The sequence below is a fragment of the Chiloscyllium plagiosum genome, unplaced genomic scaffold, assembly GCF_037043375.1.
Source record: "Chiloscyllium plagiosum isolate Xiang-an unplaced genomic scaffold, Cpla_swu_hap1 HiC_scaffold_9, whole genome shotgun sequence".
NCBI lineage: Eukaryota > Metazoa > Chordata > Chondrichthyes > Orectolobiformes > Hemiscylliidae > Chiloscyllium > Chiloscyllium plagiosum.
This window is the reverse complement of record NW_028270147.1, coordinates 13,892,029-14,374,564: the sequence shown is the minus strand read 5'-3', so window position 1 is coordinate 14,374,564 and position 482,536 is coordinate 13,892,029. Positions and strand designations below refer to the sequence as shown.

Below are 482,536 nucleotides of genomic sequence, written 5' to 3'. Positions count from 1 at the left end.
ACCCTGAGCTTTCAGTTGCCTGACACTTCAACACACCACTGTGTCCCCTGGCCAATATCTCTGTCTCGGGCTTGCTGCAGTGCTCCAGTGAAGTTCAGCACAAGCTGGGAGAACAGCACCTCATTTTCTGCTTTGGAATACTACAACCTTCTGGACTCAATATCAACATCACTAACTTTGGGGCCGAGGCACCTTCTCCCATGTCCTTACCCCAAGCCCCACACACTAGGCCTTGTTATCATATGGTCTGCTATAACATTGTTAGCCACTAACAATCCCCATTAGAAGCCGTTCATTCTCCTAGGCTGACAGTGATCCACAAGGAGATAATGAGGACTGCAGATGCTGGAATAACACAGCAGGTCAGGCAGCATCGGAACAGTAGGAAAATCGACGTTTCAGACATAAGCCCTTCAACAGGAATATGGCATGGGGTAGAGATAAATAGAAGGTTGGGGGTAGGGCTGGCATTGGCAAGGTTGCTGGGAAGGCAATAGGTGGATGCAGGAGCAAGCTGATTGTTATAGGTCAGTGGGGAGGGTAGAGTAGATAGGTGGGAAGGAAGCTGGACAGTGGAACAGATCAAGAGCGTAGTGTTGAGTTAGAGGGTTGAATCTGGAATGAGGTGGGAGAGGGGAGATTTGGAAACTAGTGAAGTTGATGCTGATGTCATGTGGTTGAAGATTCCCAAGGCAAAAGATGGGGCGTTCTTTCTCCAGTCATTAGGTGGCTTGGATTTGACGGTGGAGGAGGCCCAGGACTTGCATGTCCTTGGTGGAATGGGAGGGAGCATTGAAGTGTTTGGCCACAGGGCAGTGGGATTGCTTGGAACGTGTGTCCCAGAGATGTTCCCTGAAATGGTCCATGAGTTGGCATCCTATTTCCCTGATGTAGGGGAGACCACATCAAGAGCGAAAGACACAGTAGATGAGGTAGATGGATGGGCAGGAAAGTCTTTGCCAGATGTGGAAAGATTCTTTGGGGCCTTGGACAGAGGTGAGGAGGGAGGTGTAGGAGCAGGTTTTATACCTCGTGCAGTGGCAAGGGAAGGTGCCGGTTGTGGAGGATGGGTTGTGGGGGGTGTGGACCTAAGAAGGGAGTCACAGAGGTAATGGTCTCTACGGAACGCAGATAGGAATCAGGAGGCAGTATGTCTCTGGTGGAGGGATCTGATTGTAGGCAGCAGAAGTGCAGCAGCGCTGCATCCGGAGATTATTGGGGTGGAAGGTGAGAACCAGAGGGGTTCTGTCTGTGTTGCAGTTGGAGGGGTGGGCTCAAAGACGGAGAAGCGCTGGGGGGCATTGTTGATCACATTCGAGGGGAATACGTGGTCCTTGAAATAAGACGATCCATCATTTTGTCCAACTGCTCTTCTCTCTCTCTCTCTGGGGTCTATCTCCACCGAAGAATTACCCCTTCCCTCCGCCCTATCTTCTGCATAAAAAAAAACTTTATTCTAGCTACCATCAGTTCTGAGGAGGGGTCACTGGATCTGAAACATTAACTGTGATTTCTCTCCAGAGACATGCTGCGTTTTTCTAGCAGTAGATGTTTTGGATGTGGATTCTGGATTATAGTGGTGCTGGAAGAGCACAGCAGTTCAGGATCTGACCCCACTGCTCCCATTCCTAGTCTGGATTCCCACCCCAGTGCTCCTGGAAAGCTCCTAGTCCGGATCAGAGTCCGTTCCTCCTCCTGTTCGGATTCTCTCCACTGCAATGGTCTGCTCCCACTCCACCCGTTCTTGGTTCGGATTTGGAACCGGACTCGCTCCACCGCTCCTGCTCTGGGGGATTTGAGATCTGCCCCCAGTGTTCCTAATCCTGGACTGGATTCCCTCCCACTGTTCCTGATCCGCTCCCATTCCGGATTGAGTCCTCTCCTACTCCGGTCCCAATGCTCCGGGTCCGGATTGCAACTCCGTCTCTGCCTCCCGCTGCTCCTATTCCTGAACTGGATTCCCTCCCGGGGGGATTCCTATTCCGGTTGGGATCTGCATTGGGTGCTCCCGCCACTGGCGGAAAACAAGGTCCCAAAATGTAAAAGGAGCCAATCAGCGGCGAGCCCTCGGTGCCCAGCAACAGCTGCTAGAGACGCGGCTTGGCCCGGGCTCCGGAGGGTGATCGTGCCCCGGGGGCTGGGGGGTATCCGAAGCTGAATGTGACCGGAGCAAGAACTGGGGGGACCCTCTTCCCAAACCATGGCTGCATTTATCTAGAGCCTGCAGAGAGGTGCGTCCGATCTAACTGGTGTTTGATAAAGTCAGGCCTGACAGTAAAACTGAACCCGAGCAATGTCAGGCTCAGCACAGATTATCAACTTGGCTTAGAGACGGGAAACACAGTGTTGCTGGTGAAAGGTTACACTTTCCGACTGGGGAAGGTCACTGCTTACTCCCTTTCCATGATCGGCGCGTAAAGGTAAGTTACCAGAGTCTCGCCTGTTTGTTCTCTCATGAGAGGGAGATATTGGTGGTGGTTTAACCTGAGGGTCACCGCACCTCGGGGAAAGGGGAGAGAGGTTGAGAAGGAGAGTCCTTCATGGTAACCTCAGCTGGTGCAGAGGTTGAACTCACACTCTTGGCTTCACAAAGCAGCTCTGCATTCAGCTGAGCTAACCCACCCCTCACTGTACAGGTCACAGAAACCATGGATTTGGAACTGTGAGGGTGGTTGTGATCAGCTTCAAGGTGACAGGTGGGTTATTGGAATGTGACGATTCAGAAGGAAGGGAGAGAAATATGAAGAATTTGGGGGCTGTCTCTCAGGGAAAAAAAAGTATCTTTCTCGAATGAGAATAGAATGGAGCCCTGGTTTAAAAATAAGAAAAAAACGACACCAGTTTCTCACCTATTTTCCAGAATCCACCGGTATATCTTTGGGGATGCTTGTAATTTATCTTAACTTTTTTTTCTACTCAGTCATGGTACGTGGACATCACTGGCTGGCCCATATTTTTTATTGCCTGTCTCTAGTTGCCCTTGAGAAGGTGTCGGTGAACTGAATGATGGAAAATGTTATTTATGAGTAACACAATTGATGGTGAAGATTATAATGTTATATATGGCTGCATGTACATTTTTCAAGAGCCCATGGTGACTAAAGTATTCTTTATTACAAATTCCTCCTACACTTGACAATTTTTTTATTGTACACTTAAAAAGTAATTGAACATGAATGGCTATAAGATGGCTGGCAAAAGATCAGAGATGGCAAAAGGAAGAGAACTTTCATGTAGAGAGTAGTTAAAGTTTGGAATGTATCATCTGATTGAATATTTTAATAGAATTCCTACAGTGTGGAAACAGACCCTTCAGTCCAACAAGTCCACACCGATTCTTTGAAGAGTATCCCATCCAGACTTATTCGCTTACCCTATTAGTCTACATCTCCCTGACTAATATACCTAACTTACACATCTTTGAACACGTTGGGCAATTTAGCTTGGCCAATTCAACTAACTTGCACATCTTTGGACTGTGGGAGGAAATCAGAGCACCCAGTGGAAACCCACACAGACATGAGGAGAATGTGCAAACTCCACACAGTCGCCTGAGGCTGGAAGTGAACCCATGTCCCTGGTGCTGTGAAGCAGCAGTGCTAACCACTGAGCTACCGAGCTATCACCCACTTTTGTGTTCACTGCATAAGATAAGGTCCTTGGTTTGTGATTTGCTGATTAAGCTTCAGCCTGGGCTGCTATATTTGGCAGCTGTAGATAATTACTTTGCTGTTGTATCCCAGTCTTGAGGGAAGAGAAGAGTTCAGGCCAAAGTCAGAATGGGAACTGAACCTGTGACATTAACATTCCTTTGCACCACACTCACAATCTAACCAGCTGAGCTCACCACACCCTGATGATTCAGTGACAGCTTTGAAAAGGGACTTGGAAAGCACTTGAAGGAGAAAAGAATTTAGGGAGAAACAGGAAGATTTTGGGAGTTGGGCAAGCTGATCAATTGAACCAGTACTTTCTCTGTGTTGTACTATTCCATGTGTCTGCAATGTGGCTTTTTTGAAATTATTAAAACAAAAGCTTTTCCTTAAAAAGTGACAAAGTTAATTCCTAACTTTCTTCTTCCCTCCTTAGAATGAAGTCAAGATCATCTTCACCTCCCAACTATGCCCAACTTAATAAATCTGCACCTGTTCATGTTCATATTCAAAAGCCCAAGTTATTACCTTTTGTTGTGGAAGTAGGTATAAATGGTTATTATTGGTTTGTAAAAATAATCAAAATCAGGCTGCTATTAGCACAGCGACAAGAGATGACACGAGGAAACAAATTTTCCTAATCTGGCGAGTTGTCATGATCTGGAAATAACTGCCTAAAAGGAGAGTGCAGAAAAAAAAGACCTGGATAAATACTTCAACTTTGAGGAAATAGAGGAAGAGGGACAAGGGGTTAATTGGCTGTCTCTATCAAAGTCTAAATCCAAACACATTGAGTCAAATAGCCTCCTTCTGTGCTATGTGGTGTTATCATTTCACTCACATGTCAGATTTGGGAAAATTATGTTGTTTGCATTGACTTTTTTAAAAAAGCCTTTAATAAAGTACTGGGCTGGATAGGATCTGGAGTATGTATTGGGGCAGAAGTAGCAAATTGTATTGACACGTCCGAAACTTTGACCATTTGGGAGGGCACTGGGTCGTGGTCTGTAATTCAGAATGCTGCCTCCAAACATGGCTTTGGATGGGAGATGGGAAAAGAGGAACAGCATGTACAGACAGTTTGAGATAATTTTACACATTATTCTTTCATGAGCTGTGAACATCCCTGGCAAGGCCTACTCTTGAAGATATTTCAAAGGGCAGTTTAAAGTCTGTGACTCCAGACCAATTAATGTGGGTCTGGGGTCACATGTAAGTCAGACCAAGTAAGGACAGCAGTTTCCTTCCCTATAGGACATCAGTTAATCAGATGATGTTTCTCCCCCACAGTCATTTCGTGAACAGTATTACATTTATTTCCAGATTTATAAATTTGACGGTTTACCATGATGGGATTTGAATCCAAGTTCAGAGAGTTTAGGGTGGATGAAAGCATGGTTTCCATTGGAAGGGCAATTAAAGTTGGGCATGTTGAAGAGAGAGGAATTAGTGAAGCAGATATCCTGAGGGGCTGGAATAGATCACTGAGATAAGAGGGACCAGACCATTGAGGGATTTGTAAGGTCAAGAAATTTAGATTTAAACAACTATTTAGCCAGAGGCGAGTGTAGAATAGCTAACACCTGTAAAACAGTAGATTCTCAGCAAACCTATTGTACAGAGACTAAAATTTTCTGATTATTATTCTCAATGTGTTGTTTCTTCCAATTATCTCGCGTGCAGAAAAGAAAGCACTCAACTGATTCAACAAAAGCAAACAGAACTGTGAGGGGAAAAGCTAAGCCCCACACTCCAACCTTTGGCCAAAATGACAAACAAGAGGTGGATGTATCAAATCAAAATTGTAGTATTCTCTTGAACTAATTACTTAACTGTATATTGGGTGTAAAATTATTTTAACAAAAGCATCAGTTGGATTGAACCAGTTTTTTTTCTACTGAATTAAAAAAAAGCAACTTAAAATATATATATATGGGAGAACTTCATTTTTCCAAGACCTATTTATAGTGGCCTGTGTGCACAGATCTATTTGTGGAGAGCAGAAACACTGCTAGTAATGGGTCCAGAGTAATGGTACTAATTGTGAGCATCCTTGTCTTTTCTTGAATACTAATGTTCGCAGCTTGTTTTATTGGGGTATTTTGAGATGAAAAGTTCTGTGTACTATAGTACAACCTTTTGTCAAATGAGTAACTTCTGTGGAAGCTCATATTATGATGAGGGTAACTTTAAACAGTGAGAACACAGCTGCGACTGGAGAAAGATACAGAGGTACTTTCTGATCAGGGTCAGAAACTTGCCCTGATCAGTCAAAAAATGCACACATTTGCATTTTGATTCGTCATATCTTTACATTTCCTGGACAGGAACCTTCTTCTGTGAACCAACAAATGCAAGAACGCATGCAACCAGAAGCAGAGTGGAAGAGTGTGGAATCTGCATCTCCTTCTTCAGCTGTAAGTGTGCCATACTGTGTAATTCAAATGTCCCACAGTCACTTTGACCTCAGGAGTTATCAGTATATAAGAGACATGTAGGGGTAGGCTGCTGTGTGATGTGATGAAAGGATAAGGTGGATTTGTGGCCGGGCTCGGGGGAAGGGAGAGAAGTTTGTTGGGTCTGAGCTGTTTTTGTTGTGGTGACGAGTCGGGATTTTTTTTCTGGTTGCCCAGGAGTCAGAGTAGGTTTTACAATCCTCAAACGTTTCTTGGGTAACTGTGGCATTTAAGTGAGTCAGAATCATCTGAAATCCAATATTGTGACTCCAAACTGGGGGCTTTAGTGAGGGTTTGAAACACCCTCACTCAAGGTAATTTCAGTTTCCTTCACAATTCCCAAGGATTCAGTCCCGAAATGATTTTTTTCAATTTCACAGCTCCATCTGAATGTATTATAGTGCCAAGCATTTTAAAATTTGCATCCCAGTTCATGTTTCCAGTTGCTGAAGTAAAGACATCATAGAAAGAACCAACTGGTGGTTTAACCTGAGGGTCACCACACCTCAGGCAAGGGGAGAGATTGAGAAGGACAGTCCTTCAGCCATGTATGTATTGAACATGCTGTTGGCATAACTCTGCATTGCAAGCCAGCTATCCAGCTACCTAACCCCCATATCTACTAGGTTAAATAATTGAATATTCCCTTTGCAGAATTGATCCATTGATTGCAAATTCGGAAGAACAGTGCTTGGTACATTTATTGTATGCTTAGTATTAAAATAGCCTCTTAGGGAGTTTAGAATAAGTATATTACAAGACAGCTCTCATTTTTTATATGCAATGAAATGACTGATGATTCCACAGGGAGGCTATCTGGGGAGAAATTGAAGAGGCTGGGGCGCTGTTTTTTCTGCAATGGAGAAGGCTGAGGAATGACCTTGTAGATTATAAAAGAGTTTTATAGGGCTAATATAAGGAATATGTTTCCACTTATAATAGTCAGAAGAACTAGGGGCCATAAATATAAGACTATTACTAATAAATTCATTACTAATAAATTACTAATAATTAAAGGTAATTCGGATGAGCTCAGAGTGTGGTTAAACTGTCATCTGCTTTAACCACTCGTGTGGCTCAGTGCCATGTTTTATTTTGTGAAGCTCCTGTTCAGCACCTTCGGATTTTTAATTGGCAGCACGGTGGCTCAGTGGGACCCGGGTTCAATTCTACATTCAGGCAACGATCTGTGCGGATTTGTTCCGGTTTCCCCCCAAAGTCGAAAAATGTGCAGGTTAGGTGGATTGGCCATGCTAAATTGTCCATAATGTCCAGCAATGTGCAGGCTAGGTGGATTAGTCAAGGGAAATGCAGGGTTACAGGGATGGGGTGAGTCTATGTGGGAGCTCTTTGGAGGGTTGGTTAATACTTGATTGGCTGAATGGCCTACTTCCACACTGTAGGGATTCTTTGATTGTATTATAAACTGCAGTTGTTGAATCTGAACCTGCAATGCAAAGCATGCTATCATTTTCATCTAGAAATTCTGCAAAACTACCTAAATGTTCTTTGGAAAGGGCACATCACTCCCTCTCTGTTTAAACTTCTCTTGCATTTAAAAGTTGCTTAATCCTTTTTGATGTAAAGAACCAGCACAGAGATGCTTGATCAAGGTCAGTGGGAAAGAAACCAACTGAGCAGTAATCCAGTGATGCTAACTTTACGGAGGAATGTGACATTAATGTGCAAGTGAACTGGTCTAGCTATCCAATCAGCAGCGCAATGGAAGGATGGAAAGCTCCGAAAATGAAATAAATTGTTTTCATTGGCAGCACTGATTTTGGATTATGTCATCTTATTGATCCCAATATTCTGAATTATTGAGTGGCTCCTTCCACTTGAGTCTGTGAATAGGGAAGAGTCTGTTGCTGGGCATGTGATATGATGGGAGGGTTGAACCAGAAATGCAGTTAGCATGGAGGCAGCTTACATATAGTTTGTCTGTATTTATACCAGTTAGATAAAGAATATATTCAAGATTGGTTTGGTGATTTAACTGTTCATTGTACTTTTTAGATATTTGCTCTTACAAATTGTTAATGGGAATTGTTCAGTTTTCAGGGCACACAGCGAACAGAGAGTCTGAAGATAAAGCAAAGGCATCAAATTGGAGAAGTGAAGTTCGTGAAACTGATGCACATACTCAATCAACCAATAAAAATGGGACTTCTCATGAGAGTTTTGACAAGTTCCAAAAAGAGTTGGACTGGACAGGGTAACTAACTACTGTGTTTGTTCTGCCTTTTAATACATGTCACCAAGTTTTACAGTGTAAAAAGAGACCATTCAGCCCAACGGGTCTACGCTGGCTCTTCAGATGAGCGTCATTAACTGGTGCCAATCTCCTGCCTTTTCCCCATACCATAGCACATGATTTTTGTCCAAATAAGTGTCCAATGCCCTCTTGAATGCCTCAATTGAACCTGCCTCCACCACACTTCCAGGCAGTGCATTCCATTCTCTAACTACTCATGGAATGAAAATCTCATTTTTCACATCACCCCTGTTTCTTTTCCAAATTACCTTAAATCTATGCCTTCTCATTTTTGTTCTTGTAATATAGGCATTCATATGAAATTACGTTGCTTGTTATTTAATTGAAGCGTGAAAATGTATTTCAATGTGGAGTCATTGGGGTCAGTTGGCTGAACAGTTGGCTTAATGCAGGATGATGCAAGTGATGTGTGGGTTCAGTTCCTGTATGGCTGAATCTACCATGAAGAATTCCCCTTCTTGTCCTCTCCCTTCACTTGAGGCTAAGTGACCCTCAGGTTAAACCACCACCAAATTGTCCTCTCTGTAACAAGGGAGCAGCCCTCCGCACCTGTAGCTACTTTTAATATCTTAATGGCAAGCAGTGCTAATGGTTTACTGTTACATCTGCGTCAATTTTATTCAAATTCGGTGAAAACCATTTTAAAGTTATGGAAGCAATTAAGTTAATTGCTAAGTCGATTTCTAAAATTTATTCATAGTGTCATTGGCTAGGCTAGCATTTGTTTTCTATCTCGAATTACCCTTGAGAAGATGCTCTTGAGCTCACTTTTTGAACTATTGAATTATGTTGATTCACTGACCAAAACGAGCACTTGTTTCTCTTTAGCACCCACTGATCAAAACCTATTCTTAAAGCTAGTGACAAACTCATGTTAATACTGAGGCTGTGAACTGGAATCAAATCTATATCCTCTTAATTACACACACAGACACCCAAGCTCAACATAAAATACCAAGTTTCTGCACAGGTTGTAGTTTCAAAAAAGGCAAAAGTGAACGAAGAGCCCCAAGCACAAAGCTTGGGAATGAAAGGTAAATTGTGATCCTTTTTTACATCCGCTGAATTGCCAGTCAATGAAGCTGAATTTCATGCGGTAGATTGATGATAAAGGTGTATTTCTGACTGCAATCAACGTGGATTCAAGTAACTGGGGACTGGTCACAAAGTATCCCTTCTGCGTTTACCTGGTAATTTGGAATTATACTGTTATTTTGAAACTTTTTCAGCTTGCCAGGAACATCTAATGATATTCAAGACAGAGGCTGGCAACTTAACAACGTAAGAACTAGGAGCAGGAGTAGGCCACCTGGCCCTTCAAGCCTGCTCTGCCATTCAATAAGGTCATGGCTGATCTTTTCATGGACTCAGGCCCACTTACCCGCGCTTTCACCATTAACTTACCCACGCTTTCACCATTAACCTTAATTCCTTTACTGTTCAAAAATCTATCGATCTTTGCCTTAAAAACATTTAATGAGATAACCTGAACTGCTTCACTGGGGCAGGGAATTCCACAGATTCACAACCCTTTTGGGTGATGAAGTTCCTCCTCAACTCAGTCCCAAATCTGCTCCCCATTATTTTGAGGCTATGCCCTGTAGTTCTAGCTTCTAAGCTGTCTTCTTTACATCGACTTCTGAGTGTGTAAATCAAAATTCTAAGTCCAGAAAGGGTTGTTTGGCATCCCTTAGTAGAGATCCCCTAGTCCCTTCAAAGCCAGGGAATGAAGCCAATAGACCCGATATCTAATTTTCTTGAAAGCTTTGCTTGACTGTTTCTTGGCAGGTAAATCACAGTCCACGAAAATAATGGCTTTATTTCCAACAAATCATGTGGTGAAAACCTTTCTCAATGCTGAAAATGTTCAAATAGTTCAAGTTGTTCTGGTTTCTTCCAGACAATTCTGAAATATAAATATAGTCATCCTAGCAATTACAAAGAAAGGGTATGAGATGGATGTAAATACAACGCTGTGGTGTGTTTTGTAGTCCTGTGTCCTGGCTGACATGTTTCCCTTGCCCAACACCAAAGCTATTTAATTGGGAATCCATCTCTTTGTTGTTTGTTAGTCTTTGTTGAGCCCAGACTAGGCTCTGAAGTTTTGCTACGTTAATGTGACAAACACTGCTACAAATGCAACTAACTGCCAATGAAGGCCTTTCAGACAGCTTGAGGTTGTAAATGAAATAACTCTATGGAGGCCGGTGTCCAGTCATTAAGTCACACTGTATTTACACATGGACAGTAACACTGCCTCATACAGAGTCAGGCACCAATGAGTCAGTATCTCTGATGAAGAGCTTATGCCTGAAATGTCAATTCTCCTGCTCCTCAGATGCTGCCTGACTGGCTGTGCTTTTCCAGCACCGCATTTTGACTTTGATCTCCAGCATTTGCAGTCCTCACTTTCTCCTAAGGTTAAAAATCACACAACACCTCCAAATCATCACTTTAATATTAGTCAGAGTTCCCTGACTGGACTGGGTTAACAATCCCAATCAAGAGACTCAATCTATGATGTCCAGTTGGCTGACCTCATTACAATCACTGCTGTAAACCTCTCCAGTGGAAAGCCTTTCACTTACTGGTTTATAAATTTGCTGAGTGTCATCAGAAGCATTGAAAATAGGAGTAGGAGCAGGCCCTTTTAGATTAGATTAGATTACAGTGTGGAAACAGGCCCTTCGGCCCAACAAGTCCACAACGACCCGCCGAAGCGAAACCCACCCATACCCCTACATTTACCCCTAACCTAACACTACGGGCAATTTAGTATGGCCAATTCACCTAACCTGCACATCTTTGGACTGTGGGAGGAAACCGGAGCACCCGGAGGAAACCCACGCAGACACGGGGAGAACATGCAAACTCCACACAGTCAGTCGCCTGAGTCGGGAATTGAACCCGGGTCTCTGGCGCTGCGAGGCAGCAGTGCTAACCACTGTGCCACCGTGCCGCCCTTGTTTCATCAGTTATTCCACATGTAACTATTTTAGGTGTTGCATTTGGATGCCTCATTCTTTCTGAGGTCCAATTCATTTCAAATCCTTCTTGATTGTTTCCAGTCCCTCTTTGTGATTAGCTACTTGAAGTAGAATGATTAGTTTGCTGCTGCTGTCACATGGAACTTGGCCAAGTACCATTAAACTGATAACACTTCTTTCAACTGCAGCTGCACGTTTCAGGATTTCAAGTTCTGCAGAGCCATCTGGTAGTCGTCTCAAGATAGCCAGCATGCCTTCGTTTATTGTGATTGTATATTGAGAGTAATTTGTTTTATGCAAAGCTCAGTTTATCAATCCCAAATCAGGATACTGTCGTTTAGCAGCAGTTCAGCCAAGTAATCCCAAAGGCATTGGAATTCTGTTGCAGAAAACATGAGTTTAAATCCCATCCTGTTTTCTGGGGACAATTTGATTGCCATATTCTTTTTAAAACCCAAACTGATATAAATGCAGGAAACCTTTATATTTGTTGCCCTTTGGTATAATAGAAAGGCTACACTAATAAGTTACTTGAGAAGTTTCCTGTCATAATTTAGGAAGTTTTGCTTAAGATATGGGTTAAGCAGTTACATGTTACCTTGCTTGAGGGGGTGAAGAGGGTTGGTGGAGGGGAGTGGGGGGAGGGAGTTGGGGCAGGGGAGGGGAAGGGAATTGGTGGACAGGGGAGGTGGGGCGTGCAGAGGGAAGAAACCACACTTCTGTGCCTTAACTGCTGGAAATTTGGAATTTCCATTCACTTGTGAATATCTCAAATTGCAGAGCATAATAGAGCTTGCTACCCTGATACAATATCAATAATGTGATAAGATGGACCTCTCCAACCCGAAAGATCCAGGAAAGATCTTGGAGAAGATCTGTAGCTTGGGTTGTAAGTTTGCTGGCTGAGCTGGTGGGTTTGTTCTCAGACGTTTCATCATCATGCTGGGTAACATCATCAGTGAGCCTCCAATGAAGCGTTGGTGTTCTGTCCTGGTTTGTTGTTTATGTGTCTTGGTTTGTTGTGATGAGTGATATCATTTCTGGTTCTGTTTCTCAGACGTTGGTAAATGGGGTCCAGATCTATATCTTTGTTAATGGAGTTCTGGTTTGAATGCCAGGCCTGTAGGAATTCCCATGCCTGTGTTTGTTTGGCTTGTCCCAAGACAGATGTATTGTCCTAGTCGGACTAGTGTCCCTCTTCGTCTGTGTGTGTAGATACCAGTGATAGTTGGTCATGTCTTTTGGTAGCTAGTTGGTGCTCATGTATCCTGGTGGCTAGCTTCCTGCCCATTTGTCCAATGTAATGTTTGTTGCAGTCCTTGCAGGGTATTTTGTATATTACGTTCGTTATGCAGGCTGTGGGTACAGGGTCCTTAAATTCATCAGCAGTTGTTTTAGTGCGGTAGTGGGTTGGTGGTTACCATGATGCCTAAGGACCGGAGTACCTGGTGGTCAACTCTGAAATGTTTTTGATGTATAGTAGGGTGACTTGAATCTCTAGGTGTGTACTGTCTTCCTGTTTAGGTTTGTTGTGCAGGATTCATCAGACTGCGCTTATCAGGTAACTGTTGTTCCTGAATAAGTTGTGTAGTTGCTTCTCCTCAGCTTCTCGTAGTTGTGGTGCTGCAGTGTGTTGTGGCATGTTTGAATAGTGTCCAGATGCAATTCCATTTGTGGGTGTTGGGATGGTTGCTTCTGTAGTTGAGTATCTGGTCTGTCTGTGTCGCTTTCCTGTAAACAGTGGTCTACATTGGCTTTTTATTTTCCCATGACATCCAAGAAGGGGAGTCGGTTATTGTTCTTTTCCTCTTTGGTGAATTTTATACCGGTGAGGATGTTGTTTATGTGTTTGTGGGTTTCTTCTAGTTTATCATGCTTGATGATGATAAAGGTGATATCCACAAAGCTTAGGCTGGATCATGGGAAGGGCTGTTCATTCCAACCTCTGCATAACTGCTTCTGCTATAAGTCCTGATATTGGTGATCCCATAGGCATCCATTGATTTGTATATCGTGTCGTTGAAGGTGAAGTGGATTGTGAGGCATAGGTCCAGGGTCATTTGAGGATGCTGTCCTTGCTGATAGAGTTGGCACTATCAGGTGTCAGGTATCCTTGGTTGGTCTAGCAGTGAGGCCAGTGTTTCTTTCGCAAGGGTAATGTTTATTGATGTGAGTAGGGCCATCAGGTCGAAGGAAACCATGACCTCCTCATCCTCTACCTTGGTGTCTTTGATAATGTTAAGGAGTTCCTGGGCAGAATGATTGGAGTGGGTTGAGTCTTCTACCAGGTATTCTGGTTTACGTTGCAGTTTCTTTGCTAGCCTGTCTGTTGGAGCGCTGGGAAGTCAGGCTACAGATCCGGAAGTGAGGGGGTGGGGTGTCCCTTGTTCGTGTACTTTTGGCAATCCGTAGAAATGGGGTGTGTCTTGTTAATTCCTGATGAAGGACTTTTGCCCGAAATGTCAACTCTTCTGCTCCTCAGATTCTGCCTGACCTGCTATGCTTTTCCAGCACCACACTCTCGATTCTAATCTCCACAATCTGCAGTCCTCCCTTTCACCTTGTTAATTTCGTCTGCCTTGTGTAGTTTCCTCAGGAATGCTGTAATGTGGTTTGTTAGCTGCGGAGTCAGGTCCATCGCCACCTGTTGGTAGGTGTCAGTATAGCTTAGTAGTGTGTTCGCTTTTTCAATGTACTGTGTTCCGTACAGGATGATGGTCATGCGCCCTTTGTCTGCCGGTTAAGGGACAAGAAATATTTCTGTCTTTTCTGAGTCCTTCCAGGGCTTTCTTCTCAAGTGTGTTGAGGGCATTCCCTCCTTTCTTTCTGCTTAGTGTTGGTGCTACCATCTGGTCTGCTGGGTTTCTTCTGCAAGTCTGTTGTCTTTGAGGGTGGATTCCAGTGCGGCTAGAAGGTCCTTTTTGTCTATGTCCCTGTGGTTGTAGTCCATCGTACTAGAATGGCCTTTCCATATCTGTGAGTGCTCAGTCCGACAGGTTCTTTATCCAGCTCACACACAATCATTGCTGTGTGTGAGCTTAGTTACTTTTTCTTGTTGGGCCAGTCCTTTCTTTGTTCTGGTCTGCTGTTGTTTAATGCAGGTGGCTTATTCTAACATAGTTGTCCATTCATGGTAGGTCACATTAGTGTACAGAGGTTTTTGGCATGAAATGACCACCAGGTATCATGGTAACCCATCAACCTACTACTGCACTAAAACAACTACTGATGAATTTAAATGACACCGTACCCACAGCCAGCAGAACAAGCATAATATATAAATATCCTGCAAGGACTGCAACAAATATTACATTGGACAAACTAGCAGGGAGCTAGCCACCAGGATACATGAGCTCCAACTCGTCACCAAAAGACATGACCAACTATCACTGGTATCCATACACACAGATGAAGAGGGACACCAGTCCAACTGGGACAATACATCCATCTTGGGACAGGCATAAACAGAGACATGCATGGGATTTTCTAGAGGTCTGGCATTCAAACCAGAACACCATTAACAAACATTTCAATTTGGACCCCATTTACCAACCTCTCAGAAAAAGAAGCGGAAGTGATATCACCCATCACAACAGACCAAGGAACATAACTAGCAAGTGGGACAGAACAGCAGTGCTTCACTGGAAGCTCACTGATAATGTTACCCAATGTGGTGATGAAATGTCTGAGAACAAATCTACTAGTTCAGCGAGCAAACCGATAACCAGATCCAGGAAATTTTAGCAAGTCAATCTTGCAGACATGAACAGAACACAATTACCTTGAATCTTGTGCCAAATTATCATAGTCTCTAGTTTGTTTTGGATATTGCTGATAGATCGTAGAATCATCAAATCACACAGTACAGAAAAGGCCCTCAACTCATTGAGCTAGTACCACACAAAAAATTCACTGCTACCTACACTACTGCCATGGTCCTGCACATGACACTTCAAGCGCTCATCCAAGTACGTTTTAAAGGTTATGAGGTTTCTGGCCTCTACTACTCTCCCCAGCTATGTATTCTAGATTCCCACAACTTTCTGATTGACAATCGTTTCCTTAGATCATCTCTAAACCTCTTGCCTTTCACTTGACCCTTTGATTTGGAGGAGTAGCTGTATACTATTCACCCTGTCCAGGTCCCTCGTAATCTTATACACTTCCATCAGGTGCCCCCACAACCTTCTCTGTTCCAAAAAAAAATAACCTGAGCTTATCCAGACTGTCCTCATTGATGAAATGCTCCATCCCAGGCAACATCCTGATAAATCTCCTCTCCAGAGCAATCACCTCCTTCCTGGACTGAAAGGTGTTAAATGGTGATGCTTGCAGTAATTTCGAGTCCTGAGGCAAGTTTCGTCTTGAATCTACAGTTATAAATCTGTTCTGATATGGCTTCTGCTGTTATTCAGGATGGAAAAGGAAACTCTTGCTGAGGAGAACATGCTGTTGATTGCACTCAAAGAAGCTGAAATTACATCAATATCTGTAGCAGAACAAGTGGCAACATTTCGGAACTCCATTGCTGAAGTAATGCAGGTACGTACAAAGTACAGCAATTAAATAATGAAACTCTCAGTGATATTAATGTTTAGCAATCTCGGCATGCAGCAGTTGATCCCCTGTGGTGAATGATACATAGAGTAAAAAATCTTAGAAAAATAAATCTTCGCATTTCCCATTTTCTGATGTGATTCCATGGTTGTCTTGCAGCAAAAGTTAAGTAGTAGTTAGCACGGCTGCCTCACCGCGCCAGGGGTCCAGGTTCAGTTCCAGCTTTGGACAACTGTCTGTGTGGAGTTTGCACATTCTCTGTGTCTGCGTGGGTTTCCTCTGGGTGCTCCGGTTTGCTCCCACAATCCAAAGATGTGCAGTTTAGGTGGATTGGCCACGCTAAATTGCCCGTAGTGTCAAGGGATGTGTAGGTTAGATGTGTTAACAGTGGGAAATGTAGGGTTACAGGGAAAGACAAGAGACAATAGGTGCAGGAGTAGGCCATTCTGCCCTTTGAGCCTGCACCACCATTCAATATGATCATGGGTGATCATCCTTAATCAGGATCCTGTTCCTGCCTTATCTCCATAACTCTTGATTCCACTATCCTTGAGAGCTCTATCCAACTCTTTCTTAAATGAATCCAGAGAGTGGGCCTCCACTGCCCTCTGGGGCAGAGCATTCCACACAGCCACCACTCTCTGGGTGAAGAAGTTTCTCCTCATCTTTGTCCTAAATGGTCTACCCCGTATTTTTAAGCTGTGTCCTCTGGTTCGGCACTCACCCATCAGCGGAAACATGTTTTCTGCCTCCAGAGTGTCCAATCCTTTAATAATCTTATATATCTCAATCAGATCCCCTCTCAGTCTTCTAAACTCAAGGGTATACAAACCCAGTCGCTCCAGTCTTTCAGCGTAAGGTAGTCCCACCATTCCAGGAATTGACCTCGTGAACCTACGCTGCACTCCCTCAATAGCCAGAATGTCTTTCCCCAAATTTGGAGACCAGAACTGCACACAGTACTCCAGGTGCGGTCTCAGCAGGGCCCTGTACAGCTGCAGAAGGACCTCTTTGCTTCTATACTTAATTCCTCTTGTTATGAAGGCCAGCATGCTATTAGCCTTCTTCACTACCTGCTGTACCTGCATGCTTACCTTCATTGACTGGTGTACAAGAACACCCAGATCTCTTTGTACTGCCCCTTTACCTAAATTGAATCCATTTAGGTAGTAATCTGCCTTCCTGTTCTTGCCACCAAAGTGGATAACCATACATTTATCCACATTAAACTGCATCTGCCATGCATCTGACCACTCACCTAACCTGTCCAGGTCACCCTGTAATCTCCTTACATCCTCCTCACATTTCACCCTGCCACCCAGCTTAGTATCATCAGCAAATTTGCTAATGTTATTACTAATACCATCTTCTATATCATTAACATATATTGTAAAAAGCTGCGGTCCCAGCACTGATCCCTGCGGTACCCCACTGGTCAATGCCTGCCATTCCGAAATGGAGCCGTTTATCACTACTCTTTGTTTCCTATCAGCCAACCAACTTTCAATCCAAGTTAGTACTTTGCCCCCAATGCCATGCGCACTAATTTTGCTCACTAACCTCCTATGTGGGACTTTATCAAAAGCTTTCTGAAAGTCCAAGTACACTACATCTACTGGATCTCCCTCATCCATCTTCAGAGTTACATCCTCAAAAAATTCCAGAAGATTAGTCAAGCATGATTTCCCCTTCATAAATCCATACTGACTCTGTCCTATCCTGTTACTACTGTCCAAATGTGTCGTAATTTCATCCTTTATAATAGACTCCAGCATCTTTCCCACCACTGAGGTCAGACTAACTGGTCTATACTTTCCTGCTTTCTCTCTCCCACCTTTCTTAAAGGGTGGGGGGTGCTCATTGGAGGGTCGATATGGACTTGTTGGGCCTGTTTCCACACTGTAAGGATCCTATGGATTTATTGCCATTTTGATTATTGATGTCCAGTAGTGGCATTTCACTAGGTCTGTACTAGTTGGTAAAAATAATGACTGCAGATGCTGGAAACCAGATTCTGGATCAGTGGTGCTGGAAGAGCACAGCAATTCAGGCAGCATCTGTTGGTTACCACTGAAGACCTACAAAGCTGTAAGCTATACAAATATATGCATTAACTACAAACCACAAACTAGTGCTGTGTCCAGGGCATGTTTGTTTAATCGTTTGTGGGCCAGCATTTATTGCCCGTCCTTAGTCACCTTTAAGAAGGTGGGAGATTGAACTGCCTTCTTGAACCGTTGCAGGCCATGTGCTGTGGGTTGACCCACAATGTCCTTGGGGAGGGAATCCCAAGATTTTAACCCACCGACAGTGAAGGAACAGTGATATATTTCCAAGTCAGGATGGTGAATGGTTCGGGGGTGAACTAGCAGGTGGTGGTGTACCCGTGTACCTGCGACTCTTGTTCTTCTAGATGGAAGTGGTCATGGGTTTGGAAGTTGGTGTCTGAGGATCTTTGGTGAATTTCTGCAGTAAATCTCGTTGACAGTACACACTGCTGCTGCTAAGCGTCAATGGTGGAGGGAGTAGATGTTTGTGGATGTGGTGCCAGTTAAGGAGGCTGCTTTGTTCTGAATGTTAATATTCTACATGTTTAGTTTTAATTTGATTCTTATTTTAATTTGAGCCAAAACTAAAGGCTTATAATAAGACTTGGGATGGTTTCAATTGGCTTGAGTTCTTGACTCTAGAAAAGAAAAGGCTGAGGTCTGTCTAATTTAGGTTTCCTAAGGTTAGGGAAGGGTTTGAAAGGATATATATGGAAAAGCAGTTGTCCTACATACAGGTTGAAGGACAGAACTAGAATTATAAGTGTAAGAAGACTGTTAATAAATTCTACAGGGAATTTGAGAGAAACTTCCCTTGAGGTTTTCTTTTCACTCATTTATGAGATGAGTGATGCTGGCTCGGCAATAATGTATTGCCCAGAGGGCAGTTAAGAGTCAGCCATATTGCTATGGGTCTGGAGTCACATGTCGGCCAGCAATCTCTTTCCCTAAAGAGAATGAGTGAACCAGACTGTTTCTCCCACCCGCCTCCAGCAGGTGGCAGCAGTTTCACAGTCATCCTTAGTCCCGATTTTTACTGGATTCATCTTCCACAGTGAGATTTGAACCCAGCTCTGTAGAACGTTCCCTGGGCCTCTGGATTAACAGTCTAGCAATAATCCCACTAGGACATCACTTCCCTTGCTACCACAAGAATACATAAAGTGAATAGAAGTATTTGAAATAAGTATAAAAGAAATAAAGTCTTGCTCCAGTCATACAGTGTGCTGAATACGGTGTTAAAAATCACACAACACTGGGTTATAGTCCAACAGTTTTATTTGGAAATACTAGCTTTTGGAATGCTGCTCCTTCATCAGGTAGCTGTGGAGCAGGATCATACGTACTGTGTACAGTTTTAGTCTCTAAAGGGATATACTTCCACAGGCAGCATTTCACACGGCTGGTTCCCGGGATGAATTTTGAGGAAAGGTTTATTGGGTTATACCTGATTAGGTTAGATTCCCTACAGCATGGAAACAGGCCCTTCGGCCCAACAAGTCTATACCGACCCTCCGAAGAGTAACCCACCCAGACCCATTTCCCCCTGACTAATGCACCTAGCACTTTAGGCAATTTAGCATAGCGAATTCACCTGGCCTGCACATCTTTGTGACTGTGGGAGGAAACCGGAGCACCTGGAGGAAACCCACACAGACACGGGGAGAATGTGCAAACTCCACACAGACAGTCACCCAAGGCTGGAATCGAACCCGGGTCCCTGGCGGTGTGAAGCTACAATGCTAACCACTGAACCACCGTGCTGCCCATTGGCCATCAGAAGAATGAGAGGTGATGATACTGAAGCCTATCAGTTTCCACTGGGGCTTGACAGTCGATGTTGGACAGATCAGAAATTGCAGGAAAAAAATCAGCAGCTCTGTGGAGAGAAAGCAGAGTTAACATTTCAGATCCAGTGACCCTTCTTCAGAACTGATTGTAGCTGGGGAAGGGTTGGTATACGTGCAAAAGTTTGGTGGTGAGGGGGGACCTCAGGGAGGGAGAAAAACAGTTGGGCAGATAAAGAAATGGGTAAAGATCAGCCTGGGAGTGTCAGTAGCTGTTAATGGGGACTGTTAGTGGCTGACAGTGGGTTGTTTATGGGGGCAGCCTATGTGATGACAAGGTCAGGTGGGTGGGGTTTGGGTAAGGACATAGGACAAGGAGCTGAGGTCCTAAAATTATTGAACTTGATATTCTGTCCTGCGAGGTCCCCAAGAAACTTAGCTGTTGTTATTCCAGATATGGAAACAGACCCTTCGGTCTAACCCGTCCATGCCGACCAGATATCCCAACCCAATCTAGTCCCACCTGCCAGCACCCGGCCCATATCCCTCCAAACCCTTCCTATTCATATACCCATCCAGATGCCTTTTAAATGTTGCAATTGTACCAACCTCCACCACTTCCTCTGGCAGCTCATATAACTCTATGACTCAATGTTGCACTGAGCTTCACTAGAGCACTGTAACAAGCCTGAGACATAGGTGTTGGCCAGGGAACATGATGGTGTGCTGAAATGGCAGGTAGCCGAAAGCTCAGAGTCAATCCTGCTGTCAGAACATAGGTATTCTTCAAAGCGACCATTTCTGATTCCCAGCATCTGTAGCTCTTTGGGATTTTTTTTCATGATGGAAGGATATTATACAGGGCCTTGGTGAGGCCAAACCTTGAGTACAGTATGCAGTTTTAGTCTCCTAGTCTGAGGAAGAACATTCTTGCTATTGAGGGAACCCAGCAAATGTTCACCAGACTGATTCCCGGGATGACAGTACTGAGATATGAGGAAAGACTGGACCGACTGGGCTTGTACTTGCTGGGAGTTAGAAGACTGAGGTGGGGATCTCATAGAACTAAGTGAAATCCTGATGGAATTGGACAGACTAGATGCGGGAAGAATGTTCCCGATGTTGGGGAAGTCCAGAACTAGAGGCCACAGTCTAAGAAAAAGGGATAAGCCATTCAGGACTGAGAGGAGGAAGAATCTCTTCACTCAGAGAATCGTGAACCTGTGGAATTCAGTACCACAGGAAGATGTTGGGGCCAGTTCATTAGATTTATTCAAGAGGGAGCTGGACGTAATCCTTGCAGCTAAAGGGATTAAGGGGTATGGGGAGAGGGCAGGAGTGGGATGCTCAGATTGCATGATCAGCCATGATCATATTGAATGGTGGTGCAGGCTCGAGAAGCTGAATGGCCTCCTCCTGCACCTATTTTCTATGTTTGTGGCAGGCTTTAGAATGGGGGGGGACACAGTATAAAAATAGGCAGTGACTGCTGACAGCTGTGTATGTGGCTAACCTGGGTGTGCACAATTCCTGCCCTGATAAGTCACCTCTGTAACATTTGGATAACATCCAATGCAAAGGCTGCATCAACTCTCTCATTGTACAGCACACTGAGTGCTGGGCGCAGTTTTGGTTTGTGAAGGAAAATGGAAGAAGCACATAACGTGTGAAGAGATGAAGCTGAAAATATTGAAACTTGGTTCAGTGGGAAGTGTAGGGGGAGGAGACGGAAAAGAGTCAAGATGAAGTGGTGAAACAGCGTGGGGGCGATTCCCCTCCCCCTTTCTGCCCTCTCCGTTCTCTCTCTCCCCATTCCCCTCACCATTCACAGTCCCACTTCTTTCTCAAGATTATATAAATGCTTCAAGGTGAAGGCATCCCCAGGTTGCAGCAAACACAATATGTCTGAATTTTACTTTGTGTGAACGGAAAAGACCAGATCCAAGACTAATATCGTAAACTTAAGTTAGGGCAACCGGGTGGACATGCAAGCTGAGCTCAGTGAAATGGATTGTCATGCTAAGCTAAAAGATTAATCAGTAGAGATGAAGTTATGGACATGTAAGGGGATATTTCAGAACTATCAGAGTATGTATATTCCTCCAATAAATTCCTACAAGAAACTAGGGAAAGCATCAAACTTAAGGAAAAATATAATTGTCCAAAGATAAACAGCAAGTCAAATGATTTGTAAGAATATAAAGAACAGTAGATCATAATTAAAGTGTTAATAAAGAAAAGGACATAGGAGAAGGAGCTGAGGTCCTAAAATGGTTGAACTTGATATTGAGTCCTGTAGCTTCCCTCCCCATTACCCTACTCCCATCATATGTGTACCCTCCTCCCACCACCTTGCTCAACCCCTCTTCTCTGGCTGCCCCCGCCCCCCCCCCATTCTTGGTCGCGTTGCCCCGGCCACAGTCACACCCACGTCCTGGTTAAATGTGCATGTGTGAATTTAAAAGATCCACAGGACCCATGAGCCACTATTAAAATAAGAGGACTCCTATTTAACTTAGAGATGAGGGCAAATTTTCTCAGTATTTTGAGTTCTCCGTCTCAGAGACTGGGTCAATGTGTATATCCAAAGCCGAGTTCTTAGAATCAAAGAACCATCGAGTCCCTGCAGTGTGGATGCAGGCCATTCTGCCCATTGAGTCCACAATGACACTCCGAAGAGCATCCCACCCAGACTCGCTCCCTCCATCCCTGTATTTCCCATGGCTAATATATCTCACCTGCACATCTTTGGACTCTAGGAGGAAACCAGAGCACCCGGAGGAAACCCACGCAGACACGGGGAGAACATGCAAACTCCACACAAACATTCACCTGAGGGTTTAATTGAACCCATGTCCCTAGCGTTGTGAGGCAGCTATGTTAACCACTGAGCCACGGTGCTGCCCAAGGTAGACAGATATTTGATCTACGTGGGAGTGGAGGGTAATGGGGACAGGCAGTAAAGTTTTGTTAAATCTACAATCAGATCAGCCATTGACCTTATTAAATGGTTAAGCTGGCTTGATGGTCTAAATGGCCTCACCCTTCTCTTTCTTATGATCTTAAGTTGGGTAAAAATATGAGGGAAGTAGTAGAGTATGTTGATGGGGTTAGGTGAAGGGCGATAAGAGGAGGGACATAAACACTGGCAAGCATCTGTCAGATTGAGTGCCTATGTCTGTCTGTAAGTTTTACATGATGATTAAAAATTAATTTAGCCCAGTGTATTTTGCCACCTTTGTAGGTGAATCAAATTCCATCCTCGGGGTTTAGTGGATTTACTGAAGACAAGAACATGTTTTTAGAGAAGCTGGAAAATTTCAAGATTGCAAGTCAAAAATTACAATTTCTCTTCAGGGAACGATGGATTTCCAAGGTAGGCGAAACTTTGTTGACCTTCAACGCGCATCCCCCCCCTCCAAAAAAATATGACTTCAGATAAAGTTAGATCCTTGATGAATAACAGGGTGTGATCAATTGTGAGTATAAAAAAAATTACAACTGTGTCGAGCACCTTTCAGGTGCAAGGGAAGTTCTACGATTATTATGTTCTGTGTAAATCGCTAATTGTAGATTGAGAGTTTGACAGAATTTGGAATTAGGCATTTGTAAACTACAAACCTCGAGCCAAGTGTTATTTGTGTTTCTGGATCTACTGTTAACCTGCTGCTTGGTTTACAGAGTGACCACATTTCAAACATACTTCTTTGGGCCTTAGGGACTACAGGACATCCTGGAGTCACCGAGGTACCTTATATATACAAGTCTTTGTCAGTTTTGCTGTGATTTGTGATTCCAGTAATTACTGAATCCCTGGCTGATTAACTGATGTGAATGGAGATAATACACACGAGCGAGGATAATACATCACCTTACTATGGAACATACCATGCCATTTTGTTTTTAATTTCAAAAATATACTTTATTCATAAAAAAACATTCTTCGCATACCTACATAGTCATAAACGTAGTTGGGTTCTGTGCAGTAGCATACCAACTAAACAAACAAACATTGGAGTTTGACTCTATCCAACCAAACCAAAGGTATTTTTTACTTGAAACACACTATATTTAAATTCATTTGAGGCATTGAGGTCATTTTTTTAATTTCAAAAATATACTTTATTCGTAAAATATTTTGATGATCTGTAAAATTGGTGGTGTCATTCATAGACGCACCTTGCATTTTTTTACATACAGAGATCGGAATTAGTCATTCGTATATACAGTTTTGTACATTTACCATCCAGATATTTAGCTGAGGCTTCAGCGGAGCCCACTTACTGAGTGGGCCCCCTGTTCTTCTTTGGCAGGCAGACATTACACGGTGGTCTTTCCCCACCGTGCCTTGGGCGGCAGCTTTGAGGCCAATGCTGTAGCACAACCTTCAATTTCAGGAACTCTGCCTCAGAAATATTGCAAGAGGACTGAACTGCCTCCTTCCCAACACACCCCTGCAGCTCATGTGACCCACTTTTTGTTTGTCGTGTTAAACACTTTCCCTTTGTCTCCCTCCCTGTAGTCTTTCACCTATGGTGGTGGAATATTTTCAAGATGGATTTGAGGATAGCTTTTGAAAAAAAAACACATTCGACTGTTCTTACGTCTGCTAATTTAAGTCAGGCAGCCAATAGGTTTATTAAGAACCTCATAGGCAATGGTTAACAGAACTTGGCGGCATTATTCAGTCAAAAATCACACAACACCAGGTTATAGTCCAACAGGTTTAATTGGAAGCACACTAGCTTTCAGAGCGACGCTCCTTCATCAGGTGATGAAGGACCGTCGCTCCGAAAGCTAGTGTGCTTCCAATTAAACCTGTTGGACTATAACCTGGTGTTGTGTGATTTTTAACTTTGTACACCCCAGTCCAACACCGGCATCTCTGAATCATTATTCAGTCAGCATTTGAATTCCTGAAATGGTGAGAGGCAGATTAACTCTCTGGGGCTCAGCATCTGATGGAAGGCTGGAGGACAGTTCCTTACATCCCTAAGAGGTCTGCGGGTTTGAGAATGTGTGTAACCAAAGGCCACTCTATGTAGCAGCAGTGATAGCCTTATTGTCTTTGGGTTGTGTAATTAGTTTTCAAAAAAATGGCTGGTAGTTCGCTTTCCTGGTGTAGTGCCCCCTCTGTTACTTACCAGTACTGCAATCATCTGCTTCTATTAATCTGAACGGTGTTCTGACTCACTTTGTTTTTGATAAACCTATCCATCATCCTTGGACAGGGAACTTGTTTCCATGCCAACTAGGGGAACATTCAGGCCAAACGTTCAGTGAATATTCCCAACCAGATACACAGGTTTGGGACCTGGGAATATTCCTAGCTCCTGTTTCCTGCCCCATTCCGCTCCAAATATTTCGCACAACTCGCTATTTTTGGAATACAATCCCTATCATGTGGACAAATGCAGTAGTCATTTTGCAGCAATAGTTATTTACTGCTTTTGAATAAATTCTGCCCTCTTTAATACTTGATTTCATCGAACTTCAACTACCCTCAGCTAAAGTACATGGTCATAATTTTATTAAAAGGCAAAGTATTAGTTCAGCAGTATAATAAGATTTAATTTCTTCCATTACCCAATCTATCATCTGCACAACTCACTAAGACTCCTATCAGCTCTTACCAATAGTGCCCATGGTATTTATAATGTAAATATGCTATAATTGTCTTTTTTCTCCTGGCACACCAACTGGAGTTAAGTTAGTTTCTTGAGGAGAGGAATTACCTTAAATTCAGAAGAAGGGGAGTAATTCATGACTGTAATGATTATTTGAGTTGGGCTTTCCAAAGTTATTGTGGATAAGATGCAAGGATAATGGAATTTTTAGGCAGTTGCTATGTCTGCTTGTTTGGGAATGTGAGGCCACATTCTAATCTGAGTTTATCTTTCTAGCCTTGCGTGGATTGTACCAACAGACAAATTGAAGTGTTGACACAGAAGCTGACAAGATGTGAAACTGAAAATATTGCAAGTATTTTACTTTCATCAATCCTAAAAATAAACACATTGTTCTAAACTGGATCAAACACACAAAAATGGATAGGTTTCATATGATTTTTTGCGCTAAAGTAGTGTCAAAACATTGTTTTGCAGCATTTGAAAAGAAAACTCCAGCATGTTGAGAAAAATGCGAAAGAAGCTTTGGCACTGTGTCAGATGGAAAAGGTACAAGGATATTGGAATTTTTCTTACATAACCAGAATAAATTAAATAATTATTCACAGGGGTTAATTAATGCAAATTGCACTTTATTTCCAGGTTAATTCTTGCTTTGTAAAGCAGCTGTCAAAGTCTGTTGAAGCAACCCAAGCTCGTCTACAAGAGCAGCTTAGAAACAAAGATGGCAGGAACAAGAGAATGTCAAATCAGATCCTGGTAAGTTCTTCTTCAAAATAGGGCAAATCTTGAATAAAATTGCAGTAACGTTAAAGGTTACAGAATAATAAATTATTTTTACATTTGATGGACACAGTCGAAAATTTGAGACTGACTTTGAGGAAAATGACTGGCTATGACTTTTTCATCTTGAAAATCTCCGTAGGCAACTCTACAGTCCCTAACTGTCTCGATTAATAGCTAATCACCCTTCCAGCCAGATTGTTATTCACTCATTTGTCTTTCCAACTGCTCTTCTCTCTCTTTGGGTTCTATCCCCACCTATCATTACACTTTACCACCTCCTTCCACCCTATCTTCTGTATATAAACCAATATTTTCCTAGCTACCATCAGTTCTGAGGAAGGGTCACCAGACCCAAAACGTTAACTCTGATTTCTGTCGATGTGGAGGGTCCTGTGTTGGACTGGGGTGGACAAGGTCAGAAGTCACACAACACCAGGTTTATACTCCAGCAGGTTTATTTGAAATCACAAGCTTTTGGAGCACTGCCCCTTCAAGTCTTCACCTGATGATGGAGCAGAGCTCCAAAAGCTTGTGATTTCAAATAAACCTGTTGCACTATGACCTTGTGTCATATGACTTCTGACCTGATTTCTCTCCAGAGACGCTGCCAGACCTGCTGAGCTTTTCCAGCAATTTCTGTTTTTGTTTCTGATTTACAGCATCTGCAGTTCTTTGGGTTTTATTTATTTTCTGTAGATAATGTTTAGGACATTAATAAGATGATCTGTAAGAGGTCTCAATTTGTGACCAACAAATAGTCTCATTCATGATGTGAAGCTATTGGCATGACACAGCACATAAGCATGGCCCTAACCAGTGTACGCAAGGAACTGAGCTCTGCACAATGGATTTGTACAATGGATGTTTTTACCATATTCAAAGGTGCTGTGTAGATGCACGTTACTGGCGTGAATAATTCTGGCTTTCAAGCTCCACAACTTAACTCTTGAAGATGACAGCACCAACATGCTGGAAGAGATCAACAGATCATGCAGCATACATGGGGAGAGAACAAAGATTAATAGTTTGGAAGTTGTTCATAACTTGTTCAGTCTGGTTTTGTTGAGTCTCTCTCAGGGACGTTTAGGGATGGCTGCTCAATTCCGGCCTTGTCGGCAATGCTCACATCTTAAGAATGGAAGTGAATGTAAGGAATTAGTAACGGGTTCGAGGTGTTATGGACAGTGGGCAGGAAAGTGAAATTGAGCCCGAGATCAGATCAGCTGATTGTATTAAATGGTGGAACAGGCTCGCGGGACTGAATTGTCCACTCCTGCACCTCGTCCTTTTGTAGAACAAAAGCACAGCTGATGCCAGCACAAGTTGGCTGAGGGCAGAGTGTGATTGTAGTGGAGTCCTTAAGCAGTGGTTAGACCTGTATTTAGATATACAGAGGGTACTAATCCCTAATTTAGCGTTGGATACTGCTGGCATTTCTCTTTGTCGAGGTTGGCTGTGTTCTTATTCATTATAAACAGGTACCACGGTGATGTAAGCTGGAAAGCTGTATCTAGGTTAAAGACAAGATGCTTGTGTACTGATATCTGTGCAAGTTGTCCCAACTTAAAGACAAAAGATGCACCAACAACAGCATCCTCGACCAGGCCAACATCCCCAGTATTGAGGTATTAACCCCCCACCCGCCCTCCCTGCATTTTCCCCCCCCTTCCAAAAAATCAGCTGTACACATTGTCCCCCTGATTAACATGAGACTCCCCACGCAGGTACTCTACTCCCAGCTCTGAAACCGCAGGCGAGCCCCAGGTGCTCAGGGGAAGTGCTTCAGTGATAACCTCAAGGTCTCACAGGGAAGTGTAGCATTCCCACAGACACCTGGGAATCACTGGCCCAAGATCATCCAAAGTGGAAGAGGAGCATTCTGGGAAGGCATCGAGCATCTCGAGACTTGCCGTTGGGTAAAAATGGGAGCCAGGGGAAAACAGTGAAAGGAGCATCCTACCCACCACTTCCCATGACCACCACCTGCCCAACAGCCTGTAGTAGTGAATTGGTCTGTACAGCACCTGCGGACTCACCCTGAGAGTGGAAGAGAGTCATTCTCGACTGCAAGGGACTGCTGTTGATGACAGAAACTTTGACAGTATGGTTCAGATCAGAGTGACAAACCATTCACATGGGTTAGAAATGGGCTGAGCTTTGAAATTTCAAATCAACTGCAGATAGTTTTTGATTATGACTGTAATCTGTGTTGTGCAGACATTATTGTCCTTTAATAAATCTTCTTCCTAAGAGAATAGCAGCACTAATTCAGATTTCTAAAACAATGTTTGATCCTGCTAATGGGACAAGCTAGAAATTTCGCAACTAAATATAAACACAGACGCACTATTATATTTAATCTTTGATCTTAATTCCCTGAGAGGTTTCATAAAATTGAACAATGAGTATATTACAAGAGCAATAAAATTTTATCAACGCAAATTACTGTTCCATTTGATTTGATTTTCACCCTTTTCACGTAATCTACCTAATTAACATCTGGGAGAGCAGATGGTCAAACAATGCTCCATCATTCAGCAAGGCGATAGTCATGATGGAGAGAATTGTTTATAATAATAGGAGACTGGGTTACGATCCCTAGATCTGAAGAGATTAAAGGGATATTTGTTTAATGTAATGAGGGTGATTGGCAGGAGTAGAGTTGGGGATATCTCTCGGGTAATCCTAGGGCAAGGCAACACAATAATTGTGAGATTCCATGTTAGATCTACATAGGGACAAATAACTTTCTAAAAGGAAGTTTGAGTTTAAAGGCCAATGTATGATTTCACATTTTGAGAAGAAAGGACTAAAATTACTGTTGGCTAAACTGAATCTTTATCAGCAATTTAACCATTGAATACTACTGTCTCCATTGCTTCATTTGTCTAAGCCGTGTTGTTCTTTAAGTAGGGCACCACAGTGGTTGGCACTGCTGCCTCACAGCACCAGGGACCCAGCTTTGATTCCACCCTCGGACGGCTCTCTATGTGGAGTTTGCATGTTCTCCTCATGTCTGGATAGGTCTCCTTCCATGGTCCAGAGATGTACAATTTAGGTGGATCGGCCATGCTATATTTCCCATGGTGTCTGGGGATGTGCAGGCTAGGTGGATTAGCTACGGTCAATGCAGGGTTACAGGGATAGGATAGGGGAATGGGTCCACATGGGAATGCTCTTTGGATGGTTGGTATGGACTCAATAGGCCAAAGTGCTTTCACACTGTCGGGATTCTAAAATGAGGAACAGAATGTGCAGTTCTCCATAAATCAGTCCTAAGTGATTCCCAGCTTCCAAGGGTTCACTTCTGTTCTTTTCCTTTGTCACCATCTGCTCCGAGAACAATTCTTCATTATGACAATATTGTTGGAGATCCTCCCCCTAGCTTAAACTTTGTGAATCTTCCAGCCCCATTTCAACTCATCATAAATGCAGTCTTTTCAATTCAGAGTATAATGCAGACAAGTGCAAGGTGATACGTTTTGGGAGGTCAAATGCAAGAGGAAACTATACAATAAAAGGCAGGATCCTTAGGAGCATTGATATGTAGAGGGTTATTGGGTGCAAGTCCATAGCTGCCTGAAAGTGGAAACACAGTGGATAAGGTGGTAAAGAAGGCATACAACATGCTTGCTTTCATCAGGGCATTTAATATGAAAGTTGGCAAGTCATGGGGCAGTAGTACAAGACTTTAGTGTTGACCACATTTGAAATATTGTGTGTAGTTCCAGCCACCATATTACAGGAAGGAAATGAAGGCTTTAGAGATGGTGTGAAAGCGGTTTACCAGGATGCTGCCTCGATTGGAGTTTATTAACTGTAAGGAGAGATTGGACAAACTTGGATTGTTTGCGCTAGAGCATCAGTGACTGAGGGGCGACCTGATAGAAATATATAAAATTATGAGAGGCATGGATAGGGTGGTGGTCAGAGTATTTTTCCCAGAAATGTCAAATGCTCAAGGCCTAGGTTTAAGCTGAGAAGGGAAGAGTTTGAAGGATATCTGTAAGATTATTCCTTTACACAGAGGGTGGTAGGTGCCATGAACTCACTGCCAGGGGAGCTGGTGGAATCAGATGTGACAGGGATGTTTAAGAGGTATTTCAACAGACACATCAAATTCAGGGAATAAATGGATGTGGACCACATGCAGGCAGATACGATTAGCTTAGAAGAGTATCAATGTCTGCATAGTCATGGTGGGCCAAGGGGCCTGTTTCTATGCTATACTATTCTATGTTCGACTTATGATTATGAGCTTCTACACATTTTCTGATACGGTGAACCGTAAAGACTTACATAAGAACTAGGAGCAGGAGTAGGCCGTCTGACCCCTTAAGCCTGCTCCACCATTCAATAAGATCATGGCTGAACTTTTTGTGGCCTCAACTCCACTTACCCGCCCACTCGCCATAACTGTTATTTCCTTTACTATTCAAAAAATTACTTACCTTAGCTTTGAAAGCAGTTACTGAGGAAGCCTCAACTACGTCACTGGGCAGGGAATTCCACAACTTTACAACCTTCTGGGTGAAGAAGTTCCTTCTCAATTCAGTGCTAAATCTGTGCTCCTGAATTTGGAGGCTATGCTCTCTTGTTCTAGTTTTAGCCGTCAATGGAAACATCCTTTCTACTTCTTTCTTATCTATTCCCTTCATAATTTTATATGTTTCTATAAGATGCCCCCTTCATTCTTCTAAATTCCAATGAGTACTGTTCCAGCCTATTCAGTCTCTCCTCACTAGCCAACCCCCTCAACTCCGGAATCAACCTAGTGAACCTCCTCTGCATTCCCTCCAGTGCCAGTACATCCTTTCTCAAGTAAGGAGACCAAAACTGCAAATAGTACTCCAGGGGTGGCCTCACCAGCACTCTGTACAGCAGCAGGATAACCTCCCTGTGTTTAAACTCAGTTCCTTTAGCAATGAAGGTCAAATTTCCATTTTCCTTCCTAATTGCCTGTTGTACCTGCAACCTTCTGCGATTCACGCACAAGGACACCCAGGTGCAGCATGCTGCAATTATTTACCAGTCAAATGATTGTCCTTTTTACTGTTATTCCTACTGAAATGGATGACTTCACATTTATTAACACTGTATTCCATCTGCCAGACCTTTGCCCGCTCACTTAAACTAACTGTGTCCCTTTGCAACATTTCACATTTCAAAGCACACTTTGCTTTACCACTCAGCTTAGTGTCATCCTCAAACGTTGACACACTAGACAAGGTCCCCAACTCCAAATCATCTATGTAAATTGTGAATAATTTGCGGTCCCAACACTGATCCCTGAGGTACACCACTGTCACGGATTGTCAACCAGAAAAGCACTCATTTATCCCCGCTCTTTGCTTCCTGTTAGTTAACTAATCCTCTATCCATGCTAATCCATTGCCTGTAATGCCTTGCATCTTTATCTTATGCCGCAACCTTTGTGCAGCAACTTGTTAAATGCCTTTTGGAAATCTACTGGGTGCCCATTGTCCACCATGCTCATAACGTCTTCATAGAATTCCAGTGGATTAATTAAACATGACCTGTCTTTCACGAACCCATGCTGTGTCTGCCCAACGGGACAGTTTCTATCTAGATGCCTTGCTATTTTTTCCTTGATAATAGATTCAAGCATTTTCCCCACGACAGAAGTGAAGCTAACTGGTCTATAATTCCCCATCTTTTGTCTACCTCCTTTTTAAACAGTGGTGTCACATTTGCTGTTTTCCAATCTGCTGAGACCACCTCAGAATCCAGCGAATTTTGGTAAATTATTACAAGTGTACTTGCTATTTCTCCCGCCATCTCTTTTAGCACCCTCAGGGCCAGGAGACTTGTCTACCTTTAGCTCCATTAGCTTGCTCAACACTACCTCTTTCGTGATAATGATAGTTTCTAGGTCCTCATCTATCTTCATCTCCTTATCAATTACTGGCATGTTATTAGTGTCCTCTACTGTGAAGACTGATACAAAATACCTAATAAATGCCTTGGCCATTTCATCATATCCCATAACTAGATCCCCCTTCCTATCCTCCAAAGGACCAATGTTTACTTTAACCACTCTTCTTCATTTTACATATTTATTGAAACTTTTGCGATGTGTCTTTATATTCTGTGCTAGTTTATTCTCTTTTCTTTATGACTTTTTTGTGGCTTTCTGTTGAACTTTAATCTTCTAGTTCCCAATCTACTAGTTTCCCGATGATCTTGGCCACTTTGAATGCCTTCTCTTTCAATTTGATACCCTCCCTTATTTAGTTAGACACCCTGGGCAGATTACCCCTTTTCCTACAGTCCGTCCTTTTCACTGGAATATACTTTTGCTGAGCACTTTGAAAAATTGCTTTGAAAGTCCTCCATTGCTCGTCAAGTGTCCCACCGTAAAATCTTTGTTTCCAGTCTACTTTAACCAACTCCTCCCTCGTTCTATTATAGTCTCCCTTGTTTAAGCACAGGAAGGTGGTATTGGATTTTATCTTCACACGCTCCATCTGTATTCTAAATTCTAAATACAATCACAGTATTCTAAATACTGTGATCCTTCCTGCCAAGACAATCCTAATAATGAGACAATTAACTATTCCTGTCTCATTACACAGCTTTAGATCTAGGAAAGCTTGCTCCCTCAACGGTTCTATTACATACTATTCAAGAAACCTATCACAGCCTGAAGTTTGTCTCTCTGTCTTTTCCTTTTACACTCTCACTTTGTCTCTGTCTTTTTCTGTCTTTGACTCCGTCTTTCTCTCTCTCTCTCTCTTTCTCTCTCTCTAACCACCACTATAACCCACCCAGACCCTGACTTACTTATCCAGCTGTGATTTAGGGAAGCCTGTAACCTGATCTTTACAATGATTTGCTCTGTACCCCTTGCCTGTGACAACACGTACCACATGGGCCTGGTATCCAGGTATAAATGTTAATTAGTTGGTTTTTTTTCAAAGCACAGCTCTATCCTATTCTGGAATCAAAAGGGCAATTCAAAGGATACTCTTTTATAAACTGAAGTTCTTAATACTTCCCTTTCAGCTAATCAGCTGCCTCCTTCATTATCTGCAGATCTGAATGCCATTCACTTTCATTTTCACCAGTAATACAGTCTAGGTTCCCTCTGTAATCTTTAGTGGTCCCACTAGCTGGCAGACTGGGCCACAGATCACATGACCTTCATATTTTTCCTAAATTTAAAGGCCATTCCAAGATATTATAATCTCAGGAACCATATACCTATAGTAACTAAGCTGGTTCAAAGCAAGGAAGATGCGACAATAGGATGCCAAAGCTGGAAGATCAATAGAGATGTTTTGAAAGGGGACCATCACTTATTGTTGTGGTTCTGTTCACCGAGATGGGACTTTGTGTTGCAGACGTTTCGTCCCCTGTCTAGGTGACATCCTCAGTGCCTGGGAGCCTCCTGTGAAGCGCTTTTGTGATGTTTCCTCCGGCATTTATAGTGGTTTGTCTCTGCCGCTTCCGGTTGTCAGTTCCAGCTGTCCGCTGCAGTGGCCGGTATATTGGGTCCAGGTCGATGTGTTTGTTGATAGAATCTGTGGATGAGTGCCATGCCTCTAGGAATTCCCTGGCTGCTCTCTGTTTGGCTTGTCCTATAATAGTAGTGTTGTCCCAGTTGAACTCATGTTGCTTGTCATCTGCGTGTGTGGCTACTAAGGATAGCTGGTCATCCTTAGTAGCCACAGAAATGTTCAGAAATGCTCTTGATGTATGGTAGTGTGGCTAGTCCTTTGGTTTGTGGCATGTCCTCATTCCATTGTCTTTCCCTTAGGCATCTGTTGATGAAATTGCGGAGGTATCTGTTTTTGGCAAATACATTCTGGAGGTGTTCTTCTTCCTCTTTTTGCAGTTCTGGTGTACTGCAGTGTGTTGTGGCCCTTTTGAACAGTGTCTTGATGCAACTTCTTTTGTGTGTGTTGGGGTGGTTGCTTTCGTAGTTCAGGACTTGGTCTGTGTGTGTGGCTTTCCTGTAAACCTATCAACAAACACATCGACCTGGACCCAATATACCGGCCACTGCAGTGGACAGCTGGAACTGACAACCGGAAGCGGCAGGGACAAACCACTATAAATGCCGGAGGAAACATCACAGAAGCGCTTCACAGGAGGCTCCCAAGCACTGAGGATGTCACCTAGACAGGGGATGAAACGTCTGCAACACAAAGTCCCAGCTCGGCGAACAGAACCACAACAACGAGCACCCGAGCTACAAATCTTCTCACAAACTTTGAACCATCACTTATAAAATCGTAGAGTCATAGAGCACAGAAACCGACCTTCGGTCCAACCAGTCTGTGTCAAACATAATTCCAAACTAATCTAGTACCATCTGCCTGCTCCGGCCATGTTCCTCCAAACCTTTCCCATTTGTGTACTTGTCCAAATGCCTTTTAAATATTGTAACTGTACCCACATCCACCACTTCCTCAGGAAGTTCATTCCACACATGGACCTCTCTTTGTGTAAAATATTTGCCTCTCGTGTCTTTGTTAAGTCGCTCTCCTCTTACCTCAAAAATGTGCCACATAACTTGAAATCTTTCATGCTAAGGAACAAACAACTACCATTAACTCTATCTAAATTCCTCATAAAATATAAACTTCTAAAAGATTTTGGTCAATAAGTTTGCTCAGTCAACAAATGAAGAGCCGCAAATAAAAGTTAGAGGATAGTGGATGACTAAAATAGATTACATTTGAGCTGATCTGTATATAAAGTAATTATTAAAACTCTTAACTGTATTGATTAGCAAGGTCAGCATCTTTTCCCCTTGGTCTGAGTGACTTACTAAGCCATTTCTGAGGGCAGTTAGGAGAAACTACGTAGTGACTGGAGTCACCCACAGTATAGGGGGTAGATTTCCTTCCCTTAATGATTTTTGAACTTTTAAATTAATGGTTGTTTCATGGTCACATCACTTGAGGTTATCTTGCAGTTCCAGATGAATTGACTGAATTCAATTTCCACCAGGTGGCATCATGAGGTTTGAACCCATGTCCCAGCACATTAACATAGACCTCAAGATTACTAGACTAGCAGCATTACCTCTACACCACCATCTTTCCCAAAAATGTGCATTTATGTGGCATCTTTAACAGAACAACATTTCTCAAAGCTTATCAGAGGCGAATTATCAACTAAAATCTGAACTTGAGTCATAGAAGATGTTAGAGCAGATGACCAAAAGGTTGATTACGATAAGGAGGAGAGAGAGTTGGAGAGGTTTAGGAAAACAATTAATGTAATTGTCTTAAAATGAGGTGTGCACTAGGCAGCCACAAATATCTGCTTTTTTTCTGATTTAAACCATGTAAAGGCAATTGTCATTAGAATAAGAGTGGCTCAGTGGTTAGTATTGCTACCTCCTAGCACCAGAGACCTGGGTTCAATTCCAGCCTCAAGCAACTGCCTGTGTAGAGATTGCACATTCTCCCTGTGTCTGTGTGGGTGTGCTCCAGTTTCCTCCCACAGTCCAAAGATGTGCAGGACCATGCTAAATTGCCTGTAGTGATGATTTGGAGATGCTGGTGTTGGACTGGGGTGTACAAAGTTAAAAATCACACAACACCAGGTTATAGTCCAACAGGTTTAATTGGAAGCACTAGCTTTCGGAGTGACGCTCCTTCAGTGCCTGGTGAAGGAGTAGTGCTTCCAATTAAACCTGGTGTTGTGTGAATTTTTAACCTTGCCTGTAGTGAGCAGGGCTATAGAGTAGGGAGGTGGATCTGAGAGGAGTGCTGTTTGGAGGGTCAGTATGGACTTGATGGACCAAATAGCCTGCTTCCACACTGTAGGGATTTTATAATAACGTCTCCTATTTTTTACGGATTAGAATGGTGCTGGACTCCTATTTTTTACACATATACCTATTGCAGCAACAACGATTTAGAGTTTTATAGATTATTGTCACAGATGATTGAATGTCTACATTTTAAAAACTATAATGTAAGGTTTTTTAATTCAGTCATGGGAAATGGTCATCGCCAATTATTGTTCATCCTTAATTGTCTTTGAGATAGAGGTAGCAAGCTGCCTTCTTGAACCTCCGCAGTCCTTGGAGTGTTGCTAGACCGACTATGCTATTTATTTATCGTCCTGCTGTGTTTTGAAGTGGGCTCTAATGTTCTGCCGTCAGTCACTTCCTGTGTTGCTGTTTTGTGTGTGCCTGAGGACATCTTGTGGTTGTTGTGTGACATGTCACCCTATCTTTCAATATTTCAGAAATTTGAGGGGACAGTGACTGGCCATAAGTTGCAGATAGCTCACCTTAAATCCCAGCTGCTAGCTCTGAAAGATCAGCTTGCAATGGACAAAGAGGTTCTGAAGAAGGCAACACGAGCTCAAAGAAAGAGAGCAGAGAGATTTGAAGCTGCTGTGGAAGAACTTAATTCCCAGTTCAAAGAAAAGGTGACTATTGTATATTCCATTTCTGGCAATCGGAATTTTACTTCTTGCTTCTTAATGTTGCAAAAACGAAAATTTTTGTCATCCTGAGTGTTTGAGTCAAAGAGTCTAAAAGGAGTTTGGTTTGAACATCAGTTTGTTCTGAATTCAATAATTCCAGCTGTTAAAGGGGATGCTAACATTAAATTGGCTGTGCCCTTATTTGCAATTTTGGCTCCTCAGTATCTCCAGAGTTTAGATTAGAGTGGTGCTGGAAAAGTACAGCAGGTCAGGCGGCATCCGAGGAGCAGGAAAATCAACATTTCGGGCAAAAGCTCAGCATCTCTAGCCCAGGGCATTGAGCTGATGTCATAGTGAACCCAGGTGACTCTGAGCACACCACAGATCAAACCTTTTGTGTCGGTCCTGTCTCTTTCTGTTTAAACATCCTAATGAAATTACCTGGCTTCTTTTTGTGCACTGTGAAATGTTTCAGGATCTGAAGTTGCGAGAGGTTCGTCTGGCCATTGAAACCCAAAAGAAACAAAACGATTTGGCTTCTGCGGTAAAGGCCCAGTTGGAAACCAAAGTTTTTTCCCTTTCACAGTGAGTTGAGCTGATTTGTTAGAATTTAATAAATGTGGTGAGCTGTGATATATTCAGTCCTCACACTGATAACTTTCACCTTTTCTTATATGCAATTAATTGTATTTGGATCCATTGTATGATAGAGTCATAGGGATGTACAGCACGGAAACAGCAACTCGTCCATGCCGACCAGATATCCTCAAATAATTTAGTCCCATTTGTCAGCATTAGACCCATATTCCTGTCAGGAGGAACTTCACTAATTCTAAGAATACGAGCGGCAGGATTTCATTTGGTGTAATCAAATTCCGGATGACTGAATGCCGCATAACATTGTTAAGCCAAGCATTGGGAACTTGCAACCTTGTCTGGATAGTCTGAAACTCAGTTAATCGAATGCCAGATAATCGAGGTTCCTGTGTAAACCCTTCCTATTAGGGTGGCACAGTGGCTCAGTAGTTAGCACCCTGGATTCAATTTCAGTCTTGGGCGACTGGCTGTGTGGAGTTTGCACATTCTCCCTGTGTCTGCATGGGTTTTTTTCTGGGTGCTCCGGTTTCCTCCCACCATCTAATGATATGCAGGTTAGGTGAATTGGCCATGTTAAATTGCCCATAGTGTTAGGTGCATTAGTCAGAGGGAAATGAGTTACTCTTCAGAGAGTCAGTGTGGACTTGTTGAGCTGAAGGGCCTGGTTCCATACTAGGAAATCTAATCTAACCTGTTCATGTACCCATCCAGATGCCTTTTAAATGTTGTAATTGTACCAGCCTCCACCACTTCCTCTGGCAGTTCATTCCATACAAACACCACCCTCTGCGTGGAAAAGGTGCCCCTTAGGTCCCTTTTAAATCTTTTCCCTCTCACCTTAAAGCTGTTATGGACCAGGCCAGAACCCCCCCCCCCCCAACACATTTCAAGAAGGTAGCTCAGATCCTAACTTGCTAGTTGTTTTGAGCAAATGTCTAGTGGATATTCCAGGAGTGATGCAGCTGGTCAAACCACTTAATTTTAAACAAAAAATAATTTATTTGCAAGATTACTGAATGAAATACAAACACAAAAGAACAGAATATAAAATAACTTTACTTAAAAACCCAACAGACTATCTCAACTGAATGATGCAGTTTCCAAAAACTTGCAACATCTCCATAAACACCCCTTGGGAAAAAAGGTACAATCACAGGAGAAGGAGAAATGTCAGAGGGATTCAGCATGGAACAGAACACCTCCTTCCATGGAGCTGTTTCTTTGACCAGCAGCCTCAAAACTGACTGACAGCTTTCTCCGAACAGCTAGACCTCCCAAAAACCAAACCAAATAAAAGCTGACCTGGGAGAACTGGCCACTCCCCTTTCATTGTACAAGTTTTTTTAACTTAAAAACCTTCTTCAAGTAGATCAACCCAGTCATTTTGGCAACTCTGCCTTGGACAACTCTTATGGAAAAAGAACAGGGACTTCACAACCTTGTTTAAAGAGCAGCAGCATCTCAAACCTATGCCCTCTATTTTTGGATTCTCCCATTCCAGAGAGAATACCTTGTCTATTCACCTACCTATGTCCCTCATGATTTTGTAAACATCTATAACATCACACTGCAGGTTCCGAAGCTCCAGGGAAAGGCAAGGACTGATTAGGGATAGTCAACATGGCATTGTGCATGGGAAATCATGTTTCACATACTTGATTGAGTTTTTTGAAGAAGTAACAAAGAGGATTGATGAGGGAAGAGTGGTAGTTGGGAAACATATGGATTTCAGTAAGGCTTTCGACAAGGTTCCCCATGGGAGACAGATTAGCAAGGTTAGATTTCACGGAACACAGGGAGAACTAGCCATTTGGATACAGAACTGGCTCGATGATAGAAGACAGATGATGGTGAAAGAGGGTTGTTTTTCAGACCGGAGGCCTGTGACCAATGAATTCCACAAGGATCGGTGCTGGGTCCTCTACTTTTGTCATTTACATAAATGATTTGGATGCAAGCATAAGAAGTACAGTTAGTAAGTTTGCAGATGACACCAAAATTGGAGGTGTAGTGGACAGCGAAGAGGGTTACCTCAGATTACAACAGGATCTTGACCTATGGGCCAATGGGCTGAGAAGTGGCAGATGGAGTTTAATTCAGATAAATGTGCATTTTTGGGAAATACACATCTCAACAGGACTTATACACTTAATGATAAGATCCTAGGGAGTGTTCCTGAACAAAGAGACCTTGGAGTGCAGGTTCATAGCTCTTTGAAAGTGGAGTCGCAGGTAGATAGGATAGTGAAGAAGGCATTTGGTATGCTTTCCTTTATTGGTCAGAGTATTGAGTACAGGAGTTGGGAGGTCATGTTGCGGCTGTACAGGACATTGGTTAGCTGTTGGAATATTGCGTGCAATTCTGGTCTCCTTCCTATCGGAAAGATGTTGTGAAACTTGAAAAGCTTCAGAAAAGATTTACAAGGATGTTGCCAGGGTTGGAGGATTTGAGCTATAGGGAGAGCTGAACAGGCTGGGGCTGTTATCCCTGGAGCGTCGGAGGCTGAGGGGTGACCTTACAGTGGTTTACAAAATTATTAGGGTCATTGATAGGATAAATAGACAAAATCTTTTCCCTAGGGTGGGGTAGTACAGAACTAGAGGGCATAGATTTAGGGTGAGAGGGGAAAGATATAAAAGAGACCTAAGGGGCAACGTTTCACACAGAGGGTGGCACGTGTATGGAATGAGCTGCCAGAGGAAGTGGTGGAGGCTGGTACAATTGCAGCATTTAAGAGGCATTTGGATGGGTATATGAATTGGAATGGTTTGGAGGGATATGGGCCAGGTGCTGGTAGGTGGGACTAGGTTGGGTTGGGATATCTGGCCGGCATGGACAGGTTGGACCGAAGCATCTGTAACCATGCTATACATCTCTATGACTCTATGAAATCGCCCCAGCGAGAAACTTGGATTGTTGTCACTGACAGTGGCTGAGGGGCGACCTAATAGAGTTTATGAGAGGCAAAGATGAGGTGTATAGTTGGACTCTCAATCCCGGGGCGACATGTCAAATGCTAAAGGGGCATAGGTTGAAGGTGAGAGGGGAGAAGTTTAAAGGAGGTGTGCGAGGCAAGTTTTTTACACAGAGGATTGTGGGTGTCTGGAACACACTGTCAGGAGAGGTGGTAGAAGCAGCTACAGTAGCAATGTTTAAGAAGCATTTAGACAGACACATGAACAGACAGGGAATAGAGGGATGCAGATCATGTGCAGGCAGATAGGATTAGTTTAGAATAGCATCCTGGCCAGTACAGTCAAGGTAGGCCGAAGGGCCTGTCCTGTGCTGTTCTATGTTCTATAAGCTTGATCATCTACCTATAAAAATCTGTGAGGGCATCATTATATCATTTCATTTCACTAGAATCACATGCCACAGAAAGGACAGCAGACCCCGAGAACACCATCACCAAATTGGTAAGAGAACCAAGAGTTGTGGGGTAAAGGCAGGTAACAGGAGCTGAAGATTATCAGATCAACCATGATCTCAATTGAATGGCAGTGCAGATTCAATGGGCTGAATGGACTACTGTTGCTCCTGTGCCTTATGATTTTCTCTTACCTTCACGTTTTCTTCCGGGTCACACACGTTCCTGATTTGGAATTGTGTATCACTGTTCCGTCACTGGGTTAGAATTCTGGTGCCTTCTCTGTCTCTGTAATAGCACTGAGGGGGTACCTGCAGTAACTCAAGAGGCATCTCACCATCGGCTGTTCAAGGACATTTAGGAATGGACAACAAAGTCTGATCTTTCTGGCGATGTTCACATTCTGTGAACAAATATTACAAAAAAAGAGTCATAGAGATGTACAGCATGGAAACAGACCCTTCGGTCCAACCTGTCCACACCGACCAGATATCCCAACCCAATCTAGTCCCACCTGCTATTACCCGGCCCATATCCCTCCAAACCCTTCCTATTCATATACCCATCCAAGTACCTCTTAAATGTTGCAATTGTACCAGCCTCCACCACTTCCTCTGGCAGCTCATTCCATACACGTACCACCCTCTGTGTGAAACAGTTGCCCCTTAGGTCTCTTTTATATCTTTCCCCTCTCACCTTAAACCTATACTCTCTAGTTCTGGACTCCCCAACCCCAGGGGAAAGACTTTGTCCATTTATCCTATCCGTGCCCCTCATCCTGGATCTTTCCCCATCACTCTTGCAATCTTTATTATTTTAGCGAGTTTTGAGAAGATTTGTAGCTCAGGTTGACATTTTGGATGTAGGTTTGCTCACTGAGCTGAAAGGTTCATTTCCAGATATTTCGTTACCCTACTAGGTAACATCTTCAGTGAGCCTCCGTGTGGAAATGAACCCTCCAGCTCAGCGAGCAAACCTACATCCAGATCTTTATTATCTTTTTCATCTTACACTATATGTATGGATGTGTGTGTGTATATATTCCATTATCTTTCGAGGATTGTAAATAAACTGCTGGAGAAACTCGGCAGAGGAGAGAGAAACTGGAGTGTTTTTGAGTCCAATGTGACTCTTCTCTTGAGCTTTTCCTTTACAAAGTTGCTGCTGAAAATGCTTTTGACCCCCCTCACAGACTGCACAAACCAGATCGTCATAACTTGCTGGATTCAAAAGATGGTTTCTCATCTTCCTGTTTATTCTTCTGCTAAGTATCTCTCTCCTCCTGTCATTTCTCGTCTATCAAAACTCATTGTGTGCCCTTTATTTGCCTAATTTTTCCAGACCAAAGGGGTAGCCATGGACACCTGTATGGGCCCCAGCTATGCCTGTCTCTTTGTTGGCTACGTAGAACAGTCGATCTTCCGTAATTACACCGGCACCACTCCCCACCTCTTCCTCCGTTACATTGATGACTGCATTGGCACCACCTCGTGCTCCCGCGAGGAGGTTGAGCAATTCATCAACTTCACCAACACATTTTACCCTGACCTTAAATTTACCTGGACCATCTCTGACACCTCTCTCCCCTTCCTGGACCTCTCCATCTCCATTAGTGACGACCGACTTGACATCGACATTTTTTACAAACACACCGACTCCCACAGCTACCTGGATTACACATTTACCCCCCCTACCTCCTGCAAAAATGCCATCCCGTATTCCCAATTCCTCCGCCTTTGCCTTATCTGCTCCCAGAACACACCAGATGGCCTCCTTCTTTAGAGATCGCAATTTCCCTTCCCGCGTAGTTAAAGATGCCCTCCAACGGATCTTGTCCACATCCCACACCTCCACCCTCAGACCCCACCCTCAGACCCCACCCCTCCAACCGTAACAAGGACAGAACACCCCTGGTGCTCATCTTCCACCCTACCATCCTTCGCATAAACCAAATCATCCGCCGACATTTCCGACACCTCCAAACAGATCCCACCACCAGGGATATATTTCCCTCCCCACCCCTTTCCGCCTTCCGCAAAGACCGTTCCCTCCGTGACTACCTAGTCAGGTCCACGCCCCCCTACAACCCACCCTCCCATCTTGGCACCTTCCCCTGCCACCGCAGGAATTGCACAACCTGCGCCCGCACCTCCTCCCTCACCTCCACCCAAGGCCCCAAAGGAGCCTTCCACATCCATCAAAGTTTTACCTGCACATCCACCAATATCATTTATTGTATCCGTTGCTCCCGATGCGGTCTCCTCTACATTGGGGAGACGGGACACCTCCTAGCAGAGCGCTTTAGGGAACATCTCCGGGACACCCGCACCAATCAACCACACCGCCCTGTGGCCCAACATTTCAACTCCTCCTCCCACTCTGCCGAGGACATGGAGGTCCTGGGCCTCCTTCACCGCTGCCTCACCACCTGCGCCTGGAGGAAGAACGCCTCATCTTCCACCTCAGAACACTTCAACCCCAGGGCAGCAACGTGGACTTCAACAGTTTCCTCATTTCCCCTTCCCCACCTCACCCCAGTTCCAACCTTCCAGCTCAGCACTGTCCCCATGACTTGTCGTACCTGCCTATCTTCTTTTCCACCTATCCACTTCACCCTCACCCTGACCGATCACCTTCATCCCCATCCCCGCTCACCTATTGTACTCTATGCTATTTTCTCCCCACCCCCACCCTCCTCTCATTTATCTCTCCACCCCGCAGGCTCTCTGCCTGTATTCCTAATGAAGGGCTTTTGCCCGAAACGTTGATTTTACTGCTCCTCGGATGCTGCCTGAACTGCTGTGCTTTTCCTGCACCATTAATCCAGCATCTGCAGTCATTGTTTTCACCTAATTTTTGCTATAGATTTTGTCTCGGGAATCACCATCTTTTCACTGAGAATTGATTTAAGGCCCCAGCAGATTGCTTACGCTATGTCCTATACCCCCATCCCCTGCAGTTCAGCTGGGGTTGGAGAGAGAAAAGCCAGCCCCTAGTCATCTCAATCTTCTGACATTAATCTGGTGGCAATTCCAGTCTGGAAGCCTTCAAAGCCTTTTCTGCCAAAATTGTGTTGGTTAGGCTGAGTACATCTCAGCATTGTGTCTTAAGGGACATTCATTTTCATCCATACACCAGGGAAGTAAAAAAAAAACACAGAACAGGGTCAACAACACAATTTTTACGAACTGAACAAAAACGTTTTCACCCAGGGTCACTAAAATACATTAGTTCCCTCTCTGAGATTAATGTCTTAAAACCATGTCTAATTCTGATTGCCCTGTTGTCGGAAGGATATTATCGAATTGGAGAGGGTTCAGAAGGGATTTACCAGGATGTTGCCAGAAATGTAAGGCTTTAGTTATAGGGCTGAAAATGTGTTGCTGGAAAAGCGCAGCAGGTCAGGCAGCATCCAGGGAACAGGAGAATCGACGTTTCGGGCATAAGCCCTTCTTCAGGAATGGAGCAGTTGGATAGACTGGGACTTGTTTCACTGGAGCGTAGGAGGCTGAGGTGTGACCTTATAGAGGTTTGTAATCATGGGGGGCATCAATAAGGTAAATGACAGGTGTCTTTTCCTTGGGGTGTGGGATTTCAAGACTAGAGAACATATTTTTAAGGTGAGAGGAGAAAGATTTTAAAACGATATGAAAGTTTCTTTGCACACAGAGGGTAATTCGTGTGTGTAATGTACTTTCCAGAGGAAGTGGTGGATGCAGGTTAAGTTACAATGTTCAAAAGCACAGGCAAGTGGGACTAGTTTAGTTTGGGATTATGGTCAGATTATGATCCAAATGAGAGAGTGGGACTGGGGACTGGGAGAGTGAGGTAGGAGGCTGGGAGAGTGGGGTAGGTGGCGAGGAGAGTGGGGTGGGGGCTGGGAGTGTGGGCTAGGGGGCTGGAAGAGTGAGGTATAAGGCTGGGAGAGTGGGGTAGGGTGTGGGGTGAGTGGGGTGGGGGCTGGGAGAGTGAGGTAGGAGGCTTGGAGAGTGGGGTAGGGTGCGGGGTGAGTGGGTTGGGGGCTGGGAGAGAGAGGTAGGAGGCTGGGAGAGAGGTACGGTGCGGGATAAGTGGGCTGGGGGCTGGGAGAGTGGGATTGGGGGCTGGGAGAGTGGGGTAGGTGGCGAGGAGTGGGGTGAGGGCTGGAAGAATGGGATTGGGAGCTGGGAGAGTGGGATTGGGGGGTGGGAGAGTGAGGTGGGAGAATGGGGTGGGGGGTGGGAGAGTGGGGTGGGGGCTGGGAGAGTGGGATTGGGGGCTGGGAGAGTGGAGTAGGTGGTGAGGAGAGTGGGGTGAGGGCTGGGAGAGTGGGGTGGGGGCTGGAAGAATCGGATTGGGGGCTGGGAGAGTGGGATGGCGGCTGGGAGAGTGGGATTGGGGGCTGGGAGAGTGGGATTGGGGGCTGGGAGAGTGGGGTGGGGGCTGGGAGAGTGGGGTAGGGGCTGGGAGAGTGGGGTAGGGGTTGGGAGAGTAGGGCAGGCTTCGGCGAGAGTGGGGTAAGGGCTGGGTCAGTGGGGTAGGGGCTGGGAGAGTGAGGTAGGAGGCTGGGAGAGTGGGGTAGGAGGCTGGGAGAGTGGGGTAAGGTGCGGGTTGAGTGGGGTCGGGGCCTGGGAGAGTGAGGTAGGAGGCTGGGAGAGTGGGGTAGGGTGTGGGGTGAGTGGGGTGGGGGCTGGGAGAGTGGGATGGCGGCTGGGAGAGTGGGGTTGGGGCTGGGAGAGTGAGGTGGGGGCTGGGAGAGTGGGGTGGGGGCTGGGAGAATGGATTGGGGGCTAGAAGAGTGGGATTGGGGGCTGGGAGAGTGGGGTGGGGGCTGGGAGAGTGGGGTTGGGGGCTGGGAGAGTGGAATGGGGGCTGGGAGAGTGGGATGGGGGCTGGAGAGTGGGTTTGGGAGCTGGGAGAGTGGGATTTGGGGGTGGGAGAGTGAGGTAGGAGGCTGGGAGAGTGGGGTGGGGGCTGGGAGAGTGGGATTGGGGGCTGGGAGAGTGGGATGGTGGCTGGGAGAGTGGGGTGGGGGCTGGGGATTGGGATTGGGAGCTGGGAGAGTGGGATTGGGGGGTGGGAGAGTGAGGTAGGAGGCTGGGAGAGTGGGGTGGGGGCTGGGAGAGTGGGATTGGAGGTTGGGAGAGTGGGATTGGGGGCTGGGAGAGTGGGGTATGAGGCTGGGAGAGTGGGGTAGGGGCTGGGAGAGTGGGGTAGGGTGTTGGGAGAGTAGGGTAGGGTGTTGGGAAAGTGGGGTAGGGTAGGGGCTTGGAGAGTGGGGTAGGGGGCTGGGAGAGTGGGGTAGGGGGCTGGGAGAGTGGGGTATGAGGCTGGGAGAGTGGGGTAGGGGCTGGGAGAGTGGGGTAGGGTGTTGGGAGAGTGGGATTGGGGGCTGGGAGAGTGGGATTGGGGGCTGGGAGAGTGGGGGAGGGGGCTGGGAGAGTGGGGTAGGGGCTGGGAGAGTGGGGTAGCGGCTGGGAGAGTCGGGTAGGTGGCTAGGAGAGTGGGGTGGGGGCTGGGAGTGTGGGGTGGGGGCTGGGAGAGTGGGATTGGGGGCTGGGAGAGTGGGGTGGGTGCTGGGAGAGTGGAGTAGGGTCTGGGAGAGTGGGGTAGGGGCTGGGAGAGTGGGGTGGGGGGCTGGGAGAGTGGGATTCAGGCTGGGAGAGTTGGGTAAGGGGAAGGGAGAGTGGGGTAAGGGCTGAGAGAGTGGGGGAGGGGCTGGGAGAGTGGGGTAGGGGTGGGGCTGGGAGAGTGGGATTGGAGGCTGGGAGAGTGGGATTGGAGGCTGGGAGAGTGGGATTGGGGCTGGGAGAGTGGGGTAGGGGCTCCCGGGAGAGTGGGGTAGGGGCGGAGAGAGTGGGGTAGGGGCAGCGAGAGTGTGGTGGGGGCTGGGAGAGTGGTGTGGGGGCTGGGAGAGTGGGGTAAGGGGCTGGGAGAGTGGGGTAGGGTGCGGGGTGAGTGGGGTAGGTGTTGGGAGAGTGGGGTAGGGTAGGGGCTTGGAGAGTGGGATTGGAGGCTGGGAGAGTGGGGTAGGGGGCTGGGAGAGTGGGGTATGAGGCTGGGAGAGTGGGGTAGGGGCTGGGAGAGTGGGGTAGGGTGTTGGGAGAGTGGGATTGGGGGCTGGGAGAGTGGGATTGGGGGCTGGGAGAGTGGGGGAGGGGGCTGGGAGAGTGGGGTAGGGGCTGGGAGAGTGGGGTAGGGTGCGGGGTGAGTGGGGTGGGTGTTGGGAGAGTGGGGTAGGGGACTGGGCGAGAGTGGGGTAAGGGCCTGGGAGAGTGGGGCAGGGGCAGAGAGAGTGGTGTAGAGGGCTGGGAGAGTGGGGTAGGGCGCGGAGTGAGTGGGGTCAGGGGCTGAGAAAGTGGGGTAGGGTGCCGGGAGAGTGGGGTAGGGGCTGGGAGAGTTGGGTAAGGGGCTAGAAGAGTGGGGTAGGGGTTGGGAGAGTGGGGTAGGGGCGGAGAGATGGGGTGAGTGGCAGGGAGAGTGGGGTAGGGGGCTGGGAGAGTGGGGTAGGAGCTGGGAGAGTGGGGTAGGGGCTGGGAGAGTGGAGTAGGTGCTGGGAGAGTGGGGTAGGGGCTGGGAGAGTGGAGTAGGTGCTGGGAGAGTGGGGTAGGTACTGGGAGAGTGGGGTAAGGGGCTGGGAGAGTGGGTAGGGGCTGAGAGAGTGGGATTGGAGGCTGGGAGAGTGGGATAGGGGGCTGGGAGAGTGGGGTATGAGGCTGGGAGAATGGTGTAGGGGCTGGGTGAGTGGGGTAGGATGCTGAGAGAGTGGGATTGGGGGCTGGGAGAGTGTGATTGGTGGCTGGGAGAGTGGGGTAGGGGGCTGGGAGAGTGGGGTAGAGGCGGGGAGAGTGTGGTACGGGCTGGGATAGTGGGGTAGGTGCTGGGAGGGTGGGGTAACGGGCTGGGAGAGTGGGTAGGGGCAGAGAGAGTGGGATTGGGGGCTGGGAGAGTGAGGTAGGGCTGGGAGAGTGGGCTAGGGTGCGGGGAGAATGGGTAGGGGGAGGGAGAGTGGGTTAGGGGGCTGGGAGAGGGGGATAGGGGCTGACAGAGTGGGGTGAGGCTGGGAGAGTGGGGTAGGGGCTGGTACAGTGGAGTAGAGGCAGAGAGAGTGGGGGAGAGTGAGGCTGGGAAAGTGGGGTGGGGTCTGAGAGAGTGGTGTAATGGGTTGGGAGAGTGGGGTAGCGGCTGGGAGATTCGGGTAGGTGGCTAGGAGAGTGGGGTGGGGGCTGGGAGTGTGGGGTGGGGGGTGGGAGAGTGAGGTAGGAGGCTGGGAGATTGGGGTGGGGGCTGGGAGAGTGGGATTGGAGGTTGGGAGAGTGGGATTGGGGGCTGGGAGAGTGGGGCATGAGGCTGGGAGAGTGGGGTAGGGGCTGGGAGAGTGGGGTAGGGTGTTGGGAGAGTAGGGTAGGGTGTTGGGAGAGTGGGGTAGGGTAGGGGCTTGGAGAGTGGGGTAGGGGGCTGGGAGAGTGGGGTAGGGGGCTGGGAGAGTGGGGTATGAGGCTGGGAGAGTGGGGTAGGGGCTGGGAGAATGGGGTAGGGTGTTGGGAGAGTGGGATTGGGGGCTGGGAGAGTGGGATTGGGGGCTGGGAGAGTGGGGGAGGGGGCTGGGAGAGTGGGGTAGGGGCTGGGAGAGTGGGGTAGCGGCTGGGAGAGTCGGGGAGGTGGCTAGGAGAGTGGGGTGGGGGCTGGGAGTGTGGGGTGGGGGCTGGGAGAGTGGGATTGGGGGCTGGGAGAGTGGGATTCGGGCTGGGAGAGTTGGGTAAGGGGAAGGGAGAGTGGGGTAAGGGCTGAGAGAGTGGGGGAGGGGCTGGGAGAGTGGGGTAGGGGAGGGGCTGGGAGAGTGGGATTGGAGGCTGGGAGAGTGGGATTGGGGCTGGGAGAGTGGGGTAGGGGCTCCCGGGAGAGTGGGGTAGGGGCGGAGAGAGTGGGGTAGGGGCAGCGAGAGTGTGGTGGGGGCTGGGAGAGTGGTGTGGGGGCTGGGAGAGTGGGGTAAGGGGCTGGGAGAGTGGGGTAGGGTGCGGGGTGAGTGGGGTAGGTGTTGGGAGAGTGGGGTAGGGTAGGGGCTTGGAGAGTGGGATTGGAGGCTGGGAGAGTGGGGTAGGGGGCTGGGAGAGTGGGGTATGAGGCTGGGAGAGTGGGGTAGGGGCTGGGAGAGTGGGGTAGGGTGTTGGGAGAGTGGGATTGGGGGCTGGGAGAGTGGGATTGGGGGCTGGGAGAGTGGGGGAAGGGGCTGGGAGAGTGGGGTAGGGGCTGGGAGAGTGGGGTAGGGTGCGGGGTGAGTGGGGTGGGTGTTGGGAGAGTGGGGTAGGGGACTGGGCGAGAGTGGGGTAAGGGCCTGGGAGAGGTTGGGAGGGACTGGGAGAGTGGGGCAGGGGCAGAGAGAGTGGTGTAGAGGGCTGGGAGAGTGGGGTGGGGGCGGAGTGAGTGGGGTCAGGGGCTGAGAAAGTGGGGTAGGGTGCCGGGAGAGTGGGGTAGGGGCTGGGAGAGTTGGGTAAGGGGCTAGGAGAGTGGGGTAGGGGTTGGGAGAGTGGGGTAGGGGCGGAGAGATGGGGTGAGTGGCAGGGAGAGTGGGGTAGCGGGCTGGGAGAGTGGGGTATGAGCTGGGAGAGTGGGGTAGGGGTTGGGAGAGTGGAGTAGGTGCTGGGAGAGTGGGGTAGGTACTGGGAGAGTGGGGTAAGGGGCTGGGAGAGTGGGTAGGGGCTGAGAGAGTGGGATTGGAGGCTGGGAGAGTGGGGTATGAGGCTGGGAGAATGGTGTAGGGGCTGGGTGAGTGGGGTAGGGTGCTGAGAGAGTGGGATTGGGGGCTGGGCGAGTGTGATTGGGGGCTGGGAGAGTGGGGTAGGGGGCTGGGAGAGTGGGGTAGAGGCGGGGAGAGTGTGGTACGGGCTGGGAGAGTGGGGTAGGTGCTGGGAGAGTGGGGTAAGGGGTTGGGAGAGTGGGTAGGGGCAGAGAGAGTGGGATTGGGGGCTGGGAGAGTGAGGTAGGGCTGGGAGAGTGGGCTAGGGTGCGGGGTGAATGGGTAGGGGGAGGGAGAGTGGGTTAGGGGGCTGGGAGAGGGGGATAGGGGCTGACAGAGTGGGGTGAGGCTGGGAGAGTGGGGTAGGGGCTGGTACAGTGGAGTAGAGGCAGAGAGAGTGGGGGAGAGTGAGGCTGGGAAAGTGGGGTGGGGTCTGAGAGAGTGGTGTAATGGGTTGGGAGAGTGGGGTAGCGGCTGGGAGATTCCGGTAGGTGGCTCGGAGAGTGGGGTGGGGGCTGGGAGTGTGGGGTGGGGGCTGGGAGAGTGGGATTGGGGGCTGGGAGAGTGGGGTGGGGGCTGGGAGAGTGGAGTAGGGTCTGGGAGAGTGGGGTAGGGGCTGGGAGAGTGGGGTGGGGGCTGGGAGAGTGGAATTCGGGCTGGGAGAGTTGGGTAAGGGGAAGGGAGAGTGGGGTAATGGCTGAGAGACTTGGGTAGGGGCTGGGAGAGTGCGGTAGGGGGCTAGGAGAGTGGGGGAGGGGCTGGGAGAGTGGGGTAGGGGAGGGGCTGGGAGAGTGGGATTGGAGGCTGGGAGAGTGGGATAAGGGGCTGGGAGAGGGGTATAAGGCTGGGAGAGTGGGGTAGGGGCTGGGAGAGTGGGGTACGGTGCTGGGAGAGTAGGTTTGGGGGCTGGGAGAGTGGGTTTGGGGGCTGGGAGCGTGGGATTGGGGGCTGGGAGAGTGGGGTAGGGGCTGGGAGAGTGGGGTAGGGGCGGAGAGAGTGGGGTAGGGGCAGCGAGAGTGTGGTGGGGGCTGGGAGAGTGGTGTGGGGGCTGGGAGAGTGGGGTAAGGGGCTGGGAGAGTGGGGTAGGGTGCGGGGTGAGTGGGGTAGGTGTTGGGAGAGTGGGGTAGGGGGTTGGGTGAGAGTGTGGTAAGGGGCTGGGAGAGGTTGGGAGGGGCTGGGAGAATGGGGTAGGGGTAGAGAGAGTGGTGTAGAGGGCTGGGAGAGTGGGGTAGGGGGCAGAGTGAGTGGGGTCGGGGGCTGAGAAAGTGGGGTAGGGAGCCGGTAGAGTGGGGTACGGGCTGGGAGAGTTGGGTAAGGGGCTAGAAGAGTGGGGTAGGGGCTGAGAAAGTGCGGTAGTGGCGGAGGGTTGGGGGGAGGGGCAGGGAGAGTGTCGTGGGGGCTGGGAGAGTGGGGTAGGGGGCTGGGAGAGTGGGGTAGGAGCTGGAAGAGTGGGGTAGGGGCTGGGAGAGCGGGGGAGGGGCTGGGAGAGTCGGGTAGGTGGCTAGGAGAGTGGGGTGGGTCTGGGAGAGTGGGGTGGGGGCTGGGAGAGTGGGATTGGGGGCTGGGAGAGTGGGGTGGGGTCTGGGAGAGTGGGGTAGGGTCTGGGAGAGTGGGGTAGGGGCTGGGAGAGTGGGGTGGGGGCTAGGAGAGTGGGATTCAGGCTGGGAGAGTTGGGTAAGGGGCAGGGAGAGTGGGGTAAGGGCTGAGAGAGTTGGGTAGGAGCTGGGAGAGTGCGGTAGGGGGCTAGGAGAGTGGGGGAGGGGCTGGGAGAGTGGGGTAGGGGAGGGGCTGGGAGAGTGGGATTGGAGGCTGGGAGAGTGGGATAGGGGGCTGGGAGAATGGGGTATGGTGCTGGGAGAGTGGGTTGGGGGATGGGAGAGTGGGATTGGGGGCTGAGAGAGTGGGGTAGGGGCTAGGAGAGTGGGGTAGGGGCGGAGAGAGTGGGGTAGGGGCGGGGAGAGTGTGGTGGGGGCGGGGAGAGTGGTGTGGGGGCTGGACGAGTTGGGTAAGGGGTAGGAGAGTGGGGTAGGGAGCGGGGTGAGTGGGGTAGGTGTTGGGAGAGTGGGTTAGGGGGCTGGGCGAGAGTGTGGTAAGGGGCTGGGAGAGGTTGGGACGGGCTGGGAAAATGGGGTAGGGGCAGAGAGAGTGGTGTAGAGGGCTGGGAGAGTGGGATAGGGGGCCGGGAGAGTGGGGTACGGGCTGGGAGAGTTGGGTAAGGGGCTAGGAGAGTGGGGTAGGGGCTGGGAGAGTGGGATTGGAGGCTGGGAGAGTGGGATAGGGGGCTGGGAGAATGGGGTATGGTGCTGGGAGAGTGGGTTGGGGGATGGGAGAGTGGGATTGGGGGCTGAGAGAGTGGGGTAGGGGCTAGGAGAGTGGGGTAGGGGCGGAGAGAGTGGGGTAGGGGCGGGGAGAGTGTGGTGGGGGCGGGGAGAGTGGTGTGGGGGCTGGACGAGTTGGGTAAGGGGTAGGAGAGTGGGGTAGGGAGCGGGGTGAGTGGGGTAGGTGTTGGGAGAGTGGGTTAGGGGGCTGGGCGAGAGTGTGGTAAGGGGCTGGGAGAGGTTGGGACGGGCTGGGAAAATGGGGTAGGGGCAGAGAGAGTGGTGTAGAGGGCTGGGAGAGTGGGATAGGGGGCCGGGAGAGTGGGGTACGGGCTGGGAGAGTTGGGTAAGGGGCTAGGAGAGTGGGGTAGGGGCTGGGAGAGTGGGGTAGGGGCGGAGAGATGGGGGTAGGGGGCTGGGAGAGTGGGGTGGGGGCTGGGAGAGTGGGGTAGCAGCTGGGAGAGTGGGGTAGGGGGCTGGGAGAGTGGGTTTGGGGGCTGGGAGAGTGGGATTGGGGGCTGGGAGAGTGGGGTAGGGGGCTGCGAGAGTGGGGTAGGGGCTCCCGGGAGAGTGGGGTAGGGGCGGAGAGAGTGGGGTAGGGGCAGCGAGAGTGTGGTGGGGGCTGGGAGAGTGGTGTGGGGGCTGGGAGAGTGGGGTAAGGGGCTGGGAGAGTGGGGTAGGGTGTGGGGTGAGTGGGGTAGGTGTTGGGAGAGTGGGGTAGGGGGTTGGGTGAGAGTGTGGTAAGGGGCTGAGAGAGGTTGGGAGGGGCTGGGAGAATGGGGTAGGGGTAGAGAGAGTGGTGTAGAGGGCTGGGAGAGTGGTGTAGAGGGCTGGGAGAGTGGGATAGGGGGCCGGGAGAGTGGGGTACGGGCTGGGAGAGTGGGGTACGGGCTGGGAGACTTGGGTAAGGGGCTAGAAGAGTGGGGTAGGGGCTGAGAGAGTGGGGTAGGGGCGGAGAGATGGGGGGAGGGGCAGGGAGAGTGGGGTGCGGGCTGGGAGAGTGGGGTAAGGGGCTGGGAGAGTGGGGTAGGGGGCTGGGAGAGTGGGGTAAGGGGCTGGGAGAGCGGGGGAGGGGCTGGGAGAGTCGGGTAGGTGGCTAGGAGAGTGGGGTGGGTCTGGGAGAGTGGGGTGGGGGCTGGGAGAGTGGGATTCAGGCTGGGAGAGTTGGGTAAGGGGCAGGGAGAATGGGGTAAGGGCTGAGAGAGTTGGGTAGGGGCTGGGAGAGTGCGGTAGGGGGCTAGGAGAGTGGGGGAGGGGCTGGGAGAGTGGGGTAGGGGAGGGGCTGGGAGAGTGGGATTGGAGGCTGGGAGAGTGGGATAGGGGGCTGGGAGAGTGGGGTATGAGGCTGGGAGAGTGGGGTAGGGGCTGGGTGAGTGGGGTAGGGTGCTGGGAGAGTGGGATTGTGGGCTGGGAGAGTGTGATTGGGGGCTGGGAGAGTGGGGTAGGGGGCTGGGAGAGTGGGGTAGAGGCGGGGAGAGTGTGGTACGGGCTGGGAGAGTGGGGTAAGGGCCTGAGAGAGTGGGGTAGGGTGCGGGGTGAGTGGGGTGGGTGTTGGGAGGGTGGGGTAGGGGACTGGGTGAGAGTTGGGTAAGGGGTTGGGAGGGGCTGGGAGAGTGGTGTAGGGGCAGAGAGAGTGGTGTAGAGGGCTGGGAGAGTGGGGTAGGGGGCGGAGTGAGTGGGGTCGGGGGCTGAGAAAGTGGGGTAGGGGGCTGGGAGAGTGGGGTACGGGCTGGGAGAGTGGGGTAGGTGCTGCGAGAGTGGGGTAAGGGGCTGGGAGAGTGGGTAGGGGCTAGGAGAGTAGGGTAGGGGCAGAGAGAGTTGAATTGGGAGCTGGGAGAGTGGGGTAGGGGCTGGGAGAGTGGAGTAGGGGTGGAGAGATGGGGGGAGGGGCAGGGAGAGTTGGGTAGGGGCTGGGAGAGTGGGGTAGGTGCTGGGAGAGTGGGGTAGGTGCTGGGAGAGTGGGGTAAGGGGCTGGGAGAGTGGGGTAGGGACTGGGAGAGTGGGGTAGGTGCTGGGAGAGTGGGGTAGATGCTGCGAGAGTGGGGTAAGGGGCTGGGAGAGTGGGTAGGGGCTAGGAGAGTAGGGTAGGGGCAGAGAGAGTTGAATTGGGAGCTGGGAGAGTGGGGTAGGGGCTGGGAGAGTGGAGTAGGGTCTGGGAGAGTTGGGTAGGGGCTGGGAGAGTGGGGTGGGGGCTGGGAGAGTGGGATTCGGGCTGGGAGCGTTGGGTAAGGGGAAGGGAGAGTGGGGTAAGGGCTGAGAGAGTGGGGTAGGGGGCTGGGAGAGTGGGGTAGGGGCTGGGATGGTGGGTTAGGGGGTGGGAGAGTGGGGTGGGAGCTGGGAGAGTGGGGGTGGGTCTGGCAGAGTGGGGTAGGGGCAGAGAGTGGGGAAGAGGGCTGGGAGAGTGGGGTAGGGGCTGGGAGAGTGGGGTGGGGCAGAGAGAGTGGGGTAGGGGTGGGGAGGCTGGAGTCGGTGCTTGGAGAGTGGGGTAAGTGGCTAGGAGAGTGGGGAGGGGCTGAGAGAGTGGGATAGGGGCAGAGAAAGTGGGGTAGAGGGCTGGGAGAGTGGGTTAGGGGGTGGAGTGTGTGGGGTGGGGGCTGGGAGAGTGGGGTTCTGGATCAGTGGTGCTGGAAGAGCACAGCAATTCAGGCAGCATCTGAGGACAGGCAAAATCGACGTTTCGGGCAAAAGCCCTTCATCAGGAATAAAAGCTGGGAGAGTGGGGTAAGGGGCTGGGAGAGTGGGATTGAGGCTCGGAGAGTGGGGTAGGGGCTGGGAGAGTGGGGTAGGGGCTGGAAGGGTTGGGCTGGGGTCTGAAAGAGTAGGATAAGGGGCTGGGAGAGTGCGGTAGGAGCTGGGAGAGTGGGGTAGGGGGCTGGGAGAGTGGGGTAGTGGCGGTGAGAGTGGGGTAGGGGTGGGGAGAGTGGGGTAGGGGCTGGGAGACTGGGGTGGGGGATTGGAGAGTGTGATTGGGGCTGGGAGAGTGGGGTAAAGGGCTGGGAGAGTGGGATTGAGGCTCGGAGAGTGGGGTAGGGGCTGGGAGAGTGGGGTAGGGGCTGGGAGAGTTGGGCTGGGGTCTGAAAGAGTGGGATGAGGGGCTGGGAGAGTGGGATAGGAGCTGGGAGAGTGGGGTAGAGGGCTGGGAGAGTGCGGTAGTGGCGGAGAGAGTGGGGTAGGGGCGGGGAGACTGGGGTAAGGGGCTGGGAGAGTGGAGTAGGGTCTGGGAGAGTTGGGTAGGGGCTGGGAGAGTGGGATGGGGGATTGGAGAGTGGGATTGGGGCTGGGAGAGTGGGGTAAGGGGCTGGGAGAGTGGGATAAGGGGCTGGGAGAGTGGGGTAGGGGGCTGGGAGAGTGGGGTAAGGGGCAGGAAGAGTGGGAGAGGGGCTGGGAGAGTGGGTTAGGGGCAGAGGGTAGGGTAGAGGGCTGGGAGAGTGGGGTAGCAGGTGGGGTGAGTGGGGTAAGGGCTGGGAGAGTGGGATTGGGGGCTGGGAGAGTGGGATTGGGGGTTGGGAGAGTGGGGTAGGGGGCTGGGAGAGTGGGGTAGGGGGCTGGGTGAGTGGGGTAAGGGGCTGAGAGAGTGTGGGAGGGGCTGGTAGAGTGGTGTAGGAGCAGAGAGAGTGGGTAGAGGGCTGGGAGTGTGGGGTAGGGGGCGGATTGAGTGGGGTCGGCGGCTGAGAAAGTGGGGTGGGGTCGGCTAGTGGGATTGGGGGCTGGGAGAGTGGTGTAGGGGGCTGGGAGAGTGTGGTGGGGCGGAGAGAGTGGGGTGGGGCGGAGAGAGTGGGGTAGGGGCGGGGAGTGTGGGGTAGGGGACGGGGTGTGTGGGGTGGGGGCTGGAAGAGTGGGATAAGGGGCTGGGAGAGTGGGGTAAAGGGCAGGGAGAGTGGGGTAGGGTGCAGGGAGAGTGGGGTAGAGTGCAGGGAGAGTGGGTAGGGGCATAGCGAGTGGATTAGGGGGCTGGGAGAGTGCGGTAGGGGCTGACAGAGTGGGTGGGGCTGGGAGAGTGGGGTAGGGGCTGGTACAGTGGAATAGGGGCAGAGAGAGTGGGGGAGGGGCTGGGAAAATGGGGTAGGGGTCTGAAAGAGTGGGAAGTGGGCTGGGAGAGTGTGGTAGGGACTGGGAGAGTGGGATTGGGGGCTGGGAGAGTGGGATTGGGGGCTGGGAGAATGGGGTAGGGGCGGAGAGAGTGGGATAGGGGCGGGGAGAGTGTGGTGGGGGCTGGGAGAGTGGGGTAGGGGCGGAGAGAGTGGGGTAGGGTTGGAGAGAGTGGGATGGGGCGTGGAGAGTGGGGTACGGGATTGGGAGAGTGGGGTTGGGGTGGGGTGAGTGGGGTGGGGGCTGGCAGAGTGTGGTAAGGGGCTGGGAGAGTGGGGTAGGGGTTGGGAGAGTGTGGTAGGGGCTGGGAGAGTGGGGTAGGGGCAGAAAGTGTGGGGTAGAGGACTGGGAGAGTGGGGTTGGGGCAGGGTGAGTGGGGTGGTGGCTGGCAGAGTGGGGTAAGGGGCTGGGAGAGTGGGGTAGGGGTTGGGAGAGTGGGGTAAGGGGCTGGGAGAGTGTGGTAGGGGCTGGGAGAGTGGGGTAGGGGCAGAGAGTGTGGGGTAGAGGACTGAGAGAGTGGGGTAGGGGCGGAGTGACTGGGGTTGGGGGCTGAGAAAGTGGAGTAGGGGGCTGGGAGAGTGGGGTAAGGGGCTGAGAGGGTGTGGGAGGGGCTGGGAGAGTGGGGTAGGGACTGACAGAGTGGGGTAAGGGACCTAGGAGAGTGGTGTAGGGGGCTGGGAGAGTGGGGTAGGGGCAGAGAGAGTGGGGGAGGAGCTGAGAAAGTGGGTTACGGATCTGAGAGAGTGGGATAGCGGGCTGGGAGAGTGGGCAAGGGGCTGGGTGAGTGGGGTGAGGGCTGGGAGAGTGGGGTAGGAGTCTGAGAGATTGGGGTAGGGTGCTGGGAGAGTGGTAAGGCTGGAAGAGTGGGATAGGTGGCCGGGAGAGTGTGGTAGGGGCTGGGAGAATGGTTTGGGGGCTGGGAGAATGGTTTGGGGGCTGGGAGAATGGGGTAGGAGCAGTGAGAGTGGGGTAAGGGGCCTAGGAGAGTGGTGTAGGGGGCTGGGAGAGTGGGGTAGGGACTGGGAGAGTGGGGTAGGGGCTGGGAGAGTTGTGCTGGGGTCTGAAAGAGTGGGGTAGGGGCTGGGAGAGTGGGATAAGGGGCTGGGAGAGTGGGGTAGGAGCTGGGAGAGTGGGGTAGGGGGCTGGAAGAGTGGGGTAGGGGCAGAGAGAGTGGGGTAGAGGCGGGGAGAGTGGGGTAGGGGCAGGGAGACTGGGATGGGGGATTGGAGAGTGGGGTAGGGGCTGGGAGAATGGGGTAGGGGCTGGGAGAGTTGGGCTGGGGTCTGAAAGAGTGGGATAAGGGGCTGGGAGAGTGGGGTAGGAGCTGGGAGAGTGGGGTAGGGGGCTGGGAGAGTGGGTAGTGGCGGAGAGAGTGGGGTAGGGGCGGGGAGAGTGGGGTAGCGGCAGGGAGACTGGGGTGGGGGATTGGAGAGTGGGATTGGGGCTGGGAGAGTGGGGTAAGGGGCTGGGAGAGTGGGTTAGGGGGTGGGGTGAGTTGGGTGGGGGCTGGGAGAGTGGGATAAGGGGCTGGGAGAGTGGGGTAGGGGGCTGGGAGAGTGGGGTAAGGGGCAGGAAGAGTGGGAGAGGGGCTGGGAGCGTGGGTTAGGGGCAGAGGGTAGGGTAGAGGGCTGGGAGAGTGGGGTAGCAGGTGGGGTGAGTGGGGTAAGGGCTGGGAGAGTGGGATTGGGGGCTGGGAGAGTGGGATTGAGGGCTGGGAGAGTGGGGTAGGGGTCTGAAAGAGTGGGAAGTGGGCTGGGAGAGTGGGGTAGGGGGCTGGGAGAGTGGGGTAGGGGGCTGGGAGAGTGGGGTAGGGCCTAGGTGAGTGGGGTAGGGGCTGGGAGAGTTGGGTAGGGGCAGAGAGAGTGGGATAGGGTGCTGGGAGAGTGGAGTAGGGGCTGGGAGAGTTGGATAGGAGTCTGGGAGAGTGGGGGAGGGGCTGGGAGAGTGAGGGAGGTGCTGAGAGAATGGGGTATGGGCTGAAAGAGAGGGGTAGGGGCTGGGAGAGTGGGGTAGAGGGCAGGGAGAGTGGGTAGGGTCTGGGAGAGTGGGGGAGGGGCTGGGAGAATGGAGTAGGAACTGGGAGAGTGCGGGACCGGCTGGGAGAGTGAGGGAGGGGCTGGGAGAGTGGGGTATGGAGCTGGGAGATTGGGGTAGGGGCTGAGAGAGTGGGGTAGAGGGCTGGGAGAGTGGGGTAGGGGCGGAGAGAGTGGGATAGGGGCGGGGAGAGTGTGGTGGGGGCTGGGAGAGTGGGGTAGGGGTGGAGAGAGTGGGATAGGGGCGGGGTGAGTGGGGTGGGGGCTGGCAGAGTGTGGTAAGGGGCTGGGAGAGTGGGGTAGGGGTTGGGAGATTGGGGTAAGGGGCTGGGAGAGTGGGGTAGGGGCAGAGAGTGTGGGGTAGAGGACTGAGAGAGTGGGGTAGGGGCAGAGTGAGTGGGGTCGGTGGCTGAGAAAGTGGGGTGGGGGCTGGGAGAGTGGGGTAAGGGGCTCGGAGAGTGGGGTAGGGGTTGGAAGAGTGGGGTAAGGGGCTGGGAGAGTGTGGGAGGGGTTGAGAGAGTGGAGTAGGGGCAGAAAGTGTGGGGTAGAGGACTGAGAGAGTGGGGTTGGGGCGGGGTGAGTGGGGTGGTGGCTGGCAGAGTGGGGTAAGGGGCTGGGAGAGTGGGGTAGTGGTTGGGAGAGTGGGGTAAGGGGCTGGGAGAGTGTGGGAGGGGCTGGGAGAGTGGGGTAGGGGCAGAGAGTGTGGGGTAGAGGACTGGGAGAGTGGGGTAGGTGCGGAGTGAGTTGGGTCAGGGGCTGAGAAAGTGGGGTAGGGGGCTGGGAGAGTGGGGTAAGGGGCTGGGAGAGTGTGGGAGGGGCTGGGAGAGTGGGGTAAAGGGCTGGGAGAGTTGGGTCGGGGGCTGAGAAAGTGGGGTAAGGGGCTGGGAGAGTGTGGTAAGGGGCTGGGAGAGTGGGGTAAAGGGCTGGGAGAGTGGGGTAGGGGGCTGGGAGAGTGGGGTTAGGAGCTGGGAGAGTGGGGTAGGGGCGGAGAGAGTGGGGGAGGGGCTGGGAGGGCGTAGTGGGGTGGAGACTGAGAGAGTGGGGTAGACGAGATTAGCCCAAGAGAAGTAGAGGCTGAGAGAATGGAGTAGCAGATTAGGAGTGAGGTAGGGGCTGGGAGAGTCAAGTAGGCGCTGATAGAATGGGGTAGGGTCTGGGAGAGTGGGATGGAGACTGAGAGGGTGGGATAGAGGTTGAGGAAGTGGAATTAGGGTCTGAGAGATGGGGAACTGTGTGCGTGTACGAGGCCACTTACAAAATGATGCTCACTTCATGTGGCTGTTTTGCAAATGTTGATATTAAACGATTAGTGTGCCAGACTAACACACCTAACTATTCCAATAAACAGTCAGGTGGCTAGCCTTGAGGAACAGCTACAGAGAGCTACAGAAAGAGGAAGATCAACAAGCCATGAACTGCTCAGCATATTACACAACAGCAACTTGGAAAACTCCAACCTCAAACTGGAAAATGCACAATTAAAGGTGAAGTGTTATATATAAACTTCTGTCTGTCAAGAGTTAGCGGCTATTTGAATTCCAATTGGTATTTAATTCCCTTGGGAAGTTTCACTTTAATTTTGCTATATAAATGCAAATTGTTGTTACCATCTTGGTGCTTGTGATGTATTGCAAGGTCCTGAGATCTCTGTCAGTGCCGACTATCCAGTTGAGAATTTCTGTTCCATATATTCAATATTCGATCTCAGTTCTGACTGTGGTTCCAAATCCCCTTCAAAACTCCATTTTATGGACCATGTTTCCCAGGGACCTTTGACCCCTTTGTGATTTTTCTTCTCCTGACCTGGGTAAATGAGACTAGAATCAAACACATTCCACAAGTGACAAACACTCAGAAAGTCACTCAGCATCTCTGGAGAGTACATAAACATCCATGTTTCAGGTACAAATTCTTTTTAGCCCTTCAACCCTCCATCCAGACCCCAAACTGTGCAGTCTATGTAGCAATGTTTTGGAAAGCTTGGCAAGTGGCTACTTTGACAAACCCTCATTGAATCCATGCTAGAGGTATGGGTGAAGGCAGGTTCATTTTTGTTTTAATTCATTGAATGAGGGTATTGCTGGCAAGGCCAGCATTTAATACACACCCCTAATTGCCTAGAGGGCAGTTAAAAGTCAACCCCATTGCTGTAGGTCTGGGGTCCCATGTAGGCCAGATCCAGTAGGATGGTAGCTTCCTTTTCTGAAAGACATTAATGACCCAGATGTGTTTTTCCCAACAATCAGCACTGAATTCATGATCATTGTTAAAGTCTTCATTCCAGATTTTCAAAAAAAAATTAATTCCATCATCTGCTGTGGCAGGATTCAAACCCAGGACATTACCCCAGGTCTCTGAAGTAAGAGTCCAGCGATAATACCACTAAGCCATCACTTTCTCAATTGAGGAATTCAATATGATGTTCTATGAATGCGGCACGGTGGCACAGTGGTTAGCACTGCTGCCTCACAGCGCCAGAGACCTGGGTTCAGTTCCCGCCTCAGGTGACTGACTGTGTGGAGTTTGCACGTTCTCACCGTGTCTGCGTGGGTTTCCTCCGGGTGCTCCGGTTTCCTCCCACAGTCCAAAGATGTGCAGGTCAGGTGAATTGCCCGTAGTGTTAGGTGAAAGGGTAAATGTAAGGGAATGGGTCTGGGTGGGTTGCACTTTGGCGGGTCGGTATGGACTTGTTGGGCCAAAGGGCCTGTTTCCACACTGTAAGTAATCTAAACAAGGTGCAGGGTTATGGGGGACAGGCATGAGAACAGCAAAGGTCATGCAAAGCGTTCAGAGAGCTGGTGCTAACTCGATGGGCTGAATGGCCTCCTTCTGTACTGTACTCTCCACAGATGCTGAGTGACTGTAAGTTTTGGAATGTGTTTGATTCCCGTCTCATTTACCCAGTTCAATAGAAAAAGCATCACAAAGGGGTAGAAGGTCCCAGGGAAATACGGTCCACGAATATGGAGCTTTTCAGGAGAGTTTGGAACTACATTCTGTGAGGTGTGACGCTTTTACAGATCATTGAAAAATCAATTGACAAGCCCCACCTGAATTCTGGACCGCTTTTCGAAATGCATGGTCAAGGAAAGCAAAAAGAGAGCAGTGTAACCGCCAAGCCCGAGTGAGTCACATCACCCTCAAGTGGAATGAAAGGGTCACTGAAAACAAAAAAACTGCTGGAGATCCCAGCAGGTCAGGCAGCATCCATGGAGAGAGAGAGAGAGAGAGAGAGAGAGCAAGCTAACATTTCGAGTCTAGATGGCTCTGATGAAAAGTCATTTAGATTCAAAAAGTTAGCTTCCTGTCGGCCCTGGATGCTTCCTGGCCTGCTATGATCTCTAGCATTCTTTGTTTTCAGTACAGATTCCAGCATCCACAGTATTTTGCTCCTAAGTTGATAGTCTCTTGGTAGCGAAGAAGTTGACTTTTGCTTAAAAATGAGACATGATGTAGAATCTTTTCATTTTGTACACACCAGGATAGATTCAAGAATCCCAAAATTTGAAGGAAGTCAACATTCGTACTGCATGAGATGGAGTTGCTGAATGGTAGATGGTATCAACTAGCATATCCCTTTAGCTGTTTGCAACAGGATGTACTCAACTGACTATACTCAACTAGCCTGTGCTTGCAAAACTTTAAAAAGGTGTCCAACTCTAAGTGTGATACGTGATTGGGCAATACTTACTTAACAATCCCAACTTTGCCAAGAATTGAACGATCAACCAATTTAAAATTATCACTTGGGCTCCCAATGTGACTGACTTGCATCTGCCAGAAACTATAGTCTGGGCCCAGTCCTTTGCAGTTGAAAGAAATTTGCCCTGGCTTTGTTCTGTTCAGTTAAATAAAGCTTAAGGGGACACTGTGCCCTGATGCATTTCCCAAGGCGTGCACATGACCAGTTAGTGTTGACTTGCATTCTGATTTTAATCTAATACAACCTTTGAGGTAATGGTGCATTTGGAATGGCAATGGCTTGACCATTCGGTGTTCCTTCCAACCCCAATTTCTGATATGAAGTATAAATCTCAGTATAAATTGTTGTTCCCTTTGAACGTTTGTATACTTGCTTTGGCCCTGAACCCAAGAATGAAATGTTTCAACAGAATGTATCTCATAGCTCCAAAACTTGAAATATATTTTGGATAAACAGGAAACTACATTGAAGATCATTGAATTTAGCATCTATTCCATGAGTGAAGAAGGTCTATACAATGTAGTTTCTGATTTATTCATTGGGGAGATAATTTTATTCCCCACCTCCCCTTAGTAAATAAGTCAATGTTGCCATATTTACTAAATCATGTATAACATGAGATTAAGCCTGATATTGTCCAGCTCAAGGGTTGCTTAGTGACAGCTGAATAACTGCTTAACTCTACTGGCCATACGTTGTATGATAGGAGAGGCAATGTACTGTTGTTTACAGGCCTTGGTAACAGCTGTGGAAGAAGATGCATCAGTAATATCAGCAGACCTTGACCAGCTCAAAGCCAAAGCTGAACAGCAGAAGGACATTGATATGCTTTATGAAACACAGGTAACGAAAATTTACACAGCTGAAAATAGCAGCATGTTTGAACACAACCCAGACTCTAAACCAGAAATAAATTTGGAGATTTACAATTTCTGAACTCCACAAAGATGCGTACTTAGCTTAAAAGAAGAGAGACATAGTCATTGCAGGTCAGTCATCTCAGCCTCAAGGTAACTCTACAGGAGCTCCTAAGGTCAGTGTCCCAGGCCCAACCATCTTCAGCTGCTTCATCAATGATTTTCTTTCTATCGTAAGGTCAGAAGTCGAGGTGTTCACTGCTGATTGGTGCTGAACATTTTGCATTCATGTCGACTCAGATATTGAAGCAGTCCATTCCCATATGCATCAAGGCCTTGGAATCATAAGTGGCTAGTAACATTCATGATACACAAGGTGATGACCATCTCCAGCAAGAGAGAATCTAATCATTTCCCTTTGGTGTTGCATGGCATTACCATCACTGAATTCTCCACTGCCAACATCCTGGAGGTTATCATTGTCCAGAAACTCAACTGGACTCACCACATAAACACAATGGCCACAAAAACAGATCAGAGGCTAGAAATACTGCAGCAAGTAACTCACCTTCTGACTTCCCAGAGTCTGTCCATCATCTTTGAGGCACACATGGGGAATGCTCCTCACTTGCTTGGATTGGTGCAGCTTCAACAGTATTCAAGAAGCTTGACACCATCCAGGACAAAGCAGCCCACTTAGTTGGTACTACACAAGTAGCCACTCCCTGCACCACTAATGCTCAGTGGCAGCAGTGTGCACTATCTCCAAGATTCACTGCAGAAATTGACCTAAGATCCTCAGACCGCATCTTCCAAACTCACAACAATTTCCATCTAGAAGGACAAGGGCAGCAGATATATAGGAACATTACCACCTGCAATTTCCCCATCAAGCCACTCACCAACCTGATTTGAAAATATATAGCCGTTTCTTCACTGTTGCTTGGTCAAAATCCTGGAATTCCCTCCCTAAGGCATTGTGGGCCAACCCATAACAGGTGGACTGCAGCGGTTCAAGAAGGCAGCTCACCCCCACCTTCTCAAGGGACAACTAGGGACGGGCCATAAATGCTGACCCAGTCAGTGACACCCACATCCCACAAGTGAATTTTAAAAAGTTGTAACATGACTTGCCAACTTTCATGTTCAATGCCCTGACTAATGAAGGCAAGTTGTATGCCTCCTTTGCCACCTTATTCAATTGTATTGCCATTTTCACCGAGCTATGGACTTGGACCCCAATAATGCTCAGTGGCAGCAGTGTGCACTATCACTGTGTATCAATGCTCCTAACTAGCAGTTAGCTACCTGACACTTGACTCCTCATCCTTTATCGGAAGTTTAATCAGTCACTGACCATATCCAAGCCTTTAGACGGGTCTTGAAGGCTGCCCTTGATTTCTGCTTTGAGAGCTCCAGCCACAAGTTATTTCCCTTGACTTGACTGGGGACTGATGATAACCATGACAAGCTCCTTTTTATGTCTGCACTGAAAGGGCAGGCAATACTGCAGCACTACGAGCTTGGTACCACTGACTGACGGGTCAAAATGCAGAAAGATAAGACAATGCAGTGATACTGTGAGCACCAAAATAAGCTCAGTGTGAGGAAGTGCTGTAATAGCAAGTGAACAGACTGGAGATGAGCCTGGCCCAGTCCATGAGGTACGGGTGTGGCCCTGAACACACAGTATCCTTGCAGCAGCACGTGTCAATGTTGCTATCTGGGTAGGGAGACTGCTTGTGACCATTGTCTGTGGAGTGTGCCCTGAGATGTTGCTGCCTATCTCCCATGTCCTTTGGAGCAAGCAGCGAGTTGAGGTCACCAGGTACCCCCGCCTCTGACTTCCATATCGGGAATTCTCAGCTTCTTTGGTAAGATAGGAAGCTTAATATTAATGAGGTGAGTGGTGTTGTTAATAAGGCATTTAAAAAGCTATAAACCCCCTTAAGTGGTAATTCAATGCTGTCAAGGGAAAAATTCACCTCTTGGCAAATGTATAAACAGTTGAGCAAATTGCTCCCAACTTCGAGATAGCCCTCGCTGGAATTCTCGCAAGGTTGTGATAAAACATCCTGCCACAGTGGCACAGTGGTTAGCACTGCTGCCTCACAGCGCCAGAGACCCGGGTTCAATTCCCGACTCAGGCGACTAACTGTGTGGAGTTTGCACATTCTCCCCGTGTCTGCGTGGGTTTCCTCCGGGTGCTCCGGTTTCCTCCCACAGTCCAAAGATGTGCAGGTCAGATGAATTGGCCATGCTAAATTGCCCGTAGTGTTAGGTCAAGGGGTAAAATGTAGGGGTATGGGTGAGTTGCGCTTCGGCGGGTCGGTGTGGACTTGTTGGGCCGAAGGGCCTGTTTCCACACTGTAAGTAATCTAATCTAATCTAATCTAAAAACCCACATCATCCAGGCCCCTCTAAGATTCTGCCTGAGGATTCTGTTCTGAAAACCAATTGAAAATTGAAGGTTGCTTTTAGCTTTTCTCCCCTGTTAAGATCTGTGAGGGGTTACCCTGGATCTGTTCATAATAAAGTCAGAAAAATGCTCCTTCCGATGAGGTGAAAATCTTTAAGGAGCGGGGAGAAAAGATTGCCAAAGGTTGTTTGATTTTCAGTCCAGCCTCTTTGAGGTATGAATCTATAACTGCAGCAAATCTGAATGGATTGTCTAATTGCATTCAAATGATAATAATGTTGGATGTAATCCAGAATGAGCATCTCATTCTCCTTTGAAAGAGCTGTGTTTTGTGCCATTAGTTCGATGCTTTATGGAGAAAACTCCTCTTACATTAGACCGTTGTTGCATTTGGAAGGGATGTACTCGATATGCCACTGTGTGGCACCAAATGTGCACATTTTTGTGGTTTCTTTTCAGCTTACATTTGACTGGAATATAATGTGCAATTAGTTAAAGAGAAACAAGGCAAAATTGCTATAGTCCTACTGGATAATAGGGCTGCCCACTCATTAGAGAGAGAGAGAGAGAGAGAGAGAGAGAGACAACTGGTGGTGGTTTCGCCCAAGGATCACCATGCCTCAGATGAGGGGAGAGGTTGAGAAGGAGAATCTCTCACTGTAACCTCAGTCAATGTGGGAATTGAGCTCATGCTGTTGGCATCATTCTGCCTTGCAAACCAGCCATCCAACCAACTGAGCTAATCCCAATTCAAGAAAATCATTACATGATGAGAAAGAATGATTAGATGATCCTGAGAAAACATCTTCCAAACCCACGGCCACTTCCACTCAAGAACAGCAGCAGTAGATACATGGGAACACCACTATCTGCATGTTCGCCTCCAAGTCACTCACCATCCTGACTTGGAAATGTGTTGCTGTCACTGGGTCAAAACCTTGAAATTCTGTCCCAAGCGACATTATGAGGTACCTACAGCACGTGGACTGCAGCGGTTCAAGAAGACTCATCACCCCCTCAAGGTCAACTAGGGAATGGCGTAATATATTAATTTGCCACATATGGATAATAAGGTCAGCACATTATGTTATGTTAATTGTGTACTATGGTAACCCCTTTCACCTAATTTGCTCGAAACTGTAATATAAGAGAAGTGTATTGTTCGAAAGTTGGGGTTATTACTCTATATTCTTACAATGAAGAGACTACTGAAACAGAATTACCGTTCCTAACAATAAGTCCAGTGTTCCAATATTCTGATCACAGTTGATGTTACTCTTGGATAAATCAGATCCCCAATTGGAATCTAGCTTGAGAGATTTTTTTGTATTTAACATTGTGATCTTTTAGTAACACAAGCATTGATGCAGGAGATTTGGTTTCAACAATGAAACAGACTTTTATCACACAATGGAACAAACCAAACTATTTATGTTTAATATAATTTGAAAGATTTCAAAACACATGTTAAAATAAAATCCTATCTATTACCAAAAGCATCGCATTACAGTACTCTAACAGTCATACAGTTCAGAAACAGATTCTTCGGTCCAACTCATTCATGCTGACCAAATTTCCCAAGCTAAACTAGTCCCATTTGCCTGCATTTGACCATTATCCCTCTAAACCTTTCCTATTTCATGTGGAGAAAACATATGAGTTCCCTTCTTTATCACATCTGTGGGATCAACTTAGTTGTTTCTTTCAATTCCTGGCCTTGAGAGTTTAATTGCCTTCAAGTTTCTTAACTTCAAATAACCCCTATAGCTCCAGTCAAACACTTCTGGTCTGGAATTTCAAACCAAAATCCTTGGACTGAGGTAGCTTGTTTCCTCACCGTTCTTAACTAACTTCTTCCCTCAGGAGACACTGTTATTTTACATTTCATCCCCACCAGGTCTTCTGCAAACTGGAACAAAAGTGTTCCAACCTCTGGGTTTTGCCTAAGCAAGGATCTTCTAAACTGAAAGCAGACTAATGCCTCTCTACCTTTGTATTTTTAGATTGTATAATACCCACAAATCAAACAAATTTGCATTATCACTCCAGTAGGGCCCTACTCGGTTGCTGTCCAACCATTGAGTAAAATCATTGTTCCAGAAATACTGACAAGTTAATTATTAAACCTTTTCAGGCATGCAGACCAAAACCCAAATTCCACTAGTTCAAAATCCAAAAACTAAAATGATATTGCTGTACATAAATCACACACCTTTCATCACAACAGATGACAACTGACGAGTTGAATTCACTCTTGGTGAGATGAAAGGAAAAAAATAACCTGATAAGTAATATTAGTGACAGAGAGATACAGAAGCTGTATAGAGCAGCTATGTTTTCTGTGCTATTAGCAAATTGAGTTTATTATAGATAAATGTGAGGTCTTGCATTTTCGAAAGTCAAATCAAGCCAAGAGTTTTATGGTGAATGGTAGGGCCTTAAGGGGTGTAATGGAACAGAGAGACCTTGGAGTTCAGGCACACGTTTCTCTGAAAGTGGAGTCACAGATAGGCAAGGTAGTGAAGAAGGTTTTTGGCACACTGACCTCCATCAGTCAGGGCATTGAATATAGAAGTTGAGAAATTATGTTGCAGTTGTACAGGACGTTGGTGAGGCCACACTTGGAGTATTGCATTCAGTTTTGGTCATCTTGCTGGAGGAAGGATGTTATTAAACTGGAAAGAGTGCAGAAGAAATTTACAAGGATGTTTGCTAGGACTCCATAGTCTAAGTTATACGGAAAGGTTGGACAAGCTAGAACTTTTTCTTCAGACCATAGGAGACAGTGGGGGGAATCTTATTGAAGTATATAAGATCAAGAGAGACATGTTTAAGGTGAATGCATTCAGTCTTTTTCCCAGGGTTGGAGAATCAAGGACTAGAGGGCATAAGTTTAAGGTTTGAGGGGAAAGAGCAAAAGGGAACCTGAGGGACAACTTTTTTACACAGAGAGTAATACGCATGTGGAATGAGCTGCCAGCAGAAGTGGTTGAGGTGGGTACATTAACAACATTTAAAAGACATTTGGACAAATACATGGATAGGAAAGGATTAGAAGGATATGGGCCAAGTGCAGGGAAATAGCGTTAGCATGGTTGAATATTTTGGTCGGCATGGACCAGTTTGAGCCAAAGGGCCTGGCTCCAGGCTGTAGGACCCGATGACTCTAATTAATGTAATTTTTAATTTAGTAAGGAAGACATTGTATTTGGGTACCTCCCCTTAAAATTAGTTTACTAAAAATACAAGAGCCTTCTTCTGAATGTTACTTTATGATCCAAAATATATTGTACTGAGTGATATAGTAAATCAGTACAATGGACAACAAAACAACTTGCATGGATTTCACTCAGGTTTTTATGACCTCAGAGGCAAAGTACAGTGGATGCTGCAGATGTGAAACTAAAAGCAACAGAAAGAGTTGGAGAAACTCAACAGGTATGGCAGCATCTGTGGAGAGAGAAAAACAGAGTTTTGGGTTCCAAAGAAGAATCAGATTTGATTGAAACATTAATTGTTTCTTTCTCCATAGATGCTGCTAGATCTGCTGAGTTTCTCCAGCACTGTGACCTACCTGAAAATGGTTTTAATGCAATTTTTTTAAAAATTGTTCATGGGTTGTGGGCAGTAGTGGCTTGATCAGCATTTATTGCTTATCCTTAATAGCCCTCAAAATGGGTGTGGTGTGTGCTATTTGTATTACTGCAGTCCTTGGCTATAGTCACATCTATGGCATTGGTAGGAAGGAAGTTCATTGATCTCCACCCAGTAATAGGGAAGGAATGGTAGTAGACTTCTAAGTCAGGATTATTGGGATTCTGAGGGGAATTTCTGGGTGGTGATATTTCTGTGCCTTTGCTTCCTTTGGTGTTCAAGGTGTATAAGTGGAGGGTTTAGAAGGTGCTGTCAGAACATACTTGGTGAGTTACTGTTGTGGGTCTTGTCGATAGTATACCACTTCTGTCAGCAGTGAAGTGAGAAATGTAGAAGGTGGTGGATGAAGTGCAAATCAAATGGATTGCTTAATGCAATGATGTGGAGGAGACGGTGTTGGACTGGGGTGGACAAAGTTAAAAATCGCACAACACCAGGTTATAGTCCAGCAGGTTTACTTGGAAGCACTAGTTTTCGGAGCGACGCTCCTTCATCAGCTGATGCACCACCTGATGAAGGAGCAATGCTCCAAAAACTAGTGCTTCCAGATAAACCTGCTAGACTATTACCTGGTGATGTGTGATTTTTAACTTTGGCCGGGATGGTGTCACAATTCTTGAATGGTGTGAGAGTTGCACCCATCCAGGTATGTGGAAGATATTCTATCACACTCCTGACTTGTGTCTCGTAGATAGCAGTCAAGTTTTGCAGACACAGGAGATGAGTTACTCACTGTAGAGTTCTTAGCTTCTGGCCTGCCCCTGTAACTATTCTATGATTACTCCTGAATGATTTCTAAGAACAAAGAAAATCTACAGCCCAGGAACAGACCCTTTGTCCCTCCTGAGCTGATCCAAATATACTGTCTAAACCTGTCGGTCAATTCCTAAGCATTTGTATCCCTCTGCTCCCCACCTACTCATACATCTGTCCAGACACATCTTAAATTAATCTACCAAGCCTGCCTCTACCACCTCTGCTGGCAACGCGTTCCAAACGCCCACCACCCTCTGTGTGTATCCCCCTTAATGTTTCCACCTCTCACCTTGATAGCGTGACCTCTCATTATTGAATCCTTCACCCTGGGAAAAAGCTTGTCTCTATCCACCCTGTCTATACCCTTCATGATTTTGTAAATCTCAATCAGGTCCCCCCTCAATCTCCTTTTTTCTAGTGAAAATAAACCTAACCTACTCAATCTCTCTTCATAGCTAGCACCTTCCATACCAGGCAACATCCTCGTAAACCTTCTCTGCACCCTCCCCAAAGCATCCACATCCTTTTGGTAATGTGGCGACCAGAACTGTACACAATATTCTAAATGCGGCCGAACCAATGTCTTGTACAATGTTAACATGACTTGTCAGCTCTTATACTCAATACCCTGTCCAATGAAGGCAAGCATACTATATGCCTTCTTGACCACTCTATCCACCTATGCAGCAACCTTCAGGGTACAATGGACCTGCACTCCCAGATCTCTCTACCCATCAACTTTTCCCAAGGTTCTTCCATTTATTGTATAATTTGTTCTATAATTAGACTTGCCTAAATGCATCACCTCATATTTGTCTAGATTGAAAGCCATCTGTCACTTTTCCACCCAACTCTCTAGTCTATCTATATCATCCTGTATTCTCCTGCTTTCTGCTACTCCACCAATCTTTGTGTCATCTGCAAACTTGCTGATCATACCAACAGTGCCCTCTTCTAGATCATTTAGTGGAGCACCACTGGTCACCTTTCTCCATTTCAAGAAACTCCCTTCAACTACTACTACTCTCTCTCCTGTTGCTCAACCAGTTCTTTATCCACCTAGCTAGAACACCCTGCACACCACGTGACTTCACTTTCTCCATTAGTTTACCATGGGAACCTTATCAAACACCTTATTAAAGTCCATGTATATGACAACAACAGCCCTTCCTTCATCTAACAACTTGGTCACTCCCTCGAAGAACTCTATCAAGTTGGTAAAGCACGAACTCCCCTGCAAAAAAACCATGTTACCTATCACTGATAAGCTCATTCTTTTCTAAATATAAATAGATCCTCTCTCTCAGTACCTTCTCCAGCAACTTCCCCACCACCGACGTCAGGCTTACTGGTCTGTAGTTACCCGGAATATCCCTATTACCCTTCTTGTATGGGGGGACAACATGAGCAATCTTCCAGTCCTCCGGCACCTCACCTGTATTTAAGAATGCCACAAAGATATCTGTCAGGACCCCAGCAATTTCCTCTCTCACCTCCCTCAGCAACCTGGGATAGATCCCATCCTGTCCTGGGGATTTGTCCACCTTAATAACCTCCAGCCTACCCAACACATCTTCCCTACTTATGCCAACGTGATCCAGACTAATCAAACTTCTATCTCTAATCTCAAGATTCATCATGTTCCTCTCCTTGGTGAACACTGATTAGATTAGATTACATTACCTTACAGTGTGGAAACAGGCCCTTCGGCCCAACAAGTCCACACCGCCCCGCCGAAGCGCAACCCACCCATACCCCTACATTTACCCCTTACCTAACACTACGGGCAATTTAGCATGGCCAATTCACTTGACCTGCACATCTTTGGACTGTGGGAGGAAACCGGAGCACCCGGAGGAAACCCACGCTGACACGGGGAGAATGTGCAAACTCCACACAGACAGTCGCCTGAGGCGGGAAATGAACCCGGGTCTCTGGCGCTGTGAGCCAGCAAACTGATGTAATGGTAAGCCCTGGATTTTGATAGTGAGGGAATCAGTGATGATAATGCCATTGAATGTCAAAGGGCAGTGGTCAGACTTTCTCTTGTTGAAGATTGGCATTGCCTGGCGTTAGTTTACCAAAGTTACTTGCTACTTATTTGCCCAAGCTTGGATGCTGTTGCTACTTACAAACTGCATCACTATCTGAGCAGAGGCAAACAGTGTTGAAAATGCTCAGTCATCAGTGAACATCCCCTCTTCTGACCTTATGAAAGGCTGGTGGAACAATATCTGATAGTTTCAAAGTGGAATTCAATATCTACTTAAAAATAAAACATTTGCAGGGCTATGGGGACAGAGCTGAAGAGTGTGATTAATTGTTGCCCCTTTGTTGATTTGTGCAGAAAGCAGAATTTACTTTCATTAAGGTTTGTGAACTTTGTGTTACAAAGTCAGTAAATTAATGGAGTTAAGTTGCTCTCCATTTAATATGACAAATTCTCAACACCTTTTTCAAAAACAAAAATATTAACAGTCGTTCTGTGATTCAATGAATTGCTACTCACAATAAGTCAAAGGACTCACTATTTTATAACAACAGTGGTATTATTTAATGCATAATCCAGAGGCTCAGGCTAAATCCCTGGGGAGATGGGGTTTAAATCTCACCACAACAGCTGTGGAACTTGAATTCAATTAATAAAAACTGGAATTGAAAGCTAGCCTCAATAACGGGTGAACATGATACTATCATCAATTTTTGTTAAAACCCATCCAATTTGCTAATGTTCAGTGAAACCTGCTGTCCTTACCTGATCTAGTCTACGTGTGGCTCCAGACCCACAATCACGTGTTTGACTTTTAAACTGCACTCGGCTCCGGAGCCCAGTGTGGTCTCTATGAGGTGGTGTTCAGATGAGGCACACCCTGACATCAGTTAAAGGCTGATTACTAATGTTGACTGGAGTTTGTCTGTGCCTTTGAACAGCATTTCCTCTAATTATATTTCTCAGTGTACAAACCCCTGAGGTCAATGCACGGTGGTGGCCTCTGGAACTGTAAATCAATCCAAATGGGTGCAGGCAGGAGAGTAGAAGTAATGTTACCCATGTTCCTTTGCTTAAGAAATTGAAGCACAGTAAGGGAAAATATGATCCATATTGCCTACGAAACTTGCTTGCCAAGTAGAAGCACCCTTGTAAATCCTGAGCCTTATCGATCTGTAGATATTCACAGCACAGAAAGAGGCCATTCAGCCCATTGTATCTTTGCCAGTTAACTATGATATGACTAAGATAAGACCTTAACCCTGTTTTGTGCTTTTGACTCATAGCCTTGGATGCAATGGCAATGCAGGTGTCTATCTAAATACTGCTTAAATCATCTGGTTGGGAGCCACATTAATCAAGGTCAGCAGAAAGCTCCAGGAAATAAGAGCATTTTTTGAGTATTTGACATTGAAATTTACCTAATACCTGCTTCTCCACAGGACGCTATTTGGAATGTTGATCAAGTTAGAGCTGAGTGTGTGGTGCTGGAAAAGCACAGCAGGTCAGGCAGCTGCCAACTGGTCTTCACAAGTTTATCTGGCCATTTTTCATCTCCCTTTTGCCTTCTTCCCCTTCCTTTTCCCTCCCACTGTTGAGTGACTATCAAAGTACAGGTGAAAAATCGAGTGGAATTGTACTTGCAAGAATTGGGTGTCACGCTGAGCTGCCAAAAATGCTGAACGTAGGTTGGAGTGTAAGGAGAAGCTACTGTTTCAGAAAGCACTGATTGTGATTAAGGTGTTGAAATAAACAGGGAGTCTTGTGTTTGCACGTTGTGATCAGTTGAGAGCACCTGCCCACCAATGCTTCCTGGGCTGAGCCTTTCCAATCTGTGATGTGAAGGTGCCAGTGTTGGACTGGGGTGGACAAAGTCAGAAGTCACACGACACCACGTTATAGTCCAACAGGTTTATTTGAAATCACACAAGAGTGTTGCTCCTCCATCAGGTGCACCTGACAAAGGGGCTGTGCTCCAAAAGCTTGTGTGATTTCAAATAAACCTGTTGAACTATGACCTTTTCCTACCTGTAATGTTTAACTTTACAGTCTTCTCCAGGACTCTTTTTCCATATTGCTATGTAATGTTCCACTTAGAAATATGCAACGTTCTGAAAGCGACATGCTAATAATTTTTTCGGGGCTTCAGATAGCCTCTTTGGGTTTTAAAGATTCAAAAGGGACCCCAGGGGCAACTTTTTCACACAGAGGGTGGTATGTGTATGGAGTGAGCTGCCAGAGGAAGTTGTAGAGACTGGTACAATAACAACATTTAGAAGATATTTAGACAGGTACAAGGATAGGAAAGGTTTAGAGGGATATGGGTCAAAAACAGGCAAATGGGACTAGTTCGGTTGAGGAAAACTGGTCAGCATAGATGAGTTGGGCCGAAGGGCCTGTTTCTGTGCTCTATGACTCCAAGATCTGTCTCAACTCTTTTCACTGTACCTTGAACAGTTGTATAATACTCAGCTTTCCAGTTCTGAACAGTTTTGCTGTAGATGTCCTTGGTTGGCCTTGCTTAGAAATGTTATTTGCTATCCATTTTATTTGCTGGTGATGTTGACAATCTTTTATGTCTTTCACAAAAAATGGATTTTTTATAAGTGCTGTGATTACTGTTCCAGGCTGATGACCAGAACTTTCAATTGAAATCATCTTCGGAAAAGGTAGAATCTTTGAGTGATGAGAAGCAGAAATTGCAGTTGGCTTTAGAAGTTCTTTCTCGGTAACTATCTTTTTACCCGCTTCAGTCATTCTATTTGTTGTATTAACTCGTCACTAACCAGTTCTATTTTTTACTTAGTTTGCAGTGACAGTACTCTGGAGTGTGTTTATTTAAGCTGGAGATATGGGGTTAGATTTTCAACATTAAGATGGTGGAAGTCAAGGCATTTCCTAACTTCCGTGCCCACTTTGGGAGTACATGCTTCTCAAGACTGGATTTTCATTGCTGGGTGTCGAGTGGGGGTCAGTTAAACCCAGAAAGATGCAACCAAGAGGTTTCTGCATGTCGAAGTGGGATGTTTAAAAGGCCCATCGAAGTGCTGTGGGACTTAGTCCCAGTTTTGATAGAACCGTTCTCATAAAGCTTTTCTGCACACTTTCCAATGTGTTCACAATGTGGTGCGCAGACCACATACAATATTTCACCTGATGTCTAATTAGTTTCCTTTATTGGTTCTCCATGACCTCCCTGCTCTTGACTCTGTGCCCCTAGCAATGTGGCCTAGCGTACTGTATGCTTTATAAATAGCTCTCCTGTCACCTTAAATGACTTATGCACATATTGACCCTAGTCTGTCAGCTCCTGCAAATCCTTCAGCATAGTACCCTTTATTATACCATCTCTCCATGTTCTGAGTAACAAAGTGTATCGCCTCAAACTTCTCCATATTGACTTTCAATGCCACCTATCTGCACATTCCACCAACTTGTCTTTTGAAATACTACATAGTCCTCCTCCCAGTTTACAATTCTTCTACATTTTTTGTTGTTATGCAAGCTTTGAAATTGTCCCCTGTACACTGTGATTTAGATAATTTATGTATTACACTGGGTCCTTCAGCCGGTTCAGTACTCACATTGCTACTGTCTTTTTTTATTCCAACACCTATCACTCCTTACTCCGCGATGTCCATGCACACCACATCAATGGCCTTTCCCTCATCAGGCCATTCAAAACCTTAGGGTTACACCCTAAAGTGACATTTTTTCCTTGACAAATCCATGCTGACTGTTCTGAACTAACCCACATTTGCCCGAGTGACTACTAGTTCTATCCTAAGTGGTTGTCTCCAGAAGATTCCCCCAATCCTGAAATTAATCCGACTGGTCTGAAGAGATCCTGTTACAATTTGTTAAATACTGATAAGGTCTCAGGTGGAGTATTGTGGAGAGTTTTGGGTACAAGACTTCACGAAAGACTTTAGAACGAGTACAGAAGAGATTTAGCAGAAAGTTAGCCAGAATCTTTCATTGTGAGGAGAGACTGGAAAGCTAGGAGTCAGTGAAGGTGACCGAATGATGTTTTTTCCCAAGAGGATGAATAGGGCTGGACAGACTAGATACAGGGTTGGTTTCTGGACCCCCTAGCCAGGAGAAATTGGGGTGCATGATCTGGGGATATCCTGTAGGCCATTTTAGATTCAGCTGAGGAGAAATTTCTTCAGAAGATAGTGAACTTATGCAATTCTCAACCCCAAAAGGTGGTAGAGGCATGGAATGTATTTAAGAATGAAATAAATGGATTTCTAGAACCTAATAGAATTAGGGAGTATGGGGAATGAGCTGGAGCATGACTGTATTTCATGGAATGTGGGCGTCACTGGTTAGAATAGCACTTAAGCATATCTTCACAAATTCCAGACAGCAGCTTAGTGTCAATCACATTGCTCTCTGCCTGTAGACTAAATGCATTATTGACAGCAGATTCTGTTCTACCAAAGACATTAGTGAACCAGATGGACTTTTAATGTCAATCAACAATGGTTCCATGGTCATCAGTAGTCTAGATTGTTTGTTAAAACTGTATTTTTATTGAATTTACATAATACCATCTGCCGTGGTGGGATTTGAGTTATGTCCCAGAGCATTAACCTGGGGCCCTAGATCATTAGACCAGTGATATTACCAGCACACCACCCCTCCTGATCTTTTTTTAAAAAGGATCATGTTGATAGGTAGAACTGGTACAATGGGCCAAATGGCCTACTCCTACTTTTTATGTTTCTATGAGAGATTGTAATAGATTAAATAGAGAAAGATATTATTTCCGGCAACTGGTTCAGTAACTGGAAATCAAGGGTGCAAAATCTGTGGAAAAACATCGAGTGAAAGATGAGAATGTCTTTCACTTGGCTGCTGGTATTTGGAGCACTGTCCAAACGAGACAGAGGGTGCAGACTCAATGAACCTTGTTAAAAGGGAGATGGACTGATGAAAACTGGGAGGTGGGAAGAGGTAATTAGTATAACCATTCTTTCAGGGTGTTATGTACCAGGCCAGACCCTCCCCCCCCCCCCAAAACATTTCAAGAAGGTAGTCCAGACCCTAACTTTGCTAGTTGTTTTGAGCAAGTGTAAAGTGAATATTCCAAGAGGGATGCAGCAGGTCAAACCACTCCCTTTTCCACAAAACAGAATTTATTTACAGAGTACCAAATGAAAGAGAACAGAATGCAGAATAAAGTAAACTAGGCAAACACCCAACAGATTATCCTAATTTAATGATGTTGATTCAAATTCCTGCAACAATCCCCATAAACACCCCTTGGCAAAAAAGGATATAATTAAACACAGAGTCCTACATGAGAGAGAGAGAGAGGTTCAGCATGGAATACCTTCTTCCATGTAGCTGTATCTTTGATCTGCAGCCTCCAAAACTGTCTGCCTGCTAAAATCAGACGAATCCAGAGAAAAGCTGAGCTGGGAGAACTGGCCACTCCCCTTTCATTGTACAAGTTTTTTTTAATTTAAAAGCCTTTTCCCTGAGGCAGTATCTATTAGTTATAAGCAAATTGACCCTAAAACCCATCCAAACCTGACACCCTGGAACCACTGAGTTTATGACCCCTCTGAAAAGAAAAATAAGGACATCACAACCTTGTTAAAGGAGCAGCATCTTTACAAGAGATCTAGGCTTACTGGCTTACACCTGTGCTGTAAAGTTATTTGATTTTATTAACTTCCCTGCTGAGCAGTGGGGAAGATGTATCCGCACTCTCTGAATTTCCCCATGTGCTGTAAATCCACTGCACTGTGTAATCTGGCTTGCAAAGTGCATGGGGACACCATTAAATCTTGGACTCTGAATGGAAAACACTGAATTCCAGTGAAAATGTGAGGACTGACACCCTCCCCTACCATCTAAACATGTCTATTTTAAATATAATGATAGAGACCGCCCCTCATCTCAGTATCCAGGCATGCACACAGCTCTCTCTTGGGTATGACTGTGATAATTCCAGCCAAGTGGCATGAGACAATATATGGATGATTCTGAATAGCACCTGAAGTGCAGCTATTAATTTCAAGCTGCCAGGCAAATGAATCCTTGCAGTGCTCCTAATATTCTTTTCTTCACAGTTCACTCTGTCTCTCGTTCACCTGCTACTGGGAGGTTTGATTAAAATAGCTGTCGTCAGCACCTCTTTAATTTTCCATTTAAATCAGCTAAAAAGAAGTGGATAAAGATAGGCTGGGCACTCCATTAGGTTCCATCACTTAGAAACTGATTATATCACAGAATATTCATTGGCAAATACTGACCCATAATTCTGAAGCAGTTACCTTAATTATTACATTGTCAAATTACATAAAGACCGTTGGGATGGAATTTAAACACCTTTATTACATCTTCTTGCCTTTTTCTGATGCTTAAATAAAATATGCATTAATTCATTTGTATTTCTCCATCTAGATTTAACTGATGGTGATGAGATAACGCAAAATGCATTGCTTTCCTTTCAGGCCCTTAATTTTTTTTTCCCTCCTGTTCCTGCCCTTCACTTTTATCTCCTGAAAACATTGATTCCTTTGGGCTTGGATGTGTCATCAGGTCCTCAGGAGGTCACCTTCCTTTAACTAGGTGGCCTCTGTTACATGGAGGGAGCTGCCCTGCCATTGGCAAAATGTAAATTGGCCAATCCATTTCAAGGCCTTGCCCATGGGACAGTTCCCTAGCAGGGGTCTGGCATGAGGGAGTCTTGCTTTCCTGGACCTCTGCTTCCAAGCTCAGTAACATGAAGTTTGGAGGGGGCGCTAAGGAATAGTTGTTTCCACAGATGCAATCCAGGATTCCTCCCCAACAATCCCAATAGCAATTCAGATGGAACCAGTTGCTCACTTGTACCCATCTAAACCAGACCCCAAATTACCAAAGGCATTGTTTGTATACTATCCTTGGAGGGTGAGATCAACTTGGGCACTGAACCTTCAGATGTTCTTGATTTTACAGTTCACCCATTCATCCACCTATCCTACCTATAGTGAGAGAAATGTCCTGTCAAATCCCTCTAAAACTTTGAGGTTTTCATGGGGAAATGATGCTTCACGAAATCTTTTATAAATTAAATTTGCCAACACTTTGCAATCAGATTGCATTTGGTAGAACTGCAGTCCATCGCACTGGGTCATTTCTACTTGAGTGAGGTTTTGCAATTAATTGTTATCAATTTTGTTCACAGCCCAATGTTTGTTGAGGACTAGATTAACACTTGGAACATTATGACAAAATTTGGGATCCTTACAGTTGCTGTGCGGTTCAACACAATGAGTAACAAAGACAGAAATTGCTCGAGAAACTCAGCAGGTCTCTGGCAAGAAAGCAGGGTTAACATTTTGAGTTCAGTGACCTTTCCTCTGCACTATCATCAACACAATGTGTACTGAACCCAAGAGTTGTGATCAATGGAATTCTCTGCCACAGATTGTGGTCAAGGCCAAAATATTGAAGGCTTTCTAGAACGTATAGATATAGTTCTTAGGGCTAAAGGTGTCAAAGGGCATAGGGAGAAAGTGGGAATAGGTGCTAAGTTTTATGATCAGCTACAATCATATTGAGTGGCAGAGCAGGCTCGAAGGGCCAAATGGTCTCCTCCTATTCTCTGTGTCTCTCTGGCTCACTCTGGTCTAAACATGTACCTGGTACAAAATGAGAAAAGGCAACCAGCTAACCCACTCAGAATGAAACAATCACAAAGAATGCTGGAGAAACTCAGATGGTTTGAGAGAAAACAGAGTTAACATTTTGAGTCCAGTTTGACTCTTCATATTGGCCTTGAAGCTTAACTCTGTTTCTTTTTTCACAGGTGCTACCAAACCTGCTGAGTTTCTCCAGCATTGTTTTGCTTTATAACGTTTTTAAGTAAATCTTTCAGGAACGTGATCTACAGTAGACCACCATTCAATATGATCTTTGACTTCTTCTACACTTTCCAACCTCCTCCCCATATCGAGTCCTTCCTGGCTCGATTGCAATGTGCTGGGGTGGCATGGTGGCTCAGTGGTTAGCACTGATGCCTCACAGCACAAGGGACCCAGGTTCAATTCCCACGTTGGGCAACTGTCTGTGTGGAGTTTGTACATTCTCCCTGTGTCTGCGTGGGTTTCCTCTGGTCTCCTCCCACAGTCCAAAGATGTGCAGGTCAGGTGGATTGGCCATGCTAAATTGCCCGGAGTGTTAGGTGCGTTAGTCAGAGGGAAATGGATCTGGGTGGGTTAGTGTTCGGAGGGTCGGTGTGGACTTGTTGGGCCTAAGGTCCTGTTTCCACACTGTAGGGAATCTAATCTAACCTAAAATATCACATGTCTCCCCGAGAGAACTGAGTATTAGCTTATTATGAACTTTCCAAGGGATCATGTTTGTGTCTTCTCCAGCTGCCTTTAAAAGGCTTTTCTGGGAGAAGAGACTGTCTTTTCTGCATGGTTTTACTTACCAATTTTGATCATTGTTAATTGAAGGAGACTGAAGGAGGTTAATTTTCAAAATCAAGAGCTAACAGAGACAATGGCAAAACAAGAAGAAGCTCTTCTGCTTAGCAAATCTCAGCTGGAAGAAAGAACAAGGGAATCTGCAGCATTGAGTCGACAGTTGGAAACTGCTCTACATGATGTGACTGAAAAGGTATGAACTCCTTACTGCCTTGCAAAATTATTATTCCACCAGTTTGTGGTTTTCCCATGCAGAACAAATATATACCAGTTACAGTAGACAAAGTCTGGTGCTGTATGTTGTTATTTAATCTTTGCTAGCACCCTTGTCTTTTGAAGCCACAACCACAGCCATCCAGAAGGACCCAGACAGTAGATACCTGGAACATCACCATCTGCAACTCCCTCCCAGGCTACTCACCAGCCAAACAAAAGCAGCATTGCAACTCTACTTACACAGACTACAGCAGTTCAAGAAGGCAGCTCACTACCACTGAGTCATAGGTTTCTTTCTCTGACCATGTACTGCCTTAGTCTGTCTTCCTCCTTTTTAAAGTGCCATTGTTATGATCTTTTTCCCCCCAAACTTCCAAAACAATGTAACAGCACATAAAACAATAATTGCTGCTCCTGGAATTCAAGGAAATCACCTCCAACACCTAAAATACCTCAAAAAAACGAGCAGCTGAGGCAATTAGAGAAGGGCAATAAAAGCTGGCCCCAGCCTGTAGCGATGTCCATATCCTCTGAACAAATAATGAAAACTTCTTTAATAAGAGCCAGGTTTCAGATTCAAATCCCACTCCAATCAAGTGCAAAACTCGAACTGCTGGTTTAATCACATGATGAGGGAGGCTTGCACTGTCAGAAATACTGCGTTTCGACAGGGATGATTGTCAGCTGCTGATCAGATGTTTGGAAAAATTCTGATGGCACGATTGCAAAGAGAGCAGGCAGTTTATGACTGGTGATGTGACCTATATCCCACATTCGGAATCAGCAGAATAGATGATCTGATCAGATTGTTGTTTGTGGGAGCTTGTGTGCAGAAATTGGCAGCTACAACAGTGACTACGTTTCAAAAAGCACTCCACTGAATGTGAAGTCTGCGATTTCTGCGCTAGTGGAAAGTACCCTTTTAATCCACATTATTTCTTTATTCTTTGAACAAGCCGAATCTTTTCAAGGACATGTTTAGGATTGAGGCTTCAAGTCTGTGTGAAGGAAGTGCTCGGAGAGACCTTTCAGTGTGGAGGAACAGATTTGAGGGTTGTCAGCTCCTCATAACAAAGCAAAATTGTGTATTCAACATGCCTTCATATTCTGTACAAAAGCTATTGTGAAGGTGCTCTGTTTGATGGGAACAGTGGGATAAACGGAAGACTCCTATTTGGTTAGCAATAAAGCGCAGTAAAATACTGAGTAGATTTTACCTCCTGTTTTACAGTGATGACTGGAATTGAATATTTTCAAGAAAATCACATTTTAGTCATACAGGACTCTTTAGAAAAAAAAGTAATTGTCTTTTTCCATTATTTTCTTATTGCATTCAGACAATGGCATTATGATTCAGATGGGTGAACTACAAGTCATTTTCTGTTGTAATTCTGTCTATTAATCTGTGCTTCTCCCATTCTGGCCCCTGGGTGTAACCTGGATTTTCACAGAATCATGGAATCCCTCCAGATAGAGGCTATTCAGCCCTTCGGGTTTACACTGACTATCCGAAGAGCATCCCATCCAAACCCCATCCCAATCCCCCCGCCCTCCCATCCCTGCAACCCCACATTTGCCATGGCTAATCCACCTAGCCTGCACATCCCTGAACATTACGTCACAATTTAGCACGGCCAATCCACCTAACCTGCGTAGAGATGTACAGCATGAAAACAGACCCTTCGGTCCAACCCATCATCTTTGGGCTGTGGGAGGAAACCAGAGCACCTGGAGGAAACCCACACAGACACAGGGAGAATGTGCAGACTCCACACAGACAGTCCACCTGAGGCGCTGTGAGGTAGCAGTGGTAACCATTGAACCACCCGTTTCATCTCAGCATGATTGGTGGCTGAGCCTTCAGATGCCCAAGGCTCTAGTCTTTGGCATTCCCTTCTTTAAATCTTACAAGCTACCTCTCTCTCTCCTCCTCTCTCCTCCTCCTTCGATGTGCATCTTTAAAACTTAACCTTTATTTCTAAATCAAGTTTTTAATCATCTCTTCCCTCGACTCCTTGTAAGGCTCAATCTCCAGTTTTGTGTTACGTTCAGTGGCACGTTGACCAGCTCAGCTCACAACAGTGTTGTTGTTGAAGGCAAAACAAAGAACTGCAGTTGCTGGAGCTCCGAAACAAAAGCAGAAATTGCTGGAGAAACTCAGCAGGTCTGGCAGCATCTGTGGAGGTAAAACACAGTTAACATTTCAAGTCATAGAATCCCTACAGTGTGGAAACAGGCCATTCGGCCCAACCACACCAAATCGACCCTCTGAAGAGTATCCCACCCAGTCCCATTGCCCTACCCTATTTACTTTACATTTCCCCTAACTAATGCACTTAACCCACACAGCCCCAAACACTATGGGCAATGTAGCATGGCCAATTCACCTGACCTGCACGTCTTTGTATTGTGGGAGGAAACCGGAGCACCTGGAGTAAACCCACGCAGACACGGGGAGAATGTGCAAACTCCACACAGACAGTTGTCCGAGGCTGGGATCAAACCCGAATCCCTGGTGCTGTGAGGCAGCACTGAGCCAGTGACTCTTCATCAGAAAAGTTCTGCTGAGTTACTCCAGCAATTTCTGCTTTTGGTGAAGGTGTTAGCCAGAGTGTAAGTGTAAATGTGGGCAGGAGAGATATCGATTGTTGTCCTTAGCGATAGTGTCACATGACCAGTTGAGTGGACAGACAGCCATGGTTTACTGTCAAAAAGCTGAGGCATTTCATTGGGGTCGGTCTAAACATTTTGTAGAGATCTCTGTCGTGGGATTTGATACACGTTTGCAAACAACATCATCCTTGGGAGTTGAAGAGCTGAAGTCCCGAGGGGTCACTTAAATTCTATGAAAATACATATGTAGTAAAAACCAATGGAGGTTTGGATTTATAAGTAGGTACAGCACAAGAATAAGGAAGTTAATGATTAACTTCTCCATAAAAATGAAACTCACCATCCTGACTTGGAAATATATCTCTGTTCCTTCAGTATCAAAAGGTCAAAATCCTGGAATTTCCAACTACAGCACATGGACTGTAGTGAGTCAAGAAGGCAGCTCACCACCACCTTCTGGACCAGTGGTGCTGGAAGAGCACAGCAATTCAGGCAGCATCCGAAGACAGGCAAAATCATTGCTGTGCTCTTCCAGCACCACTGATCCAGAATCTGGTTTCCAGCATCTGCAGTCATTGTTTTTACCTCACCACCACCTTGTCAAGGGCAAACAGGAAATACTGGCTGGCAACGCTAGCAACACTCACAATAAAATAAAACAATTTAACATGTGATTAAGTTACTGACAGAATACTGTTTGCAGTTTAGGTGCCCCATTTGTACCAAGGACTCTGAAGCAATAAAGAGCATATATTGTAAATTGTCTAATGAAGAAATTAACGGTGTGGAAATATTTTCAGTGAAAGCTGAGAAGATGTTTTCACAAGACGTTTACTAAACTACAGAGAGTTTTCATCAAATAAGTAGAAAACGTTGGTTTTCTCCAAGGATTTGTGATGAGAGTTCATCGATTTAAAGTTACTAACAGAATTGTGGCCTAATTTTATTCAGGTAAGGTATATTTCTGACAGGTGAGTTGTGATTGACATTCATGAGCTGTACAATGAGGCGATGTTTCATTGAAGGTGGATAATTAACCAGGCAAATAATTCATATTTGGATAATAGTGACACTTGTACCCTGTGGTAATTTCTTTATTCGCAAGATTGTTATTCCAAAGACTTGTATATCTTGATAGATGTGTTTATCCCATTGTGGGTTGTCATCGTTTTGACCCGTTTGTTTTGCATTCACAGGTCAGAGAGGTGAAGGATCAGACTGAAGCTCAAGAGCATGCCCTTCAGAGCAAACTACATAGCCTTGAATTGGAATTAAACAGAAAGACTAAAGAACTGCAACAGCTTCAATGGAACAAGAATAATGTGAGTTTTCTAGTCTCTGTGGGAGGGGGACAGAATGGGTTTTTCTGAAGAGTCAACTGAGGGGCGGCATGGTGTCTCAGTGGTTAGCACTGCTGTCTCACAGCGCCAGGGACCTGGATTCGATTCCAGCCTCAGGCAACTGTCTGTGTGGAGTTTGCAGATTCTCCCCTTGTCTGGGTGGGTTTCCTCCCACAGTCCAAACCTGTGCTGGTTAGGTAAATTGGCCATGCTAAATTGCCCATAGTGTTTAGGGATGTGTAGGTTAGGTGTGTTAGTCAGGGGTAAACATAGGGGAATGAGTCTGGATGGGTTACTGTTTGGAGGGTTGGTGTGGACTGGTTGGGACAAGGGGCCTGTTTCCACACTGTAGGGATTCTATGAATTTTATGAAAAATAAGTTGAAAGTAAAAGTGACCGAAGGTGGAATTGTGCAGAATTGAGAAGGGGGACCAGGTTACACAAAATCTGTACCACAAGTGAGAGAGTACAGTACAGCTGAAATCTGCATACAATTAGAAATCAGACCTACCTTGTTTTTCTTCTCCTTTGATTTTCTGTCCTTTGTTCAATTACTCACTGTCTAAGCTTGCTAACAACTTCAAGTTGGGCGGCACAGTGGCACAGCAGTTAGCACTGATGCCTCGCAGCGCCAGAGACCCGGGTTCAATTCCCACCTCGGGCAACTGTCTGTGTGGAGTTTGCACATTCTCCCCGTGTCTGTGTGGGTTTGCTCCGGCTTCCTCCCACAGTCCAAAAATGTGCAGGTTAGGTGAATTGGCCAGGCTAAATTGCCCGTAGTATTAGGTGTAGGGGTGGGTGGGTTGCTGTTCGGAGGGTCGATGTGGACTTGTTGGGCCAAAGGGCCTGTTTCCACACTGTAAGTAATCTAATCTGACCGTATATGTCACGAGCATTCTCCATCATTGAATGCAAAAGTAGAAGGAAATAAAGAAAGGTTTTATTTATGCAATGCCTTTTACAACCTCGGGATGTTCCAAAGTGCTTTCAAAAGTGTGAAGTACTTTTGAAAAATGATCACTGTTGTAATATAGGAAACTTCTTGCCCAATTTGTGAAACTCTCAACTGCAGTGTGATGATATTCGAGTAATATGTTCCAGTAATATTGGCTGAGGGATCATTATTGGAGATAATTTCATCATTCTTTATTGAAATAACACCACAGAATATTTTAACTTCCACCTGTAAGAGCTGATGAGCCCATAGTTTGATGGCATCTCCAACAGTGCTGTACTCATTCAGTACTGTACTGAGTATCAACTGGGATCTTTGAGCTGAAGTCTTCGGAGTAGGATTTGAATCCACATCCTTTAGCATAGTACAACATCAGTCCGGCACGCCTTGTGAAACAAATGTTGATGGACAGACATTGAATTAGCAATCTGGACGAATATTGGGCTAGATTTACAAGGGACCAGTGAGTAAATGTCAGTCTCGAACCAATAACACATTGTAGTGGGCAGTCTGAACAAGCTGAGGGTCATACTGACACCCATTCGCAGGATGAAGTCGTAACCTTGAGAGTTGCAAAAACCTTTGATTGGTCAGCATCTTCACTGGTCCCAGCAGTGCCAAAATTGAATAGTGGACAGCGCTGGAACTGCAAGATGTCCCACGGGTGAAGAGTGCATGTCCACCAGGGAGAGTAAATCCAGTGTTTCAGATGAGGGTGAGTTCTGGAAGAAACAAAATTGGAGCCCGGGTGACACATGTTTTTGGAAGCCAGCTGGGGAGGAACAGTGGGGCAGAGGGATAACATCTCAGGTCAGGGGTGCCCCCGGTGCTCACAGGGAAGTGCACAAATGATGTCTTCTCCCACCCTCTCCATTCCTTTCCCATCTTCTCAAAGAAGGTGTTTTTAAAAATAACAAACTACACCCCCTTGTCTGTCGGCCACTGCTCAGCATTTTCTGGCTGAGACCTTTCATTGCACAATAATTGGCATCTTCAGACTTAGAGTGTGTTGAAGGGTGTGCGGGCTAGTGAATACCTTCACCAGTCCCAAAATATTATGGGGGCTTGGTTAACAATGGGCAGGAGGTCAGTGGAGCAGCCTGACATTTTATGTTCCTGTCCACCCAGAGCTGAAGATACATCTGATGGTGTAAACCATAAAATCCAGTCTGTTGATTAAAACTGAGAAAACACTGTGTGATGGAAGTTTGTGGTCTTGTTATTATTTGAAAACTTGGGTTCTAATGTGGACAGAACCATGTCGAGCTTTAAGTTGATATGTGTTTCTATATTATCTGTGTTAAGAAGGGAAGGATATGGTTTTAGTTTCATTTTTGGGTTCTGGAGGTGATATGAAGTTGTCTGAGTATTTGTTTACTTGCATTTAAATGTAGCTTTTAGAAATAACTCTCATGGTGTTTTGATCATTTCTTTAGAACACAAGGGTAGAAGAGAGGGAGCATAAGTTGGACTGTTGCCGAGAAATGAGGTCTCCTGTGTCACGAGAAGACAGAGACAAAAACAAGTTTCATTTTAGAGAGAGAGAACAATCCAGACATTCAGTGAGTGTGCAGGATTCTTTCTGAGGGAAGCAGGTTATTTAGAGCAAGGCTTGAAAGAGCAACAATACAGTCTTCTGAATAGTCAGAGCAGAATTAAAGCCAGTGAGAAAAAAGCTCTAGAAGTAGAAATCTGTGGGCGAGGGGTTTAAGGAATCCATGTTGAGTAGGTTTTACAGGGAGAGAGTGAAGACTGCAGTTGCTGGAGATCGGACTCGAGAGTGTGTTGCTGGAAAAGCACAGCAGGTCAGGCAGCATCCGAGGAGCAGGAGAATTGATGTTTCAGAACAAGCCCTTCATCAGGAATGAAGGTCTTATGCCCGAAACTTCAATTTTCCTGCTCCTCAGATAATGCCTGACCTGCTGAGCTTTTCCAGCAACACACTCTCGACTCTGAGTGGGTCTTACAGTTTGTTTCAGGATTTCACATAAGAAACATGAATTAAAGAGTATGGAATTGAATGAATGTAAGAGTTTGCCAAAAGGAAAACAATTACAGTTGTATCCACTGAAGGAATTTTAAAGTTCAAATGAGGTGAACCTTCACTGGAGCTTGAGTACCTGTTAAGTTGTTGTTGAGGGTAATTTGAAAGTCACACAACCCACAAAAACTCTGCTTTTTGTTGTTCCTAATGCATGAATTGTAGCTCCTGGTTAAGGGAAGTGAGTTTTTAAACTGTTGCAGAGAAGGCTCTATCCCTTTAGTATTTGCCCTTCCCCCCAGTTCAATCCATCAATGGAAGAAAGTTTGAACTTATATTTCTTTCAAAGTATCGTTGAGCCAATCTTCTGCACTGTTAAAATGTCTATCTGTCCCTCCACTTTTGCTCTGCTCTGCTGCATTCACATGACAACACCCTGACCAATCAGAATTTACCTGCCTGGTCTGAGAATTAGATTGACTGTTCTTGCTGCATCTCCAATGATGGCCCAATGATGGCCCAATCAATCATATCTCATGCAGTATAAAATAGTTTTTTTTCAAATATATTTCTCATGTCTTAGTTTTGATGAGTGCAAGTCCAAAAAATCTCAACTTCTAGTCTCCTTTACACAATATTTAATTTCTCCCTAATTACCTTCCACTATATTGATTTCTCTTCCACTCAAGGGAGGTATATGACCTCTGTCTGACACACCTTCACACCAGCACAGCCAAATTCGGGAACATGTTTGAACAGTGGAGTGAATTGGTTGTCAATCTGGATCCAAGCTATTTATGTCTATCAATAGCCTTTGATGGGTTATGACATATTTCTATGGCTGACACCTTGAAGTGGGACTTGATCTGACTTGGAGGTAGGGGCACCAGCCCTCTTTCTTTTAAGATACCTTTCTTTGTGGTTAGAGTTCATTACTTACTCAGTCATATAATCCCTACAGTGTGGAAACAGACCATTTGACCCAACAAGTCCACACCGATCATCCAAAGAGTAACCCACTCAGACCCATTCCCCTACCCTATTACTTTACATTTCCTCTGTCTAATGCCCCTAGCCTACACACCCCTAAACACTACGGGCAATTTAGCATGACCATTTCACCTAACCTGCACATCTGTGGGAGGAAACCAGAGCACCCAGATGAAAGCCACGTAGACACTGGGAGAATGTGAAAACTCCCCACAGACAATCACATAAGGCTGGAATTGAACCCGATCCTGGTGCTGTGAGGCAGCAGTGCTAACCACTGAGCCACCATGCTGCCCTACAGCTCCTTCCATATACTATTGCTACCTGAAGGACTTTTGCCCAAAATGTCAATTTTCCTGCTCCTCGGATGCTGTCTGACCTGCTGTGCTTTTCCAGCACCACTCTAATCTTGAATCCAATCTCCAGTATCCGCAGTACCCACTTCTGCCTCATTTTCTATCTGCCCAGTCAGTTACTCCCCCTCACTGGAATAGTGCGCTGGATATTAAGTACTGGTATTCCCAGAGTCATGATAAGAGTTAAATATTTTAAAACTACACAGTATTCCCCAGTTTACCTTCCCTTCAGACTCAGGTTGAGAGAAAGCATGGACTAAGTTTGTATTCCACAAGGATTACAAATAAACAGATTTGAACTACAGATAAACAATTATGAATGATCAACATAGCTCTTTGAGTAAAAATGCTACACCATTTATATGCTCCTTTCTACATGCACCCATAGACAGGCACAAAAGAAGTGGGTATTATAGGCAGGGGGAAAAACTGGAAAGGTGGTTTCAGTGGTCACTGTCCCCAAGGTGTGCTGAGATAATCCTTTTGCTAACCAGAATGCTGCTTCCTGATCTTCCTTCTCTAGATACAGACACTTGTTTGCTGGAGACACAGGGTCATTAGAAATTCTAATCCGCTTCTAAACCCCCATTCACTCTTATTCTCTCTCTCATATGCACACAAATACGTGCACACACACACACACATACACAGACACACAGAGATACACACACACACACTCCCGTTATGCATGGAGGGAAGTCTGGAAAGCAGTTCCGTGTTTGATGTTCACAAGATCTGTTGAGATGATTCATGAGATAATGGTGACAATGCTGATCCTCAGTCATCCTTCTCTGGATGTTTCCTCTGGTTTGCAAGTGACACAGGGTGGCCAGTTCACTTGGAAATGGTCTCTGACATATTAATTAAAAATCGCAGCTTGTAGTAATTGCTGAAGGAAAGGTAAACATGTTTTCTTAAGATTTAAAGTTTCTTACTGCAAAGAACAGAGAGGGAGCTCCGAAGCTAGTTGTGGCCTGAAAGCTTCTTTCTAGCTTGTTCACAGCTCCAAGCTGCACAGTTATCCAAGAACCAATCACATGGCTGTTGGCAGGCAGAAGGCCTGTATCATCGATAATTGGTCACTAGTGCATAGAGCATTGGCGTCTTGTTGTCCATCTGTGCTTAACGCCTTGTCTCAAGCTCATCTACAAATCAAATTTCAGTTAGTAGTTCACAGGCAATGTGTAAGTTATGTTTACAATGAATATCAAGTTACTTGCTTTCAAACGTGTAACAACTCTTCAGCCATCTTTGGTTTTTAAAACTGTTCTTTTCTCATTTCAGTCCACATTTCGAGATACAAGAAAAATAAAAAGATATTGGTCTTTACATTAAATCAAGGCTTCAGATGTATCTGTTCCCTGTTCTTAACTGATGCTGTCCCGCTGTAGCTGACCTTTTATAAATAGGTTTTCTCTCCTAAATTGATGGATGAAACTGGGAGAAAGGTAAAGGGAATACTGCAATTTCCCAAAAGCTTGAGAAATTGACCTCATCAAGAGCTGTACGTTTCCAGGGCTCCACTATAAATCCCTGCTGAGCAACATATCTCTGCAACATATCAGTGCACACATTTTGACCCCAGGAGCCAAAGAAATATTACTCCAATATGTGCAGTGTTTTCCAGTTTCAGCTTTTGCACTTTTATAAATCTTATGTGAGCTTAGCTATTAGTTATAGGTTGTGGTAGAGGGGGAAAGCTATTCAGATCTGGACTGGGATGAGGGGCAGTGAAGTCTTGTAAAAAGTAGCAGACCAAACAGACCAACCACAGTCCTCTCCCCTTCCTAATACAAATAATCATTTCTTCATGACAATGCAGAAACAAGCACAAATGGCCACAGAATCTTCCTTGGAGGCCCAAAGCATTTGTCATTGTGACTGCAGGTGTGACAGGTTCTGGTAAATTCCTTCACCTCAAAATGCAACCCAGATCACACCTCAGTGTTCTCCATTGATGAGTGAATTGAGAGGGTAAAGTCAGAAGTCACATGACACAAAGTTATAGTCCAACAGGTTTATTTGACATCATAAGCTTTTGGAGCGTTTCGAATGTGACTTCACCTAACAAAGGAACAGCACCCTGAAAGCTTGTGCGATTTCAAATAAACCTGTTGGACTATAACCTGGTGGCGTGTGACTTCTGACTTTGTTCACCCCAGTCCAACACTGGCACTTCCACATCATGTATTGAGATGATGTGGAAAATTATTGAGCCGGTAATAATGTAGGTATCAGACAACACAGCAGTTGTGTTTGTATTTTATTTTTGTAAGTGTGTTGATATACTGCTGTGTGACTCATTAAGAACTTGGATCTTGGCAGTGAAACTGCTGAAGAAGAACAGAGTTGTCAATGCCTCTGATCCATAGACCCCAAGTCTCATCCAACTCACCAAGCCCCCATTGGCGTAAAGTCTCCTCATGTGAATAGAAGCTGGAGAGTTGGAACTTGTTGAGTCATGGTCTCAAATTTAGATGGACTGCTTTGCACCCCTCATGGTTTTGGGGGACAGATACAAAAAAAAGCACAGTCTTGTAACAGAGAATACAATGCATTATTCTCATTGACAATTCAGTGCAATCCTAGATCCCACATCGTTCCACTGCAAGCAACAATACTTGCTCCCATATCTAAGAGAGCTGGCTTAATGCACCTCTTTAGAGAGAGGAGAAAGTGAGGTCTGCAGATGCTGGAGATCAAAGTTGAAACTTTATTGCTGGAACAGCACAGCAGGTCAGGCAGCATCCAGGGAACAGGAGATTCGACGTTTCGGGCACAGGCCCTTCTTCAGGATTCCTGAAGAAGGGCCTGTGCCCGAAACGTCGAATCTCCTGTTCCCTGGATGCTGCCTGACCTGCTGTGCTGTTCCAGCAATAAAGTTTCAACTCTTTAGAGAGACAAAAGCAGTGATGTGACATCAGAAGTTAGTTACCAATTGGATGTTCTCTGATAGAACATGGAAAAAAAAGCCTGTTTTTTCAAAGGAAGAGGCATGTGATCTCAAGGTCATTTCACATTTCCTTTCTGCCAAATACATTATATGAGTCTTAAGAATTTACACATTAATCTCTAATTGTGTGGGTATGGGAAGGGGGCGTGAATCTCTATTGAATTCAGTGACACCAAGCGATGAATAAGTGAAAACATGGTGTAATTCCAGGCTCAGTCAGAGGCTGAGAAACCTGCTCAAGTCTTGCTGTTAAATCTGATATTTACAGAAAAAGAGGTTGAGTGACAGAGGTTACAGAGTTTATTCAAAGGTTGTGGAGCAAATATAAATCAGGTACTGAACAAATATTACCTGTGAATTAACCTTTACACCAATCTGCAAAGTAATTTGAAATGATCATTTTAGATTTCCTTTAAGCTTAAGAATTATTATTTTCTGATGACTGCATTTCTTTTTAACTGCACCAAGAATTTTTGCCATGTTTTGTATTCCATTTTCCAAGGACCCGAAAAGATTAATTACAGTACAACAACCAGTGAGTTTGCAATTACTTTGAAACCGTTGAAACCATTGAATTAATCTTCCTGGTGTTCATGATTGAATTTTCTACCAACAAAATATTACAAATGATTTTCAAGTTTTCTGTAATTACTGCTTTCAAATTTTGCATTGCAATAGGCATAAATGAAATATTTCTATGTCTTGTGCTATAAAATTGGGTTAAATAAAACACTGGGGTTAGACAGAAACAAACCCAAATCCACAGAAAATAATTCAGTTAGACTATGGAGTCTATCGCTTCTCTCATTCATGTTTCCAAGGGTTAGACTGTGCACTTCCATTGGCTTGATCAATGCTAGTGGGCAATGTACTGCAGTGGTTTGCCATTGCCTGTAGCTGTCTTGCTCGCCACCAGGCGACCTGGATGGATCTACAGGCCAACCCCCTCAGTTGCATTGTGAACACACCTTCCATGACCGACAATGTGATTGAAACATGGAGCATCTGGCCTAGACTTAGGGACACTACTACTGTGCTACAAGACTGCCAGACAGCACAGCCCTGAGAAAGAAAAAGCAATTTAGACCACAAGGAATAAATATTGAGGAGGACTTAAAAGAGTTGGCAAAAAAATCTCAGAATTGTAACGGTGCAGAAGGAAGCTATTCAGCCCATCATGCCTGTACTGGGTCTATTACCTAGTGCCAATCTCCTGCCTTTTCCCCAAACCTCTGCACACTTTTTCTATGCAAATAATCATCCAATACCCTCTTAAGATCTTACGAGGAAAGGCTGAGGGACTTGAGGTTGTTTTCGTTAGAGAGAAGAAGGTTGAGAGGTGACTTAATAGAGACATATAAGATAATCAGAGGGTTAGATAGGGTGGACAGGGAGAGCCTTTTTCCAAGTATGGTGACGGCAAGCACAAGCGGGCATAGCTTTAAATTGAGGGGTGATAGATATAGGACAGATGTCAGAGGTAGTTTCTTTTCTCAGAGAGTAGTAAGGGTATGGAATGCTTTGCCTGCAACGGTAGTAGATTCGCCAACTTTAAGTACATTTAAGTCGTCATTGGACAAGCATATGGACGTACATGGAATAGTGTAGGTTAGATGGGCTTCAGATTGATATGACAGGTCGGCGCAACATCGAGAGCCGAAGGGCCTGTACTGCGCTGTAATGTTCTATGTTCTAAGTTCTAAGTGCCTCCATTGACCTGCCTTTACCTGATTTCCAGGCAGTACATTCCAAATCCTAACTACTAATTGTATGAGAAATATGGAAATATATAGGAGGGTGATAACCTAGTGATGTTATCAGTGGACTGTTAATCCGGAGACCCAGGTAATCTTCTGGGGACCCAGGTTTGAAACCTGCCATAGTAGATGGAGTAATTTGAATTTAATAATAAAACAAACAAAATCTGGAATTAAGAGTCTAATGATAACCATGATTCCATTGTCCATTGTCGATTGTCAGAAAAACCCATCGGGTTCACCAATGTCCTTTAGGGAAGGAAACTGCCATCCTTTCCTGGTCTAGCCTACATGTGACTGCAGATGCACAGCAAAATGGTGGGCAATTAGGGATGGGCAATAAATGCTGGCCTAGATGCCGTCATCCTGTGAATGAATAAAAAACAATTACACTTGCTTCATTTGCACATCACTTTAAAATTGTGCCTTTTTGTTCATTTTTCTTTCATGGGTGGGAACATCTCTCTATCTACTCTATCCACCCCACTCATGACTTTGAACACACTCATCAAATTTCCTCTCGGTCTGCTTCTCTCCAGGGACAACAGTCCCAACTTCTTCAGTCTGACTGAAGCAACATTTGCAGCTCTGAAGCAAACTATGACCTGGACAATATCAGGCTTGGGCTAAAAGATGTTAAGCAACATGCACACCACACAAGTGACAAGCAATTACAATCTTCAATAAGAAACAATCTAATCACTGCTCTTTGACATTACCATCACTGAATCCCCCACATCAAAATCTTGGGGGTTACCATTGACCAGAAACCACATTGGACTCACCATATCAATACATTGGCTCCGAGGACAGACCAGAGACTAGGAATACTGCAGTGAGTAACTCCTCTCTCCTGACTCCCAAAAGTTTTGGCCTCCACAGCCTTCTGCGGCAATGATTCACCTCTCTCTGGTTGATAAAAATTCTTCCTCATAACTGTTTTAAAGGTCATTCCTTCAATCTGAGGCTGTATCCTTGTGTCCAATCTCTCCTACCAGTGGAAACATCATTTCCACATCCAGTCCTCTCAATATTCTGTACATTTCAATGAGATCTCCCGTTATCCTTCTAAACTTCCTCAAAAACAGACCCAGAATCTTCAACTACTCCTCATATGTCAATCTCAACAGAAAGCCCCCCCAAAGCCAGCATATCCTCCCTTAGGTACAGGGCCCAAAATGCTCCCGATTATCCTGGGTGAGTCCAGTTCTAACATCACTCAAGAAGCTTGACACCATCCAGGACAAAGCTACCCATTTGATTGACATTACTTCCACAACCATTTAGCCACTCCAACACCGATGTTCAGTTGCAGCAGTGTGTACTATCTCTAAGATGCATTGCAGAAATTCACCAAAGATACTCAGACAGCACCTTCCAAACCCATGACCACATTCATCGAGAAGGGCAAGGGCAGCAGATTCAAGAGTAAACTCCTCTCCAGGTCACTAATCATTCCGACTTGGAAACATATCAATGTTCTTTCAGTGTCGTTGGGTCCAAATCCTGGAATTCTCTCCTTAACAGCATGGTGGTGTACCTACAGCACTAGGACTCTGGACTTCAAGAAGGCAGCTCACCACCACCTTCTCAAGGACAACTAAGGACGGGCAATAAATACTGACCCGGTTACAGATTCCCAGATCCAATGTGAGTGAGTTAAAAAAAGTTCCTCATTTCAGGAATCATTCTTGTAAAATCACTTCTGCCCCCTCCAAAACTAGAGAAAATGAAAAGGATTTTCCCTCAGATTTATTTAAGATCAGGAAAACAATAGGTGTGGGATTCCAAAAGACAGCTGATCATGTACTTGACGAGAGCTATTATGCAGGATTGTAGCGGAAACAGTAGGGATGCGCTACTAAATTAGATAGCGCTTACAAAGAGTCAGCAAAGACTTAACTGGCCAAATGGTCTTCTACTGCACTGTAAAATTCAATGCTTAAAAGAGCGGAATTGTTGAGATGCTATCTCTTAAACTGGTTGGAAGTGCAGAAATTTACATTAAGCCACTCATTCTTAACTTTTTAATGAATATATTCTGTTGAATATTTTTCCTCAGGCTGAGAGGAGCCATGAAGCGCACCTGCAGGAGTTGAGGCTCAGTCTTGAGCAATCAGAGAGTGAAAACCAGAGCATTCAGAGTTACATGCATTTTCTCAAATTGTCCTATACAATCATGTTTGGAGACAACAGCATAACAGATTTTCATGGTGAGGCAGCACTGAGATGAGTAACTTAATCGTCATAGGATTTAATGAAGTCTTGCAATGGCTACAGATTCAACATTTGTTTTATCCTTAATTATGAAACTTTAATTTGACTTCTATTAAGAAAATTCAGTAAAGGTCATGCAAATTGTTTGTGCTGGACGTACTTTACTTGTGATTAAAAGCAAATACTGCACATAGAGAGAACTACTGTCGTTAATGTTTCTAAATTAATATGCTTGAATATTATGTTACTTTCAGCAGAAATTTCCAATGTCAGTGTGTAAATATTGTTTTTGTTTCAAAAATATTAATTTGATTTTAAGGCACTGTTTTTGCATCAATAATTTGTGTTTTTGACATTGCTCCTTGGTCACATGTTCAAATACATTTCCTCAGTTGGTTAATTTCCACACAAAAAGATTACGCCACTGTGAAAATAAATAGGGAACTATTGGCATACTATGTGTGGCCTTCTATGTGTGTTTATGTTGCACAGGAGCAGGAGAAGGCCAGTCAGCCCCTCCAGCCGATTCCACCATGCAATTAACTCAGGGCTGAACTGCATTGTAGCTCCATCCCACTTGCCTTTGCACCATATTCGTTAACTAACAGGTTCCCTGGCTAACAGGATTCTGTGGATGAAAACACAAAATGCTGGTGATCACAGCAGATCAGGCAGCATCCATGGAGAGAGAGCAAGCTAACGCTTCAAGTCTGGATGACTCTTCATTAAAGCTGAAGTGAATTGTGGAGGGGGGGGGCAGCATTTATGCTATGGTGGGGGCGGTGGTGTTGGAGTGCTTGGGGAGAAAGGATATTGATTGTTCAGATTAAGTGATCGGAATATGAGAATCGCAGAACAATGGTGTGTCTAACTATCAGACTGGAAAGAGCAGACAGTCCCATTGGGGGAGGGTGGGGGGAGGAGGAGGGGAGCGGGAGTGACAGAGAATGTAGCAAACAAAACTAATAGAAGGGGAAGGAATGGGAGTTGATTGACAATTTGAAGGTGTTGAGCTCAATATTAAATTCAGAAGGCTATAAAGTGCCTAGTCTGAGGATGAGATGTTGTTCCTCCAGTTTGCACTGCGATTCACTGGAGCACTGCAGCATGCCGAGGACAGACAGGTGGGATGCGAGCAGGACGCTGTGTTAAAGTGACTGGCTACGGGAAGGTCAGCATTATGCTTGTGCAGGGACTGGAGATGTTCTGCAAAGTGGTCACCCAGACTGCTTTTGATTTTTCCAATATAGACTAGGCCATATTGGGTGCAACGAATACAATACACAGATTGGAGGAGGTACCTGTGAAATGCTGCTTCAGCTTAAAAGACTGTTTAGGCCCTTGGATGGTGAGCTGGGAGGAGGTGAAGGAACAGCTGTTGCACCTTCTGCAGTTACATGGGAAGGTGCTGTGGAGAGGTGTGTGGTATTGGTGGTCAAGGGTGTTCTGAGGGAATGATCCACGTGAAGTGCAGACGGGGGGAGTGAGGGGAAGATGTGTTTGGTGTTGACGTAATGCAGTAACTTGCTCTTAGGATTCTGTGGATCTTGGATTTTTTAATTGAACTGGGATCTCTTACTACTCCTAAAGGAATACTTCCTATTTCTTACATCCTTGGCCAGATGAAGTGATTGCTCTCCCGAATAGCCAGTTCTCATTTTATGATAATGTTCCTTTGTCCTGATGACCTCTCTCAATTCACGCAGGAAGTAATTATTGCATTTCTTATGAAAGCAACCTGTTTTTGGATTCAATGTTACTGTCTTTCATATCTCAGTTTGCTCATCTTGGATAAAGATGGTCCATCCTTCACTTTACTCAATAGAACATAGGTACAGGAGTAGGCCATTCAGTCCCTCGAGCCTGTTCCGACATTCAATGCGATCATGGCCGATCTGTGGCCTAACTCATCTACTTCCCTTCGGCCCATATTCCTTAATATCTTTGCTGAACAAAAATTTATCTATCTAAGATTGAAAACTAGCCACGGATCCTGCATCAATTGCCATGTGAGGAAGAACATTCCGAACAGCTACCACCCTTTGTGTGTATTAAATTGGAGAGGGTTCAGAAAAGATTTACCAGGATGTTGCCAGGACTGAAGGGTTTGAGTTATAAGGAGAGGCTGGATAGGCTGGGACCTTTTTCCATTGTAGGAGTTTGAGGGGTGACCCGATAGAGTTTTAGGGTGGCACAGTGGTTAGCACTGCTGCCTCTCAGCACCAGAGACCTGGGTTCAGTTCCTGCCTCAGGCGACTGTCTGTGTGGAGTTTGCACATTCTCCCCATGTCTGTGTGGGTTTCCTCTGGGTGCTCCGGTTTCCTCCCACAGTCCAAAAATGTGCAGGTTTGGTGAACTGGCCATGCCAAATTGCCTGTAGCATTAGGTGTAGGGGAATGGGTTTGGGTGGGTTGAGCTTCGGTGGGTCGGTGTGGACTTGTTGGGCCGAAGGGCCTGTTTCTACACTATAAGTAATCTAATCTAAAATCATGAGGGGCATAGATAACAGGAATAGCAAAAGTCTTTTCCCGAGTGTAGGGGAGTTCAAAACTAGGGGAGCATAATTTTAATGTGAGAGGAGAAAGATTTGAAGAGAACATGAGGGGCAACTATTTTACACAGAGGGTGGTTTGTGTGTAGAATGAACTGCAAGAGGAAGTGCTGGATGCAAGTACAGTTACAACGTTTAAAAGACAATTGGATAAGTTCATGAACATGAACAGTTTGGAGAGATATGGGCCAAGTTCAGGCAGGTAAGACTAGTATAGTTTGGGATTGTGGTCGGCATGGACTGGTTGGACCAAAGGGTCTGTTGCCATGCTGTTTGACTCTATGACTCTAAATGCTTCCTAATATCTCTTCTGAACAGTCTGGCCCTGGTTTTTAGATGATGCCAGCATTTTGCTTCAAGATGTGGATGCTTCCCTGTCATAAAATGTCCTCAGTCTTAGCTCATTTCTTCCAGTTACTTCAAATGCACATCTTGCTCAGCAGAGTTTAGCCTGAGCTTGCAATCCACTGGAAAATGAAATTGCAAATTAAAGTGACTTCACCCGATGTTTAGAGAGGCTCTGGAATCCAGATGAACAAGGAAAAAATGCTGTACACCCTCCCCCACATGAAAATACATATGCAAGGTGGGGGAGAATTTCATTGCTAGGACATGTTCTTAACTATATTGCCTCACTCTTAAAACTTGACAGCAGATAGTTTTTCAGGGACAATGTCCAAACTGGATGTAGGTTTGCTCGCTGAGCTGGAAGGTTCATTTTCAGATGTTTCGTCACCATTCAAACATCTAAAAATGAACCTTCCAACTGAGTGAGCAAAACTACATCCAGCACCTCAACCTGAGCTACAAATCTTCTCAAAACTCCCTAATGTCCAAACTGCATGAGTTCATGATGTTATGGATATAATTGATAAATCTATGATGATATATAAGCTTTGAGGAGATCATTTTGAGGCAATCATTTTGGGCACCATTAATTCCAAAATCTACTGAGAGAGCTGTGTTACGTTGAACCATCCTATTGGATCCAACCTTCAAGAATTCACAGGATTCAAGTTCCAGGGACCACAGTAATGCGTTGAGATACAGTTACCTTTGCACCCAAGTGCTCAGGTCTCTAGAAATTGGGAAAATGAACAAGTTATACCTTTCTGGAAGTTTAAAATATGGAGTTCTGTCAGGCATTTTCAGAGGTGCTGCATAACTTGAACTATTCAGCATAATTTTAGTGAAATTAGGCTTTTTACAAACTGAAGCAAAAAGCTCCTGCTACGACTATTTCCAACAACTGATCTGCACAGAATCACAACACCATTTCTGAAACTTCTCTTCATACCACAGGATATGGTTGTTTTATTGTATTCTTTGTTGGTCTCCTCATCTCCACTGTATGTAATTCTAAATTATCAGAAGCTCCAGCTTTTGTAATCGCCCTTATCTCTGCACTCACTCACCTCAAATATGTTGAACATGGAGTAGGCCATTCAACCCCTTGAGCCTGTTCCATCATTCAATGAGATCTTTGGCCTAACTCCATATACCTGCCTTTGACCTATCTCTCTTAATACTTTTGCTTAATGAAAAATGTATCTATATCCGCTTAAAGTTAGCAACCGATCCTGCACCAACTGCCATTTGTGGAAGAGAGTTCCAAATATCTATCACCCTTTGTGTATTGAAGTGCTTCCTAACATCTCTCCTGAATGGTCTGGCCCTAATTCTCAGACTATACCCTAGTTCTAGAATTCCCAACCAGCGGAATTGGTTCATCAACCTATCCTGTCTTTTCCTGTTAATATTTTGAATTATTTGATTGGATCAACTCTTAACTTTCTAAATTCTAGAGAAACAGGTCTAATTTGTATAATCTCTCCTCATAACATTACCCCTGGCATCTAGGTACCATTCCTATAAACCTGCATTGTATTCCCTCCCAGGTCTATACATCCTTCCTGTGGTGTGGTGCCCAGATCTGCTCTCAGTACTCCCAGTGGGGTCTATCCATCTGTTGCTCCCTAATATTCTACAGTCTGCCAATGCATCAGCCTCAAGCTGCAAATTCCAACACTTTTCCTAATGGAACCCTCTCCTCTTGCATTCGTGGTAGACGCTTCATTGGTATTGAATTTCTGGAATGATACAGCAGAAAAGACAGGCATTTAATGATCCAATTAGTTCCGCCCTGTAGCACTGTTACTTTGTATCTTTAAGATACGTTGTTCAGTTCTTCCTTGCCTTATTGAGGCACTACATTCCAGTTTACAACAACTTCTGCTGTGAAAGAGCTCCCAGATAATGAGGCAGTCCAGATCTGCATTCAATGAGACCCAGAGACCATTCAAGCTTTGAATAATAACTAGCAAGTAATGTTCTTCCCAAGGACAATACAACAATGGACTAAACTACCAAAGGAAACAGTCACCGCTCCATCATTGGCAGTCTTCAACAATCGCCTTTACATTCTTTCAATTTTAAGGTAGTCATGATAATGAAAATTTTAGCAGCAGGTTTACCACTGCCTATATAAATGGTGGTAGAATGCACATACTAGTCTGTCACATTGACTAAAGCAGAAATAATGATATTTTCAACAAGGAAGAATTGTAACATTTCCCCTTAATACTCAATGGCATTTCCATCCTTGAATTCCCCTGTGTCTTGTGGGTTTCCATTGAACAGAAACAGATCTGAACTGGCCATACAAACACTGCAGCTATAAGAGTCAGTCAGAAACTGGGAATCCTGCAGCAAATTATTCACCACCTGATTCCCCAAAACCTGTTCTCCATCAACAAAACAAAGATTACACGTGTGATGGAATATTCCCCCATTGCCCAGATGTGTACTGCTCCAACACCAGTCAAATAGAAAAGTATTTGCTTGATTGGCTCCCCATCCACCATCTTGGTCATTCACTCCCTCCATCAGTAATGAATGATCTTAGTGGCACCAGCCAGATGATGCACTGTAGGACTTTGCCATGACTCCTTGAACAACATCCTCCTAACCAGTGATCTATGCTATCTATAAAAATGTTGGGAGCAGACATCCTACTGCGAATCCTCTTGCAAGGATGCCTGCCTTGAAGATGTTTTCCTCCTCTCTCTACAAGAATCTCAGGGAGTCTCTCTCCCACTGCAACTCCCAGATCATTTCCTCAGCCCTGAAGCTCTTCAACCATGTCCTGAAACAAACTCGACTCTATGCTACTCTCTCCCCACCCCCACCCTCCTCTAGCTTATCTCTCCACGCTTCAGGCTCTCTGCCTTTATTCCTGATGAAGGGCTTTTGCCCGAAACGTCGATTTTGCCTGTCCTCGGATGCTACCTGAATTGCTGTGCTCTTCCAGCGCCACTGATCCAGAATCTGGTTTCCAGCATCTGCAGTCATTGTTTTTACCTCGTGATTTTAACCCTACTGCGAATCCTCTTGCAAGGATGCCTGCCTTGAAGAAGTTTTCCTCCTCTCTCTACAAGAATCTCAGGGAGTCTCTCTCCCACTGCAACTCCCAGATCATTTCCTCAGCCCTGAAGCTCTTCAACCATGTCCTGAAACAAACTCGACTCTATGCTACTCTCTCCCCACCCCCACCCTCCTCTAGCTTATCTCTCCACGCTTCAGGCTCTCTGCCTTTATTCCTGATGAAGGGCTTTTGCCCGAAACGTCGATTTTGCCTGTCCTTGGATGCTGCCTGAATTGCTGTGCTCTTCCAGCACCACTGATCCAGAATCATATCACTATTCCTTCAGTGCCAATGCAACAAAACCCTGGACCTCTCTTCCTAATATCATTTTAATTATGCCCACACTATCTAGATTTCTTTATTCATTCACAGGATGAGGGTGTCACTGGCTAGGCAGCATTTATTGCCCATCCCTAATTGCCCAGAGGGCAGTTGTAAGTCAACCACATTGCTGTGGGTCTGGAGTCACATGTGGGCCAAACCAGGCCTGTATTCCTGATGAAGGGCTTTTGCCCGAAACGTCGATTTTACTGCCCTTCGGATGCTGCCTGAACTGCTGTGCTTTTCCAGCACCACTAGTCCAGAACGAAAGATGGCAGTTTCCTTCCCTAAAGGGCATTAGTGAACCAGATGGGTTTTTCTGACAATTGCCAATGGATTTATAGTAGTCATTAGATTCTTAATTCCAGACTTTTGTTGAATTCAAATTCCACCTCCCCAGAACATTACCTGGATCTCTGGATTAACAGTCCAGCGATAACACCACTAGGCCATCAACTCCCCTTATGCAATGGTTGAAGAAGATGTCTCACCACCAGCTTTCAAGGGCAGTTAGGGATGGACAATAACTGGTGGTCCCACTTGTATGGTTCACATTCTAAGAATTTATAAAAAAAGCTTACTCATGTTGGACGTGATTTTCCTTTACTAAGTCCCCTTAGCTTTCAATTCTTACCTGATCATTCGGCTTCTCGCTATTTGATACTTCAGTGTGTAGCTAGTAACCTCTGCTTTGGCTTTTAGCAAATTAACTGAAATACATAAGTAATTAAAGTAAATTAAAGTATTGCAAATGCTGGAGATTGGAAACAAAAACAGAAATTGCTGGTGAAATTCAGCAGGTCCAGCAGCATCTGTGGATGGAGAAACCAAGTTAATGATTCAAGTCCTTTGACTCTTCTTCAGAACTGGAAGAGAAAACATTTCCTGTTAAAAAGTTGAATGAGGTGAAGAGTGAAGTGGAACTGCGGTCTGGGATAGCTTTGAGATAGCATGAGATGGTATTGTTGGAGAGTGATGTCAAGAATGTCCATGGAGTGACTCCTGGCACTGAGTATGGATCACAGCAAGAGGTGTCATCAGCTGTCTAAGGAGTATGTTCATCACAGAGCTACCTGCAATCCTAAAGATGAAGGATGGAATTGCAGTTGGAATTCACAGGGAATGGATGGGATGGAGCTTAAATATTCATAGAGTCATACAGCACAGGAACAGACTCTTTGGTCCAACCTATCCATGCCGACCATAATCTCAAACTAATCTTGTGCTTGTCAAATATCCTTCCAAATATTTTCATGTTTATGTAAGTCACTGAGGAAGGAGATATGGCTGAGAAAGTGACTTTTGGCAAACACTCTATCAAACACTAAGAAGGAAATCGAAAGCAGTGAAGGTGAATGAACTGTAAGGTTAAAACAGAAATCCTTGAAGATAGGCATGCTTGGAAGAGACATGACAGTGAATCAAAAATTTGAATAAATGTTGCAGAAGCTGTGGATCTGAAATAAGAACAGAAGGTACAGTAGATCTAGCAGTATTTGAAGAGAGAAAGAGAGTTAATGTCTCAAGTCCTTTAACTCTTCTTCAGAACACTGTTATTAAACACTGTGGTTATATGAAAGCTTCAAAACTGAATAGATTGATCAAAGTATGAGGTATTATTAAATCAAGTAAATGATATTAACAAATACCGATCAATTGTGATGTAATTGAATGATGGAATGGAATTTAGGGGCTGAATGGCTTCCTCCTGTTCCTGCATTCAGGGCAGGCAATGATGTAATGGTAATGTCACTGGACACCAAGCTGGGGCCTGGGTTTGAATGTCATTGTGGCAGATGGTGAAATTTAAATTCAATAATATCTGGAATTAAATCTAGTCTAATCTGACCATTATCACGATTATTGTAAAAGCCACATGATTCTCTAATTTCTTTCAAGGAAGGAAATCTGTTGTGTTTACCTGGTCTGGCCTACATGGGACTCCAGGCACACAGCAAAATAGTTGATACTTAACTGCCCCCTGGGGTGGGAAATAAATGCTGGCTTAGCCAGCGATGCCCTCATTCTGTGAATGAATCAAAAAAAAGCTAGCCGTTACCCTTACATAAATTGTGGCATTTTTAGCTATTTTAATAGCTAAATATACATGTGATGAGCATGATGTTATTGTTCATTCCTGTTAAGTATGTCTTCATGCTGTGCATAAATAAACTCTAGTTCACTTGTGAAATTTATTTCCATACCTACAAAGTGAAATACTTATTAGCTGGCACACAACAAATTCCTTACAAGCTGAATTGACATATACTTGGTTGAGTTGGTAGTTGTGTTGGAAATATATTTTTTCTGTATTATCCAAGATGTTCTTCCAGACCTTTCAGACATCAGCTGCCAAAGAGAGTGGGTTGCTTGAGATCTATGGTTTTTCGGTGGGGTGTGGAACTTACTTTGCAAATGAATTGATTTAGATGCATTTGGTTTTCTGCAGGTTAAAGTGAGTTAAAGTAACTGGATGAAAACATCTAGAAAGAGAGCAGTTCTTTTGTTCTCAGGGTACATGAGTGATTTGAACTTGGCTTCAGGGATCCTAAAATTTACTAGTGGTGCTAAAACAGCATATGAACAGATAAATGTACAAATTAGGAGAGGAAATTGGCCATTCTATTCCCCTCGTCTGCTCGGCCATTCATGGCTGATCTAACTGTGACCTCAATTCGACATTCCTGCTCATTCACCACGATAGCCTTTGTCTCCGTTGTTAGCTGATAATCTATCTACCTCTCCTCAAAAAATTTCAATGACATTGTTATCGAGGGAAGAGAATTCCAAAGATCTACAGCCCTCTGGGAGAACTAAATTCCTCCTCATCTCCATTTGAAATGCAGGATCCTTTATTTTTAAACTATGGTGTTTAGTTTTAGTAGTCTGGATTCAAAAGAAAGGAGTGGCATCTTACTTTCAACACTCCTCCAACAAACTTTCCCAACACTGGCTCCTTCCCACCACTTCCCAACTCTGTGCTGATTGTGTCCAGGGCAGGAACATCCACGGATACCATTCCCATTCCGATGCCTTCTTGGTGGGCAATTAATGGAAACAAGCACATTGCCTGAATGAAGGAGCTGGTGTTGGGAAAGTGTGTTGGAGGAGTGTTGAAAGTAAGATGCCACTCCTTTCTTTTGAATCCAGACTACTAAAACTAAACACCATAGTTTAAAAATAAAGGATCCTGCATTTCAAATGGAGATGAGGAGGAATTTAGTTGTCCCAGAGGGCTGTAGATCTTTGGAATTCTCTTCCCTTGACATGTCATTGAAGTGTTTTGAGGAGTTTATCAGCTAACAATGGAGACAAAGGTTATCGTGGTGAATGAGCAGGAATGAGGAATTGAGGCCACAATTAGGTCAGCCATGAATGGGATAGAATGGCCAATTTCCTCTCCTAATTTGTACATTTATCTGTTCACATGCTGTTTTAGCACCACTACTAAATTTCAGGATTCAGCTCCCTGAAGCCAAGTTCAAATCACTCATGTACCCTGAGAACAATAGGGCCACTCTCTTTCTAGATGTTTTCATCCAGTTACTTTAACTCACTTTAACCTGCAGAAAACCAAATGCACCAAAGCTCCCCTCATTAAACTGCACCTGCCGAGAGTCTGCCCAGTTACACAGACTGTCAAGGGTCTTCCTTGGGCTGGGTTTTATCTCCAAGGCTGGGACAACTGAGATCAGTGTTGTTTCCTGGGTATGTGTATGTTGGAGGATAGGTTGAAGCATTTGGATTTTCACATGGGCATGACAACAGGTTGGCCTTAAGGAGGATGACAGACTAGCTATCAAAGTTGGAGAGCTAATTCTGAGCCCTTCCACAAACCGGTGAGGAAGAAATGCAAATGATGTCGATTGTCTAATAATGTTGAGTGATGGCAACTAGCAGCAAAACAACCAAATTATTAAACAAGTGTAACAGGGAACAATGAACAACAAGACCAGGATGAGGTTGTTGAACCTTCCAACAACACATTGCGATGTGAAATATTCATATTATAAACTCTGTTTTACCCGTTTATTTAATTGTTGAATTGATGACAAGTGCCTATATAAAACCATATATATCTGTTTGGGGTAAGTTTTTATCTTCGGAAAAAGGGAGATGTGTTGTGTCACATGGTCACTGTATCATAGCATGTGATCTGAAGGTATCAAATTCTTATTCTCCACCTTAATTGAGAGCATTAGTTGAAACATTATTTGTTGTCCCATTCAATTTTATACCCTCACTGCTGCTATTTCCTTTAACCCAGTGGATGTCATCAACTTTTGATGAAAGTATTTTGAGTAAGTTGGGCCTGTAATCTTGGGCAAAACGGGAGGTGATCAGGGGACTTCACAGGGTAGATGTGGACAGACTGTTTCCCCCTTGTGAGGGAGTCTAGGATCAGAGGGCATAATCTCAAAATGAAGAGTCACATATTTAAGACAAAGATGAGGAGGAATTTCTTCTGTCTGATGGTAGGGAACACTTAACCACAGAGGGCTATCTAGGCTGGATAATTAAAGGTTTTTAAGGCTGAGAGAGACAGATTTTTAATCAAAGGAGTCAAGGGGTCTGCATTCAAGAAGGAATGCAATCCTCAAAACATGGGAAATTGCAAAGGCTTGGAATGCTCAGAAGTGAGCTGTGGATGATGGTAGATTCCTCCTACATTTAGTAGAGGCACAATCAAGGAGTAAATGTGAACAGTTAAAAATGACTGATTTCTTCTAAACATGTTATTGGCTGTGTTTGAATTAAATAGTCCAGCCATATGCATACACACATATCTCGTTTCCCATCTGTAATGTTTGATCCTGTTTTTGTAGGAATTCCTGCCGAATAAGCTGAAAGATAACGTACATAGGAGAGGATGGTTTCAGGTTAGCAAAATGTTAACTCTGTTTTTCTCTCAGCAGCTGCTGTCAGACCTGCTGTGTTTCCCCAGAACTCTCTGTTTTTGTTTCAGTTTGCCAGCATCCACCAGTTCATTGTGTGTATTTTAGTAAGTTTAAATTCCCTCCTTTATTTATGTTCCTCTGTTGGTATCTACTGTGATTTGGAGGTGCCGGTGTTGGACTGGGGTGGACAAAGTTAATAATCACACAACACCAGGTTGTAGCCCACCAGGTTTATTTGGAAGCTAGCTACTTGACAAAGGAGCAGCGCTCCGAAAGCTTGAACTTCCAGATAAACCTGTTATACGATAACGTGGTGTTGTGTGATTTTTAACGCTTTCTACCTGTACTGTGTTTGTGTTTATCTACTGCCCTCTTCTGGTGTCTCTCTGTCACCGAATACGCCTTCACCTTTTTCTCCCTCTGATTTGAAGAGAGGACAAGTACCTGAGGAAGAGAGGTTGGCAACGTCAGGAAGAGAGGTTGGTAACATCAGGAAAAGAGGTTGGTAACTTCAGGAAGAGAGGTTAGTTGAGCAGCTGTTAGGTGGAAGCAGTGTCGAGACAGAAGGGGCAGGAGATATGTGTTCACACAACATAGGGCAAAACTAACAAAAACGGTGAGCTCAGGACGAGAGCAAAGGGCAGTCATCAAACCATAAGATGTGGGGTCAGAAGTAGACCGTTCAGCCCATTTAGTCCATCCCACTATTCAATGAGATCATGGCTGATCTGATAAACCTCAACTCCACTTTCCAGCCTTTCCTCATAACCTTTGATTCCCTTACTGATTAGAAGTCAGTCTATCTCAGCCTTGAATATACTGAATAACCCGCGTTGATAGCGCTCTGCAGTCAAGAATCCCACAGATTCACTACCCTTTTAAGAAAAAACATTCCTCCTCACCAATGTCTTCAATAGATGATCCCTTACTTTCAGGGTTGAGGGGTTTCACACTCACAACTCCACAATCTAGACAGACACACACACACACAGACACAAAGACCCACATGCACACATATACATATATTTTGTGCAGTGAATTTGTACTTGCAGAGTTACATTGTACTTTGCTCAAAAACGGCATGAATTCATGTAAAACTCTGTTATCTCACTTTTTACATTGGAATCAATCTAAACATCATGTCATTGACAGAGAACACAGGGGGCTAACACCTTCAACATATTGGGTAAAAACAATGACTGCAGATGCTGGAAACCAGATTCTGGATCAGTGGTGCTGGAAGAGCACAGCAATTCAGGCAGCATCCGAGGACTCGGATGCTGCCTGAATTGCTGTGCTCTTCCAGCACCACTGATCCAGAACCTTCAACATATTGTCTAGCTAACACCCATTGTTACAGTTAACCTGAGAATGCAAGTTTTAAAAAAAGGTTTTGTGATTTACACATGAAAGAAGTGAAACTATCATGGTATTCAAACAGATGAAAGACTCAACAGACTATCAAGGTATTTTTCAATATATAATTTCAGTTACATCACACTGTAAATTTTTGCTATAAATTCTGTGCCTTACAATTGTGTCCTCCACAATCACCTGATGAAGGAGCTTCGCTCCGAAAGCTAGTGTGCTTCCAATTAAACCTGTTGGACTATAACCTGATGTTGTGCGATTTTTAATTTTGTGTTTTGAAGATTACCTCAGGGTTCAATATAACACAGAGAGTGTGACCACTCAGATTCTGCATGAGGTCAGTTGCCACAAAGGAGGGTGGAATTGATAGCTGAGGAATGGAGTTTGTAGCAGGCATGGAAAGCAGTGACCACAATGATTTCTGTTTTCACCTGGAGATCTTCAGGGATCTATTCTTGGCCCTCTCAACGAGGGACACACAAACTGACCTCTACCCTCCCCACTCGCAGCTCAACATTGGCCACAATGTGCCAACTTGCTCCAATCCAACTCTGGGAATGCCGACACCACTGTTTACGAGTATTGATCCCAAAAGCCCCTTCCCACACCACTGTCTCCATTCTCACCCTCGGCATGGTCAGAAGTTGAAGCACATTCCCTCAGTTTGCCACCTTATTTGAAGTGTCAGGTCAAATCTCCATACCATCCACAAGACTGTCCATCTCTGTAAATCTCAGTTTTCTCAGCCCTTACATCAGCTCATCAACAGTTGAAGTCCTCATCACACCCTTCCTGCTCTTTGAGATTTGACTCAGTACAACACTTAACGCCTTCAACATATTATCTAGCTAACACCAAAATTGTTACAGTTAACCTGAGAATGCAAGTTTTAAAAAAAAGGTTTTGTGATTTACACATGAAAAAAGTGAAACAATCATGGTATTCGAACAGATGAAAGACTCAACAGACAATCAAGGTATTTTTCAATGTATAATTTCAGTTACATCACACTGTAAGGTGCTACACATGGGCACAGAGGGATTCAAACTCAAGCAAGCCAAAACCTAAAATGCCAGGCTGGACCAGAGAAGGGGTGAAGTTTAGATTGGCACAGTTAACAGGTGATGGGGAGGGCAGTGTTGGCATGGTCAGATTTGGAAACATTTGCTACTTAGAAGCATGGAAAATAGGAGAGGGAGTAGGTCATTCAGCCCTTCCAGCCTGCTCCAACATTCAATATAATCACAGCTGGTGATTCAACGAAAACTGAAAATGCTGCAAAAGCTCAGCAGGTCTGGCAGCATCTGTGGAGAGAAATCAGAGTTAACGTTTCGGGTCCAGTGACCCTTCCTCAGAATCCAACTCAGTCCCCCGTTCCCGTTTTCTCTTCATATCCCTAAAATCTCCTTCTTGAAACAATTCAAAATTTCGGCCTCGACCACTTTCTGTTCCTGGCTGGACCCGGGGTTTGTGCTGAGATTCCCAGATTTGGAAAAGACTGACATCAGAGTGAAGAGAATTCCTTATTTAAAACAGAGATGCTAACGGGCAGGAATCAGGGGCGTGTTTGGGGGTTGCTACCCCAGGATCCTGGAGCGACATGTGAGTCATGTGATCCGAGACAGTATTTAACCTGACTTCAAGCCAGAAGGAGGAGGGAAGGGAAGTGAAGTGACAGCGCTTTTGGGTAAGGAGGGAACAAAATGCTAACAGATTTCAGCTCTATCATCTCGCCAGTTGTTCAAGCAGCAGCAGCAGCAGCAGCAGTGAGCTCAATTCACAGCTTTGGGATCTCTGGGTTGGAATTGTGGCTGGAGGGGAGAGATATCCTTCTCTCCGATGTTGTGCAATGTCCCGTTTCGACAAGGTAAAATCATTGTGTCTGTGAGTCGTTTACGCTTGAGCAGCCCGGGAGACTGAAGCCTCTTCGTTCAACTCTCGCCGTAACTTGGCGACTGGTTGCTCATCGATTCTGCGCGGCTTCTTTCCTCCCATCCGAGCCGGCTTCTCCCTCCGATACAGCAGCTGTGAGAGAGCAGAAAGGGCCATTGCCTTGCAATGCAGGGAGGCCCCCGTTGTCGGGCTGTTTTGCTGGGGCTGAATCCTTTCAAAGAAATTGTTTTGTGTCTGTCTCACAAGGGGAAGGGGTAGGCAGGAATCCAGCATTGTGCTTTCACCTCCAGAGTTTGACTGTCTGCATCTGGCTGCAGTTAACTTTTAGTGCAGACTTTAAAAACCAGGAAAACTTGATTCACATAGATCTGCCTGGTTTTAAACACTTCAGAACACTTCGTGCCCCAGTGGAACTGTTTTTCTGCTGGTGCAACGGGTTCGTATTTTGTTTCAGGCTTCCCTCGAGCAAATCTGAAAGTTTTGTGCTATTTCAATCGCTACATTAATTTGTTTCCCTTTATCGTAGACCATAAGAGAAAGGAACAGAAATAGGCCATTCAGCCCGTTGAGTCTGCCCCATCATTCAATCATGGCTGATATATTTCTCCTCCCCATTCCCCTGCTTTCTTCCTGTAATCCTTGATCCCCTTAATGACCAAGAGCCAATTTTTCTCTCTTTTAAATACACACTCAAATGATTTGACCTCCGCAGCCCTCTGTGGCAGAGTCCTGCAGAATTTGCCACCCTCAGGCTGAAGAAATTCATCCTCATCTCAGTTCTGAGGGGTCGTCCCTTCCCTCTGAAGCTGTCCCCTCTTGGTCCTAGTCTCTCCTACCAGTGGAAACATCTTCCCCAAGCCCAATTTGGGTCTCTCAGTACTCGTAAGTTTCAATCCTCTGTTCAAATTCCAACGAGTACAGACCCAGAGCCTTAACCACTCCGCCATTGTCGCCATGTTAATGTTTCCAGTCAAGCGTTTGCTTTGGGCCCGTTGTATCAATGTAGGTGGTCTACAACAAATTGTTGGTCATCATCACTCCTCGAAACTTGATGCTCTCTACCTTTGACCTCCACCCTCCATCTTGCTTCATAGAGCATTAGAACATAGAACAGTACAGCACAATACCAAGCATTTATCTTGACCAAGATCAACCTAACTTGCACACCCTTCAATTTACTGCCGCCCATATGCTTGTCCACGTCGCTTAACTGTCCCTAATGTTTCTGACTCTACTACCACTGCTGGTAGTGCATTCCACACATCCACCATTCTGTGTAGAGAACCTACCTCTGACATCTCCACTCTACCTTCTTCCAATCACCTTAAAATTATGACCCCTCGTTACAGCCATTTCTGCCCTGGGGAAAGTTCCAGGATGAGTGTGGGGTCAGGGAGATGGTATCTGCTCTGGACCTGTTGTGCTGGTAGGCGATTTGCAAGGGATCAAGGCATTCCTGGAGGCTGGAGTTGATATGAGCCTTGACTAACCTCTCAAAGCACTTCAGAATGATGGAGATCACAGCCAATGGGCGGCAATCATTGAGGCATGCTGCATGAGTTTTCTTTGGTATCAGGATAATGATGATTGTCTTCAGATCGTAGTAAGGAGAGGCTAAAGGTGTCAGTGAATACTCCCACCAACCGTTCTACACAGAAACTGCGTGCACGGCAAAGGACTCCATCTGGGCCCATCACTTCTCTTGCTGTTGCCGAGTTTCATGATGACACTCTCTCTTAGTTCACACTAACATGGCTTTTCTTAGCACTTGTCAATTGCTGGAGGCTTTTGATGAGTGAAGGGCAATTTTGAATGAGTTTGTGGAGGAATGTGGAATATGGGGAAGAGTATTGTCTGCCTCCCTCATCATACATTTTGAAAGGAGAGACATTTCCAAGGATTGGTCTCCAGGGGAACATTGGTTTTATCTGGGAAAGTGGTGGTGAGATCAAATATTAGTCCTGAATTTATTTGCCGGTGGGGCCATATGGAGGAGCTGTTGGCCTAGTGGTGTTATCGTGGGTCTATTAATCCAGAGATCTAGGTTCAAATCCCACCAAGGCCAATGGTGAGGTTTGTATATAATAATTTTTTTAAAATCTGGAATTAAAGAGTCTAATGATGGCCATGAATCCCTAGTTAATCATCAAGAAAAACCTATCTGGGTCTCCAGAGAAGGAAACTGCCATCCTTACCTGATCTGACTGACATGTGATTCCAGACCCACAGTATAAGTGCTGACTCTTAACTGCCGTCTAGGTAATTAGGGATGGGCAATAAAATATCATTAGCCAGTGACTTCCTCATCCCATGAATGGATAACAAAAAAAAGCTGTAAAGAGCTGAATTCCTTGTATCCTTGTCGGACTGACTGAGCTGGTGTATCACACAGGTCTCGATTCCGTATGGGATACAATCAGTTTTTGATTTCGAGAGGAGGTATCTCTGACCTGAGGACATAGAAAAGCGATTAGAAACAGTTAAAATAGGCCATTCATCCCTTCCAGCCTGCTTCAGCATTCAGTATGACCAGGGTTAATCATCCCTATTTGCCCCTTTCTCTCCATAGTCTTTGATCCCTTTAATCCTAAGAACTATATCTAACTCCTTCTTTGATGTTTTGGCCTCACCTCCTTTCTGTGCCAGAGAATTCCACAGGCACCCCACCTTCTAGATGAAGAAATTTCTCTTTACCTCAGTCCTAAATCCCTACCCACCTCTCCAACCTGGTGTGACCCAAATCTGTCACTTTTTTTGCTTCAAGTTCCCCACCACAATGATGACCTTTCGTCAGAACTGATAAATGTTAATGATAAAAGGTAACATTGCCATAGACTTACTGGATCACTGGGCTACTCTCTCTCATGTGTGAGAGAGAGAGAGAGAGAGAGAACTGGAGGTGGTTTAATCTGGGGGGGGGGGTGCACCATACCTTGGGGGAGGGGAGAGGTTGAAAAGGAATGACTTTATGGTAACCTCAGCCAATGCATTAAGTAAGCAAAGTCAGATGAAAGGGAGTGGGGGAATGGCAGTAGGGAAAAAAGAAGTGTGTTGATTGGAGTGATTCAGTAACAAAAGGGATTCAGCTACAGCGGAGATTAGGGAGTGCTAAAGCCGCAAAAAACAAAGCGTTCCAGAAAAGAAGTGAATCCAGAATACCCAGGAGGAAAGCCAAAAACAAGAGATGAGGTGGAAACAAAAACAGTAGTTGCTGGAAAAGCACAACAGGTCTGGTAGCATCTGTGAAAAAAAGATTATGAAGTCCTGAAGAAGGCTTATGTCCGAAACGTTGACTCTCTTGCCCCTCAGATGCTGCCTGACCTGCTGTGCCTTTTCCAGCACCACGCTTGACCAACTCTGTGAAGAGAAATCAGAGTTAACGTTTCGGAACTGTTTCTGAGGAAGGGTCAGCAGGACCTGAAACGTTAACTCTGATATCTCTTCACAGATGCTGCCAGACCTGCTGGGCCTTTCCAGCAACTTCTGTTTTTGTTTCTGAGTTACAGCATCCGCAGTTCTTTCGGTTTTTGGATAATCTGGAAAGTTGTTGAACCTGTGGAGAGACTGTTTGTTTTTGCCTGAATTCTTTGTTGACCAGAGCTGAAACTGAAAACAGTAAATCCATGTGTGCAGCATCTGTGCCAGTGCTGAGCCTGAAATATTTCAGCTCCCCTGTACAACAGGGCCGTTTGTCTGTCCTGGGAGGAGATTGCAGTCCATGGCCACGTTCTGGCCGTCTTGTATTTAACTGCAGTATTAACTGATAGTGTGATGATATGGAGATGCCGGTATTGGACTGGGGTGAAAATGTGTTGCTGGAAAAGCGCAGCAGGTCAGGCAGCATCCAAGGAACAGAAGAATCGACGTTTCGGGCATAAGCCCTTCTTCCTGAAAAAGGGCTTATGCCCGAAACGTCGATTCTCCTGTTCCTTGGATGCTGCCTGACCTGCTGCGCTTTTCCAGCAACACATTTTCAGCTCTGATCTCCAGCATCTGCAGTCCTCACTTTCTCCATTGGACTGGGGTGGACAAAGTTAAAAATCACACAACCAGGTTGTAGTCCAACTGGTTTATTTGGAAGCACTAGCTTTTGGAGCGCTGCTGAGTCATCAGGTGGTTGTGGAGGTTTCGGAGCGGCGCCGAAAGCTGTTGCTTCCAAATAAATCTGTTGGACTATAACCTGGTGTTGTGATTTTTTTTTTAACCTGATTGTCTGAGAACAGGATTGCATATCTATTGTCAAGCAGTGAACTGGCGATTTTCTGTAAAGTGGGTTCTGTGATTGGGATTGCTGCCAATGGTGTTTATAAAGTCCTTAAGCTAATGGAAATGACGTAACGTATCATGAGTGCAATCTGACAAGCTCCACTTTCCTAACTGAGAAGGCAGGCCAGGCCTCAGCTTAACATTTCATTCCAATGGTAACACCACCCAACGGTGCAACTCTCCCTCGGTATTGCACTGAAAGCGTCAGCCTAGAGTTTACACTCCAGTCTGAGCAGCAGGACTTAAACCACAAAACTCCTGGTTCAGAGGAAACAGCGCTCCCCACTGAGCCACATTTGGCAAACATATGCTTCCTGATTATAAAAACTGATTCAGAATTTCCAAACCCGTGTCTTACATTCTTGAGCTCATGATAGCAGGATACAATACATGTGGGTTTTGGTCAGGTGCTCACATGGTAAAAGTAAAATTAAAGGGATGAACTATGAATATGCATTAGCACATAATTAAAATAAATTAGTTTAAGAGTGATTTTTCATTTCCATTACCGAAAGGAAAATATTTAGTGCTATTGCGAATGAACAGAGTAGTGAGATTAAGAACAAAGAAAATTACAACACAGGAACAGACCTTTCAGCCCTCCAAGCCTGCGCTCTACCACCTGATGAAGGACCGTTCCTCCGAAAGCTAGTGTGCTTCCAATTAAACCTATTGGACTATAACCTGGTGTTGTGTGATTTTTAACTTTGTACACCCCAGTCCAACACCTGCATCTCCAAATCCTGACCCAGATCCTCTATCTAACCCTGTCGCCTATTTTCTAAGTATCCCTCTGCTCCTGCCCATTCATTCATTACATAGAACATAGAACAATACAGTGCAGTACAGGCCCTTCGACCCTCCATGTTGCGCCACCCTGGCATACTAATCTGAAGTCCATTCCACCTACACCATGTATGTCCGTATTCCTGTCCAATGACGACTTAAGTGCACTTAAACTTGGCAAATCTACTACAGTTGCAGGCAAAGCATTCCATACCCTTAATACTCTCTGAGTAAAGAAACTACCTCTGACATCTGTCTTATACCTATCTCCCCTCACTTTAAAGTTGTGTCCCCTCGTGTTTGCTGTCCCCATACTTGGAAAAAGGCTCTCCCTGTCCACCCTATCTAACCCTCCGATTATCTTGTATGTCTCTATTAAGTCACCTCTCAATGACTCTTTCAAAGAGCTGCTTCAGGCTTGATAGGCTGAATGGCCACCTTGTATGCTCTATTGTTCTTTGATTCTATGATCTTTCATTCACTTATTTGATGCACAGATGGGCTCGCTTTCGACAATTAGAACTGTATAGAGGTAATGGTTCAAAACTCTGGGGAAGCTGTTTAGAACTGGTCTCACTGAGGTCCCTTGGGCTCACTGTCTATCTTTTTACATGTATCAGGATCAGGAAGGCATTATTTATTTATTTGCCTCCAAACTGGAAAATTATATGTTTGATTCCAACTCCAGGACTTGCGGTTTAATTTAATCTGATTTAAAATGCTTAAAATGTCATCTTAATTCATTGTAATAACTTAGAAGGACCAGGAAAGGAAAATGGGATGAATTTCAATCTTAGGAGTTTGTAAAACTTCAGAAGAACATAAGAGAAAATCTCAGCAGATCAGGCAGCATCTGTTAGGAGAAAAAAGAGCTGACGTTTTGAGTCTAACTCACCTTTTGTCAAAGCTAAAAAAGGGGGAGAAATAGGAAGGTATTTATACTAGGCTGAGAGAAGGTGTGTCATCCAAGGCGCCAGACACTCATTTCAGATTAAGCAGCGTTTCACTTGTACCTCTTTCAATTTGGTCTATTGCATTTGTTGCTCCCAGTGTGGTCTCCTCTATATCGGAGAGACAAAACGCCGACTGGGTGATCGCTTTGCTGAGCACCTTCGGTCTGTACGCAATCAGATCCCGGACCTTCCTGTGGCTTGCCACTTCAACACACAATCCTGCTCCCATGCCCACATGTCTGTCCTTGGCCTGCTGCAATGTTCCAGTGAAGCTCAACGCAAACTGGAGGAACAGCATCTCATCTTCCAACTTGGCACGTTACAGCTTTCGATCTCAACATTGAATTCAACAACTTCAGATGATTGTCCCAGCTCGACCCCTCTGTTTTCATTCTGCTCCGTAATTTACTTGTATTTCATTTATTTTTATTGTTTCACTTTTCTGTACCTCTTATTTCTTGATTGTCTCTCTTTCTCTCTCTCCCCACTTTCTCATCACCTTTTTCCTCTCCTCTTTCCTTCTTTGCTACCCATCTCCCCTGTTTTCCACTTTGCCTCTGCTTCACCCATTCCCCACCCCCCCCACATATTTTGTCACATCGCACTGACTTCAGCCTTGGTCATTCACAGCTCCTAATCTCCCTATAAATCATGATTTGGAGATGCCGGTGTTGGACTGGGGTGTACAAAGTTAAAAATCACACAACACCAGGTTATAGTCCAACAGGTTTAATTGGAAGCACACTAGCTTTCGGAGCAACGCTCCTTCATCTGATGAAGGAGCTTTGCTCCGAAAGCTAGTGTGCTTCTAATTAAACCTGTTGGACTATAATCTGGTGTTGTGTGATTTTTAACTTTAATCTCCCTGTAATCTCTCTATACACTGTCATTATCACCTCTTTATTGCTACCTTTCCTTCTGGAGCCATGACTCACCTTCTCTCAGCCCAGTATAAATACCTCCCTATTTCTCCCCCTTTTTTTAGCTTTGACACAGGGTCAGTTAGACTCGAAATGTCAGCTCTTTTCTCTCCTTACAGATGCTGCCAGACCTGCTGAGATTTTCCAGCATTTTCTCTTTTGGTTTCAGATTCCAGCATCCGCAGTAATTTGCTTTTATTCAGAAGAACATACCTTTTCAAATAACTTACAGTAGATCTTTTTTAACTGACCATCCAGAGTCAAAATCAAGGACCAAGCAATGGTTAATTGGTGTTAATATCGAGCTCTGCTGGACCATTTATTAACATTTCATAATTTTCATAATTGGCCTGGTTAGCACTGTGCACACCTTGACTTTAAGCTTGATTAGAGTCAGAAGATTGATTACCACCTCCATCATTTGCTCTTTGAATCTTGGCCTGCAGATAGGCAAGCTTTCTGTCTGCTGTTGAATGATAAGACCAAATATTGCTGACTCCCTGAGATAAAGCTGTCATGGTTAAAACTACATACAAAACATAAGCACACAAAACGTTCCTTGATTATTTTTTTTAGCGAGCAGCTCCCTGAAGCAGAGATTAAGAGGGCTGAGGTGTTAATGGATGTGCTTAGAAACACATACAGTTGGTGTCCACTGTAAATAAAAATGCTGGGATTAATTACACACAGGATCAGAAATTCAGCTTGAGTTTGAATCAGAGTGTTGGCTCCATATTTTCAGAACGTAATTTTGGGAGAGGACAGGTGCAGTTGAAGGGAAAGAGTATCGTGTAGAAGCCTATGGGGACACTGTGTGTTTAAAATGTGGAAAAGTTTTGACAAAAACAGGTGGAGGGAAAATCTACGTTGTGGAGCTGATGTTTCAGCTAAGAGCTAAGAAACAGATTAAGAGGAGATTTACTTGCAGTGTTTAAAGTCATGATATTTAGATGAAATAAATAGAGGAACTATCCGACATAGTGAAAACTTTGATAGCAAGTACTAGTTAAGTTCAAGAGCGAGATTGGAAGATTTCTAGTTACTAATATCAAGAGATTCAGGATAATGTGGGAATAGGGTGTTGAGATAGATCTTCAGCTATGATCTAGAATGGCTGAGTAGACATGAGGGGCAGAATGGCCTAATCCTGCTCCCATGTTCTTATGGATTTGCGATAGCACCAAGATGACATGATGAGAAAGTTATTTGATAGAGGGTTTGGAATGAGCTGCCTGATTTGGTAGTGGAAGCAAATTCAGTCAAAACTCCAGAGGTAACCGGATTAAAAAGCTGAGAAAAATTGTGGGGATATGGGGTGAGAGCAGGGAAGTGGTGCTATCCTGATGGCAAAGTTGATGGGCCAAGTAATGGAAATGTGTTGCTGGAAAAGCGCAGCAGGTCAGGCAGCATCTAGGGAACAGGAGAATCGACGTTTCGGGCATTAGCCCTTCTTCAGGAATGATGGGCCAAGTGACCACCTCCTGAGCTCTACTGCCTAGTATTCCCCTACATTCCTGATCAGGTGTTACATGCTTTAACTGGAGAGATGGGTGAAGTAGCCAGCTGAATAAGTGGCAATAGACAATAGGTGCAGGAGTAGGCCATTCAGCCCTTCGAGCCTGCACCGCCATTCAATATGATCATAGCTGATCATTCCTAATTAGTATCCTCTTCCTGCCTTATCTCCATAACCCTTGATTCCACTATCTTTGAGAGCTCTATCCAACTCTTTCTTAAATGAATGCAGAGACTGGGCCTCCACTGCCTTCTGGGGCAGAGCATTCCACACAGCCACCACTCTCTAGGTGAAGACGTTTCTCCTCGTCTCTGTCCTAAATGGTCTGCCCCGTATTTTTAAGCTGTGTCCTCTGGTTCGGCACTCACCCATCAACGGAAACATGTTTCCTGCTGCCAGAGTGTCTAATCCTTTAATAATCTTGTGTCTCAATCAGATCCCCTCTCAGTCTTCTAAACTCAAGGGTATACAAGCCCAGTCGCTTCAGTCTTTCAGTGTAAGGTAATCCCGCCATTCCAGGAATTGACCTCGTGAACCTACGCTGCACTCCCTCAATAGCCAGAATGTCTTTCCTCAAATTTGGAGACTAGAACTGCACACAGTACTCCAGGTGTGGTCTCACCAGGGCCCTGTACAGCTGCAAAAGCACCTCTTTCCTTCTATACTCAATCCCTCTTGTTATGAAGGTCAGCATGCTATTAGCCTTCTTCACTACCTGCTGTACCTGCATGCTTGCCTTCATTGACTGGTGTACAAGAACACCCTGATCTCTCTGTACTTCCCTTTACCTAAATTGATTCCATTAATGTAGTAATCTGCCTTCCTGTTCTTGCCACCAAAGTGGATAACCATACATTTATCCACATTAAACTGCATCTGCCATGTATCTGCCCACTCACCTAACTTGTCCAGGTCACCCTGTAATCTCCTAACAGCCTCATCACATTTCACCCTACCACCCAGCTTTGTAAAATCAGCAAATTTGCTAATGTTATTGCTGATACCATCTTCTATATCATTAACATATATTGTAAAAAGCTGCGGTCCCAGCACGGATCCCTGCGGTAGCCCACTGGTCACTGCCTGCCATTCCGAAATGGAGCCGTTTATCACTACTCTTTGTTTCCTATCAGCCAACCAATTTTCAATCCAATCTAGTACTTTGCCCCCAATACCATGCGCCTTAATTTTACTCACTAACCTCCTGTGTGGGACTTTATCAAAAGCTTTCTGAAAGTCCAGGTACACTACATCTACTGGATCTCCCTCGTCCATCTTCAGAGTTACATCCTCAAAAAATTCAAGAAGATTAGTCAAGCATGATTTCCCCTTCATAAATCCATGCTGACTCTGTCCTATCCTGTTACTACTATCCAGATGTGCCGTAATTTCATCCTTTATAATAGACTCCAGCATCTTTCCCACCACTGAGGTCAGACTAACTGGTCTATAATTTCCTGCTTTCTCTCTCCCACCTTTCTTAAAAAGTGGTATAAAATTAGCCACCCTCCAATCCTCAGGAACCTATCCCGAATCTATCGAACTCTGGAAAATAATCACCAACGCATCCACGATTTCTCGAGCCACCTCCTTCAGTACCCTGGGATGCAGACCATCAGGCCCCGGAGACTTATCAACCTTCAAACCTAACAGTCTCTCCAACACCAAATCCTGGCAAATATAAATTTCCTTAAGTTCAGGTCCTTCAGCCACTGTTACCTCAGGGAGATCGCTTGTGCCTTCCCCAGTGAACACAGATCTGAAGTACCCATTTAATTCCTCTGCCATTTCTTTGTTCCCCGTAATATATTCCCCTGTTTCTGTCTTCAAGGGCTCAATTTTAGTCCTAACCATTTTTTCGCCTTGCACATACTTAAAAAAGCTTTTACTATCCTCCTTTATATTATTGGCCAGTTTACCTTCGTACCTCATTTTTCCTCTGCGTATTTTCTTCTTAGTAATCCTCTGTTGTTCTTTAAAAGCTTCCCAGTCCTCAGTTTTCCCACTTATCTTTGCTATGTTATATTTTTTCTCTTTTAACTTTATATGTTTCTTAACTTCCCTCGTCAGCCATGGCCGCCCATGCCTACTCCTGGGATCTTTCTTCCTTTTAGGAATGAACTGATCCTGCAACTTCTGCATTATACACAGAAATATCCGCCATTGTTCCTCCACGGTCATCCCTGCTAAGGTATTGCACCATTGAACTTTGGCCAGCTCCTCCCTCATAGCTCCATGGTTCCCTTTATTCAACAGAAGTACTGTCACTTCCGACTGTACCCTCTCCCTCTCAAATTGCAGATTGAAGCTTAATGTATTATGGTCACTACTTCCCAATGTCTCCTTCACTTCGAGGTCTCTGACCAATTCTGGTTCGTTACACAATACCAGATCCAGAATTGCCTTCTCCCTGGTCGGCTCCAGCACCAGCTGCTCTAAGAATCCATCTCTGAGGCACTCCACAAAGTCTCTTTCTTGAGGTCCAATACCATCCTGATTCTCCCAGTCTACCTGCATGTAGCGGTGTTGCAATAGAAAATCTGCCTGCCAGAATGCTGGTCCCTAACCTATTAAGGTGCAAAAACCGTCTCTTTTGTAGAATTTATGCTTACCACAAAATATACCCCAGTGATCCAAGAACTTAAATCCTTGCTTCCTGCACCAGTTCCCCAACCACACGTTCAAGTCTCCCTGTTTCTGGCCACACCAGCCCGAGGAACTGGGAGCAAACTGGAGATAACCACCTTGGGCGTCCTGCTTTTCAGCCTTCTTCCTAGTTCTCCGAAGTCCCGCTGTAGTATGTTCCTCCTCTTCTTCCCGACATCATTTGTGCCGACATGTACCACCACAAGTGGCAACTTGTGAACATAACTGGCAATGACATCAGAGTCTGAGAAGGAGTGAATGAGAGAGGCAGGGGAGAAATAACGTACCAACATCTGAAGGTTGACACAAAGTACCTGAGGCTGCAGAGACCTTATACACTCAGGAAGCAAGAACTATGCAATTATCATTAAAATGGTTGTATTGCCAACAGCCTTAACACAAACTCGGTAAAGCACGGCAACTAAGGCTTTTGGAATGTATTCCCTTCAGTAATTGACAATTAGCCACAACTCTTAAAATGATTTATAATTCATGTTTTACATCTGCTTGGGTAAAATACAAATACTTCAAATTTCAAAGAGCAAATAGGAAGTGCTTTGTGCATTTGCCTGGAAATTTAATATAAAGGAGTTGACCAGTGAATGTGAAGTCAAGCATTTTCCTGGTTCTATGTTAGCCATGAATACAAGAGAAATGTTTAAAAGGTATTTTCAGCAGATGAGAACGACCTTGTAAAGGGATGGCTACTTCAGCCTTAGTTGCAGGCAATGGCCTTTGCCTCTCTCTTAAAAGTGATTCATCTGATCAAAGACTCTACCCTTCCCAGTCAGTTACTTCCCTTGTGATGGATTGAAATATTTCTGGTCATTTGTAGAACAGTTTGTTTAAATTAAGGTAGATTAGGTTGCCATAGTAATTGTGGATACGTTGGTTGCTTTCTTTCAAAACACTGTACAATCTGGAACATTCTGAACTAATTAAAGTCATAGTCATAGTCATACAGTTGTACAGCATGGAAACAGACCCTTCAGTCCACCTTATCCATGTCAACCAGATATTCTAAACCAATCTAGCCCCATTTGCCAGCACTTGGCCCATATCCCTCTTAAACCCTTACTATTCGTATACCCATCCAGATGCCTTTTAAATGTTGTAATTGTACCAACCTCCATCACTTCCTCTGGCAGCTCATTCCATGAACACATTACCCTCTGCATGAAAAAGTTGCCCTTTAGGTCCCTTTTAAATCTTTCCCATCTCACCTTAAACCTATACCCTCTTGTTGTGGACTCCCCTACCCTGGGAAAGAGATCTTAGCTATTCATCCTATCCATGCCCCTCATGATTTTATAAACTTCTATAGATTTGTCCCTCAGCCTCCGATGCTTTAGGGAAAGCAGCCCAGTATATTCAGCCTCTCCCTGGAACTCAAACCCTCCACCCCTGGCAACACCCTTGTAAATCTTTTCTGAATCCTTTCAAGTTACACAACATCTTTCTTATAGCAGGGAGACCAGAATTGAACTCAGTACAGTTAGACAATCCTTTATCTAAAATTCTGAAATCCGAAAAGTTCCAAAGTCCGAAGGTTTTTTGTGAAGTGTTTTTCTCATTAACAAGGTTGTTCAGGGTGCAAACAGTTCACCTAAGTCGGCACCACTTGATGCGTGTCACTCAGATACGACGTGGTGGGGGGGTGGGGGGGCGCCGTGGCCCAGCACTGGCAGGCCTCAATTCTCTCTCAAGGCCCATTTTACTGAGTGAGCCTGCTCCTCTGGTAAGATTTTTTTTAAAAATTCACCATCAAACTGTCACTTATTCTGAAATTCGAAAAATTCCGAATTCTGAAAAACCAGCTGGTCCTGAGCATTTCGGATAAAGGATTATGCACCCGTATTCCAAAAGTGGCCGAGTAAATGTCTTGTCCAGCTGCAGCATGACCTCCCAACTCCTATGCTCAGTGTTCTGACCAATAACAGCAAGCATACCAAAAGCCTTATTCACTATCCTGTCTACCTGCGATTCTAGTTTCAAGGAACTATGAACATAAGGGGGCACAAATGTAACCCCAGAAATTACAGACTGGCTTGACTAACATCAGTGATGATCTATGATGATCAATAACTCACTCAGTTCCACAACTGGTCAATTAACACACCTATAAACGACTTTGTGTCCAACATGCAAACAACTGTTTATGGTATGTTAAAGCGCTGGGTTGGCAGACCGATTCGCCCAGAAGTAGGAAAACTTCTTGGCAATCAAAAGAATCCAACAACCTTAGAGTTTGCATAAGGTTTACATACATTAATCATCTAGGAGAAGGTGAGGACTGCAGATGCTGGAGATCAGAGCTGAAAAACGTTTTGCTGGAAAAGCACAGCAGGTCAGGCAGCATTCATGAAGCAGGAGAATCGATGTTTCGGGCATAAGCCCTTCAGGAATTCCTGAAGAAGGGCTTATGCCCGAAACGTCAATTCTCCTGCTCCTTGGATGCTGCCTGACCTGCTGTGCTTTTCCAGCAACACATCTTTCAGCTTACATTAATCATCATCAGACATGGAGCATGATTGCATAGTTAGGACCAATCAATAATTATAATTACTTCATGGGTAGTAATTTGAACCAATGATATCAATTGCGTTGTAATGGCTTATGTCACCTTTTCACAGTTTGCAAAATGTGGTTTCATATTTCATCGACTAGACTCGCAGTTTGCAGGTGTCGTTAGTGTCTCCTTATCTCACAGCTTGCAAATGTGGTTAGTTATTTATATAGCTTTTAAGGACTAACTGTAGGATTCACATATAGGGAACCATTTTGTCCTATCTCCCAACCGTTATTTCTGTTTTTTTTTATTGGAATCACATCAGTCTGCGGTTTCTTGTTTCTGACTAGTTCAGAGCAATTTCATTTAGTAGTGCAGAAGCTCTTTTGTGCATTTTGCAGAAGCCATTTTGTGCAGCTCCTTTATCCATTTTGTCCTACCTCCCAGAGGCCCATTTCCTCATCAGTAGTCAGAGGATTTTGGAGTCTATTGCAAAGGATGTGATAACAGGGCACTTTAAAAATATAAACAGGATTACATGAAGGCAACATGGGTTTATGAAGGGGAAAGCCACTAAAATTTCTTTGAGGTCCTAAATGTTCGAAGTGGTGAGGGAGAACTAGTGAATGTGGTGTTTTTCATTTTCAGAAAGCTTTAGAAGAAGTTCCACAGAAAAGGTTGATGTGCAAAGCCAAAGCACAGGTAATATACTGACAAGGATTGGGAATTGTTTAGCAAACAGGAAAAAGATAGAAAAAAAGAAATTGGTAATTTTCAGAGTGCTGACAAGGGAAACACTGGCTATCAATTATTTCAATCAAGGGATCAAATGCAACATTCCTAAGTCTTTGCAAAGCCATTAGGAATGCCAAGAGGCAATAACAGACTAAACTAGACTCCCAGACTAACTACACAAACACACATCGTATAGTGCTTACACCAAAGTGAAGCTGAGTAGAATCACTGACAATGATGTCCCCCACCCCACCCTACCCCAATGAGCTCAATGCATTCTCTGCTCATTTTGAACAGAAGGTCAGTGAAATGGTGTACTGGCCCCGACAGCCTCAGATGTACCTGTACCCACAGTCACCACTGCAGACGTTAGATCGGCCCTCTTGAGAGTGAACTCACAGTAAAATTTGGTTGTGAGCATAAGAGGTATAGTTAGTAAGTTTGCAGATGACACCAAAATTGGAGGTGTAGTGGACGGTGAAGAAGGTTACCTCCGATTACAACAGGATCTTGATCAGATGGGCCAGTGGGCTGAGAAGTGACAGATGGAATTTAATTTAGATAAATGCGAGGTGCTGCATTTTGGGAAAGCAAATCTTAGCAGGACTTATAACTTAATGGTAAGGTCCTAGGGAGTGTTGCTGAACAAAGGCACCTTGGAGTGCAGGTTCACAGCTCCTTGAAAGTGGAGTTACAGGTATATAGGATAATGAAGAAGACATTTGGTATGCTTTCCTTTCTTGGTCAGAGTGTTGAGTACAGGAGTTGGGAGGTTGTGTTGCGGCTATACAGGACATTGGTGAGGCCACTGTTGGAATATTGCGTGCAATTCTGGTCTTCCTATCGGAAAAATGTTGTGAAACTTGAAAGGGTTCAGAAAAGATTTACAAGGATGTTGCCAGGGTTGGAGGATTTGAGCTATAGGGAAAACACCAGTGCTGTTTTCCATGGAGCGTTGGAGGCTGAGGGGTGACCCCATAGAGGTTTATAAAATCATGAGGGGCATAGGTAGGATAAATAGACAAAGTCATTTCCCTGGGTTGGGGGAGTCCAGAACTAGAGGACATAGGTTTAGGGTGAGGGGGGAAAGATATAAAAGGGACCTAAGGGGCAACTTTTACACGCAGAGGGTTGTACGTGTATGGAATGAGCTGCCCGAGGAAGTGGTGCAGGCTGGTGCAATTGCAACATTTAAAAGGCATCTGGATGGGTATATGAATAGGAAGGGTTTGAAGAGATATGGGTCAGGTGCTGACAGGTGGGACTAGATTGGGTTGGGATATCTGGAGGGCATGGCAAGTTGGACTGAAGGGTCTGTTTCCGTGCTGTACATCTGTGACTCTAATTGATTAGGTCCCAGGGATTTATCCATCTTTGTGTTTTAAGACCTCTAGTATCTGCTCTTCCATAGTATGGACACTTTCAGCAATCACTATTTATTTCCTTCGCCACAGTAAATACTGACACAAAATTCTTGTTCCGTAACTCACCCGTGTCCTGTAGTTCCATACGTAGATGGCTTTGTTGATCTGTAAGGGGCCCAATTCCTTCCCTAGTTACTCTTTTTTTTTCCCCCTTAATGTCTTTGGATTCTCCTTAACACTATTTGCCAATGGTCTCTGTTTTCCCCCCTTTGCCATCTGGATTTCCCTCTTAAGGATTGACCATACAGGTAGATGAGTAAACCGGTTGATGTGGCGAATATAGATTTCAGCAAGGCATTCAATAAGTTTCCCCACAGTAGGCTTTTGTACAAAATGCAGGGGAATGAGATTGTGGGAGCAGTTTGGATCAGTAATTTTCTTGCTGTAAGAAGACAGAGGATGGTGGTTGATGGAACATGTTCATCCTGGAGTCCAGTTAATAGTGGTGTACTGCAAGGGTCGGTGTTGGGTCCACTGCTGTTCGTCATTTTTATAAACGACCTGGATGAGGGCGTAAAAGGGTGGGTTAGTAAATTTGCAGACGACACTAAGGTCAGTGGAGTTGTGGATAGTGATTAAGGATGTTGTAGGTTACAGAGAGACATAGATAAGCTGCAGAGCTGGGCTGAGAGGTGGCAAGTGGAGTTTAATGCAGACAAGTGTGAGGTGATTCACTTTGGTTGGAGTAACCGGAATGCGAAGTACTGGGCTAATGGTAAGATTCTTGGTAGTATAGATGAGCAAAGAGATCTGTGTTCAGGTACACAGATCCTTGAAAGTTGCCACCCAGGCTGACAGGTTGTTAAGAAGGCACACAGTGTTTTAGCTTTTATTAATCGAGGAATCGAGTTCCTGAACCATGAGGTTATGCTACAACTGTACAAAACTCTGGTGCGGCCACACTTGGAGTATTGTGTACAGTTCTGGTCACCGCATTATAAGAAGGATGTGGAAGCTTTAGAAAGGGTGCAGAGGAGATTTACCAGGATGTTGCCTGGCATGGAGGGAAGGTCTTATGAGGAAAGGACTTGAGGCTGTTTTCGTTGGAGAGAAGAAGGTTGAGAGGTGACTTAATAGACATATAAGATAATCAGAGGGTTAGATAGGGTGGACAGGGAGAGCCTTTTTCCAAGTATGGTGACGGTGAGCATGAGGGGGCATATCTTTAAATTGAAGGGTGATAGATATCGGACAGATGTCAGAGGTAGTTTCTTTACTCAGAGTAGTAAGGGTATGGAATGTTTGCCTGCAACGGTAGTAGATTCGCCAACTTTAAGTACATTTAAGTCGTCATTGGACAAGGAATAGTGTAGGTTAGATGGGCTTCAGATTGGTATGACTGGTCGGTGCAACATCGAGGACTGAAGGGCCTGTACTGCGCTGTAATGTTCTATGTATACACTTACTGCACCTGTACTCTTTTAGGGATTCACTTGATCTCAGCTGTCTCTATATATGAAAAATGTCATCTTAATCTTGACCGGACCCTCAATTTCTCTAGTCATCCAGCATTATCTACACCTACAGGCTTTGCCCTTCATCCTAACCTGAACACCCTGCCTCTGAGCTCTCCTTATCTCCTTTTTGAAGGCCTCCCACTTTCCAGCCATCCCTTTACCTGTGTATAGCCTCTCAGGAATCAGCTTTTGAAAGTTCTTGCCTAATACCGTCAAAATTGATGCTGAAAATAAATGTTCTCCTGTTTCTTGTGATGGATGAGGCCAGCTAGCTCAGTGATTAGAAAACTCAGAAAACAAGGCTGATGAAAAGAAAGAAATGACCATTGCTGTTCTGAAAATAGCTCCACGTCAAAGTGGAACATCAACAAATTGGCACAGGGTCACTAGACTGTCAAAGGGGACAATGGTGGATTGAATCATCGTCCTCTAGACAACATTGTACCGACGAGAAAGAAATCCTGCTTGGCCACAATTCCTCCACTATGAAAAAAAGCAGAAGCTTCCAACAAAGAGTGACATTCACAGAGTGGTTTAAACGTGTTCATTCTCTGTCAGAAAGTCATAGAAAAGTCTTTAAGTCCTTCAATCCTGTTCCACCAGTCAATGAAGTTACAATAATCGGTGACCTCATTCCTTTGTTGTCCCAAATGCAAAGCTTCCCAAAATGTAGGCCACACTGAAGTCATGAGCTGAACCTTTGAGGTCACGAGGTCTGGGACAATAATGGCTGCCATAGCCCTCTCACTGAGTACTAACAGCTGCAAAGCTCCTTTAGATTCTCATCTTTATTGAAATATTGAATGTGGCTGAACTGGTCAAGCCTATTCCCATCCAACACCTGGAGTTAAAAGCCCTACAATCACAAAACTCTTCAACCCATTCCATCCCATTCTCGTTGGTCTCCTCCAACACTGCTCTCCAGGACTTCGGGTCAGTCATGACCCAAAATGGGGCCAAAGTTCGGGAAACACTGCCTTAATGTCTTTTACCTCATAAAAAAACTATCAATCTCGAATTTAAAATTAACAATTTATCTGGCATCAATTGCCATATTTTGGAAGACAGCTTCAAACTTCTATTAATCATTTATGGGAGGCTTTCCTAATCTCCCCCCCCTTTAAAGAACTGGCTGGACATTTTTAGACAATTGTTTCTAGTCCTAGATTCCCTGACCTGTGAAAATCATTTCCCTGAATCCATTCCCCAGAATATCTTGAAAACTTTGATCAAATCACCTCAGAGTTATCTAAATTCAGGAAACAGAATCCTATTTCCCTGAGATTTAATGCTTGGAGTCCTGGTATCATACTGGTTTGTTTATAATGTACTTACTTTCAAAGACTATGTATCCTTCCCAAGGTATGGTCTCAGTGAGCTGCTCCTAATGCTTCAGAAGTGCTCTAACCAGGGCTTTGTATAATCGAAGTATGTAATCTACACTCTTGTATTCTAGTCCTCTTGATACATAGGCCTGTATTCTGTTTGCATTTTTGATTATTGTCAGCACCTATTTGTGACATTTTAAGGATTTGTGTACATGAATCTCCAAGTCCCTTTTGAACTTTATTATTCCATTTCAATATTTAGAAAGCAGTGTTTGTGTTTTTACACCTAATGTGGCTGAATTCATATTTTCCAACACTGAAATGCACGTGCCACAGTTTTATCTCTTCACATAATTTCTTTGGAAACTTCCTGAAAAGTTACAATATTGTCTATCCTGTGTTGTCAGAATGCTTTTGATTAGGTGGCCTTCTGTGCTGTTGTCGATGTCTTTAGAGTCCTAGAGATGTACAGCACGGAAACAGACCCTTCAGTCCAACTCATCCATGCCAACCAGATATCCCAACCCAATCTAGTCCCACCTGCCAGCACCCAGCCCATATCCCTCCAAACCCTTCCTATTCATATACCCATCTAAATGCCTCTTAAATGTTGCAATTGTACCAGCCTCCACCACTTCCTCTGGCAGCACATTCTATTCGTACCACCCTCTGTGAAAAAATAGTCCCATAGGTCTCTTTTATATCTTTCCCCTCTCACCCTAAACCTATGGCCTCTAGTTCTGTACTCCCACACCCCAGGGAAAAGACTTTGTCTATTTATCCTATCCATGTCCCTCATAATTTTGTAAATCTCTATAAGGTCACCCTCAGCCTCCGATGCTCCAGGGAAAACTACCCCAGCCTGTTCAGCCTCTCCCTATAGCTCAAATCCTCCAACCCTGGCAACACCCTTGTAAATCTTTTCTGAACTCTTTCAAGTTTCACAACATTTTTCCAATAGGAAGGAGACCAGAATTGCACACAATATTCCAACAGTGGCCTAACCAATGTCCTGTACAGCCGCAACATGACCTCCCAACTCCTGTACTCAATACTCTGACCAATAAAGGAAAGCATACCAAACACCTTCTTCATTATCCTATCTACCTGCACCTCCACTTTCAAAGGCTATGAACCTACTCTCCAAGGTCTCTTTGTTCAGCCACACTCCCTAGGACCTTGCCGTTAAATGTATAAGTCCTGCTAAGATTTGCTTTCCCAAAATGCAGCATCTCTCATTTATCTGAATTATATCCATCTATCACTTCTCAGCCCATTGGCCCATCTGATCAAGATCCCATTGTAATCTGAGGTAACCCTCTTCACTGTCCACTACACCTCCAATTTTGGTGTCATCTGCAAACCTACTAACTGTACCTCTTATGCTCGCATCCAAATCATTTATATAAATGACACAAAGTAGAGGACCCAGCACCAGTCCTTGTGGCACTCCACTGGTCACAGGCCTTCAGTCTGAAAACAACCCTCCACCACCACCCTCTGTCTTCTACCTTTGAGCCAGTTCTGTATCCAAATGGCTAGTTCTCCCTGTCTTCCATGAGATCTAACCTTGCTAATCAGTCTCCCATGTGGAACCTTGTTGAAAGCCTTACTGAAGTCCATATAGATCACATCTACGTTCTGCCCTCATCAATCCTCTTTGTTACTACTTCAAAAAACTCAATCAAGTTTGTGAGACATGATTTCCCACGCACAAAGCCATGTTGACTATCCCTAATCAGTCCTTGCCTTTCCAAATACATGTACATCCTGCCCCTCAGGATTCCCTCCAACAACTTGCCCACCACCGAGGTCAGGCTCACTGGTCTATAGTTCTCTGACTTGTCCTTACCATCCTTCTTAAACAATGGCACCACATTTGCTAACCTCCAGTCTTCCAGCACCTCACCTGTGACTATTGATGATACAAATATCTCAGCAAGAGGCCCAGCAATCACTTCTCTAACTTCCCAAAGAGTTCTAGGGTACACCTGATCAGGTTCTGGGGATTTATCCACCTTTACCCATTTCAAGACACCCAGCACTTCCTCCTCTGTAATATGGACATTTTTCAAGATGTCACTATCTATTTCCCTACAGTCTATATCTTCCATATCCTTTTCCACAATAAATACTGACGCAAAATACTCATTTAGTATCCCCCACTTTCTGCGACTCCACACAAAGGCCTCCTTGCTGATCTTTGGGGGACCCTATTCTCTCCCTAGTTATCCTTTTGTACTTAATGTATTTGTAAAATCTCTTTGGATTCTCCTTTAATTCTATTTGCCAACTGATTGGTTGTCAAGTAGATTTCGATTGATAGAATGGAGGATGTACCAATTAATAATGATTGAGAATCAACTGTCCGTCTTTGTTTAAACTTTAATTATCCCTTACTAATTAATGTTCAATCTCTCTGATCAGCAGAAAATTTCAAGATATTCAGTCACTTTATCTTTCTTTGTTTGACCCATCAATTTTCCAATAGCAGATGTTAAGCTAATGGATCCATCACTGACAGTCGTGCAATAGATGTAGAGAACCTGAATATTAGTGAAAAATGGCATTTTATCAAATTTATATCTTTCATTTGTTTACATTTTAAACCAAGCAGGTTAAAGCTGAATGGTCAAGGCATTTTCATGAGAATGGCTGTTAGTTATTTTGTTGAGTTGAAACACACACTAAGTGTGTACAAGTTCTTTCCCCTGTTTAATGATTAATGTAGCTTCCAGTATACGACAATCAAGCTGCTTGGTTTATCTGCTTTCTGATCAGAGATGTTCCTACACATTCACGAGCGGGTGGAACTTGAATCCAGGCCTCCTGCTATAGAGATAGGGACACTAGCACTGCATAAGAACCCTCTTAACCTGCTTATTTTTAAAATATAATTGTCGAATTATTTTATTATTTTAGACTTCAGTTATTGCTTCACCTATGTCATGAATTATGATTGCTTGTATTGTCATCACCATTTGACAATAGTCACCATGATAACTGTTTAATCAACAATTACAGATATAGGGTGACATTGTGGCTCAATGGATAATACTGCTGCCCTACAGCGCCATCGACCTGAGTTCAATTCCAGCCTCGGGCGACTGTCTGTGTGGAGTTTGCACATTCTCCCCGTGTCTGTGTGGGTTTCCACCAGGTGCTCCAGTTTCCTCCTACAGTCCAAAGATGTGCAAGTTAAGTGGATTGGCCATGCTAAATTGCCCTGCAGTGTCCAGTGATATGCAGACTGGGTGGGTTAACGATAGGAAATGCAGGGTTATAGTGATAGGTTAGGGAGGTAGGTGTGGGTGGGATGCCCCTAGGAGGGTCAGTGTGGATTCTTGGGCTAAAAGGTAAAAACAATAACTGCAGATGCTGGAAACCAGATTCTGTATCAGTGGTGCTGGAGGAGCACAGCAATTCAGGCAGCATCCAACGAGCAGCGAAATCGACGTTTCGGGCAAAAGCCCTTCATCAGGAATAAAGGGCTTTTGCCCGAAACGTCGATTTCGCTGCTCGTTGGATGCTGCCTGAATTGCTGGATTCTTGGGCTGAATGGCCTGCTTTCACACTTGTGATTCTACTCAATGTTAGGACATATCTCTGAAGCAGGTGGGATTTGAACCAGGGTCCCCTAGCTCAGAGGTAAGAGCATTACTACTATACCATGACAGCCCAACCTCCACTTGTCTTAATTTACCTAAATCTTAATGGTGCTTGGTTTATCAAGCACAATGGAGCAATTTTCCTACTAGCAAAATAACCATGACTCTTTCTTTGTTTCCACTAACTACCACCAGTAATCGCCCATGCAGCCAAGTAAATCTTTACAAGCAAAGCCCATTATGGGCAATTATGGGTTTGAGATATAAAAATAGTCAGGAAGGACTGGGACTTTCTCACTGGAATGTTGGAGGTTGAGGGGTCTCCTCATTGGGATTTATGAAATCATGAGGGTTACAGATATGGTGAATGACAAGGATCTTTTCTCTAGGGTGGGGGAGTTCAAAACTAGGGGGGGCATATTTTTAAGGTGAGAGGAGAAAGATTTAAAAAGGGCATGAAGGGCAATGTTTTTACACAGGGAGTGGTTTGTGTGTGGAATGAACTACCAGAGGAAGTGGTGGATGCAGGTACAATAACCACGTTTAAAAGACATTTGGATAAGCTCATGAAAAAGAAAAGTTTGGAGGGATATGGGCCAGGAGGAGGCAAGTGGAACTAGTTTAGTTTGGGATTATGGCCAGCATGGACTGGTTGGACCGAAGGGTCTGTTTCCATGCTGTATGATTCTACGAATCTATAAACCACCAAAGGCGAGGCAGGGAGGTTAGGGGAGGGGGGATGCTGGTAGAAAAGGGAAGGGGCTAAATGAAAATGGAGTTGGAGGAGGAAGTAAAGCACTATATCCCCTGCGGGGCCCACCTCTCGTCTCTTCTCTCTTTAAAGGCACCGAGCGTATTGATGGACACAGCGTGCTCCCCCTCCACTGACATCTGGACATGAACATGACCATGGAAGAGGGGCGGGGTGCTTGTTTAAAATTTTATTTAAAATTAATGTCTGCTTGCCTTTTTCACAATTGAAACAGAGATTGGTAGCTAATGATCAGCCATCACCTCATTGATGCATCCTCCCATAGCGACACCTCTACCAACCAGGATCTACTTGCCAAACATTCAGCACTCTTCCCTCATACAGCAGAAATGTTGTTCTCCCTTTATATTGGTGTTTCTTGCTAATTGTCCTCTGAGTGCAAGATAAAAATCTTTGACATGTATCTTTTTGTTCAGCAATACTCTCAATCTTTAGTTCCCCCTTTGCCACTTTTCTTGAATAGCAAAGTGACACACGTGTTTCTCCACTTTAAAAAAATGCTGTTGTATAGAGACAATTAATATGCTATTCCTACCTAACTCCTTGAAACCTTGAGAGAGAGATCACTCCGGTCACCTTTGCAGTACCACCTCTCTCCTCATTACTTTGATTTTATTTGCTTTTGGTGAGGACATTCCCTCATTCAATATTTCTCTCCTTCGAATATCAAGCATGCTGACCCTCTCAATAATGATTAATGAAACAATCATTCATTTTATTCTTTTATGGCCTGTGACCCTCACTAGAAAGGTCAGCATTTATTTCCAATGCTATTTGCCCTTGAGAAGGTTAATGTTTAAATGTTTAAAATGTATCAGTGTTCTGTGGATATGGGTTCAAATCTCATCATGGCAGTTGGCAAAATATGAATCCTATATTTTTCAAAAAAGGTGAAATTAAAAGCTAGTTTAGTGAGAACCAGATAACTATTGTACATTATCTTTAAAAATGCATCAGGTTCACTTACATCAGTTATGGAAGGGAATCTGCCATCCTTACCCAGGCTGGCCTAGTTGGCCAAATCCTAGCCTAGCCACCTGATGACTGGAGGAAGAACGCCTCATCTTCGGCCTTGGGACCCTCCAACCACATAGCATCAAAGTTGATTTCACCAATTTCCTCATCTTCCCGCCCCCCCCCCCCCCCCCCCCACTTCATCCCTGATCCAAACTTCCAACTCAGCACAATCCTTTTGAAAGGTCCTACCTGTCCATCTTGCTTCCCGCTCCTATCTGCTCCGACCTATCACCATCATTCCCCCACCAGGATGTTGCCTGGTATGGTAGAAAGATCGTATGAGGAAAGGCTGAGGCACTTGGGGTTGTTTTCATTGGAGAAAAGAAGGTTTAGGGGTGACTTGATAGAACATAGAACATAGAACAATACAGCACAGAACAGGCCCTTCGGCCCACGATGTTGTGCCGAACTTCTAACCTAGATTAAGTACCCATCCATGTACCTATCCAAATGCCGCTTAAAGGTCGCCAATGATTCCGACTCTACCACTCCCACGGGCAGCGCATTCCATGCCCCCACCACTCTCTGGGTAAAGAACCCACCCCTGACATCTCCCCTATACCTTCCACCCTTCACCTTAAATTTATGTCCCCTTGTAACACTCTGTTGTACCCGGGGAAAAAGTTTCTGACTGTCTACTCTATCTATTCCTCTGATCATCTTATAAACCTCTATCAAGTCACCCCTCATCCTTCGCCGTTCCAACGAGAAAAGGCCGAGAACTCTCAACCTATCCTCGTACGACTTCCTCTCCATTCCAGGCAACATCCTGGTAAATCTTCTCTGCACCCTCTCCAAAGCTTCCACATCTTTCCTAAAGTGAGGCGACCAGAACTGCACACAGTACTCCAACTGTGGCCTAACCAAAGTCCTGTACAGCTGCAACATCACTTCACGACTCTTGAATTCAATCCCTCTGCTAATGAACGATAATACTCCATAGGCCTTCTTACAAACTCTATCCACCTGAGTGGCAACCTTCAAAGATCTATGTACATAGACCCCAAGATCCCTCTGTTCCTCCACCTGACTAAGAACCCTACCATTAACCCTGTATTCCGCATTCTTATTTGTTCTTCCAAAATGGACAACCTCATACTTGGCAGGGTTGAACTCCATCTGCCACTCCTCAGCCCAGCTCTGCATCATATCTAAGTCCCTCTGCAGCCGACAACAGCCCTCCTCACTGTCCACAACTCCACCTATCTTCGTATCATCTGCAAATTTACTGACCCACCCTTCGACTCCCTCATCTAAGTCATTAATAAAAATTACAAACAGCAGAGGACCCAGAACTGATCCCTGCGGAACTCCACTTGTAACTGGGCTCCAGGCTGAATATTTACCATCTACCACCACTCTCTGCCTTCGACCGGTTAGCCAGTTTTCTATCCAATTGGCCAACTTTCCCTCTATCCCATGCCTCCTGACTTTTCGCATAAGCCTACCATGGGGAACCTTATCAAATGCCTTACTAAAATCCATGTATACTACATCCACTGCTCTACCCTCATCCACATGCTTGGTCACCTCCTCGAAGAATTCAATAAGACTTGTAAGGCAAGACCTACCCTTCACAAAGGGTGTACAAGATGATTAGGGGTTTAGATAGGGTCGACAGTGGGAATCTTTTTCCACGTATGGAGTCAGCTATTACAAGGGGGCATAGCTTTAAATTAAGGGGGGGTAGGTATAGGACAGATGTTAGGGGTAGGTTCTTTACTCAGCGAGTCGAGTTCGTGGAACGCCCTGCCAGTAGCAGTGGTGGACTCTCCCTCATTATGGGCATTTAAGCGGGCATTGGATAGGCATATGGAGGATAGTGGGCTAGTGTAGGTTAGGTGGGCTTGGATCGGCGCAACATCGATGGCCGAAGGGCCTGTACTGCGCTGTATTCTTCTATGTTCTATGTTCTACCTGCATCTACCTGTTGCCTTCCCAGCCAACTTCCCCACAATCCTCCAATTTATCTGTCAGCTCTCTTCCCCCACTCCCCTCATCCACTCCCCTCCCCCCAACATTCCTGATGAAGGAATTATCTGAAACGGCAACTCTCCTGCACCTCGGATGCTGCCTGGCCGGCTATGCTTTTCCAGCACCACACTTTTTGACTCTGATTTCCAGCAACTGCAGTCCTCACTTTTGCCTGCATGTGGCTCCAGACCCACAGGGGCGTGGTTGACTGTACTGCTCTCTGGCCAATACAGTTTGGGTAACAAATGGTGACCTAGCCAGTGACACCCACATCTCATAAACAGGTACAAGAAAGGGTAGAGTTGAACTGCCTTCTTAAAACACAACAGCTGATTTAGAGTAAATATTGTTGTTCGTGGATAGCCCTGTTAAAAAAAAAAAATTAGGTAGACCATTCAGCCCCTAGAACTTGCTCCATCATTCAATAGGAGCATGGCTGATCCAACACTGCTCACACCCACTTTCCTACCTTTTCCCCTTGATAAGAAACCTTGAGCCCTTAATAAGCCCGGAACAGTATTGGAGGTGTAATGATCTGATTCAAAGTCTGGATGCAAAGTCATTATTCAGCATCAAACACTGAAATTACTAGAAAAGTTCAAGTCTGGCAGCACCAGTGGTGAGGAGTCACCGCACCCGAAACATTAGCTCTGTTGCTGTCAGATCTGCTGAGCTTTTCCAGCAGTTTTAGTTTTTGTTTCTGATTTACGGTATCTGCAATTCTTTCGGTTTTTATTCATTGTTCAGCATACCTGTGGGTTCTTTATTTTCAATGACAATATCAACATTACAATTTTCAAGAGCTCCACATTGATTCTGACCACTCTTTTAGAGTGATATAATTGTAAGTTTTTTTTTAATTTTGATATCCCTTGCAAGTTTATCTCAGTTTTTTTTAAAATAGCTCTTTACTCTTTGCTTTGTTATTCTTTGCATCTGTCCTCATTGCCAAAATCTTTATTTTTTTCTGTGTGTGTTCTTGTATACATTTTGTTTCAGTTTTTAAGTTGTCAATTACATCTTCAGTCAGCCATGGCTGTAATTTTTGGCAAATACTGTTGCTCCCATTAAGGATATGGACTGGCTTTGTAGTCATAGTTGCTTTTTTGTTGATCGCCTCTCCCTGACCTTCTCTTATTTTTCCCATTAACTGATTTGTTTAGTTTATTGTGGTTGGTATTGCATTCCAGCGAAGTCAGCCTTTCTTAAATCAATAACCTTAGTGGTGCATTCACGTTTTTCCCTTTCAAGCGTTACATTGAATTTGATGGTGATATTAATACTATTGGGAAACTGTTCATGTACCATTAGGCTGTTCACTAAATCTGGCTCATTATTAAATCTAATGTGGCATGACCTTAGTTGGTTCTGGGACAAATCACTGAAGAAAATTCTCCCAGACACACACTCAAGCATTTTGCTTCACTTCTAACATCTGCTAATCAATTCAACACTATCTTTATGAAAATTTAAAAACTCCCATTAAAAACACATTAACTCATCTGTGCATTTATACAATCTGCCACTTGACAGCGGCTACTAATATGGGTGTCCATATTCTCCAGCCGTAAAATCTTTTACAAGAACAGGCGTTGATGGAAAGGCTCAGCAGGTCTGGCAGCATTTGTGGAGAGAAACCAGAGTTAACATTTTGGGTTCACTGACCCTTCCTCAGAACTGATGGTAGCTGGGAAAAAGTTATTTTTTTTATTATGCAGAAGATAGGGTCGGAGGAAGGGATAAGGACGAAATGATAGGTGGGGATGGAGCCCAAAGAGAGAGAAGAGCAGTTGGACAAACAAAGGGTGGATATTGTTCAGACTGGGGAATGAATAGCTGTGAATGGACAATTAGTGGCTAATGATGGGTGGTGTGTAATAACTTACCGTGTGATAACAAGGCCCAGTATGTGAGGGTTGGGGTAAGGACATGGGTGAAGATGCCTCAAGCCCTAACATTGTTGAACTCGATAATGAGTGCAAGCAGAAAGTGAGGTGTTGTTCTTTCAGCCTGCACTGAATTTCACTACAACACTGCAGGAAGCCTGAGATGTTGGGTGATGTGTTGGAGTGAACTAAAATGTTTGTTATTTTAATCAGCTTGTTCAGACACGTTATAACACACAACTGGAGCAACTGGGACTTGAACCTGGGTCTCCTTTTAATAACACCTTTTATGGTTTGTACTTAATTCTAACCAGAATTATCAGTTTGCCTCTTATTAAATCCTCTCTTACCATTGCTGTTCAACAGTTTCATCCTGAATCACTGCTCCCCTTCTACCGTTTCCCCTGGCTTTCCTTTAGAACTTATAAACCTGACCCATTTGGTTTCCAGCCCCCACCACATCATAGCCATTTTTCATTAACCTTGTCATACCTTCCAGGCTGAGTTTGTACCTGGAACTGATTAAAGTTGTTCCTTATGCTCTGTCAAGAGTGAGTTGCTGGAAAAGCACAGCAGGTCAGGCAGCATCCGAGGAGCAGGAGAATTGACGAAGGGCTTATCCTGATGAAGGGCTTATTGTCAAAACGTTGATTCTCCTGCTCCTCGGATGCTGCCTGACCTGCTGTGCTTTTCCAGCAACTCACTCTTGATTCTGATCTCCAACATCTGCAGTCCTCACTTTCTCCTTATGCTCTGTGTTTATATAAAGAATGCTTTCTTGGGCCATGGACCCAAAACTAGCCTTCTGCTCTTGTAGTTTACACTCACCTTAGATTATTCTCTTGGTTTAATTACATCTCTTTGTTTCCCTGTGGGGACAAAAGCACAATTTCTATCTGTCAGTCTCCTCCCTTTTGTTTGTTAGTTTGAAGTTATTATCCATATGGTATTTTCCACCTGAGCCCCTCCTGACTCCGCTTATCTATTTAAAGTCTTTGTGACACTATACTTATTCATGCCACTTGAGCCCTGCTCCCAGGCTGGTTTTGTAGAGCCTTTCCCAACATTACAGTTGCCCTTCCTGTCCCACTGCTTGTGCGGGTATCTGAGAAACCAAGACAAAGGTGTCAACATCCCTGTATGTGTATTCACTCACTTCAGGGCAGTCTCACTATCCACGTGCTCACACTTACACTAATATTGACAAGATTGCCTTGTGAATGTTCCTTCAGTTATTATAAACTTTGCTTTGTTGTAAAGTTTTTATTTGGTTCCTGTACCCACTTGCAGTAAGCACTTGACACTGGAAAATGTTTTGTTTTCTTGTTCTTTCATGAGATGTGGGTATCACTGTCTGTCTGGGCCAGAATTTGTTACCCCCTATCCCAAATTGAGTGGTTTGTGAGGCCATTACAGTTAAGATTAATCATATTGCTGTGGGTCTGGAGTCCTGTGTCGGTCAGGATGGCAGATTTCCTTCTGTAAAGGACATTGGTGAATCAAATGGGTTTTTACAACAAGTTTCACAGAGGTGGGATCAGGGAGAAGTTGCAAAAATGGTGACAGACTCAATTCTGGGATTGCTAATCGCATTCTGATTTTAAGGGCTCGGATTGGTTTGGGGTGCCAGTGCGCACCTTATACACCCGCCATGGCTACTCCATTGTGCTCCATTCCACTGCGATTTTCGCTCCGTCATGCCTGTCTTTTTAATAGGTTGTTTGGTCACAGCCCCTCAGAGGTGTCATGAGCTGCAGAATCTTTCAAAACCTCCAATCACAATCTCTTACCCATGTGTTCCCACCCCCCAATCCAAACTACCATACTCATCTGCTTGACCCCCTTATACCCTCCCCCTTATACCCTCCATGCCAAGCTCTGACACTTCATGCCCATTCTGTATAAAACCTATCATAGAATTTTACAGAATGGAAGCTGTTCAGCCTAACATGTCTGAACAAGCTGCCCAGCTCATTCCACTCTCCTGCCCTATCTCCATCGCCCTCTAACTTCTTCACCTTCAAATATCTATCCAGCTCTTTTGAAACCTCCTGAGGATTCTGTCTCCACCCCTCTCCCAGGCAGTGAATTCCAAATGGCAACCACTTTCTGAGTAAAGAGGTTTCTCTTCACCTCACTCCTAACTCTCCTGCTGACAATCATCTTGAAAGTTACTGACATACAAACTCATGGAAACAGAGTATCCTTCTTCACCCTGTCAAAATTGTTCATAATTTTGAACACCTCAATAATGTCACTTCTTAATCTTCCCTGCTCCAAGGAGAGTAAGTCAATCTCTCTCATCTTTCCCTGTATCTAAAATCCCTCACTCTTGGTCTCATTCTAGTAAATCTCCTTTCATACTCTCTTCAGGGCTTTAACATCTTTCTCTAAGTAAGGTGCCCAGAACTGAACACACTACTCCAAGTATGGTCTGATTCTAAATCTGATTTCAAATGTGGTCTGATTAATGATTTATAGAGGTGTAGCATAATCTATGCCTCTATTTATAAACCCAAGGATCCTATTAGCTATCTTAACAACTGTTTCAATGTGCCTGGCCACCTTCCGAGAATGCTGTTTGTGAATCCCGAGGTCCCTTTGCTCCTGTACTCCCCTCAGGGTTGTATTGTATCTCCATGTTCCTTTTACCAAAATGTATGGCCTCACATTCCACTGCATTGAAATTCATCTGCCAGGTGTCTGTCCATTTAACCAACATGTCAATGTCCCTCTGAAGTTGCTCAATGTTATCCTCACAATTCATTATTCTCCAAGCTTAGTATCATCTGTAAATTTAGACGTTTTGCCCTCAACACCCATCTCTAAATCATTTATATAAATCAGAAAAAGCAAGGGTCCCATCACCAACCCCGGGGAATGCCCCTTTCCACTCGTCTCCAGTCTGAGAAATGCCTATCCATAAATAGCCTGTTTCCTATATTTTAGCTAGTTTCTAGGACCATTGATCCCAAACTTATCTAATTTGCTAACCAACCTGTCCTATGTCCAACACTTTCTGATAGTCAAAATATACGCATCTGGATTAGTGGTGCAGGAAGAGCACAGCAGTTCAGGCAGCATCCAAGGAGCTTCGAAATCAACATTTCGGGCAAAAGCAATATACGCATCAACTACCCTAATTGACTGCCTGCATCACCTCATCAAAGAATTCAATTAGCCAAAAAACAATGAACCCTAGAGTAACAACAGGATGTGTTCAAAAGGGTTTAACAATGATTTAATTTATTTAGAACTTTCTACTCACTTTAAGAAGAGCTACAGGCTAATCAAATTCTCATTCATCCAGATATTTAACATATCTCCAGCACAAAACCACAAGCACTTGACTATTCTTGTGTAAATAACCATTGTGCAATTGACAAAATTGTTCAGAGAGCAAGCATTGTTAATCAAGCAATGGTTTCCCTGAGGATCAGCTGTTTTAACCCTCTTCTACATGTGGGCTATCATTCAAGAATGCTTTCAGTGAGTGGAGGGGACATGAGTGGATGAAATATGGGGAGTGCAAAGAGCCTTACTACTTTCATTATAACTGGGTCAAAGTCTCATATCGCTGAGGCAAATCTTCTAAAGCGCTTGCCTTAGTACACACTGCCCCTGAGGCTGCCTCTAGCCTCTCTACAGGTACAGCTGGCCTGATCACTGACCCCCCCCCCCCCCCTTGAAAATCCCAGCTTCTCAAGCACCTTCTCCCCAGGCAGGTACGCCAAACCAGGCAATCTCCCAATCCTCACCATCCAACTCAATTGTGAAAATCCAGTCCAGAGTTTCTATTCCTGAGACTAGCTTTGAATTCCATCGTTCTAAATGCATTAGTTTTAGAACATGGAACAACACAGCGCAGAACAGGCCCTTCGGCCCTCGATGTTGCGCCGACCTGTGAACTATTCTCAGCTCATCCACCTGGATTGTTGAAATCTCCCTAATGTGGCTGAGTTGACTACATTGGCAGGTAAGGCATTCCACGCCCTTACCACTCTTAAACAATTTTCTTAAACAATTGTGTTTAAAGTTCACCAGATGCCACGGTGGGATTTGAACCCACATTGCCAGAGCCTAGCCTGGTCTTCTGGATTATTCGTCTTGTGATATTACTGAGACACCACCACATCCCCTTCAAACACCTGTATTCCAGGAATTGCTGGAAAAGCTCAACAGATCTGCCAGCATCTGTGTTCTGAGGAAGGGTCACCGGATCTGAAATGTTAACTCTGCTTTCTCTCCTCAGATGCTGCCAGACCTGCTGTGCTTTTCCAGAAATTTCTGTTTGTGTTTCTGACTTCCAGCATTCACAGTTCTTTCGGTATTTACCTCTATTTTTTAGACTGCTATGAAATTTAATAGAAATAAGTGTAAAACTTGCCCACGATTAGCCATGAAAAATAAAATGTCCACCAACTACTCAACAATCCATTTCTTCTCCTGAGCTGACTTCAAGCTTAGTGCTTTAATTTCTGCTCTCCCATGGTGCTCACATTCCATTAGTTCCAGTCTCCGCCCTCTGAGACTTGGTGTTTATAATTTTCCCACCCCTTTGTCACTCCACTGCTGAGATCTCTTGGACCTGGATCCCCTGAATTCTGGGCTGCGCCATTCTTTCTTAGAAACAAGAGATGGATGGTGCTCTTGTTAATTCTCTGCAGCCAGTTCTAGCTCTGTTTCTCGCACTGTTTGTGTCGGTGTTATTCTCAACCCATCATCCATGCAAATCCATACCTTATGTTAGAAAAGGAATTTTGTGAATAGGAGAACGTGTTTTAGGAACACATGGATGAGCCTCTGACATTTGCTGTGTGATATAACTTTGTCATTGTGTGTTAGAGAACATGCGGATTGGAACATGTGAGCAGGGGGCTTTACTAACATCGCTATGTGCGCACAATTAATAAACAGTGTTTAAAGATACTCTGGCCTGATCTTCTATGAATGACAGATGGTCTAATGCAAAAAGATAATGCTGAGTGGTGCATTTTTCCAGAGTAAAGGACTTTGACAAAGAGTTACTTTAAATGTTTGGTGGAATGGGAGAGAGGGAGTGGGGGAAAGTTAGGGTGGAACTTAGCAGGTGAGGGGGAATTGTCAACCCCTTTTGGTCCATCGAGCATAAGAAAATGGTGGAGAAACTCAGCAGTTCTGGTAGACCTATGGAGAAAGAAGCAGAGCTAACATTCCAAGTCTGTTCGATAGAACTCATGAGTGAAAGTCAAACTGAACTCAATATTAACTGTTCGTCTGTCCACACTCGCTGCCAGGCCAGCTGAGTTTCTCCAACAATTTTTGTTTGAATCAGATTTCCAGCATCTGCAGTATTTTTGCCCTTATTACCTTAACTGTAGGCTTTGTGGCCCCCATGTTCCTAATAGTCAACAGGAAATTGAGAAACAAACTTGTAATGAGATCTCTGTTATCTGTAAGAATAATAGGGTGGTTATGGTAGGGGATTTCAACTTTCCAAACATTGACTGGGACGGCCATAGTGTTAAGGGTTGAGATGGTGAGGAATTTGTTAGGCATGTACAAGAAAATCTTCTGATTCAGTGTGTTAGATGTACTGACTAGAAAAGGTGCAAAACCTGACCTACTCTTGGGACATAAGGCAGACAGGTGACTGATGTGTCAGTGGGGGAGAACTTTGGGGCCAGCGACCATAATTCTATTAGTTTTAAAATAGTGAAGGAAAAGGATAGATCAGATCTAAAAGTTGAAGGTCTAAATTGGAGAAAGGCCAGTTTTAACGGCAAGAACTTTCTAAAGCTGATTGGGAGCAGATGTTCACAGGTAAAGGGTGGCTGGAAAATGGGAAGTCTTTAGAAATGAGATAATGAGAGCCCAGAAACTGTATATTCATGTTAGGGTGAAAGGAAAGGCTGGTAGGTATAGGGAATGCTGGATGACCAAAGAAATTGAGGGTTTGGTTAAAAAAAAGGAGGAAGCATATGTCAGATATAGACTGGATAGGTCGAGTGAATCCTTAGAATCTAAAGGCAGTAGGAGTATACTTAAGAGGGAAGTCAGGAGGGCAAAAAGGGGACATGAACAGGGGGCTTTGGCAAATAGGGTTAAGGAGAATCCAAAGGGCTTTTATAAATACATTAAGGACAAAAGGGTAACTGTGGAGACATTAGGGCAGCTCAAAGATCAGCAAGATGGCCTTTGTGGGGATGGGGTGATGCTAAAGGAGTATTTTGCATCAGTATTTACTGTGGAAAAGGACATGGAAGATATGGAATATAGGGAAATAGATGGTGACATCTTGAAAAATGTCCACATTACAGAGGAGGAAGTGCTGGATGTCTTGAAACACGTCAAAGTGGATAAATCCCCAGGTGCTGATCAGATGTACCCTAGAATTCTGTGGGAAGCTAGGGAAGTGATTGCTGGGCCTCTTGCTGAGATATTTGTATCATCAATAGTCAGATGAGATGCTGGAAGACTGGAGGCTGGCTAACGTGGTGCCACTATTTTAGAAAGATGTTAAGGACAAGCCATGGAACTACAGACCAGCGAGCATGATGTCAGAGGTGGGCAAGTTGTTGGAGGGACTCCTGAGGGACAGGATGTACATGTATTTGGAAAGGCAAGGACTGATTTGGGATGGCTTTGTGCATGCGAAATCATGTCTCTCAAACTTGATTGAGTTTTTTGAAGAAGTAACAAAGAGGATTGATGAGGGCAGAGCGGTAGATGTGATCTATATGGACTTCAGTAAGGCGTTCAACAAGATTCTCCATTGGAGACTAGTTAGCAAGGTTCGATCTCATGGAATACAGGGAGAACTAGCCATTTGGATACAGAACTGGCTCAAAGGAAGAAGGAGTGGTGGTGGAGGGTTGTTTTTCAGACTGGAGGCCTGTGACCAGTGGAGTGTCACAAGGATCGGTGCTGGGTCCACTACTTTTCATCATTTTATATAAATGATTTGGATGTGAGCATAAAAGATATAGTTTGCAGATGACACCAAAATTGGAGGTGTAGTGGACAGCGAAGAAGGTTACGTCAGATTACAATGGGATCTTGACCATATGGGCCAATGTGTTGAGGAGTGACAGATGGAGTTTAATTTAGATAAATGCGAGATGCTGCATTTTGGGAAAGCAAATCTTAACAGGACTTACACACTTAATGGTAAGGTCCTAGGGAGTGTTGCTGAACAAAGAGACCTTAGAGTGCAGGTTCATAACTCCTTGAAAGTGGAGTCGCAGGTAGATAGGATAGTGAGGAAGGTGTTTGGTATGCTTTCCTTTATTGGTCAGTATTGAGTACAGGAGTTGGGAAGTCATGTTGTGGATGTACAGGACATTTGTTAGGCCACTGTTGGAATATTGTGTGCAATTCTGGTCTCCTTCCTATCAGAAAGATGTTGTGAAACTTGAAAGGGTTCAGAAAAGATTTACAAGGATGTTGCCAGGGTTGGAGGATTTGAGTTATAGGGAAAGATTGAATAAGCTCGGGCTGTTTTTCTTGGAGTGTCAGAGGCTGAAGGGTGACCTTACAGAGGTTTATAAAATAAAGAGGGGCACGAAGAAGGTAAATAGACAAGGTCTTTCCCCTGGAGTGAGGGAGCCCAGATCTAGAGGGCAGAAGTTTAGGGTGAGAGGGGAAAGATGAAAAAAGAAACCTAAGGGGCAACGTTTTCATGCACAGGATGGTGTGTGTTTGGAATGAGCTGCCAGAGAAAGTGGTGGAGGCTGGTACAATTGCAACATTTAAGAGGCATCTGGATGGGTATATGAATAGGAAGGGTTTGGAGGGAAATGGGCCGGGTGCTGGCAGGTAGGACTAGATTGGATTGGGATATCTGGTCAGTAAGACATTAAACGTCTCCCCTTTCTTGTCCCCAACCTGAAACGTATCTCAATCCCCCCACCACCACTGCTTGTCCCATTCCTAAAGTGGCCTGGTGACTCAGTGGTTAGCACTGCTGCCTCACAGCGTCAGGGATCCGGGTTCAATTCCAGCCTCAGGCAACTGTCTGTGTGGGTTTCCTCTGGGTGCTCCAGTTTCCTCCCACAGCCTAAATATGTACAGGTTAAGTGAATTGGCCATGTTATATTGCTCTTTGTGTTCGGGCATGTGTAGGTTAGGTGCATTAGTCAGGGGTAGATATAGGGTAAGGGGAATGGGTCTGGGTGGGTTACTCTTCGGAGGGTCGGTGTAGACTTGTTGGGCTGAAGGGCCTGTTTCCACACAGGAGGAATTCTATGACTTCTTCAGCACTATATCGATCCAACGTCAATCCCTTTTCAATAGCCTGCCTCACCTGCACTCCCCATCCCAGCCCAATGCCACTTCATTCCGTGGTCTGTCTCTCAATCCTTTCCCACCTCTTGTCTTTTACCTCATCTGTGTTTGACACTAGGCCCTTTGTCACTTTGAATGGCTGTCTCACCCATCTGACAGTGTTCATTTTCCCTTGCACTTTTCTTCCGCTGTAGTGTTGCAGTGGGAAATATTGTTATTGATGGCAGTGTTCAGGGTGGGTTGAAGGAACGAATAAGGGAACAGGATGATGCATCTCTCAGGATTTGTGCAATACACTCTTCTGATTTTACAAATTTCTACTCAGCGTGCACTGGTCCTAATCATGAGAGATGGATTGTAGCTAAACAACATATCCCATGATTAATGAAACAGAATATAGAACAATAAGTAAAGTGAAAGATTCCTCTTATGTTGTTCCACTTTCATTACTGCATTCATTTGTAGATCCTTAAACCACAGAGGGACTGTGATTGAATGTGCCTACGCTCGCTCTTTGAAAAGATATCCCTTTCTTTATTCAATCATGCGATGTGTGCATCACTAGCTCAGCCAGTAATTGATGTCCTTGAACTGAGGGTCTTGCTCAATTATTGCAGAGGACAGTTAAGAGTCATCCACATTGCTGTGGGTCTGGAGTCACATGTAGGCCAGGTTAGGTAACTACAGCATATTTCCTTCCTTAAAAAGGCAGGAACTAGATGGGTTTTTTTCCAACAATCAAGTGTAGATTCACAGCCACCATCACGGAGACCAGTTTTCAGAATCCAGATTGATTGAGTTTAAATTCCACTTACACTGTAGGTGGGTTTTGATCCAATCATCCATCAGAGTACTTGCCTGGGACACTGGTTACTCATTGAGTGGAATTACCAATGCTCCAAAAGCCTGGAATACCTGGGGTGACGGTGCAAAAGTATTATTGCCAGACTGTTGACCCTGACATCCATGACTGATGGTGGAATGTGTATTCAGTAAAATTCAACTAATTAAGAAATTTAATGGTGACTATGAAACCATTGTTGGGGTAAATCCCATCTGATTCCGTATGTCCTTTCAGAAAGGAAGCTGCTGTCCTTGTGGTCTGGGCTGCATGTGACTCCAGAACCATAGCAATGTGGTTGACTCTGACCTGCCCTCTAGGCAATTGGGGATGGGCATTAAATGCTGGCCGAGCCAGTGATTCCTGAAGAAGGGCTCATGCCCGAAATGTCGATTCTCCTGCTCCTTGGATGCTACCTGACCTGCTGCGCTTTTCCAGCAACACATTTTCAGCTCTGATCTCCAGCATCTGCAGTCCCCACTTTCTCCTAGCCAGTGATACACACACTCTGTGAATGAATTTTTAAAAATCCCTCCCTAAGTGCATTCTGAGCCTCTTATGGCATGTGGACTGCAGAAGTTTAAGAACAGAGCACTGGATGAAGAGGCTGTGCTTCATTGAAAGTGAAATAATTGATTTGTGTCCCTCTCTGTAAGATACCCTGCAGACATCTTCTAAGGCTGGTACAGTACTGCCTCTCTTAATAAAGCTCACAGCGTCACTGATCTCACTTTTGCCCTTGGCTGTCACATGGAACATCAGAAACATCAGTCAATCTTTTCAGAGCTTTAGACTCCGTATGAGCAATGGTTGGGGCAAAGGAACAAGAGCACAAAAGTGCTGTCATCTAGAGTGACAGCAGCTTCATTCTGGCCCGACCTTGCTTGTTGAGAATGTGCTTTTATAATTTAGTCAAGGGCTGCAGTCCTGTCTGTTGCACAGAATTTAGGCACAGGAACAGAATATTCAGTCCAACTGTGTTTACAGAAATATAGTCAAAAATGTGCAGGCAAGCTGGTAAATTGTCCCGTAGGTGGATTAGCCATAGTAAATGTGGGGTTACTAGGATAGTGGCGAGAGGTCGGGTTGGGAAGCTCTTTGAGGGTCATGCTGACTCGATGGGCTGAATGGTCTCTTGACGCTGCAGGGATACTATAAGTAGGCCATTCATTCCTTTCAATCCTGCTCCTCGGATGCTCCTGACCTGTGCTTTTGCAGCACCACTCTGATCTAAACTAAAATCATTCAATATGACAATCGCTGTTCATCCAACTCAGTGTCCTATACCCATTTTCCAACCCTCAGGTCCCTTTAACCCCAAAGAAATATATCTATCACTCTCTTGTAAATGTTCAATGTTATGTTGCATAGAAGCTACCACCTCCCATAGTACTTGCTTCCTGTCACCCGACTAATATATTCTTCTGTTTCTCCTGACCTCAGGCTGTATCATTTCACATTATAGCTGCAGGCATCAGCTTAGGCTAGGGGTGGCTTTCTTACACTGTTTGAAAATTGTTGGTTTAAGTGTCCAGAAAGATGAAGACATAACCCAGGCCTACAGCTGAGCACTCCCTTAACTACTGCACTGCTGGAGTCATTCCCTTTCCTACATTACAGCACTGACTTTAAAGCACTTTGGCACAGCTTGTGAACTATACATAACTGCAATTCTTTTTTTCAGTTGGGCAATGCACTGGGAAATATCAGAGCACTGTAACTCTATCACTTCATCTTTAAAAATCGCCTGTAATTGGCATGGAACATTGTGTACTACTGAGCAGGTTCCATGTGTGTGGGGAATGAGCAAAATGTCTAAGAGTTTCCATTTTCCTTTGCTGCTGCTCTGTGGAAGTCACTGAACTTTAACATTAAAGTACATTGTGATATGCGGCAGTGGTGAAACGTACACCGGTAGGTGTGGTTCCTGTTTCCCAGAATTTGTAGGTGTGGACTTGTTGGGCTGAAGGGCCTGTTTCCACACTGTAGGGAATCTAAGTAACTAAGAATATGGAGGCTTGGAATGAGAAGGTTTCAGTTTGGAGTTGGGATATTCAGGGGAATGTGAAGTAACACTTCTTCATGGATAGTTGGAATCTGAATCTCTCCCTCCCAGTGATGCTGCTAGGGGTGGGAGCTGATTGGGAACAGACCTGAGTTTGCTTGTCTCCTGAACTAGCTTCCAGAGGGACATTATCACTTGGCCGGGATATTCTCTCCGCCCTTCAGGCACTTTGCCTGTATTCCTAATGAAGGGCTTTTGCCCCAATCGTCGGTTTTACTGCTCCTCGGATACTGCCTGAACTGCTGTGCTTTTCCAGCACTACTAATCCATATTCTCAGGACCCCTTTTTATTGGCCTGGCCCCAACTTGGCCAACAATTCCTGGTGGGGGCTTACCTCTTGAAACTGGAAGGCCCGTTAGAGGCCTTTCTGTTTGAAAGGGGTAGCAGGCTGTATTAGTAGAAAGGAAGCAGCGACGGCACAAAGTCAGGGAGGAGACACCCACTCTCCAACACTAAAGAAATCCATGTGGCTGGAGCACCTCTGTGGAGGGAAGCCCTTTTCATGTTAACCAGTGACTGCTCTCACCCCCAGGGTAAACAAGGGATGGTCTTCGAGTCAGTCAGGAACACAGGACAACTCCACCTCCCTGCCCCCCACCTCGCACCCACCCCTGACTGCTGATACGCGCCCACCCCTAAAATGACCATGTTGCTGGGGGAAACCAGAGGCTAACTGGAAAATTACTTCTCTAACCCAATTTAGTGAGGCCCTCAACAAGTCTAATCAGCTACCTGTCACATGTCCAGCAGTGGGACAAATCTTTGGCCTTAAGTAAGTCCAGGGCCCAGCAGGGGTCAAAAATCCTGCCTCGGGTAGATCTTTGTTCGGTGACACTTACAGAACCAGGAGTTGTACAGGCAGCCCTATGAAGAAGGACTGAGAATAGGCCATTCAGCCCTTTGAGCTTGCTCTGCCATTCAATAAGATCACAGCTGATGTGATTTTAATCTCAGTTCTATGTTCCTGCATATCCCCTAATAACCTTTTCATCCTCTTGGTCATCAAGGGATTATTACCTTCAAAACACTTCAAGATTCTGCTTCCACTGCCTTTCGAGGAAGGGAATTCCAAAGACCCACAACCCACTGAAAGAAGAAAAATGTTTCCTCATCGCTCTGATGACCCCTTATTTTAAATCTATGCCCCCTAGTTCTGGATTCTCCCGCAAGAGGGCAAAGTTTAAAAATCACACACTAGGTTATAGTTCAACAGGTTTATTTGGAAGCACTAGCTTTTGAAGTGCTGCTCCTTCTTCCACAACGTACTCCACAACCGTCTGATGAACCTGGTGGGGGGGGGTGTGATTTTTAACTTTGTCCACCCCAGTCCAACACCGTCTGCTCCACATCATAGCCCGCAAGAGGAAACAGCCTTTTAACATTCACTCAGTCAAATCCCCTCAGGACCTTCTATATTTCAGTCACCTTTGACTCTTCTAAACCCCAAAGGATACAGGCCTAGCCTGTCTAGCCTTTCCTTAGAACACAAACCACTCATTCAAGTATTAGTCTAGTGAGCCTTCTCTAAACTGTAGCCAATGCATCAGAGTCATTCTGTGGCACAGAAAAAAGCCATTCAATTCATCATGTCCATGCTGGTCAAACATAACCAGCTAACTATTCTAAAACCCACTTTTCAGCACTTGGCCCTTACCCTTCGATGCCTTGGTAAGTATGATGACCAGAACTGTGCTCAATACTCCAAATCATTGCCCTGTATAACCGAAGAGTAGGGTGAATGTAGTTAAAATAGCAACCTGCCAGGAGCTAAATGAATAGCCGAATAGGCCCAAGTGACTGAATGACTTCCTCCAGCAACTTATAGCCTCAGTTTCTCTTAAGATATTTCATCTTTTTCCAGCAGTGTGTCCAGACTAACAAGTATTTTCCTGTTTCTCTCTCCCACCCACCCCTGACAGTGGAAGTTGATTTTTTTTGTGGTGGGTTTGATTCTCGTGGTCCCGCTGTTTGTGATGGTTGTCCAGTACATACACAGCAACCCTTCACTTCTCCTCCCACCGTACCTAGGCCAAGGTGGAATTTTCAACAGAACAAGAGTTTTCAGTCATCCGAGAGAGAGTCCACAGCTCCATGATCTGCCTGGATACATCAGTATGACAACATTACAGGTAAACATTGACATACTGTATCAGTATCAGGACGAGGAAATGAAAACTGACCCTTCACTCTCTTTTACAAAACTCAAAACAAATTCTTGCATTTACTGAAATAACGATTATACATTATATGCTATACCATATAAAAATATAATTATTAAGCTATTTAACCCACCTTAGGCAAGGAATGGCACTGTACTCTCGATGCACTTCTCAAATGTTCTATGCAATTGAAGCAGGATCTCTGTGTTTCTTTACTCCAATCCACTTCCGATAATGGCTAACAAACCACTTGCATCTTGGAATGCTTGATGCACTCACGCACGATGTTGCAGTGACTTATGAACAAGTGCACAAAGACCCGCTTTGGACAAAAACTGCTCTTCCCCTTCATTCCTCCTCTCACGTTGGATAATCGTGCGCTTACCTACATTACGTTCCATCTGCCAGGCACTTACCCACTCGCGGTCAGACTAAATCCCCTTGAAGCCTATCTTCGCAACTCACAATTCCAACTTCCCAAGGGTAACTCCAGGAGGCAGTGCTGCATTGTTGATGGTGTGCTTTTTGGATGAACTCCAAAGCTAGAGGTCCCACCTGCCCTTTCAGCTGGGCACAAAAGGTCGTGTGATGTTGCTTCAAAGAATAGCAGGAGGCTACTTGCGAATTTGTGGGCACTGTGACGTGGTGACTTGGAATACTTTCCACAGTTTTGTTCACGTAAAAGTACACATGACAATAAATTTCTATTCTGTTCTATTCTAATTCTATTCCAATGGTCTGACCAACATCAAAGGCACAAATGGGTACTTAGTTTTACTTCTCATTCCTTTTCTTTCATTCATTTATTTCTTCATTCATTGTTTATTCAGTTCAGTACCCCATTCATTCTTTAGTGGTTCCAGTGCCCCCACAGATCAAGCTGTAGGTAAATTCCAAAGGTGGATTTCATTGGTTGCTCTGGTCACTGCCCACCACCCTCCTTTCTCCCTCCTCAAAAGTCAGCAGAGAACCTACCCATGCTTCCCAAGGCTGCCTTGCAGCAGTTTAACACTGGGAAGAGTGCTCATCGCTTTGTGCTGAGGCTGCTGCCCCTGTTTCGGGAGAGGTCCCACCTGAGAGAGCCAGTCATTGACATTGCTGTGGTCCCAGCTGCACCAAGTGTGCGGCAGTCTGTGCAGTCCCGCCACCAGGAGGAGCTCAAGTCAATCCAGGGTCTGGGGTCGAGGTGAGAGACCTGAAGAGGGGGCATGGAGCTGGGTTCAAGTGATCGGGGGTGGGGAGGGTACATTGGTAGTGGCTGACCCTGTTTGGGAAGTGGGGGGTGGGCAGGACAAGCCTTTCTTGGCCCCAGCAGGCATGAAAAGAATGTTCTCACCAATCCTCCCTCAACTTTGCCCTGAGTAGCCCAAGCTGTTGGTCCTCCTCCATGTTGAGGGCTGTTTTCTGTCCCATGTAATATGCACAGGGTATCCTTTGTTGCTTGTACCAGTTCAGGGATGTCAGTGATGGGAGGACACATGTTAGATTTTTCATACACCTCCACCTTCAAACGTCCCGGGAAGAGAAGCAGGAGTGTAACCCCAAGTATTGGTCTCACTGACCAATAACTTCCTGATATCAATCATATAAGTTACTCATCAATCTGTTCAGAGGTATTACGGAACACCTCTGGAACTGGTGGGACTTGAACGCAGGTGTCTCAGGGACACAACCACTGGACCAGAAGAACCCTCTTAATAGCAATTTTATTTTTTGTTCTTCTCTGTGTAATAATGTGCAACGGACTGACCGACAGACAGAATTACTCTGCACTAAGGGTTTGACATCAGCATGAAATGTACCTCTTTCATATTTGGAACCTGTGTCCATCTTGCACCCACGCAATTTAATTTGAAGTGATTTCCTTGGTTTATCTTGCTAACCGATTGACCATCTTCAGGCCACTGTAAGATCACACTTTAGATGTCCCCATCCATGAAAATAAAGATCTGCATTGCTATAGCACCTTTAACAACCTCCGGATGTATCGAAGCTCTTTAAAATGAAGCATTTTTTCAACCTTTCATCACTTGTAAGCTGGGAGATACTGCAGCCAAGTTGTGCACAGTAAGCTCCCACAAATAACAATAAGATAAAAGCCGGATTATATGCATTCAGGTATTGATTAGGGGACAAAGATTGACCAGAACACCAGGAGGACTGTCTTGATCTGTGTTGAAATAATGTGTAGGAATGTTTTTCTTTTCTTGAGAGAGCAGATGGCGCCTGTGTTTACTATTCCAGTAAAAACTTGGCATCTCCAACAGTGTCGCTTCCGCTTGGAGTATCATCTGAGATTATTATACCCAGGTTACCAGAGTAGGACTCGTAGAATCCCTACAGCGTGGAAGCAGGCTATTCAGCCCATCGAGGCCACAATGACCCTCTGAGGACCATCCCACACAAACCCATTCAGCTACCCTACCCCTGTAACCCTGCATTTCCCATAGCCATCCACCTAGCCTGCACATCACTGTGCAATTTCCCATGGCTAATCTGCCTAACCATCGCATCATAGGAGGAACCCTGGAGGAAATCCATGCAAACACTGGGGGAATGCACAAACTCCACAGACTGTCATCCAAGTATGGAATCGAACCTGGGTCGCTGGTGCTGTGAAGCAGCAGTGCTAACCTCTGAGCCCCCATCCCGCCTGTGGGTATGTGCTCACAACAATTTGGCTCCAAGCTGCAAAGACTGAAAGCTGAGAATTGGCTGAGAAATGAAGCAATATCTTATTTATTTGTTGAAAGGTGGATGTTCCCAAGCCACTGCAGCAGCCAACCTTTTCCCAACACAACCCTGGTCGTTATTGAATGGACAGGTTTATAATGAGCAGCATATTCTGGAACAGCAGAACTTTTCATCCCATCCTTTGAGCTCCTTTCTCTAATTTTTCTTCTGTTGACTTCGTTTAAATCCTGCAGAGCTCTTCTGTGCAAATGAATTACAAAAAGCCTGTCTATAGTTCTCCATTCAGATTGACTATGTTATTTTAAAGCAACTGATGAGATCAATTCCACTTGCTGAACATCTTGTGTGGGATCAAACATTTTGTTAAGGCAGTAGTGCAGCCATTATCAGGTTACTCTTAGCTGGCCCAGTCCAATAATTAGACAGTGTTACCAAATTATAGCCTTTCCAAACATATGTCCTTTCTGAAAGTGCTCACTGCACTGACGAAACAATGAGGCTTTCAGTCAAAGTGAATCATAAATAACAGGAGCTGGCATAGTCAATCAAACCAATTGGACTTTGCGCGTTAGGATTTGAAACTAATCAATAACGCAAGGAGCTAAATCTGATCTAATCAATGTTAGAGCTACAGAGAAAGAAACAAAGAAAAAACTTGCATTTCTGTGGCACCCTTCCCACCCTCAGGATACCCCATTGCAGCCAATGAAATATTGGCAAAATGTAATCATGGTTGAGATGTAGGAAATGTGGCAGCCAATTTGCACGCAGTAAGATCTCACAAAATGGCAACGGTTAGATAATCTTTAGTGCTGTTGGGGCAGGTCAGCAGTTCAATGGGATGCAGTTTTGTTCTGTCTTGGAGTGCATACAGGATTTACACCTTATCTGAAAAACAACATCTCCAAATTCCTGCAGTACTGCATTCTCATTGCAAGCTTGGAGAACCAGTTACTAAAGATGTTTGCATGGGTGTGCCTCATTTGCCAGCAGTTGTGGTTCTATGCCCAGTTATGTGAACTTGGCTGTATTATAAGTCAATGCCAACAGGCATATATTTAGTAGCAGGCCATAGCTTGAACAGATCCACTACAAGGCTGGTTCCTTGAGGATTCTGGGTTGTATTGGCTATGGCTAGGGACTGCTAAGATACTTTCTAACCCAACGATTCAGATGTTATCTCAGAACTCTGGTAGAACTTGAACCCAGGCCCTCTATATCAGATGGACAGACACTACTACCGCACTACAAGAGCTGTTTGGGGACTGCTTGATATTTTACAATCAAACTACGCACAGATGTTACTAAACACCTTGACAACAGGTAGGACTTGAACCCTGGTCTCCTGCATCAGAAGCAGGGACACTACCACTGCATCACAAGAGTTGTTTGTGGATTGCTATTAAGTGATCCTGAATTTGATTCCTGCTGCAGCACGTTCTGGGATAATTGAATTAACTAACTGAATTAAATAGTGGTCTTACACCAGGGAGTTTGTTTAATGTATATTCATGGGTCGGGAGCTTTGTTGGCTGTGCATCTGAAGTCGCATGTAGGCCAGACCAGATAAGGATGGCAATTTCCTTCCCTGAAGGACTTTAGTGAACTAGATGGGCTTATCCAACAATCTACAATTGATTTATGATCATCATTACCCTCTTAACCCTAGATTTTTCAATTTGCTTATTGGATTCAAACTCCACCATCCATCATGGCAGTATTCAAACTGTGGTTTCCAGAATTAACAATTCAGTGATAATACCACTAGTCCATTACCAACAACTGGTTCACTCATGGCCTACAGGAAAGGAAACATGCTACTACTGGCAAACATATGTCCCTGCTACCTTTACCTACAGGAAATGTATTTTGCCTGTCCTCGGATGCTGCCTGAATTGCTGTGCTCTTCCAGCACCACTGATCCAGAACCTACAGGAAATGTAGTCAGTTCCACAGAATGTAAATCATTCTCAAAAACATCTGAACTAATGTAATAAACCTTTCCATTGTAAGAATTGCTCAGGATAGCATGCCCCCAGACTGAGTTCTAATGCATAAGATGTTCTCCAATATGTTGAAAATATTTCATAGCTATTGGATCCTTTCCATATTTGTATTGGCTATGGTTAGGACTGCTAAGATACTTTCTGACCCAACTATTCAGAGATGTATTACACACCTCTGGTAGCATTTGAACCTAGGCCCTCTATATCAGATGTACTACCACCGCACCACAAGAGCTGTTTGGGGACTGCTTGATATTTTCCAATCAAACTGTGCTGAGATGTTACTACACACTTTGACAGCTGGTGGGACCTGAACCCTGGTCTCCTATATCAACAGTGAATAAACCAAAATTGTCCATCATTTTGATGAAACTCTCTGTTGCTTAGAAGATTATATCTTGTTATGATCCCAGATGGTGGTAATATTGGATAACTCAGGTTTCAGAATGAAACCTGGCCTTATAGATCGTAAGTTTATTTTTCAAAATTTAGTACAGTGTGGAGGTCACTAACTGAATATATTTACAATTGTGTCTTAATATACTTTTAAGAAAAGAACATAGCTTTTTGTTGTAATAAATTTATGTAACAAAATATTACATGAACATCAAGAGTGAAACTTCAATTTTATTTTTCCCAGCAATATCCCTTACAGGCACGCAACCCCAACTTCATATTTTGGTTACATATTCAATTGATGAGGTTGCAAGCATTTCCCTTTGGCAACTTCCTATACATTCACCAGATGGATTCTTCCTGTCGCTGTCAGGGACACACACACATTCCTAATGAATTGGAGATGCCGATGTTGGACTGGGGTGTACAAAGTTAAACATCACACAACACCAGGTTTATAGTCCAACAGGTTTAATTGGAAGCACACTAGCTTTCGAAGGGACGCTCTTTCGTCAGGTGATAGTGGAGGGCTCGATCGTAACACAGAATTTATAGCAAAGGTTTGCAGTGTGATGCAACTGAAATTATACATTGAAGAAATGATTGTCTGTTAAGCCTTTCATCTGTTAGAATACAGTGATAGTTTCACTTCTTTCATGTGTAAATCACAAAACCTTTTTTTTAAAGTTGCATTCTCGGGTTAGCTGTTAACTCGGGTTAGCTAACCCGAGAATGCAACTTTTTAAAAAAAAGGTTTTGTGATTTACACATGAAAGAAGTGAAACTATCACTGTATTCTAACAGATGAAAGGTTTAACAGACAATCAATTTTTCAATGTATAATTTCAGTTGCATCACACTGCAAATTTTTGCTCTAAATTCTGTGTTATAATCGAGCCCTCCACAATCACCTGATGAAGGAGCGTCGCTCCAAAAGCTAGTGTGCTTCCAATTAAACCTGTTGGACTATAACCTGGTGTTATGTGATTTTTAAATCCCTAATGAAGGGCTTTTACCCGAAAGGCCGATTTATTTTTATTTTTATTTTTATTTTTATTTTCCTGCACCTCGGATGCTACCTGACCTGCTGTGCCTTTCCAGCACCACTCCAATCTTGATTCTGATCTCCAGCATCTGCAGTCCTCACTTTTGCCCACACGCACACACCATCTAACTCATTGACTTTTCTCACGGAACTTGAAGAAAGGCTTGGGGCTTCTTTCAGTCCTGCCTACTTGGACTGCTAGAACTGTTGAAGACATCTTTCCAGCTCTGATGGGCTGAAGACAGCTTCTTTCTGCTGGCCTGGGTCTTCTAAATAGACCGTGTTTCTAGTCTCTGGCCCACCTTTCTGCAAGTCACAAGGAAACTCCAATTTTAGAAAACACTTCAACAATTATTTTGCCAGATAGTATATCTGGTCATTTAGCTTAATTCACGTTTTTTTTGATGAACAAAACCAAAACTCCATTCACTTTTGCTTTAGAATACAAGCTCCTAAATAAAAACAATTGATTATAAACTTTCATTGCAATATCATTATAAGAATGGAACTTCGAGTCATAGAGATGTTCAGCATGGAAACAGACCCTTTAGTCCAACTCGTCCATGCCGATCAGATATCCTAAATTTAATCTAATCCCATTTGCCAGCATGTGGTCCATATCCTTCTAAACCCCTTCTATTCATATATCCATCCTGATGCCTTTTAAATGTTGTAATTGTACCAATCTCCACCACTTCCTCTGGCAGCTCATTCCATACATACACCACCCTCTGTGTGAAATATTTTCACCTTAGCTCTCTTTTAAATCTTTCCCCTCTCACCCTAAACCTATGCCCTTTAGTTCTAGACTCCCCTACCCTGGGGAAAAGGCCTTGGCTATTCACCCTATCCATACCCCTCATGATTTTATAAACCTCTATAAGGTTCAAAGTTTGGGAGAGAATTTGTAGCTCGGGTGCTCGTTGTTGTGGTTCTGTTCGCCGAGCTGGGAATTTGTGTTGCAGACATTTCGTCCCCTGTCTCGGTGACATCCTCAGTGCTTGGGAGCCTCCTGTGAAGTGCTTCTGTGATGTTTTCTCCGGCATTTATAGTGGTTTGTCCCTGCCGCTTCCGGTTGTCAGTTCCAGCTGTCCGCTGCAGTGGCAGGTATATTGGGTCCAGGTTGATGTGCTTATTGATTGAATCTGTGGATGAGTGCCATGCCTCTAGGAATTTCCTGGCTGTTCTCTGTTTGGCTTGACCTATAATTGTAGTGTTGTCCCAGTTGAACTCATGTTGCTTGTCATCTGAGTGTGTGGCTACTGAGGATAGCTGGTCATGTCGTTTCGTGGCTAGTTGGTGTTCATGGATGCGGATCGTTAGCTGTCTTCCTGTTTGTCCTATGTAGTGTTTTGTGCAGTCCTTGCATGGGATTTTGTACACTACATTGGTTTTGCTCATGCTGGGTATTGGGTCCTTCATCCTGGTGAGTTGTTGTCTGAGAGTGGCTGTTGGTTTGTGTGCTGTTATGAGTCCGAGTGGTCGCAGTAGTCTGGCTGTCAGTTCAGAAATGTTTTTGATGTATGGTAGTGTGGCTAGTCCTTTGGGTTGTGGCATGCCCTCATTCTGTTGTCTTTCCCTTAGGCATCTGTTGATGAAATTGTGGGGGTATCCGTTTTTGGCGAATACATTGTATAGGTGTTCTTCTTCCTCTTTTTGCAGTTCTGGTGTACTGCAGTGTGTTGTGGCCCTTTTGAACAGTGTCTTGATGCAACTTCTTTTGTGTGTGTTGGGGTGGTTGCTTTCGTAGTTTAGGACTTGGTCTGTGTGTGTGGCTTTCCTGTATACCTTTGTGGTGAATTCTCTGTTCAGTATTCTCTGTACCATCACGTCTAGGAATGGGAGTTGGTTGTCCTTTTCTTCCTCTCTAGTGAATCTGATTCCTGTGAGTGTGGCGTTGATGATCCGGTGTGTGTTCTCTATTTCTGTATTTTTAATGATTACAAAGGTGTCATCCACATATCTGACCTAGAGTTTGGGTTGAATTTGCGGTAAGACTGTTTGTTCTAATCTTTGCATTACCGCTTCTGCTATGAGTCCAGAGTTGGGTGAGCCCATGGGTGTGCCGTTGATTTGTTCATATATTTGGTTGTTGAATGTGAAGTGTGTTGTGAGGCACAGGTCCAGTAGTTTGAGGATGCCGTCTTTGTTGATAGGTTCCCCATCTTGTCTGTTCTGTATGTCCAGCAGGTTGGCTATTGTTTCTCTGGCTAGGGTTTTGTCGATAGAGGTGAACAGTGCTGTTACATCGAATTAGACCATAGTTTCTTCCTTGTCTATGTGTATATTTCTGATGATGTCCAAGAATTCCTGTGTTGACTGTATAGAGTGTTTGGATCCGCTGATCAGGTGTTTCAGTTTCTGCTGTAGTTCTTTAGCCAGTTTGTGAGATGGTGTCCCTGGTAGCAATACGATGGTTCTGAGTGGGATGTCTGGTTTGTGCACTTTAGGTAGTCCATAGAATCTGGGGGTGTTGTTGCTTTCAGGTTTCATTCTCTGTCGGTCAAACCTGGTTATCTGTCCGTTTTTTTTTGTAGGTTCCTCAGTGTGTTGTTTATCCTATTGGTGAGCTTTGGGGTGGGGTCAAACTCCCTCTCTTGGTAGGTGTTGGTATCTGCAAGTAATTGTTGCACTTTTTGGATGTACTCTGCTTTGTCCAGGATAACTGTCATTCTGCCTTTGTCTTCTGGTCATATGATTATGTTCTTATCGTTTCTTAGTGCTTGTAGTGCTTCCTTCTCCTTGGTGTTGAGGTTATGTGTTTGTCTTTTCCTTGTTATCAGGGGTACAATACTTTGTCTCACTGTTTGTTGTGTCTCTTCTGTCAGTCCATTGTTCCTAAGTGTGCATTCTAGTGCTGCTAGGAAGTCTGCTGTCTTGGCGTCCCTGTGGTTGTAGTTGAGTCCCTTGGCCAGTATTGTTCTTTCCGTGTCTGTGAGCTGTCTGTGGGAGAGGTTTCTAACCCAGGAGTGTGTTGTGGTGTCCTCTCTGTTGTGTTAGTTTGGCCAACACAGACACGCAAAGACATGCCAGAGAATTCCTAGAGGCCTGGCACTCCAACCACAACGCCATAAACAAACACAGATCTAAATACCATCTATCAACCCCTCAGAAAATGAACAGGAAATGACATCACCACAAACCCCAGGAACCCCATCCAGGACAAACATATAAATAGAAAGCAGGAGACAACAGCTTCGCTTCACTTGGAGGTCGCCACTGATGATGTTACCTAGCCAGGTAATGAAACATCTGGATATCAAACCTACAGCTCAGCGAGCAAACCTACACCCTAAACCTCAACCTGAGCTACAAACCTTCACAAACCTTGCAAAAACAAATAATTTAAATAAAAACATCTGCTTCCTTCATATCCTTTCTGGAAAGGAAATCAGCCTTCCTGACCTGGTCTGGTCTACGTATGGCTCCAGACTGACAGCAATGTGGTTGACTCTTAATTGCACTCTGAAATGGTCTTGCAAACCAATCAGTTCAGTGGGCATTTGGGGATTGCTGATTTCCAAGACACCCACATCCCATGTAATAATTTATAAAGTAATTTGCGGGGCAGGTTCCAAAGTGGCCAGGAAGCAGGTGCTCGGGCTAAGAAGGCTCCTGAGGCCTAATGAAGCTAAGAGCAGTCAAGAGCAGATCATTTGACGCATTTATAAAAGTGAGACTGTGTTTCAGTTGCCATTCAGGTAAATGAAAACAAATAGGTGAAGGCTCCTTTATCTGAACCTGAACCCTGTGATTTAGGAGTTATATCAGTCGTCTTGTGTCTCTATCATAACAATTTAAAGATAACATGTTCAATTAATGATTTTGGATTGATATACAGCTGAGGCCTGATTCTGTAAAATAAACTGACTCAGGTCTGACTGAGACAATTATCAAATATATTGGCAGGTATTAAGCAAGAAAGCTGTGTCTCCAGAAGCTGAGTTATAAAGTCTCTGAGAGGGTCATTATACCCTTTGTACTGGCTCCTGTGCGATAGTAAATACTGGCTTGTTTCTCCCAAGAAAAGGCTCAGCACAAATTGATTATCTGACATGTTTAATATAATGGATGTAAGCCAGTCTCTGCTGATGGGGCCTGAACTTAAATGATACATTCTTGGCCTGTGTACAGATGGATGTGCCTGTCTATTAATGTTCATTGATTGAGCCGAAAATGATGAGCTACTATTCTCCCCTCAACCAAATAGAGCTAGTGAAATATTAATTGCCACCTGTGCATATTAATATTTATAGTCACAGGCAACATTCTCAGACTCGTAACTGAGAGAAATGGTCTATCCTTTTGCATAACCTTGTTGCAGAAAACCGTGATTTTATTTCTAAATAAAGTGTCCCCTGATTGCCAGAAGAAGCAAATTATTTCAACAAAAATCTGAGGTGGTGTTGAACCTGTACAAGAAAGAAAAGCTCGTATTTATGTAACACCCAGTTCAACCTCAGGATATTCCAAAGCACTGAATAGCCAATGAAGTGCTACTGATGTGTGGACACCATTGTAATTTGGAAATAAAGGAACCATTTATGCATAACAAGCTCCAAGATGTAATAAATTATCATTGTCAGTAAAACAACACAAGGTCTCAAGTAAATGTTATTCTCTCTTGGAAGAGAAGTATGCATTCCGCCCAGCTCCTTTCTCCCAACCCATTACAATGATCATCATCACCATTGTTAAGTTCCCATTAATTCTAAGAATTATAAATGAACTGTTGAGCAAGCTAGGTTGTTCTGGAAGAATTTATGAGAGAAATGGGCTTAGACTTTTGGTAGGTCCAGGTCTCAAGGAACTAAATGGAGCTGATGACATGCTGATCCGACATAATCTATTGGTGGAATGGACATGAGGGGGTGAATGGCGTGCCTCTAGGCGGCACAGTGGCTCAGTGGTTAGCACTGCTGCCTCACAGCACCAGGGACCTGGGTTCGATTCCAGCCTCAGACAACTGTCTGTATGGAGTTTGCATGTTCTCCCCGTGTTTGCGTGGGTTTCCTCTGGGTGCTCCGATTTCCTCCCACAATCCAAAAATGTGTAGGTTAGGTGCATTGGCCATGCTAAATTACCCATTGTGTCCAGGGATGTTTAGGTTAGGTGCATTAGTCAGGGGTAAATGTACAGTAGTAGCAGAATGGGTTTGGGTGGGATACTCTTCAGAGGGTTGGTGTGGACTTGCTGGGCTGAACGGCCTGTTTCCACAACGTAGGGATTCTATGATTCTTTCCTATGTTCCATGCAGTTGTGACCAGATTGTTTCAGCCTTGGAATACATATAGGATTTATGTTGGACAGAGGGTCAGTGTTGGTTGTGTGAGTGTGACGCAGCAAATGGAACTATCCCAGTTTGAAGCCAAGTCATCAAAGACAGACCAGCAGCTGGGGCAGCTCAACTCTAACCAGTTAGGATACAGCTGATCTGGCCTCTATAACACTTAACCTGCCATTGTACTGAGACTTGTACCAATTCAACATGCATCTGCTCCAGCATCTTAGCATCTATAAACTTTACAGGGAGAGAATTCAGATTTCAATTTCTGGACTCTTGTGTTTTCATTTTTTAGCAATTGACTCATTCAAAGGCTTAACAATATTGTACCTGACAATGCCATGAAGTGTAGTGAGGTGGAACAATTTTAACCTTTAGTCAGGCATGCAAAGATGACTGCATTGGTTTAATGTGAAGATGTGAGATTACAACTTGCTTGTAACTGCCCAAGTGCAACCGTCTGCATCCGCCCCCAAGCATTGGCCAGTTGCCACTGGCAGTGAAATCAGCATCAGTCCTGGAGGAGGGTGTCTTGTAGCTTATGTCATGTATCGGAATTTTTCTCATTCCGAAATGATTTCCCCAGCATGAGGGAAACCTGTTCCCGTCAACTGATGATGCAAGGGTGAGGAGACATAGATTCAAATTTGTAGATGAGAGATTTGGGAGCGAATAATGTGTTATAAACTGTGTGAATTATATATTTATTAAAATCATATATTGAGTTTAAACTTTGTTACCATTTCAAAAACAAAAGAGTCACAGGTGGATAGGATAGTGAAGAAGGCGTTTGGTATGCTTTCCTTTATTGGCCAGAGTAGTGAGTACAGGAGTTGGGAGGTCATGTTGCAGCTTTACAGGACATTGGTTAGGCCACTGTTGGAATATTGTGTGCAATTCTGGTCTCCTTCTTATTGGAACGATGTTGTGAAATTTGAAGGGGTTCAGAAAAGATTTACAAGAATGTTGCCAGGGTTGGAGGATTTGAACTATCGGGAGAGGTTGAATAGGCTGTTTTCCCTGGAGTGTCGGAGGCTGAGGGGTAACCTTAGAGGCTTATAAAATCATGAGGGTCTTTCCCCTGGGGTGGGGGAAGTCCAGAACTAGAGGGCATAGGTTTCAGGTGAGAGGGGAATGATACTAAAGAAATCTAAGGGGCAACTCTTTCTCGCAGAGGGTTGTACGTGTATGGAATGAACTGCCAGAGGAAGTGGTGCAGGCTAGTACAGTTGCAACATTTAAAAGGCACCTGGATGGGTATATGAATAGGAAGGGTTTGGAGGGATATGGGCCAGGTGCTGGCAGGTGGGACTAGATTGGGTTGGGATATCTGGTGGGCATGGACAAGTTAGGCCAAGGGGTCTGTTTCTATGCTGTACATCTCTATGATTCTGTGAAGTGGGTTTTCTGTGTTTCTGAAGTTAATAAGAACTTGTAATTATTACTGTAGCCATGGTGATTCATTTTAAAACAGTCTTTCATGCCTGGCTTTAGAGTGATTGAGGTTCTGTGCACCACTGAGGGATTTCTGTTTATGATAGATTGTGAGGTGCATCGTCAGTGTGAACCTGAGTAAGACAAAGGCTGAGCGAATGAACTGGAGATTTCATTCAACTGGTATATCTTTTCGAAGTTCAGTTGTAGAGTTAAAGTCACATTCAGACAATAGCCTTTAAGTAAGACTATATAGCCCAATTAAAAGGGCCAGCTGCCTGATAGGGGCAGTTAGCATTCAAGCATCTTTTGTCAAAATGAAGTACTGATTACTGTAGCTAAGAAGTGACACTGAGCAAATTCAGATAAGAAAAGGATTACTTTTTGGCACCCACGGTCAGTATAATAGTGATTTTTCTTTTACAACACCTACAATTGCAGGAAAGTATAAAGAGCAAGGAATCTGGAGTAATTAATTTATAAGTATATAAGTCAGTTTGCTGAGCTTGAAGATTTGATTTCAGATGTTTTATCACCATACGAGTTAATATCATCAGTGAGAGTCTCTGGTGAAGTGCTGGTGGTATGTCCCGCCTCTCCATTTATAGGTCTTGGTTTCTTAAGGTGGGTGATGTCACTTAGAACATAGAAAAACACAGCGCAGTACAGGCCCCTTGGCCCTCGATGTTGCGCCGATCCAAGCCCACCTAACCTACACTAGCCCACTATCCTCCATATGCCTATCCAATGCCCGTTTAAATGCCCATAAAGAGGGAGAGTCCACTACTGCTACTGGCAGGGCATTCCATGAACTCACGACTCACTGAGTAAAGAATCTACCCCTAACATCTGTCCTATACCTACCACCCCTTAACTTAAAGCTATGCCCCCTCGTAATAGCTGACTCCATACGTGGAAAAAGGTTCTCATGGTCAACCCTATCTAAACCCCTAATCATCTTGCTACCGGAAGAAACTTCCAGTTCTTTTTCTCAAGGGAAGGTAGATGGGATCTAAATTGATGTGTTTATTGACGGAATTCTGATTAGAATGCCAAGCCTCTAAGAATTCTCGTGTGTGTCTGTAGAGGTGAGGTCATTGACTGTATTTTAGACTGAGATAGATAGGCTCTTGGTTATCAAGGGTTATAGGGAGAAAGCGGGAGAACGGGCTGAGAAACTTGTCAGCCGTGATTGAATGGCGGAGCAGACTTGATGGGCTGAATGGCCTCATTTCTGTTTCAATGTCTTATGGTCTTCTGGAGCTATGAGCAGACATCCTGAGGGCTGTGCAGCCTGCCAGGGTTAAATACATCTCCTCAGAGCTGAAGAATAACTTGGAGAGAGAGGAGGGACCTTTTTGTCATCTGCCGTGTTCATAACAATAACCTGGATATGACTCAAAAGGAGATCCTGTTGAAAGACATTGAACAGTTAAGAGCTAAGTTGAAAAGTAGAACCTCCAAGGTAATAATTTCTGGGTTCCTACATGAGCTGCGGACAAACTGGCATTGAGTAAATAAAGTCGAGGAATTAAAGGCATGGTTCAAAGATTAGTTTCAGTTCATGGGTCACTCGTACCAGTATAGAGGCTTGGAGGAAGCTATTCTAGTGGGATGGGCTTCACTTGAACTATCCTGGGACCAATGTCCTGGAAAGTTGACTAACTTGGCCTGTAGATAGGGCTTTGAACGAATGAGAGGGGGTGACAGGGTTCAGTAGGGGGTACATTCAGGCATACGGAGCAAAAGGACACACAGCATTACAAGACAGCCTTTTGGGTAATAATCTCCAGAGCGGGACAGAATATATAGAAAAACAGCAATAAATAGGGTCAAACGGTGGAAAAATATGTAAAAGGGCAAAATTAATAGCTGTTTACTCTTAGTATAGCATTTGAAACAAAATAAGTTAATTAGTGGCACATAAAGGGGTTAATGAGCATGATCTCCTCGCCCATTATGGAGCAATGGTTAAAACACGGAGATCTAAATATTCAGGGGTATGTGAATTTACAAAAGGACAGGCAAGAAGGTTCAGATGGTGGGGTTGCTTTCAAGAGTGTGGTGCTGGAAAAGCACAGCAGGTCAGGCAGCATCCGAGGAGCAGGAGAGTTGACATTTCGGGCAAAAGCCCTTCATCATTTTTGCAACTCTCCTACTCCTCGAATGCTGTCAGACCTGCTGTGCTTTTCCAGCACCATACTCTCGACGCTAATCTCCAGCATCTGCAGTCCTCACTTTCACCGGGTGGAGTAGCTTTGTTAGTATGGGATGGAGTAAGTGTGAGAGAATGATCAGAAGATGCAGAATCCTTTAGGGTGGAGATTAATAAAAAACAATCGGGTACTCTATAGAATTCCTAATAGTGGCTACATGGATGGACAAATGATAATTCAGGAGACGGTGAAGGCATGTAAAAAAAACGCAGTGCATTGATTATGGGTGAATCTAACTTTCATGCCAATTGAGAAATTTGGCAGAGGTAACCATAAGGAGGAATTAATAGTGTTACTCAGGGCAGTCTCCTAGAATAATGTGCTGCAGAACTCAACAAGGGTCAGGACACTTTCGGTTGGTAATGTGTAATGAGGCAGCTTTAATAAATGATCTGGCAAACAGTGACCAAACTTGCTAGAATGTAGTATTCAGTTTGAGAGTGAGAAGCTTGGGTCAGAAATAAAACCAAACATGGGTAATTAGAAAGGAAAAACAGTGCCACCTGGAGTGTAATGGAAACACCATACCCTGCAAGTTCCCCTCCAAGCCACTCATCATCCTGACCTAGAAATGTGTTACCATACCTTCACTGTCACTGGGTCAAAATCCTAGAACTCCCTCCCTAATGACATTGTGGGTCTATCTACAGTACATGGATGGCAATGGTTCAAGAAGGCAGCTGACCACCACTTACTCAAGGTCAACTACAGATGGGCAAAAAACACTGGCTCATCCAGTAATGCCCTCATCCCTCAACTCTATCAGAGTAACTAGTCAGAAGTCACACAACATCGGGTTATAGTCCAACAAGTTTATTTAAAATCACAAGCTTTTGGAATGCCGCTCCTTCATCGGTTGAAGTCTTCAGCTTCACCTGATGGAGAAGCAGCACTCCAAAAGCATGTAATTTTAAATAAAGCTGTTGGAATATAACCTGGTGTCATGTGACTTCCGACTTTGTCACCCCAGTCCATCACATCATGACTAGTAACCAGTGGCAGAGATATTGTAAAGAATCCTTAAATTCTGCAAAAGTGCCAGAGGACTGGAAAACTGCCAATATCACCTTTAATCAAAAGAGAAGGAGACAAAAATAATTCTAGGCCATTATCTTAACATCTGTTATTGGGAAAATGTTCAAGTCTATTATAAAATATGTAATAGCAGAGCATTTAGAAACACATAATATAACCAAGCAGGATCAACATGGCTTCATGAAATGGAAATCATGCTTGATGACTTTATTGGAATTCTTTGAGGTTGTAGCAAGGAGTGAAAATAAAAGGGAACCAGTGAAATTTAAATTTGAAAAAGGTACCTTATACAAGGCTACTTAATAAAATAAGATGGTGTTAGGGATAGTACATTAACATGGATAGAAGATTGGGTTCCAGGATACAGAAGGTTGGGGCATTTTCTAGATGGCAACCTATAATAAGTTGAGTACCACAGGGATCAGTGCTGCTCCCCAGTTATTTACAATATATATATTAATGACTTGGACCCTGAATGTACAAGAGCCAAAGTTGCTGATGTCAGAAGAAATTGGTGGGAAGATAAGTGGTAAGAACAAGTTTACAGAGTGACACAGGCAGGTTAAGTGAGTAGGCAAAATCTTGGCAGATAGAACAAATCATAGCAAAATGTGAGGTTATGCACTTTGGCAAGAAGATTGGAGGAACTGGATGTCATTTAGATTAAAAAATACTTCAGAAAGTTCAGGGATTTGGGAGTCCATGTGCATAAATCACAAAAAGATAGCATGCAAATTCGGCACATACTAGACAAACAGAATGATGGCCTTTACTTCAAAGGGAGTGGAGTGTAAAAGTAGAGAAGTCTTGCTAAAACTCTACAAGGCACTAGTCAGACCAAAGCTGGAAGACTATGAACAGTTTTGGGCCCTTAATTTAAGGAAAGACATATTGGCATTGAAGGCAGTCCAGAGAAGATTCATGAAGCTGATCTTGGGCATGGATAGACTGCATCATGAGGAAAGGTTGAATAGGTTTATCCTGTTCTTATTGGAATCACAAAAAATGAGGGGGCAACCTTACTGAAACCTACAAGATTCTTAGATGACTTAACAGGGTAGGTGCAGAAAGGTTGTTTCCCTTTGTGACTGAGCCTAGTCATCCTAGAGCATCATCCCAAGTAGAAGGGGTTGTTCATTCATGGTAGAAATGAGGAGGAATTTCTTCTCTCAGAGGATTGTGAATCTGTGGAATTCTTTACCACAAAGGCATACAGGCAACATGGGTAGCTCAGTGGTAAGCACTGCTGCCTGCCTCACAACGCCAGTGGCCGAGGTTCGATTCCAGCATTGGGCAACTGACTGTGTGGAGTTTACACACTCTCCCTGTGTCTGCGTGCATTTCCTCCGAGTGCTCCGGTTTCCTCCCACAGTCCAAAGATGTGCAGGTTAGGTGAATTGGCCATGCTAAAATTGTCTATAGTGCTCAGGGATGTGTCGGTTAGTTGCATTAGTCAGGGGTATACGCGTAGAATAATAAGCGAGGGAAATGCATCTGGGTGGACTTGTTGGGCCGAATGGCCTGTTTCTGTACTCTAGGGGTTGTATGATTCACGTACAGGCTGGATCATTAAGTATATTCAAGGCTGCGATAGTCAGATTTTCAGTCAGTAAAGGAATAAAGAGTTTCAGGGAAGGCATGAAAGTGGGCTTGAGTATTATCAGATCAGCAATGACCTCATTGAATGGCAGTGTAGACTCAATGGGTTGAATGGTCTATTTCTGTTTCTACATCTTATGGTCTCACGGTTTTACCATCCAGCAAAGGGAAATAATGAGGTGGCAAGGCCTGTTTGTGACCTCAGGGACTTGTGCTCTTTCAGTCTTGAAGGAAACACTCCTATCTTAGAGAGAAAGAGAGAGACTTTTGGTTTGACTTTTACTTTGAGTGGGGCGGTCTTGTAAAGTCCTTGGATGGGGATGGCTGTGTAGATTGTGCTCCTAAGAATGGAAGCATATAATGAACTGTGTTACTTTAAAGTGAAGAGTTAGTATTAGTCCCAGACCAGAAGTGTTTGGTTAAAACCTTGCAAAGGTTACTTAAAGCTGAGTACACTTAAGCTCAAGTGTATAATTGTACCAGAAAGAAGCTATCTGCAATTCAAGTCTATAAATTCAAGTCACAAGTGATTTAATCCTACTGAAATGTTCAATGCAGCAACTCTGGTGGAGTACTGTATAAGTGGTATTTTGAGTACTATCCAAAAGCTGTTGTTTTTCCTTTAATTTATAAAGCATTTTGCCATTAATTTGTTTATACGTTTACCGTGAGTTTAACAATCTTTGAAATTGTGTTCTAAGTAGATGGTTTGGTTTATTTTCTTTATCTGCTAATAAACTTGATGTTTGCAGACTTTGTTTCAATGGTAAAACCTGTGTGCTTATGTTTCGTCAAGAGACCATTTAGAAAAACTGAAACAAATCAAAATATGATCTATCACACCACATTTCAATCTGGGATCTGACTTGTCAAGTGGGATTATTTCAATATGGAAAAGAACTTTATTACACAGAAAGCGGTAAAGCGATAAACATACTGCCTATGAGAGTGTGGAAGCCAAAATGATCACTGATCAGAAAAGGAGGTTTGTTAAAGAGTTTGAGAACTCACTGAGCTATGATGATAAAGCAGGCAAATGAGACTAATTAGTTTGCTCTGCAGAGAGCTAGAATAGACTCGATGGGGTGAGTGGACTCCTTTTGCATCGCAATAACGCTGACTAGGAAGAAACCAAAAGAACTATGGAAGCTGGAAATCAGAAACAAAACAGAGATTGCTGGAAAAGCTCAGCAGGTCTGGCAGCATCTGTGCAGAGAAATTGGAGTTAATGTTTGGGGTCCAGTGAACTGGAGGTGGGATGGGCATTTTGGACCTTGTTGGGAAACCTACAGCATATTTCTCCTTAATTACTCAGATGTAAGGATTGACAACCACACAGAGCAATAACTGAGAACAATAATTAATTGTGAACAGAAAGAGAATTGAAGGGGTAAAAAAGTTTGGACTATGAGAGACAGAATATAAAGTTAGGAAGGTAAAGCCAGCAGGGTTTCCGATTGAGGTAAGTATTTTTATTTTCCTTCAGTTGACCCGAATTTATCAGGCCACTTGTTTGGATTATCCAGTTATAAAGGGTTAAGATTTACAACTGCAATCTATTCCAGCCAATACAATGGGGGAGGGTGTGTGTAACTCTGTTAAGCTGCACCAAAAGAGCTATTCATTCTGTACTGGACTGAAGCCAACAATTCCTTCTAGTTTCAGCTTTCTATGAAACAATTATCTTTTTTTTTGTGAAAGCCATGTCTACTACAGCTTAAGGACCCAGTTCGTTGAATGCAATTTCTGTAATACAAGCTGTATTGACTATTCATTTAGGACCAAACTTGGGCTTCAGCAAGCAGGTGAACTATTTTTCAAGTATTACACTTCTTGTCTTTATTTTTTTGTTTCCTTCATATTAAACCATTAATTTGTCCAGCGGAGATTCACACGGATGATCCCTGGAATGGTAGGTCTAACATATTAAGAACGGCTGAGGATCCTGGGATTGTATTCATTGGAGTTTAGAAGATTAAGGGGAGATCTAATAGAAACTTACAAGATAATACATGGCTTGGAGAGGGTGGACGCTAGGAAATTGTTTCCATTAGGCGAGGAGACTAGGACCCGTGGACACAGCCTTAGAATTAGAGGGAGTCAATTCAGAACAGAAATGCGGAGACATTTCTTCAGCCAGAGAGTGGTGGGCCTGTGGAATTCATTGCCACAGAGTGCAGTGGAGGCTGGGACGCTAAATGTCTTCAAGGCAGAGATTGATAAATTCTTGATGTCACAAAGAATTAAGGGCTACAGGGAGAATGCGGGTAAGTGGAGTTGAAATGCTCATCAGCCATGATTGAATGGCGGAGTGGACCCGATGGGCCAAATGGCCTTACTTCCACTCCTATGTCTTATGGTCTTAATTCTTTGTATCTGCAAAAACTAGCCCAAAAGACTTTGTATTTAGATATCATCTGTTGGCCAGCTGGATCTAATTGAGTATGAGTTCCCCAATTGGGGTTGTTAACCTGGGCCAATCAGGGATTCCTGGATGACAGACGTAAATAAGAATTGGCGACCCTGTTATGGTGCAGTGGTAATGTCCCTACCCCTGGACCAAGAGACCTGGGTTCAAGTCCCACCTATTCCAGAGGTGTGTAACGATATCTCTGAACAGGTCGATTTAATTAAAAAAAAGAGAAAATTCTTAAAATGAAAAGAAAAATTATATAAAATGGAGTCTCAAGGATTCTTCTAACTCTGGGACTGGCTCTGAACTGACTGGTCAGAGTCCATGTACTGTGCACGTTTAAATAAAGGGTGATTTGGTAATGGGATACTGGCCTCTGTAGAGTTATTTCATCAACATGCCACCTGCAATCTCTTACAATAGAAGGATTCACATTGGACTCTAAGAGGCACAGACTCTCGGCCAACAGTCCAGTACCATAGCAAGACAGTGCTATATTTTCGTAGGAGTATGTTCCAATTTTACAGATCTTACAGCACTGTTGTAAGTTCTGGGAGTTTAACTTCGTTCTGGCTTTCTCCCTCAAGCAGAACCACTACCAATTGGCTTTGTGTAGGATTGTTTTAACTCACACAATTATCTGTGTACACATTGCAAAGGATTTCACCATATGTGAACCACTTTGAACCATTCCATTTGAAATTTTGCTTTCTTTTGACTTAGAATGTGGGATTTTTCTTTTCTCACGGCATTGTAGGTTAAGCAGAGATTTACTAGAAGTGCTCACAGTTTCCACAGAGTTTGATTTGGTAGTCAGGGATAAATGTTTTGCACTGGCAATAGGATTGGCAAGTAGAATAAACATATCAAAGGTGTTGCAAATTGCAATATGTAAGCCAAATTATCCAATTTTTTTCACCCCAGAAGTCACAGGTTTTCACATGCTTAATGTATAATTTGACTTATTATTAAGCTGGAGCGGGCTCAGAAGGGATTTACCAAGATTTTGGCAGGAATGGAAGGTTTGAATTATAGGGAGAGGCTGGATAGCCTGGGAGTTTTTTCATTTGGAGATTAGGAGGTTGTGAGGTAACCTTGTAGAGGTTTATAAATTTGTGAGGGATGTAGGCAAGGTGAATGGCAGGTGTCTTTTCCCTCGGGTGGAGGATTTCAAGACTAAGGGGCATATTTTTAAGGTGAGAGGAGAAAGATTTTAAGAAGACATGCGAGGCAACTTGTTGTAGACAGAGAGTGACTAGTGTGTGGAATGAACTTGTCGCACAGTTACAATATTTAAAAGACCTTTAGATGAGTACATGAATAAGAAATGTTTGGAGGGATATGGGCCAAGCTCAGGCAGGTGGGGCTGCTTTAGTTTGAGATTATAGTCAGCATAGGCTGGTTGGACCAAAGGACCTGTTTCTGTGCTGTATGGCTCTCCTTTACAGCCAGGAAATGCCATATACATATTGGTGTTCAGTCTCAATTTTTTACTCTGCAAATAGATGTTTCACTTGTCAATGCTTTATAACTGGGTTATGACAGAGCACATAGTTAATACTGTGGAAGTTTCAGACATGTTCACTCCTTGCATTGGATGTCAATGACATTTGAAATGGTAACCACCTATATCCAAGCGGCATACAAGTCACCCATTGTTTTTCATAGAATCCACAGAATCGCTACAGTGTGGAAACAGGCCCTTCGGCCCAACAAGTCTACACCGGCCCTCCGAAGAGCAACCCACCCAATCCCATCCCCCTACCATATTATCCTATATTTACCCCTGACTAATGCACCTAACCTACACATCCCTGAAGACTATGGGCAATTTTGCATCGCCAATTCACCTAACCTGCACATCTTTGGACTGTGGGATGTAACTGGAGCAGCCAGAGGAAACCCACGCAGACACGGGGAGAATGTGCAAACTCCACACAGACAGTCGCCCGAGGCTGGAGTCAAACCTGGGTCCCTGGCGCTGAGAGGCAGCAGTGCCAACCACTGAGCTACTGTGCCACCCCTATGCCATCTTTTTGGAAGGATGCTTCAAGGATAGTTGCTGAACGGACCAGAGGAAGATGAGAACAATTTTTTTAATGCGCCAAGTGTTGATCTGAATGGCATTGTTTGAAAGGACAATGAAAGCAAATTCAGTAGTAACTTACAAAAGGAAGTTGAATAAAGTTTTGTAAAGGAAAATTTCCTAAGGATCCGGGGAAAGGATAATGGAGGAGTCAGACTAATTCCAAAGAGTTGGCACAGTCATGATGTGACAAATGGCCTCCATTTTCTGTTGATGTGATTTAATAACAATTGTTGATGAGGGAGTTGGAGATAAGGAACACTTATACAAGGCTTACACTTTGCTCATTTTCATTGCTGGCAAAAGAAGAGAGATTGGATCAGTTCGAACTATATTCACTGGAGTTTAAAAGAATGATAGATATCCCATAGACACCTGTAAAAGTCTAACAGGGCTGTACAGGGTAAATGTAGGAAGGATGTTATCATTGACCATAGAGTCCAGAGTTAGGGGCAACAGTCTAAGGATATGGGGTAGGCTATTTATAACTGAAGTGAGGAGAAATTTCTTCACTCAGAGTGCGGTGAGCCTGAGGATCTCTCTGCCACAGAAAGTAGTTGAGTCCAAAATATTGAAACTTTTGAAGAAGAAGTTAGATATAGTTCTTAGGGCTGAAGGGATGAAAGGGTATGGGGAGAAAGCAGAAAGAGGGTACTGTGTTGGCCGGTCAGCCATGATCATGTTGAATGACAAAGCAGGCTCCATAAGACATAGGAGCGGAAGTAGGGCCATTTAGCCCATCCCGTCCACTCCACCATTCAACCATGGCTGATCAGCATTTCAACGTCATTTACCTGCACTCTCCCCGTTGCCCTTAATTCCTTGCAAGATTAAGAATTTATCAATCTCTGCCTTGAAGACATTCAACATCCTGCCCTCCACTGCGCTCCGTGGCAATGAATTCCACAGGCCCTCCACTCTCTGGCTGAAGAAATGTCTTCTCATTTCCATTTTAAATTGACCACCTCTAATTCTAAGGTTGTGTCCACGGGTCCTAGGCTCCCCGTCTGACGGAAACAAATTCCAGCGTCCACCCTTCCTAAGCCATGCATTATCTTGTAAGTTTCTCTTAGATCTCCCCTCAAACTTCTAAATACAATCCCAGGATCCTCAGCAGCTCAAAGGGGCGAATAGCCCAGTCCTATTTTCACCATTAGCATCAAGTGGTTCCCCAATTAGGTGGTTCATGCAACTGTCGAAAGATGCACTAACCTCAGCAGAGCAGCAACTGTGTTGATCTGACTCCCGACACCTCCCTTGTCCTGATGAGCTCGCTCTGGGAAATTGACCAATTAGCTTTAATTGACGCTGGACCACTGATCCAGAAGCTGGATTGTCAGAGCCTTCCTTGGGCAGGCTGACATCCGTTAAGATCTGTCTGAACTCATTCCACCTGGGACACCCACTAGCTGTCAGGAAAATGACAGAACTGGCCCATTAGCCAAGCAAGGTACAGGCAACACACTGACTTACCTCTTGTTCTGTCTCCCTGCCCAAAACGTTGGGAAATCAGCTGCCAAATAACATAGGAGGGGGGGTGATGGTGGTGCAATTGAAAATGAGTTTGAAATCAATGAAATTCAAATCTCAAGAGCAAGGGAAGCATTTTTCCAGAAAAGATGATCCTGTGCACTGAGTATTATTGGGAAGAATGACAAGCAATTTACTTTTTGTACAGTGCGATCATCGTGCTGAACAGGAAATGGTTTAACAGATCTAGCAACTCAAAAGCAGGCATTTGTTTAACACTGTGGGCTATCGGCACCAGCAGAATTGTATTTAATCACAATCTATAAGCTCATGGCCCAGTACATTCCCCCCCTCCCTGACCACCATTTTTCCTTTGCCATCAAGCAGAGGAATCAACCCTGATTTGAATAAGAGTGCAGGAGAGCAAGCCAGGAGCAACGGCTGACATCCTTAAAAATCAAACATCAACCAGGATACTACAATGGGGCCTGACAATACTCCAGCAATAGTATTGAAGGCTTGTGCTCCAGAACTCGCCCGCACAGCTACAATACCAGCAGAAAAACAAGGCAAATCCAACCTCGCCAATTACAGCCCTCACAGTCTATTCTTCATCATGGGCAAACTGATGAAAAAGAGTCATTGACAATACTGCCAAGCAGCACTTGCAAAGGAATAACTTACTCACTAGTTCTCAGTTTGCCTTCCTCTCAAAATAAAGAACAGTATTGCATTAACCTTCTTAATTACTTGCTGTACCTACGTGCTAACTTTTTTGTGACAAAATGCCCTCGAGCACCTTGATTGTGCTGCTCCTCGGGATTCTGCAGTTCTTATTCATTTAGATAGTACTTCTTAAAAAATTTCTTCCTGCCAAAGCAAACCATGTTATATTTTTCCCATATTATACTTCATCTGCCATGTTATTTTACCCACTCACTTATCTTCTCTATGTCAATCTGCAACCTGTTCACCACGTACTCTCCTACCTAGCTTTATGTAATCATAAATCTAATTACCATACCTTCACTCCCCTCATCTAAGTTACTGACATAAATTGTAAGATTCTGGTGCCCAAGCACAGACCGGTGTAGGACTCCGCGCATCCCATCCTGCTAAACAGAAAAAGACTTATTTATGTATGCTCTCTGTTCTCTAGCAGCCAGCCAGCCAGTCTTCATCCAGTATATCTTATGTTACGCCCTACACCATTTGCACAATACCTTAGGAAGGGTACCTTAGGAAATACCAAATTGAAGTACTGATAGGCTATGGATAAAGGGATTTCATTGACAATGTTACTCCTTCAAAGAATTGATTTGATTTGATTCGATATTGTCACATTCCTAGGTACAGTGAAAAGTGTTGTGTGCAGTACAGGCAGATCATAACATACAACCATCACAGGGCGATTGAACAGAATGAGCAAAACAAGTTCTGGCTGCAAAGAAGGTGCACAAAAAGAAAGAAAAACATTAGATTTGAAATTTGAGAGGTCCGTTCAGCCTGAAGAAAGGCTTATGCCCAAAACGTCGATTCTCCTGCTCCTCGGATGCTGCCTGGCCTGCTGTGTTTTTCCAGCACCACATTTTTCAACTCTGGTACTCCAGCACCTGCAGTCCTCACTTTCTCCTAGGTCCATTCAGCAGGCTAATAACAGCTGGGAAGAAGCTGTTCTCGAACCTGTCGCTACATCTGTTTAAGCTTTTATATCTTCTGCCTGACAGAAGGGATTATAACTGGGGTGGAAGGCGTCTTTGATGATGGCTTCCTTTCTGAGGCAGCATGAAGTGTAGATGGAGTCAGTGGTTGGGAGGTTGGCTTGCGTGATGGACTGGGCTATGTCCATAATTCTCTGTTGTTTCTTATGGTCCTGGGCAGAGTAGTTGCCATACCATGCCCTGGAGCACCCAGATAGAATGCTTTCTATGATGTATTTATAAACGTTGGGGAGGGTCCTTATGGACATACTGAATTTTTTTATATATAGGATCCTTACAGTGTGGAAACAGGCCCTTCGGCCCAACAAGTCCACTCAGACTCTCTGAAAAGCAACTGAACCAGACCCATTCCCCTATACAGGGGAACCTCGATTATCCGAACAAGATGGGCGGGCACTATTTTGTTCGGATAATCGATTATTTGGTTAATCGATTAAATGCCTTTTCCTCTGAGGCTCGGAGTTTTTAAAATCTGCTCCCCGTTCAGGAGATCGTGGCCGAGGCCCCGCGCTCCCCCCACTGTCTAACATCCCCCCGCCCCCAATCTCTGCAGTACTTGCCCCCCCGCCCCCAACACCTCCCGGCGCCCCAACACCATCAGTCCCACCCCCAATCCCGTACAACACAGTCCCCCGCCCCAACATTGTCTGACACCTCCCCCGCACCCCAACACCACTTCCCCCTGCCCCCAAACACCGCCCTCCCCGCTCCCAACCATTGCCTCCCCCAACCCGGTGCAACACATGCCCCCGCCCCCAACCAAGTACACACCCACCCCCTCTCCGGTGAAGCTGGACTGGATATCCAACAACAAGACTGCTGCTGCAGTTGCCTTTGTGGGGAAAGTCTCCAAATAGCGCACACACAGACGCAGCTGCAGCCACAGCCACACACACAACTTTTTACTGCAACGTTTTGACAAGTTCCACCTTTGCTCTGTACAGGACAATGTTGGAGCGATTATGTGGGGAAGGGGAGTTTAGGATACACCCCTGTGTAGAACTCCAGGGAAAGTGTGGGGACAGAGAGAGGATGGGCAGTCAGTCATTTGGAGACGGTGTCTGTTTAATCACTGTACACAAAAGACGCGATCACTGTTGGAAACATGTCTTTGATGTAATGTTTCCATCGGGACCTCGAGATCTCCTTCGGATAACCCAATAATTGGTATTCGGATAATCGAGGTTCCTCTGTATTTACCCCTGACTAAATCACCTAACCTAGGCATCCCCAGACACTATGGGCAATTTTGCATGGCCAATTCACCTAATCTGCACATCTATTGGATTGTGGGAGCAGACACAGGGAGAATGTGCAAACTCCGCACAGACAGGTGCCCGAGGTGGGAATCAAACTGGTGTCCCTTGCTCCTTGAGGCAGCAGTGCTAACCACTGAGCCACCATGTCGCCATTGCCTTAGCCACCTGAGGAAGAAGAATAGTTGTTGTGCCTTCTTGACCGTCACATCAATGTGAATGGTCCAGTATGGGTTGTTGACGATCATCACTCCTAGGAACTTGATGCTTTGACCCTCTCCATCTCAGCTGCATTGATGTAGATCCAATAAATTGGTGAAATATTGTTTCTGCTTTACAGAACCATGCTCACTGTTCTTGATGACCTTGAAGTTTTCTATAGCACAGCTATGCCCTCCTTAATATTCGATCTTAACACTTTCTCCATGCAAGAGGTCAAGCTGATCAGACATGGTTTTTTGAATCCTGTCTCCCTGCCCTCTTGAGTCAATTGATTACGTTTGCTCCTCGCCAGTCCAATGGAACTTTCCATAATCGAGCAAATTTGGGAAAACAAAATCCCCACAAAATCGCAGGTTATCCTGACTGAGAAATAAATCACCATTCATTCGCTGTTGCCAGGTTGAAATCCTGGAACTCCCTCGCTAACAGCACTGTGAGTGTGCTTACACCTCACAGACTGCAGAACAGGTCAAGAAAGGCAGCCCATCCCCAACTTCTCCAGAGCAGCCTGGGATGGGCAATCAATACTGGCCTCGCCGGCAACAACCACAAACTATGAACAACATTTTAAACATAAAATCTGACCAGTCTTTTTTCTGACTTATTCAGCAATAAATCAAAGATCCTGCAAATTTCATTAAAGTTACACATCAGTGCAATTATCATTCTATTTAAACTTCAGTCGTCCAGCAATTGCTGTGTTCAGATTTCACTTCTACTTGTAGTTTAATATAATGCAGCACGTTTAATTCATCATCTCAGTTGGCTTCATTGTCAGTTATCCATTAATTTTTATTCAGTCAGGAGATGTGGGCCAACATTTATTGCCTGTCCCTAGTTGCTTTTGAGAAGCTGGTGGTGAGCTGCCTTCTCGAACCCCTACAGTCCACGTGCTGTGGGTTGGCCCTCTTTGCTCTTAAGGAGGGAATTCTGGGATTTTGACCCAGCAACACTGAAGGAACAGTGATATCTATCCATGTCAGGATGGTGAGTGGCTTGGAGGGGAGCTTGCATGTATCTGCTGCCCTTATTCTTCAGATGGAAGTGGATGTGGGTTTGGAAGGTGCTGCCTAAGGAGCCTTGGTAAATTTCTGTGATACATCTCGTGGATGGTGCATGGGGTGAGTTACTCACTACAGGATTCCTAGCCTCTGACTTGGTCTTGTAGCCATAGGATTCAGATGGCTAGTCCAGGTCAGTTTCTGGTCTGGTTTAATAACTTTTGAACCATCAGAGTGCTAATTAATGATTAACATATTACCCCTTCAGTACTCAATACCAAACAGACCTGTAAACAGCTCAGCAGAACTATAATTATCTATTTTTCACACAACAATAGGCCTGCAATCAACCTCTCTCATATGTTAGACACATCATACTGTGAAACTGAAGCTTATACAAAAGCAAATCAGCTCAGTGTTTTATAGAAAAACAGAGTTGTTCACTTGTATCAGAGTTGTACTATTTGAGGTGTTGTATTTCAAATTAAACATTAAAGTCAGAGTGTCAGCCTGCTGTAATGGGCATGAAAGATCCTGTGGTATTGTTTGATAAAGTGCTCCATCTCCTAGCTGATATCACTTACGTAAAATAATTCAATTCGTCGTGAATCACATTGATAATCATGGGACCTTATAGCACACAAATTGGATACCATGTTTCCTATATTACAACAATGACTGCATTTCAGCCGCATTTTGCATTTAGATTGCATTATAAGGTCATAAAATATCGCATGATGCTTCATAGGAGCTTAATCAGGCAAATTTAAATTGCAGTGTGTCAAAGGATGAGACATCAGGACATGTGACCAAAGAGTAGATTTACAGGATTATGTTAAGGGAAGGGAGAGATTGATAAAACAATGACTCAGAAGGTTAGGAATTGGATAGCAAAAGAGAGGGTCACCAATGCTTTGGATAAGGGAAGTGACGGGTGTGCAAAAGGTAGATCGGAGGAAAAGACAGTTCCAAGGTGGTTGTTATGCTCACTTCACTGGCTGTGAAGCCCTACTGAGGAAGTGGCTATACAAATACACAATCTTTCATAACTGCACCACAACCAAATGAGACCGGTGTGTACAGCTATGGCAGTATAAGTGCGTGGAAAGTCCGAGCTCAGATCTCAATGTCAACGCTGTCCCATTGTGTGACAAAGGCACGTGTCAGAAAGCATCACTACATCAGGCAGCAAATGAAATTCTGCTGTCAACCAATGGCAGAAGCCACTATTTATGCCACTACAATCAGCAACACAGCAGAGAAGTATTCTCTCCCTGGATTGATATGAGCAGCAGTCGCCAGGGTCAGCCTAATACACTGAGGCAAATTTTATCACCATATTGAGCACAATTGAAATGGTCAGGTAAAACATGACCTTGACTCATCCTGGAGAGGTGCATTTTCTATGCTCAGTGCAGTGGGCATTTTATTCCAGGTATTTACTTAAGAATGCTTTGATTTCGAGAATTTTAAATGAAAGATGAGATAACACTAGACAAGGACACTCTTTCCTTTTTAATTCAAATCTGTTTCCCAAGACATTCTGATAGGTCCGTGTTGGTTAAGTTTAAAAATATACTATTAATTGCTTTTGAAGGTTTAATGCTCCGAGCCTGTGAAATTCAGTTGCTTTAAATATAAAATCTGCATTAAATGCTTTTTTAATTCCTTCAGATTGTAGTGTTCTAGTGGCATTGTGAAGTAGTTTCTCTCTTTTGAGATGAGTCTCCTATTGCCTGATAGCAAACAACAAATTTCAATTATGAGAAAAGGGAGAAATTATATTGTTTCAATTTTTATCAGTCTTTGTCTGATTGTGTGTGTTCCCTGTCAACAGCACTGCAAATCACTACTCTGCAAAGACAAAAAAAAATGCTTTTAGGTTGAGAGCTGATCTAATCTCTATGAAATAATGGAAAACAAGAGAAAGCGAGAGACTCAGGCAATATTCTAGCTCAGGGACTGTAGCACTTCCAAACAAATAAACATGAATCAGTTAAGAATGCTAAATGAGCATCAGCTTAGCACTGTTTGAGTGAATGCCGTGTCGTGCAGTCAATGTGAGCAGTTTGTTGTAATAATAGAAAGTGCTGGAGAAACTCAGCAGGTCTGGCGGTATCTGTGGAGAGAAAAATGGGGTTACTGTTTCAAATGTGGTATAGTGTTTCTTTGAATTCTTTCAGTTCTGAAAAAGAGTCATTTCAGACTTGAAGCGTTAATTCTGCTTCTGGGATTGGTGTAGATAGGTTGGTGTAGATGGGCCGAAGTACATGTTCTGTGCTGTTTGACTCTGAGTTTTTGAGTTTCTCCAGCACTATCTTCTTTTCGCTTTTTGAGATCCCCAGCATCAGCAATGTTTTGCTTTTATTTGAACAGTGTGTTGAATGTGCACTGTTTTACGCACATACCAGTTTGGCCCTGCCCAACATATTTACATTGTCACTACACATTTTGAGTGATGGGGCCTTGCATTTGCAATACATTGGATAGAATGTTAAAAATCACACAACACCAGGTTATAGTCCAACAGGTCTAATTGGAAGCACACTAGCTTTCGGAGCGCTGCTCCTACATCAGGTGGTTGTCCACAACACAGCACTACTGTAGTTGTCAAAAAACTTAAGGTTGATAAGGCCCTTGATCAATCCCGCATCCAATATGGAGGTCGGGAGAGTCAGGCAGTGGCAGAGAGACTCATGAGGAGAGTGGTGTGGAGTACAGAATAGAATCGAACAGCCTGTTTCTGTACTGAAAATACAAAGACTAAGGGGTTCAAAAGCTACTCCAGTGCTTTAAGTAGCATTCTAGACAGACCCCTGTTCAAGGGAGCACAGAAGTCTGTGGTGTTGTCTTTCCAAGGAAACAAGCCAAAGTCTGTCCTCCCCCTCAGTTTGACACAACTGATTGCACGGCATTAGTTGAGCAAGACAAAGGGAGTTGAAGGCAGTACAGAAAAAAAAGCGAAGTATTGCAGGTGCTGGAGATATAAAATACAAACAGAAAGTGCTGGGGAAGCGCAGCAGCATCTGTGGAAGAAGAAACACAGTAAAAGTTTCACATTAAATACCCCAAAATCACAGAATGGGCAGCACAGTGGCACAATGGTTAGCACTGCTGCCTCACAACGCCAGAGACTCGGGTTCAATTCCTACCTCAGGCAACTGTCTGTGTGGAGTTTGCACATTCTCCCCGTGTCTGTGTGGGTTTCCTCCGGTTTCCTCCCACAGTCCAAAGCTGTGCAGGTCAGGTGAATTGGCCAAGTTAAATTGCCTGAGTGTTAGGTGAAGGGGTAAATGTAGGGGAATGGATCTGGGTGGATTGCTCTTCGGAGGGTTGGTGTGGACTTGTTGGGCCGAAGGGCCTGTTTCCACACTGTAAGTAATCTAGTCTAATTGTTATGATGTTGAAGGAGGCCATTCATTAAATGAGCATCATGACCTCATGCCAACCTCCTGCTTTTTATTTTTTATCCAACATCCTCTTGGATGCTTCCATTGAACCTGCCTCCTCCACCTCATTTCCAGGCAGTGCATTCCAAGCCATAACCATTCGCCAAGTGCAAAACACTCTCCTCGCTACATCCTTTCACTCAAGATCAAATGGCTCTTCTTTAGAACCTGATTTGAGTTACCTGCTTTCCTGGTCAATGTTCTGACTTCTACAAGTATCACTAAAAAGCAATGGCATGGTCATTATCTCATCAATATTTGTGAAACATTCCTATGTGTAAATTGGTTGTTACGTTTCCTACAATACAGCAATGACTGCAGATTAGAGGTAAGTCACTGGCTGTAATGTCACGGGGTGACCTGAGATTTTTGATGGAAATCCAAGTCTTTCATCCTTTCAGTGCTACATTTCCGAATTCTGAGAGGAACTTTAGAGCAGGTGTTAATATATTGTACAGGAGCTAGGGAAGTCTACAAGAGCGGGAATCGTGGCAAATGGGTAGACTTAACTGGTTGGAATCCACAGTGTCACTTTTGTTTTTTTTAATTCATTCACAGGAGGTGGGCATCACTGGCCAGGCCAGGATTTAGTGCCCATCTCTAATTGCTCAGAGGGAAGTTAAGCATGAACCACATTGTTGTGGGTCTGGAGTCACATGTAGGCCAGAGCAGGTAAGCATGGCAGTTTCATTCCCAGAAGGTTTTCTCCTGACAATTGGCAATGGTTTCATGGTCATCATTGGACTTTAATTCTAGATTTTTGTTGAATTCACACTCCACCATCTGCCCTGGTGGGATTTGAATCCAGGTCCCCAGAACATTACCTGGGTCTCTGGATTAATGGTCCAGTGATTAAACCCCCAGACCATTGCCTCCCCACTTTCTGATGGTGGGTTCAAATCTAGAGATTGACCTAAGGTATGTTTTTGGTCAAATGGGCTGCCCAACATCCCATGGTGGGTGCCCTCTTGTGGTGCATTATAATCCATGCCTACTCATTCAATTAAAACGTTTTGTAATTGCGTCCTGACTTCAAACTTTATTCAGTGGTGCATGAGAGTCTCATCATACTTAATCCCGACAGAATCATCGGAGTTTGGCTGGATTCAGCTGAAATATGCCTATCTGTGTCAAAGAAAGTAAGGTTTAGAAGACCCTTGATCAATCCCTCATCCAATATGGTGGTGGGCAGTAACTGACGGTGGAAGGGAGACTCATGAGGAGAATAGATCAGCTAGGCCGAATGGTCTGTTTCTGAGCTGAAAATACTGATCATTCTATTGGAACGCATTATAAATCAAGGCCCCATCTTTCACTGTGTGTAGTGATAATGTAAGCATGCTGGAAAAGGGCAAATTTAATGGAATGTGAGACAATGAGCATTGTATGTCTGTGCCTTTCTTTGTTGAACGCTGCTTGACTCCATGACTCTATGACACTAAGGAAGGGAGCAAGAAAGTGGCAGCTTCAGAAGAGTTCCCACCCATTTTGTGGTGGCGTGGGATGAGGTGACGAGGTTGGACTAGAAACATGGGGTAGTTGGGGAAGAGGAATCCACAGGCTGACAAACAGTAGCATCAAAGGCATAGAGGAGTGAAACAAAAAAAAAGAAATTGTTGGAGAAACTCAACAGCTCTGGCAGCGTCTGTGGGGAGAAGGCAGAGGTAACGTCTCTAGTTCAGAGACTCTTCATCAGAGCTGTTAGTATCTAGGAACAAATGGTATTTCTGCTGAAGTTGAAGTGGGTGAGAGGGATGAGCAGGTAAGTGGAGACAGAGCCCAGAGAGAAAGAGAAATGAAAGGAGTAGATAAACAAGGAGTTGAGATAAGGAAATCAAGGATTACAGGGAGAAGGCAGGAGAATGGAGATGAGAAACATATCAGCCATGATGGAATGATAGAGCAGACTCAATGGGCCAAATGGCCTAATTCTGCTCTTAAGTCTTGTGGTCTTATAGTGGATAGCAGGCTTGGATGGAAGAAAAGTTGAATAAGAGATAATAAATACTAATAGGAGGAGAGAATGGGTTACCTATGCTAAATATAACCCATATCAGATGGCCCTGGGGATGGTGGAAATGAATCACTGTGCTAAAACCAACTCATGTCATAACAGGAAACCGTGTGGGGTCAGTAAAGAGCATGGCAGGATGGAATCGGGCTCCACAGTTATAGAACTCAATGTTGAGTCCTAGAAGCTGCAAGATCCCCCAGTTGAATATATGATGTTGTTCTTTCAGCTCACGCTGAGGCTTGCTGGAGCACTGCAGCGGGCCTGAACTAGAAATGTTGGCATGGGAACACTGTCGAAGTGGCAGGAAACAGATATTCTGCAAAGCAGTCACCCAGTCTGCGTTCCATCTTCCCCATGTAGAGAAAACCACACTGTGAGCAGCGAATATAGTCAACTAGATTGAGTGAAGTGCAGTTAAATCGCTGCTTCACCAGGATGGTATGTCTGGGGCCATGGGTACTGAGGAGGGAGGAGGTAAATAGGCATGTGTTACACTTTCTGTGATTGCATGGAAATGTGAGGAGATATTGGGTATGGAGGAGGAGTGGATCAGAGTATACTGGAGGGAATGGCCCGTGTGGAATGCTGACGAGGGAGAGGAGGCCAACATGTGTCTGATTGTGGCATCCTGCTAGAGATGACGGAAATGGGGATATGGAAGCTGGTGAGATGGTAAGTTAAGACCAGAGGGACCTGTCACCATGGTAGGAGGAAAGGAAAGGGGTGAGGGCACGGTGCAGGAGATGGGTCAGATGTGACGAAGGGGCCTGTCAACCATGAGGGTGGGAAATCCAGGGAAGGGGCTGGCACACTGGCTGTGGTGAGGCTGGTGTGGATGGTAAGTAGAAGATAACAATATTAAGCATCTAATGGGGGGTGTCATGCTGTCTATTTAGGACGAGTGGATCAGTCTTAAGGTATTCACTGACAGAGTCATGGATTCATAGAATCTCTCCAGTGAGGAAACAGGCCAATTGGCTCAACCTTTCCTGATTCCTAATGAAGAGCTTATGCTCGAAACATCAACTCTCCTGCTCCTCGGATGCTGCCTGACCGGCTATGCTTTTCCAGCACCACACTCTCGACTCTTGATCTCCAGCATCTGCAGTCCTCACTTTCTCCCATTTGGCCCAACAAAGTCCACACCGACCGTCCGAAGAGCAATCCACCCAGACCCATTCCCCTACCCTATTACTTTTACACTTCCCCTGACTCATACACCTAACCTACATATCCCTGAACACTCTGGGCAATTTAGCATGGTCAGTTCATTCAACCTGTACATCTTTGGACTGTGGGTGGAAAGCGGAGCACCTGGAGGAAACCCACACAAGTCCATACAAGACTTTTAGTCCACCTCCTATAGTTCAGTTATCTCCACTGGAAGTGACCTTGGACACTGTCATTTTTAATGCACTAAAGGGCGCAGAATGTGCAAGTTTGACCTTGTCTGACGAAGTTGTGTATAACACAATTGAGTCAGAAACTCTTGTAATATTTAGGCTGTAGTTAGATATTCACTAGATAATGAATTAAAAGTTGCTGCACTGCATTAAACTCCAGGGCTATGGGTCAAGAGCTAGAAAATGGGGTTAGTGTACGAGCAACGTGAAACGTACATTCCTTGACAGAATGGGCTGAAAGGCCTTCCTCTGTGCATGTTAGGGTTATGCTGTCAGTGTCCATGAGCCTTTGGCTATTCAATAAAGAGTGAACAAAAAACACAACACTGTTTCTTCCACAATAGGGGAAGGCTGTCTAACTCGTCTGTGACGATCAAATACCATGAGATGTGTGGATATTTAACTCTCTAAATAAACTCATCTCAATGAATAACAATGACGCACAGATGAATAAAGTGAAAACAGTACATTATGAAATATTTAAAGTGAAAATTAAATTATTAAAAAAACACTGTGCTACCATTGTGTCTTATGTTAAAGATGTGGAGATGCTGATGTTGGACTGGGATGGACAAAGTCAGAAGTCACATGACACCAGGTTATAGTCCAACAGGTTTATTTAAAATTGCAAGCTTTTGGAGCGCTGCCTCTTCAAGTGACTTTGCCTAACTTCTGTGTAACTTCTGTGTGATGTTAATTGCAGTGGAGTTGACAGGGAAGTTGTGTCTGTGATGTGGAGCCTCCCTATTTGAACAGGAAGTTCTTCCAAAGGCTGCAGCATTGTCAACTGATGGTGGGTATTGCCAAAGAGACGTTGCCTCTGCCATGTGTTTCCCATGCATGTTGCTAGTACAGTTTTGAGTCGCTCAGGAACTGGAAAAAGGTAGGCGTGACTCTCACTTGTAGTTCTACCATCTGATGTGCCGTTGTTAAAGACCCCCTACGTGCCTAACCAGCCCGCCCTACCCCGAAGCAAAGTACTCTGACTATCAGGAGGAGCACAACCCGTGTTGGTGCTTTACACACAGGCTGCATTGGGCTCGATACTGTAGGCCTCACCATCTGGATTGGATTTAGTCCAAAACAATTTAGCAATTTGCTTAATTAGAAACAAAGCCTTCAGCTAAATGATGTTATCACTTCTTCACAAACAGAGGAAACCCTGGGAGGAGAACAAGGATCTTAAGCTGATGGTTTTGAAAGTGGCTTGAAGTTGCATTTATACAGTTAGCAAGTGGCTCAAGACTTCTCTTTCCTTTTGTCTGCCTGTATTCCTCTATCAGCCCTAATCTTCCGGCTAATCCTGAGACCACTGGAACCATGACAGGGAAGTGACTGAATGGTGGTTAAATCAGTCTCAGTCCCAACAGAAAGCAGAAGCTCCATTCATGGTTAATCTCATTTTGATCATATTCTGTTCCCATTGTTACTGGTTAAAATGACTTCACAAACACCACTGGTTAGATAGGAGAGTCAGAGGCCAGACCAGAACTACTCCACTTCCGAAAGGGTCATGGGATCCTTCTGATCCTGGGATGGCAGGACAGGTGTGTGAAGAGAGATTGTGTTGGTCAGCACTACATTCACTGGAGCTTAAAAGAGTGAGGAGGAGAAGGGGGTTGGATTTCATAGAAGCCCATAAAATTCTAACAGGATGAGAGATGGTAGACAGCCCCAATGAGCAGGGTCTCCAGAACAAGTGATCACAGTTGAAGGACATTGGGGAGGCCATCTTGGACTGAGAAGAGGAGAAATGTCTTCCCCCAGAAAGTGGAATTCTCTACCACAGAAAGTGGTTGAGGCCATACCATTGAATGTTTTCAAGTCAGAGTTTGATATAGTTCTTAGGGCTAATGGGATTCACAAGGTATGAGGAGAAAGTGACAACTGGGGACTGAGTTGGATGATCAGCCATGATTGTATTGAATAGCAGAACAGGCTCAAAGGGCTGAATGGCCTATACCTGCTCCTACTTTCAATATTTCTATCCAACTCATTCCAACAGGATCCACTCTAACACGTGTCTTATCCAAACCAAATGTAGTCCAGTGCTCCGTCTGCACGGCACTGTCCCATCGTGGTCCAGAGTACTCACTCCAATCCTGCAGTGTCCCTTGAACCCTCAAACTCCTGATCTACAGGAAGCGGACCTCAATGGTGAATAAAAATGTTGCACTTTCAAAACAAACTCTGTAAATATTTGACGGCATCAAATGCATGACAGGGTCAGCCATGGCTCAGCGGCAGCATTTCAGCTCAACATGAGCAGCTTGTCAGTATAAGGGGAACTGTCTGAGCCTTTCTCATCTCTCGACATAACTGAGTTAGTGATGCCCTTCAGATGCTTCGACTGTCCTTCATGTTAAGTTTAAATAGGCCTTGCAACCTACTCAGCTGTCTCCATTTCTCACCATTCTAATAGATGCTCCACAGCACAGCTTATTGTCAATAATAGACTGAGTTACTCTTTTGTATTTACATGGTGAAAGCGAAGTTTAGAAAGAGACCTGTATTCAATAGGTGAAGCACTTTCAGGTGTTTCGACATGATAAGGCTCCATATAACAACTGCGAGGGACTTTTTTCTGAAATTAAATTATTATCAGATAATCCTCTTGGCTGACATTCACTGCTTTCAAGTTGCAGGAATGCACAGCGAATTGGCAAAATCTTGAAGACAGACATTCGGAGTCAGGTCAGGGCAGGCAGCTGGATAGTTTTAATGTCACTAGCCTAGTAACCCACAGCCCCGGGAGTTACTGATGACCTGGGGACATGGGTTTGAACCTCACTATTGGAATTTCATTAAGTATCTGGAATTAGCCTAATGGTGACCCTGCAGCCATTGATGACGGTTGCTAAAACCTTTCTGTCTCACCAATGCCGTTTAGGGAAGGAAATCGGACATCCTTGTAACCTGGACCCACGGTGATATGATCGACCCATTACTGCCTTTTGAAATGGCCTAAAGAGTCATTGTGTTCAATGACAGCAGGTGTTGACCTTGTCAGCTATGCCCACTTCCCATGCAATACTCAGGTGGCTCAGTGGTTAGCACTGCTGCCTCACAGCGCTAGGGACCCAGGTTCAATTCCACCCTCGGGTGACTGTATGTGTGGAGTTTATACAGTCTGCCTGTGTCTGTTCCCTCCCATAGTTAAAAGGCGGGGGTACAATTACCCCAATGGTTAAAGGACATTTGGATAGATACATTAATAGAACATAGAAGAATACAGCGCAGTACAGGCCTTTCGGCCCTCGATGTTGCGCCGATCCAAGCCCACCTAACCTACACTAGCCCACTATCCTCCATATGCCTATCCAATGCCCGCTTAAATGCCCATAATGAGGGAGAGTCCACCACTGCTACTGGCAGGGCATTCCATGAACTCACGACTCGCTGAGTAAAGAACCTACCCCTAACATCTGTCCTATACCTACCCCACCTTAATTTAAAGCTATGCCCCCTTGTAATAGCTGACTCCATACGTGGAAAAAGATTCTCACTGTCGACCCTATCTAAACCCCTAATCATCTTATACACCTCTATCAAGTCACCCATAAACCTTCTTTTCTCCAATGAAAACAACCCCAAGTGCCTCAGCCTTTCCTCATACGATCTTTCTACCATACCAGGCAACATCCTGGTAAACCTCCTCTGCACCCGTTCCAGTGCCTCCACATCCTTCCTATAGTATGGCGACCAAAACTGCACACAATACTCCAGATGCGGCCGCACCAGAGTCTTATACAACTGCAAAATATAGGAAAGGTTTGGAGGGATATGGAGTAGGCAGGTGGGACTCGTTCAGTTTGGGATTATGTTCAGCATGAGCTGGTTGGACCTAAGGGTCTGTTTCCATGCTGTATGACTCTGTGTGCAGGTTAGGTAGATTGGCCATCCTAAATTGCCCATGAGAAATGCAGGGTTATAGGATAAGATAGAGGGGTGGGTCAGGATGGATGCTTTCTGGAGGATCAGTATGGACTCAAGTTGAATGGCCTGCTGCCCTATTGTAGGGATTCTATGAATTTTAAAAAGTTGTGTTTCAGATGGTCTGATGAACTACACTTTAATCAGGAACACTGCTGGGATGTTAGAATTTGCTTTGGATGTTTAATTGTCTGGTTTTGGATTATGGTAGAACTCAAGAACAAGAAAGGTGCAATCACTATGATGGGTTTGGACAATAGGTCTCCCAATAGCCAGCAGGGGATAGAGACATGTAGGCAGATCATGAAAAGGGTTGTTGCAGTGAGTGATTTTAACTTCTCCAACATTGACTGACAGTCTCTTAGTGCCAGGGGCTTAACTGGGGCAGGATTTGTGCAGTGCATCCAGGAGGGTTTCTTGAAACAATATGTCGAAAGTCCAATTAGGGAAGGGGCCATACTAGATCTTGTATTTGAGAATGAGCCTGTTCAAGTGATCAAAGTTTCAGTGGGGGAGCATTTAGGGCGGCACGGTGGCACAGTGGTTAGCACTGCTGCCTCACAGCGCCAGAGACCCGGGTTCAATTCCCGCCTCAGGCGACTGACTGTGTGGAGTTTGCACGTTCTCCCCGTGTCTGCGTGGGTTTCCTCCGGGTGCTCCGGTTTCCTCCCACAGTCCAAAGATGTGCAGGTCAGGTGAATTGGCCATGCTAAATTGTCCGTAGTGTTAGGTTAGGGGTAAATGTGGGGGTATGGGTGGTTTGCGCTTCGGCGGGTCGGTGTGGACTTGTTGGGCCGAAGGGCCTGTTTCCACACTGTAAAGTAATCTAATCTAATTTAATTTTGGGAAGAGTGATCATAATTCCATTCGTTTTAAGATAGTTATGGATAAGGATAAGATTGGTCCTCATGTGAAAGTGCTTAATCGGGGGAAGGTTAATAACAACAGTATTAGACGGGAATTAGAGACATTAGGTTGAGGTGGCTGTTTTAGGGTAAATCCACATCTGGCACGTGGGAGTGTTTTAAACACCAGTCGGTCAGAATTTCAGACCAGCATGTTCCTGTGAGAAAGATACAGATGGTAATATTTGGGGAACTGAGACGGCAAGCGATATTGAAAATTTAGTCAAAAAATAAAAGGAAACATATATAAGGTTAATGAGACTGAAATCAGACAAGATCGATGAGGAATACAAAGAAAGCAGGGAAGAACTTAAACTAGGAAGTTGGAGGGCTAAAATTAGGAGGACACAAAATGTCATTGGTAAATAGATTGAGGAGAATCCCAGAGAAAGAGGGTAGCTAGGAAAAGGGTAGGTCCACTCAAGGACAAAGGAAAGGGAATTTATGCATGGTGCCAAAGGAAGTGGGTAAGGTTCTTAATGAGTATGTCACATTGGTATTCACCAAGGAGAAGGGCATGGATGACGGTAAGATTAGGGAAGGGTATGTTGCTGTTTGATTGATTAATTGATTTATTGTCATGTGTACTGAAGTACAGTGAAAAGCTTTTGTTTACGAGCAGTACAGGCAGATCAAAGTAAGCAAGGGCATACAGATTAAAAAGATTTATACAGAGGCATATAGGTTACATTGCACAGGGCTGTGCCGGATGAGATTAATGTGAGTAAGCTCAGCATTATTTGAAGTTAAGAGAGTCCATTCGTCAGCCTAATAACGGGCAGGAAGAAGCTGTTCTTGAACCTACTGGTGTATGTGTTCAGGCTCCTGTATCTTCTGCCTTACAGAAAAGGTTGTCGGAGAGCATTACCGGTTGGGCGGGGTCTTTGATGATGTTGGCAGCCTTTCCGCGACAGCGAGCAGTATAAATGGAGTCCACGGATGGAAGGTTGGCTTCCATGATGGTCTGGGCTGTGCACACCGCCATCTGTAGTTTCTTATCGTCCTGAACAGAGCAGTTGCCATGCCAGGCCAATAGGCACCCGGAGAGTATGCTTCCAATGGTGCATCTGTAGAAGTTGGTGAGGGTCCTGAGCTGAAAATGTGTTGCTGGAAAGACGCAGCAGGTCACGCAGCATCCAAGGAGCAGGAGAATCGACCTTTTGGACATAACCCCTTCTTCAGAAATAAGAAGGGCTTATGCCCGAAACGTCGATTCTCCTGCTCCTTGGATGCTGCCTGACCTGCTGTGCTTTTCCAGCAACACATTTTCAGCTCTGATCTCCAGCATCTGCAGTCCTCACTTTCTCCTCGAGGGTCCTGAGCTGCCTGAGGAAGAAGAGGCATTGATGTGCCTTCTTGACCGTTGCATTCATGTGGGAAGCTTAGGACAGGTTGTTGCTTATCATCACTCTCGAGCATGTTGATGTTAAGAAAGAGGAGGTGGTGGGTGTATTGTAAAGCATTAAGGTAGAAACAGAAAGATGAGAGGTGATTTCAGAGAGGTGTACAAGATGATGAGAGGCATAGATAGAGTGAATAGGCAGAGACTTTTTCTTAGGGCAGAAAAGTCTATGACAAGGGGGCATAATTTTAAGGTGATTGGAGGAAGGTTTAGGGGAGATGTCAGAGGTAGGTTCTTTACACAACGGGTGGTGGGTGTGTGGAATGCACTGCCAGCCATGGTAGTAGAGTCAGATACATTAGGGACATTTAAGCAACTCTTGGATAGGCACATGGATGATAGTAAATTGTAGGATATGTATGTTAGTTTGTTCTTAGAGCAGGATGAAAGGTCAGCACAACATTGAGGGCCGTAGAGTCTGTACTGTACTATTCAATGTTCTATACATCCCTGGGGCCTGGTTGGATCTATCCCAGGATGATGAAAGAGAGAAGAGATGAGATTGCTGGGGCCTTGACAAAAATATTTGTGTTTTCTTTTGCCACAGATGAGGACCCAGAAACTGGAGAATAGCTAATGTTCCTTTGTTCAAGAAGGACAACAGGGGTAATTAAGAAAATTGTAGGCCAGTGAGCCTCACCTCAGTGATATGGAAATTCTTGGAAAGAATGGTTAAGCACAGGATTTACTCGCATTTGTAAAATAATGGTCATATTAGGGATAATCAGCATGGCTTTGTGCAGGGGAGGTCTTGTCTCAAATTTGGTTGAGGTTTTTTGAGGAAGTGATGAAGGTGATTGATGAGGGTACAGCAGTGTATGTTATCTATGTACACTTTACTAAAGCATTTGACAAGTTCTGTCATGGTCGGCTGGTCCAATAGATTAAGTCAAATGGAATCTGATGTGAGTAGATGCAGAGCTGGAAAAGCACAGAACATCAGACAGCATCCGAGGAGCAGGAAAGTCAAAGATCTGGGCCAAAAATCTTTCCCAGCATCTGCAGTTCTTACTGTCTCCCTATATTCAACATGTCATATCACTTGCCATTCACTCCTCCCTCGAACATCTTGCACCAAGAACAGCTACGTAAGAATCCTACTCATTGACTACAGTTCAGCCTTCAACACTATTATCACCTTGAAATTGATTATTAAACTTAATGATCTCAGACTAAGCCTCACTCTCTGCAACTAGATCCTCAGTTTCCTGACCCACAGCCCACAATCAGTGAAGATTGGGGACAATATTTCATCCTCACTAACACTCAACACTGGACCCCCCAGGGATGTGTACTCAGCCCCCTACTTTCCTCACTGTATACCCATGACTGCATCGCCAAATACCAGACTAATGCCATTTACAAGTTTCCCTGATGACACCACCATAGTCAGTCGAATCACAGATGGCGACGAAACAAACTGAAGACAGGAGGTGGAATACCTGGAAAAATGGTGCACTGAGAACAACCTAGCTCTCAATGCCAGCAAAACCAAAGAACTCATTATTGACATTCGGCGGGATGTTACTCATGCCCCCCTACACATTAACAGCACGGAGGTAGAACAAGTGGAGAGTGTCCAGCTCCTGGGAGTGGTCATCAACAACAAGCTTTCTTGGACTCTTCATGCAGATGCACTGGTTACAAAGGCCCAGTAACGTCTCTTCTTCCTCAGGCAGCTGAGGAAATTTGGCATGACAGTGAATACCCTTGCCAACTTTTATAGATGTGCCCTCGAGAGCATTCTGTCTGGATGTATCACTATCTGGTATGACAACTGTATCATTCAAGATCGGAGACAGTTACAGAGTGTGGTGAACTCGGCCCAGACAGTCACAAAGGCCAACCTCCAATCTATAGAAACCATCCACCAGGCACCTGTCAAGGAAAGGCTGCCAGCATTCTCAAAGATCCATCCCACCCTTGTAATGTTTTTCTACAACCTCTACCATCAGGAAAAAGGTACAGAAGCCTGAACACACGCACCAGCAGATTTTCAAACAGTTTCTACTTTACTGTTGTTAGAATACTGAATGGACTCACAAACTCTTAACATTTGCCTGTACCTGTGTTTTTGTTTTTGCCGCTATTTACCTATTCTTTACTATCTATGCTATTTAACTCTGTGATCTGCCTGTATTGCTCACAAGACAAAGCTTTTCACTGTGCCTCGGTACACATGACAATAAATTCAATTTAATTCAATGAGTTGGTAAATTGGATTCCAGATTAGCTTGGTCATAGTAGACAGAGGTAGTTAAAAGGCTGTTTTTCTGACTGGGAGTCCATGACCAGTGGTGTTCTGCAAGGATCAGTGCTGGAACCTCTGTTGTTAGTAATGTATATAAATGAGTTGGGTAAAAGTGATCTGATTAGTAAGTTTGCAGATGACACAAACATTATTGGAGTTGTGAATAATGAGGAAATTTATCAAAGGATACAGAAGGATATAAATCAGCTGGAAAGTTGAACAGAGAAATGGCAGATGGAGTTCAATCCAGACAAGAGCGAGGTGATGCATTTTGGGAGATCAAATGCAAGAGGCAAGTATACAGTAAATGGTAGGACCCTTCTGAGCATTGATATACAGAGGGATGTTGGGTGCAAGTCCATAGCTCCCTGAAAGTGGCAACACAAGTGGATAAGGTGATAAAGAATGCATGTGGCACGCTTGCCTTTATCAGTTGGGGCATGGAGTACAAAGGTTGGCTAGTTATGTTGCAGCTGGTTGAAACTTTAGTTAGGCCCAATTTTGAATATTGTGTGCAGTTCTGGTTGCAACCATATGGTAAGGATGTGGTGGTTTTAGAGAGGGCGCAAAAGAGATTTACCAGGATATTGCCTGGATTGGAGTGTGTTAGCTTTACAGAGAGGTTGGACAAACTTTGATATTTTTTCCTAGACCATTGGCTGTTTATAAAATTATGAGAGGTGTGGATAAGATGGATTGTGGGAGTCTTTTTCCAAGGGTGGAAATGTTACAGAGTCACAGAGATGTGCAGCATGGAAACAGATCCTTCGGTCCAACTCGTCCATGCCGACCAGATATCCCAACCTAATTTAGTCCCATTTACCAGCACTTGGCCCATATCACTCCTAACCCTTCCTATTCATAGACCCATCCAGATGCCTTTTAAATGTTGCAATTGTGCCAGCCTCCACCACTTGCTCTGGGGAGCTCATTCCATACATGTACCACCCTCTGTGTGGAAAAGTTGTTCCTTTGGTCTCTTTTATATCTTTCCCCTCTTACCCTACACCTATGCCGTCTAGTTCTGGACTCTCCCACCCCAGGGAAAAGACTTTGTCTATTTATTCCTATCCATTCCCCTCATGATTTTATAAACCTCTACAAGGTCACCCCTCAGCCTGTGATGCTCCAGGGAAAACAGCCCTAGTCTATTCAGCCTTTCCCTACATTTCAAATTCTCCAACCCTGGCAACATCCTTGTAAATTTTTTCTGAACCTTTTCAAGTTTCACAACATCCTTCTGACAGGAAGGAGACCAGAATTGCATGCAATATCCCAAAAGTGGCCTTACCAATGTCCTGTGCAACATGACCTCCCAACTCCTGTACTCAATGTTCTGACCAATAAAGTAAAGCATACAAATGCCTTCTTCACTATCCTATCTACTTGCAACTCTATTTTCAAGGAGCTATGACCCTACACTCCAAGGTCTCTTTGTTCAGCAACACTCCCGAGGACCTTACCATTAGGTGAATAAGTCCTGCTAAGATTTACTTTCTCAAAATGCAGCAATTCGCATTTATCTAAATTAAACTCCACCTGCCACTTCTCAGCCCATTGGCCCATCTGATCAAAATCCCATTGTAATCTGAGGTAACCTTCTTCACTGTCTACTATATCTCCAATTTTGGTGTCACCTGCAAACTTACTAACTGTGCCTCCTATGTTCATATCCAAATCATTTGTATAAATGACAAAAAGTAGAGGGCCCAGCACCAATCCTTGTGGCACCCCACTGGTCACAGGCCCCCAGTCTGAAAAACAACCCTCCACCACCACCCTCTGTCTTCTACCTTCGAGCTAGTTCTGTATCCAAATAGCTAGTTCTCCCTATATTCCATGAGATCTAACTTTGCTAACCAGTCTCCCATGGGGAACCTTGTCAAACGCTTTACTGAAGTCCATATAGATCACGTCTACCACTCTGCCCTCATCAGTCCTCTTTGTTACTTTTTCAATAAATTCAATCAAGTTTGTGAGACATGATTTCCCACGCACAAAGCCATGTTGACTATCACTAATCAGTCTTTGCATTTCCAAATATGTGTAAATCCTGTCCCTCAGGATTCTAGGTGACGTAGACTTAAGAAGGGAGGGGGTAAGTTTAAAGGAGATGTGTGAGGAAGATTGTTTTGCACAGAGGGTCGGGTGCCTCGTATGTGCTGCCAGAGGAGATGGTCAAATGAGATACAATAGCAATGTTTAAGGGGCATTTATACAGACACATGAATAGGCAGGGAGCAGAGGGCAGAAAGCCAGTATGCAGGTAATAAGGAGGGCAATAGCATTTTGTAATTTATTGCTACATGAATGGAATATAAAGGGGGGAGGGGCAGGGAGTGTTGTTGCATCTGTACAAGGCACTGATGAGACTATAGCTGGAGAAATGGGTACAGTTTTGGTTCCTTTACTTGAGGAAGGATGTTATGCTATTGGAGGCAGTTCAGAGAAGGTTCACTAGATTAATTCCAGAGGTGAAAGGCTTGTCTCATGAAGAGTGAGGACTGCAGATGTTGGAAACCAGAGTTTACATCAGAGTGGTGCTGGAAAAGCACAGCAGGTCAGGCAGCATCCGAGGAGCAGGAAAATCAACATTTCAGGCAAACGCCCTTCATCAGGAATAGAGGCCTCTATTCCTGATGAAGAGCTTTTGCCCAAAACGCCGATTTTCCTGCTCCTCGGATGCTGCCTGAACTGCTGTGCTTTTCCAGCACCACTCTGATCTAAACTCTGGTTTCTAACACCTGCAGTCCTCACTTTTGCCTTGAGGGGCTGAATGGCCTCCTCCTGCTCCTTATTTCAGTTCCGCTTCAATTCAATGGATCTTGATATTGAGTGTACCCAATGAATACCCCATTGGAATTGGGGATAGTGTAGAAAAATAGGGAAATCGCTGCATAGGGCATTAGTGAAACTGCCCCTGTAGTTTAGAACAGTTTAAGAATAAGGACTGTTGCATTTAAGATGCAAATGTGGAAGAATTTGTCAGAGTCGTTAGTGTTTGAAATTCTTTTCCCCAGTGTACAGTGGAAGTTGGGTCGTTAAATATGTTCAGTGTTGACTTCGGCAGATTTTTGATCGAGACAGCAGTGCTGAAGGGGCCAGACAGGAAAGTGGAGTTAAGGCCACACTTAGATCAGCAGTGGTGTTTTTGAATGGCAGAGCAGACTTGATCAAATAGTCTCGGGCTGCTCCTATTTCTCATGACCTTACGCTGTTTCTTAGCTGTTTTTCATTAATAATAATATGAAGACCTCAGCTATTCTCATCTGAATAGCTTTCTTGCCAATATTCAAGCAGTTTATTTTTGTCTTAAGATTCGTTAGATATATATTTGAATCTTTCTGGGCCATTTGTTTTGCTTTTTAATTGGGAATAAAAAAAATTGTTAGTACAATTGTACCACCAACTATTTTTACAATCATAGACGTGATCATTTCAAGACATGGGAGAAGGCCAATGCAGCTAATGAGGAACAATTGAATTATAGTCACAGCTGCAAATTAGAAGTAGTAAGGGCTGATCTTTGTAAAACAGAACCTATAGGAAGGATATGGAGGTTTTGGAAAGGATGCCGAGAAGTTTACCAAGACATTGCCTGGATTGGAGTGTATTAGCCAAAAAGAGAATTTGGACAAACTTAGACTGTTTTTGCTAGAGCGTTGGAGACCGAGGAGTGACCTGACAGAAGGATACAAAATGATGAGAGGCATGGGTAGTGTCAATAGTTAGAGTCACTTTCCCAGGGTCAAAATGTCAAATACTAAGGAGTATAGATCTAAGGTGAGGGGGGAAGTTTAGAGTAGATGTGCAAGGCACGTTTTTTTACACAGAGGGTGGTTGGTGCCTGGAATGCACTGGCAGGGGAGCTGACAAAGCAGAAACAATAGCAACACTTAAGAGGCATTTAGACAGATGAATAGGTGGGGAATAGATGTTAATGTACCATGTGCAGCAGATGGGATTAGTTTAGAGTAGCATCAGGGTTAGCACTGACATGGTGGGCCGAAGGGCCTGTTCCTGTGCTGTACTTTTCTATGTTCCAGATGTTTTTAAAGTTAGATCCATGATTAAAGTCTTTTCCCTGGGGTCGGGAAGTCCAGAATTAGAGGGCATGTGTTTAGGGTGAGAGGGGAAAGATATTGTTTATTTATTGTTATCACATGTACTGTGACACAGTGAAAAGTGTTGTTTTGTGTGCTCTACAGGCAGATCACACCATACAAAGTGCATCAGCATTGCAGAACAGAGTGCAGAAAACAGTGTTACAGCCACAGAGAAGGTGCAGAGAGAAAGAGATCAACATTAATGTTTGAGATATCCTTTCATAAGTCTGATTACAGCGGGGAAGAAGCTGTGCTTGAATCTGTTTGTACAGATGATTCTCGATTATCCGAAGGACAGTATTTCATTTGGTTAATTGAATGCTGGATAATTGAATGCCGGATAACATAGTTAGCCAAGCATTTTGCGATCTTGTTTGGATAATCTGAAATTCGGTTAATCGAATTTTGGATAATTGAGGTTTCTCTGTACATGTATTTAAACTTTTGTATCTTCTGCCCAATGGAAGGGTGTAGAAAAAAGTAATACAGGGTGAGAGGGGTCTTTGATTATGTTGATTGCTTTCCCGAGGCAGCGGGAAGAATAGATGCAGTCATTGGATGGAAGGCTGATTTACGTGATAGACTGGGCTGTGTTCATCACTCTCTGCAGTTCCTTATAATCTTAAGAAGAGTAATTGTCATGTCACACTGTGAGGCATCCAAACAGGATGCTTTCTATGGTGCATCTCTAACAATTGGTAAGAATCTTTGTGGGCATGCTGAATTTCCTTAGTATCCTGAGGAATTAGGGACACTATTGCACTTTCTTGACCATCGCGTCAATGTGGTTGGACCAGGACAGATTGTTGGTGATCATCACTCCCAGGAACTTGATGCCTTCGACCATCTCCACTGCAGCACCTTTGATGCAGAAGGGGCATACCCTCCAGTCCATTTCCTGAAATCAATGACCAGCTCCTTCGTTTTGCTGATGTTGGTGGAGAAATTGTTGTCTTTACACTATGCACTCAATCTCTTTCTTGTATTGTTTCACATCTCTGTTTGAGATCTGACCTACAATAGTGGTGTCATCAAGAAACTTGGACATGGAGTTGAGGCAGAATTTGGCCACACAGTTGTGAGTGTATAAGGAGTGGAGTAGGGGGCTGAATACACAGTCTTGTGGGGCCCTGCTGTGGATTACAGTAGTAGAAGGTTTGACACCTAGTCTTACTGAGATAAAGTTTGAGGGAGCTTGCTGGCTACCATACCATTACCACAGTGAAAGTACTTCACATAGTACTCCATTGGCTGTAAAGTGCTTTGGGGCAACCTGAGATGATGAATGTTGGAGAACAAATTTAATTTGACCATAAGAAATAGGAACAGGATTGGGTCATTTGGCTCCGTCTTTCAATTGGATCATGCTGAGCACTCCCCACATCCACTTTCCTACCCTTTCCCTAATAAGCTCTTTCTTGTACAATCTCTCCATAGCTACGTCACTGCCTCACCAAATTTAAATCATGATTACATGATCCCGACCCCTTCTCCCCACGTGCAGAAGCATCTCACTTGCAGTCGACCACCAGCATTGATGGGAATGTGAAAGGCCCATTGTTCACTCGGATTGCGTCACGAGCATCCATCTCTCAATGACATCGGCAGTTGAGCCTATAGGGAACCTTAATCACTGGTATCGAGAGTGAAGTATCATTAATTACAGTGATGGATGCTATCATTTAAATTTTATGGTTGGTATGAGTTCAATGCTAAAAGAAATCAGTAATATGGTTTCGAGTGCTAATGATTCATTTGGAACAATTCCAGTCATTTGCAGCAGAATTCAGAGTTACAAAATCAAAATGTAAATTTTTGAAATGTCACTGCCTGATGCATGGAAGTAATTAATGATAGTCTCTTTCACTCTTGCAATGACTGTGACTGGCAGGTTGATGCAAGTGTTCGCACAGGCACTAAGTACTTGCAAATTACCCCGAGTACTGTTCCCAGCCAATGAGATCCAGAGGAAGGATATCCGACACACATTGTTAGTGATGAAGGACAGTTCGTGACAACTTAATTACAGGCATATGACAATTCGAAGCATTAGATGGTTTATGGATATCATCATACGCGGACACATATATCAGAGAAGCTGGATGCAGTTAAAATGGCTCATTACTGTAAAACAGAGCGAGACAGCTCATTATATTAATTGAGTTGAGTTTACCAATTTAACCTTCAGGGCCACAAGAGACAGCTCGTGCTTTGGGTAAAAGATGAAACTTGAATTTATGTAGCACCCTTTCATCCCCTCAGGTTTTCCCGAAGTCCTTTGAAGCCTCTTATTGAAGAGTTGTCTCTGTTGCAATGTTAGAAACAAAGCCAGCTTCTAGGCACACTGCAAACTCTCACAAGAACCAATGTGATAATAACCAGAGAATCTAGTTTATTAATGTTGGGGGAGGAGTAACAATTGCCTGGGGCTCCAAGGATAACTGCCTTGTTCCTCTTTGGAATTGTGCAATAGAATTTTTGGGCTTCGCTGTTTTAATTTTCAGGCTTGGATTCTGTTTCTCCCTCAAACAGACCAAAGGTTTTAATTTCTACACCATCTGAAATTTCACTAAATATCTCAATCTATCACATTGCGTATAATCAGATGAAAAAATCTGACACAGCACAGATGTTCAGTAGAGGACATCAGGACAGATGACTTAAGGAGGAGGGAGAGCTGGAGAATTTTAAGGGAAAATTCCTGGAGATTTTGATCAGGATACCAGAGTCACAACCACCAAATACAAGTGGGAGATGGGCAAGGAACTACAACTGGCAGAATACAAAGTTCCTGGAGGGCTATCAGTGTGAAGATTACCAAGACAGGGAAGGGAAGAGACCATGGAAGGAATTAAAGGGAGGTATTTAATTTTGAGGTATTGGTGGATTGGAAGCTCCAGCTTCGGTCAATGAGCATAGCGATGAGAAGTGAACTGAACTTGATGTGAATTAGGGTGTGAACAGCAGAGTTTCGAATGATCTGGAATTCAACAGAAACAGAAACTCCTAACCTCAAACTAAAGAGGCATCAATTCAAGACTGAGAGTAAGGATTGCTTCTCTCAGAGAGTTGTGAATCTTTGAAACTCCTTGCCACAGGGAGCTGTGGGGAGAGTGCTTGCGTATATTTAAGGGTGAGACAGATTCTTGGTCAGTCGGGGAATCAAGGAGTTGCAGAGATAGGGCAGGAAGGTGCCCCTGAAGAATGTTGGATCAGAATGTTGCTATTAAAGGGTGAAGCAGGCCTGAGAGGCCAAATTGTCTACTCCTGTTACTATTTTTATAGTATTATGGTAATCTTTCTAGTCACCAAACTAACAGAGTAGTGTATTAGTGTGGTTCCAAAAAGCAAACTGAACAGTACCATTCATATGTGCAATGATTTAACACAACTCACTAAGGGTAGTGGTAAGGGAGGTTTCTCCTCTCTCCTCAGTAAATGAAAATACGGCAAAGTTACCCAATAGCGAAATATTCATTAAACACAGAATGGTTTAGGCAAATTCCATTTGATGAAAACTGAAGGCTCCCAGCAGCTTTCATGACTCCATTGGGAACATTTTGCATCAATCACTAGCAATTCATTCGGAATCAGCATCAAAGATTTTCCAAAGAAAAATATGAATAGACTTCAAGAGCTTAGAGGGTCACCTGGTACAGGGAGAACATTTTAATCCAAGAGGAGTCACAGAAGAGTATGATCTGATCAATCAGAGACATCTGTTTTGAATCATTTACAGGGAAAAGTCATGATAGTTATTGAGAAGTGTGAATTTTTCAAGGCATCCTATTTGATTATTACCGACTACTTTCAAGATGGCTTCACGTAAAAATGTCGTATTATCGTTAACGGGAAAAGTTGTCAGCCAATTTTGTAACTCATTCCAGATAAATGAGTTGTTTCTGACAATGGCTCACACTTTGCAAATGAGCACTTCAAGTACTTTGTAGAAGGTCGTAGGTTCAGACATGTTAAGGTTCACCAAGATATCCCCAGTCAAATGGTGGGGCTCACTGAGGAATCAGAGCCACCAATTCATTGTTGCAAAAGAGCCAAGATTTTCAAACAGCTCCATGAGCGACAGATCTACCTCATTACTATGCAGACTAGCACCTTCCAATTTACAGATGGGAAGGTTCAAAACTCAACTTTCTACTCTGCCTGTGGAATTACTTCCAAGGTTGCAACTCAAAGATTATCAAAGAGTTCATGATAAAGAAAGGTCTTATAGAAAGCAAGCAGCAAATAATTATAGTAAAATGTATCATACTAAGAATTTACGGAAGTTTTGGGAAAGCCACCAGTTATGGCTTTGGGATCAAAAACTAGAAAGGGGAGAGCAATCTGAGCAACAAACCCGACATCTTATATAACATGTACAGCCGAAGGCACTGTAAGATGATATAGAAGGAATCGCATTCTGATCAGAGATGTCTAACTGTTATATATTGGGATGATCCAGCTGTTGAACCTCAAATCTGCAAGAAACCCGAAACCTTGGCCTTTCAGGAAGACCATCCAAGTCAAAGGGTAGCATATAGTAAGACGAGTGTATATGAGAATAGTATAATAATAATTTGGATAAAGACTTGGGGGGAGATATTATATATGGGTCTGAAAGGGTTAATATTGGAAGTATGTGATTAGCATGACCCACTGTGATGGTGTTACACAGAGTCAGTCTAATATTCGGATGTTATTAGTGTCTTCTACTGTGAAAATTGTTGCTAAGGATTACTTCAGCTCCTCTACCACTTCCTGGTTACCCATTATTACCCTCCCATTTATCTCTCCACCCCAGAGGCTCCCTGCCTCATTCCTGATGAAGAGCTTTGTCTGACATGTTGATTTTCCTGCTCCTCGGAGGCTGCCTGACCTGCTGTGCTTTTCCAGCACCACTGTAATCACTACCCATTATCACCTCCTAAGCTACATTCCCTAAAGGCCTATGTTCACTTTGGCTTCTCTCTTTTTTATATATTTCAAGAAGCTCCCGCTGTCCACCTTGATATTGCTTACAAGTTTACCCTCAAAGTTTATTTTCTCCCTTTTTATTTTTTTTTGGTTGAAACCAACAGAAGACAATGTGTAATATTATTGGCATCATTATTAGAACAGTCCAACGAAAGTCCTCACAATCAACAGATCATTTCAAACTGCACTTCCCCTTCAGATGTTTGGAGCCGATTGAATACTGACCATACTTTTGGAGTATTGCGTGTAATTCTGGTCTCCCTCCTATAAGAACGATGTTGTGAAACTTGAAAGGATTGCGAAAAGATTTACGAGGATGTTGGCAGGATTGGAGGGCTTGACACATAGGGAGAGGTTGAATAGGCTGGGGCTATTTCCCTGAAGTGTTGGAGGCTGAGGGATGATCTTATAGAGGATTATAAAATCATGAGGGACATGGATAGGATAAATAAGCAAGAGCTTTTCCCTGGGGTGGGGGAGTCCAAAACTAGAGGGCACAGGTTTAAAGGTGAGAGGGAAAGGATTGAAAAGGGACCTGAGGGTAACTTTTCACACAGGAGGTGGTGTGTGTATGGAGTGAGCTGCTAGAGGAAATGGTGGAGGTTGGTACAAGTACAACATTTAAAAGGCATCTGGATGGGTATATACATAGGAAGGATTTAGAAGGATATGAGCCAAATGCTGGCAGATGGAGTTAGATTAATTTAGGGTGTCTGGTTGGCATGAACATCTTAGACTAAAGAGTCTGTTTCCGTGCTGTAAATCTCTACAACTGTATTTATGCAAACCCAGAGTGTAATAGTTAATGTTGAATGTGAATCAGCAATTGGAATTCACCCATTGAACAATCCCAAGTTTGATAAGAATTACCCTAACAGCCAATTCGGTCTCACAACCTGGTTCACATTTCCTTCTGGAGGTTGCATACATTTGTAAGCAGTGTCCTGTCCTCTGGAGAAAAGAGAAACATGTCCAGCATTGCACCTTGCTCTGCCCAAGACCACAAGAAATTACAGAAAGTTGTGAACGCAGCCTCGTCCATCACGAAAACCAGCCTTCCATCCATTGGCTCCATCTATACTGCCTCGGGAAAGCAGCCAACATAATCAAAGAGCCCTCCCACCCCATTTACACTTTTTTGCACCCTGTTCCATCAGGCAGAAGATACAAAAGTTTGAAAACATATACCAACAGATTCAAGAACAGCTATTTCCTCACTGTTATGAGACTTATGAATGGACCCCTCATATATTAAAGTAGATTTTCTCTGCACTTTCTCTGACCCTGTAACACTATATTCTGCATTCTGTTCTATTACCCTGATGTACTTAAGTAAGATAGGATTTGTCTGGTTAGAAGACAAAACAATACTTTTCACTGTATCTCAGTTCAATGATAAATCAGATCAAATCAAAAACGGACAACAACAGTTTCCTGTTGCTTTCTCATGGCAATGCCTCGACCAATCTGAATTGCTTTGCCATCGCATCCACCCCCTTTTTCATGCAGCAGAAATTATAACTCACATTGAAATTTGGCTTTCTTGCTTCTGTACTGATGGATGTCGAACGAAAAGCTTTAAAAGATTATGTCTCTTTATTTTCTGCATAACTCAAATCAAAATGCAGTCAGATTAGTAGGCTTCTTGTAACATTGCTAAGGGAGGGCCAAGAAATGGACTGGTTGATCCCATTTGGATTGTAACATTTGAGGCATTGGAATCAATATGGAATGAATATGGCACGGGGAATCAAGGTTAAAGAGTGCACGGTTTTCCATTCTGGAGACTGGGAGTGTGTCATAGTCTGGTACTGAGATGGTTATGAGTGTTCTCAGGACTGAGATGATAGAGAAAAAAACAGTCTTGTGTTTTATAGAGCACATTTTAATGATGCATGGGACACCACAGAACACTGAAGGTTATAGGCGTCTTGAAGGTGTAGACACTGTGTAGCAAGTTGGCAAGCAATTTGCAAACAGCAATGATATAATCATGGAATCCAGCTAGTTCGGAAGTAGGCTATTCAGCCCATCAAGTCCACACCAACCCTCTGAAGAGCATCCCACCCTATCCCTGTATTTCCCCATGACCAATCCACCTAACCTGCAAATCTTTGGACTGTGGGAGGAAACCCATACAGACAATGAGAAAACTCCACACAGACAGTCTTCCAAGGTTCAAATTGAATGCAGGTCTGTAGCACTGTGAGGCAGCAGTGCTAACCACTGAGCCACCATGCTGTCCTGTGACTAGGCAATTTATTTTGAGGGATGTTAACTGAGGGATAAGTATTGACTAAGGCTCTGGGGAGAACTTTTCTCTTTGAATTTGTGTCGAAGGTCAGATTTCTCCATTATGATGCAAACAATTTCACAGATTTTCGAATATCTTTTTTAAAATCTCTTTCTGATATTTCCATGTTATACCTTACTCCCCTTGCATCTCTGACAATCTTTGTTTTACTCTCGGTTAAATGATTTAAAGTACAAATTAATCAGTGATTTTTTTTAACTTCCTGGTTTTACTTTCTGTGCAAAATCTTCAATCTGATGCAGGCATGAGAGATCCGCTAAAATGGAAGTAATGTCAAGGTAGGAGAAAATCCATTTGCTGGATCTTAACAGGAAATGTTCTTCAAGTTCTCCAAGGTAATGTTTCGAGTCTGATGACTCATCGTCAGTTCTGTTTTCTTCCTGCAGATGCTGTCAGACTTGCTGAGTTTCTCCAGAAAGTAGTGTTTATGTTCCTGGTGTACAAGGCTCTGGGTTGGAGATTCAACCGACCGCCTTCTGCATCACTCCACTATCGACTGCAAAGTTTGGTCCAAAGCTTTCCATTGTCAATTGCTTATCATATAAGGATGACACAGGAATTCCAGAAATAAAAAGGTTACCTTTACATGATCTTTTATGATTCATTGTTACGTACAACGAATTACTGTTGAAGGTCAACTTATTTGTTATTCAAGGAAACACAACAGGACACCATTAATGACAAAGAGATGAATAACCAGTTCATCGATACCATGGTTGAACAAACAGTGTTGACCTGACTATGATGAACATAATGGGATGTTTAACACTGGCCTGAACACTGAGGCCATGAGTGATGTTAACAACTCATCTGAGGAACACTTTATCTAACACTGCAGTAAATTATGATGAGATTATGAATTCCAGTCCTGTGCAGTGCCTCAGAGACAACACTGTTACTGGCTCAGCCACACAGACAGGGGAACAGGCTTGTGCCCATTGAGCTCCTCAATGCTACATGTAAGAGGTTCTTTTTCATTCATGGGATGAGGGCGTCACTGGCTAGGCCAGAATTCATTGCCATTTGGAAAAACCCATCTAGTTCACAAATGTTCTTTAGGGAAGGAAACTGCTATCTTTACCTTGTCTGGCCTATATGTGACTCCATACCCGCAGCAATGTGGTTGACTGTTAACTGCCCCCTAGACTATTGGGGATGGGCAGTAAATGCTGGCCTGGCCAGCGATGCTCCCATCCTGTGAATGAATTTTTTAAAAAGACCCATGGCAACATAATTGACTCCCAGCTAGCCCCTGGGCAATTAATACTGGGCCAGATGGTGATGCCTCATGATGTGAAAGAATAGTATAAAACATGGATGTTACTGGCTAGGCCTGTACTTGTCCCCAGTTGCTAATTGCTCTTGAGCAGGGGCTCATCTGCTGACTACTGCAGCAATGGGATGCACATTCACCCACTGGGTCATCATATTTTCTACTTTACAAAATGTCTTTTTGCATCTCCTGAGATAATGAAAGATGCTGTATAAATGCAAGCTCTTTGTTTCTTTCTTTGTGATGCCCGGAAGTAAGTATTAATTTTACCCCTTTTCTTAAGAAGTATTTTTATTGTTAAGTATATTGAAAGTTGAGCGGGCATATTTTTGATCAGTATGGGAATCAAGGTGTTGTGGAAAAGACAGGAAATTGGAGTTGTGGATTATCAGACTGGTCATTGAGTGGAGGAGCAGAGTCGATGGGCTGAATGGCCTACTTCTGCTCCTACATCTTACAGTCATCAGCTGATGGGGTCTCGGCTTGACATTTCCCTCAGTACCGCAGTGGCCTGTCAGTCAAGTTCTGGCGCACAAGAATAAAGCAAAGGACTGTGAACCCTGGAGATTGGAAACAAAAACAGAAATTGTTGGAGAAACTCAGAAGATGTGACAGCAACAGTGGGAAGAAAGCAGAGGTAATGTTTCGAGTCTGATGACTCATCGTCAGTTCTGTTTTCTTCCTGCAGATGCTGTCAGACTTGCTGAGTTTCTCCAGAAAGTTCTATTTATGTTCCTGGTGCACAAGGCTCTGGGTTGGAGATTCAACCGACCGCCTTCTGCATCAGTGACCAACACAGCCTCAGGCTGACAAGGAGAGGAAAGGAAAGGAAAAGGCACACTACTCCATCGAGCTTCTCCTATATAACTCATCTGCCTTGCCTTCTCCAATCTACTCACTTTCTGACCACACAGAATCCACACAATCTCCTGGGAGAGGTGAGAAATCTGGTTGAATCTAGTTCAGTGGTCATGAGTGCTCCACACTCTGATTCCGAGAGGTTCTTTCATCAGGGATTTGATTCTATCCTATGTTAATTCAAACCTTGAGAGGTGACCTTATCGAGGTTTACAAAAATATGAGGGGCATAGATAAGGTGAATACCAAAGGTCTTTTCCTTCATGTGGGGGAGTTCAAACTTAGGGGGTATAATTTTAAGATGAGAGGAGAAAGATTTAAAAAGGACCTTAGAGGCAACTTTTTCACACAAAGGATGATTCCTGTGTGGAATAAACTGCCAGAGGAAGTATTAGCTGCAGGTACAGTTACGTTTAAAAAATGTTTGGACAGGTACATGAAGAGGAAATGGGCCAAACACAGGCAAGTGGGACTAGTTTAATTGAGAAAACCTGGTCAGCATGGATGAGTTGGACCGAAGGGTCTGTTTCCATGCTGTATGACTCTGTTGGAGAATCAGACTTCAAGATTAATTATCCTTGTCGTAGTTTATTATCCCTTCACCTTCCTGTGCCATCCGTTCTTAACAAATAAATACTTTAACCAGAAACAAAAGCAGAAATTGCTGGAAAAGCTCAGCAGGTCAGGCAGCACCTGTGAACACTGTCTGTGGATGCTGCATTTTTCAGCAAGTTCTGTTTTTGTTTCCGATTTACCGCATCCACAGTTCTTATTAACTAGTTTAATCAATCTGTTCGGAAACATTACAACAGATCTCTGGGGAAAGTGGGACTTGAGCCTAGACTTCCCAGACTTTAGGGAAGGAAACTAACACTGTGCCCCAAACTCTTATTGCTCGCTCGAGTTAAAAAAGGCTACTTGAACATGGTGTGGCATATCTCCATGGCAGATGGAACTTGAAACTACAGGTACACAGCCAGTGACACTACCACTAAGCCACAAGAGCCTAGTAACACATTCTGATGGAACACACCTCTGGACTTTTGGCCCAGATTTATAGATACCCACCACCACTGTGCCACTAGCTCCAATTGTCACCTGTTTACATTTGAACAATGTTGTTTAATTAATCAAATAACTCCAGGGGGCAACATCAGCACTGAAACCTTACTCCACCAAACGAGGCAGTGCCTCTGGAGAGAACTTTCAGACGGCTGTGTGCAAGATGCTCATGCCAGAAGCACGTCTTGCCCTAGAAACACTGCAGTCAGGCAGGATTACCCACCTATCCATCATCAAGTCCAGTTCTGTGAGCAGAAGCATTGGGTTACACAGAAGGACAAATGTGAGAGCATACTTGTTAAATGCAACCTCCTTCTTCAGCCCATTACTTGGCAAACTGTGGCTCTGCTTTGAAGACTGAAGTAACAAAATCACTGTAAACATGGTTAAAAATCACACAACACCAGGTTATAGTCCAACAGGTTTAATTGGAAGCACACTAGCTTTCGGAGCGACGCTCCTTCATCAGGTGATTGTCACCTGATGAAGGGCGTCGCTCCGAAAGCTAGTGTGCTTCCAAATAAACCTGTTGGACTATAACCTGGTGTTGTGTGATTTTTAACTTTGTACACCCCAGTCCAACACCGGCATCTTCGAATCATGACTGTAAACATGAGTCTCCTCCTTGCAGTTGATTCTCACAAACATATTGCCTGGATATGCTACAAAATCTTATCAGAGGGGAGTACCCAATCTGGGAACTTTATCGTTTCAGTGTATTGACTGGTACCTGTAGACTATAATTTAGCTGCAGTACTTTAGGTTTGGAGGTGGGTTATTAAACTGTCTGCTTTTGATGCGTTACCAGAGCCTAGATTGAAACGACCACAGTCATTAAACTAAATAAAAAGATGATGTTGGTTTCTCTGCTGCTTATGCAGCTGTTTGAAGAACTGAGCATGAATCGGCCCAAGTAACCTGCCGTGGAGCGCAATGCCAAACATTTTAAAAAAGAAGCAACTGTTGATATTTCTTCAGTCAACGACAGCAGTTGTCCATATTGGCGATTATTTCATGCCCATGTTTTATGTAATACAGTTGGAATGCTGGCCATCAGTTTGAGAAGAATTAAAAATCAGGGCCTTCCTCCAATCACTGAGTCTACTTACTGACTGTACAGTTGGGTCACTTTGGTCATGCCATGAGCTGTTGTCATTTTTGTGTTATCTTTTCTATCCAGTTTATAAGCTAGGACTCTCCCAGCACTTTTGCCATGTTTTTAGAGACAGGATCACCTGAGAAACTGTTCTGCCATTCAACAGCTGACTTGTGACCTAACTCCATACACCTGCCTTTGGTCCATGTTCCTTAATACCTTTGTTTAATTAAAATCTGTGTATCTCAGAATTGTAATTAGCAACGGATCTAACATTAAGTGCTAGAAATCTTACCAATATTTATAGATACACCATAGAAAGCATTCTATCTGGATGTGTCACAGCTTGGGTTGCAACTGCTCTGCCCAGGACCACAAACAATTACAGAGGGTTGTGATTCCACCCCGGTCTAGCCTTCCTTCCGTCTACACTTCTCGCTGCCTCAGGAAAGCAGCCAACATCATCAAAGATCCCTCCCACCCTGGTTAAACTCCTATACTCAATGCACTGACCAGTTGAGGCAAGCATACCAAATGCCTTCTTCACTGCCCTGTCTCCCAGAGACTCCACTTTCAAGGAACTATGAAACTGCACGCCAAGGTCTCTTTGTTGGGAACAGACATTGGCTGTCGTCAATGCTCACTCAGTTTCAACTCTGTCCAATTATTGCCTAATCAAAAACAAAAGCGTTGGAAAAACTCTGCAGGTCTGGCAGCCTATGTGGATAGAGAAGCAGTTAATATTCGGTTGAAGAATCACATTTGAGTTGCAAGGTAGATGTTGTTTCTGTCTTTACACTTGCTGCCAGCCATGCTGAGTATTTCCAACACTTTCTGTTTTTCATTTTTCAGATTTCCAGCAGATGTTTCATTTGATGTTTCTGATTAATTGCTCTTTTAAGTTTCTTAGTTGGCTAAAACTTTACTATAATGTAGTTGTTGCTGCTGGCATTCTGTAAAGTACATGAAGGTGGAGAAGGTGTTACATACAATGAGTGGTAGAGGTTTGGAATTCTCTTGATTTGATTTAATTTATTATTGTTACATGCACTGAGATACAGTGAAATGTATTGTTTTGCCTGCTACCCAGACAATCATAGCTTACATAAGTACATCAGGGTAATAGAACAGAATGCAGAATACAGTATTACAACAACAGAGACAGTGCTGAAAGATCAACTTTAATAAATGAGAGGTTCATTCATAAGTCTGATAACAGCAGGGATGAAGCTGTTCTTGAATCTGTTGGTACGTGTTTTCAAACTTTTGTATCTTCTGCCCAATGGACGAGGGTGGAAGAGAATATATCGGGGGCAGGAGGGATATTTGATTATGGTGGCTGCTTTCCCAAGCCCTCTTCACCCAAGCTTGGTTTGTCCATTTGTCAGTCACGTCTCATATGCACAGAATGAGCACTGGGATTGCAAGGTGTCCGACTCAGGAAGAGGAGGGTAGGTGAGGTGGAGTGCTAAGGAACAGAAAGGAACGTTTATCAGATGATGCGCAGTATATCATTTCCAAACTGTCCAGGGAAGAAAACAAAGACTTGCATTTGTCAGCTTTTGAGGGGACTACAGGATGTTACAAAGCGTTTCACAGCTCATGTTGTAGTTCTGGAGTGTAATCATTGTTGCTATGTAGGAACATGACAGTCAATTTGCATACAACAAGCGGTCTCAAAGAGCAACATGAAATGACGAGATAATCTATGATATTGATAGAGAGATAAGTATTAGCCAAGACGCCAGGGATAATAATGTCCCTGCTCCTCCTCAAAATAGTACCGTTAAATCTTGTATACCCATGGAGCAGACAGAGGATACTCAATTTCGAATCTCAGTCATTAGAAGGCTGTGAGCCATGTGCTGGAAAATGGAATTTGAATAGTTAGGTGATTGTTTTTGACCTCCACAGACACAATGGGCCAAAGGGCCTTTTTCTGTGTTTGAGATTTTGATATCTCTCAGATAGCATCTCTCTTCAATACTTCATTAGAGCCTAAGCTTTGATTTCATTTTTCTCTCAAGCCCCAGAGAAGGTCATGAAATGAGCATCTTGCGACAAAAAAAGCAAGATTTGTCTTGTTCATTCACAGGATGTAAGTGTTGTTGGCTAGACCAGTATTTGTTGGCCAGAGGTCAGTTAAAAGTCAACCATATTGCTGTGGGTGTGGAGTCACATGTAATAGAGACCATATAAGACCAGCAGCATCCTTCCCCAAAGGATATTGAACCAACAATAACTTCATGATTGTTGTCAAAAATCACATGACACCAGGTTATAGTCCAACATGTTTATTTTAAACACTATCTTTCAGAGCGCTGCTCCTTCATTGCATATAATGAGAAAGGAGGTGTCAGAAACCTCCTGGTGTAAGTAAAAGATCAAAGGGTCACACAACTGATTCGAATGTATTGAACAAACCTAAGATGGCTGACTCCCTCCCGTTAATCAGTTAGAAAGGAGATGCAGATTTCAATCGATTAAAATGCAAATCCCAGAATTTTTTCAGGTCACTTCCCTGAGAAAACTAAGAAGTTTTATCAATCTAAAAGAGGTGACATCTCAGGTCAGACAATGCATTTTAGGTGTGAGGCGTTATTTAGAAACTGTCTGTGTGCTAACCTGGAGGCAGACTAGTTTTATTTCCAAAGCAGGAATTTATAAAATGCCACATTGACTGACTGTGACTGCAAATTGTGGGCTTTTTGAACAAAATAGAATGCATCTACAAATGCACCCCAGATTTATATGTATGTGTGCATGATCATCATTAGACTCTCAACATTTTCATTGAATTCATGTTCCACCATGGCAGGAATTGAACACAGGTCCCGCGAACATTACATGAATCTCTTGATGAACAGTTCATAAATAATACCACTAGGCATTGCCATCATGCATTTACTATTAGCTGAGGCATGACTGACACATGAGCAACGTGCCACAATTAAATGCAACAACAAAGTAATTTATAGCAAGCATTTATGTAGCATTGTTCACATATGAAAATGTACCAAGGTGAGGTTGGCATTGGAAGAGTGTTGATGCTGAGCCACATTCGGAAACGTGGGGACAGTAGGTGTGGTAAAAAAGGAGCATCTTGAGAAAAGACAGCAAAGAAACGAGGCTGAGAGCTTGAAGAGAGAAATTCCAGAACTCCGGATTTCAATGGTTGAGGGAAGAGCCAGGAAATGGGATGTGCAGGTGACTGGAATCCGAGGAACATAAAATTCTCCGAGGATTGTGGGGATAAATGAAGTTAGAAAGGTAGAAAAAAGACAAGTTCCTTGGACGGTTTTAAACCCAAGGATTAAAAGAACACACTAGTTTTCACATTTTGACACATGTTAGCTAGCTTCCTGTTTCCTTTGCAGTGTACTTCACCTTCTAGGCCACATTTCATGAAACGAAAGAGCTCCCTGGAGTTTGCTTTGTGATATCGGGTTTGTGTATGACCAAGCACTGCAGTGGAAATTCAGCAGAGCTGGATTTCAGTCTTGCAACAGACTCAGTTCAATCCTACAGTCCTTTGTTACAGAGAGTGTGCACTGCACACAGAGATCAGGGAAGGAAAGTAAGAAGACTTTTTTTGCGTGAGGAGTTGGATATTGTCAGTCTGCCGCAGTTTGGAACTTCCTTTCCCCTGAATGACGGGGTTGTAGATTCAAGTTTCATGCTAGGGTATTAAGAACAAAGGCAAGACTGGGGTGACACTCTAATACAAGTAACTGAGGAAGATGCTACAGAGCAGTCCTTAAAACTAGAAAGAGGAATAATCAAGACTTTTGTTACAACACAGGGTAAACCCTCCTGCTTGATTTAAACCAGCAACACAGAAAAGATTTATCCCATGCAGTAATCTGTGAAATTCGAGAGGACAAGAACTCGTTATAGTAAAAATTAACAACCTTATTTCTTAAAGTATAACAGAGAATAATTAGCTAACAATTATTTACAACTCCTTTCTCTAATCTATCTTTTACTTTTCCCTTCTATAATACTAGCCCAATAAAACCTCTGGTTAAGATTTACCAAAAAATGCAAATTTTAAAAGCAGCTAGCTGTCAAATCTTCCCTTTGTATCTTCCTCTGTAGATGTGCTCCCCAGGTCAGTGTCAATGTTTTTCTCTGTGCAAACCCCTTCTCTAGACAGGTACCTCTCAGAGACATCTGACTGGCAGCCTACATTTGTTGGTCTTTGGCAGTTCTCCTCCAACTGTTCAATTTTTCCCAGTCTTATGTCCCAAAGCATGGGATTGTTTCATCGGTTTTTAAGATTGCCAATATACTCAATTCAAACTTGATTGGAGGTTGGTATTTTGGGGTATAATTTAAACGAATTGGGCAAATTCGAATTTGTTTTGTCATCTCCAAGCAACCTAACTAATCTAGCTGTTTGACCAAATGTTACATTGTTACCTTATTCAGAGCACTTGGTGCTCCATCAGGTAGTTCTGCTAGTTTTTAATTCTCTTAAAAGTACAGTACCCCTTATACCTTCATAGCACTTTAAAAATGGAAACTTCAAGTGTTTGCAGCATCTGTGAAGTTATGAAGAGGTGTGCTAAACAAATCTCTGGCAGGATTACTACTTAAAGCAAAAGCGATGTGCATCAATGAGAAAATGTATTGATTTAAGGTGTCTCAGAATCTGATATGTCTAACATTTCCAGAGAGAGAAGAACTTGCAGTCTTTTATCAGTTTTGCCCCTGGCCAAGGCAGTAAGACCAACTAATGGTCTACTGAGGGATTACATCACCACCCTTCCCCCTCCCCAAGCAGTTTTTGAACATGAACAAATGTCAATGGTTCAAGGATCTGGGATTTTGAGGTACCAGAAGGATTTACCTAGACTCAACTGAGGGAATGAACACACAAGATGAAAACAAAAACTTGTAATTTGTCAAACCTGGTGCACATTTGCAATTCCAGTCATGAACTGGTGTAGCTGATGCTGATGTTGCATGTTGCGGAGGAGGGAGGAAACATTTCTGAGGTGTTTTGAAGGCACATTAGAGGAGTGCAGTCCCCAACTATACACCTTCCCAGCTTATACAGAAACTTGCTTAGATTGATCAAACACACCCTCAGATGTGGGCAAACACTTGACGCTTCTAAACAGAAAGTAAATGCTGAAAATTCTTAAAGGATTTCTTTGAGTCATAGAGTTTGTACAGCATGGACACAGACCCTTCAGTCCAACTGGCCCATACTGCCCAGATAGCCTAACTTAATCCCATTTGGCAGCATTTGGCCCATATCCCTCTAAACCCTTCCTATTCATATACCCATCCAGATGTCTTTTGCATGTTGTAATTGTACCAGTCTCCACCACTTCCTCTGGCAGCTCATTCTATACACACACCACCCTCTGCGTGAAAAAAGTCACCCTTAGGTCCCTTTTAACTGTTGCCCTTTCACCTTAAACCTATGCCCTCTAATTTTGGACTCTCATAACCCGGGGAGAAGACCTAGGAAATTCGCCCTATCCGTGCCCCTCATGATTTTATAAACCTCTATAAGGTCACACCTCAGCCACCAATGCTCCAGAGAAAACAGCCCCAGCCTATTCAGCCTCTCCCTCTAGCTCAAACCCTCCAACCCTGGAAACATCTTTGTAAATCTTTCCTGCGCCCTTTCAAGTATCATAACATCTTTCCTGTTGGAGGGAGGCCAGAACTGAATGAAGTATTCCAAATATGGTAGCATCTGCTGAGAGAGAAACAGAGCGAACATTTCAGGTCAATGACTTTCTTGAAATTTCAATGGTCTGTCATCCACAAATTCATTCATGAGTGCTCTGTGCAAAGGAACACAGGAACAGCAGTAGGCCATTCAGCCTGGCAATTCTGCCCCACAATTCACTTAGATCATCAACCTCAATGCCATCTCCCACATCATCGTAGAATCCCTGCAGTGTAGAAACAGTCCATTTAGCCCAACAAATCCACGCCGACCCTCTGAAGAGTAACCCATCCAGATCCATTCCCCTACCCTATTACTCTACATTTACCCCTGAATCACCTATGGTCAATTTAGCATGGCTAATTCACCTGACCTGCACATTTTTGGACTGTGGGAGGAAACTGGAGCACCTGGAGAAAATCCATGCAGACACTGGGAGCATGTGCAAACTCCACACAGACTGTTACCCAAGGCTGGAATCAAATCCAGGTCCTGGTGCTGTGAGGCAGCAGCGCTAACCACTGAGCCACCGTGCTGCCATTATCTTGATATCCCTTGATGTCATTAGTTTCCAGAAATCTGTTGGTGTCTGTTATGTACATACTCGATGATTGAACCTCCAAAGTCCTATAGGCTAGAGAATCCCAAAGATGCACCACCTACTAAGTCAAGAAATGTCCCCTCATTTCTTTCTTAAATAGCTTACATTGTATCGTGTGATGATGCACCCTACTTGTGAAGTCACCAGTCAGGGGAAACATCTTGCTTATATCCACCCTGTCCCACACTGGAAGAACTTTATAAGTTTCAGTGAGAACCCCTCTCACTCTTCAAAGCTCCTGAGTATATGGACACAGTTCCTCCTCATCAAACAAACCTGTCCTTCCCAGGGATTCATCTGGTGAATTGCAGTTGTATTCTTTCGATGGCGATAAATTGTTTCTAGGAGAATAAAACTGAACACAGCACTCCCAGTGAGATCTCACCAAGGCTGCAGTGAGGTATCTAAATGCTGTACTCAAATCCCCTCATGATGAAGGCTAACATATCACATTACCTTCCTAATTGCTTGCTGCTAGCTTTTGGTGACTTCCCAAACTTTCACTATTTAGGAAATATTCTGCCTTTGTGTTTTCATTCGACCAAAGTGAACAACTTCACAATATTCATGTTAATTTCCAACTGCCCTGCTCTCGCCCAATTCAGATGAGCAATGATATGAGCAAGGGTTTGGGAGTGTCTCTACATCTCAGGATGTTGCTGGGTATGAAATGTTTGAGATGTAAAGAAAGGCTGGATAGGCTGGAACTGGGACATAGGAGATTGAGAGTTGACCTCACTGAAGTTAATGAGAGATATAAATAAGGTGAATGGAAGTTATCGGGTTTCAAGACCATTTTTAAGGTGAGAGGAGAGAAACTTTGAAAAGACATAAGGGGCAAAGTTTTTACGCAGAGGGTGGCTCGTGTGTGGAATGAACTTCCTGAGGAAGGAGTGGATGTGGGTCAATTACCCACATTTAAAAGACATTTGGATAAGTCCATCAATAGATTAGATTAGATTAGATTACTTACAGTGTGGAAACAGGCCCTTCGGCCCAACAAGTCCACACCGCCCCGCCGAAGCGCAACCAACCCAAACCCCTACATTTACCCCTTACCTAACACTACGGGTAATTTAGCATGGCCAATTCACCTGATCTGCACATCTTTGGACTGTGGGAGGAAACCGGAGCACTCGGAGGAAACCCACGCAGACACAGGGAGAACGTCGCCTGAGGCGGGAATTGAACCCGCGTCTCTGGCGCTGTGAGGCATAGGAAAGATTTGGAGAGATATGGGCCAGGAGCAGGCTTAGTTTAGATTCTGATTATGTTCAGCATGGATTGGTTCAACTGATGGGTCCGTTTCTGTGCTGTACAACTCTTTTTGTGTTTTAAATGGGTGACGCCTAACTTTTACACTGTCACCTGCTAACCCTCAGCTATTGGCTGCAGATGCTTCATCCTGAGCTGTTTCCGTCAGTGTTTCCGTCAGATTCACCTCATGCCTCCACACTCAGATCCAGAGCAAAGGGGTAGATCACACGTACCTCAGCTGGAGTAGGAATCAAACTCATGCTGCTGCCATTAATCACTGGCCACATAAGCTACTTATGTCCCAGTGCTTGTGTAAACTTCTGCAATGTCACGCCTCTGGAATTAGCGCCTTATCACAATTGTCGGTTAGGTGGCACTTAAATGACACTAACTGCACCGACTAATTTGAGCTGTTTCAAGCAGTTGTTCATGTAATCTCTTTCTTTTTTATCACACTCACAAACTCAAGGCTTGATTTTACAATTGTGTTTGAGTCTGAGATGAGTTTCTGATCTCGTACTGGTGTCATGACTAAGACCATCGACCTTTACTTCCATAACATCGCCCAAATTCACCCCACCTCAGCTCACATGCTATTCAAATGTCCTCCGTGTCTTCAAAGCCTCTGGTCTTGACAATTCCAATGGACTGCTGACTGGTCTCTCAAATTCTACCGTCAGTAAACTGGAAGTCATCCACAACACTGCTGCCTATTTCTTAACTCGCAACCCAGTCCCGATTCCCTATCAGCCTGCAAAAGATTGCGGAAAGCTGCAGCACAGAGGGACTGAGAGTATTTTGTGCATAAATCACAAGGTCACCCAGTAATAGGGAAGGCAGAGAGACCAGGGGCCTTTATTTCAATGCAAATGGAAAAGAAACGTAGGGAAGCCTTACTAAAATTATACAAGATGCTAGTCCAACAACAGCTGGAATCCTCTGACCGGTTTTGGACCCCTTATTGAAGGAAAGAAATACTAGCATTGGAGGGTGTTCAAAGAACGTTCACTAGATGGATCTGAAGTAAGGAGAGACTGCCTTCTGAGGAAAGTTGGAGTAGGTTGGGCCTAAGTTGCTTGGAGTTAAGAAGAAGAGTAGCATTTACACACTTTATGGTAAGGTCCTGGGGAGTGTTGCTGAACAAAGAGACCTTGGAGTGCAGGTTCATAGCTTCTTGAAAGCGGAGTCCTAGGATGTCAGGATAATGAAGAAGGGGTTTGGTAGACTTGCCTTTATTGGTCGGAGCATTGAGTACAGGAGTTGGGAGGTCATGTTGCAGCTGTACAGGGCATTGTTTAGGCCATTTTTACAATGCTGATTGCAATTCTGGTCTCCTTCCTGTAGGAAGGATGTTGTGAAACTTGAAAGGGTTCAGCAAAGATTTACAAGGAATTTGCCAGGGTTGGAGGTGTTGAGCTATAAGGAGAGGTTGAACAGGCTGGGGCTGTTTTCTCTGGGGCATCGGAGACTGAGGGGTGATCTTATAGAGGTTTATAAAATCATGAGGGACATGGATAGGATAAATAGTTAAGTCTTTTCCCCAGGATAAGGGAGTCCAAAACTAGAGGACATAGGTTTAAGGTGAGAGGGGAAAGATTTAAAAGAGACCTAAGGGGCAACATTTTCAAGCAGAGGAGTTGTACATGTATGGAATGAGCTGTCAAAGGAAGTGGAAGAGACTGGTCCATTGACAACATTTAAAAACGGTTTTAGAGGGATATGGGCCAAGTGCTAGGAAATGGAACTAGATTTATTTAGGATATCTGATCAGCATGGACGAGTTAGACTGAAGGATCTGTTTTCATGCCATATAATTCTATGAGTCTCTGACTCTAAGAATGAGACGCGACTTCATTGAAATGTTTTAGATTCTTAGAGGATTTGACAGCATAGATGCAGAATGGCTGTTTCCCATTGTGAGACCAGAGGAGATAATTTCAGAGTGAAGAGTGTGGTGCAAGAAAAGCACAGCAGGTCAGGCAGCATCCGAGGAGTAGGAGAATTGAAGCTTTGGGCATAAGCCCTTCATTAGGAATGAGGCTTGTGGGCCGGGGGTGCTGAGAAATAAATGGGAGGGGGGGATGGGGCTAGAGGGAAGGTCTCTGGGACACACGCACCAAGCAACCCCACTACCTCATGGCTGAACACTTCACCAAGGACATGCAGGTCCTGGGCTTCTTCCAATGCCAAACCCTAACCACCCAACAACTGGAGGAGCAACACCTCATTTTCCTTGGGATCCTGCAACCACACAGGATTAATGTGGATTTCACCAGTTTTCTCATTTCCCCTTCCCCCACCTTATCCCAGTCCCAAGCCTCTAACTTGGCACTGCCCTCTTGACCTATCCATCATCTTTTTCATCAATAAGCTCCACCCTCCTCTCAGACCTATCACCTTCCCACCCAATTTCATCCACATATCACATTCTCAGCTACCCTCCCCCCCCCCAGCCCCGACCCTGATTCCCGACGAAGGGCGTATGCCCGAAGCATCAATTCTCCTGCTCCTCGGATACTGCCTGACCTGCTGTGCTTTTCCAGCACCACACTCTCGACTCTGATCTCCCATCTGCAGTCCTCACTTGCTCTAAGATAACCTCTGAGTAAGGGATCGTCTATTTGAAATAGAGAAGGGGAGGAATTTCTTCTGTCAGAGGGTAGTGAATCTGTGGTCACTTCAAAAAGGAAATTAATCCATACTTCAAAAGGAAAGCTTTGCAAAGTTGTGAGGAAAATGTAGTGACACTGGGCTGATTGGATTATTTTTATTTTAAAGGAATTGGCATTTTCCCTTGGGCTGAATGGCCTCTTGCTATGCTGGAGGATTCTGAGAATCTCACACCGCAACATGGCAGTCTGTTTCAATTGATTTTCAATCTCTGAATCCATCTGATATTTTTAGGTTATTCGCGAGATTTCAGTAAACATCAACCAGCAAGTTTCCAAATTTCAGTTCTGAGATGTGATGGTTTCTTAAAAAAAATACATATTGTTTGTTTAGAAAATTCTAACTGAAACCCCATGGAAATTGAAAATATCTTCAGATTGAAACAAGGAAGAGCTCAGATTAAATTGAAGCATTTGAAGAATTGTCAAGGATTACTGCGCACATGTTATTGATAATATTTGCAGTAAGCACTAAATTTGTAAGATGGCAAAACTTACAGCGGTAACTTAGAGGAAACTTAGGGAAAGACCCTTAAAGCCTCTATGTACATAATGGAAGCTTGTTGATTAGGAAAAGTAACAAATTGAATGAGGTTTGAACCACTCACACTATATCTCCAAGCACTTCGAAAATTTGTCAATGAGGTGCAAGAATATCGAGATTTCAAAAAACAGCAAGAGATTTTTCTAAGGTCACAAAAAACAGTCATTTAGTTGTAGAACTTGTGTATTACTAAAAGGTAGATGTGCTCTCAGAACATTCTATTGTGTACTCCTCAGGACAGAATGCAAGAATACCAAATCTGACAGGGAACAACAATTTTCACTGTATGAGAAGGCAATGCTGATTGGTTGATGAGTGAACTTTTAACACGGGAAGATTTATCAAGCAACCATAAATTGTTGTTCCCTTTGAAATTTGGCATTCTTGCAATTCTGTCCTGATCAGTACCATTTCAAAAGTTTCAATAATGATGAAACAGGAGAATTAACTTTAAGTTGGTATTTTTTTAATCAACACAGAATCACTAACCAGAAACTGATAGCCAAGTTCTGTACCCATGAACAAGACCTCAGCTGTGATCTTGGGTTCATGTCATACCACATGTGACACCACCACACTGTTCTGTAAAATCTTCCTTACTGTCCATTTTGTCATCATCACCTTGATAAATTGTTATGATCTCTCTACCTTAATTAATTTGTACAGTTTTGGATTACTTATTACTTTGGTTAGACCCTTGACATACTATTCTTATACCTATCATATTATTCCAATTATTTGATTTGTCTCCAGCACCACTTTATTTTTATCTTTTTGTAATTATCTCTCTGCCTCACTGAATCGGGTTATAGGTCAACCCTTCACTTGTTGTTCAACTGTTGACACTTTACTCACACCGTATGACATTCTTGATCACCTGCAGAGACCTATTATTCAGCCTGTCGACACTCCGCGCACACCACTTGTATGATCTTTTGATCTCTCTGCCTATAAACGCTGTGCTTGTGTGCTTCTCTCACACTTCACCTGATGTAGGGGCAGTGCTTCAAAAGCTTATGATTTCAAATAAACCTGTTGGACTATAACCTGATGCCTCTGACTTTATCTACCCCAGTCCCCAACATCGGCGCCTCCACATCATGGCTATCTTAGACCTTGTGGTAATCATCTATTCGCTCTCTGCCTAAACGTTGCTATCCAATGATGTGATCAGCTCCTTCTACACTCTCCAGATAGGCCTCTGCCTCACAGATGTACAACAGCCTCTGCACAATTTTCGAAACAGGGAGCTCAACCTTGTGCAGCTGGTATTACTTCTTGCAGATGTGTACCCATTGTGAAAATAGCAATCATAGAACATAGAATCATAGAACCCCGAGAGTGTGGAAACAGGCCCTTCAGCCCAACAAGTCCACAATGACCTTCTGAAGAATAACCCATGCAGACCTATTCCCCTACCCTCTTACTCTACATTTACCCTGACTAATGCACCTAACTCACACTTTGGACAATTTAACATGGCCAATTCACCTGACCTGCACACCTTTGGACTGTGGGAGGAAACCGGAGGAAACCCACACAGACACAGAAAGAATGTGCAAGCTCCACACAGTTACCTGAGGCTGGAATCGAACCCATGTACATGGCGCTGTGAGGCAGCAGTGCTAACCACTGAACCACCGTGCTGCCTTGCTTCCCGAGCCTGGCAGCATGGTCTCCTGTTTTGGACCTGAGGGAAGAGCACCATCCTGCCCACTAAGACCTCCAGGTCCCAGTCGGGAGAGCAGGCTGCCAGTGTACCCTTGTCCGTAATCTGCAGCACAGTTCTCGAGACAGAGGAATTGTGTCGGGCAGATGCAGACTGACAGGGTCTGACCTGGTGTACAACTGCATTTTAAAGGTGGAGCCAATGCCAGAAATCCTACAGATCCGGGAAATAAAAAAATATGTTGCTGGAAAAGCGCAGCAGGTCAGGCAGCATCAAAGGAGCAGGAGAATCGACGTTTCGGGCATAAGCCATAAAATATCAATCAGTTTGATCAAATCTTGATTCGGTAACACTTAATATCGTTAGCTCATAAAAATCAATCAATCTCCAATTAGAAACATTCAATTGAGGCCCAACCATCAGCAGCTTTTTTGAGGAGAGTTGCATTACCCTTGGGATGAAGGTGTGGTTCATGGTACCATCCCCGAATAGCCGAGGTCTAACTTTGACAAAATGCCCCATTATTCTGGGCACTGGCACTTGAGTTACTAAAGTCAAGAAAGAAAGTATCAAATTCTTTAAACATCTTAAACAACACAATTCATTCATTCACAGGATGTGGGAATCACTGTCAGGCCTTCATTTATTGCCCAAAGGGCATTTGAGAGTCATTCATATTGCTGTCTGGAGCCACATGTTGGCCAGACCAGGTAAGGATGGCAGTTTTCTCCCAAGGGGCTATTAATGAACCCAATGGGTTTTTCCCAGATTTTTATTGAATCCCAATTCCACCATCTGCCATGACAGGATTTGAACCTGGGATCCAGAACATTATCTGGGCCAACAGTCCAGCAATAATAGCACCAGGCCATCACCTGCCCATGATCAGCCTCAATATTCTAATCCAGGAAGAATACAAGCCATTTAAATGGATGGCTAGTGGAACAGATCCAAGACAGGAATTCTGCAAGTAACTCATTTACAGTGTCCCTAAAGTGCTTTCACCATCTGCAAGAAACTAGCCAGGAGTCCAATGAAATACCCACCACTTGTCTGGATGGGTGCAGCTTCAACGATACTCAATAAACTTGACATCATCCGTGAAAATGAAAAAGTAGTCCACTTGGTTGGGATCCCACCTTCAACAGTCTCATCTCCCTCGCCTACTGGCATTAGGTTCTAGCAGTGTGCACAATCCACTGAAACAAGTTATCAAGATTCATTTCAAAAGCAACTACTTAACCCTAGAAGGACAGCTACCATCTAGAAGGACAAGGGCAGCAGTTCCATGTAAATACCATCAAATTTACACACTATCCTGACTGTATCCCTGTTACCTCACTGTCACTAGATCAAAATCCTGGAATTCCTTCCCTCACTGCATTATGGGTCTACCTCCAGCAGGTGGACTGCAGTGGTTCAAGAAGGCAGCTCACCACCTTGTGACCTTCTCAAGGGCAACTAGGAATGGACAATAAATGACGGCCCAGCCCAGCCTCCATTTATGTACAAATAAAAGTCTTTTCAGACTGTTGCATAATTTACTTCTTAACGTTATTCTGATAAATGGACTCCAGGGTCCATTTATCTTCTTGAGGTGCAGTATCTAGCACTGACCACAGTGCCTCAGACATGGCCTAGTTTGCTGAGGCAGAACATTTGGTTAATTGTCTCCTGACTACTTGGACTGAGGAAACAATAAACTGCAACCAAAGAATAATCCAAAACGGGATGTTCTTCAGAGTCAAGATTAGAGTTGTGCTGGAAAAGCACAGCAGGTCAGGCAGCATCCGAGGAGCAGGAAAATCAACGTTTCAGGCAAAAGGTCTTCATCAGGCTTTTGCCCAAAACGCTGATTTTCCTGCTCCTCGGATGCTGCCTGACCTGCTATGCGTTTCCAGCAACACTCTAATCTTGACTCTGATCTCCAGCATCTGCAGTCCTCACTTTTGTCAGGATGTTCTTCAGTCCTGTGTTAAGATTTTCTCAAAAATCTGTCACAATGTTTAAAGCAGCAAGCAAATTAATCCTGTATTTTGGTCAGTGCTACAGAGGGCAATTTGATTTGTGACCTACAAAGCTGCTTCAAGTTCAATTGAGTTTTGTCTACAAGGCAATTATCTTGTATCTTTTTTTTTGATTCCACGTCTAGATTTCATGTCCAATTAGCCAAATCGTAGGGAGTCGCAATTACACATCATTAGTAGTGGTTTCTTGTTGCTAGGGGGTGGTTACTTCATTTCTGTTGTCACATTTAGCCGAGAGTAGTTAAGCTGAATACTCTTAAAGTCGTTTATATCACCAGTTACATTGGAAGATGCTGTGACTCTTCTTGTGTGGCAAACCTGGCAGTAGTTTTTCATGGGAAATGTTTCAGGAACAGCAGAAATAAAAAAGGCTTATATTTATAGGTAGGGAAATAAGCAGTAAAGAGGAGAGAAAGAGGTTCGAAGAGATATTGAGGGCAAGTTTCCAGCTGTTGTAAGGGACAGTGTGATTCTCTGATGTAACATAGAAGGTCCAGCTGGCTACATAATCAATGCAGACCATGAATAATATCCTAGCTTCTCTGCACTTTGGGAGTGTTGCTCCAGCCAAACAAAATGCATGGCGCCAAATAAACTCAGCAGGAGGCAATAGATTAGATGCAAATTACCTTCAAACTAGGGCTTTTCCCATGTCCGGACCCCTCAACATGAACCAATGCCCCCATCTACCACCATAACCAAAGTAACTGGGACAAAAACTCCTCATAACTGGGGATGATCCTTCATTCTCAACTTTCTCCTGTCCCCACCAGCCCCAGAATGTTCTGGGCGACTATCTCCGCTCCCTCAGAGGGAAGGCTGTTGACCTTTGGTCAGATCTCGTCAGTTTGTGGGTGGATGCTCTGGGGTTCAGGTGTTTGGGTCAGCTGCATTCTTGGTATCTCTTGTACCGTGCTAGCATTGCTCTGCCAGGACTGGAGGGCGATCATCTACTGAAAGACTAATCCTGGGCGACACTTGACCCTGACAATCTCTATTTAAGAAGCAGCTTGATTGAAAATGGTCCCTGTCCGGAACACCATTGAGTGGAATGCCTTTCTCATCAATTAGTATCTTTCTTACAGCACACCAAATCCCCTGTCAGTAATTACATCCTCATGGCTTGAGATCATTGCTGTTTAACTATGCAAACTCGCTGAAGGGTTTAATCCAGTCAGTTGCACTTAGGGCAGTGTATAAACTATCAGCATTATCTCAGCTGACAACTTCTAATTTAACAGGATATGGGGTGTAACCTCACACTAGTATAAAACCCACGCTGAGCTGCCAGTGCATTACTGAGGGAGTGCTGCACCAGCAGATGTGCTGTCTTTCAAATTATTCTTTTTTATTCACTCATGAGATGTGGGTGTCACTAGCTGGTCAGCATTTTTGCCATCCCTAATTGCCTCTTGAGGAGGTGGGAATGAGCTGCCTTCTTGAACCACTGCAGCCCACATACTGTAGGTTGACCTGCAAAGCCATTAGGAAGGGAATTTCAGGATTTTGATCCAGGGACAATAAAGTAACGCAGATATATTCACAAGTCAGGATGGTGAGCGGCTTGGAAGTGATGGTGTTCGCATGTTTCTGCTGCCCTTGTCCCTCTAGATGGAAGTGGTTGTGCATTTGGAATGTGCTCTCTAAGGAGTCTTGATTAATTTCTGCAGTGCATCTTATAGATAGTACACACTGCTGCCACTTAGTGTCGGTAATGGAGTTAATGCTTGTTAATGTGGTGCCAATCAAGCTTTGACCTGCTTGGTGCCAAGTTTCTTGAGTGTCGTGGGAGCTACACCTGTCGGGGCAAGTGAGGACTATTCCATCACACTTCTGACTTAGGCCTTGTAGATGGTGCACAGGTTTTAGGGAGTCGGGAGGTGAGTTTCTTGCCACAGAATTCTTAGCCTCTGACCTGCTCTTGCAGCCACTGTGTTTATATGGTGAGCCTACTTGAGTTTCTAATCAATGGTAACCCCCCAGGATGTTGATATTGGGAGAATTCAGTGATGGCATCACTATTGAATGTCAACGGATGGTGCTTAGATTGTCTCCTATTGACGATGGTCATTGCCTGATATTTGTGTGGCGCAAATGTTACTTGCCACTCATCAGGGGAAAGTGAGGACTGCAGATGCTGGAGATCAGAGTCAAGAGTGGGTTGCTGGAAAAGCACAGCAGGTCAGGTAACATCTGAGGTGCAGGAGAATCGACATTTTGGGCATAAGCCCTTCATCAGGAATGAGGCTTGTGGGCCGGGAGGGGGCGGGGCTGAGAAATAAATGGGAGGGGGTAGGGCTGGGGGGAAGTTAGCTGAGAATGTGATAGATTGATGAAGATGGGGGAGAAGGTGATAGGTCGGAGATAAGGATGGACAGGATAGGTGGGAAAGGCTATGGACAGGTCAAGAGGGCAGTGCCAAGTTTGAGGCTTGGGACTGAAATAATGTGAAAGGAGGGGAAATGAGTAAACTGGTGAAATCCACATTGATCCCGTGTGGTTGCAGGGTCCCAAGGTGGAAAATGAGGTGTTCTTCCTCCAGGCATTGGGTGGTTAGGGTTTGACGATGGAGGAGGCCCAGGACCTGCATGTCCTTGGTGGAATGGGAGGGGGAGTTGAAGTGTTCAGCCACAGGGTGGCAGGGTGGGTTGATGTGTGTGCCATTTATCAGCCAAGGGCCAGATATTGTCCAGATTTTGTTGCATATCTTTTTGATAACTTTGGGCTGAAATTGTAAAAGGCAGAAAGAAAATTCTTATTTCTCAACGTTGCTGTTTATATCCTCTGGAAATCTGAATTAAATGATATTTTCCTAAAGCAGGTTAATGACTGATAGTAACTAAAGCTATTCTTTACCTTGTCTCACATTTACTTACATCATTAAGCATCACAAGCATATACAAACTAAGTAAACCCCATCACTTTCAGCTCTGTAAATGCTCCAATTAAACACCAATTAATGCCCACTGCCTGCATACAATTAAACACAATTAAGAAAACATTAATCTGAGATGTTAAACCAATATCTATGTTTTCAGGTGGAGTAAATTTTCCAGTGATACAATTTCATTGACGAGGAGGATATTTCTCACCGTTACAAAGAACAAAGAAAATTTACAGCCCAGGAACAGGCCCTTTGTCCCTCCAAGCCTGAGCTGATCCAAATATACTGTCTAAACCTGTCGGTCAATTCCTAAGCATCTGTATCCCTCTGCTCCCCACCTACTCATGCATTTATCCAGACACATCTTGAATGAATCTACCGTGCCTGCCTCTTCCACCTCTGCTGGCAACATGTTCCAAATGCCCATCGCACTCTGTGTGAAGTGCTTGCCGCGTGTATCCCCCTTAAACTTTCCACCTCTCACCTTGAAAGCGTGACCTCTCATTATTGAATCCTTCACCCTGAGAAAAAGCTTGTCTCTATCCACCCTGTCTATACCCTTCATGATTTTGTAAACCTCAATCAGGTCCCCCCTCAATCTCCTTTTTTCTAATGAAAATAAACCTAACCTACTCAATCTCTCTTCATAGCTAGCACCTTCCATACCAGGCAACATCCCCGTAAACCTTCTCTGCACCATCTCCAAAGTGTCCACATCCTTTTGGTAATCTGGCGACCAGAACTGTACACAATATTCTAAATTCGACCGAACCAATGTCTTGTACAATGTTAACATGACTTGCCAGCTCTTATACTCAATACCCCGTCTAATGAAGGCAAGCATACCATATGCCTTCTTGACCACTCTCTCCACCTGTGCAGCAACCTTCAGGGTACAATGGACCTGCACTCCCAGATCTCTCTGTCCATCAACTTTTCCCAAGGCTCTTCCGTTCATTGTATAATTCGCTCTAGAATTAGTCTTGCCTAAATGCATCACCTCACATTTGTCTGGATTGAAAGCCATCTGCCACTTTTCCACCCAACTCTCCAGTCTATCTATATCCTCCTGTATTCTCTGACAGTCTCTTATGCTTTCTGCTACTCCACCAATCTTCGTGTCATCTGCAAACTTGTTGATCATACCAACAATTCACTCTTCCAGATCATTTAGGTATATCACAAACAACAGTGGCCCCAGCACTGACCCCTGTGGAACACCACTGGTCACCTTTCTCTATTTCGAGAAACTCCCTTCAACTACTACTCTCTGTCTCCTGTTGCTCAACCAGTTCTTTATCCACCTAGCTAGGACACCCTGCACACCGTATGGCTTCACTTTCTCCATTAATCTACCATGGGGAACCTTATCAAATGCCTTACTAAAGTCCATGTATATGACATCAACAGCCCTTCCTTCATCTATCAACTTGGTCACTTCCTCGAAGAACTCTATTAAGTTGGTAAGGCATGATCTCCCCCGCACAAAACCATGTTGCCTATCACTGATAAGCCCATTCTTTTCTAAATATAACTAGATCCTATCCCTCAGTACCTTCTCCAGCAACTTTCCCACCACCGATGTCAGGGTCACTGGTCTGTAGTTACCCGGAATATCCCTACTATCCTTCTTGTACAGAGGGACAACATGAGCAACTCTCCAGTCCTCCGGCACTTCACCTGTATTTAAGGATGCCACAAAGATATCTGTCAGGACCCCAGCTATTTCCTCTCTCACCTCCCTCAGCAACCTGGGATCGATCTTATCCTGTCCTGGGGATTTGTCCACCTTAATAACCTCTTTGTCCACCTTAATAGCCTACCCAACACATCTTCCCTTCTTATGTCAACGTGATCCAGACTAATCAAACATCTATCTCTAATCTCAACATTCATCATGTCCCTCTCCTCAGTGAACACTGATGTAAAGTAATCATTCAGAATCTCACCCATTCTCTCAGGTTCAACACACAGCCTTTCTTCGTTAGCCTTTAGTGGACAATCCTTTCTCTAGTTACCCACTTGCTTCTTATATAAGAATAAAAAGCTTTGGGATTCTCCTTAATTCTGCTCGCTAAAGCTATTTCATGACCCCTTTTAGCCCGCTTGATTCCTCGTTTAAGACTTGTCCTACTCTTCCGATATTCTTCCAGGGCCCGTTCTGTTCTTAGCTGTTTGGATCTTATATACGCTTCCCTTTTCCTCTTGGCTAGTTGTACAATTTCTCCTGTCATCCACGGTTCACGAATTTTGCCCTTCCTATCCTTTGCCTTCAATGGGACATGCCTATCCTGCACTATCTTTAACCTATCTTTGAAAACCTCCCACATCTCAAATGTGGACTTCCCTTCAAATAGCTGTGTCCAATCCACATTTCCCAGCTCCTGCCTAATTTTGATATAATTGGCCTTGGCCCAGTTTTGTACTCTTCCCTTACTGTCTCCTTCAGCAACTCTAACCTATGGTGTGACCAGTTCACTGAATAGCTATCCACAACTTTCTCAGCATCGCAGATGCTCCACAGATACATTGATTAATATTTAGGTGACATTGGGTACATAAGCTGTGTGACCTAATGATTGTCAGATTGAATCAATCAGCAACTGTTTGCAAAGCTCAAAACATCAAGGTTAGTTGTGATTCCACAATTGGGCTTCACTTGTTGAACAATTCTGAGCATGCTAAGAATTACAACTATCAACCAACTCAAGAATATCGGTCAGAATTGCAAGCGAGCTCAATTATGCTAGCTAGAAGCTACACATCTAGAAATGTGACTTAGATAAAGATGATGATAAACATATTCATGTGTTTCTTACAGGCAAAAAGGAACATGTCCAAGCATTGTGCCTTTTGTTTAGTACAGCAGAAACATGAGGAGTATTAGCTCCCTGTTGCATTCTCTATGACTGCACCTGAACCAGTCAAAGTGCATCTATGAAGCAATCAGCACATTTTACTGATACAGTGCAAGTTGCTGTTCCCTTTGAATTTTGGCTTTCTTGCGACTGTCGTGATGAGTGCAAGATGGAAAGTTGCCCGACTCTTTCTCAGCAATACACGAGTTCTATATAAACATGCAACAGTTAATATTTATTTCTAAACCAACATCACTAAAATGAAACATCAAGTCAGATTCTCATTAATGTCTGTGGGGGTTTGCTGTCTGATAATTGACTGCTGCCTATTGAACATTGCAACAGAGAGTACACATCAAAAAATTTCATTGGCATTGAAGCGTTTTGAGATGTCTTAAGAATTATTAATGGCACTGTATAAAGAAATGCATTCTTTCTTCCTAGTTGTTAACAGAATGCAACAACCTTATTATGAACTTTCTCCAGACTGCTTCAAGACCATGTTAATGTTTACATGACCCTGGTTAATGTACTTCCCGATCTCTCCTCTTTAATACTGCTCTATAGTGAAGGTCATTACCTTTTACAAGGACCTTTCCTCGAGCAGAATTAGGAGCTGACAGAATGAGCAACTACAACATCTGAACTAGTCTGAAACTGTGTCCTATTAACGACAACTGTCAACTTGGCTCAGTTACCAGGAAGATTGCTTCTAAGTTACTAATATCAACCATTCTCTGAGAAAGTGCCGCAATTTCAGAGATTCTGTTGTTTCTGTAGGTCAGGAATTCATCTAATATCTGGTTACTCTTGCATCAAAACCAAAATAGCTTTGGAACAAGGTCAGTCCATGTCTGGGAAGTGAGAGAGTTCATGGCGAGTGCTGGGATGAGTGACGATGGAAAGGCAACAGTAATAGGCAGTAGGAATGTTTCTCCTAGATTTTAACCTACTGCGTTTCTCCTATTAGGAATGTATCAAAGAGTAATGGCTCGTGAGAAGTTATGTGGGTTAATAGGCAGTGGGGTAAGGGGCAGTGGAGTTTAATGTGGGGTTAGGAGCAGTGAGGTGTAATGTGGGGTAAGAGGCAGTGGGGTGTAATGTGGGGTAAGGGGTGGTGGGGTGTAATGTGGGGTAAGGGGCAGTGGGGTGTAATGTGGGGTAAGGGGCAGTGGGGTGTAATGTGGGGTAAGGAGCAGTGGGGTGTAATGTGGGGTAAGGGGCCATGGGGTGTAATGTGGGGGTAAGGAGCAGTGGGATGTAATGTGGAGTAAGGAGCAGTGGGGTGTAATGTGGGGTAAAGGGCAGTGGGGTGTAATGTGGGGTAAGGGGCAGTGGGGTGTAATGTGGGGTAAGGAGCAGTGGGGTGTAATGTGGGGTAAGGGGCAGTGGGGTGTAATGTGGGGTAAGGGGCAGTAATGTGAACTAATGTGGAGTCTGGCAGGACAATCCTTCTCCACTTGTTTCTAACCTCAAGTAAATGAATTACAGCAGTTGAATGTACAGTCTGCAGAAAACAGTACCTCAGAATTCGCATTGTTTCCCCTTCCATTTACTTCCACAAATGTGTCATTGTCAGTTGTAGACATGTGCAAAGAAACAAAACAGAAGTTTTTGGAAAAGCTCAGTAGGTCTGGCAGCATCTTTGGATAGATGTCAGATTTAATGTTTCGGAACAAGTGACTCTTCCTCAGAACTGATGGTAGTTAGGAAAACGTTGGTTTATATGGAGAAGATAGGGTGGTGGTAGGGGGTTAGGAATAAATGATAGATGGGGATAGAGCCCAAAGAGAGGGAAGAGCAGTTGGGCCGACAAAGGAGTGGATAACAATCTGGCTGGGAGGGTGAATAGCTGTTAAGGGAGTCTGTTAATGGCTGTCAACAGGTAGTGTGCGATGGCAGACGATGTGATAGTAAGGCCCTGTTTGTGTGGCAGGGGTCTGGCAAATTGGGCAATTCAAGCCCGAAAATTATTGAACTCGACATTGAGTCTGGAGGTTGCAGGGTCGCCAAGCGGAAAATGAGGTGTTGTTTTTCTATCTTACGCTGAGCTTGTTTCAGTCCTAACTCAATGTGGGGAGAAAGTGAGGTCTGCAGATGCTGGAGATCAAAGTTGAAACTTTATTGCTGGAACAGCACAGCAGGTCAGGCAGCATCCAGGGAACAGGAGATTCGACGTTTCGGGCACAGGCCCGAAGATTCCTGAAGAAGGGCCTGTGCCCGAAACGTCGAATCTCCTGTTCCCTGGATGCTGCCTGACCTGCTGTGCTGTTCCAGCAATAAAGTTTCAACTAACTCAATGTGGGGGCTGGTACAGTTCCTGAAAGGAGTGAAAGATTCTGTCCAACCTCTTGGAATCTTTGTAGTCTGAATGGTGGCTGCAAATGGATCAATTCACTGGCCTTGAGCTATATACAACGAGTCCAGTGCTCACTATTGGGCCACTGCAACCATTTGTGGCAACAAAACTTGTTAGATTGAGGCTGCACTCAGTTCAGCCGTGATCTAGTTGTGTGGCGAAGTGGGCTTGAAGGGCCAAATGGCCTACTGCTGGCTCCTATTGTCTTTATTTCTATGTTTAGGGACCTCCAGCCCACCCATCTCACTAACTCCTGACCATTGTCTAGCAGCTTGGTGCATCCCAGTAGTTGAGACAAGAGATTGGTTACCAGGTGAGGAAGACATTGGGTTTCCCAGCCAAACTGTTTTTACTGATACATCCCTTAGCTGATTGATCCTCATCTGTTGGACGGCTACCAGGAATGACACTCATGGTTTTATCCTGCACTGCTCCCCTAGGGCTGTACCATCTCCACCATTTGAGTACTGCATCTCAGTCTCTGCCATACCTAGAAGTGAATGTTGACTGACTCTTGGGAATTCTTTTATTTACACATTATTAGATACAACCTATCGACCTCAGTAAGACAGCTCTTTTGTAAAGGCTACTCTATGCTTTCTTCTCAGCGTCTCAGTAACATGTGACTGCCAATTTATTCACTATCACGTCATTAACCTCCGTGTTCTCATTTTACCACATCTTCGGACAGTCAGTCAATAAGGTTGGCACACAACTCCAAAGAGAGGCTGGGAAAAGAAACCAAAAACTAGGGCCCGAATGATGCACAGATCAAGGCTGAAACTACACCTATAAAGTTCTACCAGCACAGAGAAAATCAAAAGAATTATTGGGACTGGTACCAAACTTCCAGTGGTTTGAATTTTGCATTCACAACCACAGCTAACTTTACCCAGCCAGACTGTGTAATAATTGTGAAGGATTAGAGAAGGAGATAGTTTGTCCCTCTCGGGTCCTATCTGAAGGCAATGCCCTTTACAAACTGGATGTGTTTGTACGTGTGTCAGGCTCCGGATCTATCATCAGCACTGATTGACAGTGAAAAGCAGCCGCATTCCCCCATCCTCACTCAGTGAATTGCTGATGGCTCCATGCCTGAGCACTGTCTGCTCATCTGTGAAGGCACAGGAGGATTTCTTCCTGCTCACACTTCAAGCTGTGCACAGATTACTGATGTGGACACGTAGAAACCACTGAAGCCCGCAACGCAAGACCAATGAGATTTCTCATTGGGTCCACAGGAGGTCAGAAAGGAATCAGATTAATCAGCGCCAGAATTGCCACATTAGGCTTTCCCAGTGTAACGACAAGTGTTAGAAAATTGAGAAGCCATTGGTTAAGGTGTAGAAAAGGAAAAGGCTGGCATTTACATAGCACCATCCTCAACTTCAACGCAACATAAAGTTCTTTACAGCCAATGCAGCCCTCTCTGAAGCGTACTGCCTGTTATGGTATAGGAAGCATGATAGACAGTGTTGCACACAGCAAGCAGCACTGAGATGATGACCAGCCAACCCTGATGAAGACAGCAGTTTGGCTTGGACACTAGAGAAAATCATGCTGTTCTTTCAAAAACAAACAGTGCTGAAAGAACTTTCATACTTGGAGTTTGCACGTTCTCCACATGTGGGTTTTCTCTGGGTGATCTGGTTTTCTCCATAGTCGAAAGATGTGCAGGTTAGGCCATGCTAAATTGTCCTGTAGTGTCCAGGGATGTATAGGCTAGGTGGGTTAGCCATGGGAAATGCAGGGTTACAGGGTCAGAGCGAAGGGATGACCCTGGGTGGAATGCACTTCAGAGGATCGGTGTGGATTCGATGGGCTGAAAGGTCTCTATGTGCACTGTAGATAATCTATGGTTCTGTGATAGCCAAATAAAAGTGCAGTTGTGTCCATAGTTTACTGTCTTATCCGATTGATTCAGATTGTTGGTAGGTGACAGAAGAATGTTGGCTACTTTTGCATTGTGTTCGTCCGGTAATATTATTGTTAGGGATGGCATTTGATGTCCACTTGTGTGTGAGAGCATTGAAATTCATGTGGCACTGCTTCCAAGGCTCTAGAGATTTGACTCCTAGCGTTGATCACCATTTCTAATTTCTTCACTATTGTTTGTGTCAGAAAGGCATCTTTTTTTGGAGATGGCCATTAACTGATAGCTGTGGGGCATGATTGTCCTTACCGTGTATCAATCCATTGTGAGTGTTGACCAGCTCTTGTTGCATACAGCCATGGACTGACTCGGAGTCTGAGCAGCTTTGAATAAACATTTTACAAGCAACAACAAACATCCTCACTTCTGACATCAAGTTGGAGAGATTTATTGAATCAGCTGAAGGTGGTTTGGCCTAAGGGACTACCCTGAGGAAATCCTACAATTATGTCCTAGGGCTGAGATGATTGTCCTCCAAGACCACAGCCTTTCTTTGTGTGAGGTTATGATTCCAGCTAGCGGAGATTTTACCCCCCTCAATTGTCGGGCTCATTTCTGTCACACTCAGCCAAATGCTGCCTAGATATTCAGGGCAGAGACCAAAAACCTGCGGATGCTGGAATCCAAAGTAGACAGGCAGGAGGCTGGACGAACACAGCAAGCCAGGCAGCACCAGGAGGTGGAGACGTCGGCATTTCAGGTGTAACACTTCTTTACCCGAAGCTTCCACTTCTCCACCTCCTGGTGCTGCCTGGCTTGCTGTGTCCTTCCAGCCTCCTGCCTGTCTATTTTGATATCAAGAGCAGTTATTCTATTTCCTTCTTGAATTAAACTATTTGCCTTTGTTTTGGCCAAGGTTGTCAGGAGGTTTGAATCAAATCAAGTCCAAACTGCATTAGTGAGCAGGTTGTTACTGAGTACTGTGCTGTTTGCCACTTGAAAGTACTGTTGACAATACTTTCCATCACATTGCTGATGGCTGAGACTCTATTAGATGATAATTGGCTCGAGTGGATTTGTCATTCTTTACGATTTTTAAATTCATTCACGTTATGGGAGTATCGCTGGCTAGACCAGCATTTATTGACCAGGTAAGGTTGACAGTTTCCTTCCCTAAAGGGCATTAATGAATCAGATGGGCTTTCCCAACAATCATGGAATTCCTACAGAGTGGGAAGAGGCCATTCGGCTCAATGAGGTGTAGCACGTTGGCTCCGTGGTTTGCACTGCTGCCTCACAGCGCCAGGGACCCAGATTTGATTCCAGCCTCAGACGACTGTCTACGTGAAGTTTGCACATTCTCCCCGTGTCTGCGTGGGCTTCCTCCCACAGTTCTGAGATGTGCAGGTGAGGTGAATTGGCCATGCTAAATTGCCCATTGTGTTCAGGGAAGTGTAGGTTAGGTGCATTAGTCAGGGGTAAATCTGGAGTATAGGGATTTTATTATTGAGTTTTTACCAATCCTCCAAAAAGCATCCCACACTATCCCTGTAGACTGCACAACCCAGGACACTGTTTACATGGCTGCTCCACCATCTTTGGGTCATCATCATCAGCACATCTTTGGACTGAGGGAGGAAACCAGAGCACCCATAGGAAACCCACACGGCCACGGGGAGAAAGTAAGAACTCCACACAGACAGTCACCCAGGGCTGGAACTGAACTCAGTCCCCTGGGTCTGTGAGGCAGCAGTGACTCAGCACCGTCAGACATGCGAGGTAAAAACAATGACTGCAGATGCTGGAAACCAGATTCTGGATCAGTGGTGCTGGAAGAGCACAGCAATTCAGGCAGCATCCGACAAGCAGCGAAATCAACGTTTCGGGCAAAAGCCCTTCATCAGGAATAAAGGCAGAGAGTCTGAAGCGTGGAGAGATAAGCTAGAGGAGGATGGGGGTGGGGAGAAAGTAGAATAGAGTACAATAGGTAAGTGGGGGAGGAGATGAAGGTGATAGGTCAGGGAGGAGAGGGTGGAGTGGATAGGTGAAAAAGGAGCTAGGCAGGTCGGACAAGTCAAGGGGACAGTGCTGAGCTGGAAGTTTGAAACTAGGATGAGGTGGGGGAAGGGGAAATGAGGAATCTGTTGAAGTCCACATTGATGCCCTGGGGTTGAAGTGTTCCGAGGCGGAAGATGAGGCATTCTTCCTCCAGGCGTCTGGTGGTGAGGGAACGGCGGTGAAGGAGGCCCAGGACATCCATGTCCTTGGCAGAGTGGGAGGGGGAGTTGAAATGTTGGGCCACAGGGCGGTTTGGTTGATTGGTGCGGGTGTCCCAGAGATGTTCCCTAAAGCGCTCTGCTAGGAGGCGCCCAGTCTCCCCAATGTAGAGGAAACCGCATCGGGAGCAACGGATACAATAAATGATATTAGTGGATGTGCAGGTAAAACTTTGATGGATGTGGAAGGCTCCTTTAGGGCCTTGGATAGAGGTGAGGGAGGAGGTGTGGGCACAGGTTTTACAGTTCCTGCGGTGGCACGGGAAAGTGCCAGGATGGGAGAGTGCGTCGTAGGGGGGCGTGGACCTGACCAGGTAGTCACGGAGGGAACGGCCTTTGCGGAAGGAGGAAAGGGGTGGGGAGGGAAATATATCCCTGGTGGTGGGGTCTGTTTGGAGGTGGCGGAAATGTCGGCGGATGATTTGGTTTATGCGGAGGTTTGTAAGGTGGAAGGTGAGCACCAGGGGCATTCTGTCCTTGTTACGGTTGGAGGGGTGGGGTCTAAGGGCGGAGGTGCGGGATGTGGACGAGATGCAGTGGAGGGCATCTTTAACCACGTGGGAAGGGAAATTGCGGTCTCTAAAGAAGGAGGCCATCTGGTGTGTTCGGTGGTGGAACTGGTCCTCCTGGGAGCAGATACGGCGGAGGCGGAGGAATTGGGAATACGGAATGGCATTTTTACAAAAGATAGGGTGGGAAGAGGTGCAATCCAGGTAGCTGTGGGAGTCGGTGGGTTGGAAAAAATGTCAGTGTCAAGTCGGTCGTCGCTAATGGAGATGGTGAGGTCCAGGAAGGGGAGGGAAGTGTCAGAGATGGTCCAGGTAAATTTAAGGTCAGGGTAGAATGTGTTGGGTGAAGTTGATGAATTGCTCAACCTCCTCGCAGGAGCACGAGGTGGCGCCAATGCAGTCATCAACCGTAACAAGGACAGAACGCCCCTGGTGCTCACCTTCCACCCTACAAACCTCCGCATAAACCAAATCATCTGCCGACATTTCCGCCACCTCCAAAAAGACCCCACCACCAGGGATATATTTCCCTCCCCACCCCTTTCCGCCTTCCGCAAAGACCATTCTCTCCGTGACTACCTGGTCAGGTCCACGCCCCCCTACGTCCCACCCTCCCATCCTGGCACCTTCCCCTGCCACCGCAGGAACTGTAAAACCTGTGCCAACACCTCCTCCCTCACCTCTATCCAAAGCCCCAAAGGAGCCTTCCACATCCATCAAAGTTTTACCTGCACATCCACTAATATCATCTATTGTATCCGTTGCTCCCGATGCGGTCTCCTCTACATTGGGGAGACTGGGCACCTCCTAGCAGAGCACTTTAGCGAACATCTCCGAGACACCCGCACCAATCAACCAAACCGCCCCGTGGCTCAACATTTCAACTCCCCCTCCCACTCTGCCAAGGACATGGATGTCCTGGGCCTCCTTCACCGCTGCTCCCTCACCACCAGACGCCTGGAGGAAGAACGCCTCATCTTCCGCCTCAGAACACTTCAACCCCAGGGCATCAATGTGGACTTCAACAGCTTCCTCATTTCCCCTTCCCCCACCTCATCCTAGTTTCAAACTTCCAGCTCAGCACTGTCCCCTTGACTTGTCCGGACTTGTCCGACCTGCCTAGCTCCTTTTCTACCTATCCACTCCACCCTCTCCTCCCTGACCAATCACCTTCATCCCCACCCCCACTCACCCATTGTACTCTATGCTACTCTCTCCCCACCCCCACCCTCCTCTAGCTTATCTCTCCACGCTTCAGGCTCTCTGCCTTTATTCCTGATGAAGGGCTTTTGCCCGAAACGTCAATTTTGCTGCTCGTCGGATGCTGCCTGAATTGCTGTGCTCTTCCAGCACCACTGTCAGAGATGCATTCATTGTAATCATTAGACTCTTAATTCCAGATTTGTATCAAATTCAAATGCCACGATCTGCTGTGGGAAGATTTAACCCAGGTGCACAGACCATTACCTGAGAGTCTGGGTTAACAATCCAGTGACAATACCACTAAGTCATCACATCCTTTGATGGGCAGGACGTACCTGGACAAGGTAAAAACAATGACAGCAAAGGCTGGGAACCAGATTCTGGATCAGTGGTGCTGGAAGAGCACAGCAATTCAGGAAGCATCCGACGAGCAGCTTAATCGACGTTTCGGGCAAAAGCTCTTCATCTGGACAAGTGCCTGTCGGTATTGTAGCTGTATTGGGATAGCTCAGTGGCTAGTTCTGGGCCACTAGTCTTCAGGCCTGCAGCTGGGATGTTAGCTGGCCTTAGTAAGTACTGCAGTTGTTGGAGATTACAGTCAGGATTAGAGTAGTGCTAGAAAAACACAGCAGGTCAGGCAGCATCCGAGGAGCAGGAAGATTGATGTTTCAAGCAAAAGCTCTTCATCAGGAATGAGGCTGGGAGCCTCGGGATGGAGATATAAATTGGGGCGGCTGGGGCTGGGGAGAAGGTAAATGAGAGTGCAATAGATGGATGGAGGTTGGGGATAAGGTGATAGGTCGGAGGAAAGGGTGGAGCGGATTGGTGGGATGGAAGATGGATAAATGGGACAGGTCATGAGGATGGTGCTGAGCTGGAAGGTTGGAGCTGGGGTAAGGTGGGGGGGAGGGGAAATTAGGAAACTGGTGAAGTCCACATTGATGCCATGGGTTGAAGGGTTCCAAGGCGGAAGTTGAGGTGTTCCTCCTCCAGGCGTCGGGTGGTGAGAGAGTGGAGATGGAGGAGGCACAGGACCTGCATGTCCCGGCAGAGTGGAAGGGGGAGTTGGTTGGTGTGGGTGTCCTCTGAAGCACTCTGAGTAGGCGGCCAGTCTGCCCAATGTAGAGGAGGCCACATCAGGAGCAACGGATACGGTAAATGACATGTGTGGATATGCAGGTGAAACTTTGATGGATGTGTAAGGCTCCTTTGGGGCATTGGACAGAGGTGAGGGGGGAGGTGTGGGCACAGGTTTTGCAATTCCTGCGGTGGCAGGGGAAGGTGCCGGGAGGGAAGGGTGGGCTGTTAGGGGGCGTGGACGTGACCAGGTAGTCGCGGAGGGAACGGTCTTTAGGGAAAGCAGATGGGGGTGAGAAGGGAATCTGGCCTTTGCAGTAACCAGTGACTTTAGCTGTTTCTTAATATCACATGAAATGCGTTGACTCATTGAATACTGACATCTGTAAAGCAGGGGACATCTGAAAAAGCCTGGGATGGATCATCCTTTGGTTACTTCTGGCTGAAGATATCTGCGATCACCCTCCCCCACTTACGCCTTAACAAAAGGAACCAAATCATAATAGCTTCTAAAAGGGAAAATGTTTTTAGAGAAACATTTAAAAGAGAATGTGGCAAAGGAAGAGGAATGGGTTTCAGTGGATAAGTCTTTCGGAAAGCCAGGATATAACAGACGCAGTCAAGCAATTGTGGGAAGAGGCAGTTGTTTAGGAACTGAACATGCAGCTCTTTTAGGGAATTGGGATGAAAGGTCACCTTCTGCACAGTGAAAGTCTACAATTTGTACTTTCAAAGCAGAGGTGACTTTTTATATTTGTGTGATTTAATGTATTCCTCAGGTACAGATAACGGTGCCAGTGGCACACTTGAATCTGCAGAGAGCAGCTGTGATCTATCCACACTTTATTTCGAGGTGACTTTCCAAGCTCGCTTTCCACGTTTTATTTTGCTGATTTACTGAGAGAGCGTTGGTGTGTTTGAAAGCAATCAGATGGCTCAGAGAATGCAGTACTCCCACAGTACCACATTAGAGTGTCAGTTTAGTGTATGGAGAGGAGAATGTAATGAACCATTTCTGGATTATTACCCATTAGCTTACAACCAATCTATAACTCTCCATTTTCAATTCCCCTGGCTTTTCTCAGCAGAAATATAAGTGTCCCAGTGAAACAATCACTGACGTTATTGGAAAAGCAGGCAAACAAACTTGCCATGATGGAATGGTTTATAAAGCTATCATTACAAGCGAGATATGATATCCTTATTAAATTTCAATCTGCTCCAGACTGTCACCTGAATTTTCCCAATTTATCTGATTGAGGCTTAGACAATGGTGAAAGGATTGTTAAAATAGAGTCGATACTGAGGAATTATTTACTCTGGTCAGAGAATCAAGAACGAGCAGGAATAATCACCATTTAGAAGGAAAATTAAGAATGCAATTTTTCACAGCTCACTAGCTCACAGCTCAGATCCCGGTTGAACAACGCCTCACTTGTAAAATAATCATTTTTGCATCCCTCCACTGCCTCACCCCTTCCTATCTCTGTCTTAAACTCTACAATCCTCTTGAGATCAATGCACATCCTCATTTCCTTCATCTTAAGACCATAAGACCATAAGACATAGGAGTGGAAGTAAGGTCATTCGGCCCATCGAGTCCACTCCGCCATTCAATCATGGCTGATGGGCATTTCAACTTCACTTACCCGCATTCTCCCCATAGCCCTTAATTCATTGTGACAACAAGAATTTATCAATCTCGGCCTTGAAGACATTTAGCGTCCCGGCCTCCACTGCACTCTGCGGCAATGAATTCCACAGGTCCACCACTCTCTGGCTGAAGAAATGTCTCTGCATTTCTGTTCTGAATTTACCCCCTCTAATTCTAAGGCTGTGTCCACGGGTCCTAGTCTCCTCGCCTAACGGAAACAATTTCCTAGCGTCCACCCTCTCTAAGCCATGTATTATCTTGTAAGTTTCTATTAGATCTCCCCTTAATCTTCTAAACTCCAATGAATACAATCCCAGGATCCTCAGCCGTTCCTCGTATGTTAGACCTACCATTCCAGGAATCATCCATGTGAATCTCTGCTGGACACGCTCCACTGCCAGTATGTCCTTCCTGAGGTGTGGGGACCAAAACTGGACACAGTACTCCAAATGGGGCCTAACCAGAGCTTTATGAAGTCTCAAGAGTTTATAGAGTCATAAAGCACAGAAACAGCTCCTTCGGTCCAACAATTCCACGCCGACCAAACTAAACTAGTCCCACCTGCCTGCACTTGGTCCATATATCTCCAAACGTCTCCTATTCATGAACTTATGCAAACACCTGATAAAAGCTGTAACTGTATCCAGATCTACCAGTTCCTCTGGCAGCTCATTCCACAAACTACCCACTCCTGGTATAAAAATCTTACCTCTCATTACTTTTTAAAATCTTTCTCCGCTCACCTTAGAAATATGTCCCTCGTCTTGAACTCCCCCACCCTAGAGAAAAGACACTCACTATTCACCTAATGGTTTTATAAATCTCAATAAGGTCAGCCCTTAAGCTCCTAAACTCCAGTGAAAGAAATCCCAGCCAATTTTTAAATCTCAATCCCTCCATTCTTGTTCTATGCCCTGTACTTTCTTCAGTTCATTGTCGGTAGCCGTGCATTCACCTAATGAATACACCCTAGAACTCTTTGCTCCTCTATCCCTCTCACTTCTCCTTAAAAACAACCAATTTGACAAAGTTTTTACCTTCAGTGTCCTAGCATCTCCTAGTGTAGCTCAGGGGCAAGTAACACTCCTGAAAACGTTAAACTCTTTATTGTGTGAAAAGTGTTACTTCAGAGTAAATGTTTGTTTCCTCTGGGCTGTTCCAACAATCTCATGGGCACAGGTCCAAGAGGCGTAAGGCATTCTCTCAGGGTTTTGGCCAGTAACCCTTTAAGCAACTCCATCATGAAACAGCAAACTTTACTTGCTTCAGATAGTTGTAGAAGTCTACTTTTCATTTTTCTAAGATGATGAAGGAATTTGAGCTGATAGGCAGGGACAAACTGAGGGTGAGATTGTAACTCACTCAAATTCCACCCACTTATATAGTGTTGAAGATTTTTATATAATAATTAGAGAATTATTTAATAATTAGGGGAATGGGTCTGGGTGGGTTGCGCTTCGGTGGGTCGGTGTGGACTTGTTGGGCCGAAGGGCCTGTTTCCACACTGTGGGGAATCTAATCTAGTAATCTAGTAATTAGATAACTTCAAATTCAGTCGCAATGGTTTTCGTATTTTCTTTTAAATATTCAGTAAAGGCCTAATAACACTGACATTGGTCAAAATACCTGTGAAGTATTTAGATTATGTTATGAAACTTGCAATGCCTTTACCCAGCCTGACCTGAACAGATCTCCAGTCGCAATGAACTTGGAAGCCAGAGTTAGCCATTTGGCCCTTCATGCCTGCTCTGTCATTCAATACAAACATGGCTGACCATCCATCCCCACCCCCATTCACCTATTGTATTCTTTGCCACCTTTTCCGCAGACCCCCACTCCATTTATCTCTCCACCCTGGAGGCTTCCTGCCTGTATTCCTGATAAAGAGCTTTTGCCCGAAACATCAATTTTCCTGCTTCTCGGATGCTGCCTGACCTGCTGTGCTTTTCCAGCACCACTGTCATCCAACTCAGTATCCTGTTCCAGCCTTTTCCCCATTAGAATTGGAACTTCCTGAAAGGATAGTGGAAGTGACAATAAACATAGCATTCAAAGGAGAAGGGGATACTTTGGGAAAATTTTGCAGGGCTACAGTAAAAGACCAGGATTGTGTGTCATTTTGGATAGCTTTTCCAAAGGGTTAGCACAGGGACAAAGGGTCGGTCTCAGAGCTGTAAACATTTTGTGACTCCGCGAATCTATTACACCTCGAGTACACATATTCTTTTTGCTTTAACTTCTGAATGACCTAGTTCTATCTTTTCAATTCAGCCATCTTGTTCTTAAATCCCCCATAGGAGAAAAGTAGTCCCTAACCCTTCAATACTGTGTGAGTGAATGGATTTGGAATGGGTTAAAAACCCACACTTTGATCCCTGTAGCCCTAAAAATTATATCTGACTCCCTGAAAACAGTTTGGCCTTGGACGATGTCGAGTATAAATGGGCAAAAGTTAAAACAAAATCAAGGGAAAGGAGGCATTGCTAATGTACAAACCTCCAAACAGGGGCCACCCTGTAGGAAAGTCAACAATAAGTGTGAGCATGTAAAAAAAAGCAATAATTATGCGCAACTTTAATCTTTGTGTTGTTTGGGTTAATCAACTTGAAAAGAGTAGCTGTGACAAGGCATTCATAGTGGTGCTTTCAGTTTCCTAGAGCAATATGTCATGGACTGAACTAGAGACCAGACTATCGTCGTTCAGGTAATGGATAATGAGGCAGGTTCTGTAGCTCCCTGAGCAAGCCATTCAAATACTCTGGGAGGTATGGTTAGGAAATTTGTGGGTGGCGCCAGGATTGGTGGTGTAGTGACAGTGAAGAAGGTTATCTGGGAATACAGCGAGATCTTGATCAACTGGGCCAGTGGGCTGAGGAATGGCGGATGGAGTTTAATTTCGATAAATGAATGGGAGGGGAATCTAAAACTAGAGGGCATAGGTTTAAGGTGAGGGGGGGGAGATACAAAAGGGTCCAGAGAGGTAGTTTGTTCACATAGAGGGTGGGCACTGTCTGGAACAGGCTGCCAGAGATTGTGCTGGAGGTGGGAACAATTTAGTCATTTAAGGAACAATTGGACAGGTAGGTGGCTGGGAAAGGTATGGAAGGATATTGACCAAACACAGGCAAATGGCTCTAATTTGTGAAAATTGGGCAGTATGGGTATGTTCGGCTGAAGGGCCTGTTTCCATGTCGTAGACCTCGATGACTCTATTGGGGCATTAGCATCCGTTGCCTGTTTTGTGAGAGAACATGTTCAAAATGGCTGCAACATTTGCCAATTTCTCATGAACGCACATAAATTAATGATATCTGAAGCACTGTGAGGGTTTTTTTAACCATTCTTCCACCAGACTCGGGCATCGCTGGCTGGGCCAGCACTTATTGTCCATCCCTAATTGCCCTTGAGAAGGTGATAGTGAGCTGCCTTCTTAAAATACTGCAATCCACAGGGTGCTTATTAGGAAGGGAGGATAAGATATGGTGTGCATTTTTCATTGCATTTATTTACATGATGGGAATGCTCAAAATCGAGCCAGATTATTAATGAGATAACAGCCCTCCCCCTCTCTCCCCTTGAAGAAAATTGTCCGGGTTTGGATAAAATTGGTTTCTAAATTTGGCCTGTCATCTATCACCAACACCAACAGGAATTAAACTTTCCTGCAGCCACTAAAAGATGCATTGCTCACAGCATTTACTTCCATCAGGATTCCCATTTAACATCAAGATATTGGAGCTCACACAAGAGGGATTGTGGAAGAGCTGAGGGTAAAAGAAATGATATATGGCATGTCAGACTGTGCCTGGGTCTGGTTTCCCAAGTAGTCAAGGGAAAATAATTTCATATGTTTGCTCAGCCTACGGTTGATAAAAAAAAAACTCGCCATAAAATACAATTTCAAGATATAATTTACAAGGAATTAGAGTACACCCTAGGAAGTTTGCTATTTCTTGCTGTCAGGTTTCTGGCCAACCAGAGGTAGACGGGCTGAAATCCAAATTCTGGCTAAGGGCCCGACGTTATGCATCACCCACACCCTACTCATGTGTCATCCAGCAATTCTTGTGGGTGCGTATTTGGTCATTGTCTTCCATCTTTCTAAAACGATGAAGGAATTTGATAAGACGGGACAGGATGGGCTTTTAACCCATTTAAACATCCATCCACTTACACAGTATTCAAGGGTGAGGGTTGAAGTGCTGGAAAACGGGATCAATGTCGATTTCACCAGTTTCCTCATTTCCCCTCTGCCCACCTTATCCTAAATCCAATCTTCCAATCGCCCTCTTGACCTGTCCTACCTGTCCATCTTCCTTCCCACCTATCCACTCCAGCCTTCTCTCTGACCTATCACCTTCACCCCCCCCACCTTCATCTACCTATCATATTCTCAGCTACCTGCCCTCCCAGCCCCACCATCCTCCCATTTATCTCTCAGCCCCCTTGGGCCACTCCCTCATTCCTGATAATGAGCTTATGCATGAAACGTCGACTCTCCTGCTCCTCAGACGCTGCCTGACCGACTGTGTTTTTCCAGCACCACACTCTTCCACTCTGATCTCCAGCATCTGCAGTGCTCACTTCCTCCCAGTTGAAGGGTGAGGGACTAATTTTCTCCTACGGGGATTTTTAGAACAAGTGAGCTGAAATGTAAAGATAGAACTAGTCCCAGTCAGAAGTGAAATCGAAAAGAATGCCTGTACGTGAAGGGTAATGGATTTACAGGGTCACAAAATGTTTACAGCACTGAAAGTGACCCTTTGTCTTTGTGCTAGCCCTTTGGAAAAGCTATCCAATGAGACACACACTCCTGCCCTTTCCACGTGGCTCTGCAAAAATGTTCCCAAAATATCCCCATCTCTTTTGAATGTTATGTTTATTCTCACTAGCACTATCCTTTCAGGCAGTTCCAATTCCAAAGGGTAGCAATTTTCTGAATGGAAACCCTTTAACCTCATGTCACCTTTGCAAGTGATTGTAAATCTGGGAGCTTTGAATTGCTGACACTTTGGTCTGTATTTACTCTACCAACGTTCATAATGACTTTGAACACCTCTACTAAATTCCCCCTTAACCTTCTCTGCTCCTTGAGAAAGGTCTTCTGTTTCTGCACCGTGACTAAATTTCCTTCTCCTTCATAAATGTCATCTGCACTCTCTCCTTAACATACAGCTAGGCCCAGGTAGTGTTTTGTTAATCGTAGAATCCATAGACTATGGAAGCAGGCCATTCTGCCCATAAAGTCCACACTGACCCCCTGAAGAGCATCTCACCCAGACCCAACCCTGCTATCCTATCCCAGTAACCCCGCATTCCCCATGGCTAACTCATTTAGCCTGCACATCCCAGGACACTATAGGCAATTGAGCATGGCCAATCCACCTGACCTGCACATCTTTGGACTGTGGGAGGAAACTGGAGCACCCAGAGGAAATCCATGCAGAACAGGGGAGAATGTGCAAACTCCACACAGACAGTCACCTGAGGGTGGAATTGGACCCGGATCTCTGACACTGTGAGTCAGTAGTGCTAACCACTGAGCCACCATACCACCCCAAGGATTGAGTCAAACCTGGTATCCTTCCCAACTTTTCCTCCCACTTCCAATGATTTGTGTAAATGCAGCCTCAGGTTTCTCTCAACCTACTCCTGCTCTATACTGGGATCATTGGGCTGATGCTTGTCTCCTGTCTCTTTGCACTAAAATTAATTGCTTCATTCTGCAATGCAATAAATTGCATCTGTTATGTGCATCTGTAATATGGCTGTCCCTTTTAACATTCTGTAAATGCCCTCCTGATGTCTCTCACCACCTTCCTTACTGTTTACCCATTTTCTGAGTTCGGTTTCATTTCCAAACTATGAAATGTTACCCTGTAGACTCAAGGTCAGGTCATTAATAAGTATCAACAAGAGTAGTGGTCCTTATACCAACACCTGGGGAGCACCACGGCATATTTTCCTGCAGTCTGATAAATAACCTTTCACTACTATCCACCACCATCTGCTTTCCATTCGTTTCCTGTGCACTAATGACATCAAATGCCATTATACTCGCTATTATTTTGAGAAAGAAAATGACTGTGCCATTTAATAGTTTCAATTCAGCAAACATTTGTTCAACAGAGAGTGAGATTTGCAACTGCAGATTACCATTTTGAGATTGAAACTGAATCAGTTTCACTCCAAATGAGTGAATGTTGACAAGACTGGTTTAAATTAGTGATTGTAGGCAGTTGAAGGCGAAAAAGAAATCCAAGAATTGAAATCAAAGGGTGGAGAACAACATGTTTCTGCTCAGAAACTGTAGCTGAACTGTAATGAGCAGAGACCGCGGGAACAGATTTGCTGTCTAACACTGTCCCACTCAGGCCAAATCCAACTGCACCATGACAATGTTTAGCTGACAGAGGATGGCTGCCTGTTGATCAGAAAAAAAAGAGTAGGTCACTGTAGTCCTGGGGCTTCCTGCTGATCAGAGAGAGACAACTGATGGGGGTTTAACTTGAGGGTCACCATGCCTCAGGTGAGGGGAGTCCTTCATGGGAGCATCAGCTGATGTGGGAACTGAAGCCACTCTACTGGTATTAATCTTTGAGGAGAAAGTGAGGTCTGCAGATGCTGGAGATCAGAGCTGGAAATGTGTTGCTGGAAAAGCGCAGCAGGTCAGGCAGCATCCAGGGAACAGGAGAATCGACGTTTCGGGCATAAGCCCTTCTTCAGGAAGGGCATAAGAAGGGCTGAAGCCTGAAGCCTGAAGAAGCCTGAAGAAGGGCTTATGCCCGAAACTTCGATTCTCCTGTTCCCTGGATGCTGCCTGACCTGCTGCGCTTTTCCAGCAACACATTTCCAGCTACTGGTATTAATCTGCCAACTGAGCTAACCTACACCCTGCTGGCATTCAGTGGTAGTGATCACTCCCTTCTGATTCCAGCTTGAGGTGTTTTCACTTCTATATGTTTTTGATTCATGGGCATCGCCCCCAAAGTCAGTATTTGGTGCCCATTCCCAATTGCCCTTGAGAAGGTGGAGCCAAGGGAGGTCATGTTGCAGCTGTGCAGGACATTGGTTTGGCCACTTTTGGAATACTATGTGCATATCTGGTCTTCCTGTCAGAAAGATATTGTGAAACTTGAAAGGGTTCAGAAAAGATTTACAAGGATGTTGCCAGGGTTGGAGGATTTGAGCTGGAGGGAGAGGCTGAACAGGCTGAGGCTGTTTTCCCTGGAACATTGGAGGCTGAGGGGTGACCTTATAGAGGTTTATAAAATCATGAGGGGAATGGATAGGATAAATAAACAAGGTCTTTTCCCTGGGGTCGGGGAGTCCAGAACTAGGGGTATAGGCTTAGGGTGAGAGGGGAAAGATATGAAAGGGACTTAAGGGGAAACGTTTTCACGCAGAAGGTGGTACCTGTATGGAATGAGCTGCCAGAGGAAGTGGTGGAGGCTGGTACAATTGCAACATTTAAAAGGCATTTGGATGGGTATATGAATAGGAAGAGGGATATGGGCCAAGTGCTGGCAGGTGGGACTAGATTGGGATGGAATATCTGGTCAGCGTGGACAAGTTGGACCAAAGGGTACGTTTCAGTGCTGTACATCTCTATGGCTCTTTGCCTAAGGTGGTGGTGAGCTGCATTCTTGAACCTCTGCTGTCCATCTGATGTGGGTACCCCCCACAGCACTCTTGGTGGGAGGAGTTTGATGATTGTAACTGAGGGACTCTGAAGGAATGGTGATTTCATTCCAAGTCAGGGTGATGTGCAGCTTGAAAGGAACTTGCAAGTAGTGGACCTCCCATATGTCTACCATTCTTTCTCTGAGGTCCTGATTTTTGATGGTACTGCCGGTGGACCCTTGGTGAATTACTGCATCTTGTAGGTGCAACCTGCACACTGTTGCCACCAAGCGGTGGTGGTGAAGAGGTTGAGTGTTGATGATGGGGGATGTGGTGCTCATCAAGCAGGCTGTTTTGTCCTGGATGGTGTTGAGTTTCTTGTGTATTGTTGTAGCTGCACCAATCCAGGCCAAAGTAGGGAATACTCATCACACTCTTGACTTGTGCCTTGTAGATGGTAAATAGGCTTTGGAGATTTGGAAAAAGATCTTAAGACCATATGAAAAAGGAAGAGGAGGCGGCTGTTCAGTCCCTTGAGCCTGTTGCACATTCAATATGATCATGGCTGCTCTGTCGCTCCTCACATCCACTAACCTACCCTTTCCCCATAATTCTTGATTCCCTGACTGATCAAGGATCTATCTCAGCCTTACAAGGACTCGATTCCCACAGCTCTCCGTGGCAAGGAGTTCCAAAAGCTGGCAACCTTCTGAGAGAAAAAAGTCCTCCTCGTCTCAGTCTTTCAATTAGCGCCTGTTTATTCAGAGACCATGCTCTCCGACCTTAAACTCTCACATGAGTGGAAACATCCTCTCAGCATTTACCCTGTCAAGCTCCTTAACAACCCTGAAACAAAAACCGAAAGTGCTGGAGAAACTCAGCAGGTCTGGCAGCATCTGTGGAGAGAAAGCAAAGTTAATATTTCGAATCCAGTGACTCTTCAGGTCTGGTGAAGACTCACCAGACACGGAATGTTAACTCTGCTTTCCACTTTTCCAACAATGGCTGTTAGGCTGTTTGACCCATACTTACCCATTTTTTAGTTCCCTCGGTTTTGGAATAGGTGTGTCACATGAGCAGTTTTCTAACCCTCTACACTGTTAGCTACTCACAGCTAAATTCCAGTCTTTGATCTGTTTCTGTAGCTACTGTATTTATATGGTTGGTCTATTTTGTTCTGATCATTGACAATCCCCCCCCCCCAGGACATTGATAATGGAGGGATTCAATGATGGCAACACCTTTCAATGTGAAAAGATAATGATTAGATTCATTCTGCTTTGAGATGATCAATGCCTGGCATTTGTCTGGAATGAATGTGACCAAATGGGTTTTTGCAGCAATCAACAGTGGTCACATGGTCGACATCAGCCTGGCTATGAACTGCAATTATGTTTGGTCCAAATTTAGAATTCAGCATCGAGTCTGGGTTACCAGCCTATTATCATATTCCACAGCCTGTCCCACTGTGGATGCCAGTGCTGGAGCTGTACTGAAGCCGTTTGGCTAGGACATCGTTGAGTTCTGGAGTACCATTAATCCAGTGTTACAGCCATGCCTTTGGGAGTGGAGGTTCGAAATCCCATTCTAATGATCCAGGCGGCCACACCAGTGCGGTATTCAGGGAGTGTCACCCTGCAGAAGGAGTCACCTCACAGCTGAGGAGCTAGCTGCTGTCTGAAATAGAAAAGAGCAGTATTGGAAGGAGAGCAGGGAAGTTCTCCCTCATGTCATTCCAAAATTATTTATGTCTCAACCAAGAACTGATTTCGGACTTGCTGGTCATTATTTGTCAATGCTGTTGAGAGCTTGCTAGATGTAAATTGATGGGTGTGTTACTTACATTACAGCGGTGGTCACACTTCAGAAATACCTGACTAAAATAAAGCAATGAACTGCAGATGCTTAAAATTAAACAGAAATTGATGGAGAAACTCAGCAGGTCAGGCAGCATCTGTGGAGAGAATGTAAAGTTAATGCTTCAACTCCAATGACTCCTTCACTGAACTCTGCTTTCTTTCCTTAGATGTTGCAGACCTGATGTGTTTCTCCAACTGTTTCTGTTTTTGTTTCTAAAGTACTTAATTGACTGTGATCTCATAGAGTCGTAGAGATATACAGCAAGGAACAGACCCTTCGGTCTGATTCGTCCATACCGACCAGTATCCTAACCCAATCTAGTCCCATTTGCCAGCACTTGGTCCATATCCCTCTCACCCTTCCTAATCACCACTTCCTCTGGCAGCTCGTTCCATACACACACCACCCTCTGCGTGAATAAGTTTCCCCTTAGGTCCCTTTTACACCCCTCTCACCCTGAACCTATGTCCTCTAGTTCTGGACTCCTCGACCTCAGGGAAAAGACCTTGTCTGTTTATCCTATCCATGCCCTTCATGATTTTATGAACTTCTATAAGACCACCCCTCAGCCCCCAACACTCCAGGGAAAACAGAATATTCAGCCTCTCCCTATAGCTCAAATCCTCCAATCCTGGCAACATCGTTGCAAATCGTTTCTGAACCCTTTCAAACTTCACAATACCTTTCCGATAGGAAGGAGACCAGAATTGCACGCAATATTCCAAAAGTGGCCTAACCAACTTCCTGTACAGCTGTAACATGACCTCCCAGCTCCTGTACTCAATACTCTGACCAATAAAGGAAAGCATACCAAATGCCTTCCTCACTATCCTATCTACCTGTGACTCTACCTTCAAGGAAATATGAACCTACACTCCAAGGTCTGTTTGTTCAGCAACACTCCCCAGGACCTTACCATTAAATGTATAAGTCCTGCCCTGATTTGATTATATTAGATTCCCTACAGTGTGGAAACAGGCTGTTCGGCCCAACCAGTCCAAACCCACCCAGATCCATTTCCCTCTGGCTAATGCACCTAGCACTATAGGCAATTTAGCATGGCCAATTTACCTGACCTGCACATCTTTGGATTGTGGGAGGAAACCGGAGAATGTGCAAACTCCACACAGACAGTTGCCCGAGGCTGGAATCGAACCTGAGACCCTGGTGCTGTGAGGCAGCAGTGCTAATCACTGAACCACCGTGCTGCCCTTTTGCTTTTCCAAAATGCAGCACCTGGCATTTATATATATTAAACTCCATCTGCCACTCCTCAGCCCATTGGTGAAGACCATGAAGTGAATAGTGGTGTCCTGAGATTGTGAAAGGTGCTATAGAAATGTTACACTTTTTAAAAAAAACTGAGGAGATCATTCAGCCCATCATACCTGCAATAGCTCCTTTACACAACTGCCCAACTCTTTTCCACTCCCAGTACATCCTTTGCTTTCTGTTATTACTCATATATCCATTGAGCTATGCAGTCCACTCAACAAGTTATCAAATCACAGCTCTTGTAATGTTGACGAGATACAATTTATTTGATGTTATGCTTGAAGCGTTGCTTTACAGCTTTCCTCAAAATGTTACAAAATGGTGTGTTATTAATAAAAGCCATCTGCTGTTCTGTGTGATGGAGCTTGCATTATTTCAGGCAGGGCTGGTATCTCATGTAGATGGAGATTAGTCTTGACTGGCAGGAACTGCTCTCACTAGTTTTGTCTGTGTCTCCAGACATTGCCTCTGTTCTTTTGAGATTTCAGAGTTAGAAGGAGAGACAAGTAAAAAAGGCTGTGGCTGTTTTTACTGGAATTGAAGCTTCAGGTGGTGGGCAGGCCCGGAGAATTCTACAGACTAGGAGGAGAGATTCTGCCCATTCTCCCTGTGCTAGCTCTCTGGAATCTCATCTCATCCCATTCCCGAAACTCATTCCTCCTTTTACTTCCACCCATTTCATTCCTGACTGGGCTTTCGGAAATAAATTTGAAAAAAGAGTAAATATTACTGTACTAGACTATTTCCTAATTGTTCTGTGAATTGTCAAGGGAGGAGGCACAGACTGAGAATTACTGTCAGAAGAATAAAGAGTGAGTTCACTACAGTCACCTATTCAAGTCACAACTGTAATGTTATTGCCAAGGATAATGGATTTCTGAAGAATTTTAATGTTTGTGGGATTGTGTGGTGGTGGTAAATGGTTGGTGTACGGGGCGAACTGACACAGATGCAATGAATTAATGTTTCCTTTCTGCGGACTTCTCAGTCTCAGAGAGCTGTGGTCACTCAGTGATTAAGACTGGGACTGATAAATATTGAGTCGTGGAATTAGGGGATGCAGTATTTGGGTGATGGGCCTGCTGCAGGTCTTATTGAATGGAGGAGTGAGCTTGAATGATAGAGCAACCTATACCTTTTTCTAATCATCTGTACTGCAATTAAGGACCTCCAAAGTGGGGGTCATTTCAGCTCAATTGGCTGGAGAGGTGGTTTGTGATGTGGTGTGACATCAACAGCGTGGGTTCAATTCTCCAGCGCCAGCTGAGGTTACCATGAAGGACTCTCCTTCTCAACATTTCCCTTCGCCTGAGGCATGATGGCCCTCAGGTTAAACCACCACCGGTTGTTTCTCTTTCCTGAATGAGAGCGCTCCCCCAAGGTCTGGTAAGACTACAGCGACTCACACACCACGGGTCTTTGTGATGATAGTCATAATTCATGAGGTATTCGTTACATCTGATTTGGAGAAGCCAGTGTTGGACTGGGTGTACAAAGTTAAAAATCACACAACACCAGATTATAGTCCAACAGGCTTATATGGAAGCACTAGCTTTTAAAGCACTACTCCTTCATCAGATGGATCACAACTTTTAACTTTGTTACATCTACAATACTTTTTCAGAGATAGCACTACGTAAATCTAAGCCCTTCTTTTAATCTTGTACTCACACAGCGCAGAGTGGGGTGGGGAAGGAGGGTCAGTTAGCTCAGTTGATTGGATAGTCGATTTGCAATACAGAGTAATACGACAGTCGCTTCCTTCCAATGTGAGAGAATCCGCATGGCTCAAGATTGTGGCAACTTTACATTTACAGGCAGCCTAGGATTGGGGTTCCAGTAGTGTGATGGTAATATCCCTGCCTCTGAGCCAGGAATCCCAGGTTCAAGTCCTGTCTGCTCCAGAACTGTTTAATAACATCTCTGAACAGGTTGATTAGGAAACTATCTCGGATCAGAAGTTGAGTACATTGCACCTGTACCCTCTGGAGTTTAGAAGAATGAGAGGCAATCTCATTGAAACACACAGGAGCACAGTCTCAGAAGGAAAGGTTGAACATTAGAATAGAGATCAGGTAAAATTTCTTCACTCCAATGTATGCCAGAGGGTTACAGTTTCTCCAATAGCCCATGACCGAGTTAAAAAACAGTCAATATATTTAAGGTAGGGATAGACAAGTCTTTGATCTCTCAGGGAATTGAAAGATAAAGTGAATGAAGAAAGTGGAGTTGAGGTAAAAGATTATCCATGAGCATAACAAATAGTAGAGCACAGTTAATGGGATCTATGGTGTACCTCCATTCATATTTCTTATGGACTGTCTGTATGATTCCAGATAAGACCACTGGATTTACGTTACCATATGGCTGAGGAATAGTAATACTTTGAAAAGTTGACCAAGTGTGAGATACCAGGTACTTACTAAGAGACTAAGAGCTGCAAATGTCTTTTATATATATATAATATATATATATATATATATATTAAAGCTTATAATCAAACAGCAGAAAGTGATGACTGCAGATGCTGGAGTATAGAGTTGAAGAGTGTGGCGCTGGAAAAGCACAGCCAGTCAGGCAGCATCCAAGGAGCAGGCATAAGCCCTTCATCAGGAATCCAAGGAGCAGGAAAATTGATGTTTCAGGCATCAACCCTTCATCAGGAGGAACAGGATAATCGACATTTCAGGTATATGCCCTTCATCAAGAGGACCAGGAGAATCAATGTTTCGGGCATAAGCCTTTCATCAAAGAGCTTCCTGGTGGAGGGCTTATGCCTGAAACATCAACTCTCCTGCTCCTCGAATGATGCCTGAATGGCTGTATTTTTCCAGTGCCACACTCTCTGACTATATTCAAATATCCAATTAGAACTAACAAGAGGTAAATACCAATAACAGAAAACTGCGGTTAAACACCCCACATCATACATCAAATTGCAAATGTAGTCTAAACACCTCCCACAGAATTCTCAACAATCCCCATTGATGTTGGTGAGGTTCTTTCATGTCTGTCAGAAACTATCAACACTTGAGTCCAGTTTACTGTCAGTCAAGGCAGGGATATGTGTCTTGGCCCTCTGCACTGGCCATGCTGGTGTTGGACTATCAGGTCATCTGGAGGTCATTGCTTAATCAGGCAAAGCAGCATTACATGTAAAGGCCTGCAGTTCAGTGTGTTCAGCCCAGTCCCTTACTAATTATCCCCAGAGCTGACTAACTGCCTTTCATCCTACTCTGTGCAGCTTTTGGCTTTGAATCATGAGCTCTGATTCTTTCGTTGCAGGGGTTTGACTGTTGTGAAGATGGATGAACACAGAGTTGAAAGGACAGAAATACTGCATCAATCTAGGTTAATGAGATTAATTCAGCTCCCTCCCACGTACTCTGTTCTGTGGTCAAACGATTTCTTTGTTACATCCAAAATAATGAAAAATGGTAGAAGCAAGAATACCCCATCCAGCCCTGGGGCCCAGTCAGTTCGATTGTGGCTGATCTGTAGCTGAATTCAAATTTGCTCACTTTGGTTCTGTAACCTACGATACCTTCCCCCAACAAAAAGCCATATATCTTGTTACAACTGAGTTTGAAGAAATGCACTTTCATTCTCAAAACCCAATATTCCAGTCGTCAGAATATATAATATTTCATATTCCACTCATCACAACGTAAGTTTTAACATTTTATTCAGTTACTAATATGGCTAATTATGTATTTTGATCTATATTAGATTTAAATTCATCATCCGATCTTCTTCAATAAACAATAATAGGAAAAGAGGACTTAATTTGCAAAGATGCAAAGTATTTGGAAATATTAAAATATCAATATTGACCTTCCAAAACAACACCCAGACAAGATCATTCCATTTAATCTACCATCTGGCTCAGGAACATTAATGTTTTGAAAAGTTGACCAAGTGTGAGATACCAGGTACTTACTGAAAGACCAAGGGCCACAAGTGTCCTATACACAGGTCGTACTGCTATAACGCAGGTTTTGTTAATGCAAATTTACTATAACGCAATTGACGAATTGGAGACACAGTTTCTAAAGTGCGAACTTTTAAAACATATGTTGGTTGTCACACGATTACATCACCAACACTTTAAGCACCGTTTGTAAAGCGCGATTTTTCCATTATACGGGATTGCACAAGAATGCAACCATCACATTATACCCGTATACAAAATCTAAATTCCAGCATCCAATTCAAACTAAAAAAAAGATAAATAACAGAAAACCGTGGTGAGTCACTCCACAGAGCACATCTAATTGCAAATGTAGTCAAAACAGATCCTATGGATTTCTTAACAATCCGCACAGATGTTGACTTGGTTTGATTTTATTTATTATTGTCACATGTACCAAGGTACAGTGAAAAGTTTTGTTTTGCATCCAGTATAGGCAGTGTATTAGGGTAATAGAACAGAGCGAGGAATACAATGTTACAGCTGCAAAGAAGATGCACAGAGAGCAAGACCAACATTAAATTTAAAATTTGAGAGCTCCATTCAGAAATCTAATAACAGAGGGGAATAAAGTTGCTCTCGATTCTATCCGTACACATATACAAACCTTTATACCTTCTGCCCAACTGAAGAGGGTGGGAAAGAATGTGACCAAGGTGGGAGGGGTCTTTGATTTGTTGGTTGCTTTCCCGAGACAGTGGGAAGTATTGATGGAGTCAATAGATGGAAAGCTGGTTTGTGTGATGGACTCGGTTGTGTTCATAACTCTCTGTAGTTTCTTGCAGTCTTGAGCAGAGCAGTTGTCATATGTGATGCATCCAGATAGGATGCTTTCTATGATGCATCTGTAAAGATTGGTAAGAGTCCTTGTGGATATACTGAATTTCCTTAGCCTCCTGAGGAAGTAGAGATAAAAACAGAAATTGCTGGAAAAGCGCTGTGGGTCTGGCCGTGCCTGTGAAGAGAAGTCAGAGTTAATATTTCGGGTCTGGTGACCCTTCCTCAGAACTAAGCAGAGGCATTGTTGGGGCTTTCCTGATTGTCATGTTGACATGGGTGGACCAGGATAGGTTGTTGGTGACCATCGCTCCCTGGAACTTGACACTCACGACCATCTCCACTGCATCACCATTGATGCAGACAGGGGTGTGCCCTCCACCCCACTTCCTGAAGCCAAAGATCAGCTCCTTCATTGTGCTGACGTTGATGGAGAGATTGTTGTCTGCTCAGCACTCAATCTCTTCCCTGTATTCTGTCTCATCGTTGTTTGAGATCTGCCCTATAATGGTTGTGTCATCAGCAAACTTGTAAATGAAGCTGGGACGGAATTGAGCCACACAATCGAGAGTACAGGGAGTATAGTGGGGGTGGAGTAGGCAGCCTTGCGAGGTACTGGTGTTGACGGTTATGGTGGAGAAGGTGTTGTTGAGGTTCTTTCATGTTTGTCAGAAGCTGTCAACACTCGCTTACCACACAGAATCCAGGTTACTGTGACTCATACAGGGATGTGATCCCTACATCCCTGCCCCACATACGCACAAGCATTCACACACGTGCCAGTAATGAAGTAAGAAGTAAAGGTTTTCTGTGTGGACACAATTACCTCTTTATGCACTGTAGGGATTCTATGAATCTAAGAAGCCATTAACTGAACTGGTTACTTTTAAATACTCACTTAGTACAGGACCTGAACACACTGAGGGGAGAGACATTTGGCAAAACCTTTTGCCTTACATTTACCAGGATGAAGTCAAGAATGCCAATTTCAAAGAGTCACAACCATTTATCCCACTGAAAGAAAGAGTACTTCTTGGTTACTGAGCTGACTCCAACTAGCCAAGCTATTGCTATAGAGAAAGTGGTGGCTTCCTCACATCCGTGTAATCGATAAATGTCCCAAGATTTAATTTTTTTTTCATAGTTAACAGACAAACTTGACTATGTGCATTAGCAACCAATTTAACAAAAAATGAGCTCATATTATGGTCATTCGTCATGTTCTTCAGCTTGGACCTAGATGTTTCTCACGTCTAATGATGCATGAGGTAGGCCAAGGACAGGTCAGGGTGGGGGTGGGGGTGATTACAAGGTGTTGTGGGCTAGATGACTCAGTGACTGGATGGCTGGTGTTGATCAGACTGGCTCCAATAACGTAGGGTTCAATTTCCCCCATGAGACCATAAGATACAGGAGCAGAATTAGTACATGCAGCACATTGAGTTTGCTTCAACATTCTATCATGGCTGATTTACTTCTCAGCCCCAACTCTACTGTCTTCTTGTGTAACCCTTGATTCCTTTACTAATCAAGAACCTATCTTTTTCTTTCTTAAATACGCTCAATGACCTGGCTCTCATGGCTTTCTGTGGCAGTGAGTCCCACAGATTCACCACTCTCTGGCTGAAGAAACGCTTCCTCATCTCAGTTCTAAAGAGTCATCCCTTCACTCTGAGACTGTGCCCTCGGGTTCTAGTATCTCTTACTAATGGCAACATCTTTTCCGTGTCCACTCAATCCAGGCTACTCAGTTCTCTGATGCTGTTGGGGTAGAATTGGGAAATAACTCCTTGCCTTACACAAGGTGAAGGACACTATGCACCAGGTCCGAAAACTCAAGAAGAATATAGCAAGAGAGGAGAATGCTAGGCCATTAAACCCCTCAAGCCTGCACAGTCACTCTAGGTCATGGCTAATCATCTACCTCAACACCAAATTCCTGACACTATCTCCACATCTCAAGAGACCATAACCATGACCTTAATTTAAATACATGGCCGCCGCACCTCCCCTTTTACTTCCCTCCAGGACCCCAAAGAATCATTCCATGTCTAGCAGAGATTCACCTGCATTTCCTCTAACTTGATTTACTTCATCCGTTGCTCCCGATGTGATCTCCTGTACATCTGAGAGACCGAGCGCAAACTTGAGGAACGGTCTAGGGAACATCTATGGTCCGTTCACTCCAAACAACCCCACCTTCTGGTTGCCAGCCATTTTAACTATCCCTCCCAGCCCCCAACGACATATCCATCCTGGGCCTCCTCCACCGTCAAAATAATGCCACATGCAAACTGGACGAAGAACACCTCATCTTCCACCTCGGGAACTTACATCCATATGGCCTTAGCATAGAATTCACCAGTTTCCAAATCTCCAACTCCCCCTTCTACACCAGGTCCAGCCTTTGCTCTCTGTCCCACCCCTTGACCTGACCTAACCTGTCCATCTTCCTTCTCATCTAATCGCTCCATCCTTCTGACTGACCAATCACAATCACCACATCCCTGCATCCACCTATCACCATCCCACCGACCTATCCCCCAAGCCCCACTTCCCACCCTCTATTTATTGCTCAGCCCCCTTCCCCCTCCCCAGTCCTGATGAAGGGTTCTACTTGAAATGTGTATTCTCCTACTCCTCTGATGGTGCTTGACCTGCTGTGCTTTCTCCAGCTCCACATATTGCCAACTCTGACTCTACATATTACCAACTTTGCAGTCCTCACTATTGCCAGTGCTAATTTATTTATCTGTCACAAGGCCAGTGCTTATTTTGTTTGTGCTTACATAGTAATTGTTATAGTTTAACAACAGGCATTTAAAGTTGACACACCATCACTTCCTAACAACAGTAATGTTTAAATCCCATAATCAGAAGAAGTAAATTGAAATGGAAAATGTATGTTGTAATTTGTAGCAAGAACTTTTCAGTATTAATCAATGGATAATATTCACAAAGGAAAAATCTAATACATTATCCCAGAGAAAATTCTTTACTTCCATTGAAATTTATCAGGAAATTCTGGGGAGACCAGCATTATTCTTCATAGAACAGAAAAGGCTAAGGGCAGATTTAATGAGGTGTTCAAAATTATGAGAATTTTTGATAAATAGGAAGGAACTGTTTCCACTAGTAGGGGGGGTCAGTTACCAGAGGACACAGATAAGATAATTGGCAAAAATAAAAAGCAAAAGACAAAATGTGGTGATAAACAGTCTGAATCAGAGGTAGAGGAGGACTCAATGATAACTTTGAGAAGGGATTTGGATATGTGTGTGATGGAATATATATATATATATTTATATTTGAAAAAAGAAAAATTGCAGATGTCGGAGGAAACACAGTGAAGTGAAACTCATCAAAATGCCTCTTCAAAAAGGAGAGCCAACATAAAGACTCAATTATGAATCTCCCCTTTAAGGCCCCTGAATTAAAGAGGAGAAACCTAACTGCACAATATAAGAATATAAAGAACTAGGAGCAGGAGGAGGCCATCTGGTCCCTCGGGCCTGCTCCGCCATTCGATAAGATCATGGCTGATCTTTTAGTGGACTCAGCTCCACTTACCCGCCCACTCACCATAACCTTTAATTATTTTACTGTCCAAATATTTGTCAATCTTTGCCTTAAAAACATTCAATGACGAAATCTCAACTGCTTCCCTGGGCTGGGAATTCCACAGATTCATAACTCTTCGAGTGAAGAGGTTCCTCCTCAACTCAGTGCTACATCTGCTCTGCCTTATTTTGAGGTTATACCCCTTAGTTCTACTTTCATGCCCCAGTGGAAGCAACCTCCCTGCTTCTATCTTATCCATTCCCTTCATAGTTTATATGTTTCTACAAGATCCCCCCTCTTTTTCTAAATTCCAATGGGTATAGTCCCACTCTAGTCAACTCTCTCAACTCTGCAATCAACCTAGTGAACCCCCTCTGCACCCCCTCTAGTGCCAGTACATCCTTTCTCAAGTAAGGAGACCCAAACTGCACACACTACTCCAGGTGTGGCCTTACCAGCAGCCTATACAGCTGCAACATAACTTCCCTGTTTTTAAATTCAATCCCTTTAGCAATGAAGGACAAAATTCCATTTGCCTTCTAAATTACCTGTTGTACCTGCAAACCAACTTTCCATGATTCATGCATAAGGACACTCAAGTCCCTCTGCATAGCAGTATGCTGCAATTTTCACCATTTAAATAACAGTCCATTTTGCTGCTATTCCAACTAAGATGCATGACCTCGCATTTACCTCACAAGTATCTTCCCGAAACTAACCTTCCTGTGCTGTCTGATTCTCTCACTTTGGGTTATAGGGTCCCTAATGGGGTCATTGATTGACTTATTGTCACGTGTACTGAAGTACAGTGAAAAGCTTTGTTTACGAGCAGTACAAGCAGATCATAGTAAGCAAGGATGTACAGAACAAAAGATTTATACTGAGGCATACAGGTAACATTGCACAGGGTGAATAAGAGAGATCAACATTAGCAAGATCACCATTATTTGAGGCTAGAAAGTCCATTCAATATTCTAACAACAACTGAGAAGAAACTGTTCCTGAACCTGCTAGTGCCTGATGGAAGAGGTTGTAGGAGATCATTACCGGGGTGCAAAGGGTCTTTGATTATGTTGGCAGCCTTTCCGTGGCAGCGAGTTGCATAAATGGAGTCCATGGAAGGTTGGCTCCCGTGATGACTTGGGCTGTGTACCCCACTCTCTGGAGTTTCCTACAATCCTGGGCAGAGAGAGGGAGGCAGAATGGAAGTGAGTGATCATCTGGCATTCCCACACCCACCCCAAGATGGCAAATCAAATGTCAGATGACCAATCAGCAGCCGCCTGTTGGGAGAGGTGGCTAGTTACCAATGTCTTGGCAGAGAGGACTCAGCACCCAATCCAAATGGGGGAGGCATCATGGTAATTCCAGAAGACTATTAGTCCATAAGCACAGGCCATCATTCCAGGCAGATAGGTTCGAATCTCATCATGACACACGGTGAAATTTGAATTCAAGAGAGAAAAAAGTCTGGAGTGTAAAGAAACTAGTTTATTGGCATTTGTGACACCATTGGAACTTGTTTTGGAAATCTGATACACTAAAGAAAGGTCATCTGTTGTCCTTATCTAGACTGGCCTACACGTGATTCCAGATCCACAGCAGTGTAGCTGACAGTAAACTGCACTCTGGGCAATTAGGGATGTGGAATCAATAGCCAACGATGATTACATCCCATGAACAAATGAAGAGAAAGTCATGTGTCAAGGACAGAATGAGAGATCAGGCTACTAACCTGGGTTCTGTTGCACCCGCCTATTTTAACACAGGACATAGAAGTTAGAAAGATACAGCACAGAACAGGCCCTTTGTCCCACAACGTTGTGCCGAGGATTAATCCTAATGTAAAATAAAATAACTTAACCTACACACCCCTTAACTCACTGCTATCCATGTGCACATCCAGCAGTCGCTTAAATGTCCTCAATGATTCTGCTTCCACCACCTCAACTGGCAACGCATTCCATGCATTCACAACTCTCTGTATAAAGAACCTACCTCTGACGTTTCCTCTATACCTTTCTCCTAAAATCTTAAAACTATGACCCCTCCTGCCAGTCAGTCCTGCTCTGGGGAAACACCTCAGCTTCCTCACTCCATCTATACCTGTTCTCCCATTCTGTAAAATACTGTAAGAAATCTGCAACTAACAAGGGCTATCACTTTTAGCAGCAGCCTCCACAGTACCACACACAGTCATGGTCTTATTAACAATCCCTTCAACCTGCCCTTGTGGTGAATTCACTTAGCTGGCAGGAATCACTTCAAATTATTTTCCCGAGTGACAGAAGGGTCGCCCATTTACAACCAAGGTGGAGAGGAATTTATTCTCCCAGAGGGTAGCGAATCTGTGAAATTCGTTACTGCAGAGTTTGGGTCATTCAGTATCTTCAAAGTTGAGTTAGGTTTTTAATAAGTCAGGGAATCAAGGATTTTGGGGAAAAGGCAGGAAAGTCAGGATGAGGATGATGAGATCAGCCATGATCTCATTGGTGAATAGCACAGCAGACCCAGTGGGCTGATTGGCTTCTACTCCGATGTCTTATGGACAACAGATGAATCAATTAGGACAAAGAAGAAGAACAAAGAACAACAAAGCGCAGAAACAGGCCCCTATTCCCTCCAAGCCTGACATATTGTGCCATGTAACTTTGAAGACAATTGTGCTTACGACAAGATCAACAGTTACTTCATTGCTCTTTTCCTAAATGGGGTGGGGGCTTCTGATTTTAGATCCCCCTTGTCTTTCACATTATCAAAGACAGTCACAATGACTTGGGATTGCTGGTCCAACATCATCACGCCCATAATTCACATTTAGGAACAGAAGTGGGGAGCAGGTATCATCACACCTTAGGTGTTCAGCTGCAAGATCCAGTCTATTGTGTTTTAGACCAGACTAAATGCTCTCAAATATATTAGAAAGCTAGTCTGGACCCTCATTCTTTCTTATTTTAAAGGCAAGTACAAGGCATTGCATTCCAGAAGCAATTCGATTTGTTAGACTACCAATTTTGAAGGAAATTACGCTTTATTCACACTCTATAGTTAAAATACAGCAAAAGAAAGAAATAGAGTAACTTAAGTATATTGGAAAACTTAACAGAATAATAGATTATTTAACGATTAAACATTGACTGTGCCAATACAGTAACATCCTCTAAGTACAACCTTGGTGAAGGCAAATTCAGTAAAACAGATTGTCTCACAGGCAATTCTTTAGTTCAGGAGGTAAAAGCATTAAGAGAAAACTTGGAGATAGAGTAGCAGAGATAGATGTTCTGCAGCTTCCAAGCCAAGCTTTAACATCCCAGCAATATCTGCTCCTGGAAAACTAAAACTAAAAATCCTGATTCTGTGGGAGCTTGACCCCACCCATTGATGGCTGCTTCTATAGTTCTGAAATTTTTAAAACACCCTAAGGCCTCATAAGCTGTTTATTTTACTGGATTCAAATAGACAGCTCAGTACCTCTCTCTTAAAACCTCCCTTCAAAAAAATACCAGGTCAAAAATCTACTCTTCAAGCCATAGTAGTCTTACAAAGTGCTCTGTGTATCGATGTTGAATGGATCAGTGTGGAGCTTCCAACAGTTGGAGGTTAATGTCCAGGACCTGGCTCCAAATGACCTGGGGAGAGAGAAAAAGGATGTGTGATGTATCAGCAAAGCTTTCAATAATCAGTTTTATTGGAGATGAAGAAACCTCAGGCTGTCTGACCGATGATCAGATGCCAGCCTCTTGAGCAACAGAGAGCTAGCTTACCTTTCTGTGAAAAGGCAGTACATTGTAAAGATGGATGGTGGGAGTGTGAGAAACATAGAAACCAGAACATAGAACATTACAATGCAGTACAGGCCCTTCAGCCCTAGATGTTGCACCTACCTGTGGAACCAATCTGAAGCCTATCCTACACTATTCCCTTTTCATCCATATGTTTATCCAATGACCATTTAAATGCCCTTAAAGTTGGTAAGACTACAACTGTTTCAGGCAGGGCATTTCATGTCCCTAATACTCTCTGAGTAAAGAAACTACCTCTGACATCTGTCCTATATCTATCACCCTTCAATTTAAAGTTATGTCCCCTCATGCTAGCCATCACCATCTGAGGGAAATGGCTCTCACTGTCCACCCTATCTAACCCTCTTATATGTCTCAATTAAATCTTCTCTCTAATGAAAACAGCCTCAAGTCCCTCAGCCTTTCCTCATAAGACCTTCCTTCCATATCAGGCAACATCCTAGTAAGTCACCTCTGAACCCTTTCCAAAGCTTCCACATCATTCCTATAATGCAGTGACCAGAATTGCACGCAATACTCCAAGGGTGGCCGCACCAGAGTTTTGTACAGCTGCAGTATGATCTCATGGCTCCAAAACTCAATCCCTCTACCAATAAGAGCAAACACACCATATGCCTTCTTAACAACCCTATCAACCTGGGTGGCAACTTTCAGGGATCTATGTACCTGGACACCGAGATCTCTGTGCTCATCTATACTACCAAGAATCTTAACTTTAGCCCAGTACTCTTTATTCCTGTTGCTCCTTCCAAAGTGAATCACCTCCCATTTTTCCACATTAAACTCCATTTGCCACCTCTCAGCCCAGCTCTGCAGCTTAACCATCTCCCTCTGTAACCTGCAACATCCTTCAACACTATCCAGAACTCCACCAACCTTAGTGTCATCTGCAAATTAACTAACCCATCCTTCTACACCCTCACCGGTCATTTATAAAAATGACAAACAGCTGTGGACCTAAAACAGATCATTGCAGTACACCACTAGTAAATGATCTCCAGAATGAACATTTCCCATCACACATCACCCTCTGCCTTCTTTTAGCTAGCCAATTTCTGATCAAAACCACTAAATCACTCTCAATCCCATGCCTCAGTAATTTGTGCAATAGCCTACCATAGGGAACCTTATCAAACGCCTTACTGAAATCCAGCCTTCACATAAACCAAATCATCCGCCAACATTTCCGCCACCTCCAAAAAGACCCCACCGCCAGAGATATATTTCCCTCCCCACCCCTTCCGCCTTCCGCAAAGACCGTTCCCTCCGTGACTACCTGGTCAGGTCCACGACCCCCTACAACCCACCCTCCCATCCGGGCACCTTCCCCTGCCACCGCAGGAACTGCAAAACCTGCACCCACACCTCCTCCCTCACCTCCATCCAAGGCCCTAAAGGAGCCTTCCACATCCATCAAAGTTTTATCTGCACATCCACTAATATCATTTATTGTATCCGTTGCTCCCAATGCGGTTTCCTCTACATTGGGGAGACTGGACGCCTCCTAGCAGAGCGCTTTAGGGAACATCTCTGGGACACCCGCACCAATCAACCACACCGTCCTGTGGCCCAACATTTCAACTCCCCCTCCCACTCTGCCAAGGACATGGAGGTCCTGGGCCTCCTTCACCGCCGCTCCCTCACCACCAGATGCCTGGAGAAAGAACGCCTCATCTTCCTCCTCGGAAAACTTCAACCCCAGGGCATCAATGTGGACTTCAACAGTTTCTTCATTTCCCCTTCCCCCACCTCACCCCAGTTACAAACTTCCAGCTCAGCACTGTCCCCATGACTTGTCCTACCTGCCTATCTTCTTTTCCACCTATCCACTCGACCCTCCCCCCCGCCCCCCCAACCTATCACCTTCATCCCCTCCCCCACTCACCCACTGTACTCTATGCTACTTTCTCCCCACCCCCACCCTCCTCTAGCTTATCTCTCCACGCTTCAGGCTGTCTGTCTGTATTCCTGATGAAGGACTTTTGCCCGAAACGTCGATTTTACTGCTCCTCGGATGCTGCCTGAACTGCCGTGTTCTTCCAGCACCACTAATCCAGAACCTGAAATCCATATACACCACATCAACCACTTTACCCTCATCCACCTGTTTGGTCACCATCTCAAATAACTCAATAAGGTTTGTGAGGAACATTGACTATTCCTAATCAACTTATTCCTTTCTAGATGATGATAAATCCTATCTCTTATAACCTTTTCCAACACTTTACCCACAACCGAAGTAAGGCTCACTGGTCAATAACTACCAGGGTTGTTGCTTCTTGAGCAAAGGAACAACATTTGCTATCCTCCAGTCTTCTGGTACTATTCTTGTAGACAGTGATGACATAAAGATCAAAGCCAAAAGCTCAGCAATCTCTTCCCTGGTTTCCCAGGGAATCCTAGGATAAATCCCATCCAGCCCAGGGGACTTATCTATTTTCACACTTGCCAGAATTGCTAACAACTCCTCCTTGTGAACCTCTATCCTGTCTAGTCTAGTAGCCTGTATCTCAGTATTCTCCTTGACAGCACTGTTTTTTTCGGTGTGAATACTGACAAAAAAATTTATTTAGCACTTCTCCTATCTCCTCGGACTCCAGCCAGGAGCAGGACCAGGCCATGTGGTCCTTCAAGCCTGTTCCACCATTAGTATGATCATGACTGATCATCAAACTCAGGGCCCTGTTGCCAATTGCTCCCATTGCCTTCGATCTCTTTAGCCCAAAGTACTTTATCTAACTCCTTCTTGAAAACCTTCAATTACGGGGTTTCAAACATGTTGTGTGCCAGAGAATTCCACATATTCGCCACTCTCTGGGTGAAGAAATCTCTCCTCAGGTTTGGAAGCAAGAGGCTACATGATTTTATTATTTATTTACAGCATAGTCAGCATCCCTGGTTAGGCCAGCAGTTATTACTCATCTTTAACCTTAAATCAATCATATTGCTGTGGATCTGGACTAACATGTAGGCGAGGTCAGGTAAAGACAGCAGATTTCCTTCCCTGAAGTGCATGAAGAACGAGGTGGGTTTTCTGACAATTGTTTCATGGTTATCATCATTTAATTGCTGAGTTCGCATCTGCCATTGTGAAATCTGAATAAGGTCCTCAGGACATGACCTGAGCTTTATGAAATAATAATCTGGCAATAACACCATTCTCCCTGTGTTAACTTTGTTTAAATTCATTCACAGGATATGGGTGTGGGTGGCTAGACCAACATTTATTGCCCATCCCTAATGGCCCAGAGGAAAGTTAAGAGTCAGCCACATTCATGATTCCAGTTTTGCTTTTGATTCTGCAATTTAAGTTACTGTGATGGGTTTCAAACCTGGGTCCCTAGATTAGCAGGTGAGTGGTTATATCACTAGGCCTTTGCCTCCAACTGGTTTGTTTGTGCCCTACAGGAAAGGGAACATACTTTCCCTGGCCACCATGTGATAATACCATAATACCAATACCACCTCCCCTTGAGGGACATGTCCCACATGGAGTCAGGCAACACGTGTGGTTTGTTTTTTAGGGTTGTTATTTGCGAGCGATGAATGGAAATCTCTGACCTGTTGGCAATCTCCATGTCCCGCAGCCTCTCCGCCTGCACTGCGACCTGTGCAGCATCGTATCGAGCTCCGGCCAGATGCTGGGCCAGCGAGCTGGGCCGCTGATCGACCGGTCGGCCTGCGTGTGGCGCATGAACAACGCACCCACGGCCGGGTTCGAGACGGATGTAGGCACCCGGACCACCATCAGGGTGGTGTCTCACACCAGCGTGCCCCTCCTCACCCAGAGGCAGCAGCATTACTTCGGAGAGGCCAACGGGACGATCTACGTGATCTGGGGGCCCTATCGGAACATGCGACAGGACGGGAAGGGGAGCACCTACAACGCACTGCGGCAGATAGCAAGGAGCTACCCCCATGCCAAGATCTACCTGACCACCGAGGAGCGGATGAACTACTGTGACAAGGTCTTCCAGCAGGAAACAGGAAAGGACAGGTTGGTTTCTCTTCTTCTGCTTTTCTCTGTGTGCCAGGTAACTAGGGCGCTGCAGAGCTCTCCCATAAAACACTCAGTGCAGTTGATACATTCCCAGCAGAGAAACAGACTCAGCAGCTTCAGCCCAACATGAGCAATGGGAAGGAAGATCTCCATTCTCAACATGAGAATCCAGGGAGATAGGTAATTTGCCCTACCCATGGCCCTCATGACTTTATAAACCTCGATAAGGTCACCCCTCAGCCTCCGACGCTCCAGCCCCAACCTATTCAACCTCTCCCTACAGCTCAAATCCTCCAACACTGAAACCACTTTGCTGTAGGCCTGAAGTGACATGTAAGCCAGAACAGGCGAGGGTAGCAGATATCTTCCCCTAAAAGGCATTCATAAACCAGAGAGCTTTCCACAGCAATGTTTGATAATTTCATGGACGCCAATAACAAGATTAACTTTTAATTCTAGACTCTATTAATTGAATTTTTAAATTCCACCAAGTGGGATTTGAATTGGTGTTTGCAGATCAGGGAACTGAGCTTTCTAAACAACAACCTGCTGGCAGTGACATAATGGTATTGTGACTGGACTGGTCATAGAGTCATAGAGATGTACAGCATGGAAACAGACCCTTCGGTCCAACCTGTCCATGCCGACCAGATATCCCAACCCAATCTAATCCCACCTACCAGCACCTGGCCCATATCCCTCCAAACCCTTCCTATTCATATACCCATCCAAATGCCTCTTAAATGTTGCAATTATATCAGCCTCCACCACTTCCTCTGGCAGCTCATTCCATACATGTACAACTCCTCTGCGTGAAAATGTTGCCCCTTAAGTCTCTTTTATATCTTTCCCCTCTCACCCTAAACCTATGCCCTCTAGTTCTGGACTCCCCGACCCCAGGGAAAAGACTTTGTCTATTTATCCTATCGATGCCCCTCATAATTTTGTAAACCTCTATAAGGTCACCCCTCAGCCTCCGACGCTCCAGGGAAAACAGCCCCAGCCTGTTCAGCCTCTCCCTGTAGCTCAAATCCTCCAACCCTGGCAACATCCTTATAAGTCTTTTCTGAACCCTTTCAAGCTTCACAACATCTTTCCGATAGGAAGGAGACCAGAATTGCACGCAATATTCCAACAGTGGCCTAACCAATGTCCTGTACAGCCGCAACATGACCTCCCAACTCCTGTACTCAATACTCTGACCAAGAAAGGAAAGCATACCAAACGCCTTCTTCACTATCCTATCTACCTGTGACTCCACTTTCAAGGAGCTATGAACCTGCACTCTAAGGTCTCTTGTTCAGCAACACTCCCTAGGACCTTATAAGTGTATAAGTCCTGTTAAGATTTGCTTTCCCAAAATGCAGCACCTCGCATTTATCTAAATTAAACTCCATCTGCCACTTCTCAGCCCATTGGCCCAACTGGTCCAGATCCTGTTGTAATCTGAGGTAACCCTCTTCGCTGTCCACTATACCTCCAATTTTGGTGTCATCTGCAAACTTACTAACTGTACCTCTTATGCTCGCATCCAAATCATTTATATAAATGACAAAAAGTAGAGCACCCAGCACCAATCCTTGTGGCACTCCACTAGTCACAGGCCTCCAGTCTGAAAAACAACCCTCCACCACTACCCTCTGTCTTCTACCTTTGATCCAGTTCTGTATCCAAATGGCTAATTCTCCCTGTTTTCCATGAGATCTAACCTTGCTAATCAGTCTCCCATGGGGAACCTTGTCGAACAACTTACTGAAGTCCATATAGATCACATCTACCACTCTGCCCTCATCAATCTTCTTTGTTACTTCTTCAAAAAACTCAATCAAGTCTGTGAGACATGATTTCCCACGCACAAAGCCATGTTGACTATCCCATCAGTCCTTGCCTGTACATGCTGGCCCTCAGAATTCCCTCCAAGAACTTGCCCACCACTGAGGTCAGGTTCACCGGTCTGTAGTTCCCTGGCTTGTCTTTACCGACCTTCTTAAACAGTGGCACCACGTTTGCCAACCTCCAGTCTTCTGACACCTCACCTGTGACTATCGATGATACAAATATCTCAGTAAGAGGCCCAGCAATCACTTCTCTAGCTTCCCACAGAGTTCTCGGGTACACCTGATCAGGTCCTAGGGATTTATCCACCGTTAACCATTTCAAGACATCCAGCACTTCCTCCTTTGTAAAATTTTGCAAGATGTCACCATCTATTTCCCTACAGTCTATATCTTCCATATCCTTTTCCACAGTAAATATTGATGCAAAATATTCATTTAGTATCTCCCCCATTTTCTGCGGTTCCACACAAAGGCCACCTTGCTGATCTTTGAGGGGCCCTATTCTCTCCCTAGTTACCCTTTTGTCCTTAATATATTTGTAAAAACCCTTTGGATTCTCCTTAATTCTATTTACCAAAGCTACCTCATGTTCCCTTTTTGCCCTCCTGATTTCCCTCTTAAATATACTCCTACTTCCTTTATACTCTTCTAAGGTTTCACTCGATCTATCCTGTCTATACCTGACATATGCTTCCTTCTTTTTCTTAACCAAACCCTCAATTCCTTTCTTCGTCCACCATTCCCTATACCTACCAGCCTTCCCTTTCACCCTGACAGGAATATACTTTCGCTGGATTCTTTTTATCTCATTTCTGAAGGCTTCCCATTTTCCAGCCATCCCTTTACCTGCAAACATCTGCCTCCAATCAGCTTTCGAAAGTTTTTGCCTAATATCATCAAAATTGGCCTTTCTCCAATTTAGAATTTCAACTTTTAGATCTGGTCTATCCATTTCCATCACTATTAAACAACTTAGCAGAGGAGGAGGCTCCATAAATATCCCCATCCTCAATAAAGGCTGAAACTTTGCCGCCATCTTCAGCCAGAAATGGTGGACGATCCACTACGGCTCCCAACAGCACTCAAGAAGCTCATATCCTTCTCAATGGCAATTTTTAAAAATCCATTCATGGATAAGGGTGTTGTTGACTCAGCCAGCATGTATTATCCATCGCAGAAGGCAGTTTAGAGTTAGCAATTAGAGATAGGTAATTGCCATTGATGCCCACATCCCAGGAATGAACAAAAGAAACTAATTATCACTCTGTCACTGACTCACCGTTGCATCATCTTCTGACTCTCCCTTTCCGTTCTTGATAACTTTCTTTCATCCATGTCTCTGCTGTCACTCCATCTTCCATGAGACAACTTTTCATCTCTAATTGGTCCCATACTGTCCTCATCTTTATGTTTTGTTGCAAGGGGAATTGAATGCAAGTGTTACACGGGGCATTGGTGAGACTGTATCTGGAATACTATGTGCAGTTGTTAGGTTCATTTCCTGAGGTTTCACACACGGGATGCAATTCACACACACCAACTTCTGCGAACAGAAGAGAGACCCTGAACAAAGAAAACCCATCCCCTTTATACAGGTCAATTGGCAATGCTTACAGATATTCTGGCCACTACCATCCCCCCCAAGACCATATGTTACCCCAGGTACAATGGTAGGATGAGATCATCCTTGGAGATAATGCAAATGCTAATGCCCTAATCCTGGGGGAATCGTTATGCAGATGATTTCCTGAACCTACGATTCATCAAGACAATGTAGGTAAGACATGGCCTAACTTTGGGGTGGCCCTGCAAATGGGTTCTGGCACTGCTTCTTCCTCAGATAATGTAGGTATGATAGACCTCAGCAACAGGGATGATCACCCAAGTGAACCTGATTGGCTGGGGATGGCTATGAAAGTGTGGAAGAGATTGAGTGATAGCTTAATTTGGTAATAGTGGGGGGAATGATAGCAAATTACAGTCTAAATGGAGTGAGAGTCTTCCAAGTTCCTGCCTGACTGTCAGCCCCACCCAGTTCCAGAATGTTCCGTCAGTGCAGTTTAACCCTTTAATATTACATTAATGTCCAGATTGATATTCTCATGTAGTCAAAGTTTGTGAGAAGATTTGTAGCTCGGGTGCTCGCCGAGCTGGGAATTTATGTTGCAGGCGTTTCGTCCCCTGTCTAGGTGACATCCTCAGTGCTTGTGAGCCTCCTGTGAAGCGCTTCTGTGATGTTTCCTCCGGCATTTATAGTGGTTTGTCTCTGCCGCTTCCGGTTGTCAGTTCCAGCTGTCCACTGCAGTGGCCGGTATATTAGGTCCAGGTCGATGTGTTTGTTGATAGAATCTGTGGATGAGTGCCATGCCTCTAGGAATTCCCTGGCTGTTCTCTGTTTGGCTTGTCCTCTAATAGTAGTGTTGTCCCAGTCGAACTCATGTTGCTTGTCATCAGCGTGTGTGGCTACTAAGGATAGCTGGTCGTGTCGTTTCATGGCTAGTTGGTGTTCATGGATACGGATCGTTAGCTGTCTTCCTGTTTGTCCTATGTAGTCCTAAGTGCTGTCCTTGCATGAGATTACACATTACTGGTCAACGTACCTAGGGAATGATGTTAACGCATTGAAAGCAGTTCGGAGAAGGTTTGCCAAACTAATACCTGGAATGAGCAAATTACCTTATGAGGAAATTCTGGGCTTCTATCCTCTGGAGGTTAGAAGAATCAGGTGCAATATAATTGAAACATATCAGATCCTGAGGGAAAATTATTGAGTGAATGTGGAAAGGATGTTTCCTGTTGTGGAAGAATCTAGTACCTTGGGTCTTAGTTTAAAAATAAGGCAGTATCCATTTAAGACAGAAACAAAGGCTCATATTTTCTCTGAGGGTTGTGAGTCTTTGGAATTCTATTCATCAAAAGGCAGGGGATGTAAAACCTTTAAATATTTCTAAGGCAGAGGTAGATAGATTCTTGATGACCAAGGGGATGAAAGGTTATTGGGGATATGCAGGAATGTAGAGTTGAGGTTAAAATCAGATCAACCACGATCTTATTAAGTTGGGGAACAAACAGGAAGGGCAGAATGGCCTCATCCTGTTCCTTGTTCATATGACCTTATAAAGTCAATGAACATTAAGGGCCATTTGGAGGAATGCTGGGTAAGGTCATGGAGAAGTAACAGAGGTGATTTGCCTCCATAGTATCAGGATCAAGGACTTCAGCTGTGTCAGCAATCTGAAAAAGTTGGGATAAGTTCTCCTTACAGCAGAGAATGTGAAGGGCGAAATGTGACATTTATGAAGGGATTTACTTGAGTAAATCAATAGAAACTCTTTCAACTGTGCATGAGCCAGAGGACACACTTTTAAGTGAATTGTCCAAAGAATTGGAAAGGAGATTGAGTTACTTTCACATAGATAGTTGTTATGATCTGAAATGCATGACCCAAAAGGTGAAGCAGACTCAGTGATAATTTTCTAAAGACAATTGGGTGCACACTTTCAAAGAAGAAATCTGCTGAAAGAGTGGAAGTATTTGGATTGCTCTTTCAAAGAGCCAGCACAGGTTCAGTGGGTCAAGTGGCCTCCTTCTGTGTTGTATAATCCCACGTTAGGTGAATTAACCATGCTAAATTGCCTGTAGTGTTAGGTGTAGGGGAATGGGTCTGGGTGGGTTGTGCTTCGGCGGGCCAGCGTGGACTTGTTGGGCCGAAGGGCCTGTTTCCACACTGTAAGTAATCTAATCACCTAATCTAATCATAAGTTCCTTCCTAACTCTTATTATGCTTGGGAGCAAAATCTCATTATGGGGTTTAGTGTCACTCTAATAGATTTTTCCTTCGACATTCTATATTGAAATGTCCCTTTAAGAAAACATGATGCAGAGTGAAACATCACTCAGTTTAGGTTTTTGGGCTAAGTCACCTTCATGCAATCCTTTCTACGACTTTCAATCCTTTTTAGTCCAATTACTGGGAGTCATCCTATTCAATTATGGAATAAAAATAACCCCAACATAGGAAGGGACATGTTATAAATGTAGCTGGGTGGTTTTGTAATTGCAGTCAAAATTAATATCAGTATCAAAACTATTAATATTCATGAAAAGATTTTCATTTGTAGAGTGACTCATTATGTCCTGACACACTTTGTAGCTAATTATTTTGACTGTATTGGCTGATGATATTGTGCAGAAAAACAAGGCAGCCATTTTGCAACTGGTTTGTTCCTGCAGTGAATGGTGGAATCCATTTTGGATGATGCAGTGAGGAAATGGCCTTTCTTGAACAGAAAAGAAATTTTAATGTGCTCTTGTTAAAATATTACTTTTTTACAGGTGACTAGTAAAAGGCTTGGGCTTTTCCAATCCTATAAAGTCATTTTTTTTAAGCAGTGAATATCCATATATCCAAAAATAAGAAAAGCAATAAAAACTGACTGCCTGCAATGCAATAACGATTTCTGTTGGTAGTCTGCTATCCTATTTCAGCAATTATTGTTGATGACTCTTATCCTGCATCAATGTCAATTACTACCATTATGTCGCAAGAGCTCATTCATTGTGTAATGACACATATAGTGGTCTAATAATCAATTGCTCATCACAGATCGTTTAGCTTTGTGGGTTAGATTCTTTAAAATAATGAAACGCATAATGAGTCTTGAAGCAAACATCACAACAACCCATTCGAACAAAGGCAAAATACTGTGGATGCTGAAAATCTGAAACAAATGCAGAGGATGCTGGAGAAACTCAGCAGGTCTCATTGCATCTGTTGAGAAAGGAACAGAGTTAATGTTTCAACTCTGGTATGACTCCTGTTCAGAGTCGGCTTCACAATGGTTTCCATTGATTCCATTTATCCTATCCGGCAGGCAGAGTCACAGCATTGTCTGCACACAGCACCCAGAATCCTTAATCTTTGGATTCGTTTAAGAAAGAATTGGATAGAGCTCTCAAGGATAGTGGAATCAAGGGTTATGGAGATAAGGCAGGAACAGAATACTGATTGAGGATGATCAGCCATGATCATAATGAATGGTGGTGCAGGCTCGAAGGGCAGAATGGCCTACTCCTGCACCTATTGTCTATTGTCTACTGTTATAAACTATCCTAAAGGCAAGGTACACATCTGTTAAGACATTTGGGACAGGCAAAAATTGCTAGCCTTTCCAGGAAAGAGATATTAAGGCCAGTGACGGAAAACTTGGGAAAAAAATTCAAGAGTTGTTTATAGAAAAAAGGAGCTTGGCAGAGGTGGAGAGGTTTACCAGACCAGGTAAAGGCCTGGACATTCCTGATGGAGTGATTACGTGACATCCAGATGGGAGTGTGAATGAGACAGTGGACCCAACTCTGGCCAAACGGTTACCCTGGCTTCAATGGTCGGAGTGGGGTGCAAATGAATCTCTTTCTCTAATATTATTTCTCCTCATTACATTAGGGCAAACTCTACCCTGAAAGCTGTCAAACTCGATCAGTCTAGCTGTTAACACAAGCCTTCTGTTCACGAGTCAGGAGGGACTTTCATGATTAATTGATTCACTGTTCTAATCAACGAAAGTTGAATAATCTATTAATTGTGATGGCACTGCGCCAAATTGAGTTGGACAGGTTCCAACCATGCGCACGCATTCGGATTGATGAACAGTTGTGGTATTTCTAATGATGACCAGGCTTTTCGCACTGAAATGTAAACCTTAAATTTTAAACTTTCCCACAAGGGGAGGTTGAATAAGAGCGGGATAATTTAGTTGCGACAATGGGATGTGATTTTCTATTTTGGATTGGGGCCCTTTTGTCTGGAGCAACAATACAGCATCGACTTTAGATTGGCCAATCAATAACCAGTTAAGGACAGTGAATTGGCTCCCCTGCTCTGTTCTGCCCACACAAACAGCCACAGATGTAATAATAATCTTTTAACTTCCAAGTGAATACTCATACCTGGCAGGAGTTTGGTTAACTCAGTTGACTGGATGGCTGGCTTCTGATATGGGTTAACACTAACAGCGTGGGTTCAATTCCTGACACCAGAAATGGTTCCCATGAAAGACTCTTTGTCTCAACCTCTCCCCTCACCTGAGGTATGGTGGCCCTCAGGCTAAATCACCACCAGTCGTCTCTCTCCAATGAGAGAGCTGAAAGGCTAAGGCAACTTTACCTTGGACCTGATGAAGCAATAATTATGATATCTTCCACAAGAACTAGACATAGGAACAGGAGCAGACCATTCAGTCCTTTGAGCCTGCTCTGGCATTCAATAAGATCTGGCTGATCTGTGGCCTGACTCCATATGCCTGCCTTGGGCCCATACCTTTGCTTAATAAAACCTTGTCTTTCTCAGATGTAAATTTCACAATTGAATTAGCAACCTCAACCATTTGAGGAAGAGAGCTTCAAACACTACTCTTTGTGTGTAGAAGTGCTTTCTAACGTCTCTCCTGAATAATCTGGCCCTAATTCTTAGATTATGCCCCTGGTTCTAGAATCTCCACGCAGAGGAAATAGTTTATCATTATCTACCCTGTCTTTCCTTGTTAGTATCCTGAAAACCTCAATTAGATCACCCCTAACCTTTCTAACCTCTAGAGAATAAAGGCCTAATTTGTCTAATCTCTCCTCACAACTTAACCCCTGAGGTCTACGGGCCACCCGTGTATACAGATATGGAACTCCCTCAAGAGCCAAAACAGCCTTCTTTAGGAGTGGTGCCCTCATCTACCCACAGTTCCAAGTGGGATCTGATGAGGGTTTTGTATAACAGCAGCATAATGTCTGCATCCCCATACTCCAGTCCTTTAGATATGAAGACCAGCATTAAAGTGATAGTGCAAGGTTCCATAGACATTTCTTACAGCTCCAGGAATCTACAAATATTACAGTCAGAAATGCTGCCATACCTGAGCTAGCTCTGAAAAATTCAGTTATTAACTGGCATAATCCTCCCGCTGTGTATCATGATGCAAGTGACCCCAGTAAGACACAGACCAAAATCTTTATACCATTGGGTCACGTACAGTGATGATATTATGAGTGTGTCTCTGAAAAATATATTGCATACCAACTGTAAGACATGTCATGACATCCCTCTTGTTCCAAAGCAAGAAAGAAATCCCAAACAGATATACATGGCTGTGCCCAGGTACGTGCCATTGATTTAATAATTATACAAACAGGTACAAACAGAGTTGTCAATTTTAGCCATTCAAAGTTTATTATATACTTTGGACATTTGAGAACTTGTCCTGCTCTGGTGATCATTTCTCCATCTAGACAGATGCATGTTATTCTTGGTGGCTCTTGTCTGATAACCTGGTTGCCTTGCTGTTGGATGTTATCTCTCACACGTTCATCATTGTCAGAGGTTCCTTCCTCTCTGCCTGTGTGATTGGCGTCTTGTACATCCACCTGAGCTGGTTTCTGTTCCCGCACAATGTTTGGCAATGTCCTCACCTGAACTGATTGCCTCTTTTAGAGCCCTTTGCTGGTGACTGGAATTCTGACTCACGCTCTCTGCCCAGTGCACAGTTGCATTTCTGTACCTGCTCACTGATCATGTATCTCTTTCATTCTCTCTTTCATTGGAGAAGGAAGTCCCATGTTTTGGGATGATTAGACAATTGGTTGCCAGGCAATGTCATCTCCGTGCTTTACTCTCCCTGGCCTTCTCCTGAATGTATGCTCTCGACGTCCTTGGATCAATGAATAGCGTTGCATTATCCTTGTGGCAATAAGGTGATGTTGAATCCATCTGGGTACAACCATTTAAAATCACTGATTGATTTAATTGCATTTTGCATGGTCCAATCTATCAGGATGGATGTGGCTTTAATTTAATAAATGGTGATTCCAGCAAGATCATTGCATACAGACAATCCTGTCTTTGCTGGATCATGGGAAAGGGAAGTCAGGATTAAACTGTGTATTGGTATTGCTTTGTGACTGCACCTATGCATAGATTTGGTGATCTGTTGTATACTGGGAAAGAGTCTCCTGTAGACTGCCACATAAAGTACCACTTGTTGAGTTACGTGCCTTTTAGAAAACATAGTGCTAAAATGTTGGCATCAGTTCATGTGTTGATTTCGGTTTTCGGGGTGAGGCGACCTGCCTTTTAGGTGTTAACGGTGATAAAAGCAGCTGATTGCCTCATACTGTTGAGATGGTGCATGAGATTGATGGCAGGAAACCTTTGATTAACTTCCAAAGTTAGTTATTGCTTCGGTTGGTGCGTGAGTCCAAATCTTCCCATTTGTGCACATTCCTGAAAATTGATTGCTGTAGTCATGCTATAGATTAGAATCCCTACAGTATGGAAGCAGGCCATTCATCCCATTGAGCCCATGCTGACCCTCCGAAGAGCATCCCACGCAGACCCAACCCACTCCATCCCCATGACCTTGCATTTCCAGTGGCTAATCCATCTAATTTACATATCCCTGGACACTACGGCAATTTAACATGGCCAGGTCACCTAACCTGCACATCTTTGGACTGTGGAAGAAAACTGGAGCACCTGGAGGAAACCCATGCAGACACGGGGAGAATGTGAAAACTCCACACAGTCCTCCAAGGGTGGTCCAGAACCTGGGTCTCTGGCGCTGTGAGGCAGCAGTGCTAACCTCTGAGCCACTGTGCTACCCCAAATGGTCAATTATGTCTAGTTCTGGAAATGGTTGGCTTTTGAAACCAGGTTTCATACAGAGGCAAGCTGAATGTTCTTTGATATCACATCCTTTGTCAATGGGAAGAAACACCAGACAATTATGTAAGCTCTTGCTGTTTTGGTGGACTTGTTGAATGTAGCAATGGTGTTGTCCTCACCTAAAGCATAAATAAGGAAGGCTGTCAACTTGAAAAAGAAGGCATACAAAGTGGCCAAGAATAGCGGGAAACTAGAAGATTGGGAAAGATTTAAAGGTGAAGGTGAAGACTGCATATGCTGGAGATCAGAGCTGAAAATGTGTTGCTGGAAAAGCGCAGCAGGTCAGGCAGCATCCAAGGAGCAGGAGAATCGACGTTTCGGGCATGAGCCCTTCTTCAGCAACACATTTTCAGCAAAGATTTAAAGGTCAACAGTAAGCCACAAAGAGAGCTATAGAGAAAAGTAAGAGAGATTCTGAGAATAAACTAGCTCAGAATGTAAACATAAATAGCAAAAATGTCTATAAATATGTAAAAAGAAAAGAAGTGGCAGTAGTAAACATTAATCCCTCAGAGGCTGAGATGGGGGATTTAATAGTGGAATATGGTGAAATGGCCGAGGTATTGAACAGGTATTTTCTGTCAGTCTTCTACTTTAGTGATACAAAGGGATAGGTGTATGCAACTGGGCAAGAGTTACAGCTGGGGGAAAGGCAATTACGATGCGATTAGGCAAGATTTAGGAAGTGTAGGATGGGGAAGGAAACTGCAGTGGATGGGCACATTAGAAATGTGGAGCTTATTCAAGGAAAAGCTCCTGTGTGTCCTAGATAAGTATGTACCTGTCAGGCAGGGAGGAAGCTGTAGAGCGCGGGAGGCGTGGTTTACGAAGGAAGTGGAATTTCTGGTCAAGAGGAAGAAGAAAGCTTATGTTAGGATGAGATGTGAAGGCTCAGTTAGGGTGTTTGAGGCTTACAAGGTAGCCAGGAAACACCTAAAAAGAGAGCTCAGAAGAGCCAGGAGGAGACATGAGAAGTTGTTGGTGGATAGGATCAGAGTAAACCCTAAGGCTTTCTATAGATGTTTCAGGGATAAAAGAATGACGTGAGTAAGATTAGGGCCAATCAAGGATAGTAGTAGGAAGTTGTTTGTGGAGTCAGAGGAGATAGGGGAAGCACTAAATGAATATTTGTCGACAGTATTCACTCTAGAAAACGACAATGCTGTTGAGGAGAATACTGAGATACAGGCTACTAGACTGGGTGGGATTGAGGTTCACAAGGAAGAGGTATTAGAAATCCTGCAGAGTGTGAAAATAGATAAGTCCCCTGGGCCGGATGGGATTTATCCTAGGATCCTCTGGGAAGCCCCAGGAAGGAGATTACCGAGCCTTTGGCATTGATCTTTAAATCATCATTGTCTACAGGAATAGTGCCAGAGACTGGAGGATAGCAAATGTAGTTCCCCTATTCAAGAAGGGGAGTAGAGACAACCTGGTAATTATAGACCAGTGAGCCTTACTTCAGTTGTTGGTAAAGTGGTGGAAAAGGTTATAAGAGATACGATTTATAATCATCTAGAAAATAATAATTTGATTATGGATAGTCAGCACGGTGTTGTGAAGGGTAGATCGTGCCTCACAAACCTTATTGAGTTCTTTGAGAAGGTGACCAAACAGGTAGATGAGAGTAAACCGGTTGATGTAGTGTATATGGATTTCAGCAAGGCATTCGATAAGGTCCCCACAGTAGGCTATTGTACAAAATGCAGAGGAATGGGATTGTGGGAGATATAGCAGTTTGGATCAGTAATTGGCTTGCTGAAAGAAGACAGAGGGTGGTGGTTATTGGGAAATGTTCATCCTGGAGTCCAGTTACGAGTGGTGTACCGCAAGGGTCGGTGTTGGGTCCACTGCTGTTCGTCATTTTTATAAACGACCTGGATGAGGGCGTAGAAGGGTGGGTTAGTAAATTTGCAGACGATACTAAAGTCGGTGGAGTTGTGGATAGTGATGAAGGATGTTGTAGGTTACAGAGAGACATAGATAAGCTGCAGAGCTGGGCTGAGAGGTGGCAAATGGAGTTTAATGCGGACAAGTGTGAGGTGATTCACTTTGTTTGGAGTAACCGGAATGCAAAGTACTGGGCTAATGGTAAGATTCTTGGTAGTGTAGATGAGCAGAGAGATTTCGGTGTCCAGGTACACAGATCCTTGAAAGTTGCCACCCAGGTTGACAGGGTTGTTAAGAAGGCAAACAGTGTTTTAGCTTTTATTAATAGAGGGATCGAGTTCCGGAACCATGAGGTTATGCTGCAGCTGTACAAAACTCTGGTGCGGCCGCACTTGGAGTATTGTGTACAGTTCTGGTCACCGCATTATAAGAAGGATGTGGAAGCTTTGGAAAGGGTGCAGAGGAGATTTACTAGGATGTTGCCTGGTATGGAAGGAAGGTCTTACGAGGAAAGGCTGAGGATCTTGAGGCTGTTCTCGTTAGAGAGAATAAGGTTGAGAGGTAGAGAGACTTATAAGATAATCAGATATATAAGATAATAGAGACATATAAGATAATCAGAGGGTTAGATAGGGTGGACAGGGAGAGCCTTTTTCTAAGTATGGTGATGGTGAGCATGAGGGGGCATAGCTTTAAATTGAGGGGTGATAGATATAGGACAGATGTCAGAGGTAGTTTCTTTACTCAGAGAGTAGTAAGGGTATGGAATGCTTTGCCTGCAACGGTAGTAGATTCGCCAAGTTTAAGTACATTTAAGTCGTCATTGGACAAGCATATGGACATACATGGAATAGTGTAGGTTAGATGGGCTTCAGATTGGTATGACAGGTCGGCGCAACATCGAGGGCCAAAGGGCCTGTACTGCGATGTAATGCTCTATGTTCTTCACAGTGGAGGACATGAATAACATGCCAGTAATTGATAAGGAGACGAAGGCAGGTGAGGACAGAGAAACAAACATTACCATGAAAGAGGTATTGTTGAGGAAACTAATGGAGCTAAGGATAGACAAGTCTCCCGGCCCTGATGGAATGCATCCCAGGGTGCTGAAAGAGATGCAGGAGGAAAGCAAGTGCACTTGTCATAATTTTCCAAAATTCTCTGGACTCTGGGGCAGTCAGCAGATTGGAAAATAGCAAATGTGACACCACTGTTTAAAAAAGGAGATGGACAAAAAATGGGGAATTATAGACCAGTTAGCTTAACTTCCGTCATGGGGAAAGTGCTTGAGTCTATTATCAAGGAAGAAATAGCAAGGCGTCTACTTGGAAACTGCCCCATTGGACAGACACAGCATGAGTTCATGATGGGCAGGTCATGTTTAACTAATTCACTGGAATTCTTTGAAGACATTATGAACACGGTGGACAATGGGGACCCAGTAGATGTGGTGTATCTAGATTTCCAGAAGGCATTCAACAAGGTTCTGCACAAAAGGCTGCTGAATAAGATAAAGATGCGTTATGGGTAATGTATTAGCATGGATGGAAGATTGGTTAACTAACAGGAAGCAAAGCATGGAGATAAGTGAATGTTTACCTGGTTGGCAATCAGTGACTAGTAGTGTATCTAAGGGATCAGTGTTGGGACCACAATTATTCAGTTTACATAGACGATTTGGAGTTGGGGACCACGTGTAGTGTGTCAAAGTTTGTGGATGACACTAAGATGAGTGATAAAGCAAAATGTGCAGAGGACTGTGAAACTTTGCAAAGGGACACAGATAGTTTAAATGAGTGTACAAAGATCTGGCAGATGGAGTACAATGTTAATAAATGTGAAGTCATCCATTTTGGTTGGAATAACAGTAAAAAGGACTATTACTTAAATGGTAAAAAATGCAGCATGTTCCAGTGAAAGAGACCTGGGTGTCCTTGTGCATGAATCACAGAAGGTTGGACTGCAGGTACAACAGGTAATTAAGAAGGGAAATGGAATTTTGACCTTGCTAAAGGGATGGAGTTTGTAAGCAGGGGGTTATGTTGCAGCTGTACAGAGTGCTGGTGAGGTCACACCTAGAGTACTGTTTGCAGTTTTGGTCTCCTTACTTGAGAAAGGATGTACTGGCACTGGAGGTGGTGCAGAGGAGGTTCACTCGGCTGATTCCAGAGTTGAGGGAGTTGGCTACTGAGGAGAGACTGAATAGACTTGGATTATATTCATTGTAATTTAGAAGAAGTGGGGGGGGGCATCTTATAGAAACATATAAAGTTATGAAGGGAATAGATAAGATAGAAGTAGAGAGGATGTTTCCACTGGCATGTTAAACTAGGACAAGAGGGCATAGCCTCAAAATTAGGGGGAGCAGATTTAGGACTGAATTGAGAAGGAGCTTCTTCACCCAGAGGGTTGTGAATCTATGGAATTCCCTGCCCCAATGAAGTGGTTGAAGCTTCCTCAGTAAATGCTTTTAAAGCTAAGATAGATAATGTTTTGAATTAAGGGTTATTGTGAGAGGACAGGTAACTGGAGCTGAGGCCACAAAAATATTAACTATCGAAGCAGCGGGTTCGAAGGGTCCTCCTGGTTCTAGCATTCTTATGTACTCGATGTTGGCCTGTCACTATGGCACCATGCTAGTGCCCAACTACTAGCAAGGCATCAATGGTATGGCCTTTTTCCTTGCCCAAAACTTCTTTCTGCACCTTCTCTGTGGCTGTAATACTGTATTCTACACTCTGTTCTGCAATCCTGATACACTTTGTATGGTACAACATTCCTGTATAGCACACAAAACAACACTTTTCATTGTATCCCGGAACATGTGACAACAGTAAATCATACTCAAACTTTCCTGAAGACTTTGACTAATATCAAAGTAATTGCCATCTCAGTAACCCCCTCTAGAAGTTTTTCTTCAGGTAACTCTCTCTTGTACCATCTTGTGAAAAAATCATCATTTGGCTGTTGCGATTTTAATTTGTATGGCATGAGTTGGTGTTTGTTAATCATGAGGTGGATTCATACCTTTGTCTGGACCTCAAGTATTCCTCAGACTTTTTTTCATCATCCTCAGAAAGATTGACTGTATTTATTGTGAAAAGCCCCAACTTGCAAGTAATATTTTCGGAGATCACCTCTCAGGATAATATATTGCTTGCTCTGAGAAGTTAAGCTGCTTATGTTACCTTATAGTGTAATTTATTGAGGATGTCACTCAGTGATCAATCCATAATTAAATGTTTTTTTTCCATGCCATTATGAATGTCTTTTGCTTTATTTTTAATGGAATAAGGTGAAGGTTTTGTTTGTTGCTTTCTTCCACTTGTTTTTCTGTTCTGTCCTTTTAGTTTTCCTTTGTTTTATGTTTTTGCAGCCCTTTTAAGACATTTTGACTGGGGGTATTGGGTTGAATTTTACAATATTTTGGCTAACTGTCATTTTCAATAAGTTGGATAGACCTCTCTCTCGAGGACCAACAAGAATTCTCACGCTATCAGCCCAAAACCTGCCCCATTAAGTGCCTAACCCTCCCCTATGGCAATGTTAACTCAATTTTACTGGGTCCTAACCATTTCTGAGAAAGCAAAACAAAGAATTACATTTCTTTCATGAGGAAACCTCCCACTTCCATTTTACAACCAATGAAGTACTTTCAAAGTAGAGCCACGTTTTTTTGTAATTTGGACACATGGCAGCCATTTTATGCACAGCAAAGCCCCACAAACAGAAATATGCTACTGAACTGGTCATCTGTTTAAGAGATATCAATTGAGGGATAAATATCAAACTAGACAACAACAAGAACCTCCTATGTCTTATTTCTCTTGGTGAGGCCACACCTGGAGGATTGTGTTCAGTTTTACTCTCCTAGCCTGAGGGAGGACATTCTTGCTATTAAGGAGTCCAGCAAAGTTTCACCAGACTGATTCCCGGGATGGCAGGACTGAGCTATGAGGAAAGCCTGGATTGACTGGGCTTGCATTCGCTGGAATTTAGAAGAATAAGGGGGACCTCATAGAAACATATAAAATCCTGATGGGACTGGACAGGCCAGACACGGGAAAAAGGTTCCCGATGTTGGGGAAGTCCAGAAATAAGGATCACAGTCTAAGAAGAAGGGGGGATGCCATTCAGGACTGAGATGAGGAAGAATTTCTTCATTCAGAGAGTTGTAAGTTTGTGGAATTCTCTCCCACGAAAGCTGTTGGGGTCCATTCATTAGACATACTCACCTGGGACTCTTGCTGCTAACGAGATCAAGGAATGTGGGGAGAGGACGGGAATGGGATACTGAGATTGCATGATTAGCCATGATCATATTGAATGGTGGTGTAGGCTGGAAGGGCTGAAAGAGCTGAAAATGTGTTGCTGGAAAAGTGCAGCAGGTCAGGCAGCATCCAGGGAACAGGAGAATCGACGTTTCGGGCTTAAGCCCTTCTTCAGAAAGCCCTTCCTGAAGAAGGGCTTATGCCCGAAACGTCGATTCTCCTGTTCCCTGGATGCTGCCTGACCTGCTGCACTTTTCCAGCAACACATTTTCAGCTCTGATCTCCAGCATCTGCAGACCTCACTTTCTCCTGGAAGGGCTGAAAGGCCTACTTTCTATTTTCTATGTTTTTTTTAAATACTTTTACATCCGTTTGAAAAGGTAAATCGGCCCTCAATGTATTGTTTCATCTGAAAATACGCATCTCTGACAGTGCAGCATTATATCTAAATAATGCTGATATCTTAAGCCTAGATGTAATGCCAAAATCTCTGGAAAGAGACTTGAACTTTTAACCTTCTGGGCTTAGAAGAGAGAGTCACAGCTGTGACCCCATTGAGGTCCACTTTGACAAGTCATAGCTGCACTGAATTCAGGCCAAATCTCTCTCAGGATGAAAGTGGGTGTGGTCCAACCAGGCTAGGTCAATTTTCTTGTTTTGGTGAACTTTCAGAGTGTGACTGCAGTCTTTGTTGCTGAGTAGACAAGTTTTCTCACTCTTCTGGTCAACATTCCTTTTGCAAAAATTGAGCCAAAAAAAAAGCACAGGCCATTTATCCCGAGGCAGTTTGTAAGATGTGGTAACACAGAATACTTGTCACACATAACTGCAAAGCAAAATATAACTCCTTGGATGTGAAGTGTATTGAGACAGTTTGACGGTCTGATTAAGCACACATATCTCTTATTCCTTCTTTTATTATTCCAGGATCAGCTCAATGTGTTGTCATCAACATTTCATACAGAATGATGGCTGTTCAGCCAAAGCAGAAAGTCTCTTTGTCACGACGTGCCAATTTAACATGACCATATATCCAGTGAATCATTTAAGTAACTGATAAAATCTACATTTTCTTGGCATCCTTATGCAAGATGCTATCAAGTTTATCTATTCTTGTTTCCACATATAATATTCAACTCTCTGTAATGTGATGCTCAGATTTCATTGTATTGTGTAGACCTGCTGCTTAAGTAAATGAGACCCTGAATCAATTGAGTAATACATTCTCATTTGTTTATTACCTTGGAATATCTCAGCCTTTCTGGATTTTGTTTCAATTTCCTCCATTATAGAAGTAAGCCAATTTCCTTTCAGCCGATTTCAATGGCTCTGCCTGTCTGCGAGGTATCATTGTTTGATTCAAAGTAGAAAGAAGAGTTCTTCCCAGTGACCTGGTCTTCATTTATCCCTCAACCAACATCAGAACTAAACAGATTTACCTGTTAATTAATCTAATTTTCTCTTTGTTGGGTCTCACATAAATTGGTCACTGCATTTACGAACAAAGCAACTGGAGCTGGCAATTTCTTGAGCATGTCCTGCCTGTTAATGAAACCATGACCGATCTGTAACCTAATTCGATGTTGTACAAGGTGGTTGGAAAATGCATTAACGTCCCTCAATCTGGTGAATTTTTGGTGTCCTGAGGACTTGGTGTCAGGTGGGGTAGGATCATCTTAGGATCTTGTAAAGTGAATATTTATATCCACTCATATCCTAACAGTTTCAGTAATGATGCATAATTTATTAATGTAACTTAGTCATAGAATCATAGAGATGTGCAGCACGGAAACAGACCCTTCGGTCCAACCAGTCCGTGCTGACCAGATATCCCAATCCAATCTAGTCCCACCTGCCAGTACCCGGCCCATATCCCTCCAAACCCTCCCTGTTTATATACCCATCCAAATGCCTTTTAAATGTTGCAATTGTACCAGCCTCCACCACTTCCTCATTCCATACACTCATTCCATACACGTACCACCCTCTGTGTGACAAAGTTTCTCTTTTATATCTTTTATATCTTTCCCCTCTCACCCTAAACCTGTGCCTTCTAGTTCTGGAATTCCCCACCCCCAGGGAAAAGACATTGTCTATCTACCCTATCCATGACCCTCATAATTTTGTAAACCTCTATAAGGTCACCCTTCAGCCTCCGAAGCTCCAAGAAAAACAGCCCCAGCCTGTTCAGCCTCTCCCATTAGCTCAAATCCTCCAACCCTGGCAACATCCTTGTAAATCTTCTCTGAACCCTTTCAAGTTTTACAACACCTTTCCGATAGGAAGGAGACCAGAATTGCATGCAATATTCAAACAGTGGCCTAACCAATGTCCTGTACAGCCGCAACATGACTTCCCAACTCCTGTACTCAATACCCTGACCAATAAAGGAAAGCATACCAAACACCTAACTTGTCCCTGATTGCAATCATGCTTCTCTTGCTTAAGACAGGAGCCCTTTCTTCTAAAGACTGATTCATGGCTTTTCCGTACATATTTAAACCAAGTCAGCCCTCAGTCCCGGTCAAGGAAAGAGGAAGGTGGGAGCAATCTATCCCTGCCGCAAACTGGTAGTGATTGGCGTAGCTCATGCAACTTGGTGAGCAATGTTAGAGATAAGCTGACAACTCAGCTGCATCATACACATGATATCAACAATGGGTATTGTTGCATAATGTCACAACGAAATAACGGTGAGCATTCCCATGGACCCAAGGCAGGTATCAGACATTGGGCTTTAAGAACAATTTTGTCAGAAAGTCAGTCGCTGCGTTACACGAGCAGTCAAACAGCCTCCTGCCAAACCCATGGAAAGATTAACAAGGAAGAAACATACGCAGAGAAAGCTGGGGAAACTCAACATGTCCAGCAGCATCTGAGGAGAGAAAAACACAGTTAAGGTTTTGCCGGCCCTTTGTGGCAAGGAGTTCCAACAGCTCACAAGCATCTGAAAGAAGGAAGTCCTCCTCATCTCAGTCTAAAATTGGTGCCCATTTATTCTGAGACTGTGCGTTGTGGTCCTCTCCCATGAAGGGAAACATCCTCTCAGCAGTTACCTTGTCTTAAGACTCCGACATGTTTCAATGAAATTACCTCTAATTCTTCTAAACTCTGATGAGTACAGTCCCAACCTGCTCATGAGACATCCCTCCATACCAGCGATCATCCTAATGAACCTCCTCTGAACTCTGTGCAACGAAATGATTTCTTTCCTTCCTTCAAAAAGGCGACCGCAGCTATTCACAGTACCCCAGATGTGGTCTCACCAGCATCTTGTACACCACAAATGCAGTTGTCAGGGTCTTGCTTAAAACATTCACTGCGCATGGGATCCCTGATGTGGTTACATGAGATAGTGGGCCATCGTTTGTTCATTGATCTTCCAACCCATTTGCAGTTAGAGCCAAGCGTGGGATCAGGCAGTCAAGCCACTTTCTTCAAAAAAAAATTGCTGACTTTTAAGCAGCATTGGTAAGTTACTGGTTCACCTCACTGCAGTATGATTTAGCTCCATCAGGATTACTGATAAGAGAAAATTGAAAACTCAACTCCCTGTCCGACCAAGAGATTGAGTCCACAGTTAAGTCCACTTGGCTGTAATAATGTAGGGAAATGGGAACAGTCCCACAGCAAACAGCAAGCTGCCCACTGTAATAGACATTGCATTGTATGACAAACTTAGACCAAGGGCAATGGATGTCAATAATGGACCTTAACTGGAAGACTATGGACATTCAAGAGGCAGCAGACCAGCATAGAGTCATAGAGATGTACAGCAGAGAAACAGACCGTTTGGTCCAACCAGTCCATGCCGACCAGATATCCCAACCCAATCTAGTCCCACCTGCCAGCACCCGGCCCATATCCCTCCAAACCCTTCCTATTCATATACCCATCCAAATGCCTCTTAAATGTTGCAATTGCACCAGCCACCACCACTACCTCTGGCAGCTCATTCCATACCTGTGCCACCCTGTGTGTGAAAAAATGGCCCCGAAGGTCTCTTTTATATCTTTCCCCTCTCACCCTAAACCTATACCCTCTAGCTCTGGACTCCCCGACCCCAGGGAAATGACTTTGCCTATTTATCCTATCCATGCCCCTCATAATTTTGTAAACCTCTATAAGGTCACCCCTCAGCCTCCGATGCTCCAGGAAAAACAGCACCAGCCTGTTCAGCCTCTTAGTCCTCAAGCCAAGAACTAACCAAACTTCTAAGCCTGAAGAGAACTTCTGGAAGAATTGTGAAACCCCCAGATCATCTGTGAAGTTAGAGATTTTGGGGCCAGAGGAGGACCTTTTGGTGAAGAAGGTGGTGGTACATGAAGGTAAAGCTATTAACTGTGGGAAGAGAGCTTGGTGGGTTTTGTAGTGCTTGCAATATATTATTATGGGTTGCAAATAATTAGAAGCAAAAACCTGGTGAGTGAGTGCAGAGCAAGAGGACACAGTCTAAAAACAAGAGCCAGGCCATTTAGAACAGAGCTTAGAAAATGTCTCGATACACAAAGGGTGATAAAAGCGTGAATGTCGTCCCATAGAAATCGATACAAGCTGAATTGGTCATTTTAATTTGTCTTGCCAAGTTACTCAGGTGATTAGTTATTTGCTGTCATTGCATTTTCTAGTAAATACATTTCAGAGGCAATTTTTTACTTTGGTGTTGCTTTATGATGTCTTCAGGAAATGTAAAGTACTTTATAAAATTAAAATTCCTTCCTCTGAAATAAATACATCCTCAATTTAATGAACTGGAGATAACACTGCCTGATGGATGTATTATTCTGTGGAGAGATATCATGGAGGAGAGATATCATGGAGGAGAAAATGATGTGGACTCCTAGGGCACCATTGTTGATTATCCATGACAGTTCACAGCCAGTAAAGTATTTTGGAAGGTAGCTCTTCTCCAACACCCACATAGAGGCAGACAGCACAGAAACAGACTCTTCGAATCATATCATCAGTGCCAATCAGCCATCCCAATCTGATCTACTCCCATTTGCCAGCACTTGGCCCATATCTCTCGAAACTCATCCTATCTTTAAACCCATGCAGGTAACTTCTTACATGTTGCAATTGTACCAGTCTCCTCATCTGACAGCTCATTCCATACACACACTATCCTCTACGTGAAAAACTCCTTTTAAATCTTTCTGCTCTCATCCTAAACCTATTCCCTTTAATATTGGACCCTCACACCCTCGGAAAAAGAGCTTGGCTATTCACCATGTCCATGCCCCTTATGATTTTATAAACTTCAGTCTTTGATACTTGAGGGAATAAGGCCTCGGCCTATTCAGTTTCTCTTTAAAGCACAAACATTCCAGATCCAGCAACATACTTATAAATTTTTTCTGCACCCTCTCTAATTTAACAACATCCTTCCTATAGCAGGGAGACCAGAATTGTACACACTATTCCAAAAATGGTCTCATCAATGTTCTGTTGAGCCACAACATGATATCCCAACTCCAATATTCAAGGTTCTGAGCAATGCCAAATGCCATCTTCACCACCCTGTCTTCCAGCAGCTGCACTTTCAAGGAACTGTGCACTTGCACCCCTAAGGTGTCTATGTACATCAATACTTCCCAGGCCTCAACTATTAACTGTGTAAGTCCTGCCCTGGTTTGCCTTACCAAATGCAACACCTCACATTTGTCTAAATTAAACTTCATCTGTCACTCCTCAGCTCATTGGCCCATCAGATCAAGGTCCCATTGGATTCTGAGATAATCCTCTTCACTGTCGAATGCACCACCTGTTTTGGTGTCATCTGCAAACTTACTAACCACACCCCCTGTATTCACATCCAAATAACTTATATAAATGGCGAAAAGCAGTAGATCCATCACCAATCCTTGCAGCATATCACTGGCCACAGAACTGCAGTCTGAAAAGCAACCCCATAGCACCAATATGTCTCCAATTGGCTAGCTGCCCCAGATCCTATGTGATCTAATCTTACTAACCAGTCTACCTACAGAACCTTGTTGAACGCCTTGCTAAGTCCATATAAACAACGTCTACCGTGCAGCCTCCATCAATTTTATTTGTCACCTGCTCAAAAAATTCAATCAAGTTAGTGAGACACTATTTCCCACGCACAAAGCCAAATTGACTGTCCTTAATCAGTCCTTGTCTTTCCAAATACATGTAAATCCTGTTCATCAGGATCCCCTCCATTCACTTACCCTCCACTGATGTCAGGCTCACCGGTCTGCAGTTCTCTTGTTTTTCCTTACAGCCTTTCTGGAGTAATGGCACCACATTAGCCAACACCAGTTTTCTGGCATGTCACCTGTGACTATTATTGATACAAATATCTCAGCAAGTGGCCCAGCAATCACTTCCCTAGCTTCCCACAATATTCTGGGAAGCAACTGTTCAGGGCTCGTGGATTTATCTACCTGTATGCATTTTAAGACCTCCAACACCTCCTCTTCTATAATATGAACTCTTTTCAAGACATCACTACTTATTTCCCTAGTTTCCATGTCCTCCTTCATAATAAATACTGACACAAAATATTTGTTTAGGATCTCAGCCATTTCCTGCAGTTGCAAAAATAAACGACCACGTTGATCTTTAAGGGACCCTGTTCTCTCCTGAGTTACTTTTTTGCCCTTTGTGTATTTCACCTGATGAAGGAGCAGCACTCTGATTTCTTGTGATTTTAAATAAACCTGTTGGACTGTAACCTGGTGTCGTGTGACTTCTGACTTTGTCCACCCTCGTTCAACATCGGCACCTCCACATCATACTGTTAATGTACTGATAAAATCTCTTTGGATTCTCCTTAGTTCTATTTGCTAGAGCTATCTCATGTCCCTTTTTGGCTGTCCTGATTTCCCTCTTGAGTATACTGCTACTGCCTTTATACTCTTCTCAGGATTCACTCGATCCCAGTCGTCTATGCCTGACATATGTCTCTATCCTTTTCTTGACCAGAGCCTCAATTTTTCCAGTCATCCAGCATGACCTACACCTACCAACCTTGCCCTTCACACTAACAGGAACATACTGTCTCTGAGCTCTTCTTATCTCCGTCTTAAAGGCTTCCCACTTCCTAACCGTCCCTTTATCTGTAAACAGCCTTCCCCCAATCAACTTTAGGAAATTCCTGTCTAATACCATCAAAATTGGCCTTACTCCAATTTGGAACTTTAGCTTTTTGATCAGTTATGTCCTTTTCCTTAAAACTAGAATCATAGAGTCATAGAGATGTACAGCATGGAAACAGACCCTTCGGTCCAACCAGTCCATGCCGACCAGATATCCCAACCGAATCTAGTCCCACCTGCCAGCACCCGGCCCATATCCCTCCAAACCCTTCCTATTCATATACCCATCCAAATGCCTCTTAAACGTTGCAATTGTACCAGCCTCCACCACTTCCTCTGGCAGCTCATTCCATACCTGTATCTTTCACCTCTTACCCTAAACCTATACCTTCTAGTTTGATTAGATTAGATTAGATTACATTACATTACATTACAGTGTGGAAACAGGCCCTTCGGCCCAACAAGTCCACACCGACCCGCCGAAGCGCAACCCACCCATATCCCTATATTTGCCCCTTACCTAACACTACGGGCAATTTAGCAAGGCCAATTCACCTGAACTGCACATCTTTGGATTGTGGGAGGAAACCGGAGCACCCGGAGGAAACCCACGCAGGCACGGGGAGAACGTGCAAACTCCACACAGTCAGTTGCCTGAGGTGGGAATTGAACCTGGGTCTCTGGCGCTGCGAGGCAGTAGTGCCAACCACTGTGCCACCGTGCCGCCCACCTGGACTCCCCAACCCCAGGGAAATGATGTTGCCTATTTATCCTATCCATGCCCCTCATAATTTTGTAAACCTCTATAAGGTCACCCCTCAGCCTCCGACGATCCAGGGAAAACAGCCCCAGCCTGTTCAGCCTCTCCCTGTAGCTCAAATCCTCCAACCCTGGCAACATCCTTGTAAATCTTTTCTGAACCCTTTCAAGTTTCACAATATCTTTCCGATAGGAAGGAGACCAGATTTGCACGCAATATTCCAACAGTGGCCTAACCAATGTCCTGTACAGCCACAACATGATCTCCCAACTCCTGTACTCAATACTCTGACCAATAAAGGAAAGCATACCAAACGCCTTTTTCACTATCCTATCTACCTGCGACTCCACTTTCAAGGAGCGATGAATCTGCACTCCAAGGTCTCTTTGTTCAGCAACACTCCCTAGGACCTTACCATTAAGTGTATAAGTCCTGCTAAGATTTGCTTTCCTAAAATGCAGCACCTTGCATTTATCTGAATTAAACTCCATTTGCTACTTCTCGGTCCATCTGGATCCAGATCCTGTTATAATCTGAGATAACCCTCTTCGTTGACCACTACACCTCCAATTTTGGTGTCATTTGCAAACTTACTAACTGTACCTCTTATGCTCGCATCCAAATTATTTATATAAATGACAAAAAGTAGAGGAACCAGCACCGATCCTTGTGGCACTCCACTGGTCACAGGCCTCCAGTCTGAAAAACAAGCCTCCACCACCAAAGGTCTTCTACCTTTGATCCAGTTCTGTATCCAAATGGCTTGTTCTCCCTGTAATTCCATGAGATCTAACCATGCTAATCAATCTCCCATGGGGAACCCTCTAGTCGAACGCCTTACTGAAGTCCATATCGATCACATCTACTGCTCTGCCCTCATCAATCTTCTTTGTTACTTCTTCAAAAAACTCAATCAAGTTTGTGAGACATGATTTCCCACGCACAAAGCCATGTTGACTATCCCTAATCAATCCTTGCCTTTCCAAATACATGTACATCTTGTCCCTCAGGATTCCCTCCAACAACTTGCCCACCACCGAGGTCAGGTTCACCGGTCTATAGTTCCCTGACTTGTCTTTACCGCCCTTCTTAAACAGTGGCACCACGTTTGCCAACCTTCAGTCTTCTGACACCTCACCTGTGACTATCGATGATACAAATATCTCAGTAAGAGGCCCAGCAATCACTTCTCTAGCTTCGCACAGAGTTCTTGGGTACACCTGATCAGGTCCTGGAGATTTATCCATCGTTAACCATTTCAAGACATCCAGCACTTCCTCCTCTGTAATCTGGACATTTTGCAAGATGTCACCATCTATTTCCCTACAGTCTATATCTTCCATATCCTTTTCCACAGTAAATACTGATGCAAAATATTCATTTAGTATCTCCCCCATTTTCTGCGGTTCCACACAAAGGCCGCCTTGCTGATCTTTGAGGAGCCCTATTCTCTCCCTAGTTACCCTTTTGTCCTTAATATATTTGTAAAAGCCCTTTGGATTCTCCTTAATTCTATTTGCCAAAGCTATCTCATGTCCCCTTTTTGCCCTCCTGATTTCCCTCTTAAGTGTGTACTCCTACTTCCTTTAAAATCTCCTAAGGATTCAATCGATCTATCCTGTCTATACCTGTCATATGCTTCCTTCTTTTTCTTAACCAAGCCCTCAATTTCTTTAGTCATCCAGCATTCCCTATACCTACCAGCTTTCCCTTTCACCCTGACAGGAATATACTTTCTCTGGATTCTTGTTATCTCATTTCTGAAGGCTTCCCATTTTCTAGCCGTCCCTTTACCTACAAACATCTGCCTCCAATCAGCTTTCGAAAGTTTTTGCCTAATACCGTCAAAATTGACCTTTCTCCAATTTAAAACTTCAACTTCTAGATCTGGTCTATCCTTTTCTATCACTATTTTAAAACGAATAGAATTATGGTCGCTGGCCCCAAAGTGCTCCCTCACTGACATCTCAGTCACCTGCCCTGCCTAATTTCCCAAGAGTAGGTCAAGTTTTGCACCTTCTCTAGTAGGTACATCCACAAACTGATTCAGAAAATTGTCTTGTACACTTAAGAAATTCCTCTCCATCTAAACCTTTACACTATGGCAGTCCCAGTCGATGTTTGGAAAGTTAAAATCCCCTACCATAACTACCCTATTATTCTTACAGATAGCTGAGATCTCCTTACAAGTTTGTTTCTCAATTTCCCTCTAACTATTGGGGGTCTATAATACAATCCCAATAAGGTGATCATCCCTTTCTTATTCCCCAGTTCCACCCAAATAACTTCCCTGGATGTATTTCTGGGAATATCCTCCCTCAGCACAGCTGCACTGCTATCCCTCATCAAAAATGCCACTCCCCCTCCTCTCTTGCCTCCCTTTCTATCCTTTCTGTAGCATTTAGATTTAGATTTAGATTACTTACAGTGTGGAAACAGGCCCTTCGGCCGAACAAGTCCACACCGACCCGCCATAGCGCACCCACCCAGACCCATTCCCCTACATTTACCCCTGCACCTAACACTATGGACAATTTAGCATGGCCAATTCACCTAACCTGCACATCTTTGGACTGTGGGAGGAAGCCGGAGCACTCAGAGGAAACCCACGCAGACACGGGGAGAATGTGCAAACTCCACACAGACAGTCGCCTGAGGTGGGAATTGAACCCGGGTCTCTGGCGCTGTGAATTGTATCCTGGAACATTAAGCTGCCAGTCCTGCACATCCCTGAACCATGTTTTTGTAATTGCTATGATATCCCAGTCCCATGTTCCTAACCATGCCCTGAGTTCATCTGTCTTCCCTGTTAGGCCCCTTGCATTGAAATAAATGCAGTTTAATTTATTAGTCCTACCTTGTCCCTGCCTGCCCTGACTGTTTCATTCACTTCTGTTCTCAGCTGTACCCGTCTCAGATCGATCTCTTTCCTCACTATCTCCCTGGGTCCCACCCCACCATCTTACTAGTTTAAATCCTCCCAAGCAGTTCTAGCAAATTTCCCTGCCAGTATATTAGTCCCCTTCCAATTTAGGTGCAATCCATCCTTCTTGTACAGGTAACTTCTATCCCAAAAGAGATTCCAATGATCCAAAAATGTGAATTCTTCTCCCATACACAAGCTCCTCATTCATCTGCTCTATCCTCCTATTCCTGCCCTCACTAGCTCATAGCACTGAGAGTAATCCAGATATTAATACCCTTGAGGACCTCCTTTTTAAATTTCTACCTAACTCTCTGTAATCTCCCTTCAGAGTCCCAATCTTTTCCCTTCCTATGTCGTTGGTTCCAATGTGGACAATGACCTCATGCCGGCCCCTCTCCTCCGTGAGAACATTCTGCACCCTCTCTGAGACATTCTTGACCCTGGCACCAGGGAAATAACACACCATTCTGCTTTTTCTCTGCTGGCCACAGAAACGTCTGTCTGTACCTCTGACTACAGAATCCCCTAACACAATTGATCTCTTGGAAGACGATGTACCCCTCTTTGCGTTAGAGCCAGTTTCAATATCAGAAACTTGGCTGTTCGTGCTCCGTTCCCCTGAAAATCCATCACCCCCTACATTTTCCAAAACAGCATACCTGTTTGAAATGGGTATATCCACAAAAGACTCCTGCCCTATGTGCCAACCTCTCTCACCCTTCCTGGAGTTAACCCATCTATGTGACTGTATCCGAGACTTTCCCTCTTCCTATAACTGCCATCCATCACATACTGTTGCTGTTGCAAATTCCTCATCGCTTCTATCTGTCTCTCTAACCGATCCACTCAATCTGATAAGATTTGCATCCAACAGCATTTATGGCAGATATAATCCGCAGTAACCCTTAAACTCTCTCTAAACTCCCACATCTAACAAGAAGTACATATCACTGCAAAGGTCATTTTTGCTCCTTCACAATCTACAGACCCAGAAAATAACACCGTCTTATTCCTCTACAAACACTGCCCCAGGTTAAATTAATAGCTATGGCTTATATTTTAAGTTTAATCAAGAGACTTATCTCCAAAAACATATAATCAAGAAAGAACCCACTGTACTCACTAATACAGCCTTTCTCTTGGACAGACTTAAAACAACAATTAACTTTTCTGATTCTGTGCTGTGAACTTCGCCCAACAGTTCCTTCAAGATTAGTTGTGAATTTCACTGTTCGTTAATTTTCCCAGATGCACTCCGATGTCCAGCGATACACAAATTCAAACGGCAAAGGCGGTAACTGTGCAGGTTCTCTCTCTCTCTCTCTCCTACACTGTCCTCACCATGTGCTTCCTTTGTCTGCTCTTCTCCCTTTTAAAACTGCTGTTGTTTTGACTTTTTTTTTCCAAAGTTCCAAAACAATGCAACAGCGTATAAAACAGTAATTGCTGCTCCTGGGATTTGAAGAAATCATCTCTGACAAACTAATAGAATTATGATCATTTGTCCCAAAGTGTTCCCCCACTGACACCTCAGTCACTTGCCCTGCCTTATTTCCCAACACAAGGTTAAGTATTGCTTTCTCTAGTAGGTACTGAATGAGAAAGTTTTCTTAGAACATAGAACATAGAACAGTACAGCACAGAACAGGCCCTTCAGCCCACGATGTTATGCTGACCACTGATCCTCATGTATGCGCCCTCAAATTTCTGTGACCATATGTATGTCGAGGAGTCTCTTAAATGTCTCCAATGACCCTGCCTTCACAACTGCTGCTGGCAACGCATTCCATGCTCTCACAACTCTCTGTGTAAAGAACCCGCCTCTGACATTCCCTCTATACTTTCCTCCAACCAGCTTAAAACTATGACCCCTCGTGTTAGTCATTTCTGCCCTGGGAAATAGTCTCTGGCTATCGACTCTATCTATGCCTCTCATTACCTTGTTTACCTCAATTAGGTCCCCTCTCCTCCTCCTTTTCTCCATTGAATAAAGCCTGAGCTCAGTCAACTTCTCTTCATAAGATAAGCCCTCCAGTCCAGGCAGCATCCTGGCAAACCTCCTCTGAACCCTCTCCAAAGCATCCACATCTTTCCTATAATAGGGCGACCAGAACTGGACGCAGTATTCCAAGTGCGGTCTAACCAAAGTTTTATAGAGCTGCAACAAGATCTCACGACTCTTAAACTCAGTACCCCTGTTAATGAAAGCCAAAACACCATATGCTTTCTTAACAACCCTGTCCACTTGGGTGGCCATTTTAAGGGATCTATGTACCTGCATCCCAAGATCCCTCTGTTCCTCTACACTGCCAAGAATCCTATCCTTAATCCTGTACTCATCTTTCAAATTCAACCTTCCAAAATGCATCATCTCTCATTTATCCAGGTTGAACTCCATCAGCCACCTCTCAGCCCATCTCTCCATCCTGTCAATGTCCCGCTGCAGCCTACAACAGCCCTCTATACTGTCAACGACACCTCCAACCTTTGTGTCATCTGCAAACTTGCTGACCCATCCTTCAATCCCCTCATCCAAGTCATTAATAAAAATTACAAACAATAGAGGCCCAAGGACAGAGCCCTGCGGAACACCACTCACCATAGACTTCCAGGCAAAATATTTTCCTTCTTCTACCACTCACTGTCTTCTGTTGGCCAGCCAATTCTGTATCCAGACAGCTATGTTCCCCTGAATCCCATTCCTCCTGACCTTCTGAATGAGCTTACCATGGGGAACCTTATCAAATGCCTTGCTAAAGTCCATATACACCACATCCACAGCTTGACCCTCATCAACGTTTCTAGTCACATCCTCAAAGAACTCGATAAGGTTTATGAGGCATGACCTGCCTCTCACAAAGCCATGTTGACTGCATTTCATCAAGCCATGCTCTTCCAGATGGTCATAAATCATATCCCTCAGAATCCTTTCTAACACCTTGCAGACGACCTTATATTGCCAACACCTTGTATTGGCTTATCAAATTCCTCCCCATCCAAGCCTTAACACTATGGCAGTCCCAGTCTACATTTGAAAAGTTAAAATCCCCCGCCATTATAACCATCTTATTCTTACGTCTGAGATTTCCTTACATATCCAGTTCTCAATTTCCTGCTGACTATTGGGGAGCCTATAATACAAACCCAACAAGATGATCATCCCTTTCTTATTTCTCAGTTCCACACATATAAAACTTGACTGGATGATTTCCCAGGAATATCCTCCTAAAGTACAGCCATAAATTTATCCCTAACCAAAAACACCACTCCCCCTCCTTACTTACCTCCTTTTCTACCCTTCCTATAGCATCTATACTCTGGAACATTAAGCTGCCAGTCCTGTCCATCCACAAACCACGTTTCTGTATTGGCTATGATTCCCCAGTCCCATGTTCCAAACCATGCCCTATGTTCACCAGCTTTACCTGTCAGACCATGGTCCTGCTTTGGAAATATATTGCAGTTCTTTCAATGCTGTTGAGTCAAAAATATATCACTGTCACATGGAACTGCATCAACCCCACCTTCTCAAGGGTAATTAGAGATAGGCAAACCAGTGGTGCCCAGATCCTGTGAAGGTACAATTCTTCATTTTACAAAAATGCCATGATAAGATGATCCTTTTTCGATGATAGTTGAGGAATAAATATTAACCAGGATACTGGAAACAGCCTCAGAACAGTATGTAGAATGGATCGGAAGGGTTTGGAGGGATATGGGCCGGGTGCTGGCAGGTGGGACTAGATTGGGTTGGGATATCTGGTCGGCATGGATAGGTTGGACCAAAGGGTCTGTTTCCGTGCTGTACATCTCTATGACTCTATGACCTAAGAGGGCAAAGGGGGCTATGGTTTAGCCTTTCAGCTGAAAATAGCAGCGACCATTTCTCAGTATTGAGCAGGTTGTAGTGTAGATGATATACACAGGTCTAGAGTGGGAATTAGTTGTACCAAAAGGGGTAGTTCTGACCCAGAGGGACAGAGTCATCCCCAACCCAATGCACCAGACTTAATTTTTCCATTGTTTTGGATGCTTCCCTTGAAGGAACTATTAAGACAAACTACGTTGTCGGGTGAGCGATGTTAAGTGGAACATAAATGACCCTCAGAGGAAGACAAGGTTTTCAAGGTGCCTATCAAGTTTTTGTGGCATTTTCAAAACTGTTTCTTTTCCAGAAATCTTCCTTTACGTTGGCTTTCCTCTCTATGGCTGTGGTGACTGACAGCTATTGAGATACCATTTCCCAGGAGGCTGGCCTTCTCTTGCTCCCTTGTTGAAGTAACAATCATTCTTCAGTTTTATGGCTGAGATATCAATGTCACTAGCAAGGCTGACTTTTCATTATCAATGTCCGGCAAAGTGGAGGTGGTGGGGAGGGCCATATATTCGAATTGCTGCCGTCTGTGCCGTGAAACAACCACAGTGAGAGAGAAGATGCTGGAAAATCTCAGCAGGTCTGGCAGCATCTGTAAGGAGAGAAAAGATCTGACGTTTCGAGTCTAATTGACCCTTTGTCAAAGCTTGAGCTTTGATATTGTTGTGGTCAGGATGACATGTGACTTGGAAGGGGATTTGAAAGTAATGGACTTCCCACAAGCCATTGCTCTTGTCCTTCCAGGTGGTAGGGCGAGCAATTTCTGGGGCTGCTGTTGAGTCACAGCCTGTGGGAATCTGATCAGCGACTGCTGCCAGGGCTGTTCAACTGCAACAGCCATCACAAACAAGCCTCAGCTTGCAAGAGCAGGTGTAGCAGCAGCAGCCCATGCAGATGCTGAGATTGTGGGCTGTTACAGCTCCAGAGCAGATTGGCACATTGATAGCAGCAACCGTAGCGCTGCACATTCCCCCACCCCATTCCAGCGAGGAACTCATTATTGACTTTCGGTGGGATGTTACTCATGACCCCCTATATATTAACAGCACAGAGTTTTAACGAGTGGAAAGTGTCAAGCTCCTGGGAGTGGTCATCCACAACAAGCTTCCTTGGACTCTTCATGTGGACGCACTGGTTACAAAGGTCCAACAACGCCTCTTCCTCCTCAGGCAGCTGAGGAAATTTGGCATGAAGGCAAATACCTTTGCTAACTTTTTTAGATGCGCCATCAAGAGCATTCTGTCTGGATGTGTCACTATCTGGTATGGCAACTGTACCATTTAAGATCGGAGACGGTTACAGAGAGTGGTGAACTTGGCCCAGACAGTCACAAAGGCCAACCTGCTACCTCTCGAATCCATCTACCAAGCTCGCTGTCAAGGAAAGGCCACCAGCATTCTCAAAAATCCATCCCACCCTGGCAATGTTTTTCTACAACCTCAGCCATCAGATAATCGCCCGTACCTGTGTTTTCATTTTTGCTGCTGTTTACCTATAATTTAATTATCTATGCTACTTAACTGTGTGATCTGCCTGTATTGCTCGCAAGAATGTGCCTCGGTACACGTGACAATAAATTCGATTCAATTCAATTCAGTCACCACTTTGAAACCAATCCTTTTGTCATCTATCCTGCCATGTCCTCTGTCACCCAGTGCCCAAATTCCTGTCTAATTGACAGATTCAGATCACTTCATGATATTTCACCTTGTTAGAGACACAATTTAAATGCAAGCTTTTTAAAAAAAAAAATCTATTTTTCTTTTTTTTCATTTTCTTTTTTTTTCTTTTTTCTTTTTTCTTTCTTTTAAAGAAAGGAAACACCCAAGTGGCCAGTGACAAGCAATGCCCTTCATTTCAAAGGCCACAATGCTGCGTGATCAAAAAGGTGAAGGGGGGAGTCCCCTGTTTTTTTTTCCTCTTTTTTTTGTGTGTGTGCAGGTGTGAGACACAGTGAGAGACACAAAGTGCACGAATCTTTATTCGATTTCCACCACCAGAAAGATAGGAAAACACCCGGGTGGCCAGTGACAAGCAGTGCCCTTCACATCAAAGGGTAACGTTGTGTGAAGCAACAAGCTTTTTTTTATTCAGTCATGGGATGTGGGTATTACTGGCTAAGCCAGCATTTATCGACCCTCCCAAATTGTCAAAAGCGTAGTTAAGAGTCAATCACAATGCTGGTGGTCTGGACGCACATGAGACAGCTCTCCCAATATTGGCACTAACCCCCAGATGTTAGTGAGGAGGACTTTGCAGGGTCAACAGGGCTATTTTTGGCATTGTCTTTTCTGGTTTCATTCCTTTGAGACTTTGAGGCAGTTGGTACGACTGAATAGTCTGCTAGGCCATTTTGGAGGGCAGTTGCTGGAGTCATATGTAGGCCAGGCCAGGCATGCATGGCAGTTTTATTCCCTGAAGGACATTAGTGGATCAGATGTGCTTTTCCAAACAATTCATACATGGTCATCATTACAGCCTTAATTCCAGATACTTACTGAATTGAAATTCCACCATCTGCCATGGTGGGATTTTAACTCAGAATCCAGAGCAATAGTTGAGTTTCTGTATTAATAATCTCGTGGTAATACCTTCGAGGAGAAAGTGAGGACTGCAGATGCTGGAGATCAGAGCTGAAAATGTGTTGCTGGAAAAGCGCAGCAGGTCAGGCAGCATCCAAGGAGCAGGAGAATCGACCCGAAACGTCGAATCTCCTGCTCCTTGGATGCTGCCTGACCTGCTGGGCTTTTTCACATTTTCAGCTCGTGATAATACCACCAAGCCTTGCCACCAGTTGTTGGTGCTGTAAAAGCTGGGTTAGACTTGCAGTAACACAGCTTGGTACTGCCTGATGAAGGAGCAGCGCTCAAAAACTAGTGCTTCCAAATAAACCTGTTGGTCTATAACCTGGTGTTGTGTGATTTTTAACTTGGTCTCATCAAGGCCTCATCCCTAATGAAGGGCTTTTGCCTGAAATGTCAATTTTCCTGCTCCTCGGATGCTGCCTGAACTGTTGTGCTTTCCCAGCACTATTCTGATCTTGACTCTAATCTCCAGCATCGGCATTACCCACTTCTTTCTAGTAACTCAGCTCGGCCTGGCCATTGGCACAGATGAGATAGCCTATGGCTGCCTCATCTCCTTCCGATCAGATCCAGACCCTGTGGTACATGACAGGGCAGCTAGCTAAAAGTGGCATTTCCATGGGACAACATCTGAGATATTGTATCATGTTGGCCATCTATAGCTTATTCTCTCCTGCATATAGAAAATATCATCGAAGACCACATTTAAAATTCAATTTAATCTTGTTTGCTCAATGTGTACAAAAGATGGCTATGGAGAGTGGAAAACAATGAATAACATGAAGACACCAATAAATAATAGATGCCATCTATTAGTCAATGAAGTGACACACACATAAATATATATATAAACATTAAATTAAAAAATGTGCATTGTCTCTCATTACGCACATATATATTACGCACATTAACAGTTTAAAGCAAAGGAAATCCAAGAGCAGAATTTTTTGAGTACAAATATTTGAGGGTGGCAGGGAAGGTTAACTAAGCTTTTAATAAAACATGTTGGACCCTGATGTTTATAAGTGGAGGCATAGAGTACGAAATGCATAAGTTATGTGAAAACCCACCTATAGCATTCAGTCAGATCCCATTGGAATACTGAGCAGGATTTCAGCCAGGGGACAGGGTTTGGACAACTCCTTCTCTAGAGAAGGTCTATCTGTGTTAACCACGAGAATGATTTTTCTCAATGTGGTCTAGAAAACCCTTTAATCACCAGACCACCCTGACTAGGAGTGTCCTTTTCTTCATGGACATTCTGTGGTCCTCTGCTGTTGTGGCTGTCAAGTTTGGACCTCCTATTGGCCTTACGACATCGAGTTAGCCTTCCCTCCTTAATCAAACAGCGAGCCCATACTCTGGCTGATAATTGGCTATCCCAGGGAAGGTCACGATGAGGAACTTTTTCCCTGGCAGTTTCCTTCCCTGAAGGACATTAGTGGATCAGATGTGCTTTTCCAAACAATTCATACATGGTCATCATTACAGCCTTAATTCCAGATACTTACTGAATTGAAATTCCACCATCTGCCATGGTGGGATTTGAACTCAGAATCCGGAGCAATAGTTGAGTTTCTGTGTTAATAGTCTCGTGATAATACCTTCGAGGAGAAAGTGGGGGCTGCAGATGCTGGAGATCAGAAGGTCAGAGGCTAGGATAGAGCTCCAGGTTTCTCATCGGTAGTGAACTGGAACTGCTTGAAGTACTGGCACAGCGGCTTCACAGCTGCGTTCGATCCCAGGCGACTGTGTGGAGTTTGCATGTTCTCCTCGTGTCTGTGTGGGTTTCCTCCAGGTGCTCCGGTTTCATCAAACAGTCCAAACATGTGCAGGTTAGGTGCATAGGCCATGCTAAATTGATCATAGTATCCAAGGATGTGCAGGTTAGATGCATTGGCCATGGGACACATAGAGTGGGAGGCTGGCTCTGGGTGGGATGCTCTTCAGAAGGTCAGTGGAGACTCAATGGACTGAACAGCCTCTTTCTGGATTGTAGGGATTCTAAGCACCTGCTTACTGAATAGATGAGGAACCAGGAAGCAGTAAAGAGGGATGCGCGAGATAGGTAAGGGGGCAATCGAAGTGAGGGCTGGAGAGACTAACCACTCCTGAAATAATCAGGACGGAATTCCTGAGCTGGGCCTTCTAACTAGCATGACTCAGCACGTGTCGACCAGTGTCTGCAAGCACATCTCTGTCCTATATTCACTCCCTTCAAGTGAAAATCACACAATTTGAAGCATGTTTTTATCAGAGCTGAGAGTAAGAAACTTCCCCACTTGAACTAGTGAGATTAGTAGCTAAAATCCAGCCCATACATATTTCGTCTAACCTGGCTGTTATACGCTGCCAACACTAAAGAGCCAGTCCTTCATCTTCAGTGCTCAAGGTAGTACAAAGCTTGCCAGCTACACTTGGAATCAAGTCTTTCTTGCCTCAATATCACTCCAATTCATTTTCAAGTGCAAATCTGTGGGAAAGCCAGGGGGAGTGGGAGGGTTACATGAATGGGCAAGGGGTAAAGGGGTGTTCGGGATGACGACATGGGCAATATATGTTGGCCTTGCGAACTATGGCACATCCCAAGAAAGAGTAAACAAAGACACCAAGTATAACATTCACAGTGAACTATCCTAATTTTAAAACATATGCAGAAACGTGATGTTCCCACCCCATAAATAAATAAAAATGAATTTACTTATAAAGGGTTAACATTGTAGATGTATATCCTTCAAGGGCATAAAGAATAAATTCAGCAAATAGGTTTGTCTGCATGAACTTCTGTCAGAGTTTGACTGACAGCTCACTGCATCACAATTGGACCCATGGGTATCACAGTTGTCAAGTTGTTGTCTTAACATCATGTGTGATGCATCCTTCAACAGAATGGTAACATACTTTCCAGACACAAGTCATCTAGGACAATGTATCTTGTATGAGTTTGCTTTCTGGTTGTCTGTGGCTTGAGTAAATAATGGCAAGGAGTGTGGTAAAGAGCTACGTTGTTCGGGTGGCTTAATTTTATTCATTTGTGCAATGTGGGCATCTTTGGATGGCCCAAAATATTTTGCCCATCCCAAGTGCCCTTGAGAAGGTGATGGCGAGTTGCCTTCTTGACCCACAATGCCATTAGGGAGGGTATGCCAGGATTTTGACCAAACGACAGTGAAGGAATGCTGACATATTTCCACATCAGGATGGTGAGTGGCTTGGAGGGGAACCTGAAGGCAGTGGTGTTCCAATGTACCTGCTGTCCTTATCCTTCTGGATGGAAATGGTCGTGGGTTCAGAAGTTGCTGTCTGAGGATCCTTGGTGAATTTATGCAGTACATCTTGTAGATAGTACACAATGCTGCTACTGAGCGTCAGTGATGGATGGAGTGGATGTTTGTGGATGTGGTGCCAATCAGGCGGGTTGCTTTGTCCTGGATGATGTCAAGCTTCTTGAGTGTTGTTGGAGCTGCACCCATCCAAGCAAGTGAGGAGTATTCCATTACACTCCTGATTTGTGCCTTGCAGATGGTGGACAGGCTTTGAGGAATGGAGGTGTGTTACTCACGTCTGTATTCTTAAGCTTGTGACCTACACTTGTAGCCACTGTGTTTATGTGGTGAATCCAGTTGAATTTCTCATCAATGGTAATCCGCAGGATATTGATAGTGGGAGATTCCATAATGATAATATCATTAAATGTCAAGGGGAGGTGGTTAGATTGTCTCTTAATAGTGATGGTCATTCCCTGCTGTTTGTGTGGTGTAAATGTTACTTGCCACTTGTCAGTCCAAGCCTGGATATTTTCCAGATCTTTTTGCATTTGAACATGGACTGCTTCAGTATCTGAGGAGTCATGAATGGTGCTTAACTTTGTGCAATCATCAGTGAACATCTCCATTTCTGACTTTATGATGGAGGGAAAGTTATTGATGAAGCAGCTGAAGATCGATGGGCTGAGGACACTACTCCCAGGAACTCCTGTAGACACGTCCTGGAGCTGAGCTGACTGACCTCCAGTCACCAAGACCATCTTCCTACATGCCAGGTATGACTCCAACTAGCAAAGAGTTTGTCATTAATTCACACTGATTCCAGTTTAACAAAGGCTCCTTGATGCTACACTTAGTCGAATGCAGCCATAATGTCAAGGGCTGTCACTGTCACCTCACCTCTGGACTTCAACTATTTTGTCCATGCTTGAACCAAGGCTGTAATGAGGTCAGGAGTTGAATGGGCCTGGTGGAACCCAAACTGGGCGTCACTGAGCAGCTGCTGCTTGATGGCATTGCTGATGACACCCTCCATCACTTTACTGATGCTCAAGGGTAGAACAATGGGGCGGTAACTGACCAGGCTACAATTGTTCTGCTTTTTATGTACATATCTGGGCAATTTTCCACATTGTTGGTTAAATGCCTGTATTGTCACTGATTTGGAAGAGCTTGGCTAGGGGAATAACATATTCTGGAGCACAAGTCTTCAGTGCTATTGCCGGAATGTTGTCAGGGCCCGTAGCCTTTTCAGTATCCAGTTTCTCCACCCATTTGTTGATATTACACAGAATGAATTGAATTGGCTGAAGACTGGTATCTGTAATACTGGGGGACCAATGAAGGGGGCTAAGATGGATCATGCACTTCGCACTTCTGGCTGACGATTGCTGCTAATGCTTCAGCCTTACGTTTTGCGCTGATGTACTGGGCTCTTCTGTCATTGAGGATGGGGATATTTGTGGAGCCTCCTCCTCCAGTGAGTTGTTTAGTTACCCACCACCGTTCATGACCGGACGTGGCAGGACTGCAGAGCTTAGATCTGATCCGTTCATTCTGGGATCGCTATGCTCTATCACTCGCTATGATGTGGAGGAGCCGGTGTTGGACTGGGGCGGACAAAGTTAAGCATCACACAACACCAGGTTATAGTCCAACAGGTTTATTTGGAAGTTCTAGCTTTCAGCGCGCTGCTCTTTCATCAGGTAACTAGTGGAGCAGGATCATAAGACCCAGAATTTATAGTTAAACATCACGGTGTCATGCAATTAAACCAATATATTGAACAAACCTAGATTGCGGTTATGTCTTTCCTCTTTTAGGATGAGTCGCAGGTTTCGGTTCCTTAATATGTCAATCCCAGAATTTCTTTTAAGTCACATTCCTGAGATAACTTAAGGTTTTATAAAAAGAAGTGACATCTCCGCTCCAACAATGTGACTTCTTTCATAAAACCTTAAGTTATCTCGAGAATGTGACTTCAAGGAAGTTCTGAATGGACAGCTTTCCTTTCCTAAATGGCATTAGTGAGCCAGATGGGTTTTTCCCAGCAATCAACAACGTTCACCATTAGACACTAAATTCCAGATTCTTTATAGAATTCCAATTCCACCACTTGCCATGACTGGATTTGAATCAACAAGGTAAAAACAATGACTGCAGATGCTGGAAACCAGATTCTGGATCAATGGTGCTGGAAGAGCACAGCAATTCAGGCAGCATCGAGGAGCTTCAACAAAACCAGGGCCCCCCAACACATTATCGGAGTTTCTAGATGAAGAGCTTAGCGATAATATCACTAGGCCATTGCTTCCCTGAATCCACTTTATGGAGCAGGCGATTGTCAGAGTGGCTCCTGCGACGTCAACTGAGACATTGACGGCTAAATTAGTTCCAAAATGGTGGCATTATTAATGTGCCTCATGGTCAGCTCATTTCAGTTCAACTCTGCCGTGGTTGGAGGATGCCAAACACCTTGGGTTGGCTTTTACCATCTGCAAGCTTTGGTGCAAAAGTGAAATAGAGTGTGGCATCATGCACGTGGTGGTGGGCGTGAGGATAGGAAGGAATGTGACACCATCTCCCCATCTCCAGGATTACAGACGGTGAGTGCGGGCGCACCCACCATTAATCAGCAACAAACTATTTAGCCTACTCTCCTCTCCCAGTCCACTGCAAATTTCCATTGCCTGCTAAAGTCTTCAAGCAGGAACTGGATGTAAAAGTAAATAAATATAAATAGTTCAAAAATCCTTTTCACCCAGTGAGTAATTAGAATATGGAGTGCACAGTCTGGAAATGTGTAGGAGGCCGGTTGAATTAAGGCATTCAAGAGGGACATGGGATGATTATTTGGATAGAAATACCATGTAGGGGTTTTGGGGGAAAAGAAAGCAGGAGATGTTGATGACGCTCCTTTGAAGAGCCAGTGCAGCCACAATGGGCTGAATGGCCTCCTCCTGCACTGTAACGATTCTGTGATAGGCTTTGCCATTGTTTACTGGCAACTGTGACCACAAGGAGAATCCTGCGGACACTGGAAATCTGAAGCAAAGACAGAGATTGCTGGAGAAACTCTGGCAGTGTCTGTGGAGAGAGAAACAATTAAAGTTTCGAGTCCAGCCTGCCTCTTCTTCAGGACTGTGACAGTGACAAAGCTGATTGAAAAGGTGCTGCTATCGTGCCCACAGACATGTAGCACCAGGCTCTGCTGGAAGGGTGGCACGGTGGCTCAGTGGTTAGCACTGCTGCCTCACAGCGCCAGGGACCCGGGTTCAATTCCTGCCTCGGCCAACTGTTTGTGTGGAGTTTGCATGTTCTCCCCATGTCTGTGTGGGTTTCCTCCGGCCGTCCAAAGATGTGCAGGTTAGGTGAATTGGCCATGCTAAATTGACCATAGTGTCAGGGGTAAATATAGGGGGGTGGGTTTCTCTTTGGAGGGTTGGTGTGGACATGCTGTGCCAAAGGGCCTGTTTCTGCATTGTAGGTAATGTTGGCAGCATCTACACTGTCAGGGGTGGTGTTTTTCTTGAGATGTTAAGCCAAGGCCTTTTCTGACCTCTTAATTGGACACAAAAGTTCCTTTTCAAAGAAGAAAGCAGAGTTTATCCTCATGTCCTAGTCCCTATTACCTCTCGAACACCGAAGTCTGATCATCTAGTTCATTGCTGTTTGTGACTCGATTTGATCTGATTTCTTGTTGTCACGTGCAATGGGGTGGGAGGGGTCTTTGATGATGTTGGCTGCCTTTCCACAAGAGGTGTAGATGGAGTCGGTGGATGGAGGGTTGGCTCGTGTGATGGTCTGGGCTACGTTTACAGCTCTCTGTAGTCTCTCACAGTCCTGGGCAGAGCGGTTGTCGTACCAAGCCACGATGTACCAAAATAGAATGCTTTCTGTGGTGGAGTTGGTGAAGGTCTTTATTGACATGCTGAATTTCCTTTGCCTCCTGAGGGAAGCAGAGGTTTTTGTGGTGCCTTCTTGATCATTGCATCAATGTGGGTGGTCCAGGACCGATTGTTGGGTGGTCGTCACTCCCAGGAACCTGATGCTGTCATCCCTCTCCACCTCATCTGCATTGACGTTGACAGTGGGCATGTAGACAGGGGAGATTGCTGTGGGCATTTTGGCTGCCTTGCTTCCTATTTAAAGGTGCTATTGTAATACAAGTTGTTGCTGTCCCAGAAAACAGAGCGCTCTGTAGCTTTAGGTGGTAATCGGTTCCTCTTCAACCCTGGGGCTGATCCGTTGTACAAACTGTCGCTGATTGATGTGGGTCATATCGATTTAATGACTGATTATATTTTAAATGTGACCTGCAGAAAATCTGATGCATTGGCCATAAATCATCAGAATCGGATTAAACATTTATCAGAGTAACAGTTTATGCCTTAATTGTAACGTTGGGCTGAGAGCACATTGCACACATAAGCTCTTTCCATCCAGATTGGACCATGGAATTAATATATGCAACTAGGCCAGGATTGCAGTTAGTTCCATAAGCTATTTTTAATGCCTCACATACATTTCAATTAGGATGATTTATGATGGGGGGGGGGGTCACAATGGCAATCATTACTGTACAAAAGCCTATTTAAAATATAATTCTATAATACAGCCTTTCATATTAAAATGATTAATTTCAAGTCAGTTGACTGCTTTACAATAAAAGTGGTTTAACCCCCTGTCTCCACGTGACACCGCATTTTGGGGGTTACATCTCTCTTTCTTTTATATTCCCATCGTGGGCGTTCCCAAATTCAGAAATCCTAGTTGGCATGGTCTCCATGAGACCCCATTAAAATGAAAGCCTGCCATGCATATTACATAAAGAGGAGAAAGTGAGGACTGCAGATGCTGGAGATCAGAGCTGAAAAATGTGTTGCTGGAAAAGCGCAGCAGGTCAGGCAGCAGGGCTTATGCCCGAAACGTCGATACTCCTGTTCCTTGGATGCTGCCTGACCTTCTGCGCTTTTCCAGCAACACATTTTTCAGCATATTACATAAAGAGCAGACTTTTTCCACCGCACCATGTCTTTAGGGGCACTCAACACATCATAGTACCTTGTGAATGGAAGGAGGCCATCAGCCCCATTGGTGAAGCTAAGGCAGAGCCATTTCATTAGTTCCATGTCCCTGAAAAAGTCATAAAATCCCTACAGTGCAGAAAGTGGCCATTCAGCCCATCAAGTCTCCACCAACCTTCCATCAACATCCCACTCACAGACCCCTTCCCTATCCCTGCCACATGAGATGGCTAATCCACCTAGCCTACATATCCCTGCACACAATTTAGCATGGCCTAACCTGCACATCTTTGGACTGCGGGAAGAAACCAGAGCACCCAAAGGAAATTCATACAGGCTTAGGGAGAATGTGCACACTCCACGCAGACAGTCACCCAAGTCTGGAATCAAATTTGGGCCCCTGGTGCTGCGAGGCAGCAGTGCTAACCACTGAGCCACAGTGCCACCCAAAATGCTTTCCTTTTCCAAGTATGTATCCATTTGCTTTTTGGGAGTTACTGGGTATAATTCAGGTAATTGCAATGTCGATGACTGATGATGCCATCAACCTGTGACACTACCTACCTGACCTCCACCTGACCTTTGCCATGACCGCACATTGATTCCCTGATCTCAGGTATAAACAGTTGGAAAGGCAGCCCTTTGGAGCTAGGAAGCAGAATATTTTTTCAATTTCAAATGCATTATTCCCACGGGAAGGAGGTAGTGATTAAAGCAGGTGCCAACCTTTCAGGAAGGTGGAGAGGTAATCTTGAAGGGGTTTTTTTTAAAATCAATCCTCTTTCGGTGACTTGCATTAGTACGAATGCCAATCTCTGATGCTCCCTGGGGACTGGCTAGACTTTCCACTGAATACGAGCATTTATTGTAGACCTCACGTCTGCAATGAGTTCAGAGAGACAGCAGCCATTTACGGGAAAAGAAAACACAGAGGTCAGGAACCCAATTAAAATGCCATTATAAAGGATTAGTCATAGTTTTTTGGCTTTCCCCCAGGAGTTTGTTATCCTGTGTCTGATTGATGGCTCACAGTTGCTTCTCATTTGCCCACAAGGGGCCTTCATCTCTGAAAAGTTCTTTCCGTTAAATAAAACTTACTGTGCATTCTAAATTGAACACTAGAAATCGCCTGGTACCATTATGTTCCAGAGCTCCACAATCTAAATCCTTCTTGATCTCCGCTTGCTGATCAATTTCAGTTTTCCAGGCAGTTTTCAGTTCATGACTCACATAATTCTCAAAAAGGGTCATTAGAGTCGAAACATTGACTCTGTTTCTCTCTTCACAGATGCTGCCAGACCTGCTGAGTTTCTCCTGCAATTTCTGTTTGTCAGATCTCCAGCAACATCAGTTCATGGCTTTTCTGCCCCTCCATCTCCACAGAACCATATGATCAAACCATACTACATTATTCAGTGAATTGATGAACAACTGTTTGTACTGCTCCTTGGATGCTGCCTGAACTGCTGTGCTCTTCCAGCACCACTAATCCAGAATCTGGTTTCCAGCTTTTGAAGTCATTGTTTTTACCTAACAGTTTGTACTTATCTAGTGAGCCAAGTTATCAGCACAGGTGACCAAAGGCTGGGTTCAGAAGTTAGATTTTCAGGAGCATCTTAAAGGACGGGAATGCAGGGAGGTTTTAGGAGACTATTCCAGAGTTAGGGGCTTCAAGGACGGGAAAATTGGTCAGAATTGGAGACCGTACAGAGCTTTCATCAGGCTGATGGAAGTTCCAAAGATAAGGAGGGGTAAGGATAATGGAGGGATTTGAAAACTGAAAATTTTCACCTTTGAGATGTTGACAAATTGAGAATCAACATAATGCAGTGAACAGAGGGAGGCTGGAATTGGTAGGCAAAAAGGGATCTAAAAATGCACCATAAGCCCCCACCTTACTCAACAAGACACCACAGCCTCTGAACCGGCCCTGTCCCCCTGCTCAGAGACCCCCAAACCCAGCCATTACATCCCCCACTCTCCAACACAAACAATGCTACCTTCCTTCACCCACTTGACTGAACCCCTAAATGACATCCCCCACTCACCCACCCCCAACGCAAATCAGCACTCTACCCACTCCTATGAATGTTACCAGAGCCGATACCCCCTACCTAACTCCCAATCTATTCAAGGCATTCAGTCACTTACTTGGCACCTTGATATCCTACACACCAGCACTCTATCTACCTGGACACCTACCTATCTGGCAGCCTAAACTCCCTCACCGACCTGGCTCCCCCAAAACCACGTGCTACCCTTTCGCATGAGCCAGGAGAAAGTGAGCACTGCAGATGCTGGAGAGTCAGAGTCAAAAGTTGTGGCGCTGGGAAAACACAGCAGGTTAGGCAACATCAAAAAGGCAGGTGAGTTAATGTTTCGGGCATAAGCTCTTCATCAGGAATGTGGAGGGTGAATGAGCCGTCAAAGTGTCTGTCTATACTAAATGGCAAAACAGGTCACCAAGGTGACATTGTTAGCATGAAGACCTTCTGTGCTGCCAGATTCATGAATTCCAGGACAGGTTTGTAAGAGGAGGCCCCTGTCCAGCAATCAATGACACTTAGAGACATTTAGAGATAATTGAGAATGCACACCTGACTGGTTTATTTGGGGCCATGGTTATGGAGACCATGAGGATACCTCAATGTTAGCTTTTGTGCTTCGTGATTCAAAACTGTTCTCCCATCCAGGTCCATATAACATCATCATATAGAGCGATTCCTCCTCAGCATTGACCCTTTCAAACCCTTACACCCTCCCCACAATGGGTGCCATTCTCCGTGGGAAAACCTGGACAGGGCTCCCTTTCCTCAAATCAAACATGCGTCAGAAGAATGCCCCCAGGAATGTGGCTGAAATAAGCTTTAAAATCCATATCTCCACACATCAGTACACATTCTGAGATGGCAATGTCATGTCAAGCCAATAGCAGTTGCTGCATTATTATTTCTTAAACCATCCATGAAAAGGGATAAAGGCATGGTTGGTGTGTAATAATTCAGGCAAGTGACTGCAGAGAGATAATCTGATATGGATAAGGTTGGGCTATGAATGTATAGAGTAAAAAATATGAAGTCCATGGTCTCTGATTAGTGAGTAAATAGTTCCTGTTTGATAGCTAAACATGGGTAGAATGCATTGGCATAAAGCCATTACATTTGGAGGAGATAATGAAATATATAAAAGTACAGACACTCGATAACTATCTGCACAATGTAGCCTCATGGCCCAACATGTCCCTCACTTTACTAGTGCTGTCAAATCAGATCATAAAATCGCTACAGCTTGGAAAGAGGCCATTCGGCCCAACAAATCCACACCAACCCTCTGAAGAATATCCCACCAAACCCATTCCCCTACCCTATTACTCTACATTTACCCCTAACAAAAACATCCCTGAATGTTATGGGCAATTTCGCATGGCCAATTCATCTAACCTGCACATCTTTAGATTGTGGAAGGAAACCAGAACACCAGAGGAAACCCACGCAATGTGCACACTCCACACAGACAGTTGCCCGAGACTGGGAATTAACCGGGTCCCTGGCGCTGTGAGGCAGCAGTGCTAACCACTGAGCCCCATGCTACTCTGAGGAGAAAGTGAGGTCTGGAGGAAGTTTGGAGGCTACTCCAAATGAAAGGAGTAGCCATGGGCACCCGCATGGGCCCCAGCTATGTCTGCCTCTTCGTAGGATATGTGGAACAGTCCATCTTCCACAACTACACTGGCCCCACCCCCCACCTTTTCCTCCACTACATCGATGACTGTATGGGCACCGCCTCGTGCTCCCACGAGGAGGTTGAACAGTTCATCCACTTCACCAACACCTTCCACCCCAACCTCAAATTCACCTTGGCAGTCTCAGATTCCTCCGTCCCCTTCCTCGACCTTTCTATTTCTATCTCAGGCGACCAAATCAACACGGACATCTGCTACAAACCGACCGACTCCCACAGCTACCTGGACTACACCTCGTCCCACCCTGCCCCTGTAAAAACGCCATCCCATTCTCCCAATTCCTTCGACTCCGCCGCATCTGCTCCCAGGAGGACCAGTTCCAAAAACGTACAACCCGATGGCCTCCTTCTTCAAGGACCGCAATTTCACCCCCGACGTGGTCGACGATGCCCTCCACCGCATCTCTTCCACTTCCCGCTCCTCCACCCTTGAGCCCCGCCCCTCCAACCGCCACCAGGACAAAACCCCACTGGTCCTCACCTACCACCCCACCAATCTCCATGTACAGCGCATCATCCGCCGTCATTTCCGCCACCTCCAAACGGACCCCACCACCAAGGATATATTTCCCTCCCCTCCCCTATCAGCATTCCGTAAAGACCACTCCCTCCGTGACTCCCTCGTCAGATCCACACCCCCCACCAACCCAACCTCCACTCCCGGCACCTTCCCCTGCAACTGCAGGAGGTGCAAGACTTGCGCCCACACCTCCCTCCAAGGCCCCAAAGGAAACTTCCATATCCACCACAGATTCACCTGCACCTCCACACACATCATCTATTGCATCCTCTGCACCCGATGTGGCCTCCTCTATATTGGGGAGACAGGCCGCCTACTTGCGGACCGTTTCAGAGAACACCTCTGGGACACCCGGACCAACCAACCCAACCACCCTGTGGCTCAACACTTCAACTCCCCCTCCCACTCCACCAAGGATCTGCAGGTCTTTGGACTCCTCCATCGCCAGACCACAACAACACGACGGTTGGAGGAAGAGCGCCTCATCTTCCGCCTAGGAACCCTCCAACCACAAGGGGTGAACTCGGATTTCACCAGTTTCCTCGTTTCCCCTCCCCCCACCTTGTCTCAGTCAAATCCATCGAATTCAGCACCGCCTTCCTAACCTGCAATCTTCTTCCTGACCTCTCCGCCCCCACCCCAGTCTGACCTATCACCCTCACCTTGACCTCTTTCCACCTATCACATTTCCGACGCCCCTCCCCCAAGTCCCTCCTCCCTACCTTTTATCTTAGCCTGCTGGACAAACTTTCCTCATTCCTGAAGAAGGGCTTATGCCCGAAACGTCGATTCTCCTGTTCCCTGGATGCTGCCTGACCTGCTGCGCTTTTCCAGCAACACATTTTCACCCCATGCTACTCTGACTGGTGACTGACCCTGGTTCAATGTGGACTGTAGGAGGGAACATTAGGAGCTCCAGTCAGCGAATCTAAAAATTCACCATCTGATTGGTGAATGGAGGTGCATGATTAAATGATTAATGAGAAGGGGACGAGTTTCAATGCTCTGTTTAGGTTCCACCAATTTCAAACTTCATTGTGCCATCACTTAGAGACAAAAGAGCTGAATTCCAGAGGTGAAGTGACATTTGATTTGCATCTAGCATCCAGGAGTCCAGGTAAAGTTGGGAATCAGAGAGAATGTTCTCTAAGGGATGAAGACACAGTTAGCACAGTGGAATATGGCTGTGGTCATTGAAAGGCCAACCACTTCAGCCCGAGAGGAGTTCCTCAGGGTAGTGTCAAAGGCCCAACTTTCTTCAGCTGCTTCATCAATGTCTTTACCTCCACCATATGACTAGAGTAGGAATAATTCACTGGTGATTGTATGATGTGAAAAGTTACATTGATGTCTTCTGATAACAATGAAGCACCATTTGCAACTCCTCGGATAGTGAGGTATTTCATGTCTATGTGCAGGAAGACCTGCAAACATTCACCCTTGTCCTAGTAAATGTTAAGTAACATTTATGCTCAGGCAGTTCTAGACAATGACCAACAATATGGAGTCCAGTCACCTTCCCTTAACATACGTAGCAGTATGTTCACTAAATCCTGCACTATCAACATCCTGGGCATCACCATTGATTAGAACTTGAACTGGACCAGACATAAATACAAGAGCAGGTCAGTGACTCGGACTTTCATAAAATCGTAGAATCCCCACAGTGTGAAAGCAGGCCATTCAGCCTGTCAAGTCCACACCAATCCTCCAATCAGCAACCCTCCCAGATCCACCCACCTACTCTTTCCCTGTAACTCTGCATGTCTCATGGCAAATCCACCTGACCAGCACACCTTTGGACTGTGGGTGGAAACCAGAGCACCCAGAGGAAACCCACACAGGCACAGGGAGAATGTGCATACTCCACACAGATAAATCCATACACAATTTAGACTTCCTCACTCCCCAAAGCCTTGTCCTCATTTACAAAGGAATACTGACACTTGCTGGTTAAGTAAAACTCCAATAGCACTTTCAGAAATTGACATAATCCACAATAAATGATTGGCACTCAGTCCATCAGCTTAAACATTCACTCCATCCACCATCAGCACATTGTGTACCATCCCTTAAGATGACACTGTAGCAACCTATAGCTAGGATTTCACAACAGCACTTTCCAAAACCATCACCTCTACCACCTAGAAGAACAAGGATAGCAGAGACATGGGCAAAGCAGCTGCTCTGAGCTCCCTTGAAAGCTACATACCACCCTGACTTGTAACTATATTCCTTCATATCACCATTCCTTCACTGCCACTGGGTCATAAATCCCGGAATTCCCCTTTGTTATGACACGTGGTAAACCCCTCTGCTAATTTAAACCAGCCACACAGAAAACGTTCACCTCACACCGTAATCTGTTAAAATTCAAGAGGCAAAGAATAATCCGAGAGATGACTATTTAACGTATAAATTAACAATTTTATTCTTTAAGTCCAACAGAGAATATTAAAACCAAAAGCTATTTACAACTTTTTTCTCTTAAACCTGTCTTTTATCTCCCACTCTACAATTCTAGTCTGATAAAAAAAATCCTGATTAAGATTTTTTAAAACATATCACGTTTCAAAAACCAGTTAGCTTTGTCGATTCTCCTTTGTAGATTTTCATCTGTAGATTTTTCTCTAGGTCAGCCTCGATGTTCTGCTGCACAAACATCTTATAGGCAGGTACCTTTCAAAGAGCTCTTCAACTAGCAGTCTATATTTGTGGATGTCCTTCCCTGTTCTTCTTCTAACCATTCAAAATGTCTGGTTTCATACCCCAAAACATTGGATCGTTTCATTGGTTTTAATACTATCAAAATACTCAATTCAAATTTGATTGGATTTTGGTATCTTGGGGCATAATTTAAACTAATTGGCCGAATTTGAATTTGTTTTTTTGTTTTATGGCAACTCAGCTGCAGCTATTTGTTTCCCAAGTGTTGCATTCTTACTTTGTTCAGGACTCTCTGTGCTTTGTCAGTCCGTGCTAGTTTTTTAACTCTCTTAAAGGTACTGTACACCTCTACACCTTCATAACACTTTTCTAACAACACTATAGATAGACCTTCAGTAAATGGATTACAGCAGTTCAAGAAGACAACTCATTACCACATTCTCAAGGGCAGTTAGCGATAGGTCAGGGCTAATATTGCCCACATTTCATGAATGAATAAATTAAAAATATCAAAGCAATGTCAACAGTCTCCAATCTGTAAAAGGGCAATAGGGGTGTAGGTCAATGTCCTATAGTATACCACATAAGAACTTTGGCCCACATGACATTATCCTATAGGCAAGAGGGTTGTATCACAGGCTGGTGATTAGGGGTGACTCTGGTCCATTTTTTGTCCTCGGGAAATGACAAATACGATCAGACAAACTGAGCATAGAACACTTCTCGAACATGATACGATCCCAGGTCCATATGACTGGAGTCATTGATGAATCAACTCAGTAGGTGCTTGAGGGCAGCCATAGCACTGTATCCATGAAGGATGGTGTCAATCTCAGCTCTCACCTCACAAGGTCACAGGTTCAATTCCACTTCCAAAGGTTTGAGGACAATAAGCATTTCTTTCCCTTTGTTGGGATGTGGGCATTGATGGCAAGGTCATCATGTTTTGCCCATCCCAAATTGCCTTTAAAATGAATAATTTGCTAGGGCAATTTGAGAGGCCAGTGAAGAGCCAATCACATTGCTGCAAATCAGTAGTCAAATATAGGCCAGGCAATGACAGCAGATTTCATTCCCTTACAGGTTATTAGTGAACCAGAGGAGAATTTACAACAGTTAAAGGTAAGGGGTTTCAAGATCACCATTACTGAGACTGGGTTTCAATTCCAGGGTATTTTGTATTGAAATTGTATTCCACTGGCTGCTCTGGTAGACCCTGCCCCAAAGTATGAGCCCAGGCCTCTGCATTACTAGACATTTAGTTCTCCATGACATTAGCAACTCCTGTCAACTTAACGCACAAGTTCAGTCTTCAGTGACTGTTTCACTGTTGGACACGATGTCTTTCAGAGAAGAAATTAAATTGTTGCCTTCTCTGCCCTCTCAGGTAGATGTACAAAAGCCCATAGTAGCGTTTCAGAGAAGAACAGGGAAAATTTCCCAATGTGTTATCCATTATGTCTCCCTCAGCAATAGCACATTATTTGATGACATACTACATTGTTGTCTTTGTGACTATGCTGTGCGTAAATTGGCAACTACATTTCCTACAAGACAACATTGTTAATCCTTAAAAAGCACTCTTGGCTGTGAATCATTCTGGGATGGTGCACCATCATGGAAAGTGCTATATAAATACACATTCATTCTTTGAAAAAAAACCCACTACTTCATAAACATCTTAAAAATCAATGTAAAAAGAAAGTTATTGAACCATGTTCTATTGGTTTTGTGAAGCTTGGAGTACATTAAAATGATGGACAGAAAAATACTCCAGCACGCGTGGGTCTCTGTTTTTGTTTAGATCTTCATTGCAACTGACAATTGATAATTTCATTTTGAGAGAACCCTGTCCATTGCCTGTCCTATTACACCACTAGTCAATAAAGCAAAACATTTTAATCATGACTTGACACATAGAATATGTTGTGTCCTTTTCTGTCCCTGTCCCTGAAAAATAAAATGGAAGCTCTCAGCATGATGAATGAGGAAGTGACAATATTGCAGACGATGTGGGACTGGAGAGTGAACACTCCATGCTCTTTGAGCCCCAACTCCCTCTGCTTCTGCAATGGTATATATCGGCGCACTCATCAATTATGCTTGACAGGCATACTCATGAAAAAGAAAGCAGCACAAGTCCCTGAAAAGGCGTGAAATAATTATGGCAGTTTATAAATCAAATGAAGGTCCAAAGGCGCTGAAATATGCTCTAGATTTCCAATGAACAGGTCACATTAATGAGACGTTAATTAGATATAAGATCATCACATTGTAAAATAAATGACAAAAGAACGCAGGCAGCGAATGAGCTTGGAATGATCCCAACTAGTTGGTCTCAAGCCAGTCCTCTGTATTTGGCAACACAATTCCATGGGAATTATATAGATCCACAGCAGAGGAACAAGCCTCTCAGTCTAACTGTACATTGCTGGTGTTGATCTACCTCTTCCATTTTAATTTATCTTTAAATAAAGTAACAGATTGTGCCATTGATACATGTTGAGGACTGTATCTGTAATTTAGGGGAAAATATTATCATGCTGGGAAAGAAAAAATATCGAGGCAAAGCCTCAAACCAGGAATCAATTTAGACCTAAACAAGTAAATATCTACTTAAAGGGCAGTGTGTGAGAGAGAGAATATGTGATAATGGGTTTTCCTGTTCTGTTAACACTAAAAAGGAAAATTACGGTTTTGTCACTTAAAGACTAAGTTGTCAACAAAACTAGTGTTGAGTTGATAGTTTTGACTTTTGTCCCAGTAAAAGTTTTAAACTATACAATTTGTGCTCTCCATCAAATTATTAGCTAGACGTTTGAATATCTTTTAAGAAGTTACCAGTCTCTCTGGAGATCATAATGGTATTAAAATAAAGAATGCAAACCAAAGAGACTTTGGATATCTGGCCATTCCTTAGTTACAAAATGTACTTTAAGGGGGCCTTGAGCTACTGAATCCTCAGGATTCATACCTGAATGCTTTCTCATTGAGTCCCGCAGCCTCTGTAAAAATGCTGAGGGAGTCTCATCTTTCTCCTGTCGGACCTCAAACGCCTTTGTTAAATTCTGGGATTTAGGGACTGCCTCTCTGATTCCTTTTATTATTAAGTCTTTGAGGTCCTTCATCTGGGTTTGGTCATCTGCCTCGTTGTTCCCCCAGCCTGGGTCTGTTTTGGGAAACTTCTGTTCAGCCGACATAACTCCCTCCCCAGGGGGGTGTTCGCGTTCCCACAATCTCATAGCTGCTCTTCTGATCATCCCTCTCTCTTCCCCAGTGAAGAGAATATTTAAAATAGACATCAACTCCATCCAAGTTTGTAGGTTGGGACCTAGGAATTGATCTACTTGCTCAGATGGACCCACAGGATCTTCAATAAGAAGTTTCATCTCCTTCTTAAAGGTCCTGACTTCACCGTTTGCTAAAGGGGCATTTATGAAGCCAATTATTCCCGTCCTATGGGAACTTCCAGGAGGGTATACATTTGTCTCTGGATATCGTTCCTTGAATTTCGGGAATGGATATTCCTCAATATCCTTTTCTAATTGCTTTACTTCCTTCGACAGTCCTCCATTCGGGACTTTTGACCTCACAACCTTCACCCGTTCCTCACCTTCCCCTGCCTTGTTCACCACCAGCCACCACCCCTAACCCAGCGTCATTGGCTTGTAGATCGTGAGGTTCATTTTGTGGGGGGGGGGTCATATGGCTGGGGCAAATGGTCAAGGACGTTCCAAGGGGGATTGGGTGCCGAGGGCGACTTTTCCTCCTTTCCTGTCATAGTTTTAATACTTTATAAACGCACGTCTCGACTGCCCTGCCAGCAGGAGGCAGAGTCAGGCTCCTCTTTATAGAAAGATTGTTTTTCATTAACATATGACTTCAACAATTGACAGACCCAATCCTCATCCAACCCATATTTCGGCCAAAAGACTGATGGTGGACGAATACTCTCTTTGGTCCAAACAAAACAACAATATTTTATCATAGTTTTCTTATCCTTCTCCATTGTCCAAGAATTATTTTTCCAATTTTTCAACATCCGTCCCAAGGGACTTTGTGGAGGGATGTCATCTGGGAGTTCTTTACCCTTTATCCCGGGTGCCTCATTTTTGCTTCCTTTACCTCCCATAGTGGTCAATCCACCAGTCTCTTCATACTCCCAGCCACTATGGCAATTCTAACTCAAACACCAATCGAACCTAGGAGACTCTAACCCCAATCAAACCCAGGGGACTCTAACCCCAATCAAACCTCGGGGATTCTAACCCCAATCAAACCTGGGGGAACATCTCTCCCAAAAGATTTTCCAGAGGGATATTTTTCCGGGACTTCTCTATCTGTTTTCCCAGGTGTCTTATTTTACTTCCCCTGAGGTTCACTGCCTCCTGTGGTGTTCAACCCGTCAATCCCTCAGGTCGACAATATCACACCCTCCAGTCACCAAGGTAATACTTAAAAGTCTCTTTTCTTACCTTGGTCCGTGCACGGAGTTGCCTGACTGCAGCTGTGCCTGCTATCCCGTGCCTGCCTTATTTTCCTGCCCTGGTTCAGAATGTCTCCCCTAGGATCTTTGTCAGTCGATCGGACGGGGCACTCACCGACGAAAGACACAGGACAGTTCTAAAAGGAACGGGATGCGTCTTCCCAGTTATCCAAGGTGACCACTCCACCGGTGATGACAGTATCCCGGATGACGAGCCCCCAGTTGTGAGAAACGAAGCTCACTGCCAAATAATTTTAGTCCGAGTCAAATTCCGACGCAGTCTTTATTCATACATTCTTACAAACCTGGGTGACCACAAAGTAGGCACACTTCTGAATAATATTATTTCATATTTATACAGTTTTCTATGAGCCTCCCTGTACCTCCCCTTTTACCTCAGATGTGACAGTTGCTCTTTGCAGCTGCTAATCGAAATCGGCTTACCACATCTGTTTGTGGCCTGTTGTTAGCATGCAACCCTGCTTGATAGCTGAGTCTTATCACTTCTGCACACTGAGTCTTTATGACATCTGAGTACCTGACTTCTGCAGAAACAACACTTTGACACATTTTCCACACATTCGTCCTGATGAATGAGATGAAACATTTCTGGAACATGTCTTTCTTTGCAACAATGTTTACCCTTCCTCAAGTACCATGGCCAGCACATTCATAATCCAGAGAGCCAGGGTGGCACAGTGGCTCAGTGGTTAGCAATACTGCCCCACAGCACCAGGGGCCCAGGTTTGCTTCCAGTCTCGGGCAATTGTCCGTATGGAGTTTGCACGTTCTCCCTGTGTCTGCGTGGGTTTCCTCTGGGTGCTCTGGTTTCCTCCCACAGCACAAAGATGTGCAGGTCAGATAGATTGGCCAAGCTAAATTGCCCATTGCATTCAGGTTACATGCATTAGTCAGGGTAAATGCCAAGTAGTAGGGTAGGGGAATGGGTCTGGGTGAGTTACTCTTTGTTGGGCCATATGGCCTGTTTCCACACTGTAGGAATATGATGATGCTACCAAAGATCAATTGGTGCGATGTGTTTGCAACACGATTCCATGCGAGACTCAGCCAGGACCTCGAGGGGTTTCCCAACAGCTTTTTAACTCGTTCGATCCCTTATGAAGGGCAACACTGTGGAATATTTGTTTGGAGAAGGTCTTCAATGTCCCTGCATTCTGGGGATACCCTGCAGTATACACTGTTGACCACATTTAGGAGTTGACGGCCTCATGGTTCTATCACTAGACTATTAATCCAGAGATCCAGGTAATGTTCTCAGGAGCTGGGTTCGAATCCCACCATAGCAGATTTGAATTCAATAAAATAATCTGGAATTAAAAATCAAATGATGACCATGAATCCATTGCCAATTGTCAGGAAAAGCCCATCTGCTTCACTAATGACTGCCATTCTTATCTGGTGTAGCCTGCATGTGACTCTAGACCAGCATGGTGGCTCAGTGGATTGGCACTGCTGCCTCACAGCACCAGGGACCCAGGTTCAAATCCAGTCTTGGGCAACTGTCTGTGTGGAGTTTGCACATTCTCCCTGTGAGTGCGTGGTATGCTCAGGTTTCTTCCCACAGTCCAAAGATGTGCACGTTAGGTGAATTGGCCATGCTAAATTGCCCATAGTGTTGAGGGATGTGTAGGTTAAGTGCATTAGTCAGGGGTAAATATAAGGTAAGGGAATGGGTCTGGCTGGGTTACTCTTCGGAGGGCGAAGGGTCTGTTTCCACACTTTAGGGATTCCATGAGCCCAACAGCAGTATGTTTGACTCCTAAATGCCCTCTCGGCAATTGGGGATGCGTAATAAGTATTGACCAGTGACATCCACATCCTGTGAATGACTAAAACTAAGGCCCTTATGTCAGGGTAGTTCCTAAAACCTGAGTTTGCCAGGAGCAGGATGATTGTAAATTCCTAACAGATATAAAGTGATCAGCAAGATAACTGAATATAGAATCTCAGCTGCACAAACTTGGAGTATTGTGTACAGTCTGCTCTTAAAAAGGATTCTAAAACATTAGAGTCAGTGCTGAAAAATATTGGAAGAACTCAGTCAACAATCAGGAAAGTATTAAGAGTCTGGATCAGTTGTGGCTAGAATGAAGAAGACAAAGCGTCAACCTAACAGAGTTTTGTTTCAAGTTTGATGAAGTAAATATAGAAATAATTCCAGTTGTGGACCAGGCCTGAGCTGGGGACTATAATGTAATGTAATCAATATTAAAATCAATATTGAATCTTTGAAAAAAAAAGCCTTTACTTAGAGCCTGCTTAGAATGTAGAACTTGCTTACCACACACGGAGTAGTTGATGCAAATTGTACAACTGCATTTCAGGGGAACCCAGCTACGTATATCTCTCAAATGGAAAGGTGCAGTGGCGGTCCAATATAACACAGATCAATATTCCAGAATAAAAACACAAAGTATTGGACCGTCATATTGGACATTAACTCTGTTTCTCTCTTCAGAGATGCTGCTGTGTTTCTCCAGCACTTTCTGTTTTTATTTCAGATTTATAGCATCTGTTGTATTTTGCTTTTGTTTCAATAGACCACAAATTCACCCAAAGTGGGATCTCATGACTCCTCAGTGATGTCAATTGGACTGGCCCCAATTCCCCACACAGCTCAGACTACCCCCAACACCATCCCCCTACATGTCTCACTTCATTTGCTTTTTTTATTTCTCGCATGGAATCATCTGTCAATTGTAATAGCGTCGCAGTTTTCAGAACTTGACAATCGTGTTGCAATCATTTTGTGTCACTAGGGTAAGATAAAGTTATGACTATGGGAGTAAATTTGCATGAAGCATAAACACCAGCACCTTGTAGATTCTATGTGAGTCTGTGACCTTATAACTCTGGGATTTCATAGACTTTGTGTGAAGACTTGAGGTGCATTTCCCGGTCTGCGGAACGATTCTTACCCTGATTTGGGGGTCTGCAGGAAGTTGCTAATTCCAGGGAGCCCAGATTCCATGAAGTGATCTTTGTCTGCCTCACTATCCACACTCCTGTTACTGATGGTTAGATATTTCTAGCCTTTGTGACTTATAAAGAAAAAGAAGGAAGCATACATTGGGTACAGAGAAGTAATAAGAGGGGACACCCTTCAAAAATATAGAGAATGTAGGAGGTTGCTTAAAAGGACATTTAGGAGGGCAAAGAGGGGCCACAAAATATCTCTGGCCAATGGAACTAATGAAAATCCCAAGGATCTATTTGAGACTAAAGGGGTAACTTGTACCTGGAACCAATGGACATTGGTGAGGTGTGAAATGAATATTTCCCATCTGTATTCGCAAAGGAGAAAGATGTTGTAGCCAAGGATTTCAGTTGAGATGGTGACATTTTAGTACATGTTACCACCTCGACCATAAGACACAGGAACACAGATAGGCCTTATGGGCCACTAAACCTGCACTGCCATTCGAAGAGATTACGGCTGACCTAATTAGATTAGATTAGATTAGATTACTTACAGTGTGGAAACAGGCCCTTCGGCCCAACAAGTCCACACCGACCCGCCGAAGCGTAACCCACCCATACCCCTACATTTACCCCTTTACCTAACACTACGGGCAATTTAGCATGGCCAATTCACCTGACTTGCACATCTTTGGACTGTGGGAGGAAACCGGAGCCCCCGGAGGAAACCCACGCAGACACGGGGAGAACGTGCAAACTCCACACAGTCAGTCGCCTGAGTCGGGAATTGAACCCGGGTCTCTGGCGCTGCGAGGCAGCAGTGCTAACCACTGTACCACCGTGCCGCCCAATCCTCCACTCCACTTTCCTGCTTTTTCCCAAACTCTTGGTTTCATTACTGATTGAAAATCTGTCTCTCTCAACCTCAAATATACTTAGTGATCCCGCCTCTTCGACCCTCTGTGATAAAGAAATTCCACAGGGTTCACTCCCCTGTGAGAGACGAAATCCTTCTTTATCACTGTCTTTAGATCAATATTCGTGATACAGTGGACAGTGAAGATGTTTATGTAAGATTACAAAGAAATCTTGATCAATTGGGTCAATGGGCTGAGGAGAGGCAGATGGAGTTTAATTTGGATAAATGTGAGGTATTGCATTTTGGTAAAGCAAACAAGGACAGAGCTTATTCAATTAACGGTAGGGCCTTGGGTAGTGTTTAAGAACAGAGACCTAGGGGTTCAGGTACATAATTCTTTGAAATTTGTATCACAGGTAGACATGGTAGTTAAGAAGACATTCAGCATGCTTGCCTTCATTGCTCAGACCTTTGAGTAGAGGAGATACGACATCAGTATAAGACGTTAGTGAGGCCTCTTTTGGAGAACTGTGTGCAGTTCTGGTTGCTGTAGGAAGGATATTATTAAATTGGAGGGGGGTTCAGAAAAGATTTACCAGGATCTTGTCAGGAATACGGATTGAGTTATAAATATAGGCTGGACAGGCTGTTTTTAACTTAGCTCTGGAGCTTGAGGGGTGATGTTATAGAGGTTTATAAAACCATGAGAGATGGAGATAAGATGAATAGAAAGGGTCTTTTCCTATGGTGGGGGAGTTCAAAACTAAGGGGCATTTTTTTAAGGTGCGAGAAGAAATGTTTAAAAAGACATAAGGGGCAATTTTCTTACACAGAGAGTGGTTTGTGTGTGGAATGAACTTCCAGAGGAAGTGGTGCATGTGGATAGATTAGGTTCTCTACAATGTGGAAACAGGCCCTTCGGCCCAACAAGTCCACAATGACCCTGCGAAGAGTAACCCACCCAGACCCATTTACCTCTGACTAATGCACCTAACTCTATGGGCAATTTAGCATGGCCAATTCACCTGATCTACACGTCTTTGGACTGTGGGAGGAAACCAGAGCACCCGGAGGAAACCCACACAGACAGTTGCCCGAGGCTGGAATCAAACCTGGGACTCTGGTGCTGTGAGGCAGCAGTGCTAGCCACTGAGCCACCATGCCACCCACAGTTAAAACATTTAAAAAGATATTTGGATAAATACATGAATGAGAAAGGTTTGAAGGGATATGAGCCAAGCGCAGACAAGTGGTAACTAGTTTAGTTTGGGATTATGGTGAGTTGGACTGAAGGGTCTGTTTCTGTGCTATATTGCTGTATGACTCGAGGATTAATAACCTGGCACACAGGTGTATAAATCCCCAGGGCCTGATGCAATATAACTAGGCAGCTATGGAAAGCAAGGGAGATGCAGGGGCTCTGGCAGTGATATTTAATACTTCGCTAGCCACAGGTGAAGTGCCAGATGACTGGAGGTAGCTAATGAGGTTCCTTTGTTCAAGAAGGGCAGCAGGACTAGGTCAAGTATCTACAGATTAGTGAGTCTGACGTCAGTGGTAGGGAAATTATTGGAAATAATTCTGAAGGACAGAATTAATGAACACTTGGAAAGAAAGGGATTGATTAGTGATAGTCAGTAGGGATTCCTGAGAAGGAAATACTGTCTGACTAATTTAATTGAGCTTTTGAAAAGGTGACTCAATATATTGATGAGGGTAGAGTAGTTGATATAGGTTACATGGGCTTTAACAAGGCCTTTGACTAGATCCCACATGGAAGGCTGGTCGAAGCAATCAGGCCGTAAGGGAGTGAAAGCAAGTTGGCAAACTGGATCCAAAATTGGCTGACAAACAGGAGGCAAAGGATGGTGGGGAAAGGTTGTTTTTTTGATTGGAAGCCTGTGACTAATGGTGTGTCACAGGGATCGGTGCTGAGAACCTTTCTGTTTGTTGTGTACATTATTGATCTGGATGTGAATGTAGACAGTATAATTAGTAAGTTTGCAGGTGACATGAAAACTGGCAGTTTTGTTGATGGTGAGGAGGATGGGTGATGCATTGTGGGAGGTCTAATAAGTGAAAATATACACAATAAATGGTAATCCCCGAGGGATTTTCCAACTTTGAATAATATTTTATTTTTCTATTCTTCCTCCTGTGGTGAATAATCAGATATTTCCTGAAATCTACTCTGTCTAGGAAATAACTGCATAGAGCCTGCTCTCCCATTACCAAGTCACCCTTTATTTACATAGGCACTGTGCACGGGCTGTGACCAGCCAGCTCAGAGCCAGTCCCTAAACTGAGAAGACCTCCTGAATCTCCGGTTTATTTTTTTTTTAATTACCCCCACAGTACTGCCTAACTGTGGTAGTGCTTATTTATTCCCCTGCACCCATGTTGTGTGTGTGCAGGCGTGTGACACAGTGAAAGAAACAAGGTAATTTCCTGTTTATATCTGTCAGCCAGGGCTCCCTGATTGGACTGAGTTAACAACCCAATCAAGGATCTCATAGTCAATGAGATCTACCTGGCCCTGGTTCCAGTCACTACAGTCTACCTCCATATGATCTATTTACTTCATTCTGTCGTGCTCCTTTTGCAGTCTCTCTGCATTCTCCTTACAACTTATGCCAATTGCAAGCCCAGATGCATTACTCTTTGTCACTTGGTGCAAATCATTAATATAGAATGTAGCTCGATCAAAACCCAGTTCTGATTTTGCAGCACTCTCAGCCTGCTAACACAACAATGTGCCATTTATCCCTACTCTCCCCTTCTTGTGCGTTAACCAATGCTCTATTCAGGCTAATGCATCACCCTTACCTTCTCACCGTTATCTTGTGTATTTAATCTTTTGTGAGGGATCTTATCGAATGGCTTTTGGAAATTGAAGTCTGCAACATCTTCTAGTTTCCCTTTTATCCATTCTCTTGTGACAACCTCAAAATCCTTGAATGAATAGGTGAAATTGAAGAGCAAAGTGACCTAGGGGTTCAGGTACATAATCCTTTGAAATTTGCATCACAGGGACACAGGCAGTTAAAGGAGGCATTTAACACGCTTGCCTTCATTGCTCAGACTTTTGAGTATGAGAGTTGGGACATCATGGTGACATTATACAAGATGTTGGTGAGGCCCCTTTTTGAAGAACTGTGTGCAGTTCTGGTCGCCCTGTTATAGGAAGAATATTATTAAATTGGAGAGGGTTCAGAAAGGATTTACCAAGGTGATGCCAGGAATGGAGGGTGTGAGTTATAAAAATAGGCTGGGATTTTTTTTTCACTAGAGATTAAGGGAGGTTCATAGAGAACTATAGAAGGTTTATAAAATCATATAAAAGCTGAGAGAGGTTTATAAAATCATGAGGTGACTAGCAAGGGTAGGGAGAGTTCAAAACTAAGGGGCATATCTTAAGGTGAGAGGAGAAAGATTTAAAAAGGACTTGAGGAGCAACTTCTTTTTTACAATGTATGGGATGTACAACCAGAGGAAGTGATGGATGCAGGTACGGTCACAACATTTAAAAGAGTTTTGGATAAGTAATAAATAGGAAAGATTTGAAGGGATATGGGTCACATTCAGGCAGGTGGGGCTGGTTTAGTTTGGGAACATGGTCAGCATTGATTAGTTACTCAAAGGGTCTGTTTCCATGCTATATGGATCTATGACACTATGTGTGCTGAGGAACAAAGGGACATTGGAATACAAGTCCATAGATTGCTGAAGGTATTAGCAGAGGTAGATAGGGTGGTGATGAAGGCATACAGGATGCTTGCCTTCATTAACCAGGGCACAGAATATAGGAGCAAGGAAGTCTTGTTACAACTTCACAAAATGTTGGTTAGATCACAGATGCAATGCTATGTGTAGTTCTGGTCACCTCACATCAGGAGGACATGATTGCACTGGAGTGGGTGCAGAAGAGATTCACCAGGGCATTGCCTGGGATGGGAAGTCTCATTTAGGAGGAGAGACTGAATAGGTTGGATTTGTTTTCCCTGGAGCTGAGGAGACTGAGGGGACGATCTGATTGAGATACACAAAATTATGAAAGGCATAGACAGAGTGTATCGCGAGGATCTCTTCCCTTTGGCAGACATGCCTAAGAACAGAGAGCATCAATTCAAGGTGAGGAGTGAATGGTTTAGAGGAGATCGGAGAAAATATTTTTTCACCTAGAGGGAGGTAGAAATATGGAACATGCTGCTTGACAAGGTAGTGGAAGCAGGTATTCTTGTGGTATTTAAGAAACATCTGGGTGAGCACTTAAAATGCCAGGATCGTAGACCATGGACCAAGTTCAGGTAACTGGGATTAGTGTAGTTTGGTATTTGTTAGTTAGCATAGACATGGTGGGCAAAGGGCCTGTTTTTATGTTGTCTGACTCTACGAGGATAACTAGCCTAAAACGTGGTTGAAGAATAGGTTTTTCAAAGACACGTGTTTGAACAGAGCTGGGACAACTTGCCGTTGCTGGGGGAAGAGTCTGGCAGTGGGACTACAGGCCAATGCTATGGGCAAACTGTCGAAAAGGGACCACAGTGCATTGCGAGGATGAGGGGTCGCAGGTCGTTGTGAGGAAACAGTCTCCAAGAGCAGATTCCAAGATGGCGTCAGCGGGGCATGATGGAGGAAGTTGATTTCAGCAGTGTTGGCGATAGGAATCCACTGATGGCAACAGTAGTCGGCTGGACAACAGGAAAGGTGTTGGTGGACTCAGTGCAGGATGCATGGCAGTGGCAGCAGTGAGGCAGCAGTTAGCCTCATGCCCATGACAAGTTGAAGGAGCCCATAGTGGGCCAGCGGAGGCAGTGGAGGCATGGACTGTAATGAGCCATAACAAGAAGGAAATGTGAAAGTGAACTCTTTTGCTTTTGCTTAGGGGGAGGCATTGGCCGCGTGGTATTATTGCTGGACCATCAATCCAGAGACCCAGATAAAGTCCTGGGGATCTGAGTTTGAATGGGCAGCACGGTGGCACAGTGGTCAGCACTGCTGCCTCACAGCGCCAGAGACCCGGGTTCAATTCCCGCCTCAGGCGACTCTCTGTGCGGAGTTTGCACATTGCGCGGGTTTCCTCCGGGTGCTCCGGTTTCCTCCCACCATCCAAAGATGTTCAGGTTAGGTGAATTGGCCATGCTAAATTGCCCGTAGAGTAAGGTGAAGGGGTAAATGTAGGGGAATGGGTCTGGGTGGATTGCGTGTCAGTGTGGACTTGTTGGGCCGAAAGGCCTGTTTCCACACTGTAAGTAGTCTAATCTAAACTGAATCCTGTCACAGCAGATAGTGGAATTAAAATTTGATGATTTCCTCGAATGATGTATCCATTGTCAGAAAAACCCATCTGGTTCACTAATGTCTTTTAGGGAAGGAAGCTCCCATCCTTACCCAGTCCAGCCTACATGGGACTCCAGACTCACAGCAGTGTGGTTGATGCTTAACTGCCCTTGGGGCAATTAGGGATGGGCAGTAAATGCTGGGCCTGGCCAGCAACGCCCTTATCCTGTGAATGAACCTTATTAAAATCTTTTTGGCTTTATATCCTATGTCTTGTTTTATTTTCTGTGTTTCAAGATGGCGTGGTCAGCAGTGACTCTGAACACTTTTCGCTGTATTTGTAATACACGTGCCAATGAATAAACCTAATCCAAAGGAGGAAAGAGACAGTCAGAAAGTCAGAAACAAAGAAGAATGAGTAGTTCAGCGCTAGGACAGCTGAAAGGAAACACAAGTTGCTTGGTCTGTGTGAGTGGCACTCAAGAGTGGCCCTTGATAAAATTCTTATCGATTGCCCTGAGGCAGTGCGTGCAAGCTGTCACAAACACACTCAGTAATTGTTTGACGGCAGATGGCAGGGAGACCTCGTCAAGCATGGCAAGCCAGACAGAGTTCATATCTCTCTGTTCTCCCCAGCGCTACCCTTGGTTCCACATTGTTCCTCATACCAGCTGCTGTACCAATCTGAGCCCGGGCTAGTTCCAGAGATATGTGGCCTCTCGAGTTTCAAAATCCGCAACATCCTGACAGGGGGGATCAACTCAACTGCCTAGCTTGAGCCTTTCTGCAAGCAATTTGTTTAACTTGGATAGAACTTTAGTTAGGCTGCACTCTTTGCCCATTTATGGTGTTCACGTTATTGAGAAGCACATTGTGATAAAACAGAGAGTGTAGCGTGGGACCAGAAATATAAGAAAAATTGAACAGACTGGGATCTGTCTTAACTAGTAAAGGGAAAGGCTTGGGGGTGACAGACGGAAGTTACAATAACATTCGACAAGTTATGAATACAAAACAGGATTCCACTTGTGGGAAAACCAAATCCAGTGACCATAAATATGGGATAGTCACTAATAAATTCAATCTAGAGTTCAAGAGAGAATTCTCTGCGCAGAGAGTGATTAGAATTTGGAACTTGCTACTGTAAGGCGTAGCTGGAGCAAATGGCACTTAAGGAGAAACTACTAAGTACTCGAGGGAGTCAAGAATAGACAGATATGCTGATAGGTTGCGGTGAAACACACTGAGAGGAGGATCACATGGAGTTTAATGGACTTTTATACCATAAATTCTGTGTAACCAGATTTCCAGACAATCGAACACAACTCCTCTTTCAATTGGTAAGAGTTATTCTAAAACGTTAGTGAGCTCAGAGAAGCTTTTCTGACATTACATTTACAAATTTTATGATTCCCTGTGTGTTTTGCTTGAATGGGCTCATGCACAATTGGCTGAAATTACTAGAAAAATATAATTACACAATTCATAGTAGAAAATTCCAAAAATACATAACATGCTCTGTCACAGAAGAACAAAGAACATTTTTATTGGTATAGTTCCAGACCATGTCTCTGTAACATCCCAAAAGAGCTTCACAGTCAGTGAAATATTGCTAATATCAACACAAACAATCACCTACAAATGTATGGCTTCTCTTCCCTGACTCTACATCACGACTGTAATATAATGGTTATGCTTATGTTCCCTCTTCTTACTGGTCAAATTTGAGTCCTGCCTCTAATTTAAAAGTCTCAACCTTCTTTTCAAATCCCTCCAGAGCTTCACCCTGCCCTACCTCCATAATCTCCTCCAGCCTCACAATCCTCCCGGTTATCTGCACTCCTTCAATTCTGGCATCTTGCACAGCCACGATTTCACTCTAGCAATCGAGCAGTCGCCTGTCAAGGGCCTCATCTGAAATAGTCTTCATAAATCTCTCCATTTCCCTGTCCCCTTTGCCGTGCATCATTAAGACCTAGGATGCAGAGTCTGAAGGGATGTTGGAGGCAGATTGTGTCATAACTTTCAAAAGACAATACTTATGTAAGAGGTATCATGATATGGGCTTGTGACTGTCTGGAAACTCTGGGTGCACACAGTGTAAATACTCCAACTAGTGCCTTCAAACCTAGAGAGTACCAGTTAGGAACAGCACAAGTCAGTGAGCATCTGGGCAGACATGATCTTCAGTCCCTGATTAATAATCACGTAGAAAATTAGTAAATTGATTGTGGATTGATTCTGAAGCCAGCACAATTGACTGCTGAGCTTCAGTATTTTTGCTTGTTTTTGGAATGGTTTTAAATCGAGACAATTATATTCATGTCACAGTTGAGGAGGACGAAGTACAGATACCTCTAAGGCACTATCCTCAAAGGGCACGCATACAGACATTCACTCCCTGCCGTCCAGGAGCATTACACTGGCAACCAAATCTACCACTTCCACCACCCCAGCCCCCAAATCTACCGCACCCCGCAACCCCTCCCACCCCACAGTCATCTCTCCCTCTCCCACCCTCCTTCCCCATTCCCGACAAATCTGATATTCAGGACGCATCGGAGAAAACAAATGGCCCCATGATTCATCAAAACCTTTGACTAGCAAAGGGGGTCACTTGGCTGCCCCACAGAAGGGGTGGAGACTGCCTCAGAGAATCAGGTCCAGTAGCTCTGTCAACCAGCAATTCCAACCTAGCTCAGAGACCACACCACCACAGGGTCAGAATGAGACCCTGCTCATGTTTGGCATCTTCTTTGTCGCTTGGATCATCAAATGGACAGAGTAAAGCCTAGACAGCTTCCTGTCCAGGGACAGATTAATATCCTTGACCTGCAGGTAGGACGGTCCTAGACTGGTTCCATGCGTTCCCAAGGAGCTGAGAGGGCCCAGTTACAACAAGGGCCCATGGCTTTCAATGATTTGAGTCTAAATTGGTTGTGGAACTTCGACCAAGCCCAGTGTGATTAACTGAATGCAGTCAAGTTGATTATTTCTTTGATTTGCTGTACGTCTTACTTTGTTGTGCAAGGGAATACTCCCACCTTTACTGATAAATCAACCAGGAATACACTTCAAAATAATTCATAGGCAGTGCAACACTTCAGAATGTCAATAAGCCAAAAGGTCATGATGCAAAACACAAGGCTACTTTAGGTGGAGGTAATGCTGAATAACATGATATAATATGACAGGCTGAGACACTCTCTGATCTACCCTGGATGTCCAAGAGTTCTACAACTCAGCTGTCTTTATTATGTATCTTGCACTCAAACTGACAGTTTGAGTTAAGCTAAAAGTTCTCTCGTCTGAGAAAGGAAGGAATAATCTGCATTTCCACAGCTTCCTTACAACGGAATGAAACAGGCATCAAATTGTTTTGTTTCTCAAGCACATTGATAATTAGGATGCAAGGAAGGGATGTGTACACCATGATCTCACCCCCTCTATTAGATGCAGGCCAGACAGTAACTTGTTTCTTTCTGATAGGGGCCAGGGCAAGGCAGTAACAGGCCCCAAAACTTCTCCTGGTCTGGGCTTCACCACCACCATAACCATTACCAAGCCTGTGGCAGGACTGCAGAGCCTATATCCAACCTGTTGGCTGTGGAATCACTTCACCCAGTCTATAACTTGCTGAGTACTTTCCTTGGTTTACAAGTAGTCCTTTTTAATAACTTCTACAGTTGATATCCCTTTCTCGGGTACGCCTACTGCAGTGCCCTCCTGCACTCTCTATCAAACCAGGGTCGATGCTCTGGCTTGATGGCAATGGTTGAGTGGGGGATATACAGTGTCGGGCCATGAGGTTGCAGAGTACAATTGTGCTGAAGTACAGTTCTACAGCTGTTTATGGCCCACAGCACCTCAGTTTTGAGTTGCGAGGCCTGTTTGACATCTGTCCAATTGGCACCGTGATAGTGGAGGTTTTTCTCAATGTGAAGCCAGGACTTTGTCTCCACAAGGATTGTGCGGTGGAAATTCTTACTGATACTGTCATGGACAGATGCATCTGCAGCTGGCAGATTAGGTCAAGTATGTTTTCCCCTCTTGTTGGTTCTCTCACCTCCTGCTGCAGATCCTTCTAACAGCTATGTCCTTTAGGACCCAGCCAGCTCGATCTGTAGTACTGCTAGCGAGCCACTTTTGGTGTTGGACATTGAAATCCCCCATCCAGAGTATACCTTGTGTCCTTGCCACCCTCAGTTGTTCAACATGGAGGAGTATCGATTCATCAGCTGAGCGACGACAGTACATGGTAGTCAGCAGGAGGTTTCCATGCCCATGTTTATCCTGAAGCCACGAGACTTCATGGGGTCTAGAGTCAATGTTGAGGACACCCAAGGCAACTCATTCCTGACTGTATATCACTGTGCCACCACAGGGGCAGGACATATCCGGGGTTGGTGATGGTGGTATCTGGATCACTGTCTGTAGGTATAATTCCATAATTGTGCCTATGACAGGCTGTTCCTTGACTAGTCTGTGAGACTGCTCTCCCAAGTTTGGCACGAGCCCCAGATGTTTGTGAGGAGGACTTTGCCGGGTTGACAGGGCTGCTTCTGCTGTTGTCTTTTCTGGTGCTGAAGTCGATGCTAGGTGGTCAGTCCAATTTCATTTCTTTGTTCCGTGCAACAGTTGGTACAACAGAGTGACTTGTCCAGCTGTTTCAGGGACAGTTTGTGGGCGGCACGGTGGCACGGTGGTTAGCACTGCTGCCTCACAGCACCAGAGACCCAGGTTCAATTCCCGCCTCAGGCGACTGACTGTGTGGAGTTTGCACGTTCTCCCCGTGTCTGCGTGGGTTTCCTCCGGGTGCTCCAGTTTCCTCCCACCATCCAAAAATGTGCAGGGTCAGGTGAATTGGCCATTCTAAATTGCCCGTAGTGTTAAGTAAGGGGTAAATTGTAGGGGTATGGGTGGGTTTCGCTTCGGCGGGTCGGTGTGGACTTGTTGGGCCGAAGGGCCTGTTTCCACACTGTAATCTAATCTAATCTAATCTAGTTGAGAGGCAATCACATGGCTTGTGGGTCTGGAGTCACATGTAGAGCAGGAGAAAGTGAGGGCTGCAGATGCTGGAGATCAGCAGCAGGTCAGGCAGCATCCAAGGAACAGGAGAATCGACGTTTCGGGCATAAGCCCTTCTTCATGTAGAGCAGATCAATTATGAGCAACAGTTAACTTCCTTCATAAACCAGATGGGTTTTTACACCAATGGGCAATGGTTTATAATCATCATTAGACTTTTAATTTCAAACCTTTTTTTATTGAATTCAGATCCCACCATCTGTCATAGAACATGAGACATACCTCGGTCTCTGGATTACTAATCCACCAACAGTACCCCTATTGTCTCCTCTCATACATTAATTATATTATCAATGTAATATTACACTAGCTTCTTGGTGGTGTTTTCATTCCTGCATCAAAATGTTTAGAATACAAATTGTTGAGCACATAATCTCGGCTGACAATTCCGTGCAGTACGAAGGGAGTGTTGCACTGTCGGAAGTGGCCTCTCTCGGATAAGCCATGAAACCAATGTAACTGGATGTGAGGAGTGTCAGATCCACCATGATCCTGTGGAATGGCGGAGCAGGCTTAAGGGCTGAATGGTCTACTTCTGCTCCTATTTCGTACAGTCTTAGAGCCTGAAAGTCTAGTCTGTTCTTATTTGATATTGCTCTTCTGGGAGCCAGTACAGACATGATGGGTCAAATGGCCTATTTCTGTACTGTAAAGTTTAGGCTTTAAAAAGTCCCATGGCATTACTTGAAGAGCTAATGAAAAATCTTGCACTTTCCTCACCAATATATATCCCTTAACCGATGCCTCAAAACATGTGATCTGTTTTGTGGTGTTGGCAGAGCATTGTGTGAGTATTGGGGCTGTTACATTTTATATTACAAGAGTGATAACAGTTCAAAATGTATCTCATTCAGTGTGAATGCTATGGGACACCCTAAGGTATGAAAGGCATTACATAAACGCAAGTCTTTCACTCTCTTTTTTGGAGAATGAGCTAATGAGGTCAAGTAAACCTTGAAGCCACAGCCTTCTGACTGAGTTGGGACAGGGCTACCAACTCAGTGAAGGTAATACATGTAGCGATGCATCACCATCCTCCAAGTTTCAAGAAATGGGTATGAGCAGAGTTATACTGTTGACCCCATATGCAGTGCACACCCCTTACCCTGTGGAGATCAATCCAGGTTAACGTGGAATACGGAGGTTAACAGAAATGATAAAGCAGTAAGGACCCGTAAGGCCATTAGACTAATCCTGATGCTTAACCAGCCCAAAGTTTGCACTCTTCCCAACACAGAACACTGGTAATTTGACCAACCTCTCCGCTCACCCTGATCAGAATGGGGCTGAACCCCTTGCAGCCCTACCATTCGGTCAAACTAGCTGGTCAACCCAGGGCTCTACTGACCAGCCTGGTAGCCATACGGTAACAGTAGACCTCCACACCGAATCTCTACGCTGTGGAAGCAGGCCATTTGGCCCATCGATTCCACACCAACTCTCCCACCCAGATCCACCCCATTCCCTGTAACCCTACATTTCCCATGGCCAATCCACCTAACCTGCATATCTTTGGATTGTGGGAGGAAACCAGAGCACCCAGAGGAAACCCACGCAGACACGGGGAGAATGTGAAAACACCACATACTCCCGTAGCTGGAATCGAACCCAGGTTCCCAACGCTGTGAGGCACCAATGAGCAAAGAACAAAGAACAGTGCTGGCTACTGAGCCACCATGTTACCATGAGAATGGGTTAACAATTTGAAGGAGTTGAACTCAACATTAATTCCAGAAGCTTGTAAAGTTCATGTGAAGATGAGGTGTTGTTCCTCCAGTTTGTGCTGTGTTTCACTGGAGCATTGCAGCATGCTGAGGACAGACAGGTGGGCATGCGAGCAGGATGCTGTGTTAAAACGAGAAGGGTCACTCCAGAATTAAATTAGTCCAACAAAATCCCGTTTACATCTGCTAGTTTCTGAATTCCAACATTACGTCAATCTAAGAAGTTTCTGCCAATCATCACCCCTATCTTCCAGCCGGCCAGAGTAAACTGTTTGAAATGATTCCATTCTGCATTCCTGGATCATCAATATGCCTGATAGAGTACGGAGAAGCTGTTTTCTCTGGCAGGCTTGAAACCAAAGGGCACAGATAAAAGATTATGAACAAAAGAGCACTAGGAAAGATGAGGAGCTTTTTCTTAACCCAATGAGTGATGATGATATGGAATACCCTGTCGGGAAAAGCAGCGGTAGAAGATCCGATAGTAACATTTGGAGGGGCATTGGACTTACAAAAACTTACAAAAAGCATTTTTCAATCCTGAGGGAATAAACAGAATTGTGGGACAAATCAGTTGAAGGCTTTCAAAAGGGCTAGGAGTGGCAAGGTGAGCCAAAAGGCCTCTCTTAGTGCTGTAAAATCATACATTTCATAGTGACTGGGGAATCCTGATGATTTTGAATGTGATAACAAAGGCACGACCAACAGGAAATTATTTCCCAAGCAATTAATCTAATAGCCACGCATTGGTTCTGACTAACAAGTTAAAAATGTTAATAATCATAGGGCCATTGTCTATGATTGGAAACTCATCAAAGTTAAAGTGTAGCACAGTAATAATTAATTGGAGGAATGTAAGAACATTTATTACATAGGTTTCAATGGAGAAACAGTCGGAACACAGTGACTTGCCGTTAATGAGGGGCTCAATCTGATTTCTTTTTAAAATGTCATGCTTTAATAGGTCAATGATTTTCACAAAGTAAACCTTAAGGCAGACATGATATGCATGCAACGAGAAGCTCAACCTGGAGTGTATCATTGGATAGATACCCGAGTGAATCTCCCACTTATAACTGTTCCTCTGCTTGCTGTCCTGCCAGTAATCTTTGTATTGCTTAAAGCTAACGTGAGGCCTAACATCCGCTCGTGACACTTGGGAGTGCCACACAGCCCCAGTGGGAATACTGCAAAGTGACCTTTCTGGAAATGTGAGAAATAACAAAGCTGCATTTACGTAGCTGCTTTTACGATCCCAGGACGTCACAGATCTTGTGGATATAAGAGCATTAAAAATTGGGAGAGGAGTAGATTGCTCGACTATTGAAGCCTGCTCTGCCATTCAATAGGATTGGGATAATACCACAGAGGCTGGTATCCCATTACCAAGTCACCCTTTATTTACACAGGGAGACTCCTTGACACTGATCCAGCTCCCCCAGAGCCAACTCTCAGGGTGAACAGGATGGCTGACACTTCTATTCTTATCTGTCAGCCAGGGCTCCCTGATTGGATCAGATTAACAGCCCCAGTCAGGGACCTCATATTCTATAAGGTCCACTTGGCGGACTTCATTACAATCACTACAAGGATATTCCAACATTCATCATGTCCATTCTCCTGCACTTTCCCTGTAATCCTTGTTTCCCAGACTGATCAAGAATTTATCTCTCTCAGCCATAAATATACACAAGGACTTTGTCCCCACGGCTCTCTGCAGCAAGGAGTTCCACAAACCCACAAACCACTGAGAGAAGAAATTCTTCCTTATCACAGCCTTCAATTGAAGCCCGTTTGTCCTGAGACTATGCCTTATGACATCTAGTCCAAAACAAAGTGAGCAATGACTGGCCCTAACTCCAGTTGTAGCCTAGCTGATCATTACCTCTTTGCTGTTTGTGGGTGCTTGCAGTACATGAATGGGCTGCTGTATTTTCCTACATTTCAACCTCAACTACCTTTGGCAAAGTAATCAGTGCTGTGGTGGCACAGTGGCTCAGTGGTGAGCACCGCTGCCTCACAATGCCAGGGACCCAGGTTCGATTCTAGCCTCGGGCTACCGTGTAGAGTTTGCACATTCTCCCTGTTTCTGCATGGATTTCCTCTGGGTGCTCCGGTTTCCTTCCACAGTCCAAAGATATGTAAATTTGCCTTGTTAAATTGCCCATAGTGTTCAGGGATGTGTAGGTTGGGCACATTAGTCAGGGGTAAATATAAGGTAGGGGGAATGGGTTTGGGTGGGTTACTCTTTGGAGGGTCAGTGTGGACTTGTTGGGCCGAAGGGCCTGTTTCCACACTGTTGAGATTCTATGAAAATACTGAGGAAATGCTGAGAATACAAACACCTCTGTATAAAAGAAAGCCCATTGTGTTCTCCATCTTCGATGTTTTTGGCAATAACCTTTACTAACAAGAATTCCTCGGCCTGTCTTGATGTTTTGCTTTCGAGGAGGTCTGAAAAACGCCTCCAAGTGTCAACATTCACAGCAGAGCTCAAAAGGAATTCAAGTTGGCAGAACATTGGTGAGTTGGCAGAATCAGAGCTCAATAAGAAATTCAAGTTGGCAGAACGTTTTAAACCAGACGCGCCCTCAGTGTAATGCACTGCCTGGAAGGTGGAGGAAGACAAAATCAATGATAAGTTTAGGAAGAAAACTCGATATACACTTGAAATGTTTGCAGGGTTTAAAGGAATGAAACAAATTGGTAGCTCTTTAAAAATGTGTGCAGAAACAGTATAGTAGTCTTCTTCCATGTTAGAAGTCATTAATAAAACCTTCACTAAGGTCAATCAGCAACTGCAACATGGTTAAGGGTGTTAATGGCATTTATGACATATTGTTAAGACACATGAAAAGGTAATTGTTTAATTAAAAACCGAGAGTATGTATAAAGATAGCCTGCTGGAACACTGGGTTGGTCGGTAGGTAATCATATTGCCGCATCTGGGAATAAACCGACTATCAAAAAAAAACATTTGTGTCTAATTTCACACTGACTTGGTGTCAAAATAAGAAGAGGGAGGAGCTGGGTCTACGTTCAGTTATTGTGATCCTTGTGACAATGATGCCACTTTTAAAAGGTTATTTTGTTCTTGGTTTTTTTGAAGAGAGGTCATAAAGGCAGAGGTGCCGAAGAGTCTAAATAATGGCAGGGGAGTGGCCAGTTCTCCCAGTTCAGGCTTTTACTAGTTTTGTTTTAGCTGTAGCAGTCACAGGATGTGTGAGTCCAAAAGAGTTGCAAGCTTCAGTAAAGGATTCTCTGAAATTTATCTCTGGATGTTGTGCCCTCCTGCCTGTAACAATCAATGTTTAAATTTACCTTTTCACCAAGGGGTGTGTTTTGGGATGTTACTGTATTGGAACAGTTAATCAGTTCAGTAGTTGTATTGTGTTTGTTAAGATTTCCAAATAGTTAAATTATTCTAAATTCCGCTTTCTTTTGTTCGTGTTTCAATGGTAGTATTTAAATAAATTCTGTTTTTCCGAGTGATCTGACCAGCTGTATCACACCTGGAACATCCACTTCACACCTGCCTTTAAACTAGGGTGTAGGCTTCCTTCTTAAAATATTTTGAAGGGGTTTGGCTTGGTCCATAACATCCTGGATGTTGTCAAGAGCAAGATGTTACATGAATAAAGGTTCTCTCTTCTCACTCTTTTGCTTCATGCAAGACCCAGAATTTACTGATACCAAGTAACTGCACAGTTGTGACCCATATTTCCAACTCATTATTGAGATGAATAAAGAACAAACACACAAAACAGCGGAACTAACCAATGCACAACCGTCAGGCAATCTCAGATCTAATTTCAGACATTCAGGAAGGAAAATAATTTAGTCAGCCATAAATTAAAGGGATCTGAAGACAGCGAATGCTGGAGATCACAGTAGGGTAGACAAGCAGGAGGCAGGAAGAACACAGTGAGCCAGGCAGCATCAGAGGATGGAGAAGTCAACGTTTCGGGTTGTAACCCTTTTTCAGGACTGGGAGTGGGTGTACAGGGAGCTGCAGATAAAGCTGGGGCGGGGTGGGGGGGGGGGGGGCGCGGGGAATGGGCAGGGTTTTGTGGTGGGGAGAAGAGCTGAGTGGTGAGGTAGGGATAGGTGAACACAGGTAGAGGGTAGGACCTGGTTGATCGATGGGAGGAATGAATCGAGTTGATAGCTGGAAGGAAAGGTCAGTCAGAGGAATGGAAAGGAGGGGGAACGGCTGAAACGGGGGATGGGAAAGAAGGTTATTTGAAATGGAAGAATTCAATGTTGAGTCCTCCAGGCTGTCCAGGTGGCAGATGGAGTGTTGTTCACCCCATCTTTTCCAGCACCATTCTAATCTTGACTCTGATCTCCAGCATCTGCAGCCCTCACTTTCGCCTGTTATTCACAGCAGGTTTGACAGCTTCAATGGACAGAAAACAGCCTAACATTTCGAGTCTAGATGACTCTTCATCAGAGCTCAAGTGAAGTGTGGAGGGGGCAGCATTTATACAATAGTGGAGGGGGAGGTTGGAATGCTGGGATGTTGATAGTTCAGATCAAGTGATCAGAATGTGAGAATGGAAGAGCAATTGTGTGTCTACCTCCCAGCCTGGAAAGAACATTCAGTGCCACTGGGTTGGGGGAAGGGGAAAGAGGACATGGTGAAAGAGAATGCAACAAGTAAAGCTAAAATAAAGGGAAGGAATGGGTTCGCAATTTGAAGGCGTTGAACTCAATATTAAATCCAGAAGATAGTAAAATTAATGTGAAGATGAAATGTTGCTCCTCCATTTTGCGCTGTGATTCATTGGAGCATTGCAAAGTGGTCACCCAGTCTGTGTTTAGTTTCTCCAATGTCAAAAAGTGTGAAGCTGAGAAAGCACAGTAGGTCAGGCAGCATCCAAGGAGCAGGATAGTCGACGTTTTGGGCATAAGCGCTTCATCAGGAATGGGTATTTCTGGACCCTTCTTTCAAATCAGTACAAGAGAGAGAATGTGGGATGCTAACGGGAATTTGTGCAGTTTCCATTTGTTTCCTAACTTTTCAGAACTAACTCCTTTTTCTAGAAGCAAACTATTTCTTACATTTAACTTCGACAGGGGTTTCTGCACACTGCAACCAAACTGAGTTTTTTTTCTCCTGAAGCAGAAAATAATCCCTCATTCTTAGAAAGCAAAAGCAAGTTAATGCTTTTCAACATTTACTCTGTTCAGTCATAAAACTAACTGCGCAAACAAATTCCCATTAGCATCCCAATTGCTCTCTCTCTCTCTCATACTGACTTAAAAGAAGACTCCAGAAATGCCCATTCCTGATGAAGGGCTTATGCCTAAAACCTCAATTCTCCTGCTCCTCGGATGCTGCCTGACCTGCTGTACTTTTCCAGCATCACACGTTTTGACTCTGACTCGCCAGCATCTGCAGTCCTTGCTTTCTCCTTTTCGCTTCTGCGATGTAGAGTAGGCCATATTGGGCACATTGTTTCAAATCCAGGTTATGCCTTATTTCAAAGTTGGAAGGCCATCCCCCGAGGTCTGGAGATATGATGTAAGCTGACATTCCAGTGCAGTACCACGGGGAGAATGCAACAGTGCCACAGGTGTCGTCATTTAGAAGAGACATTAATCAACAGGCCGGTCAGCTCTTTCATGTGAATTTAACAGATCTCATCACACTGTTTTGAAGAAGAAATGGAGAGTTTACTCTAGTGTTCTGGCCTGCAGTCATCCCGAACCTAACATTACAGAAACGCATGATCAGGTCTTTATTATTCACCAAATAGTCAGCATCAAAGAAGAAACATGCTGAGACATCTTGAAAGACCCGATAAGGTATAAGCAAAATGAAAGCTCTTTATTTACTTTCCTCTTGGGAATATGTGTTGTGTTCAGGCTTTCTAATGAAATTATAAATGCCAGTTCCAATTTTTTTTGTTGGCTGGATATCCTGAAGGCAGAATCCTCTTAAAATGCCTCGAGTCAGCTTTTAAAGAAATGCCCAGTCAGAAAAGAAACATTTGTAGTCACTTTGCTCAGATTTGGCTGAAAAAGAAAATAAAAATGTGTTTGAAATGTTGGGTTTTTGTGGGGGGTTGTTTTGTTGTTTGACATTACCTGGCGGGATGAGCCTGGTCTTACTTCAGACAATAAGGGTCGGGTTTTTGGTTTTGGGAGGAGCAAGTGTCATTCTTCTGACTGAGATTAAACATTAATCTGAAGGACATCTGGCAAGTGAAAAGGTGATAGGAGCAGCGATAATGAAAATCTGGCATAGAATTGTTAGCAAATCAAGTGGAAAATTGCTCTTCAGGGAAACCAAAGGAGTTAACAGACCATTAAAGCTTTTAATAATGTTCGTATTTCAGCTTTATTTTAATTCATTCCGGTAGATGTTGGTGTCACTAGCAAGGCCAGTATTTATTGCCAATTCCTAGCTGCCCTGAGAAATTAGTGTTGAACCTTCTTTCATAAACGAGATGCTGCAAGTAGTTCTCATATTTTTACTTTGGAAGGTCTGCCCACCATCTACAAGCCACAAGTCAGGAGTGTGATTGAATACTCCCCGTTTGCCTGGATGAGTGCAGCTCCAACAACAAAGAAACCTGCTTGATTAATCCCTCATTCACCAGCTTGCACATGTATTCTCTCTGCCACTGATGCACTGCAGTGTGTACCATCTATAACATCCATCACCAGAACTTTCCAAATTCACAACATGGTGGCTCAGTGGTTAGCACTGCTGCCTCACAGCATAAGGGTCCCAAGTTCGATTCCAGTCTCAGGCGACTATCTGTGTGGAGTTTGCACATTCGCCCCGTATCTGTGTGGGTTGCCTCTGGGTGCTCCGATTCCTTCCCACAGTCCAAAGATTTGCAGGTTAGGTGAATTGATTGTGCTAAATTCCCCATAGTGCTAGGTGCATCATTCAGAGGGAAATGGGTCTGGGTGGGTTACTCTTCGGAGGATTGGTTGGGCCGAAGGGCCTGTTTCCACAGTGTAGGGAATCTAATCTCTCTACTACCAGGGACAAGAGAAACCTGAACACCACAATCCAAAGGGATGTGAATCTGCGGAATTTCCTGCCCAGCACAGCAGCTGAGGTTGCCTCTTGGAATGATTTTAAGGCAAAGATGGATAGATTTTTGAAAATTAAAGGAATTAAGGGTTATGGTGAGCAGGCGGGTAAGTCCCTGAAAAGATCATGATCTTATGATGCCATAATCTTACTGAGTGGTGGAGTAGGCTTGATCTGCCAGATGGCCTATTCTTGCTCCTATTTCTTATGTTTTTATGGACGTTCCCCTCCAAGCTGTTCACCATCTGATCTTGGGGCCATATCTCCATTCCTTCACTGTCGCTGGGTCAAAATCCTGGAACTCCTTCTGCTATAGCATTAGGGGATGCACCTACAACAGCAGCGGTTCAACCGGACAGTTCATCACCTTCTCCTCCAGGGACAATGCTGGACCTACCACATTAGAAGGATTCTTTCTGTTTGAAAACACTGCAATCCATGTGGTACTTAGTTTTATTCCTGACAGTAGAGGAGTTTACTTATCAATAAAAACCATACAGCACCAAGTCATACATAGTCCAACAGGTTTATTTGGAAGTTTATTTGCTTCCAAATAAATCTATTGGACTATAATCTGGTGTTGTATGATTTTTAACTTTGCCCACTCCAATCCAACACCAGCTCTTCCACATCATGGCTACACTTATCAAATTTTTAAATTTATTCGCAGGATGTGGGACTTGGCCAATATTTATTCTCCATCACTCATTACCCAGAGGGAGTTGAAAGTCAGCCCAATCACTGTGGGTCTGGAGTCACATGTAGGCCAGCCCAGGTGAAGATAGCAGATTTCCTTCCCTGAAGGACAAAAGTGAACCAGTTGGGTTTTTTTTTAAAGCAACAATTGACATCGGTTATTGAGCTGAGGAGAAATGTTTTCACCCAGAGAGTGGTGAGCCTGTGGAAGCATCTGCCGGAGAAAGTGATTGAGACCAAAATATTGAATTATTTCACGTAGGGGTTAGAAATAGTTCGAAAGGGAGTCAAATGGTATGGAGAGAAAATGGGAGCAGGATACTGAGTTGGATGAACAGCCGTGATCAAATTGAATGGCCTACCCCTGTTCCTATGTTACATGGTCACATAAAACAACTGGAATAATATTTTACTATATGCCCTGGTGAGATTCGAGCCCATGTCCCCAGAACATGAGTCAGGGACACCGAATTAGTAATATTACCAGTACATCACTGCTTCCCCTTAATGATCAGTGAATAGTTTGCAGCTTTGAGATAATTGCACAGCTTTTTGTTTCAAGTGATGTGAAACTGAATTCCAATTCTCAAACCTCCCTGATAGGAATGGAATTGCTGGATCCTGATGATGGGGAGGAAGCCAGGATGGGTGGGCGGTAGCAGGACAAACCCAGAAGCAGTGGGGAATGTAACAGCAGCTTCTCAATTTAAGGGCAGGAACTCTTCAGCAATTCCTTTTCTTTATTTCCCAGATGGTCAACTTGAAGAGATTGTGCGTCAATGGTTAGGGGAGGTGGGAGGGAGGAGAGAATGCAGGGAGAAAGGAGACATATTATCACTGGATTATTAACCCAGAGCCCAGGGGTCGACTCTCCTGCTCCTCGTATGCTGCCTGACTTGCTGTGTCTTTTCCAGCACCACACTTCATGAAATATTAACCCAGAGACTCTGGTAATGTTCCCAGGGACCTTGGGTTCAAACCCTGCCATGGAAGCTGGTGGAATTTGTATTCAATTGAAGTCTAATGATGACCATGAATCCATTGCCAATTGTCATTTTAAAAATCATCAGATTCACTATTGCTCTTTAGGAAAGGAAACTGCCATCCTTACCTGGTCTGGCGTACAAGTGACTCCAGAACCACAGCAATGTGGTTGACTCTTAACTAGGGATGGGAAATAAATGCGGGCCTAGCCAGTGAGGAGGCTGATCATAAGCCCTAGGATGAATTATAGGTGGGTGTGTTAAGGGATCATGGATGGTGGGGAGATTGTGCAAATGGGGAGGTTTAAGAGATTGTAGCCCTTGAGGGAGTTTGTCAGTGGAGGGTGGAGAGATTGTAGGCCTGAGGGATTACACAGCATTATGAAGAGATGGTGAATCCAGTGGAGAGGTCTCTAGTACAAATATTGCGAATCAGGGAGATTGTAGGTGGAGAGTTTGAAGATGCAGGGGATTTGGGGAAAATAGTTGCTGCAGGTTAATGGAGGGAAGGCTACCGTTGGGAAATCATGGGCCAGGAAACGATGGTTGGAGAGATGGTGGGGAAAGAAACTGACTCTTCTGCAGCCTTCAAACAGTGCTGGGTCTGTGCTTATTTCTGTTTACAGCCATTCTTACGTCCCTTCCTTTGCTGCATTTTCCCAAGTTCATGCAAAGGGGAACCAGGTTAAGCCTCATTCAGGTATCCAGGTCAGTGACTCACTGACAGAAAGTAGGCTGATGACACGTTCATCCCCTCCACAATCTACCAACACCCATCATGATGGGTTTCACTATCACCCATCACTTCCCATGATGTGTGTACCAACAATCCCAATTATTGAGCCATGAGTGCTCAGTGATTAGAGTCATAGAGATGTACAGCATGGAAACAGACCCTTCAGTCCAACCCGTCCATGCTGACCAGATATCCCAACCCAATCTAGTCCCACCTGCCAGCACCCGGCGATATCCCTCCAAACCCTTCCTATTCATATACCCATCCAAATGCCTCTTAAATGTTGCAATTGTACCAGCCTCCACCACTTCCTCTGGCAACTCATTCCATACACGTACCACCCTCTGCGTGAAAAGGTTGCCCCTTAGGTCTCCTTTATAACTTCCACCTCTCACCCTAAACCTATGCCCTCTAGTTCTGGACTCCCCAACCCCAGGGAAAAGACTTTGCCTATTTACCCTATCCATGCCATCATAATTTTGTAAACCTCTATAAGGTCACCCCTCAGCCTCCAACGCTCCAGGGAAAATAGCCCCAGCCTGTTCAGCCTCTCCCTATAGCTCAAATCCTCCAACCCTGGCAACATCCTTGTAAATCTTTTCTGAATCCTTTCCAGTTTCACATCTTTCCGATAGGAAGGAGACATAAATTGCACGCAATATTTCAACAGTGGCCTAACCAATGTCCTGTACAGCCACAACATGACCTCCCAACTCCTGTACTCAATACTCTGACCAATAAAGGAAAGCATACCAAGCACCTTCTTCACTATCCTATCTACCTGTGACTCCACTTTCAAGGAGCTATGAACCTGCACTCTAAGGTCTCTTTGTTCAGCAACACTCCCTAGGACCTTACCATTAAGTGTATAAGTCCTGCTAAGATTTGCTTTCCCAAAAAATGCAGCACCTCACATTTATCTGAATTAAACTCCATCTGCCACTTCTCAGCTCATTGGCCCATCTGATCCAGATCCTGTTGTAATTATCATTCACACGCGAGCCTAAATTATAAAACAAGCTCTTCATCCACAGACAGCATTAGAATCCAGAATGAAAGAGCTTTTACTCATATGTGCTTATTAGATTAGATTCCCTACAGTATGGAAACAGGCCCTTCGGCCCAACAAGTCCACACCAATCCTCTAAAGAGCAACCCACCCAGACATTCACCCCTAACTAATGCATCTAACACTAGACGCAATTAAGCATGGCCAATTCACCTAACCTACAGATCTTCGGACTGTGTGAAGAAACTGGAGCACCTAGATGAAATCCACACAGACACGGGGAGAATGTGCAAACTCCACACAGACAGTTGCCTGAGACGGGAATTGAACCCAGGTCCCTGGCACTGTGAGGCAGCAGTGCTAACCACTGAACCACTCTTATGCATGGACTGAATTTGTTATATGTCACCCTCTGTAACATTGTGACTCTGTAATACTACAAGTCACTCTGTTAAAATGCATGTTTCGTTAATGCAAATTCGCTGTAACACAATTGACGAATTGGGGACACTGTTTTAAAGCATGTATTGGTTATCATGCTATTCTGGCCCCATTAGTTTAAATGGTGCTGCTAGTACACAAATTTCTTACAACACGGGTTGCACAAGAATGGAACTACCACATTACAGCAGAACTGACTGTACATGTTTGTGCGTGCATGTTATCCACAACAAGATGTCCTCACTTAAAGCCAGAGTTGCATTCATATAATTCAGGACTTTAAGATGACTCTAAGTTATAGGTGTTTATAAAATCATGAGGGGCATAGAACATGGAACATAGAAAAATACAGCACAGAACAGGCCCATAGGCCCACGATGTTGTGCCGAGGTTTAATCCTAATGTAAAATATACTAACTTAACCTACGCACCCCTCAACTCACTGCTATCCATGTGCAAGTCCAGCAGTCGCTTAAATGTCCCCAATGACTCTGCTACCACCACCACAGCTGGCAACACATTCCATGCATTCACAACTCTCTGCGTAAAGAACCTACCTCTGACGTCACCTTTATACCTTACTCCTAATATCTTAAAACTATGACTTCTCGTACCAGTCAATCCTGCCCTGGGGAAAAGTCTCTGGCTATTGACTCTATCTATTCCTCTCCTTATTTTGTACACCTCGATCAGGTTTCCTCTCTTCCTCCTTCTCTCCAGAGAGAAAAGTCCGAGCTTATTCAACCTTTCTTCATAAGGCAAGCCCTCCAGTCCAGGCAGCTTCCTGGTAAACCTTCTTTGCACCCTCTCCAAAGCCTCTGTATCTTTCCTATAGTAGGACGACCAGAACTGGACACAATATTCCAAGTGTGGTCTCACCAGGGACTTGGAGAGCTGCAGCAAAACCTCACGGCTCTTAAACTCGATCTCCCTGTTAATGAAAGCCAAAACACCATATGCTTTCTTAACAACCCTACCCACTTGGGTGGCAACTTTGAGGGATATATGCACTTGCACACCCAGACCCCTCTGTTCCTCCACACTGCCAAGAATCCTGTCTTCAATCCTATATTCAGCATTTGAGTTCGACCTTCCAAAATGCATCACTTCACATTTATCCAGGTTGAACTCCATCTGCCATTTCTCAGCCCAGCTCTGCATCCTGTCTATGTCACGCTGCAGTATACTCTATACCTCCAACCTTTGTGTCATCTACAAATTTACAAACCCACCCCTCAACCTCCTCACCCAAATCATTTATAAAAACTACAAACAGCAGAGGCCCAATTACAGAGCCCTGCGGGACCCCACTCAACACTGTCTTCCAGGCAAAATACTTCCCATCTACAACCACTCTCTGCCTTCTGTCAGCCAGCCAGTTCTGAATCCAGATAGCCAAATCTCCCTGTATTCCTGACTTTACCATGGGGAACTCGAACAAATGCCTTGCTGAAGTCCATATACACCACATCCACTGCTCGACTGTCATCGACCTGTCTTGACACCTCTTCAAAGAGCTCAATAAGATTTGTGAGGCATGACTTGCCCCTCACAAAGCCATGCTGACTGCCTTTAATCACACTATGCTTTGCCAAATAGTCATAAATCCTATCCCTAGAATTCTTTCCAAAACTTTGCTGACCACAGACGTAAGACTGTGGATAGGGTGATTAGCCTAAGTCTTTTCCAAGGGTAGGGGAGTTCAGAGCAAAAGGGCATAGGTTTAAGGTGAGAGGGGAAAGAGTTAAAAGAGCCCTAAAGGGTAACGTTTTCATGCAGGGAGTGGTGTGTGAGCTGCCAGAGGAAGTGGCGGATGTTGGTACATTTACAACACTTAGAAAGGGATCTGAATAGATATATGAATAGGAAGGGTTGAGAGGGATATGGACCAAATGCTGGCAAATGGGACTAGATTAGGTTAGAATATCTGGTCGGCATGGACAAGTTGGACCGAAGGGTTTGTTTTTGTGCTGTATATCTCGATGACTCTCAGCGAAATATGGTTTCCCCCAGGAATCCATGTCAATGCCTGAATTAGGTTCCTGTGGACATTTTTTTTAACCAGGAGAAGCAAATGTAAAAGTTGAAATATCATGTCAAACGCATGCTTTCCTAAGTGATATAGCTTGCAAAATATGACAAAAACAACTTCAAAGCAGAAAGCAAGTCTCTTGCTTGCAGATAATTCAACAATTGTACCTCATCAAATGCAGCACAGCAAAGAACTATTTCAATAAATCTAAGTCCATAGCAGTTTCTCTACTTGGTAACGCATAAACATCAGAAAATTTGAAACATGCAAAGATTAAAAACAAAGTTTACTTCAGTACTCGAGCAGAGGACTACTAAAAAAAAGATGACCTATGACCTCAGAGTGCAAATGCAATTCAACTTTTTCTTGAAAAATCTCAGAATCCACACATGATGGAAGCAGGCCATACAGCCCAACCTGCTGAAGAGCATCCACCCCCCTACTCTCATCGCCCATAGCCAGTCCTAACCTGGAGAAAGTGAGAACTGCAGATGCTGAAGATCAGAGTCAAAAAGTATGGCACTGGAAAAGCACAGCCGGTGAGGCAGCGTCTGAGGAGCAGGAGAATCAACATTTCAGGCATAAGCCCTTCATCAGGAATGTGTGTGGGAGTGGGGGGGAGCCTGAGAGATAAATAGGGGGGTGGGGCTGGGGGTAAGGTAGCTTGGAAGGCGATAGGTAGATGATGGTGATAGGTCAGAACAGATAGGTGTGAAGGAAGATGGACAATTAGGACAGTTAGCTGAATTGAATCTGGGATAAGGGGAGGTGTGGAAAACTGGTGAAATCAGCGATCCTTTTCGAGGGAGGAGGAGAATTTCTTCAAGGTGGGCATCTTTGGACTGTGGGAGGAAAGCAAAGCACATGGAGGAAACCCTCACAGGCACAGGAAGCATGCACAAACCCCACACAGACAGTCACCTTAGGCTGGAATTGAACCAAGATCCTTGTTACTATGAGGCAGCAGTGCTAGCCAATGTGCTACCCAACAACAATGCATTTAGCAACCTCACAGATGAAGCCATGTTGCAACTCTTGCGATGGTGTGACAGGCACAACAGTGCAAGGCACGGCCAGGAAGTAAGGGATCGAAAAATGGGAAAGGCACTCGACATGAGGACACCTTTTTTTTAAAAGAAAGAAGGAACTTTAAAGTGAGAATTTTTTTAAAAGGAAAGACTTAAAATGAAGAATCCTTGCAAAAGCATAGATCGTGTTTTTCATATTTTCAGGATGTCCTGAGAGCTTTATTATCAATCTTTTTGAAGTCTCGTCACTGCTATAAATACAGAAAAGGCAACAGTTATATTCTGCACAGCAAGCTCCCATGAAAGTCAACATTACTATCCAATATTAACAGCTGTTGACAAATAAGAGACTGCAATATGTACTTATCTTCTGTATTTTAAGTGGGCCTTTCAGGAGAAATAATGTATATTGCAAAATCAATATGACTTGCCACTGTTGAAAGCTCCTCTCTCCATTCTGCCCACCATCCCCCCTACCGGTGCTCAAACACTGAAATAGAAGATTGACTCATTCATCTTCGTTAAGCGAATAAATCACACATTATCCTGCCCAAAGTCATTTCAGTCCAAAGAACAGGGTCTATTGACTTTCTGGGACAATCCAATTTATTTAAATACTGCCTGCTTTGCGTTGCAGATGCTAATGTGGCTTGGAAATCATTGGTGCCAATTTAAATACTGATCGTTCCATTCAATTGATTATTTCTTAGTTAAACCTGTCAGAGGCTGGTCTCGAAGTCTTTGTTGCACAATCTCTCAATAAAAGAGCAAATGTTGTGAACGTGGGTTGGATTGTAATTAATGGATGCATTAGTGGAGTTTACATTTCCTTAATAAATAGGATTTGTATTATTAATTGTAACTGTTTAATGCTCCTGATGATTAAGGCAGAGTTTACAGAAACCCAGATTTGAGTCTCTGACAATCTCAGAGCAGCAACCAGGAACAACACCACAACAGCAGATTCAAAGGGCCGAATAGCCTACTCCTACTCCTACTTTCACTGTTAATTGTGGGCTTGGCACTGAACTAGGGATCCAGACCCCTGAGCAATAATCCAGCTGGGGCATGCAAGAATCCCTGACAGCAATTTGAGAATTTCAGGTCAGTTTTAGTATAATCCTTGAAGAATAGTAGTGACCCTATCTCCGAACCAGGATGCCCAGGTTTAACCTCCATCTGCTTCAGAGATATGACATAATATCTCAGAACAGGTCGATTAAAGCTTTCTAAATACAATCATAGAGATGTACAGCATGGAAACAGACACTTCGGTCCAACTTGTCCATGCCAACCAGATATCCCAACCCAATCTAGTCCCACCTGCCAACACCCAACCATATCTCTCCAAACACTTCCTATTCATATGCCTATCCAAATGCCTTTTAAATGTTGCAATTGTACCAGCCTCCACCACTTCCTCTGGCAGCTCATTCCACAGACCCACCTCTGTGTGAAAAAGTTGCCCCTGAGGTCTCTTTTATATCTTTCCCCTCTCACCATAAACTGATGCCCTCTAGCTCTGGACTCCCTGACACCAGGGAAAAGACCTTGTCTATTTATCCTATCGATGCCCCTCATGATTTTATAAAACTCCATAAAGCCTCCGCTGCTCTAGGGAAAACAGCCCAGCCTGTTCGGCTTCTCCCTATAGCTCAAATCCTCCAACCCTGGCAACTTCCTTGTAAATCTTTTCTGACCCCTTTCCAGTTTCACAACATCTTTCCAATAGGAAGGAGACCAGAATTGCACACAATATTCCAACAGTGGCCTAACCAATGTCCTGTATAGCCGCAACACGACCTCCCAACTCCTGTACTCAATACTCTGACCAATAAAGGAAAGCATACCAAATGCTTTCTTCGCTATCCTATCTACCTGCGACTCCACTTTCAAGGAGCTATGAACCTGCACACCAAGGTCTCTTTGTTCAGCAACACTCCCTAGGGCCTTACCATTAAGTGTATAAGTTCTGCTAAGATTTGTTTTCCCAAAATGCAGCACCTCACGTTTATCTGAATTAAACTTCATCTGCCACTCCTCAGCCCATTGGACCATCTGATCAAGATCCCGTTGTAATCCGAGCTAAGTTTCTTTGCTGTTCATTACACCTGCAATTTTGGTGTCATAGAGTCATAGAGATGTACAGCATGGAAACAGACCTTTCAGTCCAACCCGTCCATCCCAACCCAATCTAGTCCCGCCTGCCAGCACCCGGCCCATATCACTCCTAACCCTTCCTATTCATATACGCATCCAAATGCCTCTTAAATGTTGCAATTGTACCAGCCTCCACCACTTCCTCTGGCAGCTCATTCCATACACATGCCATCCTCTGTGTGAAAAAGTTGCCCCTTAGGTCTCTTTAATAACTTTCCCCTCTCACCCTAAACTGATGCCCTCTAATTCTAGACTCCCCAACCCCAGGGAAAAGACATTGTCTATTATTCCTATCCATGCCATCATAATTTTGTAAACCTCCATAAGGTCACCCCTCAGCCTCCGATGCTCCAGGGAAAACAGCCCCAGCCTGTTCAGCCTCTCCCTATAGCTCAAATCCTCCAATCCTGGCAACATCCTTATAAATCTTTTCTGAACCTTTTCCAGTTTCACAACATCTTTCCAATAGGAAGGAGACCAGATTTGCATGCAATATTCCAACAGTGGCCTAACCAATGACCTGTACAGCCGCAACATGACCTCCCAACTCCTGTATTCAATACTCTGACCGATAAAGGAAAGCATACCAAACGCCTTCTTCACTATCCTATCTACGTGCGACTCCACTTTCAAGGAGCTATGAACAAAGGTCTCTTTGTTCAGCTACACCCCCTAGGACCTTACCATTAAGTGTATACGTCCTGCTGTGATTTGCTTTCCCAAAATGCAGCACATCGCATTTATCTGAATTAAACTCCATCTGCCACTTCTCAGCCCATTGGCCCATCTGATCAAAATCCTGTTGTGATCTGAGGTAACCTTCTTTGCTCTCCATGACACCTCCAATTTTGGTGTCTTCTGCAAACTTACTAACTGTACCTCTCATGCTCACATCCAAATCATTTATATAAATGACAAAAATTAGAGGACCCAACACCGATCCTTGTTTTAAGACAATTAAGTACTCATACAATCATAGAGTTTTACACTACAAAAAAAGGCCATTTGACCCATTTTGACTGTACTAGCTCCTGAAACAGCCACCCAACTATTCCCATTCTCCAGCCCTGTCTTCATATCCCTCTAAATTCTGCATATTTTCAAATATCTATGCAGCTCTCTTTTGAAACCTCCGATAGAATTTACCCTCCACCACTCTCCCAGCCAGTGCATTCCAGATCCTAACAAACTTTCTGAGTAAGAAAGTTTCTCCTCATCTCACTCCTAGCTTTCTTGCTGGCACTCTTGAAATTCTGACTCCTGATTACTGACATACCAACTCGTGGTAACCCTTCTTTACCCTGGCAAAATTGTTCATAATAAGGTCACCTCAGAATCTTCTTTGCTCTAGGGACAGTAAGCGCAATCTCTCTCATCTTTCCTCATATTTAAAATCCCCAATTCCTGGCATCATTCTGGTAAACCTCATTTGAGCTTTTTCCAGGGTTTTAACATCCTTCCTTAAATAAGATGCTTAGAACTGAACTCAGTACTCCAAATGTGGTCTGACCAACAATTTGTCTATGTGTAGCATCACTTTTAGATCCTGTGTCTCTACTTTTAAACCAAAGGATCAAATAAGCCTTCCTAAAAATTGTTTCAACTTGCCTGGCCACCTTCAGAGAATCATGTTTGTGAACCCTGAGCTCCCTGTACTCCCCTCAAAGTTGTACCATTGAACCTGTATCGTCTCCCCATGTTTCTTCTGCCCAAAGCTCTTGCCCTCAATGTTGTAACACAAGCAGCATATTAACCAGTCTGTGTATGCAAATATCAAAGGTCAAACCATGCCATTTGACTGGTACCTCATGCTCCATCTTCAACATTCATTCCCTCTGCCACCGAAACACAGTGGCAGCATCTACAAGGTGCACTTCAGCAACTCACCAAGGCTCCTTCAATATCACCTTCAAAGGATGTAGGCAGCAGATACATGGGGATACCACCAGCTGTGAGTTCCCCTCCAAGCCACTCGCCATCCTGACTTGGAATGATATCAGCGTTCATTCGCTGTCGCTGGGAGAAGATCCAAGAACTCCCTTCCTAAAAATACTGTGGGTGTGTCTTCCACTTATGGACTACAGCGGCTTAAGTAGACAGCTCACCAAATACTTTTGCAAGACACTTAGTGATAGGGAATAAAGGCCGGCCTGGCCAGCAACACCTAGATCCCCACATCTTTCAATAGTCTCACAAGTAGCAATGGACAAACAGCCAGATCATTTGTTGCCGTGATACTGACTGAGGATCACTGTTCGCCAGGATACTGAGAATGACTTCTCCACTCTTCTTCAAAGTAGCAGAGGTGGGATCTCCACCATTTTGTCTCCAGCTGGAAGGAGAATTGAGACCTTTGGTTTAACATCTCATTTGAAAAGGGTTCAGATGCAATTTTGAGGAAGTGCCCCCCATTTTCCTGACTGCAGGCCATGGGCCCCACTCGGTTCTGGAGCCAGGAGCACATCAGGACATGGCTGGGATTCCTGGACCCGGTCCAAAGCAACCAAATCTGGGCCTGTTCCTGCAAGCCTCTGAAGCAAGACATCAGAGGCCATTGGTTTCTGACTCAGGCGCAAGAGAGCTACCAACTGAGACATAGGAGTTGGTGCTATTTATGAGTTTTATTTATTGAATAACAGTAGATGGGTTTGAGGGTGAATTGGTCACGGTGGCCCTTCGCCTTACCTCTGTAAAGCCATCTGGTTGTGAAGTGTGGATACCAAACAACAAGTGGAATTGTGTTGTCCCCTTGCCAGTGAAATAATGTGCAGACATCCTTCAGGGGAGAGAGAGGCCTCTGTATCCCCAACAAAAACAATGACAATGAGCAAGAGCATAAAGTAACAGCCTACCAGCACTAAGACCTTTCACACCCCAACAACAACTTCCATTTATTTCGTGCCTTGAATGTGGCAATTGGTACTTTGCAAGAACACAAAGCCGACAAAACGAAACCAGACAGGGAGAATTGGTCAAAGGGTAGTGTTTTAAGACCCTTGCAGCGAAGGACAGAGAGGTTTGGCAATGGAATTTCAGATATTAGGATCTGGGCAGCTACAGACATGGGCATCAAAGCTAGGACCACCACAAAGAATTACAAGTGGCCAGAACTGGAAAGGCACAGAACTTTTTAAGGGGTCTGAGGATCTACAGAGGTCGGGAAAGGTGAGGACTTGGATGGAGATGAAACAGATGAGAATTTTAAAACCAACATGTTTCTGAATTGGATCTGATAGATCCCAGTTACCTATCACCTCTGGACTCCAAGTGTGAGCTGGGAGTTAGAACATGGGTAGCCGGGTTTTGGATATTCTTCGGCTAACATCAAATGCATAGTACCTGGGTAATATTGGTATAGTTCAGTTTGGACATAACAAAGAAGTGGAGTAGAGTGGTTTCAGCAGGAGATAATGCTGAGGAAGGTGGAGATGGAAGTAAACAGACTCAGTGATGAAGGATGAGGGATGATCTCATCAGAAATCTATAAAATTCTGACATCACTAGACAGGGTAAACACAGAAAGGATGTTTTCAATGACCAGGGAGTCCCGGACTAGCAGGTCACAGACAAGGCCATTTAAGATCAGATGAGATTCTCTACAGTATGGAAACAGGCCCTTCGGCCCAACAAGTCCACACCAACCCTCCAAAGCATAACCCACCCAGACCCATTCCCCTACCCTACCCTATCCTATATTTACCCTTGACTAACACACCTAATACTATGGACAATTTAGCACAGCCAATTCACCTGACCAGCACATCTTTGGATTATGAGAGGAAACCAGAGCACCCAGAGGAAACCCACAAGACACAGGGCGAATGTGCAAACTCCACACAGACCATTTCCCAATCTGAGAATTGAACCCGGGTCCCTGGTGCTGTGAGGCAGCAGTGCTAACCACTGTGCCACCCCCACAGGACTGACTTGAAGTGAAATGTCTTTATCCAGAGAGTGAGGAGCGCATGGAATTCTCTGCCACTGAAAATAGTTGAGTCCAAAGCATTGAGAGTTTTCAAGGAGGAATTAGATATGGCTCTTAGGACTAAGGAATATCGGGAGTGAGTGTGAAAGGGGCACTGAGCTGGATGATGAGTCAATGTCCTATTGAATGATGGAGCAGGCTGAAAGGGCTGAATAGCCTAATCATACTTTCTATGAAGAGTGCAGAGTCAGAAGCTCAATAGTGGGAGGCAGTCCAGTCCTTCTGTGGAGGTTGCTGCTGATCGAATGGTGGAATCCCCACCGTTTGGGAGCAGACCATTTGGCCCATCAAATCCACACTAATCCTCTGAAGAGCATCCCACTCAGACCCACCCCATTCCTGTAACCTTGCATTTCCCATGGCCAATCCACCTAACCTACACATCTTTGGACTGTGCGAGCACCCAAAGGAAGCCAACGCAGACTCAGGAAAATGTGCAAGCTCCACACAGATGGTCGCTGAGTGTGGAATTGAACCTGGGTCCCGAGTACTGTGAGGCAGCAGTGCCACCCCATCCCCTTATAGGCTTACACTTTCCCTCACCTCGACACAAAGCTGTGGCAATGAAAACCCAACTCCTCCCGTTTATTTATAAAACCTGGTCCTTTTTGATTCCACTCAGTCACTTGATGATCGGCAAAAGCCAGGCACATCTTACAGATCAATGATATCCTTTTTGTTAGATGGGCCAGTTAAAGAGCCTATAAAGGCAAACAGAGTCAGAAAACCAATCCAGCCTGTGATAAATCGCCGTGTCGTGAAATGAGTATGAAATGTATTTAGCGGGACTCAGGTAGACGGTTACAACTGGCTGAGTCTGCATTCAACCTTCAGATTCTGTGAAAACACCATTTCATATTATTAATAAAGCTTTGGGTTTCCTGTCAGTAACTGTGTCTTTGCGAAGGGTGGAGGACGAGCTTTATGAGTTTTAAATTATCCTTTAAGTCATAAATCTTGCTTCTGATGGTTGTATGGGGCTTTATCGCTCTGTTCTGTTGCACTACAGATCACTGATCTGTTCAGCTTGGCTGTGTGTATTGCTCAGAGATAGATACCAGTGCACCCAGCCACCTCACTACACCTTCTGGATCCTGGCAGGTTTTTTTTGCAGCCAGTCTGGGGGATAGATTCCTTTCCCCACCACCTTGTCCATTCAACACTATTTTTTTTAGAAACAAATTCCTGCAGACGCTGGAATCTATAATGAAAACAACAAATGCTGGAGATCACAGTGGGCCAGACAGCATCCACGGAGAGAGAGCAAGCTAACATTTCGAGTCAAGTTGACTCCTCTTCAGAACTCTGATGAGTTTTTCATCACTTTATTTTGCTGCACAATTCGTTTGCAATGCTTGACGCGAGGCGAAAGTGAGGATTGCAGATGCTGGAGATTAGAGTCGAGAGTGTGGTGTTGGAAAAGCATAGCAGGTCAGGTAGCTTCCAAGGAGCAGGAGAGTCGACATTTCAGGCAAAAGCCCTTCATCAGCAATGAACATACACAACCCTAGCCCCATCCCTTCCCTTCTCTCTCAGGGACTGGGACAGACTGTTGTCAAATCTGGATCCTACCCTGCCCTGAGTTGAGCTTCCAATCCCTTTATCTCTCCAGCACTGACTTCTACCTCCATGACATGACCATCTTTGTCCTGCTGAAATCCTCCAGTCTGTCACCTCTGGACCTGACTACTCCAATGCCCTGCTGACTCTGTAGGCTCCCACCTCCCACCATCCCAAACTCCCCCAGACCTATCTTGTCCATCACGACAATCCTCTGCTGGCTGTAGGGTAAAGGGTTAATCACACCTTTGCTTTAGGAAAGGCTTCTGCGCAGAAAGGGAACTATGTCATGGAGATATCAGAACACATGGAACTGGAGCTGGGGTCTATAAGGTTCTATGTAAGATCTCCTCTCTTACCATCCTCTGTGCATAGTTATTTCCAATAAAGGCTGTTGTTGTTCTCTGATAACAGAATGTAGACCTCACGCTACAACACTGCCCAGTATTCATAGACTCCCAATCCAGCTATGCGTCAATTTTAAACTTTTCATCTGTGCTCACAGATCAACCCATGGTCTCACCTCTCTCTATCAGCGTAACCATTCTTCAGCCCTACAATGAGGGCTGAGATCACTGCATTCTTTAAAACTGGCCTTTTGTGTGTCCCTGATTTCTATCTCATAAGATCATCAGAAATAACAGCAGGAATGGACTTTCCAGCCACGTGAATCTGCTTCACCATCCAATACAGTCATGGCTGATTTTCCACTTCAACTCCATCTATCTGCCCACTCCGTGGATCCAAGAACAAAACATCTCCCTCTGCCTTAAATGCATGCAATGCCAATACCTCCACAGCCCTTTGAGATCAAGAATTCCAAAGATTCACGATCCTTTGAGTGATGAAACTTCTCCTCATCTTGGTCCTGAATGAGTGATAACTTCTCCTGAAATCATGTTGTTGCTCATATTGACTGAGGGTCAGTAATGGAGTACACAGGATATTGGCAAAGAGAAAGTGAGGGATTGCAGATGCTCAAAAGTGTAGTGCTGGAAAAGCACAGCAGGTCAAGCAGCATCTGAGGAGTGAGACTGTGCCTAGAGGACTGTTTACAGGTTCAACCTCCTTATTTAAGAAATGATGTAATTGCTTGAAAGGAATTCAGAGAATGTTCATTTGTTTCATTCCTGGGATAAAAGGCTTATCCTGTGGGCAGGGGGAGAATAGGTTGGACCTTTATGCATTGGAGTTTAAAAGAACAAAAGAACTATAAAATTTTGAGGGGACTAGATAAGGTTTTCTCGTGAGGAGGAGACAAAAACCAGTGGATGTAGTTTAAGAATAAGAAGTCTGAATTTTAAGACAGAGGTGAAGATTATTTAATTTTCTCAGAGAATGTCAGTAGAGTATGGCACCTTCCTTCCAAGGATAAAGTTAAAATCACTCAACACCAGGTTATGGTCCAACAGGCATTTTTGGAAGCACTAACTTTTGGAGTGTTGCTCCTTAATCAGGTGGCCTGATGAAGCAGCGTCGCTCCGAAAGCAAGTGCTTCCAAATAAATCTGTTGGACTATAACCTGGTGTTTGTGTGATTTTTAACTTTGTCCACCCCAGTTCCATCATCGACACCTCCTCATCAATCCTCCCAAGGAGGCATTGAAGGCTGGATCTTTGAATTTATTCAAGGCTGAATTGAAGAGATTTTTGGGAGTCAAGACTTACAGGAAAATGGAGCTGTGACCACAACCGGAATCAGCCATGGGCTTATTGGAGGGTGGAGCAGTCTCATGGAGCTGCATAGCTACTTCTGCCCCCAAGCTCAGTTGGTGGTCTCCTCAGTCTCCTGGCCATTATTTATCCCTCAACCAATCCTCACTAACACTAACTATCTGCTTACAATCACATTGGGAGCTTGCTGTGCATTGTTGCCACATTACAACAGTGACCAGCACCTTAGAATACTTTATTGTCCTAAAGTTCAAGAGGATGTTGAGAAGACGGAGACAGTGAAATTCTTTCTCTTTATTATTTATTCAGCCCTGTGAACATTGCTGAATGTTATGATTCCTAACAAAACAGCCACATTTGCAATGCAGACCAGCTTTTTGTTCAAAGTGGACACGGACTGGGGTCCGGGATGCTTACTAAGAGAATAAAGCCACAAAATCCACAGCTTTGAATAAACAAATTAGCATTTATTATACAAAGTTAGAACAGTAGAACAATTTACTATATATGTACAAATTATACTCTGACATCCAGAATTAACATGAAGTAAATACAAGTAGTAAACAACCTTCAGACATTATTGAAATTGCGGGTCATCAAACCTCATTAAACTTTTACAAACCATTCCATTTCTTCACTTTCTCAGTCCTAATTTCAGAATTTTCTCTGAAGCCACTTAGTTATAGATTGCTTCACTGACTGCTCAGATGTGCTTATGCATTCTACTGGATGCCTGAGACTACATGCCAACATCTACTTACCAAAACAATTTAAGGTCTTTTGCTGACAGCTAACTTTACAAAGCTGGCACTGCCCCTGGATTTCTCGGTGATTTGGTATTTCTCAGCTGCACCAAGCATGTCCTACTTGTGGACTTCTGTCACCTCCACCCTTAGCTGCACTAAATGTTTAATGCATCTCGGGATTGATCCCTAGCTCCCTCTATTCCAGAAAGCTCCATGGGCTTTTCCTGAGTCCTAACCCTAATTCTTCAATGTGACTACTGGCTCCCAGGACTTCTTTGAGCCCTAATTGCTCCAAGCCACTGTGGCAGCACCATTTTCAGGATGGAGCCTCTTGTCCAGGCTGCCATCACTTGATCCTGAACCTATCACATGGTTAATGGTTCTAAGCATCCCAAGTCCTTTTTATTGGCCAGTGGTCTCCTTTCACGGAGTCCTCAATTCCATTTCTCCTAACCCAAATTGCTAGGCCTGTGAACAATTAAAGAGAAAGTACAGAGTGCATACAGTCTCTCACTCTATCGCTTACAATGTGGTGGAATTGGTGGCTTAGTGGGAAATGGAGTCCTTGCCAGAGCTTCATAGAAGGTTATAGAGTCATAAAGTCATTGAGATGTACAGCACGGAAACAGCCCCATTGGTCCAACTCATCCATGCCGACCAGCTATCCTAAACAAATCTAACCCCATTGGCCAGCACCCGGCCCACATCCCTCTAAACCCTTCCTATTCATATACCCATCCAGATGCCTTTTAAATGCTGTAATTGTTCCAACCTCCACCTCTTCCTCTGGTGGTTCATTCCATGCATGTTCCATCCTCTGTGTGAAAATATTTGCCTTAGGTCATTTTTAAATATTTCGCCTCTCATCTTAAATCTATGCCCTCTAGTTTTGGATTTGCCTACCTTGGGAAAAAGATTTTGGCTATTCATCTTATCCTCATGAATTTATAAACTTCTACAAGGTCACCCTTCAGCCTCTGACTCTCCAGGGAAAACAGCCCCAGGTTATTCAGACTCTCCCTGGAGCTCAAAGCCTCCAACCCCAACAATATCCTTTTAAATCTTTTCTACGCCCTTTCAAGTTCAACAACATTTTTCCTATAGCAGGGAGCCAGCACTGAACGCAGAATTCCAAAAGTGGCCTAACCAATGTCTGTACAGCTGCAACATGACCTCCCAATTCCTATACTCAATTCAATGACTAATAAAAGCAAGGGTACCAAATGCTGCCTTTTTTCTTGTCTACCTGTGACTCCACTATCGCGGAGCTATGAACCTGCACTCCAAGGTCTCTTTGTTTGTCAACACTCCCCAGGAGCCTCCCATGAAGTGCATAAGTCAGGTTTCATATCATAAAACTAAAAACAATCCCACTTGTTCATTGACTGTGAGCTGTATGTGATTAAGTATCTATGAAAGAGAGAATACACTCAAGACATTCTAGAGTGCCATCAATCTTAGTCCATAGGGAAGGTCAGCAGCCAATCCATGCACAACAAGTAACCACAAGCAGCAGTGGTGAGAAGATTTGCCTTAGCGATGAATATTGGTCACTTCCTCTCTGTGTAAGATTTTTCGTATTTACCTGAACGGGCAGATGGGACCTTCTCCCTGGAAATGATCCTGTTCACCTGTCATCCTGTCCTCACTGACCTGCACTGGATTACACTCTGGCAAAAACTCAACCTCAGGATTCTCCTTCTCAAATCCCGAGGATTTGTGGACTCCCTCCTCCCAATCAGATCCCCTGACTCTGCAACTTCCAACCCTCCAGGAACTCTGCATTCTTCAAACTCCGGATTCTTCCACAATCCCTGCCTTCCCACAACATTGTGCCTTCAAGGTATCACCACCCAAAGCTCTCGGCTTTGTTCTGTCCACCTCTCTGCCTTTCTTTAAGATGCGCACTAAGACCTGGCTGCTGAAATGGTGAATTGAAAAGGAGACTTGGGAAGATGGTGGCCTCATGGTAATGGATTAGTGATCACAGCTCAGGTTAAGACCCTCAGAACAGCAGTTCAAATTCCACCATGGCAGCTGACGGGATTTAAATTCGATCAATTGAAGCAAAAGTCAGTCACCATGACAACAACTATCATCAATTGTTGTTAAAAGCCCATTGTATCCCAATGTCTTTTAAGGAAGGAAATCTCCCATCCTTTGTTGACCTGGCTGACATGTGACTCCAGATTCACAGCAATGCGGTTGACCCTTACCAGCCCTCTGAAATGGCCTTTCCTGAGTTCATGGGCAATTAGGGATGGGCAACAAATGCTGGCCTTGCCAGTGACGCCAACATCCCATGAGAAGACAAAGATTGGACTAATGTGGCCGACCCTGCATTTAGAAACAGTCACCCAATTCATCCCTTACCCTGAAGGCCTGGTATTTTTTCACCTCACATATTTATCCAATTACTTAGATTTAGATTTAGATTACTTTACAGTGTGGAAACAGGCCCTTCGGCCCAACAAGTCCACACCGACCCACCGAAGCACAACCCACTCATACCCCTACATCTATCCCTTACCTAACACTGCGGCCAATTCACCTGACCTGCACATCTTTGGACTGTGGGAGGAAACCGGAGCACCCGGAGGAAACCCACGCAGACACGGGGAGAATGTGCAAACTCCACACAGTCAGTCGCCTGAGTCGGGAATTGAACCCGGGTCTCTGGCGCTGTGAGGCAGCAGTGTCAACCACTGTGCCACTGTGCCGCCCAATTCACATTTGGATGTTAGCAATGCATCTCCTTTTACCATCCTGACAGGCCACACATCCAGATTGTACTCACTTTAGATTTAATTAGTCAATTAATTGAAATGTTGTTACTGATCATTCTGTGACTGAAAACAATTTCTCTATTTATTTAATCAATCTAAAGCAGGCACCATTTTGACCAACTTTGTGAAATCTCTCCATGACTTTTTCAGCTTGAAGGGCAATGTCCTAGTTTCCCCTGAGCCACAATGTACCTGGAATCCCTTACCCGATACCATTCTAGTGAAGCCCTCTGCATTCTCGCTGAGAATTTGGCAACCCTTCCTAAAGACTGGGACCCAGATTAGGCCACAGGCCTCTAGCTGGAGGCTACCCAAAAGTATAATCCAATAAAACAGACAAATGACGCATACTGATCTGACACACCTTGTAGAGCTCAAAATGATGGACCAGTACATTCATAGAAACATAGAAGCTAGAAGCAGGAGGAGGCCATTTGGCCCTTTGAGCCTGCTTCACCATTCATTATGATTATGGCTGATTGTCCAACTCAGTAGCCTAAATTTGCTTTCTCCCCATTTGCCCCAAGTGCTGTATCTAGCTGCCTTTTAAACACAGTCAATGTTTTGGCATCAACTCCTTCCTGTGATAATGAATTCCACAGGCTCACCACTCTTTGGCTGAAGAAATGTCTCCCCGTCTCCATCCTAAATGATTAACCCGAATCCTCAGATTGTGACCCCTGGTTCTGGATGCACCCACCATCTGGAGTATCCTGCCAGGTCCTGTTCGAATTTTACAAGTCTCTAGAATTTGATTCATTTGCAAATCTCACTGGGTTTTTTTTTTCCACAGGGCCAGTATCCCATCACCAGGTCATGCTTTATTTACGCATGTAGAATCCTTGACACTAATCCAGCTCCCTCAGAGCCAACTCTCAGAGTGCAGGAAAGCCCAGTAAGAGCAATGCATATGGACTCCTGACTTGGTTTTTTATTTTCTTTTTTTATCTTTTTCTTTTTTTATCCTCTTTTGAGACAGGGAAAAGAGCAGAGTCCTTCACTTCCACATTGATCCAGCTCCCTTACAGCCAGCTCTCAGAGTGAAAAGGACATCTGACACTCCTGTTGATTTTTTTTCTTTTACCCCCACACTACCGCCTAACTGCGGTAGTGCTTAGTTTTTCCCCAGGACTCATGTTGTGTGTGTGTGCAGGTGTGAGACACAGTGAGAGACACAAGGTGCACGTTTGAGCCCGCGTGTCTCTGGAGAAGGAGCACACGGTGTCCACCAACACCCTTCAGCTGTTCAGGGAGAGGTGGGTGCCGCAGGGAGTGGAGTGTATTATTTCCCCCTCCAACTCTATTTTGATTTAATCCCTGCCCTCCCCTTCACTGTTTGATCATGCAGCATTGCCCTTTGATGTGAAGGGCATTGATTGTCACTGGCTACTTGGGTGTTTCCTTTCTTCCTGGTGGTGGAAATTGAATAAAGATTTGTCCACCTTGTGTCTCTCACTAAAAACAAAAGAAAAAGAAGAAGAAAAATAAAGGAAAAAACTGAGCAGGGGAACCATCTCCTCTGATTCTGGTTGCACTTCAGCCCCAACGCTCCTGATCTTTGGGCATGCTGGTGCGGAGGGGAGCGGGCGGGTTGGAGGATCTCCTCATCGGTCTGTTCCAGACAGCAGGCCATGGAAGGAGTCATTATGGCTGAATGCCTGGCAATCTTCCGTAGTTATGTTCAGGCCTGGGTGTCCTTGGGGAAGGAGCACGCAGTGTCTACCAATACTCTCTCTACCTATAGGAAGAGGTGGGCATCGCAGAGAGTGGAGTGCTTAATTTCCCCCTCCAATTCTATTTTGATTTAGTCCCTACCCTCCCCTTCACTTTTTCCACATAAGCGTTGCTCGCTCTGGGCTTTGCTTGTCACTGGTTTATTGGCCACACGTGTGACTTTCCTGGTGGTGGAATGTTAATAAAGTTATTTTCACTTGGTATTTTCAATGTGTTTTGAAACTACATGCACAGACAACATGGATGCTAGAGAATATTAGCACGAGTGAAGTAACGTAGGGGAGGGGAAAAAGATACTTAACAGGGGATTCAGAATCTCCTCAGTTCAGGGGATTGACTCTGAGTTGGCTGGCCACAGTTAGTATATTGTGCACAAGTAAATAAAGGGTGACTGAGACTCACAGTGTCACAGAGATGTACAGCATGGAAACAGACCCTTTGGTCCAACTTGTCCATGCTGACCAGATATCCCAACCCTATCTAGTCTCACCTGCCAGCACCCGACCCATATCCCTCCAAACCCTTCCTATTTATATACCCATCCAAATGCCTCTTAAATGTTGCAATTGTACCAGCCTCCACCACATCCTCTGGCAGCTCATTCCATACACGTACCACTCTCCGCGTGAAAAAGTTGCCCCGTAGGTCTCTTTTATAACTTTCCCCTCTCACCCTAAACCTATGCCCTCTAGTTCTGGACTCCCCGACCCCAGTGAAAAGACTTTGTCTATTTATCCCATCCATGCCCCTCATGATTTTATAAACCTCTATAAGGTCACCCCTCAGCCTCCGACGCTCCAGGGAAAACAGCCCCAGCCTGTTCAGCATCTCCCTATAGCTCAAATCCTCCAACGCTGGCAACATCGTTGTAAATCTTCTCTGAACCTTTTCAAGTTTCACAACATCTTTCCGATAGGAAGGAGACCAGATTTGCACGCAATATTCCAACAGTGGCCTAACCAATGTCCTGTACAGCCGCAACATGACCTCCCAACTCTTGTACTCAATACTCTGACCGACAAAGGAAAGCATACCAAACACCTTCTTCACTATCCTATCTACCTGCGACTCCATTTTCAAGGAGCTATGAACCTGCACTCCAAGGTCTCTGTTCAGCAACACTCCCTAGGACCTTACCATTAAATGTATAAGTTCTGCTAAGATTTGCTTTCCCAAATTGCAGCACCTCACATTTATCTGAATTAAACTCCATCTGCCTCTTCTCAGCCCAATGGCCTATCTGGTCAAGATCCTGTTGTAATCTGAGGTAAGCCTCTTCGCTGTCCACCACACCTCAAATTTTGATGTCATCTGCAAACTTACTAACTCTACCTCTTATGCTCACATCCAAATCATTTATATAAATGATGAAAAGTAGAGGACCCAGCACCGATCCTTGTGGCACTCCACTGGTCACAGGCCCCCAGTCTGAAAAGCAACTTCCCACCACCACTCTCTGTCTCCTACCTTTGAGCCAGTTCTGTATCCAATTGGCTAGTTCTCCCTGTATTCCGTGAGATCTAAACTTGCTAACCAGTCTCCCATGGGGAACCTTGTCCAACGTCTTACTGAAGTCCATATTGATCACATCTACTGCTCTGCCCTCATCAGTCGTCTTTGTTACTTCTTCAAAAAACTGAATCAAGTTTGTGAGACATGATTTCCCACACACAAAGCCATGTTGACTATCCTGAATCAGTCCCTGCCTTTCCAAATACATGTACATCCTGTCTCTCAGGATTCCCTCCAACAACTTGCACACCACTGACGTCAGGCTCACTGGCCTATAGTTCCCTGGCTTGTCCTTACCACCTTTCTTAGACAATGGCACCACATTAGCCAAACTCCAGTCTTCCAGCACCTCACTTGTGACTATCAATGATACAAATATCTCAGCAAGAGGCCCAGCACTTCCCTCGCCTCCCACAGAGTTCTCGGGTACACCTGATCAGGTCCTGAGGATTTATCCACTTTTATGCATTTCAAGACATCAAGCACTTCCTCCTCTATAATGTGGACATTTCTCAAGATGTCACCATCTATGTCCCTACATTCTATATCTTCCCTGTCCTTTACAACAGTAAGTACTGATGAAAATACTTGTTTCGTATCTCCCACATCTCCGGCAACTCCATGTAAAGGCCACCTTGCTGATTTTTGAGGGGCCCTATTCTTTCCCTAGTTACCCTTTTGTCTTTAATGTATTTGTAAAAACCCTTTGGATTCTCCTTAACTCTATTTACCAAAGCTGTCTCATGTCCCTTTTCTTCCCTCCTGATTTCCCTCTTCAGTATACTCCTACTGCCTTTATACTCTTCTAAGGATTCACTCGATCTATCCTGTCTATACCTGGTATATGCTTCCTTCTTTTTGACATGGTGATGAGATACTGGCCTCTATGCAGTTATTTCAGGGTAACAAGAGTTTTAGTAAGTGTTCTACATAAATGTCTTTGGTCTTAGGAACATAAGCAGATAAAGTGCAGGTACAATAGGTTGAAAATGGTTTCCTTTTGTGCCAAAACTATTCTGTGATCAGACTTAACAGCAGGATTCGGCCATTGAGCTTGTACGACAATCAAGAGGATTACAGTTGATCTTTTCAATCCCACTTTTCAGCCTGTCCCACCTTTCCCAAATAGCCTTTGACTTCTTTCGGTATTGTCAAAGTGATGTTCTTGCCCAGCTAAGTCCAGGTAATCTTTTAAATGCAGACGCCAGCTCCTAAGGTAAAACACTTTTAATTCTTTCTTGTTGCTATTTGTGTTTTCCCAATAAAAAACTACCAGTCAGCAAAACCCATTGATGGATCCCATGAGAAAGTGCTTCCAGTCAAATACATTATTTCAAGCTTCAACATATTCGATGCCTTTCAACAACAGTTATCTGTATTTATATAGTGTCTTTAATGTAATAAAACATCACAGGTTGCTGCACAGGAACATTATAACAGAAAATATGACACTAAACTAGTACTCAATGTGCTCCATAAAGATAAGGATCCTATATGTTTTGCTTAACAGCTATCTAAACCTGTCAGACCCATGTTCATGGCTTTGTACACAAACATCACAGATTTTCTGTTCCATCAGCCACTTTAGATGTAAAATGGTGAGGTGAGAGTGCCTATCCTTGAAAGCAAGGCAACAACGAGGAACCCAAGCAAAAACTTGCTGCATTTTGGGAAAGCAAATCTTAGCAGGACTTATACACTTAATGGTAAAGTCCTCAGGAGTGTTGCTGAATAAAGAGACCTTGGGATGCAGGTTCATAGCTTGTTGAAAACGGAGTCGCAGGTAGATAGGATAGTGAAGAAGGTGTTTGGTAAGCTTTCCTTTATTGGTCAGAGTGTTGAGTACAGGAGTTGGGAGGTCATGTTGTGGCTGTACAGGACATTGGTTAGACCACTGATGGAATATTGTGTGCAATTCTGGTCTCTTTCCTATCGGAAAGATGTTGTGGAACTTGAAAGGGTTCACAAAATATTTACAAGGATGTTGCCAGGGTTGGAGGATTTGAGCTATAGGGAGGCTGAACAGGCTGGGGCTGTTTTCCCTGGAGCGTTGGAAGCTGAGGGATGACCTTATAGAGGTTTACAAAATCATGAGGGGCATGGATAGGATAAATAGACAAAGTCTTTACCCTTGAGTGGGGGAGTCCAGAACTAGAGGGCATAGGTTTAGGGTCAGAAGGGAAAGATATAAAAGAGACCTAAGAGGCAACTTTTTCACGCAGAGAGTGGTACGTGTATGGAATGAGCTGCCAGAGGATGTGGTGGAGGCTGGTACAATTGCAACAGTTTAAAGGCATTTGGATGGGTATATGAATAGGAAGGGTTTGGAGAGATATGGTTGGGTGTTGGCAGGTGGGACTAGATTGGGTTGGGATATCTGGTTGGCATGGACAGGTTGGACCAAAGGGTCTGTTTCCGTGCTGCACATCTCTGTGATTCTATGGAGTCAGTGGGAATTGAGGGAAAACTCTCCGCTGGTTGGAGACACGCCAGACACAAAGCAAAAGGGTTGTGCTCGTTGGAGTCATTTATCTCAGCTCTCGTACAGCTCTGCAGGAGTTCCTCAGGGTAGGGTCCTTGGCCCCTTCATCTTCAACTGACTGCTGACTGACCTTCCCTCTTTCACAATGTCATGAGTTCCCTGATGATTGCTCAAAGTTCAGCACTGTTTGCGACTCATCAGACACTGAAGCTGCCAATGCCCAAATGCAATAAGACCCGGACAGTATCCAGACCGGGGTGACAAGTGGCAAGTAACTTACATGCCACACCGATGTTAAGCAATGACTGTCTTGCCTGCACACACAACCTCCTGTAGTTTCTTATTCTCTGCCCCGAAGTGTAAGAAACAACAGAAGGTGGTGTGCACAGTCTAGACCATCACGGAAGCCAACCTCCCATCCATGGACTCCATTTATACACCTCACTGCTGTTGAAAGGCTGCCAACATCATTAAAGACCCCTCCTACCCCAGTAATAATCTCCTCCAACCTCTTCCATCAGGCAGTAGATATCAAAGCTCGAAAACACACACACTAACAAGTTCAGGAACAGCTTCTTCCCTGCCATTATTAGACTGATGAATGGACTCTCTAACTTAAAATAATGCTGAACTTGCTATTGTTGATCTTGTCTAGTGAACGTCCTGTGCAGGGTAACCTGTATGTCTTACTCTGTCCAAGGCAATTTTTTCACCCTATGATCTGTACGTCCTTGCTTACTATGATCTGCCTGTACTGCTCGCAAACAAAGCTTTTCACTGTACTTAGGTACACATGACAATAAATCAAATCAAATCAATCTTCAAAAAGACAGATTCTAATTCTTACCATTCAGCACTCACTGGTGTTACCATTATGGATTTGCCCACTATCAACATCCTGATGATGACCATTGTTCAGAAACTGAACTGGACCAGCCTTTGACCTGCTGTTGTATCCACAGTATTTATATGGCAAATCTAGTTCTGTTTCTCATCAATGTTAACCTGCAGAATGTTGATAGTGGGGGATTCAATGCTGGTAATTCCATTGAAATTCGAGAATGGTGGATAGATTGTCTCTTACTGAGACAGCCATTGCCTCATATTTGTATGGTGGAAATGTTACTTGCCACTTGTGATGAGGTCAGGAGCTGAGTGGCCCTGGCAGAAATCAGATTGGGTAGGTTGTTGTGAAGCAATGATAGTAATGGGGCAGTGATTGGCTGAGTTGGATTTGTCCTGTGTTTTTGTATGCACGACATATCTGGGCAGTTTTCCACATTGTCGGGTAGGTGCCAGTGTTGGCTAGGTGCACGACAAGTTCTGGAGCACAAGTCTTCAGTATTATTGCCAGAATGTTGTCAGGGCCATTAACATGTTAGAATACTCCCTACTTGCCTGGATAGGTCCAGCTCCAACAGCATTCGAGAAGCTTGATACCAATCAGGACAAAGCAACCTGCTTGATAAAGCAGCCCAGAAATACCCACTCCCTCCCCCACAGATACTCAGTAGCAGCAGTGTGTAGAATCTACAAGATGCACTGCAGAAATTTACCAAAGATGCTCAGACAACACCTTCCAAACCCATGACCACATCCATCTAGAAGGACAAGGACAGCAGATACATAGGAATCCCACCAACAAGTTCCCTTCCAAACCACTCACCATCCTGACTTGAAAAGCTATTGCCATTCCTTCACTGTTACTGGATGAAAATCTTCAAAGTCTCTTCTCACCAATACTGGGGCTCTTTTTTGCAAACCAAGACCATACGGGTTCAAGAAGCCAATTCAGCAGCAGTTAGAAATAGGCAATGTCCATAACCCATGATTGAATTGGAAAAAACATTTATTTATACTGTCTCCATTCTTCCCACCAGTAAGATATCACTCCCTCGTCTGTGTAATATTTCATTCTGTCCACGTCCTCCTGAGTCTATTGATGTACTTCACCAGGTTTACGGCGTCTCTGAGTTTCTTGCAAACTTTGAAATTATGCTCAAGTTCCGCTCATTATTTTATGCGTGAAAGAGCAGTGGCTCAAATACTGACCCTGGGCAATACTTCTGTAGACTTCTTCAAATCTGATAAAGTTCTGTTCCCTATTCCTCTCTCTCCTCTCTGTCCCTTGACCAATTCCATATTCATGCTATGACTGCCATTATAATGCTAAGGGCTTTAACGTTGCCTAATGGAATTAATTTCAATACTTTCACTAAGGCCTCTTGAAAGGCCATATGCACAACATTGATTGCCTCATTAACTCCTTCCATAACATCACAAACAACTCAACTAATTTAATTGTACACGATTTGCTTTTAATGAATCCATGATTTCGGTCACTTGGCTGAATGGTTTTTTTGTTGACTGTGAGTCAATTCCTCGATTCTGAATGAGTCCCTGTGAAACACTCTGGGATATTTAACAGCAGTTTAACTCTGGAAGCTGTTGCTGCTCTAATCTAGAACAGCACTACAGGAAGGAAGGAATTCTACAGTTGTGGACTACTGTGTTAGATTTTAACCTCTTCACGCTGATGGGCTGTCCATGAAAGCCCTTCATGAGAATGTGGACATCTCACTGTAACTCCCAGGAAGATAGAAGGTAATTTTCGATCTCCCAGATTGCGATATGCCAGAACACTCATGAGAAATGGAAAACTGACTAAACACATGCAGCAAACATTTGTTTCAATATCAGAACCCTCCTTGACGTTACAGTAATTGTTGACAAAGTCAATCAACGTTAAACAAACCGGAAGTGGGACATCAAAATAGGATCAGAAATTGAGTCGGTTCAGTTTGATCCTGGTTGACCTTCAGTCTCAACATAATTTTTCTAACCACTTTCCATATCCCTTGATGCCTAAAGAGATCAGTAATGACCTGGTGCTCCTGAATATATTGAATGAAGTGAGATTGGTTTGGCCACTTTTGGAATACTGTGTTCAATTCTGGTCCTCTTGCTACAGGAAAAATGTTGAGAAACTTGAAAGGTTTCAGAAAAGATTTACAAGAATATTGCCAGGGTTTGAGGGTTTAAGCTATAGGGAGAGGCTGAATCGGCTGGGGCTGTTTTCCCTGGAACATCAGAGGCTGAGGGGTGAATCATGAGGGGCATGGATAGGGTAAATAGTCAAGGTCCTTTTCCCTGGGGTAGGAAAATCCAAAGCTGAAGGGCAGAGGTTTAAGGTTAGAGGGTTAGATTTAAAAGGACCTAAGGAGTAACATTTTCATGCAGAGGGTAGCGCGTTAATGGAATAAGCTGCCAGAGGAAGTGGTGGAGGCTGGTACAATTGTAGCATTTAAAAGGCATCTAAGTGGGTATATGAATAGGAAAAGTTTAGAGGCATATAGGCCAAGTGCTGGCAAAAGGGACTAGATTAATTAAGGATATCTAGTTGACATGGACGATTTGAACCAAAGGGTTTGTTTCCGTGCTGTACATCTCTATAATTCTATGTCTCTAAGTAAGACTCACAACACTCTGGAGTAGAGAATTTAAAGATTCACAACCCTTTGAGTGAAGACATTACACCTCATTTCAGTCCTAAATAATTAGCCACAAATCTTAACAGTGTGCCCTATGTTCTAGGTTCACCAGCCAGGTAAAAAATAACCAAACACGTCAAACCTCTTTAGGATCTTCCTTATTTCAGTGAAGCCACCTCTCCAGCCTCTGAACACCAAACAATATTAGCCCAATTTTCACAGTGCCTCGTCATGAGACAGGTCTCTCAACCGAGGACACAATCTCACGAATCTGTACTATACCAATTCACATATTTCCTTCCTTTGGAGATGAAAAACTACAGTCCTCCAGTGTAGCCTCACCAAAATCCTATTCAATGTCAAAGTCAAACACCATTTAACATGAGTCAGTTTGCTTACTCATTTTCTACTTAATGTCTGGTGCGGTGCAATTCAGCATTTTGTATCTTTTTTAAAAAAAATTCAAATAAACTTGAACTCATGCATTGATTTTCCAGCCTGAAGGCTTTTTAGGTCATGGTGAAAATGAGATATCGGACAGGACTTGTCAGCATCTCTGAAACATTTATGGAAATGATTTGAAGTCTGCTCCCCAGGTATAAAATAGGATTTCTTGCTGAAGCAAGCTTTGAGGGCGATAATGGTAACTCGATAAACAAAGCTGGCGGCTTACACTGATGCTTAAACAGGATGCTGGCTGTTCCCATCAATAGTTACAACATACCGCTAAATCCCAAGAGTTTCACTCAGCACAGATTCCTCTGCTGGAAAGAATTGACCCCTTTCCCAAGCATTGGCCGTCCCAGAGTCCTTTGCAAGTCTGTTTTGCATTTTTGGTCACTCTTCTAATATAGTAAAGGCAAGATCACATAAATAGCAAAATGATAATAATCAGGTTATCTGCCTTTCTTCGTGACTTTTTTTGGTTAAATAATAAATTATTGGATAGAAAATGGGGAATGTTTCCTGTTTTTTCTTTGGAATAGTATCATAGGATGTGTATGTCCATCTGAGAAAGAAGATAGGTACAAGGCTAAACATTGCAATTGGGAGCAACAAGCACTGGGAATCAAATTAAACAATGGAGTGAGACTTGAGCTGGAAGCTACAGTGGCAGAGGTGACAGATCTGCCCTCTGGACAACAACTTTAAGAAGCAGCATTGTTCATCTTTTCCCACAAATCAATGACAAAGGAAGCTATCAACTCCATCATGCTAACACTTTCTTTACCCATTCATTATCGTGGGCATTTCTGAGCAACAATTATTGTTCATCCAATTGTTGCTCTTGAGAAGGTCCATTTTTGAGCCGTTGCAGTCCGTGTGCTACAGGTAGACTACAATACTGTTAGGGTGGGAGTTCAAGGAGTTTGACCCAGCAAAATTGAAGGAACAGCAATATGCTTCCGTGTCAGGGTGGTGAGTGACTTCAGGGAAGTTTAATGGGTGATGGTGTTCCCATGTATCTGCTGCTCTGATCCTCCTAGACAAAAGTAGTTGTGGGTTTGGATGGTGCCATCTAAGGAGCCCTGATGAATTCCTGCAGGGCATCTTGTTTTCTTCAAGGATAAAATAGGTTTTGATGGCAGAGAACGGAGAGACCGCTTCTATGCTAATGGAGATCAAATCATTTTTATGTCTGTATCTTCCTCCCAGCCCTAAGCTGTTCAGTTACCAATCACGCAGTTAGCAGGAAAAACCTTTTGTCATGGATAACTCATCATTATTCCATAGACCAATTGTTGCCAATTTGGCTGTATGTGGATACAGCACCTTTTGGATCATACTCATCTGCAGCCACTTCCATTTCTGCTAGCTCCTACAGCTATTTACACAACGCTTGCCACAAGTGTGAGGTTAGTTGCTTTTCAAAACATACAGCAATCCTTTCGTAGAGTCAGAAAGTCATGAAGCATGGAAGCATACTCTTTGTTCCAACTCACCCACGCTGAGCAGATTTCCTAAACCAAACTGGCACCATTTCTCTGCATTTGGCCCAAACCTTTCCTGTCTATGTACCTATCCAAATGTTTCTTATATGTTGTAACTGCACCCACATCCTCCAGCATCACTTCCTCCAGCAGTTTATTCCACACACAAACCACCCTCTGTGTGAAAGAGTTGTCCCTCATGTCCCTTTTAAATCATTCTCCTCTCACCTTAAAATTATGCCCTAAGGAAAAGGCATTTGCTATTCAACTTATCTATACTCCTCATGATTTTATAAACCTCTATAAGGTCATCCCTCAATCTCCAACACTCCAGGGGAAACAGTCCCAGCCTATCCAGCCTGTCCTTACGAATCAAACATTCTACGTCCAGTAACATCCTTAGATTAGATTAGATTAGACTAGATTAGATTCCCTACAGTATGGAAACAGGCCCAACATGTCTACACAGGCCCTCTAAAGAGTAACCCGCCCAGACCCTTTCCCCTATCCATTTTTAACTCTAACTAATGCAACTAACACTATGGGCAATTTAGCGTGGCCAATTCACCCGACCTGCACACCTCCAGAGTGTGGGAGAAAACCGGAGCACCCGGAGGAAACCCATGCAGATACAGGGAGAATGTGCAAACTCCACACAGACAGCCGCCCAAGGCCAGAATTGAACCCGGGCTTCCGGTGCCGCAAGGCAGCAGCGCCAACCACTGAGCCACCTTTTTTGCTATCAGTTCCTTTTCGGCCTCACTCCTTTCAGTACCCTTTTGTTTATATGCTAATCAATGACTTTTCAATTCGTTTTTATTAGCTACCAGTCTCTTCACTTATTCTCTCCTTGCTTCTGTAATATCTTTTAGCTGAACTTGTTAAAAATAAATTTCCAAACAAGTGCAAATAGAGATGAACAAGTGTTCTGTAAATTTCAATCACTTATAACAAAATTTGAGAAATAACAAGATTTAATTATCCAGTATGGATGGGGAAAATTGTGGGTGAGATGGTCATAGAGTCATAGAATCCTACAGCATGGATACAGGCCCTTTGGCCCAAGCACGCTGACTAAAATGTGCTTGTAAGTCTTTCTGCACCCTTTCTAATTTAATAATATCCTTCCTACATCGGAAAGACCAGAATTGCACACAGTATTTCAAACGTGGTCTCACTAATGTCCTGTACAGCTGCAACATGATGTTCCAACTCCCATACTCAATGCTCTGATCAATGAAGGCAAGCATGCCAAACTCCTTCTTCATCATCCTGTCAATCTGTGACACCACTTTCACAGAACTAGGTCCCTGCATCCCTAGGTCTCTCTAGTTCCTTTTCATTTCAGGGCACAATTTTGAAAAACAGACAAATGAAAAGACACCGTCTTTACACCAGGGACATCCAGTGTCCCTGGTGTAAATTGAAATGAAAAAGATAATTAAACAAAATTAACAAAGCAAAATTAACAAGTGACAGTCCTTAAAGGGACCAAAAATCAAATCTTTGAAGGTAACTTGCAGAATCTAAATTAAAATTTGATTGTGGGAGCTGACCTCATTCCTGATGAAGGGCTTTTGCCCGAAACGTCAATCCTCCTGCTCCTTGGATGCTGCCTGACCTGCTGTGCTTTTCCAGCACCACACTGTTGACTCTAATCTCCAGCATTTGCAGTCCTCACTTTCACAGAGCTGATGATGTAGTCCAGTCCTTGCAATATTCAGTTGTGAATGACAATCAAGTGTGTAACTGGTACTGTGCTTTCCTTCCCAAGCACACATGGGAATGTATAAACCAAATGTATAAACCTTTTCAAAACAATCGAACTAAGTTAACAACTTTTTAAAAATTAAAATTAAAATGAGATAGTCATTCATAAGGGAACACTGTAACAAAAGACAAACATTCAAATAAAACATGAAGTTTGGTTGTGGGAGAGATTGTATCTTGCAAGAAAAGCCTCATATATACAAGTGGACACTGAATGCTCCCATCCAGGGACAGCCAGATATCAACAGAACCATGGAAGGGAGGCAGACAGATCGAATGACCCACATTATTAAATCAGTGTTTGTTCAAGATATTTCAGAGAATCACAGAATTATTATGGGGCAGCCTATAATGCCTGCACTAACTGAATAATCGCATGCTAATCTCTTGCCTTCTCTCCCACCTGTTTATCTTTTAACCATAACAATACAATGAGCATAACATTAGCTTTATGCCCTTTGTTCTAGAATTGAGGGGCACAGCCTCAAAATAAGGGGGAGCACATTCAGGATTGTGTTGAGAAGGAACTTGGTCACCCAAAGGGTTGTGATTCTGTGGAATTCCCTGCCCAATGAAACAGTTGAAGCTACCTCATTGAATGTTTTTGAGGCGACAATAGATTTTTGAACGGAAAGGGAATTATCCCTGAAAGTTGCCACCCAGATTGACAGGGCTGTTAAGAAGGCATACAGTGTTTTGGCCTTTATTAATAGAGGGATTGAGTTCCGGAACCATGAGGTTATGCTGCAGCTGTACAAAACCCTGGTACGGCCACACTTGGAGTATTGTGTACAGTTCTGGTCACCGCATTGTAAGAAGGATGTGGAAGCTATGGAAAGGGTGCAGAGGAGATTTACTAGGATGTTGCCTGGTATGGAGGGAAGGTCTTACGAGGAAAGGCTGAGGGCCTTGAGGCTGTTCTTGTTAGAGAGAAGAAGGTTGAGAGGTGACTTAATAGAGACATACAAGATAATCAGAGGGTTAGATAGGGTGGACAGGGAGAGCCTTTTTCCAAGTATGGGGACGGCAAACACAAGGGGACACAACTTTAAAGTGAGGTATAAGACAGATGTCAGAGGTGGTTTCTTTACTCAGAGAGTAGTAAGGGCATGGAATGCTTTGCCTGCAACGGTAATAGATTCGCCAAGTGTAGGTGCATTTAAGTCGTCATTTGGACAGGCAAATGGACATGCACGGAATAGTGTAGGTGGGATGGGCTTCAGATTAGTATGACAGGGCGGCGCAACATCGAGGGCCGAGGGCCTGTACTGCGCTGTAATGTTCTAGGTTCTATGTTCTAAGAGTTATGGTGAGAGGGTAGGTAAGTGGAACCGAGTATATGAAAAGGTCAGCCATGATCTTCTTAAATGGCGCAGCTGGCTTGATGGGCCAGATAGCCGGCTCCTGCTCCTGTTTCTCATGTTCTGGGTGCAGTGATAGTGTCTGTATCTCTGGGCCAGGATGCCTGGGATCACATCTCAGAGCAAGCTCAAAGGGCTGAATGGCCTATTTCTGCTCTTATGTTTGAAGTGCCATTTGCACCAGAGTATTGTCATAATGTATTTGAACAGCTTGATTAAAGATATCTCCCACTTGCTGGGTACTTTCAACAGAGATAACAATATGACCCCATTTGGAGGTACTACTTTGGCTCTATCTTGCTTGTTGGCACCTCAGTTAGATCAACCCTTAAGTTTAAGTCAAGGGATTATAAACCTGTTCACTGCAGCCTGTGTTCAGAAAGATTAGTGTATCCTTACTGAACTGCAATGCCCAGAACTGTGTGCAACACAGTGAATGGGTCCGAATCAGATCTCTGCACAGCTAGAATGTAACGTCCACAGCTCTGAGCCCAAAATGCTCACTTCATTTTTTTCTCTGACTGTGTATATGTCTGATTATAGTCTTGCACGGTGCTTTTTTTTCCTCCTTGTTTCTAAAATGTTATTCCGAAGACACTGCAGGCTGCAAACTGACAGACGTTGAGAGCTGAGGATAAATAATTCAAACAGCCTGTCAAAAGTTGTGACATTTTCCATCGCCTGCCTGAGAGTACTTTATGAGGTGGGTTTGAAGATATGCTAACAGGCAATTGTTTTAAAGTGTTCTCTCCTGTTCTTGCTCTAACAGGATGCAGTCAGGTACTTACCTGAGCACTGGCTGGTTCACACTCCTGCTGGCCATGGATGTCTGCCAGAAAATCCATATCTTTGGAATGATTAATGATACCTACTGCAGGTAAGATGGGCCAAAATAGATCTTTTTTTCCCTGTTATAGGGGAGGAACAGGGGGCTTTCAAAACTAGGGCCTATCACTGAAGGATCAGCACTATAGAGTCATAGAACCATATAGCAAAGTCCAACTCGCCCATGCCGACCACATTTCCCAAACTAAACTCGTCCCACTTGTCAGTGTTTGGCCCATAGCCTTCCAAATCTTTCCTATTCATGTCACTGTCCAAATATCTGTCTCCATTCAGTCCCACACTCGGGCCTGAGCTGAACAGCCAAATCAGAAATTGCTGGAAAAGCTCAGCAGATCTAGCAGCATCTCTGGAGAGAAATTAGGTCGAATAAAACTTCCCCATACCTCTCCTGAGTTCAACAATCTAGCTGACGCTCCACTGGCAGCGTCAATGGAGTGCTGCACTGTCAGATGTACCATCTTTCCAATCTGATAGTAAGTCCACGTGCCATGTCCATCTCGGGGAGACTCAAAGATCTCTTGGCTCAGCTGTGAAATAGAACAACATTTGTCCCTCAATTCATATCATAAAAGGGATTAAAATGAAAATACAGAACTGCGGGTAGTGGAAATCTGAAACAAAAGCAGCGTGCAATTCTGGTCTCCTTCCTATCGGAAAGATGTTGTGAAACTTGAAAGGGTTCACAAAAAATTTACAAGGATGTTGCCAGGGTTGGAGGAGAGGCTGAACAAGCTGGGGCTGTTTTCCCTGGAGCGTCGGTGGCTGAAGGGTGACCTTATAGAGGTTTAAAAAATTATGAGGGGCATGGATAGGATAAATAGACAAAGTCTTTTCCCTGGGGTCGGGGAGTCCAGAACTAGAGGGCATAGGTTTAGGGTGAGAGGGGAAAGATATAAAAGAGAACTACGGGACAACTTTTTCACACAGAGGGTGGTACGTGTATGGAATGAGCTGCCAGCGGAAGTGGTGGAGGCTGGTACAATTGCAACATTTAAGAGGCATTTGGATGGGTATATGAATAGGAAGGGTTTGGAGGGATATGGGCCGGATGCTGGCAGGTGGGACTAGATTGGGTTGGGATACCTGGTCGGCATGAACGGGTTGGACCGAAGGGTCTGTTTCCATGTTGTACATCTCTATGACTCTAATATCTGGCAGGATTTGTATGGAGTGACCCCCAGGATATTCCAGACTATGGAGGTTCATGTGGAGTAGAAATACCCACATTGTTCAGTTGGGCTGAATTGAACCTGTTTATGTACTTTGAAGGTTATTTAATTGATTGAAGGCCATCTATGAAGGGAAGGATGGGATCAGAGCGGGAGACACCCACAGCAGGTATACTGACTTTGCAACAATCTAGATCTGGATGTTCTGATGGTAAAATGATAGAAGCTATTTGTATGTCACCCTTTCTGAGCCTAGAATGTTCCAGCCTGCTCACTATCAGTAAAGTGAAGCTACTTTGACAGGAAGTGCAGAAGTCAATTGACAGTTTAACAAAATTGTCAAAATTCTAACTGGAGGAGACCAACACCAGATATCATGGTTTAAGGATACGATAAGGATTTGGAAGAGGAGAAGGACAGAACGCCCCTAGTCCTCACCTTCCACCCAACAATCTTTGGTACATCACATCAGCCTCCACCATTTCCGCCACCTACAAATGGACCCCACCACCAGAGATGTATTTCCCTCCTCACCCCTATCTGCTTTCCGCAAAGACCGTTCCCTCTGCGACTATCTGGTCTGGCCCACGTCCCCGAACAGCCCACTCTCCCTTCACGGCAGCTTCCCTGCCACCGCAGGAATTGCAAAACCTTAGCCCACACCTCCCCCCTCACCTCTGTCCAAAGCCCCAAAGGAGCCTTCCACATCCATCAAAGTTTCACCTGCATTTCCACAAAATGTCATTTACTGTATCCGTTGCTCCCGATACAGTATCCTCTACACTGGGGAGACAGGATGCCTACTCGCAGAGCACTTCAGAGAACATCTCCGGGATACCTGCACCAACCAAACTCAACGCACCATGGCTGAACACTTTAACTCTCCCTCCCACTCCGCCAAGGACATGCAGGACCTGGGCCTCCTCAATCACCGCTCCCTCACCACCTGATGCCTGGAAGAAGAACGCCTCATCTTCCGCCTCAGAACCCTTCAACGCCATGGCATTAATGTGGATTTCACCAGTTTCCTCATTTCCCTCCACCTTACCCAGTTCCAACCATCCAGCTTAGCACCGTCCACATGACCTGTCCCACCTGTCCATCTTCCTTCCCACCTATCCACTCCATCCTCCTTTCCATCGTTTCACCTGCTCCTCGGATGCTGCCTGTCCTGCTGTGCTTTTCCAGCACCACACTCTTGACTCTAACCTCCAGCATCTGCAATTCCATCTTTCACCGAGAGGAGCTGTTTCTTCACCCAGAGAGAGGTGAGCCTGTGGAAACCTTTACCGCAGAAAGAAGTTGAGGCCAAAACATTGAAGATTTTCATGAGGGAGTTAGATATCGTTCTGAGGGCTTAGGGCATCAAAGGATATAGGAAAAAGCAGCAATCGAGTACTGAGTTGGATGATTATCCATGATTATATTGAATGATGCAGCAGGCTCAAAGGGCTGAATGGCCTACTCCTTTTCCTACTTTTTTTGTTTCTGTGACATACAATAAGGTGCCAATGACAGCAGTGTTTTAACAGATTGGTTTTGTGAGGTTGGGGGAGGGGTAAATATTGGTCCAGACACTGGAGCAAGATGGCCTTGCCCTTTTTCGTCAAAGTCCCATGGAATATTTTACCAAGGAGGGAAATCAGGGCCTTGTTTCAACATTAGAATACTTTACAGTGTGGAAACAGGTCCTTCGGCCCAACAAGTCCACACCGACCCGCCGAAGCGCAACCCACCCATATCCCTACATTTACCCCTTACCTAACACTACGGACAATTTAGCATGGCCAATTCACCTAACCTGCACATCTTTGGACTGTGGGAGGAAACCGGAGCACCCGGAGGAAACCCACACAGACACGGGGAGAATGTGCAAACTCCACACAGACAGTCGCCTGAGGCGGGAATTGAACCCGGGTCTTTGGCGCTGTGAGGCAGCAGTGCTAACCACTGTGCCACCGTGCCGTCCACAACAATACAATATCTTTTGGATGGAGATATTACATGGGGTTTTATTGTCCTTGTTGTCAAATCTATGGCATCACCCTTCCCTCTCCACCCTAAAGTTACCCAAGCTGCTTTAATTCTGACCATGAATGAATCTTCAGATGTTTTCCTAATCAACCTGCTCAGAGATGTTGTTGTATACTGCTGGGGGGGTGTTGAACTTGGACCTGACCCTCCTGGCCCAGAGGTAGAGAGGCTACCACTATGCCACAAGGACCATATAAGCGAATCTCCAATCTACATCAACCCAACATTGTCAGCTGTACCTTCAGCTATCTCAGGTCTAAGCTCTAGTCTTCCCGTCCTATTTCCCTCTCCTCACATCTATCCTCCTTTAGGATGCTCCCGAATGTTGACTGAGATTACCATGAAGGATTCTCCTTCTTAACCTCACCCCTTGCCTGAGCTTAAACCCATCCCCTCTATTGAAAGAGCATCCCTCTGCTCCTCTGAGACAATGAAAACTTTACCTTTAATGACTAACTCTTTCCTGTCTTTAGGAACATTTGCCTTAGTGTCTCCTTATGCAACTCCATGTCAAATTTTATCCAAGTCTCTGAAGTACTTTTGGGCAGTTTACTATATTCTAAAAGCACTACTTAAATGCAAGTTGCTGTTATAGCAAGTGTTGGAAAAAGTCTGGTCTGAAAACACTTGCCAGAAATGCAGATATGCAGGAACTGAGGAATCATAATTAAGTATCAGCACCCATTATAATCAATGTAAGAAATGACAAGGGTATTGACAGTGAACTATACAGTCTCCTGATACTATGGATCATTATATGTCAAATAAAATGGTAACAAACACATTTATTTGTTCTCTAGATCAGTAATAATCTGGTTACTTGAACATGTTGCTCACTTTTTTTAAGTATGTAAACAATGACAATGAATTTTCTAACAATCAGCAATGGTTTGTTGGTATCGCTATATCCTTACATCAGGATTCTTTAACTGAATTCACATTCCACCATCTGGGACATGAACCAGGCACCCAGAACATTAGCTGAGTTTCTGATTTATGAGTGATCGTAACACTAGGCCATCCCCTCCCCAAAGTGCAGCTCCCAACTCTTGATCCACTGTCCCAGATCATTAGCTGACAAGAGCTGTCCTAACACTGATAATGAAGGGAGACTGAGGAACCCACCACAATGCTTTGCATGAGAAATGGTTCCGAAATACATAAACCATTGCTGAATGTTCGACTAACAGTACATTGCGATAGCATCGACTGTCCTAACTCACAGCCACATTCACTTGGGGCCAATGGACTTGTTTTCAGGAGCAGAAATACCCCTTACCCTGGGATCACAAGCCAATACTACCAACTTGGCTGAGACCACGGAAACCTCCTGGTCTGTAAGCTACTGGGTTGACCTACTGCTGCCTTAAGAGAAACCTTAAGAACAGCAAGCAAATGGTAGCCAGTGGCTTAGTGGTATTATAGCTGCATGGTTAATCAAGAGACCCAGGTAATGTTCTGGTAGACCTGGGTTCGAATCCAGCCATTGTAGATGGTGGAATTTGAGTTTCATTAAAGAATACGGACTTCAGGAGTCTAATGATGACCATGAATCCACTGGGGAAGAACCCATCTGGTTCACAAATGCCCTTTCTTACCTGGTCTGGGATATAGGCCCATGGCAATGTGGTTGACTCTGAACTACCCTCGGGGCAAATGGGGATGGGCAATAAATGTTGGCTTAGCCAGAGACACTCACATCATGTAAATGAGTGAAAGAAAAGAATGGGTAGTGAAGATTGTCACTGGAATGAGTTAGGGAACTTATTATTGTTGGGTTTCTGCACCTTTACAAAAACTTACACTCAAATATCATACCATCACGCTCGGAGTTAAAATGAATCAGTCAGCCTTTATCCCTTTTGTTAAAGCTTCACGTTTTGGCTGATGGCTGTTGCATAGGAGTTTGTTTCACGTGCCTTCAAGGCAGGACATTGAGCTCAACACTGCCCCACGCCATGGTATATAACTCTCACACACTGCTGTGGGAGCGGCCCATTGAACAAGGTACTATCCTTTAGCTGGAGTATTAAATTGAGGGTGAGAAAAGAATGTTGTTCCTTGCTGTTTGTGGACAGTGCATTGTCTGTGAAAATGTTTCCTCTGGTTTGCCGTTCCATGAAACTATTTAAGGTGGTTCCCATCCAGTTTGTTACTGTAACTCTCCTTTTGAGAGGTCTGATAATGCACATGTATTGGGGATAGGTTTGCTTATGAGTCAAAACCTTGTGAAACTCAACTCCCGGTCTAGAAGCCTGAGCACATAATCCAGGTTCCCATTCCAGTGCAGTATTGAGCGGGCCTCACACTGTTGCACATTCTATTTTTCACAACATGCATTACAATAAGAGACATTAAAACAGGGCGAAAGTGAGGACTGCAAATGCTAGAGATCAGAGTCTAGATCAGAGTGGTGCTGGAAAAGCACAGCAGGTCAGGCAGCATCCGAGGAGCAGGAAAATCGATGATTCGGGCAAAAGCCCTTCATCAGGAATGATGAAGGGCTTTTGCCCAAAACATCGATTTTCCTGCTCCTCGGATGCTGCTTGACCTGCAGTGCTTTTCCAGCACCACTTTAATCAAGACATTAAAATAATGCCCTATTTGTCCTTTTAGATGGATGTAAGTCATCTCTTGACGCTGTATTTTGAAGAACAGCAGAAGAGATCTCTCTGACTCATATTTATCCCTTGAGCAAACTCACTAAAGGACATTATCTCATTGGTCAATGTGGAATCTAGCTGTGGGCAAATTAGATGCAGTGTTTCCAACATTTCAGCCATGTCTACTCTTCAGAAATACTTCACTGGCGATAAAAAATTCTTGGATATTCTTAAGGCACACAATGTTTCGCTTTTCCAGTGAGTATAAACCTTAGAAACATTTATAGCCGGGAGTGTGGTGCTGGAAAAGCATGGCAGGTCAGGCAGCATCCAAAGAACAGGAGAATCAATGTTTCGGGCATAAGTCCTTCATCAGGAATGATGAAGGGCTTATGCCCAAAACATTAATTCTCCCGCTCATTGGATGCTCCTTGACCTGCTGTGCTTTTCCAGCACCACACCCTCGACTCTGATCTCCAGCATCTGCTGTCCTCACTTTCTCTTAGAAACATTTATAGGCAACACCAAGGTTTTGAATATTGCTGAAAAACTTTTGTTGAATCCTTTCACTTTGCACTCATCAGGACAATTTGCAAGAACTGCCAATGTACAAGGAAAGCAACATTTCTGCACCACAATTTCTGCACCTTAAGAATATCCAAGACTTTTTTATCGCCAGCGAAGTATTTCTGAAGAGTAGACATGGCTGAAATGTTGGAAACACTGCATCTAATAGGAGGATTGTCAGTCATGGTCTAATGATCTCTCTGACGACACTGCCACCAATCAGACTCCACTTACCACCATTCAGCACTCTCCTCTTATACTGCTAAAATGTTGTTTTCCTTTTGCAAATTGTCTTGATGAGTACACAATGCATCTACAAAATGAATCTTTTTCTCTGTGATACTCAAATTCTACATGAGCTAACAGTTAGTTGCATATCTTGCTGTCCCCTTAAAGACCAACTTTGTTTTCTGACTTTAAAGCTGCTGAGATTGTGATAAAGCAAGGCTGGAAGCAATGCAATCAAAAAAATGTCATTGACGACTTGTTTTTCTGATTTCACAGAGCTGAAGGGCGTAAGAAAGTTCCTTATCATTACTATGAAGCTGGGAGTCAAGATGAGTGTGAGAAGTATGCCATTCACGAAAATGCCCTCCGTGGAGGTCACCGATTTATTACTGAGAAGGCCGTCTTTGCAAAGTGGGCCAAGACTCACAACATAACCTTCTCACACCCAGCCAGCATCTATCCTGAATCAGGCTCTTAGATTGCTGGACCACACCAACAGCACAGAGAGAACAAGGTCATTGTCGCTCCATTATATTCACTGTGGAATCATTTCTCCTTCTATTGTCTGTCTGAGGACCGCATAAGGTTTCACACACACCTGAACAAACCCTTTACAGCTGTCATGAAAGGAAGAGGAAAGAAAGCCAGCAACCATTATAAGTATTCATTTTTCACTGCTATGGTGCTGTATATTAAAGAGAAGCACTTTAAGTATTGACATCACTGCATCCAACAAAGTTTAAATTACACTCTGTGTTTTAAATGTGATGTAGATGATCAATATGATGGAGGACTCAGATAGACATGAGCCTTTTAAGCTTGACACCTCAACTCTGAGCCAGCTCAGGAAATTGGAGGTTTCCTCATGGTAATGTTGCTACGTGAATTAAATTACAATGTACCAGAATCGAGTTCTACTGAGCAGCACATTGTTAAGGGGGGCAGTCTCTAATTGATCATCATATCAGTGTGACAGGCTACGAGCTGGATATTCTGTGATGCACCTCTCTAATTCTCCAGAAGTCTGTCCAGCATTAACAAGGCGCAAGTCAGGAGTTTGATGGAATACTCCCAACTTCTTTAATAAGTGCAACTCCAACAACACTCAAGCTTGACAAAATATAGGACAAAGCAACCTATTTGATTGGACTACTGCCCAGCAACTTAAACATTCACTCTCTTTACCACCGATGCTCAGGATCTCCATCTGCAAGATGCAACAACTTGTCAAGGCATTTATTTTGACAAACTCATGTACTCTAATACCTAGAAAGATGAGGACAGTGGATACATTAGCCATCACTTGCACGCTCTCTTCCAACTCACACACCATCCTGATTTGGAAATCTATTGTTATTCCTTAACCATCAATGTGTCAAAGTTCTGCAACTCCCTTCCCAACAGCACTGTGGGTCTACCTACACCACATGAGCTGCAGTGGTTCAAGAAGGGACCTTATTAGTTTTGGAAAGTTGAGGTTGAAACTTTATTGCTGGAACAGCACAGCAGGTCAGGCAGCATCCAGGGAACAGGAGATTCGACGTTTCGGGCACAGGCCCTTCTTCAGGAATGAGCAGAGAGTGTTCAGCAGGAGAAGATAAAAGGTAGGGAGGAGGGACTTGGAGGAGGGGCGTTGGAAATGTGATGGGTGGAAAGAGGTCAAGGTGAGGGTGATAGGTTGGAGTAGGATGGAGGCGGAGAGGTCAAGAAGAAGACTGCAGGTCAGGAAGGCGGTGCCGGGCTGGAGGGATTCGGCTGAGACAAGGTGGGGGGAGGGGGGATGAAGAAACTGGTGAAGTCCAAGTTCATCCCCTGTGGTTGGAGGGTTCCCAGTCGGAAGATAAGACGCTCCTCCTCCGACCGTCGCGTTGTTGTGGTTTGGCGGTGGATGAGTCCAATGACCTGCATATCCTCGGTGGAGTGGGAGGGGGAGTTGAAATGCTGTGCTACAGGGTGGTTGGGTTGGTTCGTCCGGGTGGCCCAGAGGTGCTCTCTGAATCGCTCCGCAAGTAGGCGGTGTGGCCTCCTCTATATTGGGGAGACAGGCCGCCTACTTGCGGAGCGATTCAGAGGCAGCCGGTGTGGCCTCCTCTATATTGGGGAGACAGGCCACCTACTTGCGGAGCGATTCAGAGGCAGCCGGTGTGGCCTCCTCTATATTGGGGAGACAGGCCGCCTACTTGCGGAGCGATTCAGAGGCAGCCGGTGTGGCCTCCTCTATATTGGGGAGACAGGCCGCCTACTTGCGGAGCGATTCAGAGGCAGCCGGTGTGGCCTCCTCTATATTGGGGAGACAGGCCGCCTACTTGCGGAGCGATTCAGAGGCAGCCGGTGTGGCCTCCTCTATATTGGGGAGACAGGCCGCCTACTTGCGGAGCGATTCAGAGAGTTGTTGTTGACACTGCGCCCATTCTGGGAAGTAGTATTCCATCACACTCCTGACCTTTAGAGAGGCTTTGGCAAGCCAGGAGGTCAGTTACTCGCCACAGTATCCCCAGCCTCTGACCTGCTCTTATAGCCACTGTATTTATATGGTGTGTCCAGTTGAGTTTCTGGTGAACGGTAATCCCTCCATTTAGATCCCCAGATGATTGCGGGCCCTTCAGATTAGTTTGTTAGATTAAAGTATCTATTCATTAACCGACTCCTATACATAACTGGGGTTCTCCATCCTACCCACTTGTAACCGTTAATTAACTTGTCATTGAGTCAAAATCCTGGAACTCCATTCCCAACTCCCTCTAAAGATACAAGGAATGTCATTTAGGACTGAGCTGAGGAGAAATTTCTTCACCTCGAGCATGGTGAGCCACAGAGAACGGGTAAGGCCAAACGATTGAATATTTTCAAGGAGTTAGGTGCAGTTCTGAGGGCTAAACGGATCAAAGGCAATGAGGAGACAGCAGCAACAGGGTTGATTTGGCTAATGATCATATTGAATGGTTTGAAGGACCAAATGGCATCCATCTGCTCCTATTTTCTGTGTTTTGTATGTTTCATCCCCTATACCCCACCACACCCAAGCCAGGTGGATCACTGGGCTGCATGAAGCTGGATCAGCACCATCTTCTCTAGTGTGACTGGAGATACACAATAAATGCTGGTCTTGGCAGCGACACCCACTGTCTGGAAATGAATTTCCAAACTCTGTGCCACATTGGCCACATGTAACCCTCTCGTCAGCCATGTTCTTCAAAATCCCTCAATAGGCAACAACTTCTATTTGTGGAAATTCCTTGCTGTTTGAACAAGTTTGAGCAGGTGTGGAGTGAGCACCCAAGAAATGTTTGAAAATGGGTAAAATCAAACCCCTTAGTGAAAATCGTACGCTGGTTAATTGCCTCGGTCTACTCCTATGATGTGTAAAGAAATACTACTTGACGTGAATTATGATTTCCAGTTACTGACTTAAAATACAGTATGTTCTTCATTTTTCTGGGTGACCTTTGAGACAGGATGTCTTTTTTCCCTGGAAACAACTTTTTTTTCGAATTGACATTTTGCGAAATAGCTGCTAAACAGCCCGGAACATAAAAAATGTCAGCAATACATGAAATTTGCCTTATGTTATTGTGAGAAGGAATGAAAATCACATAATCTGGTACGTCAAGGAACACCCCACACAAAAACAATCTCTCTTCTGAGGTCGCAGGTTCCCTATCCTCAGCGTAGAAACTTGGGTGAGGTTTATGCAGCCAGTGCAGCATTGAAGTACTGTGTCCTGTCACAGCCATTGTGTTTGAGGTGGGAGGTTAAACAAAAGCCCTGTCAAAGATTCTGTAGCTCTATTCAAAGAAAGTGAAGGAATTTTTAATCGATGATTTGTCCTCAGTGAACACCACCAGAACAAATGATCGGATCAATGTTGCCAGCCTTATCAAACAGAGACAAAAATACTGGAGTTGGTGGAATCCAATGTAGACGGGCAGGAGACTGGAAGATCACACCAAGCCAGGCAGCATCAGGAGGTGGAGAAGTTAACATTTTGGGGGTAACCCTTCTTAATGAATCTTATCTGATTTCTCATAAGAGAGAGAGATTGCTGGTGGTGGTTTAACCTGAGGATCTCCACACTTCAGGCCAGGGGAGATGGTAACCTCAGCCAGAGTAGGAATTGAACCCATGCTGTTGGCATCACTCAGCATCACAAGATAGCCAGCAGAGCTAACCAACCTCCTTCATGGTAAAGTCACCATAGTGCTGCTCCCTCACAGAGGACCATAGGGCTGCTCCCTCATTGGAGAAAGCAATGACTTCATTGGCTGTTGTAGGAGTCTTCGAGGAGAAAGTGAGGTCTGCAGATGCTGGAGATCAAAGTTGAAACTTTATTGCTGGAACAGCACAGCAGGTCAGGCAGCATCCAGGGAACAGGAGATTCGACGTTTCGGGCACAGGCCCTTCTTCAGGAATCATTCCTGAAGAAGGGCCTGTGCCCGAAACGTCGAATCTCCTGTTCCCTGGATGCTGCCTGACCTGCTGTGCTGTTCCAGCAATAAAGTTTCAACTGTTGTAGGAGTCTGCTGTGTGCGGATTGACTGTCACACTTCCGACATGTGCACATCGTGTGAAAGAGAAGAATGCTGACTCCGCAATTTATTTTTTTGTCTGGACTTGAAACATTAGTTCTGTGACATCTCCACCATACCTGCTGAGCTTCCCTGCACTTCCCAATTTTATTACTCTCTTGTTTCTTATCTGATTAATAAGCACACTGTTGTTCTCCAGAGTGGGTGAGATTAGAGTGGGATGTTTAAAATAACATGAGGACTTTTAGGTGGCAATTCCTATGACCCCACAGGGACAGGAATCCAGGACAAGGGAGAACTAAAATGTTAAAGGTCTGAGCTAAAGCTCAAATGTAAGGAATTCAAACATTTGGGAGAATTTGGAATGAAATGCCTCAGGTAACGTTTAGGTACAATATCAACCAAATCTGTCCTTCTCCTTAAATTTACTCAATGTCCCAGCATCCCTTGCACTCTGGGATAGTGAATTCCACAGATTCACCCCCCCCCCGTTTGAGAGAAATAATTCTTTTTCATCTCTGTTTTAAATCTGCCTCTTCTTATCTTAAAGCTGTGGCCTCTCGTTCGAGTTAACCCCACAAGGGAGACACCTCTTGATGTCAACTTTGTAAATCTCATTGAGCATCTTATGTGCTTCAATTAGATCTGCTCTTGTTCTTTTAACCTGCAGAGAGAATACGCCTAAACTGCTCAATCTCTCCTCACGACCAAACCCCTCATCTCTGGAGTCAGCCAAGTGAAGGAGGGGGGGCAGAGCAGATTAAAAAGTTTGAGGGTTGCCATGGCGCACAAAGTGCTGGAATATCCAAGATGGGCTGAAGGGCCTGCTACTGTAAAGACTGGCTGTGGGATTTGCCAGTTAGGCATTCTTCTTGAACGCTCTGAGCAGCAGTTACTTCCTGGATAACATCCCTTCTCTGCCCTGATAAATCAAGGAACACCGTATCAGATGTGGCAGCATCTGAGGAGAGAAATCAGAATTAATGTTTCAGGGTCAAGTGACCCTTCCTCAGAACTCAACCCCAGAACATTCTCAGGAAGGGTCACTCGATTCGCAGCGTTAACTCTGATTTCTCTTCACAGACCTGCCAGACCTGCTGAGCTTTTCCAGCAATTTCTGTTTTCGTTTCGGATTTCCAGCCCTCGTAGTTCTTTCAGTTTTTCTTAAGGGCCACCTTGGGTTTTTTTTTGTGGGATCTTGCCTTACACAAGCCAATTGCCACATTTGACTATTTTGCAGCAGCGACAATGTCTCAAGTAATGGTTTCCAGAAGACACTGTAAAATACAAAGCTTGCAAGTGCTTCCCCAATCCTAGCATTTCGTTAATGTAAATTTTAATCATTTGTAACTTCTTGATAAATTATCCAGATTACTCCACCTGGCAATTCTGTGCAGCCTTAAATTGTTACAGCATTTCTTTTTCAGATTTGCCAGGTAATAAGTGTTTGATATTAAATTTAATACAGCAGCCTTCAAGATGATACATTGTTAATTGTTTTTAATTTTGTGCTGTACATCATCTGACTTTTCTGTCAGGTTTTACTAACCCTGCATCACCTTCCCAGTCCACTGGTGTTTTTTTTTCTCTTTCTGTGTTATGCCTGCCAATTTTTATTGAAGTAATAAAAAAAGGTGAAAAGGAATATTGTTTTAGAATGTGGTTTTGTGCATAGAGCTTTTACACCCTGAATGTTAAGCGTCAAGTTTTGCAGAATACACCGGCAACATTTCAGTGTGTCAACACTCCCGTTTGGTGAGAAGCTAGCATCATTTTTAATGCAACTGACTCCCACTGCACGTGAAAGGAACAAGGAAGCACAGTTTAGCTAATGCAAAGAAACTCAGAAAACTAACTCTCAGCTAAAGAACATGAGCCTTGTTGAGAAGAAGATGCATTTCATCATAACTTTGTGTCTTGCACCCAACAGGATGGCTCGCAAGAGTACCAATGTTAAGGGGATACAATATTTTATGCTGATTGGTCAGCAAGTGAATTCTGCTTGCTAGACACTTTGTCAAGGACAATGCACCAGCTACATGATGATTGACAACGAACTGCCAAGCATCATTTAAGTTTAACCTAGACATGTTTGGCCCAAAGGAATGACCATGATCCATTTTGTTAAATTGAAACAGACAACAACCATTCTGGGTGGCATAGTGGCTCAGTGGTCAACACTGCTGCCTCACAGCACCAGGGACCCAGGATCGATTCCATCCTCGGGTGACTGTATGTGCGGAGTTTGCATGTTCTCCCCATGTCTCTTTGGGATTCCTCCGGGTGCTCCAGTTTCCTCCCATAGTCCAAAGATGTGCAGGTTAGGTGGATTGCCTATGATAAATTGCCCGTAGTGTCCAGGGAAGTGCAGGGTTGGTGGATTAGCCACAGGAAATGCAGGGATAAGGTAGGGTCTGGGTCTGAGTTAGACACTCTTCAGTCTGGACCTGATGGGCTGAATGGCCTACTTGCACACTGTAGGGATTATATGATTCTCCCATTCATTCTTCAAAGCAATGCTTCAAGCAATCAGAATCCACTTGTCAACAAATCAGCACTCTCCTCCCGTACTATATAAAATATTATTTCTCATTGACACAGGTAATCTTGCAAATACCATGATGAAAGCAAGATGAGAATATTTGGAAAACTTGTGTTAGTGAGTTATGAGAAGATTTGTAGCTCAAGTTGAGGTTCTGGATATAAATTTGCTCGCTGAGCTGGTAGGTTAATTTTCAGATGCTTCGTCACCATACTAGGTAACATCATCAGTGAGCCTCCGGATGAAGCACTGGTGGCATGGCCTGCTTTCTATTTATGTGTTTGGGTGTCCTTGGGTTGGTGACACAATTTCCTGTGGTGATGTCATTTCATGTGGTGATGTCATTTCCTGTGGTGACGTCATTTCCAGTTATTTTTCTCAGGGGGTGGTAAATGGGATCCAAGTCAATGTGCTTGTTGATAGAGTTCCAGTTAGAATGCCATGCTTCCAGGAATTCTCGTGCATGCTTCTGTTTGGCTTATCCTAGGATGGATGTGTTGTTCCAGTCAAAGTGGTATCCATCCTCATCCATTTGTAAGGATACTAGTGAGAGTGGGTCATGTCTTTTTGTGGGTAGTTGATGTTAGTGTGTCCTGGTGGCTAGTTTTCTGCCTGTTTGTCCATTGTAGTATTTGCGTCTTTTCACAATAATACTCAGATTCCTTACCAAAGCACTACAAAGGACCACAATGACTTTGGGCTTATGTGAGCTGGCTTGTGCTTCCTAAATTCACCCCTGAACAGACTGCCTCTAACTTTTAAACAACTCCCCCTAGCCCTAAACTCCCTCACCATCAGAAATGGTCTGTCAACAACTACATTACCAATTCCCTTTAATATTTTAAAAATTTCACAGCTTATTAATCTTCCAAATGCAGTTAATTTGTGTAATCTTTCTGTACAATTGAATCCTATGAAACATAGGAACGTAGAAGATCGGAGCAGGAGGAGCAAGCAATCTGATGATAAGGATGGGAGTCAGTGATTACTAATCCATTTGAAATGCAGTATTTCAACTAGAAAAGTGTGAAAACCAAGTATCAAGAGGAGTGCACTGTAACAGGGTAGAGGTCAGGCTTCAGCTGTATGAAACTCTGGTTCGATCATGTGAAATGCTGTAAATAGCTCTGGGCACTATGCTACAGAGAAGATATGGAGTAGGCTATTTGAGCCAGCTCCTCCATTCATCACAATCATGGTTGATTGTCCAACTCAGTAGCCTAATTCTGATTTCTCCCCATATTGACCCCATTCACCCCAACTGCTATATCTAGCCGCCTCTTGCATACATTCATCATTTTGGCATCAACTGCTTCTTGAGGTAAGGAATACTACAGGCTCACCACTCTCTGGATGAAGATATTTCTCCTCATCTCAGTCCTAAATAGCCTACTCCATATCCTCTCTGTAGCATAGTGCCCAGAGCTATTTACAGCATTTCACATGATCGAACCAGAGTTTCATACAGCTGAAGCCTGACTTCTACCCTGTTACAGTGCACTCCTCTTGATACTTGGTTTTCACACTTTTCTAGTTGAAATACTGCATTTCAAATGGATTAGTAATCACTGACTCCCATCCTTATCATCAGATTGCTTGCTCCTAGCAGTGCTAGGAGAGCATTTTAACAACGCTTTTAAGAAAGTAGCTATTTCGCCCAAATATCCATTAAATATGAAATTAGCCAGATGTATAATGTAGAAGCGGGTGACCACTTTGAAGATGGTGACCGTAATAATAGTCAGATTTTGCATCATTATGGAAAGGATAGCATTAGAACTGGAGTTTGAAATTGGGATAAGACTAATTATATGGAGCTGGGAAGTGATCTAGTCAATTGGATACAGCTACTTGAAGGAGAATCAATACAAGGTATTTGTAAAGTTACAGAGATGCATGGCACGGAAACAGACCCTCCGGTCCAACTCATCCATGCTGACCAGATATCCTAAATAAATCTTGTCCCATTTCCCAGCACTTGGCCCATCTCACTCTAAACACTTCCTATTCATATACCATTCCAGATGCCTTTTAAATGTTGTAATTGTACCAGCCTCTACCACTTTCTCTGGAAGCTTATTCCATACACGCATCACCCTCTGCCTGAAAAATTTGCCCCTTAGGTCCCTTTTAAATCTTTCCCCTCTCACTTTAAACTATGCCCTCCAATTTTGGACTCTCCCCACCCCAGGGAAAAGGCCTTGTCTATTTACCCTATCCATTCCCCTCATGATTTTATAAACCTCTATAAGGTCACCCCTCAGCCTCTGATACTCCAGGGAAAACAGCCCCAGCATACTCAGCCTCTCCCTATAGCACAAACCCTCCAATCCTGGCAAGATCCTTGTAAATGTTTTCTAAATCCTTTCAGGTTTACAAAGGGTTGGAGGGTTTCAACACGCATTGGTCAGAGGTCTCCAATCCAAAAAACAAAGTCCTGCCACTACCCTCTGTCTCCTATCTTTAAGCCAACTTTTTATCCAGTTAGCTAGCTCCCCCGGATCCCATGTGACCAAACCTTGCTAACCAGTCTACCATGTGGAGCCTTGTCAAAGGCCTTACTGAAGTCCATACAGACAACATGTACCACTCTGCCTTCATCAATCCTCTTTGTCACCTCTTCAAAAAACTGAATCAAGTTTGTGAGTCATGATTTTACACGCATAAAGCCATGTTGATTATCCCCATGTTGATTAGCCCTTACCTTTCCAAATGCATTAAATCCATCCATCAGAATCCTCTGCACTTACCCACCACTGGTGTCAGGCTCACCGGTCTGTAGTTCCCTGGCTTTTCCTTATCACCTTTTAAAAATAATGGCACCACATTAGCCAGTCTTCAGTCTTCTGGCATTTCAACCATGGCTGCCGTTGATACAAACATCTCAGCAAGGGACCCAGCAATATCTTCCCTATCTTCCCACAGAGTTCTGGGATACACTTAGTCAGGTCCTGGGGATCTATCTACCATTATTCATTTTCTGAGCTCCATTTCTGGACTATGGACACTTTTCAAGACCTCACCATTTATTTCCCCAAGTTCTCCAGCTTCCATATCCTTCTGTACATATAGATGTGTTCACATGAAGAGAAGGAGTGACCTGCCAAATCGAGAAATGTCTGGTTTTGCAGAAGGATACAGGGTAAGACAGAGCAGAAAACGGAAGAAACTTTTGGGCAGACACAAAACTTACTTAATACAATGGACAGCCTAGAGATTTATAGAAAGTGCAGAGGTGGAAATAAAGGATATCAGGAAAGCACAGGAAGAGGGTATGAGGAAATGTTGGCAGCAAAATCATGGAAAACCCAAAATATTCTATCAGTAGGTTCAGAGCAAGAGGATAGCTAAGGAAAGAGTCATGATTTGGAGATACCAGTATTGGACTGGGGTGTACAAAGCTGTGTACACCCACAACCACCTGATGAAGAAGCAGCACTCCAAAAGCTAGTGCTTCAAAACAAACATGTTGGACTGTAACCTGGTGTTGTGTGATTTTTAACTAAGGAAAGGGTAACACCTTACCAGAGTTGCACAAAGGAAGTTGTGCATTGATGCAGAAGGTGTGGGCAGTGTTCTTAATGAGCGCCTTGTCACTGAATTTATAAAGGGGAGGAATGATAGAGACAATCAAGTTAAAGGAGAGGTGTGTGAAATATTAGGTACAATGAGCATAATGTGTGAGGAAGTACATGAGGGATTGACACACCCGGAGGTGGATAATTAACCAGGGCCAGACAGATTGTATCCCAAGCTGTTCAAATTAAGAACATAAGAACTAGCTGCAGGAGTAAACAATTCAGTCCCTAGAGCCTGCTTCTCTGTTGGAAATGGCCAGGCTGATCTCATCTTAGCCTCAACTCCACTTTGCTGCCTCTCTCCTCACAAGAGAACTAAAGTTCAACAAATCATTGAATCCCTACAGTGCACATAGAGGCACTTTGGCCCATCGAGAATGCACCTAACCCCCTGAAGAGCACCCCACCCCCACATTTCCTGTGACTAGCCTGCACATCCCTGGACACTATGGACAATTTAGCCTGCCCAATCCACCTAACCTGCACATCTTTGACTGTGTGAGGAACCCAGAGTACCTAGAGGAAACCAGGGAGATTGTGCAAACTCCACACAGTCGCCTGTGGGCGGAATCAAACCTGGATCCCTGGTGTTGTGAGGCTAACAAGAGGGTGGTGCAGTGGATGTTGTCTGATAGATTTTAGGAAAGTATTTGACAAAGTCTCACACAGCAGATTGGTAAGAAAAATAAAAACTCATAGGATATGAGGGAATGTGGCAGGTAAGATCCAAAATTGACTCAGTGGCAGGAAACAAATAAACACATCTTTTGGCAGTGTTTTACAACATGAAATCTATCTTTCTCACATTACTCCTTAACATCATAATCTGTTTATTCCATTCGTAATTGTGCCCATCTCAGGGAATAATCCAGAGATCGTAACCATGTGTGACCTATTCTTTTATTTAACACATAGCTCCTGGTACTCTTGTAGAAACGTATAAAATCCTGATGGGACTGGTCGGGTTAGATGTGGGAAGAATGTTCCAGCTGTTGGAGAAGACCAGAACTAGGGGTCACAGTCGAAGAATAAGGGGTAGGCCATTCAGGACTGATATAAGAAAGAATTTCTTCACTCAAAGAGTTGTGAATCTGTGGAATTCTCTCCCATAGGAAGCTGTTGGGGCTAATTTATTAGATTTGTTCAAGAGGGAGCTGGGTGTGGAGCTTGCTGCTAGAGGGACCAAGGGGTATGGAAAGAGGGCAGAAGTGGGATAATGAGATTGCATGATCATGATTGTATTGAATGGTGGTGTAGGCCGGAAGGGCCGAACGGCGTACTCTTGTACCTATTTTCTATATTGCTGCATACGCTCCAATCAGGATCTCTTACTTTCTGTCTCCAATGTGGTTGGTCCCAACATAGATATTCACCACTATCTTTTCCAGCCTGGTAAAGACAGGTTTCACCCTAACAGTAAATAGGTAACTTAATGCAACACGGTGCTGGAAAAGCACAGCAGGTCAGGCAGCATCCGAGGAACAGGAGAATCGACGTTCGGACATAAGGGCTTATGCGAGAAACGTCGAATCTCCTGCTCCTCGGATACTGCCTGACTTGCTGTGCTTTTCCAGCACCACACTCTCGATTCTGATCGCCAATATCAGCAGCCCTCACTCTCTCCTACAACACGAATCCGTCAATCCTCTGCTTTCAGAGCTGCCTCTTGGTTCCCTTCATTATTGAGACAGGTTCACAGCCCATTTAGGGTCAAGATGGCACCTCAGTGTCTGTCTTGCACACAATCAGAGAACCAGCGACATAGTTTTGCCTCAACGTGCTCTGAAGGTGATGCTGGTCCTTGCTAAGCTGCTCTTCAAAGTGGCAGGGGCTTGAAATGAGACCTTTTCGCTAATTTCTCACAAGTCACGCTGATTTCTTTTGCAGCAAACATGAACTGGCACAGAGTTTGTTCAAGAGATTGCAAAAGTACAAATTAACAATCACCTTAGCCTGAAATCAACAAAGAATTTATCGGTAGTCAGTCACATCAACCCCATACACCAATTCGATGTAACCAATTGAGCCAGAAATTTGGGAAGTTTCTGTCAATCTCTACTGCAAAAAGAAGAGTTTTCATTAACTGTCCCAGCTGATAAACCAAAACCAGTGAACATGTAAAAATCAGAGAGAATCCTACACAGAACTCGCCCCTCACTGTTATTGTTGTGAGACTGATTAATCTTAAATCATGACTAGAAAGTTCCTGCAGTGATAGCAATGTTCAAAAATCTCAATCGTCCCAGGGTATTTAAATTGTGCTACATTTACAATCCAACAGACAGGTGCCCTCGGTATAATATTCTTGATCTTGTTGTGTTGCTAAAATATATCTGTTGAGTTAAGGTAAACATTAAGTTTATTTAAGGAAGTGTGGTGGAGGCAGGTTCAACTGAAGCTTTCAAAAGGGCATTGGTTGCTTATTTGGATAGAAATGGTGTGCAGGGAGATAGGGAAAGGGTCAGGGATTGGCACCAGATAATAGAACCAGAGGGTGCCCAATGTACTGAATGGCCTACACTGTAATAAATCAATGATTCTGTTCAGGAACATCTTACTGTGGTTTTATCATGTTGTACCCTGCAGCGTGAATCACTGATAGCTTGTGTTTGGGATGGAGTGCTGTCCCAAGTCCTCCTTCTCCAGGGCCCTATCTAATGAGCAGTGGTAGAGGACAAGCCACCATTGAGTCTTAACAAGAAAAGGCACTTGTCCTCTTGTCCTAGTTTATTGCCTAATAGCCGTAGGTACAAGTTACATTGACTGGTTTGGCATAATGACAAAGACAATCGAAGCCAGAGGTACCAGGTCTGACCCCATCAGGACCTGGTGCTACTTCTCCACTTTATGAGATCATCAGATTGGGTGGAGCCTTAATGCAACATTAACTGTTTGAGAATCAGTATTTTTTACAACACATCTTACCACCCAGCTGCTTTTAGGGAGAGTAGGAGCATGTGACAACGGTTGTTTATTGTGGACACTGACAAAGGACACTGAAACAAAAATGAGAAGCAATTCTATATTTCCATTGGCTTCTTTCGCCACAATACTGAGCTGAGCTTGCTTTTCACACATCTTCACTCATGTCAATTCTAAGGGGGAGTCCAAAGTTATTTGCATGAATTATGAACATTAAAGCTACAGTAGGGAAATATAGTTAAGCTTACCATAGTTTTACCAGCCCATAGAGCTGCTCTCTCATTAAGGAGAGCGTGAGACAGTTGGTGGTGCTTTAACTTGAGGGTCACCATGTCTCTGGTGACAGGAAGAGATTAAGGAGTTGAGAAGGAACTGAACCCATGATTCTAATGGCAGAATCATGGTATCATTCTGCATTTAAGCAAGCCATCCAGCTAACTGAACTAACTGACCCCCATGCAAAGCATTGATGGTCAGCGTATTGGCCACACCTAAGTAGAGAGCAGATAAAATTGGAATCGCTTTGTAAGAACGGTGAGTTCTGAAGTATGCCAGAGTGTTTAAACCTCAAAGGTTTAGCATTCAAGTGTTCAGGAATCAGAATTAATTTGGGAATGGTGTTCCTCCTAAGGCAGGAGAGTTAGCTTTTCTGAAAATGTTATATGTTTTCAGTTAGGAAAAGGGGATAATTGGTGTTGCACTGGTGATGTAACTGTTCTATAGATGCTCTATTCAACAAATAACCACGAAGGACACAAAGACTGATGTATAATGGATGAAGAGATTGCATTATTTATGTCACCACAAATGGCCATTTGATTCACTTTTATTTCAGAACAAGACGTCCAATTTGGACAAAGGACGTCTCAGGAAAATTGCAAATTGGAGGATTATAAATTTAGTACTTGTTTTCTGAATGCACTGTGAAGCAGTAAGGATTATAGATTCCAGTCTTTGCACAACATTTCTCTTTATGTTTGAAGAGTGCAACTGGATGTTTGCGGGGGAGGATAAAGTTTTATCTGAACCTTTCTGGATAAGTTCAAGCCATGAGAGATCTAGAGAGAGGGTGAGCATGATGGAAATGCTGTTTGCTTTTTTCAATGACAGTTTAAGCATCGCAAGTTCTAAGATCCACTAATGGATTGGCAGCTCCTACCTAACGCAAATCAGTTCAATAAGGTGCTTTTTGAGTGCAGCCTCTGGGTGACCAGTTTATTAAAGGTTAAATAAAATAAAGAACAGTAAAGCACAGAACAGGCCCTTCAGCCTACCAAGACCAAACTGACACATCGTGCCTATCTAAACTGAAAACCATTTGCCTGTACATGATCTGTATCCCTCTCTTCTCTAAAAACAATGACTGCAGATGCTGGAAACCAGATTCTGGATCAGTGGTGCTGGAAGAGCACAGCAATTCAGGCAGCATCCAAGGAGCTTCGAAATCGACGTTTCAGGCAAAAGCCCTTCATCAGGAATAAAGGCAGTGAGCCTGAAGCATGGAGAGATAAGCTAGAGGAGTGTGGGGGTGGGGAGAAAGTAGCATAGAGTACAATAGGTGAGTGGGGGAGGGGATGAAGGTGATAGGTCAGGGAGGAGAGGGTGGAGTGGATAGGTGGAAAAGGAGATAGGCAGGTAGGACAAGTCCGGACAAGTCATGGGGACAGTGCTGAGCTGGAAGTTTGGAACTAGGGTGAGGTGGGGGAAGGGGAAATGAGGAAACTGTTGAAGTCCACATTGATGCCCTGGGGTTGAAGTGTTCCGAGGCGGAAGATGAGGCGTTCTTCCTCCAGGCATCTGGTGGTGAGGGAGCGGCGGTGAAGGAGGCCCAGGACCTCCATGTCCTCGGCAGAGTGGGAGGGGGAGTTGAAATGTTGGTCCACGGGGCGGTGTGGTTGATTGGTGCAGGTGTCCCGGAGATGTTCCCTAATGCGCTCTGCTAGGAGGCGCCCAGTCTCCCCAATGTCGAGGAGACCGCATCGGGAGCAACGGATACAATAAATGATATTAGTGGATGTGCAAGTAAAACTTTGATGGATGTGGAAGGCTCCTTTAGGGCCTTGGATAGAGGTGAGGGAGGAGGTGTGGGCGCAGGTTTTACAGTTCCTGCGGTAGCAGGGGAAAGTGCCAGGATAGGAGGGTGGGTTGTAGGGGGGCATGGACCTGACCAGATAGTCACAGAGGGAACGGTCTTTGCGGAAGGCAGAAAGGGGTGGGGAGGGAAATATATCCCTGGTGGTGGGGTCTGTTTGGAGGTGGCGGAAATGTCGGCAGATGATTTGGTTTATGCGAAGGTTGGTAGGGTGGAAGTTGAGCACCAGGGGCATCTGTCCTTGTTACGGTTGGAGGGGTGTTTCTGTCAAGATACTTCTTAAATGTTGCTATTATATCTGCTTCCACCATCTCCTCTGGCAGCACATTCCAGGCACTTACCACCCTCTGTGTAAAAAACTTGCCTCCCACATCTCCTTTAAATTACCCACTTTTAACCTTAAAAGTGTTTGGGAATGTACAACAAGTAATTGAAAGAGGTAAAAACAATGACTGCAGATGCTGGAAACCAGATTCTGGATTAGTGGTGCTGGAAGAGCACAGCAGTTCAGGCAGCATCCGAGGAGCTTTAACAGTAATTGAAAGCATAGTAAAACGCTCACATGTCTGTAAAATGAAAATTGACCTCAAGGAGTATGACTGTATTATTAAAAAGATGTATCTTTCCTTGCACAGTCACTGAAAATCCTGGAGAAACTCAGCAGATCTGGTAGAATTTGAGGAGAGAGAAAAAAAAAGGTGTTATTGGGTTTGATATCCCTCAATGCTGTACACAGTGTCATAGAATGCCTAAAGTGCGGGAACAGGCCATTCAGCCTATCAAGAACACAACAGCCCTCTGAAGAGCATCCAATTTAGACCCACCCCATCCCTGTAACCCTGCACTTTCCATGGGTAATCCACATAACCTACACATCCCTGAACAATGTTAGCATGGGCAATCCACCTGACCTGCACATCTTTGGACCATGGGAGGAAACCCATGCAGACACAGGGAGAATATGCAAACTCCTCATTGACAGTCACCTGAGGCTAGAATCAAACCCAGGTCCTTAACACTGTGAGGCAGCAGTGCTAACCACTGAGCCACTGTGTTCTGTCAGACTTGGTTTTCTTTTGAGCTGATATCTCTGGATAGAGGCAGAACCCATATTAGATTAGATTACTTACAGAGTGGAAACAGACCCAATAAATTGAGGCGACAATATTTCCACTTGAGCCGCAATGTACATTTGGAAAGGTTGCTTCCCTTAGTGAGAGAGTCTGGGACCAGAGATTATCATCTCAGGAAAAGGGGTCATTTAAGACAGAATGGAAGAGGAATTTCCTCTCTGAGGGTAGTGAATTATTTACCACAGAGAGTTGTTGAGGCTAAACATTCCCCCTCTCACCGTAACATCCTGTCGAGATCGTTAAGTATTTTCAAGGCTGAGATAGACAGATTACAGGAAGAAAAGTTGGAAAGTAAAGTTGAGGATTATCAGACCAGCCACAATTTCATTGAATGATGGAGCAGACATGATTGGCTAGATGGTCTACTACTGCTCCAATGTCTTACATCTTAAAATAGTAGACCATGGTCCATATCCTTCCATTCCTTGCTAATTCCTGTGCTTATCTAAAAGTCCCTTAAACCCCCTCTATCGTATCTGTTTCCACCAACACCCCTGACTCCTACCACTCTCTGGGTAAAAACCTTACCTCTCCCATCTCCTTTGAACATTTTCCCTTTCACCTTAAATACATGCCACCTAGTATATTAGACACTTCAACTCTGGGAAAAATATTCCGACTGTCAACCCTATCAAACGAGACACTCATAATTTTATAGACCTCTATCCAGTCTCCCATCAGCATCCACCACTCCAGAGAAATCAACCCAAGTCTTTCTAGCCTCTCCTTATAGTTCATACTCTGGTAAACCTCCTCTGCACCCTCTCCAGAGCCTCCACATTCATCCTGTAATGTGGCGACCAGATTGAACACAATAGTCCAAGTGTGGCCTCATCAAAGTCTTATAAAGCTGCTATATTAGGGTAGATGATGGAAGGAGAGGTTTATGGGATGTGAGGAGGTGAAGAGACAGATGGACAATTGCTTGAAAGTGAAAGGTGCAGCCTCTGATGGTGAGGTGAAGGAAATCGGGAATGGACAGGAGGTCCGAATTCCAGGAGTGTGGAGTTCTGAGAGGGTTGCAGACCTGACCAGGGCATACAGTGACAGAGAGGGCTGAAACTATTATAGGGTCGGGTCATACAGCACGGAAACAGGCCCTTCGGCCCAACTCATCCATCCCAACCAGGTTTCCTAAACTGAACTAGTCCCATTCACCTGCGTTTGGCCCATATCCCGCTAAACCTTTCCTATCCATTTGCCTGCCCAAATGTTTTTTAAATGCTGTAGTTGTACCCACCTCCACCACTTCCTCTGGCAGCTCATTCCATACATGTACCACCCCGACGTGAAAATGTTGACCCTTGGGTCCCTTTAAAATCTTTCCCCTTTCATCATAAACCTATGTCCTCTAGTTTTGAACTTTGCAACTCTAGGGAAAAGACCTTGATGATTAACCTAATTTAGGCCCCTCATGACTGGATAAACCTCTATAAGGTCACTCCTCAGCCTCTAATGCCCGAGGGTAAACAGCCCCAGCCTATTTAGCCTCTCCCTATAGCTCAAACCCTCCAACCCAGAGCATCGTTGTAAATCTTTTCTGAACTCTTTCCAGTTTAATAACACATTAGTGCAATGAATTAATTCATGAATTGAAGTCCAAATTGAAGGCCCATTGCTTTGTTGGGCCAACAGCTTTAGTCGCATCCAAAATATTTTCTGCAATAATTCAGTGCCAACATTAAATCAGAATTAGAATTAAGTTTGATTTTGTTGCTGTGACGTGTGGGGGATTTGTTTTCCAATGTTAAAAAGGCAGGTTATTGGAATTATAAGTCAGGGGATAGATTAGATTTCATATTGTCTGTGACCTCCGTGGTTTCGCAAACATGGGTGACAGGTCACACAGGGACAAATAAATAAAATCAGCTCCTGGCCTCTCGCTTGGGTGGGTTCTGAATGGTTCCATTTATCTATGATGATAAAGCATTTCAAATGAAATGGTGATAGGATCGAGCCAATTTTGTTTCCAGTTGCAATCAAACTTAAACCAACCTATTACCAGGCGGAGTGTGTTAAATTATGGTCTTTCATTTGTGGAGCATCGATCAACTCTTAAAGCATACATTCCCGTTATAGAGCGACTATTGTACAGCTCTCCCTGCTTTTCAGAACATAGCCAAACATTACTGCTATCACTGGATTCAATTTCTCAAGACATCTTGAGTCAAGGATGTAGCAATCTTTAACTTGGCAACTATCCAGGAATGTCCAGGATCTTTACAGGAATTATGGATTAGAGTTGGAATTAGAATTAGAATAGCCTTCATTGTCACATGGACTGAAGTGCAGACGTTCAGGCGTACAGTGAAAAGTTTATAATGTCATCCCATATGGCACCATCTGAGGTACAAAGTACCGAGGCATAATTCTTCGGCACGGTGGCACAGTGGTTAGCACTGCTGCCTCACAGCACCAGAGACCCGGGTTCAATTCCCGCCTCAGGCAACTGTCTGTGTGGAGTTTGCACATTCTCCCTGTGTCTGCGTGGGTTTCCTCCGGGTGCTCCAGTTTCCTCCCACAGTCCAAAAATGTGCAGGTTAGGTGAATTGACCATGTTAAAATTGCCCGTGGTGTTAGGTGAAGGGGTAAGTGTAGGAGAACGGGTCTGGGCGGGTTTCTCTTCGGAGGGTCGGTGTGGACTTGCTGGGCCGAAAGGCCTGTTTCTACACTGTAGGTAATCTAAGTAAAACACGGAACTAAAGGGAAAAAGAAAGGAATGAAAGTTACATCACTGACAGTTGTTCATGGTATAAATTAGAAAAACGAGCATAAATTTAAAAAGATCAGCGCAGAGGGCTTCCACACGTAGACTGCCCAGATTCATAACCTGCTGACTGGTCCCTAATCTAACAATCCTCCCCACTCCCCTCCATCTTCCAGCCCACTGACCATCCCCACTCCCCTCCATCCTCCAGCCCACTGACCATCCCCACTCCCCTCCATCCTCCAGCCCACTGACTGTCCCCACTTCACTCCATCCTGCAGCCCACTGGCCATCCCCACTCCCCTCCATCCTCCAGCCACTGACCATCCGCACTCCACTCCATCCTCCAGCCCACTGACCATCCCCACTCCACTCCATCCTCCAGCCACTGACCGTCCCCACTTCACTCCATCCTGCAGCCCACTGACCATCCCCACTCCCCTCCATCCTCCAGCCACTGACCATCCGCACTCCACTCCATCCTCCAGCCCACTGACCATCCCCACTCCCCTCCATCCTCCAGCCCACTGACCATCCCCACTCCCCTCCATCCTCCAGCCCACTGACCGTCCCCACTCCACTCCATCCTCCAGCCCACTGGACATCCCCACTCCCCTCCATCCTCCAGCCACTGACCATCCGCACTCCACTCCATCCTCCAGCCCACTGACTATCCCCACTCCCCTCCATCCTCCAGCCACTGACCATCCCCACTCCCCTCCATCCTCCAGCCACTGACCGTCCCCACTCCCCTCCATCCTCCAGCCACTGATCATCCCTAATCCACTCCATCCTCCAGCCCACTGACCATCCCCACTCCCCTCCATCCTCCAGCCACTGACCGTCCCCACTCCCCTCCATCCTCCAGCCCACTGATCATCCCCACTCCCCTCCATCCTCCAGCCCACTGACTATCCCCACTCCCCTCCACCCTCCAACCACTGACCGTCCCCACTCCCCTCCATCCTCCAGCACACTGACCATCCCCACTCCCCTCCATCCTCCAGCCACTGACCATCCCCACTCCCCTCCATCCTCTAGCCACTGACCGTCCCCACTCTGCTCCATCCTCCAGCCCACTGACTGTCCCGACTCCACTCCATCCTCCAGTCACTGACCATTCCCACTCTGCTCCATCTTCCAGCCAACTGACCATCCCCACTCCTCTCCATCCTCCAGCCACTAACCATCCCCACTCCCCTCCATCCTCCAGCCACTGACTGTCCCCACTCCCCTCCATCCTCCAGCCACTGACCATCCCCACTCCCCTCCATCCTCCAGCCCACTGACTATCCCCACTCACTCCATCCTCCAGCCACTGACCGTCCCCACTCCACGCCAGCCAATCACCGTCACCACTCCCCTCCATCCTCCAGCCACTGACCATCCCCACTCCCCTCCATCCTCCAGCCACTGACCATCCCCACTCCGCTCCATCCTCCAGCCACTGACCATCCCCACTCCGCTCCATCCTCCAGCCACTGACCATCCCCACTCCGCTCCATTCTCCAGCCACTGACCGTCCCCACTCTGCTCCGTCCTCTAGCCACTGACCATCCCCACTCTGCTCCGTCCTCTAGCCACTGACCGTCCCCACATTGCTCCGTCCTCCAGCCACTGACCATCCCCACTCTGCTCCGTCCTCTAGCCACTGACCATCCCCACATGCTCCATCCTCCAGCCACTGACCGTCCCCACTCTGCTCCATCCTCCAGCCACTGATCATCCCCACACCACTCCATCCTCCAGCCACTGACCATCCCCACTCTGCTCCGTCCTCTAGCCACTGACCATCCCCACATGCTCCATCCTCCAGCCACTGACCGTCCCCACTCTGCTCCATCCTCCAGCCACTGATCATCCCCACACCACTCCATCCTCCAGCCACTGACCCTCCCCACTCTGCTCCGTCCTCCAGCCACTGACCGTCCCCACTCTGCTCCATCCTCCAGCCACTGACCGTCCCCACTCCGCCAAGTCCTCCAGCCACTGACCATCCCCACTACGCTCCATCCTCCAGCCACTGACCGTCCCCACTCTGCTCCGTCCTCCAGCCACTGACCGTCCCCATTCTGCTCCGTCCTCTAGCCACTGACCATCCCCAATCTGCTTCATCCTCCAGCCACTGACCGTCCGCACTCTGCTCCGTCCTCCAGCCACTGACCGTCCCCATTCTGCTCCGTCCTCTAGCCACTGACCATCCCCACTCCGCTCCATCCTCCAGCCACTGACCGTCCCCACTCTGCTCCGTCCTCCAGCCACTGACCGTCCCCACTCTGCTCTGTCCTCCAGCCACTGACCATCCCCACTCTGCTCCATCCTCTAGCCTACTGACTGTCCCCACTCTGCTCCATCCTCCAGCCACTGACCGTCCCCACTCTGCTCCATCCTCTAGCTACTGACCGTCCCCACTCCCCTCCGTCCTCTAGCCCACTGACCGTCCCCACTCTGCTCCGTCCTCTAGCCCACTGACTGTCCCCACTCCGCTCCGTCCTCTAACCCACTGCTATAGTTCGGCCCAAACGTTCGGTAAAATTCACTCAATCCCAGGAATCATAGTGCTGCTTTTTTCATTAACAGTGTGGGACATTGTCCAATTTCTATTTTGCATTCCTTGGGGAAAGTTATCTGTGTTTAGTAATATGGCCCAGGAAGGTGACTTGGGCTTTGACAAATTCACTTTTAGTGAGGTTTACCAGCAAGCCTGCCTTCCAAAATCGATCGAACAAGAGCGAATCTACTACTGTTGCAGGCAAAGCATTCCATACACTTACTACTCTCTGAATAAAGAAACTACCTCTGACATCTGTCCTATATCTATCACCCCTCAATTTAAAGCTATGCCCCCTCATGCTTGCCGTCACCATACTTGGAAAAAGGCTCTCCCTGTGCACCCTATCTAACCCACTGATTATCTTATATGTCTCTATTAAGTCACCTCTCAACCTTCTTCTCTCCAACGAAAACAGCCTCAAGTCCCTCAGCCTTTCCTCGTAAGACCTTCCCTCCATACCAGGCAACATCCTAGTAAATCTCCTCTGTACCCTTTCCAAAGCTTCCACATCCTTCTTAAAATGCGGTGACCAGAACTGTACACAATCTTCCAAGTGCGGCCACACCAGAGTTTTGTACAGCTGTAGCATAAATTCATGGTTCCAGAACTCGATTGCTCTATTAATAAAAGCTAAAACACTGTATGCCTTCTTAACGACCCTGTCAACCTGGGTGGCAACTTTCAAGGATCTGTGTATCTGGACACCGAGATATCTCTGCTCTCCTACATTACCAAGAATCTTACCATTAGCCCAGTACTTTGCATTCCGGTTACTCCGACCAAAGTGAATCACCTCACACTTGTCCGCATCAAACTCCATTTGCCACCTCTCAGCCCAACTCTGCAGCTTATCTATGTCTCTCTGTAACCTACAACATCCTTCGTCACTATCCACAACTCCACCGACCTTAGTGTCATCTGCAAATTTACTAACCCACCCTTCTATGCCCTCATCCAGATGGTTTATAAAAATGATGAACAGAAGTGGACCCAACACTGACTCTTGCGGTACACCACTGGTAACTGGACTCCAGGATGAACATTTCCAATCAACCACCACCCTCTGTCTTCTTTCAGCAAGCCAATTACTGATCCAAACTGCTACATCTCCCACAATCCCATTCCTCCGCATTTTGTACAATAGCCTACTGTGGGGAACCTTATCGAATGCCTTGCTGAAATCCATATACACCACATCAACCGGTTTACTCTCATCTACCTGTTTGGTCACCTTCTCAAAGAACTCAATAAGGTTTGTGAGGCACGACCCACCATTCACAAAACCATGCTGACTAACCCTAATCAAATTATTCTTTTCTCGATGATTATAAATACTATCTCTTATAACCTTTTCCATCACTTTACCAACAACTGAAGTAAGGCTCACTGGTCTATAATTACCAGGATTGTCTCTACTCCCCTTCTTGAACAGGGGAACCACATTCGCTATCCTTCAGTCTTCTGGCACTATTCCTGTAGACAATGACGATTTAAAGATCAATGTCAAAGGCTCGGCAATCCCCTCCCTGGGGCTTCCCAGAGGATCCTAGGACAAATCCCATCCTGCCCAGGGGACTTATCTATTTTCACACTCTGCAGGTTTCTAATACCTCCTCCTTGTGAACCTCAATCCCACCCCCAGTCTAGTAGCCTGTATCTCAGTATTCTCCTTGACAACATTGTCATTTTCTAGAGTGAATACTGTCGAAACATATTCATTTAGTGCTTCCCCTATCTCCTCTGACTCCACACACAACTTCCCACTACTATCCTTGATTGGCCCTAATCTTACTCTCATCATTCTTTTACTCCTTAAATACCTATAGAAAGCCTTAGGGTTTACCCTGATCCTATCCGCCAACAACTTCTCATGTCTCCTCCTGGCTCTTCTGAGTTCTCTCTTTAGGTCTTTCCTGGCTACCTTGTAAGCCTTAAACGCCCTAACTGAGCCTTCAGATCTCATCCTAACATAAGCCTTCTTCGTCCTCTTGACCAGAGATTCCACTTCCTTCGTAAACCATGGCTCCTGCGATCTACAGCTTCCTCCCTGCCTGACAGGTACATACTTATCTAGGACACGCAGGAGCTTTTCCTTGAATAAGCTCCACATTTCTAATGTGCCCATCCCCTGCAGTTTCCTTCCCCATCCTGTGCTTCCTAAATCTTGCCTAATTGCACCGTAATTGGCTTTCCCCCAGCTGTCACTCTCGCTCAGTGGTATACACCTATCCCTTTCTATCACTAAAGTAAACATAACAGAATTGTGATCGCTATCACCAAAGTGCTCACCTACTTCCAAATCTAACACCTGGCCGGGCTCATTACCCAGTACCAAATCTAATGTGGCTTCGCCCCTTGTTGGCCTGTCTACATACTGTGTCAGGAAGCCCTCCTGCACACACTGGACAAAAACTGACCTATCTATAGCACTCGTACTATAATGTTCCCAGTCAATATTTGGAAAGTTGACGTCCCCCATGACAACTACCCTGTCTCTCTCACTCCTATCGAGAATCATCTTTGCTATCCTTTCCTCTACATTTCTGGAACTATTCGGAGGCCTATAGAAAACTCCCAACAGGGTGACCTCTCCTTTCCTGTCTCTAACCTCAGCCCATACTACCTCAGTTGGCGAGTCCCCAAACATCCTTTCTGCAACTGTAATACTGTCCTTGACCAACAATGCCACACACACCCCTCTTTTACCAACTTCTCTGTTCTTACTGAAACATCTAAATCGTGGAACCTGCAACAACCATTCCTGTCCCTGCTCTATCCATGTCTCCGAAATGGATGCCACAACATCAAAGCCCCAGGTACCAACCCATGCTGCATGTTCACCCACCTTATTCCAGATGCTCCTGGCGTTGAAGTAGACACACTTCAAACCAACTCCTTGCTTGCCGGTGCCATCTTGCGTCCCTGAAACTTGATTTTGGACCTCCCTACTCTCAACCGTTTCTATACTCGAACTACAATTTTGGTTCCCATCCCCCTGCTGGATTAGTTTAAACCCACCCCAATAGCCTTAGCGAATTCCCCCACCAGGATATTGGTACCCCTCTGGTTCAGATGAAGACCATCCTGCTTGTAGAGGTCCCACCTACCCCAGAAAGAGCTCCAATTATCCAAGAATCCAAAACCCTCCCTCCTGCACCGTCCCTGGAGCCACGTGTTCAACTCCTCTCTCTCCCTATTCCTCGCCTCACTAGCATGTGGCACGGGCAACAAACCAGAGACAACAACTCTGTTCGTCCTAGCTCTAAGCTTCCATCCTAGCTCCCTGAATATCTGCCTTAAATCCCCATCTCTCTTCCTACTTCTGCTCCGTCCTCTAGCCACTGACCGTCCCCACTCCGCTCCATCCTCTAGCCACTGACCGTCCCCACTCCGCTCCGTCCTCTAGCTTACTGCTATAGTTCAGCCCAAACTTTTGGTAAAATCCACTCAATCTCAGGAATCATAGTGCCGCTTTTTTCATTAACGGTGTGGGACATTGTCCAATTTCTATTTTGCATTCCTTGGGCCAAATTGTCCGTATTCAGTAATATGGCCCAGGAAGGTGACTTAGGCTTTGACAAATTCACTTTTAGTGAGGTTTACTAGCAAGCCTGCCTTCCGAAATCGATCGAACAAGAGCGATAAATGCTGTAAATGTTCCTTCCATGAGTGACTAAAAATCACCAGGTCATCAATGTACACCACACAGTTGGGTAATCCAGCAATGGCCTTATTAGTCAGTCTCTGAAATGTGGCTGCATTTTTTTTCATACCAAATGGCATAACTTTGAACTGATATATGAGAAAGTGAGGACTGCAGATGCTGGAGATCAGAGCTGAAAATGTGTTGCTGGAAAAGCGCAGCAGGTCAGGCAGCATCCAAGCATCCAAGGACCTATCGCATTTCCAACGCCCCTCCCCCCAAGTCCCTCCTCCCTACCTTTTATCTTAGCCTGCTTGGCGCACTTTCCTCATTCCTGAAGAAGGGCTCATGCCCGAAACGTCGATTCTCCTGCTCCTTGGATGCTGCCTGACCTGCTGCACTTTTCCAGCAACACATTTTCAGCTTTGAGCTGATATAGTCCATTTGGTGTTATGAAAACCAAAATCATCTTTGCTCTCTCTGACTGAGTAACTCCAACTTAGAAATGTAAGTTGCTTGTCCCAGTTTTTCAACACAGTCCTCCAACCAGGGAATTCGATATGCATCAGTCTTTGTAACGGCGATGACTTTGCAATAGTCCACACATAACCATTGGGTACCATTTGGCTTTGGCACCATGACAATGGGTGAGCTCCAGTCACTGTAACTCACTTCAATTATGCCATCTTGGAGCATGCGTTCTATCTCCTTCTGAACCTGTGCCAACTTTAGAGGGTTATGCCTATAAGGATGTTGCTTAATCGGAACAGCATCTCCTATATCTACTTCATGCACAATTAGGTTAGTACTTCCCAGTTTATTTTGCATATCTCTCCATGTGATTGTAATAACGTTTTCAGGTCATTTCGATTTTCTTGTGGATAGTAACTCAATAATTTATCCCAATTTTTGACAACTTCCTCATTGTCTAATTTGATTTGAGGAATGTCCAATTCAGAATCCTCTGAACTTTATTCTTCCTTCTGGATTGTAGTCATTAACACCTCCTCCTCTTGCTTTCCTTCCCTATCAAAATACCTGTTGAGCATATTCACATGACACACTCTGTGAGATTTATTCCTGTCTAGAGTCCTTATGAAGTAGTGCACCTCCCTCAACTTCTTCTAAATGGTCCACTAAAGGCTTTTAAAGGCTCACCTATTACTGGAAGGAACACCAATACCTTATCCCCAATTGCAAAATTGCGATTTTGTGATTTCTTATCCGCTTCCTGTTTCATTGTATGCTGTGATACTTTTAAATGCTGTCTGGCCAACTCTCCAGCTCTATTCAATCATCTCTAATATTTAACACATCGTCCAAATGGATGGTCTCTGAATTCTGACTTAATAGTGTCTCCTTAATCAATTTTTTATGTAATATATTTTTATTAAGAAAAAATAGATTTTTAAATATTACGACAAATACAAAACAATGCAATTCAAAACAGTACAAAAATAGTACAAAACTAAACCCAAATAATAAAAAAATTCCCCATCCACCCTCCTGTACGAATGTATAAACATATATAGAGAAATATAAAATTAAAAATACCCTAAACTAGCTATTTAACTAAATAAATAAATACCTAACAACAAACAAATAAATAGTAATAACTCAGCCCAGCCAAACAAAACACTCATACATTCACAGTTCCTCCTCCCTGCATATTGGACTCATGAAACACAATCGTTACGGCTAGATAAAAGCCCTTGTTAGTGTGGCAGATAATTCTGTGTCCAGGTATTTCAAAAAGGGTTGCCATGTCTTGTAAAAATTCTCAGTTTTGTGGTGTACCATCTTTGTGAGAAAATCCAGGGGAATATGCTCCATAACAATCTTCCTCCAACCTGACAGGCCTGGGGGGGGTTTCTGATATCCAACCTAGCAAGATATTCTTCCTTGCACAGAACGTAAGGATATTGAAAAGTTTTTTCTTATGCACATCTGCAGGAAATACAATGGGTAGGCCCAAAAGGAGAGAAATAGGGTCCTTCTCCACCCCTACACCTAAAATCCTCCCCATTGCACCCACCACAGCGCTCCAATATGTTTGAAGCCTGTCACAAGACCAAAGACAATGGGTAAGAGTGCCCATACAGACCTTGCATTTGGGACATGCTGAAGATATCCCTGGTTTAAATTTTGACAAACGGTCTGGGGCCAAGTGGACCCTCTGGAGAATCTTCAACTGTAAAGCATGGGTCCTATTGTAAATTGATATCTTCCTTGCATTCTCCCAAATATCCTCCCATGCCTCTGAGGAAACTTCAACATCCAGCTCTCTTTCCTACATCTTGCAGAGTTGATCAGACTCATCAGAGGTGGCACTCCCCAATTTGTGATATAAAGTACTGACAGAGAGTGCACTCTTAGCCCTTAGTACCCCTCTTTCTATGTCAGATTTGTAGGGATCAGTCAAAAGTGTGGTCTTATTTTGAATAAAATCCCTAACTTGAAAAAAACGAAAGAGGTCTCTATTAGGTAACTCGTACTTCCGTACTAACTGATCATTACATCTCCCTCAAATAAATCACCCCTGCAAGATATACCCCTAGCTGCCCAATGTTTAAATCCTGAATCTACCATACCTAGTTGAAAACATGGCATACCCACTAAAGGTGTAAACAAAGATGTTTTGTCAATATTACCTTCCCTCTGCCGAATTGCCCTCCATGCTTTAACAGTATTGATGACTATTGGGTTATAAGGTAAAAACAATGACTGCAGATGCTGGAAACCAGATTCTGGATTAGTGGTGCTGGAAAAGCACAGCAGTTCAGGCAGCATCCGAGGAGCAGTAAAATCGATGTTTCGGGCAAAAGCCCTTCATCAGGAATACAGCCAGAGTGCCTGAAGGGTAGAGAGATAAATGAGAGGAGGGTGGGGGTGGGGAGAAAGTAGCATAAAGTACAATAGGTGAGTGGGGAAGGGGATGAAGGTGATCGGTCAGGGAGGAGGGTGGAAAAGGAGATAAGCAGGTAGGACAAGTCCGGACAAGTCACGGGGACAGTGCTGAGCTGGAAGTTTGGAACTGGGGTGAGGTGGGGAAGGGGAAATGAGGAAACTGTTGAAGTCCACATTGATGCCCTGGGGTTGAAGTGTTCCGAGACGAAGATGAGGCGTTCTTCCTCCAGGCGTCGGGTGGTGAGGGAGTGGCGGTGAAGGAGGCCCAGGACCTCCATGTCCCCGGCAGAGTGGGAGAGGGAGCTGAAATGTTGGGCCACGGGGCGGTGTGGTTGATTGGTGCGGGTGTCCCAGAGATGTTCCCAGAGATGTTACATTTAAATTCCAGAGAGGAGGAACCCGAACCACAAATTGCTCAGCCTTAGTGTTGCATGGTCCACCAAATATAAAAGCTACATAAACTAAAACCACTACATTTAACAAACATACAAAGTTATTAAAAATAAAAAACAACAAAAATCAGAAAACAAACTAACATATAAACGCCTACAGTGCTGAGTAGGGGAACTCACCCCCTACCCAGAGGGGGCAAATACCCATCCCGAACTGCCCATAAATAGGCATCTAACCATCTCAGCCACTTTCACTTCTCCCAGCTACAGCCGCATCGCAAGCACAAGCTAAAAAGAATAAACACCCCAATATCAAAAGAATATCAATATGAATAAAAAAACATTCTTTTATAAAAAAAAAAGGGGAATAAATACCCCACCCATCCTTTGGTATGTCCTAACTTAGAAATTTAAAATGTACATCTTAACCACTGCCAGACATGGTTTGAACCAAATTATTATCAATAGAGGAAAAAAAGGGGGAAAAACAAAGCTCCAACTGGATTTCCTCCATTTCTTTTACAGAATGATACATGCATACCCAAGCAATAATATTTATACACCCTACAATTGTTTAAATTAGGTTAGTTTGTCCACAAAGTCTCTTGCCTTCTCCGATGTGTCAAAGAGATGCATGGATCCATCTAAGTTGATCCGAAGCACTGCCGGATATCTCAGGGAGTACTGAATCCCAAGCTCCTTCAGTCTTCTTTGATACCATCATACGATTTTCGTTTCTGGATCACCGCTGCTGAAAAGTCCTGAAAAAACATGATCTTAGACCCCTTGTAAATTAGGGCCTTTGGATCCTTCCCCTGGAGTCTGGAAGCCTCCATGACTCTCTTCTTATCCCGGTAATGATGGAACCGCACCAGGAAAGGATGAGGGCATTGACCTAGACCCGACCTCCGTGCTGCGACCCGGTGAGCCCTCTCTATCTTCAATCCTCTCATGCCAGTCTCCAAGTCAAGGAATTTCGGAAGCCAATCTTCAACAAATTCCGCAGGCCGCTCACCTTCCTTACCCTCAGGCAGACCAATGATCCGAATGATTTTTCTACTGCCCCTGTTTTCAAGATCATCCACTTGGTCACGCAAATTACGAACCTGCATCTTCAGGGCTTGGATCTCATCCTTGAATGAACTGGCATCAGCTTCCACCACTGTGACCCTGTGCTCTACCTCATCCGTCCTCTTCTCCAGGTCTCCCAGCTGTTGCTCATGCTTCTGCAGCATGAGAGAGACTGGGGCAGCTTCTCTTCAATCTGTTTCCCCAGCATCTCACAAGACTTCGAGAGGTGGTTCACCAGGTCCTGGAGAGTAATCAGCCCCGAGGCTGCTGCAGGCTGAGCTGCAGACCCGGCCTCGGATGCTCCTCCTCCCTTTTTAGGCATTTCTGGACAGCTGAAAATACAGGTAAGTCAATTTTTAAATGTTTCTTGGGGCTCCACAATCTTTCCAATGCCCCAATAAATCCTGATGACCTGGGTTGGGTGGGTTAAAGGACCGTCCTGCTCCTGCTGCAGTGTGATCTTCTCAGATTGTCGCCATCTTAGATCCCCCTCCTTGATCAATTTTAACTGTCCTCTTACTTCATGCCCCAAAATTAATTCAAATGGACTGAATTTGCTCAAGTTCATCTCTGATCGCAAAAAGTACAAACAGAATTCTCTTATCCCAATCATCTGGATAATCCTGACCATAAGCCGGCAATATGATCTTTAGTATTTGATGCCATCTCTCTAGCGCTCCCTGTGATTCTGGATAGTACACAGTACATTTGAATTGCTTTATTCCCAAAGTTATCCATAACCTCCTTGAATTGTTTGGATGTGAAGGTTGATCCCTGATCTGACTGGATCGCTATTGGCAGTCTGTATCTAGTAAAAAAATTAAGTAATTCTTCTACAACCCTTTTAGCTGTGATGTTATGTAATGGGATTGCCTCTGGAAATCTAGTCGACACATCCATTATTGTTAATAAATACTTGTTTTAACTTTTTATATGAGTTAGGGGACCTATGCAATCAATCAAGACTCTTATGAAAGGTTCCTCAAATGCTGGAATAGGTATTAAAGGTGCAGGTTTTATTACTGCCTGTGGTTTTCTGATTAAATGACATGGATGACATGTCTGGCAAAATTCAACTACATCTTTGTCCATGCCAGTAAAAATGTCTTTATATTTTAGCCTGTGTTTTCCTCACCCCTAAATGACCTCCAAGCGGTAGCTCACGTGCTACTTGCGGCACCTCCTTTCTATACCCTACTGGCAAAACAATTTGATGAATTTCTGCCCATTTCTCATCTGCTTGAATGTGTGATGGTCTCCATTTCCTCAGTAAGACATCATTTGTTAAGTAATAACACACAGGAATGCATTCACTTTCCTTCTCTGCAAATGCCCTTTGATATACCTGTTTAATTCCTCATTTTTCTGCGGTAATTCAATCAGCTTAGCAGAGCTAAATATACTTGCATGTTTACCTCTTTGCTCCTTCTCTGTTCCACCTACCTGATTGAAAAAGGTCTCGGATAACTCTACATCAGCTTCCTTATTTGTGCCTTTTGATCTCTCCTGCTTCAGCTTGTGCCTCTGTGATCTTGTGATCACACAATCAGGGAAAATTCCTGGATAAACATTCTCCATGTCTACAGTTGCCTTCGTCTTCAATAGCTTTTCAACTAGAGTAGGCAGCACACCTACTGGTGAATCAGCTATATCATTTACAAGGACAAGTTGAATTCCTGGAGATGAGAGTTTGTCAAGTACTCCTATGAAAAATTCTCCACTCTTTCTCTGGACTCTCTAGCTTCACTTTACATAATTGAACATTTTTTGTCTCATCATGAATTCCTGTTACCAGTATCTTCTCTGGCAATAGTTCCTCAGGAGTGCATATCTCCTCAACCTTTAGCATTACAGACTGAGCGGATCCTGTCCCTCAATATTGTAACCTCCCTCCCTGCTACTCCTGGCCTATGTGACTAAACTTTACCCTTGCATGTATATTTTTGAAACAGATCTGGCACTTCCTCCTTAACCAACCTCTGATCATCTTGTACCCTCTGAGGCAGTTGTCTAACTTCCCTTGTGCTTTTCGTTACGAGTCCAACAAAATTTCCTGGTTTCCCTACTTCTGGCTTTCTCTAGCCCACTAACACTGGCTTTGTGTGGCCCACTGCATTACAATGAAAACATCAGAGCTTTTTAACTTCTTTGTTCCCCCTCAAGAGTTTCTTTTCTACCCTGTGGTACGTTATCCTTATGATCTTCACTGAGATCTACCTTTCTCTTTCCACGTGAGGATTTCTCGTTGCCCCAGTTTCTATCCCTTATGGCCTGAAATTGAATCTGGAAGCCGAAACGTGTTTTATGGACCAGCTCATAATCATCAGCCACTTCAGCTGCTAACCTTGCTGTTTTAACTCTCTGGTCTTCACATAAGTTCACAATATTTCAGGCAGTGAATTTTCGATTTCCTGCAAAATAATAACCTCTCTAAGGGCATCATCGATTGGCTTGATTTTTAAGCTCTTATCCATCTATTAAAGTTACTCTGTTTTATCCTTTCCAACTCAATATAGGTTTGACCACAATCTATAGGCTTCTGGTAAAGCTCACATGCACTTCTTTGAAAGATGCCTTTTAAATGCTGTAATTGTACTAGCCTCCACCACTTCCTCCGGCAGCTCATTCCATATACACACTACCCTCTATGTGAAAAAGTTGCCCCTCAGGTCCCTTTTATATTTTACCCCTCTCACCCTAAACCTATACCCTCTAGTTCTGGACACCCCCACACCAGGGAAAAGACCTTGTCTACTTATCCTATCCATGCATCTCATGATTTTATAACCCCCTCAGCCTCTGACACTCCAGGGAAAACAGCCCCAGCCTGTTCAGCCTCTCCCCATAGCTCAAACCTTCTAACTCTGGCAACACATTGTAAATCCTTTCTGAACCCTTTCAAGTTTCACAACATGCTATGTTGTATATATTTACATTTATCAACATTTTCACCACAACTTCTGGAGCAGGAGTGTTTGGTTGATAAGGTGCATCTTACTGAAAGACTGAGTAAGTCTAAGATCTCCATTGTGTGAGTGATTAAGGTAAAAGGCCTTGACACTGACAGGATCAGGAGTCAGAAAAGGCTGTTAACATTCGAGACTTGACTGGAAAAGAACATTTCTCAAAATTTTGAAAAACATAAAGCAATAATATTGGGGAGCAGATGGGATTCTATTTAGTTGAAAGTTTAAAATTCTTTTAACTCTGATTTATTGAGCTGACTTGTTATTTTTTCTTATTTCTCCTGTGTATTAATCTTCTGTATCCTCGTTAAAAACAAACTTGTTATATATATATATGTTTATACTTCAGTGAAAAACTACAAAATGAAAGTAAAAGAACAACAAAAGATGTTCGAGCCAGACAGATTCCAGCCTCAAATCCAACATGTTTAGTGGTAACATCATAAGATCAGTGAGATGTAAATATCTGTAGTAAGCAGCCAGAAATTTATTTCCATGAATTAACATCACATTATGAGCTAATCCAACATCAACCCTTTGCAATTCATAATTCTGCCAGGAACTGGTGAGGAACTAGATGGAGACAGTTCCTATTTTAAAATAATGTGGATACGTGGTCAATGAGCTCACTGGTCGCGACTCCAGGTATCCATGTTCCAATCCATTCATTACCATCTCAAGGCACTTCGCAAGACAGTGATTACCTCTACACTGTATTCACAGAACAAATGTGTCTTGCTGCAATTAAATAGGGCATTGGTGAGGGCACACCTGGAATATTGTGGGTAGTTTTGGTCTCCTTATCTGAGGAAGGATGTTCTGGCTATGGAGGGAGACCAGCGAAGGTGTAAGCAATTGATTCCTGAGATGGCAGGGCCGACGTACGGTAGGGGGGGAATTTAAGTCTGTTAGGATTGTATTCATTGAAGTTTAGAAGAATGTGGAGATTCTCTAGAAACCTGTAAAATTCGAGCAAGGCTAGGCAGAGTAAATGCTGGAAGAATGTTCCCATTGAACATAGAACATAGAACATTACAGCGCAGTACAGGCCCTTCAGCCTTCAATGTTGCACCGACCAGTCACACTAATCTGAAGCTCATCTAACCTACACTATTCCAGGTACGTCCAATATGCTTGTCCAATGACAACTTAAATGTACTTAAAGTTGGCGAATCTACTACCATTGCAGGCAAAGCATTCCATACCCTTACTACTCTCTGAGTAAAGAAACTACCTCTGACATCTGTCCTATATCTATCACCCCTCAATTTAAAGTTATGCCCCCTTGTGCTTGCTGTCACCATACTTGGAAAAAGGCTCTCCCTGTCCACCCTATCTAACCCTCTGATTATCTTATATGTATCTATTAAGTCACCTCTCAACCTTCTTCTCTCCAACGAAAACAGCCTCAAGTCCCTCAGCCTTTCCTCGTAAGACCTTCCCTCCATACCAGGCAACATCCTAGTAAATCTCCTCTGTACCCTTTCCAAAGCTTCCACATCCTTCTTATAATGCGGTGACCAGAACTGTACACAATACTCCAAGTGCGGCCGCACCAGAGTTTTGTACAGCTGTAGCATAACCTCATGGTTCTGGAACTCGATCCCTCTATTAATAAAAGCTAAAACACTGTATGCCTTCTTAATGACCCTGTCAACCTGGGTGGCAACTTTCAAGGATCTGTGTACCTGGACACCGAGATCTCTCTGCTCATCTACATTACCAAGAATCTTACCATTAGCCCAGTACTTTGCATTCCGGTTACTCCGACCAAAGTGAATCACCTCACACTTGTCCCAATCAAACTCCATTTGCCACCTCTCAGCCCAGCTCTACAGCTTATCTATGTCTCTCTGTAACCTACAACATCGCTGTGGTTCTGTTCGCCGAGTTGGAAGTTTTTGTTGCAAACGTTTCGTCCCCTGTCTCGGTGACATCCTCAGTGCTTGGGAGCCTCCTGTGAAGCGCTTCTGTGGTGTTTCCTCCGGCATTTATAGTGGCCTGTCCTTGCTGCTTCCGGTTGTCAGTTTCAGCTGTCCGCTGTAGTGGCCGGTATATTGGGTCCAGGTCGATGTGTTTGTTGATGGAGTTTGTGGATGAATGCCAAGCTTCTAGGAATTCCTTGGCTGTTCTTTGTTTCGCTTGCCCTATAATGGTAGTGTTGTCCCAGTCAAATTCATGTTGCTTGTCGTCTGTGTGTGTGGCTACTAGGGATAGCTGGTCGTGTCGTTTCGTGGCTAGTTGATGTTCGTGGATGCGGATCGTTAGCTGTCTTCCTGTTTGTCCTATATAGTGTTTTGTGCAGTCCTGGCATGGGATATAAACACGATCAGAGACATCATGATCCCTGGCGCCTGGGAGGCAACACACCAACCGTGAGTCTCTCTCGTCCCCACAGAACCTCCTATCTGTCCTTCTTACTATGGAGTCCCCAATGACTACTGCTCTGCTCCTCTTCCCCCTTCCCTTCTGAGCAGCAGGGACAGACTCTGTGCCAGAGCCCTGTGCCCCACTGCTTTCCTCTGGTAAGTCGTCCCCCTCAACAGTATCCAAAACGGTACACTTATTGTTGAGGGGACTGGCCACAGGGGATCCCTGCACTGCCTGCCGGTTCCCTTTCCGTCCCCTGACTGTAACACATCTGCCTTTTTCTTGTACCTGAGGAGTGACTACCTCCCTGTAACTCCTCTCAATAACCCCCTCTGCCTCCCGAATGATCCAAAGTTCATCCAGCTCCAGCTCCAGTTCCCTAACCCGGTTTTCGAGGAGCTGGAATTGCGTGCACTTCCCGCAGATGTAGTCAGCAGGGACACAACATTCTGCAGGAGGAACAGTCAACTGCCCTCACCTCCATTCCCACTATTCTAAATTCCCAAAGAGACTGTTAAAAAATAAGGAATAAAAAATAAACTTGTTGCCTTACCAATCTGGCGCACAGAACATTTTCTTTTGGTTAGAGGAGGAGGATGGGTGGGAGACACTACCCAAGTCGTGTTTCGGGTAACGCAACCACACAAATATATGACTTCCCAGAAGTTCTTCGATCCTCCCTCGCACCTCTCGGCAAATGGAGGCCCAACTCCCGAGGTAAGTCCCTTTTAATGCGGGAAAACTCACCCTTCCTGGCAGCCCTCGCTTCACCACTCCTTCTCTCCTCACCGCTCTGGCCAGTATTGGAGAAGTTCTACCTGAATCATGCTCTGACCAGAGTCCTTGTGAAAGGGTGTGGATAGGGTTTTAAACTAAACAGTGGTTGGGATAAGTTCAGTTGCATGGAAAATTATGGAACAAGTTAAACAGGGGAGACCCAGCAGAGGTTATTAAAGTTTCCAAAAACAAACAATAGGCCAGAGAGTATGGAAAGCATCAGGAATCCAACTTCAGGCACAGCAGTTAAGGGGACAACTGAGAAGAGAGAGGCCAGTCAATGCAGGACTGAGGTTTAAGGGCTGAGTCAGCACTGCTTTGTCAAGGGGAAGCCACGCCTGACAAATCTATTAGAATTCTTTGAGGAGATAATGATCAAATTAGACAAGGAGAGCCAGTGGATGGGAACTATTTGGAATTTCTGAAGGCCTTTGACAAAATGTCACTCAGAAAGCTGCCAAGTAAGATGAGAACCCATGGTGTTAGGGGCAATGTACTGGCATGAATAGAGGATTGCCTGACTGGCAGAAGGGCTTCACAAACCAACTGAGCTAAACTAACCCTTATGTAATGCTAAGGTTGCATAAAACTCTGGTCAGACCACATTTGTAATATTGTGAGCAGTTTTGGGCTCTGTATCATAAAGGCCTGACCTCTACTCAGTTTTCTCCACAGATGCTGCCAGACCTGCTGAGCTTTTCCAGCAATTTCTGTTTTTGCGTCTCTTCCTATCTGAATACTCCTGAAAGTTGCTAATGAATCTGCATTTCCCATCCTGACAGGTAATGCAGGTCAGACTGTGAAACTTGCTGCATAGACAAAGCTCTCTTCACTTCTCTCCTGACTCGTCTTACCAATCATCTTAAAGCTATGCATTCTGTTTATCAACTCCCTTGCTCGCGGAGACAGTTTATCTCTAGCTGTTATGCAAAGGCAGCTCATGAATGCCAATATTGTTCTCACGGACTTGCCCTGCACTGAGAAGAACAATCCCAGCTTCTAATGCCCGTCTGTTTAACAAAACCCTTCACCTTTGTTGCTTTCCTAGAAGCTTCCTCCACTCCAGATATCCTTCAGGAACGTCAATCCTGGAATGCTGCTAGTTGTTCCTCAGTCAGCGATATATAGCTTCAACGTCCACACAAACAAAAACAATCGAGAAAAGGAGACATGATCAAAAGCTACCCGTTAGCTACGTGAACAAAGGAGCCAAGAGGAGACTTTTTCATACCGTGTACTACCAGAATAAGAAAGACACTGCTGCCTGCTATTCACTTAAAGATAATAAAAGGACGTGGGGTACACTAACAACTCATTCATAAAGTCAGGAGGTCTGGGATACAGGGAGATTTGGTTATCTGGATTCAGAATTGGCTGGCTGACAGAAGGCAGAGAGTGGTTGTAGATGGAAAGTATTCTGCTTGGAGGTCAGTGTTGAGTGGGGTCCCGCAGGGCTCTGTTCTTGGGCCTCTGCTCTTTGTAGTTTTTCTAAATGACTTGGATGAGAAGGTTGAGGGGTGGGTTAGTAAATTTGCTGATGACACTAAGTTTGGAGGTGTCATCGATAGTATCGAGGGCTACTGCAGGCTGCAGCGCTACATAGACAGGATGCAGAGCTGGGCTGAGAAATGGCAGATGGAGTTCAACCTGGATAAATGTGAAATGATGCATTTTGGAAGGTCGAACTCGAATGCTGAATAGCGGATTAAAAACAGGATTCTTAGTAGTGTGGAGGAACAGAGGGATCGGGGTGTGCAAGTACATAGATCCCTCAAAGTTGCCACCCAAGTGGATAGGGTTGTTAAGAAAGCATATGGTGTTTTGGCTTTCATTAACAGGGGTATTGAGTTTAAGAGCCACAAGGTTTTGCTGCAGCTCTACAAGTCCCTGGTAAGACCACACTTGGAATTTTGTGTCCAGTTCTGTTCGCCCTACTATAGGAAAGATACGGAAGCTTTGGAGAGGGTACAAAGAAGGTTTACCACGATGCTGCCTGGACTGGAGGGCTTGCCTTCTGAAGAAAGGTTGACTAAGCTCGGACTTTTCTCTCTGGAGAGAAGGAGGAAGAGAAGTGACCTGATTGAAATATGCAGGGTAATGAGAGGCATGGATAGAGTCAATAGCCAGAGACTTTTCCCCAGGGCAGGATTGGCTGGTACGAGAAGTCATAGTTTGAAGATATTAGGAGGAAGGTATAAAGGAGTCGTCAGAGGTAGGTTCTTTATGCAGAGAGTTGTGAATGCATGGAATGCATTGCCAACTGTGGTGGTGGAAGCAGAGTCATTGGGGACATTTAAGCGACTGCTGGACATGCACATGGATAGCAGTGAGTTGAGGGGTGCATAGGTTAAGTTAGTATATTTTACATTAGGATTAAGTCTCTGCACAACATCCTGGGCCAAAGGGCCTGTTCTGTGCTGTACGTTTCTATGTTCTATGTTCTAACAACATTTGGAAAGGTTTGACAGGAATGTCATCATATAAAATCAATCCCACAAAAGGAGCCAAATTTAGAAATGAGTGCCCAAGCATGTAGATAAATACCAGGATCCTGGCCGTGTTTGGGGATTCTCTCTTTATTGATAAGTTAACTCCTGAAGTAGTCTTAATGAAACACGTGAGCCATTATTCCCTTCCAACAGCTAACACCAGGAAACTCCATGCGATTCAATCCCAAACATACAGAATTTAGGGTAGTACAGTGGCTCGGTGGTTAGCGCTGCTGCCTCACAGCACCAGGGACTGGAGTTTGATTCCACACTCAGGTGATTGTCTGTGTGGACTTTGCACATCCTCCCCATGTCTACATAGGTTTCCTCCCACAGTCTAAAAACATGAGGGGCACATTTTTTCCCACAGAGGGCGGTTCACATGTGGAATGAACTTCCTGAGGCCATAGAGGATGTGGGTACAATTACAACATTCAAAAGACATTTGGATAAATACATGAATAGGAAAGGTTTGGAACAATATGGGCCAGGGGCAAATAGGTGGGATTAGTTTAGTTCAGCATGGACTGGCTTGACTGAAGTGTCTGTTTCCATTCTGTATGACGCGATGTGTGGATTAGGTGCATTGGCCATGCTAAATTGTCCGTACTGTCCAGGGAGGAGCATGATAGGTGGGTTAGCCTTGAGAAATGCAGGGTTCCAGGGATGGGGAGCGGTGGGCTTGGATGGGACGCTCTTCAGAGGGTCGGCATAGACACGGTAGACAAACAGCCTGTTTCCTCACTGTCAGGATTCTATGGTCCCCCTTGGAAGCTCGGATGCCAGTTGCATGAGAATTCCAGATAGCAAAGAGTGTACTGTATGCTTTAATGAATGTGCTACCAGCAAGTTTTCAGGTAATTCATGTCAGATCATGAAACTTGCTGCAAGCAGGTACCCTCCTCGGTTTCTAAACTTTCTGTTTACGAGTTAAGCCTCCATGTAATTTGTATTCCATTTGAAAGAGCGCAAATAACCTTTATATCACTTTACATTTTACACTAAGAGAATAGGGTATTCATAAGGCATTGCCTCTGGGCTGTAGCACTCAATTATCAAACAATATTTGCACAAAAAGCATTAAATATTAAAATATATATATATAGAATGTGATGGATCGTTTAATATTTGCTCTGAGTAGCAATCATGTATGCTGAATCTACTTTATAATGAATTCATTTATCGTTTTCAGTGTTTAACATATTTGTTACCTCTGGAGGCATTGTTCAAATTGTTGATTACAGGAAGTTAATTATAAAGTACTTAGGGATAGGATTTTAAATGATTTGACAAAATATAGAGAGAGAATGGAGATGATAGGACTGATGACACACCAAGGTTAATGGTGTAAAGACCATATATTTCTATTTTCCTGTATTTTTGATTATGATTTGAAATAGGAAAAAGAGTGATTAAAAAATGAAGATTAGTGAAAACAATTGCTCCTCTTTTTAAAAGCAAGTTGCCTGACACTCCTGTTTATTCACGCAATGGGGGAAGCTAAATTACTGATGAGCTAGAGCAAGAGGCAGTATACAAAGGGAGGTTCATCTAGCAACAAGTAGCTGATTGGTCTGTGGGATGATGACCAATGTCAATGACAAAGCCCTTCTGCCTGCCAACAATAATGTGATTGGTTCTTGGGCAGCTGAATAGCTAATGGCATGTATGTTTGAGGGAGAGGTTACTGGACCACTGAAAGGGAAGGAGTTTTGCCCTTTCTCTGACGTTAAAACCACTTCAAGGCCAAATGAAAGCAAGTTTACTTATTCCCTCATCAGTTGCTGTAAGGTGTGAGTCAGAGATTTTCCAAGTCGTTTACTAGTTGCCCTGTGCCTCCTGTAAGCAAGTGAAAAGATCCAGAGAAGTAAGATCAAGGAGTAGCATCTTAACTGTGCAAAAGGATCTTAGCAGTGAACACTGGGGACAAGATGATTGAACATCTTTCACCGTCTTTATCTCCATCCAAAGCACCAATCTGTTTTTTTTCTTCTCCATGCCTGTCTGCATATCTGTGTATGGGAACTTTTATAGGGGATTAGAGTCTTAACTAGTAGCGTTAATTATTGTCAGTTCATAATTGTTTATCTGTAATCAGAGTCACTTCTTTTGTAATAAGCAGTAATTCTTGATAAGTATGAAAACCTAGCCCATGCTTTCTGTCAACCTAAAAGCCAGGAAAATTGAGGGATTTTGCCTACTTTTATAATATCTGAAACCTATGCCACCCTTTTGACATTTCCGTCCTGGGAAAATAGACACTGACTATCCAGCCTATCCATGCCTTTCAGGATTATAAGACCATGAAACCATCAGACATAGGTGGCAAACTAAGGCTATTTGGCCCATCAAGTCCACTCCATCATTTAATGATGGCTGATGAACATTCCAACTCCATTTACCCGCATTCTCCCCGTAGCCCTTAAGTCCTTGTGAGATCAAGAATTTATCAATCTCTGCCTTGAAGACATTTAACGTCCTGGCCTCCACTGCACTCCGTAGCAATGAATTCCACAGGCCCACTACTCTCTAGCTAAAGAAATGTCTCCTCGTTTCCATTCTAAATTGACCCCTCTAATTCTCAGGCTGTGCCCAAGGGTCTTAGTCTCCCTGCCTAATGGAAACAATTTCCCAGCATCCACCCTTTCTAAGCCATGCATTATCTTGTAAGTTTCTTTTAGATCTCCGCTCAACCTTCTAAACTCTAATGAATACAATCCCAGGATCCTCAGCCATTCATCGTATTTTAGACCTACCATTCCAGGGATCATCCGTGTGAATCTCCGCTGGACACGCTCCAGTGCCAGTATGTCCTTCCTAAGGCGTGGGACCCAAAACTAGACACAGTATTCTAAATGAGGCCTAACTAGAGCTTTATATAATCTCAGAAGCACTTTACTGCTTTTATATTCCAATCCTCTTGAGATAAAGGACAACATTACATTCGCTTTCTTAATCACGGTCTCAACCTGCAAGTTAAGCTTTAGAGAATCCTGGACTAGCACTCCCAGATCCCTTTGTACTTTGGCTTTATGAATTTTCTCACTGTTTAGAAAATAGTCCATGCCTGTATTCTTTTTTCCAAAGTACAAGACCTTGCATTTGCTCATGCTGAATTTCATCAACCATTTCCTGGACCACTCTCCTAAACTGTCTAAACCTTTCTGCAGCCTCCCCACTTCCTCAGTACTACCTGCCTGTCCACCTAACTTCGTATCATCGGCGAACTTCGCCAGAATATCCCCAGTCCCTTCATCCAGATCATTATTAATGAACAGTTACGGCCCGAACACTGAACCTGTGGGACACCACTTGTCACCGGCTGCCATTCCAAAAAAGAACCTTTTATCCCAACTCTTTGCCTTCTATCAGGCAGCCAATCCTCAATCCATTTCAGTAGCTCACCTTGAACACCATGGGCCCTCACCTTACTCAATAACCTTCCATGAGGCACCTTATTAAAGGCCTGTTGTAAGTCTAGATAGATAACATCCACCAGGTTTCCCTAGTCTAGCCTACTTGTTACCTCTTCAAATAATTTGAATATGTTTGTCAGACATGATCTCCCCTTACTAAATCCATGCTGACTTGTTCTAATCTGACCCTGTACTTCCAAGAATTTAGAAATCTCATCCTTAATAATGGATTCTAGAATTTTACCTACAACCGAGGTTAGACTAATCGGCCTTTAACTTTCCATCTTTTGGTTTGATCCTTTCTTGAACAAGGAGGTTACAACAGTGATTTTCCCAATCATCTGGGACTTTCCCTGACTCCAGTGACCTTTGAAATTTCAGAGAGCGGGATATGGATGTTAGGGCAGTTGCATGTTCCTCCTGCAGAATGTGGCAGATGAGAGACACGACACATGTCTCTGCCGATCACATCTGTGGGAAGTGTCCCCAATTCCAGCTCCTCGAATATCGAGTTATGGAACTAGAGCTGGAGCTGGATGAACTACGCATCATCCGGGAGGCTGAGGGAGAAATTGAGAGGATGTACTGGGAGGTGGTCACTCCTCAGACACAGGATAAGGACAGCTGGGTAACAGTCAGGGGGAGGAAAGGGAACCAACAGATAAAGCAGGGATCCCCTGTGGCCGTTCCCCTCAGCAACAAGTATACTGTTTTGGATACTGCTGGTGGGGACGGCCTACCAAGGGAAAGCTTTACTTGTCAGGTCACTGGCACTGAGCCTGGCACTGTGGCTCAGAAGGGAAGGGTGGAGAATAGAAAAGCGCTAGTGGTAGGGGATTCAGTCATTAGGCAGATTGACAGGAGATTTTGTGGTCAGGAACAGAGCTCCCGGAAGGTATGTTGCCTCCCCGGTGCCAGGGTCCGGGATGTCGCTGATTGGGTTTACAGGATTCTGAAGGGTGAGGGTGAGCAATAATATAGCCAGGAAAGGGATTGAGGATCTGAAAGGTGACTACAGAGAGCTAGGTTGGAAGCTGAAGAGCAGGACGAGTAGAGTAGTGATCTCAGATTTGCAACTTGTGCCACGCGATAGTGAGATGAGGAACAGTCAGTGAATGCAGCTTAACACGTGGCTCCGAGGCTGGTGCAGGAGGGAGGGCTTCAGATACCTAGACCATTGGGATACCTTCTGGGAAGGTGGGACCTGTACCTGAAGGACGGGTTGCACCTGAACTGGAGGGGCACGAATGTCCTGCGTGGGAAATTTGTTCATGTGGTTCGGGAGGGTTTAACCTAGTCTGGCAGGGGGGTGGGAACCTGACCTACATACAACAAAGGGGGTAGTTGTAGATGAAGTAGTGACAGGATGTAATGAATCTATCAGGAAGGTTTTTCATGTGGTGAAACGAAGGAATTGGTTAAAGTGTGTCTGCTTTAACGCAAGGAGTGTCAGAAATAAGAGCGATGAACTTAGAGCATGGATCGGTATTTGGGGCTACGATGTTGTGGCTATGACGGAGACGTGGGTTTCACTGGGGCAGGAACGGTTGCTTGATGTTCCAGGGTTTAGAACGGTTAAAAAGAACAGGGAGGGTGGAAAAAGTGGAGGGCGTGTAGCATTACTAATCAGAGAGTGCATCACAGCTACAGAAACGAAGGCTGTTGAGGAAGGTTTGTCTACTGAGTCAGTATGGGTGGAAGTTAGGAACAACAAGGGAGCAGCCACCCCTTTGGGGGTTTTCTACTCCCTAATAGCAGTAGAGAGATTGAAGATCTCATAGGCTGGCAGATTTTCAAAAATGCAGATGTAGCAGGGTTGTTGTCATGGGTGACTTCAACTTTCCCAATATTGACTGGAACCTCCTTAGTGCAGATGGTTCAGATGGAACTGTTTTTGTCAGGTGTGTTCAGGAGGGTGTTTTTACTCAGTATGTGGACAGGCCGACGAGGGGAGAGACCATTTTTGATTGGTGCTCAGCAGTGAGCCAGGACAGGTGTCAGATCTCACAGTGGGACAGTGGTGACAGTGACCACAACTGCCTCACATTTAGCATAGCCTTGGAGAGTGAAAGGAGCAGTTACCGAAGGAAGGTATTTAATTGTGGAAAAGGAAATTTTGATGCTATCAGACAGATGTTGGGAAGTATAGATTGGGAGCAATTGTTCCACAGAAAGGGCACAGCAGACATGTGGAGACTGTTTAAGGAGCAGTTGTTGTGAGTGATGCACGAATTTGTTCCTCTGAGGCAGGTAAGGGGGGTAAGATTAAGGAGCCTTAGATGACAAGAACAGAGGACCTTCTCGTCAAAAGGAAGAAGGCAGCTCACGTAAGGTGGAGGAAGCAAGGATCTAGCACAGCTTTAGAGGATTACAGGCTTGCTAGAAAGGAGCTCAGAAATGGACTGAGGAGAGCCAAGAGGGGGCACGAGAAAGGTTTGGCATGAAGGATTAGGGAGAGCCCAAAGGTGATTTGCTCATATGTGATGGGAGAAGGTAGGGCCGGTCAGGGATAGTGTAGGGAACTTGTGTGTGGAGTCTGGGCAGATAGGAGAAGCCCTAAATGAGATTTTTGCTTCTGCTTTCACTAAGGAAAGGGAGGTTGTTGTGAATGAGAACTTTGAGGAGCTGGGAAACAGGCTTGACCAGATCAAGATTGATGAAGTTGATGTGCTGGAAAGTTTGGCAAATATTAAGATTGATGAGCCCCAGGGCCAGAGCAGATTTACCCTAGGCTGCTCCGGGAAGCGAGAAAGGAGGATGCTAAGGCCCTGGCGAAGGTCTTTGCCTCCTCACTCTCATGGGAGTCATACCAGAGGATTGGAAGGAGGCAAATGTTATTCCTCTTTTCAAGAAGGGTAATAGGGAAATCCCTGGCAATTACAGACCAGTCAGTCTTACGTCTGTGGTCAGCAAGGTTTTGGAAAGAATTCTGAGGAATAGGATTTATGACTATTTGGAAAAGCATGGAGTGATTAGAGACAATCAGCATGGCTTGGTGAGGGGCAGGTCGTGCCTCACAAATCTTATTGAGTTCTTTGAGGTGGTGACAAGACAGGTCGACAACGGTCGAGCAGTGGATGTGGTGTATATGGACTTCAGCAAGGCATTTGATAAGGTTCCCCATGGTTGGCTCATTCATAAAGTCAGGAAGTATGGGATACAGGGAGATGTGGCTATCTGGATTCAGAATTGGCTGGCTGACAGAAGGCAGAGAGTGGTTGTAGATGGAAAGTATTCTGCCTGGAGGTCAGTGGTGACTAGTGTCCCACAGGCCTCTGTTCTTGGGCCTCTGCTCTTTGTAGTTTTTATAAATGACTTGGATGAGGAGGTTGAGGGGTAGGTTAGTAAATTTGCTGATGACACAAAGGTTGATAGTATAGAGGGCTATTGCAGGCTGCAGCGCAACATAGACAGGACGCAGAGCTGGGCTGAAAAATGGCAGACGGAGTTCAACCTGGATAAATGCGAAGTATTGCATTTTGGAAGGTTGAATCCGAATGCTGAATATAGGATTAAAGACAGGATTCTTAGAAGTGTGGAGGAACAGAGGGATCTGGGTGTGCAGGTGCATTGATCCCTCAAAGTTGCCACCCAAGTGGATAGGGTTGTTAAGAAAGCATATGGTGATTTGGCTTTCATTAACAGGGGGGTCGAGTTTAAGAGCTGTGAGGTTTTGCTGCAGCTCTACAAGTCCTGAGTGAGACCACACTTGGAATATTGTGTCCAGTTCTGGTCGCCCTATTATAGGAGGCTTTGGAGAGGGTACAAAGAAGGTTTACCAGGATGCTGCCTGGACTGGAGGGCTTGCCTTACAAAGAGAGGTTGACTAAGCTTAGACTTTTCTTTTTGGAGAGAAGGAGGAAGAGAGGTGTCCTGATTGAGGTGTACAGGGTAATGAGAGGCATGGATAGAGTCAGAGACTTTTCCCCAGGGCAGGATTGACTGGCATGAGAGGTCATAGTTTTAAGATATTAGGAGGAAGGTATAGAGGAGAAGTTAGAGGGAGGTTCTTTACGCAGAGAGTTGTGAATGCATGGAATGCGTTGCCAGCGGTGGTGGTGGAAGCAGAGTCATTGGGGACACTTAAGCGACTGCTGGACAAGCACATGGACAGCAGTGAGTTGAGGGGTGTGTAGGTTAGGCTATTTTATTTTAGATTAGGAATAATCCTCGGCACAACATCGTGGGCCTTAGGGCCTGTTCTGTGCTGTACTTTTCAATGTTCTATGTTCTACAACCAAAGCCTCTGCTAGTTCCTCAGCCACCTCCCTCAGAATTCTAGGCTGCAGCCCATCAGGGCCAGGAGATTTATCAGCTTTTAGACCTTTTAGCTTATCTAGCACTTTCTCTTTTGTAATGGCTACCATACTCAACTCTGCCCCCTAACTCTCCTTAATTGTTGGGATATTAGAAATGTCTTCCACTGTGAAGACTGATGCAAAGTCAGTTCTTCAGCAATTTCCTTATCTCCCAGCACTAGCCTTCCTGTATCAATTTGGAGCAGCCCAATGTCTACATTTACCTCTTGTTTGTTTCTTATGTATTAAAAGAAACTTTTACTATCATTTCTAATGTTACTGGCTAGCCTACCTTCATATGTGATCCTCTCCTTCTTTACTTCTCTCTTTGTTATCCTCTGTTTGTTTTTGCAGCCTTCCCAATCTTCTGATTTCCCAATGCTGTTGGCCACTTTATAGGCTCTCTCTTTTTCTTTGACACATTTCCTGACTTCCTTTGTCAGCCATGGCTGTCTAATCCACCCCCACCCCACTCTGGATAATCGTTCTTTTCTTTGGGATGAACCTCTGTATTGTGTCCTTGATTACACCCAGAAACTCCTGCCATTGTTGCTCTACTGTCTTCCCCACTAGGCTCTGCTTCCAGTCAATTTTTGTCACTTCCTCTCTCATACCCTTGTAATTACCTTTATTTAACTAGAACACTATCATCATTATAATTATTTCTATCAGGCAAATCCTCAGTCACTGATGGTCTAGCAAAAACAATCCAGGTTTGTCTAATCTCTCCTCATAGCTAATATACTCCAATCCAGGCAACACCCTGAAAAGCCTCTTTTGCACCCTCTCCAAAGCTTCTACATCCTTCCCATAGTGTGGCACAGAACTGGGCACAGTAATCCAAATGAGGCCTAACCAAAGTTCTATAAAGCTGCAACATGATTTGTCAACATTTATACTCAATACCCTGACTGATGGCAAGCATGCCGTATGCCTTCTTTACCATCTTACCCACTTGTGTGGCCACTTTCAGGGAGCTATGGACTTGAACCCAAAATCCCTCAGTATATCAATGCTCCAAAGGGTCCTGCCATTTACTGTATACTTGTTTTTGACCTCCCATTACGCTTAAGTCCATTTAAAGTTTAGTTGCTGTTGTAAAGTTGCATACAGAGCCAAGTTCTGCACAGCAAGATCCCACAAAGAGCTATGTGACAATGAGCTTTTTTTGTGTTATTGAGTTAGAGTGTAACTGAGATACAAATACATGGAAATGAACTTGTTGCGACTCGATTATGAGATTCTGAAAGCATCATCTAAGTCCTGAGGCCTACAAGCAAGTGGGATTTTCCTCAGTATTGCGGGATTTGATTTTCTCACTGGCCATTATTCTCAATGCAACCAGAGGACAGTTGCACCTGAGTGCCCACACACACACACACACACATACAAGGCAGAATGGCAACTCTCCATTGAGACTATGCTGAACTATCAGCTGGGATTCTACAGTCTGGACTTAATATAAACCTCTAAGTTTCTGAGTCAGGCCTGATAGTTTCCAATGACATTGAATGAACTATCACTACAATTGGCAATTCAACTGAGGGATCTTCACATGATAGTACCCGTGAAAGTGCCCTTTAATCCATTTCCATTCCATTCCACTCCATTCCAAAGAGCCATACTAGACTCAAAACATTAACTCTGTTTCTCTCTCCATAGATGCTGCCAGATCTGCTGAGTTTTTCCAATGTTATGTTTTCATTTCCTTCAATCTATTTATTTCAAGCCTCAAATTTGCTCTGTATTTGATGTATGAACATGTTTTCCACTTTCTGGAAAGGACTATGACAATAGAATGTCTTTAAGAGTTGTATTTTATTCTGGTTTGTTTTTGAAGAGTGGTTTTAAGGCAGCGGTAATGAGCTGTCTATTTGATTCCAATAAAGTAACCAGCTTGGGAGGCCTTGTGGTTTTTTTTAAAGCAGGAACAATAGAAGCAACCTGAATGGGTGGTGGCAAGCTCCCACAGAACCAGAATCTTATTTTTAGCTTCTCAGCTACTGCTGGAGTCTTGAAGCTGGATGTGAAAGCTATTTTTCCTCACTCTGTTACAACTAAAAGCTGTGGGCTTCTCCTCCTGCTGCTGGAGTTGCAGTTGAGACAAGCTATTTTACTGAATTCGCCTTTGCCAAGGGTGTGTTTATGGGACGTTACTACATTGGAACAGATACTGTTTAGTAGTAAAATAATCTGTAACTCTGTTAAGTTGTTCAATTGAGTTAGTTATTCCAATTTATTCTTTCCTTTCTTGTATTTAACTGTAGTGTATGAATAAATTGAGTTTTTCTTCAAATATGGTCGTTTGTCCAATGGAATTGCATCCAGAACATAATGTCGGGCACTTATCTTTAAAATAAGAAAACATTATGGTCTAGACTATTTTCTGAATATTTTGAAGGGGTTTGGTCTGGTCCATTACTGGAATAATGAAACTTATTTTGGATTTCGGCAGTCCTGGTTCCCTTCTGTGTGATTCAGACATGAGGAGGGACTTGCCACTTGTGGCCCAGTCCCATTGTCTCTGACCTATCATTGAAGGAAGAGCTTTCAGCCAAGTCCACGGTCTCTCTTTTATCTTGCTCCATCTTTAAGAATCTCTTTAAGAGCACCAACATTCATTATGCTTCTTGAAGTTCCTTTAATATCCCTCTGTTCTTAGCTTGGCATCCATTCCCTTGATATTTCCTTGTGCTGTTCATTTCAAGGTGTCACACAAAAGCAAGTTGGTATTCATCAACCAGATGGGCTCAAAGATTTGTTTGCTCATACAATGTATCACTGGCTAGATCAACCTTCATTGTGTCATGTCACCATAATCTTACCAGACCATAGGGGCTGCTCTCCCATTAGAGAGAAGTGACTGATGGTGATTTCACCTGATGGTCACCAGATCTCAGGCAAGGGAAGACATTGAGAAGGACAGTCCTTCTTGGTAATTTCAAATGGGTGATGGGCATTGAACCCACACTGTTAGTATCATACTGCTCTGGAAGACAAACGATTCAGCCAACTGAGCTAAACCTATTCCCATTTATTGCTTATCTCTAGTTACCCTGGAGAAAATGGTGATGAGTCAATGTCTTGAACTGCTACAGATCCTCAGGCGTAGATTACACACTTTGTGCTGTGAGGGAGAGTACCAGCAATATAACTTCAAGTCAGAATTGAGTGCAGTTTGAGATGGCGCTTGATGTGGTGGTTCTCCAATGCACCTACTACCCTTCTTCTAAGCAATAGAGGTCATGCACTGGGAGATACTTTTGAAGAAGACTTGATGAGATGTTGCAGTGCATTTTTTAAGTAGTACACACACCGCTGGCACTATGCTTTGGTGATAATGGGAGTGTACGTGGTGGATTGGATGCCAATCACATGAGTTACTTGTTCATGACCTTGCATTCTTTGAACCTTGGTGGAGCGACTATTTTCCAGTAAAGTGGAGAATCTTCCATTGCACTCTTGACTTGTGCCTTTAGATGATGGGCAGGCTTTTGAGAGTAAGGAGGTAAGATACCAGCACAGAATTCCCAGAGCTGTTCCTATCGCTCCAGTATTTATATAGCTGGCCCAATTAACTATCTGCTCAGTGATAGTCTCCAGGTTGATAATGGTGGCGGAGTCAGTGTTAGGAATGCTGTTAAACATCAATGAGAGTTCATTCGATTCTTCCTAATTGAAGATGGTCATTGCTTGGCAACAGGCTGCTGTGAATATTATTTGCCATTTATCTGTCCAAATCTGAGAGTTGCCCAGATCTTGATGAATTGATTATCTGAGGAGTTATGAATGGAACTGAACATTGTGAACTGATCTGCAAACATCACCATTTCTGGCCTTGAGTTTAAGGGAAGGTCATTGATGAAGCAAGTGAAGACAGTTGGGCCGAGAGCACGACTCTGATGAACTACTACAGCGATTTCCATGAATCATTTCCAACATTTGTCTTCGAACAAATGATTCACACGTTGACTTCAGAAATGATTGACGTTCTTGTGATTCATTTTACTCCTCGAGTAAATTAAAAAAAACAACATTAATCTAACAATGACGTGCTCGCTGGTTCCGAAATTAAGTTACTGCAGTTTTATATTGGCAGTGCAGGCTCAAAGTTAATAACACATTGCAACGGAAACATTACTCTTTTTCAAATGTAACTAAAGTAATAAGATTTGGCCATAGAGTTCTTGTCAAGAACCATCTACCAGGGACGTGCATTTGATAACAAATAGAACTGAGCTGATAGGATGGGCTTACATGTCCTTTGCATTATGTTAATTTTTTTGAGAGTCAGCTTTTCTTTTCTTCTCTCAGGGAAGGTAGACATTATTGGCAAATCCACTATTTATTGGTCATTCCCCAGGGAGGGAGTTACGAATTTTTGACCCAGCAACACCGAAGGAACTCTGATGCGGTTTCAAATCAGTTGGGGTTGTGATTTGGAGGGAAATTTGCAATTGGTGGCATCCACATGTCTGCTGCACTTGTCCTTTGAAGCAGTGAAGGTCATGGGCTTGGGAATGGCTGCCAAAGGAAGCTTGGCAGGTTGTTACTTGGAAACAATACACTGTAGCTTCAGTGTGTGTTGGTGGCAGAAGTAGTTAACGTTTAAGGTGGTGGATGTGTTGCTACTCAACTGGTTAGTTTTTTTCCTTATGAGTTCATAAGATATAGGAGCAGAATTAGGCCATTTGGCCCATCAAGTCTGCTCCACCATTCCATCATGTTGGGTATGCTCCTCACGAGTGGGTGTCGCTGGAAAAGCACAGCAGGTCAGGCAGCATCCGAGGAGTGGAAGAATCGGCATTTTGAGCATAACCCCTTCATCAGATTCCTGATGAAGGGCTTATGCCCGAAACTTTGATTTTCCTACTCCTCGGATATTGCCTGACCTGCTGTGTTTTTCCAGCATCACACTCTCGACTCTGATCTCCAGCATCTGCAGTCCTTACTTTCTCTTGATATGCTCCTCACCCCCATTTTCCTGCCTTCTCCCCAAAACCCTTCAACCCATTACCAATTAAAAATCTGTCTAACCCCTCCTTAAATTTACCCACTGTCCCAGCATCCACTGCGGTTTGGGTTAGATTCCACAGATTCACAACCCTTTGGGAAAAGTAGTTTCTCCTCAACTTTATTTTAAATTTGCTATCCCTTATCCTAAAACTATGACCCTCATTCTAGAATGCCCCACAGAGGAAGCATCCCACTCCACGTCTATTTTATCCACACCTTTAATCATCTTAAATGCCTCAATTTGATCTCCAGGGAACAGGAGAATCGACATTTCTGGCATAAGCCAAAGGGCTTATGCCCGAAACGTCGATTCTCCTGTTCCCTGGATGCTGCCTGACCTGCTGCGCTTTTCCAGCAACACATTTTCAGCTCTGATCTCCAGCATCTGCAGACCTCACTTTCTCCTCAATTTGATCTCCCCTCATTCTTCTTTGGCTCAGAACTTCTTAAGTGCTGTTGGAGCTGCACTCATCCAAGCGAGAGGAGAACATTCCATCATACTCTTAAGTTGTGCCTTCGAGATAGTGGACAGGCTTTGGGAATTATGAAAGTGTTGTCACTCTCACAGAACATGGAGGTGCCATTCACCTGACAAAGGATCAGCACTCCAAAAGCTTGTGGTTTCAAATAAACCTGTTGGACTGTAACCTGGCATCATGTGACTTCTTCTGACTCTCACAGAAAGCCAGTCTGTGAGTTGCCGATATAGGCACACTATATGACTAGTCCAGTTCGGTTTCTAGTCAATGGTAACCTCCAGAATGGTGATGGTGGGAGATTCAGCACTGGCTGGTAAAAGGGGAGCATTGATGATTAAATTGGCTTTTGCTGGAGATGGTTATTGCCTGGCACTTGTGTGGTCTGAATCCTTGAATATTGTCCAGGTCATGCAGTGTGCTTGCTTCATGATCTACATAGCTGTAAATAGATGTGAACACTATTCAGAAATCAGGAAATATCGTCTCTTCTGACCTTACAAGAAACAACTGAAGATGGTTGGCCTTGGGACACTGCCCTCAGGAAGCCTGGCTGTATCATCCTGAGTTCTGATTGTTGGCTTCCAATAACCACAGCCATTGTTCAGTTGGGGCGGCATGATGCCAACCATTGCAAAGGTTTTGCATTGTTTCTCAGTGTCTTCCCATTGATCCCACATTAGCTTAAATGCTATCATCATATCAAGGGCAGTCGCTCTCATCTCGTTTCTTTTTTAACTCATGTTTGGATCAAGGCTGTTCTGCAGTCAAAAGCTGAGCCACTCTGGCAGAACCCAAACTGAGAGTTGGAGATGGTTGCTGAGTAAATGCTACTTCAACGCTTCCCAACACTTTGTTGATGATTAGGAGTAGCCTGAAGGAGCAGTAACTGGTTATACTGGAAGAACATTACTTCGGTAATTCTGTATTTTGCTGCACCCCAGATTTCCTTCTCTGATATCTCCTGGGTCAAGGTGATGCACCTTCCAATCCCATTCCAGGGAATTAGGCGCAAATTCCTGGTAGTCAGTTCACTACAGCAACTGCAAGCATGCTGCTTTGACAGTATCTCAAGGCCCAGTTTTCCCCTGCAAATCCATGTGACAGCAGGATTTGACCAACAGCCGGGGAGTTCTGTGCAGTGTCCTGAACTAATGCAATTCCTCGAACAAAAACTGCAAATCACAGCAAACTTTCCAAAAACAGGGATTGTTTTAAACGCTAAGTATAAAGTGGGCACTGCCAGTGCGGGTGTGGATGTGGGTGGTCACTACTTTGAAAAGCACTGGTTATTTATATCAAATTAATGCAGCATAGCTTGTTGGCTGAGTAAATTGCAACTTTAACCACAATCAAGCATTTCATAACCTTCAAATATATTAGAAACATAGAAAATAGGGGGAGGGATAGCAGAAAAATATCTCAGAAGCATTCCAGTATCTGTGCACTAGCACTTGTATTTAGATAACATATTTAACTCAGTGACACTTCTCATGGGTGGGGTGGGGGGGGGGGGGGGGGGACATGAAAATAGAGATTGGAATTAAAGACAGAAATATCAATAAACAGGAGAAGGTTAAGGCCATTCAAAATGATCATGGCTGATCATCAAACACCATCTCCTGTTCCTGCTTTCTCCCCATACCCTTTGATCCCTTTAGCCCTAAAAATTAATGTTTTGGCCTCAACTGCTTTCTGTGGCAGAGAATTCCACAGGCTCCCCACTGTCGGGGTGAAGATCTTTCTCCTCTTCTCAGTCCGAAATGGCCTACCCTGTATCCTTGGATAATGACCCTTTTGTCTTTCTCTCCTATTTTTGTCACTCTACACAGAGTTCAGCAAGCTCAGCAAGTAGGGTGGCATGGTGGCTCAGTGGTTAGCACTGCTACCTCACAGCATCAGGCAGCTGTCTGTGTAGAGTTTGCACATAGTGTCTCCCTGTCTGTGTGGGTTTCCTCTGGATGTTCTGGTTTCCTCCCACAATCTAAATATGTGCTGGTTAGGTGAATTGGTCATCTAAATTGCCCATAGTGTAAAGGGATATGTAGGCTAGGGCATTAGTCAGGGATAAATGTAGGGGAATAGGTTTGGGTGGCTTACTCTTTGGAGGGTTGGTGTGGCCTTGTTGGGTTGAAGGGTCTGTTTCCACACTGTAGGGATTCTACTCTATGATTCTCTGAAGTTCATTTTGGCAAGGCCATTGTCATAAGGATCCCACTATGGAGCAGCTGCACCATTCGGTCTGTCAGAACCATGCTTCCCCATTGATTTAATTACATTGGTGGACTTGCAGCATCCCATGATTTGATGGCAAAAACATGAAGTGGGATAACATAAATATTTCCACAGCTTGTGAAATTTTTTTCTTCACTAACCATCCTTTTGATACAAACATAATCCTTGAATCACTTGTTGAGGCATGCATTCAAAATGTTAAATATGGACATTTTCAGAGGCATGTATTAATCTCAGATGAACAAGTGCCACTCTAAAAGGTTTCATTCTTTATGCAGAGGCAAAAGAACTGCAGATACTGGGATCCAAACTACACAGGCAGGGGACTGGAAGGACACAGCAAGCCAGGCAGCACCAGGAGGTGCAGAGTACGCCCGAAACATTGACTTCTCTACTTCCTGATGCTGCCCAGCTTGCTGTGTTCTTCCAGACACATTCTTCCTGTAGGCCACCAAGTCAGCTATTCCGCACATAATCTTTAACCTCATTCCATCTTCATCCATCCAGCTGTCATCATGATTAGGTGCAAAACCCTTTCAGAAAACTTGATGTTCAGCTAGTTTCTATACTTTAAAATTCTGTAACCATGCAGTTTCATATGACTGTGAATCTTGTCTTTTGAGTTCTGTTGGTTTTTATTAGAATCTTGTTCACTCATTCCCAACACTGCCCCTGTTTGGTGTACCAAAATGCAGTACCTCACAATTATCCAGATTGAACTCCATCTGCCATATTTCAGCCCATTGACCCATTTGAACAAGATCTCTTTGCAATCTTAGAAAACCTCCTTCACTGTCTTTTGCCACCATCTCTCTCAACCTTTCTTCATAATAAAAATCAGGACAAAATGCACCTTTAAAACCAGAGCATCATTAAAACACTCTCATACCCAGCTTGGAAATAACAGATACAAGCTTTTGTGATTGCCGTATTGATATTAGCATCAAGTGATAGATAGCTGGTGATTGTGGAATCCAGCCATGTGAAGCTGTCTACAATCTCCAGGGTCACATTTTCAACGCTGATATATGGTAATATTCTGGCCAATGGTATTTGTCTTCCCGTTGCTGCTGATCTCTCCCACTCTATAGGCGTAAGAGAGTGTTTTTTATCAGTTTTTTCACAAATAATGAATTCCCTTGCAGCACAATTATTTGACAAGTTAGTAAATGCTACAGAATTTAGCTTGAACGTAGTCGATTTACATTCATTTTGCTTGAGCTCTCATTTGCTTTAATCACTCAGCAGGCAGTGAGTGGTCTGATCCATGCCTTAAACTCCCATGTATTGTCTTTACAACATGATGAGCAAGGAATATACTTGCAGAGGGGTTTTGCTTGTGATTAGAATTGACTTGCTTGTAACAAACACTAGTTCTTGTAAGTACAGAAACCTGGTCAGTGTTTTTTGTGAACTTGGTTCCATCAGACAAGTAAATTGGACATTTTCTGAGCTTTCATTACATATTTAGTCGTGTTATTATCCTGGGGAAAGCGGGGGCTGAGAATCAGTGCACTGTCCAACATGGATCATTACAAAAGAGATATTTGAATTTCCAGTTATTAGCTGAAAGGATATGTCTCGATTTCATATTTTAAAAGAACTTTAACTATAACAATGTTTAAAGTTAGAAGCCATTATATTTGCAACAAACTGCATATCAGGGATGAGAAAGAATTTCTTCTCTCAGAGAGTTGTGAGTCTTTGGAGTTCTTGCCACAGAGAGCTGTGGTGGCAGAGTCCTTGTGTATGTTTAAGGCTGAGATAGATAGAATCATAGAAGAATCATCATAGAATCCCTATCGTGTGGAAGCAGGTCATTCAGCCCATCGAGTCCACACTGATCTTCCAAAGAGCATCCCCTCAGTCCAAATATGACGTTATAAAGCTACACTCTACCCTCCAGTGCAATGTATCTGCCAAATAAAGGATAACGCACTGAACGTCAGGTTAGGTCTGGCCAGGATTTTGTGCAGCTGAAGCACCAAATCTAGGAACAAGGTTAGGCCATTCAGCCCATTAAGCTAGTCATATGATCAAGGCTGTTCCTCGATTTCAATACCATATTCCTGCTTTCTCCCAATACCTCATGCATTTAGAATCTAAAATTTATGTCTTGCTTTATTCAGAGCATCTTCCAAAGAAGAGTTATTTTGGGTTTGATATTGATCGCTCTTTTTTCCTTCCACAGGTGCTGCCAAAATTTCTCCAGCACTTTTGGTTTTATTTCATACCTGCAGAATCCACAGTGTATTACTTTTAATAATCTAAATGCCTGGGCCTCTAAATCTCTCTGGACTCAATTTATTTGTTGATAGTGCACAGAATCTCTTCTTTACACTCTCTCAATGTCTTTTAGGACCCCCCACTTTATGACAGACAAAATGCATTCAATCCATTCCTGATGAAGGGCTTTTGCCGGAAACATTGATTTTCCTGCTCTTCGGATGCTGCCTGACCTGCTGTGCTTCTCCAGCACCACTCTGATCTAAAATGCACTCAATAACCAGTGTTGTATATTGGGGAGGTGATGGCCTGATGGCATCATCGCTAGACTCTTAACTCAGAAACTCAAATAGTGTTCTGGGATCCTGGTTCAAATTTAAATTCAGCTGGAGTTAAGAATCTACTGATGACCATAAAACCATTGCCGATTGTAGGGTAAACCCATCTGGTTAACTAATGCCCTTTATGGAAGGAAATCTGCCAACCTTACCTGGTCTGGCCTACATGTGACTCCACACCCCTTAGCAAAGTGGTTGACTCTCAAATGTCCTCTGAAATGGCCTGGCAAGCCATTCAGTTCAAGGTTAGCTAGGGACGGGCAATAAATGCTGGCCAGCCAGTGATGCTCATGTCCCAACAGTGAATATTTAAAAAATGTCAGGAAATGCAGCAGGTTAAATCTCTCAAACATCAGCAATAACCAATGGTGTATAAGATAATCTGTATTTTTTTGTTCGTGTTTCTGCAAATGTTCAGCATATAAATCAACTCTCCCTCCACCTACAAAATGCTGTCCTCACATTAGTAATCAGCCTTAATTTTTCATATATGTATAACTTGCCTTGTAAATGTAAACTGGCATATGAGATCAAACAAGAATCACAGTGTGTCACAAATAAATAAATTCTCATCACAGCTATGAACTGTCAAAATATGGCTCTACTCAATAAAACTCTACCATCTTTTTGAAAGCCCCAAATATTCACGCTTACAAACACAGGCAAGCAACAAAAAAATAGGTTTTATAAGTGTGGGGAAAAAGAAACTATTCAATAGCATCAGTCCACCAGAATTCACTGAAATGATCCTTCCAGTTTCCTGGACTTTCTGTTCTTTAGTCTCTTGTATTTTGGTTCCTTCGCTCCTTTATAGGAGGCAGAGGGTGATGAGCACACTAACTGCAATGTCTCTTGGTTAAGATTAAAGTTCATGGGATTGGGGGAGGTGTAATGAGATAGATAGCAAGCTGTTTGGTAGAGAGGAAACAACGAGTAGGTCCTTTTCAAATTTGCAGGCAGTAACTAGTGGGGTGCCACAAGGATTACTGCTGGGACCCCAGCTGTTCTCAAGATATATTAATGATTTGGATGAGAGAACACAATGTAACATCTCAAAGTTTGCAGATGAAACCAAGTTGGGTGGGAGGGTGAACTGTGATGGGGATGCAGAGACGGCACGGTGGCTCAGTGGCTAGCACTGCTGCCTCGTGGCACCAGGGACCCAGGTTCGATTCTAGCCTCGGGTGACTATCTGTGTGGAATTTGCATATTCCCTCTGTGTCTGTGTGGGTTTAGACCAGGTGCTCCAGTTTCCTCCCACAGTCCAAAGATGTGCAGGTTAGGTGCATTGGCCGTGCTAAATTGCCCAAAATGTTCTGGGATGTGTAGGTTAGGTGCATTAGTCAGGAGTAAATGTAGGGTAATAGGGAAATGGGTCTGGGTGGGGTACTCTTCAGAGGGGTACTGTGGACTTGTTGGGCTGAAGGGCCGTTTCCATGATCCTTCAGCATGATCTGGACAGTTTGGGTGAGTGGGCAAACCAATGGCAGATGCAGTATAATTGGGTAACTGTGAGGCTATTAACTTTGGAAGCAAAAACAAGATGGCAGTTTTCTATCTGAATGGCTATAGATTGGGAGAGGGGAGTGTTGTAGTGGGACCTGGGTGTCCTTGTGCACCAGTAGCTGAAGGTAAGCACTCAGGTGCAGCAGGTGGTAAAGAAGGCAAATGGGATGTTGGTCTTCACTATGAGAGGTTTCGAGTACAGGAGTAGGGATGTGTTGTTGCAGTTATACAGGGTCTTGGTGAGTCCACATGTAGATTACTGTGTGCAGTTTTGGCCTCCTTTTCTGAGGAAGGATGCTCTTGCTCTCGAGGGAGTACAGTGAAGGTTTCCCAGGCTGATTCCAGGGATGGTGGGACTGATGTTTGAGGAGATGGTTATGGGAGGAAAGCAGGATCAGGCTATTGAGCAAGGCAATCAGCCATGATAGTAATGAATGGCAGAGCAGGCTTGAAGGGCCGAACGGCCTCCTCCTGCTCCTAGCTTCTATGTTTCTATGTTTTTTTCTATGTTTTCTATGTTAAGGGCAGCAGCTTACACCAACTGATGGGAGAAAACAACAGGCTTTCTTTCAGCTTCAGAGGGAGACACACCACTGCCCTTTCATGCACCCTGAATGCTTTTCTCCCTGTACCATTCACACCCACAAGATGATCAGCAAGAATGAATCAGAGCGTTGTGTTCAGGTTGCTGATTGTCATTATCCACAACGGGTCACAATTGCACAAACCAATCAGCTTCCTGTTGCTGGCCAAATAACACCCTGCATACACACCCCCTGATGCCAGCCAGCCAATAATCGACTTCCCCATCATTTGAACAAAGCAGCAGTGTAAATACCAAACACATTGAACATTTTCAAAGTACAACAAATCCCTCCTCCATCCTTCACTTTTGAAATAGCCCTTTTCAGTCCACAATCAAAAATACAGAAAATAAAATGATATGGGGATTTTTACTCTTTAAAACTGTCTTCGTGGGGACCCAAATGCTATTGCCCTGTAGAGCAGTCAGAGCAGTTTTTGTCAAAAGGCAAAGCTTTGAGAAGTTGCTTTAAAAAAAAATGACAGGCAAGTTAAAGAAATGCACAGGGAAATTGGACCTGTTGTTTTGAGATAGGATTGCTACTGCAACAGCACACTGTGAGCAGAGTAAAACCAACCTATCTTGCAATGGTATAATCTGATTCCTAATGTGAAGAAGCTGAAAGAGTTTAAAAGCATTGCAGATGTAATGTTGAAATGGCTCCGTTTCCCATGTTTCAAAGAGCTTCCATAATGAGGTCCTTTGGGAGATGTGCCATATTAGCTGACATCTAAGGTCAGTGATAATGCAAACATGAATATTGTAGGTTGTTGGAGACACGGCACGGTGGCACAGTGGTTAGCACTGCTGCCTCATAGCGCCAGAGACCTGGGTTCAATTCCCGCCTCAGGCGACTGACTGTGTGGAGTTTGCACATTCTCCCTGTGTCTGCGTGGGTTTCCTCTGGGTACTCCGGTTTCCTCCCACAGTCCAAAGATATGCAGGTCAGGTGAATTGGCCATGCTAAATTGCCCGTAGTGTTAGGTAAGGGGTAAATGTAGGAGTATGGGTGGGTTGCGCTTCGGTGGGGCGGTGTGGACTTGTTGGGCCGAAGGGCCTGTTTCCACACTGTACGTAATCTAATCTTTACTGTCTTGTTTTTTTTTATTGTTTTAAAGTGTTTCCTTTCCAGGAACAGATGGTTAAGTCCAAGTTGATTTAGACCAAATAAACTCATTGTTCTCAAAAATGTTGTTGCCATGAGCTCTCAAAACAAAGGTGGCCATGATGAGTCAGATAAATAAAGTGTACTTTCAACAAGTCCTTTTGGGTTAATACTCAAATGGCTAAATTTGCATTTCCAATTTGATTCCAAATGTAGGAACATTTCAGTTGGATTAGCAATACATTTGTTGACATGAAAGCAAGATCACTCTAACTTAGGTAAGATTTGAATGAAGCAAAATAACCATCTAAAGATCAGGAAGTACAGAGTTCAGTCGGATTTTGTTAGAATTTCCATTGAACCTGACCAAATAATCACACTAGATGAACTGCATGACAAGATTTTACTTTTACAGACTTTTACTATAAGAAGCAAGCCAAAAGCAACATTAACTAAACATTACAGCAGTGGACAACAAATGCTCTTAAACCACAGAAACATTGTGTGAACAAACTTTCAGATACAGAGAATTTGTACAAATAACATTATATCCTCTTACCAATACTGCCAGCAATCATTAAACCATTCGCCTAACATTCCCAGGAACAGCAACCAATTGAGAACAAATGTGTTGGGCAGACTATCGGGATGACCTTTTGAAAATATCAATGTTCAGAGCATGTGTTGCCAATGGTGAGGTGGCTTTTGCCTGCACATGAACAGGTGGGTTTCATTCTATTGTCTTGTGTCCCTGGCTGGGCCAGCATTTATTGCCCATCCCTAGTTGCCGTTGAAAAGGTTATGATGCACTGCCTTCTTGGACATTTGCAGTCTAAGTGCTGTAGGTTGACTCAGAATGCACTTAGTGAAGAAATTCCAGGAATTTGATGCAGTGACAGTGAAGGAACAGTGATAAATTTCCAAGTCCAGATGGTAAGAGTCTTGGAGGGGAACTTGAAGGCAGTGGTGTTCCCATGTGTCTGCTGCCCTTGTCCTTCTGGGTGGAAATGGCTGTGGGTTTGGAAGGTGCTGATTCAGGAGCTTTGGTGAATTTCTGCAGTGCAACTTGTAGTTAGTCCATACTGCTGCTACTGAGCATCAGAGGTGGAGGGAGTAGACGTTTTTGGATGTGGCGCCAATCAAGTGGACTGCTTTATCCTGGGTGGTGTCAATCTTCTTGAGTGTTTTTGGAGCTACAGTCATCCGGTCAGGTGGGAATATTCCATCAAACTCCTGACTTATGCCTTGTAGATGGTGAACATGCTTTTGAGAATCAGGAGGTGAGTTACACACTGTGGTATTCCCAGCCTCTGGCCTGTTTTTGTAGTCACCATCTTGATGTGTTGGGTCCAGTTGAGTTTCTAGTCAAAGGTAAACCCAGATGTTAATAGTGTTGGGGGTTCAGCACTAAGAGGTGTTCAATGGGGGAACATCATTGAATGTCAAGGGGCAATAGTTAGATTCTCTCTTGTTGGAAATGGTCATTGCTTGGCGTTTGTGTAGTGTGAATGACCTTATCACTTGTCAGCCCAAACCAGGATATTGTGCAGGTCTTACTGCATTTGGATACATATTGCTTCAATGCCTGACCAGTCAGAAATGGTGCTAAATATTGTGTAAACATCAGCGAGCATCCCTTCTGTCTGTATCGCCAAGAGAACGCGGGAGGGAATGGTGCTGATATCATCATAGCTGTGACACAGCCTTCTTCACAGGATGTGTTTGAGCATGTGCAGGTGAAGACAATGAAGAATTGTAAGCTCCCCATGATCCTGAGTAATTTAGGGAAATGCAAGGTTTCAACATTATCCTCTTGTTTGCAGAAGATGGGTCTCTACACAAATATATGGACCTTCCAGAAAGTGAAAAGCATCATGTTCTGAACATGATTGATCATTTTAAAGTATATTTAAAGTTATTGTAGCTATTACAGCTGTTTGTTGGTAGTTTTCCCTGGTTTATCTTCACAAAGCTTACAGCTTGTCAGATCTCTGAATCCTCTTTGTTTGAAGGGAAACTGTTCCAGTTTCTCCTGTCTAACTAATGCACCTGAGTTGTGGCCTGAATCTTTGTGAGTTTGTATTTTCCATCGCCCTGTTAAACTAAAGTGAATGTTATGGCTTACAACTGAATCCCTCTCATAGCATCCAAACCAAAATGGAGCCGGGATGTGCTAAAAGGTCTAGGCCACCTTGTCTTTTCATGTGTAATTCAGCCGGAACGCATCTGATTTCAGAGTTTTGTTAGACAGGCAGGAGGTTGAAAGAACACAGCAAGCCAGACAGCATCAGAAGGTGGAGAAGTCAATGTTTGAAGTTACACCCGAAATGTCGACTTCTCCACCTCCTGATGCTGCCTGGCTTGCTGTGTTCTTCTAGCCTCCTGCCTGTCTATTTTGGATTCCAGCATCTGCAGGTTTTTTTGTGTCTAGCCTTCAGAGTTTAGATGGCACTTTTGCACTGGTGTGCTCTCCAAGCTTCCAAATGGAGATCGGCCGGTGGTTTCCTCCATCTTGAAATTCCTATAATAGTTGAGTACTTTAGAAGATTGTGGCAGTGAGAAATTTGACTTTGACGCCATAACACACTAGGGTCATAAGCTCTTGAAAAATAGGAGCACAAATTAGACCAATCAGCCCTGGAGGAGTCGACCTTCAGTCCTGGAGGAACGCTGTCTCATTTTACTATATCAGTTCTATATGGGAGAAATGACAAACAAAATCTACTTTACATTACCCTACTCTACTCTACTTGAGCCTGGTCCGCCATTCAGTGAGATCCTGGCTCTTCTATTCAGAGTTTTAATTCCACTTACCTGTCTGATCCCTCCCATGATCCTTCACTCCCCAACAAGAGCCTAACCAGCCCCCTCAGGATCTTCAATGTTTCAATTAGATCAATCTTCATCCAGTGTCCCCTTTCTTTCCAGCTGGTGGATGGACTTCCAACGTTGTGATAGGGTCAACGCTACGCTAGGCATTTGTGCAACAATTGGTGTGTGGGGGACCTTGGAGTGTGCCCACGCGTGCAGCGAAGAGGGAACTTCGCTCTTATGTTTCTAAAGGCCAACGAGTATCACCCAAACCAGGTCAAGAAGTTCAAGGCTGTCTCTAGTTAGTGGTCGAACTCTGTTCAGTTTAACTCCAGTGCAGCCTAAAGCTAAGTTTTAAAACCTGTTTCTCCATTCTCCTCAGCAATTTAATAATTTATTTGTTAGGCAAAGATTGCAACTATACCTTCCCAAGATTAATTCAATTTGTAAAGTTTGCAATTTGAGATTGCTGGGCCACATTTCAAATGGTTTGTGGAATTTTTCAAAAGGTCTCCACGTGAAATTGAAACACACTTCAGTGAGTTAATGACTATTTCCTGCTGTCATCGCTGGTGAGGAGGTCATCGCTGGTGAACAGTTGCCACTAGTCCACAGTATAACGTGGGTCCAGAGGATAAAGGTACAACCATCAGGCTTAGGTAGGACTCTCCAATAGCCTGGTTCAGTCTGACTGAACATTCATCGATTAACTGGAAGAGGCTGGAGGACAGCAGAAAGTAGTCACTAATACAGTAAAGTGAGTTTCAATTCCATGTGGCCATGTTTTGACAAATTCCATAAGCCTGAAGAGAAATATGGCCCAACAATCTCAAATTGCCAACTTTACAAGTTGCATTGTTTACAAATTGGACTGAGCTGCCACATTTTGGAAAAAAAAAGTGCTTTCACATTCTGGGTTATTCACGAATATTTTTTGAAGGTGTGACCACCACTGACTAGACCAGTATTTATTGCCCATTCCAAATAACTCAGATGCCAGTTAAGAATCAAGCACATTGCTGTGGGTCTGGAGTCATGTGTAAGCCAGACAAGGTAATAGAAACAGATACAGCCTTCCCAACTGGACCTTAGTGAACCAGATGGGTTCACTTACTATAATTGACAGTGGGTTATATGGTCTCCATTAGGATCCAAATTTTATTGAATTCAGCAATTTTATTAAATACTAAATTGCACTGTCTGGTAAGGTGGGACTTGAACCAAATTCCCAAAACAGTCACCTGGGGCTTTGGACCCCTGTCGCCTGAGTATGGTCTTAAAATGTTTTTGTTATCATTCAGAGGGCCAATTGATATTGTGAATGTGCTTCAGAAATTGTAGGCTGGGGAGGAACAGGAACACAATCCCACTTCTACTGCCCATCAGGGTTACTGCAAGGTCAACATTGTTAACTCAACTTGCCATCAAGAAACACCTAGTTTAGCCTGCACCAAATTATATTAAGCAACCACCATGGATCTAGACCATATTTAGAAACTGTAAGTAGAAGTTAAAAATGAACAAATCCAAGCACACATTAAAAATACAAAGTTAAAAATCACACAACACCATGTTATAGTCCAACAGTTTTATTTGGAAGCACTAGCTTTCGGAGCACTGCTCCTTCTTCAGGTGCCACAACCATCTGATGAAGGAGCAGCTTCCAAATAAACCTGTTGGACTATAATGTGGTGTTGTGTGTTTTTTAACTTTGTACACTCTAGTCCAACACCAGCACTTCCAAATCTTAGAACTACAAGATAAGGAAAGGCTACAGTTCTACCAGCCAGTGCAAGGAATATTGGATGAGAAATTGATCCAGTGAAGTCCCACTGCTCCTCAATGTGTGGATTGGCCAATGGGTTGAAGAGTGGGACATAAACTTGTGTCCTTCTGACTTAGAGGCGACGTGTTGGCAATGAAGCCAAGGCTGGCCCACTTACAGCATACTAAACACTGTGTGTCACATCCTAATGGTAATACAATTGTAGAATGTTGACAGCATTTGAAGCAATTCCAAACAAAGACAACAGGGATAAGGCATGGATATTTAATTAGACTGTGGGGGGGCTGATTAGCTCAGTCGGCTCAGTCGATGTGAGGCAGAGTGATGCCAACAGTATGGGGTTGGTTCCTGTGCTGGCTGAGGTTACCATGGAGATTTTCTGAACCTTGCTCCTTGCCTGTGGCATGGTAACTCTCAAGTAAACTCACCACCAATGGTCACTCTTTAATGGGAGACGAGGACTACAGTGACTCTCCTTTCTTCTTAATTTGAGTGGAGCATCAGAAAGATTATAAACTGGCAAGAAATAGGAGTGGGCATTAGAATAGAGTACAATAGAATAGAATACCTATACCTATTAACAGAATAACCGTTACCTATTAATGGAATAACCTTTACCTATTAACGGAATAACCGTTACCTATTAACGGAATTCCCATTGCCTATTAACGGAATAACCGTTACCTATTAACAGAATTACCATTACCTATTAACGGGATGGAGCTGGCACAGAGGTCAAAGCAGTCAAAAAGAAAAAGGAAGCTTACCTAAGGTCTAGGAAGGTGGGAGCTGACAAAGGCCTGCAAGTAAATAAGGAAATTTATAAAGAACTTGAACAAGGAATTAAAAGGGCCAAAAGGGGTCATGAAAAGCCGTTAGCAAACAGGATTAAGGAGAAATGTAAAACATAAGAGGGTCACCAAGGAAAGGGTTGGCCCACTCGAAGATGAAGGAGGGAATCGATGTGTGGAGCCAGAAGAGGGAGTTGAGGTCCTAATCCAATACTTTATGTCGGTATTCACCAAAGAGGTGGAAATGTTGGAGGATGATCTCAGGGAAGGGAGTTTTGACTTTCTAAGCCAAGTTGTTATTAAAAAGGAAGAGTTGTTGTGCATCTTAAAAGTATTAAAAGGTAGATAAGTCCCAGGGTCCTGATAGGATCTATCCCAGAATATTGAGGGAGGCACAAGAACAAATTGCTGGAGCATTAACAGACACCTTTGGCCACAGGTGAGGTCCCAGAGGACTGGAGAATAGCCAATGTTGTCCCGTTGTTTAAGAAGGGTAGCAGGGATAATCCTGGAAATTATAGGTCTGTGAGTCTGATGTTGGTGGTAGGGAAATTATTGGAAAAGATTCTCAGGGACAAGATTTATATGCATTTAGAAGCAAATGGAGCTATTGACGATAGACAGCATGGATTTGTGCAGGGGAGGACATGCCTCACTAACCTAATTGAGATTTTTGAAGATGTGACAAAGATGATTGATGAGGGAAAAGTGGTTGGTGTTGTCTACATGGACTTTTGGAAAGCCTTTGACAAGGTCCATCATGGCAGACTGGTACAAAAGGTGAAGTCACATGGTATCGGGGTGAGCTGGCAAAATGGATACAGAACTGGCTTAGTCACAGTAGACAGAGGGAGGTGGTGGAAGGATGCTTTTCGGAATAGAAGTTGTGACTAGTGATGTTCCACAGGGATCAGTGCTGGGACCTCTGCTGTTCATGATCCACATAAATGATTTGGAGGAAAACATAGCTAGCCTAATTAGTACGTTTGCAGATGCTACAAAGTTTGGTGGAGTTGAGGATAATGAGGAGGATTGTCAGAGGATGCTGCAGGATATAGATGAGTTGGAGGCATGGGTAGAAAAATGGCAGGTGGAGTTTTATCTGAACAAATGTGAGGTGATGCATTTTGTAAGGTAACGTGCAGATGGAAATTATACAGTGAATGGCAGAACCCTTAGGAGTGTCGATATGCAGTGGGATCTGGATATGTAGGTCCACAGATCATTGAAGGTGGCAGCACAGGTAAATAAGGGAGTAAAAAAGGGTTATGGCATGCTTGCCTTCATTGGAAGGGCATTGAGTATAATGATAGACAAGTTATGCTGCAGCTTTATAGAACTTTATTTAAGCCACACTGGGAATATTCCATACTGTTCTAGTCACCACACTACCAGAAGGTTTTGAATGCTTTGGAGAGTGTGCAGAAAAGGTTTACCAGGATATTGCCTGGTATGGGGGAATTTAGCTATGAAGAAAGCTGGAACAGACTGGGTCTGTTTTCACTGAAATGCAGGAGGTTGAGGGGGCGACCTAATAGAAGTTTATAAGATTGTGAATGGCATGGGTAAAGTGGAAAGTATGAGGCTTTTTCCCAGGGAAGAAGGGTCAGTTATTAGGGACACAGGTTCAAGGTGTGGGGGTGAGATGTTTAAAAGAGATGTGTGAGGAAAGTTTTTCACACAAAGGGTGGTGAGTGCCTGGAACGGACTGCCAGGGGAGGTGGTGGAAGCAGACACAGTAGCAGCATTTAAGAAGCACCTGGACAAGTACATAAATAGGAAGGGAATAGAGGGAGGTGGATCCTGTAAGTGATCGCAGTTTTAGTAGGGAAGCTGAAGATGTGTCAGCACAGGCTTGGAGGGCCAAAGGGCCTGTTCTTATGCTGTATTGTTCTTTGCTTGTTCAGCCACTAATTCTAAACAGTGATAGCAGTGTGAAATAAATTGCAGGAAAATTCTACACCAATACATCTCAGGAAACTTCTCACTCTTTCCCTTCCCTCCTCACCTCCTGCTTTCTCTGTCTCAGGAACATAAGACCAGAGGTAGGCCATTGAGCAGTTTCAGCTTGTCCCACTATTCAATCTGACCATGGCGGATCGGACACATCCTCTCCAAATGACATTGTACACCACCGATACTCAGAAAAATCTTTCAATTTCTACCTTAAATACATTCCATGAATGAGCCTCCATAGCCTTTTCTCACTTCTCATAGAGCTGGCACTGGACAGGCCTGATGGGCTGAACAGTCTCCTTTTGTGCAATATGTTTCAACAAACTCTCATTTCTTTCCTCTGTCTCCGAAACAAAAATTCAGCAATCCACTGATTAACCCTGCTACGGACTTAATATTGAGTTCAGCACCTTCAGATTGTGAACTCACTCCCATTGCTTGTCTTTCTGTTAGCTTTGCTTGTTATATTCTCTGTCACTGTATCCTCTCTCCCCTCCCCCCAACTTCAGTGGGACTATCTGTTCTTTCTAGTTTGGAAGTTAGACACATTCTGCCATTCTCACATTCCGTTACTTAATCTGCATTCTTGACACCCTGTCTCCCACAGCACTCCACCCCTCCACCACTGCATAAATGCTGCCCCCTCCACACTTCATGTCAGCTCTGATGAAGAGCCATCCAGACTCAAAAAGTTAACTTCCTCTCTCTTTCCGTGGATGCTGCCTGACCCACTGCATTTTTTTTTGTCTTCAGTACAGATTCCACCACCTGCAGTAATTTGTGCTACCTCTGTTACGGAAGTGTGTCTTGAATGTTGAAGGTTGGCAGAGGGAGGTAGAGATCAAAGCTGATCTGCAGCCCACTGTCAAGCAGAGAGGGAAACATTTCCAAAGGGTCTCACTGAGTTCTCCAGGCTGCAGTCGAAATGGATAGCTCGCCTCATAGTGACAAAGGCCTGAAAGCACAGCCAGAGATTTGCATAAGACGCAATTGAATAAAGAGATAAATTACCATTCGACAGCTTGCAGAGAACTAAAATGTTATATTTCTATTAAACTTTATAACATTTCTCTGACATCTCAAAGTACTTCACCTCTAATGAATTATCAGACAGTGCAATGATTTTGGAGACAAAGATGTTGAGCAGTTTGTGCACAGCAAGGATGTAAAATTGAGACTAATAATCACAATCTGATTTTATAACGTATTGGCTCCGTTCCATTTTTTCTATGATCCGGAATACACTGCCTGGAAGGGTGTGGAAATAAACAATAGGAAATTCAGTGTGCACTTGAAAATGAAATATTCCCAGGTATGCAACATCTAAAACTGCCTTACAGGAATGTTATCAAATAGAGATTTGACGCCAAGCCTCATAAAGAGGGTATTAGGACATGGACAAAGAGTTAAGATTTAAGGAGTGACTCAAAAGCTGACAGAGATAGGGAGGCAGAGAGGGTGAGGAAGGGAATGCAAGAGTTCAGGAAGAGAGAATCAACACATGACTCTGACATGCCCATTCAACAGGAGTAGAAGCATTGGAACAACGTCCCTGTTAGTCTAAAATGAAAACCATTGGGAATCGCTGCCTTCTTTGTAATAACGACTTGGGAACTGATCTTGTGTCAGAGAATCACAGAGGTCGACAGCACAGAAAACGGCCCTTCAGCCCATCATATTAGCATTCGTTGAAAACAATCACCTAACTGTTCTAATACCTGTTTTCCCTGGAGAGTCAGAGGCTGAGGGGTGACCTTACTTACAGAGGTTTATGAAATCATGAGGGGCATGGATAGGGTAAATAGACAAGGTTTTTTTGCTTGGGTGGGAGAGTGCAAAACTAGGGGGCATGGTTTAAGGTGAGAGGCGAAAGATATAAAAGGGACCTAAGGGACATTTCTTTCAAGCAGAGGGTGGTACGTGTATGGAATGAGCTGCCAGAGGAAGTGGTAGAGGCTGGTACACTTACAATGTTTAAAAGGATGGGTATGTGAGTAGGAAGAGTTTAGAGGAATATGGGCCAAATGGGCTTTGATTAATTTTAGATATCAGGTTGGCATGGACCGGTTGGACCAAAGGGTCTGTTTCCCTGCTGTACATCTCTATGACTCTATGCCCCCTCTCAATCTCGTAAGGAAATCTCTCTTCATAACTAGACACTCTAGCCCAGGCAACATCCTGGTGAATCTAAACAAAAACCAAAAAAAAAACAAAACAACTGCAGAACCAAAACAGAAATTGCTGGAAACGCTCAGCAGGTCTGGTGGTATCTGTGGAGAGAAATCAGAGTTGATGTTTTGGTTTGAGTGACCCTTCCCCAGAACTTGGTAAATCTCCTCTGCACTCTCTTCAGTGCTACCACATCCCTGCTATAGTGTGGATTCCAGGACTACACACAGTATTGTAGCTGTGGCCAAACCAATATTTTATACAGTTCCAGCATAACCTCCCTGCTCTTAAACTCCATGCCCCAGAAGCAAGTATCCCATATTCCTTCCTATATCCACCTGTCTTAATACCTTAAAAGACAGGTGTACCTTCAAACCAGGGTCTCTAATTCTCGATGCTTCCCAGGTCCATCATGTATTCCTTTGTCTTGTTTCTCCTGTCCAAGTACATCATCTCACACTTACCTGGACTGAATTGTACTTCAATTTCTCATCTGATCCAAAAGGTGTCCCCTTCAACTGCACAGCTATCCCTAGTGCTGCACTAGTCTGTCTACTTTTGTTGTATGCTCATGTCTCTGAAGTTGTATATGAACTGCAACTATACAAAACTATACAAAATGCTGGTGCAGCCACACTTGCAATATTGTGTATAGTTCTGGTCCCCATATTTTGGGAAGGATGTGGAAGCATTGGAAAAGGTGCAAAGGAGATTTACCAGGAGGTTGCCTGGTCTGGAGGGAAGGTCTTATGAGGAAAGGCTGAGAGACTTGAACCTGCTCTCATTGGCAAGAAGAAGGCTAAGAGGGGATTTGATAGAGACATACAAGATGATCAGAGGATTAGATAGGGTAGACAGTGAAAATTTTTTTCCTCGGATGATGACGTCAGCTTGTACGAGGGAGCATAACTACAAATTGAGGGGTGATAGATTTAAGACAGATGTCAGAGGCAGGTTCTTTACGTAGAGAGTGGTAAGGGGGTGCAATGCCCTACCTGCTAATGTAGTCAACTCAGCCACATTAGGGAGATTTAAACAATCCTTAGAAAAGCACATGAATGATTTTGGGATAGTATAGGGGGACAAGCTGAGAATAGTTCACAGGTCAGCGCAACATCTAGGGCTGAAGGGCCTGTTCTGCGTTGTATTGTTCTATGTTCTATGTTCGAACTCTCTGTGGTGAGAGTTACATAAATCATGATAGTATAACTAATGATACAACAATGACCTCAGTAAAAAAAAGACCACGCTAGAATGAGCATGTGAAGAGAGTGGTCTTGGACACTGCACTAGGGCCCCAGAACCTACATGCAAAAATGCAAATAAAAGAGCAAAAACAGAAAATGCTGGAAAAACTCAGCAGAAAAAAGTTTACTGAAGACATCAAAATTGGTAGAGTGAACACTGAAGAAGGTCATCTAAGACTAAGATTTTGATTAATTGGGTCAATGAACTGAGTGGTAGATGGAGTTTAATTTGGATAAACACGAGGTGTTGCATTTTGATACAACAAACAAGAACAGAGCTTATACATTTAATGGTCGGGCCTTGGATGGTGTTAAGTATTGTAAAACAGAGAACTAGGAGTTTAGATACTGAATTCTTTGATATTTGTGTCACAGGTAGACAGGGTGGTCTTTGTGTCAGGTTTCTTCCAGGGAACAAAGTTTAGAATCTGGGTTGGAAAATGGGGAACCCATTTTCTATCTGGATGCTGTCCTGGTGCATGTTAAAACAAAGAAAGAATACAGCCAGAGGGTCAGGGATGTGTTAAAGGAACGACTATACTCAGGCTTCACACTGAATGAGAAATTCCTGTTCTCCAAATAGTTCTCCAAATAGCCACAGTGAATCAACCAAGTGAGTCACCAGTGTAACTGGTCTCACTCCACCCATAAGAGGGCTTTTGAAAAGAGGCCAGCAATGTTCTTAGAGTCAGAAACATATTGCTGTGTGCTGTAAGGGGCTGAAGGACAAGAAGGTAAAGCAAAGCAGATATGCTGTGGGTTTCCGAACAGGCACAACGTGACACAGGACTAAAAGAGCAAGTGAGAAGCAGTGACACAGGCTAAGTGCCTATCCCTGCTCAAAGGTGATTGATGAGGCAGGGCAGTAGATGTTGTCTATATGGACTTTAACAAGGCCTTTGACAAGGTCCCTTATGGCAGGCTGACACAAAAGGTGAACTCACATGGAATCCGTGGTGAGCCGGTGAGAATGATTTAGTCCCAGAAGACAGAGAATAGCGGTGGAAGAATGAAATCCGTGACAATTGGTTTTCCACAAGGATCAGTGCTGGGACCTCTGTTGTTTGTAAAATATACAAATGATTTGGAAGAGGAAGTCGGTGCCTGTTTACAAAGTTTGTGGACAACACAAAGATTGGGGGAGCTGTAGATAGTGAGAAGGATTGCCAGAAGATACAGCAGGATATAGATAGGCTGGAGACTTAAGAACGTAGAACATAGAACATTACAGCACAGTACAGGCCATTTGGCCCTCGATGTTGTGCTGACCTGTGGAACCAATCTCAAGCCCAACTAACCTACACTATTCCATTCTCATCCATATAGGTAAAAACAATGACTGCAAATACTGGAAACCAGATTCTGGATTAGTGGTGCTGGAAAAGCACAGCAGTTCAGGCAGCATCCGAGGAGCAGGAAAAATGACGTTTCGGGCAAAAGCCCTTCATCAGGAATACAGGCCAACCTGTCCATCAACCCACAGAGAAACAAAGAAACTGCCTCTGACATTTGTCCTAAATCTATCAGTCCTCAATTTAAAGCTATGTCCCCTTGTGTTAGACATCGCCCTCCGAGGAAATGGGCTCACACTGTCCACCCTATCTAACCCTCTGATTATCTTGTATGTCTCAATTAAGTCGCCTTTCAGCCTTGTTCTCTCTAATGAAAACAGCCTCAAGTCCCTCAGCTTTTTCTCATAAGACCTTCCCTCCATACCAGGCAACATCCTAGTAAATCTCCTCTGAACCCTTTCCAAAGCTTCCACATCATTCCTGTAATACGGTGACCAGAACTGTATGCCATACTTCAAGTGCGGCTGCACCAGAGTTTTGTACAGCTGCAGCATGATCTCATGGTTCCAAAACTCAATTCCTCCACCAATAAAAGTGAAACACACCATATGCCTTCTTAACAACTTACCAACTTGGGTGGCAACGTTCAAGGTTCTATGTACCTGGACACCGAGATTTCTCTGCTTATCTGCTCATCTGCACTATGAAGAATCTTACCATTAGCCCAGTACTCTGCATTCCTGTTACTCCTTCCAAAATGTATCACCTCACACTTTTCCACATTAAGCTCCATTTGCCACCTCTCAGCCCAGCTCTGCAGTTTATCTCTGTCTCTCTGTAACCTACAACATCCTTCGTCATAGTCAACAACTCTAACAACCTTAGTGTCATCTGCAAACTTACTAACCCATTCTTCTATGCCCTCATCTAGGTCATTAACATAAATGACAAACAACAGAGGACCCAAACAGATCATTGCAGTACCCCAATAGTAACTCAACTTCAGGATGAGTATTTCCTATGAACCACCACCCTCTGTCTTCTTTCAGCTAGCCAATTTCTGATCCAAACCACTAAATCACCCTCAATCCCATGCAGGCTATTTTGTGCAATAGCCTACAGTGAGGAACCTTATCAAACACCTTACTGAAATCCATATATACCACATCAACCGCTTTACCCTCATCCACCTATTTGGTCACCTTCAAAGAACTCAATAAGGTTTGTGTGGCACAATCAATCCTTCACAAAACAGTGTTGACTATCCCTAATCAAATTATTCCTCTCTAGATATTTATAAATCCTATCTCTTATAACCCTTTCCAACACTTTACCCACAACTAAAGTAAGGTTCACTGGCCTATAATTTCCACGGTTGTCTCTACTCCCTTTCTTGAACAATGGAACAACATTTGCTCTCCTCCAGTCTTCTGACATTATTCCTGTAGACAATGATGACATAACGATCAAAGCCAAAGGCTCAGCAACCACCTCCCTGCCTTCGCAGAGAATCCGAGGATAAATCCTATCCAGCCCAGGGGACCTACCGATTTTTATACTTTTCAGAAGTGCTAACAACTCCTCCTTGTGCACCTCAATCCCATCTAGTCTAGTAGCCTGTACGTCAGTATTCTCCTCGACCACATTGTCTTTTTCCAGTGTGAATACTGACAAAACGTATTCATTTAGGCTTCTCCTATCTCCTTGGATTCCACACACAACTTCCCACTACTGTCCTTGATTGGCTCTAATCTACTCTAGTCATTCTTTAATTCCTGATATAGCTATAGAAAGCCTTAGGGTTTTCCTTGATCCTATCCACCAATGACTTCTCATATCCCCTCCTGCTCTTCTTCGCTCTCTCTTTCGGTCTTTCCTGGCTAACTTGTAACTCTCAAGTGCCCTAACTGAGCCTCACATCGCATCCTAACATAAACCTTCTTCTTCCTCTTGACAAGAGATTCAACTTCTTTAGTAACCATGGTTCCCTCATTTGACCACTTCCTCCCTGCCTGACAGGCACATACTTATCAAGGATACGCAGTAGCTGGTCCCTGAATAAGTTCCACATTTCAATTGTGCCCATCCCCTGCAGTTTCCTTCCCCATCTTATATATCTTAAACCTTGCCTAATCTGCCTTTCCCCCCAACTATAATTCTTGCCCTGCGGTATATACCCATCTCTTTCCATCACTAAAGTAAACATAACCGAATTGTGGTCACTATCACCAAAGTGCTCACCTATCTCCAAATCTAACACCTGGCCATGTTCATTACCCAGTACCAAATCTAATCTTGTTGGCCTGTTGACATGCTGAGTCAGGAAACCCTCCTGCACACATTGGACAAAAACTGACCATCTGAAGTACTTGAACTGTCATATTCCCAGTCAATATTTGGAAAGTTGAAGTCCCCCATAACAGCTACCCTGTTACTCTCACTCCTATCGAGGATCATCTTTGCTATCCCTTCCTTAACATCTCTGGAACTTTTCAGAGGCCTTTACAAAACACCCAACAGGGTGACCTCTCTGTTTCTAACCTCAGCTCACATGTACTTCAGTAGATGAGCCCTCATCAAACGTCCTTTCTGCCACCATAATACTGTCCTTGAATAACAATGCCACACCTCCCCCTCTTTTACAATTATCTCTGTTCATACTGAAACATCTCAATCCTGGAACCTGCAACAACCATTCCTATCCCTGCTCTACTCATGTCTCTGGAATGGCCACAACATCGAAGTTCCAGATAACAACCTATGCTGCAAGTTCACCCACCTTATTCCAGATGCTTCTGGCATCGAAGTAGATACACTTCAAACCAACTTCTTGCCTGCCGGTGTCTTCTTGCGATCTTGAAATCTTAATTCTAACTTCATGACTCTCATTCTCCCGTATACTTGAACTAAAATTTTGGTTCCTATCCCCTTGCTGAATTAGTTTAAATCCACCTGAAGAGCAAATATACCCCCAGGATATTGGTAACCCTGTGGCTCAGGGGAAGACTACTTGGGCAGAGAAATGGCAAATGTAATTTAATCCCAGAAAATGCAAGATGACACATTTTGGGAGATCTAATATAGGAGGAAAGTACAAAGTAAATGGAAGGACCCTTAGTAGCATCAACACGCAGAGGGATCTTGGTATATAGGCCCACAGTTCCCTGAAAGTGTTAACACAAGTGGATAAGGTGGTTAAGAAGGCAAATGGCCTTCATCAGTTGGGGCATACAGTATAAAAATTAGCAAGTAATTTTGTATTTGTATAGAAATTTAGTTAGGCCACATTTGGAATATTGCACACAGTTCCAGTCACCACACTACCAGAAGAATGTGGAGGCTTTGGAGACAGCATAGGGGAGTTGATGTCCCAATGGCATTATTCATTGATTGTTAATTCAGAGACCCAGATAATGTTCTGGGGGCGCAGGTTCAAAAACTGCCACAGGAGATGGTGGAATTTGGATTCAATAAAAGTCTAGAATTAAGAAACTAATGGTGACTATGAATCCATTGTTTTGGCATTTAAAACCCATCTGGTTCACTCATGTCCTTGAGGGAAGGAAACTGCCATCCTTACCTGGTCTTAGCTACATGTGCCTCCAGATTCTCAGCAATGTGGGTGACACTCAATTCAGGATGGGCAATAAATCCTGGCCTAGCCAGTGACACCCAGAAAGTTACCTGGTTTTCAGGGTTTTAGCTATGAGGAGTATTTGGATAAACTTGGGTTGTTTTCACTTGAATGTCAGAGGCTGAGGGGCAACCTGATAGATGTTTATAAAATTACAAGAGGAATGGATAGTCGGAGTCTTTTTCTCAGGGTAGAAATGCCGATTACTAGGGGACATAGGTTTAAGGCAAAAGTGGGAAAGTTTAAAGGAGCTGTGAGAGGCATGTTTTGTTTTACACAGAGGGTGGCAAAAAACTTGGAAAGCTCTGGCATGAGGTGGTGGAGGAGGATACAATAGCAATATTTAAGAAGCATCTTGACAGATACATGAATATGCAGGGAATAAGGGGATATGGACTGTGCAGAGGCAAAAAGGCTTTTAGTTTAGAAAGATGTCATGCGCCGTCTTGATGGGCCAAAGGGCCTGTTCCTGTGCTGTACTGTTCTTTGTTAGCTTTCTGTTTCACATGTATAGGAAACGCCACCGAATGTAAGGATGCCCAAATTGAATGAGAAATCATTGAAGACTAATGTTGAATGCAACATTATCCCCATTGGAAAACTCTGCATTTCATGAGGGATAGAGGCCCAGGAAAAGGTCATTCAGCTCTTTAAACACGTCCCAGTATTTAATGAATTGTGACTGTTTTATGCATCAGTTTCACTTAACTTTATATTCCTAAACACTCATATGGAACAAAAAATCAACATTGTAACAACCATGGACGGGAGTGCACTGTCTCTCTTTAGTCCTGCCATTTCACTGGTCACAAGATAAATTTAAATGCTTTACTCATTCACCAGGACCAATTATGTACGGTTCAGAACAGAAAGATCAATCAACCAGGATTCTTTAATGAACAGCAAATTTAATGATTCAGTGGGAAACAGGATTACAAAGATGTAAAGCTGGCTAACACCGAGATGTAAATATGAAGGTACGAGTATTCACTGTCAAAAGAATCCACACACACACATGTGCGCACGCATACAGGCACATAGACACATACACACACACACACACAGAATACATGTGCACACAGACACACACGTACACACAGATACACACACGCACATGTGCACAGACACACACATGGACACATATGCGCACACAGACACACATGCACACATAGGCACACATGTGCACACACACGCACACTAATTAAAAATAAAAATGTTCTCTGCAGAGATTAAGTTTGAGAAAAAAAACTTTGGCTGACAATGAGGCAAAAAGGACAGAGACTGAAATGGTCCACTTGGCTTTCAGTTAATGTCCTGGCCAATATAGATTGTGTCACTCAACACAGGCAACTATCACTAGGATCTTCAAAGATACAATTCATTCAGGAACCATCAAGAAGAACTCTTTCAGAAGCTTTTCAGGAAAATGACTGGATCAGTCTTTCAGTTCCCACACTTGGACATTCAAAAGAGATTTCCCAGAAAGGTAAAGAATGAGTTGGGCATTCCCACTCTTTTAGCAGACTGTATCCCAACTGAATTCCCAACACTATTAAAGTAGCCACAGCCTTTGACCAACACACCCATTATGCTTTGCGTTTGCTCAGACAAGTAGTTGCTCCAAGTTTCTTGTGCACAGGCCAGTGATCAGCATAGTGATTGCAGGCATTGACTTCCAGTCACTGCCACCCTGCACATTGGAGACCAATGCAACCATAAAGCAGGAGCACTGATCATCTTAGCCACAAACATAGACATATGACTTCCAGTAAATCCAGCAGCTGTCAACTTTGGCCACTTAGTTAGATTAAACCACATAGAGTCATAGAGATGCACAGCATGGAAACAGAACTTTTAGTCAACTCGTCCATGCTGACGAGATATCCTAAATTAATCTAATCCCATTTGCCAGCACTGAGCCCATATCCCTCTGAACCCTTCCTATTCATATACCCATCCAGATGTCTCTTAAATGCTGTAATTGTACCAGCCTCCACCACTTCTCTGGCAGCTCATTCCATTTGTGCACCACTCTCTGTGTGAAAAGTTACCCCATATTCTCCTTCAAAGTCTTCCCCTCTCACCTTAAACCTATGCCCTTCAGTTTTGGACCTCCCCACCCCAAGACCTTGAGTATGCACCCTGTCCATGTTCTTCATGATTTTATAAACCTCGATAAGGGCACCCATCAGCCCCTGAAACTCCAGGGAAAACAACCCCAGGCTATTCAGCTGTTCCCGATAGCTCAAGCCCTCCAACCCTGGCAACATCCTCGTAGATCTTTTCTGAACTCTTTCAGGTTTCACAACATCCTTCCTATAGCAGGGAGACCAGAATTGCACACAATATTCCAAAAGTGGCCTAAACAATGCTCTGTATAGCCACAACATTACCTCCCAACTCCTGTACTCAATGCGCTGACCAGTAAAGGAACGCATACCAAACGCCTTCTTCACTATCCTATCTATCTGCGACTCCACTTTCAAGGAGCTATGAACCTACACTCCAAGGTCTCTTTGGTTAACAACACCCCCCTGGACCTTATCACTAAGTGTATAAGTCCTGTCCTAATTTGCCTTTCCAAAATGCAACATCTCACATTTATCTAAATTAAACTCTTGTCTGCCACTCCTCGGCCCATCGGCCCATCTAATCAAGATTCCACTGTACTCTGAGACAATCTTCTTCACTGTCCAATACAAGACCAATTTTTATGTCATTTGCAAACTTACTAATTATACCTCCCTAAATGCACATTAAAATCATTTATATCAATGATAAAAAAAACAGGGGACCTGGCACTGATCTTTGTGGCACGCCACTGGTCACAAGCCTCCATTCTGAAAAACAATCTTCCACCCCTCCACCCTGCATCCAAATGGCTAGTTCTCCCTGTATTCCATGAGATCTAACCTTGCTAATCAGTCTACCACGCAGAACCCTATGGAACACCTTACTGAAGTCCATATCAATCATGTCCACTGCTCATAAAACTCTTATCAAGTTAGTGAGACGTGATTTCCCATACTCAAAGCCATGTTGACTATCCCTAATCCATCCTTGCCTTTACAAAGCATGCAAATCCCGTCCCTCAGGATTCTCTCCAACAACCTACTTGTTCCTGACATTGGGCTCACCGATCTATAGTTTCCTGTCTTTTCCTTACCACCTTTCTTAAATAATGACACCATGTTAGCCAACCTCCAGTATTTCAGCACATCACCTGTGGCTATTATTGATACAAATATCTCAGCAAGGGGCCCAGCAATCACTTCCCAATTTCCCACAGAGTTCAAGAGTACACCCGGTCTGGGCCTGGGAATTTATCCATCTTTACGCATTTTAAGACATTCAGCACCTCCTCCTCTATTGTATGGGTACGTTTCAGGATATCACTATTTCTCTAAGTTCTCCAGCTTCCAAACCCTTCTCTGGATTAAATACTGACGTGAAATACTCATTTGGTATCTCACCCTTCTCCTGTAGTTCCACACATGGATGCCCATGTTCATCTTTCAGGGACCCTATTCTCCATTCACATGATTTCCAATAAGTGATTTCAGAGAAAAAGTATGGTTTTTCAATGTTGAGAAAAACAGGTATCAAGTCAGCACTCCAAATGAGTCACTAACTGCCCTGCATTAAACTCAAATTTTCAAGAACTAACATAATGAGGTGTTCTCAAATCACTCCTTTGGGGTAGACTTTCAGATTTCCATCACTTTCTATATAAAGGCTCAACTGGCTGAACTCTAATCCTCACATTAATCCAAGCTGCTCTGAGGTGCCCCAGCAGGAAATGGCTATCATATCAAATCCGCAAATTATCCTAAACATGAAAATTATATCATCTCTTTATCATTGACTCATGTAAACACAAGTCCAGACCAATTAAGCTCAGCCAGGGGCTGAAATGAAACCTGAGGGACAACAGAAGGAATGGAGGTGGACTGCAGAGGTTGTATGCAAACTATGTAGAGCAAGGAGCACACTCACCTCACGGTCATGGAGTTATTTTAACAACCTGCTCAGGCAGAGTGACATATCCTCAGGGCAGGTGGAATTTTGACCTTGACCTTGAGAAGTTCTATAAGGCCTTAGGCCATAACAGCAGCGGTAGGCCATTTGGTCTGCTCCGCCATTCTTTCTTCCACGTCCATTCAAGGCATGAGGGCATCATTGGCTGGGTCAGCATTTATTACCCTTCCCTCATTGCCCAGAGGGCAGGGAAGAGTCAACCACACTACCGTGGGTCTGGAGTCACATGGCGGCCAGACCAGGTAAGGGTAACAGTTTCCGACATGGTCATCATTAGACTATTAATTCCAGAATTTTATTGAATTCAAATTCGACCATCTGCCATGGTTCTTCTCCAGAGCATTACCTGGGTCTCTGGGTTAATAGTCCAGCAATAATATCACAGGGTCACTGCCTCTCTCATTCAGTATAGTGATGAATGGTCTGATAAATTTCTAGTTCAGAAGTACAACATTAACCTTGGGCTTGGGATTATCAGTCCAGTGACCTTACTATTATATCACCATCTCCCCTTCAAATGGTAATGTAGGTGAGATACAAACATACAGAGAAAGGCCAGCTAACCCATCAAGAAGAACTCTAACAATGGTGTCCTAAGCTTCATAACTCCACACTTCCTAACCACATCTCACCAACCCAGCCTACCTACTCATGTCAGGGGATGAACTACCCTCACTCCGTTTCTTTCCCAGAGGTCAGGACCCTTTATCACAAACAGTGATGAGCTTCCCAGTTGCTCTTCACCAGGGTCAACCAATTCAGAACCACTTTTGGGTTTCCTCACATTTTCTCTACGATTTCCCTCACACTGTCTCTGAATCCATCTAATCCATGGGACCTCACCCTTCTGTTGGAGTCACAGAATCCCTGTATTGTGGAAGCAGGCCATTCAGCTCATTGGATTCACACCAACTCTCACCCAGACCCACCCCTACCCTATCCCTGTAGCCCTGTATTTCCTAAGTGAGGGAAATTCAGCCCCTGACAGCTGTAGGTAGATTGGTTTGGGGGGATGTGGTTAGGAAGTGTAGAGTTATGATGCTTCAGGTATCAGTATTAGAGTTCACCTTGACGGGGCAGCTAGCCTTTCTCTGTTTGTTTGTAGCTCACCCAAATTACCATTCAAAGTGGAGATGGTGATATAATGGTAGGGTCACTGGATATGTGTCTTTTAAAAAGCAATCCCAAAGATACTCTTCCACTTCCACTCTACTTTCTGTGATGGATCCTCCCATTTCAGCTTCTGCTTGTAAGCTGGGAGGAAGGAACACAACACTGAGATCTGATTCTTCTGAGAGCAGTCAGGATATGGAGCAATAGGCATCTTTGATGGTTGTGTGGCAGTGATCCAAGATATTCGGTGCTCTGGTGGAGCAGGAGACGTGTTGGTGATATTTTGGTAGCACCCTCTTGAGGTTGGCCCGGTTGAAGCCGCTGGTCATGTTAAGTAAGGCCTCTGGGAATTTTGTCTCTGAGAATTTATAGCAGTGATCTCAATGTTCTCAGTCCCCTACTGTACTCCCTGTACACCTACGGCTGCGCCACCAAATTCCATACAAATGCCAGCTACCAGTTCACTGACAGCATCACCACGGTAGGACGGACATCAAACAATGGTGAATCAGAATTCAGGAAGGAAATAAAGTGGTTGGTGTTGTGATGAGAACAATCTCTCTCTCAGTGTCAACTAATTAGATTAGATTCCCTACAGTATAGAAACAAGCCCTTCGGCCCAACAAGTCCACACCAACCCTCCAAAGAGCAACACACCCAACCTTATATTTACCCCTGCCTAATGCACCTAACACTACAGACAATTTAGCATGGCCAATTCACCTGATGTGCACATCTTTGGATTGTGGGAGGAAGCTGGAGCACCCAGAGGAAACCCACGCAGACACGAGGAGAATGTGCAAACTCCACACAGACAGTCGCCCGAGGCTGGAATCGAACCCGGTCCCTGGTGCTATGAGGCAGCAGTGCTAACCACTGAGTCACCGTGCCACCCGTTCTACAGATGCACCATAGAAAGCATTCTATCCAGGTGCATAACGGCTTGGTACAGCATCTGGCAGGAGCACTCTTCCGTTAGTATTATAGTATCCCTATATTGTGGAAGTAGGCCATTCAACCCCTTGAGTTCACACAGACACTGCAGGACCATAAGATATTAGAGAGTTGTGTGCACAGCCCAGACCATCACAGAAGCCAACCTCCCATCCATGGACTCCATTTACACTTTTTGTTGCCATGGAAAGGCTGCCGACATCATCAAAGACCCCTCCCACCCCGGTAATGCACTCCTACAACCTCTTCCATCAGGCAGGAGATACAGAAGCTTGAACACACGCACCAACAGGTTCAAGAACAGCGTCTTCCCTGATGTTATTAGACTGTTGAATGGATCTCTCTAACTTCCAATAAAGCTAATGTTGTGCACCATTGTGCACCTCCTGTGCAGTTGTAAACTTGTATACCTTGTAAGCACCCTATGATCTGTATGTCCTTGTTTGCTATGATATGGAGGTAACGGTGTTGGACTGGGGTGGGCCAAGTTAAAATCACACAACATCATGTTACAGTCCAACAGGTTTATTCGGAAGCAGTAGCTTTTGGAGTGCTGAACTTCATCAGGTAGCTGTGTGAAGGAGCAGCACTCCAAAAGTTACTGCTTCTGAATAAACCTGTTGGACTATAGCCTGGTGTTGTGTGATTTTTAACTTGTTTGTTATAATCTGCCTGTACTGCTCGCAAAACAAAACTTTTCATTGTACTTAGGTACATGTGACTACAATAAATCAAATCAAATCAAACTGCCATTACTAACCCCTCCTTAACAAAAAAACCTTGATGCCTCAGTCTTTGCAAGCTGTCTTCCCATCTTCAACCTCTCCTTCCTCTCCAAGGTCCATAAGCAAGCTGTTACCTCTCAAATCTAACCTCCGTGCAACTCTGCACTTGATTCCCTTTAGTCAGGTTTCTGGAAATTTTGCAACACCGATAATGCTCTGATCAAAGCCACACATTCTCTGTGACTGTGACGAAAGTAAAGTTTCTCTCATCCTCATTCTCCTTCTCTCTGCAAAGTTGGCAACCCATCACCCTCCCCCAATACTCCCCTCCACACTCATCCAGCCATGTGGCGTCACCTCCCCGGTTCCATTTTAATCCAGTCAAAGTAGCACTTATAATCACTTCTCTTCCAGATCATATACTGCCTTCACTGTCACTAGACTATGTTAGAAACCCAGGGAATGTCTTGGGGTAACCTGTTAAATCTCACCATGGCAAGTAGTAGAATTTGAATTCAATAAGCAAAATTCATCTGGCATTAAGAATCTAATGATGACCATTGTGAAGTGTTGTGAATACCAGTCTGGTTCATTAATGTCCCTTAGAGAAGGAAATCTGCTGTTTTTACCTGATCTGGCCTACATGTGACTGAATTGCTGTGCTCTTCCAGCACCACTGATCCAGAATCTGGTTTCCAGCATCTGCAGTCATTTTTTTATCTACATGTGACTCTAGTCTCACGGCAATGTGATTAACTCTTAACTGCCCTCAGAGCAATTAGGGCAATAAATGCTGGCCCAACCAGTGATCTCATGAATGAAGTTTTTAAAAATCTGCCCTAAAATCATCTTAAGTAGCTCTAGGGCATGCATTATTTTGTGATGCACCTTAGAACATTATAGGTGCCATATAAATACATGTTGTTGTTCAATCCACAACCTTCTGAGGTGACAATGCTGGAACATGGAACTCAGCGACAAAATTCAGAGTCCAGGGTGGAATTCAGAGACACAATCTCCTGTGAAAAAGTGAGGATTGCAGATCCTGGAGATCAGAGTCAAAACGTGTGATGCTGGAAAAGCACAGCCGGTCAGGCAGCATCCGAGGAGCAGGAGAATCGACGTTTTGAGCAGAAGCTCCTCATCAGGAATGTTCATCATGCCCGAAACATTGACTCTCCTGCTCCTCGGATGCTGCCTAACCAGCTTGCTTTTCCAGCGATCTCCTGTGAAAGGTGAGAGAGACCATTGCAAGTTGGGTGGAGCGGCTTGAGAGGTGAGGTCCAGCAGGGATATCTCACAGCTCAACTCAGAGAAAACAGACCACGTGGTCTGCTGAGCAGAATCTAATGTCTGACAGCTTGGAGCACCATCAGCCTTTTTGTATTCATCTCTCATTCTCCTTTACATGACATTACAAGCTTCACTGCTGATGGCATTTGTGACTAACATACAAAATACTTTAATTCAACGTATTGTGTTAAATAGCACAGTGAAATCAATTAGTGATGTTAAGATAAATACTGTCTCTGAGTTCTACAAGGCATTTTAATATTTTTCTAGAAGCTGCTTCCTATGATCTGTAAGAGAAGTTCCTGAATTTAACACAATGGTGATTAGATATCATACATTTTTATATGGTTTGAGACTAACCTTGGGCAATATTGCTGCCTCAGCCACGGTTTAGTCTTGATGTCAAATCGTTCTGCATTTACCAGGATTTGAACAGCACTGAGACAGTCATGGCGTCCTGTCTGCTCTCTCAGACAGCAGTAAAAGATCTCTTGACTTGAGCTTGAGACATTGCTTTATCCCTGCCACATCCTGGCCAATGTTTATCTCCCCAACGACTTCACCAAATCAATAACATGATCATTACCACATTGCTGGAGATGGGAGCTGTTGAGAGGAGTGTGCCCATGAACTGTTGAAATGCAACTTCACTAGCCCATCAAGCAGTGGGAATATCCTGAGATGGACTTGTAGACTCCACACAGTTCTGAAAGAAGCCATTCAGTCTGCACCATCCCTCCAAAAAGCATCCCACTCAGAGCCCCTGTTTACCATGGGTAACTCACCTAGCCTGCACACTATAGGGTAATTTGCCATGGCCAATCCACCTAACCTGCACACATTTGGACTATGGGAGAAAACTAGAGCACCCAGAGGAAACCCAAACAGACACGGGGAGAATGTGCAAACTCCACACAGACAGTCACCCAAGTGGTTCCTGAGACTGTGAGGTAGCAGTGCTAACCACTGAGCCACTGCACCACCCATGCTGGGCATGAAGACTTTTAGGAAACCTTTTTCCTTCCTTTTCAGCAGATTGCAGATTCATGCCCCACACCAAAGGCTTGAACTCAAAAATCTAGGTTTATCCCCAGTGCAGTACTGAGTGGGTACTGCACTGCTGTGAATGCTGTCATTCAAATGAAACACGCATCCAAGACTCCATCTGCTCTCTCAGTCTCATGTAGACAATCAATTGTCACTATTTCAAAGAAAGGCAAGAGAATCGTCCTCAATGCCATGGTCTATGACATAACCCTCAAGCAGAGCCTCAAATATAGGTTATTAACGCATTTCCAGCTTAAGGAACTTTCTATGTACAAATTGACTGCTGTGTTTCCTACCTGACAGGAATCAAAAACTAGAGGGCATCAGTTTAAGGTTGGGGGGGAAAGAATAAATGGGAACCTGAGGGGCAACTTTTTTATACAAAGAGTGGTATGCATGTGGAATGAGCTGCCAGCAGAAGGGGTTGAGGTGGGTACATTAACAACATTTAAAAGACATTTGGACAAATACATGGATAGGAAAGGTTCAGGAAGATATGCACCAAGTGCAGGGAAATGGAGTTAGCGTGGATGGATATTTTGGTCGGCACGGACCAGTTTGAGCCAAAGGACCTGTCTCCAGGCTGTTGGACTCTATGACTCTGTGACTCTAACGACAACTTTCAAAGATTTGGATTGGCTTTAAGGAACTTTGAGGTACCCTGAGTGCTATTATATTTAATTTTCAATGATAGGAGGTTAGTGTCACATGTTAGGCCAGCATTTAATACCCATTATATTTGCTCTAATGAAGGTGATGGTCAGCTGACTTCTTGAACCACGGCAGCACATGGGGTGTAGGTATACCACCGTGCTGCTAAGGAAGGAGTTACAGGATTTTAACCAGTGACATTGAAGGAATAACAATCCATTTCTAGGTCAGGATAGTGAATGGCTTGGAGGGAAGCCTACAGGTAGGAGGTATTCCCATGTATCTGCTGCCCTTGTCCAACTAGATGGTAGTGATTGGATGATGTGGACTAAGGAGCCTTGATGAATTACTGCAGTGCATCTTTTAGATGGTACACACTGCTGTCACTGTGTCCCCCCTCTCTAACATATTCCTGGCAAACATCTAAGCCATTGAAAACAAGATGAGTGACCTTAAAGCTGGACTCATCTTCCAGAGGGATCTGAGAGTGCTGTGTGCTCCATTTCACAGTGACACGGCTCACTCCTGCTACACCGGATTGTGCCCGACAGCTTTAGGCTTTCTCAGTTCAGCAAATGGTCTACACTGTATCCATGGGCAAGGGGAGGGCGGTGGGGTCTGTCTCAAAACCAACATCTCCTGGTGTCAGACATGGAAACCCTGGTGCGTTACTGCTCCCCGGACCTGGACTATCTAACAGTGAAGTGCCATCCCATCTACCTGCTGCATGGTTCACCTCCCACTATCCTAACAGTGTCTACATCTCACCCCACGTGGAAGTGAAGAGTGCACTTGACAAAGTATACAAAGCTGCAAACAGTCTTAAGACAAAATGCCCCGAGCCCTCGGTCATCATGGCCAGTGACTTCAACCAGGCCAACCTCAAGGGGTTGTTATACACCTACATGTCTCCTGTCCCACCAAAGGTCCAAACATCCTTGACCATTGCTATACAACCAAAGATGCCGACTGCTCCATATTTTGGAAAATCAGATTACAAAGCTGTGTTCCTCATTCCAGCTTAAAAAGCAGAAACTGAATCACGAGGATCCAGTGCAGAAACTAATGCAGTGTTAGTCTGAGGCAATGGGAGGACCCAGTGCAGAAAGTAGTGCAGTGTTAGTCTGAGGCAATGGGAGGACTCAGTACAGAAAGTAGTGCAATGTTAGTCTGAGGCAATGGGAGGACCCAGTACAGAAACTAATGCAGTGTTAGTCTGAGGCAATGGGAGGACTCAGTGCAGAAAGTAGTGCAGTGTTAGTCTGAGGCAATGGGAGGATTCAGTACAGAAAGTAGTGCAGTGTTAGTCTGAGGCAATGGGAGGACTCAGTACAGAAACTAATGCAGTGTTAGTCTGAGGCAATGGGAGGACCCAGCACAGAAACTAATGCAGTGTTAGTCTGAGGCAATGGGAGGACTCAGTACAGAAAGTAGTGCAGTGTTAGTCTCAGGCAATGGGAGGACTCAGTAGAGAAAGTAGTGCAGTGTTAGTCTGAGGCAATGGGAGGACTCAGTGCAGAAAGTAGTGCAGTGTTAGTCTGAGGCAATGGGAGGACTCAGTACAGAAAGTAGTGCAGTGTTAGTCTGAGGCAATGGGAGGACTCAGTACAGAAACTAATGCAGTGTTAGTCTGAGGCAATGGGGGGACCCAGCACAGAAACTAATGCAGTGTTAGTCTGAGGCAATGGGAGGACTCAGTACAGAAAGTAGTGTATTGTTAGTCTGAGGCAACGGGGGGACCCAGTACAGAAACTAATGCAAAGTTAGTCTGAGGCAATGGGAGGACTCAGTGCAGAAAGTAGTGCAGTGTTAGTCTGAGGCAATGGGAGGACCCAGTGCAGAAAGTAGTGCAGTGTTAGTCTGAGGCAATGGAAGGGCTTGTATGGGATTGCTTAGAGTCAGTGGATTGATCCATGTTCAACAACTCAGTGGCCACCCTAAACGGGTATGCAACTACCATCACAGACTTCATCAGTAAGTGTATAGAAGACTGTGTGCCGAAGAAGTTAATCCGAACGCTCCCCAACCAGAAACCAGGGATGAACCGGGAGATCCACTCAAAGAGTGTGGTACTGGAATAGCACAGCTAGTCAGGCAGCATCCGAGGAAAGTCGATGTTTCAAGCATAAACTCTTCATCAGGAATGAGGCTTGTGGCCCAAGGGGGCTGAGAGATAAATGGTAGGGGGTGAGGCTGAGGGGAAGTTAGCTTGGAATGCAATAGGCAGATGAAGGTGGGGATGAAGGTCATAAGTTGGAGAAGAGGGTGGAGCGAATGGGTGGGAAGGAAGATGGATAAGTAGGACAGGTCATGAGGGCAGTGTTGAGTTTGAAGGTTGGATCTGGGATAAGGTGGGGAGGGGAAATGAGGAAATTGGTGAAATCAACATTGATCCAATGTAGCTGGAGGGTCGCAAGGCAGAAGATAAAACATTCATTCTCCAGGCATTAGACCAACTCGGCTCCACCCTCATGACTTGTCCATCTTTCTTCCCACCTATCCGCTCCACACACCTTTCTGACCTATCACCTTCACCCCCATCTTCATCTACCTAATGCATTCCCAGCTACCTTCCCCCCAGCCCCACCCCCCCCCTCCCATTTATCTCTCAACCCCTTTGGCCATCCCCTCACTCCTGATGAAGGGTTTATACCCAAAGCATTGACTCTCCTGCTCCTCAGGTGCTGCCTGACCTGCTGTTCTTTTCCGGCACCACCATTCGACTCTGATCTCCAGTATCTTAAGTCCTCACTTTCTCCTGGGAGATCCACCCCTGACTGAAGTCCAGGTCTGAGGCATTCAAGTTGGGCAGCCCTGACCTATACAGGAAATCCAGGTACGACCTTCACCAGAGACGCAGCCCTAGCCCTACGCTCATCCCCAGAACATCTGGAAAATAAGGATACCTACTTCAGGCTCCTGTTTATTAACTACAGGTCCACCCTCAACACCATAATTTCAAACAAAATGACCTCTAAAACTCTGAGAGCTAGGTCTCAGCTCCTCCCTCTGTAAGTGGATTCTCGCCTTTCTGACACATGGACCATGTTGAGTAAGAATAGGCAATAACACCTCCTCCATCATAATCCTCAACATCAGGGTGCCTCAAGGCTGTGTACTCAGCCCCTTACTACACTCCTTATACACTCACAGGACCGTGTGGCCAAATCCGGCTCAACTCCATTTACAAGTTTGCCAACAACACCACCATTGTAGGTCAAACTCGGCATGTCAACAAAGACTTTTACCAAATTTTATAGATGTGCGATAAAAAGCATCCAACTGAACACATCACAGTTTGACATGGCAACAGCTCTCCTCAAGACCACAAGCAACTACAGTGATAAATCAAATCACATCAACTCATTTGTGAATTGAGTGAATGTTGAAGGTGGATGTGGTACCAATAAAGCAGCCGCTTTGTCCTGGTTGTGTTTTGCTGGAGCTGCACCCGTCCAGACAAGTAGGAGTACATTCATCTCTCCATCCCGGAGACTCCCTGCCTTTATTCCTGATGAAAGGCTTTTGCCCAAACAGTGATTTTCCTGCTCCTTGGATGCTGCCTGACCTGCTGTGCTTTTCCAGCACCACTCTAATCTGATACTCCATCATACTCCTGACTTGGTGCCTTGTAGGTGATGGACAGACTTTGGGGAGTAAGGAAGTGTTTATCTCACTAAAGAACTCCTAGTCTCTGGCCTGCTCTGGTTTCCAGGCCAGTTTCTGGTAACCTTGCAGGATGTTGATATTGGCAATAGTAATGCTATAGAATATCATAGAATCCCTGCAGTGTGGAAAGAGGCCAAACGGTCTATCAAATCTGCACTAATCCTCCAAAAAGCAGCCCACCCAGATCCTGATCCCACCCTATCTCCATAACTTGCATTTACAATGGCTAGTTCACCCAGCCTGCACATCCCTGGACACTATGGACAATTAATCCACATGACCTGTGCATCTTTGGATTGTGGGAGGAAACTGGAGCACGCAGACACGGGGCGAACATGTAAAGTCCACACAGACAGTCACCTGTTAGTGGAATCGAACTCAGGTCCCTGGTGTTGTGAGGCCAGCATTGCTAACCACTGAGCCCCTGTGCTGCCCAGGTGCATATCAAGGGGCATTAGTTAGATTCTCTCTTATGGAAGATGGCCATTGCTTGTCACTTGTGTGGTGTGAATGTTACTTGTTTCTTTGGATAATGTCCAGATCTTGTTGAATTTAAACATGGACTGCTTCAGTATCTGAGGATTCATGAATGGTGCTGAATATTGTCCAGTTATTGGTGAATATTCCCACTCTGATGTATGATGGAGGGTAAGTCACTGGTAAGCAGGTCAAAATGACTGGACCTCAAATACTCCTTAGGATCTTGTAGTAGGTGGTATTGTCCCTACCTCTGAGCTAGGACTCGAGTCTCAACTGCTTCAGAGGTACGTAATACAATCGCTGAACATATTGATGAGAAAATATCTCGATGATACTTTTGTGGCACAGTGGTAATGTCCATATCTCTTAGCTAGGAGACCTGGATTCAAGTCCCAACTGCTCCAGGAGTACATAATAACATCTCTGAATAGATTGTTTAAAAATATTGACCCTGAGGAACTGCTACAGAGGTGTCCTGGAGCTGAGATGACTGATTTGATAATTATATTTAATTACATGCCAGTGTTGGGTACTCCGTGGGATTGAGGTGTTGATAGCCATAGGAACATATTGAAACTGTGGAAGTTTAAATGAGAGGGGAGCTGTTTGTAATGTGTAATCTCTGTAAATAAAAGTGTGGAAAGATTGGCTTCCGTCCTATCTTTCACCTCGCCTCCTGAAATAAAAATGTGGGTCGATAAAGGTGTTGCACAAAAGCAATTATCTCTTCCTTCCAATACAACTAATATCATGCAGTAAGGCATTGCAGCAGCCCCTACAACAGGAACCAAAGTTGTTGTGCTGTTCAGTGGAGACTCTGTCAAACGGTTAGTGTTTCAGTCAGAGCGGCAGCAAATTCAATGGAGAACAATTGCCCCAAAGTCAAAACCGTAAACTATCACCTGGAAAGTCTTTGCCTTAGAGCTAGCACTCAATGGAAATTTGTAGAAAATCTTTTCCAAATTGAACTATATAAACCGCAGTAACCTCTTTGATTTCCTCCTGAGTCAGATTTTGGTGGATGGTATAGTTTGCAGATGAACGTTGAAACAATCAGAGAATACCACCAGTATCCTCACCAATTTATTACCAGATTTTTTTTTCATAGATTAATATAGGATATACAGCAGAATGCCACCCTGCCCACCTATCACCCTACACACCTGCCACCCTGCCCAACTGCCACCCTGTCCACTGACACCATACACACACCTGCCACCCTGCCCATCTATCACCCTACACACCTGCCATTCTGCCCATCTATTACCCGACACACTTGCCACTTAATACCAAATGTGAAAAATCAAATATGCACCAAACCTATACAAATTCAAGGAAAGAATAAGACATTGTAAACAACAGGCCACTGATCACACTCAGATAAATTCATAACAGGGGAACATGACGGCATTAGAACTAGGAGCAGGAAGAGACCATTCAGCCTTTCCAGCCCACTCCATCATTTTATACAGTCATGGCTGGTCTCATCTCAGCTGCTGACCAGCCTGGTAGCCATACGGTAACAGTAGGCCTCCACACCCGAATCTCTACACTGTGGAAGCAGGCCATTTGGCCCATCTATTACCTCCTATTCGCCATTACGCTTTATGCTGTTACAAAATAAAAATCTGTCTCCCTTGTTCTTCAATTTACTCAATGCCCCAGCATCCACCCCACTGTGAGATAGTAAATCCTACAGATTCACGATTCTTTGTGAGAAGTAACTGCTCCTCATCTCTGTTTTAAGTCTGTTCCTTCTTAACCTAAAACTATGACATCTCATTCTAGATCTTATATACCTCAATTAGATCACCTCTCATTATTCTAAACTGCAGGGAGAATTCAGACAAATTAATTGAAGTACAATGTGATGTTAAGGGAGAGATCACTGTCAGAAAACTTGAAGCAGTTCAAAAGCACATGTTTTCTCTTTTTGAACACAAAGCTGGGAGAAAAATAACAGCAACAAATTTGCATCTCTCTGTCCCCAGAATGCCTCACATCCAGCAGCCAGGTCAGGAGAAATTTTGACATTGAACCGCGTAAGTTGAGACAAGAGGATCAAAAACTCAGCCAAAGAGGTAGATTTGAAGGAGACAAGTCACGGGACTCAAAACGGTAACTCTCTTCCCACAGAAGCTGCCAAATCTGCTGAGTTTCTCCAGCAATTTCTGTTTTTGTTTGCTTTAGATATCCAACACCTGCAGTTAGAGTCTTAGAGTCATAGAGATGTACAGCATGGAAACAGACCCTTCGGTACAGCCTCTACCACTTCCTCTGGCAGCCCATTCCACACAAGCATCACCCTCTGCATGAAAAAGTTGCCCCTTAGGTCCCTTTTTATATCTTTCCACTCTCACCCTAAACCTATGCCCTCTAGTTCTGGACTCTACCATCCCAGGGAAATCACTTTGTCTATTTACTCTATCCATGCCCCTCATGATTTTATAAACCTCTATAATGTCACCCCTCAGCCTCCGACGCTCCAGGGAAAACAGCCCCAGCCTGTTCAACCTCTCCCTACAGCTCAAACTCTCTAACCATGGCAACATCCTTGTATATCTTTTCTGAACCCTTTCAAGTTTCACAACATGTTACCCCTCGGCCTCCGACGCTCCAGGGAAAACAGCCCCAGCCTGTTCAACCTCTCCCTATAGCTCAAACTCTCCAACCCTGGCAGCAACATCCTTGTATATCTTTTCTGAACCCTTTCAAGTTTCACAACATGTTACCCCTCAGCCTCCGACGCTCCAGGGAAAACAGCCCCAGCCTGTTCAGCCTCTCCCTATAGCTCAAACTCTCCAACCCTGGCAACATCCTTGTACATCTTTTCTGACCCCTTTCAAGTTTCACAACATCTTTCTGATGGGAAGGAGACCAGAACTACATGCAATATTCCAACAGTGGCCGAACCAATGTCCTGTACAGCCGCAGCATGACCTCCCTACTCCTATACTCAATACTCTGACCAATAAAGGAAAGCATACCAAACGCCTGATTCACTATCCTATCTACCTGCGATTCCACTTTCAAGGAGCCATGAACCTGCACTCCAAGGTCTCTTTATTCAACAACACTCCTTAGGACCTTACCATTAAGTGTATAAGTCCTTCTCAGATTTGTTTCCCAAAATGCATTTATCTAAATTAAAGCCCATCTGCCACTTTTCAGCCCATTGGCCCATCTGATCAAGATCCTGTTGTAATCTGAAGTAACCTTCTTCGCTCTCCACTACACCTCCAAGTTTGGTGTCATCAGCAAATTTACTAACTATCTCTCTTATGTTCACATCCAAACCATTTGTATAATAGTGGATCCAGCACCAATGTTCTTGTAGATTTTAAAGTGTTTACTCTTTGCAGAGACAGAGAGGAGGGGCTTGGAGGGGATAGGAGAGGGAATTCCAGAGGTTTGGGAAGCTGACAGTTGATGGAACAACCCCAAATGATGCTTGAAATAGTGGGGAAGAGTTGTAGCCCAATGTGGAAGACAGCAGACCTTCTGAAAGATGGGTTTGCACTTGAGAGAGTACAAAGGAGATTGGGAAAGATGGTGCTGGGACTGAACAATTTTAGTTCTGAAGAAAGTTTGGATAGATTAGAGTAGTTTTCTTTGGACCAAAGAAGGCTGAGAGGAGACCTGATGAAAATTTATAAAATTATGATGCGTCTAGATAGAGCAGAGGGGAAGGCCCTACTCCTGTGGGTTGAGAGTTTCATCATTGGGAGCCAAGGACGTAGAGTAAGTGGTAGGAGGTTGAGAGGGAGTTCAAGAGCTTTTTCTTTCAACCAGAGGGGTGTGTGAATTTGGAATACATTGACTAAGAGGTTGGTAGGGGCAGAAACCCTCAATCATAAGGCACCTGGATATGCCTACAAAACCTTCCGACACAACCTCCAAGGCTACAAACCAAGAACTGGAAGATGGGATTAGGCTGAATAGAATCACAGAATCCCCATGGGGTGGAAAGAAGCCATTTGACCAATTGAGTCTGTACTGGCCCTCCAAAAGGCATACCACCCAGCCCCAGCCACCATCCCTAAAACCCTGCATTTTCCACAGCTAATCTACCTAGCCTGTGCATCCCTGGACACTATGGAGTAATTTAGCATGGTCAATCCACCTAACCTGCACATCTTTGGACTGTGGGAGGAAACTGCAGCAGCCGGAGGAAACCTGCACAAACACAGGAAGGATATGCAAACTCCACACAGACAGTCACCCGAGGCTGGAATCGAACCCAGGTCCCTGAGCATTCGAACCACGAAAACCCCATGCTGCCCCTCAGTGGGGTAGTGCACTGTAAATCAATTCTCACTATTCCAGAAGTCATCATAAAAGTTAAAGATTTTTCTTTAATATACAAAATCTTCACATTACTAGATTTTCAGATCCAGTTTGATAGAAAATATGAATCAGGTTTCTGTACTTCACAAGAAATCAGTGTTTACTCCAAGTCATTAGATTTTGGCTTCAAGTAAATCATTAAAGTAAATTAGTTAACTCTACAAACTTTATACCCCCTACAACATATACACACATAGTGGGTGGCACGGTGACACAGTGGTTAGCACTGCTGCCTCACAGCACCAGAGACCTGGGTTCAATTCCCGCCTCAGGTGACTCTCTGTGTGGAGTTTGCACATTCTCCCCGTGTTTGGGTGCTCCGGTTTCCTCCCACAGTCCAAAAATGTGCAGGTTACGTGAATTGGCCATGCTAAATTGCCCGTACTGTTAGGTGAAGGGGTAAATGTAGGAGTATGGGTCTGGGTGGAATATGCTTCGGCAGATCGGTGTGGACTTGTTGGGCCAAAGGGCCTGTTTCCACACTGTAAGTAATCTAATCTACACATACATGCTTGTGCACAAATATACATACGCACCTACATACACATTCACAAACGCATACAAAATGCACGTGTGTATATGCAGAGACAAACACAAACAGCTAAAATAAACAGATACAGAGAAAAATCTATTTCATGGTTTTTGTTCCCAAGATCTGTTGGGTTGGTTCTTGCTAATCCAGAGGCTTCTCCTCATCCTAGCATTCCCTGAATGCTTCCACTGGTTTGCAACAGGCACAGGGTGGCTGGTTCACTTACTCTATGACTTATCCAATTCAAATTGACAACTTGCAGCATCCCCAGAAGGAAATATAAGCTGATTTTCCTTCCAGTTGATGGTGACTTTCTGCACAGAACTGAGAGTGAGTTGTCGACAGTTAGTACCTCCTCTAGTCTCATTATGATGCAGAGGTCGAAGACCTCAGTTAGTTAAAACCAAACACCCAGAAAAGCTCGCCTCGTCTTGTAATCTGTTACTATGTGAGTGAGTGACAGAGAACTCCTAACTTCCACTACTTAAAGAAAAACAACAATTTATTTTTCTAACTCTAAGAGTGGACACTACATAAAAACTATTCACAAATCAAAGCCCCCTTTTTCTTAACTATTTACTATATGACCATCAACTCTGTAAAAATCCTGCTCCAGAAACACAATTATTAAACGCTACATTAACTTAATCTCAAGTCCACACAGTCTCTGTCTTCTCCGCTTTCTTCAATCTTCCATCTACTGATCTCCCTGGATTTTTTTTTCTATTTACTGTGAGGATTTTTACAGGAAAAGGTACCTTTTATGGAGAAGGTCTTCTAATGTCTTTGAGAGCAAGTTGTTAGACAGGCAATTAGCTCCACAACTCTATGGCAATTGCTTGGCTGATCGGTGGCAGTTGCTCTCTGACTAAATTTTCAAAATGTCCTGGTTTTTCACCCCCAACATTGTTGGGAACAAACACCTGTCATTGGTCCGATGTTGTCAAAACAATACTTTCATACTCAGTTGGGTTTTAGTATCTTAGTCATAACTTAAGTCACTTGGTTAAATTTGAATTGTTGTCAAAACAGCAATCAAAACTCAGGTATCCACTTAACAGCCAATTGTTACATGTATCAATTTTGGAATGGCCCATCTCCCAGCCTTTTCATTCAGGCAGCTGAGCCTACACTTTAAGTTTCCTTCAATATTCAGAAAACACTTTCTATTTTAAAGTGAACATAAATGCTTTTACTTCATAACAGTCTTTCCCGGCTTCTCTCTGTATTGTTCACAGCCCAAGCTGTCCAGCTACCTATCAGCCAATCAGCTGCTGTTGGTGGGCAGTTAAACTTTGTCATTGAGTCATATAGATGTATGGCAGGGAAACAGACCCTTCGATCCAACTCGTTCATTCCGACCAGATATCGTAAATATAGTCACATTTGCCAGCTCTTGGCCTGTACCCCTCCAAACCTTTCCTATTCATCAACCCATCCAGATGCCTTTTAAATGCTATAATTGCACCAGCCACCACCACTTCCTCTGGCAGCTCATTCCATACACGCACCAACCTCTGCATGAAAAAGTTGCCCCTTAGGTCCCTTTTATATCTTTTCTCTCACCTTAAACCTATGTCCTCTAGTTTTGGACTCCCCGACCCCAGAGAAAAGACCTAGTCTATTTACCCTCTCCATGCCCCTCATGATTTTATAAACCTCCATAAGTTGCATTGATAATTAATCCCTTGTCCATCAAACACTCAGCTTCACTTGTCAACAACTTTAGCTCCAGATCATCTACACATTGCTGCAACCTATAACAACACAAACAGTGTTCACAGAAGGTGTCAAGTTCCTTGCTTTCAAAACATGCAGCTGTCTTTGTAAATCCATGGATTTCAAAGTATTTTTCATTTCAGCCCACAATGTTAAAAATCCCAAGGGTAAAAGGGCATACGTCTAAAATAGCAACCTGCTAGCCCATTGGATATGATGGGTTACATGGCCTCCTTCTCTGCTGTAAAATTATACGACTCAATGGAGCAACGTGAAGCTTGTGGAAGTTACAGAGACTCTGGGTTGTAGTGGAGGGGGGCTGGGAACATATCAGATAGAAAATTTGGTGGAAATGTTAGAATGTGGGCATGCCAAGGTGTTGGTAAAAAGTCAGACAGATCGCCCGCTCTGAATCATCTGCCATGTTCCTTCTTATCAGGGTGGATTGATTTGATGACGACTCTGGAAATAGCAAAAGGACCAATTCTGAAAGATAATTTCCCACACTTTTAAAATCTGAGAGTAGGCAGGTAACTCACCTGGGGCTACTAGACCCCAGTGGACTTCTAGTCCAGTCTCTGAACCTGACGGTTGTGGGTTCAGACCCCACTCTTAAGACATGAACACAAAATCCAGCGCAGTGCTCCAGCATCATACTGCTCCCTGAGGTGGGGGAGTGCTGCACTGTCAGCTGAGGAATTAGTCAGAAGTCACATGACACCAGGTAATAGTCCAACAGGTTTATTTGAAGTCACACAAGCCTTCGGAGAGCAGCCTCTTCAGCAGATGTACTTTCAAATAAACCTGTTGGACTGTAACCTCGTGTTATGTGACTCTTGACCTAGTCCACCCCAGCCCAAC

General features: G+C 44.4%; 2 protein-coding genes across 10 annotated transcripts; both read left to right on the top strand.

The window, feature by feature from the left end:
- The first annotated feature begins 1,907 nt into the window (after positions 1 to 1,907).
- LOC122554704 (outer dense fiber protein 2-like) lies at positions 1,908 to 95,350 on the top strand. Of its 6 annotated transcripts, none has more exons than XM_087990417.1 (18): positions 1,908 to 2,231; positions 4,090 to 4,195; positions 5,981 to 6,070; positions 8,164 to 8,324; positions 15,787 to 15,913; positions 23,008 to 23,139; positions 23,445 to 23,510; positions 25,667 to 25,741; positions 25,868 to 25,939; positions 26,033 to 26,149; positions 36,407 to 36,592; positions 37,065 to 37,174; positions 59,058 to 59,193; positions 62,145 to 62,255; positions 73,716 to 73,816; positions 79,551 to 79,713; positions 83,546 to 83,671; positions 94,744 to 95,350. In XM_087990417.1, exons 2-18 carry the CDS (start codon positions 4,091 to 4,093, stop codon positions 94,912 to 94,914), a joined length of 2,049 nt encoding a protein of 682 aa, XP_087846543.1. In that variant the 5' UTR covers positions 1,908 to 2,231; position 4,090; the 3' UTR covers positions 94,915 to 95,350. The 6 variants fall into 6 exon arrangements, with proteins under 6 accessions (XP_087846543.1, XP_087846547.1, XP_087846542.1 ...); XM_087990421.1 differs by lacking the exon at positions 23,445 to 23,510 and adding an exon at positions 5,337 to 5,435 and having other exon boundaries at positions 1,910 to 2,420; XM_087990416.1 differs by having other exon boundaries at positions 1,911 to 2,420.
- Positions 95,351 to 108,950: 13,600 nt separating this feature from the next.
- Positions 108,951 to 387,255, top strand: st6galnac3 (ST6 (alpha-N-acetyl-neuraminyl-2,3-beta-galactosyl-1,3)-N-acetylgalactosaminide alpha-2,6-sialyltransferase 3). Of its 4 annotated transcripts, XM_043698678.2 has the most exons (5): positions 108,951 to 109,330; positions 150,245 to 150,454; positions 267,008 to 267,417; positions 378,876 to 378,983; positions 385,830 to 387,255. In XM_043698678.2, the coding sequence occupies exons 1-5, from the start codon at positions 109,313 to 109,315 to the stop codon at positions 386,029 to 386,031; spliced, it is 948 nt and encodes a 315-aa protein (XP_043554613.2). In that variant the 5' UTR covers positions 108,951 to 109,312; the 3' UTR covers positions 386,032 to 387,255. The 4 variants fall into 4 exon arrangements, with proteins under 4 accessions (XP_043554613.2, XP_087846385.1, XP_087846384.1 ...); XM_087990259.1 differs by lacking the exon at positions 150,245 to 150,454; XM_087990258.1 differs by lacking the exons at positions 378,876 to 378,983; positions 385,830 to 387,255 and adding an exon at positions 285,054 to 285,331.
- Positions 387,256 to 482,536: the final 95,281 nt, after the last annotated feature.

Bases quoted from the DNA above. Each gene is read 5' to 3' on its own strand.
- LOC122554704 (XM_087990421.1), top strand. From the start codon at position 4,091: ATGAAGTCAAGATCATCTTCACCTCCCAACTATGCCCAACTTAATAAA. The intron at 8,325-15,786 runs GTAACTAACTAC...GCTGTTATTCAG, and splicing joins AAAGAGTTGGACTGGACAGG to GATGGAAAAGGAAACTCTTG. The intron at 62,256-73,715 runs GTAACGAAAATT...TTACTGTTCCAG, and splicing joins ATATGCTTTATGAAACACAG to GCTGATGACCAGAACTTTCA.
- st6galnac3 (XM_043698678.2), top strand. The intron at 150,455-267,007 runs GTAAACATTGAC...CATGTCCCGCAG, and splicing joins TCAGTATGACAACATTACAG to CCTCTCCGCCTGCACTGCGA. The intron at 378,984-385,829 runs GTAAGATGGGCC...CTGATTTCACAG, and splicing joins ATTAATGATACCTACTGCAG to AGCTGAAGGGCGTAAGAAAG.